Source organism: Schistocerca gregaria, chromosome 3 (genome assembly GCF_023897955.1).
Source record: "Schistocerca gregaria isolate iqSchGreg1 chromosome 3, iqSchGreg1.2, whole genome shotgun sequence".
NCBI lineage: Eukaryota > Metazoa > Arthropoda > Insecta > Orthoptera > Acrididae > Schistocerca > Schistocerca gregaria.
This window is the reverse complement of record NC_064922.1, coordinates 578867065-579443780: the sequence shown is the minus strand read 5'-3', so window position 1 is coordinate 579443780 and position 576716 is coordinate 578867065. Positions and strand designations below refer to the sequence as shown.

The following is a 576716-nucleotide window of genomic DNA, read 5'->3' as shown; positions in this document are numbered from 1 at the left end:
AACAAAGAATTGACAGCTGGAGTTTACAAATCTTTTGCAGGCCTGGAGGAAACTCATTTTTGACATGGTGATCAAGGCACTGGAACATCATTGGTCCAAGTGCATTAATCTACAAGGAGACTACATTGAAAAATAAAAAAAAGTTTCAGTGATGTAAGTACTTTTTCTCTATTCCATTCCAAAAGCTTTTCAAACCACCCTTGTACCAGCTCTGTATGTACAGTTAAAATTACTCTTCTTTTAGAAACATTTGAAATTATGAAATATTCAGCATTAAAATTCCTATTATTAATTGCACAATTTGATGCTAATTATTAAATTTATTTCTTGATTCATTTATAAAATAATAATAGAAATTTGTCAACAAAATCTGTACAAACTCTTTGCAATATTGTTAGTACAACAGAATGTGATGAGACACATTTTTATGTTTGGAAATAACAATGTAATTTATGATAATGACGTGGAAATTACAATGACAATGTGATACAGAAAAATGTGAAAAACAAAAATCAAGATAAAAAACAGGTAATTATCCAGTAGTTATTATGCCAATTGGAACCATGAGAATCAATAATATCAAAAATTTCAGCTTCAAGAATCAACCTCTAGAGGTGAAGAACTGGAGCCAAATACAAGAAAAGAAGATTTATTGTAAATCTTACTCCTCTTGAAACTTATTAAATGAGTTTATTTTGAAGAGTGACAATCAACAAATACTGTGAGGGAGAGGAAATTGCACAATTGGCAGTGGTGGCTGGGGTCATTTGACTGATAATGAACTTTTTCCAGTTGCAGAAGAAGAAGGGACAATGATTTGTGTCATTTGCTGTTTATATCTATAAAGGAATTTCAGAGCATGCTAAGAAAGAAGAGCGAGGACTACTCAAGAAAGTCATATCAACAGTGACGAGGTTATGTTTATTTATCCTGAGTACAGCAATATTGTATCTGAATGGCACATGAGTTGTGAGCAAACCCATGCTTAACTCTGTTTTGAGTACCCCTGGTCATCATGACTCTGTGTGTGTACTCAAGGAGAGCATACAACTTCTGATTGAGGCTTCTTACTATTACTCTTTGCAAATGATTGACCTTATTGACATGATTATGAACTTAATTAATTTTGTTGAGTTGAAACATTTGTTGCTGGTTTGTACCTGATGTTGTTTGGATTCATAGGTCAGTCCCCACATTGTAATCTCAGAACCTAACTTTTTAAAAATTGTTTTGTCCCTTCATGAATCAACACATCCTTAAATACTTTCATTTATGTGGTTGATTGATTTTTTGCTATATTCCTACTCATGTTGTTGTGAGTTTTTTGAGTTGGCTTATGGATCATACACTTAGGCTCTGAGCTTTTCTCTTCTCTTTTGAAGATTTAGAAGGGGTGATTTTATGGGTGTAAACTTGCAATTTGTAATTCTAGTAACGGACCTTGTCTCTATTTATTACTATAATTTAGTCTTGTAATGTCATACTTTTAAGTTTTTATTATTTGTCTTGTGACAGTATGTTCCACAAATCTGAATGCCATTTCCTGATGTATGTATAGATTATGACTTGTAGAGTAGATATTTTTCTTATGTTTCCTGTAATATGTTATGTATCAGATACTTCTATTCATATGTATTCAGTCTTTTGGCATCACTTTGTACACCATTTGACAAACCTTATAGTCTGTCACAAAATATTGTAAACATGTTGTTTCCAAATTTTGTGAGGGGGATATTGTAAAGGGACAACCTCCTCTAACATTACATTTATTTAACGGAAGTTATCGATACCAAAAATACTTTCTACCCTTTAAACAGATCAATATTATCTCAGCTTTTTCCTAAAAGAATTTCATATGATTTTGTACACAATTTAAGACTAAAATGTATTGAAAGAAATTCCTTTACTTTCTTTCTCGTAGTTGATATGTACAGTTAAAATTACTCTGCTTTTAGAAACATTTGAAATAACAAAATATTCAGCACACTTAAAATTCCTATTATTGATTGCAAAATCTGACCCTATTTGTTAAATTTATTTCTGGATTAATTTATAAAATAGTAACAGAAATTAATAGAAAGTCCTTTGTCAACAAAATTTCTGAACTCTTTGGAATATTGTTAGTACTGCAGAATGAAGTAGTAGTGGGAATGCCTCTGATGTGATCCAACATGTTTTTATGTTTGGCAATAACGACATAATTTTTGATAATGAAGTGGAAATTGTAAAGACAGTGTGATATAGAAAAATGTGAAAAAATAAAAATCAAGATTAAAAACAGGCAATTTCTTTCAGGAGTACTTGTTCTGCAAGGTTCGCAGGAGAGCTTCTGTAAAGTTTGGAAAGTAGGACACAAGGTACTGACAGAAGTAAGGCTGTGAGGAGGGGGCATGAGTCATGTTTGAGTAGCTCAGTTGGTAGAACACTTGCCTGCGAAAGGTAAAGGACCCGAGTTCGAGTCTTGGTCCAGCACACAGTTTTAATCTAATGGGAAGTTTCAATTCTTCAGTAGTTATTATGCCAATTGGAACCATGAGAATCAATAATATCAAAAATTTCAGCTTCAAGAATCAACCACTAGACCTGAAGAACAGGAACCAACAACAGGAAAAGAAGATAAGTAAAAAGTTTATTGTAAATATTACTCCTCTCAAAACTTATTAAATGAATGTAGTATGAAATGGGTGACAATCAACAATATATATGAAGGAGGGGGAAGATTTCACTCTGCAGTCCCATTTGATGGAGAAGATGGTGGAAACCTACACTAAAAGGCACACAGCAAAACTAAATAAATAACTTGCTTGTAGTCACAAGCTCATAATACAGTAAACAAACAAATGATGTACTGTCTTAGCACCGCTTCTGGTGTGGAGGCTGGTTCCTTAACCACCTACAATGCTTATGATTGTCCCTAGCTTTTGAGCAGATTGCAAGAGTCCATTTGAAAAGAGCAGACAGGCTCCATTTTGTGTAAGAGCCCAAGAACATTATGTTTACTCAACTGTTATTTATTTATGCACCTACAAAGGATAATTATTTTAACCATAGGCTCTGACAAGCAAGAGCTGTGGGTTGGCCACTATGCATATTCAGTTTATTCATAAGGAGTGGTAGCTATGGAACATGGGGATTAGAGGTGCTGCTTATGACCTAATAAAGTGTTATATGAGCAATAGAGAACAGTTTGTTCTACTTAGAACGGAAAGTGGTGTCTACAAATCAGAGATCACTTGCATAAAATATGGCGTGACCCAGAGCTCACTGTTGGGCCCCCTTCTGTTCTTGATCTATGTCAATGATATTAAATACTGTACTATAAATTCCAAAATTGTTCTGTATGCCGATGACATGTCCATTGTATGTAAAAAGGAATCATGTAATGAACTAGATGCCGAGTATAATAATGTGACAAAAGAAATTTTTCAGTTTTTTAATGAAAGCCACTTAAATATAAGCGCCAGTAAAACATTTTTGATGGAGTTTAACAAAAGTAGTTTGAATAATGAAATTAAATTATACATGGGCAACAAATTGGTAAAGAAAGAGTCTAGTGTAAAATTCCTTGGCGTAACAATCCAAAGCAACTTGAAATGGGACACACATATTGACTCCCTAGCAACTAAGTTGTCAAAAAATATATTTGCAATCAGTACTATTAGCAAGTTTGGTAGAGACACCGTAGTCCTAAAGACTGCATGCCATACTCTTTTCTCCTCTCATTTGAACTACGGTATTGAAATTTGGGGGGCAACAACCAAAGCTAATCTAGATAAGCTACTCAGTCTTCAAAAAAAGGGATGTGAGAATAATCTGTGGAGCAAAATATAGGGAATCTTGTCACAACTTGTTTCCAATAACAGAGGTGTTAACTGTTATAAACACATACACTCTAAAAGCCATATTGCTTGTGAAAAGACTGCACCCAAACACTTATTCAGATTTCCACCAGCACGATACTAGAAATAAAGAAAGCCACAGGACAGCACTTTATGAAAATGGTCCTCAGTACGCAGGTATAAAATTAGCTAACGCACTGCCTAGTGCAGTCATGGCTCTTCCTACAATTAAACTGAAACATCAGCTTAAGAAATTTTTAGTAAAACATCTTTTCTAGGCATTAGAAGAGTACCACACTTATATGAAGAACAACAAATGCTTTATGAAATTATGTGAATGGAAATCAGCAAACATCTTATTGTAATTTTGTTGTAAATTAATGATGTATTCAGAAGAATGTGTCTTGTGTATTGTACAAATTAATTTAACCATTACTGTTTATTTGTACATGTGCAGCGTACCATTTGATGTTGAATAAAGCTATTCTTATTATTATTATTATGAAAAGTCAGTATTTATTCATATGAATAACACACACACTATTCTTATTCACTGAATTATAATTTTTAAGCCCTACACTGAACACAAGAATACATCATACTTTAAATGGTAAATCAAGCTAATCATCAATATGTGATACAGGGGGACCCAGATAATGAAAGAAATATTGCACACTTCATCTGCATGAGTAAGAGAAATATAGGGACCCACAAGTATCAGTTTGGTTAGCAACCTACATGCATGGCCCCACATGACTGAATTCACCAATGAATGTCAGCTAAATTGTGTAAGTTTCATTCACAGAGTAACATTACAGCATTACTGAAACAAAATTTAGAAAAGAGGAGCACAATGGGGCCCCCATCTGAAAGCCACATGACATTAAGAGGTGTGTCAGTTGACAAAGAAACATTGATAGAGACTGAAAAATTACACATGGAAATTGATGGGAATGGTATTAGACTGAGATTTAATCAATTCAAGTTAAGTATAAGTACTGAGGGGACCTATTTAACCCCATTAGCTATATAAAACACTATTTGGCTCCATGTGCAAGTAATTACAAAGAAAAGTTGGCTTAATTATATTCTCAAATAACTGGAAGAGATGGAGAAAAATTATTTAAGGAAGTATGTCAGAGATGAAGCACTATTACAGCCTGTTTGAAATTACATGACATAAGAAATATCCACCTAGCCGCTCTTGGTCAAAACGACAATGAAAATCTACTATTTGAAGAAATTAAAAACTGTAAAATATTGGAAATAATGTAAAGCATTATTTGAACAAGGTGAACAAAGAAATGATTGGATAAACATCAGATACTCTGCGACTAGCCTCAGCATTCTAACACGCCTGGATCCCAATGTACACTCTCAGCCTTACTGGGCTCATCCCCCTCCGGCCAGCACCAAGAACACCGTGCCTATTACTTCTTGTGGTGCTTTTGTCTCCCACATGCATCCTGCCAGAAAAAAGGGTTGCTTGATTTCTGTGACCAGTAATGTCTATGTCTATTCACAGTGCAAAAGATATCAAGTTTGAGTTTTTTGCAAATTGGCAGGATTATGGAAGTTGCTAGCCAACTGCTATAATTACTGTTACAATTAATGGTAAAGATGGAGTGGGATAAATATGCAATCAATCTAGAGGTACCAGCCATTTCTCTCATTATTTCTCATATTTTACTTTTGAAAGCATCAGGAACTTTAATATTTCTTATCTCATGAAAAGAGTCGACCCAATATTCAGCTGATGTGTTTCATCACCCAAAACTCCTTAAAAGAAAATGAGCAGGAGATGCCTTGCTAAGTGTTATGGAAAGGCATTTGTAGTTGTTTTTGTCACCTTGGTTAGACATTGCAATTGGGAAGGAGAAGTGATAGGAAAAGAAATGGTGCACATAAAGTTTATCTAGTAAGAATTTTGTGTCTCACACTTTGGGTTTCACATGCCACATCAACATATCAACATATACACACCCAATCATGTGTGTCTCTGTTGACATAGAATATAGATGAGGGTTTAAAATCACTTAGTCTTGTACAAAAAGGGGTGTATTATTCAGGAACACACATTTTCAATAACTTGCCAGCAGTCATTAAAAGCGTAACAACCAATGAAATTCAGTTTAAGATAAGGCTAAGGAATTATTGATGGCCAACTCCTTCTACTCCATTGATTAATTTCTCAGTAGAACCAACTGACTCTTGTGTGTGTGTGTGTGTGTGTGTGTGTGTGTGTGTATAAGTACGATATAACTTCTGCACGATTTCAGTGCAGTAATGTGTTCATTGTAAATAAATGTGTGTGTGTGTGTGTGTGTGTGTGTGTCTGTGTGTGTGTGTGTGTGTGTGTGTAAGTACAATCTAACTTCTGCACCATTTCAGTGCAGTAATGTGTTCATTGCAAATAAGTATTATAATAGTTGTATTACATGTTTATTACCCTATAAATAAATTAAAAAAAAAAATCTTTTTTTATTTTAAATTCAGTGCATTAGTATTTATAAAATGATTCTTTCATATAGTGTTCATTAAAAAATGATGATCATTCCACTTGGGACATATGAAATGGTACATTAGCTTATTTGTTTGAATTGCAAATATTTATCATGTATTGTTATTTTTCTGACTTGTTCTACATCCTGGAGGACCTCCTCACTACAGATGGACTAGGATGAAAGTAAATCTAATCTAATCTAATTTAATCTGCAAAATAGAGAAGCAACTTCACAACAAAACAAATGCAGCCAAACACATACAGTACACAAAAAAATCATGATCATGATATTAAAAATGGAAAACATACACTAGGACATTCTCATACACTCCATACAAATCCTTCACAATATAAATATTCTAGCAAACCCAACAATGCCTCATAATTGCTAAGTATCTATGGGAATTGATATACATACCAATCTAGTTCTCCCCTCTCTGTCTGCCCATCTCCTCCTACCTCCTCTTTTTCCCATCTCCTCCAATGAATCCTTGACTGGGAATTGAAGTTGCTTAAAATAAATTGGTAAATCAGTTGGGATCTCCTCTCCTGCTGCTGGATCTGTGAGGATACTAGCTTCAATGACAGTATTCTGCATAGTTTTAATCTGCAAATGGATAGGATTACGAACCTGCAGATGGCTCAGATTCTGTAGTAGTATTCTAATCATAAGCCAATAAGCCATAGATACAACTTACTTGTTTTCTGTTAAAACCAACTGCAAGGAAGAAAACAAAACAGCACATTGTTGTGCATACAATTTTTGTTCAAAATTGTATATAAGGATAGAGAATGTGTATGGGAGAAGCGATCATCCAATGATTGTAATGCCCTGATACTGTAATTAAAACTGACTGCAAGAAAAAAATGGAAACCACACATTTTCACAGAACAGCACAGCATTTACTTACTTGCAGCCAGTTTTAACAGAAAATATGTTCATTGTTGTTTAAAAAGATATATGGGCTATATATTTGAATATTTATTAGAGTATCATGTAAAAATTGGTCAAGAACTTTTCAAGATTATTGCTAACAATTTTTCCCCTTTACATAAGAAGGTCTGAAACTGTATTGCTGAGTATGTTGGGCTGAGAAATAATTGTTAAAAAATTCATTATCTTGAGCCTTTATGACTTAATTAACATTGACATAAGCCAATCATGATTTACAAGCACAGATTGAAGTGACCTGCCTGGTGCAATTGTTGTTCTCACAGTGTATATGAAAGCACATTAGAGTGCTCAGTCATTGGCTATTGTTTGAAGCTTACTACTGTCCATGTCCAATTTCTTTTATAACTCTTTAGTTCAATTTTAGAAAACCAAATGAAGAATATGTTTGGTGATGCCATTTCTGGCAGGCCACTTTAATTTGAATGCACAACTACTTGATTCACTAACTTCAGTGCCTATTAAATTGGAAATGGCTCAGCATATTAATGCATCAACATTTTTTCTTATTATTTCTCAGGACGACATATCCTGCAGCACCCTTACAAGCTGTACAGACTGTTTCTAACCACCCTGTATATAGAAATACTCTTACAAGTTGCTGCACTAGTATTAGTCCTAGTTGAAGGAAAGGGAATTTTGTCAAAATTCAATGATGGCACAGTTGGGCAATGAAATCTGCAGCCACTGGCAGAGTGTGGTGACAGTCAACAGCCAGCGGGCCAGGCAAGGTAAACATGGCTGTGACGGCAGTATTGCACACACAATTTGTATTGAGTGGAGCAACAATGAGGCAGAAAACTGCAGCGTTGGTTTAAGTTATTGTGATGTATGAGGCGGGGAACTAGGCGGGGAACTAGGCCAGAGTGAAGGGTGGTGATTTGTAAGTAGCTGACGTGTGGGAATTTAACCCTGTCATAGTTTCTGTCCCTCTCTGACACTACATCAGAAGTAAGGGAAAAACTGATATAAATAGACAGACAATTTTAACTTGACAGAGAGTGCCAGGTCAGTCGAGCGTCGGGGCAGACCTGTGCTGGTCTTTGCTTGTAGGAGACAGTCTGGCAGCATTGTTACAAGTATTATGCATTAACTTGTATCCTCTTTCTATGTACTTGTTTGGGCTATATTCCACCTCTGGAGACACAACAATGGGGGGGGGGGGGGGGGGGGACAACACTGGGGCAGGAGGGAATGGCAGCCTGGAACTTGGAGATCGCATGGTCTACCTGAAAGAGAGCAGTGACAGCAGTCTGCAGCATGTCCAGGAGGGGCTCAGTTCCATTTGAGTCTACAGACCACATTCACTTCCCACCTGGTGTGCTGGGGTCCGCGTGAGGAGTATGCTGCGGGAGGTGCAGCAGCACAGCACCAGAGATGGTTGCAGATGTTGCCATCCAGGAAGCACCACTAGTGGCAAGTTGCGGCACAGCATCCAGGAGGGCTCGAGTTCGAGCCCAGTCCTGTCCTGGGAGCAGAAGCGGCCCAAGGGCCACAGGTGACCAGTATACCCACCTTTGCTCCATGGTTGGACAGAGCAGGCCAAATGGGGCAGAGGGCGGTGAGGACCAGGGACTGTAGCAGTGTCTGGAATCAGAGCCAGCAGCACAGCACAAGTCACAATGCATACCAAGAATCTGCTGAGCTGGCTGGACTCTCAGGACAGTGCATGCACAGCATGCTGACACTACACTTCACCCATCGAGTACTGTAAATTATCTAAATAAATGAATGTTACTGAATACTGCTGTATCACTCTGCACTGCCCCTTGACACTCTTGAACTAGCTCAGCCTCCTGACAAAATACAGCATGGTGGGTCCTGACTTCAGCTCTGCCATCTCGAGTCCTGGGTTCGATGCATTGACCCCACAACGGTGGTGTCAGAAGTCGTGCCGGTTACAACGCTGGTACCGGACTTCCACTCCCACATCTTATGTTGAGCAAGTCGTGTTGAGGTGGGCCTGTGTAGAGGGGTAGTTGAGGTGTTTGGTTGTGTTCGTGATAGGTGGTTGTGCACTTCTTGTTATGTCTTGTTGTTCAGAAGGTGTTCATCCATACCAGTATGAGCACAATGTGGATGGGTGAATGAAGTTTGATTTATTGTTTATGTGTCATTTTTTTGTGTTTTGAAGGGCTATGGATGAATTAGGATAGACTTTTTAAAAGTGTCTTTTGTAAGGCTGGAGGAACATGTAGATTTATCTGGATTCAGGGGAAATTGGGGCATGATAACATAGCACCTAATTGATGTAAAAATTGTAACCTGACAGATCACGGATTGCCATGTACAAAGTAGGTGCCAAAGAGTTGTTTTATTTGTAAGTGATTTGGTAATTTGGTGTGCAATTGTTCAGAATGTAGATGGGTGTTGATTTGCCACAAGAACTAAGTTTAAGGAGCAGTAGAGTGAAATTAATGGTAACAGTGGAGCTATAAGCAAGAATGGTGGAAACACGGTCAGCAGTGGAGGCTGTGGCAATGACTACAGCAGAAGCTGTAGCTGTTCTAATGGAGCAAATTCAGGTATTATCAAAGGCGAGGATAAGCGACAAGGAAAAATATGAGGAATTAGCAGGGAGATTTGAGGCATTGAAAGGAGGGAAGGGACATTGGGTAAAAATAAATTATAGGTCTTGGAGTGTCGTAGACCATTTGACCCGGCAGTCACGGAATTGATGGACCCCTTTTTCGGGTAAAGCAATTGAGGATGTGTCGGTATTCCTTGATGACATTATCACAATGGCTGAGGCCAATGGGTGGTTGGATGTTGTAATGTTGAGAGTGGCAAAGTTATGCTTGATAGGGGATGCCAAGTCGTACATATTGTACCATGGAACGTTGAACAATGTGGGGACATTTTCAGAGCTTGATGCTGGGTTATGCTCGAGGTACCAAAAAGAGAATAGTAACAAGTTTTTTTGTGAAAAATTAAGTGTGTTAATTATGAGGAGAAATGAGACTGTGGAGGTTTTCTCAGACAGGATTCGAAAACTGAACGTACAAACATTTGAAATGTCACAGAATGGGGAGACTAATAGAGTGCTGTTACAAGAGGATGAGAACAAGGAGATAGATGTGTTTTTGTGGGGAGTACTGCCAGAGATGTCACGTTGGGTGAGAGTGGAGAATTCCAATGTTCTTGCGGTGGCTCTAAGGATTGCCACATACTTAAAGGAAGTAAATTATGTGACGAAGAAAAAGGTGGAGCATAAAGTTCTGGCAATGGAAATTATGTGTTTTCGTTGTGGCCAGGAAGGGCATATTAGGAGGCAATATCAGCATCAGATGCAGTGTTACTCATATGGGAAAATGGGTCACTGGGCAGTGAACTGCAGGAGTAAAAATAGGGGGCTATCTCGGCGGCAGCAGCCATTAAACGAGAACGGACTTGCTTCAACCGTCGGAGAGCAGTCCCAGTGAAATTAGGTAATGCTCTTGTAGGTGCCAGACAGAATGCTACTTATTAGTCTTGGTGAACAGAGTGCAACAAACATTTCTGGTTGTCATGGGGGCACACATGCCTGTTATTAGTCTAGACCTGGTTAGCAGAAGAAGACTTGAGCCACCATGTTTTAGGTTACATGGGGTGAGAGATAATAAAGTGGAGTCATTGGGTATGACGATACTTCAATTCGTGATCACAGGAACTAAGTTTAGTGAGCAGGTAGAGGTGTTGCCACGTGTAGGTGCAGGGTATTCGGTGATTCTTGGACTGAATTTCCTTGACAAACATCATGCGGGGATAGATCTTTGACAACAAACAGTGGAAACAGTGGAACTCAGTGGAATAATGTTTTGCATGGTGGAAATGGTTGCAAATGGATGATTGTCGCAAGGTGCACTTAACATGAAGTTGACACCATCTAAACTGCGAACGGATTCATTAAAGGTTGATCAGCAGGATAACATACCGGCAGTTACAGGGAAGGTAGTTAGGATCTCGATAAATACGGACTTACCAAAGGAGATGTTGTACATGGTGGAGCCACTCTCAAGTAATGAGAAGTTGAATAATGTGCCCTGTTTTGTGCAAAGGAGTTAAACTCTTGCAACTTATGTGGAAGGAGATTATAGGGTTCCTGGAAGTATAGATAACTTCAGCATAGCGGATGTTAGCTTGTCGAAAGGGTTGTTATTGGCCACATTGGGGGTTTCTGATGAAGGTGACCTTGATAAGGAGGATTTAGAGGTGAGTCATAATCAAAACGTCGATGCAGCTCAATTAAGGGAAAAATTACAGCATTTCCAGGGAGACAACAGGGCCGTGTTGGAGGAATTGTTATTGACATTTAGCAAATTTATTCAGAACAGACAGTAGATTACTGGCAACACCAATTATGAAGCATCACATACAAATGTAGGATAATACACCAGTGTTTAGGAAACCATATAGGATAGCACATCATATGCAACCGCTACTAGAGGAGTTTATAGAACAACAACTATGGGATGGAATCACAGAGCACAGCAATAGTCCAAATTCAAGCAATGTAGTTCTCATGCCTAAGAAGTTGGTGGATGGTACAAGGAAATATAGGTTTTCTTGTGATTATAAGTTTCTGAATGCAAAAACCATTTTGGACACATATCCAATTCTGAATATCATGGACACATTGGACAATCTGGGACAATGTAAGTATTTTATGATGATGGATTTACAGAGGGGATACTATCAGTTGGAAATAGCACCAGACGATAGGGCAAAGACAGTTGTTACTGTTCCTGTGGCACACTGTCAGTATAAACATATGCTGTTTGGGTTGAAGAATGCGCCGGCAACTTTTCAGTGATTAATAGATGGAATTTTAAGGGGACAGAAACCAAAGTCATCTATGGTTTACCCAGACGACATTATAGTATTTTTGAAGGATATACCAGAACATGTATTGTGTTTAAGACAAGTCTTTAGAAGATTGTGGTTTGCACAGTTAACATTAAGTTTAGAAAAATGTTATTTTGTGCAGACACAGGTCAAATATTTAGGTCATGTAATCAGTGAAGAAGGGGTTCAAACTGATCTTCAGTTAACAGAGGCACTTCAAAATTTTCCAACACCACATACAATGAAACAATTGCAATAGTATATTGGGTTGCGTTCATATTATTGTAAATTTGTAAAAGATTTTGCTAAAATAGCCTAGCTGTTAACAAAGCTTTTGAAGAAAGGGGTTAAATTTCAATGGATGGAGGAATGTCAGGAAGCTTTTGATAAATTAAAAATGAGATTAGTTCCTGGTCTGGTATTGGTGTTTCCGAATTTTGGAGAAGACTTCATCTTATCAAGTGACACTTCAAATGGTGCAGTAGGGTATATTTTAGGACAAATGGTGAATGGACAGGTGCATCCAGTGGTGTATGTTTCTAGACAGTTAAATAAGGCAGAGAAGAATTATTCCACAATGGAAAAGGAGATGCTGGCTATAATGTGGAGTAACATATTTTTGTTGTCACCTTTATGGTAAGAAGTTTAAGGTCGTGATGAATCATGCAGTGTTGAGATGGTTACTGAAACTCAAGGATCCATCTTGTCAGTTAACATGGTGGGCTATAAAATTAAGTGAATTTGGCTTTGAATTAATTCATAAGCCAGGGAAGAAATATGGGAACGAAAATGCATTAAGTCACAAATCAAACACATTATAAGTAATGGGTAAGACTGTCATGGAATGGCAAAGAGCACAAGCAGAGGATGAGGAGTGATAGGGTTTTAAAACTCAACCACATTTCATTGTGGAGGGAAATTTGTTGTGTAGAGTTACTAGGTGTGGACCATGGGTAGTGGAACCAAGTAGTTTGAGAGAGGAAGTCTTACAGCAGGCCCATGATAATGTGCTTTCGGGGCATGGTGGTCATTGAGTAATGGAAAGATGAGTAGCAGAACAATTTTGGTGATGCACTAGAACAAGGGATGTGGAACAATATGTAGCAAATTGTGTGCCATGTGGGGCACGCAAGAATTCCATTGCAACGGTTACCAGAGGCTTAGAAACAATTTGAGTTTATCAGGTTAGATATTTGTGGGCCATTCAACAAAACACCAACAGGGAATCATTACATTTTAACTATAATTGATCACTTCCAGCCATGTTCGCAATACCAGACCAACAGGCAAGTATGGTAGCACAAGCTTTAGTCAATAATTGGTTATTGAAGTTTGGGGTGCCTGATACCATAATTACAGATCAGGGAACGAACTTCATGTCCGAATTAATGTCACAGTTGTGTCATTTATTGAGAATTAAAAAGTTACAGACCAGTCCATTTCATCCGCAGGCAAATGGGAGAACTAAGCGAGTACATAGGACAGTTCTGAAAATGCTAAGTTATTGTGTGAATGGAAACCATGAAAACTGGGACATTTACCTTCCATACATGGTATTGAGTTATAACACTAAAATACATTTGGGTGTCAGAATGTCACCATTCAAGGTGGTCTATGGAAGTAAGATGCCATCACCATTTGACGTTCTATGTCCAAAATCACGAGCTAAAGGGGACGCAGTGACGGAATTTGCATGGACAGTACAGGAAATCTAGAGGTGGGTGCAGAAGGCCAATATGATAGTGTTAGAGAAGCAGGAGGAACCAAATAGGTGGTTGGGACCTTTATCATAGTACTAAGTAGGTCAGTCATGAATCCATATACACCTAAAGAAAAGACGAAAAAATTATTGATGAAGTACCTTAGACCATAACAGGTCGTGGAGATGACTTCACCTGTGAATGTTAAAGTACAGCTGCCAACAAAAACATTCGTTATCCACGTGAATAGAGTAAAGCCTTTTGAAGGAATGATAGACAGATTACCTCAATTACAAGGACGTGACCTGACTGCAGGGGCTAGGCAAAGCAAGAGGAAGAAGGTGGTCTCAGTGGAAGAACAAGAGCAGATGCACTATGTTCCATATGCGTTACAGTCATGGAGGGAGTAAATTATTGTGTGTGTAATATTATATATCATGTTTACATTTTGTGTTTTTGTATCTAGGGATAATTTCTATTTTTTTTTTTTTTTGTGCGTGATTTTTTTTTCTCTGTCTTTTTCTTGCATTTTGGTGGGTCTGATAATAGATGGTTTTTCTTGTTTGTTGTTTTAGTTTTTTGTCATTGTATGGAGGATACTATTTTTTTTTCCTTCAGAGAATTCGGTAGGGGCACAGTGAACTATCAGGAATATTTGAGGATGGCGTACGATGTTGTAGTAACTTGTAGTGGAAAAGGGGTGGTAGAGGCATGTTTCCCTCTTTTTCTTCACAGGTTCAGAACATATGTGGATATGCTGGATGATAGCCATAGGGATGCTGATGTGGCTCACATCAGTGGAGCTGGACATCAGCGGATAATGATCCAGACCTTGCAGTCAGGGTTGCTGTATTCACAGCAGCCAGATACATTAGTAACAAGGCATAAGGGGTTGCTACGAACAACAATAGACACATGGAAGATCAGGAATGAAGTGTGAAAATTACAGGAATCATTCTCAGAATTGTATACCAAGGGGGAAAGGAATCACATATTAAAAGAAGTACAAAGGGAGTTTCAAGAATTACAATTGACTTATAGTAAACTTGGAGAGCAATTGTCTCATTTAGTGGAGAGTGTGCCACAGGTGGTAACTAGGTGCAAGAGGGGATGGATAAATGCAGGGGGAAAAATATAGAAAATGGTGTTCGGTACCATGGATGATGATGATGTCTGAGCATTGAATCAATCAGTAATGCAGGTGGAACAAGCACTCAGTGAGGTTAGAGGAACCATAGAGTGGCATGTGACACCCTGGTGCATTTTCTTGTTCACATTTTTGCCTTGTGGCCCAGAAAAGTTTTACAAGCTGTGTATTTACCATTAATTAACAAATGATGAGAAACCAAAACAACTTTCATTACCTGAAAAAGTAAAACTAACCAGGTTAATGTACTGCTCTATGCTTCTTCATTTCAGATGAAAATGAGGGGTCTGATGAAAGTGACGCAAGCAGTGGGGGGCACAAAGCTTCTAAGAGAGTAAAGCATGTGGGGAGAAAGAAACACAAAGGACTCATTTATGGAAAGAGTAGTATCATCTACAAAATGTAATGAAGGCAAAGAATATGTGGATTGCAAAGGAAAGTTGCACAAAGAAAGAAAGGTAAGAGTGTACAATCACCAGTGCCAATTCAAGTGCAATCAAAACATCAGTCAACAAACAAGACAGTAAGTATTTAATAAATATTGGAGTCTTGGACACTGGAACTTGCAGACCTCTTTCTTATACTCTTCTGTTACTGTCAATGAGCCAAATAGAAGGAAAAGAACTGCTAGAAAAAGAAATTCTATTAGTTGTCAATATTGTCTCCAGGGCAAAAGAGTTTGCAAAGAGTTCTTTTTGAAGACCCTAGATGTGTTTAACAGGAGAGTAACAAACATGGTACAAAAGAAAACCTCTTCAACCACAAATATTTCACCTAAGGACAAGTGAGGCCTGGAAATAATAATGATGAAGCTAAAGTAGGTCTTGTAAAGGAACACATCAAAAGTTTTCTATAGTACAGTAGCCACTATTCACGCCAAAAAGCACATAATAATAAGAAAATGTATCATCTTTATAAGGAGTTTTGTGAAGAAAAGGAAACAGAGCCAGTATGGGAAAGCTTTTACCGCCATGTTTTTAACACATGCTTTAATCTTAGCTTCCATAGGCCATATACAGACACCATGTGCTACGTGTGACAAGCTGTAAAATTCCGTTGATCATGATTGCTTGACAAAAAACATGGTGCTCTTGTTGAAAAGGAAATCCATCTATGGAAAGCAGGAAGTGTTCGGCAACAAGTGGTGGATGCAAAAAATTTAGTTGCTAAACAAGCTCAGCATGTGGCTGTATATTTTGACTTACAGAAAATGCTCCCAACACCAGTTCTGACATATTCACAAGCTTATTACTCTCAACAATTGTGGACTTATTATTTGTGTGTACCTGATTTGGGTACAGGAAAAGTCTTCGTGTTTATGTGGCTTGAGGGTCAAGCTTCACAAGAATGTCAAGAAATAATTCCTTGCCTACTGAAATTTATTAACAGTTTGCCACCAACCATCATGCAACTCACTGCATTTAGTGACAATGCAGGAGGACAAAACAAAAGCCAACACTTATGAAATTTTGGCTCTGTATAGTCAACAACACTCACATTCAGACCATTGTCCATAAGTTCTTTCTGGTCATTCATTTAATGATTGTGATAGAAACTTTGGAATTATTGGATGCAGTAGAAAAATTTCACAAAGGGGTATTTACATTCCTCAAGACTGGATTGATGTAATCACCAAGGCGTCAAGACATTCTGAGATAGTGAAAATGGGTGACAAGGATTTTGTCACACTTGACGTGATTGAAGAATTTTTTTCTAAAATCTGTAAAGGGAATTCAAAAAATGCAGTGGTTGCATTTCAAAAAAGATGAACCATGTACATTGTTTTATAATGTACCATCAATGAAGATTTTGAATTCTACACCCACAATATGAAAGCAAAGAGCATTGGAAGACATGTTCAGTTACTCCGAAGACTAACTCACAGAACAACTCCACCAAAAATTAAGGGAAAAAAGTCCAAAGACTTACTGGACATTCTACCATTTGTGCCTCCTGTGCATCACAGTTTTTACACAGAACTCAGTTCTCCTGTCTATCCACAAGAGGAAAGAAATCAATTAATCCTGCAGAGAGAAACAACAAGAGAAACTAATAAGTGTCAGCCCTTGTCAGCAGCATGTACAGCATACCATCAACAACAGTTGATAACAGAGAGTGATAACTTGGAAGGTGAAAATGACAATATTTATGACAGTGATTCAGATTAAGAATGCGATAATAGAAGAAAATTATTATAGTTGTTTCCATTACTTTCCTTAATTTATTGTTTTTAAATCAAAAGGAAAGTTTAGGCATTTTCAGTTTTTCTATAATTTGCAAAAAAAACTCTTTCTAGATTTTTTAACATTAATTATTACTGTATTTAATGTGCATTATGTATTATGATTCATAATATACTAAATAATTTGAAAATTGTTTTAATATTTCTTTGAGATCATACCTTTCTAACTCTGTTTTGAAAATAAGTCAGTAAGTTATGTGACAATACTGGACTTAAAGAAAGCCTTTGATATAGTGTTCCTTGCGATCCTAATAAGAAAGCTACAGTACTATGGAATTGGGGAGAAGGTCCTCCTCCTACTGCTGATACACTGTACACACAATTAGTGTGTGTGAATAATCAAAAACCAGATCCTTTACCTGTTAAAAAAAAGGAGAGCCACAGGGCTCCATTCTTGGGCCCTCTTTTCTGTTCATTATACACTACGTGATCAAAAGTATCTGGACACCTGGCTGAAAATCACTTACAAGTTTGTGGCGCCCTCCATCAGTAATGCTGGAATTCAATATGGTGTTGGTCCACCCTTAGCCTTGATGACAGCTTCCACTCTCGCAGCCATACTTTCAATCAGGTGCTGGAAGGGTTCATAGGGAATGGCGGCCCATTGTTCATGGAGTGCTGCATTGAGGAGAGGTATCGATGTTGGTTGGTGAGTCCTGGCATGAAGTCAACATTACGAAACATCCCAAAGGTGTCAAGACTCTGTGCAGGCCAGGCCATTACAAGGATGTTATTGTCATGTAACCATTTCACCGCAGGCCGTGCACTATGAACAGGTGCTCGATTGTGTTGAAAGACGCAATTGCCATCCTTGAATTACTCTTCAACAGTGGGAAGCAAGAAGGTGCTTAAAACATCAATGTAATCCTATGATGTGATAGTGCCATGCAAAACAACAAGGGGTGCAAGCCCCCTCCATGAAAACTACCACCCCACCATAACACCACCGCCTCCTAATTTTACTGTTGGCACTACACACACTGGAAGATGACGTTCACACGGCATTCATCATATCCACACACTGCCATTGGATTGCCACATTGTGTACCATGATTCGACACTCCACACAACATTTTTCCACTGTTCAATCGTCCAATGTTTATGCTCCTTACAACAAGCGAGGTGTGATGTGCGCATTACAAGCAGCTGCTCAACCATAAAAAATAACTTTTCTCACCTCCTGCCTAACTGTCATAGTACTTGCCATGGATCCAATGCAGTTCAAAAATTTCTCTCTGATGGTCTGGCTGGATGGCTGCCTATTACACATTACAACCCTCTTCAACCATCAGCAGTCTATGTCATTCAGCAGATGAGGTCAACCTTTATGTTTTTGTGGTGTACTTGTTCCTTCATGTTTCCACTTCACTACCACATCATAAACAGTGGACCTGTGGATGTTTAGGAGTGTGGAAATCTTGTGTACAGATGTATGACACAAGTGACACCCAATCACCTGACCATGTTCAAAGTCCGTGATATCCGCAGAGTGCCCCATTTTGCTCTCTCACAATGTCTAATGACTAATGCAGTCACTGATATGGAGTACCTGGCAGTAGGTGGCAGCACAGTGCACTCAATTAAAAAAACATGTTTTTTTGGGTGTCCAGATACTTTTGATCACGTAGTTTATATATAAATGCCCCACTTTCCACATTGCCCTGTGACACTGTGCTGTATGCAGATGACACCACATTAATAGCTCAGAATACTAACATGGATGAGTTACAGCTGAATGTAGCAATAGCAGTAGATGTTTGTACCTCCCAGTTTAAGGCTAATGCGCTACACATAAATAACAGCAAAACAGAGAACACTGTATTTAATCTGAATGCACACAAGAAGGAAAACAAAATCAGTGAAACTTCTTGGATTCTATATTGATCAAAGTTTAAGCTGAGATACACATGTAGATAAGTTATGCTCCAGACTCTCACTTGTAATTTTTCTGCTGTATAAGTTGAGAGACTGTATAAGTGGAACTTTGCAGCTCTATCATACTTAGCTTTCTTCAATTCCCTTCTGACATATGGTATTTTGCTATGGGGAAACTCACCTGGATCTAAGACTGTTTTTAAATGGCAAAAGAGGCTATCAGATGCATTGCGGGACTCTCACTATGAGAATCATGTTGACACTACTTCAAGGAAATGAATATTATGACAGTACCTAGCTTGTATATTTATAGTTTCCTAGTATATACAAAAGAAAACATGGATAATTTTGACTTTAGGATCTCAGTAGACTATCATAACACTAGACAGAGACATGCAATTGATAAGCCCTATGCCAGACTAGCAAAGTTCCACAATAGCTATAAATATCTTGGTGTCACACATTTAAACAAACTACCCAAAAATGCTCACTCAGTGCCCCTGAATAAAGTCAAAAGTGTAATAACAATGTGGGTGAAAAGCAAAGCCTTCTATACAGTGAAAGAATTTGAAGAATGTGTAATAGATGATTTGGAGTTTTGAGATGAGACTATATTAAATTGTAAATTGTAATATTTTATGAAGCTACCAGTGCGGTAAGTTGATCCACTGTGCCATAAGGCAATACAGAGGTAAAATGATCATTATATAGTACTGTATACACATTAGATATAAGAGACTAACATGATATGCTGATTCATTGTGGCATACTGCACTTAGTTTGCAAAAAGTGTTCAGTTTGTGTTACAATGTACTTTTCTGAAATAGTTACTTATGTAAAATCCTCCCTGCAACGTAATTAGACAAGAATAATTGTAAAATAACTGTAATGCTGTAACTATAAAACATATGATGACACCAATTACATGTAAATATGTTCAAAGGTGAATAAATATTCTATTCTATTCTATACACTTTATCTTTCATATTTATAAGGTAAGTAGAGATACACACATGACATGAAATAAGTTTTGTGATAACATGACTGTACGCTGAAGTGAATGAACACATAGTTGAATATATGAAGAAAGTATCAGCAGCCATCAAGCCACTATACGCTTATCTATGAAGATTTAGTTTTAAGTTAGTATCAGGTTTTTTTTCCAGGGAATGATGCATCAACATGTAATAAAGTGAAGAAAGATACATGCTTGTAGAGTGTTAGGTACCGCATAAACATGAGAAAGGACTGCACCACAAGTATGATTTGTATGAAAGTGATAGTGTGAAAATATGTGAAGAAGAAAACAGTTGCAATACATCACATATCAAGATGCTGAATTATAGTTGAGTACTACCAAATAATCAAGGGGTTGAAACCTAACTACTGTGAGCATCCAATACCTATGAAAGCATCAAATACCTGAATTACTTTGAAATTTTTATGCCCATTTGTTACTTATGTAAACATTGGTTTACGCACATTATACGTAATATATCATATTGATGATACAACTCTGCAGATCTCAGTGTATGAAATGGTTATCCTTTATACAATAAATATTGCAAGTAAATATTGGGCTGCACTTTTAAATACTGAATAAGTATTTGATATGATTGGTACCATCAAATTTGAGTTGTGTTTAGATACAACAAATTATTTTGTTCTTGGGATCACAGTTAAGTCTATTACTGAGATGCAACCGAGCACATGAATGCCTTTTTGTGGAATTTCCACAACTCTGTAGTGTGTAGATCCTTCCTGCAGAGTGCGAGAGATGCAAGGCCATGCATCATGTCTACAGAAATGACTATTGTTTACTTCTTTGATCCTTTTTGAATTGATAAATATGCTCTGAGAAGAAGTCACTGTAAATTAAAATTTAATATATGTCAATTTATGCTATTAATGAAAACAGAATCTATGATTATATGAATGTTATGTGAATCATGGATAACCAAATGAGAGTAAAATGTGTACTCATACAATTGGAGTTGGATAATGTAATGAAAATGAAATCTGACAAAATGTACTAAAATCAAATGACAAGTAATGTCCTGATATACAGAATGGGGAGAGAGTATGTTACAGACTATAATATATATGAGCAGTGATAATGGCATGTCAGCAAATGAATAGGATCAGTATATTTTGTGATTGTATTTGTATTTTATTATGTTATGTGTCCAGAATGTGGAAAGGACACTACAGAAACTTTATGTAATACAACTGCATGAAAGACACTCATAAACAAAATGCAAAAACATATGAAACCTGCCTGCAAAGTGTTAAGTGTACGTGTGTTAAGACAGTATGTGTATGTGCTCCTGGTAAACTAAAAACGGCACTTCTTCATGTAACATGAATTTTCTGTGCTCAACAACATTGTAAAAGCCGCAAGGAATATAACTTCTTGACAGATGTCAGAAGTATGGCTGGTCTCCGCACTGACTAACTGAGAGCGATGAGGTGAAATAAATTCCTTGGGCTGCTGATATGGAAACCAGTTGTCACCGCATTGAAGATTTCACAAAGGATTATGCCGCTGAACATGAACATCACAAATTTGTGCAGTGAAAACCAATGTAAATGCACAACATGGACACTCTGCCCTCATACTGGACATGTGAGTGCAAACTGCGATGATAATGGACATTGGACTGCACATGCATACTTTGCAAGCTATACACTATGCAGATGCTGAGTGACAATAATGGGACTATGCAGCTACAGCATGCACTTTGGTAGGAGAGAAAATTTTCTGTGTGAAACAAAGAAATATGCTCCTCAATTTATTAATTAATGTATTTTCATCCTTTTGTTTCAGAAAGTATGCTGGGATCCATTGTACCAGCATTGTTAAACATGTGTATTTTAACTGTTCATTAAAAGTATTATAAAAAGTTATTAGAAAAGGAAAATATATTCACACAGTTATGAGTTCAATGCCTATCTGTTCATCATTTCACTCACCATCGAGATTGTGAGCGGTTCAGTGCAGAAAAGAATAATTAACGCCATATCTGGAGGAGTGTTCCTGCATCAACATTGTCACACTCAAGACTAAACACAATGGAATTAATGAGAAGGTAATGACTCAGACTTGATAGGCATCTGTTGAACTTCATTTACTTACATTAAAAATATTGTGCTTTGTGCATTGAAGAACTTATAGACAGAATGACAGTTTCAATGACTGTGGTGATTATTTAATACTGCACACTACGTGAAGCAGCAAAATGTAATGCAAATTATATTTATTGAATGTAATGACATTCAAGGTCTGTTAATATTGGTATCAGTTATAGTTCACCCAAGATTGTGCACAGATTCATAAATTACCTTCAAAATTTTCTCCACTATTCTTTCCAATCAATTATTCAAGCAATTATTAATCCATTTCCATTTCTATATACCTATTCAGCATGCAGTAATTATTCCAATTTTATCCTCAAGATTTCTAGGTGAGCGATATGTGGGGAGTTGTAGCACATTCCCAGAGTAACAAATCAAAGCCAGTTCTTAAAATTTTGTTACAGCCTCTCTTGGGATAGTTTATGTCTATCTTCAAGAGTCTTCCAGTTCAGTTCCTTCAGTATCTCTGTGACTCTCCCCATGGATTAAACAAACAGGTGACCATCTGTGCTGCCCTTTTCTGTATAATTCAATATCCCTTGTTAGTCCTGTCTGGTACAATTCCTGTACACTTGAGAAATATTCTAGAAATGGTCACACAAGTGATTTGTTAGCAATCTCCTTCGTAGGCTGATTGCATTTCCCCAATATTCTGCCAATAAACTAAAGTCTACCACCTGCTTTACCCACAACTGAACCTATTCGATCATTCCATTTCTTATCCCTACAAATTGTTACAGCCAGGTATTTGTATGATATAGCCAATTCCAACAGTGTCTCATTGATATTAAAGTCATGGGATATTATGATGTTTTTTTGTTTTGTTTTGTGAAGTGCACAATGTTACATTTTTGAACATTTAAAGCTAACTGCCAATCTTTGCACCACTTTGAAATCTTATCAAGATCTAACTGAATATTTATGCAGCTTCTTTCAGACTGTACTTCATTATAGATAACTGCATCATCTGCAAAAAGCCTCATTTCAATATTAATATTGTCTGCAGTTTCTTTAAAACTCAACGTGAACAGGAAGGGTCCCAACTCATTTCCTCAGGGCACACCAAAAGTTGCTTCTACATCTGACAATGACTCTCCATCCAAGATAGCATGCTGCATCCTTCCTACCAGAAAGACCTCAGTCCAGTCAAAATTTTCACTTGATACCCCATATGATCGTACTTTTGAAAATAAGTGTAGGTGTGGTACTGAGTCAAATACTTTCCAGAAATCAAGAAATACAGCACCCACCTGATTGCCTTGATCTGAAGCTTTCAGCATGCCGCGTGACACAAGTGTGAGTTGGGCTTTGTATGACCTATGTTTCTGAAATCAATGCTGGCTGGCATTGAGGAGGTCATTCTTTCAAGATACCTCATTATGTCTGAGCTCAGTATATGATTGAAGGTTCTACAATGAACTGATGTAAAGGGTACTGGATGGTAAATTTGTGGATCTCTTATACTACTCTCCCTGTAGACAGGTGTGATCTGTGTTTTTTTCCATGAACTGGACACAATTTTTTGTTTGAGAGATCTATGATAGATTATAGTTAGAAGAAGGGCTAACTAAGCTGAAAATTTAGTATAGAATCTGACAGGGATTCCTTTGGGACCTGAAGCTTTGTTCAATTTTAACAATTTCAGCTTTTTCTCAATGCCAGCAACATTAATACATATTTCATTCACCTTTTCAGTGGTACAAGGATTAAACTGTGGCAATTTTCCTGGGTTTTCCTTCATGAAGGAACACTTGAAAATGGAGTTAAGCATTTCAGCCTTTGCTTTGCTACCCTCAATTTCAATTCCTGTCTCATTCACTAGGGACTGGACACTAACTTTGGTGCTACTAACAGCCTTTACATATGACCATAATTTCTTTGGGCTCTGTGAAAGATCACTTGACAATATTTTGCTACAGTATTCACCTTGACAACCAAATGAGTTTCTTTTGGTATCTGTCTATCTACAGCTCCACACTTTGTTTTACACCTGTTATGTAGTAACCTCTGCTACTTTATAAGTTTCTTCACAGTGACACTAAGCCATATAGGTTCCATTCGGGTATGAGCTATACTACTGGGTACACATCTATCATCTTTGCAGATGATGCTTTGGTGCGCAGCCAGCACATCTTGGCACAGTCTTACACCGTCTGGGTTATCTGGATACTTCCCACTGACACCAACCTATCAGAACTCCGGAGATGGGAATTTTCCCTTCAATATATTCTCTCTTCCTGTCACCCACCAGGCCTCAATCTCCTCTAATTTCAAGTTGCCGCTGCTCATACCTCACCTGTCATTCAACAACATCTTTGCCTCTGTACTTCCGCCTCGACTAACATCTCTGCCCAACCTCTTTGCATTTACATATGTCTGCTTATGTCTGTATATGTGCTTATGGATATGTGTGTGTGTGCGAGTGTATACCTATCCTTTTTCCCCCTAAGGTAAGTCTTTCCGCTCCCGAGATTGGAATGACCCCTTACCCTCTCCCTTAAAACCCACATCCTTTCGTCTTTCCCTCTTCTTCCCTCTTTCCTGATGAAGCAACCTTGGGTTGTGAACGCTTGAAATTTGTGTGTGTGATTGTCTGTTTTTTATTGTCTCTATCAACATACCAATGCTTTCTTGTTTTGTAAGTTACAGCATCTTTGTTTTTATATATATATTTGTTTCTTCCATGTAGAGGCTAGTGCCATTTGTCACAAGTTTATGCTTTGACATGTTGATACCTTTATGACTATGTTATGGTTGAAATGTTAATCTGCAATAAATTATGGATTTTGCAACTGACTGCTGCCCTTCTTTAGATTTGAATATTCAGCAATATTGCAGCAGTAACAGCACAGAATCGTGGCAATAGTAACGGTGTCCTTGAGTATCATCTTAATACCGATCTTTGCTTGTGTAGCACATGTCTGTCAGTGGCAGAGGACCATCCACCCACTCAAACTACCAGTCTGTCACACACCAACCCTGTGTGTTGACCTCAAGATCAACAATTGTGATAGTACCAACAACCATGTACCTTGTGATAGAGTGAAAAGGGAAGGGAAGACAGTGTAAGTAGTGTAAATAAGCATGTAAGAGAATATAAATGGAATAGTACTATTTATGTAGTACCAACATATTGTTGGAGTAGGACTAGCAACTCTTAGATTTGATAATTATTCATTTAAATTTCTGCCACAATTGTGTGTATTTATACTGGCGACTAGCTCTGAACAAAATCATTAATTTTCAAACCAGATGAACAGAATATTCCAATGTTAAAAAATATACAATGAAAATAATATTAAAATGATATAAAGTACACAGTTTTTAATAGTACAATTAGTATTTTTTGATTTTAACATACCTGCACTTAAAGTGCTTATCAAAGCAAAATTCCACAGACACATTTGAGTAATGCCCACACAAATCATAATCACAAAATGGATATGGAGTGTTCCTAGTACATGTATGATACATTCCACAAATGAAACTACATTCAATGCATATACTACAAACAGGTATACAAGAAGTCAAAAGGTGTTACTAATTTCCTGTCCTGTATCCATGCACATCATCCGTGATCAGTGGCATGTCACAGCCATGATGTAATGTATTGATATTCACTACCACAAAACAGTTTCTAAGTAAAAGGAACAAACTTTATCCATTCTTACAAATTTCTTTATAATAATTTGTCTTATGACTATTGTGTTGTTATTACAAATTATTATAAAGAAATTTGTAAGAATGGATAAAGTTTGTTCCTTTTACTTAGAATCTGTTTTGTGGTAGTGAATATGAATACATTACATTATGACTGTGACATGCCACTGATCACATGGATACAGGGCAGGAAATTAGTAACACCTCTTGACTTCTTGTAAACCTGTTTGTAGTATATGCAGTGAATGTAGTTTCATTTGTAGAATGTACAGATTAGGAAATGAGACACTTAAAATAGTAAAGGAGTTTTGCTATTTGGGGAGTAAAATAACTGATGATGGTCGAATCAGAGAGGATACAAAATGTAGACTGGCAATGGCAAAGAAAGTGTTTCAAAGAAGAAAAATTTGTTAACATCGAGTATAGATTTAAGTGTCAGTAAGTCATTTCTGAAAGTATTGCTATGGAGTGTAGCCATGTATAGAAATGAAACGTGGACAATAAATAGTTTAGACAAGAAGAGAATAGAAGCTTTCGAAATGTGGTGCTACAGAAGAATGCTGAAGATTAGATGGGTAGATCACATAAATAATGAGGAGGTATTGAATAGAATTGGGGAGAAGAGAGTTTGTGGCACAACTTGACAAGAAGAAGGAGCCAGTTGGTAGGACATGTTCTGAGACATCGAGGGATCACCAATTTAGTATTGGAGGGCAGCGTGGAGGGTAAAAATCATAGAGGGAGACCAAGAGGTGAATACACTAAGCAGATTCAGAAGGATGTAGGCTGCAGTAGGTACTGGGAGATGAAGAAGCTTGCACAGGATAGAGTAGCATGGAGAGCTGCATCAAACCATTCTGAGGACTGAAGACCACAACAACAACAACAATAATAATAATAATAATAATAATAATAATAATAGTAATAATAATAATAATAATAATAATAATACCATGTTGTGAGGGTTAAGGAAATGTAGGGAACAGTACCAAAGTCTTCCCATTTAAAATGATCATATCAGGTGTAGAAAGTTCACTCACTCAATTCAGAGTGAAACTATGGTCCAAGTGGCACCAACAAATCTTCTCAATGGCGTAGAGGCATACAAAACTGCAGAAGAAAGTGTGTAAGTGAAACCACTTGATGAGAAAGTTAGGAAAGCAATCTTATAATGTAAACATTCACTCAGATAGTCATGGTTATGGACTCATGCAAATTCTGCATGATGATCATGGTACTAACTCTTGTAGTTTAGTACAACCTGGAATAATCTGTGTATGAAATCACAGAAAGTGTACAAACTGGAACTACACCAAATGCAAATGAATTTACAGTAATAGTGGGGGGGGGGGGGGGGGGGGTGTCGACAACATCTAAAAGAATAAATTATCTAGTGCTGTCCAAAACGTAAAGGTTTTACTAGAATCTTATAAGAGCAAAATGTTCATCATCATCAGAGTCCTCATAAACATGACCTGATAGATGATTCTTGTGTAAATGTAGAAATTACTAAAGCCAACAAACAGTTTGAGAAGATCCGTAGGATGCATCAAAACACTCAGTTTTTACCTGTCGACTACATGGAGAGAGATAGTTTCACTAGATATTGACTGCACATAAATGGTATGGGCAAGAGACCTCTCAGCTGTAATGTGCTGGAAATGTTGATTACAGCTCACAGAAGTAATAATGTGCCTAAAATAGTAACATTGTCATTAGCATGACAGCGACAAGCGACAACAGTGCAACAACCAGCATGCACAACTACCACCATCAACTGCTACATCAGAGATATCATCAGCATCAACTGTAACAATACCACCATCAGAAACAACAGTAATAATAGAAGAAGCACTGTCATTGCCCCAACAAACATCAGAACTATCACCAGCAGAGGCAGCTGCTATGCCACTGTCACCAGTGATACCAGTACCAGCATACCTAGTATCAGAATCTTTATCATCAGAGCCACAAACAATAATAAATGAAGTAACAACAACTATACAAGGGGTATTTGGAAAGTAAGGTCCAATCAGTCATGAAGTGGAAACCAATGAAAATCCAATGAAGCTTTGCATGGATGTGTTGGGCAGTGTCTAGTATGCCCGTTGATCGCATTGCATTGCTCTTTTCAGTTCTCAGTGCACAGTGAGCAATAAAGATGCCCAGAAAATAGTGTGGCCCACCAAGTATGAGGGCCTGGTGAGAAGTTTTCCCTGAAGCTATGGAGCCCACCTCACATAACTGTCATTCATTTTTTCCTTTGAGACAATTCTCAGCTGCATTCTGCAGGGGCTATGAAGATGGTCCAGCTGACTTTCAACTCTGCTCACATGAACCATTGGCTATGAAGATGACATTTTAGCACAGACAATGAACTATTGGCCAGCATAGAGGATTGGCAGAAAGCACTGGTGGCTGCCTTCTATAATGAGGGTATTGGAAAGTTGGTACAACGTTACGACAAACATGTAAGTCGGATAGGCGGCTATGTAGATAAGTAGCTGGAGTTTGTAGCTAACAGTTGCAGATAAAACATTTTTGATTTTTACAATGATTTCCATTTTGCAACTGATTGGATCTTACTTTCTGAATACCCCTCATAGAAGATGTAACAGCAGCAACAGAAGAAACAACATCAACAATGGATGTAAGAACTGGCATCAACTGTCCCCTGCCATCAAAATCAAAGCAGGCTTCAACTGTAGCTTCACCAGAAATAGCAGAAAAAGAAGAGAGGAGTACTGAGCCACCTTTCTCAAAGCATACACATGACACTGACTTGTCTGTTACTATGTCTCTAAGAAAAATCCACAAGAGTAGAAGAGCTGCTGTACACAGTAACTATTTTTTATGGGATCAGTGCAGCAAGAAACATGGGAAAATTTGAATCAATTTGTAAGTAATGTGTAAGCTAAAAGAGTCTATAATAGGCTACCTGTCAGTAAATCATGTACTAATCCTCATATATTAAGAGCTACTAATATAACCCCCAAACACTGTAATTTAAAATCTGATGTGAATGATAAATTATGTATATTCCACAAAAATACTAATTTGGCAGCCGTAGACATAAACTGGAGCTCTTGGTTCTCAGCATAAATGACAATCGGTTGGTAAACAAACCCTGTTTATTGTGTTTCACAGAGCACTGTGGAAAGACTGCCATACTGTTACCTGCATTGGAGGGTTATGTCTTAGTTGACAACTATTGTACATCAAATAGTGAGAAAGGTGGAGCCACAGCATATGTCAAAACAGGTATAACTAGAAATCACTTGACATAGGTATGTACTGTGAAGATTTTCATTTTGAAGCCTATAGGTCTGAAATTCTTGCTGATAGTCTGTTATAGAGGTGATAATACAAAGGACTGTTGCAGGGAAAATTTGTTGATACAAATGTATTCAAAGGGCAATAAATAGTCATTATACATGACTTTAATGTGAACTTTCTTACAGACAACCTGTGACAATGCAAGCCAGGATAATTTTACTTATGCCATCTGCCTCCTTAAAATTCATTATTTCATTTTTGAATTAATTACCGTTAACATACATGAGTAAAATCTACATTTACATAAAAGAGAAAGGTTGGCCCTCAGTTTTAAAGAATAGAACACTAGATCTAATTTTGTGCTTAGTTTTATGTATGTAATTGACTTTATAATTTATTTTCACTATTACTAGTTAATACTTTTGTTATAGGGTGAAATCAGTAATTGTTTCATAACTTATATTCTGTTGTTTACTTATAAGCAAGTATAAATCTATAATAATATAAACATTTGGAAGATGAAGCACTAGCATTCTTTAAGTATTTATTTGAGTTTATTTGAAATCATGTTAGTAGAGCCAGCCCTTAATTAATTCCAAAGTAATTAACAGTTTTGTCAAAGTTATTGTTTGTATAACTACATATATTAATTTCATGATTTAAACAAATATTTAGGCCGAACCTTTGTAGTAGAAGAAACTGTTAAAAAGAACCAATTTTTTGATATATTCAGTTAATCATATGAGTTAAGTTTTAATTGTGGTTTCTATAAATTTAACTTTGAACAATGTGGAGTTCCAGCATCAATTATTGTGAGGATATATAAGGGCCTGAATTTAGGTCCTAAAACAGTCAGTCCAAGGCTGAGTTTCAGACGAGGAACCTGTGTTTGTTAGAGCAACAACAATGCATCAACTTAACTGTGAAATAAGTGTAACATAAACTGTAAAATAAGTGTAACACAATTAGGCCATGTGTTAAAATAATGACAGTGTCTGTTCCGTATGTACCTGATTATTCCAACAGAAGTGTGAATTATCTTGTTATGTTTTTTACTGCTTATAGATGTTCAATAGCAAACTATTGTAACAGTATGTGGATGTTTGCCTGCAAACTATTAATGAGGCTTATGGAAAGTTAAAACAATAGTGCACTGGCCATGTATAACTGTGTAGTATTGGGGCAGGGGGTTGTGAACCATGAAAGCAAACTAATGTGAAATGCAACTGAGCACCTGTTGGCTACATTATTTAAAGTAATAAGTGTTGTACTTCCCCACCCCATTTCTCAGCCAGTATCACAACACAGTATGTCGACACTGAGGAGAACAAAGAAAGAAATAAAATAAGGCAAACCATCACAAACCCCAGCAGCAGAGAACTGGAACATGTTACAAACTTTTAATTAAATTCCAGTATCTGAATTTCCTACCTGAGTGACAGATACTAGTGTGAGCCTTATTTACAATATCTTTATTGATAAGTTTAGTGGTAATTGTAGTACTGTAAGTCAAATTCACAATGGTCTGACTGCCCACAATGGGTAGTTGCTTACTCTTAGTGACAGTTGCTTAAGCATTGAATCCAAGCCAGTTTTTAGGTCTTTCAGAACAGTCAATGTAGACATATTAGAAAATTTGAATCAGCTCTTGCAGCACGCTGTCTGGAGCCCAGTATATAAAGAATGGAATGTTAACACTAAATTTAAGCTATTTGTTGATGAAGTCATGTCCCTGTTTAAAGCAGTGTTCTTTTTTTAAAAAAAAAGAAAAAAAAGGAACACGTAAAAATTTGTCCCCATGCTTCCAAAATGAAACCCTGGATTACAAAAGGGATAAAAATTTCATGTAAGACAAAAAAGAGTTACATATATCACAAATAAGTTCCAATGAGCCTGAAATAAAAGAACATTATAGATTATATTGTAAAATTCTGAAAAGAATTATTAAGTGCTCCAAACCTTATATATTAAATCTGGAATAGACAACTGAAACAACAAAATAAAAAACCACCTGTAGTGTAATCAAAAGGGGGCTGGGGAAAAGAGATGATAGTATATCCAGCATAGAAATAATTTACTGTGGTAACCTGATTAAAGTAATGGATGCAGTTCCAAATATTCTTAATAAGTACTTTCAAATAGTGTCCAAGAAAACTGGCTACAAGGGCTCAGTCCACAATGGTATGGGTCTTCTGAAAGGTTCTGGCTTTGGTAACATTTCCACTAAGTTACTTAAACATTGTCATAATGACATTTGTGTAATATTTTGTCATCTATTCAATGAATCCATTCACCAAGGTGTTGTTTCAAATGGAATGCCAATGTGAAACTGCTATTCAAGAAAGGGGATAAAACTGATGCTTCAAACTACTGCCTGATTTCCCTTTTAATGTGCTTCTCCAACACTCTTGAGAAGAGAATTGTGGAACACCTGAACATCCAAAAGGCTCTAAACCATGGTCAATTCAGATTCCAAACAGGCCTATCAACCGATGACACTATATTTTCCTTTACCAATATGTTTTAGAAGCTCTGAACAATAGATTGGCTTCAGTTGGTATATTTTGTGAGTTAGTCAAAGCCTTCGACTGTATGAACCTTGAAATTCTCCTTTCAAAATCAATATATTACAGTTTAAATGATACAGTGGGAACGTGACTTGGATTGTAACAGACTGATAGAAAGCATGGGATACTGCTGAATCATGGAGATGGCACATTAGCTTCATCTGATTGGGGAACAGTAAGTACAGGAGTGCTGCAAGGTTATATGCTGCACCATTTGCTCTTTCTTATTTCTATTAATGACCTTCCACTTTGTACAAAATCTACCAGCAAAATTACTCTCTTTGCTGACAAAACATCTCTTTTTAGTTGGAAATCACCTGTCAATGACATTACAATATCTGCCAACTAGGTGTTCCATGATCTCCATCTGCAATGGCCTGACTCTAGATTTAAAAAAAAATGGTAATTCATTTCTATAGCTCTCAGAAACTTCAGGAAGCTGTAAGTCTAAGATGTAATGATTGTGATATACAGTAAATTTATTCTTCAAAATTTTTGGGTCTCTACATCAATGATAATATCAGCCTTCCTATATTCTCGACTTGAGAAAAAGACTTGGTCAATAGTTTATGTTCTGTGTATTGTAGCAGCAGCTGCTAACACTGACACTGTTAAGGCTGTTTATTTTGGCTATTTTCATTCATTGTTCTCTTATGGCATATTTTGAGATAACCAGCCAAAGTCAAATAAAGTGTTTGTCACTCAGAAAAGAGCAATCCAAATTCTAAGAAGAGTTAACATAAATCACCCATGTAGAAATCTCTTTAAAGTACATGAAATATTAGCAATGACTTCACAGCACATCCTATCCCTTATGTGCTTTTTAATTAAGAACCTCCCCATACACGAAATCAATAGAGTCTGTGGCAACGGTATGTCACCTCTGACTGACAATATAAACACTGCTGCCCTTTGCAATAAAGTGAACAGTAATAGCTGTGATGGCTGAATATGTGTCAAACCTCAGAATAGTGTAGACTGTGACATAATTCTGTCCAACAAATAAATTAAGGATTTGTCTGCCACACTCTGTGTACTGTTTATTATGTATGCACTCCTGCTAGTACCACTTTTCTTACAGTGGTGACCCCATCTACCTAGTCTTGTTGTAATTTTGTACAAATCTGCCATGCTGATTGAGTACCCAACAAAGCTGCCATTGTTCACCACATTGTTTCACTGTGGCAGAAACAACACTGTGTGAAGTAATGAGCAATGGTGTCTTGTTTATCCTGCAATTTTTACCTTGTGTGCTTTTAGTTTTTCCTCTGTTTCTGCTCCTGCAACCAACTGTGGACTTCTGTAACTTTCCAGTGACTTTTAGAGTGATATTCTCCAGCCACAATGCTATACTGATACACCTAATGATGCCTTTCCAATGCATTAACAATGGACTCTGTCAAATAATGCTGCTATTATCTCGTCTACCACTTCAATGCAGGGACAATGAATTACTACGGCGAATCCCACCACTTTTTCTGAGTCTAGTGTCGCAACTTCCCCCCCATGAACCATGGACCTTGCCATTGGTGGGAAGGCTTGCGTGCCTCAGCGATACAGATGGCCGTACCAAAGGTGCAACCACAATGGAGGGGTATCTGTTGAGAGGCCAGACAAACATGTGGTTCCAGAGGAGGGGCAGCAGCCTTTTCAGTTGTTGCAGGGGCAACAGTCTGGATGATTGATCTGGCCTTGTAACACTAACCAAAACGGCCTTGCTGAAGGGGGAAAATACAGCCGTAATTTTTCACAAGGGTATGCAGCTTTACTGTATGGTTAAATGGTGATGGCATCCTCTTGGGTAAAATATTCTGGAGGTAAAATAGTCCCCCATTCAGATCTCTGGGCAGGGACTGCTCAAGAGGAAGTTGGTATCAGGAGAAAGAAAACTGGCGTTCTATGGATCGGAGCGTGGGATGTCAGATCCCTTATTGGGCATCTAGGTTAGAAAATTTAAAAAGGAAAATGGATAGGTTAAAGTTAGATATAGTGAGAATTGGTGAAGTTTGGTTGCAGGAGGAACAAGACTTTTGGTCAGGTGACTACAGGGTTATAAATGCAAAATCAAATAGGGGTAATGCAGGAGTAGGTTTAATAATGAATTAAAAATAGGAGTGTGGGTAAGCTACTACAAACAACATGGTGAATGCATTATTGTGGCCAAGATAGACACAAAGCCCACGTCTACCACAGTAGTACAAGTTTAGATGCCAACTAGCTCTGCAGATGATGAAGAAATTGATGAAATTTATTTATTTATTTATTTAACCTGGCAAGATTAGGGCCATTGGGCCCTCTCTTACATCTAACCAGGTATTCTACTTATTTTACAGTCATATGTTTTAGTAGGCATGTTAAACTACATCTAATACAAAAAGTGAGATAAACAATTAGAAAGGTACACCTCGAAAAATACATTATTGAAGAGAAAGAGTTTAGATATGAGTGCTGGCAGCAGGGAGTATGAGGGAGACTCATGATGAAGAGAGGAGAAGAATGGAGAGACATGATGAAACATAATTAAGGAAAATATAAAGGAAAAGAAGACTGCGTAGCTAATAGAGATAGATGAAGAGGAAGGCATCTCAGGAGCAAGATATGAGGCGCTAGCTTTGCTATTTGACAGATGAGAGGATTGGCCTTGCACATTAATTTTGTGGAGAATTTTTGCAGATGATAGTAGGAAATGCTTCAACTTCTTCTTAAAAGCAACAGGAGATTGAATTTTCCTCAAGGTAAGGGGCAGTTTGTTCCAGAGGTTGACAGCGGCAACTGAGAAGGAGTTTGCAAAAGTTTTTGTTTTGTGAGTGGGCACAGTTAGGGTACCAGATAAGAGTGACCTCGTGTTTCGATTATGATGGCATGACAGGTTTTTAATCTCTGAAGCTAGGTACTGGGGTGCTTGCGTGACAAGGAGTCGGTGAAGTAGACATAGAGTGTGGTAGTCACGCAGTTTGTCTGGCCGCAGCCACCCTAGCTCGGAGTATGAAGCACTAACATGATCATATCGGCGAATGTTGCAGGTGTAACGCACACAGGCATTCATGGTTAGCTCTAGCCGTCTTTTGTTTTCACTACTCATGCCTTGTTGAATCACATCACAATAGTGGAGGTTCGGTAGAACAAGTGCTTGCATGAGCTGGCATTTCAAGTCCTGTGGGAATATGTTCTGAAACTTTTTAAGAGCATAGAGACAAGTAGACATCTTTCGGCACACTGCGACTGTATTCTCCACCCGGTTGAGATGCTCGTCCAAAGTTACACCCAAGTTCTTCACTGTTTTCTGATATGGTATTGGAGTACCTTCGAGCAGAATAGGAGGTAGCCGTTCACGGAAATCTGAACTTATTAATTTCTGATGGGCTATTAAGATTACTTGCGTCTTTTTTGCATTTAATTTAAGCCCCAGGTTTTTCGCCCATGCATTATCAGAGCGATTGCAGTGTTTACGTCTTCAGATCTGACGCTTAGGTAGAGCTGGAGGTCATCAGCATAGAAATGATGTTTACAGGAGGACAAAACCGACGGAATATCGTCGACATATAAAGAAAACAAAAGTGGTCCTAAGACTGATCCTTGTGGCACTCCCGAAGAAACATGTTTCCAGGAAGATTTTTCATTTGCGCAGACAACACATTGCTGCTTGTCTTTTAAGTAGCTTTCAAACCATCTCATTGCACTATCAGAGAAATTAAGCTGTTGCACTTTTCCGAGTAATATGTCAAAGTTAACAGTGTCAAAACCTTTGCTGAAGTCCAGTAGCATCAATATTGTTGCCTTTCGATTGTCGATGGCATATTTCAGGTCATCAGTTACTTTAATTAGAGCAGTGTTTGCACTGTGATGTTTACGGAAACCGGATTGAAATTTGTCATATAGACAGAATTCATGCAAGTGTTCAGTGATTTGGTCATGAACAATATATTCAATTGCTTTGGAAACAGCAGGCAGTATGCTAATTGGTCGGTAATCACTAGGCAGTTGCGGGTTTTTGATCTTAGGGATGGGTCAAATTATGCTTCTTTTCCATGCAGTGGGGTATATTCCGTTCACGAGGGAAAAATTAAATATATCAGTTAAGACAGGTACTAAGATATCGGCAACATTCTTAATCATGGTTATACCGATACTGTCATTGCCTATTGCATCAGAAGAGATTCTCATTATTGCTTTTCTTGCCGTATTTGTTGTTACATGTTTTAGATGGAAGGTATCGTTGTTAGTTATCCTGTTTGGGGATTCTTGTGGATGGTAATTATCAGCCGTGCTGGTATTCAGAGGTGCAGAGAAGAATTCATTTAATTCGTTAGCTGACACATGAAAAGTAGTTTCCGATTTTGCCTTTCCGACCCCCAAGCTACGGAGATTCTTCCATAGAGTCGTGGGTGTCAGATCGCTGCATACAAGGGAGCGAGCGTGCCTGATTTTGGCATTGCGAATGCATTGTTTCACTCTGTTCCGTAGCTTTCTATATTCTTCAAAATGCTCGGGTTTCGGATCTGCCTTGAAACGCCTGTGGGCAGCATCCCTATTAGTCATCATTTGACATAATTGAGCTGTCAGCCATGGAGCAGGAGATTTCCTTACACGGACTGTGTGCACAGGTGCATGTTTGTCATAGAGGGCAGTGAGTTTATCACCAAGTTCATTAATTTTGCCGTCGATTGTAGGTTCTCTGATTATTTGATGCCATGAGATTTCTGAGCAATCGGCTGTTAGAGCATCAAGGTCAATACATTTCATGTTCCTACAAGTTATGTAACGAGATTTGATCCTTGGGGGCTGCACAGAGTAGGCCAGGAATATTACATTATGTGCTGAGAGGCCAGGGGCCGATGATTGACCAACATCTCTTACTTTGTCGGTCTGTTTCATTGCGATCACGTCTATAAGAATACGACTGTGCACCGTATGGTGTGTAGGTTGTAATGGAAGAATGTTCATGCTATTGCAACTAAACAACCTTCTTAGGTTTGTTGCGGAGGGAGTGTCTCTTAGCAGGTCTATGTTCAAGTCACCCATTACGATGACATGCTTGTATTGACACTGAAGTGAATGTAATTCCGACTGGAAGGAACTCATTGAGCTTATTTTTGGCGGCTTGTACACAATGCCAGTCAAGAATTTCCAACTTTGTATATTTATTTCAATGAACATGAATTCAGCCTCTTTTTCTTCAGCAGGATTTGACGTACATAAGACTTTTGCTTTGAGATCTGTTCGTATATATGCGCCGACCCCGCCACCTCGCTTTTTTGATCTGTCTGCCCTAAGAAATGTGTACCCTGGGAGATGAATAGATGCTGAGGATATGTGTGGTTTCAACCACGTTTCGGATAAGAGGATTACATGGTAGTTTAGTTGGTTGAAGAGGAGGCTAAGTTCTTCGTAATGCGCAGGTAAAGACTGAATGTTGCAGTGAGCTGCTAAAAGCTCGGACGCATTCCGCTGAGCAGCCTGGAGTAGGGTGGCAGACTGGTTTGTCCCTTTGTTAGGCACTACCTGCCGCGAGGGGCACTGACCGGTGTTTCCGCCAAGTGACATAATACAGGGGTGTCCGAGATTTTGCGCGCCCTGTTTGTGACTCCGCGAGTGCCAAAAGAAAGGCGACTGCAAGAGATTTGCTGAGGTTGCGGGAGCATAGAAAATGGATTAGTGGTATTCGGTGCAGGGAGAATATGACCAAAATGGTCACGGCTGTGTGTCACTGAGTATCCTATGTCGTAAGAGGAGAAATGTAATTAGAGTATTTGAAACAGCTTAGGGTGGAAATAAGGGAAAGGGGAGTGATTTAAGAGGCCGATGCTGCCAGCAGAAAGAAGTAAGCTTAATATTTAATAGATTATCGTAGGAAGCTAGAATTAAATTGAAATTTACTAGAGTGATACTGGTAGTGATTATCGTAGGAAGCTACAATTAGATTTAAATTTGCTAAAGTGATACTGATAGTGATTTTTGTTATGAACAATTTAAACCAAAGAGATGGTTGACTAATGAACTAAAGGAGAGACTAATAATTGCAATAGAACTATTACAGAATGGAAGAGAATAAACTGAGAAAATGAAAAAAGTATTAGCAGTAACTAAAACTAAGCAATGGCTACAGCTAAAGACACAAAAAGATAGTAAAAAGTTAATACAGTTACAAAAACAATTAGTTGAAGGTACAAATAATTAAAAAGTTAATACAATTACAAGACTATATCTGAGTATAGGACTGTTAAAATTTGAAAATGGTGTTAAGTTTGACTTTTGGCTCGAGTAGGTTCACTTAATACTATTTAGTTCTGTCATGTTTGTGACTGTCTTCTTTCCAGCTGCAGTCTTAATGATTACTCTGCCATCCTGAGTCCACACATTCTGAAGACCGAAATGGGATATGGCACTGTTTAAAATCTTTAGCCGCTCGTATGTCAGATCTTCCCTTATTGTAAGCCCTGTCCTTGCTAACTTCTTCTTCTGGGTAAAGATCTCAGCCCTTTTTCGGTACGACACAAATTTAATTATTATTGGACGAGGTTTGGTAGCACCTGGTAGTTTTCATCCCACCCGGTGAAATGTATGGTGAGATAAAAAAAAAAAAAAAAATTCAGGTAGTGAAGGGAGATGAAAATTTAATAGTCATGGGTGACTGGAATTCAAGAGTAGGAAAAGGGAGAGAAGGAAATGTAGTAGGTGAATATGGATTAGGAGTAAAAAATGAAAGAGGAAGCCATATGGTAGAATTTTGCACAGAGCATAACTTAATCATAGCTAACACTTGGTTCAAGAAACATAAAAGAAGTTTGTTTAATTGGAAGAATCCTGGAGATACTAGAAGGTATCATATAGATTATATAATGGTAAGACAGAGATTTAGGAGCCAGGTTTTAATGTGTAAGACATTTCCAGGGGCAGATGTGGACTCTGACCACAATCTATTGGTTATGAACTGTAGATTAAAACTGAAGAAACTGCAAAAAGGTGGGAATTTGAGGAGATGGGACCTGGATGAACTGACTAAACCAGAGGTCATAGAGAGTTTCAGGGAGAGCATAAGGGAACAATTGTCACAAATGGATGAACAAAATATAGTAGAAGAAGAGTGGGTAGCTTTGAGGGATGAAGTAGTGAAGGCAGCAGAGGATCAAGTACGTAAAAGGACGAGGGCTAATAGAAATCCTTGGGTAACAGAAGAAATATTGAATATAATTGATGATAGGAGAAAAATATAAAAATGCATTAAATGAAGCAGGTAAAAAGGAATACAAACGTTTCAAAAATGAGATCGACAGGAAATGCAAAATGGCTAAGCAGGGATGGCTAGAGGACAAATGTAAGGGTGTAGAGGCTTATCTCACTAGGGGTAAGTTAGATACTGCCTACAGGAAAATTAAAGAGAAGTTTGGGGAAACAGAACCACTTGTATGAATATCAAGAGCTCAGATGAAAACCCAGTTCTAAGCAAAGAAGGGAAAGCAGAAAGGTGGAAGGAGTATATAGAGGGCAATGTGCTTGAGGACACTATTATGGAAATGGAAGAGGATGTAGATGAAGATGAAATGAGAGGCACGATTCTGCATGAAGAGTTTGACAGAGCACTGAAAGACATAAGTCAAAACAAGGCCCCAGAAGAAGATAACATTCCATTAGAACTACTGACAGCCTTGGGAGAGCCAGTCATGACAAAACTCTACCATCTGGTGAGCAAGATTTATGAGACAGGTAAAATACCCTCAGACTTCAAGAAGAATATAATAATTCCAATCCCAAAGAAAGCAGATGTTGACAGATGTGAAAATTACTGAACTATCAGTTTAATAAGTCACAGCTGCAAAATATTAACGTGAATTCTATACAGACAAATGGAAAAACTGGTAGAAGCTGACCTCAGGGAAGATCAGTTTGGACTCCGTAGAAATGTTGGAACACATGAGGCAATATTGTGCTTATGACTTATCTTAGAAGAAAGATTAAGGAAAGGCAAACCTACATTTCTAGCATTTGTAGACTTAGAGAAAGCTTTTGACAATGTTAACTGGAATACTGTCTTTCAAATTCTGAAGGTAAAATACAGGGAGCGAAAGGCTATTTACAATTTGTACAGAAACCAGATGGCAGTTATAAGAGTTGAGGGGCATGAAAGGGAAGCAGTGGTTGGGGAGGGTGTGAGACAGGGTTGTAGCCTCTTCCCGATGTTATTCAATCTGTATATTGACCAAGCAGTAACGGAAACAAAAGAAAAATTTGGAGTAGGTATTAAAGTCCATGGAAGAGAAATAAAAACTTTGAGGTTCGCCGATGACATTGTAATTCTGTCAGAGACAGCAAAGGACTTGGAAGAGCAGTTGAACGGAATGGACAGTGTCTTGAAAGGAGGGTATAAGATGAACACCAACAAAATCAAAATGAGGATAATGGAATGTAGTCGAATTAAGTCGAGTGATGCTGAGGGTATTAGATTAGGAAATGAGATACTTAAAGTAGTAAAGGAGTTTTGCTATTTGGGGAGTAAAATAACTGATGATGGTCAAAGAAGGGAGGATATAAAATGTAGACTGGCAATGGAAAGGAAAAAACGTTTCTGAAGAAGAGAAATTTGTTAACATTGAGTATAGATTTAAGTGTGAGGAAGTCATTTCTGAAAGTATTTGTATGGAGTGTAGCCATGTATGGAAGTGAAACGTGGACAATAAATAGTTTGGACAAGAAGAGAATAGAAGCTTTCGAAATGTGGTTCTACAGAAGAATGCTGAAGATTAGATGGGTAGATCACATAACTAATGAGGAAGTATCGAATAGGATTGGGGAGAAGAGGAGTTTGTGGCACAACTTGACAAGAAGAAGGGATCGGTTGGTAGGACATGTTCTGAGGCATCAAAGGATCATCAATTTAGTATTGGAGGGCAGCGTGGAGGGTAAAAATCATAGAGGGAGACCAAGAGGTGAATACACTAAGCAGATTCAGAAGGATGTAGGTTGCAATAGGTACTGGGAGATGAAGAAGCTTGCACAGGATAGAGTAGCATGGAGAGCTGCATCAAACCAGTCTCAGGACTGAAGACCACAACAACAGCACCAACAACAATGTCACAAGTATTTCCTCACCTTTCATTCCACTCAAAAGTGATTTCAGTGCCTTGAACAGTGACATCACCTTCATTCCAGCCACACCTGTCTCATTACGTACCATGTGTAACCTAAAACTGCCACACATTTTGCACACCACACCTCTCAGGTGCAATCTGCATAAAGTGCTAACAGGCTACATAGGCCAGAACTTTCACAGCATTCACCCCTTCAGGTTCCATCTAAGTGTGACATCACATCCATGCCACCTGCACCATGGACTTTTGACCTCTCACACACCACTAAAGGAGACAGGACGCATCTGTTTGATTGGCTGAGCATTGTATATCCTGTGCCTGCTATGTCAGTTTTCAAGCCACACAACATTGTGTTCTCGCAACTGCCTCATCAGTACGATACATCACCCAAGGTCTATGCACTGTATGACATGATATCCATGCAATCCATGTCACGTGTTTCTTTATTGGCACCAGATAGGCCAAAGGTGCAACAACTGCATATTACATGCTCTGTCACATCAGTCAATGCCATGCTCTGGCTGGTCCCGTGTGTACAACCCACAGGCAGTCTTCACACTACCTGACCTCATTTTAAACTGCCTCTGTTCTGTACCACCCTTTAGCAGACTAGTTCGCTCTATGCAAGTGCTTAGTGTCCACTCATGGGATAATCAATGACAATGCAAGATTTGTGTACTTACTCAGCGACCTCAGTGACAATGCAGATGTAATCAGTGACTTCTTCCTGGCAGCATCTACTCACAACAAGTATAAGACGACTAAGGCTCTGTTGCTCCAACGCCTCTCACCCTCCCCAGAATAGAACCTACCTGAAGTTATGCATAAAGAAACCCTCAGGGACAACCTGCTGTCATCACTCTGGTGAAAGCTGTGGACGCAGGTTGATCCTATGCTGGTGCCTGAATGAATGCTCTGGACACCATGACTGTTGAAACTTTCCGCACACAACGAGACTGCAGTGTCATCGCACAAGAATAACCCCACGACGCCGGACTTCATCTGGTGGACTAAATTCACACACCGATCAACAACTACTCCATCAAAAATGCCACTGCCCCACTCAGATACAAGGCAATGGAGCTGCTGCAACATGTCCAAAGTCAGCAACTTCTGGCTGATCCGGCCTGGGACTCTACCCACTGCTACGCCGTGCGACATTCATTGGGCCGATGGACAACAATGGCTGAACGATACAGCGAATACCTTCACCTCCTCAGCCTGCCCCTCCCCCCTTCCCTCAGCAGTGTTCACAGACAGATGTCACTTCAGAGAACTACGCCACTTGCCTGTAGCCCTTTTATTGGCAAATGATAATGTTGGTTGTATAGCGGATTTGGACAGGACAGCAACTGCACAGCACCTTGTGCTGATACAAGAAAGCACAGTGGCCAGCTATAGGTGCACCAGACTGCTCTACAACCACAAGATTCCTTATTCAACTGGACATGCATAATTCTGTCACCTCATGTCGCCCTTCTGATGGGTCACACTTATTTCTTTATGACTGTCTGGTGAAAACCTACTTCCTCATTGACATGGGCGCTGATGTCAGCACCCTCTGCCACCTTGAGTGCTGACTGCTCTCTTGCCATCATTCCTCAAATTATGTGCCATGAACCCATGAACAACACTGTCATTGTGGTCACTGTCATTGCCTCAATCACTTTGGACTTGGGATCGGAGAGTCATATGCACTGGACCCCTCTTGTCGCTGTAACAGTCAAGCTGGTCCCGGGAGCAGATTTTCTGCATCACTATCGTCTGATTCCTGACCTTGCATGCAGTTTGTTATTACACCATGACAGCCAACAGCCAGTCATTGGAGTTATCAGCTAAGTTATCCCCAACCATTCCTGTCCACCTCCGACCTCTTCATCAAATGGAGCTCCCCCTAAAGTGCTCAGCACTCTTCAGCAAACTTTGCTCTTTGATGTCCAACTGTTCTTCGCTAAGCACTGCAAATGACATCATGAGACACAAAAATTGCTGACACTGCAGCATCACTTAATGTTGCCATGCACAATCTTGTTGTCCTACAATGTTTGCTACAGCCATACCACACATCTGCCTCTTCAGAGGACACCAATGTACTTACAGAACATATCTGCAAGGAATCTGAATATGGAAGTGAAGTGCTGTATCCAACTTCAGTGCACAATTCTGACAGTGCACCCACTGCTCTGCCCACTGACCCTGCTCTACCACGGCATGTTTTCAGCCACAAGTGTGCAACCTACTATCAGGCCACATGCAGTTTGTGCTGTTCGTGATGGTACTGTTCACTGTATAAGTACTATACCCAGCCTTCCTGTCCAACATAGATCTTGACGCCTCTCTCCCCAAAAAGTTTGTGCATGAAAGGCCACAGTGGATAAACTAATGGAGGTACGCATTTTCAACCCATCAGCCAGTCCCTGGGCGTTTCCTATAAAGCTCCTTTTAAAGAAAGACAATTTGTGGCGACTGCTTGTGGCTCAATGACCGGACTACACTGAAGAGCCAAAGAAACTGGTACACCTGCCTAATTTCATGTAGGGCCCCCATGAGAATGCAGAAGTGCTGCAACACAACATAATGTCTGAAGTAGTGCTGGAGCGAATTAGCACCATGAATCCTGCAGGGCTGTCCATAAATCTGTGATAGTACAATGGGGAGCAGATCTCTTCTGAACAGCATGTTGAAAGGCATCCCAGATATGCTTAATAATGTTCATATCTGGGGAATGTGGTGGCCAGCGTGTAACAATTCATGTTGAATGTTACTTAACTTAAGTTTCTTCTGCCTGGTTCATTGCTGAAGGAATTCGAAATTTTCATGCTTCACAAAATTTATTAACATTACTTGACATCCAAACGCACACTCTTCATGTAAACAAAACACAGACAGACTTCACTGATCTCTTTGACTTCAAAAAGTTACTTCAAAACAGACTCCTTGCAGCATCGCTGCAGTGCTTTGTATAGAATTTTACCAATTTTGTACAATTGTGATGTTACAATTAAAATTTACAAAATGTAAAGAAACTGATGTTACAGCTGAATAAAGTATAAAATACAATATTCAGTGACAATCTTTTATAGTAATATCTTTAGTTTTCCATAAGAAAATCATTCTGAACTTTAATTACAATAATGTCTCTCATGTTATTTTATTTATGTAATTAGTTACAGTTTGGATTTGGTCACTAGCATGTAATGGTAGTACAGAGCTCATGCTTAATCTGAATAAATTCATAGAATGCACAAATAAGGCCTCAAATTCTGGAAATTGAAAACTGTGAGATGTAAACAATTGGAGAATTAATTAGAAATGTAATCACAAACAATATTAAATACAGAGGAAGACATAAAAATAAATAACAAATGGAAATACATCGCTGGGTAATAACTTTTAAGCTGTTTCTCAAGACAGTAAGGTCTTCTGTTACAGGATTTTTAGGTTACCATTTTTTAAATTAGAACCATTGATTTTTCATGCTAACATCTCTGTGGTCTCCAGTTATTTATTGCTAAATACTTATTACTTCAATTTAGTTACTTAATTTAGTATATGTACATGATTTTATCAACGACGACAATCCACTAGAAATTATGACAACACACGTCCTTCTAGAACATTCCACATGCCTTCGGAATGAATATCAAGTTTTTTATCAAACAGAACAGAATGATATATATAAAGACACACATACCATGCCTTAAGAAGCACTGAATTGTCCGATAACTATCTGGATGCAAATAGAAAATGATGGTATCAGATGTTTCATATATATTTTGGGGAAGGCTGTATCGTTATAAGCAGAAGTGGTTAAACTCAGAAGAGAGTTCCTGGAGCCTCTCTGCAGCAATTCCGGATGTGTGGGGTATCACATTGTCCTGCTGGAATTGCCCAAGTCCGTCGGAATGCTCAATGGATATGAATGGTTCAAAAATGGCTATGTGCACTATGGGACTTAACTGCTGAGGTCATCAGTCCCCTAGAACTTAGAACTACTTAAACCTAACTAACCTAAGGACATCACACACATACATGCCCAAGGCAGGATTCGAACCTGTGACCGTTGCGGTCACACGGTTCCAGACTGTAGCGCTGAGAACCACTCGGCCACACTGGCCGGCGGACATGAATGGATGCAGGTGAACAGACAGGATGCTTACATACGTGTTACCTGTTGTATCTATATATTTCAGGGATCCAATATCACTCCAACTGCACACATCCCACACCATTACAGAGCCTCCATCAGATTGGTCTGTCCCCTGATAACATCCAGGGTCCCTGGATTCATGAGGTTGTCTCCACACCCGTACACATCCATCCATTCGATACAATTTGAAATGAGACTTTTCCAACCAGACAACATGTTTCCGGCCAGCAACAGCCCCATGTCAGTGTTGATGGGCCCAGGTGAGGCATAAAGCTTTGTTTGGTGCAGTCATCATGGATACACGAGTGTGCCTTAAACTCCAAAATCTCATATCGATGATGTTTCATTGAATGGTTCACATGCTGACACTTTTTGATGGCCCAGCATTGAACTCTGCAGCAATCTGTGGAAGGGTTGTGCTTCTGTCATGTTGAAAGACTCTCTTTATTTGTCATTGGTCCCGTTCTTCAGGATATTTCTTTGGCCGCAGTGATGTAAGGGATTTGATGTTTTACTGGATTTCTGATATTCATGGTACACTCATGAAATGGTTGTATGGGAAAATCCTCACTTTATCGCTATTTTGGAGATGCTGTGTCCCATGGCTAATGTGCTGACTATAACACGACATTCAAACTCACTTAAATCTTGATAACCTGCCATTGTAGCAGCAGTAACCGATCTAACAATTGCACCAGACACTTGTTGTCTTATATAGGTGTTGTTGACCGCAGTGTTGTATTCTGTCTGTTTACATATCTCTATATTTGAATATGCATCCATGTATCAGTTTATTTGGCGCTTGCTTCAGTGTATTATAGGTAGTTATACAGTCCCTAACTTACAAGACTTCACCTGAATGTTAGCTGGCACCAAAATATTCAGCCTTATTGGCTCCAAATCGGTGTACCTCCAGATTTCCATGGCAGAAGAGGACACAATGAAGACAGTGATCGCTATGCCTTTTGGACTTTTTGAGTTTTTGTATGTGCCTTAAAAATTGAAAATGCTGTGAAAACGTGGCAAAAATGTTATTGACAAAATATTGTTCAGTCTACCATTTTGTTATGCCTACATAGACGACATCCTTATATTGTCATGGTCAGCGGAAGAGTGTGAGGCTCACTTACAAGTCCTCATAGGAACAGTGCCTGTGGAGTCATCATTAACAAAGACAAATGTCAGTTTTGGCAAGCCTGCATGAGATTCATCAGCCACTAGGTAGACACCTCTTGCATCTGCGCGACATCACAGGAAACCAAATAGTTACAACTATCAAGAATTAATGCAGACTTTTAGGCATCATAAATTTCTACAGGAGCCACATCCTATGCACAGCTAAGACTCTCCTTCCTCAGGCTGAATTCCTGCATGGGATGAATACTGTGGGAAAACACTGCCTCAAATGGAAACATCCTATGCAATCTGCCTTTGATAAAATCAAATTTGTCTGACTGCATGTAACTACAGTGGCTCATCCATCTCCCGATGGCCACCTTGCTATAACAGTAGACGTGAGTGACCTTGCAATCAGTGCCCCAGCATCTGAAGTTTTCTCTCACAAACTTTCAGACATGCAACATAAGTGGTTAACCTTTGACTGTGAGCTACTTGCCATCTACAAGACCATTCACTACTTCGAAAAGAGTTGAGGGCAGACCTCTTACTGTTTATACAGATCACCATCCCTGCCTGCTGCATTACACAATCCATCTGCGGACCCCACCCCAGGCATTTTCGATACCTCACAACATTTTCGAGGACTATTTGTCACGTTGTAACATTACGAGTCAAGATAGCTGTAACAGAACTTGAATAGCATAAAGTTATCGTTATAAAGGCACGCCACATGATTTGTTACGATTTGTTTGGTCATAATAATAGTAACATGCTTTTGAATACAATTAAAATATAATGGCGATACCTATTTAGTGTTATTGGAAATAATATGTAGTAAATTAATGAGTGAGGTAGCCGATCCTATAAGAAGAGGTAAAATTGGGCATATTAAGGTGTTTTGCTTTATATCGACTAAGCTGATGATACAGCGTCTTTTTTTTTGCATTTACTTTTAGGGGGCAGGGGAAGTAAAGAAGTGCTAATTGTGCGTTGTGAAAAATATAGGGGCGAGTTTTAAATAGCTACGGTGTACAATCAGACTAACAAATGGACATTTAGTTACACGAAATTGCGGATAGTGAAGTGTGGTCATTAAATTGAGTACACCTACAGGGCGGTCAATTCTGGGATAAGTCTATTCGCATCTCACGAATGACACGGTATTGAGACCGTTTTTTTTTTTTTAATAATATCATGGAGAGCGGGCTCCAATTTATAAAAAGGAGAAAAGCTGTATTATTATCATTGACTGATGGTGTCAAGCAACCAAAACTGTTCATCAAAGGTTTTCGGTGAATGAGTGGTGAATGTGAAATGAAACTGTTAACGAAGTTATGTTAAATAAAACAGAAGAGACAAGACAGTTTGGTCGTATCTGTTATTATTCCATAAACTGTAACATTTCTTCTCGTTGTACGATGCCTTTATAGACGATCGTTATGACAATTTGTTTTGAAGGGATCTCGTTTCGATTTAAGTTTTGGGGATCTGATCAAAAAGGGACAGTTCGTAGATCCTAACTACTGAAGCTATTCTGGAATCAGGTGCTACCGTGACCGTTGTGTGTTGTCAATGGCTTAAGGACATCATAACAATGACAACACCAATGACGAATGAAGAAACGGTAGCAGTGGTGCCACAATGTGCAGCTCGATCGAGGAGGATTGCTGCATCGAGTCGAACGTCATATGGATTCACGAACACTAGAGTTGGAAAATATTGTAGCTGCCAGTGAGTCTGTCCAATGAAAGAGGTATTCTTCAATAATCACTAAAAGTGAGCGATACTACCAGGTATGATTAAAATAACTGTATAATTATTTTAAAAAAAGGAAGTTGAGACTTGCGATTTTCGTAGATAAATATATATAAATACATAGTGAAAATAAGTGTATGTCTTGGTAGTGAATAACCATGTCAAAATGAACGAAAAGAATACATGATAATGTGCAGTTGAGTAGAGTAATGAGTAGAGAGAGAGAGAGGAAAGTGAAGAGGATGTGGATGATGCATCCCATGAACTCAGTGTGGGACAGGAGACATGTACAGATAATAATACAGTTATTGATTTAGAGCCGTTAGGAGATTCAAATACAATGATAAGTAAGGTAAGCAGCATGGAAGAATATAAAGATATTGAAGTTTCGGAAGTAGATCAGCAAGTTGATACTCAAAATGGAAATATTAATCAAAAAATGTTTGATATGCTGGTATCAATAAATACTCAAATGGGTGTAATGAATGGAAGATTTTGTTCACTAGAAAAAGATAATAAGCAATTAAAAGAGGACAATCAAAAGTTAAATAAAAAAATTGAGGCCAAATTTGTTTCATTAGAAGTTAAAATGGATTCTTTGGAAAGCAAACTGAAATCCTTTGATTATAAACTGGAAAATACTAAGAAAGAATTAAAGGCGGACTGGGAGACTCAATTAAATGCAAAATTTGGAGAGCTAGATGTAGAGTTTTCTAACACCTTAGAAAGACAATATAATAATTTAATGGGAAAACTTCATGATGTAGAAAAGAAATATGAGGTAGTTTTGAAGAGTTATGATGGCCTGTCCAATAGGATGGTTAAGTGTGAAAGCAGCTGTTTCAATGCTAGCGCACAGATAGAAGAGCTTTCGAAACAAATAGTCGAGTTTCAGTCCGATGCTCATAAGGGGATCGACAAGTATTTAGTAGATCAATCTAAAAGATGTGACAAAGATCTATCTGAATGGATAGAAATAAAAGGAAATGAAATTATAGACAAGGTTCAGGCTACTATTGGATCCCAGCCAAATGAAAATATCAATGAGCACCTAAGTAGAAATGATGAATTAATTTCATCTACATCTACATGACTACTCTGCAATTCACATTGAAGTGCTTGGCAGAGGGTTCATCGAACCACTATCATACTATCTCTCTACTATTCCACTCCCGAACAGCGAGCGGGAAAAACGAACACCTAAACCTTTCTGTTCGAGCTCTGATTTCTCTTATTTTATTTTGATGATCATTCCTACCTATGTAGGTTGGGCTCAACAAAATATTTTCGCATTCGGAAGAAAAAGTTGGTGACTGAAATTTCGTAAAAAGGTCTCGCCGCGACGAAAAACGTCTATGATGTAATGACTTCCATCCCAACTCGTGTATCATATCTGCCACACTCTCTCCCCTATAACGCGATAATACAAAACGAGCTGCCCTTTTTTGCACCCTTTTGATGTCCTCCGTCAATCCCACCTGGTAAGGATCCCACACCGCGCAGCAATATTCTAACAGAGGACGAACGAGTGTAGTGTAAGCTGTCTCTTTAGTGGAGTTGTTGCATCTTCTAAGTGTCCTGCCAATGAAACGCAACCTTTGGCTCGCCTTCCCGACAATATTATCTATGTGGTCCTTCCAACTGAAGTTGTTCGTAATTTTAACATCCAGGTACTTAGTTGAATTGTCAGCCTTGAGAATTGTACTATTTATCGAGTAATCGAATTCCAACGGATTTCTTTTGGAACTCATGTGGATCATCTCACACTTTTCGTTATTTAGCGTCAACTGCCACCTGACACACCATACAGCAATCTTTTCTAAATCGCTTTGCAGCTGATACTGGTCTTCGGATGACCTTACTAGACGGTAAATTACAACATCATCTGCGAACAGTCTAAGAGAACTGCTCAGATTGTCACCCAGGTCATTTGTATAGATCAGGAACAGCATAGGTCCCAGGACGCTTCCCTGTGGAACACCTGATATCACTTCAGTTTTACTCGATGATTTGCCGTGTATTACTACGAACTGCGACCTTCCTGACAGGAAATCACGAATCCAGTCGCACAACTGAGACGATACCCCATAGCTCCGCAGCTTGATTAGAAGTCGCTTGTGAGGAACGGTGTCAAAAGCTTTCCGGAAATCTAGAAATACGGAATCAACTTGGGATCCCCTGTCGATAGCGGCCATTACTTCGTGCGAATATAGAGCTAGCTGCGTTGCACAAGAGCGATGTTTTCTGAAGCCATGCTGATTGCGTGTCAATAGATCGTTCCCTTTGAGGTGATTCATAATGTTTGAATACAGTATATGCTCCAAAACCCTACTGCAAACCGACGTCAATGATATAGGTCTGTAGTTAAATGGATTACTCCTACTACCCTTCTTGAACACTGGTGCGACCTGCGCAATTTTCCAATCTGTAGGTACAGATCTATCGGTGAGCGAGCGGTTGTATATGAGTGCTAAGTAGGGAGCTATAGTATCAGCGTAAACTGAAAGGAACCTAATCGGTATACAATCTGGACCTGAAGACTTGCCCGTATCAAGCGATTTGAGTTGCTTCGCAACCCCTAAGGTATCTACTTCTAAGAAACTCATGCTAGCAGATGTTCGTGTTTCAAATTCTGGAATATTCCATTCGTCTTCCCTGGTGAAGGAATTTCGGAAAACTGCGTTCAATAACTCCGCTTTAGCGGCACAGTTGTCGATAACAGTACCATCGGCACTGCGCAGCGAAGGTATTGACTGCGTCTTGCCGCTTGTGTACTTTACATACGACCAGAATTTCTTCGGATTTTCTACCAAATTTCGAGACAATGTTTCGTTGTGGAACCTATTAAAGGCATCTCGCATCGAAGTACGTGCCAAATTTCGCGCGTCTGTAAATTTTAGCCCATCTTCAGGATTTCTCGTTCTTCTGAACTTCGCACGCTTTTTCCGTTGCCTCTGCAACAGCGTTCGGACCTTTTTTGTGTACCACGGGGGATCCGTTCCATCTCTTACCTATTTATGAGGTATGAATATCTCAATTGCTGTTGCTACTATATCTTTGAATTTGAGCCACATCTCGTCTACACTCGCATAGTCAGTTCGGAAGGAATGGAAATTGTCTTTTAGGAAGGCTTCTAGTGACACTTTATCCGCTTTTTTAAATAAAATTATTTTGCGTTTGTTTCTGATGGATTTGGAAGAAATGGTATTGAGCCTAGCTACAATGACCTTGTGATCACTAATCCCTGTATCAATTAAGCTCTTCACTAGCAAAATTCAGAAAATAAAAGACAAAATACTTTATAAGTTACCTAAATGGTAAAAGGAAACCAATCATTATTTGTTGGAGTTAGAATGAAAGTCATCACAAAATTTGTTGACAGAGGATGAACGTTCGGAGAATAGGTCGAAAAACAACCGAACATGTGATAATGCGACGTACAATTGTGGTGAAAATTTGCATTGGGAAGTTGATGATTCAGTTGGTAAAGATGATGATTCTTTTGGTCAGTGAGGATATTTGTCTTCTTTATAAGTAGAGAACAGTATTTTTAAAAGTAGATAATTCCCAACATTCTCCACTGAAAAGAACAACCTGCATCCAAAAATCTTTATCAATAATTTCAAAAGAATATTTCCACGTAGCTGGTCAGAACACAACTGACTTCAATTTATAGTATCCAAAATTACTGGAGAAGCCGCATTATGGGCCACCGAAGTAAGTGAAAGTTGCCATACTTGCACTGAGTTTGAACAACTTTTTTTGGCTAAATACTGGTTGTTGAGTAAACAAGAGAAATTAAGAAAAGAGATTTACCAACCTGAGTATTTTAACAATAAAAGGAGTACTTTAAGGCAATATTTTGAAAAGTATATAAATAAGACACATTATTGGAGTGATCCAATTTCTCACAAGGAAGTGATCAGAATTTTGAAGGGAGGATTGCCCATAAATATACATGAAAAGTTAATAAATGTTCCTGACCACAATGTAGAACAATTCTTGTCGGTGATTGACTCTATAGATATGATTATGGAAGACGCAAGACAAATGAGTAGTAATCAAATGTCGACTCACACTCATAGTAATACGAATAATTATAATAATAATTTAACATATGATAACAACAATACCGAAAACCAGGTCAAACCCGCATCACAGGAGTGTGGACAATCTTCGTCCTATGGTTGCAATAAAAACAATGATTATAATAAATATAGAAGAGATACTTACTGTGCTAGAGGTAAACCAGGATATGGTGATGCGAATGTGCATAGTAGTGATATTAATAAGAGTAACAGGTACCCTAGTGATGAACCCAATTTTATTCGACCTTGGGAAGATAATTCAAAGCACAATGTTCATCGGCAGGATGGAACAAATGCCTCGAGTCCTCATCCTGCACAAGGAGTTATACCAATGGGTGAAGGAGCCTCCAATGTGTGATGGGGTGAGTACCATAATTCGGATCATACTGTACAGATTGTGGAAGTTCATGAACCCCAACTGATGACTCAACGAGGTGGATTAAACTAATACCAGTCACCAAATGCCTTCCTAGGATGACTGGAAAGGAGAAGGAAGGCAGGCATCAATTTGAACTGAGAGTATTAAGGTACAATAATGATCAGGATATAAGGAATGAATTAATTGAAGAAAAATCTGAAGGTTCTAATAAATGTGGACAAATTTTAAAGGGAATAATTCCAAGAAGTACAAATAATGTTGATGTTGAAATATTAATTGATACTGGAGCGACTATTAGCGTCATGACGCTGGACTGTTTAAAACAGATAAGCCGAAGGATAAAAATGCCCACTTTTCCTATCACAGGATGTACCGTGTCTGGCGCGTTCAGCGCAAAAATGCAAAAAGTTGTGAAACAGGTACGCGTCAACATTACAATACAGGGGGCTCAAATAGAAAGTACTTTCCTGGTTGTTTCTAAAATGACAGTACCATGTATCTGGGGTTTGGATTTTTATGTGAGACCAGTGCAATCATTAATTTAGAGAAAGGTGAATGTATATTTAATTTCAATGGCAATGTTTTGACAGCCACCCTGAGAAAGGGCTGAGTAATTCCAAATCAATTGTGTATGAATCTAATGGTAAAATATGTCAGTATTAGTGATGAAAATGTGTATGATATCTGCCTTATTGAATGTTCTGAAGAAATGATGGATAAAATGTCATTGCAGGAAAAGGTGTTAGAATCAGAATATTTATCTGTTATCCAATGGGACGAATTTTACTACTTGTTAGAAGCATATCAGTCGATTTTAGTAAATGTCCGGGTATAATAAAAGACTTTGAATACCATACAAAGACGTATGCACATAAACCCTTTTGTCATACTTCCTATTCTATCCCATGGACAAAGAAAGAAGTAGTCAGAAAAGAAATCAATAAAATGTTAGAATGGGGTATTATTGAGCCCTCAGATTCCGAATATTGTCACCCTCTTGTGGCGGTACTTAAACCCAGTGGTGACATCAGATTGGTGTTGGATACCAGAGAGTTCAATAAGATCATTATACCAGTACAAACGCGACCGGAGAACCTAGAAGAGTTAGCACAAAAGTTTTATGGTGCCCGCTTCTTAACTTCTTTGGATATGTGTAGTTCATATTGGCAAACCAGAATATTGAAAGAATCTCGAAAATATACTGCATTCATTTTTCTGGGCCGAAGCTACCAATTTACCATCATGCCATTTGGGTTGAAAATAAGCGGTGGTGTTTTCATATCGGCATTAGATACCATACTGGGCAGAGACCATTTGAATGAAGTTGCTTTATATGTGGATGATTTGCTAATTGCTTCTGAAACTTGGGAGGAACATTTGGACTTATTAAGAAGAGTTTTTGCGAAATTTCTGGAATACAGAGTTACTGTAAATTTGAGCAAATCCAAGTTTGCTCATAACCAATTGAAATTTCTTGGACATATAATTACTCCTGAAGGGATAAAACCAAATCCTAAAAAGATGGATGCTATTAACAGATGTGCTTATCCAAAGAACAGAACAGAATTAAAGTCATTTATTTGCTTAGTTTCATTTTTTCAATGATTTTTACCCAATCAGTTAGGAAGCCAAGACTGTTTGTTACGGCTGTTAAGAAAAAATGTCATGTGGGAGTGGAAATAAGAATGCACGCAATCTTTTGATAACATCCGCAATGCTTTGACTAATGCTCCACTGTTAAATCATCCGAGACTTGATCAAGATTTTTATATTGCTGCGGATGCTTCTGAATCAGGATTGTGTGCCACTCTTTTCCAGATGGACAATCCAGAACATATCAGTACCATCAAAATAATTGTGTTTGCCAGCAGAACACTCTCTAGCTGTGAACGTGCGTATTGTACTACTGAATTGGAAGTACTGGCTGTGGTCTGGTCCCTTAGAAAGCTTCACTATTTTTTATATGGAAAGAAGATCATTACCAAGAAGGAAGATATGGTGAAGAAGGTCTACAAAAACCTGAAGCATCAAGCACAATTGAGAAAACCCGTTTTGATAAAAATGTGAAGAAAGTAGTCACATATGATGTAGGGGAAGAAATTTTATTAAGAAATCACCCAAAAGCATCAACCAGGAAAAGACTGAATAAGAAATGGCAATATTTATATACAGGTCCATACAAAATAATGAAAATATCTCATGAAGGGAGCTACCTCCTGGCAAATTGTGATACTGATGTAATTAAGGGCTTGTTCCCTCACATAGACCTGAAGAAGTATTATCAATAATGAGCAAAATATAGATTCAAGAAACACTGAATGATACCGAGACTACACTCAGAGTGGACTAAATAAAAGCACCAGTGCATATATAAGTACTTATACTAACTTCAAAGAAAATTAAAGAATGTACCAAAGATTTCCATGAGATACCTTCTTGGTATCAGCAACAATGACGACGCTGAAATACGATTTATCCTCCCACCGAACAGTGAGGATGGATGATTTAAAAGTGGAATTAAGAGGAAAAGAAAAGGACCAAATCCTCTCTGGTTAAACAAGTGGCCTGATAAGGGTTTTGGCCTAGGATGCCAATCATCGAACCCGGCTGTGATTCCTGTCTTGCACAGTCAGTTGAAGAACTGAGGGCTTCATCCAAGAAAAAAAAAGTGGTGTGAATATGAAGTGATTAGAGCAAAGTGTTTCTAAGACAACCTATAAACAAATGTGGAATTTAGTAAAGGGCATTTTGTCTAGGCCTATTAACTCAACTTAAATATTGTAGAATGTTTGTACTGACTTGTTGAGTGGAACTGACAGTGAGTGTATTCCCTGAAACAAATACCCTCTCATGTCACAGTACACCCTCTTCAAGACATCACAGTCTGGGGGTCCGTGTAACATTATAAGTCAAGATAGCTGTAACGGAACTTGAATAGCGTAAAGTTATTGTAAATAACGCATGCCACGGGAGTTGTTACGATTTGCTCGGTCATAATAATAGTAACATGCTTTTGAATACAATTAAAATATAACAGTGATACCTATTTAGTGTTATTGGAAATAATGTGTAGTAAATTAATGAGTAAGGTAGCTGATCCTATAAGAAGAGGTAAAATTGGGCATATTGAGGTGTTTTGCTTTATATCGACTAAGCCGATGATACAGCGTCTTTTTTTTTTGCATTTACTTTTAGGGGGCAGGGGAAGTAAAGAAGTGCTAATTGTGCGTTGTGAAAAATATAGGGGCGAGTTTTAAATAGCTACGGTGTACAATCAGACTAACAAATGGACATTTAGTTACACGAAATTGCAGATAGTGAAGTGTGGTCATTAAATTGAGTACACCTACAGGGCGGTCAATTCTGGGATAAGTCTATTCGCATCTCACAAATGACACGGTATTGAGACCGTTTTTTTTTTAATTATATCATGGAGATCGGGCTCCAATTTATAAAAAGGAGAAAAGCTGTATTATTATCATTGACTGTTGGTGTCAAGCAACGAAAACTGTTCATCAAAGGGTTACGGTGAATGAGTGGTGAATGCGAAATGAAACTGTTAACGAAGTTATGTTAAATAAAACAGAAGAGACAAGACAGTATGGTCATATCTGTTATTATTCCATAAACTGTAACATTTCTTCTCGTTGTATGAAGCCTTTATAGACGATCGTTATGACAATTTGTTCTGAAGGGATCTCGTTTCGATTTAAGTTTTGGGGACCTGGTCAAGAAGGGACAGTTCGTAGATCCTAACTACTGAAGCTATTCTGGAATCAGGTGCTACCATGACTGTTGTGTGTTGTCAATGGCTTAAGGACATCATATCTCATGCTCTAAGATCGACTTCCCCTTGGTATAACGGTGCTTCACGGTAACAACGACAATGCCGACAACGAATGAAGAAACGGTAGAACGTATTGCCTCTTTCTCTGTCCAGCTTGATTACAACTGGATCTCCAAGGCACAAGACTCCTTCGTGATGCTGACATAGGCCTAAAACTTAAGTGACATACCTTCCCTGACTTCATGAAACCAGTTTGGTGTAGTGTGTCCCAAGGTCGGTCTGATCAATCTTCATGAAACCTTTTTGTAGACAAATGTTCGATCTCATCCTCAATCTCATACACGCTGATGTATGGCAGTCTGTATGTTTAGTGACAGAATGTTTTGTGTGGTCCCAGGTGCGGAAAGACTGCCACATGGGCCATAGTGTGCATCCCATGTCAACAGAGCGAAACAGGTTTTCATGTTCAGCCCCCTCTTGGCAAATTCCTGATCCCCAATGGGACGTTGCAACACATGCATATGGACGTAATAGGACCACCTCCAGTCTCTGATGGACAGCTTTAAGTTATATCATTGACTGACAGAGTTATGTGGTGGGTAGTGGCCAGACCTACTGCTGATATATCCATCAAGACTGTTGCCAATGTTTTCATCAACACATGGATTACATGTTTCAGTTGCCCTGTGTCACTCACTACTGACCAGGGCAGACAGTCTGAGACCTCTCTATTCAATGAACTGTGTCATCTTTGAGGCTGCGAAGGTTTCCATATCACAGCATACCATTCACAGTCAAATGGTCTTATCCCACTAACGTGCCAACCTGAATGATACACAGAAGCCCTTCTCTGAGTATTGCTTGGTGTCTTCACTACCCATAAGGAAGAACATGATCCATCTTTAGCAAAGATCCTGTTTGGCAAGACATTATCTTTTTCCACCAGTTTCATCATACATGCAGGCTACATTCCCCACTGATCATGACCTGCCAGATCTTGTCACCTGCATCTGCCACCATATGCAGAACCTGCACAGCCTCGCACCCTCTATATACAGTTAATAGGTTGAAGCCAGCTTGGACCACCGAGTAATGGACTCCACAGTCACCATCTAGCCCCACACCTGACCAACTGTTTTCTACCTCTTTCACACTGCATCTCAAACTCTCCAACTTTCTCTTCAAAGATATATCTGTGATGCTCATAGGTGAAAACCTGGTCATCTTTGCTCAGTACGAAGACAGGACATCTAGGGCCAGCATGATTTTGCACCATTACCACCACTATTGGTGTATACTGGCCAACATGGACATGTGAGTCTGATGTCCTGACTCATGATTGGGGGCTCCCTCATCATAACCATCTCAGTTTACGGTGTGGATGTCCCAGCTACAGCCGACAATAGTACTACACCATTGGATACTCCACCTTCAACATCCTCCACTGAGGCTGCTACCAATGAGAGCACACCAGTACTGGCTACTTCTTGCTATGGCTGCACCCTCCTGCCCGCCTCAGAGACTATGAGATCTCCAGCATCACTATGACCATTGCCTCATCACAGATCAGTGCTGACACCTCACCTCCTCACAATGCTTCCCTTTTGGATTATACACATTGCCTCTGGCACTCCAAGTACCATTTATTACTTATGCACTCCTGCTTGTACCGCATTTCTTACAAGCCCTTCATGACCACGACACAAGGTCAAAACATGACTTCCTTGTTGATGGAAGAAACTGGAGTCTACTTCAATGGAACATACATTATTCAATTATAAAGGTGTATAATGCATTTCCATTGTACTGAAAAATCTTACCAGTTAATGCTACAGTTTAAACATAGATTAAAAGAATATCTTGTGGTAAACCCTTTTTACTTTCTTAATGACTTCTTTAATGTAAACATTTCTGCATTGTAACTTAGGTATGACACATTGTACTTGTAATAGGGATATTTGCTATTACCACTTTGTAATGGAATATGATAACCTATGTTAGCATGGAAATTTTCTCTCAGGCTCACCAGACTACTTACAGCAGGTACTCACACTGAGCAGCTCATTAGCATTGTACACACTTGAGAGTAACATGCTCAAAAGTGGCTCACGAGCTGCACAGTGAAAATATTTGAGTGGTGAGCCTCACCTCAACATTTTGTTCAATCAAATTTGTAACTTGTAATGTGGAATAATTTTAATACATTATTTGATTGTGTTAAAGCCCTGTTCACTGTCGAAAGTGCGTAAGATCGTAATTATTAGGATGTTTTGCTCCTGTACAGCATATTACAATTTGTTTCTATTAACATCTATAGGTAATGTTCTCATGTATAATTATGACTTGTTCCATATCCATGCAATTCTCATGTGTACTGGATCAAAAGGACACAAATGAATAAATAAACAAATAAATAAAATATTAACCCCCAATGTGGGTGCTGTCATCCAAATGTTTTTGCTTATTTTTGTGACTTCACACTGTGCGAACTATTACTGAAATTAAACATATAAATACATCTGTTACATTAATACAGAAGCCTGTCACATGACCTCATGTGATAGCAGAATGCATAGCTAATAATTTTCAAGAACATTTCTTTGGAGAATATCAGTGGTCTTGATAAAATATTTTAAAACTGAATTAAAAACAGTCTTGACTACAATAAAATATTTACTGGAAGTGGTAACTGGTTTCAATCAAAATGTGGTCACCTTCAGACCATATTACATTGTGAAGGCAGGTGGTGGCAGTGAGCAGGACAGGTATCATGGACTCATGACAGACAAATATTGCTATGTATATATGACTCACATCTTCCGAAGACTGAATTTTGGAAACTTTTTTTTTTTTTTTTTTTTTTTTTTGCTGTTGTGTTTACACATTAGGGCCTAAAGCAATTTAGCTCAACTGGTCAGTCATCAGTCATTTTACACAAATGGCTTCTGGAAATCAACTATTCTGGTTTCTGACATAGGCATCACAATGGCTGTTTCTCTTCATTTAAATATTGTAGGCAGACAATTTCATGCTCAGTGCTATATTTATAATTCTCCTTCACTGCACAAAAAGTCACATTGACCACATTGGGTTAAAATATTTAAAAACAATGTGTAACATTATAACCCAAGCACATTTCAAAAGTGCTTGTGTGTTTACATGAGAATCAAAGTCAATTGTGGAAGAGAAAATAGGGCAGCCGCAGCTGGCTTACCTGAAATGATAGTGTGGTATTTATTACATTAACAACCAGAAGCAGTTTTGGGAAATCAATGTATGAAATCCGGTTTTGGGAGCCTACATAAATGTAGCGTATGAACACACAACAGAGCTGTTGCCACTGAGCCTGTGAGGCCCTTTGTGCTCACCAGACTACTTACAGCAGGTACTCACACTGAGCAGCTAATTAGCATTGTACATACTTGAGAGTAACATGCTCACAACTGGCTCATGAGCTGCACAGTGAAAATATTTGAGTGTGAGCCTCACCTGAACATTTTGTGAAACAAATTACTGGTGGGTTCATTGACAAATATAACACTGTGCCCTTTTGTGTACTGTTCTAAAGTCGCAGAGTGTGCAGGGGTGTTACACTGCCTGAAAGTCATTTGCTGGCACTTCTTGAGAGTAACATGTTCACAACTGGCTCATGAGCTGCACAGTGAAAATATTTGAGTGTGAGCCTCACCTCAACATTTTGTGAAACAAATTACTGGTGGGTTCATTGACAAATATAACACTATGCCCTTTTGTGTACTGTTCTAAAGTCGCAGAGTGTGCAGGGGTGTTACACTGCCTGAAAGTCATTTGCTGGCACTTCTTGTTACCTGGAGTTGTCATGTGAATCTTTCACTCAGACATGAGACATCACAAGTGCACTGATGGCGATTGCTGCTTGTATCTGGATGTACCACACTCTGCTCTTGTGCATTGTTGCTCACTTTTGTCACCCAAGTAGGACAACGATTTATTCACCAACACACTTTGCATTGTGTTGTGATATAGCTAGCCACTGCATTTCCTTAACAACGTGGTAGGAACCATGCTTCTTGTGGGCATAACTAATGAGCACTCACCTGTGGGAAGACACAAGAAGGAATTTGCTGGACAAGTGAAACAAAGCTACCTGATGAGTGACTGATGTGGAGTGAGGCCTGTACAGAGCTTCTTCACACAGATGCAGTGCTCTTTCCACAACTATCATACACACTTGCAAATGACTTATGAGCCATGTATCATCTTTATTGTATGCTGGAAGGAAAGTTTACTCATAAGCTACTATAGGCATACTGACTGTTACACTGTCCAGTTACATTAATGTGACCATGTGTAAGAAGCCTGAATAACCACCCTTACAGGGATGTAATGCCTTGCTGATTCCAGGTTTCTCAGCTGAAGATCCATGGGTTGAACAGGCTGATCAAGTTGGTAGCATAGGTTTAAATCCAGGGAGTTTGATGGAAAGGAGAATATGGTAAACTCATCCTGGTGCACTGTGTTTGTGTGATACATTACACGGTCCTGCTGATAGATGCCATCATGCAAAGGAAAAACAAAATGCATGTAGGGTTGGACATGGTCCCCAAGGGTAGAGTCATTGTGTCCTCCAGAATGATAAGATCACCTGAGGAATAGTATGAAAACATTCAGCAGACAATAATGCCCTATACACTGGCCTTGACCATCTGATGATTGTTGGCAGATGTTGCACGTTGCACATGACAACAGCCATCTGTCCCATGGAACACAACACATTATTCATCAGAAAAAGCCACCTGTTGCCACTCAGTGGGTGTGCAACTGCAGTATTGGCATGGAAATTCCAGCTTTTGTTGTTGACAAACAACAGTCGCATGGGTGCTTTAACCATGTGCCTGCTATGGAGGTTCTCTTCGCAGCAATGTTCACCCAGCAATTATTGAGAATGATGGTAGCCCCTTAGTTCACCTTGGTGGTCTGCTGTTTAACAGATGCACATTTATTCACGCATACACAACTATTCAGTCATTTTCATGCTTGTCATCTATAGGCCTCAGCATACCCCAGTTGCCTTGGCACCAGTTCTGGGTAATACCATTTTGCCGTGCATGGTATACTTTAACCCTGGCAGCATATGGAGAGTTTACAAACTTATTCATTTTGGAAGTGCTTTCACACTTGGTCTGAAAGTGAATGGCCATGCTCTTTTGGATGTCAGATAAATTGCTTCTTTTCCACCTTACGACAACTACTGCACTATTTTCCGTCTCCCCCAACATGCTTTACATACCCCCCACTGCTAGTGCTACCACCTGAGTGGTTATTGCACATTGACATCAAACATATGTAGTGGCCACATTAATGGACTGGACCATGTAACAGAGCAGTGTATATCATTGTCAACTATGTCCTCAGTTGTATTATACTTGTTGGGAGACAAAATCATTATTAATGTAAATGAAAAGAAAATCCATTTTGTTGTATTTTTCTATACTTCCACCCTAATTTGAAACCCTCCAGATTTATGTGCTCAATGTGCCTATACAGTGTAGAGAGCATACAAGGTGTCCCTTACAAGTGTTGTAAATAGTCAACTCTATAATGTGAAATTTGGGAGTACACTGATTAACAGAAATCCATATGATGATTGTGCCAGTTCACAGGTATCTGTGTATTGATGTCACAGGTGTCAGTCATTGCCAAGACTCTACATCTACATCTACATCCATACTCTGCAAGCCACCTGACGATGGGTGGCGGAGGGTACTTTGAGTACCTCTATCGGTTCTCCCTTCTATTCCAATCTTGTATTGTTCATGGAAAGAAAGATAGTCCATATGCCTGTGTGTGGGTTCTAACCTCTCTGATTTTATCCTCATGGTCTCTTCACAAGATATACTTAGGAAGGAGCAATATACTGATTGATGCCTTGGTGAAGGTATGTTCTCCAAACTTCAACAAAAGCCCTTACCGAGCTACTAAGTGTCTCTCCTGAAAAGTCTTCCACTGGAGTTTATCTATCATCTCCATAATGCTTTCGCAATTACTAAATGAATCTGTAACAAAACGCGCTGCTCTCCATTGGATCTTCTCTATCTCTTCTATCAAACCTATCTGGTATGGATACCGCACTGCTGAGGAATATTCAAGCAGTGGGTGAACAAGTGTACTGTTACGTACCTCCTTTGTTTTCGGATTGCATTTCCTTAGGATTCTTCCAATTAATCTCTGTCTGGCGTCTGCTTTACTGAAGATCAAGTTTATATGATCATTCCATTTTAAAACACTCCTAATGCCTACTCTCAGATAATTTATGGAATTAACTGCTTCCAGTTGCTGACCTGCTATATTGTAGCTAAATGATAAATGATCTTTCTTTCTATGTATTTGCAGTACATTGCACTTGTCTACATTGAGATTCAGTTGCCATTCCCTGTACCATGCGTCAATTTGTTCCAGATCCTCCTGCATTTCAGTACAATTTTCCATTGTTACAACCTCTCGATATACTACAGTATCATCTGCAAAAAGCCTCAGTGAACTTCTGATGTTATCCACCAGGTCATTTATGTATATTGTGAATAGCAATGGTCCTACGACACTCCCCTGCATCACACCTGAAATCACTCTTACTTCGGAAGACTTCTCTCCATTGAGAATGACAAGACTGAGCTGCTAACATCCATCTAATTTCTCTTTTTCTATCTGTCTATTTAGCTGTATGGTCAATGAGTTGCCCAACTTTGCTGAGGTGTGGGTGAGCCATGCAGCAGGCAGAACAGAAAGCTGCTGTGAGTGGAGTAGAAAGAAAATATAAAAAAACTCGGAAGGCGCTTGATCGTGGGATGGAGACAAACACACTATTTTGGGGGAAGCAAAAGAGAGTAGCAGAGTTGTGTTAAGAGAATGAGCTCATCACTCGGTAACCGATGTGTTGTTGCTACTGATAAACCACAGCATATGCAGGACCTGTCACACTGACTTGTAGGTTCTGGTGAGAATACCTTGCAGCATGGCTATCATGGGAGGAGAATGATTAGGTTCTGTAGATAATTTCTTTTAAACCTGGTTAGGCATCACAACTTGGTATTTCATCTTGTAGTAAAGGGCTCATCCATGACTGACTGGGCTTAGATATTTGCATGCCAAATCATTTTCTGATTTCTGATATGATTGGAGCAATCAATTTGTCTCCAGTGGTGATTATGCATTTGACTGGCAGACTTGTTTAGATTTACCTAGTCCATTCCCTATTGCTGTGGCATACAGATCTAAGACACATCCAAACTGTACTGATATTCATTGCTTGTATTTCCTTTCATTTAACACTTTCTTAATCACATTAATGTATGGCTTCCTTTTATGTGTGGGCTAGCAGAGAGTAAATAAAATTGGGGTTAATCTGGACCAAGATTCTCAGTCTAGTGGATAGATAACCTTCCTCAATTATTTATCTCTTAATAATTTTGTGGGAACCGACACTCCAAACCCAGTTATGAGGGCCTTTATTTTCTCATTATGTGATCCATTGCATTAAAACCTCCATTACATATCTAAGTTTATGGGGAGTGATCTATCTGTCAGTCAGTCTAGCCAGAACAGATTACTAAACTGACTGGAAGGTTCATCAGCTCAAGATGATTTCTTGTAGTGTGTTTCAGTCCATTTTCCAGTAGTTCAAACTACATTGCTGTTCACTTCATGTAGCAACAACACTTGAACCTGGAAACTTACTGACTAACCTAATACGTAAAATGGATGGAATATCAAACAATTGCCACTCTAGCTCTACTGCATGCTTCAAAAGTAGGGACAATGTCCGAAAATATGATCTTAAAAGTTTGTCAAATATTTTCAAATTAAATATTCAATGTACAAACCATTGTCATAAGTAGACAGTTTGTATGTTATGGCAAACAGTTTAATCTGCCAGGGTCTTTCACTTCAGCCCTGCGCCTGGTATAGGGATGTCTGAGTCACAGCTCTCGTACAAGATAAGTAATTTAAGTAGTAATAAACTGTTTTTAACACTTTAAACTAATTTATTAGGTTAATTATAGTGCTCTTCGAGTGGACCATGAAAGGTTTTTGTCTTACTCATGTATTTTCACAGTACTCATGTAAAGTTCATTTTGTTTAAATATCGCAACCAGGCCGAACTTTTGAGCTTTCAGATTAAACTTCATACCGCAATTTTAAGTGCATTTACTGATAGTTTAGTGTGCTAAATACGTTTGCTGCCCCTTTATATCTATAGAGTATCATCATCTCTTAAGTAATTCCCAGCAAAAAACTTCTGTTCCACTATTTACATAGTCGCGAGTAGGCCTAATTTTTCATACACGTATTTTCATTGTTTTCCGGTAACTTAATTGTCTTTCTGTCACTGAAATTGATTTGTACCATGAGTGTAAAGTTCCCGACATGCTGTAGAATCATTAGCTCTGGGGTCTGGTGTGATGGATGTAGTAACTTTTTTCATTGGGGCGATTGTAGTGGCGTGGGAATTGGGAAAATGAGCAAGACTCATCATTGGTTCTGTAGGCTATGCAGTAGAGATAGAAAGATTGTGGAACAGGAGGGGAAAATTGCTGCCCTTCATGCTGAGTTAGATGAGGCTAGGCAAGAACTGGATAGGTTAAAGGGGGAGAAGGATAAACAGGGGTGGGAAGTGGCAACAGGCAAAAGGAACAGGCCAAGAAATTCTTCTGACAGCTTTGTTATTAATGTAAAAAATAGGTTTGACCTGTTGCCTCAGTCAGAAACTGAAGAGCCTCTCACAGAAGTAGATGTAGACAGGGCTCAAGCTTTCAGCAGCAAATTGAAAGGAATGTAGGGAAGTCTGCAAAGAGAAAGAAAGTCTTGTTGCTAGGTAGTTTGCATGCTAGGGGTGTGGGCCAACTTCTGCAGGATGAATTAGGGTCAGAATACCAGGTCCCAAGTTTTTCAAACATAGTGCTGGACTGGGGCAGGTTACAGAGGATTTAGGTTCACTATGTAGAGGCTTTACTAAGGAAGATACTGTGGTTATTGTTGGTGGGCTGGGCAACAGTATTGACAGAGATCCGGGGTACAGCATAGTGTGTGACCTGGCAAAGATTGCATCAACATCGAGCCATACCAGTGTTGGGTTTGTGTCGGTTCTGGAGCACCATGACTGATCTCATTTGAGCTCTTCTGTCAGGAGAGTTAATTTGGAGTTGGAATGACTACTTGGATCTGGTGCAGGGTCACACATTGGCGTTTCCTGTTGATTCACTCTGTAGGTGGGACTATACTAGACATGGCCTACACCTCAACAAGAAAGGGAAGGGTAAACTGGCTCGGCAGTTAGCAGGAAATTTAAAGGGGGGAGGAACTACATCTCATAGTGGAAACTCTTTTTTTAGTGTAAGATCGGTGTCCAGTGGGAAACTCAGCCAGACAAGTACTAAAGATGTTAAAAAAGTTCAAGATACTCACAAAAGTAAAGTGAAAAATAATGTTAGTATATTTCATCAAAATATTGGGGGATTGAAGAAAAAAACTGAAGAGCTTCTGCTTTGTTTAGAATATATAGAAACTGAGAATGTAATAGATGTACTATGCCTGTCTGAGCATCACATTGTCACTAATATGCAAAAGGTTAGCAGCAATGTGTACAAATTAGCTGCACATGTAAGTAGAGATAATACACTCCTGGAAATTGAAATAAGAACACCGTGAATTCATTTTCCCAGGAAGGGGAAACTTTATTGACACATTCCTGGGGTCAGATACATCACATGATCACACTGACAGAACCACAGGCACATAGACACAGGCAACAGAGCATGCACAATGTCGGCACTAGTACAGTGTATATCCACCTTTCGCAGCAATGTAGGCTGCTATTCTCCCATGGAGACATTCGTAGAGATGCTGGATGTAGTCCTGTGGAACGGCTTGCCATGCCATTTCCACCTGGCGCCTCAGTTGGACCAGCGTTCGTGCTGGACGTGCAGACCGCGTGAGTCGACACTTCATCCAGTCCCAAACATGCTCAATGGGGGACAGATCCGGAGATCTTGCTGGCCAGGGTAGTTGACTTACACCTTCTAGAGCACGTTGGGTGGCACGGGATACATGCAGACGTGCATTGTTCTGTTGGAACAGCAAGTTCCCTTGCCAGTCTAGGAATGGTAGAATAATGGGTTCGATGACGGTTTGGATGTACCATGCACTATTCAGTGTCCCCTCGACGATCACCAGAGGTGTACGGCCAGTGTAGGAGATCGCTCCCCACACCATGATGCCGGGTGTTGGCACTGTGTGCCTCGGTCGTATGCAGTCCTGATTGTGGCGCTCACCTGCACGGCGCCAAACACGCATACGACCATCATTGGCACCAAGGCAGAAGCGACCCTCATCGCTGAAGACAACACATCTCCATTCGTCCCTCCATTCACGCCTGTCACGACACCACAGGAGGCGGGCTGCACGATGTTGGGGCGTGAGCGGAAGACGGCCTAATGGTGTGCGGGACCGTAGCCCAGCTTCATGGAGACGGTTGCTTATGGTCCTCGCCGATACCCCAGGAGCAACAGTTACCCTAATTTGCTGGGAAGTGGCGGTACGGTCCCCTACGGCCCTGCGTAGGATCCTACGGTCTTGGCGTGCATCCGTGCTTCGCTGTGGTCCGGTTCCAGGTCGACGGGCACGTGCACCTTCCGCCGACCACTGGCGACAACATCGATGTACTGTGGAGACCTCACACCCCACGTGTTGAGCAATTCGGCGGTACGTCCACCCGGCCTCCCGCATGCCCATTATACGCCCTCGCTCAAAGTCCGTCAACTGCACATACGGTTCATGTCTACGCTGTCGTGGCATGCTACCAGTGTTAAAGACTGCGATGGAGCTGCGTATGCCACGGCAAACTGGCTGACACTGATGGCGGCGGTGAACAAATGGTGCGCAGCTAGCGCCATTCGACGGCCAACACCTGTTCCTGGTGTGTCCGCTGTGCCGTACGTGTGATCATTGCTTGCACAACCCTCTGGCAGTGTCCGGAGCAAGTATGGTGGGTCTGACACACCGGTGTCAATGTGTTCTTTTTTCCATTTCCAGGAGTGTATGATGAGAGGAGGAGTTACCATAAATGTCAAAAGCTTCCACAGTGTAAAAAATTTAGAAACTAAAAAATTTTGTGTAGAGCAACATATGGAAGCATGTGGCACTGAACTTAAACTAAATGATGGCACTTTCGTAATTGTAACAGTGTATAGGTCCCCCTCAGGGAATTTCCAGCTATTTCTAGAAAACTTGTATGCTTTGTTGTGCTATCTGTCAGACAGGGGGAAGCAAATTATCATTTGTGGGGATTTCAATGTTGATTCCCTGAAAGAGTGTAATAGGAAGAATGACCTTGTAGTATTACTCAGTTCTTTCAATTTGAGCTCCGTCATTGATTTTCCTACTCGGATAACAAAGAACAGCAGGACATTGATAGATAACTTTTTTATAGACCAAGGTAAGTTTAAGGACATAAATGCTTATCCTGTTGAGAATGGTCTTTCAGATCATGGTGCACAGCTAGTTACAGTACATGACATAGCTCCACACAATATATCAAATCAGACTTTCAAAGCAGTGCGTTCAATTAACAATATAAATATTGCAAACTTTAGGGAAAGCCTACAGCAGCTAGACTGGGATGAAGTGTATAAGGAACCCAATGCAAACTTGAAATATAACTTATTTCACAATACATTTTTAAGGGTATTTGAAAATGGTTTTCTCAAGAAAATAGTTAAACATAATTCCAATAAAACATATAAAAAACCTTGGCTAACTAAAGGAATAAGAATATCTTGCAACCATAAAAGAGAGCTGTGTCTAACAGCAAGAGGGAGTACTGACCCCGAAATTGTTCAATATTATAAGAACTATTGTGCGGTACTAAGAAAAGTTTTTAAAAAGTCCAGAAGCATGTGTGTCATGTCTGAGGTCAGTAACTCTGATAATAAAATTAAAGCAATTTGGAATATTATTGAAAGGGAAACAGGCCAACCAAGAGCACAGGAAGACTTTAGTGCCATAAAACTGAATGATAAGTGTACTAACAAACAATCAGAAATTGAAAATATTTTCAATAATAATTTTTTAAATGTTGTGGAGAAAATAGGATCTAGATCTTCACTAGAAGAGGCAAGACTACTAATAGAAGAGGCCATACCTGTGCAGTTTGAAACAACTGTAATTCCACCAACCTCTCCCTCTGGAATCAGTAAAATAATAAACTCACTGAAAAGTAAAAGCTCTTATGGAATTGATGGCATTTCCAGCAAGGTACTTAAAGCTTGTTCCCCACAGATAAGTAGGATTCTCAGCCACATATGTAATAGCTCTTTGGAGCAGGGTGTTTTCCCTGATAGACTGAAATATGCCATTGTAAAACCATTGCATAAAAAGGGGAATACGTCGGAGCCTACAGAATATCAAACCATCTGTGCGGCTGGATTGAAGAGTTTTTAGCAAACAGAACACAGCATGTTGTTATCAATGGAGAGACGTCTACAGACGTTAAAGTAACCTCTGGCGTGCCACAGGGGAGTGTTATGGGACCATTGCTTTTCACAATATATATAAATGACCTAGTAGATAGTGTTGGAAGTTCCATGCGGCTTTTCGTGGATGATGCTGTAGTATACAGAGAAGTTGCAGCATTAGAAAATTGTAGCGAAATGCAGGAAGATCTGCAGTGGATAGGCACTTGGTGTAGGGAGTGGCAACTGACCCTTAACATAGGCAAATGTAATGTATTGCGAATACATAGAAAGAAGGATCCTTTATTGTATTATTATATGATAGCGGAGCAAACACTGGTAGCAGTTACTTCTGTAAAATATCTGGGAGTATGTGTGCGGAACAATTTGAAGTGGAATGATCATATAAAATTAATTGTTGCTAAGGTGAGTACCAGGTTGAGATTCATTGGGAGAGTCCTTAGAAAATGTAGTCCATCAACAAAGGAGGTGGCTTACAAAACACTCATTTGACCTATACTTGAGTATTGCTCATCAGTATGGGATCCGTACCAGATCTGGTTGATGGAAGAGATAGAGAAGATCCAAAGAAGAGTGGCATGTTTCGTCACAGGGTTATTTGGTAACCGTGATAGTGTTACGGAGATGTTTAGCAAACTCAAGTGGCAGACTCTGCAAGAGAGGCGCTCTGCATCGCGGTGTAGCTTGCTCGCCAGGTTTTGAGAGGGTGCGTTTCTGCATGAGGTATCGAATATATTGCTTTCCCCTACTTATACCTCCCGAGGAGGTCACGAATGTAAAATTATAGAGATTCGAACACGCACAGAGGCTTTCAGACACTCGTTCTTCCCGCGAACCATACGCGACTGGAACAGAAAAGGGAGGTAATGACAGTGGCATGTAAAGTGCCCTCTGCCACACACCATTGGGTGGCTAGAGGAGTATAAATGTAGATGTCAACAACTACCACCCAATCTCTCTTCTGACAGCCCTATCAAAAATTTTTGAGAAAATAATGTATTCCAGAGTATCCTCCCATATCTGTAAAAATAAAGTACTAACAAAATGTCCGTTTGGTTTTCAGAAAGGTTTTTCAACAGAAAATGCTGTATACACCTTCACTGATCAAATGTTAAATGCTCTGAATAGCTGGACATCACCCATTGGTATTTTTTGTGATCTCACAAAGGCCTTTGATTGTGTAAATCATGGAATTCTTTTAGATAGGCTAAATCATTATGGTTTGAGTGGGGCAGTACACAAATGGTTTAATTCATACTTAACTGGAAGAATGCAGAAAGTTGAAATAAGTGGTTCATGTAATGTTAAAACAACAGCTGATTCCTCAAACTGGGGGGCTATCAAGTACAGGGTCCCACAGGGTTCGGTCTTAGGTCCTTTACTGTTCTTGATATACATTAATGACTTACCATTCCACATTGATGAAGATGCAAAGTTAGTTCTTTTTGCTGATGATACAAGTATAGTAATAACATCCAAAAACCAAGAACTAAGTGATATAATTGTAAATGATGTTTTTCACAAAATGATTAAGTGGTTCTTAGCAAACGGACTCCATTTAAATTTTGATGAAACACAGTATATATAGTTCCATACAGTAAGTGGCACAACTCCGGTAATAAATATAGTCTTTGAACAGAAGTCTGTAGCTAAGGTAGACTTTTCAAATTTTTTTAGGTGTGTCCATTGATGAGAGGTTAAACTGGAAGCAACACATTGATGGTTTGCTGAAATGTCTGAGTTCAGCTACGTATGCTATTAGGGTTATTGCAAATTTTGGTGATAAGAATCTCAGTAAATTAGCTTACTATGCCTACTTTCATTCACTGCTTTCATATGGCATCATATTATGGGGTAATTCATAATTGAGTAGAAAAGTATTCATTGCTCAAAAACGTGTAATCAGAAGAATTGCTGGAGCCCACCCATGGTCATCCTGCAGGCATCAATTTAAGGATCTAAGGATCCTCACAGTAACCTCACAGTATATATATTCACCTATGAAATTTGTTGTTAATAATCCAACCCAGTTCAAAAGTAATAGCAGTGTGCATAGCTATAACACCAGGAGAAAGGATGATCTTCACTATGCAGGGTTAAATCTGACTTTGGCACAGAAAGGGGTAAATTATGCTGCTACAAAAGTCTTTCGTCACCTACCAAACAGCATCAAAAGCCTGACAGATAGCCAACTAACATTTATAAATAAATTAAAAGAATTTCTAGATGACAACTCCTTCTACTCATTGGCTGAATTTTTAGATTAAATTAACAGGGGGGGGGGGGGGGGGGGGGGGGGACATCTTAAACATTAGTGTCATGCAATATTTTGAGTAATGTAATATCTTGTACAAACAATCTTTTATTAACCTGACATGTTCCACATCATTACGAAGTGTCGTATTCATGATCTATGGAACAAGTATTAATCTAATCTAATCTAAAGTGCACACTCTGCTGCAGACGGAAAATTCAATCCCCCACACTATGGCTAGGCCATGTCTCAGCAACATCCTGGACTGCTACTCCACAAGTTACACTGCATAACTTATGTGGAGTTTGGAAGGTAGGAAATGAGCTAATGGCTCAAGTAAAGCTGGGAGGATGGAACATGAGTTGTAGTTGGGTAGGTGAGATGGTAGAGCACTTGCCCATTAAAGGTAAAGGTCATGCATCTGAGTATTGGTAAGGCATATAGTTTTAATATGTCAAGAAGTTTCACAACAACACCTTCTTGCTCAAAACATCCAATAGTATACAAGAATGTAGCTCTCTCCTCAGTGGTGTGCAGTCCCTTATTTGTTCCATGATTTCACACTAGAATTAGACACAATTATGTTTATTACCCCAACCCAGTACTTTGTCCTGATTGACCACTCCTTGCATATGAAACAAAAACTGAAAACTATACCCTTCCTTTGCTCTCCCTCTGCTGTTTCTTTCAGTGTTTGTAGTAGGTGTTTTTCAGTTTCATACTTAGGACGATTATCACAAAGTGTAGCCAAAACACTGATATGCTGCAACTATAGGATTTTGCACTGTGCGAATAACACCACTCTTCAGTGTATTTCCTGTTATAAAGATAAGACCTGTTACTAGTCAACAGTGGGCTACACAGAATCACTGGTCCCAGTTGTCAAAAGTTTTATAGTGGTCACTCTGGCAGGGACATAGAATTTATGTTGACTGAATATGAATGCAGCTGGAGGTTGCAGAATTATGATTCCACATTTGTGGAGGACACACTGAGAGAGGGCCTCAGCTGCCAACAGTTTCATGTCCTCTACATGTCAGAGGTCATAAACTTATTCCAGTGGAAGACCTAAAAATCAAAAAACTTCTGACTCACAGTCCTGATTTAATACTAAATGATCAAACACAGCTCAGTACTTCTCATCTTAATATTCACTTAATCCTCTCTGTTTTTCATCACTTTCCATGCTGTATGTTCCTTTCTGTTTCTTCATTTTTCTGTGTTCATTCATTTTATTGTGGCTGTCTACATACTCCATCATTCTGTTGTTTTATGATATGTACATCTTCCTTATAGTAATAAAGAACAAGTTATCATACCATTGATATACAGGGTATAAATGAAAGTGTCGAGTGGAAGACAATGAAACAAGCAAGTAATCCTAATAAACACAAGTCTGAAAAGCAATGGCTTCCCCCCTTTGATGTATTATGACTGATAAGTGAACACCTCATGATTGAGTCCCTGAGGTTCCAACTTAAGGATAGGTACTTGAGAACAAAAATATTAGAACAAATATTCCACATGGCCACTGTTCATGTGAAGGCAGGCCTTGGCATGTCTCCTCATCAGCACCTGACACTTTGGAAACTTCATACGTGTGTTCCTGATACATTGACAGCTATTGATAATGCAGAGCTGAAATACACAAAAGTTGTTAAAGATCACCATGCAAAAAAATTCAAAAGGTTTCAGTTCAGGGTAGCTGGGAGGCAATGGTATGAGTGCTCGTTGTTGAATATTCTTGCTACATATTCCCACATACCCCATGAAAATGTTCTAGAGCACCATCATGCATGTACCACATATGCATCCTTTCACTATGACATCATCCAAACAGATATTAACAGTGTTGTAACACTGGTATAAGTGCCCTCAAGCAAACATTATGTTGGGGGAACCATTTGTCTCTGAACCTATGTCTGTTACTATTATTTGCTTGTTTCATTGTCCTCTACATGCCCCTTTCATTTGTACCTGTAACAGGCAAACATCCTGTACAATTTGATTAATCCATATACTGTTACAATTGTTTATTCTGTCTTTTATTTTATTTCTGTTCCACCGTCCATATGTAAAAACTCTTCACGCTCTTCTTCAGTATTTTCATGTTGCATTAATTTTATTTTATTGTGATTGTTGACATAATTTAATTTGTTGTATAGAATATGTTTTTGTGTTTCAGCATTAATGGTTTTGGTTTGTTTCCTATATATTTGTTTGCTGTCTGACTTGAAGACTTTTAGTCACAGTACCGCCACACAGTCAAAGATGACATTTAATCTGTGTTTGTACCTCCCTCTTGATGTGCAACATGTTTCTCAAATTGTTAATGAATACTGTGCTGTCTTTGATGATATTAGTCAGTTAAAGTCTGATTATGGCTTCATGAGATGAAAACAGTTTAAGAAATTATATTAACACTGTTGCATATGCACAACATTGTTTTGTCATTTATAATTACAAAGCTGTTCCAGCAAGAAGCAACAAAAGAATCAGTTAATATCCTTAAACTTATGAGAAAGTAAAAATTCTAAGATCTGTTGCACAGTATTGTGATCAAACAGTATTACCTTAGTGTGCTGTTAGTATCTGATATAATTTATTAATGTAACAACAAAGATAATCAATTATTGATAACATAAAACTAGCACTACAACATGTCCTCAGTTCTCACCACCCACCTGCCCTTAATTTATGTTAATTCCTTCTGTCTCAGCATTTATTCCCAGTAACTACTTCTTTCTTCATTCAATTTAGTTTCCTACATCTTTAATTTTCTGATTTGTCTTTTTTTGCCTTCCCCCATCACACTTCCATTACACAAATGCACTTAGCTTTTCACTCTTATTAACTCATGCTCAATGTTTTAGTAGTAATCTCTGTCTTGCATATTACCCTGTCTTCCACCTAAAACTCTCAGTTTTTCAGATTTTGTCTGGTGCAGTTCCCAACAATCAGCCTTTCCTTCTCATCCTTTCTGTTAAGTCTCCCCTGACATGGGGCTCTGGGTGACTTTTGTGAACTGTGCCTCTTTCTCTAAACCTCTCTAGTTCTTTTCCTTTACCCTTCTTCCTTCCCCTTCAACACTTCTGTCAGAAGGAGCCACTGACTCTAAAAGCTTGTAAAAGTTAAATCCTTTCGTGCGTGTGTTCCCCTCCACTGCTTGTTGAATAGATTTATATTATAATTTGTTAATGATTATTTAAAGATGAATATGAGGAGATAGACTTGTAACATGATTGTCATAGTACTGTGATTATACTACTCGTCATATAGTAGAGATACTCAGCCTCAGATATGCACAACAAAAAGAATGTCAGAGACTGAGTTTTCAGCCAACTAGGCCTTCATCAGAAACAGATAACCAGAAACAGATAAAACACACACACACACACACACACAAACACACACACACAAAATGCAAACAGAACTCACACACATGTGACCACACTCTCTGGTTACTGCAATTAAACTCAGAAAGAGTCTGCCTTCAGAAGCCAGAGACTGTTGTCATGTGTGTGTGTGTGTGTGTGTGTGTGTGTGTGTGTGTGTGTGTGTGTGTGTGAGAGAGAGAGAGAGAGAGAGAGAGAGAGAGAGAGAGAGAGAGAGAGAGAGTTGCATTTGCGTAAGTGTGTTTGTGTATTTGTGTATTTCCGAGAAAGGACTAGTGGTTGGAAGCTCACCTTCTGTCAGTTTTTTTTGTGCCTATTTGTGACTGAAGATCTCCACTATATGGTAACGACCCAGCTTTGTATAATATTTAAATTGGGGAGCCATTACACCAGAGAGCTACCAACCTTTTTCTCTTTCATTCCATTCCTGGAACACCTTTTCTATGAGAAAATATGCATAGTAGGCTAACCCACTAGGCAACAATGGTATAGGATTGACAAGAGAGATGTGTCAGTGTAATTTCTGGAAAGCTTTTTTGTTGGAATGAGGTGTACGGCAGACAGACTGAAGTTATGAGAGTAACCAGCTAGCACTGGTAGAGTTAGATCATGTTACGGTGTGCCCTTCAAGATTTTAATGTTCTGTGCTGTTATTGATGCAATGGAGAAAGGTAATAATTAGTCCCTGCAATAGTATATCATGCGAATTGTAGCCATGGAGGCAAGACATCTCCAGGGATATTTATGGAGTTGCAAAAGTTGCAACATCTTATTTTAAGAGTAATTCCAAGAGGTAGACATTATGGTGTGTTTGGTATCTAAACAATATGAGGCTAGAAGATACTGTGGAAACAATTTTGCACCAGATTCCCAGATTCACAACTGCACTGCTTCTGACAAGGCAAGCTATTAAAAATTTATTTTGTAATTGTACATGTAAAGGAGAGGTGCACTTGTGTTACCATAAACCATGCATAGTAGGCTAACCCACTGGACAACAATGGTATAGGATTGACAAGAGAGATGTGTCAGTGTAATTTCTGGAAAGCCTTTTTGTTGGAATGAGGTGTACGGCAGACAGACTGAAGTTATGAGAGTAACCAGCTAGCACTGGTAGAGTTAGATCATGTTACGGTGTGCCCTTCAAGATTTTAATGTTCTGTGCTGTCATTGATGCAATGGAGAAAGGTGATAATTAGTCCCTGCAATAGTATATCATGTAAATTGTAGCCATGGAGACAAGGCATCTCCTGGGATATTTATGGTGTTGCAAAAGTTACATTATGGTGTGTTTAGCATCTAAATAATATGAGGCTTGAAGATACCGTGGAAACAATTTTGCACCAGATTCACAACTGCACTGCTTCTGACAAGGCAAGCTATTAACAATTTATTTCATAATTGTACATGTAAAGGAGAGGGGCACTTGTGTCACCATAAACTGTTGTGATAATGGTTTAGGATTAATACAGTAATAATTAATTCTCTGAATTGTCACCTGCTTATTTCAAGTACATCCTTTTCGCTTTGCTTCAATTCTATATTATTTGTTAAGTGGGAAAGTAATTGCATCTAATGCAACATTTGTATAAGAAAGTAGAGATATAAAACTCTGATGGATCACATTGTCACAGTACTTCCTTAAAGTAATTTGTTTGATATCTAAAGACTGAAATAAATTCAGTCTGATATCAGTGACTAACTTCATTCTTCTTTGCAAAATTTGGTAAAGTGACAAGGAGTATCATGTTAGTTGCATTCTGGTGTTAAATGCAAAAATTACATTTCTAAAAAATAAATTTAATAATTGTTTTAAGTTTAATGAACAGAATTACTTTAAAAATTCATTCCTTTAGGACTGGTGGCGGGTGTTAGTGTAATTATTGATATTCAGAGGGAAAGTTATCATCATGAGTTAGTAGTGGCTCACAGCTCATTGATGAACAGTGACATTGTGCTTTAGTGAGAATTGTTAATTATCAAAATGATAATTAAAGGTAAAAAGTGAAGTGATGTGTATACTTCACTTTCTGATACAATGACCTGTACAGTTTCTGCTAAACACTCTGGCAAAAATACAAAAGCTTAATTAATGTTCGAACAGGTACACACATAGTTAACATTTGTAAGAGAGTTCAGTTCAATTGAAAACAATGCTCAAAGTATAAAATTTATCATTTTTATTAACTAGCAAAATTAAATGCCATGAAAGACATCCAAGGCTGCGGCAAAGTCACACAGTTTAGCAAGTACCATGAACCACTCATAATAAAAGTTGATAAATGTTCATGTCTTTGATCTACAGGTGGCAACTTTGAATAGTTATCAGAACATCCTGGGTGACAGATTGGAACCAAGCCACTGATCCAAATTTTAATAAAAGTCATTGGCAGTGGTGGCCAATGAATTGTGACATAAGAAGTCATCTTGGTTCTGCAAATAGCCTTGACATAGAGAGCCCAGCAATGGGCATGTGTTCAGAGCACTCCTTTGGCTGAGGGGTGGGAAACTGTCCATAAAGGAAGAAGACTCAGCAGTGACAAATGACATGAATATGCAGAAGGCAATGGAAGCTGGCAACGAATCAACCTCCTACAATATTACCCCCCTTTTTTTATATATAGAGATAGCCGATATCATGTATAATCTTAAATCTCACATAGGTTAAAATTATCTCAGCTATTTCATTAAAAGAATTCATATGATTTTGTATGTGATGTATTATATTTCAGCCTAAAATGTATAAAAAGAAATTAATGTGTTACAGTTGATATGTACTAACAGTTAAAATTACTCTTCTTTCAAAAATATTTGAAATTTCAAAATTTCTGGCACAATAAAATTCATATTATTAATTGTACAATCTAATGCTAATTATTAAATATATTTCTGGACTCAGTTATAAAATACTGTTCTATCTAGATGATGATTCCTCTATTGTCAAGAAAATATGTAAACTCTTTTGCTTTGTAAGCTCTTTGGAAATTGTGAGCACTGCACAATGTAAGGAGTGGTGGGCATGCCTCAGATAGAAGTGCACGTATTTTGCTAAACTTTTCATCAACAATGTAATTATTGGTTTCTTGAATGTGAAAATTATGAAGTCGGTGTGATTTAGAAGAATGTGATAAAATAAATAGACGTTTACAGCAACAAGAAATCTTCAACAGTTATTTAGTGCAACAAGAACCCATAATGTTAAATCAAAATTTTCAGCAGCAAGACTTCGAGCCATCAACAACAACAAAGAGATAATCAAGATAAGTAAAAAAGTTATTATTTTGTAATCTTACTCCTCTTTAAGCTCTTAGTGAAGATACTAAGACAGTGAATTTAATAGTGATGTGTGAGATGGTAAGATTACAAGTGGGGACTCAGCCAAAATCTGTTGACCGATAATAAAGTTTTGTCTGTTGCAGAAGAAGAATGGATTTTGGATACGTGTATTTGCAGTTTTTATGTAAATGAAGATCCAGAAGCTCCAATTACTCTATGTAAGAAGACTAGAGAACCACCCAACAAAGTTGTATCAAGAGTTATGACAACTTCATATGTTATCAACAATGATGGACTGTATGAATTGAAAGGGGACTTAACAACTACGACAAAGGACATCAGAAAAGATAAGTACAAACCATTTGTGAAATTAATATTTCTTGATGGTCTTGTGTGATTGCTAGAAAAATGAAAAGACACAAGGGTAGTGGTGATGAATGAAAGCTGTAGGACCCAGACTAGACATGTTTGAACGAAGTGAAAGTGTGGTTGGCAAAGAAACAGTGAAAACTGATATTTTTCAGTTGATTTTAGTAAAGAGGAAATAAAGACAGACAACAATAGTAAATTTAGTGCAGTTAATGATCAGTTAACCAAAAAATTTATGTCACTACAAGGACAATTAAATGAACTGAAAAGTAAAAACAGTTATGGCGGCAGCACCGTCCAACGCACGAAGGGCTGAACTACGGCACTGCCGACACAAGTAGGGGCATCTGTACCGTTACGCAGAATTTCGGCAATGGTGCATCGCACACCGGACTGCACAGGAACAAAGCAGGCGGTCAGTGCGATCTAGTCAACGCGACGCGACACACGTCTGTCAGTTCTTCCGCCGCGGACCATGTGCATTGAGTCAACGTGACTCCGCCATAAATGCGTACGCGCTGTCGAAAACCTAGTCACCGTTAAAGTGTCTTTCACTCCTTCGTGGACGTTACGGCACCTCCGGTCGCGCCAGGAGCAGAACATTCTGTGACACGGCCTTTTCTCTCGCTTGGTCCACGCGGTCGCGCCACGGCTCGTCACTGGAGTGTATATCCTCTGGGATCGGTGATCGAGCCGTGCCACCAGTGCAATGCACCTGTATGGATGGACATTAGCAAAGAATGCTATTTGTCATTTATTGTAATGGTAGGAAAAATAAATGTGTCCTGTCCCGAAACTGCTTTAGTCATTTATTGCCACATAGTCTCTCGCTTGAGCATAGTGCGTGGGCGCGGCGATAAAGCCGGTTCACTGCACGAGTGACTGTAAGCAGAGATACAACACGTTCCCGCTTCACAGTGACAAAATGGACAGGGTACAATATCAAATAGCCCAACTTAGCAATCAGGTTTTGGAGCTAAACATTGGGTTGTCAGATGGATTAAAAAGTATGAATGGAGACTTCAATGTATTAGAAAATAAATTTATTGTTTTGGAAAATGAGTTAATGGCCCAATCGGCACAGCAAGTGAAGAATGTTTATGATGTGAGAGTTGAACAGAAAGCTGTAACAGAAAGAATGGAACAGGACTTAAGAGTTCAGACCAAAAAAAAAAAAAAAAATATGTTAAATGTTCAAAACAGTATGCTAACTAATGTAAATGTTTTAGATAAAAACTCTCAGTATTTCAGGAAAATTTCATTCACAATTATCTGTATTTAAACAATGGTACTGCATGTTTCAACACTACAATCAAAAGTTTTCCTGCAGACAACTTACATCCAGTGGATTTTCTACACCACCGTAGAGATAGTTCTGTGTAAGGTATGAGTGACTACTAAACGATCAAATTTGTTAAAAGATGTCTTGAAGGTGAAGCTCTGTCGTGAGTAAATCTAAGTTTAAGTCATTGAGAGGCATACCAAATTTTCAAAAACAGTTTTAAAATAAATTTTGGTAAGGAAATGAAAAAGGGGGAATTAAAAGTGAATTTCTGAATGGTCCAAGTTATCGGAATAGGGACGGTACACTGAAAGAATTTTGTAAGAATCAACTTAAGAAATTAGCTCACCTTGACAAGCCATTTGATGAAATGACATTAATTAGTGCACTAAAAAGGAGATTACCAGAAACGTTGCAGTGGGGTTTAGTACATGGACCTGATGATTATCTAGAACAATTTTTATGATATGTTGCTTGATAGGGCAGTAGAAAGAAACATATGCCATAATAATTGAAATAATAGAGATCACAATGGTAACAACCACAGAAACAGAGATGGTTGTAACATTAATTAGGGTCTACATGGTAATAGAGACAGAAATTTTGAACCTCAGCAGAACAGGAATAATGGTGATAACCATGTACAATGTAATAGGAGAAACAATCATAGAGGCAACTATTCAGGAAATGGTGGTCCGCCTCAATGAAGGTCCATAGTTTTGGGGCGAGGGGCACAACAAGTACAGGACCCTCGATTTACACGTACATTTTGACAATAATAATAGTATTAATAATGTAGAACATGTTTCTGAAGTTGAACGGAAGGAACATCAGATTTTTCACATCTATTTTGATCAAAAGTTTTGGAATACTATGTTTAATTATAATGATGTATATACTAATCGCAAACCAGAATGTCAGAGTAATGAGAATTTTGATGTAGTGTGGACTAATGATTTCTTCTGTTGGTTGGGAAACATATTATTGATGTATGTGAAACAGGTAATAACTGTATTGGATCTGAATTAGGTGGTATGTTTGCTGTAGATGAGAATGAAAGCTGTGAAATGACTGAGGTTAGTAAGTCTGGGACTGGTAGCTTACTACAAATGTATGGAGATGTATGTGACTTTGATAGTGATGAGTCTTGTGTTGTTAATGATATTATTGATGAAGTAGTTTTGGAAGAATATTATTATGATGATGATGATGATGATGATGATGATGATGATGATGAAGAAGAGTATCAGGTTTTGTGGAATTTAACAATAATGAAGTTTCAGACCTTTTTGTGAATACTGGTAAGGTAAATGATGTATGTGATGATGTAAGTGAGAGTCATGTAATACCAGTCCAGTCAAAGCAGTTTTTCATTAATGTTATGCAGAGTAAAGATCCAAATAGTAAAGGTGAGTTATCTGTAAGCCTAGAGAATAAAGCTGAAAATACTCTGAAATTTAAATGTAACCGTAGGCTTCCGCAGCCGTTGTCAATGTCAATAAAATTCTTCTGGGTTAGAGACCGCATTGTCATTTATAAAATTCCACCCTGAGGAAGGCGTCTTGCAACAGACACCGAAACGTTGGAATTTTATAAATGACAATGCGGTCTCTAACCCAGAAGAATTTTATTGACACTCTGAAATTTGTTTGGGACCAAATTGATGAGAATATAGATAAGTTTGCATTCTGGAATAAGTTGGCTGTGGTTGGTCAAAATCTGTATCCAAATTGGTGGAGTGAAGTGAAAGAAGATCTTTGTAGGAAATTAATTTTGGCAGTGATATACTTTATGTTCCTTCTGTAATAAGTGATGTTAGTTGTGCTATGGAACCCATTCTGTGTGTTCAGTTCTTACCTGACAACTTGTGTAACCAAAGTAATGCTATGATACCAGTAAAGTTGACAAAACCCTCCAAAAACAGTGTAGAAATATCATCTGATGAAACGGAAAGTGATCTCTTATATGAAGTGTCCAATAACAGATATGCTGATTCAGATTTTGGATGTCCTTACTTTAAGATTAAGTGGGAAGGGAACTGTTTGATTGCTACAGGTAGTCTGATTTGTGGTACATCTAAACAATTTAGAGACAAAATACAGTATAGTAAGAATTTTGTGGAAATCTCCATTGTAAGTGTAAAGATAAGAGGAGTTACATGTAAGCAAAGCAAATTGGTAAAATCTCAGGTATATTTAATGTTTATTACAGAAGGCAAGACCTTTCAACATGGATGCTTAGTGATCCCTAATCTGGAAAAAAAATATAATTCTCAATATGGATTGGATTTTGAAAGTTGAGGCTTGTTATAGATGGAATGCTAAAGAATTGCTTATTTTGGAACCTAATGCTAAAATATTGTTTATTTTGGAACCTAAAGGTAATGCTTATGTGAAAACTAATTTCTGTATGTTAAACTGTTGGAGAAGTTGTAACTATTTGCAAAATACTGTGAACCAAGGTGAGTACCAAATGTTTGCTGGTGATATAGATTTTGATTAGACTGGGGATCAGGATTTTGAATATGTAGTGGATTCCAAAGTAAGGGAAGTTACAACTCTTAATGACAAATTAGAAATTTGTTATTGGAGTTTAGAAATGTGTTTAGTAAAAAACAAGGGAGAGTGAAAGACTATCAGTGCATGCTTTACTTTAAAGATCATCAGCCTTTCTTTCTCAAGCCATATAATATACCATTTTCAAAAAGGAAAGATGTAGAGAAAGAAATTCAGAAAATGGGAACATGGGGTATAATAGAGAGAAGTAGGAGTGCTTACAATAACCTTTTAGTTGTGATAAGTAAGAGAAATGGTGGAGTGAGAATCGTTTTGGACTCTAGACATCTTAATAAATTTCTTATCAGAGAGAATGATCATCCTGAGAACATGGACAATCTGTTACACAAATGTGATAATGTAAAATACATGAGTAGTTTGGACTTGACCTATGGATTTCACTGGATCCGACTTTCAACTAATACTAGAAAGTATACAGCATTTTGTATGGAGGTAAGTGTTTTCAGTATTGTGATGGTGCCATTTGGGCTAAATGTATGTGTAGCTGAATTCATAAGAGCTCTGGACTCTCTCTTGGGAAGCAAAGAGAGTTCAAAATTAACTTTGTATGTTCACTACATTTCAGTCACAGAAAAGACTTGAGAACAACATTTGAGTCTGTTAACAGATGTGTTTTCAAAATTAGAGTCATCAGACATGACTTTGAATATAGGTGAGTGTAAGTTTGGTGTTGAAGAAGTTAAATTTTTAGGACCTGTTATCTGACAAAGGACTTGCAGCTGATAAAGAGAAACTTGATGCTATTGCTAATTTTCCTCCACCTTGGATCAAAAAACAACTTAATTCATTTTTTGGATTCACTAGATTTTATAGAACATTTTGTAGCAGCCAGTCTTTGAATGCTCCATGCTTGCATGAACTTTTGTAGAAGAATACCATTTGGGATCAGAATCAGGAGTGTCAGGATGTTTTCAGTGAGATTTAATGACACTTGTGTCAGAGTTAGATATTGTACAAACCACATTTGTCTCTTCCTTTTTGTATTATGACAGACAATGGTGATGTTGGATTGGGTGCTCGTTTATGTTAGGAGGTTGAATTTGTTGGTTTTATTGAACATAGATCTCTTGCATTTGCTAGTAGAGTATTGTAGAAACATGAAATGTCATTCACTGTTACTGAGAAAGAACTTTTTGCTGTACATTGGGCATTCAATAAATTTAAAAATTATTTATTAGCTCACACAGTCATCATCTATACTGATCACAAAGAACTATATTACCTTCAGGTGTGTAAGCTGTACCATAACTGAATTACTCATTGTGCCTTTTTTTTACAGCAGTTTAATTATGAGATTAGATACATTACGTGCACAGACAATGTAGTTGCTGATGCTTTGTCTGGGTTACCTTTAGGGAGTGATTCATCAAACAACTTTGGAGAAGGAGAAAAAGGGTTTATAATTATGTACTTGAAATGTGTAAAAGAGGAAAAAGAGATCGTGAAAATTTGCAAAGACATCCATAGGTATCAAAACCATGACCAGAATTGGAAATTGGTTAAGAGAATGTTGGGTAAGAAAGGAGGAGAAGAGAGTGTAGAATGGTATTATAAGGTACACAAGGGTATTTTATTCAGGGGACATAAGGCTAACTCAGAGGACTAGAAACTATGTTGGCCAGAACAATGTATTGATACTTTAATTACTTATACACATGAGAGTTTTGGTCATTGTAGATCAACCAAACGGGCACAAAGGAAAACATTTTTATAACATAGAGAGGAGAGTCAAGAAGATGACTGCCATCTGTGACAGATGTCAAAGAGTGGAGGTAAGTAACCAAACAAGTATATGACAATTGCAAAACATACTGCCTAATAATAACCTTGATTTCATGTCTGTTGATTTTTATGGATATTTACCTAAGTCTAAGAATGGATTTTGTTATCTTTTTGTGGTGGTTGATATATTTTCAAAGTTCATAAAGTTGTTACCTCTTAAGTAAGCTACCAGAAAGCAAATCATCTCCCAGTTTGAAAACACATATTTTCATTAGGTGGGTATTCCTAAAACAAATTTATCTGAGAGTGGTTCTCAATTTACATCACAAGCTTGGAAAGATTTTGTTGATCACACAAAAATAAGCCACATTCTAACTTCGGTGTACCATCCTTTGAATAAACCTGTAGAAAGATACATAAAAGAGATAGGGTGACTATTTAGAACATATTTTAGTAAGAATCATACCAGTTAGGTTATGTCAGTGATTTTGAGGACATTATGAACTGCTTACAATATTCTTCAACAGGTTTTCCTCCATTTGAAATCATGTTTAATCACAGACCAACTAACTTTATTTCTGAAAATGTTGAGTTTCCACCATGTAAAATTGTGTCTCCACAAGAGAGGGAAGAGTGTGTTAGGGAGATGGTGAAAAAGAGGGGGACAGGAGGAAGCAAAGAATTGATGGTAAAGGTAGATTTTCTAAGTTTGAAGCAGATGTTGTGTTGGTGAAAGCCAAGAGAAATCTAAGGTGTTGACATCCAAGACAGGGAATTTTTTTGATATTTATATTGGACCATTTGAAGTTCTTGAAATCCGCATCCTAGTGCATACAGAGTTGTGTATCCAAAATCTAAGAAGTTGTTTGGGTTATGCAATATCACTGCACTGAAAGCAAACAGACATGTTCCATAAGTATCTAATTTTTGTTTGTCTGCACTTTTTCCATTGCCATGGATATAGTATGTAAGATCATGTAGCTTCTAGAGTTCTATCTTATCCATTGACTGAGACAATATCTATCTGTAGATTCATAAGATTATATAACTGTGTTTTGTCATGAATTTAGTATGAGTGTTGATGTGATTTTTGAAGTTCTGTCTTATCTATTGACTAAGTTATGTTCTGTAATAGATTTATGCTTTAGAATTTAATATGTAGATTCCATGAGACTAAATGAGTAGAGCTTTTAATAGTTTGAGAGGGGACAATATTCATAATTTGTGCTGTAAAGATTAGGAATAGTATCTGAGCAAATCTGTGTGTATCATCTTATTAATTCATTTCTTCTTTACGGCACTTAACTCTGTTTATTAATGTTGCTCATGTAAATACCTTTTAATCTCAACTGACATAAATCCCATATAACTGACTATGCAAAATGAAGACGAAAAGCATAGCTCATAGTATTGAGTGACATATTTAGTACACAAAACAATGTTTTAGATCTTGGTGTGAATGCTAGACAGGAAGTTACCTATCCGTTGGAGCATGTGATGATAACTCTAAGGAGGAAGCTGAAAGATGTGGGTAGATCCACTCCCCACTGCTGTATGGCTGTACCCTGCTGGACCAGTCATCTTGCAAGAGATCATGGGTGCTGGGTAATGTACTTGAGCATCTGTTGAGAGGAATGTGTGTTGTGTCTTGAGATTTGTGAACTGTTAAGCAAGACTGCTAAAGACAGTGTTATTCAGCATAAATGCATGTTTTTTTGTTTTATTGGGGGATCAGCTCTCCAACAATTATGTAACTTTAAAACAGTATATAATGTTTTTTATTAATTGTAAGTAAATCTTCTAGGTCTTTGTGTATGTAGGTTAGTGTGGAAGACATTTACTAGTATGGACAATATAACAAGAAGAATTGTGAACTGTGTTTTAGTCATCTCATATCGTACTTTTGCAATACTTTGGTTTGCATACAGGAGACATGGCAAAAATTTATAATACAGTTACAATGATTTTTACATTAATCAATAACACCACTACAATAAATAATAACACTATAAGAATATTTCTTGGATTATATAAGACATTGTGTCCATCTCAAATTTCCAGCTGGTCCTGCACAAATTCATCCACTGAGTAATAACACTTCAGAGTCAGTACCTCACATAGCTTTCTTTTAAGTGAACCTAAATTCATCTGCATCAACTTGTTTCCTTTTAATTTAATAAATAATTTTCATTCCCCTGTATTGAGGTCCCTGGTCATAGAGTCTGAACTGTTGGTGGGGAGCATAAGATTTTCTTTGTTTCTAGTATCATGTGAGTGGACAAAATGGTTTCCCTCAAATAAATCACGTCTGGTGTACAAAAATATCATGTCTGATGTACAAAAATATAATAATCTCATATATGTATAAGTATGGCAGAGCTATTACTTTACGTTTTCTGAATAATGCTTGACATGGTTCTTCGTTATTTGCAGTGCACATATTTTGAATGATTTTTTCTGTATTTCCATTATCTGCCTTATGTTTGTCGAGTTGCCCCAAAAAGCAATAGCATACCTAATAATGGATCAAATCAGCTTGTATATGCTACTTTTGATATGCCCATATCAGTTGCAGTTGATAATATTTGTACTGCAAATGCAAAGCTGCTCAGTTTGTTTGCGAGGTTTCACTGTGTACCTGCCAGCTCAAATTTTTATCTACATTTAAACCTTTGAATCTGACTGAGTAAACTTCTTCTATATCTTGGTTGTTGTGTACAGTCTTAATCTGATCACATTTTGACTATTTGATTTTGAACTGCAACATGTGAGTCATAGATATGTTTAGATTCAACCTATTTAGCTGAAACCAAGTTTCAAAGATACTGAGGGAACTGATCACAGATTTGGGATTTTTTTCTGGATCCCAATCGTCAACTAATACAGAAGTATCATCTGCAAACAGAACTGATGAGGAGCTGCTATTTAGTGGTAAGTCATTAACATAGAAGAGAAATAGGATTGGGCCTAATATGGAGCCTCGTGGAACACTATGAAATAATTTTTTTTTCCAGTCAGAAAAACAGTATGCGCCATTTTGAAGAGATGCTAACTCTTTGCTTTCTGTTTGATAAGCTTGATTTAAGCCACTGTAGGGCAGTGTTGCTAATGCCATACTTTTCAAGTTTGTAAACAAGCAGTGCACGGTTTATAGAATCAAACGCCTTTGTGAAATTTCAGAAAATACTGCCACCTTATTTTCTTGTCTACTGTTTACTGCATATATGGTGTTTTTCCCCTGCTGAAAACCAAAGTGATAGTTCAGAATACCAGAATATTTTACTATGAAGTTTCACATTTGTGCAACAGAAAGTTTTTCAAATATTTTACATAGGATTGGGAGAATCAAGATAGGATGATAGTTTCCCATGATCTCTCTTGATCCCTTCTTGAACTTTGGTGGGTATTCCATCCAACATGCAAATTTTTTTGTTTCTTAATGTTGGAAAAACATTTTCTACATCCTCCACTGAAACTTTTAAGAATTTTGTAAAGTTTTCAGAGTTTTCAAAGAATTCATTAAAGTACTCTGGTGTTTCAGTGGGACTTACAATAGTATTTCCATCGATGTCAATTTTTTGAAATTTCTTGGTTACAGGCTTTAGGACCTAACTCAGATTTCACTGACCACACAACTTTTGTCTTATTTTTGTGAGTTAATGTTAGCCTGTTATTTTCCTGTTGTTTTTATGCCCTGACAACTCTTTTGAATATGGTTTTATAGATTCTAACATATTTAATGAAATCAATATCTTAATTATATTTTAATTCTCTGTGCAGTCGACTTTTCCTTACACTGGAAATTTTTATGCCCTGCTAAAGCTCTTGCTCATATGGGTCCCCATATGTGAAATGTTCCTACCTGTCTGTGGCAGCTCTATGAACAATATACAATGACCTGAAATACCTAGATCTAGACAAAATTTTACAAATCTTCATATACATAATTAGTTAGAACATTGTCAATAAATGTTGCTGATTGCCCATTATCTCTGATAGATTTAAAGAAATTAAGTTTGAAACCATATTTCTTTACTAAGTCAGTGAATCTTGAGGCATAGCTACTATCACACGTGATATCAATATTGAAATTAGCAGCTGTTGCAATTTTTTCTTTACAAAGATCTTCTAGCATAATCAGAAGCTTAGATAAAAATAGTTCTGTTGTTGACATCCCTGGAATTTTGTATATTGAGATTATTAAGACATTTGATAGTGAGTCCACTATTTCTACGAAACAGCTCTCAAACACACAGTCTTGATTTAAATAATTAAAACTCTTTCTGGTCTCATAATTTATATCATTATGCAGAAGTATACATGAGTCTCCACGTGACTTGATTCTTATGCAAAAGCTACTTGCTAATCTGAAGTTCCCTATTTTGTTTAGAATTTTGTATGCTCAATAAATCAGTGCTAATTTAAACAAACAACTCTAATATGTACACATTGTGACAGAATTATTTCCAATTCATCTATTTTGGAGTTTTTATTGTTTGAAGCATCAGTGTTTAACTCATTTATATTCCAGTGGATAACATATCTACTTTGACAATTTGCTATGGGCTTTAGCATATTTTTTGCCAGATAATGGTTTGGTTTTGTCCTTCTTAATGCTACACAAGTTTTTTCATCCCCATCACTACTTATCAGTTTCCCTTATTTTTATGACCTGGCAAGTATCTATGAACATCTTACTGAATATTTTTGAGCCCAACCTATACAGATGTAGACCATCTTTGGCAAGATAATTGGCATTTATAAATTTATTGGGATCAATGAAAATGATTCATAGTTTATTGCACTGTTCTTTAATATTGTTGTTTATTCTCTGCACATAGCTATCTCCTATACACAGTGCCACTTATTATTATTCTGCAATTCGAATAGAGTCTTCTGGCTGTTCAGATGAGGTTTCTTGTGTTGTTTATAATTTCTTCCTCACTGTTGTTCCGAAGAGAATTTGTTTCCACATGGATAAAAACACCTTTCAAATTTCTGTTAGGGTTATCTGTTGTGTTCTCTCTTGAGTTTAAGACACTGTTAAGGTGTGTATGCAATTGATGTCCCCTGATTCCTGGTATAACATCGATTTCGGAATTTGGAATGACTATGTTTTTCAACAATTAGTCACCTATAACAAAGAATTCACTTTCTGTCTTACTGTAGTGCTTCTTTTTGTCTTTTTTGTATGTTACGCTGGTCCACTTACATTTGTTTGGTTTATGGGAATGGGATCAGTGATCAGGATATGGAAAAATTAATTCCCATATACATTGTACCCCATATATATTTACACTTCACACTGTGTCCGTACAGGAACTAGGCCTAAGCTCAATGAGAAACTCAGACAGGAGAGTACTGCAAATGTTAGAATAAAGAAAGGTTCTCATAAAAGTGTAATTAAAAATAATGTAAGTATATTTCATCAAGATATTGGGAGTTTAAAGAATAAAATAAATGAGCTAATGGGTTGTTTAGAAGATTTAGAAGCTAAGGATGAAATAGATATACTTTGCCTGTCTGAGCATCACATTGTTACTGATATGGATAAGGTAAAAGTAAGTGGATATAAGCTCTCTGCACATGTAATTAGAGAAAATATGGAGAAAGGAGGAGTATCCATACAGCCTACAGAAGTTAGACTGGGATGAGCTGTACTGTGAACCTGATGCCAATTTAAAATATAATTTATTTCATGACACTTTTGTAAATGCATTGGAAATCTGCTTCCCCAAGAAAATAGTTAAATATACTCATAAGAAACCATGTAGCAATTCATGGCTTACTAAGGGTATAAAAATATCTTGTAACCGGAAAAGGGAAATGTATCTGACAGCAAGAAAGAGTAGCGACCCAGAAACTATCAAACATTATAAAAACTACTGTGCTAGATTAAGAAAGGTTATTAAAAAATCTAGAAGTATGTGTATCATGTCTGAAATCAGTAACTCTGATAATAATATTAAAACAATTTGGAATATTATTAAAAGAGAAACAGGTCAACCAAGAACAGAGGAAGACAGTATTACCATCAAATTGAATGAAAACTTTACGAACAAAAAGTCAGAAGATGAAAATATTTTTAATAATCATTTTCTAAATGTTGTGGATATAGTAGGATTCAGGTGTTCATTAGAAGATGCTAGGCTGTTAATGGAAGAGACCATACCTATGCAATTTGATACAATTGAAATCTCACCCACTTCTCCCTCTGAAATTAGGAAAATAATAAACTTGCTTAAAAGCAAAAACTCCCATGGAATTTACTGCATTTCCAGCAAAATACTAAAAGCTTGTTCTCAACAAATAAGTAAGATTCTCAGCCACCTGTGTAATAGTTCTATGGAACAGGACATTTTCCCTGATAGACTGAAATATGCTATTGTTATGCCTTTGTATAAAAAGGGGACAGATCTCATGTCAACAATTACCATCCAATCTCCCTTCTAACAGCTTTATCCAAAATTTTTGATAAAGTAATGCATTCAAGAGTAGCTTCACATATCTGTAAAAATGAAGTACTAATGAAATGTCAGTTTGGTTTCCAGAAAGGTTTTTCAAAAGAAAATGCCATATATACTTTCACCAATCAAATTTTGAATGATCTGAATAACTGAACACCACCCATTGGGATTTTTTGTGATCTCTCAAAGGCTTTTGATTGTGTAAATCATGAAATTCTGCTAGACAAGCTCAAGTATTGTGGCATGAGTGGGACAGTGCACAAATGGTTTAATTCGTACCTTACTGGAAGAGTGCAGAAAGTTGAAATAAGCAATTCTCATAATATGCAAAGATGAGCACATTCCTCAAACTGGAGAACTATCAAGAATGGGGTTCCACAAGGGTCGGTCTTGGGTCCTTTGTTGTTCTTAGTATATATTAATGACTTGCCACTCTATATTCATGAAGAGGCAAAGTTAGTTCTCTTTGCTGATGATTCAAGTATAGTAATCACACCTGAAAAACAAGAATTAACTGATTAAATTGTCAATAATGTCTTTCAGAAAATTACTAAGTGGTTCCTTGTAAATGGAATCTCACTGAATTTTGATAAGACACAGTACATACAGTTCCATACAGTAAATGGTATGACACCGTTAATAAATATAGACATTAGTCATTAGCATATAGCTAAGGTAGAATATTCAAAATTTTGGGTGTGTCCATTGATGAGGTTATATTGGAAGAAACACCTTGATGATCTGCTGAAATGTTTGAGTTCAGCTACTTATGCAATAAGGGTCATTGCAAATTTTGGTGATAAACATCTTAGTAAATTAGCTTACTACGCCTATTTTCACTCTTTGCTTGCATATGGCATCATGTTTTGGGTAATTCATCACTGAGGAAAAAGTATTTATTGCACAAAAGCGTGTAATCAGAATAATAGCTGGAGTCCACCCAAGATTATCCTGCAGACATTTATTTAAGAATCTAGGGATATTCACAGTAGCTTCTCAGTATATATGCTCTCTTATGAAATTTGTTATTAACAACCAAACCCAATTCAAAAGTAATAGCAGTGTGCATAACTACAATACTAGGAGAAAGGATGATCTTCACTATTCAAGATTAAATCTAACTTTGGCACAGAAAGGGATGACTTATGCTACCACTAAAGTCTTTGGTCACTTACCAAATAGTATCAAAAGTCGGACAGATAACCAACAAGTATTTAAGTAGAAATTAATAGAATTTCTAAATGACAACTCCTTCTACTCCATAGAGGAATTTTTAGATAAAAATTAAGAAAAAAAGAAAAACAAACCAAACAAAAAAATTATAAAAAAATCATAAAAAATAAAACAGTTGTTGTATTAACTGAATTATGTTGTTAAATTAACTTAATTATGTCATGTAGTGGAAAATTTGACTTGTTCCACATCATTACGAAGTATCGTATTCAAAACCTGCGCAGGGTGAAACAGAGGGCGAGGTTGTGAAACCAGCAAACAGTGGCAAACAGTTTTCAGCAGGAAAGGCGTGCAGTGAGGTTGATGAGAGCACGTCTTCATTCTCGTTCATGGATGGATCTTCTGCAGAGTCCAACTGTGGCAGTGTGAGACCATCAGGGTTGGTGAAAGCCAGTTTCAGGCGATGCAGAGAAACTGTCTGTGTTCGGTCTTTAATCATAATGTCAAAAGTCATGTCCCCCCACCACAAGACCTTGTAGGGACCAAGATAAGGAGGTTGAAGAGGCTGCCTGACTGCCTCATCACACAACATGACATGCGAGCAGTCGGAGAGTGCAGAGGGAACATGAGCCTCGGGCCGTGAGTGAGTGATGGGTGGGTGCAAACACGTTTGTTGAAAATGCGTGTGCATCCGGCTAATGAAATCTGGCGAGAGGGAAATATCCTCGCTAACCTGGGGAAGTATAAGTTCCTCCAGTAGGACTGGATTCTCACCGAAAACAAATTCGGATATAGTCCCCTGTAGGTCAGGTTTATTGGTTGAGGTTAGACCAAATAGCGCCCATGGGAGAGTTTTCGACCAGAGACAGTCATGGCATCGAAGGGCCGTCTTGAAGGTGTGGTGCCATCTTTCCACCAACTCATTGCTTTTTGGGTGATAGGCGGTAATGTATATATTTTGTAATACCACAGATATTGCAGAGGATGGTGAAAAGGAAGGACTGGAACTGTCGACCCTGATCAGTGGTGATAGTTGTCAGGCACCTGAAATGTGTGATGCACAAGCCAATGAAAACCTTGGCTACCGTCTTGGCAGTAATGCTAGAGAGGGGGACAGCCTCGGCACAGCGAGACAAATAGTCGATTGTTGATAAGATATGCTGCACGGGATTAGCTGAGCGGTCTAAGCAGCTGTAGTCCTGGATTGTGCGGCTGATCCCGGCGGAGGTTCAAGTCCTCCCTCGGGCATGGGTGTGTGTGTTTGTCCTTAGGATAATTTAGGTTAAGTAGCGTGTAAGCTTAGGGACTGATGACCTTAGCAGTTAAGTCCCATAAGATTTCACAGACATTTGAACACAGTTGATAAGATATACCTATGGCCCTCCAGAGGAGGAAGAGGCCCAATCAGATCGATATATATGTGAAGCAATCGTCCTGCAGTAATGTGGAACTTGTCCAGAGGCAGGGAGGTGTGGCGGCTGATCTTGTTGTGCTGGCAAGCGATGTGGCTGCATGCCCAGGTTTGACAGTCCCATTTCATATTCTTCCAAACAAAAAGTTTGGACACGAGACATGTGGTGGTCGAAAACCTGTCGGCACAACCCGGTTTGAAACAAAGGGCATAAGGTGCTGGTCGAAGAATCACGCCACACCTTTTCGTAAATTCCAGGAAATTTAGCCTCTGTGAAAACAAGTGATGTTTGTGGGTGTCGTAGGAGAGCCTGAGAATCTATGTCAGAAGCTTGGAGGGAGGCCAGATTGGAAAGATCAACGATGCGTGAAACAGCACTGATCTGCAAGAAGAAATCTGCAGTGACGTTATCTGCACCCCTGATGTAATGGTCGTCCGTTGCGAGTTGAGCAACCAGGTCAAAGTGACGGTAATGTTGAGGGGGTGGGTCTTCAGGTGGGTTGCAGAACACTTCTGCCAGTGGTTTGTAATTGGTGAGGATGAAAGACGAATGTCCCTCAACATCGAGGCGGAAATGTTTGATTGCCTCGTAAACAGCAAGGAGCTCTCTATCGAATGCAGAATATTTTCTCTGAGCTGTAGATAGTTTGTTGGAAATGAATGAAGGGGGGAAACTGTGTCGCTCTTGCATTGTTGGAGTACTGCTCCCACTGTGATGTTGCTGGCGTCCGTAGTGATGAATAACTTGGCCAAGGGGTTGGGGTGGGCGAGAGTCACAGTGTGAGCTTTAGCTCTTCACAGCCGTGAAGGCCTCTAGCATTACAGCAGTCCAAGAGATAGGTTTGCCTGAACAGTGGGGGCCGAAGGCAGATGGTAACGATAGTATGTGATGGTGCCGAGGAGACGGCATAGCTCTTTGTAAGTAGCCGGGGTCAGCAGAGACGTGATGGCCTGCACACGAGATTTGGGCGGCTGTGTTCTGTCAGCGGAGACAGTGTAACCTAGGAAGGGGACTGACTCCTGGCGCATCTAGAACTTGTCTTTGTTGACCTCAGTACCATTGGAGTTCAAGGTGTGGAGGACCATAGACAGATGATTTTCATGGTCCTCCGCTGAGCTGCTGAAAACGTGAATGTCATCCAGATAAGCAAACGAAAACTTGAACTGTAGCAAGATAGAGTCAATGAAATGTTGCCATGTGTGCCCTGCGTTCTTTAGGCAGAATGGCATGAAGTGGTATTGGAATAAACTGAGCAGCATGATAATGGCCATTTTAGGAATGTCTTCCTGCGCCACAGGAATCTGGTGGTAGGCACATTTACACTCAATAACATTGAAAATCGTGGTGCCCGATAACATATGAGTGAAGTCATTGATGTTTGGCATTGGCTAATTGTCCATGATGGTACAAGCAATTAAGTGTCTGTAAGCCCTGCACATTCAAAAAGATCCATCGTGTTTGAGGACGAGGTGGATTGGTGAAGACCAGTTGCTGTCTGAAGGTTGCAGAACACTTTCCGTGAAAAGTTTATTAATCTGCTGCCGTTCCACGCCCAACTTGATAGGGTTGAGGCGTCGGACCTTATGCCTAATAGGAGGGTCGGCAGTGGTAACTATCTTGTGTGTCGTTCCACCAGTGAAGGAAGAAACTGAGAACTGCACATGAGATTGCTTAACGTCCTGGCGCCGAGTCTTTGGACGAGCAGGGCGTGACAAGGTGTAGCCGTTAGCGTGAGTGGGGAAAGGTAGCATGAAAGGTGCATGTCTCTTACAGGTGCGTGGCGTGCACTTGTGTAGAGGGTGTGTCTGTGCATTCAGTGCCCAGCGAAGGGGAACGGACGGCGGCTGCCCGCTGTTAACCTTGCACTGGACAACCAGAGCGGGCGAGAACAGCACTGGCATCACATGTGGTGCTACAACGGACACTGGGTCATGTGGCCAGTGAGTGAGAGAGGGGAAATGTTTATCAACACGCGCGGCAGCTGTCCGAGAGGTGGGCATGGTCGCAAAGCGCGTGTGACTGTCATTAGCAGCACTGTTTGAAACACACAGCACTGTATGAGGTGAGCACTACCGGGAGGGTAGGGGGGGGGGGGGATGGAACATCACACGCAAGTAAAGTTTGTGGACTAACCTGGTGAGAGTTTGAGCTAGGCTTGGCTGAGCAATCTTGTTTAGGTGGTGGCGTCGTGGACTGCAGTTCCAGAAGCGAGGTACGAGGTGCGACGAGCTTGCTGTAAGTGGATGCGATGCATTGTTGCAGCTTCTCGTTGTCCTGACGGAGATGTGTCATTGAGTCGTATTCTGAGAGTAGGTCAGTAATGCAGGTACAATGTTGCACACGAGGGTGGATCACTTGTGTATGATATCGTATTTTGTGGTGTAAACAGAGCGTTAGACATAGATGTGGGTGCACAGTATGTGAATGTTCCTAGGATGGTGGATCACTGAACCCTGTACAATGTTCGGAGGTAGTTCGTAACGAGACAGAAAATCCATACCAAGGTATGGTTCATCAATGTCGGCAATGTAGAACATCCACGGAAAATTTAGAGAAGGAGATGGGGTCACCACAACCTTTACTGAGTCTGAGGTTGGTAACGTCAACGTGTTGACAGCTTGTAGAGGTGACTTCGTCTGTGAAGAAGTGGATGGAGCCATCAAAGTAGGTATGATCGACATGTCAGCACCAGTGTCGACCAGAAACGCAATGTTAGTCACACAGAGACGACCACTCGGCTGGGTGGATGAGTGAATGGGGTGTAATGTAAGAGGATGCCTCTTAGGTTCCCTGCAGGACTCAGCGTCCCTTAGTTCCTGTGGCCAGCATTTGGGTGTTGGCATGGCAACCTGCACTTCTTGGTGTCATCACCGAACACTCTGCGGTACCAGCAGAAAGCGTGAGCAGGGTGAGGAGGAGGTGGAGACTGCGACAGCAGGGGCATTTTGTCCTTGTTGATTTGTTCCAGTAAATAGACCAGCATGTAAGGTGCATGAGCGATCCTGGAATGCTCGGCAGCAGAGAAAGTGAGTCAGCGCTGCGAGGAGAAGTAGACGAGGTGATGGCGCAGTGAGCCCTGCCTCTGCAAGCCAAACGTTGGTATGTGGGGGCGGCTGTGCTGACAAACAGTGTAGAACAAACCGGCTGATGTTGCCGCAGCAGCGAATACAACTGGTCAGCAGTTCATAGGCGAGAGTCGATGGACTCGTATGAGTGTGGTAACAGATGAGTCTGTAGATCGGTGGGTAGTTTGGCAGACTACATAGCTTATAGTGTGGCGTCAGGCGTGGTATGCTCGTTCATGAGCAATTTTAGGCGGCACCAGAGTTGTGAGGGGGTGTGTTCCCCCAGGTGCTCTCGTAGAGAATCTTCATTATTAACTCTTGTGGCAAGAAGGATAGTCCTTCCATTACAGTCTTCTTTGCAATTTTTGGTGCAGACGGTGGTGAAAGGAGCAGGTCACAAATCAAATCCAAGTGGTCATGGAGTTGTGTGACGATGCAGAGAAATTTTGAGTTGTTGTCAGACACATGATGTAACTCAAACATGCTCGATGAGTGTGAACCACGATGCTGGGTTGTTCTCGTATAAGGGCGTTAACTTCGGCAGGTGGCCAGGAGGGGGTGATGATGGTGGCTTCAGTGTCTCCTGGGGTAGCGGCTGAACTGAGGTTAAGTCAGAGGCTGGCGTGATAGGCCCGGATTGAAACCAGGCGAGCAAATCCATAGTAGCGGTAGCTGTCATAGTTGACTGTCTTGTCACAGAAACACTGCAATGCAGGCACAGATGATACCATGGAAACGGGTAGATGGATGACACATCAGGGGGCCGAGAAACTGGACCATGAGTGACAAGTGCTGGATGGAAATGACCCGCTTCTGGAACAGGGCTAGAGACTGGTGTGGCAGACACAGGCAGTGCTGTGGGAAGGGCAGGCGGTTGAGTGACCGGAAATGGGGACCTGGCAAGTGAGGGGGGTGGGGGTGGGGGGAGGGAGGGGTTGAGAACGCCACCCGTGTGAAAACTGTCTGATGCACAACATGCCTGTTGTGTTGTGGCGGATTACTGAGGCGAGGTAAGAGGTCCATATTACGCGAAACACTGAATTAATTGTGCATGTAAATTAGACACAACTGGAACACCACATGTGCGGAACGGATCCGGCGCGGTTTGTAGTAATGGCGGCGTTACACACAGCCTGACAGTAATTGATGTAGCATGACGGTGGGTGGCTAAACACATGTTTGTTCTTGAAACACTCGATTAGAAGAGACAATTCGAAATATTGTTCAGTTCACATTACACTGTCAGATGGTCATAATCTGGTGATGCAAAGCCTGAGTCCAATATTCACTCTAACAGCGTAGTTGTCGACACTGAAAATTATGAGGTTAGCACACCGCATTGGTTGAGAATGCAAATCACTGTGAGTAAATGATGAATACGCCTTGGCGAAGAAACGACGAAACTCGGTGAGTGGAGTTGTGCTTCCACATCTTCAAACAAGGCATTGTTTGGTGTGGTCATTGTTTAGTGAATATAACCTGTTGCATAAACACCGGTGCAGAAGATGTGAAACACGTCCGAACTTCGTGGTCACCACTATGGGAATGGGATTGGTAATCAGGATAAAGGTATGTAAATGTGTGTAATTCCTATATATGTCATAGCTTGTATATATTTACACTTGACACTGCGCCCGTACAGAATGACGTGAAGAAAGAACTGACTAAAATAAAGTTAAGGTGGAGGCACCTAAAAGTTCACAGATATTAAGTTTCGTGCTTGATACGAACTATCGACGCCACAGGTTCTGTATCTTCAGTTTCTTTTTCTTTCGCAATGGAGGGCTGAACTTTTTCGTGGTTTGCCAGTTGTATCACTCCGCGTATTTGCCAAAGTAGGACCATCTAATACTAGAGATTTAAAAAAAAATTCACAACGTTTTTCACCTTTCACTGCAATATTTTCCTGCTGTAGCAACGTCAGTTCTGCTTTCAGAGCAACTATATCACTTTGAAGAACACGAATAATTTTGTCTTCAGAATTTAGTGCGGATGTCAATCGCTCGTTTTCGTCACTCATACAGTCGAGGCATTTCCATGGAATATCATCTTTTATAAATTTCAGACACACGTTTGCGCACTTCCCTTGTAACCAAAAGCTGCACTTAATGTACCAAATTTCTTTGGCAACATTTTTATACACTTTCTGCATGAAGAACTATTTAATTTCAACTGATTTTAGAGCATCCTATCACCACACAATCCTACTGGCGCCATCTTGCCACACTATACATGTATACGTGTTTGCTTTAATGCTCTAATTTTGCTTCTGAAGCTTCTGAACTGTGTCATTATTCAAAGCTAACTATGACTATGTTTACCTGAATTTATACTGAATATTGCGGTGCTGTATCTAATTGGATCTTGAATTGTGAACAGACTCATGCTTAGCTCTGTTTTGAGTACCCCTGGTCATTGATACTGTGTGTATGTGTGTGAGGCGCGCTTTTGTGTGTGTGTGTGTGTGTGTGTTCAAAGAGAATGTATAAACATTGATTGAAGCTAGATACTTTCCACAGCTGCTCTTTGCATACATGATTGAACTTATTAATATGATTATGAACTTCATTCACTTTGTTGAGTCGAAACTTTTTTTTGCTGATTTGTACCTGGTGTGGTTCGGATTCATGGGTTGGTCCCCACATCATACACTCAGACCCTAGTATTTTTCCATTATTTTGTTCTTTCATGAGTCAACATATCCGTAAATACTATGGTTTATATGGATGATTGATTCCTACTCATTATCAAGTATATTCTTCTGGTCTGTTCCTGTCTTTCTGAGTTTTTTGAGTTGGCTTACTCATCGTACACTTAGGCTCTGAAATTTTTTCTCTTCTCTTTTGAAGATTTTGAGGGTTTGATTGTAGAGATCTTAACTTAAAATTTATAGATTTAGTAATGCACTTTCTAGCTGCAATTATTTCTGTAGTTTAGTGGTGTAATTTGTAGTTTTGACCTTGTATTATTTGTCTTATGACATTATGTTCCACAGATCTGAAAATCTGAACACCATATCCTGGTACAAGTATAGATTATGATTTTTATAGTAGATATTTTTCTTATGTTCTCTATAATATGTTATGTATAAGACACTTCTATACATGTATCTGCTATCCTGAACATCATTTTGTACACTTTTTGGCAAACCTTGTAGTCAGTCACAAAATATTGTTAACAACCTGTCTCCAAGTTTTGTGAGAGGAATATTGTAATGATCATCCTCCTGTAACATTACTTTTTTTTTTATAGAGATAACCGATATGATGTGTAAGCTCGAATATTGTATAGGTTAAAATTATCTCAGCTGTTTTATTAAAAGAGTTCATATGATTTTGTATACATTGTACTATATTTCAGGCTGAAATGCAAAAAAAGAAATTAATGAGTTACAATTGATATGCGCTAACAGATAAAATTACTCTTATTTTAATAACATATCCAATTACGAAATTTCTAGCATATTTAAAATTCATGTTATTAATTTTACAATATAATGCTAATTATTAAATATATTTCTAGACTCAGTTATAAAATACTGTTATATCTTTGTGATGATTCTTCTGTTATCAAGAAAATATGCAAACTCTTTTGCTTTGTAAACTCTTTGGAAACTGTGACTACTGCAGAATGTAAGGAGAGGTGGGCACGCCTCAGATGGAAATACACGTAATTTGTTAAACTTGTCAGAAACAATGTAATTATTGGTTTTCTGAATGTGGAAATTATAAAGTCAGTGTGATTTAGAAGAATGTGATAAAATGGAAAGCTATTTACAGCAACAATAGTTATTTAGTGCAACAAGAACCCATAATGTTAAATCAAAATTTTCAGTAGCAAGAGTGTACCTCTAGACAAGACTTTGCGCCATTGATAAAAACAAAGAGATAATCAAGATAAGTAAAAGATTTATTATTTTGTAATCTTACTCCTCTCAGAGCTTTCAAAAATAGTGAAGATACTAAGACAGTGAGTTTAATAGTGATGTGTGGAAGGCTAAGATTACCAGCCACTGCATTAAAGACACATGAACTGTATCCAAAGGACATGTGGCCTGTTATTGAAAGGGTGTTGTGATGTTCTCTCCATTGGTAAAAGATACTGGCTTCATAATGATCTCACTGTTGGCAAAACCAGATTAGCTCCCCATTCAGATCTCCAGGAGGGGATTGCCAAGTGGGAAGTGATATGAACAAAATTGCAACAACCAACAAAGGGATAACATTTTACAAGTCAGAGCAAGGAATGTAGTAATCTTGAAAGTGGTAGGAAATGTAGAAAATTTTAAAAGGGAAATCATAGGTTCAGTCTAGATACAGTGGGGTACAGTGAAATGAAATGAAGAGAAGGTAAGGATTTCTGGTCAGACAAATGCAGGGTAATATCTACAGTAATAGAAAATGGTATACTGGGAGTATGATTCATTATGAACAGGAAAGCAGGACAGGGAGGGGGCTACTGTGAACAGTTCAGTGATAGGGTTGTTCTCATCAGATTCGCCAACAAATCAACGCCAACAACAGCGGTTCAGTTATACATCCTGACGTCACATTCAGAAGATGCAGGGATAGAGAAAGTGTATAGGGATACTGAAGTATGTAAGGGATACTGAAGTATGTTATCATTTGAAATTGTGGGGGGAAGTGGCAGCTAAACGACTATTCATGTTGGCGGGTAGACTGTATGGGACTGGCGACATACCACGAGGCTTTCGGGACTTATGACCTCGCTTTTTAGCCCCTTAAGCCTCCCTCCACCTTCGCTAAATCAATCAACAACCAGACTGTCGGAAAGGTATCGTCCAGCCAATTCTGAAGATACCGAGTGTAGATACAAGCTGTCCAGAGAAGGACTGACTGCTTTCAGAATTAGGACCGATAGATGAGTGCATAAACAGTACGTCCACTGTGAAAGCGGTAAGAATCTAAAGCAAGTTACACAGAAGTTTCGAAATAGTTCGAGGAGTTGCTGACAGATAGCGCTGTAATTGCAATACTTGACGTATGTAAATAGGGCGCCCGACAACTCTGCCCACACTCTGCAGCATCTTGCTGTAACTGGCACTCATCAGGCTGGTGCTGGAGTACGCGGTCGTGGTGTGTGAAAACGCGGCAGAAAAACACCTGAAAAACTGCAAACAGTGCATAACAAAGCCCTCCTACTGGCGCGGCATGTGCCCCGAGATTTCAGCACGAGGCAGCTACACGACGTCGCAGGACTCCCGGGCTCGCCATGAGATTTTACGGGTCAGTGCGGACCGCTGGTCAGTGGACTGGGCAACCGAGTCAACTGGCGCCCGGCTGCAAGATGCTCGGACCTGCGGCTGCAGTGACACACCCGGCAAAAAGAGAAGTATAAACATATTAGAAGTGACAACCGAGTGGACGAAACCAGTGCAAGAGGTCAACACTTTCAGCATGAATCTCCGAAGCAAGAACCTCCATCAACCTTGCTTGAAAGCACGCGAGTCACATCTGTCTGTCAGAGTGACCAGTTCCTCCGTTGAAACGTGAAAGGAGGTTAGCCTCCCAAAGGAAGAGGTTGAAACCATGTATTCCACTGAACAGCGTTTATTCCTGGTACTGAAAAATCACAGGTTAGAACACAGTCCTACGGCAACGAAGCACAGTTTCCAAACACAATTTAACGTTTCAAAAGGACTCGATTCGAAAACCATTCGCAAGTTCTTCGTCAATTTCCAACGGACAGGCAGCGTGGCTAATGATCTAGCGGGAAATCATGGGCCCAGGTAAACTGCAGCTACTCCTGAAAATCTTGCCATTGTTTCTGGAATTATTCAGCAACATCCTTGGAAATACGCCTGAAAAACTGCATCAGAGACTGATTTGAAACATTCCAGCATGCGGAAAATACTGAGACAGAGCCTATATGTGTTTTCATTCAAAATCAGAAGCTACCAGGCCGTTTCTCTCAAAGAGGCTGTTTGGGATGCGGTACGCAACAGAGGCGTTATTAACCCTTTTTTCGTGCGAGAAACGACCACTAGTTAACGTTGCGTTGCAATTTTGGAACGAATTATGTCATGCAGCTACCGTTGGAAGATCAACCGAGCGCCGACCGGTTCACACAAGATGAGGCAAGACAACATCGCATTGAACCGGTATTACGTTTTCTTGATGAATGCTTCGGGAATAATTGCGTTGGATTATTAGAAATTTACTGGTGCGGGGATGGATTGGCCTCCATATTTGCCCAGTCTGTCTTCTGATGATTACTTTTTGTGGGACACACTGAAAGCCAGTGTCTACCGGAATAATACCATCACGCTAGACGAACTTGAATAGGCGATGTGTGTGGTATCTGAATTCATTTCTGTCGAGACCCTGCAGGATGTGGTTCAAATGGTTCAAATGGCTCTGAGCACTATGAGACTCAACATCTTAGGTCATAAGTCCCCTAGAACTTAGAACTACTTAAACTTAACTAACCTAAGGACATCACACACACCCATGCCCGAGGCAGGATTCGAACCTGCGACCGTAGCAGTCCCGCGGCTCCGGACTGCAGCGCCAGAACCGCACGGCCACCGCGGCCGGCCCTGCAGGATGTGGTGGCAATTCATTTGCACCACCTCCGTACTGAGACTGGTTGACATTTCAAAAAGACTGTGATGTGATTACAAATATTGCTTGTAGAAGACGAATTTAATTGTGCTTGCTGATCTTGTACGACCTACACAGAGAACAGCGCCTCCTCTTGGCATTTTTTAAAACGATTTTTAAACTTCTGCATAAAATTCTTATAGCTTTCACAATAAACATACCTTTACCCGCACTTGTCTGCCGATCTTAGTTTTTGAGTTAATTCTGAAATCACGGGCTCCTTCACTGGATACCCTGTAGGTGCGAAAACTATCACATAGCTGGTGATAAGAATGAAAAAAAAAAAAAACTTCCATTACCCAATTCGTGCTGACCTGCAGCTTGAAGTGGAATGACAGGGAATATAAAGACAATCTATATTTCTGCAAGCATTTCCATTAGGAACAGTTTTCTCGTTTGCACAAATCTGCATACAACTCCCCCATGCTATTAGCAGTGACGATGGAGGGTGTATGGCAGCTGCTGGCAGCTCGCAGGCCTGCGTCCACCCGAAGTGAAGTTGGGTATATTTGTTTGAAATTTTATCCCAGTTAGATAGCGAATTAATCGAAAAATTTGCATGTCAAGTACATTTATACTACCTGGGACAGTATATGATACTGGTAGCCGTAACTATCTCACAAATGGCTTATTTGCGGTTCGATGTGTACTGCAGCTGTTTGGCTTTGCTTCTGTTTTGTATATTTTCACTCTTTTCACATTCCGCTGCTAAATATGATACAGTCCATATACAAATTCTTGATTCGGCGCCTTTGGCATTCCTGCTAACGCCCCATGCGGCCGTTCGTGTCGCTTGGGCATTAAACCGACTCTGTATGAGAAGAACGCAACACAAAAAAATCTCCCATACGCAATTTGCTATTATTCTGCTTTATTTCTCTCTCTCGGTGTGTTAATAAACTGACTTCTGACGCACTGCAATTCTTGTGTTATACATCTAAACGAAACAGCATTACAGTGATTTGGGGTCGTTTCTTAGGAAGAAGGATAAGATCAAGTGTCTGGGGGGGAGATGCCAAATACATTCATTGTCTTGGAGCCAAAATACCTAGAGCTTGCACTGGAATGGCAAAATGGCAAACCTGTGTTACCAATAACCGTGGATGGGCAAATTTAATTTACTCCTAGTATTGCTAACTTCCGAAAAGAGCTCCTTCTACAGCTCACGTATTACACATAATTTCTAGTTGAAGAACTGATTAGTTGTGGGTGAAATGGTAAAGGGTGTTGTGCATACAGTCCAATAGCTGGTCAATAGAAAAGTCATGTAATTCGGCAGAAAAATTATAAAACCTCGTCAACCATCTTTAGACTGCAATCAGAACAAAAGGTCATTTTGCTTCTTACAGCTATGGGAAATTTCATCTATGACATAGAGGTTCCTTATTGAACTGACAATTCATTTATCAATTAGACGAGACAACTGTGGTAAGAGGTGTGCTTCTATGTTGTAGCTGGCTGGTCGGATCAGAATGCAAAAATCTGGATCTATGTCACGAATTTAAGTCCTTCACCAGATAGTATCGCGCTTGATTTGCCATGATTTTATAAAAGATCAGAAGGATCGGATGCTTGTATCAACTATAGTTTGTAATACGATAATCAATGTGCCAAAAATTGCGATCTTATCTGTTATTCGACAATGTTCATTTTAATCGCAGTTAAGAAGTACAGAATTCATGTCTGTTGGACTAACAAATTATACTAAAATTCTATGCTTTTTCAAATTATTTTGCAACGTATTGAAACACTGAAACTTCCTGGCAGATTAAAACTGTGTGCCCGACCGAGACTCGAACTCGGGACCTTTACATTTCGCGGGCAAGTGCTCTACCATCTGAGCTACAGAAGCACGACTCACGCCCCGTCCTCACAGCTGTACTTCTGCCAGTATCTTGTCTCCTACGTTCCAAACTTTACAGAAGCTCTCCTGCGAACCACGCAGAACCAGCACTACTGAAAGAAAGGATGTTGCGGAGACATAGCTTAGCTACAGCATGGGGGATGTTTCCAGAATGAGATTTTCACTCTGCAGCGGAGTGTGCGCTGATATGGAACTTCCTGCCTGCGAAAGGCATAGGTTCCGAGGTCGAGTCTCGGTCGGGCACAAAGTTTTAATCTGCCAAGAAGTTTCATATCAGTTTCATACACACTCCGCTGCATAGTGAAAATCTCATTCTGATATTGAAACATTACTTGTATGTTATAAAGTCATAAAATTTAGTTAATCTAGAAGTTACACATAGTTTTCCGGATGTAACTGATATGTTATATCATGAAACACACAACTATTATTATTTTCTAACAATACAGTTGAATTTTTCGTAAATAATTCAGTATTTTGTAAAAACTAAATGCATACAGTTCTTTACATGTGGCATGTTTCGTACTTTAGTGAACAAGGATTTCAACCCTTGTTCACTAAAGTACAAGCAGCCCTTAGCGGCTCGCCATCTTACTTACAACTATTCATGACGTCGCCTTTCTGGCTTAGATCTTTTTTAGTATGTGACTTGTAAGCACTGCATCTTTTTCCTGTCAGTACAAACTTTAATTTTATTATGTATTATATACCTAATAGGTTTTAGAACAATTAGTCTAATTCCGAAGACGACGCTCATAGCAGCGTCGAAACAGTAATAAAGAACTTATTACTACGGTACAAATCATTACAGTAATGACAATCTGTAAAGGAATACTTAAAACATAATTATTTTACATCATTCACTTAAAATGAATGAAATTTTTTCACATAATATACATGAAGGACAACAAAATACAAAGCAAAATTCAGTAGGCTTTCAAATTGTGGCAGGTCATCCTCTTAATATCCCCATTTGTACCAAGCATATTTCAGTGTACTGGGAAACTTTGGCGGAAAGAACTATTTATACAGTAGTGACTGCAACTTGATTATATTGTTTGACAAATGAAGACTGACATCATGATCATTCATCAGAACTACAATTGAAACACTTCTCACAAAGTTCTTTCAACATCAAAAGCAGTATATGTGCAATGGCTGTGCATTGCCATTGAACATTTTGGGATCGTCAGATGAACAAGTTCGTTGCCCTCAGTAATAACGCTCAAAACGCTTTTTTCATGTTTTTTGATAGTTTTGAAAGAAACTGGTGGAAAGTTTGGACTGATAATTTAATAATATGTTTTTGATGTCCCAAATGTTCTTTCGACAGCACCAGTAATGTTTACCCAGATCCAAAGATATTTGGAAGACTTTTCTTTCCCAGTGCAGGAGAAAAATCGGCCTTATTGTTAGATTCTTGGGGTGGCTAAAACGAAAGAACCATTTTGAGCATTGTAAATGAGGACAAGAACTTGTTAATCACTTGCTCATCTGGTGATACCAAAAGTCTCTATGGGGCAGATATATCCACTGGATGTGTATGACAATCGATGTTGCAAGAACTTTGTGATAAGTTTTTCGTATCTAGCTGTGCTGAATGATTATGATGTCTCCGTTTGAGTAACAATATAATCGTAACTTTTTTGTCCACCAAGCTTTTCTAGTGTACTGAAATAGGTCTGTTTCAGGTCAGGATATTAAGAGTATCATCTGCCACAGTTTGAGAACCTGTTGAGTATTGTTTTATATTGTGTTGTATGTGATGTGTATTACATGAAGAAATTTAGTTCATTTTATACACATGGTGTAAAAAAAGTTATGTTTTAAGCATTTCGTTTCAGATTGTCGTTATGGAAATGGAAGAGCATGTAGATGAAGATGAAATGGGAGATACGATACTGAGTGAAGAGTTTGACAGAGCACTATAAGACCTGAGTCGAAGCAAGGCCCCCGGCGTAGACAACATTCCATTGGAACTACTGACGGCCTTGGGAGAGCCAGTCCTGACAAAACTCTACCATCTGGTGAGGAAGATGTATGAAACAGGCGAAATACCCTCAGACTTCAAGAAGAATGTAATAATTCAAAAAAATGTTTCAAATGGCTCTGAGCACTATGCGACTTAACTTCTGAGGTCGTCAGTCGCCTAGAACTTAGAACTACTTAAATCTAACTAACCTAAGGACACCACACACATCCATGCCCGAGGCAGGATTCGAACCTGCGACCATAGAGGTCGCTCGGTTCCAGACTGTAGCGCCTAGAACCGCACGGCCACTCCGGCCAGCTATAATAATTCCAATCCCAAAGAAAGCAGGTGTCGACAGACTGAAAATTACAGAACAATTAGTTTAATAAGCCACAGCTGCAAAATACAAACACGAATTCTCTACAGACGAATGGAAAAACTAGTAGAAGCCGACCTCGGGGAAGATCAGTTTGGATTCCGTAGAAGTACTGGAACGCGTGAGGCAATACTGACCTTATGACTTATCTTAGAAGAAAGAATAAGGAAAGGCAAACCTACGTTTATAGCATATGTAGACTTAGAGAAAGCTTTTGACAATGTTGACTGGAGTACTCTCTTCCAAATTCTAAAGGTGGCAGGGGTAAAATACAGGGAGCGCTAGGCTATTTACAATTTGTACAGAAACCAGATGGCAGTTATAAGAGTCGAGGGACATGAAAGGGAAGCAGTGGTTGGGAAGGGAGTAAGACAGGGTTGTAGCCTCTCCCCGATGTTATTCAATCTGTATATTGAGCAAGCAGTAAAGGAAACAAAAGAAAAATTCGGAGTAGGTACTAAAATCCATTGAGAAGAAATAAAAACTTTGAGGTTCGCCGATGACATTGTAGTTCTGTCAGAGACAGCAAAGGACTTGGAAGAGCAGTTGAACGGAATGGACAGTGTCTTGAAAGGAGGGTATAAGATGAACATCAACAAAAGCAAAATGAGGATAATGGAATGTAGTCGGATTAAATCGGGTGCTGCTGAGGGAATTAGATTAGGAAATGAGACACTTAAAGTAGTAAAGGAGTTTTGCTATTTGGGGAGCAAAATAACTGATGATGGTCGAAGTAGAGAGGATATAAAATGTAGACTGGCAATGGCAAGGAAAGCGTTTCTGAAGAAGAGAAATTTGTTAACATCGAGTATAGATTTAAGTGTGAGGAAGTCATTTCTGAAAGTACACTCCTGGAAATTGAAATAAGAACACCATGAATTCATTGTCCCAGGAAGGGGAAACTTTATTGACACATTCCTGGGGTCAGATACATCACATGATCACACTGACAGAACCACAGGCACATAGACACAGGCAACAGAGCATGCACAATGTCGGCACTAGTACAGTGTATATCCACCTTTCGCAGCAATGCAGGCTGCTATTCTCCCATGGAGACGATCCTAGAGATGCTGGATGTAGTCCTGTGGAACGGCTTGCCATGCCATTTCCACCTGGCGCCTCAGTTGGACCATCGTTCGTGCTGGACGTGCAGACCGCGTGAGACGACGCTTCATCCAGTCCCAAACATGCTCAATGGGGGACAGATCCGGAGATCTTGCTGGCCAGGGTAGTTGACTTACACCTTCTAGAGCACGTTGGGTGGCACGGGATACATGCGGACGTGCATTGTCCTGTTGGAACAGCAAGTTCCCTTGCCGGTCTAGGAATGGTAGAACGATGGGTTCGATGACGGTTTGGATGTACCGTGCACTAACCAGTGTCCCCTTGACGATCACCAGAGGTGTACGGGCAGTGTAGGAGATCGCTCCCCACACCATGATGCCTGGTGTTGGCCCTGTGTGCCTCGGTCGTATGCAGTCCTGATTGTGGCGCTCACCTGCACGGGGCCAAACACGCATACGACCATCATTGTCACCAAGGCAGAAGCGACTCTCATCGCTGAAGACGACACGTCTCCATTCGTCCCTCCATTCACGCCTGTCGCGACACCACTGGAGGCGGGCTGCACGATGTTGGGACGTGAGCAGAAGACGGCCTAACGGTGTGCGGGACCATAGCCCAGCTTCATGGAGACGGTTGCGAATGGTCCTCGCCGATACCCCAGGAGCAACAGTGTCCCTAATTTGCTGGGAAGTGGCGGTGCGGTCCCCTACGGCATTGCGTAGGATCCTACGGTCTTGGCGTGCATCCGTGCGTCGCTGCGGTCCGGTCCCAGGTCGACGGGCACGTGCACCTTCCGCCGACCACTGGCGACAACATCGATGTTCTGTGGAGACCTCACGCCCCACGTGTTGAGCAATTCGGCGGTACGTCCACCCGGCCTCCCGCATGCCCACTATACGCCCTCGCTCAAAGTCCGTCAACTGCACATACGGTTCACGTCCACGTTGTCGCGGCATGCTACCAGTGTTAAAGACTGCGATGGAGCTCCGTATGCCATGGCAAACTGGCTGACACTGATGGCGGCGGTGCACAAATGCTGCGCAGCTAGCGCCATTCGACGGCCAACACCGCGGTTCCTGGTGAGTCCGCTGTGCCGTGCGTGTGATCATTGCTTGTCCAGCCCTCTCGCAGTGTCCGGAGCAAGTATGGTGGGTCCTACACACCGGTGTCAATGTGTTCTTTTTTCCATTTCCAGGCGTGTATTTGTATGGAGTGTAGACATGTATGGAAGTGAAACATGGACGATAAATAGTTTGAACAAGAAGAGAATAGAAGCTTTCGAAATGTGGTGCTACAGAAGAATGCTGAAGATGAGATGGGTAGATCATATAACTAATAAGGAAGTATTGAATAGAATTGGGGAGACGTTTGTGGCACAACTTGAGAAGAAGAAGGGATTGGTTGGTAGGACATGTTCTGAGGCATCAAGGGATCACCAATTTAGTATTGGAGGGCAGCGTGGAGGGTAAAAATCATAGAGGGAAACCAAGAGATGAATACACTAAGCAGATTCAGAAGGATGTAGGTTGCAGTAGGTACTGGGAGATGAAGAAGCTTGCACAGGATAGAGTAGCATGGAGACCTGCATCAAACCAGTCTCAGGACTGAAGACACAACAACAACTACATAAACCAAAGTAAGTAAAATAAATAATTATAATAATAATAAACGTTTAATTATTTTAGTAGGTGTGTTCAAAATAAACAGCACTCTGTGTACACTTTATTTTCCAAAAATAGTATTTCAAAGTCCAGCTTTATTACACTTGGGTGTGTTTGGTATGAAGCTTCTTTAATACATGCTGTAACAAAAGTTTTTATTTTTCAAGATTAATTAAGGGGTGTGGTATATTTTTCAAAATTTCAAATTATTACAAAAATTGATTATACAGTTTTCAAGAGCTTTAATTGCATTTCAAGTTTCATATGAAACACTGTTTTGTGAAGATATTCCCTTTAAACCTACTGTGCCAAATTACCTCACAGGGTGTGGTGTACCCCTTAAAAGTGAAACTAGGGAGACACAAAAAAGTATGTATTGTATTATTTTGACCCCTCTACATTCCCACCAAGGTTGATCATGAGCGTTTGTTTAATGGCTCAGAATGTTTTCTTTTAAGTCGTAAGAGGTAAGTAGCCCAGAAAATGGAACCCAAGCTAATGAATTTCTAAAATGGCTATATGACATTGAATCAAAAATCAGCCGGACATAGGGCTCCAAGTTCAAAATGGTCTTTGGAGCCTGAACTACATCATGGTAATTCACTAACTGCATGAAGATACATAAAAACTGTATAAAGACCTGATGAGCAGCTAATACAAAGAACAGAGGGGAAACAGCGGAGTATGCAATAACAAAAAAAGGGGGCAATATGTATTAAGTAAAGGGCTCTTTTGTGATTCATTGTTGTGTAGAAGTCAACTGAGGTAGCGGTTTTCAGTATACAAAGCCAGTCGTGATCTGATAGTAAAAAAGTTAAACAGAGCTGAAGTGGCTTCTTAATCCCCAAGGTGACTGATTAGTCACAGCTGTGTTGCCTTGTCTGCAAAGTTGATTCAATAGTTTGATAGACAATACAGTTATGTGTATGAATCTGGTCTCAGACGTTCACCTAAGTTTTTACAGATTTTTGAATGTTTGAAGGGGAAGGTGGACTTATATTTCTCCATTTGCAGTCTTTACAAATCCATAGCAGTAATGACAGACTTTGTTCTGATTATGAGGAGGAAAATGCTTCAGAAATACCTATTACACTAACAGATTATTTTTGATTGTCATCACTTGAAATATGGTTCTGATTCATAGACATGCCTTGTTTTGTGATTACACTGAAGGAACCTTTGTTCTTATACAACCTATAATACTGAATGCATTGACATAAAGTTGCTTTTATTTTCATGAGTTATCGCATTTCTGCAGTGAGATAAATTATTATTTTTTAATAACTGTTGAATAATTCTTCATCACATGTAAGAAAGAAGAAATAATTTATTACAGGTGCTTCTTATCTACAATTTTTCACAGACGAGTTACATCGAAATGTATCTACGTTTTTATGTTTTAGAATGGATTTTTTTTAGTGTAACCTACTGTACAACAGTTTACATCCAAAGTTAAAGCAGACAACCTAGTCATTAAGGTATAGCTACAAAATCGAAATTGAAAGCTGATTCCAGTGCACTGCAGGCATGAAACATAAAATTCGGATGCTGAGAGGAACATCATAAAATTCAAGCAAAAAGTTGACACTTAGCATGGTGGCTGATGAGAGCGATTTTAAATGGGAAATACCTTTACAGTCGCTCCCATCAACTGCTGCGCCAAGTGTCAACTTAGTTAGCGTATAGTAGCACATAGAAGAAATTTAGAAACACTCATTTGTTGTCACTACCACTATGACTAGAGAGTCAAAACACTACATAAACTATAATAGCATACACGTCAAACAATATTATAATACTTGGTACAAAATGTAAGAAGGTGTGAGCTGAGTTGCTAATTTGTGTTATTTCAAAAGTCGCTGACAATTTCTTAAACACATTAAACATGTTATCTATGCTGAATTCAAGGGCCATCCACAGTTTTGTTAAAAAATGGAGCTGAGAAAATATTGTGAAGAAATACATGAAATTAATAGACTTGTAGTTCATTTGCCACACATGAGTATGGACTGACTGACGTCAAGACTCAGGTCTGTAGGTCTATTTACTACAGATTATTTCATTATCATACAAGTTTAGTGACAAAAATATCAGTACTTAACAGACCTAATCACAGGAATGACTTCATAACAGACATGGTCCACTGCAGTTGGAATAATCAGTATAGCAGGCTTCCTTTTGGCGTTAAACAGCTCCAGTCGTTAGAACTTCAGTTGTTCAGCAGAACTGCGCATGCGCAGAGACAAAAGTGGGACTGCCTTCTGATTGTCACGTGTCTTCTCGACGTTCCTCGGTGGGTGTGGCGCGGCCAGCGCCCGGTTCTGCGTCGTCGTGTCCATTTTCATCCGCATCGCCTGTGACGCTCTTCTCCGTAACCTCTGTTACTGCTGCTGCCGAAGTCGACGCTGCTAAGGCCTTCTCGTAACCACGGTTTGGACATACTTCTTTTAGGTACCGGCTGTAACAGAAAATAGCGTCCGCTATTAGGTTTCGAATATCTCTGTAGAGAACCGTAATACTTTAAATGTGTGGAATGTATTTAGTATTATACAGGCAGTAAAAGTTCTTTTCCTTTAGCAGTATCGTGCCTTCATTACAGCGATGAAAGTACGCTAGTTATGATAAACTGGAATGGCGTGACAAGTGAAAAGCATATTTGCAAGAGAATTACAGTTTGCTGATATTTAAATGTTGACAGTTCAGAATCTGACAAGAATAAAATACAGAATAATGAAAAGAAATTTGAGGATCTCTTAGGTGACGGTCATTTTAGCTCTATGAAATGTAAAGGCATAAGAGATGCAAACCTGAGATTTAAGAAAAAGTCAAGACATCTCAATGTTATTTTTCGAGCTACGAAAAGAATCCGAAATGTAAAATTGGGTAAGATCTTCGAAATTCTCAGAAAAATTGGCGTTAAGTTTTAGGGAAAGACATGTAATATATGTTTAATATACAAATTGTACAAGACCACGAAGGAACTAAAAATGGAAGATCAAGAACGAAGTTCTCAGATAAAAAGAGCCTATGAAAGGGATACAGTTTTTCTCCCATACTGTTCAATCTGAACATCGAAGAGGCAATGGGGGAAGTAAAATACAGGCTAAGGAGCGGGATTAAATTCCAGGGGATTAAATTCCAGGGTCAAAGAATATCACTGATAAGATTCACCAATGGTGTTGCTATCTAAAGTGAAAGCAAGGAGGATGTAAGAATCGAATGGATGGTCTACTGAGCACAAAATATGGAATGACGTTCAACTAGGGAAAGAGGAAAGTAAAAAAAGTAGCATAAATGAGAAGACTGGGAAAGTTAAATCAGAAGTAGACGAAGTGAAGAAATCATATCTTGGAAGCAAAATAACCTATAATGGAGCGAAGCAGAGCAGAGAACGCAGAATAGCACAAGCAAAGAGGGGATTCTCAGCCAGAAGGAGTCTTCTAGTATCAAAAATTTGCCTTAATTTGAGGAAGAAATTTCTGAATGTACATTTGGAATATAGCATTACGTGGAAGCGAATCAAGGACTGTGGAAAAACTGGAAAAGAAGAGAACTGATTGAAGCGTTCGAGATGGGGCAATATAGAAGGATGTTGAAAATTAGGTGCATTGTTGAAAAACGAGGAGGTTCTCTGCAAAACTGGGGAGAAGAAATTGCGGAAAATACTGACAAGAAGAAGGGTGAGGATCACAGGATACGTGTTATGATATCAAACTTCGAAGGTACTAGAGAGAGCTAAAGACGATAAAAACTTTGAAGAAGATCCAGAGCAGCATACATTCAACAAATAACTGAGTAAGGTGATAGAACTGCTGATAATCTGTAAGACAAAGACAATTACGAATAACTTACACCGAAATTAACACAGAGAAAATATTATGGGGAATACGAACAAAAGACTTGGTTTTATTGGCATAAGACTTAGAAGGTGCAACAGATCTACTAAGGAGACTGCCTACAGTACGCTTTTCTATCCTCTTATGGAGTATTGCTGTGCGGTAAGGGATATTTGCTGATACGGCTGATGAAGGACATCGAAAAATTTCAAATAACGGCAGTTCATTTTGTACAATCGCGAAAAAGGAGACAGTGTCCAGATACGATACACGAGTTGGGGTAACAGTCGTTGCGGCGAGATTGTTTAAAGGAATTTCAATCACCAACTTTCTCCTCTGAATGCGAAATATTATAATGACTTCCACCCAACTAGGGACAAAGTCTACCGCGGAAATGCAAGCATAGGGTGATGCCTCAAAATGATATCAAAGGCCCATGAAATTGAAGAAACACTAGAAATTATAAAAAGTCTCCTCCTGTAATCATTGAGGAAAGAAGTGCATGGGAAGTAAGCATTATAACCATTCTGGCGTTAATCAATAAAGTAAATGCGAAGATTGGGGAGACTGAACGAGTTTTAGACATACGAAAAGGAAACTCCATACATTGACTTACAATGACAGAAAAAAATCGCAACACCAAGAAAGTATCATGCAACATAAAAGAAAGTAGGTAGACGGGTTTTTACATGTGGAAGATGGCGTCTATGCAAACTGCACCGTAATCGAATGAGTGTGGCCTAGTAACGCCACTGTGAGGACGCAGATAAGGTTTGTTTAAATGCTATCGGTGTTATAAGAATACCTGTATGGCGAAAAAGACGCGACTAACCACAGTAACACAATCAACTATTACAAATCGGTTACTTCAAGGATAGCTCTGAACTAGACAGTCTGTAGCGTTCATTCCCCTGTCTCCAAACCGCCGCCATTTGCGATTTGAGTGGTGTTAAGCGAGAGCTCATTGGGGAAGAGGGGGGGGGGGGGAGAAGGCAGAGTTGAGGTCTGTTGTATTTTCTAATGAAAGCAGGTTCTGTCTCAGTGCCGGTGATGGCCTTGTGTTGGTGTTAGAAGGAGGCCAGTTGAGGGCTTGCAACCAATACGTCTGCATTCTAGACACACCAGATCTACACCTGGAATTACGATTTGGGGTGCGATTTCGTATGACAGCAGGAGCACTCTCGTGGTTATTCCACGCACCCTGACTGCAGATTTGTATGTCAATCTGATGAATCGTCCCGTTGTGGTGCCATTCACGTACAGCACTACAGGGGGTGTTTTCCAACAGGATAACGCTCACCCACATACCGCTGTTGTAACGTAACGTGCTCTACAGAGTGTCGACATGTTGCTTTGGCCTGCTCTCCTTACCAGATCTGTCTCCAATCGAGCACATATGGGAAATCATCGGACTACAACTCCAGTGGCATTCACAAACGCTATTAACCGTCCTTGTATTGACCGACCAACTGCAACAGACATGGAATCTGATCCTGCAAACTGACATCCAGCTCCTGTGCAACACAATACATGCATCTTTGCATGCTTACACCCAACATTCTGGCAGTTTCCCGGGTTATTAATCAGTATTTCACGTTTGCAATGGGTTATCTTGTGCTTACGTTAACCTATGATCTTGCAGTGTTGATCACAGAATACGAAACGTAGGCGTATTCAGCCCTGAGATTTAATTGCTCTACATTAATTACTTTTTGATGCTGCCATTTTTTTCGTCAGTGTACGAGGGTGAGTCAAATGAAAACCTAAAATACTTTTTAAATATTATTTATTGTGCAGAAGTGGTACAAAGCTATATCACTTTTCAACATAATTTCTTCCCGTTCAATGCAAGTCTTCCAGCGCTTACAAAGTGCATAAATTCCTTTAGAAAAAAATTCTTTTGGTAGTCCGCACCACATGGCTTACCTCTTCATCAGAACGAAATTTTTTTCCTCCCATTGCGTCTTTGAGTGGTCCAAACATATGGAAATCACTTGGGGCAATGTCTGGTGAGTATGGTGGATGAGGAAGACACTCAAAATGCAGATCTGTGATTGTTGAAACTGTTGTACGGGCAGTGTGGGGCCTTGCATTGTCATGTTGCCAAAAAGACACGTGCTGACAGCAATCTACGTTGCTTTGATTTTATTCCAGGCCGCAGATGATTTTTTAGGATATCTGTGTGTAATAATGTGTGTGACAGAGGTCCCTCTAGGCATGTAATGCTCCAAAATGACACCTTCCCTGCTGATGGATCTGTTCGGAACTTCTTTGGTTTTGGTCATGAGTAATGGCGCCATTCCTTGCTCTCTCTCTTCGTGTGCGGTGCTGGAAGTGAACCCAGGTTTCGTCCCCAGTAACGATTCTTGCAAAGAAGCCATCAACTTCTCGTTCAAAGCGCCGAAGAAGTTCTTCCCAAGCATCAACACGTCGTTCTCTCATTTCAGGAGTCAGCTGCCGTGGCACCCATCATGCAGACACTTCGTGAAACTGGAGCACATCATGTACAATGTGGTGTGCTGACCCATGACTAATCTGTAAACATGCTACAATGTCATTCAGTGTCACTCGGCGGTTTTCCTTCACTATGGCTGCAGTGTTCTATGGAGTCACAACTCGTTGAGCCTGACCTGGACGAGGAGCATCTTCCACTGAGTCACACCATTTGCCAACTTCCTACTCCATTCGTAGACTTGCTGCTGTGACAAACATGCATCACCGTACTGAACCTTCATTCGTCCTTAAATTTCAATAGGTTTCACACCTTCACTTCGCAAAAACCGAAAACGGAACGCTGTTTTTCCCTGGTGCAAGTAGCGAGTGGGGTGGCCATCTTTATACTGATACTGCGACGGTATGCGCATATCTGCACTGTGCTGCAACCTACAGGCTATTCTGCACGCTGTTTGTAGCACGCTTACCAACTTACAGGATAACGGCGCGAAATTTCGATTTGTTATCATAAATTTAATGTTTTCATTTGACTCACCCTCGTAAATACAGGATGTTAGGAGTATAAGTGCAGATATTTTTACTGGCGACTGAGGACAGTGTACTGAACACCGTTACACCAGTATTTACTTCATTAGCTGTTAGGACTAGTATGTCTTTAGGTTGGTTAGTATCTCCAAGTGCAGATGGCAAGAGCAAGCCATTGATGTTTATTTTCTTGTGGATGAGATACTGAAGTGTGGACACATGGACACAAAACAGTTAGTCTATACTGACACGGTGTAATCTGTTTAGCGGCACAGTTGCGACCTTGAAGAAAACATTAGGTAGTAAATTACACGACGTTTTTTGGGGAAAAGTGTCAGATTCAGAGAGAGAAAAAAACAACTAACACATGAAGTGGGTACATATTAAAGTACCAATGATAACTGTATCTGTACCTATGCTGTTACCATCCTATATACAAGGTGTTCGGAAATTCCTGTTGCAAACTTCTAGGACCTACAGAAAGGAGCGAGTAGATAATATTTTGAATTGGAACCAATGTCTGAAAACGTAATATTTCCCCGCTACAATTATTTGAATGTGGCCAATTTTACAACTGATTAGGCGTGACCCGGTACCTCACTTGTTTTACAGTTTCACCCAGTAATAGCCAAAGAAATTGCTCGTATACTCATTGATGGCTTCATTTCAGTTCCATTGTGCAGCATCTGCTTCGAGCACCACAGTCATGCCTGTAGAAGGTGAAGGTACGCCTTCCCGAAACCATAGTATAACTGTGGCGAAAATGGTATGTGACTGAGTCGGAAGTTATGGAGGGCACTCTTGATAAATGCGACGAGCAACTCTTCCACTACTATGAGCTTCATTATTTAGAACGATAATATCAGTGTGTTCTCAACCATGTTGCTTTAACACTCACAGACATGTGAATGAGACTAGAAGGATAAACGTCAAATGACACCAGCCAATCCTATGTAACCTCCACCAACACGACTACCCTGTTGCACACCTATCTAGCAAACATGTTTTCAAAGGACTGCAGAAGGGAAATGGTGTAATTCCGGATATAATTTCCTATTCAAAATACTATGTACTCTCTTCCCTCTAACGTCCAAGAAGTATTTTACGAGATTTTCCGAACAAAATGTATAAGTTGTGCACAATCTCGAAGTTAATATGCAGAAGCGAGTCGACAAAATACAAAGTCATCGAGGCACAGAAGGCTATTCATCAAAGTTTATGATTGTTAAAATTAGGACAGGTGGAGCGAGATAATTCTCTCTCAGAGATGTTTAGGCCAGTAACAAAGTTTTAAATGAGTCAAACACACAAGTCATGTAGGCAGAAGAGGAGAACAAGAAAAGGAGGAGGAGGAGGAGGAAGAGGAGGAAGGAAAAGAAGAGGGGTATACTATTAGTAGTTTCGCTAACCATCACTTTGCTAGCAAAATAGATACGATGTATGTCATCCCTAGGGATAAACTGTATATGTTAGGAAAGCATCCTATACATTTAATCTGGCATTTAATACACTTTGGAGAGAAGGAGTTTTAGCAAACGCCTGGTTTAATGGAAATACGAACTGTAGCATATATTTCCCATAAGATATACGAGTGTATACTGAAGTATTATGTGTGACTAGTGCACGTAGGCTAAACAACATCCAAGGTGAACAAATAAAAGGCTTGAATGGCAAGAAACATCTGGATATTATTTTTGGACCTGCATTAGAAGCTGTACATGCGGTGGGTAAAAGCACTGACGTTACACATAGGAGAATGAACAATCGACTGATGGAGCACATAGACTACAACGATCCTAACGAAATCTCAGAACATCTATGGCTGTTCACCGCGTTGTCTAGTGCAGGAAATACCGCTCACATAACGAAATCATATAAGTCTTTTCAGGACTTTGAAAAATATGAGTTATGTAATACTTAAAGAGACCGTCATGCAAGAGTTCCATAAACCAGTGGAAAAAAATTCACACAAAGACATGTTATTATACATGGTGGATAACTTATGGCAGGGGATCTCATGGATATGGGGCAATATCACGAGGAAATAAAGGTTTTAACTAGATTTTAATGGTTATACATACATATTCCAAATTCATATGTGCCATACCTGTGAAGGCGATGACTTAAGTTGCAGATGCCTTTGAACAATCGCTGTGGACTGGAATGAATCGCTACCCAGACAACCTTCAAACCAATTATGGGGGCTGATTCTACAACTGGTGTTCCAAGGTAATAATAGATTTGTTCAGAATACACCACTACTCTACACTGTTTCACATGAAGGCGAAAATTGTGGAGTGTCATAGTAAAACAATAAAAAAAACCATATGTGGGTTCAGTTCAATCTTTGAGGAATATATCAATGGATCAAGATTCTCCCACATGTAATTGCACTTTATAACATCTCTTGACATGACACTATAAAAATAAGCTTTATTGATGCCTATGATAATGAGCTTTTAAATACAGTATACAATGGCATTAAGAAGATGGATCCATACAGGCATAAATTTAATGTAGGTGATGCAGTGCGTATTTCAGTATACAAGACAGCATTTGAGAACACTTACCTACAGAGATATTTACAGCATCCAAAGTGCAATGAAGAAATTCAAGAACTTATATGTTACAGTTTGGCGAAGGTGAAGAAGTTTGTGGTGATTTCTAAACCGAGAAATTACAGAGAAGCTATAAAGCCAACGTGTTTTCATAGAGCAAGTCACAAGGCATTGAGGGAGCAAGGCTTTAGTGAAAGGGCTTGGATTTCCGTTAAAGCACAAGAATTAAATGTATGCTAAAGACATCGTGTATAAAAATTGTGCACAAACACTCTAAACATGCAGTATCATAATGCAGATCATAGGATGCATATCATGCATGCTAAAGGTAGTGTACTCCATAGTTCTCCAACTGAAATACACATACCAGGGTATCATTATTGTGGAACTGGTAAAAGTTGCAAAAGCATCTGGCACACGATGGTAAGGGCATTAACCTGCTAGATGAGGTGAGTAAGGAACATGATTTAGAGCACTCCGCAAAAAGAACTTTATCAGAACGTCATGTCACAGGTTGAAGTCAGGCGAAAAAAACCAAGCAATTATTTGGATGAATAGATATAGTGCATATTGCAGCGTTCATACTTGATAAAGCAATGCATGCCAAACGTCAGTTGGGTGCTGGGATAAATTTCAAACAATTATGAAAGCCTCTTGTCATCCTCTACAAGACCAGAAGAAGAACCTTGTAAGATGTTTGTCATAGTTGTCAGTGGCTAAAAGTGTTCTGAAGCAGAAACGAATAAGAAGAACAAGAAGACGGGTTAAAATATCTAGAGTTCTACCAACACCTAAGGCATCAGGTGGAGTTATCCTGTTTTTAATTCCACGCTTTGCTGCGTTATCAGTCATCACTTCTTTGGGCAGAGACGCTGTGGTCATATGGCAGATGATGAAGAATGCATAGAGTACAGAACAACAATTGTAGGAAGCAGAAAGACTTCACAAGCATGCGGGATCTATCACTATTGGGAAAGGACTCCATTTAAAAATATACAGGAAAGGACTTGGACTGCCGATAAGAAAAAAAGAAGAAAGCTGATAGCCATGTCATCTCAGAAACAACTTACAAATACAGATCCGTTTCAATTAGTAAAAAAATTCCGCATCTCAAGATTATGTGGACTGTTTATGAGGAATACATTTCCAAAGACAATGCTGAAATGTAGAGAATGTGGTGTTGGGAACCTAGATGTTACCAGACTAAGTGGTTTGAGTATGTTAAGAAGTACAGGAATAATGTGCACTACTTCGACTCATATGGTGATTTACATCCGCCAGTAGAGTTGTGCCATTACTTTAGCGCATAAAGACAAACTGCATATACATTAGTGTATTCGTTGATATGTGGTTGTGATGCAGACTTTCGCTTTGAAAGAATGATCTGCATCTGAATCTACATGGATACTCAGCAAATCACACTTAAGCGTCTGGAAGAGGGTTCATCGAATCACCTTCGCAATAATTCACTGTTACTCCACGAATAATCCTCTATTATTCCACTTTCGAACAGAGGGTGGAAAAAGCGCTGATTTGCATCGTTCCGTGCGAACTCTGATTTCCGTTGTTTTGTTACGACGATCGTTTCTTCCTGTATAGGTCGGTGTCAACAAAATATTTTCGCATTCGGAGGAGAATGTTAGTGACTGAAATTTCGTGATAAGATGCCTCTGCAACGACAAAAGCCTTTGTTTTAATAATGTACACTCAAATACTGTATCATGTCCATGACAGTCTCTGTCCTGGTTATCGACAATACAAAACGTGCGTTCTTCTTTGGGCTTCCTCGATGTACTCCATTAATCTTATCTGGTAAGGACCACACACCACACAGCAGTACTGCAAGAGAGAATGGACAATTGTAGTATTAGCAGTCTCTCTCAATCTTTGGTTCACCTTCCACACAACATTTCCTATGTATTCTTTCCAATTAAAGTTGTTCGTAATTGTAATTCCTAGGCATTTAGTTGAATTTACGGCCTTCATGTTAAATTGGTTTATAGTGAAACTGTAGTTTACGGGATTAGGGCTCGTGTGGATGATCTCACATTTTCCATTATTAAGGGTCAACTGCAAATTTTAGCATCATACAGATATCTTTTCTAAATCTTCTTGCAATTTGTTTTGATCTTTTGATGGTTTTACTAGACGATAAACGTCAGAATAATCTGCAAACATCCTAAGGTGGCTGCTCAAACTGTCTCCTAAATTGTTTATATAGATGAGGAACAACAGTAGGCCTATAATACTACCTTGGTGAATGCCAGAAATCACTTCTGTTTTACTCGAAACCTTTCCATCAATTACTATGAACTGTCACATCTCTGACGGGAAATCGTGAATCCAGTCGCATTACTGAGACGATATTCCATAAGCACGCAATTTAATTACAAGCTGCTTGTATGTTATGGTGTCAAATGCCTTCTGGAAATCTAGAAATACGGAATCAATTTGAAATCACTATTTCATATGAGTAAACAGCTGCTTGTGTTTCACAACAATGATTTTTTCTAACTCCATGTTGACTGTGTCACATCACACCATTCTCTAATACAATATATGTTTCAAAATACTGCTGCATGTTGACGTTAATGATACAAGTTTTAATTGAGTAGATTACTCCTATTGCCTTTCTTGAATATTGATGTGACCTGTACTACTTTCCAGTCTCTGGGCACAGATCTTTTGTCGAGTGAATGGTTGTATATAATTGTTAAGTATGGAGCTACGGCATCAGCACACTCTGAAAAGAACCTAACTGGTGTATTGCCTGGACTGTAATACTTGCTTTTATTAAGTGATTTAAGTTGCTTCATACTCCGACGATATCTACTTCCAAGTTACTCATGATATTAAATGCGAATTACCTCCCACTAATTGATCTGAGCACCAGGGACTGGAGTATCGCACTGATCAGTCTTGCAACGTATAGCAATATTCGAAAAATTACAGAAACGAAAAATAAATTATATCTAGTAAGTGCTGAAGTTTTGGAAATATACCCTGGCTAATTCGATACTGACGATCAAAATGCGTTTCTAAAACTATTTGTAAAAATTTTTGATTTATGCACAAATGTCAGCACATTTAAAACAGAGATATACAAAAGCAGAGCAGACAATATACTTTACCAAGAACGCTTCAGTAGGGTCACTACATGTTTTCTCAAGGAATAAGGTTTTATAGAAGTAATCCAATACATTTTATGAGTCACAGAACTTGTGGACATATTACCAGTAAGCGTAATGTGAGCCAAGTGTAATACTGCAATGAATTCATGCTTGACTGACCAGCTGTTTTATAGTACTTGCAGGTTCAACCCTATACTAGGCCCAGAATATAAGATCGTTGTCTCCGTAGAACCCCATGTATCTTCCAGTGACTGTCCGGACATTACACTTCGTTGAGATTAATATTCAAGAACAGGAATAAAACTCAGTTGATTTTGTGATGAAGAGATAGACGCCTCAACTTGAAGGAATAGGGGCGTGATGTCTAAGTGTGCATCACACTGTTGTCAGTACATCACTTTACAGCTAAAGCACAGTGAGATAACTCTGGAGCATGGCGGTTAGCGTGTAAGAGCACATGAACACCATAACTTTTGATACCTTGCGGATTTATTGGTTGTTTTCCTTTGAATTCTTTTAAACCTATTGTAGATGCGGCAATCTCAAATACAGGGCACTAAACCTACCACGCTGTAGTACATTGCTCCTCTAGACTCGGTGAAACTTGGCATCAGGGTCGCGAGCACACCTTCCGTAGTCCAAGATTTAAGGAGCTTTTGCACATTCACAACTGGCGTGACGTAATTGCCACAGTGTCCAAATGACTACCAATTTGACAAGTGTACGGTTCACGGTGTGAAAAACTAGCCTTTACAACTCAACTACAAGCTTACGTTAATGCCATCAGATGGTAAGAGTCTGCAGCAGACTTGTACCTGGTTTGCTTGGCACAAATACCGCCAGGCGGCACCTCCCTCAGATATGCCAACTCACTCACTACATAGTAGAACTAGCTTAGCACCCACTGTTTCGGTCGCGTAGTCGTATGGCCTGCAGAGATATTTTTTGTTTTGTTTTTATTTACTCGAATTTTTATGTTGTTCATAAATTGCAACACCTTCAAAGCGTTTCACGCTAATTAAAAGCCATACAAGCAAGGTCTTTTCCGAATGTACTTCTGATCAAAAAGCGATTCTGGTAGCGGAAGTCCAAAGCTTATGTTAATCATGCCTTTCGCGTTCTTGTCGAGTTATTTCAATAGCAACTTTCAGCTCCTAACAAATATTTTTTTGTATCTAACCGAGATGTGAAATACCAATGCTCATAAATTTAGCTTTACATTATTTTAATGTAACGAAATATTTTCCTAAAAATTTTCATTCCCTATTGCAAATTCCTTAAGGGCTGAATTTCCAGAAAGAATGACTCACGTATTTCTTTTAATTTCTAACCAAGGAGTCAAGTACTAGTTCTCATAGATGCAGCCTTAAAAATCCTTTACTAGTTCGTAGTAACAATTTATTTTCAAAGAAATTGTCACCCACTCTTTCACCCCCTTCGTGATTGAATTTCCAAAAATGCTGAAACTCATGTTTTTTATTTCATGACTGAGAAATCAAACACTAGTTTCCATAGGTTTAGCTTCAAAATTCCCTTAATAGGGACGTACTTTCGAAAATCTGTTCACACTCTTAGGAGTGGAATTTCGGACAATCCCTTTCTAAACGATGCCTCACCATAAGTCCCACACCCTCTCCAAACCTCTAGTTTTTATCCTCAATGGTTTGGGCTGGGCTATGATGAGTCAGTGAATCAGTCTGACTTTATTTCACGCCCTTAGTAGTTGAATTGCCAAAAACAGGTACATGTGTATGTTTTATTTCTAACAGAGAAGCATAAAGCACATCATTGTCGGTTGTGAAACTATTCCATTTCTTGAAACTTCCTGGCAGATTAAAACTGTGTGCCCGACCGAGACTCGAACTCGGGACCTTTGCATTTCGAGGGCAACTGCTCTACCATCTGAGCTACCGAAGCACGACTGACGCCCGGTACTCACATCTCTACTTCTGCCAGTATATCGTCTCCTACCTTCCAAACTTTACAGAAGCTCTCCTGCGAACCTTGCAGAACTAGCACTCCTGAAAGAAAGGATATTGCGGAGACAGGGCTTAGCCACAGCCTGGGGGATGTTTCCAGAATGAGATTTTCACCCTGCAGCGGAGTGTGCGCTGATATGAAACTTCCTGGCAGATTAAAACTGTGTGCCCGACCGAGACTTGAACTAGGGGATCTTTGCCTTTCGCGGGCAAGTGCTCTACCAACTGAGCTACCGAAGCACGACTCACGCCCGGTACTAACAGCTTTACTTCTGCCAGTATCTGGTCTCCTACCCTCCAAACATTACAGAAGCTCTCCTGCGAACCTGGCAGAACTAGCACTCCTGAAAGAAAGGATATTGCGGAGACAGCGCTTAGCCACAGCCTGGGGATGTTTCCAGAATGAGATTTTCACCCGGCAGCGGAGTGTGCGCTGATATGAAACTTCCTGGCAGATTAAAACTGTGTGCCCGACCGAACTTGAACTAGGGGACCTTTGCCTTTCGCGGGCAAGTGCTCTACCATCTGAGCTACCGAAGCACGACTCACGCCCGGTACGAACAGCTTTACTTCTGCCAGTATCTCGTCTCCTACCCTCCAAACATTACAGAAGCTCTCCTGCGAACCTGGCAGAACTAGCACTCCTGAAAGAAAGGATATTGCGAAGACAGCGCTTAGCCACAGCCTGGGGGATGTTTCCAGAATGAGATTTTCACTCTGCAGCGGAGTGTGCGCTGATATGAAACTGCAAGATATCAGCGCACACTCCGCTGCAGAATGAAAATCTTACTCTGGTATTGCATTTTTTCATACTTCTGACACCTGTTGATCTAATGGTGGGTCAGGTTTATCTGTACTGTAATCACACATTGTACATATATATGAACATTCACATAAAGCTGTCACCCTGGTTTGTCTGATATTCACTGGGTTTTAGTAGAGAAAATGGGATCCAGCTATTCATTAGAAAATGCATGGCAGTATATCGAAGAGGCAATACATAAGCAATTTTATAGAATTGAAATTCAACCCGCCTCTTTTACTAAAATTAGGAAAATAATAAATTCACTCTAAAGTAAAAGCTCACATGGAGTTGATGGCATTTCTCACAGAGTACTAAAACCTTGTTCCCAACAGTTAAGAAGGATTCTAAGCCACATATGTAGTACCTCACTGAAACAGGGCATTTTTCCCAACTGACTGATATACGCAATTGTTAAACCATTGCATAAAAAGGGAATAGGTCACATGCTAACAGCCACTGCCCAAACTCACTTCTGACAACTTTAGCCAAATTCTTGAAAAAGTAATGTATTCAAGAGTAGCATCACATATTTGTAAAAATGAAGTACTAACAAAATGTCAGTTCGGTTTTCAGAAAGGGGTTTCAACAGAAGATGCATTATATTCTTTCATTAATCAAATATTAAATGCACTGAATAATCGAACATCACCCACTGGGATATTTTGTGATTTCTCAAAGGCTTTTGATTGTGTGAAACACGAAATTCTTTTAGATAAGCTTAAGTTTTGTGGTATGAGTGGGACAGTGCACAGATGGTTTAATTCATATTTAAGCGAAAGGACGCAGAAGGTTGAAATTAACACTTAGTCTGCTAAAAGCATGAGAATTCTCTAACTGGGGAGTTATCAAGAATGATATGTCACAGGGTTCAGTCTTGGGATCCTTATTGTTTTAATATATATTTATGACTTGCCACTGTATATTCACGAAGATGCAAAGCTAGTTCTTTTTGCTGATGAAAGAAGTACAGTAATCACACCCAACAAACAAGAATCAGCTGAGGAAATTGTAAACAACGTCTTTCAGAAAATTATTAAGTGATTCTCTGCAAATGGACTCTCACTAAATATTGAGAAAACAGAGTACATACAACTCTGTACAGTATGTGGGATAACACCATTGATAAATACAGACTATGAACACAAATCTGTTGCTAAGGCAGAATATTCAAAATATCTGGGTGTGTGCACTGATGAGAAATTGAATTTGAAGAAACACATTGATGATCTGCTGAAACTGTTAGGTTCTGCTACTTATGCTATTAGGGTATTTGCAAATTTTGGTGGTGGACATATCAGTAAATTAGCCTGAATTCCTATTTTCAATCACTGATTTCACATGGCATCACATTTTGGGGTAAGTCATCATTAAGAAAAGAAGTTTTCATTGCACAAAAGACTGTAATCAGAATAATACTTGGAGCCCACCCAAAATCGCCTTGCAGACATTTATTTAAGGAACTGGGGATATTCACAGTACCTTCGCAATACATATATACACTTAGGAAATTTGTTATTAATAACCCTTAGCAAAGCAAAAATAATAGCGAAGTGCGTAGCTACAACACTAGAAGGAAGGATGATCCCCAGTATTCTGGGTTAAAGCTGACTTTGCCACACAAAGGGATGAACTATGCTGCACAAAAATCTTTGGTCATATGCCAAACAGCATTAAAAGTCTAACGGATAGCCAAAAAACATTTAAAAACAAATTAAAAGAATCTCTGAATGACAACTCCTTCTACTCAATTGATTAATTTTTAGATATGAAGTACTAAATGTAAAAAAAATATTATTGTTTTATGTAAAGAATACTTATGTTAAAATGACACATTCCACATCATTATGGATGTCGTATTCATACTGTGGGACAAGTATTAATGTATGTATGTCTGTATTCATTTCCACAAACGGCAGTTTGTGTTTGGGATTGATTTTTTACTGTGCAGGAATCGGATTTCCTGTGGAGTGTCAACATGAACTCTGCTTAATCCGTTTTAAGTGCCAACAGGTAAGAAACTTCCTCGCAGATTAATAATGTGTGCCCAACCGAGACTCGAACTCGGGATCTTTGCCTTTCGCGGAGAAGTGCTCTGACATCTGAGCTACCGAAGCACGACTCATGCCCGGTCCTCACAGCTTTACTTCTGCCAGTATCTCGTCTCCTACCTTCCACACTTTACAGAAACATCCCCCATGCTGTGGCTAAGCCATGTCTCCGAAATATCCTTTCTTTCAGGAGTGCTAGTTTTGCAAGGTTCGCAGAAGAGCTTCTGTAAAGTTTGGAAGGTAGGAGACGGATACTGGCAGAAGTAAAGCTGTGACTAGTGGCCTTAGTCGTGCTTCAGTAGCTCAGATGGTAGAGCACTTGCCCGCGAAAGGCAAAGGTCCCGTGTTCGAGTCTCGGTCGGGCACACAGTTTTAATCTGCCAGGAAGTTTCATATCAGCGCACACTCCGCTGTAGAGTGAAAATCTCATTCTGGAAACATCCCCCAGGCTGTGGCTAAGTCATGTATCCGCAATATCCTTTCGTTCAGGAGTGCTAGTTCTGCAAGGTTCGCAGGAGAGCTTCTGTAAAGTTTGGAAGGTAGGAGTCGAGATACTGGCAGAAGTAAAGCTGTGAGTACCGGGCGTGAGTCGTGCTTCGGTAGCTCAGATGGTAGAGCACTTGCCCGCGAAATGCAAAGGTCCCGAGTTCGAGTCTCGGTCGGGCACACAGTTTTAATCTGCCAGGAAGTTTCATATCAGCGCACACTCCGCTGCAGAGTGAAAATCTCATTCTGGAAACATCCCCCAGGCTGTGGCTAAGCCCTGTCTCCGCAATATCCTTTCTTTCAGGAGTGCTAGTTCTGCAAGTTTCGCAGGAGAGCTTCTGTAAAGTTTGGAAGGTAGGTGACGGATACTGGCAGAAGTAAAGCTGTGGGTACCGGGCATGAGTCGTGCTTCGGTAGCTCAGATGGTCAGCCGGCACGGTAGCTCAGCGTGTTCTGTCAGAGGGTTACGCGCCCTGTGTAATAAATAAACTAAGTCAATCGATCAACAACGAATATAAATGGATGTCTTACGACGTCCGCCTCGAGCAGATGCAACGAACACATGCGAACAAAATGAGATTTAAAAAAAAAGAATAAAAAAAAGATGGTACAGCACTTGCCCGCGAAAGGCGAAGGTCCCGAGTTCGAGTCTCAGTCGGGCACACAGTTTTAATCTGCCAGGAAGTTTCGGTAGAGTACTTGCCCGTGAAAGGCAAAGGTCCCGAGTTCGAATCTCGGTCGGGCACACAGTTTTAATCTGCCAGGAAGTTCCATATCAGCGCACACTCAGCAGCAGAGTGAATATATCATTCTGGAAACAATAAAGAAAATTACCAGGAAAAGTTAGCTGCAGAGGAACTAGGGTCTCTCAGGCCAGATCCGTTGTCTTTGAAAGTGACGAAACCAAATAAGCATGACTACAAGCGGACATTTGACAAAGGAGCGTGTAATTAGAGTAAGTTGTTGTATGGGTCGCAAAGTAAGGATGTCTGATTTTCAGTCTGGAAGTTAATCTGTTAACGTGTATTAGGGATCTTGTACATTTGTCCAAAAAAATTAAAAAAGCACAAAAACTTCAACTTGCACAAAAATGCGAAATCGAGAGTAGTGAAAGCGTAAATATTATTTCGTGCGTGACATAAACAGTACTTAATTACGTACACTGCAACAAGATTCCACAAAACCAATTCTTATTTTTTCAGACAAGTTATGAATATTACTATTATTAAGTACTGCTATTTTTTCATTACTGTTATTAATATTACTGATGGCGTGTGAAATTGTATAAATATGCTGATAAGCATAACTGTTATAATGCAGATTCTATAAATTTCACACTTTCATATTTATCTGAACATAAAAAATTGTGAACACCTAGAATGCATACTTACGAGCCACAACTGCACTGGTCGTTTACAAATATCTTAGTACGATAGAAATGAAAGCGTACAATGACATTGTTCGATATAAAAGTCTCAGTTCAATATGAGAAACGAATAATCTTTCAGGAATATATTTCCCATGGCCTTTTGTAATGATGAAATACGAATTTCGAGTCAACACCAGGGTACACTGACAGTTTCAAGCAAATGGCTTCAAATGGCTCTGAGCACTATGGGACTCAATATCTGAGGTCGTCAGTCTCCTAGAACGTAGAACTACACTCCTGGAAATTGAAATAAGAACACCGTGAATTCATTGTCCCAGGAAGGGGAAACTTTATTGACACATTCCTGGGGTCAGATACATCACATGATCACACTGACAGAACCACAGGCACATAGACACAGGCAACAGAGCATGCACAATGTCGGCACTAGTACAGTGTATATCCACCTTTCGCAGCAGTGCAGGCTGCTATTCTCCCATGGAGACGATCGTAGAGATGCTGGATGTAGTCCTGTGGAACGGCTTGCCATGCCATTTCCACCTGGCGCCTCAGTTGGACCAGCGTTCGTGCTGGACGTGCAGACCGCGTGAGACGACGCTTCATCCAGTCCCAAACATGCTCAGTGGGGGACAGATCCGGAGATCTTGCTGGCCAGGGTAGTTGACTTACACCTTCTAGAGAACGTTGGGTGGCACGGGATACATGCGGACGTGCATTGTCCTGTTGGAACAGCAAGTTCCCTTGCCGGTCTAGGAATGCTAGAACGATGGGTTCGATGACGGTTTGGATGTACCGTGCACTATTCAGTGTCCCCTCGACGATCACCAGAGGTGTACGGCCAGTGTAGGAGATCGCTCCCCACACCATGATGCCTGGTGTTGGCCCTGTGTGCCTCGGTCGTATGCAGTCCTGATTGTTGCGCTCACCTGCACGGCGCCAAACACGCATACGACCATCATTGTCACCAAGGCAGAAGCGACTCTCATCGCTGAAGACGACACGTCTCCATTCGTCCCTCCATTCACGCCTGTCGCGACACCACTGGAGGCGGGCTGCACGATGTTGGGACGTGAGCGGAAGACGGCCTAACGGTGTGCGGGACCGTAGATCAGCTTCATGGAGACGGTTGCGAATGGTCCTCGCCGATACCCCAGGAGCAACAGTGTCCCTAATTTGCTGGGAAGTGGCGGTGCGGTCCCCTACGGCACTGCGTAGGATCCTACGGTCTTGGCGTGCATCCGTGCGTCGCTGCGGTCCGGTCCCAGGTCGACGGGCACGTGCACCTTCCGCCGACCACTGGCGACAACATCGATGTTCTGTGGAGACCTCACGCCCCACGTGTTGAGCAATTCGGCGGTACGTCCACCCGGCCTCCCGCATGCCCACTATACGCCCTCGCTCAAAGTCCGTCAGCTGCACATACGGTTCACGTCCACGCTGTCGCGGCATGCTACCAGTGTTAAAGACTGCGATGGAGCTCCGTATGCCACGGCAAACTGGCTGACACTGACGGCGGCGGTGCACAAATGCTGCGCAGCTAGCGCCATTCGACGGCCAACACCGCGGTTCCTGGTGTGTCCGCTGTGCCGTGCGTGTGATCATTGCTTGTACAGCCCTCTCGCAGTGTCCGGAGCAAGTATGGTGGGTCTGACACACCGGTGTCAATGTATTCTTTTTTCCATTTCCAGGAGTGTACTTAAACCTAACTAACCTAAGACATCACACACATCCATGCCCGAGGCAGGATTCGAACCTGTGACCGTAGCTGTCGCGTGGTTCCAGACTGAAGCGCCTAGTACTCCTCGGCCACAACGGTCGGCAGATTCAAGCAACAGTTTCCTTTCTGTGGGACGGCGATGTTTAAAGAAGGATGGAGACCCTGCACAAACTCTGCAACTCACGCGCAAAGCATTCGCATTTCTTTTTTCAAGAAACAAAGTATGAAGTGAATGTCATCGAAATTGACCATATGCACAATTTGGGCGTCATAACAACCCTCAAAACATAAGTTTCCGTTTCTACTTCTGACGTGAATTGTCTGCAGAATGTAGTATGGTTCATGGATGTGTGCCCACCACTTAAGATGCTTATGGGATGTTTTGAAGAAATGTCATGAGTCACTATGCAATCGAAACACTGATTTTTGTGAGATGTGTGACAGGTAATAACTCTTAAGTTCAGGGGGAATTTAACCCTGAAGACAATATAGTACATCTGGAAGATGCAGCATGTTTCAGTACTGGACGAAGGGCGCTTAAGATTCCTGCTGGTACTGAATTTCTTTGCTCTGTGTGAATATCCAGCTCTTCCAACTATCTCATGGCGGTCTACGTCAGTTCAGGCAAAGTTTTTAGGTAGAAGTATTTTGGATCATTATATTGGCACAGTTTGAAGGAAGATTCGATTATATTCGACAAATGTAAACTACCAAATGTTAAGGTGTTTTTAAACAGTGAATTCTACTCATACGGTAGGTTACAGCTGGACTGGAGTAATACACCACATGTGTTTCGCCCTCCTATTTGTGGAACAGACGATGTATCTGCATGCATACTGACCCCACAAAGTTTTAGCGCTTATCGTAGTTACAGACACTTCGAAGCAGAACGTCACAATTAAGGGCTGTCATGTTGATGTTTGTGTAGAATGAGTCATCGTTGGACAGTGGACCTAAAGAAACTGCTGAATCCATTAAATGTGCTAAAAGTTAGAGGACAATATTATGGCTAAAGCGAAATCACCATCCAAAGGACTGGTACTAATCAGGCTTGCCTTTGGGGAGTGTGCTGACGACGTTTCGGAATTTCTATCATATCGATAGTATATTTTGCATCAAAGGCAGTGGCAAGCTGTGTTGGATGAGGAGAATATTCCGATGCACCTCAGTACAAGATCTCAAGTCGTATGGGTGTCTACATATATACTCTAGCTCAAGAAGCTCCGATTTATCCTTGCATGTCACAGTAGGCTTGCATGGCTGTACAGCTGGCTGGCTCATGCTCCACTATGTTTACACCGGCGACCTGGTCCTATAACATAGCTCTGGCCTTTGTGTACTTATGACGGCAGGCGGAGGGCGTACTTTTTATAAGAGGTGTACAGACTTCGAGGTTCTGGAGATGCACTGACCGCTAGTGACTGTGTGGTACAAAGTGCCTCCATTTCGTTATACAGAAAGACATGATTAACTGAAAAACAACAACACTGACTTTATCGCCTTCTTCAGAGCTGAATATGGCTGGTCCATTCGTTAAGGATCACATGCGCAGCGAAGAGTTAAGAAAGGTACTACCTTTTTGCCAAGATGCACAATTGTATAAATACACTCATGTTCAGAGGAAACAGTATACCTTGAACGACTAGAGCTACGACGTTCATATTTGCAGGACATGTACGTTAAAATACTGTGCAGAAATGATTAACATTTGAACTACGTTGGCCCACTGGTTCAAGCTCAACTTCAATAACTGCGTCTCTCGTTGTCGCTGTAAACCGGAGGTAACTGATCAATGTGACTTGAGCAGATGTGTAGGATGCTTCGCAAATGTATGGGCGAACCGTATCATCAAATCAGTGAGTTTGAAAAAGGGCGCATTATTGACATGAGAGAATGTGGTGCATCCATCTGGGAAACTGCTGCTCCTGTGGGTCGAAGTGTTTCGGCAGTGCAACGCGTATGTCCAGAATGGTTCACCCAAAGCCATAGAACACAACAACATGGGTCAGATCACACCACCCAGACCACCCCCTGAGAAGATCGACAACTTATGCAAATGGCATTGGAAGAGAGATCTGCACCCTCCCTGGCTTTAGCTCAGCAGTGAAACAGCGGAACACATCGTACACTATCAGGAGTGACAGTCTGTCGCCGTTTATTACGGCATTGGTTACACGCGCGTTGTCCACTTCTCCGCCAGCTTTTGACGAATGTGCAGAAACATACTAAACGGGAATGGTATAAGGAACGACGTCACTGCGGACAAGGATAGCACCCTATAGTATTTTTGGACTAATCCAGGTTCTGTTTGTTTGAAAATGATGGCCACATTTTTGTTCGCCACAGACTGGGAGAGCGTCATCACAGAGACTGCATTTGCACGATACATACAGCGCCAACTCAAAGAATTATGGTGTGGGGTGCTACTGGGTGTAACCACAAATCACATTTGGTGCATGTGCATGGCACTGTGACGAGTGTGACCTACGTGAATGACATCCTGTGACCCCTTCTTGCACAACACCCTGGACGCCATCTCTCAGCAAGACGGTGCACGACCACAAGTTGCTGCACAAACACTTCCTTCCTTGGTGTCACGGGATGCCAACTTTTTGCTCTGGCCCGCCAGATCAGCAGATTTGTCGCTAGGCAAACATGTGTGGGATGTGGTGAAACGACAGGTGCAGTGTTGTGACCCATTGCCAACCAACACAGATGGACTCTGGAACCAGGTGAATGCAACATGCATGGCTATACCACCTTATACACATTGAAGCCATCATGCATGGAACGAGTTACTAGGACTCATAGCAGACCATCTGCCTAATAGGCAACAGGGCACATGCTGAACTGAGATGACTGAAATGCTAATCATTTCTGCAGAACATGTTACTGTATATTTACTGTGAATATGAACGTCTTATCTCTAGCCTTTCAAGGTGTTCCTTTTCTTTACTGAACATTGTAGAAGTGGGATCCAGACAGCTTAGTCTATGGAGCAACGTCTGTTCCAGCAGAACTTATTTCTGTCTGATACAAAAATATCTTTTAGGATCCTGCTTTGCCTGTATCACTGTGGTTTAGTGGATATCGTCTATCACAATATTTATTAGCTTCAAAGAAGAAACTAGATGGCGTTATGGTTGGCCCGCTACATGGCGCTGCCATAGGTCAAAAGGATAACAACTCCGTTTTTAAAATAGGAACCCCCATTTTTTATTACATATTCGTGTAGTACGTAAAGAAATATGAATGTTTTAGTTGGACCACATTTTTCGCTTTGTGATAGATAGCGCTGTAACAGTCACAAGCATATGGCTCACAATTTTAGACGAACAGTTGGTAACAGATAGTTCCAATGTGATACATGTACCTTTGTGAACTTATCATTTCTGAGAACGCATGCTGTTTCAGCTTGGTTACATTTAAGTACCACATTAAAGCAATAAATGCTCAAAATGATGTCGGTCAACCTCAATACATTTGGCAATACGTGTAACGACATTCCTCTCAACAGCGAGTAGTTCGCCTTCCGTAATGTTCGCACATGCATTGACAATGCGCTGACGCATGTTGTCAGGCGTCGTCGGTGGATCACGATAGCAAATATCCTTCAACTTTCCCCACAGAAAGAAATCCGGGGACGTCAGATCCGGTGAACGTGCGGGCCATGGTACGGTGCCTCGACGACCAATCCACCTGTCATGAAATATGCTATTCAATACCGCTTCAACCGCACGCGAGCTATGTACCGGACATCCATCATGCTGGAAGTACATCACCATTCTGTCGTGCAGTGAAACATCTTGTAATAACATCGGTAGAACATTACGTAGGAAATAAGCATACACTGCACCACTTAGATTGTCATCGATAAAATGTGGGCCAATTATCCTTCCTCCCATAATGCCGCACCATACATTAACCCGCCAAGGGCGCTGATTTTCCAGCTTTCGCAGCCATCCTGGATTTTCCGTTGCCCAATAGTGCATATTATGCCGGTTTACGTTACCACTGTTGGTGAACGACGCTTCGTTGATAAATAGAACGCGTGCAAAAAATCTATCATCGTCTCGTAATTTCTCTTGTGCCCAATGATAGAACTGTACACGACGTTCAAAGTCGTCGCCATGCAATTCCCGATGCACAGAAATATGGTACGGGTGCAATCGATGTTAATGTAGCATTCTCAACACCGGCGTTTTTGAGATTCCTGATTCTCACGCAATTTGTCTGCTAGTGATGTGCGTATTAGCCGCGATAGCAGCTAAAACACATACTTGCGCATCATCATTTGTTCCAGCTCATGGTTGATGTTTCACATCTGTCTAAATACTTCCTGTTTTCCTAAATAACGTAACTATCCGTCGAACGGTCCGGACACTTGGATGATGTCATCCAGGATACCGAGCAGCATACATAGCACACGCCCGTTGGGCATTTTGATCAGAATAACCATACATCAACACGATATCGACCTTTCCCGCAATTGGTAAACGGTCCATTTTAACACGGGTAATGTATCACGAAGCAAATACCGTCCGCGCTCGCGGAATGTTACGTGATACCACGTACTTATACGTTTGTGACTATTACAGCGCCATCTATCACAAAGCGAAAAAAGTGGTCCAACTAAAACTTTCATATTTCTTTAAGTACTATGTGAATATGTAATTAAAATTTGGCGTTCCTATTAAAAAAAGGCACTTGATATCCGTTTGACCTATGGCAGCGCCATCTAGCGGGCCAACCATAGCGCCATCTGGTTTCCGCCTACAAGCTAGACGAGTTTCGTTCTTTGTAGTTTTTTCGTTTGATGCTTATTTCGTGAGATATTTGGCCCAGTCACTATCAATGGACCACCCTTTATACTACCAGAAAGAAATTATAACACACTTTTAGAGCTTTACAATCCACTGAAGATTTATTCTTGCCAACAGTGTTTATGGAGAGCAAGGAAAGATTTCTTTCTCAGATCAATAGCACAAGCGCTTCTGTGATACCAGATATTGATCTATGCTGAAACACCCATATTAGTGGATGGTGAGCCTCCATGGGCAGCAGTACAGGCACTGACTCTGGCATCCAGTCTATCGTAGAGATCTCGAACACTGTCCTGGGATACATTATGCCACACTTGCTCGACCTGTTCACATAGTTCTGCAAGGGTTGTTGGTTGACGAGTAACATGAGTAACTTCTCATCCCATCATGTCCCACATGTGCTCGATTGAAGACAGTTCCGGTCATCGTTCTGGCCAGGGAAGTTACTGCTTAGCATACAGGGCACGTTGAGTTTCACAGGCAGTGTGTGGACAAGTATTATCCTTTTGGAACAACACATCATCTTTCTGTTTAAGAGTGGCAGAAGAAAAGCTGCCCTCCAGAAGCACCAAAGGTTAACGAGAGCTGTAGCCTATTGCACTACAGACTATAAGGCCTGGGTGGGGCCGTTGTGTCTTGGACGAATGCTCTCTATGAGACAGTGTTCACCAGGTGTACGTTGTACACACAAACGACCATAAATTGTGTGCAGGCAGAATCTGCTTTCATTGCTAAAGACCCTAGAACGACATTCCACCTTCCAAGTGATCCTCATATGGCATCAGTCGAGCCGTGCATGTCGATGGTGTAATGTGAGTGGAAGATGGGCTAGAAGTTTGTGTGCCTTTTGTCCCACTGCTAATAACTGGTTTGCAGCAGTTTGTATTGACATGTATAGGCTACCAAGCACACTCATCTGTGCTGTGGTAGCTGTACGAACTGCCGCTACTGTCCTTACTGGTGGGCGCCTGTGCTATGTGGATGTCCAGAACCTTATCTAGAATGTTCACGTGACCACTGACACCAAAATAATTGTACAACTGACATATCATATCCAACGTGTGTGTCAGTTCTCTGAAAGGACCATCCTGCCACTCACAGGGCCACACTTTGACCTCTTCCCAACTTGGTCATTTGCCTGTAGGAAGGAGGAGTGCATGTCCATGGCATGGTTGCCTATTTCCTTCAGGCATCTGCACTGCACTGACCCTTCTGGTTGTGAGCATTCCCAGCTAAAGGGCAGGCACAGATCGCACCCTGGTAGCCATGGCAGTATGCTATCTGTTGGTGGACAACTTTGAAACCATTATCAGTACATCTACTACCCATCAGGTGGCGTATGTCTCATCAGATCCAAATCGGCTTCGTCTTTCCAGATGTACCAATTTTTTCCCGGAAGTGTACACAGCACAGCACTCTGCTATGGTGCAACATCTGCTCTCTTGAATGTTGTGTGGCACGAATATTTATCACATAGTGCACAGTACTGTACAGTGGCAGCTGTGTCTGGTACAGAAGTTTATTACGTAGGACACAGAACTTCACTGTGAAGCAGCGCCTGCTCTTGAAGACGCTGTCTGGTATCAAATTTATTATTTATGAGACACAGAGCTCACTACATCTGCGCCAGACGTATCTGCCATTCCAGATAGTATTTGTCTCAAGAAGGTCCAGGTCGATTAACAGCTTATGTTTGGATCTGATCTATGTTACATCACTATACAGTAACATGTTACTATCTCAGCTGTAGCTGCGTTGACACCTATCTGTCCTGATTTGACAGACGATGTGAACATTCTGTGCTCTCATTGATTGAAAAAATATGACTCAAGGTTGTATTCTCTGCTTGGTTGAATAAATGGTGATTGGGGAGGCTGTATTGGTAAAATACGCTTCTAGCTGTCACCCTCTTTCCCCCCTCCCCTACCAGCGGAATATTAACAGATTCCACAGTGGGACTGACCTGAGTAGTGATCAGCCAGCTACCACGACCACCGAGTGATGAAATGTCAGAAATTTATTTGTTCTTCTTCTAATGGAGAGAGAAGAAAGTGAGCTCTCATTTATGGCGGTATGTATTGTCAACTTGGTGTATGTATGTTCTCATACGTTGCGGTATAGTTGAAATCTAGTTATGATCATTCTGTCGTTGTAACTAGCAGTATGCTGCGTTGTTACCGGGGAGCAGCTGACTGTCTGAGGGTGTAGTGACCTGGTCTGAACTGCTAATGGCAGATTTTTCTGTTTGTGAGTTCTCTCTCTCTCTCTCTCTCTCTCTCTCTCTGTGTGTGTGTGTGTGTGTGTGTGTGTCTGTTTGTGTGTGCGTGTGTCTTGTAAGAGGTCCATGACTAAGGAATTTACTGCGAACAGATGTAACTTCGATGGATTGCTCATGCCCTGCCTGCGATATGTATGCCACAATAGAATCGCAGACCAGAGAGCAGTGTCGGCAGCAGTTATGGTAGTAGCTCACAGTCGGGCGGTTGGGTCAGGTCGCTCTTAGAGAGCAGTTGTTGAGTTGTATAGCTCACAGAGAGCACTTATATCCTATATGGAATTACCAAGGCCGGTCATGGAGTACGATGGCGGTGCCTGAGCGATGTAGTATAAAGTAAAAGCAAACCAAACTTTTTTATTATTTATTGCCATGCACATATTTAATTTGCAACAACTGTTTTTGCACTATTGTTATATCAAATTCCTGTGTAAAAGTTTTCAAAAAAATCTTTGAATAATAATCTTCCTTATAAAGATAGCTTTTGACAGTCATTCATCTGAATTTAAATTTTTTACTAATTTCTCCTATCCATAGTCATGCCAATTATCGTAAGTAAAATCAGTTGTTTTTCATACACAACAAAATCTAGTGGCCAGCACTGCACTGGGCTGTGCCAGAAAAATTTCTTATGGGAGCGGATATATTTGCGCTATCCAGCTACTTCATTAAGGTAAGAATCTTCAGTTTATTCAGAATGACTTTTCAAGGCCATGACACAGCATTGCTGACGTCTAAATTCACCCGTTTAGATTCACAGTCAATTAATTATTGAAAGGTTGTATATGAGTCTCATTTTCATTGGGAGCTTAGTCACATTTTTATTGCTAGGTTACGAAATAATCTGTTGGGAGGGTACAGTCTGTCTGTATGATTATCTAACATATTTATTGTTTGTGCATTTTCTCAGTGCTTTTGCAGGGCTGAATACTGCGCACGTTGAACCAAGCACTCCTAGGGTTGAGCGTATCCACCAAAGAAAAACTTACATCTTCATAGTAGTAGTCAATGCCATGTATCTCTGTGCAGAAGAATTATTGTATATCTAGCGAATAAACCAGAAAAATTATAAATATATAAAACTGTCGCCTGATCCTTTTATTAACAACAATAAAGCCCTAGCACATGTTTTTGGGTAGCTCAATTGCATGTAAAAATTGATCAGTCTGGGTGACTCCATTATCAGGAAGAATAAGCTGCACTATCAAAGAAAGAAAACGTTTCTAAATGACAAAAAAATGATGATAATAATAATAATGCAAGAGATGGAGGAATTAATACTTATATTCAAATGAAACTGTTTTTTTCTCTTATTCCCATTGGAGGCAGTGGATGATCTCAGACACTTCTAGACAGTGGTGCTGCTGCTGCTCGTGCGAGGTACAGACTAAGAATGACACTTTCAGGATGTTGCTAAGGTGTGTGGAGAAGTGGTGGCAGGAGGACCAACAGAGGCACACTGCAACAGTGGGAGAGGAGAGACGCCATTTTATAGTCATAAATTACCATCGTTTTGATGACACCTAGGTAAATGTGAACACAAGCTGTCATCTTGCCTATAAAGTATGGTCATTATCATGACAGTTATGAACCATTAATTTCAACTTCTTGACAGTTATTACCATTAATTGCATCTAAAGTACACAAAACATATGCTAAGGAGACTGGTTTGTTTAGATAAGGATCATTAAATTATATTAGGGCAATTGGCTGGTTTCTTTACACAAAAGAACGGTTTCCATTTGAGGTAGAACTGTCATAGTCTCCCTGCTGCACCTATGTGGAGCACAGTGCTGTTTGGATATAAAATAAGTCTCATGAACACTTAACTTTCAAAACTCTTGCATCATGGTACACACACATACTGAGAAAAGGACACCGTCTTCAGTTCCTGATTGCCATTTTCATATGCCACAACATTTACGTCCTTCTATAACAATGATTGTGAGGAAGTGGTATGTTCGTGACTAGCACTGTCTACGAGTGCTCTACATATGCACTACTCTCTCGACTTTGAAGAGGATGTCTTTCGTTACGCCGAAGAGAACCCAAGAACAAGTACTCGATACACTGTGCAAGTTACAGGCTCCACTAGATCACTTGGGTCAGAGCTCATTGTCACTGGTGCGTGCGAATGGTGAAGTGGGAGATTTGAAAGTGATCTGATCTTCAGACTTACTTTACACTCAAATGATATATTTCTGGACAGAGTTCATTATCTACTAAGTCCTCTATATTACTCTCAGAAACCTGTAACAGGATTTGTGTGAAACACCCTATATGACAGCGTCATCCACGAAGAACTTTATCCAATTTCCGACTACTTCTATAGCATGTACTCTGCAGACACACTGAAGAGCCAAAAAGAAAAACTGATACACCTGCCTAATATCCTGTAGGGCCCTCGGAGCACACAGAAGTGCCGCAGCATGACGTGGTATGGACTCGACTATTGTCTGAAGTAGTGCTGGAGGGAATTGACACCATAACTCTTGCAGGGCTGTACATAAATCCGTAAGAGTACAAGGGGGTCGAGATCTCTTCTGAACAGCACGTTGCAAGACATCCCAGATACGCTAATTATGTTCATGTCTGGGAATCTGGTGGCCAACGGAAGTGTTTAAACTCAGAAAAGTGCTCCTGGAGCCATTCTGCAGCAATTCTGGACGTGTGGGGTGTCGCATTGTCCCGTTAGAATTGACCAAGTCCACCGAAATGCACAATGGATATGAATGGATGCAGGTGATCAGACAGATTTCTCACGAACATGTCACCTGTCAGAGTCGTATCTAGACGTATCAGGGGTCCCATATCACTCCAAGTGCACACACCCCCACCGTTACTGAGCCTTCACCAGCTTCAACCGTCCTCTGCTGACATGCAGGGACCACGGATTCATGAGGTTGTCTCCATACCAGTACCCGTCCATCTGCTCGATAAAATTTGAGACGAGACTCGTCCGACTAGCCAACATGTTTCCAGTCGTCAACAGTTCAATGTCGGTGTTGTTGCGACCAGGCGAGATGTGAAGCTTGGTGTTGTGCAGTTATCAAGGATACACGAGTGGGCCTTCCGTTCCGAAAGCCCATACTGATAATATTTTGTTGAATGGTTCGCACGTTGAGAGTTATTGATGGCCACGGATTGAAATCTGCAGCAATTTGCGGAAGGGTTGCAGTTCTGTCACGCTTAACGGTTCTCTTCCCGTGCTTGCAGGATCTTTTTCCGGCCACAGCGATGTCGAAGACTTGATGTTTTACCGGATTCCTGATATTCACGGTGCACTCGTGAAATGTTCGTAAGGGAAAATCCCCACTTAATCGCTACCTCGGAGATGCTGAGTCGCATCGCTCGTACGCCGACTATAACATCACATTCAAATTCACTTTAACCTTGATAACCTATCACTGTTGCAGCAGTAACCGATCTAACAACTGGGCCAGACACGTTGTCTTGTATAGGCGTAGGCTACCGCAGCGCCATATTCTACGTGTTTACATGTCTCTGTATTTGAATACACGTGCTTATACCAGTTTCTTTGGCACTTTAGTGTATTTCGAAACGGTTATGTGGTATTGCTAATTCATTTATCAATCAGCAACAAACTAATTTGGTGGGGTAGGTTGGGATGTCCAGTGCGATTCGACTGCACATGTGGCCTCACCTCTGCTGGCAGAGCATGCGGAAGCCACAGCCGAGCACCGCGAAGAGCAGCACGAGGCCGGTGAGGGTGACGGCGACGACGAGCGGCTGCGCCACCATGGCGCCGCGGGGGCAGATGAGGGGCGGCGCCTCCACCTGGCCGCCGGCCGCCGCCGCCGCCGCCGCCGCTGCCGCCGCCGCCACCGCCCCCGCGTCGCCCGCCTCCCCCTCTCCTTCCCTCTCATTCTCCCCCTCCTCCTCCAGCCGCTGGCGGCGGATAACCTCTCCATCGGACTCGCGTCGCAGCAGCTGCTGCAGCTGGTGCTTCTTACGCTGTCGCCCGCTGCCGGCCTTGCCGCTGCTGGAGTTGTTCGCGGCTCCTGTGCGATTAAACAGTGCGACACAAACGTGCAAGTCAGAAATTTTCAGAAATTTTTTGTCTATCTATATGTTCTATACTAACAATAAAACTGTAAAATCGTCGTGTCTGTCTATTCGTCTAATCTCCGCTAATCTCCAAAACTATTGGACGAATTTTCATGGGGTTTCAGTGGTCACTTGAGCGCAGCTTGCGTCAGCGTAAGACTTTACTGAATCAAAATCGGAACACGGAGAAGGTAGTTCAAACTTTTATGTAAAATCGTGTCCTCAGCTTAGTAGTTCAGATGTTTACCCACCTTATCAATCTCGCACATCCTCTCACCGTCATCGATCACGTAATAAAGTGAAACACCTGTAGTCGTCCGTGCTATTATATAGCAACCTTTTACGGTGACTCAAAACACCATCTTCAGACCTTAGCTGATGCTGAAGGAGTTAACTCCAGTCGTATACATGACCTCATCAATGGACGACATCTATGAACTGTCTTCTGTATACTACTGCAATAGTCATGCTGTGTCTGCAACCATAAGCAAAACACGGGGCTCGATTTCAGTACCATTGCTTTTCACGCGGCCAGTGCTACGTGCGTGTCTTCCGTGTTAACAAAGTAAATACCACGTCCCCAACCATAAAATGTTGTATACATAGAAGCTTTGTAAGTAAAAAGTTAATTGCACGTGTCCAATGTCTTACAAACATTTATAAGTTTAACATACTTCATCTGTATCTTTAGCCCTTTTTCACCTGCAGTAAACAAGCATTTGTCTGTCTTCACGTGCCTTCCGTATCAGTTATGACAAATGCCTGGAGTCGGAGCTGGGTTTTATAGTAGGCAGCGAAGGGCAGTGGGTATGACAATTTGTTCACAATCAGGGGATTTAACCAATATATTGCTCATGCTAACAGGGATGACGAGGAACCACCTCTCAATCTGTTAAGTTGCCGTTTGTTTCTGGGTTCAATAACCACATAAGCAGAATTCTAAGGAAAATGTTATTCAGACCACTTTCTTCAATCAAAACAAAGTAAAAGAGTTTTTCCGGCGAAAAACGGGTGCTCCTGATTCCCTCCACACTACGGGGGTCAACGAAATGACGTGTGGCTGGGGCAAGGTATATATCGACGAAACGGCAAGAATTGTTAAAGAAAATATGAAGGCGCACGAAAGCCACGCGGCTGGAACAAAGTATGAAATCAGCTGCAGCGCATCACGAGAACTGTGACCTGGACATTGGTTTCAATGACGTGTGTGTGCTGGCTAAAGGAAGCAACATTTATAAATACAATCTGGAGGAGCCATCGAAATTTCTAAGAACGTATTCAACTTCAGTACAGAAGACGGCTTTACTCTTCCGGCATCGTGACTTCCTGCTATCAGGGAACACGCGGGACGGCGTGCGAGGGATACAAATAACGCTCTGGAAGCCAGCTCTGCGGACAGTAACATTTTTGATAAACATTCCCCCTCTCACGCTCTGCCCGTTTTGCTTCTAGCCAGTGGTGTGGCTCACGAACACCAGGAGGAGGGCTTTTAATCAATAACTCTTCGTTAGCGTAAGTGCGGGAAAAATACCTTTGTGATCAGTGACTTTGGCTTACGAATTGTAGCCAGAGCCAATAACCCCATTCTTCGGCGTTAGCGAGGGGAAAATTGTCTTACTGTCCATTTGCTCCAATGACGATGGCCTACCAATGTTAGCTTATTATTTTTACACAATTATCCCACTTCTTCAACATAAGCGCGGGAAAACAAGAGAAGGCAACAGTGGTCTCTGGTAGTACTCTATTTACAGTTCACACTACAAGATGCTGAATATGATATTAACAGAGGGGTCGAAACGTCGATTGTTTGGGAAAATATAACCTGGATTAACAACCCAGAAGATCTGAACTTTAATTAACTTCCGTAAACATATCTCACGGATTAGGCAATAGGCCCATTCCGACTGGCCAACTGCTGCTTCAAGGCAATACTAGGAGCTATCTACTTAGAGGCGTCAAAACTCATGGGACATCGATATGCACATATACAGATGGCGATAGCATCACGCACACGAGGTATAAAAGGGCAGCACATCGGCGGAGCTGTCATTCGTACTCAGCTGACTCATGTGGAAAGCTTTCCGACGTGATTCTGGCCGAACAATGAGAATTAATGTGCAGCAGTAGTTGGAGCTAGACGTGTGGAACATTTCATTTCGGGAATAGTTAGGGAATTCGATATCCTGAGCTGCACAGCATGGAGAATGTGCCGAGGATACTAAGTACCAGGCGTTACATCTCACCACGGACAACCCAGTGGACGGCGGCGTTCGCTTAGCGACTGAGAACAGCGGCATTTGCGTGGAGTTGTCTGTGCTTACACACAAACATTCGTCCTAAATGCCTGGAAGATGACATTACGGAAAAAAATCGTTGAAAAACTTCACGAGAGCATTCTCGCTGTCTGTCAAACGAAACTGCACGAAGTGGCAGACGTCATAGGTGTTTCAAGGGCTATAGCGGCTAGTATTTTACGTGATAACTTGGCGATGAAAAAATTGTCAGCTGGATGGGTGCCATAGCTGTTGATGGTCGACAACAAGTGAGAACTACTTTCAATTTGAAAACTGTATCTAGAGCAATATAAGCGAGATCCGAGACTCTTTTTGCATCGATTTACAACAGTTAAGGAAACCTATGTAAGTAGGCTGTTTAGGTTTTTTTATTGGTAATGCCACGTAGCGCTCTGTATGAAAATCACTGGCTGTGCCGTGTGCTGTCTGTGGGTAGTTTGCATTGTTGTCTGCCATTGTAGTGTTGGGCAGCGGCAGCTGGATGCTAACAGCGCGTAGCGTTGCGCAGTTGGAGGTGAGCCACCAGCGGTGGTGGACGTGGGGAGAGAGATGGCGGAGTTTTGAAATTTGTAAGAATTGGTGTCATGAACTGATATATATATATATATATATTATGACTATAAAGGTAAATACATTGTTTGTTCTCTATTAAAATCTTTCATTTGCTAACTGTGCCTATCAGTAGTTAGTGACTTCCGTAGTTTGAATCTTCTAGTTAGCTGGCAGTAGTGGCGCTCGCTGTATTGCAGTAGTTCGAGTAACGAAGATTTTTGAGAGGTAAGTAATTTGTGAAACATATAGGTTAATGTTAGTCAGGGCCATTCTTTCGTAGGGATTTTTGAAAGTCAGATTGCGTTCCGCTAAAAACTATTGTGTGTCAGTTTAAGCACAGTCGTGTATAATTTTTCTAAGGGGACGTTTCATATGTCGACCCTTAGCCAAGGATACCTCACTGGAATCTTCTGATTTTTTCCTTGTAGTTTGTGTAATTAGTGTAGCTTTTGTTTATTGCTAGCGCGTAATCATAGAGAGAATTTCCTTTGTAGTTGCAGTCTTTCATTGTTGTACAGTAAAATAGTTGTGACATGCATATAGTTTTGCACGAAGTATTTCGCAGCTGCGCTTGCAATTAACTAGATATTATTTTCAGTGCTATGTTAATGTGTTCTCTTATTTTTGTTCTTCAGATTGTGTTTTTCTGTGTTGTCGTGTGAAAAATTGTGACAATAATGGTGTGTGAAAAACGTAACACTAGGCTCCAAAGTAAACTGAGAAATGACAGTGAAGACGAAAGCAGTGTGTTAGCGTCACCATGTAATGAATTCACTAACGTTCAAAGTAGTAATTTGGTAATAGCGCATAGGGAAATGGGGCGGGCTGCAAATAATGGTGTAGGCAGTGAAACAATTAGTGAACAGGGAAGCATTATCGATCGATCGGTCGGCAACAGCTCGCCTCAGGATTCCGAAATGACAGGACACAATCTTGCAAATACTGTAGATTCAGATTTTGCGTCCTCACCGTTTTCTCAAATAAATCAAGACACATTTTCTGATTTTCAAAATGCGAATATTGCCGGTTCAAATGCACTGCCGAAAAGCACTGAGGAACATGTTTCAGACACCAGTGCACTGTTATTACAGTTATGCAACAAATGGGACAAAGGCTACAAAAGTTAGACACAACGCTTGAACAAAATCAGAAACAAATGGGACAAAATCTTCAAAAGTTAGACACAATGGAACAAAATCTTCAAAAGTTAGACACAATGGAACAAAATCTTCGGAAGTTAGACACCACACTTGAACAAACACGTGAAGATTTAACTACTGAGTTACATAACATTGAATCGAAATGTCAAAAAATCTGTAATGACGTAAAAACACAAATTTGTGAGCATTTTCAACCTATTTTTTCGCGGCATGAAAATGCATTACAGAATCATGTAGCAGCCATAAAAGAACTGCAAACTATTGTTCGTGAAAATCACGACACCTTGCAAGCTAAAATGGACTCAGTTGCATCCACCGATTCGGTTACGCAACTTTCAAGAACTCAGGAAAACTTAAAGGTCACAGTAGATTCGATTTCAACACAAATGGACACTCTGAAACTTGGTTCAGAAAAACACACTGAGGAAATGTGTTCACTATCGGAGAAAGTAGCCGAACTTTCAGATCAGTTCACTAACTTATCTACAAAAGTCGATGATGATCTGAATGATACAGAAGAGTGCGAACAAATTAGGAAATTCAAACAAAATCAGAATCAAATTAATACACAACACCAAAGAGAAATCCGGGAAGTGCAAGATCAGCTGACACAGGTAATACAAGAATTACGTATTTCAGAGGACACTCGCGCTCCAACACCGGAAGAGGGACTTAGAAATACGGAAAAGCCACAAAATAATAACACAGGGCATTTCGGAAATTGTGAAAGAAATTGGCAAAGTGCACCGAATTTTGAGATGGAACTGCCGACACGACGTAACAATGAACAATATGCTACCCGCCGACGCGATGATTTTGACTATAAGCTGTTCATTACTACTCGTAAATTCAAAACATTTAAGAATTCTGGCAACGACATTCATCCACAAGCGTGGCTTCATCAATTCTCTCATTGTTTCCCCCCCCCCCCCCCCCCCCCCAACTGGTCATTAGAGCGCAGATTAGTATTTATGTATGGCTACTTAGAGAATGAACCAGCTGTAAGAATGCGATCGGTCATTCACGATTGCCACAGTGAAGGAGAATTTTACCATGCCTTCCTCTCAGCATATTGGTCTCAAGCCACACAAGACCGAGTAAAACATGGCATCATAATGATGAAACATTTCGAACAATCTGAATTTTCCAGTCCTATGAAATATTTTGAAGACATGTTGCATAAGAATCAGTATCTTTCTAACCCATACAGCCCCTCAGAACTCATCCGCATGTGCTTAATCAAATTGCATGAACATTTACGACACATTATTTTGGTAGGACATTGCAAAGACGACACTGAAGCTTTTCAGCGACCCCTACAAGAACTGGAAATTGACACTGACAATCGCGGAACGCAAGAACAGAAGCACAACAATTACAGGTCACATACGTCGCAATTCCGCGATGAAAGAAATAATAGCTGGACACGACAAGGCTATTCTCACAACACAAATCGTGACCAAAACAGACACCACCCGTATGACAACCACTGGCAGAGTAATAGTTACAGAGAAAGACCGCATTTCCATAGTAATGGCTATCACAGAGACAACCATAGAAGCAGACAATATGGTAACCAGAACTATTATTATCAAGGGAGACAGAATAACTTAAGACGCAACGGTCTAGCGCGCAGTTACGATTCAGAGAGAAATTCTCCACCACGTGACCGACAAGAAAGAAACTATGGAAACTACCGACAGGACGACAGACGATATGATCGTAACGACAGACCTGAATTGCAGCAGAACTGGCGGAATTCAAACAGAGCAGGGCCCTCTCGACAAGGTGAATATGTAGAAGCTAGGTCACCTAATCCCAATAACGGCGCGCGCCAACGAAGAGACAGACAATGACCCGCACCGCAGGCAGCCGCGTGCGCCGGCTGGCTCAGAGAAAAATAACATAGGCGCTAACCTTGAGAAAAATTCCAGTATTCTTTACTGACGTATACCGCATGATAATTGCATTCAAGTTCAAACTCTGAGTACTATAAATGGTAAAAGGTTTACACCACATTTCACATGTAAAACCGTTTATTGAAAGATAATCTGCTTTTTAACTTTGTCTTTGCCATAAAACATTTCACTTCACATTTCTAGTATGCTTTGTCACACTGAGAAACTGTTAACATGCAACAATATTTGAAGTTAACTATCCAGTCTAGAACCTAGGGAACATGTTTAAACAGAAATTACGAATGCATTGTTATAGTAAACAGACGACACAGTGTTATTATTTGTACATTCTTGCTTGTTAGTTGCACGATTATGTAACGATTATAAGGCTTACATACTTAGAACATATACTGATAATGAGGTTTTAATGCAACATTTTGGTTTACTTGAAAATAAGTTCTGGATTTAAAGTACTTTCTGTGAGATACCAGATGACTCAATGGTTAGTTTATGTGACAGCTATACGATTTTATCACGACGCTACTAATGAGTGACAATTTACAATGTTGCTTTTGCACTGTATCTGTTTTATATCTGCACAGTTTTTCTGAATTATTCTGGAAAGTAAAACATGTTTTAGTGGTAACTTTTGTGGTATAGCTACAATCACTCACAAGACAGATTATAACACTTCAAAAATCACACATACCAGATGTCACAAAGAAAAACAAACCATCGGAAAGAGTAACATGGGGCATTTCACAGACTTAACAATCCTACATCAAAACATGCAATCAATAAAAAATAAAATACAAGCATTAGAAGTTGAGCTCCAATCTTTGAACTGCACAGTAGTTTGTATTACTGAGCACTGGTGTAGAGACACAGAAATCCAACATGTAGTATTATCATTGTATGAAAGGGCAAACTCTTACTGCAGAACTACTTCAAGGGGTGGAGGATCATGCATTTATATCAGAAAAGGAACACAGTTCAAATCTAGACATGACCTCAGTACAGTAAGTGAAGACAAACACATTGAAATATCAGCTATTGAATTATCAGGGCTCGATATCACCAAGAAATTAATCATTTTGTGTGTGTATAGATCTCCCAGTGGTAGTGTGGACACTTTTTTCAATAAATTAACAGAAGTTCTAGATAAAGTCTCAAGTACAAAGGTCAACATAATTCTGTGTGGGGACATAAACATCAACACTAATATCATAAATGAATCCAGCAGCACCTTCATAAATATCCTTCAAAGTTTTGGCATGCCCCTATTGGTCAATAGTGCAACAAGGGTTACTACAATGACTGCATCAGTAATTGACCATGTGGCCACAAATATAGACAGGGAAAAATGTGATGTAGCTGTAAAAGATCTCGGACTATCAGACCATCTCTGTCAAATAACAACAGTAAAATCAGGCATCGAATCATTCCCTAAACTACAAGCCTATAAACGACATCTATCAGAAATCAAAATAAAAGATTTTTCAAAAGAACTAGAAAAACAAAGCTGGGATGAAGTGTATAAGGAAACCAATGTGAATATGAAATTCTCCAAATTCTCCACATTGTTTAAATTGAACTTTGAAACAGCATTTCCAAAAGTATGCATGACTGTATCAACATCTCACAAAAACAGATGGATAACAGCAGGTATTAAGAAGTCCTCCCAAACACTTAAACACATCAGTTCCATGAAAAAGATTCACAATGATCCAGAATTCTTAAATTTCTATCATAGATACAAAAAGATTTATAGGAAGGTGCTGATTGCTGCAAAAAAGTCATTTAATGACAAAATAATATATAATGCAGAGAATAAAAGCAAAGCAGTCTGGGATGTTATAAAAAAGGAAACGGGGAGAGGCAAACAAACACAGAATAACATACTGCTAAGGGAGGGGGATAAGGTAATAAATGATCCACAACACTTAGCAAACTATGTAAACGAGCATTTTTCAAGTATTGCAGAGAAGTTACAGCAAAAATTCCCCAAAACAAATATAACACCTGCAAAAATTGTTGCACTAGATACAATGATGTTACTTCCAACCACAGAGAATGAAGTCAATAAAACTGTTCAAAAGCTAAAAAATAAAAAGTCAGAAGGCTTAGATGATGTACCAATGTGTGTACTGAAACAATGCATAGGGATTATACAAGGCCCATTAACAAATATAATAAATGAATCCTTCACATCAGGGACATTTCCAGAGCAGCTAAAACAGGCAAGAGTTGTACCTTTGCTTAAGAAAGGTAATGCAGAAGACATAGAAAATTACTGGCCCATTTCCCTGCTGTCAGCATTCTCAAAAATAATAGAAGCAATTATGAAAGACAGATTAATGAATTATCTGAATAAATACAATCTTTTAAGCAAATCACAGTTTGGTTTTCGAAGTGGCAAAAATACGGAGTCAGCCATAGTAGAATTCACAAAAGTTGTACTCAATGCTCTTGATAAAGATGAGTGTGTCACAGGCATATTTTTGGATCTTTCTAAGGCTTTTGATACAGTCGACCACAAGATTCTATTAAATAAATTAGAAGCATTAGGAATAAGAGGGGTAGCTAATGACTGGTTTCGATCATACCTAACAGATAGGGTACAAAGAGTAGAGATAACACATACTTCAAATAGATCTAAACATTTAGTAAAATACTTATCAGAACCAAAACATATTAATATAGGGGTTCCACAAGGTAGCATATTAGGACCAATACTATTCCTGATATACATCAATGACTTTCCCAGTAGTGTTACTCATGGTGAGAAAATTCTCTTCGCTGATGACAGCAATATTATAGTCACTGAGAGAACAAGAGAACTCCTTACCGAGAAAGCAAATGAAACTCTCAAGCAAGTTTACGATTGGTCAATAAGCAACAAATTGACATTAAACATAAAGAAAACTAATGCCATGAACTTCAGTTTGAAGAGGAAAAATGACAATGTTAAATTAAATGTAGATGGCACCTCTATAGACTGTGTAACAAATGCAAAATTTCTAGGAATGAATATTGACTCTCAGCTGAAGTGGTGTGAACACACAAAGGTACTTGCAAACAGAATGTCATCAGCATGTTATGCCCTTAGAATTCTATCATCTGTGTGTAACATGCAGTGTCTTTTAGTTACATATTATTCATATGTACACTCAATTCTTAGCTATGGCATTCTTTTTTGGGGAACAAATCCACAAAATATGAACACAATTTTCAAACTCCAGAAAAGAGCCATAAGAATAATAACCAGAAATAGTAGTCAAGCTCATTGTAAAGATCTGTTCAAAACACTGGGAATTTTAACTGCTCCATGTGAACACATTTACCAGTCAGTTGTACACATCAAAAGTAACATTGGCAATTACTACACAAACAGCTCTGTCCATGACCATGCAACAAGAGATAGACTCAACTTACATTTACCAAGAAAAAATAAACAAAAAACTCAAAACAGCATTTTCTACCAAGGAATAAAACTGTACAATAAATTACCAAAAGAGATTAAAGAAATTTCAAAAATACACTTATTTAAGAAGGCAGCTAAAAAGTACCTGTTATGCAATACATTTTATACATTGAAGGATTACTTAGATAAAGCAGAGTAGGGGTTTGATAAAAAAATGTTATACAAACAAATAATAATAATAATGATGATTATAAAACATCCAATATTCCACATAACACCTTCACTTTATTATTTTTCTTCTTTTTTCCTTTCTAGAGACACTCTCCCCTCAAGCTATGCATAGCACAATACTAACACCTCTTCCTCTTTCTGAGCTCAACATCTCACTCATTATGAAGGGATGCTGACTCAGTTTTTCAGGATAGCAAATGGGAACTTGCAGTACAGAAAATGGCCCAAGGATCACCTGTGTGTGTGTGTGTGTGTGTGTGTGTGTGTGTGTGTGTGTGTGTGTGTGTGTATGTAGTGAGTGAAGTGTTATGAAACAATGTGTGTATAGTGTGTGCAGTGACTGATAGTGAAATATGAGTGAATAGTGTGGCATTACATTATTTAATGAGTTATTTGTAAATAAATTATTGTATACCAGGAGTAAAATCTAATGATTGTCTCTAACTAGAGGTCTGTAAATATATGTGTATACGAATTAGCTTATTGTAAATTGATCTAAGCTTGTAAATACTTTGACATGTCCTATATCCTTGTAAAAAGAGATCTACGGATGAATAAAACTACTACTACTACTACTACTTTTCCATAGCACAGCAATACGTTACAGCACAGTACTTTCTTCATCACGGCAATAAGCGTAATAACTAAGATATTTATACGCAAAGCAATTCACTTCGTTTATTACGAGGTAAGTACATTGACTTCAGCAGAACTTTGCTTACAGAGGACGATAACTACGACACTTCCACATAATTATCTTACAACAAGACGCACAGTTTATCGCTACAGTACACGTATTTGAGTGATTAATTTTGTACTTCAAACATTTATTTTTAAAGATATTTGAAGTTCAATGATACAAAGGTTTTCCGTGATACATTTCATTCCATTTCTGTAACCTGTAACATCTGAGGATACAATTACATTAATCCTCAGGGGGGTACACGCTTACTTTGTGTACCAAGTGTTTGGCAAGCACAAGGAGCCCTAGCTAATGTGGTATTTGCTTATACAACTTTACACATCGGTACCATATTTCTCTAACACAGAATTACACAGCTATCTGATTATTTGACAGAGAAACAAACATCTTTTTACTATGTCAGTGACACATATTTAAGCAATTACGCAGGTGGATAACTTCACACTTATGAAACTCTATTTCGTCTGTACTTTGTGAACTGTTCATATTTTTTCGGAACCATTGTGATACTATGAGAGGTTTAAATTATGTATTTGGTATGGGATCATGATTTTAAAGTACGTTTGAGGTAGATGACACTTTTGACATGAGCAGAGAATTTTTTTTAGGTTTTGAAATTATTGGAGGAAGTTACGACGATTTTGAGATTTGGCTGAGGTTTTATGACGTTATGATGACGATGTGTATTACGCTGTTGCGGTATGTTTATGATCAATAAGCTGATGCTATATGAGTTATTTGATTATGCTACTTATTTATTATGCTGAAATATTGAAGAAGTCTCTACGAATATGTATATGTGTAATAAAGTAAAGAATAATGAGTAGTGGTTAGGGACTCTGGTTTGTGAAAAAGGTTGTTGAAAACCTAGAATCGTACTTTAAGAGTTATGAAATGCTTGTATATGCGTGAATGTATCACTATGCTGGTGAAAATGTTTTGGACACTATTATATTTATAGGATTTTGTTTCTACAGATTTGTAACGCAAATTCTTGACCTGTGAAATATTTTTATATGAGACTGCCACTGTAGCAGAAACTGGTGTCGTAAATATTTCGATAAGACAGTTAAGTGACCACCTGGTCGTACTGCGTCGTGGGCGCCCAGCTGGGAGACAGCCACCAGGAAACAAGCCAAAGCCATTAGTGTGTGCCTTTCAGAGGCACAAGAAAAAAAGAAAGGGAGGGCATTATCCTCGCTATTGACATTCCTTTGTAGATAGCATCGCAAAAACGACACGCTCATTACTTGGAAAAGATACTTATTTACTTCTGCACACCTGATAATGACAAGCGTGTTTCTACGAGAGTTGAGAGAATTTGTACTAACTTATGAAATGTCACATGACTATTGAATGATATTTTCATGCTTTGCCTTTCATAGTTGCTTATTTCATTTGATATCTGGTTTCCAGCTGTGTTGCAGCATTGGTTTTATAAAATAAAATTAAATGCAATTGCTAATGTGAACACTTTCTGTCAACAGATGTATTAAATAATTATTTTATGATCCACATTCTTCGAAAAAGGATTTCTTGAAATGGAAAGAGCAATAAGAAGCGACTAATAACAGTAACTGTATATATAATTTTCTTTTCAAGTACTTGGTAATTTGTTGTAGCATTAGTTTTTGTGGTGCACCACTTAAATTACATAGACTTTAAGATGTGAATAGACATTGTCCTTATCTGCATTGTTGTCTTTAGTGTAACATTTTTTCTGCTTGAGCTTTGTCATGTTTAGGTATAAGTTATAGCATTTGCTGCGGCTGTTTGCCATGCATAGTGCTACTGAATGTCACTTTGTATTACTAGGTTAAGCCAATTTTATTACTGATTTATTTTTCTTGTTTGCTGCGCATTGCCTTATATTAGTTGTAATATTGCTGCCTTTTTTTGCCAATTTCCATTTTTTTATCATTGCTGTTTGTGTTAATTGTTTTGTGCTGCTGCATTGCCTCGTCCCTTAGTTTAGCATCTGAGCTCAGTAGATTTAACTGAGCTTAAGAGGGGGTAGCCTATATAAAAGAATGTGTTGCGATGAATTGGAAGAAATGGACTGAGAGGTTATACGAAAAATGTACAGAAAGTAGGTATAGGTAGGATTCTCTTGGAAATAAATGATGAGGTAAGAAATATGTAAACATATAAATACAGAAAGCATGCTTTGATAGGATTTTTTTGGTGGAAACAAATGTTGAGATATGACGAAAGATTTACAGAATGAAGTTTTGTACCAAATGTTACACTGAAAACAAACCCTGTCCTTTCCTTGTGTTATCCCACTATGTGTTTGTGTATTTATGTTCTACCGGTCTTTATATGTTTATCCGATAAGACTTATGTTGCAGAATTTTTGTAATACTAAGCTACATTAACTATGATGAGGAATACTGTTATCCTCAAATATAATTTGCATTAATAACATGTTATTTACTTTGTAAAGATGTTTACTCATTATTTATTCTGTTTTGTTCTAATGCTCATGTGTGAAGTTGATGTTTCAAAAATTATTCTGATCGTTTATGTATTTACTTATGTCATAATTCCTGTAACACTGATGTATTTGCTATTTCGATTCTTTTGTAAAGCCTGTACTACTACAAATGTTATCTGTATTGTTATGTTCTTTAATGATATATTTTGTATCTTTGTTATTGTATTCTTATGTTATAAAATTGTAATTTACACCAGTTCATCAAATTAAGTAACTTGTAAATTACATTTCACTGCACACGTTTCTGTTGGTCATAGTATTTGGACAATATGTGAGAAGTAGGGACTGTTAGTGTTTGCACGTGTGTTGACAATTCAGTAAGGGACTGGATAACAGCATTGCTGGTTCTAAGGACATTTCAAAAACAATTTTTGTGAGTGCACAAGTGGTGGTTATGGACTTGCTATATTATCCGCAAGACTCTTCAATGGTGATTGTGCGCCTTCACAGTCAAACAGATGGCTGCTGGCTATCTCTACAAGGATTACAGTGGGTCTACACCTTTGATGACCCACCAATACCATTATTTCTACAAGGTCTACAGTGGGTCTGCATCTCTGGTGGCCCACCAATACCGTAATCTCTACGAGGACCACAAGGGGTCTACTCTGTGATGACCTACCTACCAATATCCTTCAAAACTTCGACTGACTCTGCTGTGGGTTTGCTCTGTTGTGGCCGATTACCTGTCTGCATGTCAAGAGTCAGCACTGTCTTTCCGTTGGAAGGACAACACTACTTCTTCAAGACTGCATGGAAATCCACTACTTCCATGTGCATTTTCTTTTACTACTCAGACTTTGAGAAAAACACTGCAATTTTACTTTGCTGAATGATCAGGACTGTCTTTATGGACTGTGAGAAAATTTTAGCTTTTGACCAACATTGTATCGATAAGTATGTGCATTTTATTTCTTTGTTATTGTAATTATGAAAAAAATTTTCAAATCTGTATTGGCCACTGCCCAAAACAATTTGTAAATTTTTTGTGGGGATCATGGGGGCTATGTAAGTAGGCTGTTTAGGTTTTTTATTGGTAATGCCACGTAGCGCTTTGTATGAAAAATCACTGGCTGTGCTGTGTGCAGTCTGTGGGTAGTTTGCATTGTTGTCTGCCATTGTAGTGTTGGGCAGCGGCAGCTGGATGCTAACAGCGCGTAGCGTTGCGCAGTTGGAGGTGAGCCACCAGCGGTGGTGGATGTGGGGAGAGAGATGGCGGAGTTTTGAAATTTGTAAGAATTGGTGTCATGAACTGATATATATATTATGACTATAAAGGTAAATACATTGTTTGTTCTCTATTAAAATCTTTCATTTGCTAACTGTGCCTATCAGTAGTTAGTGACTTCCATAGTTTGAATCTTCTAGTTAGCTGTCAGTAGTGGCGCTCGCTGTGTTGCAGTAGTTCGAGTAACGAAGATTTTTGAGAGGTAAGTAATTTGTGAAACATATAGGTTAATGTTAGTCAGGGCCATTCTTTCGTAGGGATTTTTGAAAGTCAGATTGCGTTGCGCTAAAAACTATTGTGTGTCAGTTTTAGCACAGTCTTGTTATAATTTTTCTAAGGGGCGTTTCACCTAGATTCATCGTGATTACTGGAAACCACCAACAATCATAATAATGGACTGTTTTTGGTGAATCTGATCCCAAAGAGGGGAAGGTTGTCCCATAGGCCAAGACGTTACGACAACGATTTTTATGGATGCAAGGGCATCATACCCGTAGATTTCTTAGGAAAACATAAAATAATCACTGGACAATATTACAGTGAAATAAGGAACCACTTTGAAAAAAAAAATTTAAGGAACCATGAACCCATTTCGCGAAGAAGAATGTTCTGTTTTACCATTCTTCTATAGTTGTCACCACAAAACTGGATGAATTACTTTAGGAATGGCGCCGTGCCCTCCTGCGCTCACCCGACATGTCTCTCTGTGATTTATTCCCGTCTGCAGACCTGAATAAATCGCTTCCAGGCGGAGAAATATTTTAGAGAGTCTGACTATTCCTTTTTTGGAAGGGGTTAAAAAAAAGGCCAGGCCATTGTGGGAAGTATGGCGATTATGTTGGATAAAAAAGTAAAAATGACATCTTAGTTCCTAACAAGTGTCATTATTGTGCGGCCCTCAGATAAGATAGTTCACTGTGATTGCTGTTAACTGCTGGTAAGTATTACCACTCCAAGACTGCCAGGAATTATACAATGACCTCAGCAGAATTTCCACTTGGTGTAATGAATGACAACTCTCTCTAAATGTGAATAAACGTAATAAATACCCTGAAAAATTCTGAGTGAATATGTGGTGTAGAGGTAGAAGATATAATTTCTTGACACGTCATTTTTGACTGTTCTTCGCTTTGATGTTGCAACCACTATGCCACAGATACCATTACCTAACTCGAGAGTTTTCCAGACACCAGTATCCTACACGCTTAGTAGTGTCACTTTTATAATGTAATGCGAAGAGTGCTGCACTAACTGTCAATTCAAAACTTGCTGGAGGGCTATTATACGATATGTCAGTTTTTCCCCTCATTTTTAATCCAGTCGTGATCGACGAGAACGAAATTGGTGTGTGTGAAACCTTATGGGACTTTACTGCTAAGGTCATCAGTCCCTAAGCTTACACACTACTTAACCTAAATCATCCTAAGGACAAACACACATACCCGTGCTCGAGGGAGGACTCGAACCTCCGCCGGGACCAGCCGCACAGTCCATGACTGCAGCGCCCAAGACCGCTCGGCTAATCCCGCACGGCGAGAACGAAATTCATTTACATAATTGTAAACAAATCTCAGTATTCGTACTGTGTTGTTGCACAAACTTATTAGATTCTGACAATCTTCATCTTTCTACCAGACTGAGACGGACTTACTTTATATCTAGTTTATCACTATTAGTGGCCGTCGTTGTTTATCGAGTAAGAGTACTGGACTCCGGCTCTAGAGGTTTCCAGCAGATGCGGGCCTTTTGCTCGTTCCAGCCACAATCTCCCTCCATCCCCACGACGGGCGCCAGTCCTCTCAGCCTGCTATAAAATGGAATATCTGGGATCTTACCAGGGAGTAAAAGGCGACCGAGGCGATGGGCTCGCTGCCCTCTCCCTCTCACTGACACTACGAACTAAAGGCTGCACTCTGTCTGCAGTCAGCCTAGAAGTCTGCCTCGGGAGCCGAAGTCGCTAACACACGCCCCTGTGTCCTACCACACTGTTTTGATGTAAGAAGATTCAAATCCTAGTGAAGGATGAAACTTCCACTGACAAAATTTGGCCAGCAAGAGGAGGAGAGATGGGACATAGAGTCCCTGATCACCAGTATTTGCCCACATGCCCTGGACTAATTTAATCAGTATCTCATGAAGTGAAGGCCTGTGTTACTGTTGATGTTGCAACCTCCCAACAGAATTATCCCGTAACCTCCCAACAATAAAAATATAATTATTTATATCATTCACATTCAGCGTAACACAGTTGAAATACCTCCCAACAGTGAAAAATAATTATATCATTCACTTTTAGTGTAATCTCCCAACAGAAAAATTCCGTAACCTACCAATAATAAAAATGTGACTAATATGTCAATAGAATTGTGGCTCAGTTATAACCTTTCAATAATTGACTGTGAATTTAAACTGGTAAATTTTGGACATCAGCAGTGCTGCGTCATGGCCCTGAAAGATCATACTGAATAAATCGAAACTTCTTACCTCAATAAGGTCGCCGGATAACGCGTATATATCTGCTCCTATCAGAAATTTTTCTGGCACAGCTCAGTTCAATGCTGGCCAATAGATTTGTCATGTATAAAAAGAAACAACTGATTTTTCTTTACAGTAATAGAGATGACCATGGACTGGAGAAATTAGTAAATTCTTTAAACTGAGGAGAATGATTGTCAAAAGTTAATTTTTTATAAGAAACATTATTATTAAGAGATTTTTAAAGCATTTTACATGGGACTTGATATAACAATAGTACATATGCGCGAGGGTTCTTTTACTACATCGCTCAGGCACCGCCATCGCTCCCCACGACCGGTCCAGCCAACCTCATACACACGACTGCTCGCTACTACCACCACTGCTACACAGTTCCTACTGCTGAAAACACTGCTCTCTGGTCTGACATTCTCTTATAGCTTACATATCGCAGGCAGCGTCTGAGCAATCCATCGAAATTAATCTGCTGGAGTGCGCTAGCAACAAATTCCTTACTTATGGACCTCTTACAATGCAAATCCATCTGTCGGATGGAATGTTAATTTCGGCGACCCCGTTGACGCTATTCGAGTGGAGTAGGCTATATGCTGACGCTGGGATTCAGTCTCTCCCTTCTCTTACCACCACCATACAATATAAAACGTAACACTGAACTATACACACTTCCATTACACTCAACGACACCCTAAAATACAGTGTGAAAGATTTGTCTAATGAGAAAGCCACGTACATTGCGTGATACAAGAACATTTTATTAGTAAATTTGACTTATATTACAGAAAAATCTTAGCGAAACACATTATGTGCCACTTATAACACGGAAAAACGGCATGTCAGTTATATTTGTGAAATATCCATTTAGTGTAATGTATCTATTTTCTGAGACATGATTTTCCATAGCATGACTTTTTCAGTCATTTGTGTCACAGGTCTGTTGTAAAAAAAATTAAATTCCATAAATACATTTGTAAGGCTTGGACACATGAAAGGATACATTGGCTTTGAGTATTAAGAAAAGCATTTTTGAGTAAAATAACGTGCGGTAGGTAGGACAGAAGTAGTGGAGGGAGCAAGTGGCAGTCAGGTCTTGGGGGAGATGTGAGAGTGATCGGTTGAGTCAGCTAAGGACCTCTGGGTCGGAACAAGCGGTCCCCCTTTGAAGATGAGCAATTTTGATAAATGGAAAACAGTTGTGAACTGAAAATTATTGGAGAAAAGATTTCTGAAATTTGATTCGGACGCAGAAGCGACTCACCAACCATGAGTAATTTTATTAAGAGGAGTTTAAATGTTAGATTTGGAACTTCGAGAAAATTAAATAAGTTATAATTTCATTTCATTTTTCATTTATAATTGTCATCTGCCGTGTATTAAAATGACATACATTTTAGAATACATTTTGGATGCAATGGGTACTAAGAGCATTTTTATCGAACGAAAAGTACGACGAGCGGATAAGGTGTCTTTCTTGATAAGCGGTAAATTATAACACACAGTGCACCGCTTTTGTCTTTGAGCTTATCATGTCGCAACGAAATTGTCAATGACAGTTTCACTGAAATAGAAGGGAACCGAGCGCCAATTGCAGACAACATTATCATAGCCTAATTACCGAAGTCATTTGGAAGGAGATTTGCTTCTCGCGGTCAGTGAAATAAATTATACGTGAACACATTCTCTGCACGTAATGTATATCCCCTGTCACCAAACATTTCCGCGACAACGTTAGTTTCATTAAATACTGTAAATGTTCAAAGTTCCTATCATCAGATATTTCGAAATTCTATATTTTTCATTTTATTACATACGTTCCGCAATTTTTCACCATTAAATATTTTTCATTAGATGCTTTCAACATACGGCACGCCTCTAACACACCTGTAAGCTAAGGGGTTAGCGTGTGCGGAGGAAGAACACCCTTGCCGCTAGCTCCTAAGCACCCCACGTGGGATGTGTCAGACAACAATGACGTGCGACATTGACGTCTGATATGTACATGATTACTGTTACAAGTCACAACGATCCCATATCAGGTTTATCACACCTGCCGCCAGCAGTAACCATCTTCGACTTATTTCCAAAGCAATCTCGCATTGTACTGAGGGAAATTAACTGTATATCATCGCAAAGAAAGATGTGCTTCATGTAGTATAGTAGAGAACATTATACGTGCACACTCAATCACCGTGCCAGAGCTATCTGTATGTGTGTTATGGCAAAAAGAAAAGAAAGGAAAGAAAAAACTCGACCTGAAACATTCAGCTACAACGACCACAGACTGAAGTTTTGTAGTACTATGCACGTTTACTGTGCAATGCAACAGAATACTCTGTTTGCAGAAAATGATTTGTATCTTCTTGGTACAAGCGTAGAACACCGACGGGGCCACTTTCGCCTGATTTTTTAAGTAATGTTCGCACTGTAAACGGACAAACTCACATGTTGCATCTCATTGGCGTCAGTCCTGTACAATATTTGAAATCTGTCTGATGTTTACGACGGCGAATTATTGTGCTTTGTAAGTATACGCTGTCTAAGTGTTTGTAAATTATCTCATAACGATGATGGCAGCCTTGAGTATCATACTAGCAAAGGCTCATTCTGACGTAATAATAAGATAAGATATTAGCTATGGCGACATAACGTAGGTAAAGTACAAGAGAAAAAAATGGTTCAAATGGCTCTGAGCACTATGGGACTTTACATCTGAGGTCATCAGTCCCCTAGAACTTAGAACTACTTAAAACCTAACTAACCTAAGGACATCACACACATCCATGGTCGAGGCAGGATTCGAACCTGCGACCGTAGCGGTCGCGCGGTTCCAGACTGTAGCGCCTAGACCCGTTCGGCCACTCCGGCCGGCCTACAAGAGAAAACAGCTTCCAGAATAAGATACAAGTGAGACCTTCCAAACAAGGTACTTGATGAATGGCAGTGGCACGAAGACAGTGGAAATACGGGACGCTGAATATATTCGTACTATCTCTTTCCGAAAATCAAAGAAAGACTAAAAATTCTTAAAGATTTAATCTGTAGAAGAATTTTCATTTGACAAGAAAAAAGAAGATTTCAGGTTCACAAGAGGAGTTTAAGCTCTCAGTAAGATTCTTTAAACTTTATGAAGAAGCAATTTATTTAAAAATTTTAAATAAAAAAACATAACACAGTTTATATGAGTCATGGCTCGTACCCCCAGCACTAATATAGAATAATGAGAAAGAGATTGTCAGCGTTGTCTGACTGTGAGGATGTAGAATGTTATGAGCATCTGGTTTCTAAATAACCTCTCAAAGTGGAGGACAGACAGCATGCCCGACCCACTCAGGGCGAACAGCAATTGTCAATTGTAAATACACTGCTGAACGTTGCAACATACAGCATATGAAGGACTGTACTGAACACATTAAGAGATGATACTACAAGTAAAAATGGTGAAACAGGCAATGGTTTGAGTGACAGAGTGAAAGAGGTGAGTGAGAATGACAACGTTAATGAAGGAAAAGCTGTGAATAGACGACAGGTGTTCTGACGGTAAGGGGGTAAGTGTCATTATCTGATATACGATTGGTTTTGTCCACATATAAAAATCTCAGTTTCACTTGGTAAATAACGTCGAAACACTGTCATATCAGGTAAGTCTTGCTTGTGCTGTACTTAACCACCACTTCGATAGCAGTACATGTCATTTTAATTTAGTATAATACAAATATCTTACTAACAAGAAATAATGTAGCATATTTACTTGAAAAAAAAATGGTGATGACTTATGGTTTTTTTGAGATGTTCCAAGGCCCGATAGAATCGCCATCAGATTCTACACAGAATTTGCGTCTGAATTAGACTTCATCTTACGATTTAACACACTCAGAGGACGAAAGTCGTGGAATAACTCCTCCTGTCGTCCCGGACCTCCTTTCCCATGGTGTAGTGCAACAAATGGACGTGGCATAGACTCAACAAATGTTGGAAGTCCCCAGCAGAAATACCGAGTCATGCTGCCCTGTAGCCGTCCATAACTGCGAAAATGTTGGTGGTGCCTGTGCAAGATTTTGTGCACGAACTGAACTCTGGATTATGTTCCATAAATGATCGATGGGGGTGATGTCCAGCGATCTGTGTGGCCAAATCATTCGCCTGAATTGTCCAGAATGTTCTTCAAACTATTCGCGAATAATTGTGGCCCAGTGACAAGGTGCATTGTCATTCATGAAAATTCCATCGTTTTTGGGGAACATGAAGTCCCTGAATGGCTGCAAACGGTATCACTTGGTTCAGTTGGACCAGAGGACTAGAACATTCCATGTGAACACAGACCACAGAATTACGGACCTACGATCAGCTTGCACAGTGCCTTGTTAACAACTTAGGTCTATGGCTTCGTGGGGTCTGTGCCACACTAGAACCCCAGCATCAGTTTTTAGCAACTGAAGTCGGTACTAATCTGACCAATCCCGGTTTTCGAGTCGTCTGTGATCCAATCGATGTAGTTATGAGCCCAGGAGAGGCTCTCTAGGAAACCGCGTGGTGTTAGCGAAGACACTCGCGTCGGTCGTCTGTTGCCATAATCCATCAACGCCGATTTGTCCTAACGGATACGTTCGTCGTACATACCACATTGATTTTTGAGGTTATTTCAAGTAATATTGCTTGTCTGTTAGCACTGACAACTGGTCTCGGTCTCGGTGTCGGTCGTTAAGTGAAGGTCGTCGGCCACTGTGATGTCCGTGGTTAGTGGTAATGCCTGAAATTTGGTGTTCTCGGCACTCTCTTGACACTGTAGACCTCGAAATATTGTATTCTCTAACGATTTCCGAAATAGAATGTCCCTTGCATCCAGCTCCAACTAAGATTCCGCTGTCAAAGTCTGTTAACTCCCGTCGCGCGACCATAATTACGTCGGAAATCTTTCCACACGAATCATATGAGTACAAATGAGAGCTCCGCCATTGCTCTGCCCGTTTACATCTTTCGCATGCGATACTAGCGCCATCAATACATAGCTTTACCATGACTTTCTCAGTATATATCGTGTCTTCCTTGAACAAAGACTGTTAGTTGCAAGAAAGCATAAATCACTGTTGTCTACAAGAAAAGTAACAAAAGTGATCCACAAAATTACCTTTGATATTTTTGACACGCAGCTGTAGTAGAATGGTGCTCATGAGAAACACAAATCGAACTTTTATCATATGACGTTTCGAAAGCCATGGACAAAGGCAATTAGGTGGATTCAAAGTTTTTGTCTTCCTGAAATAATTTTGCTCAGTAATACAACAACGTTTACTATCGAGGTTACAATCTTAAGGAAGGAAGTAGCATGTAAACTTGTATGGAGGGTCATCCACAGATGTACTAGTAACTCAAACGTTGCCCAGGAAAGTATGATGGGAACCTTGTTGCTCATGTTGCTGTTAATTGCATTGCAGGCAATACTAGTAGTTACAGCATACTTTTCGCCTAGGATGCTGTTACGCAAAATAAAGTAGTGTCTGAAAAAAGCTGCACAAGTATTCACCGAGATTGTAATAAGGTACAACAATGTGCTTTAAATGAGAACTGAACGCTTCGCAAAACGAGAAAAAGGTTCTATACCCTACATCTCACACTGTTGATGTAGAAGAACTGGGCTGTTAATTACAATTACAATATTAAATATTACTTAGATAAATAGTATGCGAATGGATTACGTATGAAATCCATAAGGAGTTATGATTGCTCCAGAGTTAGGAGCCTCACACGCGCTACAGGGCCATTAAAAGTGTTGCTATTGGCTGTCCTGCGCAATTATCTTCATCTGTGTGCAACAGCCGCAACGTACAACATTTTGAATCTGCTTACCGTAATCAAACATTGATTTCCTTCTAAAATTTTTACTTTTCAACTTTCAAGCCATTAGAAAATTAAGTATTGTTTGATACTTCAGAATGTATCTTATTACCCGATCCCTCATTTTAGTCAAATCGTGCCACAAATTTTCTTCCTCTACGACTCTATTCGGCGCTTCTCCATCTATTATCCGATGTACGATCTAGCCTTCGACGTTCTTCTATATCTCAAAAGCATCTGCTCTCATTTCGTCCGAAATGTTTATAGCCATATTTCACTTCTGTAAAATGCTTCACTTCAGGGAAGTACTTTCAGAAGAGAGTATCTAATATTTATATACAAATTAGGCGTTAATTTTTAAAAAAACGCTTTCTTTGCTATTCCAAGTCTGCATTTTATGTCCTCTATAATTGTGCCATCTTTAGTTACTTTGTTCTCCGAACAGAAAAAGTCATCTGGTACTTTCAGTGTCTCGTTTCCTCTAAACTTTCAGTACCTGATTTAATACGTCTAAATTCCGTTTCCTATATTTTGCTTTTGTTGTTCAACATATAACCTCTTCCTCAGACACTATTGTCTGCATTCAAATTTAACGACGTGCTTTACTGTCTCTGCCAGAGTTACAATTTTATAGGCAAACCTTACAGTTTTCATCTGTGGGCTCCTGGTGAAACATTGTACACTGCATTAACTAAACGGATCACTTTTTGAGACATTTAAAGTAGTAAAGGAGTTTTGCTATTTTGGGAGCAAAATAACTGTTGATGGTCGAAGTAGAGAGGATATAAAACTTAGACTGGCAATGGCAAGGAAAGCGTTTCTGAAGAAGAGAAATTTGTTAACATCGAGTATAGATTTAAGAGTGAGGAAGTCGTTTCTGAAAGTATTTGTATGGAATGAAACATGAGCGATAAATGGGCGAAAAATAGTTTGTACAAGAAGAGAACAGACGCTTTAGAAATCTGGTGCTACAGAAGAATGCTGAACATTAGATGGGCAGATCACATAACTAATGAGGTACTGAATAGAATTGGGGAGAAGAGGAGTTTGTGGCGCAACTTGACAAGAAGAAGGGACCCGTTGGTAGAACATGTTCTGAGGAGTCAAGGGATCACAAACTGAGCATTGGAGGGCAGTGTGGAGGGCAAAAATCGTAGAGGGAGACCAAGAGATGAATACACTAAGCAGATTCAGAAGGATGTATGTTGCAGTAAGTACTGGGAGATGAAGAAGCTTGCACAGGATAGAGTAGCATGGAGAGCTGCATCAAACCAGTCCCACGACTGAAGACCACAACAACAACAACACCTTCTATGGGTGAATCTTCAAATAGCAAAAGTCGCATTTTAAAAGGAAAAAGGTTCCTGTGCTTTTCTATGTCCCACAACCAGTGGGTAGATGTCTCTTCAGTTTAAAAGAAAAACAAACAGAGATCGTGAAAAGTGGGGTTTATTATCTGCCGAGAGTGTTAGTGTTGTCACGTTTTGACAGACTGGGAGGTCAATCTGCGCTAGATTCAAAGAACACCATAGAAGGTGGGCGTTAAAGAAGCCAGATTCTTCTTTTGCCGAACACTGTTTATACGTGTAGGGAAAGGGCGCAAACGTCATTGAGATAGAAATTTTAGAAATGGGAACAGATGTGTTTATCTTCGCGTTTATTACCGAATGAACAAATTCCGTTCAATATTCGCCCCTTTTGTACAATATTGCAACATATTTATAGAAGAAAAACCGTGGTGCCTTCAATCACATTACAAAATTCCATTCCTGCGCATAGGTGTGCTCCACTGTACGTTTAGTCACAGTTATTGCTGTCCTGATGAATGTTGTAACTCCATATGAAATTTTGTCAGAATTGTCAACAGAGACAATTTATACAATGTAAGACGAGAACTGATATTTTAAACAGTTGACAAGTTTATCTTTGCTTGGTTCTCACCTTCGGGATCAGTTATGTACTAAAAAAGGACTTATAACCCGAAACCTAGGTCGTACAGTAACAGTAAAGTTTGTGAACCAAGGATAAAAAAGTATTTTGTTTAATGTATACTTAAAATTTTAATTTATTTTCCCTGAACATTAATTCCCTCTCCAAATACCTTCTTCTCTTGTTTCGCTGCTTGCTCATTGCAGAAAGGGAATAACATGGGAGGACAGGTTACAATCTTGTCTGACTCTCTTCTCAATTGCGACAACCTTGTGTGTCCTTCGACTGTTATATAGCGCCTACATGTAGTGTGATTAAATGATAATAGCTACAGAAAATGTACACGTGGTAGCAAGTATAGAAAGCTAAACTAGAGACAATCGGAAGGACATCCAAAGAATTCCACATAGTTGAAAAGTTAAAAAAACAAAAGGGAAATAGCTAATAAACAATGAAATAAAAGTAAGATATGTTTTTTGATTCTTTAATTAACTATGCTATTTTTTATATTTTGTTAAGTTATATTGACTAATCTAATTTTTTAATACCGCTTTGTTACAGCCAAAATATAAGTAGAAGTTATCAATATGTTGACTGTATTGTACGACCTTCTTTAGACACAAATCAGAACAAATTCTCTAAAACCCACAAAAAACAGACTTTTTTAGTTGAGTGGTAGAAGACCTAGAGTATAGATGACTCAAACTGGAGTACGAGAGGAATTTCATTTCTGAATGCGAGGTTCTCAGATTATGTATGCGTATCATGATTACAGGTTTCGGCGTCAGCGGGCGACCACGACGTACCGTAGATGTCCCAGTGTCGGACGCTGATTCATTTCCAGCCGCACACATGTACGTAGGAGTATGTGAGTCACGTTACATCTCCCCGGTTCAGTTAACGTGCCGGTACGGGACACGAAATTATCTCATGCATATACAGTGGGAGGCAATGCTGTATTCAACAGAGTGCCAAGGCCAGACAGCTGCAGTGTCGATTACTTCCTGCGAATGCCACGGAAATCGTGTCTGTCGCTAATAGGCTTTTCTGTGGTAAGTCTGAAGGTCGCATTTGGCTCGCGAGAGCGGAATGGTCAAAACCATGAACGAATGCTTGCCTACCCTGAGGGGACTTAACCTCTTAGCTCCGCCGTTCTTTACTTTGAGTTGTGACGCCTACTACATCCATACCTTGTCACATCAATGGAAGATTAGTAATAGACTTCGTTTCTGTGGTCGCGAGCAGCGATTGGCGTTTCCTAGAACAGTCCACTAATTGGACCGGAAGCAGTACCAACACGAAAACTATTTGCTACCTGCTTCTGCTACAAGGCAACATTATCTAATAACAGGACTGTTATTGTAGTTTGCTCTATAACAATAATTATGTATACATATCCTGCAAACTGACTCGTTCCACATAATTTCGATAAAAGAATCGTTCAAATGGTCAGTGGAACATATATCTCACTAACCAACTTATTAGTGAACTATGCAGGTTTATTCATAAATACCTCTGGTGTTTCAGAAGATGACTGAGCGAAAAATACAAGATATACAGAAATTTATTCATTTATTTATTTACAGTATAGTTCTTTGACTCACTAAAAAGTATACGTAGGTTCTTGAGCGTAAAATTTGCAATACAAAATCCTACTAACAAACGTATAAAGCATTTATGTAATCTATCAACTTAGGCGCAGCAGGCAAGAAATCTTCTGATCTGTCATCGAATGATCTTTTGGGGCACTATTCTGTGATGTGTCTGATGATCTGTGGTTCTTCGCAACCACAAAGTAGGGATGGTTGCTTTCCACATCTGTGTAAAAAAATATGCGCATCTGCCATGTAGGGTTCCAGTTCTGCTTCGCATTGTTCATTTTTTGTTGGGAAGTCAGATGAGGGTGGTTCTCGGGTGATAAACAGCATATTATTATTTTGTTGCCCAGTCCATTCTTGTGTACAGGCATTAGTAAGGCGACCTTTGCTCTTATTGTTGGTGGTCGTCTATAGAGGTGTCGGTTACCGCTTGCGTCATCGACGTCTTGATGAACTGATAGATTTGAATTATCCACGGTCTTTTTTTACTCGTTCATGAGAGCATTTATTCGTCGTAGTGGAGGGAGTGGAATATGGCTGAGTACTGACAGCAATTCCGTCGATTTGATAACACCAGCAATCATTCTCATGGCGTTATTCATATGGACGTTGATTTTTTGTGCATACGGGCTGTTAAGCTAATCTGGGGCACAATGTTAAGCAACTGAGAAGACAAGACTCAGAGCAAACAACGTGGGCTATATCACTCAGCTGTGGAATGATATTTATTGTTTACAAGTTTTCGGCTGTGTTTGTTGCATGCTCTCTGTCAAGGTTTACTCCTGAGGTACTGTGATGTTTTACTGTGAGTAAGTGTATTATTTTCAAAGTATGTGTTGAGTTTATTATTTTAGTGAAAGCAGCAAGCCTCCGTTTTGGTAGCATTTGGTTGTCGTCTCCAGTGGCGAATGTACGTTACCACTACGTATAGGTCCTTCTTTAAGATTTCTTATGACTATTCAGTTATGCTAGAACTTGTTGCAAGTGGCCAAACGTCCGTGATACTGTTTTCGGGATGTCTGCAGTGTGCAAGCTAAAGCGAAGTGGAGCAAGGACTGATCTTAGTGGTAGACAGTTTCTTAATTTTCTTAGGAAGCGGATGCTGTATCCCATAATTACTTGGAACACTCGGTCGTTTAGCATGCTGTCGATTAGGCGAGTGACTGATTTACAAAGAAGTATGTGAAGGAACTTGTTTATCATACCTTCCCTCCGCTCTATATAGGGGGCCATTGATAAGTCAATGAATGCAGCTGTGATTTAACGTTTTCTTTAAAACCCTGCCTCGATGTAGGTGGTGAGTGACAGACCCTTATCTGTGCAATTTCGTTTTGGCCAGAAGTCTGCTTTATGAAGCGGGACTGCTTCAAATGCTCTTGTACTGATTCCATCATGAATAAACCACTCTAGTTGCTTGTAGGTCACAGATAACAGGGTTATCCGTCTGTAGCTTTTAGGGCTGTCAGCAGGTTCTAATACAGCGGTTATATTCTTGTGGTATATTGCCTGTTTGCATAATCTCTGTGAAGAAATAAGCTATTCATAGCTCTGCGTATTTGCCACCTTTTGTTAGGGATTCAAGTTGGGTGTATCGTTGACAGAACACCTCACCAAAGTCTCGACTGAGTGAGGTGGCGCACTGGTTGGCACCTGGACTCGCATGTGGGAGGACGACAGTTTAAAACCGAATTCAGCCGTCTAGGTTTCTCGTGATTTCTGTTAATCGCTCCAGGCAAATGCCAGGATTGTTTCTTTGAAAGCACACGCCGATTACATTCCGCATCCTTTAAACAGTGCGAGCTTGTGCGCTGTCCCTGATGACCTCGATATCGACGTGACATTAAACCCCAATCTTCTTCCTCGATCCCTAAACCACTATAGCGTAGCTGCAAAGCACACCACTAGGTAGCAGATGGTCAAAACATGTAGACAAATCAAATACCTTTCAGCCGTCAATTTTCAACCTTATTTTTTTTCGCAAACCAGTATCAGCGTTTTACTGCGCCATCTTCAGCCTCCTGACCGACGTGTAGGAAGAATTTACCTCGGTTGTGTTCAACACAGGGGCCAGCAATACTGGTAGTAGTAGATTCCTCATACACGTCGGTCAGGGGCCTGACGATGGCGTAGTAAAACGCTGATACTGGTTGCGAAATAAAATAAGGTTGAAAAGTGACGGCTGAAAGATATTTAATTTGACATCCTCTATCGAACAGATGAGTAGGGCAACCATTTTTTAAAAGATGTAGAAAAAACAAGGTGTAGAAAAACAATCCGCGCCATACAGTCACGCCGGCCATAGTGGCCGAGCGGTTCTGGCGCTACAGTGTGGAACAGCGCGACCGCTGCGGTCGAATGTTCGAATCCGGCCTCGGGCCTGGATGAGTGAGATGTCCTTAGGTTAGTGAGATTCAAGTAGTTCTAAGTTCTAGGGGACTGATGACCTAAGAAGTTAAGTCCCATAGTGCTCAGAGCCATTTTTTGAACCATACAGTCACATTGTATTAAATCGCTCCTGCGGATAGGCAACACAATGCACAGATTTCCTAAGTGGTCTGCTGACGTGCCCTACCGGGCAGCAAGCAGGAGCGACGTCAGTGAATTGCACACACATATTGACGTACGCCGCGTCGCAATTGGTGCCCATAATGAGTTAGTGTATATGATGTAATAAGTTAGAGGATACTCTGTTCACTGATATAAGTCTATTTTATGTATGTCTCGTAGTTTTCATACAGTTGTCTTCTGAAACCCTAGGGGCATAGACGTTCAAAGTGGAGGAGGATAGAAAGGACACTAGCCACCTCCTGGAATCTGGGTATCGATTTTTTATTTCTTACAATATTCTCGAGGTATGACTAGCAATGATTGTCTGCCTTTCTAGTAAATTTTAGATTTAACAAGTCAGCGTGCGATGGGAAATATTGAGGACTTAGCAATGAATAGGTAACATGGGAGGTTTCAGTTAACATGCTGAAGTGGTGTAGAGTTGAGTGGGTGCAGGGATACACTGTGTAGCGCCAAACAGCCGCAAGTTCCCAAATATCTCTATTACGGCTCTCCACCGTTGTTCAACAGAGAAAGCCGTGGTGTAGCTGAGGCATCCAGCGGCCTCCTGTGTGTTCGGCAGGCGGTATCCAGGCGACTGCCCCACGGCTTCCCAGGGCCGATGCTGGCCTGAAGTGGTGGCAGTTCCAGCTCTCATGGTCTCTGCCCTGTGGCATAGTCGAACTGCAGTTTACGAAAAGCATTCTGGCCGGCGCCTCGAGCATAGCAGCCCCTGATAGTAGAGCTCCAGTACTAACACTGGGTATTTATACCCTCACGAGGTGAGATTGCTTGGGTTTCGCTGTGCCTTGTGGCACGTATACTAAACACTTCCATGGTTGCTGGTGTGTAGCGGTTTTTGCCTTCTTCTGTTTAGGTGCTTCTGTGTCAACCACTTCCCCACCTCCCCAGGCTGGCTCCCTCTGAACATTGCGATGACTGTGTTGAATTTTGTAGGGCACAACACCCACGCTTGCCTGCGGTTGGCGCTGCTGCAATCTACAGCATATAATGTGCTTCTGACGAAACGAGGTGGGTATTCTACAACAAAGTGCACGGAAAATATACAGTATCGTTGACGCGGCGGCCATTTCCGTGCTCTCCTGCAGTTAAGGAAGATGCTCAGAGTTGAAAGAGAGCCTCAAATCTTTTTCCTATAGTTTTCTTGTACTGTTGTCCTGCAGCAGCAGGAAATGACATCTTGAATACCGTATCTGGCCCACTCTGGCGACAATTACCAGCACAAGAATTACGCGTCCAGTTCTCAATGAGGTGACACAAGTCATGGTATACCTTCTAACACCCCGTCTCGCCTCCTTTTGCTCAGTGCACTGCAGCAGCTCGATATGGCACGGACTCAAGAAGTAGTTCGAAGTACCCTGCAGAAATACTGAAACATGCTGCCTCTATAGCCGTCCACAATTGTGAAAGTATTACCGGTGGAGTATTTTGTACACTAACTGACCTCTCGATTATGTTCCACAAATGGATTCAATTAATGGCTGCCAATAGTCTCCAAGTAGCCGAACATAAGCATCTCCAGTCAGTGATCGGTTCATTTGGACCAGAGCACCCAGTCCGTTCCACGTGGACAAAGCACACAGCCATCACCAACTTGACAGTGCCTTGTTGACAACTTGGGTCCAAGGCTTCGTGGAGTCTTCGCCACGTTCGGATCCTACCATCAGCTATTACGAACCGAAATTGGGACATACCTGACCAGGCTATGGCTTTCTATTCGTCTATGGCCCAACCAGAATGGCCAGGAGCCCAGGAGAGGAGCTGCAGGCGATGTATTGCTGTTAGCAAAGGCACTCGCGTCGGTCGTCAGCTGCTACGGTCCTTTAACGCCAAATTTCATCGCAATGTTCAAACGGATACGTTCGTCGCACGCTCCACACTGATCTTTGCGATTATTTCACGCAGCGTTGCTTACCTATCAGCGCAGGCAAACGCAACTGCTCCAGGTTATTAAATGAAATGTTGGCCGCTGCGTCACCCATGGTAAGAGGTAACGCCTGAAATTTGGTTTTCTCGGCACGCTCTTGACACTGTGGATCTCAGAACACCGACTTCCTTAACGATTTCCGAAATGGAGTGTCCCATGCGTCTAGTTCCAACTACCATTCTACGTTCACAATCTTTTAATTCCCGTCGTGCGACCATAATCACGTCGGATGCCTTTTGACAAAAATCACCTGATTACAAATGACAGCTCCGCGAATGCACTGCCATTTTATACCCCGTGTATGCGATATTAGTGCCATGTGTGTAAGTACATATTGCTATCCCGTCACTTACGTCACCTCAGTGCACAAGAGGACTCCTACTGCACAACGGTAATTTATCATTTGTTTGAGGAGAAAGAACACCCATGACGGGTTTCTCAGTCTACATTCACTTTTATACAGCACAGTTATTGTAGAAGACAATGAAGGACACAGTCATGCTATACTGCAGGTCGGTATATCTACACACCTATTGAGCCAACTGTATAATTTGAGAAAACTTGAATGATACCGTGAAATTTCAAGGTCGAGATGATGTCATCACCAGAAAGTAAACTTTCTCTACATGCAGTCTGTGAATGAAGGATATTCTGAAGTCTAATGCCACGCTTACGCAGTAATGTCGACTTGAGGAGAGGAGCACTGCCTTGATTCAATAATAGGCTGTCAACAGTCGAGTCTACCAGGTAGTTTGTGGGTAGTTATGGGGGATTTCCCAGATTCATCTAGTCGAATACTCGACCTGGTTTTCATTTCACGCAAACAACCCAAGAAATGTAGAATAGATTTCAAATAACATCTTGTGCAACTTTATGTCAGTCAACATTACATAATATAAGGCATGAAAGTAATGAAATAAATCGAATTAATTTTCGTATTGAAGTTTCGTTTCATCAGTTTGAGGAGTATGTACATGGCTTTTAGCTGGTTATTGTTGTTGCTAACGAACAGTATATTCCGAATCATGATTGCTTTATTTAAATTTCAGGTTTTTATTTTTCACTTCTAAGGTAATGTTATTGGTATAGGCATTAATAAAAGTATTGGCTTTTCAGATTCACAGAAACGACTCGTGGTTTGAATTCCACGTTAAACTGTACGTCCTAGTGTTCATTTGAGATTGAGATACAAAAACGTTTATGTATATACTGACAAATTTAGTTATTTTGGCACGATACATTCGCCGAAACAGTTAAATCGAAACTGCCGACCGAAATGGCCGTGCGGTTCTAGGCGCTGAAGTCTGGAACCGCGAGACCGCTACGGTCGCAGGTACGAATCCTGCCTCGGGCATGGATGTGTGTGATGTCCTTAGGTTTAACTAGTTCTAAGTTCTAGGGGACTAATGACCTCAGAAGTTGAGTCACATAGTGCTCAGAGCCATTTGAACCAAATCGAAACTGACTCTCTTGGAATCTTGCCCCTCTTGGAGAAATTTCTGCGGAGGCCCATGCCCAGGTTTACTAACGAATAACCTTTTACTTGATGGTCATGCTACTATGTCAAGATAATAAGCACGAGTCACAGCTTCAACCTTCTACTGGTTGCGTATTAATATAAGCCATGAGGTGATTGAGGCAGACTACCACAAGTGTCTCCAGAACGAGCAAATACTGTATGTAGAGCTGCAGTTTCCGCAAAGTTATAGTGGGCAGTGTGGTGAATATTCTGATATACAGGGCATAACGACTACGCGATCAAAAGTATCCGGAAATCCTCAAAAACATACGATTTACATATTAGGTTCATTGTGCTGCCACCTACTGCCAGGTACTCCATATCAGCGACCTTAGTAGTCATCAGACATCGTGAACGAGCAGAATTGGGCGCTCCGCTGAACTCATGGACTTCGAATATTGTCAGGCGATTGGGTGTCACTTGCGTTATACGTCTGTACGCGAGATTTCCACACTCCTAAACACCCCCGGAACACTTCTTCCGACGTGATAGTGAAGTGGAAACGTGGCACGTACAGCACAAAAGCGTACAGACCGACCTCGTCTGTTGACTGACAGAGACCGCCGACAGTTGAAGAGGGTCGTAATGTGTAATGGGCAGACATCTGTCCAGACCATCACACATGAATTCCGGACTGCATCAGGATCCAGTGCAAGTACTATGACAGTTAGTCGGGAGGTGAGAAGACTTGGATTTCATGGTGGAGCGACTGTTCATAAGCCACAAATCACACCGGTAAATGCGAAACGACGCCTCGCTTGGCGTACGGGTCGTAAAAGTTGGACGATTGCACAATGGAAAAACATTGTGTGGAGTGACGAATCACGGTACACAATGTGGCCATTCGACGGCAGGGTGTGGGTATGGGAAATGTCCGGTGAACGTCATCTGCCAGCGTGTGTAGTGCCAACAGTAAAACTGGGAGCTGATGCTGTTATGGTGTCGTCGTGTTTTTCATGCAGGGCGCTTGCATCCCTTGTTGTTTTGGGTGGCGCTGTCATAGCACAGGCCTACATTGATGCTTTAAGCACCTTCTCTGCTCATAATGCACGCCCTGTCGCGGAGTGGTTACATAACAATAACATCCCTGTAATGGACTGGTCTGCAGAGAGTCCTGCCCTGAATCCTTAGAACACCTTTGGGATGTTTTGGAACGCCTCACCGACCGACATCGATACCTCTGCTCAGTGCAGCATTCCGTGAAGAATGGACTGCAATTCCCAAAGAAAACTTCCAGCACCTGATTGAACGTATGTCTGCGAGAGTGGAAGCTGCCATCAAGGCTGTGGGTGGGCCAACACATTCTTGAATTCCAGCATTACCGATGGAGGGCGCCACGAATTTTTGAGTCATTTTCAGCCAGGTATCCGGATACTTTTGATCACATAGTGTATGTGCAGATTATTTTGTGCGTGATGCCTTAATATGTACACACATCAGTCTGCTAGTTGTTTTTCGCTACGCAGAACAGTCTTCCCGCAAACACATAACATAATTTACTACCAGATGTTTTCTGAACGATCGTAACTGCAGCTCTAAGTGGACTACACCTGTCAGTATAGACTAAATATTTTGCGTCTGTGCAACCACGCATCCATACCTGACCTGCTCTCCAGGGGAAAGTAAGTGCTAATAGACTGCCTTTGCCTCATGCACGTGGAGGTACTAAAAAACATAAAATATGCTGTTCCTAATAGCTACAATTGCTAGTCTGCAAATGAAATAATGACTGGTGTGATGTTATTCAGTATACTTTTCTCAGTCACCAATAAAAATAGATGCACTTACGTGCGTTACATCCAGTACAGTTGTATATTCTGGTATATAGTTGCTGAATTACTGCGCCGACATTTTTTGTATTGCAATGGCGTACTTTTTTCTGTGTCACTGGACAGAGCCTTGAAGGATGTTTTCTACACGATAATAGTAAAAAGATAACAGTGCTGCAAATTCACTGTTCCGCCGTTAGTAACAGAGTTCCCTTAAACGTCTGCCCTACTGCATCAAACGTAAGCAAACTCGTAACTCAGTCACGCTTCGTATGTTTGCCTGCATACTTGAAGCCTACCAGTCTGTTCTCTGCTGTTGTAGCTATCTGATAACTTGTTCATGAAACTACTCAGGTTTCCACACTGTATACGACACTGAAAAAAAAAGGGGATAGAGTAATCGTGCGTGTCAAATCTCGGAAAACTGCTAGAGCAGCGCTGATGATATCGGTTTAAGGGTTTCCTCGCTACCTACCTTTGAAAATATTACCTGAAAATTTCCAGGAAGTGGAGTAGTAAAGAACAAAATCCGACAGCGAAAAAGAGCGGAAACTGGTGAGAGAAGTCCAGGTAATATTTTTGCAGTGTTAATGTATAATCCGCTTGCCACTAAGGGCGGTTGTACACAGGATTTTCTGTAGCGCATAAAGCATAGTTTATAAATCATGTGCAAATCAATTTTCGTAATGTGCTCTAGTCGTCGGCTCAAACTGCACGCTGGCAGCGAGAATTGGATAAACAATGAAATTAGTCCGTCAACGTCAACCGTATTGCGGTTACGCATCCACACCTGAGCACCTGACCTACTGATCAGGGAAAAATAAGCGTTAATGTCTTTCCCTTACCACATGTGTCTGGAGAAATGCGGGTTACGTGTGGTGCGAACTTTTCAAGAATAGCAGTATTGGTCCCTGTTTTATCAACGGATCTCTAAACAACAACAAATATTCATATTGGATGACACCCCAGTGGACGTAAGACAGCCTATGTGGCACCAATTTTAGAGATGTCCCCAGGCCACACGGATAATTACAGATCTTTTTGAGAAAGTTTGGAAAAAAGTGACTGACTAATTATTATATTTTATTTGCTTGTGACAATAATCACAAAAGCACATCTGAATGTCATTCTCTGTTTCTAACAGCCGGTGCCCTCATCGGACAGCCTATGGATAAGAGGGAGAGGTGAAGAAGACCGATATTACGAATTTCATTATGTGCCAAGTGTCTATCCGTGTAATGATAAAACTAAAATAAAATTTCGCTTAAATGCACTTTCTGCGAACACTGATGTTGACAACGTAACAGAAACGTTACGTCACCGCTTGCCTCACGTGCTCCAACACGCACTGTCGTTCTGTGACGTACGTGAAACGTGTGCTCTCCAGTCGGCCAGGCCAGTTCGAGCACATTTGCCCACACGAGCGACTTATCATTTGGCGGCCCCTCCCAATCCCTCCTCAAACATTAGTTTTTACTCCTTGGACTCTTGGTGGGATATTAAACATACATTTAAATTCAGTGGTAATATAAACTGGTTTATTTTATTTTAAAATAAGTGCTGCATAGACATTCTCTATAATAGAAAGGAATTTCTGAATCTTATTCCAGTCTAAATATGAAAATAAAGAAGAGTTCTATCGCATTTAAAGGAATTCCTGAAACGTTTAAAAGCATTTACTTAAAGCAGAAATAACTAGACATATTATAATGTTCTAGCTTCAATAAAATTGTGCTGTCGAATAAACCGTGCGGGAAAAAATTAAAATTTCTTTTTCCTTTTCGGTTTAGTAATGGAACTTTTTATTCTGTAACTTACAATCGTTCTTACTATTCACCGGAAAAAATGAGTCGGAAACACAAAACAATCTCATCTAATTTTCTGTTGACATCTTAAGTTTAAGATACTGAATTACGTCAGTTATATATTACAGATGAGGAAAACTCACTAGGCAGCAAACAAAGTTTAGGTAATTTGCCCTGAAAGTAGCTGAAATTGATAAATTTTGTCAAAATTTGTATGTATGCAACTGAAAAGGAAAACACATTTGCTTGTGAATCTATTACTAAAGTTATGTATAATTCCGACATATGTATATTATATCTAATGACAACTTTTTCATTGGGTAAGAACATTATATTGCCATTTAGGTAGCTTTTAACTTAGGAAAATTTTTCAAGATAGAATCAGAATGTGTCGACGTGAAGGTATCATTTTTAATGGATAAAGTTTACAGGCCACACAATCGTTTTAAAAATGTGTTTATTTTTTTATCAACTTATGCTGTGAAGATCTCATTTCATCACTAGCTACAGATATCGTTGATAAAATAAAAATTCCTATGTTTACAAAAGTGTGGAAAAATGTCAATAACATTTATTTTGTAATATAAGGTAATGCCCATTGTGGGGAACGTCCAGGAAGAAGATCAAAAGTTCGTCGTTTACTTCGTTACCATTAGTCTATCTTGATAAACTTGAGCTGTATCGACACTAAGGTACAAAAATATTTACCTTAAAGGAGCATTCTGCTTCACCTTCATCAACAGCTTCATCATTAGTATCATAGGTAAATTACTTCTTCAGTCTCCTGCGACGAATTTTCTTGTCTTTGAAAAGAGAGAGAGAGAGAGAGAGAGAGAGAGAGAGAGAGAGAGAGAGAGAGAGCGAAACCAACACTCTTTCAGCTACCAATCTTTACAGTAACTCTGTAGTGAGGTTTTCCGTCTGGTTAATCTTAATTACATACCCAGGACGAGTTCAAGAACATTTTTACACATAAGTAACTAACCATTTTCGAGTCCCCTCCCTGTTTCCCCTAGTACACTTTCATCTGTGTCAATTTTCGCAACTAATTCTGATACGCACTGTGTACAGATTTCGCACCTGCGCGTCCTAGCGTCCCTCTATGGCTGACGACCTAAGAGAACACTGCTAATTGTGACATATACTGTCTAGAAATCTGAAGTTGTGGAACCTCTGGCGGTCCACTCAGCTTGTGTCCCTTGGGCCTTAACCCGGCCCTGCAGTCAGTGATTTCTATATTCTGAATACTACTATATGAAAACCAGTCGTTGTTTAACGTTGGTGCCCAAAATTGACCGGCTTACTTCGAACTTTTACACCACACTCTAATGAAGATTAGGACGGAGAAACGCTGTAGCCCTATATTTTTAAAATGTATGTGTAATATATATATATATATATATATATATATATATATATATATATATATAAAACGAGGAAATGCTGTACCCATATGCGCTAATATGTAAAGTGGGATCGTCGTTACCAAAAATTTCTGAAACTTTCTTACCGATTTACTTCAAAATTTTTCACGTCAGTCTAATAAATGTCCGGATGGAAATAGGCTATATATTTTTAATGTATATTTTATATATGTTACGTAATATGTAATAAGGAAGCATTGATAGCTATTATCCCGAAAAGTGCTTGACCGATTAACCTCAGATTGTTACACACTACTTCAACGCTTGCATGACGTCTGGGGTCTTTTTAGACCCCGAGGCTCGTTTAACTACAAATAAACAGTTTTAATGGGGGCCTAGACTACTCATCCTCCAGATATGCTATTCAAGGACTTTTTATTATAGCTGCGTAAAATATTTATGATTATATCACAGTCTGTAGTACGAAAATTTGAAATTTTTGCAATGGGGTCAGAAAACACCGCAGGTATACAATATGTGATTTTTATTTTTATGTATCTTTTTTTATGAAAATAAATCTTGGGAACAATGCATCTTATAAACCGACACTCATTTGTACATTGTTGTAAACAATGAATAGAAAATATATTCACGTGCATTGTTAGCACAAATTCACAGTTTGGAATTGAGTTTTGTGGAAGGAAGACACAGTGTTATAGTTTATTCGTCATGGATGGTGCTACACGTTTTGCAAGGGGCTGAAGTTTCGAGCAGGCCATGGCAGATTACGGAAGAGTGATAGTGATAATGAATCATTTTTTCGAAACGAGGATACGGTAACGCTGATGGAGATATGACAGAGGAAGATAAACAGGTCGGAGATGAATTGGGTGTGAGTGGCTGTGAAGAAGATTGTAACGGTGTTCAGGTAGCGAGTGCATCTACTTTTCTACCTATAACATATAACACAGTACCACCTGAAGAGCGGAAGCAGGTTTCAAGGAATGTTATACGTGAAACTGCGCATATTCCATGTCACCATAGATCATAATTATAGACAAAGGCAGAATGTTTCAGACATTTTATCCCCAATCACATGCAGAGTGTAATAGTAGCGCATACCAATAATCATGCAAAAGATAATAAAATTCTGTACCCAACTCTTGAACGCTAGATTGAACTTGATTCTACAGGGCTGCAGGCATTCTTTGGTCGACTAATAATACCTGGCTTACATAAGGCACGTAGGAAGGAGGAGATGGACAAAGAGCGCGATAGGAGGAGATTGACAGAAAAATATGGGTAAAAGTAAATTAGGATGTTAGGATAGATATGCATTTCCCATACATATTTAACAGCTGCGAAGCATTGCGGGGCTCAGGTACAAGGGAAACTGGACATTAGGACAGATGTCGAATTCCCATACGTACTTAATAACTGCGAAGCATTACCGGCTTACTTAGTATTCTATAAGAGCTGAAATTGAATATTGGCCGTTGCAGACTGTTCTCTGTACGACAAAAGACGTTACCTAACAGTTAAAATGTGGTTTTCGCGACTGCTTCCCACACGTACGACGATTAATCACGTAACACGATTTAGTTGATCTTGCTGTGGCAACGCCTCCGTGTTACCTCAATTGTAGATGGCAATGACTTTTCAGTCAGCATCTTTCACATCCCGCGCTTGAAAACCGGCATCAATGCTGCCAGATGCCAGTGCTCTTCTTTCTCCGTACCGAGAGTAGGCCTGATCGTGTACTAACAAATAGTGATTAAAGCATGCATAAATGCGACAAGCTCTGTCCATGTGTTTTCAGCGATAAAGAACACTGCGTTGATGAAAGGTGAAATTACAAACATTTTAGCTGGCGCAGACAACAATAAACCTAATATACTGGTATGCATTGCAATTTGACTACTATGACCGATGTCCGACTGGACACTAACACGCTCAGACGGGCCACATGAAAAGGCCTCAAAGGCAAAATTCAACGAGGTCTTATGTATCCCAAGAGCCAAGTACCATGTTTTTAAAATGGCAAGAACAGCTGTCCTCCTGACTGTCCGTGTGGAATGGCGAGAGCGAGTCTCTTTGTATGTATTGGAACGATGAAGTATTAAACAAATTTCGGAGATTTACTCTTTCCTTTGTGGATTTATGAAATGATCGTCTATGCAGTGGTCAAGCATCGTCTGGGTGGTCCATGCGAGATGCGATTCTCACGATTTCACTAAGCGGCGTAATCGCGCCACTAACGGTAAAGGAAACATCGCCTGGTGGACGCTTAGCAGCTTGCTAGTGACATTTTCTAGATGAGGGTCAAATGTCTCGTTCTAAATAGCCATTTCTGCAACACATATTTTGATCAGGTAGCTTTCCGATTGTATTCAGGGAATCGACCACCTCTGTACCGCATCTCACAGGATACAAAAACCCACTTTCTACCTTCCGCGAGGGTTTACGAGTGACCTTAAAATTGCGAGTTCAGAACAACTCCAGAAATTCTTTAACATTTTGGTATATCAGCCAATCAGAGATGAGATACTATTACAGACTGGCTGACGGTTGTCTCAGTCACTGGTCTTCCCACTGTGTTTGCCCCACTTGAATTCACAGCACTCTCCGCTATGTGCAGTGTTTTCGTCTGACCTTCTGCCATCATAACTTAAGTTCGAGTGCTTAGGAAAGTTCCTACTGAAAATAAGAGGAAATCTACTGACTTACGAGGTAAGCCAGAAAACACGAGAGCATTCTGGGAACGTGAAGTACTTCCTGAAATATGTTCTTATGTATATCACAAAAACTTGTTAAAATAGTTATTGTGCTGCAATAAATTTCGACAATATGGACATGTAGAGTAGACCATTTTAAAATTCTTCGTCTGCTATATGATGACGTACTGACGAAACTGTTGCCTGTGAAGCGAATTATTGGTACTGACAGTTTACGCGGGCAGATGGCAATATTGATGTATGTGCCATATGGCGCACCGTACCCGGTCGCTGCTGCTCACGTACTCAAACATCGCGATAACACGCAGGTCGTATTTATATGCTTAATAAAATTTGAAAATTATGCTTTCTTTTGTGACGCAATTTCGAAGATATGAGCCTTCTTCAAATCTACTCTGACATCTGAGTCTCGCCTTTTCACCAACGAATAATTTCGTCTTTGCTTTTTGCCAAAGTTGGTGTTTTATCATGAACAGCTAAAAGATATTGGACATTTCCCGTAACGATGGCTGAGGGCCATGTGAAATTTGTCGTAAGCAATATTCTAACCACTACTAAAAAAATTAGACTATTCATCTCTTCATAGTAATAGCTTGTCTTTTTCGAACGAAACATTAACAGGCGATTTAGCACAGAGCTATCCAACACACTTGCATGTAAAAGAAAAATTCACCCTTATTTTCAAACAGATATCGCCGTTTTGCCCTCATGGATTCCACCATTGCAATTTTTACTCAGTGAATGACTGACATTAACCCAGGCTTCATTTAGGCACACTAAACTTTCAGATGTTACTCCCGAGATCCTACACAGAAATCTGCCATGGCATGAAACATCTGTCCTTTCTTTTATATTTTACGTCCCTTAATAACTGAAGAGTGAAGGGTACATCTTTAAGCACTTTACGCAATGAAAATTAGCCTCCTGTAAAAAGATCGTCATTCTGAAGCGATATGAGCAGTTTCGATAATGTGGAATGTCCCCTTGTAATAGTAAAACGAATGGCCTCTTTCTGAAAATCGCTCGAAGGTGTCACAAACTTTTCTTCGGCTGCTTATTTCTTGGCGTCTGAGCCTTACTTTCAAAGCTCTTGCAGTCCTCTTTACAAACTGAGAAAAACGAATAAGGACACATCTTTTTCCTTTCTTACTGGAAATAGGGCCTCAGTAAATACACAAATTGGAGGGTTCGGCTGTACAGCATGTTCTTGTTGTCCCATTTCACATCACATGTTGGGTTTGCAACACTCGTCGCAGTGGACACGGTTTGAAATGAAATAGAAGTCAAGAACGATTAAGAGTGGGATTAAAAATCAGGGCGAAAGGATATCAATAGTAAGATTTGCTGATCACATTGCTATCCTCGTGAACGTGAAGACGAATTGCGGGATCTGTTTGATAGAATGACCAGAGTAATGACTACAGAATATGGATTGAGAGCAGACCGGAAAAAGACAAAGGCAGTGAGGTGTCGCAGGAATGAGAATAGCAAGAATCCTAACATCACAATTGGGAATAACGAAGCACACGAAGTAAAGGGATTCTCCAACCCTGAAAGCCACACTGTCCATGACGGACAAAACAAGAACGACAAAAAAGCAGACTACTACAGGCAAAGAGTGCATTCCTGGCTAGAAAACTGCTGGCATTAAACAATGGCTTTAATTTGAGGGAGAAATGTCTGAGAATGTACTTTTGGAGCACAGCATTGCGTGGTAGTGAATCATGGGCAGCGAGAAAACCGGAACAGGAGACAATTAAAGCATTAGGGATGTGGTGCTACAGAAGAACACTGAAAATGATAATGAATGTGGAGGTTCTCCGCAGAATCGGCGAAGGAAGGAACATACGGAAAACTCTAAGAAGAAAAAGAGACAGGATGACAGGACGTGGTACTAGAGGGATCTTCAGAGCGCAATATCTGCAGGGAAAGACTGAGATTTGAATACATCCAACAAGTAATTGAGGATATAGGTTGCAGGTCCTACTCTGAGATGAAGAAGTTAGAGCAGAAATGTAATTCGTGGAGCACCGCAACAGACCTGTTAGAAGACTGACGACTCAAAACAAAAGACTAGAAACACTAAAAATGAAATAGACTGCCCCCTAAACTTACAGTTAAACAAAGCGAAACGACAGCACTAATTACACGTAAGAAACTAATTATTGCGTTTCACACACGTGAACATTAGTTTCGCAGTGCGCCAACTTGGATTGTGCAACCTGCTCGTTGGATGTGTGAAATCATCCTTCTAACAAAAAAGCAGATGGGAAAACAGAAATTTAAAGTTAAGTAGTATGATATGGGAGAGGTTATGTTAGCAAAATTGAGCCTATATGCAAGCCCGCATCTCGAATGCATATCGTAATTTTAAAATGGAAATAGGGGATCATTTGACGTATCAAACAAATGGAGAGTTACACGAGAAAAACAATGGTACCTTCATCTGAGCACAGCTTGATTTGTATCGATTTATGGCTGAAGTTTCTTCTTTACTGGTGACGTGAAAGCTGATGGCATTGAGTCGAACGCATTGGAATCATCCCATTGTCAGGAGAGAGAATCACCCGTGTAGTCGCAGAGGATTTCAACCAACGAGACCCATACAGACTATCCATTATCCACAAAGGTCTCGCGAAATTCGCGAGAAGCCAAAAGTTGGACGATCGATAATGGCTATAGATGACGCAAAATCAATCGCTTTTCCGGCATCGTTTAGTAAGAGTGTAGCCTTACAAAAGGCAAATGTCACAACATCCCACCGAGGACGATCCAGAAAGTCGGATTCATCCTGCAGAATAAGTGACACACAAGCTGGACAACAACTCTTGTTTCCCCTATGACGTACTGTTTAAGGTGTAGGTTGTTTTCTTTGTGAACAGAGAAGTAAATAAACAGAATCACAGGTATGATCAGTTGTCAACCCTCACTGGGTGGATCCATCGAAGGTACTTGGCGCTTAAAAAGTGATTATTCGGTGTGGAATATGGAGTTCTCGTTTTTTTCGGACGCTTCTTCAGTCAAGGTTGTCTGCTGCTTTACCTGTTACTGAGGCAACTGTCAATCGTCTGCAGATATATCTCATCTATGATTGGCTACGGATTCGTAACGGAAGGTAAACCATTAATCCTCGTGGAAGGTAGAAGGCGTACCTTTTTTCATTCTGTGAGATGCAGTATGTGTATGGTCGGATCCAGTGGTCAGATCTGCGGTAATGTATCGAAGACGGCGGCTTCTAACATGGCATTTATATTAGTAACATTGCCTCCCACGTCGCAGTACTTCTCTCTGAATTTATGTTTACCCCCTTGTTTTTGTTTTAGAAGAGTGTTTACACTCCTATGGACCGCCTTATTTTTCATAAAAGCTTCGGAGCACAATCTAAAAGCGATTTTACTTCCTGAAGATCCACTGTATGTGACTTAAGGAAAATCGTTCATTCCGTAAATGATGGTCTATCATTGACACGGTTCAAAACATTAACCTCCGGAAAAATCCAGAGAATGCCTTCGACCAGAAAATTAGTCAAGCTGAGAGCTCCCCCGCAGAAGCTGATGCACGAAACTGACTTATTGAACTAATATTCCAACAGGGTAATACACGCATATTTTCTGAATAGGTAGTCCATAGCTCGTGGTGTAGGTGGTGACTGAGTGGTGAGCATTGCTTCCTCTAGATAGGTCCCGAGTTCGATCAACGGATGGGTCGGAGGTTTTCTCTGCTCGGGGACTTGGTGTTTGCGTTGCCTGATTATTTGATCTCATCATCGACACGGAAGTCGCCGAAGTGGCGTTAGATGGAAAGATTTCTACCAGGTGGCCGAAAACCCCAGACTTTGTCTCCATGCCAGAAATGCCATACTACCACTTCATGTCCTGTAAAGCCGAAAATATGTCACTAATTTCCTGATGAAAACAAGTTTTCTCCTGCGACGATATATCTTAGACATCCTCTGCTGCCATGATAACCATAGCTAAGTATTTAAAAAAAACTGTTCTGGTACTGCCACATTGCCATACTTACCAAATTCTTAACGTCTGTCCTGTTAGTTTGTTACTTGTTCCATAAATATATATTCAGCGTGAGTCGCAAACGAGCAAAAATATTCCGAAGACTTCTTGCTGCTATGCACAACAAGTGACAGACCTTTTTGCTAATCTTGATCTTCTCGAGGATTGAGTACATAAAACAAATGGACAGTTAACCATGTAATGAGAAACCGCCAGACCCCACGATCACGACTTGTTGTTCACTCACAAATGTATCACATGACACACCAATGAGATGATTTGTATCTGGCAGCGTTTGAAAGATACTCAAGAGAACAATTCCTATCGGAGTATATGTGAAATTGTACAGAGTCACAATTACTGGACTATATGAAATAAAATCGTCATAACTTCTCAACGGTTTTGGTTTAGGACGTTCAAACTGCACAGTTGGCCGCGGGGCATGATGGGACTTAGTATGCGCTGCATGGTTTGGTATAGCGACGAAGCCCACTTTCATCTTCATAGGTTCCTCAGTAAGCAAAATTGCCACATTTGAGGGAATGAGAATCTGCAACTCACGATCGAGGAGTCTCTTCGCCCTCAACAGGTGACTGTATGGTGTGCAATGTCCGATCACGGAATAATCAGTGCGGTATTTCCTGATGGCACGTGACTACCGAGGTATTGGAAGATGATTTCAACCCCATTATCCAAAGTGACTCTCATTTCCACAAGATGTGATTCATGCAAGACGGAGCTCCAATCCATCGAAGCAGGAGAGTAATGTCTTGGAGGAGCATTTTGGGGACCCCAAAGGCCACTGGCATGGCCCTCGATTCACCGCCATATTCTCCGGATCTGAATACATACGATTCCTTTTTGTGGGGCTATGTCAAGGACACGTTGTACAGCAGTAACCCCAAAACCATTGCTAAGCTGAAAACAGCCATTCAGCAGGTCATCGGCAACATCGATGTTCCGACATTTCAGCGGGTCATGCAGAATTTCGCTATTCGTCTGCTCCATATCATCGCCAATGATAGTAGGCATATCGAACATGTCATAGCCTAAATACGAATATCTGTAGTGACGTTTACGTGTTGAATAATGTGTGCACGCGATAGGTTGTAAATAATTTACTTGAAAGCAGTGAAAAATTCGACACAGGGGGTCTCAAAGATCAGTCGTTTTTTCCCCTTTATTGTTATTTTTATACCTGCACAATCATGTAGGCTGTCAGCGGCATGCTACGCCGCTCTTCAGCCATAGAGTTGACAATGATATAACACAGAATGGAGATCCAGAATAGACATAGTGACAGGCAAAAAATAGTGGACACAGAACAAAAAAAAAAAAACATGGAGCTGTTCACACTCGACGATAACGACACTGAAATTATGTTGACACGGCGCACATAACACTGATAAATGCGACAACACAAGTGAACGTATGAGCGTGACGGCGGACACTAAAAACAGAAAACGACGGCACACACACGTGAAACTGATGGCGATGATCTCTGGCGTGCGAATGCTCACAGAGCGTGTACAAGTCCGGAGACCTGCCAAGAGGGGAAGAAGGGGGAGTGGGAGGGAGAGGGGTGAGCAAGGATGCCAATGGCAGAGGAGTGGAAGTAGGAGATGGAGGAAGGGCTGGAGGGGAAGCCCGGGGGAGGAGTGGGGAGAGAGGGAGGAGAGAGGGAAGGGGGAGAGAAGGGAGGGAGGGAGGGTGTCCAAGGAACAAACACATAAAGAGGGAGGGAGGATCAAAGTTGGTAGGAGGGGTAGATGGAGGGGAGGAGGGCATCATCAGTGAGAGGGAGCTGGCGGAAGCCACCTTGGGAGAGGGTAAGGAGGTTGGAGAGATGGAGAGCAGGTGGGACATGGGGAATACAAGCGAGGCAGTGGGCGGGGGTGGGAGAGGATGGGGGAGACAAGTGGGTGAGGAGGATCGAGTTTGCAGGTGGTGTAGACGATCCGTATCCTTTCAAGGAAAAGTAGGAGGTGGGGGAATGGAATGAGGTCGTACAGGATCTGCGTGTGGGAGGGGAGACGGATGCGATAGGTGAGGCAGAGAGCATGGTGTTCAAGGATCTGAAGGGATTTATAAAAGGTAGGGGGGGGGGTGAAGAGATCCAGGCCGGATGGGCGTAACAAAGGATAGGGAAGATGAGGGAGTTATAGGTATGGAGGATGGTGGAGGGGTTCAGACCCCATGTACGGCCAGAAAGGAGCATGAGGAGAGGGAGTCGGGAGTGTGCCTTGGCTTGGATTGTCTGGAGATGGGGGTCCAGGAGGGGCGACGGTCGGGGGTGATGCCAACATACTTCAGGGTGGGGGTGAGGGCGATAGGATGGCCATAGACGGTGAGATAGAAATCAAGGAGGCGGAAGGAAGGGGTGGTTTTGCCTACAATGATCGCCTGCGTTTTGGAGGGATTGACCTTGAGCAACCACTGGTTGCACCAAGCTGTGAACCGGTCAAGATGGGATTGGAGAAGGTGTTGGGAGAGCTGCAGGGTGGGGGCAAGGGCAAGGAAGGCGGTGTCATCGGCAAACTGGAGAAGGTGGATGGGGGGTGACGGCGGCGGCATGTCCGCTGTATGCAAAAGGTACAGAAGGGGGGAGAGGACGGAGCCTGGGGGCACAATGGCGGAGGGAAAAAAGGTGTAGGAATCCGTGTTATGGATGGTGACGTAGGAGGGAGGGAAAGGAGCCGATCAGACAGACGTAGTTAATGGGAAGGGCGAAGGTTTGGAGCTTGAAGAGGAGACCGGAATGCCAGACGCGGTCACAAGCACGTTTGAGGTCCAGGGAGAGGAAGATTGCGGAGCGAATTAAGCTGTTCAGAAAGGAGATGAGTGAGGTGAAGGAGAAGGTCGTCGGAAGAGAAGGATGGCCGAAAGCCACACTGGGGAACGGGAAGGAGGCGGTGCTGGCGGAGATGCTGGTGGATGCGGCGGGTGAGGATAGATTCCAGGACCTTGCTGAAGACCGAGGTAAGGCTGATGGGACGGCAGGAGGAGGCGGCGGACGGCGGTTTGCCATGTTTAAGGAACATCAGGATACGGGAGGTTTTCCACAGGTCGGGGTAGTAACCGGTGGACAGGACTACATTGTAGAGCCTGGCCAGGGTGGAGAGGAAAGAGACCGGAGCTTTACTAAGGTGACTGTAGGTGACACGATCGTGAACAGGAGCGGTGTTGCGCTTTGTGCGGACTGTAGCAATGAGATCCTCTGTTGTGATAGGGGCATTGAGTTCTGCGTGTGCAATGTTGTCCAAGTACTGGAAACCAGGTGCGAGGGGTGGGACAGAGGTGTCAGTTCGATCGCGGACTTCCGGGAAGTGGGAGTAATCGAACTGGGGATCATCGGGGATGGAAAACACATCGGAGAGGTAGGATGCAAAGTGATTGGCCTTACTAAGGGTGTCAGGGAAGGGGTGATCATCATGGAGAATAGTAGGTGGAGGGTTTAGTTCCGGTAAGGCGACGGAAGGCTGACCAGAACTTGGACGAGTTGATAGGTAGGGTAGCAGTTAAACGGGTGCATGTCTGTCGCCAGTCCCGGCGTTTCTTGGCCGCGAGAAAATTACGAATGTGTCTCTGGAGTTGCCCGTGGCGTCGGAGTGTGTCCGGGTCTCGTGTGTGGAGGAAGGCACGGTAGAGACGACGGGATTAACGGAGGAGGAGGACGGCCTGTGGGGGTAGGGTAGGACGGTGGGGGTGGATGGCGACAGTATGGACGTGGGCCTCCACGGCCTCAGACAAGGTCTGCTGGAGAAAGGAGGCGGCATGGGTTACATCGTCAGGGTGGCAGTAGGTGAAGGGGTGGCTATCGACCTGGGTGGAGAGGGTATGCCGGTAGGCATTCCAATTGGCACGGGAATAATCATGGACATACTTTGAGGGAGGATCATTACGAGGGTCAGGGCGGGGGCGACGACCGTCTGAAACGGTGAGGAGGACAGGGAGATGGTCGCTACCAATAGGTTCCAGGACATCCATCGTTATGCGGCCAAGGACGTTAGGGAAGGAAAGGATAACATCGGGAGTGGAATTGGATTCAGGACGAGTGGGCTGCAGGATGGGGATGAGGTGTCCTTGAAGGGAGGAGAGGAACCGATGCCACCGCCGTAACTGGGCAGCGGAACGACTATGGATGTTGAGGTCGGCGTCGATCACGTAGGAGGAGAAGGTACGGCCAATGTGGGAGAGAAAAATCAGTCGCAACGTCACGCCATTATGAAGCAGCCACTTGCATATGAACCAAACGAGTACCACTTTCATAACACCATATTTACATAACTTATTGCATTACAATAACACACAAACTCATGGGGGTAACTATTAGCAACAATTAATACGTAAAACTGTCATTTTTCAAAATAAGTGTTCAAAAGATCGCGCTTTATCATATTGTTCTTATTTCTCGGTCACTAAATCCGACTTATTGAAATGATGCTTACAAGCGCCAACAAAGTGCATTTTGTAAATAAAGTTCAATAATTAATTTAAGACAGGTCCCAACACAACAAAATATGCAATACTTCCTATAACGTACTTTACGTAGCCATATCAGTTTCATAATTAATTTTAGCCCATGAGGCGTAAACTGTCACTGTTACATGCTATAGTAATTTTAAACATGTAGCACATTACAGGCATGAGAAAAAGTAAGAATTGTAATTTCACATAGTTTTACTCATAATAATTGCATGTTACTACTTAGTTACTATACAAAATAAACATTACAAAAATGTCGTCAAAAGTGTAAATTTGAGGTGCAACTCATAGAGGGCGCCCTACGCAAAACCGACGTCTACTGTGAAACCAGCATATAATTTTACGACAGTAATGGTTGAACTGCGTAAGCATTCACTTGAACAAGAACAAATGCTACAATTCCGCACTGGTATGTAACGTTAACCTGACACAGGTCGAAATCTGATCTGCGTTGTGTCTACAAATGTCATGTTAAAGCAACTTAATTCTACGACTGATTGCTGCTCTATCTAACCCAATTTACGTTGTTTTCATATAGTTCAATAATTGTGAGCCTGTAGCAGAACTTATGAACTACACGTTGGCGGCGGTGACAGAGCGAGCAGTCTCATTTCAGGTAACGGCTGTGCTATTAACGGTGAGGTCGGTCATTGCCGGAAGGAAAACCGCGGCGTGCGTGATGTGTGTACAACAGTATTGCGCTGTTCCCTATGGCCGACACTCACCGCGCCGATAACTGCAAATGGACGCGTCGCAGTGTTCTAACTACGGCAAAGTTTCACGAACGAGGAATATGCCGACGTCTACCTCAGCTATGGGCTTGACGATGGAAGAATTGACGTTGCAAGAGAGTTTTGCTAACGTGCGCCTTCCACGAGAAAACATTTTACTCGGTGGATAGGCGCTCGAGGGAGTATGGCGCATGTGTAGCACCTCCAGGATTTACTGCCGGGGCCGGCCGTCGACGTACAGTGCGGCCGACGAAGAGAATTTGCGGAGGGTCGAAGACTAAGCGGCCGGCCTCTCGCCACTGCGATCGGAATGTCACACTCTGCTGCTACGCGGCTACTGCATAGAAACCATTATCACCCCTTTCGCATGTACAAGGTACAGTCCCGTTAAACTACCAGCAGAGGACGGACCTCCGCAAACCCAAAGGCACGACAAGCATTTCTCAGGAACAATACTGTTCACCGACGATACTTATTTCACGAAGAGGGTATAATGTATTCGCATAACTGGCTGGAGCGGGCAGAAGAAAACCCCCAGAGCACAATGGAACGAGGCCACTAGCGACGATCTCATAAGGCCACACTTGCTACCACCAAGGCTAAAAGGAGAGCCACATCTGTGCTTTCTGGATACTGAATTAGCGGCATTATTGGAAGACGTTAGGCCTCTCGTATGAACCTGTGCTACATGCGTAATGGAGCCCCCGCACACTTCAGCGGCACAGTGTGACGCCACCTGGACAATCTTTTACTTTCTAAATGGATTGGTCGTGGAGGTCTTTAGGATGACCAGCTAGATCGCCAGACCTTAATCCACTGGATTTATGTTTGTGAAACGTATGATTTATGAAGGAGGGATTGTTGATGTCAACAACCTTCGACGCAGAATAAAAAGTGCGATATGGATCGCTTTCAGCAATCCTAGAGTCGAACTTTGCCGCACAGATCATGGCAGTCATTTCGAAAAGCACTTACGATACGCCACTGCAGCTTCTGGTCATGTCTTCTATGTTAGTTTAAATTTATACAGCTGTACTGTATTCCTTTGGATTAACTCAGGCATAACTGAGTAGTCGTATTTCGTGTTCTGAGTCCTTGTATTCATCCCTTAAGAAAATCTCAGGACACAGAAACCAAATAATGAAACGAGCATTCGCAGTAACACAGTTCCTCCTCCCTCTCCTTTCCCTATGCCAACTACCCACGATACATGGTACCGCCTGGACGCTCTCATTGCTCGCGCTGCCAAGCAGACCGTCGTTAGACGCCGCATGCTGCGCCTTCTAGTCGCCGACGTCGACTACCTACAACACTCGCATGTTGTGCGGTGATGCTGACCCTTCGTTTTGGCCTATGTCGGCACACAGAAATACTCAAAAGCTCGTTACACATTTCTCGATGTTATAACATTCAACTGAATTGCCATTTAATGACATATAAACATGGGTAAAACGATTTGATGTTTGTACCCAAATGTGTGACACTCTTTATGAACATTTTTCCCAATTTACGACTCAGTCTGTATATCTACACGTGTTTCATAATTCCTATTGGCCGGCCGGTGTGGCCGAGATGTTCTAGACGCTTCAGTCTGGAACCGCGTGACCGCTACGGTCGCAGGTTCGAATCCAGCCTCTAGCATGGATGTGTGTTATGTCCTTAGGTTAGTTAGGTTTAAGTAGTTCTAAGATCTAGGACACTGATGACCTTAGATGTTAAGTCCCATAGTGCTCAGAGACATTTTTTGAATTCCTATTGCAGCCCCCTATGGTTTTACAAGAGGACTTAGTAGATAAAATTTTGTAAAGGAACCCATGTCCGTAAATATGCCATGTGGATGCAAAATAAGTTTGAACATCGGATCACTTTCAAATCTTGCGCTTCACAGCTCGCACAAAATTGGAGACAACGAGCTCTGACCTGCATGCTGTAGGAGGACATGGCATGGAAAGTGTTTTGAGTACTTGTAGTAGAGTTCTCATCTACGTAACGAAGGGGGTTCTCTTCAAAGTAGAGAGCGTAGAGCGTCCGTCGAGCACCAGAGTCAACCATTCTTGTTGTGAACGCACCATTTTCTCGCAGTCGTTTCTGTGACATCATATCAACAAAACAAACTGACGGCGGGAATTAGATGTGAACAAATTATCTATCATACTTTAATATGACACGGTCTTCTCATGAGAACCCTATTTATTCTCTCTATAACTTCTATGAGCATCTAACAGGAATTGTGAAACGTCCTGTATATACAGCGCGGCCAAAAAAAGTCTGAAAAGCTTGTAAGGGTATTTTAGGACAGGTTTTACCGAGAAATAATTATGAAAAAAATTTGGTACCTTGCACCGTTTCCGAAATAATTGGCATTGAAGTTAGCCTCTCAGACCGTTGCGCGCACTATTTCAAGCTGCCCGCCAGAGATTGAGCAAGAGGGAAATAAAAAATTGGACATGGGACGATAGGAAGGATCGAAGCCGAACCAAAAGCTGAGCAGTCTCTTGTGCTATCATCTATGCTACAAGAACAACATGGGTGGCTGAATTTGCGCGCGCAACAACCTGATCGGCTACTTCAATGCTAATTAACTTGGAAACGTCGCAATCATTAATTTTTTTTCTTAAAATTATTTCTCAGCCCAATCTATCCTGCAACAGCCTTACCAGCTCTCAAACTATATATACACGCATTAAAAAAAGTTTTGCATCATCTCGGTTCCGATAGTTACGGAAGCTGTACAGAAAATCGGAATAGAGATTAACATAAACATCATTTCCGCCCTTTTTTTATTATTCATGAAAACCACAGAGTGCATGTTGTACCACCATACAGCGAGACCTTCAGAGGTGGTGGTCCACATTGCTGTACAGACCGGTAACTCTAATACCCAGTAGCACGTCCTCTTGCATGGATGCATGCCTATATACGTCGTGGCATACTATCCACAAGTTCATCAAGGCACTGTTCGAACAGATTGTCCAACTCCTCAACGGCGGTTCGGCGTAGATCCCTCAGAGTGGTTGGTGGATCACGTCGTCCACAAACAGCCCTTTTCAATCTATCCCAGGAAATGTCGATAGGGTTCATGTCTGGAGAACATGCTGGCCACTCTAGTCGAGCGGTGTCGTTATCCTGAAGGCAGTCATTTACAAGATGTTCACGATGGGGTGCGAATTGTCGCCCATGAAGACGAATGCCTCGCCAATATGCTGGCGATATGGTTGCACTATCGGTCGGAGATGGCATTCACGTATCGTACAGCCGTTACGGCCCATTCCATGACTACCAGCGGCGTACGTCAGCCCCACATAAGTCCAACCCAAAACAGCAGGAAACCTCCACCTTGCTGCACTGGGTGGACAGTCTGTCTAAGGCTTTCATCCTGACCGGGTTACCTTCAAACAGGTCTCCGACGATTGTCTGGTTGAAGGCACATGCGACACTCATCGGTGAAGAGAACTTGATGCCAATCCTGACCGATCAGTTCGGTATGTTGTTGGGCCGATCTGTACCGCACTGCATGGCGTCGTGGTTGCAAAGATGGATCTCGCCATGGACGTCGGGAGTGAAGTTGCGCGTCATGCAGCCTATTGAGCACAGCTTGAGACGTAACACGACGTCCTGTGGCTGCACGAAAAGCATTATTCAACTTGGTGGCGATGCTGTCACGGTTCCTCCGAGCCATAATCCGTAGGTAGCGGTCATCCACTGCAGTAGTAGCCCTTGGGCGGCCTGAACGAGGCATGTCATCGACAGTCCCTGTTTCTCTGTATCTCCTCCATGTCAGCACAACATCGCTTTGGTTCACTGGACACATCCCTTGTTGAGAGCCAATCCTGGCACAACGTAGCAATGCGGTCGAGATCGAACCGCGGTATTGACCATCTAGGTATGGTTGAACTACAGACAACACGAGCCGTGTGCCCCCTTCCTGGTGGAATGTCTGGAAATAATCGGCTGTCGCACCCTCTCCGTCTAATACACGCTGCTCATGCATGGTTTTTTACATATTTGGGCGGGTTTAGTGATATCTCTGACAGTCAAAGGGACTATGTCTGTGATACAGTACCCACAGTCAACGTCTATCTTCAGGAGTTTTGGGAACTGGGGTGGTGCAAAACTTTTGAAGTGTGTACAAACTGAACCCAGGACCCACCGACATAATTTCAATGGTTGTTGTGTGTATTTTGGTATAACCTATCCACGGCCTCCGGCGTTTCGTTATGAAGTTACTGCTTTTAGTTAGGTTTCTCGCCCTAATTTGCTTTGAATCCGCATTTCAATAAAAATAATGCACAACTGAGCACATGTCGACGGTATGCACTGTGTATTTTGTTTCCATTCGCTCACGATGCTTGCTATTGACAACAGCAACGCCCTCCTTACCTCGTTGGCCTCAAGTTAGTATTGAGTCCTGCTCGGTTCTGTGTTTTGTTTTCGAGTAGTGTTAGTTGTGCGTGAACAGGGACACGCAGCAGTAGTTTGGATACGTTCACCGATGAAGTGCTGGCCGATATGCAGCTCGTGTATGGGTTCAGTGACTGCAACAGCAGAGTGATCCAAGGACGTTGTGCTGAGCTGTCCGCCCACATCACTGGACTTTTGCATCTGTACATGGGTGCCTGCGAGAAACTGGACCCTTCAGTGTTAGAATGGAAGATAGTGGCTGCTTAAGGTATGAAAGAACACCCGATGTGGAAGAGAATGTGCTACACTTGATTGGCGACAATCTTGCGTCATGGTGTCGCCACGTTGCTCGAGCTCTGAACACAAGCTAACCAACGGTTTTGAGAGCCTTACATGAATAACAGTTGCACTCTTATCATGCACAGAGGTGCAATCGCTGCAGGCAAAGGACTTCCTACGTCGAGTGGCATTTGCGAATTGGTTTTTGTAGCAATGTACAGCACACCCGAATTTTCCTGCTTTCGTGTTGTTTGCAAACGACGTGATGCTCGTAAGAGAGCCCATGTTGAACACTAAGAATAGCCATGCATGGGATGACGAAAATCCATTTGCAGTGGTGTGTCGATCCTATCAGCAGAAGTTTGACGTGAATGCACGAGCTAGTACTGTCAACGATTTTGTGATTACCTACTTCCTGATAAATTGAAGAGTTGTCTACAAAACCTTCCTCCAACACGTTCATCGACAGTTTTTAGAAGATCAGTTGCTGGGAATTTGTCAACTTCTGTGGGTTCAGCATGAAAGCCTACCAGAACATTTCGCACTTCATGTTTGGAACGAAATTGAAATACAGTTTGAACGACTATGGATTGGTCACGATCGTCCTGTTCCATGGCCAGCTTCGTCAGCAGAGATGACATCAATGGTCTTCTTCTTCTTTAGCTTCTGGGAGCATGCGATGAGCCTAGTTTACAAGACTCCTTTCGACACTCGCAAAGACCCTGTTGCTAAGATTACCACAGTCAAGGAAAAAGTAAGCCAGACTCTTGGAATTCTTGTTCGTGTGTGCGTCGCTCTACAGTCTTTCGTCATCATGGTGGTCGACGTTTTGATCAACACCTGTAAGGAAACGGTTCTATTTTTTTTACATGCTGTACTTTACGCTCACAGAGCACGTTGAACATACTGTGACAAAAGTGTACATATTTCGTCTGAAGGTTGTTGAGTTTGTGTTGTGCGTTATAGGTTTTGGGTATCGCAAGTTGCAACCTTCTTTACTGTTGTGAAGGTACTTCTATAGAAACAGAGGTGATTGCTGTAAAAAAAATAAAAAATCATAATTACGTTATTAGTCTGTGACGAGTAGCCGGAGACTGTGGGTCTCTTTTACCAAAATACTCAGAAAGTATCCCTGAACAACGTCTCAAAATTTTTCACGCATTATATACAGTCATGGAAAAAATATTCATACGCCACCGGTCGTGTAGAATAACTCCATTTATTAGAACTTAAGATCCCAACCAGATATGTTATTTGGTGAAATAACAATATGGACTTCCTTTCCTAATCTGTACTTTTAAACGGATCAACTAAATTAGTCTTCTGCAAAAAAATTATTCATACGTACCAAGAAAAGTACAACGTACGTAAATGTAATGACAATGTTAATACTTTGCAGGCATTCCTCTCCTGCGAATCACTTCTGTTAACCTCTTTGGCATGAAGTGAACCAGTTTTTTGGTAGTCTTTGACATAATATTTTGCCACTCTTCTTACAGACATAGTTTCGTAACCGTCTCACTTCATATTTCATGTTTTCTGACCATTCTTTCGAGCGTACACCAAAGATGTTCAGTTGGAAGAAGGTCTGTGATCCGTGCTGGAAACTTGAGAAAATAGAGAGTATGGTACAAAGACCACAGGTGACCAATTTCGGCCGTATGCTTAGGGTCACGGTCTTGCTGAAAGTAGTAATCTGTGCCCAAACTCAAGCTGTCAACACTTTTTGGCTGATTTTCCTTTAGGATATTTAAATTCTGAAATCTATCCACGTTACCTTCAACAAAAAGTAAGTTGCGCATCACCAGACGTAGCGATACATCCCCATAGAATAGCTACTCCACCACTGTGCTTTACTGCGGGTTGAATGTGTTTGGGATCCAGCTCAGTATTTGGTCGCCTCGACACCAATATCCTGCCACCATTTACAAATATATTAAATTTTCTTCCATATGTGTACAATATCTTGCCCCAGAAACATGTGTTCTTGCTTATATTCATTTGAGAAAATTCAAGTCGCAATTTCTTGCTCGTCTTGCTGATGTATGGTTTTCTTCTTGATTCTCTACCTCCACACCCTTTACTACTTAAAACACAGCAAACAGCGCTTGCTGTGATTGTCTTCCGAAATGATAATTAACATACGCAGATAATGCAGAAGCTGTCAGTTTAGGATATTTTTTGACCATCCCTGTAAACACATTTCGTTCTTTTTGCGTTAGATTCTGTGGTCGACTTGTTCTTTCTCTATTAATGAGGGTATTTGTTTCTCTAAATCGCGATGTTATGTACTGCACGGTTGCCCGGATTCTTCCAGTATCAACTATTTCTGAAAATGGTTTTCCCCTTTTCATTTTAGGAGATAACTATTTAACTTTCCTCTGCAGTTCTTTCCTCCCATTTGCGGAACATTTTACTGTTATCTGGCATCTTGGTCGTATCGGAATCAAAATGCACGAGGTGCAGCTTGCCACTAAAGACGTTCCTTGCTGCACGCAGTTCATTAGTCGTTTCTTTGTTTACAGTTCTGGTAGGGTATGAATAATTTTTTCCCCACTGTGTGAAACCAGCTGGTACATAGCTGTTAATTACTTTTTGCAGAAAGCAAATTTACTTAATCCTTTTATACACTATGTGATCAAAAGTATCCGGACACCTATCTGAAAATGACTTACCACTCCATCGGTATAGCTGGAATTCAGTATGGTGTTGGCTCACCCTCAGCCTTAATGACAGCTTCCACTCTCGCAGGCATACGTTCAGTCAGGTGCTGAAAGGTTTTTTGGGGAATGGCAGCCCATTCTTCACGGAGTGCTGCACTGAGGAGAGGTATTGATGTCAGTGGGACGGAGTTCCAAAATATCCCAAAGGTGTTCTATACGATTCAGGTCAGGATTCTGTGCAGTCCAGTCCATTACAGGGATGTTATTGTCGTCTAACCACTCCGCCACAGGCCGTGCATTGCGAATAGGTGCTCGATCGTGTTGAAAGATGCAATCGCCATCCTCGAATTGCTCTTCGACAGTGGGAAGCAAGAAGGTACTTAAAACATCAATGTAGGTCTGTACTGTGATAGTGCCACATAAAACAACAAGGGGTGCAAGCCCCCTCCTTGAAAAACACGACCACACCATAACACCACCGCCTCTGAATTTTACTGTTGGCACTACAGACGCTGGCAGATGACGTTCACCGGGCATTCTCCATACCCACACCCTGCCATCGGATGGGCACCATGTGTACCGTGATTCGTCACTCCACACAATGTTTTTCCATTCTTCAATCGTCCAACGTTTACGCTCCTTACACCAAGCAAGGCGTCGTTTCGTATTTACCGGCGTGATGTGTGGCTTATGACCAGTCGCTCCACCATGAAATCCAAGTCTTCTCACTTCCCGCCTAACTGTCATAGGACTTGCAGCGGATACTGATGCAGTTTGGAATTCTTGTGTGATGTCTGGATGGATGACTGCCTATTACACATTACGACGCTCTTCAACTGTCGGCGATCTCTGTCAGTCAACAGACGAGGTCGGTCTGTACGTTTTTTTGCTGTACGAGTCCCATCACGTTCCGCTTCACTGTCACATCGGAAACAGTGGACCTACGGATGTTTAGGGGTGTGGAAATCTCGCTTACCGACGTATGACAAGTGACACCCAGTCACCTGACCACGTTCGAAGTCCATGAGTTCCGCGGAGCGCCCCATTCTTCTCTCTCACGACGTCTAATGACTGCTGGGGTGGCTTATATGGAGTATCTGGCAGTAGGTGGGAACACAATGCACTTAATATGAAAAACGTATGTTTTTGGGAGTGTCAGGATTTTTTGATCATTACAGATTAGGAAGAAAACCTGATACTGTTTGTTTACTCAATAACATACCTAGGTGTGATCTTCAGTTCTAATAAATAAAGCTATTCTACTGCAACACTAGTGTATGAATACTTTTTCCGTGGGTGTATTTCCAGCTGACAAACCTGCCATTGTCAGTGTCTTCAATCTGCTAAATTCTATTAGAAAAGGAGGCAAAAAAGTGAACTGTGTCTGTAGTGTAATATAGAAAAAATTTCGTTTGCATGTATTCGTGAAAACACCTTTAAATTATGAAATAGTCTCGCAGAGAAAAATGCGCAATGTAGACATGTATAAGTACAGCTGTAATAGGTATTGTAAACGTCTCTATGGCAACGCTTCCTCATAGGTCAGTTGACAGTTGTTTTCGCCTACAACAGTTTGCGCGTCGCAGTTTAATGCTGTCAAAGCGCTGTCGAATTTCAGGAATTTCCTTGAGTTGACTCGACTGTAGGAGTGTCTTAGTAATGAAGAATAAGCGTATTAAAACTTCATGCGCGATACGACATTTTTTCACGCATTTCAGTGTTTGTGACGTGATAGCTATATAGCTATTTAACTATGTATCGTACTGTGATATATATGTGTAGTTACATTCAACGGCATACGTGGATACTCTCTGCAAAATATGTTACGAATAGAGTTAGTAGCAAAGAAGTAATAAATTTAAACGTCATGCACGAAGAGGCAATTTTTTTCGCATCTAATTTTTTATGACATCACATCTCCTCAACTGTGAGAGGTAGGCGGTTCTTACCCCGCCAGAGATCATTGCCTGACAGTGAGGGATATGTGTAACAAGCTTGGTTGAAATTGGCTAGGTGGTTTAGGACATACAAAATGGTTCAAATGGTTCTAAGCACTATACTTAACGTCTGAGGTCATCAGTCCCCTAGACTTAGAACTACTTAAACCTAATTAACCTAAGGACATCACACACATCCATGCCCGAGGCAGGATTCGAACCTATGACCGTAGCAGCAACGCGGTTCCGTACAGAAGCGCCTAGAACCGCTCGGCCACAGCGGACGGCTTAGGACATACATAAACGCACACATATACATACATCAGTTTTTATAATGTGTATGGATACGGGTATTCTGATCATTTACAGATATTTTTTCTGTAAAAATGACTAATTATTTTTGTTCAATAATTCTTCTGTGGCACAGAGGGGGCTGGTTATGTGAAACGTCTTTATTTTTTAAACCACTTTAGACTCTACAGGTTGTCAAAGTGTTTTATAGTTGCACATCTAACCCCTTTCGGTGCCAACGCTAAATTCATGAAAAGATAACACAGATCACTTTTTCTTCCAGTGGTTTGTTTGTGAATGTGTCTGTTACTCTCAAGCTAAGAAAGATTTTGACAACAAATTCCATAAGTGAATAAATGCACTGCAAGACTGAGGTTAATATTTTCAGCTGCTTAAAGAGATGCCTGCAAGAAGTACGTTTTGCCAATCCGATTCACACAACTATAATTACTTTCTTTTGTGCAATTACTACTTACTGTTGAAGTCAGGATTTACTCAGGATATTATCTCATAGGACATCAGTGAGTGTAAGTATACAAAATATGTTAGCTTCCTGATTTGTACAACCCAAAAGATGGCAAATATACTCATAGCGAACATAGGCGCACTTAAACGTGCTAGCAGATCTAGTTTAAGTTTTCAGGCACATCTAAAAACTTAGGAGTTTCTGCTGTGTTTACTGTGTCCCTGTGTAACCGCTGTAGGGCCGTGCCACACTGGACTCGCAGCTGCTGGAGCGCTGGGCAGGCCGCCACTTACCGGCTCGTACCTCGGCGAGCCAGGCGGTTGGCGGCCGCATGAGCGGGGCGCGGTTGCAGAGGTGCTCCTCGTCACAGCACTCCAGGTAGGGCCAGCGGTCTCTCGGCACTTTGGCCGGCCTCCGGTTCTCGCACAGCAGCGGCGTGCTGCTTCTGAAACACACACACGCATCGCGGCTACGGTCCTCTGCAGAGTGGAGTGCGAGCACCAGGAACTGGTCAGCGTATCTGTCACACTACGACAGAACAGTATGTACTGCTGTAAACAACATTTTGTTATGAGTCTTCAGCATCTCCTGGCGTAATTCATGACGAAACAAATCTACATCTACATCCATATCTCGCAAGCCACCTGACGGTGTATGGAGGAGGGTACCTTGAGTACCTCTATCGGTTCTCTCTTCTATTCCAGTCTTGTATTGTTCGTGGAAAGAAGGATTGTCGATATGATTCTGTGTGGGCTCTAATCTCTCTGATTTTATCCTCGTGGTCTCTTCGCGAGATATACATAGGAGAGAGCAATATACTGCTTAACTCCTCAGTGAAGGTATGTTCTCGAAACTCCAGCAAAAGCCCGTTCCGAGCTACTGAGCATCTCTCCTGCAGAGTCTTCCACTGGAGTTTATCTATCATCTCTTTAACGCTTTCGCGATTACTAAATGATCCTGTAACGAAGCGCGCTGCTCTCCGTTGGATCTTCTCTATCTCTTCTATCAACACTATCTGGTACTAAATGCTACACTGCTGAGCAGTATTCAAGCAGTGGGCGAACAAGCGTTCTGTAACCTACTTCCTTTGTTTTCAGATTGCATTTCCTTAGGATTCTTCCGATGAATCTCAGTCTGGCATCTGCTTTACCGACGATCAACTTTATATGATCATTCCATTTTAAATCACTCCCAATGCCTACTCCCAGATAATTTATGGAACTAACTGCTTCCAGTTGCTGACCTGCTATATTGTAGCTAAATGGTAAGGGATCTTTCTTTCTGTGTATTCGCAGCACATTACACTTGTCTACATTGAGATTCAACTGCCATTCCTTGCACCATGCGTCAATTCGCTGCAGATCCTCCTGCATTTCAGTACAATTTTCCATTGTTACAACCTCTCGATATACCAGAGCATCATCCGCAAAAAGCCTCAGTGAACTTCCGATGTCATCCACAAGGTCATTTATGTATATTTTGAATAGCAACGGTCCTACGACACTCCCCTGCGGCACACCTGGAATCACTCTTGCTTCGGATGACTTCTCTCCATTGAGAATGACATGCTGCGTGCTGTGAACGACTGGGCGTCAGTATCCAACGACAAGTGAACTGTCCATCAGCTCACCTGATGGCGGCAATCTGTTCAGCTGCCGAAATATTGTGCCCGTTGGTCACTGACGACTAGCCATTCTTCTGTGAACTATTTCAGCATTTTTAGAAATGTAATTACTTCAGCGCTGTAACTGTGACTGACTTGTTTTTGTTTGAGTGACATAAATACAGCTTGTGCGAAGTAAAAATGGTCGAAAAATGCTTACAGTAGGACCGATACGCGATGAACATCGGAGAAGATGCTGGAAATGGCCACTATTGATGTCAATGTAGAGCTGTGCTCGATTCATTCAAACGCGAGACGTCTGTAACGGCTTTGCCTGAGTAATAGCAGGAATAGCTGTTTTAACGTCATACTGTAGCTCTTACGGTGTTAATATATATGCCCATTCAATTTCCCAAACAGATAAAAATCACAGGGACAGAGAGATGAGGTGATTGTGGTAGCTAAAATATTGCACTGGCTCTGCTGATTGTTGTCTCCTTTCTGAACAACCCACACACTCAAATCAAAGTTCTCAAGGCAGTGCATACTATTGCTACATATTGCTGAAAAAATCTACACCGTCTTTCATCTTCTGTGAATCTATCTACATATGGATTAAACGGTTTCTGGAAATACCGGTAAGCAAGGGAGAACCGATAGAGGCTCTCAGGGTACCCTCCGCCACACACCGTCAGGTGGCTTGCGGAGTATGGATGTAGATGTAGATGTAGAAGCATAAACAGTCTGGTGAAAAAAACGTATTATGATGAGGACACCAGACATTGCACATAAAAAACGAACCTTTAGAGTATGTAACGGCTCTTCAAAATACCGCTGAGGATTTTCTGATGCATAATGATGGATCTTCTGTGGTAATGTGCCTTCACAGTCTGAATCATGCCTCACCCCTAGAAATAAAAAACTAAGGCTCCAGAAATGCTGAGTCCACTTCACTCAGAAATCGAATGGTTCATAGAGTTAGTGGTTCCCAGCAGTTTCCATTGTGGATAATTCTCTCATTAACAAGGGTCAAATCCAAGCTACTCTTACAGCAACTTTGTAGGCCAGTTTTATTGCGTCTACCCTATACGTTATAGAACTAAGAAAGTTTGGACCCAGGCTGCACTGTTGCTAGATTGCCCCACTCCCAACTCACCCACTACCTCTGGCTCAAGCCAATTGCCTTACGTATAAAATGGTGGGAAATACAAAATTATCCATTTGGTCGATGTATAAAATGGCGGAGTACTCAAAAGTTGCTGGGGAATTCAAAATAGTCCAATTACACTAAGTGTAAAATGGAAAATAAAAAATCCAAGATGGTGGAACTATATCATTTGCGATAAGCATAGAATCCAAGGCGCCAAACCCTTGGATGTTGGCTCAGCCTGCCTGGTTGTCAGATTTACTCAGTTTTATGACGTCAGAACCTAAGGTGCTGGACCTCAAGATATGAGCCCAGGCTGCATGCTGGCCACATTTCCCCAGCTCTTTGATGTCAGAATACATGATGACAGATCTGGGGTATGAACCCAGCTTGCTTGTTGTCAGATTTCCCGTGTGTTCTAAGTTTAGAATCACATACTGTGGGAAAGTTCACAGTTCTCAGATTTTCCACACTCCTATGATATTACAGTTTGAACTCACTTTTTCTAGTGCTAAGCTTAACCAACTGCCACTTCTGCTAGGACAGAGTAGGAACAATTTTGCCATTATTTAAACAAAGACGGCACCGTGGAGTGTGTCCACTAGTTCCAGAAGGAGTCTACATCGCCACTATCAGTCAGAGATGGCAGCTGCCACTGTGGGGGTCACTGCTGGTGGGTCATGGTCACTGTGCAGCCCCACCCCTTTCGCAGTGCACTGCTTCCACTGCCACGGCCACAGCCTGTGGCGTGTTGTGCTGTCCACCACAGTGGACAGGCCAGTCATCTAACCGCCACAAGGCACTTGCTGTTACACCACTACTACAAGTAGACTACTTTTGCCTACGTGCTGGAGCTCGCAAATTGATTGCGTCGCAACGCCACGTCACCATTTAGGAATGAGAACAGTTATCCGTCTTCTATTGTTCGCTAAAGCCGTGCACCGCCATCTCAGGCTGCATGATTTTACACTTAAAGATGTCTATTTTTTGATCGGTATGGGTTCTGGCCTCTTAACTATGTGGAATGCATCGCTTTCAGATGAGTATCTAACCAGGCCCCAATTTTGGCACCCTATTGCACTGTGTGAACTTAAATCAGCCTTACAGGTAGTCTTAGATGCATCTGTAAGGAGGATGATTGAAGTTCAGCATATTGTCTACAGTGATATCATTGGAATAAAACAGTAGCCCCCACTGAAAATAGCGCAAATCTGCCGTGACCGTGTTAAAGGCGCCACTTGGACATAGCTGTCAAATTCGTCTGATATGAACACATCTGGGACACTATTGGACGTCAGTAATTTCGAGTATTCGTCAGAATGATTTAAAAATCTTATGGAAACGTTCAAGCTCGCTAAAAACACACCCTGTTTGCAGCACGGTTCTAGAGGGTTGTTTGGAGTGCTTATGAGTTAAGAATCACAAAAGATATTGAACGAAAAGAGAGATGCCTGCTAGGATCGTAGCCGGTATGCATAACATAGACAAAAGTGTATTAAAATATTTATTGACTTCAGCGCAAAATTGACCAATTTCGACATAAATTCAATGATGTATGGATGCACTATATTGTGTGTGTCCCAATTTATAGCAAGTACGAGTAGAAATACTCCTCCATACCAGAAGCGTACGATCATGATAACCTCTTGCAAATCGGTGATACTTGACTCTCGTCACTAAAAATATGTAAATGTCATGTGACTAGAGCCTCCCGTCGGGTAGACCGTTCAACGGGTGCAAGTCGACGGGGATGGAATGATGATTAGGATAACTTAACACCTAGTCCCTGAGCGGTGAAAATCTCCGACCCAGCCAGGAATGGAACCTGGGCCCCTAGGACTGACATTCTGTCGCACTGAGCATTCAGCTACCGGGGGTGGACACTATGGTCGCTATGTCATGCACAACTGTCAGTCTTCTATAGTCTAGCCGGCACCATGTGATCCAGAGGCTTGTCCAGCTGCAGCTACACAGTGGCCAGTCTCGGTGTGTGTCCTGTAATGGTAAGGTTAGTTCACACTGCAGAATACAATGCTGCTCAGTTCTAATACTGAGGCATGGTTAAGGCCATAGAAATGCACTTGAAAGTAATGAATTCCACTTGGCTAAGAGGCCAGAAATGTCGAGATTGTTTTAAATCAAGTAGGCCGAGGTGGGGGTGCATACGAGTTGGGAAAGCAATGACTGGGTTCTAAGTTTAGAACACACATAAAATCTGGCAACCAAGCTTACTGGGTCAATATCTCCAAATCTACCATATTGGATTCTGGCATCATAGAGCTGGAGGAAATTCCAGTGGCCATATTCCATCGCCAGATAGGATTTAGACATCATAGTGGAGTGAAAATGTGGCACCCATGCAGCCTGGGCTCATAGCCCTCTGTCCACCATATAGGATTCGGTACTCAGCTCCTACTTCCACCACCATGACAATGCCACATCTTGGTTTTATCGAATTTCATACAGCTATGCACATAACACAATTGGATTAATATGAATTACCAGCTCCTACTGCCACCACCACGACAATGCCGCATCTTGGTTTTATCGAATTTGACACAGCTTTGCACATAACAGAATTGTATTAATCTGAATTACCTGCCTTTTTATATGTAGGGCAGTATTAGAATATTTTAAAATTCCCATCATTTTACGCATAAGGGAGCTGGCCTACGTCATAAGGACGGGATAATGGGGAGGGGGAATCAGGTAAAAGTGCATGTCATAGGGGGTGGAGGGGGACAGGGAGAATCTGACAAAAATGCTGCCTTTACCTGAACCCTCTCACCCCTCCTACTCCTGTATAATAGATCGTTTCACGTCTTCATAACACCGATACTTCGGGAGTAAAATAGATCAAATTGACCATTTGTGTACTCATGTTAAATATTGGTCACTTTGATACAACTACTGAAATGCGTTTCTTAATTATAGTACACGTTTTGCTTTATTGAGTTAAAACCAGCGGTAACATATTGTTGTCCATTTTTTGCTTGCAGCGGCAATGTGCAGTCTCAGCCTGCGTTTCGCTAGAAATTTCGTCTTTGATACAGGTCCTGTGAACACAAAAATTAAAAATATGGGAGATCATAAATGGCGAGCAATGAAAGACGACAAGACTGACAGTGAAGGCTAGTGGTAAGACTATTTTTCAGGGTAGTCGTAGACAGGTACAAAGCAGAAGGGAATAAGCATTCTTTTGAGTTGCCTACCGAACAAGGGTAAACCACAAAGATTTCATTATCACCTAAAAAAAAAGGATCACAGACCACAGCAGCCTGATACAGCTGCAACACTTCTGTTGACAAGAACTAATTAATGAACGATACTCCTCTGTATCAGCGGGTTTCGACACTGTAGACCGATGTGCATACCATGACTGCAGGTAAGTATCTAAAAACAAATAAAAAATAATTACATAGTAAAAATTTTTTGAGGTGGTAATTCACTTTACGACTGTACTATCGTGGTATCACGAAATGTCTTCTGTCAGAGGGACAAGAGGCACTATCCTATGAACAAGCGGAACATGAGAAGAGAAATACTGCAGTAAAGTCAGCAAAAGAAGATCCTTGGTAGTTGCAGTGGGCTTGGCGTTGCTGTTTTACTTGCGTGTCTCCTGATCCAATCACGTACATTTTTATGGCAACTCTGTAGTGTTCTCACAGCACTGTAGAAGACTATTGTTTCGCCTGCCGATGTTTCCATTCTGTTGTTGAAAGCTGGCAACAGAATTTGCCAGCTGTCAAGGATCTTCTTTCGTTGACTCTATTATAGCGACAAACATCAGTCGTCTCATTGTTAGATTGCAGTCTGTAGCATTATCACGACGTGAAGATTGCATTGCGATTCCAGAAAGAATCTAACTCTGCAGCAGGGAGTGTCCTGATTTAAAACTTTTTGGGAGATTAAAACTATGTGCCGAAAGGTACAAGGGAGAAATTCTGTGAAGTTTGGAAAGAAGGAGAAGAGTTATTGGTACAAGGAAAGCTATGAGGGGGGGGGGGGGGGAGGGGGGCGCCTTCGTGAGAGGAGCTTCTTGGAGAGTTCAGTTGTTGGGAGCCACTTTCCCACAAAAGGTCTAGGTTCTATATTCGATTCATGGTCTGGCACAAAGTTTTAATCTGACAGGAAATTTCAAGGTTATTGTTGTACTTTTTAGGGGAGAATCACCCTTTGTTGAAACTTGTCGGTTAATTTACAGAGCGGGAACAGTTACTTGCCATTATTATGGATAGAATAAGTCTGGTAAATATGAGAAGTAGGTGCAGGAAAAATTACAGTTTAACCGTTCGCTTGACGAAAGATCCGTACCCAAAGACTGGAAAGTTGCACGGGTCACACCGATATTCAAGAAAGGTGGGAGGAGCAATCCGCTAAATTACAAGCCCATATCATTACCGTCGATATGCAGCAGGATTGTGGAATATATATTGTATTCGAACATTATGCATTACCTCGAAGAGAACGGTCTACCGACACACAGTCAAGACGGATTTAGAAAACATCGTTATTGTGAAACACAACTAGCTCTTTACTCACACTTGATTCCATATTTCTAGATTTACAAAAGGCTTTTGACACAGTGCCACCCAAGCGGCTTGTACTGAAATTGCAGGCTTATGGAATATCGTGTCAGTTATGTGACTGTATTCATGATTTCCTGTCAGAGAGAACACAGTCCGTAGTAATTGACGGGAAGTCATCGACTAAAACAAGCGATTTCTGGCGTTCCTCAAGATAGTGTTTTAGGTCCTATCTACATAAACGATGTAGGAGACAATCTGAGCAGCCGACTTAGATTGTCTCCAGATGATGGTGTCGTTTATCGACTAGTTAAGTCATCAGAAGATCAAAACAAATGGCAAAACGATTTAGAAAAGATATATGTATGTTGCAAAGATTGGCAGTTGACCCCCAATAACGAAAAGTGTGAGTTTATCCACATGAGTTCTAAAAGTAATTCGTTAAAATTCGATTATACGATAAATTAGTCAAATCTAAAGGTAGTCAATTCAATTAAGTACCTAGGCATTACAATTATGAACAACTTAAATTGGAAGGAACACACAAAACATGTAGCGAGGAAGGCTAATCAGAGACTGAAATTTATTGGCAGGACACTTAGAAAATGTGACAGATCTACTAAAGAGACTGCCTATACTATGCTTGTCCGTCCTCATTTAGAATACTGCTGCGTAGTGTGGGATCGTTACCAGATAGTACTGACGGAGTACATCGAGAAAGTTCAAAGAAGGGCAGCAGGTTTTTTACTATCGCCAAATAGGAGGGAGAGAGTAACTGAAATGACAATGGATTTGGGGTGGACAGTATTAAAACAAAGGCGTTTTTCGTTGCGGCGGAATATTGTCACGCAATTTCGATCACCAACTTTCTCCTCTGGATGAGAAAGATCATCATAATAAAATGAGGGAAATCAGAGCTCGCACGGGGAGATATAGGTGTTCGGTTCTTCCGCGTGCTGTACTAGACCGGAATAATAGAGATTTATTAGGAAGGTGGTTCGATGGACCCTCTGCCAGGCAGTTAAAGATGATTTGCAGATTATCTATGTAACCACGCGGGGTAGCCGCCCGGTCTAAGGCGTCTAGTCACGGTTCGCAGCGCTCCCTCCGTCGGAGGTTCAAGTCCTCCCTCGGGCATGGGTGTGTGTGGTATCCTTAGCGTAAGTGTTATATTTAGATCAAGTAGTGTGTAGGCTGAGGGACCGATGACCTCAGCAGTTTGGCCCCATAAGGTCTTACCACAAATTTCCTATTATCCATGTAGATATAGATGCAGAACCAAACTCCAAAAATAATGTGTTTTAGTTATGCACTGTGTTGCATGGCATTGTACACAGTCCGACAAGGCGCAGTTAATGATATGAAACAGCACTTGCGCTTGGTATCAGTAACTGTGACGAGGTATTTTGTACCATTTACAGTTTTGTTCTTGGAAGACGCATAAGGAGAAGTGATTCAATGAAAACATTTGTGTCATGACAGGGCAGTTGTGTTATATGAGAAAATAGTGCAATTTGAATGAACAACAGCGAAACGATGAACAGTTGAGTATTATTCCTGATCAGGGGTGAATCATGGCTTCCATAGGAAGGCTGCAACATTTACTGGTCGCACCTATGGTGCCAGGGCTCTCTAAACCGTTTACAGGCCGTACTCCTTTCCTTTTCATAATCATCTACTAAATAACACCAAAAGATATCTCAAAGATAAGATATATAGGTAGCATATTTCGCCGCCGACATCACGTTTCCCGAAACTTTATCACAACAAACAGTACTAGAAATGACGCGTTATGGAGAGATCTTTAATGTTGTCTATGTTAGCTTCGTTAGATACTTCATGTTTGTTAGTTTCAGTTCTACACTTGAGACGTTTATAGTGTTTCATGTGTTTTCAACATGCGGCGTTTATGAATTCAAGTGACGAATCAGTGATGGACTGTGGCGTCACAGGTCCTATGCTGTGATTGGCTGCAAAAACAAACAGAGCAGTTCCATGTTGATTAAAGTATTTGGGAAGTTAACATGTCGTATTTGCTGCTTTTCTTACTTACAATTCCGTATTACACCACTAGAAACTGTAAATAATACACCGCATAGAATATCCCTCCACAACCCACCATTTTTAGTATGGTTTGTTATGCTGAAATGTCGAGAAATATAACATTCATGATAAACATGCTACCATTAATTGCACCGTTGACATTATATAAATACGAGGGCAGTTCCGAAAGTAAGTTTCGTTCTGATTATTCTCTACCACACTGCTGAAATCTACACAGTTCCGCTCGTGAGCAGTATTATCTCTGGTTGAAGCAGAACGAAATGACGCCATTTCGACATCGCTGTGTGTTGTGTCTCGCTCGTAGTGATTGTTTATAATGGAATCGTTGATAGAAAATCCGACCGTGTGTGAAATGAGATCTGTGGTTCGTTTCCTGAATGCTAGGAACGTTAAACTGACATTCATCGACATATCTCTGAGGTTTAATGAGGTTCAATGAGTTCTTCAGTGGTGAGAAGTGTCCGAAAGTTTAAGAAAGGGCCTGATTAAATGTGACGAAGAACGAAGCGAACGTACATCTGTTGTTTCCGATGAACTGGTTAGTGCAGTCGAACAAATGGTTAAGAAAAACCGTAGGTTTAGTATTAATGCTATTGCTCGTCAACTTCCGCAAGTTACATGAACAGTAATTTACGAGATTGATACTGAAAAACTGGGCTTTCATAAACTTTGCACACATTACATGCCTAAATTTCTTAGTGAACAATACAAACAATAGCGGATGGATATCGCTCTTGATTTTTTGACACGTTACAATGACGATGGTGAGAAATTTTTATCCCAGATAGTCAGGGGGGATGGAGCACGGGTTGCTTATGACACCCTTGAGACGTAACGGAATCGATTGACTGGAGGCACACTTCGTCCCCAGGAAAAGTTAAGCCCAAGCAACTCTTGACACCGCAGAAAGTCACGTGCACAGTGTTTTTTGACAGACAAGGCATTTTACTGACTTACTTTTTACCACGAGATGAACAATCAATGGGGATGTTTATTGCGAGACGCTTAAAAAAATGCGCCGCGTAATACAGAACTAGCGCAGAGGAATACTCTCGAACGGTGTAGTTTTCATTCATGTCAACGCCAGACTACACACTACGGATGTGACAAGACAACTCCTTCAGAGCTTTGGCTGGGACGTTTTTAGGAGTCCTCCGTTCAGTCCCGACGTCGCTCCTACCGATTTTCATTTCTTTCGGCATCTGAAGTCGTTCCTCGGTGGTAAGCACTTTCAGGTCGATGGAGAGGTAAAAGAGTATGTTATAGCAGTGAGACGAATTCGTAGAGCTAGCAAAGCCCGTTTACGAGAAAGTGTGCACTATTGGGCGTATAGCAGGCCGGTGGTAGTTCCGCAGTCTGTGGGGGTTGGCAATAATTTACAGTTGTCGTTGTCCTGGTGGTCGTTCCGTGTTTTGGTTTCATGTTGGCTGACCGACACAACTGATTTTGGGCACCTTCTGTTTGTCCATTAAAGCCACATTTTAGGAGAATGAAGCCGATCCTCTGGAAGCGAAGTATTGCCCACGTGAATTGCTAAGTTTTAACTTTCGCTACGTTACTCGACGGTTGTTCCGCTGGGTGTATATGATATGTTATTTACTCGGGGGTTCACTGTTGCAACTGTAGTAAACTGTAAGCTATTGAATCTTAATTTGCTTTGTTTGAAGTTCCGGAATTTTACGTGTAGCATGCTGCACAGCGTTGCAGGTCTTGCTGATGAAAATCTGTGACCAAGCTAATAAATCATTGCAAATTGTATATTTAAGATTTCTGTAAATTTTTTGCGCTATCTAGTCAGCTCATAAATAGCATTTTATCGTGTTTATAAGCATGTTCATGTTTTGAGGATTAAAGGTAGTACTGCCCAGGTGTTTCGGGCGACTGCTTAAGTTTGTGTCAGTCCAAGCCTTGTGGCTTGGTGCAAGGTTTTGCTAAAGAAAATTTAATATTCATATTGTAGTTCAATATTTGTCCCACTCCTTTGTGCAGTGAGAGCGAATTTTTCCTCTTGTTCTTCCACTAATAAGTTTTTGTACCCTTGGTCTGCTTCCCATCCTAGTTGTTAACGTGTTTGCTTGCGTGGGGTATCTTTGCTTGCGTTAATTATCCACGCTTGGGTCGCTGAGAGCGTCGCGCAGGATAGTCCGTATGTCTGGGGTCCGGTAGGGACACGTAGATATCGGGCGACCCACCTTGTTGTATGTAATTATTCCAGAGGGACTCTGTCTGCATATTGCAACAAGTCAATGCAACCAATTGCCAAACTTAAAATGTTATTCATTGCATTTGGAAACTGGCCTTGGGCCTTTAATATTTCGTGTAATAACCGAAACTTATTTGTTGTCATGTTCCAAGAAGTTGCTTATCGTACTGTTTGATGTTCTTGCATCTGGCCTGTAACTGTGTAGGTTATTAGTTTTACGGGTCTAGTCTTCTCTTAATCATAGATCGTTCTGACTCTTATTTCTCTAAGGCAATGTTATTGATAAAATGTTGATTATTCTAGTGAGTTTGGATCCAGTTTATTTTTTTAAAGAGTGTAATTTTGTATTCAGACAGTCGTGTTTAAGGGGCTGGTTCCCGATGGTAAATGAATTTGATTTGTTTTTTTTGTAAAAGTAAAAAATGTAATTACAGTTTTATTCTGGGGATTAGCCAACCTGTAAATCTTGATTTTGCTGTTATTAATTAGAGTACCATTACATAGTCTTGACACTCACAAAGCCAATTCTTGAGTAATTGATGGTTTCAGGTAACCTTCTTTTAATTGATTAATCGTTTAATTAAATTATTGTTTTCTGAATGGTTATGATAAAAATATACATGTGTTTGAAATTAAACACTGAATACTGTTGAACAGCTTGGGCCAAGTCCTTCCATGTGAGTGTTTTCCGAGAAATTCCGTGGTGCGTAGTTTGCCCATTTCATCTGCTCTGCCTGGCGTAAATTTCTTTATGTTAGCATATTCGGCAAATTATATACTGTGATTCAGGGCATAGAGCTGAATGTTTTGGGAAATGGCACAGTGTTTATATTACAGGTGTTAACTTTCAGCCCTCAGGTTTTAACTAAATACTACATCTGAGTCTGATCCCGACATAGGGAAATACAGAGTGACGAGAATTCAATGATACGAAGATATAAAGGTACGAGGATCCCACAAGTGATAATCCAAAATCTGCGTTGCTACCTGCTTATGTTGCTGCTGTCCGAGTTGAGTCACCAATGCAGTCTCCAACTGCTTCTGTCACCAGAATGTTGTGGCGAGAAGCGTTATGAACCATCTCCAGCTGTATAATGGAATGACTACATTGAAACTTGGTTCCAGACCGGGACTCGAACCGGATTTCCCGCTTTACGCGAGCGGTCGCTTTAACCGCTTTATCTATACAAACATGACCAGCGAGCAGACCCAAACTTCCATATGTCGTCTTCCATGTGTCACACCTGTACTCCTACAACCCATTAATGTTATTCTCGCATCATACTTGTTCACAACACAGGCACCGCAATTTCGTAGAATGAAGTTGATGCTCTTCTTCTTTGTTGATCAGTCAGTTTCATGCTATTCGACTTCTGAAACCAATACGCAGTGGGCGAATTGTGCAACGACCGCTACTGGGTGGTGAGAATTGTCTTGAGTTTGTCAGGAGATGCTCGACACCTACCAGTGCGTCCTGCGTTAGGCTCATGGCGAGGGAGTCTGTAGGATGTTGTGGGTAGCTGCAGTAAAACCACCAGAAAACGTAACAATTTCTTATTACGTCGGACTTCAACAGTTATTGCGTGTGTCCTCAGCCAGGCCAGGGCGTGGCGTTTCGCCGTGTTGCTCCTACATCAGAGCAGTAGGCATAGTAACGTGCCTGCAGTGCACACAGCTGCTTACTCGGTGAACGCCGACTTGCCAGGTGCTGAGATGTCTCTGGTGGCTGGGGCACTTCAGAAGCGCCTGTAGCGAGCTGGCGGCAACCAGCGACCTCTTGTAGTGATGCAGCAGACGATGGCATCGGCCAGCGACAAACTGTGGACCGTTGGCTAACATACGGAGTTGGGTCTGGCAGACCCCAGTGCTACGGGCCTGGTTGGTTGTCTGTTCTTGCCTCGGACAGTGAGGCGGCGGTAGGTTGTTCAGTGCTTCACGGCCTGTCGGTGTCAGAAATGGCCGCTTCATAGGCATGGCAGCGTCTGGTACAGCAATGCCGAGCTGTATCGATTATGTCTATCACTAGAGCATTGTCGATCTTGCAGTGGCGACTGGCACACGTTGTATGACATAGCATTGCCCTGCCAAGCCAATAATCAGGTCACTGGCCTGGGTGTTTAAGTACAAATATCTGCGGAAGAGGTACCAGTGTCACGTTTGTAGGTCACCTGGAATTTTCCCGGAAGGGGGCCACTTTTCCAGGCCCTGCTGTTGTGCAAACAGAGGTCCACATCTATAAGATTACTTTGCAGTTTACAGTTAAATGCCTGGCATAGGGTTCATCGTACTACCTTCAAGCTATTTCTCTTCCGTTTCACTCTCAAACAGTTCACGGGAAAAACGAACAATTAAATCTTTTCATACGAGCCTGATTTATTTTATTATGATGATCATGCCTCCCTATGTATGTGAGCGCCAACAGAATACTTTCGCGCCCTGAGGAGAAAGTTGGTGATTGAAATTTCAGGAGAAGATCCTGCCGCTAATAAAGACATCTTTGCTTTAATGGTTGTCACTCCTGTCTGATGCGGATCCCACCCAGCGTAGAAATACTCCAGAAGAGGGCGGACAAGCGTAGTGTAAGCCGTCTGTTTAGTAGACCTGCTGCATTTCCTAAATGTTTCTCCAGCGTCGAAGCAGGCACACGGCGTAGGATTGCTATGTCAACAGGTCGCTGACTGTGGCTGCCAGCACTCTCAATATTGTCTGTGTCGTTACAATATTATTAGTGCGAAGACAGCTGTCGGAGTTCCATTCCCTACAGATAATGTTTCCTTATTTCATTACACTCAGAGTTTCGCACCTGATGACGAATGGTATCCTCTATGAATTCCTTTTTCAGTGCCACAATGAAGGTGATATGAATTACTAATACGATCATACATTTATTTGCACATGAGTAGCGTAAACTCTAAGAAACAGTCATCTCCAGATCTATAGAGCGAAAATTGAAAATGCACACTATACTTTTATGTATGACTTGTGGGACATATTTTGTATTATAAAATAAATACATTCTTTTATACACGTATTTCACAGTCAGGTCGTACACATGGTGTCATTACCGATTTCAACTTATTACCAGGTCATCCTCAAATGATTTGTTAATAGACATCTTAAGTACACCATTAGCTGGATGTAAAAATATTTAATAGCAAATGATTAATCTAACATGTATTTAGTAAATACTTAACAAGGTACGGAGCGCCAGGAATACAAGATTTTCTCATCATTAGAAAATCTGTTTAAAAAGAGAAAGGGAGGCAAGTAAAATATTAGGAAACTAGGTTACGAATCAAGGTAACGACTGTACACAACTATAGCTGCTTGAATATGTTACATAGTAAATCTTTATCGAAACAGTCCGGAAGAAGAACATACAATGTGGACATATCGTGCGATGTGACTGTTGGAACTCAAGGCTACACTCTACTGCGTAATACTGTTTAACTGGTAGCTCTTAAAACGCAAAAGTAATATTAAATTATTCATAAAAGCTGACTGTGAGTAAAACTACAGGTTTAGACAAGATACACATCTTGTTGAAACAGGATAGATGTTAGCCTGCAGATTTGACCCGCGTGTAACAAACGGTTAGCTTGTTGTCGTGTACACTAGTGTGAATGAAACAACTGTTTAATCCAACTCCTATTAGAGAAGTAGAGCCGGCAGAAAAAGATTCCCCAAGGGAAAAAAAACGAGAAACAAACAATATGCTGAAATTACGAAAAAACTTTCTCATGCCAATATACAGTATTAAGTTCTTCGTCTCTTTAAGAATCATGCATAGTCACTAATATAAGATAGTGTTCTACTACAGCTAATGTAGCAAGACAGAGAATAAACGTATTCATTTATGGTGCAGAATTCCGGCACAGCAAACAGGAGAACTGGCAGTATCATCTGCTGCAGGAAAACAAATTAATTTGAACTTAATATGGCCATGGATTTATTTCCAGCCTCAAGCTAGATTATTCATAATATCCTCACAATGTAAATTTGTTGTTCAGATGGTTCAAATGGCTCTGAGCACTATGGGACTTAACATCTGTTGTCATCAGTCCCCTAGAACTTAGAACTACTTAAACCTAAGTAACCTAGGGACATCAAACACATCCATGCACGAGGCAGGATTCGAACCTGCAACCGTAGTGGTCGCGCGGTTCCAGAATGAAGGGCCTAGAACCACTCGGCCACTACGGCCGGCAAATTTGTTGTACGTGACTTTTTCTCAAAGAGTGTGGTGGTGACAATACGACAGAATAACTTTGATGATGAGATTAACAACTGCGAAAACCATACGTTGTGACGTCTTTCTTATGGTTCTACGAAAAATACAGAGTTACGCTTGGCTTCTTTAAAGGTGGTCGTTGTTTACTTTAGTACAGAGGAAGCCTGTGACATGGCAATCACTCTTCCAATGAGCAATAAGATTTCGACATTCTCAAAGCTCATTAAAAGAGAGCGTTGAAATAAAAATTTATTTACCTGATATTCTTTCGAGTGGCTAACTAAATATAGTTTAAAGAATATTTACATTTGTGTATGCTTTGGTGGTTTTCTCTGTCCCCCGATAAAAAAATTACTGCTTAATCTTCCGATGCATAATACAATGAAATGAATTGGTCCACGGTTAAAAATCGCATTAAATCTTTTTTGAACGTTTTTGAGCGGTAAATCCCCAAGTAAGCGCATTATTGAAAAATTCACTTTGTTGAAACCGCCTCGAGAATGAGGAAATTATTCGAAATCTGCTAAAACAACGCAGGAAATTTTAAAGCTGTAGTAAATGGGGCGCAATATTATTTGTAAATTCGCCTATGAAAGTAAACGCAACCCAAGGAGAAATAAGACGTAACGATGTAACGAACTGAGACACACAATAATAATAGTAATAGTTAAGGTTCAGTGGCCTGGAGCAAGTCTTTCTAGTGGACGCCACTTCCGCGACTTGCTCGTCCCTAACTAACTACAGTTACGCAACCGTGGAAAGGGGACCTATAGTTTAAGGGGAATATCAGGTCGACAAGTTTCAAAAAATAGATTTTTTATTGGGTAATACTATAGCTTTTATTATGGAGAACATTTGGGCGAAACCATTTCGCCAGCAAACTACTGCATATAGTCGAAATACACGATAATCGAACCGACAGTCCCGCGTCATCGAGCGCCTACGGACGGCGCTCAGGGATAATCAGACCTGTGTACAAAGAGCTGTCGAATGACAGGTTACTCAAAACTCTAACGAGTCGATAAATTCGCTGATTTGGACGCTTTCCCCAAAACACATATATTCCGGTAAAGAAGTTGACGAAATTGCAAACAATTTTGCTGCAGTTATCTTCAACGACAGCTTCATTAGACTCGCACGCACTATGAATGTCACGGGCATTCAACTTGACAACACGGCGTTTGAATTTTGCATAAAGCGCAACGCGGACCGCCTTGTACGCTCAGAGCACGGAGCACCTACGGCCAGTGAAGAAGCCAGATCTGCGGCCCGGAAGGAAGCGGTGCACACGAACGACATTTACAAGATCGAAGAAGGCGTACTTTATGCTACAGACATCGCCAGACTGATGGTAAGTCCCAAAATGCGACGAAAACTCTTTCCAAAATTTTAAACGCGGCTTCCCAAAAGTCACATTTTTTTGCTAGGTGTTTGGATTGCCAAAAAAACTACTTGGTCGACTTTGATGACGCTTAGCTGTTTTTGTAGAGAACTGAATTGCCTATGGTCTGAACCTCCAAAAGTTAAACAATTTTTTTAAATATCTATCTTTTCATTTACGTTTTAATGCCCAAACACAGTCGATTTTTCTTACTATTTTAAATAGCCGCCATTTTGTGAAAATATGATTTTTTCAACTTTTCAGAGGTTCTGACCGTACCTACACTCGTATTTTAGCAATTTTTTGAACTGGTCTGTTTCAGACCACCCGTCTACCGGTGCACGGCGTGCGCTACGACCTTCGGCGCTATTTTGTTTAATAACTCCTTAATACTTTTGAACAATTTTTAATGCAGGTAAAAGGTAGATGAATGAAAGGATATAAGTATTGTCTGACAACACTTTTCACTTCATCTAAAAAAAAAATGTAAAAGCTGGACCCCTAGACCGGGAAAACCCCTTAAATGGAATGCGAACCATGTGCCGTTTCTGGTGGCAGCTCACTAGAGATCAGAAACGGAGTGAGTACGAATCTAATGTCCGGGTTGCATGCGCTTCACAAATCAGGGTGCGCCTGTTATGTCAGTCCTAACAGGGTTCCTTCCTTCCTGCTGAAGTGCCCCGAGTACGGCGGGTCCGAGAACTGCGGCGCTGCAAGCGCTTCAAACTCGTCGACTCGTTGTCTCTTGCTGAAGCGTGTGGGAATGTAAGGTTGGCCGTGACTTTTTGTTAGTACGGAAGAGGAATACACGATCTTGATGCCGCAAAGTAGCACTGAAAAGATGAAATGACCAATTTTCGGGATAAGACGCTCTTCAACTATTTTGTAACACTGTAGAGGGTGTAAGACGAAAATAAATTGATGCAAAGTACAGAATTGCAAATGTTTTCCATGAGAGAGGGAGCAATATCTGGAATAACTTTCATTCTATAGTCCATGCTTCATACAGAAAACGAACAAATTTCATCCAATGTTAACAAAATGGTTGTATTCTTGTTTATTCCACCTCCATCATGAGTTAATATATGCGCTGCGTGGGCCAGCGGTAGTGGCCGAGCGGTTCTAGGCGCTACAATCTGAAACCGCGTGACCGCTACAGTCGCAGGTTCGAATCCTGCCTCCGGCATGGATGTGTGTGATGTCCTTAGGTTAGTTAGGTTTAAGTAGTTGTAAGTTCTAGGGGACTGATGACCTCAGATGTTAAGTCCCATAGTGCTCAGGGCCATTTGAACCATATTTTTATGTACTGACTGAAACGAAGTTTGGACACAGAGCAACGTCAGTGTCATATCCATGAGGCTAAAGGAGAACTGCTTCTGTTCTCATATGGCCATGGAAACTTGCGATAATGAGCTAACAGCCATTTGTTTAGCTTATTATTCATTTTCGTAATTCGCTTTAATAATTAACCACCATTTAGAGATTCCACTTCATACTCATGACACATTTTCTGATACTGTCGCTGCAGACCCAGTACGGTCTCGAACATTCTTAGACAAAAAGTGGCTCTGCGCACTATGGGACTCAACTTCTGAGGTCATTAGTCCCCTATAACTTAGAACTATTGAAACCTAACTAAGGACATCACACACATCCATGCCCGAGGCAGGAAGCGAACCTGAGACCGTAGCGGTCTCGCGGTTCCAGACCGCAGCGCCTAGAACCGCACGGCCACTTCGGCCGGTATTCTTAGACATTCTCTGAACAGATATTTAGTATGAAAATAAATTTGCAGCAGTTTCCGAAAAAGTTTTATCTGTATAGACTTATGTATGAACAGAACAACATTCACTGCTAGCCGATCAGTCGGTTATACTGGTGTATAACTTGCTTCTGACATTTAGGCAATGCGGACATTTTATGACATTTCAACTTGCACTTCAGAATGGCTATAAAACCGAAGTCACGATCATGTGAAATAAGCAAAACAAGCTGCGTCAAACAAGCATTGAAGGCCCAACAGTATCGACCGGCCGCCGTGTCATCCCCCGCTGTTAGGCGTCAACGGATGCGGATACGCAGCGCACGCGGCCAGCACACCGCTCTCCCGGCCGTTGTGTTTCGCTATTTCCCAGTCAAGTAGCTCCTCAGTTGGTCTCACAATGCCTGAGTGCGCCCCACTTGCCAACAGCACTCGGCAGACCTGGACGGTGACCCATCCAAGTGATAGCCAAGCCTGACAGCGTTTAACTTCGGTCATCTGACGGGATACGGTGTCACCACTGCGGCAAGGCCGTTGCTCGTGTGAGATAAATGAATAACAATTTCCACTTTAAAGGCCGAATTGTTTTCAAAATGGTTGTGTATGTAGCGGGAATGCATCGAGTCCACGGTATCACTTGCTCCGTTCTGAGCGAGTCGAGTCCTCTCGTACCCGACAACAGACTCAGGTGGGCTGCGGCGGAAACGCACCATTCGAGTCGACATGCTCAGCGAGACGGCGGGTTCAGAGATGATGTCACGTGACTCCCTGGCGAGCCTACACGACTGTACTGAACTCATTTCTGGCCTATACCACCCACATCGTTGAGAGGTGAAGACACAGTATGGTTATTAAGAAATAATGTGTTGGAGACAGTTCGGCTATTAAGAAAATGTGTTTTGAATAGGTCTTGAAACTGCCCCTTTACAAAACGAGTTTTTAATATGCATAACAGAAGAGGACAAAGGACGTAGAATAGTATCACAGACGTACTGGAAAGCACTATGCTGCTGCAAAATAGTGATTACAATTAAATAGGACATAACGGAAGAAGATACTGTCTTGAATGTAATTATTTAGAGGTGGTATGTGTTTTAGTGACTGGAGTAGAATACAAAGTAGTAAAGACAAATTCCTTGGGTTCTGTGGGTTGTATGCGGAGCGTAAGGTAAATATCGCATTGTGTTTAGAAAAGAAATCTGATTTAATACGGTTTTAGTTTGATTCTTCTACTTTATCTTTCCTTGCATTAGTCACGTGATTGTACGGAGTCCACTTTATATCCTGAATTTAAAATTTATTTTCGTGAGCACACGAAATTTCTGTCACTTACTGATTTCTGCCTTTTTTAGGGCGAATCATATAATGTGTGGCTTAGGGCTATTATATTTTGACAGGGATTTAGGGAAATTTGGAGTAAAAGCAAACTTAAGATGGTAATATTATTTACTGTAGATACCACTTAGCGTTTTACTTTATGACTCCATCAACTGATTAAAGGGGATTACCTCAAACTTATCGAATATAATCCATCTAATTGTAGCTTACTATGTTAATTGTTCGATTACCATTGTTAAGGATGACATCGTAATTTAGTCATGTTATACCAATAGTAACAACATAAAAAGATGACAGATTACATCGACTGTGAAATCTAGAGAAACACTCTGTGCAACATGTGTTAAGCCATGTAAATCTTTGAGTGACAACAAGCAGCATGCAAAAATCAGACAATGAATAGACACATCAAACTCTCGTCGAAGCGAAGAATTTTGAGGTTGAAGGTAAGGAAAATTGTCAGTTTAAATTTATTGTAATAAGGTACTACGCTTGAAAAATCATGGTAATTTTATTTACTGAAACCTCCAAACTGGTGTTTTTTTACTAGCAGTTCAGAATTCAAATACTGAAGCAGGAAGAATATTCTGTGTTCTCAAAAGGTAAAAACAGATAACAGGATAGACTTAACAATGAAACTCTTAACGGTCACCTTCAAACAAAACCGGGAATGCCTGAAAACAAATGGCCAATTTTAGAACGTAATAGTGCCATTCTAAATGTAACGACACAGTGGAAAAGTAATACTTCAGCTTCTGATCCTGTAAATCTATGAACCTTCTGTTGATATTTTCTGTTATTAAATACCAGAAATAATTTATTGTTCTTCGTTATAATTATACTCCCTAAATCTAGAGATTTTTTATGATTATTAAGGTATTTTAGGGATAATTCCGAAGGAAACTAGAATAAAACGAAAATTGTAAGTGGAAACACTGACTTCAGTTGCCACATTTTGATACTAATATTTGTGAAGTCGTTGATTATTAGTAAAACACGTACGCACAGCTATCGTCCTGTCTTTGTATCTTGCCCAGATGTAATAGTACTGTAGTAAGATCTAAGACCACAATATTCGACAACATATTCTCTCCAAGACCGATGTTACACTTAGTAACGTAGTAGCTTAAATATTATCAAACTATTTATTACAATTTATCTATTAAACAGTGAATATCAATATCGATACATAAACGTATCGACGTTTTCGATTTTTAAATGTATCTATGTTCTCTAACAAAGTTGACTGTCTTTGACAATCTTTTAAAAGTAAAATATGGAGTAACAGATATTGTTTAAAGACAGCAAATGCATAATGATGGATGTTTGCTGTACTTATAACGACTGTAATATTCGTAGGTTATTTAAAAATATGTATTACTTTTGGTAAAGCAAATCAGAAAGTTGGCAATCCACTTTGGGTTTTCAACCCGCGTTTTGTGTGGCTGAGCTAAGTTGCGCTAAGTGGCGCTAAGTGGCGCAGGAAGCCCAGAACGTTAGTCGTAGGTGAGGTAGCCTGGTGGATATACGTACACTAAGTGATCAAAAAGATCCGGACAATACTGGAACTCAACATGGAGTTGGTCCACCCTTACCCTTGATGACAGCTTCCACTCTCGCAGGCATACGTTTCTTGGGGAATTGCAGTCCATTCCTCAAGAAGCGTTGCGGTGAGAAGAGGTAACGATGTCAGTCGGTGAGACCTGGCACGAAGTCGGCGTTCCAAAATATCCCAAATATGTTCTATAGGATACAGTCCAATCCATTGCAGGGATGTTATTGTCGTCTAACCATTCCGCCACAGGCCGTGCACTGTGAACATGTGCTCGATCGTGTTGAAAGATGCAATCACCATCTCCGAATTGCTCTTCAGCAATGGGAAGGTGCTTAAAATATCAATGTAGGTCTGTGCTGTGATAGTGACACGCAAAACAAGGGGTGCAAACCCCCTCAATGAAGAACACGACAACACCGTAACACCATCATCTCCGAAATTTACTGTTGGCCCTACAGACACTGGCGATGACGTTCACCGGGCATTCTCCAACCCATACCCTGCCATGGGATCGCCATATTGTGTACCGTGATTCGTCACTCCACACAACGTTTTTCCACTATTCAGTGCCATTTTTTGGCATTTACCGGCGTGACGTGTGGCTTACAAGCAGCCGCTGAACCATGAGATCCAAATTTTCCTCTCTTCCGCCTAACTATCATAGTACTTGCAGTGATTTCTGATGCAGTTTGGAATTCCTGTGTGATGGTCTGGATAGATGTCTGACTATTACACATTACGACCGTCTTCAACTGCTTCCCGTCTCTATCAGTCAACAGACGAGGTCAACCTGTACGTTTTTGTGCTGTACGTGTCCCTTCACTTTTCGACTTCACTATGACATCGGAAACAGTGGGCCTTGGGATGTGGAAATCTCGCGTACAGACGTATCACTACCGTGATACCCAGTCAGCTGACCACGTACAAAGTCCGTGAGTTCCGCGGGCCGCCATATTACGCTCTCTTACGATGTGTAATTACTACCACGTCGCTGGCAGTAGGTGGCAGCACAATGCACCTAATATGAAAAACGTACCTTTTGGGGGGTGTCCGGATACTTTTGATCACACGGTGTAGCTGTGCCACATCTGGCGTTGTCAAAATTTTGTGGGTGATAAAACTGTCCTTATTCGAGTGACAGTTGGGGTGGAAGCGGCGTTTTTATCATAAAGCTGTTTCCAGAATTGTGAATCCAGAATATCTAACATTAATTTAAAAAGACATTTCGAGCCAGCGCAGGCTTAACGATAATAGCTACTGCTACGTGGTCCTACATGAAGAGCCTAGCCAGTTATCGTCCTGCAATCTTCAACTAAAACACCACAACAGCTGTCCTAAACAAGGCAAGGCTTTGTATCAAATCTAAGTAACCAGACGTGTTACGAATATTACAGTCACAAACGTGATATCTAATTGCTGAATAGATTCAGTTATCTAAAAGTATCTGTTAAAGCCATCATCATAAGATCACGAAGTGAATAGTGAATCCTCATTGCTTGTCTCTGTGTTGAAATAAGTTTGAGTAAAGATAAACGGTCAAGAGATCGTATAAAATAATTTCAGAATACGACGATGGTAGATAGCCACAAGTGTATTTAGCTAAAAAATACAGCTCTGAATTTATTTGTGTGGATATAAAATTATCTGGCCACATTGCTAATTTACTAAGTGCTTCAGATTTTGCGATTACTTTCACTTACTATTCAGTTATTCAATTTTCTTTAATACCTAACTGCAAAATTTAGAGATAGTAGCCATCGAGTTGCGTCAGAATCTCACAGCTTGCAGCCATCTTGATTCCAAGCAGAAAATTCACAACTAATTGTAATAACAAATGTTTATTTCAGTAACAGTTAAATACATTCTGAAATAATACAGTTAAATTGCACCTTCAGAGCTAGTGATCACAAATCTTCGTTGAATTAGTATCTTTTTCAGAGGGACTGTCGTATGGTAAGATTAATCAGTCCAGAATAATTTCGCTAGTGCGATGAGGATGAAACTACAAGGTAAACATAGAAGTATTTTGTCAGTGTAATTTCCTTATTGTGTGCATAAATTATTGCGAATCGAGCCCCGTTATCCTCATCACGCTTTGGAGAGACGTCCGAGAGAAAATTAGATGCGAAAAATACCGATATTCTGTTGGTTTACACATTTTCAAGTCAATAATTAAATATTATTAGAGCCAGAAAAATAGTAACAGTTACATGGTGCAGAATAAATGTCAATACTCAGATGAGCGAAGATAAGGCTTTCGTTTTCTGGGAAGACAGAAAGAGATTGGCGAGTAAGACTTGTTTTGATGGTATGGCTGGGTCGAGCGCTGAGCGGCCGTAAAAACAGTGCAATAAAGCAGCTTGTTTTTTCGTAGCTCCGTAGGGTCAGCATTTTCTCTCCAATAACTTAAAATATTTTTCTGTAGCATATTAAACACCAAAGAAAGGAATCACAGCGGTTACAACAGGTAAAAATTTCTAGTTTCGTAAAAAGAAATACTTTCCCTGTTCCGAAAACATTAAAAAAATCGATTACACACGATTCTTATACTTTAAAAATAAAAGACGATTCGTTCACACGTAGAATCGGCGGATTCGTGTACACGTGGCGACCGTGACGGTAAAAACGGACTTAGGTCTTGTTAGTGAAGAGTGGAAATATCAGAATTTGGCAAACTGATAATCGTGGAACAAAAGCAGTTCAGCACCTTTCGACAGATTGTATTAGTGTACAAGCGAGACAAAAAAAAAAAAATAATAATAATAAAAATAAAAATAAAAAAAAATAAAAAAAAGAATTAAATAGTTTGGATGAGCCGTGGCGACAGATCCTTATCGATTCTTCACTGCTTTACGTAGTTGTATGTGTCTATGGTGCCACATTTCCCTGCATGTATCGATTACCCTTGTGAAGCAACATCTCTGGCGGTGCGTCGTGGAGGCGGCAGAATGCGGAGAGAGCCAGGACGGCGAACGTAGGAGTAACAGCTGGCTATGGCGGAGCGGGGCCGGCTACCAGGCGCAGCTATATTACTCTGGTGCACGTTTTGTTCACGGCCTTAGCGTTTCTCACCCGCTGCCATTTTTGGGGAGACTGCGTCCCATTGTATGAATTCCTTTCGTCCTGACGTGCGACTGGACATTTAATGCTGCCCTGACAGTATTCAACCTGCCTTCGCATTTTGCACCTTCCATGCACAGTGGTCGTACTATGAGAGCATCTCGCTTTCCCTGGTCTTGGTGGCTTCCTGAAGGGCTAAATTTAATGTGATTAGTGATTGAGCCCGCATTTTGATTTATTGGTATTTTTTATTATTTGTCTATTTGTGCCTCTCTAAGGGTTGTTTTCTGCGTTATTTATTACGTGTGTGATTTGATCGCTTAATTCCAGTTACAGTGGACGAGAAGTTATTTAACTAATGTTGCTTACCTTAAATTGTATTGATGATTACTTTGAGGGTTACCCTGATTTATTTAAATGTTTGTGGCCACTCTTTTTTTATAATCGTGTTGTTAATGGAAGCTTAGTCCTTCTGTATCCTTTAAACAATTTTGTGGTTGCGAGGGGTCCACTTGCAGCCCGTTTTTGTAATATATTTCATGAAAAATGGTATGAAATGGCTATCACATGTAGAAGAAATTGTGTGTTTGACACCACTGAACCAAAGATGTTGTCTGAGTGGCAAAATTGATTGTAAGTAGGGGTGCACAGAGCGCTGTAGTAGTTGCCGTTGCACTCTGTTAAAGGTGGGATGTAAGACTTTAAGCTAGTGGCCAGCTGTGAGGATTTAGCTGATGGCCTATGGACGCAACATAATGCAGTTTTGTAAGGTAATAAATTTTCTATATTTAGTTTTAAGTATGCAGCAACGCAATGTGGCTTTTGCTAATTTTGCAGTACTGACCCTTGAATGTAGGAATCAGGTATTTGCCCTCAGATTTACTATATAGATTGATCTGGTATGCCCGAATTGTAATATTTTGTGTGTTTTGTAATCCTGATACAAGGAAGTTAAATTTTGGAATCTGTTTTGTCAACCGATGTCAGACCTTTTGTCATGTAACAGACCAGTTCTTGTTAATTATGTCAGTAAGTGAGAATTGTAGAACAGTTGAGAAATTCACTGATTTTGAAGATAATTTAAAATTATATTTTGTGGAGGAGAAGCCTTATTTTGAATGCAATTTTCGAACTGAAGAATTCGGTCTTAGCATATCCTGTTATCAGTACCTCATCGTTTATCATGTCGTGTCTACGGTGTCGTGTGACATTCTATGTACGAAACTGTTTTACGGCCGGCATTGCACTTCGCTGAGCCGGGATTGAATTGTTTGTGTACCTACTGTGGGGAGAACAGAATACCAACATTACTTTACATCCGTTGCAAGTGAAGCGCTAAGGAAAATCTATTTCATTGTTTATTTGCATAGGAAATTTTATCAGTTTATTTCTCAGGGCCATAGAACCCGGTGCTCACGAGACTGTGTAAATTTCAGAGGGATTGATTTCATTACAGGCATTACATACTGGTTTTCCATGTTAAGTTGTTTAATTTTTCTTTGGATTACAGTAAAACTATTAAGCACCCCATTTGCTCAACAACACATCACACAATAAATCTGAATAACACAAAGTTATTTTTAAAGAACGTTACACTTAGTATTTTTAAAGAATGTTACATGGTGTAACTGAGTCAGAGTTTTCTTACGGATGGCTTTGTGAAATTCTGATTGAACTGAAATGTTTGATTAGCCATATAAATATCTGAGCCTGAAGTCAATTAAATTAACTAGTTGTATTTTCTGCTGGTTAGCAGTTGCCTTTTTATTTGGGTGAGGGGGTGGGTGTCAAGTATGTATGCAAATTGTGTTATAGATTTCCTTGCTTAAAGTGTTGCGTAGGCAGCTAATGGGCACGAGAATCTGTTTAGTTCCAGTTCTGTAGAGCACTAACTTTCCTCAGATTACGGCCAGCTTCTCTGCGCCTCAAGGGCTCCGGGGCTTGTTGACATCAAGCGCTACCTTCTTGTTTGTTAACTTGTGTCCTGGCAGAGCGGATTTACCTAAGCAAAGTAATTCAGAAAGTCTGTTGGAACAAACAACTTCTCTTGGGTATTTTATGCCCTGTATTGTTATTAAAAATTGTACCCTTTCCCAGACAACATTTCGCTTTTAGACTTAAGTAACTGTACTGTACTAGCTTTCTCTCAACAATTAGGGATTCATAGTGTATTTGAAGGTGTTTTTTTAACTGCTAATGTACTGCTTTCACCTTGTATCCTCTAGGGGCAATTTAGTATTATTTATTTAAATGTATTTCTTATAAAAACGGGCCCGGGGGGGGGGGGATATTCTGCTTTAACAGTACATTTGGTTCCTTCCTTGGTATAAGGAATTGTTAATGCTACTATGAAATAACTTGTTGCCTTTGGTGAAATTACTGATTGTGCTGTAAATTGTAGCCGTTTCTGTTATTAGCAACACAGCTTGGTCGAGTGCAGACTTAAAGTGGGAATATGCCCTTTCTAGGATGACACGGCGGCCTGTAGAACCCGTTGGGCCTTCAAGGCCTGTTTGGACAGAATGTAGTTAGTTTAGAATACATCTGTTATAATTTTTTGACATATTTGCCATTTGGTTGTTGTCTGGTAAAAGGGAGCTTGACCATTACTGTGTTTAATAGTATTTGTTGTTATATGAATAAATGTAATCAAACGACAAATGCCATTACTACTCTGTGATGCCCTCTCACGCTTCCTTATCTTTCCATTCTGTGTAAAGGGGGCGTCAATGGCAGTCCTAAAAATAATCAGAGACTGGCAAAAATCAAGATGGAGTCGGGCAGTGTTAGGAATGACGAAGTACTTGCAGATGAAGAGTGCGCGAGAGGAGAGACTGAAAACAGTAGTCAACAAATGGCACCACAATTAACCGGTGACAGCGTGTTTCAGATTATGCGCCCATTATACGATTCCATACCGCTAGAGATCAAAATAGAGCATGAGACTACATTTTTCTATCAGCAAAACGCTGAACAGAATCGAATCATAGCAATAGAACAGCAACCTTTTAACTCTGAAATAATGGAAATGTTGTAAAACAAGACTATGAACATGACCATAGTGAATCGTAATATGGAGGTTCTACTAGGTAATATTAAAATTCAAAGTAAGACTCAGATTCTAAATTATATCCAGACTGGGAACCAGAAAATGGAGCCCCAAAAGTTAAAATATCAAAAGCAAAAACTGGAGACTGATATCTCTGGTTTCGATGGAATAAGAAACAAGCGAATTTGGCAATGCTGAATTTACAGTCCCAAATGATTACTGAACTCTGTACATCCATTTCTTCAGCAAAAGTTGTCTTAACGAAAGTCTAGAACCAAGTAACAGCTAACAAAGAAAGACTATGAAAGGGCATTGTTCTATTTTCCACGTCGATTTCCAAGACGTTTTGACGATAATTGTGAATGAAGTTTTGAATTTGATAAATGTACTCAACCTCCGTAGTATAGATGTAACCATGTTCTTCATTAAGTCTGTTCCTGAGGCCACAGATATTGTTCAGAGAGGTTACATCTTTTGAAGAGAGTAGCGGGCAGCATGTGTAATACTGTCTGGCAATGTATTTGATTTGGAAAGGATAGAAGCTTGCCTGCCGGGTAGCGAAGGCAGCGTTATTTAAAAAGAATTTTTTGTAATAGTATTATTCGAAGAAAATTTTGAGTGCTTCAGATGATATGAATACGAGAATGACAAAGCCAGTTTTAAGGTAAAGCAGTCTTTTTATATTTGTAACTATGTAGTTTCTTATTGTTAGAACACTGTGTGTGGTTAAAGTGTACTGTAGAAATTTTATAGTGAAGCATATGGCCTTGTCTGATGGTCGAATGAAGTATCAAGGAAAGTAATTGTACACAGGAAAATTGTTCAGAAACCTTTTGCTAACTTGTCTAGTTGTGAGAACTTTATGAAAGGGTGTATTGTTCTTATGGTTTGATGAAGCATAGTTTCATTTGGAGTCTTGGTCTCATTTATCAGTTGTTAAGTTTAGCTCCTTATTTTTCAGCCTTTACCTTTATGAATATATTTTGTATATTCGCATTGCACATCGCGAGGTGTATGCTGTAGAAGCATTTTTTCTGAAAATTGGTGAGACACCGCCTTGCGTTGCGCATCGCAAGTGCGATAAATGAAATTTGGTTTTGGACAGTCAGATCAGATGGTAACAGGTTGCAGAACGAACGAGACTTCTGTGCGCACATTTAGGCCAACAAATTTAATCATCATCAAAATTCATGTCCGCTGTAAGGTACAGTGGTTGTCGTAATGTATTATGAAAATATCATATCATTTCAGAGGTTTCATATCAGTGAAAGATTTCAGAAAGGCACTATCTTGTATGTTTTCAAGCAGTTTATGAGAAATTCAGATGCGTTAAATTTTCTCTTCATTTACTGTGTAATTAGGATAACAGTTCTGGTACAGTGATTGCTTGCTAGGCAAAATACAAATATCAATAATATTCAGGATCAATATTTTAATTTGTATCATTTCATTTTGCGCTCATATAGCATACGTTATTTTCTTTGAAAACGGATTGCTTTCTCACAGGTGAAATGTTCGATTTACTGGCTAGTCTGGATTCTGCAACGTGCAACGCGAGCTTCATATACTTCCGGAAAGTATTAAATTTTAACGGCGTTCTGTTGCACTGCACTGAGGTTTTCGTATTTCAGTACAAAAATAACCAACCAACCAGATACTTGCAAACAGAAGTTTAGAAGTTTTAAAAGTAGCGTTTCAATTAATACTAAATTTTACAAATAAAAAAAGAAAGTGTAGAACCGATCGTAGGGAATAAATTGCAATAGCACGTTTAGGTAATAAAGTTCGAAATAACAGACGAAACACAAGCTGGTTTCGTGGCACTCAGTTTCACAAAAGGTGAAAAAGCAGTGTAGGTGATGTAATAACGCAAATTCGTGATGTAGTACGGTCATTACGCATAGAATTGTAAAACAAAGCGGGGGTAGTACTCCTTTGGCTATGCGGAAATCAGAATTACTGAGCAAAGAGGAGAAACACAATCCTCAAACCAAGCAAGGGGACTGACATCCGGCGGATTCCATAAAGAATTGAGAATGAGCTGACAGATCTGGAAAAAGATTAATTTAGTAATTGGTGATATGACTGGTAGGGCAGAGACATGGGATTTGAACAGAGACACGTCAAATATGACGTTCTACGAGTTCAAAGAGAAGTTTTGTAGAGGAGATTTGGTCTTTGCAAAAACAGGGCCAGTTGTTCTCGTCGCGAAAATGACACAGAATCAAGGACCTGGTACCATGAAGGAATACTGTGAGTCCCGGTTTAAAAAGGTTAGAATATTTGGAATACAGGCTTCCCGAATCAGAGATAGCGTAGGAGTTATGAAAGAAACAACTCCATGATTCGAAACGTGACATCGATGGCAATCACAAAACGGTCGACAATTTCCTAGAAAAAGTCGAAGATGAAGATGATTGTGTGAAGCAGACGACAGAAGAATTTTCAGGAATCAAAACGTACTTGAAAGAGGAGGCCTCAGCGGGAAACCAAGAGATGTGATGAGAGAAAGTGGTAGAGAGAGTTTGGCTGTCGTGGGACAGGTAAATAGAGGTAAATTCAACAATTGCAGGAGGCACGGAGATGAGGAAAAGTAAATCCGGGCAGATTTCGGGTACGTCGAGCACGGAAAAGAGAAATTGCTTGAAGAAAGGACAACATCAAATGTACTATGATAGGATCAGAAAGGTAGAGCACGGTCTTGTTGGAAGCAAATTTCTCAACTGAGACAATAAAGGCGCAAACGTCGGAGTTAGAGGGAAAAAAAACCGTTATGGAGGTAGATGAAATTGGAAAATATATGGGACAGGGTACAGGGAGAAGAAGAGAAGTTGATATTATGGATGGGGAAAGAGATGGTTCCTAAGTATCAAAGGAGGGGCATACTGTCGAGGAAGGTAACAATAACTGCAATTTAGAAGACAGGTCGAATGACGTTGCGTGGTTAGGGGAACTTTGTAAAATATGTGACGGCTGGAGCGATGAGAAAGTCGAGCAAGATACGAGAGGTATCGATGGCAATCACAAAACGTCGCTTCGGGGTTTTTTAAACGTTAATAAGAGTCTCCCTGTATAGCACAGCAAAGATTACTTTCAGGGCGCTTTAAAGTCCTTGCATCAGACGTCTGGAGGGGATAGAGAGAGAACAACTTTTTCTAGAGACTACGATGGTAGGTGTCTTTTTTATTGAATTCATAGTCCCTAGGACAACGAGTTTTCATCGAAGTAGCAGGATCTACTAACAAGGTGTGCTGGATCTGCATACTACATACGACAGTTAATTGAGAAAGCGATTTTCAACAAGAAAACCTTACGAATAAGTGTATCTAAGCAGAGAAAGATATTTTAGAAGCGAATAATTGGCTCGGCCTGCTCCGTTTCATGCGTAGCCCATCACTAGATTATAGGCAAAATACATGGCATACACACAGTGTGTAAGCCCTGCCGCCTCTCAGGGGCATAACTAATACAAAAGAGCGCCTGGCGTCGCTGGGAAGAGTCAGCGAACGGGATTTTGTCTCTAACGACAGCTACAGAGCTTGATGTGACGTGTCACCACCAGACGCCTGTGGAAAGACTTTCAAACGCCATACATAAAGTTCAAACCAACATATGAGTAATTATAAAGCACTGCTTTGTAAAAAGAAACGTTTCAATCAATGGCGGAAAGGTGATGTCCTTCGCAGAAAATTCTTTTAGTCGGTTAGATAATGATAAGAACAACAGCTGCGTGGAGATTGGCTGGTTTTGGAGGGGGGGACCAAACAGCGAAGTCATCGGTCCCATCGGATTAGGGAAGGGTGGTGAAGGATGTCAGCCGTGCCCTTTCAGAGGAACGATTCCGGCATTTCCCTGAAGCGATTTAGGGAAATCACGGAAAACCTAAATGAGGATGGCCCGAAGCGGGTTTGAACCGCCGTTCTCCTTAATGCGAGTCCACTGTGCTAACCACTGCGCCACATTGCTCGGTAGGCGTAGAGACGCTTGTCATCAAGGTGTTCCCGTGTGTCCTGCTCTCTTGAAAGGAGAGAGAGCTTTTGGCATTACCTATGGTGATCCAACGTCGAATTAGGCCCGGCAGCCACTTTGGTGGTATACGAGAGAAGTATACTGCGTACCACCCCCTCCCTTTTGCACAGTCACACCTAATAAAACAGGCAATACACTCAAAGCCATACTGCGCTGATTGAATGAGGAGCACAATAGAATTTTGTTTGATCCACTATAACACCTTTGAAAACGGGTCACAGCCTTCGGATTTGGAAAAAAAATGTCTGAGCAAGAATTATGTCTCCAAATTCAACAGTGTGTCTCCAAATTCAACAGTCCCATACACTGCCTGACACCAGTATTATCTTCGAGATCGCTACATTTTTCGCCGTCATGTCGAAAAATTGAGAACAAAAGGGATTGGAAGGCTGCTAAACCCGATACAGAATCGGAATTCTTCTACTTAAAGATGTAGCTGAATCCTGTTTTCAGGTATGCGGTGAGAAGATACAAATATGGTGTCAAATCGAGCTCAGACTAACACTGATCCAAATTCAGGAACGCATCAGATAACTGTGACACAGAATCTCCGTAAGAAATACGTACGAGCGACCGGTGAGTTGTAACCGACTCATCCACAACCTGGACACCTAGGTGCAAAGCCCTAGTGTCACTAATCGGCCATAATTCTGGCAAACTAAGCTCGTATATTTACAACGGTAGTATCAGATTGTTATTTGTTACATATTGACACCAGAGGCGACTATCAAGAGAAAAGGCCTAGTATTCACCATCAAGTTCGTCTAAAGGAACAGCACACAGAAGAACGGGAGGACAGCTTCCCCGTGAAGATAATCTTTCGCACGCGTTTTGGCGGCACCGGACACTGAATGATGTCAGATTGTACGAAGATTAGTCACCACTTACAAGGAAAGTATTTGGACTTTAAATAAACACTTGCGCCAGAATTTTGCGAGGAGTCATTTAGAGGCCTCTTATTTCACAGGTGTTATTCGTTTGCCTGCAAACTCCAGCAGTCGTCCATTAGACGCTCGAGTGTGCCACGACGAATTCAACCTTTGCCTGTTGCTATGCCAGTCAAGAGCAGTAGAGACTGTGCAGTGTGTACAGGTTGTTGCTTTTCTGACTTTATTTATGCAGAGAAGGGTCAGATAGGTTAGCGTTTGGTAATCCACCCTTAGAATATAGTGGAACTGACTGAGATGAACTCTTCTACATCTACATCTATATCCATACTCCGCAAGGCACCTGACGGTGTGTGGCGGAGTGTAAGTTGGGTACGTCTATCGGTTATCCCTTCTATTCCAGTCTCGTATTGTTCGGGGAAAGGATGATTGTCGGTATGCCTCTGTGTGGGCAATAATCTCTCTGATTTTATCCTCATGGTCTCTTCGCGAGATATACGTAGGAGGGAGCAATATACTGCTTGACCCCTCCGTGAAGGTATGTTCTCGAAACTTCAACAAAAGCCCGTACCGAGCTACTGAGCGTCTCTCCTGCAGAGTCTTCCACTGGAGTTTATCTATCATCTCTTTAACGCTTTCGCGATTTCTAAATGATCGTGTAACGAAGCGCGCTGCTCTCCGTTGGATCTTCTCTATCTCTTCTATCAACACTATCTGGTACTAAATGCTACACTGCTGAGCAGTATTCAAGCAGTGGGCGAACAAGCGTTCTGTAACCTACTTCCTTTGTTTTCAGATTGCATTTCCTTAGGATTCTTCCGATGAATCTCAGTCTGGCATCTGCTTTACCGACGATCAACTTTATATGATCATTCCATTTTAAATCACTCCCAATGCCTACTCCCAGATAATTTATGGAACTAACTGCTTCCAGTTGCTGACCTGCTATATTGTAGCTAAATGATAAGGGATCTTTCTTTCTGTGTATTCGCAGCACATTACACTTGTCTACATTGAGATTCAACTGCCATTCCTTGCACCATGCGTCAATTCGCTGCAGATCCTCCTGCATTTCAGTACAATTTTCCATTGTTACAACCTCTCGATATACCAGAGCATCATCCGCAAAAAGCCTCAGTGAACTTCCGATGTCATCCACAAGGTCATTTATGTATATTTTGAATAGCAACGGTCCTACGACACTCCCCTGCGGCACACCTGGAATCACTCTTGCTTCGGATGACTTCTCTCCATTGAGAATGACATGCTGCGTGCTGTGAACGACTGGGCGTCAGTATCCAACGACAAGTGAACTGTCCATCAGCTCACCTGACGGCGGCAATCTGTTCAGCTGCCGAAATATTGTGCCCGTTGGTCACTGACGACTAGCCATTCTTCTGTGAACTATTTCAGCATTTTTAGAAATGTAATTACTTCAGCGCTGTAACTGTGACTGACTTGTTTTTGTTTGAGTGACATAAATACAGCTTGTGCGAAGTAAAAATGGTCGAAAAATGCTTACAGTAGGACCGATACGCGATGAACATCGGAGAAGATGCTGGAAATGGCCACTATTGATGTCAATGTAGAGCTGTGCTCGATTCATTCAAACGCGAGACGTCTGTAACGGCTTTGCCTGAGTAATAGCAGGAATAGCTGTTTTAACGTTTTGCTGTAGCTCTTACGGTGTTAATATATATGCCCATTCAATTTCCCAAACAGATAAAAATCACAGGGACAGAGAGATGAGGTGATTGTGGTAGCTAAAATATTGCACTGGCTCTGCTGATTGTTGTCTCCTTTCTGAACACCCCACACACTCAAATCAAAGTTCTCAAGGCAGTGCATGCTATTGCTACATATTGCACACCTGAAATCACTCTTACTTCGAAAGACTTCTCTCCATTGAGAATGACATGCTGCGTTCTGTTATCTAGGAACTCTTCAATCCAATCACACAATTGGTCTGATAATCTGTATGCTCTTACTTTGCTCATTAAACGACTGTGGGGAACTGTATCGAACGCCTTGTGGAAGTCAAGAAACACGGCATCTACCTGAGAACCCGTGTCATGGCCCTCTGAGTCTCGTGGATGAATAGCGCGAGGTGGGTTTCACACGATCGTCTTTTTCGAAACCCATGCTGATTCCTACAGAGTAGATTTCTAGTTTCCAGAAAAGTCATTATACTCGAACATAATACGTGTTCCAAAATTCTACAACTGATCGATGTTAGAGATACAGGTCTATAGTTCTGCATATCTGTTCGACGTCCCTTCTTGAAAACGGGGATGACCTATGCCCTTTTCCAATTCTTTGGAACGCTACGCTCTTCTAAAGACCTACGGTACACCGCTGCAAGAAGGGGGCAAGTTCCTTCTTCGTGAAGATGGTTGGTTGGTTGATTTTGGGGGTGGGGGTGGGGGTGGGGGTGGGGGTGGGGTTGAGGGACCGAACTGCGAGGTCATCGGTCCCCTCAGATTAGGGAAGGAAGTCGGCTGTTTCCCTTCAAGGAGCCTTTCCGGCATTTCCCTGAAGCCATTTAGGGAAATCACGGAAAACCTAAATCAATATGGCCGGACGCAAGTTTGAACCGTCGTCCTCCCAAATGAGAGATCAGTGTGCTAACCACTTCACCATGTCGCTTGGTGTGAAGGTGGTAGTGGTGTAGAATATGAATCATTCGTATGTGTTCTGGTGTCTGTTATAATGCGAAAATATTATCACTGGTTAGAGACGGACACTATTGTAATATTACCACATAATTATCATTATAGTGATGATAATGACGAACACCTCACTGAAAGCTGTGGTGACAAAGCAAGTCTGATATGAGGCGGTGGAAGCGCAGAAAGTGAATTCCAACCTTCTCATGATAAGAAGTTTGGACTCGAATGTGTCATTATGGCGTTGATGACAATACAGTATACGACATATACGACGATTATGTCATAGGTTTTAATACATGTGACAAGCCGGTGAAAAGTTGCCATAAATGAATGTTTAGATTTATTAAAAGCTTACAGGAATGTGTGACAAAGAAAAGAAAAGGGAATGTAGTTCTTAAAGGGATAGTATGCTGCAATTCAATCTCGTCAAGCACCGTGTAAAGGCGAAGTTTGATGAAGCGGGAAATTGCTGTTCTTCCTTCCATTACTGGTATTTGCAGCATTGGGCTTTGGAAGTAGCCTCAGTGTCGAGTATAAAAACTGTACAGCGTTCCTGGGATTTATTACTGATTTGAAAAAGGAGTTTAGGGTAACATTGCGCCGTATAACTTTGCCCCAAACACGAAAAGATAAAGACGACGAAGAAGAGATGATCCAAAGAACTCAAACATTTCATGCTGAAGTCAATGCGCATATCACTATACAGAACATCCAAATATATCCTGCATGAAACTGTGACGAGAGCAGCCTTCTTCTGAAAGAATGCTATCCATGAAAGGGGGACACGGCCTCCACGTTGCCATTAGTTAACAGTGCAACACACAGCTACAGTACCGATGTTCCTGTATCAGTGGACGGACGTTAGACACACAAACTCTATAAATGCTTTCAAGAACCTAATGGAAAATTTGGACCCCGTGTCTCAAAAGAACTAGAAAAAACGGAGTCCCCCAAATGTCTTCGTAGATGCGAATGTGAGCAGGAAGACGACGAAACAACTTCTGAAGACTTTTTCTGTCAGTTTTTAGTCCACATTTGCCGATAAAGTGTCTAGTACTTTGTGAACTCTAGTACTTTGTGACGCATGGTCTGGTCACGAGAATAAGCCAGTACTACCCGAAGCCTCTGGAGGAAAAGATGAAGTTTTAGAAATCATCCCACATAAAACTACAAAAGATGCCCAAGCACTGGACATGTTCTTCTTCAGACGGTATAAAATACATGCCTAGTGAATAATAGACTATCCTGAACTACGTTGCACGAATATGCAGCCAAGAATACGTGACAGATTATTTATGATGAAAATAAGTTCTGTCATTTACAACCTATTATCTGCGGAAGTATATACGGCAGCGCTTCGCTACGTGTGGCAGAACACTGGCGCTGGCTACGATATCGTTGATACTGTGGCCAACTTCAAAAGTGTCAGTGACGTGGCGTTCAGCACTGATATTACAGAATGTGCAGTTATGACTTGTGATCAACTTGCTTTTCTTCACTGGGCGTTTTGTAGCTATTCACGCTACTTTGAGCATTTTAGTGGAAGTCCTCACCTGCATTTGCAGTCAAGACATCTGCATTGCGTTTCTCCTCTACAGTGACATCTGCAGTCTAAAGCACGTTAGAAGAATCTTGCAGAAAAACGAGACTCACCAGTAAATTGAGAGGTACGCAATGGTACTGTAACTAAAATTCCATACATGTATGTTCGTTCAAACGCAAAGTACTGTGCTTGTTATAAATATTTGGATGACGTTACAGTATACCACTTATAGCAATTCTTTTGTGCGACTCGGAGAGTATTCGATTTGTTGCGATACTTAGATTTTCGTGCATGGATCAGTTGTGGGACTTGGAGTTCACTCCCTGTGATGTTATGTAGGGACTTAAAGTACACTACTGGCCATTAAAATTGCTACACCAAGAGGAAATGCAGATGATAAACGGGTATTCATTGGACAAATATATTATACTATAACTGACATGTGATTACATTGTCACGCAATCTGAGTGCACAGATTCTGAGAAATCAGTACCCAAAACAATCACCTCTGGCCGTAATAACGGCCTTGATACGCCTGGCATTGAGTCAAACAGAGCTTGGATGGGGTGTACAGGTACAGCTGCCAATGCAGCTTCAACACGATACCACAGTTCATCAAGAGTAGTGACTGGCGCATTGTGACGAGCCAGTTGCTCGGCCACCATTGACCAGACGTTTTCAATTGATGAGAGATCTGGAGAATGTGTTGGCCAGGGCAGCAGTCGAACATTTTCTGTATCCAGAAAGGCCCGTACAGGACCTGCAACATGCTGTAGTGCATTATCCTGCTGAAACGTAGGGTTTTGCAGGGATCGAATGAAGGGTAGAGCCACGGGTCGTAACACATGTGGAGTGTAACGTCCACTGTTCAAAGTGCCGTCAATGTGAACAAGAGGTGATCGAGACCTGTAACCAATGGCACCCCATACCATCACGCCGGGTGATACGCCAGTATGGCGATGACGAATACACGCGTGCAATGTGCGTTCACCGCGATGTCGCCAAACACGGATGCGACCATCATGATTCTGTAAACAGAACCTGGATTTATCCAAAAAAATGACGTTTTGCCATTCGTGCACCCAGGTTCGTCGTTGAGTACACCATCGCAGGCGCTCCTGTCTGTGATGCAGCGTCAAGTGTAACCGCAGCTATGGTCTCCGAACCGCAAATGTCGTCGAACTGTTCGTGCAGATGGTTGTTGTCTTGCAAACGTCCCTATCTGTTGACTCAGGGTCGAGACGTGGCTGCGCGATCCGTTAGAGCCATTCTGATAAGATGCCTGTCATCTCGACTGCTAGTGATACGTGGCCGTTGGGATGCAGTACGGCTTTCCGTGTTACCCTCCAGAACCTACAGATTCCATATTGTGTTAACAGTCATTGGATCTCGACGAACTTACTCATGTGTCTTTTTGACGCGAATACGCCATTAAGACCAGTACCAGGTATGGGGCACCATTCAATGGTACTGAAATGAAACAGTGACCGCGTGGTTAGAGGCGCCATGTCACGAATCGCGCGGGCCCTCCCTCCGGAAGTTCGAGTCCACCTTGGGGCATGGGTGTGTGTGTTATCCTTAAGGTAAGAACGTAAGTTAGTTTAAGTAGTGTGTAAGTCCAGGAACCGATGTCCTCAGCAGTTTGGTCCCTGAGTTATAGCCCTAAAACCAGTTACATCAAGCAGAATTCAGTAACACCACTCGCAGAACATATAAGAAATGTGTTTACTTTTTTCCTCGTTCTCTCAACAGAGCGGAGCGTGCAGTCTGGAGCTCCATGACCGCCTAGGGAAACAAGACGGGAGGGGGGGGGGTGAGGGGGACGGAAGGTGATTAGAATTCACACTGTATTTCCAAAATGAAGTGCAGGAGAGACTCGTTTCGTGAAAGCGTTTATCTTCACATACGATATGTATTTGTAGCACACCACAAAGGCAAACAAAGACACACCTCTTCAACACAGAATCGAACTATGGTAGATCGCGTATGTTGGCAGCAGTTGCAGAAGTCACAAAACGTTCCGTTGTGTTAACGAGTTTCGAGCAGAGCTGTGGCTTCTGGGGACACGAAAACGTAAACAGGCAGTAATATGTTAAATAACAAAAAAATGGTTCAAATGGCTCTGAGCACTATGGGACTTAACATCGATGGTCATCAGTCCCCTAGAACTTAGAACTACTTCAACATAACTAACCTAAGGACATCACACAACACCCAGCCATCACGAAGCAGAGAAAATCCCTGACCCCACTGGGAATCGAACCCGGGAACCCGGGCGTGGGAAGCGAGAACGCTACCGCACGATCACGAGATGCGGGCGCTCAAATAACACCTCAAACAATGAGCTTGCACAGGTGGATGACTTTTTTTTAAACTTATTCTGGCTTTGGAAAAAAAAATGCAGACTTTTTTGTGATACATTAGTCTTCTGACTGGTTTGAGGTGGCCCCCACGAATTCCTCTCCTGTGTCAACATTTTCATCTCAGAATAGCAATTGCAACCTACTGTAGAAGGTCGAATGGTTAGTTCGATTTAGTCAGTTAAAAGTAGGTGTTTTGCAGTAATGAATTTAGTTAAAGTGTAAAAGAATATTCGGAGCCAGATGTCATATGTGTGTTACATTCTGCTGCGCAGCTCAGTGGTATGATACTGTGACACAAGTGGGTCGGCAGAGCGCCGAGTTAAGCAACTCGAAGGAGAACACGGTGCCACCGGCCAGCGGAGGACGTGAAAAGAAGCAGCTCGTCCCAAGTCAGCGTTTCACATCGAGGGTAATAACTGGGTCAATTACGCCAGCCGAGCAACACCAGAATATTCCTCCGACCTACTGGGGAGGAAGAACCGCAAACCTCGGCGGCAGAAAGCCGTGTTTAACGACCGACAATGAGCTCGTCATCACCGACCGTGGTGAGGCGTTGGAGTGAGGCAGAGTCTGTGTCACTCAGCGCCACCAACAGGTCGGTGACGTCACTGTCATCACAGTCATCATAACAGTCACTGTCGTAATTGAGGTCGTCTCCTGGGACGCTACCGCCACAAAACACTGTGACCGGGGCTGGATCCGGGGATGGTCGCTGAGAGAGGGCACTCACCTGTCCCACTACCGCTGCCGCCACGCCCCCCAGCCGAGAACACGACAGAGTCCCGCGGCGCGCGGTTCCAGCCGCCTTGGTACAACCCTGGAAGGCTTTAGCGCTGGACGCTGAGGCAGAGCGGTTCTAGGCGCTTCAGTCCGGTACCGCGTTGCTGCTACGGTCGCAGGTTCGAATCCTGCCTCGGACATGGATGTGTGTGATGTTTTTAGTTAGGTTTAAGTAGTTCTAAATCTAGGGGACTGATGACCTCGGATGTTAAGTCCCTTAGTGCTTAGAGCCAAGGCTCTAGCGCCGCTGTCGAGGTAATGGATTCCAGTTACACCAGCGCAACTACAGTCGCAGCAGCGGGCGTACGTGTGAGCATCTTCAGTTTTTGCCCTCTACAGCTCCCTCCCAATTGATTAATGCTCGTCAGTGTTTTCCATATGGTCCTTTCCTCGCCAATTCTGCGGAGAACCTTATCAGTCCACCTAATTTTCAACATTTTCTGTAACACCACATCACAAAGGATTCGATTCCCACAGTCTGTGTTCTGCTACAATACAAAGCTGTTCTCCAAATATAAATTCTCAGAAATTTTTCCCCATGTTAAGACCTATATTTGATATTAGTAGATTTCTCTTGGCAACGAATGCCCCTTTTGCCAGTGCTAGTTTGCTTTTCGCGCCGTCCTTGCTCCATCCGTCATGGATTACTTTGCTTCCTAGCTAGCAGATTTGCTTACCTTCATTTACTTCGTGATCCTCAATTCTGATATTAAGTTTCTCGATTCTCTCATTTCTGCTGTTTCTCATTATTTTCGTCTTTCCTCGATTTACCCTCAATCCATATTATGTGCCTACTCGGACTATTCATGCCATCCAACATGTCCTGTAATTCTTCTTCACTTTCACTGAGGATCTCAATCTCATCAGCGAATCCTATAATTGATATCCTCTCACCCTGAATTTTAATTCCCCTCTTGAACCTCTCTTTTATTTCCCTCTTTGCTTCTTGGACGTATAGTGTGAACAGTAGAGGCCTAAGACTGCAGCGCTATCTTACACTGTTTTCAATCCGAGCATCTTGTTTGTTCTCGTTCTTGATCTCCCAATCTTATTATTTCCACTCGGTTTATTGTATATATATAATATATTACCCGTATTTCTCTATATCTCACTTGTATTTTCCTCAGAATTTCGAACCCTTTACCCAGGCCGGCAAAACCAATGAACATGTTTCAATTTTTCTTGATTTTTCTGCAGTATTTCTTCCATTATTAACCACAACGCCAGAATTGCCTCTCTGGTGCCTTTACCTTACCTAAAGCCAAACTGACCACCTTGTAACAGATCTTCAACTGCTTTTTCATATTTATGTGTATTGTTCGAGTCAGCGACTTGGATGCATGAACTGTTAAGCTAAATGTCGGGTCGTCTATCTTCTGAATTGCGTGGATGATGTTTCACCGAAAGTCTAATGGTATTTCGCCAGTATCGTACAATCTACACATCAACGTTAACAGTCGTTCTGTTGCCACTTTCCCCAATTATTTTAGAAATTCTGATGGAGTGTTATCTATCCCTTCTGCCTTATTTGTCTTCCAAAGCTCTTAAATTCTGTTTTCTTCTAACTCGTCACCAGACAAATCAAGAGGCCTCCAATGTACTCTTTCCACCTATCCATTCTCTCCTATGCGTTAAACAGTGAAATTCCCACTGCACTCTTAATGTTACCGCCCTTGCTTGTATTTCCCCCATAGGTTGTTATGACTTTTCAATATGCTGAGTCAGTCCTTCCGACAATCATTTCTTTTCCGATTTCTTGACATTTCTCGTGCAATTTTGCAGCAGTTTCTCCGCCCTTCCTATTTATTTCATTACTAGGTGACTCGTATTCCTGTAGTCCTGAAGTTTCCTGAAGATATTCGTATTTCCGTCTATCGTTGAACAACTCAAGTATTTTTTCTTTTAGCCATGGTTTCTTCGCAGTTACCTTCCTTATACCTACGCTTTTCTTTCCGGCTTCTGTGACTGTCCTTTTTAGAGACGTTCACTCCTCCTCAGCTACCTACTGAACTATTCATTATCTCAGTATCTATAGCCTCAGAGAACTTCAAGCGCATCTCTTCATTCCTTATTGCTTCCGTATCCACCTTCTTTGCGCATTAATTCTTCCTGACTAGTCTCTTATACGTCAACCTATTCTTCATCATTACGAAATTGTGATCTGGGTCTATAGTTGCTTCTGGGTACGCCTTAAAAACAATATCTGATTTCGGAATCTCTGCCTGACCATGCTGTAATCTAACTGGAATCTTCTCGTATCTATTCCAAGTATGCCTCCTCCTCTAAATTTCTTGAACAGATTATTCGTTATTACAAACTGTAATATATTGTACAACTCAATTAGTCTTTCTCCTCTCTCATTCCTACTACCAATCTGATACCCGCCCGTAACCATTTCTTCTACCCCTTCCCCTAAAACCGCATTCCAATCTCCCATGATTATAAAATTTTCATCACCCATTAAGTTCTGAATTTCCCGTTCAGTATCCTAATATATTTTCTCTATCTCTTCATCCTCGGCTTGCGATGTCGGCATGCGAACTTGAACTACTGTTGTCGGCGTTGGTTTACTGTCGATTCTGATTGAAACAACCTTATCAGTAAAATGTTCACAGCACGTCGCTTTCTACCCTACCTTCCTATTCATAACGAACCCTACCAATTTCTGCTGCTGTTGGTATTAACCTATACTCATCTGACCAGAAATCATTGCCTGCTTCCCATTTCAGTTCACTTGCCCCCACTGCATCTAGACTGAGCCTTAGCATTTCCCATTTCAGATTTTCTAGCTTCCCTAGCATGTTTAAAATTCTGATGATCCACACCCCGACTCATTGAACGTCTTCCTTTCGTTGGATATTCAGTCTTTTTCTCATGGGCGCTTCCTCCTTGGCAGTCCCCTCCCGGAGATCCGAATGGGGGATTAGTCCGTACCCTTTTGCGAATGGCCAGGTCATCGTGACATTTTTTCTGTTACAAGCCACGTGTCCTGTCTATAAACATTACTTGTCTTTAATGCAGTTGTTTCCATTATCTTCTGCATCCTCATGCCGTTTATCACTGCTGATTCTTCCGGATTTTAGGGGCAGTTTCCCAACCCAAGGGCAAAAGAGTCCCTCTGTCCTCTTCTCCGTCCTCTTGGGCAGAACAAGAGTGACTTCTTATGCCGGAAGTCATTGGACGCCACTGCTGGTGATTTTGATTTAAAATTTAAGCAGTGGCGAGATTCTAACCTACTACCGAGAACGTTTTGATTACTAGTTAAAGACGCTATTCCTAGACGACCAAACAAGAAAACTTTACGAAGTAAATGAATTAAAAGAACACGAAATACGTAAACAAATCGTCATCGTCCATAATACATAAAGGAAAAACGGCTACAATCGGATACCGAGAAAGGTTGCTTTCCGACAAGCCACGACCACGATTTACAGCTCAAAACAAGAAATTTTGAAAGCACTTTCATTAACTGTAGCAAAAAGTGACTGGAACGAGAACAGTGTGAAATACCATTTAACTGGATAAAGAATTCGTGCAGCGCTGTTTAGTTGCTTCAGCTCCAGAATGTGGTTTGACAATTTTTTCCGTGTGACTTAACATCTGCAAGTTAAAAGAAATCACAGACAAATCAATAAAAATTAATTTGCAGGAGGTTGGAAAGAAGAGGAGCAATGTAAATGGTGTTAATGGTTGGTACAAAGGAGATGGAGTGGTCGGCAAATGATGCCATGCACCTTTCCACGTGTAAACGCCGCTTAATTACAATGGTTAGATTCAACAGATTATGGCATGTGACGGGCAATTCGTATTTTACTTATTCTTTTTTTATTTACTACATGGCGTTTTTCTCGGTGCTGCTGCTATAGTTGTTTAAGACTGCTGTATCGGAACTGTTAGGCCAGCCTGTTCCGACATTTCTTTATTTAATTATTATAAAATTATTGGTTTCTTTGGAGGCTTTCAAGCTGACGTAGATACGCTTAAATTGTTGAATAGGGCCATGGTAGAAATTTAGTTGACAACACTGCCACTAGCAAGTTGTGCTGTTTAAAAGACGCACCGAATTTGATCAATTCCAGCGCTCATTTGTCGTCTGTTTCACAACTCCGTAAATAATGTCCATCAAGACACTAGATATTATGAATGATTTGTATTGTCAACCCTTTATCACGCTTGTTCATATATGCACAAGTTTCACTTTCTTCTTTTATTCATCCGTTTTGAACCACATTAAAATTTAAGATTTTGCCGCCCCGGAAAACCAGTCGCCTTGGACGGTGGCACGGTTTTCCCCCCGTCCCAACCTCCCACCGCGCCCCTAGATAGGGCCCTGGTGGGAGATCATCTTTATTGACGTAAATGATGCGAACGCTAGGTTTCACGACAACTGTCATCTGCTCACAAAGACACGAGAGGATTTCCTTGAGCTTTTTTCTGTGTCAATCATTTGGCGAGTCACATCATTACGGGTCACGAAACATGAGTTCACCATATCACACGTACGACGAAGAGAGCGTCTTCTCGCCTCCTCGGAAGAAATTTAAAGTTGTGGCTGCAGCAGGGAAGGTCATTGCCACCGTTTTTTTCGACTCTGAAGCAGTTGTACGCCGATTCTTACTGTGCAGTACTGACATTGCTGCACAACGCCATATAGAACAAGAAGCATGGAAAGATAAACAAATGCGTTATTCTCCCGCACGACAATGCAACACTCCACTCGGCGCGCACAAAACGTGCTTTGCTTCAACGTTTTCGATGGGAAGTATAGAAGCATCTGCTGTGCAGCTCGCCGACCGTAGTAGCCGAGCGGTTCTAGGCGCTTCAGTCCGGAACTACTACGGTCGCAGGTTCGAATCGGGCATGGATGTGTGTGATGTCTTTAGGTTAGTTAGGTTTAAGTAGTTCTAAGTCTAGGGGACTGATGACCTCAGATGTTAAGTCCCATAGTGCTCAGAGTCATTTGAAACGTGCAGTTCAGATCTCGCATCACGAGATTCCCACAGTGCGGATCTTGCACCACGAGATTCCCATCTTCTCAACAAGGTGGAAGAACATCTGGTGGGAAAGAGGAAGAAGCTCACACATAGATAATCAGACGGCTCCGCAACCAAGGTGCGGATTTCTATTGTCGAGGAATTGAACTGTTAGTAAAACGTTCCGACTTTTGTTTACCATAGACTTGGTGACTATGTTGAATGACAGTGTCGTCTCAATAAAATTCTTCTGCGCTGTTTACTGCATCAACAGTGCAGAAGAATTTTACTGACAGTCACAAAGGCCACAGAAGGTTACTCTTACAATGTCATGCATCTGTGTCAGTCTGAAGTGCAGCGCAGCAGTCAGTAAAAGTTACTTGGCCTACAGTATTAATACGTAACTTACTTTCCAAAGTCCACTCATATATAGGGATTTCGGCTGCTATTTTCTGAGGATACTTTCTACACATCTCTCGTGCGGAGAACAGTTACGAACTTTTCATAGTCTGCGAGATTTGTGGAAGATTTTGATTCTCTTTTGGCGATGTAGTGTGTTGTCTGCCCCCGTTGAACTTTCTTGTGATCAGACTGCTAAACTGTACGTAGTATTCGATCTTGTAAAACATATACGCAATTTTAAGCATCCCTGGAGTGAGCGTTCGTGCACCTTTAGGCATTAAACATCTTGCTCAAGTTATCTGTATTTAATCAGACAACTGGGCCACTGTGCTAATAAATAAATGTTACATTCATTATCTTCATGTTACTGAATATTATTCGTCGTTAGAGAGCTTAGTACCACGATCTTGCTAACTGCTCAACGCCACCGCTGCAGCGCGATAGGTAGCCACTCGATGAGCGCGAGTGCTTTCCCACTTTGAGCAGCCAAGAAATCACAAAACGGCCACACATCATCTCAATCGCCGCTTAGTTAGTGAGCAGCGGCCTGTGAACAAAGGAAGTGTCGTGAAGAAACGGTGGCTTGCTTCATAAAAACTTGAGAACTTGTAACACCAGTATCGATAGGAAGTACGCTATACTACGCAACTATGTGTTTATGTAACTATGAAGTAGTTGTTCTTTACTAATGAAAGTCATTGAATTGTCAGAGAGAAAGTTGAAGTTCGTAATATATGTATTATGGAACTAAAGTAATTTTGAAAATTATGAATCTTTATAAAATATGTATATTCAGAAAGAGAAATTGTACTTTGAATGCTGATTCATGCTTAGGGATCTTGTGTAGTATAAAAGGTGTAGGGAACCCCCTCCGCTACGGAAGTGGCTTGGAGCGCCTTAAAAGATGGATTTGGCGGTCGATTTGGGCGGCTACTGGGAGAGCACGCTACGCAGTCAGTGGCTAGCCGTTGTACGGTTAACATCGAGGGTGCTGAGTGAGGCATTTGAAAGCCAATTTATATTGAAATTGCCTCGGATGTGGTTTCGGCTGTCGTATGGTGCTTTTGTTATTATGGAATGGCTCTGAAACGAGGATAATACGTCGCCAAGCAGAATTTATAAAGATTATTCAACAGCAAGAGTGTGAGACCAGATAGCCGCCACGTGCTTGCCACCGCTACTGCGCCACTGCCCCCCTGCTTCAGGAACTCAGATATGTATCGTAGTATGGACCAGTACGTTTGTGTAAAAGGTTTGCAGTGATATAAACATGTGTGTGAACCTTAAAATCGTCCTGATCATGAAACCAATGTAGAGTCCCATTCTAAACGTGCAGAAGTCCGAGTATCCTGCTTCTGAATAACTATTGATTTGTGTTTGCATTACATGTGCCATAGTTCAGTACCAAAGTGTATAAATGTTGCTAGTTAAATTACCTGCTTCACAGGTAGTGAGAAAGTGAGAAAGGTACACAATTTCAACTTACAGGAATCTAATTTTGCTTGGATTATTACTATGAACTATTTTGTGAAGTTAATTGAACTTAGTATTTGAATTGCTTGCTTTAAATTTTGTATATATATATATATATATATGTTTCAATTGGGGTTAGAAATCAATTTTGGCAAGTTGCAATTTGTTTCTGAAATAGTCACAGAATTTGTCTGTAGAGAAAGATTCAGTTTATGGGTCCCCACTATATTCTTTTCTATTATAAGCAAGGTAAACGGAAAATTGCACTTACTAAAGAAATATGACACATTTCCATAATATTGAGTGTATAAAAAGTGTTTATATAGTGTTATTTAACTTTATTGTGTATCCACAGGACATGTGGCCTGTAGTTGAAGAAGTGTCATGATGATCTCTCCACTGGCAAAAGATTCCGGAATAGTCCCCCATTCGGATCTCCGGGAGGGGACTGCCAAGGGGGAGGTTACCATGAAAAAAAGATTGAATAATCAACGAAAGGATAATGTTCTACGAGTCGGGGCGTGGAATGTCAGAAGCTTGAACGTGGTAGGGAAACTAGAAAATCTGAAAAGGGAAATGCAAAAGCTCAATATGGATATAGTAGGGGTCAGTAAAGTGAAGTGGAAGGAAGACAAGGATTTCTGGTCAGATGAGTATCGGGTAATATCAACAGCAGCAGAAAATGGTATAACAGGTGTAGGATTCGTTATGAATAGGAAGGTAGGGCAGAGGGTCTGTCACTGTGAACAGTTCAGTGACCGGGCTGTTCTAATCAGAATCGACAGCAGACAAACACCGACAACGATAGTTCAGGTATTCATGCCGACGTCGCAAGCTGAAGATGAACAGATAGAGAAAGTGTATGAGGATATTGAAAGGGTAATGCAGTATGTAAAGGGGGACGAAAATCTAATAGTCATGGGCGACTGGAATGCAGTTGTAGGGGAAGGAGTAGAAGAAAAGGTTACAGGAGAATATGGGCTTGGGACAAGGAATGGAGAAAGACTAATTGAGTTCTGTAACAAGTTTCAGCTAGTAATAGCGAATACCCTGTTCAAGAATCACAAGAGGAGGAGGTATACTTGGAAAGGCCAGGAGCTACGGGAAGATTTCAATTAGATTACATCATGGTCAGACAGAGAGTCCGAAATCAGATACTGGATTATAAGGCGTACCCAGGAGCAGATATAGACTCAGATCACAATATAGTAGTGATGAAGAGTAGGCTGAAGTTCAAGACATTAGTCAGGAAGAATCAATACGCTAAGAAGTGGGATACGGAAGTTCTAAGGAATGACGAGATACGTTTGTAGTTCTCTAACGCTATAGATACAGCAATAAGGAATAGTGCAGTAGGCAACACAGTTGAAGAGGAATGGACATCTCCAAAAACGGCAATCACAGAACTTGGGAAGGAAAACATAGGTAGAAAGAAGGTAGCTGCGAAGAAACCATGGGTAACAGAGGAAATACTTCAGTTGATTGATGAAAGGAAAAAGTACAAACATGTTCCGGGAAAGTCAGGAATACAGAAATACAAGTCGCTGAGGAATGAAATAAATAGGAAGTGCAGGGAAGCTAAGACGAAATGGCTGCAGCAAAAATGTGAAGACAGCGAAAAAGATATGATTGTCGCAAGGACAGACTCAGCATATAGGAAAGTCAAAACAACCTTTGGCGACATTAAAAGCAACGGTGGTAACATTAAGAGTGCAACGGGAATTCCACTGTTAAATGCAGAGGAGAGAGCAGATAGGTGGAAAGAATACATTGAAAGCCTCTATGAGGGTGAATATTTGTCTGATGTGATAGAAGAAGAAACAAGAGTCGATTTAGAAGAGATAGGGGATCCAGTGTTAGAATCGGAATTTAAAAGAGCTTTGGAGGACTTACGGTCAAATAAGTCAGAAGGGATAGATAACATTCTATCAGAATTTCTAAAATCATTAGGGGAAGTGGCAACGAAACGACTGTTCACGTTGGTGTGTAGAATATATGAGTCTGGCGACATACCATCTGACTTTCGGAAAAGCATCATCCACACAATTCCGAAGACGGCAAGAGCTGACAAGTGCGAGAATTATCGCACAATTAGCTTAACAGTTCATGCATCGAAGCTGCTTACAAGAATGATATACAGAAGAATGGAAAAGAAAATTGAGAATGCGCTAGGTGACGATCAGTTTGGCTTTAGGAAAAGTAAAAGCACGAGAGAGGCAATTCTGACGTTACGGCTAATAATGGAAGCAAGGCTAAAGAAAAATCAAGACACGTTCATAGGATTTGTCGACCTGGAAAAAGCGTTCGACAATATAAAATGGTGCAAGCTGTTCGAGATTCTGAAAAAAAGTAGGGGTAAGCTATAGGGAGAGATGGGTCATATACAATATGTGCAACAACCAAGAGGGAATAATAAGAGTGGTCGATCAAGAACGAAGTGCTCGTATTAAGAAGGGAGTAAGACAAGGCTGTAACCTTTCGCCCCTACTCTTCAATCTGTACATCGTGTAAGCAATGATGGAAATAAAAGAAACGTTCAGGAGTGGAATTAAAATACAAGGTGAAAGGATGTCAATGATACGGTTCGCTGATGACATTGCTATCCTGAGTGAAAGTGAAGAAAAATTAAATGATCTGCTGTACGGAATGAACAGTCTAATGAGTACACAGTATGGTTTGAGAGTAAATCGGAGAAAGACGAAGGTAATGAGAAGTAGTAGAAATGAGAACAGCGAGAAACTTAACATCAGGATTGATGGTAACGAAGTCAATGAAGTTAAGGAATTTTGCTACCTAGGCAGTAAAATAACCAATGACGGACGGAGCAAGGAGGACATCAAAAGCAGACTCGCTATGGCAAAAAGGCATTTTTGGCCAAGAGAAGTCTACTAATATCAAATACCGGCCTTAATTTGAGGAAGAAATTTCTGAGGATGTACGTCTGGAGTACAGCATTGTATGGTAGTGAAACATGGACTGTGGGAAAACCGGAACAGAAGAGAATCTAAGCATTTGAGATGTGGTGCTATAGACGAATGTTGAAAATTAGTTGGACTGATAAGGTAAGGAATGAGGAGTTTCTACGTAGAATCGGAGAGGAAAGGAATATGTGGAAAAGACTGATAAGGAGAAGGGACAGGATGATAGGACATCTGCTAAGACATGAGGGAATGACTTCCATGGTACTAGAGGGAGATGTAGAAGGCAAAAACTGTAGAGGAAGACAGAGATTGGAATACGTCAAGCAAATAATTGAGGACGTAGGTTGCAAGTGCTACTCTGAGATGAAGAGGTTAGCACAGGAAAGTAATTCGTGGCGGGCCGCATCAAACCAGTCAGTAGACTGATGACAAAAAAAAACTTCATTTTTGGCGATTGTATGTTAGGTAACCAGGGCTCTTGTCCCGCCCAATTTTAGTCTCGTCCTGTCTTGAGTAACAGCCGGCCGCTGTGGCTGAGCGGTTCTATTCGCTTCAGTCTGAAACCGCGTGAACGCTACGGTAGCAGGTTCGAATCCTGCCTCGGGCGTGGATTAGGTTAGTTAGGTTTAAGTAGTTCTAAGTTCCAGGGGACTGATGACCTCAGATGTTAAGTCCCATAGTGCTCAGAGCCATTTGAACCCTTTTTCTCGAGTAACATCTCAGTGCTGAATTGTTAATGATTGAGATAGTAACTATTATTGCTATAAGGGAAATATCATTTAACTTCCCATGATTGCTGATTTGAAGAAATAGTAAATACTGCTACGCACTACTCAGTTCATCCGGTAGTCGTGTGTATGCACTGCACGATTTAATAGGAGTATTAAAGAAAGTCACCTAAGCAACTCAGTTTCATTTTTCTTTAAACTTAATGTTTCAAATTACTGTGCCTAATTAGGCTGGCGACCGTTTGCTGTTTCATTCAAGTGAACTTCACTACTTTAACTTTTGGCGTGCACTTGCAGCTCGAGTGTTATAAACTTATTCAGTAGGACTGGCATCTGTTTCCTGCTTCTAAAACTAAGGTCATGTGATTCACTGGTAATTTAATGCACTGCACCCTCTACAAGAATTTGCAATGTTTGTAGGAAGTTAGAACCACAACACTGGAAGAGTATCTATGGTACACATGAGCATCGTATCAAAATATCTGGCCTTGCCGTAATTCTGTTGGAAGAGTGAAGCTTCTCTGGTTTCCAATGGTATATTTTTGTACAAAAGTTGTTAATTTGCATCTATGTAAGTAACACCCCTTATAAGATGAAAATGTATTCCAGTTGCTAAACATAGGGGTCTGTTGTATTGTTTTTTCATTACATTTTTGGGTGGGGAATGAAGCTGAATTTAGTTTGGATGTTTCATTGTTGTATAAAAATAAATAAAATAAGAACGTAACGAAGACACGCTTGGCGGGCAATGGTAATCATCGACAAAGTTTTACTGGCGAAGCTGGCCAACTACACTTCATGCCTTACTTTATTTTACCAATGTAGGCCCTCCTAAAACATATAAATAACATTAGCAGTATTCTAAAGGTGGCTTTGCGAGCATAATAGATACATAGCACGTATCACAATGTGTCAATAGGTCGCACAGGGTCTATTCACACATTGTGATGCGTGCTGTGTATCTATTATGCTCGGAAAGCCACCTTTAGAACTACTTTTATATTTTACAGATATATTCGTGTATGAAGCTAGAACGCTTGTGGTTTTGGTATTATGGTAATGCATTTTATCATTATGCCCCATTCGGTAAGGCCCATGGGCGAAACGAGTGCCATGCCGATGGGAGCGCACTTGGAGTCACAGTGCATCTTGGTCTGCATGTCACTTCCCTCCTGTTCTTGTGCCATTAGGTTTTCTTCTCATTGGCATTCCTTAATTGCATGTGCCTATGCAAGTTTTCGTAGTTGATTCGTACCTTGCTCATAACGAAAGTATAGATGGTGAGAGACTTTATAGCAAGTGAATATGTTCTTTTTTAGCGCTTACAATGCCTAAGACCATAGTGCCTAGACAGGTAAAGCCCAGCATACAGGTTTTTCTCGCTCGTCACATTGTACCTAAGTCCTGTTATGAACAGCTTTCTGTGTGCATATTCCTGACGTCCTTATATGAATGAAGGTAAATTATAATATGTATTTTTGTAAGGCGCTAATGGCTAATGTCTATGCCCCAGATGCTTTTACTTTGTAATTGACGTACTTTATAGTGATTGTAGTATGTACAGGAATTGTATACGCAAATGTGGGCTTTTCATGGGTATGTGACAAGCAGTTATAGTAAAGTTGTGTTTTAGTAGTAATGAGTGGTTATACCGTGGGACTGTGTATGCGCTGCTTGGAGAGCGCTATCTGATGGCTGGTTGTGAACCGCTAGAATCACAGCAGGTACGCCTGCGTGGAATAGGGCAGTGATGATGTCGACCTGTGTTAGGCGAGCAGTGGTAGTATATTCAATGTAGTATATTATATGGTTTTATAAATGTTAATCCACGTTTCAGGTATGTGGTTCTGTAATAATTGTAATGTATATACACTCCTGGAAATTGAAATAAGAACACCGTGAATTCATTGTCCCAGGAAGGGGAAACTTTATTTACACATTCCTGGGGTCAGATACATCACATGATCACACTGACAGAACCACAGGCACATAGACACAGGCAACAGAGCATGCACAATGTCGGCACTAGTACAGTGTATATCCACATTTCGCAGCAATGCAGGCTGCTATTCTCACATGGAGACGATCGTAGAGATGCTGGATGTAGTCCTGTGGAACGGCTTGCCATGCCATTTCCACCTGGCGCCTCAGTTGGAACAGCGTTCGTGCTGGACGTACAGACCGCGTGAGACGACGCTTCATCCAGTCCCAAACATGCTCAATGGGAGACAGATCCGGAGATCTTGCTGGCCAGGGTAGTTGACTTACACCTTCTAGAGCACGTTGGGTGGCACGGGATACATTCGGACGTGCATTGTCCTGTTGGAACAGCAAGTTCCCTCTCCGGTCTAGGAATGGTAGAACGATGGGTTCGATGACGGTTTGGATGTACCGTGCACTATTCAGTGTCCCCTCGACGATCACCAGAGGTATACGGCCAGTGTAGGAGATCGCTCCCCACACCATGATTCCTGGTGTTGGCCCTGTGTGCCTCGGTCGTATGCAGTCCTGATTGTGACGCTCACCTGCACGGCGCCAAACACGCATACGACCATCATTGGCATCAAGGCAGAAGCGACTCTCATCGCTGAAGACGACACGTCTCCATTCGTCCCTCCATTCACGCCTATCGCGACACCACTGGAGGCGGGCTGTACGATGTTGGGGCGTGAGCGGAAGACGGCCTAACGGTGTGCGGGACCGTAGCCCAGCTTCATGGAGACGGTTGCGAATGGTCCTCGCCGATACCCCAGGAGCAACAGTGTCCCTAATTTGCTGGGAAGTGGCGGTGCGGTCCCCTACGGCACTGCGTAGGATCCTACGGTCTTGGCGTGCATCCGTGCGTCGCTGCGGTCCGGTCCCAGGTCGACGGGCACGTGCACCTTTCGCCGACCACTGGCGACAAAATCGATGTACTGTGGAGACCTCACGCCCCACGTGTTGAGCAATTCGGCAGTACGTCCACCCGGCGTCCCGCATGCCCACTATACACCCTCGCTCAAAGTCCGTCAACTGCACATACGGTTCACGTCCACGCTGTTGCGGCTTGCTACCAGTGTTAAAGACTGCGATGGAGCTCCGTATGCCACGGCAAACTGGCTGACACTGACGGCGGCGGTGCACAAATGCTGCGCAGCTAGCGCCATTCGACGGCCAACAGCGCGGTTCCTGGTGTGCCCGCTGTGCCGTGCGTGTGATCATTGCTTGTACAGCCCTCTCGCAGTGTCCGGAGCAAGTATGGTGGGTCTGACACACCGGTGTCAATGTGTTCTTTTTTCCATTTCCAGGAGTGTAGTTAACTCATGTAAGCCCTCCCTCAAATATGTTATGTTATACCTTCACAGATCTGATGATGGCATCTCCAGAGTGCTGAAACCGGTCATCTAATAAACGATTGAAGCGATCGTTGCTTTTCAATTGTTTTAAAAACAGAGTGATTGTCCCGCGACACACCATGTGTTCACTGCAATTTTAACGAAATGGACATTGAAGTGTTGTGGTTTCAGCAGAAAGGTGCAACCTGCCATACTTCTCGCGAAACAATTCAGTTGTTCCATGGGCAATTCCCGGATCGCCTCATTTTGCGCAATGCTGATCGTCAATGGCCACGAAGGTATGTGAATTACCGCCTTGTGACTGTTTTCTTGGTTGTCATCTTAAGTCAATGGTGTATGTCATTAAACTCGGAAACATCTTTGGCATAAATGAGGAAATTCGACGAGTTGTCAGCGAAATGGATGCGGAAACTCGTGGTGTAATCATAGTGAATTTCATGGACAGCATTCTTGCATGCCAGTGCAGGAGAGGAGGATATATACCTCCCATTTTCCAATCGTGAAATGGGAGGGTTAGATGAACATGTTGATGTATTTTATCTGTTCTGTCATAACATTTAATGTAACGTGATACATTCAACCAGAGAGCCAGCTCTGTGTGCCGTAAGAAACACACACATCCACACATCACACACGCATACACACACCAAACACCATGGCAGACACTTTATATCCATATTCAAAAATTACAGTGGTTCACTGGTCTACTTGCATCTGTCATCTGTTGTCATCAACATGATCTGCAGCGACCGCCAGAGGCAAGGTACTCACGTGATGCATCCCCAGCTGACGGGGTCTGAACCATCGCCCTTGTAGAGAAACTGCGTGTAGCACTTGTTGCTCGTCAGGCAGAAGTTGCGCCCATTCTGCCGGCAGTGAGGAGTCGTGCAGAGGCACCTTAACTGGTCCGAGCCTGCAAGCACACAGTACACGCCAAATACACTCTCGAGTACTATTTTACTGTTTTATATATTACACCAACTTTACATGGCGCATACATATCGGAGTTCCTGCACTTCCTGTAAACGTGACATCGACAGCCACCCAGTCATTTCATCCATACTTACTACCCTAGTACTCTTCTGTGTTTACATGTCGCCCCCACACTCTCCCTTCAACCCGACCTCGCGACAGCAACCCTATAGCTGGAAGTGCCGGCCGTTACAACACTCAACCACATTTCAGAAGTTCATTCGAGGAACCATTCAACTTTTTCCGATATCAGCATCCACTACCGAGATGCAGAGATTCGAAGTAGCCATACTTACTCAAGTAAAAGATGAACTAAATATTCAGTCTGAGGCCTAAACGTAGTTTTAACTGATGTAGTGAACATATGGCAATGATTCTGGGGTCATAACAAGTGTTCTGAGCTCACCAGACTGTATTTGTAGTCGCCATTTTTTCACAAGTAACTCTTTATGACACACTGTCTCTGTACGATGGGCACTTCACGCCTACACAGGCTGTAACGAGCCGGAAATTATTCGATGGTACCATCTGGTAGTGTAAATGTCTCACAAAAAATAATTTTGTCGTACAAAATTATTTGTATCTGGAAATCGAATCGGAATTTGTTGGCATGCTCTAGGTGTATCCTAAAACTTTTATGCATATGTATGTAAAATAGTTTACTGTACCGACCACATGGGGTGTAACGGCTATAAGTGCAGATGTTTTTCTATGTGGTATCTTAGTATGTACAAACAGCAGTGCGCTGGCTGTTTCTTCTCTACGTTGAAAAGTCTTCCCATACACACGTCACATCATTTACTACCTCATGTTTTCTGCATGGTCGCAACTCCACGAATAAGTGTACTACGCCTGTATTTCAGTATAGACTAACCGCGTCCATGTATCCACACTTCAGCACATGGTTTTCTGCTCAAGGAAAATAAGCATTAATATCTTGCTCTTGGCTTAGAGGAACTAACTAACCTAAACGCATACTACTTCTAATCTCTATGATTATTAGTATGCAGATGAAGTAAATACTGATGTAATGTTCAGCACATCACCCTCAGTCACCAGTAGAAACATCTGCACTTTACCCATTGCACCCTATACAGGGGCACAATAACACGACGCCGGCCACGGTGGTCTCGCGGTTCTAGGCGCGCAGTCTGGAACCGTGCGACTGCTACGGTCGCAGGTTCGAATCCTGCATCGGGCATGGATGTGTGTGATGTCCTTAGGTTAGTTAGGTTTAAATAGTTCTAAGTTCTAGGGACTAATGACCACAGCAGTTGAGTCCCATAGTGCTCTGAGCCACGCGACATTGAAAAGTATGTTGCAGCAGCGCTGCGAGTGGGCGAGTGCAAGATATCGCCGCTGCAAATCAACAAGTCTGTTGCAATGTTGCGAGGCAGTGAACTCAGTGGTACTGCACAACTTGTGCAGCGAGGGAAAAGGCGCATTCTCACAGTAGCAGTGGTAGTGGTGTTTTGGGATATGTGATGGCAGTGACTTACGGACAGCAAGCACAGTGGTGTACACTATAAGTACTGGACATTTTGTAACGCAATTAGTATCAGTCTTGCAGCTCTGACAGGATGACACAGCAGTGCCAGATGAGGTAGCCACGTGGAGCTGCCGATAACAGTCAGTGGTTCGAGGCCACGGCAGGGCGATAGCTCTCCCAGACTCGGTGCACGTCCCACGTCTGCTCCAGCAGCTTGGCTGACTCCTGCCCAGGGGCAACAGGTCGCTCACAGCGCACATCCGATGTCTGCCGCCGCTGCAGGACGGGCGCATCATTGCGGAGCATCCCCTGCCGTGACGCAGCCGAGGCGCCTCCCGGGGCCGTAGCAGATGCGGCATCGCTGAGTACGCACCGCTGGCGCGCAAATGGCGCTGCCGGCTATGTAACGTGGCCGCTGGCGCACTGCATTGCGGGGCTCGCAAGCAGTCAGTCTAGCAGAATTCAGCAGGAAGCAGCCCACTGATGGCACTGACCCGACGTACCATTACGCAGCGCACATGCTTCAATAAAGAACTTGTTACCTTCGCTGCTGCCTTTCTCTGTAACTTCGTACGCTCCCTCATCGCCTCCACCATTAGCTCGCACCATACTGATTCATAACCGCCCCTCTTTACATGGGGGGGGGGGGGGGTCGTAGTAGTGTAAAGTGAATTTGAATTGGGTGGAAGACTATTTTGTGTTTATCTTACATTGTGCGGACTTATTTCTTGTTTGTATACACTGAGCTGACGAAAGTCATGGGGTACCTCCTAATATCGTGTGGGACTTCCTTTTGTCCGGCGCAATGCAGCGACTCGACATGGCATGGATTCAACAAGTCGTCGGAAGTTCCCTGCAGTCGTGCTGCATCTATAGCTGTCCGTAATTGCGAATGTACTGCCAGTGCAGGATTTTGTGTACGGACCGACCACTCGATTATGCGTCATAAATGTTCGATGGGATTCATGTCGGCGATGTGGGTGGCTAAATCATTCGCTCGAACTGTCCAGAACGTTCATCAGAACAATTTCGAACGACTATGGTTCGGTGAAATAGCGCATTGTCACCCATAAAAATTCCATTGTTGCTTGGGAACATGAAGTCCACGAATGGCTGTAAATGGTCTCCATGTAAATACAGGCCATGCCATTACGAAGCCACCACCAACTTGCGCAGTGCCTTGTTGACAACCTGGTCCGTGGTTTCGTTGGGTCTGCTGCTGTGTCTAACCCCACCATCAGCTCTTACCAAATGAAATCGGGACTCATCTGACCAGGCCACGGGTTTCCAGTCTTGTAGGATCCAGCTGATACGGTCACGAGGCCTGGAGAAGCGCTGCGGTTGATGTAGCGTTGTTAGCAAAGGCACTCGCGTCGGACGTCTGCTGCCATAGCCTATTAAGGGCAAATTTCGCCTCACTTTCCTAACGGATATATTCCTCGTTGGTCCCGCATTGATTTCTGCAGTTATTTCACGCAGTGTTGATTGTCTGTTAACACTGACAGATCTATGCAAACGCTGCCATTCTCGGTCGTTAGGTGAAGTCCGTCGGTCGCTGCGATGCCCGTGGTGAAAGGGAATGCCTGAAATTTTTTATTCACGCCACACTCTTGACACTGTGGATCTCGGAATACTGAATTCACTAACGGTTTCCAAAATGGCCTGTCCCATGCCTCTAGCTCCAACTCCAGTCCCGCATTCAAAGTTGTTAATCTTCGTTGTGTGGCCATAATCACGTCGGAAATATTTTCACTTGAATCACCTGAGTACAAATGACAGTTCTTCCAATGCACTGCCTTTCCATACCTTGTGTAGGCGATACTACTGTCATCTGTGTGTGTGCATACAGCTATCCCATGACTTTTGTCACCTCAGAGTATGTGAAAGGACGTGAATGTTCCCAGTATACAAATAGAATTCGTTGTATATAAGCAGCACACGATGTTGTACACAGTGATAAAAGGAGACCACCTGAGAAATACTCCTGTTGGAGCTGAAACACGGCGAACGTGCTCCTGTTTAAAAAACTGACAGGAAAGTGGCGAATAACCTGCCTCAACCCTCATTTAGTCTCCCTCACCAAAAGCTTTAGCGTGTGAAAATATTCACGCTTTATTGTGCCGAAAGTGAGTAGCACAGAGACAGTGACGATGGAAGAAAGAGAGAGGAGTTCGCAATCGTCAGAGAGAGATATTGGTAGTAAACGAGAAAGAGATATGGATGGAAATGTTTCAATGAGTTTGTACCCATCACCTTCGCCAGAAACGTTGCGACAAGACGACGCCACCACTCGGCTGACAACCCGAGAAGAATTCATCAGTGGAATATGCCGAGAAAGACTGCAAACGAAAAATATTATCTTTTATCTCGATCCCCCCACACCTACTTGTTGAAATTTTCTAGTCTCGCGGTCAAAACCCTGAACAAAACATCCCCAAGGACATGTGTGGGAGGAGACAATGATGGCTGAAGGAAAAGACAGCAGTCTGAAAGTGAGATAGAAAGAGACAGTAGCAATATTCCAGTTGCCAATGGTTCGCAGGAGGAACGACGATTTTATATTCGTGATATTTTCCTGAGATAGACGCAGGAGGAAGCAGTATATTCGTTGACTCTTTCCAGCAACGTATGCTCTCTGAACATTTAGTAGTAAACCATTCTGTGATGCAGAACATCTGTGTTGGAGACTCTGCAACCAGAGGTATCTTAGGGTCGCTGTGACGGTTTCACGCTTGCTAAATCAGCCTGTAACGATACGTTCTACTCTTATTTACATATTATCTACTTACTTTACGAATCCTATTTGATACAGATTCCAGACAGACGAGCGGTTGGAAGTACTGGTCAAACGAGTGATCTGTAAACTACCGCCTTTGTTAACTGAGTACGTTTCCTGAGGGTTCTTACAATGAGTCCGCCTGCATCTACATTACCCACGATTAGTTATATGTGGTCGTTCCACTTCAGATTGTCCCTCATGCATTGTCCTATATTCTTTATGGAAGTTACTAGCTCCTGTGGTTGTTTTGCAATTGTGTAATCGTGTAATGATACAGTAACAGGTCTTTCTGTCTGTAAGTACGCAGGGGTCTGCAATCGTGTAATCATACAATAACGGGTCTTTCTGTTTGTACGCACGCCGTATATTACATTTATTTATGATAGAGGTCAACTGACGCTCCCTGCACCAGGCGTCAATCCTCTGCAGATTTTTCTGCATTTCTCTACTATCCTCCAACGTGGCGAATTCTCTGTTTACAACAGCGTCACCCGAAAGAGCCTTAAGGGGACTCTGACGTTATCCGCTTGGTCATTTCCATGTACGATGAAAAGTAATGGTCGAATAATATATTGCGTTGGTGTACCCCTGAACTTACTTTTACATCTCCGTTGGGAATGACATGCTGTATTCTGTTTGCTAGAAATTCTTCAGTCCAGTCACACAGTTGGTATGATATTCTGTGGTCTCGTATTTTGTTTATTATTCCGAAACTGCACCGAACGCCTTCCATAAGTTAAAGAACACGGCATCTGCCTGTGCACCTACTGCTTTCTGGGCTTGTGGCTGAACAGACCGAGCTAGGTTTCACACGATCGCCGTTTTTGAAACCCATCTTGATTCCTACGGAAGAGATTTTCGGTCTACCAGCAAAAAACATGTTCCAAAATTCTACAACATACAGACGCCAAAGGCAGAGGCCTATAGTTCTGCGCTTTTGTTCAAAGACCCTTCCTGAAAATAGGAATGACTGGCGCTTTTTTAGAATCATTAAGAACGCTTAGCTCCTCCAGAGACCTATTGTGTATTATTGCTAGAAGAGGCACAACGTATTTCGCGAACTGGTAGTCCACAAGTTTCAGAGGCCTTTCCTCTGTTGAGAGATTTCAGTTATTTTTCTATCCCTAGGTCACCTATTTCGATATCTGTTATTTGGTCGTTAGTGCGACGATTTAAAGGAGGAACTACAGCTCGATTTTGCTCTGTGACACTCATTTGAGGATTTTTGTTTGCCATAGTCATCAGCCATTTAAGGCCGACAAGACGCCAGGGAAATAAATGCCCTTGAAGATAAAGCCCACAGGACTGGGTGAGTTTTATACAACGGAGTGAAGCAGGTGCTGAAGAAGTTCGATGCTAACGACTTCCGCCTCACTAGCCATCAACCCCAGTGGCGTGTAGTAAACACTGAGAGCGGCTTCCGTAGAGGTTTGTGCCGTTCTCTCAATACAACTGGTTAAGCCAAAATTCCCGTTCCCTGTGACACACAACGTTCCAACGGCGAGCCGGTTGTCGTCGAAGCATGCACAGAGTGTAGGGTTATGGAGGCGTGACAGCACTCACGTTGTTGAATCGACGTAAGTTGGTCCCTGACAGTTGCAGCGGCCTTGGCGTAGCAGCTTCACGGATGTACATCACGCAATAACGTAATGAGATTTTGTAAACCTCCCTATGGCAACAGCTTCATTTTGTCAGAGCTCTGAAGAAGGCTACTGTTGCCTGCAGCCATTATCGCTACGCAGTTAAAAGCTGGCAACAGCTCTGCGAAGGACCTTCTTATGCCGCCTCTCTTGAGTTCGCAGCTCTGAAAACCAGAGTTTTTCAAACCCAAACTCGGACAGCACAGCTGAGCTCTCTGTGGTGACTTGCATTAGGTACGACCCAGGAGGTATGTGTGGCTTATCGAATTCTACGGACTCAGCAAGCATTAACCCTCTGCCCGCAAGTCAGACTGGAAGGGCATTAACAAGGTCGGGTGGAATACCACCCAGGTAGTACGTACCACGGAGCAGCCGACCCCTCCAGTGCTGCAAGCGTGATAAGCTAGAATAACTGGGGATAAAACCTGAGCTACATCACGTATGTGAAATAAGGCAAGTGCGACAGGTGAGTGGTTCTACACCCCACCTAGTGGGCAGATGGGTAACCTTTTCTCTGGTTGAGGAGCTGATATAAATTTTACCTCTGACAACCCAATTATTGTCTGTGTGCCCGCATCTCGTGGTCGTGCGGTAGCGTTCTCGCTTCCCACGCCCGGGTTCCCGGGTTCGATCCCGGCGGGGTCACGGATTTTCTCTGCCTCGTGATGGCTGGGTGTTGTGTGATGTCCTTAGGTTAGTTAGGTTTAAGTAGTTCTACGTTCTAGGGGACTGATGACCATAGATGTTAAGTCCCATAGTGCTCAGAGCCATTCGAACCACATTGTCTGTGTGAGATGTGTGGCAAGAAGCTTGAATTTTCCCTCATTTAAACCTAGTGGGAGAACAATAGTGACTTTGGTTTTATAATATCGCTACCAACGACAAAATATGCATAAATTTACGCTGTGTGCGTTATTTTTATTACACTGTATAATTCATTACTGTATGTTTCGAGAATGTGATAAGGGTAACTAAACTACATGATCATATTTATAATCTATACTTGAAGGCTTAAGTAACAAATGACGGGGATTCATATAGTTCGTTATCTTTCACTTCATCACAATAAATGAAGGACGACAAAATGTTGCACTTTATTGCTGATTGACACTGCGAGTATAATATTACAGAACTAGATAGATTTTTTCTTTTTCCTATATTTTCTTATACATTTTACCTGCTTTTGTTTTCGTGATACACTGAAAACATTATTGCGAAATAGGTTTTGTAAATTTAATTCTCCGTCCAATTATGTTTCTGGTTACGTAATGTAGTTGCTATGAATGTGACTGCCATTTGCATTTATTCGGATGTAGTATGCCTTATTATATGTTAACGCGTTATGTGAGTTCATTTTTTAAAGGACAGAGTGAGATGAAATACGAGGTCTGTCAAAAAAATATCCGACCCTCGATTTTCCCGCTAAGGAAGAGACCTTTATGCGCATGCGTGAATTTTGTATCTGCCTTCCAGCGCGGCAAGCGCTGCCTGTCGGTCACTGAGTGAGGTTCTACACAACGTGTTCGTCGGATTACCGATTCTCGCAGGATGACTGGACGTATTGAACAATGATACTGGATCAGATTTTGTCAAATGCTTGATGATTTTCAAAGCGAAACAATTCGTAGGATTTAGCAGGTGTCTGAAGAAGATGCGATGGGTGTAATACAAATTAAGGAGTGGTTCAACCGATTCAAAAACAGCCGCACATCAGCGGCCAGTGACCAGCCACTGGCATGCCCCAAACTAGTCGGATAGCACCTGTTGCTGAGAGGCTGCAAAGTTTGGTGATGGCAGATCGTCGTTTGACCGTGTGGGAGATTGGATAAAAATTCTGCATATGCAATTTTGCGTGATAATTTGAACATGCACCGAGTGTTTGCGAAATTCGTGCCCAAGTTGTTGTCGCCGGAACAAAAAGACATCCATTTTTAAGTTGCACAGGACGTTCTGGACACCACCAACACTGATCCTGGGTTTCTGAACACCGTGATAACTGGAGATGAGTCGTGAGTGTACGGGTACGATCCAGAAACAAAAACACAGTAGTCGCAATGGAAGCATCCCGAGTCTCCAAGGCCGAAGAAAGTATGGCAGGTGCGAAGCAAAATCAAGGTGAAGCTTGTCTTCTTTGATGTCCGTGAAATTGTGCATCACGTATACGCCCTGGAAGGACAAACAGTGACAAAGGAGTACTATCAAGACATTGTCTAGCGAGTCCGTGACGCAGTTCGGCGCAAAAGACCAGACATATGGACGGCGAAAAACTGGCAACTGCATCACGACAACGCCCCCGCACATTCATCCCTCTTGTTCCAAAATTTCTAAGCCAAACATGGAATTACAGCTGTTCGCCAGCCTCCCTACTCTCCAGAAATGGTTCCTTGCGACTTCTGGTTGTTTACAAAATTGAAGACGCCAATGAAAGGACCCCGTTTTGAACGTAGAGAAGAGGTAATGCGGAACACGACGATGAAGCTGAACGCTATTCCAAAAGAAGACTTCCAGAGGAGTTTCCAGCAGTGGAAGGATCGGTGGGCTAAGTGTGTGCAACCACAAGGGGCATTCTTTGAAGATGATTGGGGTCCCAATCCCGTCAGGCACTCGAAATATTCTTTCTGGCCTCTAATAATTTTGTATAAAACTATAAATCGATGTAATTAGAATCTTTGGAAGTGTTATCTGAAGCGAGATGTAAGAGTCATGCGGAACTTACGTCAGTAGGTCGACAGAGGAAGGCAACAACAAAGAGTCTGGAACGAAGAGAACAGAGAGAGTGGAGCTGATTGTCGTGCTGCGCGTTTGCATTGTTTTTGTCGACAGTGAAAAATATTTGTTTGAACGACACAACGTTTATGATTTCGACATTTACCGTGGTTAAAGAATAGTAATGGCACGTGCCGCATTGCTCATTAGCAAGAACAGCATTTTCTCTCATTAAGCTTAAAACTATGACGAGCACGACATAAATGTACCGTTTTCGATTGTAGACAGCACAGATTGTTTAGTCCATACCACGGACTGTGAAATCCAAGAGTTAACATGGTAATACATTTTCTTGTTGTATACAGAAACAAAGAACTTTGAGAAGGCATAGAAGATATTCACCCAGAAATTGGAGGAGGGCAGTAGAGGAAATAAGAAACTGTTATATAGGGTTATCAGAGGTAACAGGAAACCAATGAATACCATAAAAGAAATTTTATGGAATTAACAGTGTATGACCTGAAGCGATTAGCATTCCACTTGGCAGAGCACAACAAAATACCGCAAAATACCACATCGTCTCAACAAAGATTCTGGAGTGACAGGCAAAGACTGGGTGGATAAGATGTCAGAGCTGTAAACGCTGGGCTCATGAACTGTCCGCTAGATGTGATGACGACGATGACAACTTCATGAGCGAATTTTGTACATGACTTAATGATGTTTCTGAGTGGATAAATTGTGAATGAATTAGATTGAAATAGTAACCCATGATTAATCGTTATTTCTCTGTTTATATCATTAATTATTGTTGACCTTTATGTGCCAACAATGTATTGCGACACATTTCTTTTTCATATGTATTATTGTTCTAATAATAACCAATGGTGAAATAAAAACTATAAGCCTATCCATTCTTATAAAACTAAACAAACTATTTGTGAATGTTGGCAAAGGTCTGTCCACTATACCTCATTAGGTAGGAAAAAGTGGCCACTATGTAAGCATTGAGACAAAAGTTTATGTATCCTATAAATATTTGGAGTGATACCTTACAGTATGTAGAGTAGAGATGAATATGCCACAAGCTTCAGTTAATAGCCATGGTTTCATGAAAATTCAACTTCACTTAGAGTGACCACTTTACCCCACCGTCCCCTATGAGTAATTATAGACGCAGAGAGGGATAATTATAAGACTTGCTACGTATGAGATGTAGTAAACAAGTCGCAAGAGACTGATGTTTTTATGCCTTCACAAGCCTGACATCACGCCACATTACATTACATAATTCTGATCGTGCTGGTGATGTGATTACCTGATGTCAACAGCCGGCCAAGGTGGCCGAGCGGTTCTAGGCGCTACAGTCTGGAACCCCGCGACCGCTGCGGTCGCTAAGTTCTAGGGGACTGATGACCTCAGAAGTCCCATAGTGCTCAGAGCCAATTGAACCATTTTGAACCGGATGTCAACATTTTTAATTTTGTGTTAGATGGGCCGTAAGCTCCAGAATTCCGCTGTCTTGGCGGCGACCTTATCAGCTTCTGCATATAGATCTTCTGTGGTGCAAGTATCAGTCCGATTTCTGCAGGCTAGGAGCTGTTGTGAATGTTGCAGGTCACCACACTCGCAGGACTCATCTTCAGTCACGAAACCTCACTTTATGAGGTTGGCTTTGCATTGTGACATAATTATCGTCACTCGGTTGAGTGTCTTTTATGTCACATGCGGAAGTTGAAAGCACACGGCAGATTACTCTGTGATATTCTCCCCATCCTTTTGGTTAATGAATTGCGGCATAGCTTTTTGGTGGAGTTCCAGGTGCTGATGGAATTGCTAATGCTGGTCCACGAAGCCCCTTTTTGACTTGGTCTTAGATTTTCGTTGTTCTTATCCAAACAGGAGGTGTCTGGGGTCGATTTCCCGCTCCTTTTGTATTACCTAAGTCCTGGACACATAAAATAAATAAATACAATCTGTAGTTAATCGTTATCATGTGTTCCGAAACGAGTAAATTACGATTGACTATGCTGGGCCAGTTAGCGTACGCCAACATATACAGTATATACGGTGTGTTTCCCCACTCTGTAGCCAGTTCAAACTCAAATACAGCAAACAAAGTAATTTGATGCCTGAGATTAGACACTGTAACGATAATGAATTGAATTCGAAGTCACAAAAATTTAATTTTAAACAATAATATTGTTCACAGTCAAGTTATCGAAAGTACGATAGGGGAAAGTGATAATACAGCCCACATATCTCCAGAGCCCCCAGTAACAGTGTCGGTGTACAAATACAGTAGAAGGAAAAGTCAGCTATGAAATCGAATCAGTTGAATCGTAGATTCGACAAAATGTGCGGAACTTGAGTGTAACACAGATGTGACAGTTGACAGAATTGTGTTGTACATGGATTTCTAAATTGACTTAAAAAAAGCCAAAACATTAGAAAAGTCTTGGATCTACGAACATTTGCTTCGATGAATAAGGAACACCGTGAAACTTTCAACAAATTACATCATCCGGTTCTGATCACTTCATGGATCACGCTTCGTTGTTCAGAATTGTGGATTTAGACAGCTACGGTGCGGTAACTAATGTGTTCGAGGGCCTTAGGTTAATTACTTTACAGGCTCTTCCATGCATGAAGTAATTTTCTGGCACGTCACTACTAAATTGTTGTCTAACAGTATCGACAAGCTATTTACTTAATAGCTTACACCGTATCTAGGCGAGAAAACGAAGGGTCATTAAACAGTCAACAGTGACGTCGAGAATCTTTAATTACTCATATGCAGGGTAGTTATAATTAAACTTTCGCTACTTCAGAGAGCTCCCATGAAAAACAACTGTCATAGGACAAAGAAACTTGAAACATTTTTAAGGATTTGAGGAAGAGAAATAAAGGGAATAACCAGTAAACCATTGAAAGAAACACATTTTGATTTCCACATGAAAGGGTAAAAGTTGTTAATACAATGTTTACGCTCCAGGCTACAAACGTTACTCAACGTGACGACCCTCTGCATCCACGACAGCCTGCAACCGCCCTGGAGATACCGTTTGACGGTTGTTCGCAGCACTTCTCCAATGGTGGACCGGCTGTCATGACACACGCACCTCGTGCATTGCTTGAAGTTCGCACATTCCGTTCAGGATTCTCAGCCGTCGCAACAGTAAATTCTTTAAAAAAACTGTGGTGTAATTGGCCGTCGGACTCTCCCAGGAGCAATTAAGTTAATGCCAAATTCCGGTGTGGAAAGAGAACTTCTCCGTACTTCTTTCGTGCGCCGATGCTGGCGAAGAGCAGAACCACTATTGCTGTTTCTTCATAAAACAGTTTTGCCCACCTTGTCCAGGCCAATGTAGACTGCCTGCAACTGTGATTGACACTGATGCTTGTGTTTCAAACCTATATCACCGTATCAGTAGCAGCGTCTAAAGGCAAGTCATGACAATAATACTACTAACAACGCAAATCCTGCAGTGCACAGTCTGAAATTTGCTCTTATTTAAATGGATACCCATACGGTAAATGGTTATTCGTACACACCGGCTCAGTCAGTGAAAGTTTAATTATAGCCACATTGTATTTACTCATTCGGGGCTACGAAGGTTTACGCGTATCTCTCAAATTTATTACAACACATATAAATGGAAATTTGTGATGTTAATTTTTAGTACGCTGAGCACAAAACTGAACTATATATATAGTGCCGTTACTACGGTATCAAAATCTTATGGCCTAGAAATTTTGTGTATTTGCTTCTTCCTTCGTAGCTCATATTTTTCAGTAAATATGCTTTCGGACTTGTAATGGTAGTTCTCCGAAGACAAACTCCTAGCCTGAATGTTTGGTAGGTGGTAATTTTATTCCAAAAGTGCTTTGATTACAGTGAATTACACATTATAAATTGCTTTGGTAATTTATTTAAATTCGTTAAACACTGTAACATGTTAGTTCCACTCCGTTTTAATCAATTCCTCAGCGTATCAAATCTGCCCTGAATTAAAATTTTATGTTCCGTGCTTTGGTGCTAACTGGTCTAAGTGTAAAATTATGCAAGTCCAAAGACGTGATACTGCACATTAGTTCAAATTTAACTCAGCATTAAAAGGGGCACGCTGTTTTCTGATTGTCAATAGCAAATAATTGCCATTATGCCTGTTAAGATTTACCTTTTCCAAATTCAGACGTAATTATGCATTAAATTATGTCCACATACGTGTAAACGCATACTCAGAAAGTCTGAGATTAGCACATATGTACCTATTCTTCACCATGGGAAGGAGGCAAGTTTAAATAAAGCCAAACAGAGGCTAATAGTTTATCAAACGTTCCACGATAGTTAATTAAACAGAACTTGTCTTTTACTTCCCTGTTCTAGCTGTTCACATATTCTTTAATATTTTGTTGCCTGCTTTAGTACATATTGCTGACGCAAAATGATTACATGTTGATTAGACCGCTAAGAAAGTGCTGGAGCTAACCAGTGACATGCTGCATTTACACAAACCAACTGCTCTTGCTGACTTATTAGTCTCTTAAGTAGTGATGATGTCAATTTCGAAGCTAGTGTGCCGTTTAATGAATTCAACAACAATACTCAAAAGGCAGGAAGTAGAATGCTGTCGTGACCCAAGAGTACTCAGTGGTGTCGCGCAAGTCCCCAATGAAAATAATCCACTCGACTCCATGTCCAGTTCACGATAGATCGCTATGCATTCGTAGGTCGTTATCGTACATAGGTGCCCTAAGAAAAGGAGAGAGCAGCGGTTTGCCAGGAGTCACAATGGACCTCAGACTTTTTTTTTCCCTGTGAAGGCTATGGTGGTTATCTGTAGACAGGAAGCTTCACTGGGCTTTACGGCTGCCCGACTTCTGACAGTGCTGCAGATGAGTCGGAAATGCGTGTTGTTGGTCAGTACATAGTGTTTCTGTTTGTGACGTCTATAAATGTGTCAGCTCCTAAAGTGTCGTCTGAGGGTCATCTTAGATTTTTGTGGAGAGAATTTGGGTTTTTTTGGCATAATTAATTTGTGATCTTAGGGAGAGAAGATTTTGTTTCGCATAAAATTTCATGAACTTTGGCTGAATTACTTGGTGTTCCATAGTGGATATAGTGGGGAGCATGGCTGTAACTGGAAGTAATTTGTTTTTTAGAGTTTGCAGACGTTTAGTGTTACTGTCGGCGGCCGCTGACGTCACTTCCGAACAGCGCAAGATGGCGAGTAGTATGATGGCAGGCCAGGCAGTTAGCTTTGTGTCGTCTGATATTCTGTCACTCTTGAAGAGCGAGAAGAACTGATGAAGCAGAGCGCAAATCTTGGGTGGAAAACTGCGAAAAATCTTGTTGACTCAACTGTTTATGGGCGATAATCAAGTCAATTTTATGTCTATAGCAATTTCAAAATCATTGGACTGAGTCTCCGTGCCACCAGTTGTATTAGTAATTTGGTCGTGTGAACTTGATAGCGTACTAAAGTACATGATTTTTTTATGGTTTATTTCCATTTTCCAGACAGGGCATCACTGGGCGATTTTCTCTAGAGGTCTCAGGACGTGCCTAACAGTACACATTGAGGTGACAAAAATCATATGATACTTCATAATACAATGCTGAACCTGCATTTGCCCGGCGTAGCGCAGCAAGTGTCGTGACATAGGTTCAACAAGTCGATAGAAGTCCGCTGCAGAAATGCTGGGACCGCTGCCTCTGTAGCCGCCCATAATTGTGACTGTGCGACTGGTGCAATATTTTGTGCACGAACTGACCTCTCGAATATGTTCCACAAATGTTCGATGGGATTCATGTCTGCCGATCTGCTTGGCCAAATCATTCACTCAGTTTTCCAGAATGTTCTTCAAACCAATTGCGAACAACTATGGCTCGATGTCACCTGTAAAAATCCCATCGTTGTTTGGGAACAGGAAGTCCATGAACGGCTGCAAATGGTGTCTAAGTAGGAGAAAACTACAGTTAAACACTGCCCACACAATTATGGAGTCTCCACCATCTTGCACAGTGCCTTGTTGACATCTTGCTTCCGTGGCTTAATGGGGCCAGCGCGGCAGTCGAGTCCTACCATCAGCTCTTACTAGCTGAAGTTGGAACTCATCTGACCAGGCCAAGGTTTTGAAGGCGTCTATCGCCCAACCGATTGCCGGCACGGTAGCCAGCGTGTTCGGTCAGAGGGTTAGCTGCCCTCTGTAATAAAAAAAACTGAGTTAATGGATCAACAACTAACTGAAACGGGTGTCTTGCGACGTCCGCCCCAAGCAGATGCAAAGATCAGAAACGAACAAAATGAGATTAAAAAAAAAAAACAATTTGGTCACAGACCGAGGAAAGACGCTGCAGTTGATGTCGTGCTGTTAGCAAAGGCAGTCGCGTATGTCGCCAGCTGCAGTAGCCCATTAACGTCAACTTTCTCTGCTCTGTCCTTACCGATATGTTCTTCGCAAGTACCAATTTGATGGATTTCACGCAGTGTTGCTTGCCTGTCAGCACAGACAGCTCAGCGCGAAAGCAGCTGCTCTCAGTCGGTAAGTGAAGGCCGTCGGCCACTTGTCCCTGGTGAGTGGTAATGTCTGAAATTTGGTATCTTTGACACTGTGCGTCTCGGAATACTGAATTCACTGACGATATGCGATATTCAAAGTCCTATGCGTCTGCCTCCAACTACCATTCCGTGTAAAAAGTCTGTGGCCATAATCACGTAGGAAACCTTTTCATGCGAGTCACCTGAATGCAAATGACAGCTCTATCTATTCAATGTCCTTTCATACCTTGTGTACGCGATACTACCTCGGTCTGTATACGTGCATATCGCTATCCCAGACTTTTGTCACCTCAGTGTGCAGTAATTCAGGTTGCGGTAGAGGCTGAGTTGTGCAGTATGACCCGGGTACTGGGTGATTCCACATGCCCCTTTCCTCTCCTCCTGCTTCGACATGGTAATGTAAATGTAATACAGCACAGGTTCCAGAACCGAACCCTGCGGCCCCGAGCTATAAACGGTTTTATGCCGTTGCTATGTTTTTAGAAACTAAACACTGATTTTTGGACCGGCCGCTGTGGCCGAGCGGTTCTAGGCGCTTCAGTCTGGAACCCCGTGGCTGCTACGGTCGCAGGTTCGAATCCTGGCTCGGGCAAGGATGTGTGTTATGTCCTTAGGTTAGTTAGGTTTAAGTAGTTCTATGTTCTAGGGCACTAATGACCTCAGATGTTAAGTCCCATAGTGCTTAGAGCCATTTGAACAATTTGAATGATTTTGGGCACATGTTTTGAACATTCCACGGCACTTAATTGAAGTAACATGTCACCATGCGAAATACGGTCAAAAGTTTTCAGACAGTCGAAACAAATGCAACGGTTCGTGGCGGAACACTCGGTCCCTTTGCTAGCGTCTGGCAGAGAAGGCGCCAAAACGAGTTTTGGATGCCGCCTCTGTGGCGAGTGACGCAAGAGGTTATGGAAATGGCGGTCGGGATCGCCAACCTCTGGGTCAGCGGTGCCCGTTAGCGGAGCACACCTAAACGGCATTATGTGTGTGTGTGTGTGTGTGTGTGTGTGTCCGCGCGCGCTGCTCTTGTTCACGCCTAGTGGACGGACTGTCTCGGATGAGACAAGCCACGAGCCCCAATAAACGCAATAAGATAAAAACAAGCAAGTCAGCGGGTTACTTCTTCCCAACATGCACGGTGCCCGAAGGTGCGAACTTTTTACAACAGACAAACTTTTCAGAAGAGGAAATATAAATCACAAACATGCTGTATATTACCAAACTGAGTGTAAAACCAGTTACATAAATATGCAGATAAACCGCCACAGGTCGCTTAGTATCTGATCTGTTACTCATTTCGCTCTAAGACGTGAGCATTTTGAGATTTTCATTGCCCCATTGGCTACACGTTAATGGTTTAAAGAACCTTTTCGCAAGAAAGTCAACACAAAACGAAGCTTTATATATTTGACATATTGCCATGGATAAGTTATATAAAGGTGTTCTCGCCTGTTGAGTGGACTCTCAATAAATCACATAATAAGTGATCTTTGGTGACTGATCTGTAGATTAGTTCCAGATGGTCTCTGTGACCCAGGCATTGCTAAGTTACACAATTAATTAAAATTGTAGCTTCAGTCTAGTATTTAATGTTTGTAGTGATATTTGTTGATTACCATGCGGATGTAAAAAATGAAATGGAATAATCCTCGCCGGCTGTTGTGGCCGAGCGGTTCTAGGCGCTTCAGTCTGGAACCGCGAGACCGCTACGGTCGCAGGTTCGTATCCTGCCTCGGGCATGGATGTGTCTCATGTTCTTAGGTTAGTTAGGTTTAAGTAGTTCTAAGTTATAGGGGACTGATGACCTCAGATGTTAAGTCCCATAGTGCTCAGAGCCATTTGAACGATTTTGTTTTTTGGAAAAATCCTCGCTATCTCTTGTTTGTAGAATGCACTATTATGATAATCCTTCGGTTTTACCGACGACGTACTTGACTAAGCTTTACAAACAGCGATACGAGTATTAAATTCCAGATAGAGCACACAATTAAACGTAATCAACATTAGTGTCACAGACTCCGTTTTTTCTCATTTTTTGATTATACTCTCACTTCAGTTGCAGTGAATGTAAATTAATTTCACTTTAGCTGCTCTTAACGGCCGTAATTTACAGAACATAAGAACGCGAATTAAACCGAACTTCTAGGGATGCCTCAGCCCCCCCCCCCCCCCCATTCGGAGAGGGAAGATTATATTAGACTTGAGTTGCGCTCTAGAAAAAACTAAGGTTCAGTAATTTTTTTACAGTACATAAACAACGTAGTAAATGGCAAGATTAACTGTAGTATTGGTATGGAAAGAAAAGTAAATAAATGTGTAGAAGAGAAACTGGGAAACGATGACTTATCTTTTTTTTTTGTTTGTTTAGTGGTTTGTTTTGCATGCCATTAGAACCATACATCATTCAGTGCCAGTTCGTTGTTTACTTTATAACCTTTCAGAATATAAAGTCCATTTTATAAGTAAGTCTGAACTTTTCGACAAGTAAAGAAGTTTATTTTGATGCAAAGACTATTTACATGCACGAACATGGCAAAATCTATACATATTAGTCCTTAAATTTGTACTCTCGATGAATGCGAAATTGTTTATCAATGACAAATATGTTTTATATCAGATGGAGACGTAATGAAGCTATGTTTGATATAATTTTGTTTTCGGGTTTTTATTTAATTTTTTGAAGAAATTGCGTTTCCAGCACTAAATGATAAATCTGTACTTCGTTTTTAATTTTTACTACAACATCCGTTTGTTTCACTCTACAAACCAGCGATTTTCGAATAAAACTTGAATTAAACATTGGCCATTTCAATTCTGCTATAAATACTGTTTATTTTTAAGTAATAGCCAGGAGGATAACTATGTAGAACACAAATGTTTCGTAGGTTATGCAGCTCTTTATATATCATCTACATCTACATCTACGTGGGTACTCTGCAAATCACATTTATGTGCCTGGCAGAGGGTTCATCGAACCACCTTCGTAATTCTCTATTATTCCAATCTCTTATAGCGTACGGAAAGAATGAACACCTATATCTTTCCGTATGAGCTCTGATTTTCCTTATTTTATCGTGGCGACCGTTCCGCCCTATGTAGGTCGGTGTCAACAAAACATTTTCGCATTCGGAGGAGAAAGTTGGTGATTGGAGTTTCGTGAGAAGATCCCGTCGCAAAGAAAGACATATTCCTTTTAATGATTTCCAGTCCAAATTCTGTATCATTTCTGCGACACTCTCTCCCATATTTCCTGATAATACAAAACGTGCTGCCTTTCTTTGAACTTTTTCGATTTACTCCATCAGTCCTATCTGGTAAGGATCCCACATCGCGCAGCAGTATTCTAAAAGAGGACGGACAAGCTTAGTCTAGGCAGTGTCCTTAGTAGATCTGTAACATTTTCTAAGTGTCCTGCCAATAAAACGCAGCCTTTGGTTAGCCTTCCCCACAACATTTTCTATGTGTTCTTTCCGATTTAAGTTGTTCGTAATTATAATACCTAGGTATTTAGTTGAATTTACGGCTTTTAGATTTGACTGATTTATCGTGTAACCGAAGTTTAACGAGTTCCTTTTAGCACTCATGTGGATGACCTCACACTTTTCGTTACTGAGGGTCAACTGCCACTTCTCGCACCATTCAGATATTTTTTCTAAATCGTTTTGCAGTTTGTTTTGATTTGATCTTCTGATGACTTTATTAGTCTATAAACGATAGCGTCGTCTGCAAACAACCGAAGACGGCTGCTCAGATTGTCTCCCAAATCGTTTATATAGATGCGGAATAGCAAAGGGCCTATAACACTACCTTGGGTAACGCCTGAAATCACTTCTACTTTACTCGATGACTTTCCTTTAATTACTCACTCAGTTTCTAAACACTTCACCGCTTCCTGTTTCTAGGGGACTCTAGTAAGACACTTAACGCGCATGTTAATAAAGCGGCCGATAGGAGGTAAACCCTGGTATGTATGCAAGACACCTAACGTACAGATAACACAGGTGCGATCTTAATTGACGAGACCTACTAGGAAAACTATTGAAGTCTACTGCATTTTTGCATTAGGCTAATTACAGTACACGGAGAGGTATTCACGCAGTGATTTTTCCGGCGCTCCGCATATAATGCGGACGTGAAGACATCCTATTACGTGTTTTTATGCTTGTTACCCTCTACCATGCACTTCACTAAATACGTTTTCGTACTTTAAATGCTACGTTAGTTTTAAAGCAAGATATAATTTTATTACCGTAACATGGGATTACTTTGTGACAGATTTTAAGGCTTGTAACTCTGAATCCTAAATACAGTTCGATACCTTTCTCTCCAAAATATATATTTGTGCAAACTGTTATCTGCAACAACAAAATTCTTACAAGTTGTTACAGTCTTGCTTTTGTGAGTAAGGCAACTTCGTGATCTCTGGGTTGCTACCATACATGCAAGAAGAAAATTTATGACGACAAAGTGAACAGAGGCCTTTTCTCATTCATGGATATCAACTTTCGCATATGTCGTATTAAATGTAACTCTTTTGTTTTTGGCAACTGTAACAGTGAAAATTATGGAAGCCTTGCTGTAACTATTTGACCTTGCACAAACCTTGTCTTTTAACTGCCACGTTGCTGTGTTTATTTTACTAATGCAATTTCGGCGTTTGTGACCCTTTAAAGCATTAGATTTTTGACATGCAAGTTGACATGGGGTACTTACTTTGTGTGCCCACGACCTAAGAAATTTCATCCTTCACGAAATAAGTTCATCCGGATCATTAATAATAAATTATGGTCGCCCTATAACGCTTCTAGTGTAACCGACTCGACGTAGATACGTCACTTCCCAGGGAAAGCTGGACTTCAAGGGTGATTACCACGAAGTCTTTTGTTTTAAAAGTATTCAGTCCCATAATGTCAGTAGTTACTAGTTTTGGGCATCAATCGCAGAGCGCCCTCTGCTTCTGCCGCGGACAAATCCTCTACAGACCATTCCATGTTATCTTCGGATAACTAACCGGACGCGTCTGTATTGACTGTCTCTTCTTGTGTTATTTTTTGTCTTCGATGCTCTATTGGACCGCTGCGTCTTATTTTATCTTTATCGATTGCGGTTCCCTAGCTCATCTTGGTACACGGATGAGTGCAGTGTCAGCTGTTCATAAAATAAGGAGGACATCTCTCTATATTTTCGTTATCTACTGAAACATAAATGTTATCAAAGACTCAAAGAGTAATTTACATTTATCATTACGATGAGTGACCGAATACGACTATCGCTTTCCCCCTTCCTTGCCAAGGAAGAACGTCTGTCGATAAACAACCGTATGAGCTCTGTTTCCCCATATTTCTCATCGCGGTCATTACATTGGAGGTATGTGGGAGGAAGTACACTTTCAGACTTCCGGCTGTGAATCTCTTCGAGATACACATCGTTTTTCTTCTAACTGCTGCCGCTGGACTTTTGTGAACATTTTCGTTCATTACTCCACATTAAGGCCATCTTTATCACAAAATAGGGGGGGCACAATACTACAATAACGTAACGAGTGACATAAAATATCTGACAGACAGCAAAGTAAAATTCGAAAAGAAACTGAAGAAGTTTTTCCTTGACAACTCCTTCTACTTCGTAGAAAAATTTCTATTATTAAAGGGCGTAAAAGGTGGTGGGTAGGGTTTACTAACTCCCATCAATATATTTTTAAAAAATCTTTTAAGTGTTCAGCGTGTAGCCTTATTTACAACCTAACTTGCTATGTCAATGTAAAAGGTCTCATTCCACATAATTAAGATTTATCGTGCATAATGGTCCATGGAACAAGGAACTAACTAACTAACTCCCGCACTTATCAAAATTCCGAGAGGATGCGTGTTGTTCATCGTTGTATCTTGTCTATTTCTTCTGTCACTCCAGTCTGGTAACGGTCTCCGACCGACGAGCACTCCTCAAAAATCAGTCATACAGGTGTTTTGTAAGCCAGGAATAATATTTTCTTAAGATTTTTTACGAATACCGACCTGACTTCTGCATTTCGTAGAGTTAGTTTTTTATTTATTTACTTCTTTATTTTTGCTAACTAGCTTACAAACCCAGCAATGCCTGAGTATTCATTTTGCCAATTTTCTATTAGAAACGAAAACCAAAAATGAACTTTGTTTCTGGTGAAGTAAATGTATCGAAAAAAATTTATTTTCACGTATTCGTATTCGTGAAAACACCTCTGAAATTATGAAACAGTCATACAAAGAAATATACATAACGTATAAATGATAAGGGAGCATCCAAATAAAGAAACATGATGCAGTTTCTGTACGCTGGGCATAGCTGCTTCGAGCGTCTGTCTACAACGCTATTTTTCGAACTACTATATGGCAACGCCTCTTCATAGCTCTACAGACGGCATATGTTTCCGCCAACAGCTTTTTGCGCTTCGCAGTTGAAAGTTGTAAAAGATCTGTCAGATGTCAGGTATTTCCTTAAGTTGACTTGACTGTAGGAGTGTCTTAGTAGTAAGGAATATACGTACTAAAACTTCATGTTGGATGCGGCTGTTTGCTTCACGTATCTCTGTGCTCCTATCTCTTGAACTACGTACCACACACTGTTATATTTGTGTAGGTACATTCAGAGGCATAAGTGAATTCTGTCGCGAAATATGTTGCCAATAGATTTAGTAGCAAAGAATAATAAATTTAAATGCCATGCATGATGCGACAGTTTTTCATCGACGTCAGTGTTTATGACGTCATATCTCCTAATCTACAATGATGAAATTTTGTAGGTACATTGAGCGACATATGTGGATACTGCCTGCAAAATGTGTTGCGACTAGAATTAGTAGAAAAGGACAAAGAAAAATAAACGCCATGCACCATGTGACAGTTTTCAGGCATCTCAGAGTTAATGCTGTCGTATCTCCTGAACTATGTGTGATACCATGATATAATTTTGTATGTGCATTTAGAGGCATATGTGGATATTGCATGATAAATGTATTGGTAATACAAATAGTAGCAAAGAAGTGATAGACCTAAACGTCATGCCAGATGCGGCAGTTTTTCATGCATCTCATTCTTTGTGAAGTCTTGTCTCGTAACTCTGATAGGTAGCCAGTTCTTACTCATACAGCGATTGTTGCCCGACAGTAAGAGATGTGTGCACCAAGTCTGGATTAAATTGGTCAAGTGGTTTAGCAGGAGATATGGAATACACACACACACACACACACACACACACACACACACACACATTATTATAATAGATATGGATTCCACTTTAGGTCACTCCCGACATTTAGTCCTAGGCATTTTACGCCTATTCCTGTTTCCAGTGGTTCGTTGCCAACAGCGTAGTCGATCTCTTTGCCTCTTTATACTTCATGGATTATATTTATTTATCTTAACTCTTTGTGCCCACACTATCAAAAACACATAATTTTTGAAGTTTTTCGTGGAACACAGCACCAAATAGTATCAAAATAACAGTGACAATTTTTCCGATGTTTCATTTTGTTGTTTTTACTGATTTACGAAGTTAGCACTTTGGAGCACCGTCTGGCCCTATGGCGGCTTGCTGAGCTACAGTTCTCAGTATGGCAGACATTGAAACTAACAAAACAATATGCGTTGGAATGCACAAAGGATGCAAATTAGTGAATATTCGGAAGATAACAACACAGTTGCTGATTGGAATTCAGTAAAATAATTTTTCTATTCAGAGCAGCAGAGAAGTTCTTGACTGTCGTCTAGGTTGAACCTTTCTTTTACTACATACCCACTGTCTTCCCTGTTTGCTGAAAAAGTGACAAAGTGTACACCATTATTTCATAATCTTACATCCTTTGTTGTTAAGTTGTTATAATTTTTCCTTTTGTTGTTTGTTTTACTTTCTGTGAAAACTTGCGTTACAGCTCTTTGACTCATGCGCTTTACATTTGTCTGCTCTGTCAGGCGCTGAGCAACATTTCTCCAGAAGTCCAACAGTGGAATTATTGTATGCAGTTCACAGTTCAGCACATTATATTTTACAAATTCTACTTGTATCATGCCCCAGAACAGCCAGTTACACCGGTTTATGGATTTCCTTCTCACACCATACGCACAATCAGGCCTGTCCACATGGTCCACAGTTCCCACATTACTAAAGATGGCTACTGAATATTTATTTTGGTGCAATCCGTCTGTATTCTAGAAACAAAATTTAGTTTTATTACGTGGAAACTTAAGCCAGACGCAACGATTCTTTGTCTTTCCACAAACATAGCCCAGTTCTGTAAGATGACATCATATAGAGAAAGTCACCTCCTTATTTACTATGAAAGTGAAAGGCCTCATGGAAAATCTTGATGTTACTCCTCATTATTCCACAAGCCATATTTTTCTATACTTTTAGTCTTTCCAGCAAGGCTGTGGGAGTAAAAAGGTATCGAAGTACCATCTATTGTTTCCGCCTCAAATCATCTATAATTAACCTAAAGCTACGTCTCTCCTAAGGCATTATTTTCAAAGTCTCTTTCCAGAACTTCATTTCTCCCTTTATGAATATCAAAGGCACAGTTTGACCATGAAAATTAATGGTTATCTTTTATCTGTCAAAAAATTAAAAAAAATAATTGTAGTGATATCACTGTGAGGTAATTTCCAAGAATGATTGCGTATCGAAGTCGCGGGGTCCAAACAATACATATCGAACACGTGATCTAAATCGATCATGCGACTCCGGTGGTGGGTGTTGTGATAAATTATTTGTGATCGTCATTTTTATCTGTTTTCTGTCGTTCCCTTGGTTGCTCTAACTTACATACCTCTGCGAATTGGTTGTGAGTTGCTGGGGAAACCCCAGACGATTTGTGCCATTCGTGAGTGGGATGTCTGGTGTTCTTGACGTTTCTTCTCTCACACAGAAAATCTAATTCCACGTTTATCCAGCATAGAAACTTGTTCGAATTTTTGTCGCAGATACGGAGTACTACCAGACGAGGAAAGAAGGGACTGTGCAGACTGTGGTGATGCAAAGTGTGTAAGACTTCGTAAGAACAGTTTCTATGCTCAAATACCGTTACAATTTCATTGCGGACAGTGCGGAAAACGAACGAGTATTAGGAAGAATGTATGGTTCAACTCTTCCAAATTATCCATCCAGACCACCGTAATGGACTTTCACATGGCAACACCGACGACGAGTAAGGTAAGTCGTCTCCTTTACAATTACAAGTATTTTTCTAACGCTCTTCTTTTGTCGTTGCTGCAGTGACCACAATAAACATACAAACCCGCCACTGGTGTAGCATAATTGATTTACGATCGCGCGTTAGATATGTATCGTTTTGACCACGCGACTTCGATAGGCAATCATTCTTGGAAATTACCCTAAAAGGAGTGTGGCGTTTGTGCATATAGATCAACAACGAAACTACAAAGAAAATCACCAAAGAAAGCAACAAACCAAGCCTGTGCACCAGCATACGAAATACGTAAACATGGCGAAACGATACTTTAAAGTAACACACAGTTTCCTGTTTATTTCACAATAAAAAACTACCGATCTAACTAACGAGGTGCACGGGAAGAAAATAGTAATTAACCCACATCATGTCAACGGCGGTAAACTCGAAAATTTCAAACAACTGAACGACGATATACATGACAACTGCGCTCGCTCCAAAGCCGCTCTTCAGCTGCAGGTAAAGTTTATACAGACAGTTTATTCGAACAGAAAACTAGACCTAGAAGATGTTGAAGTATTGCCAACTCAAGAAAAACGTGCATTTAAATGTTCAGTCAGCCGTGGATATGGGCTATATATATTTAATTGGAATAAACAAGGATTGAAAGATGTGGTAGTTGTAAGTACCAACAGGCAACAAAGGCTTAAGTGTCAGCTACCAGCCCCTGCACCAATCTTCGGTCCCCGCAAATATTTCAGTGTTTTGCCACATCCCCCTGTCGTTACAGTTTTCCTATCAACAACGGCACCGTCTGCTACCAGCCTCATGGACCCTCCGCGTCATCCACTAGGTCACTGATGTATGCTGTAAACAGTAATGATTGTTTTATACTTCCATGCAGTACTCCCTAAGTGACGGTTACATCAGTTTATGTGCTAAATTCTGAAACAGGTCACGGATTTAGTGTCTACTGCTCGCTAAAGGCTTATTTCGTTCTCTAAACGAAAGTGTGAAAATGCAAAACATAATTTATCAATGAGAATTACGTATATTCGTTGGAAGTATTAGAAGAAAGAACTCAGCACATATAGTGTCCGAAATGCGAAACAACATCGTAAGAACATGTTCAAGTAATACGATGGTCAAAGATAATAAATGGACCATGACAGCTTCGAGAAGCCCACGCTGGATGATGCAATGCGTCTGGGAAGCTTTGGGATTTTTGTCAACATGGCGTCCTGTATTCGGACGAAGTCTGAAAATACTAAAATTTGACCAAATGTCAAACTTCTGTTGGTACAATGTAACCCCATTTCACGATAAGTCAGGTTAAATAATAATCAGGTAATCAGATCCGCTGAAAATACGTTTGTTATTAATATAATCTGCTCTGGATTATACAGATTTCCGTTTCTTTATCCAATTGTAAAATTAGGTTTTACTAGTTCCATAATATACTTAGTTGCGAAGTTGAACATTTCTTTGAAAATTATTTGATTGTTTATATACTTAATTCAACTTATATACTTAATTCAAATTTGAAAGGTTATGTTAACTAGAGTGGAATCCAAATTTAGTGTTTATAAATTTGAGATGTTTACCGTGTACAAGATTTCAGAGAAAATTCTGTTGTACGTGCAGACTAAAATTTTTCTTTGCTAGGTGGCTGTTGGGAGTTGCAGTATGCAAAGAAATAGGTTACGTTTACCAGTATTAACTGTTTTATGCTTCGTTGTCAACTACAGCTGGCAGACAGCACTTCATTAGTAGCTCTACATACAAGAAAACTAAGACAGATATTATGTATCACTGAAATGTCATCTGTAAATGAGATTAAATCATATTAATTACTAACGCGCTAGTCTCATAAACTACAATGTCTTGGGCTTGATAAAAAATGTTATTTGGTTTCTATCGACTCAGTTGTTCTCATTACGAATATATCAAGAGTTTTCTTAGGATTTATTTTGTCTGAATCAGTATGTTGAGTAAAAGTAAGTGTGGTTGTCTGTAAGTGCCATCGAGACTTCGCGAGGGAATTGCGCACCCCCATGGGGGTTAAATAGCATAGTAACCTCTTTCCCTCATCGATGAAGAAAATTTGGTTTGCAACTGCAGGATCTATCTATGAGAATATAGGTGTATAAAGAGGCCATTTATTCGCGAGAATGTAATCGTGGTATGTCAGTACGTGGCGCTGCAACTACGTCTCACTGCTGTTGCAGCCTCACAAGGGTTACATGTTACGGTAAGTCTTCGTCGTCCACCGATGGAGAAGGTGTTGTCTGGACTTGCAGAGGCTGTGTTCGAAGATGTGGGTGTCAAAACAGGGCATCGCACCAATGACATCTTATGGGAAGATGGCGAAGCAATTAGGAGTCGAGTTACCAAGTGGGCGAGACTGGCTAGAATGTTCTTTCTACACTCCTGGAAATGGAAAAAAGAACGCATTGACACCGGTGTGTCAGACCCACCATACTTGCTCCGGACACTGCGAGAGGGCTGTACAAGCAATGATCACACGCACGGCACAGCGGACACACCAGGAACCGCGGTGTTGGCCGTCGAATGGCGCTAGCTGCGCAGCATTTGTGCACCGCCGCCGTCAGTGTCAGCCAGTTTACAGTGGCATACGGAGCTCCATCGCAGTCTTTAACACTGGTAGCATGCCGCGACAGCGTGGACGTGAACCGTATGTGCAGTTGACGGACTTTGAGCGAGGGCGTATAGTGGGCATGCGGGAGGCCGGGTGGACGTACCGCCGAATTGCTCAACACGTGGGGCGTGAGGTCTCCACAGTACATCGATGTTGTCGCCAGTGGTCGGCGGAAGGTGCACGTGCCCGTCGACCTGGGACCGGACCGCAGCGACGCACGGATGCACGCCAAAACCGTAGAATCCTACGCAGTACCGTAGGGGACCGCACCGCCACTTCCCAGCAAATTAGGGACACTGTTGCTCCTGGGGTATCGGCGAGGACCATTCGCAACCGTCTCCACGAAGCTGGGCTACGGTTCCGCACACCGTTAGGCCGTCTTCCGCTCACGCCCCAACATCGTACAGCCCGCCTCCAGTGGTGTCGCTACAGGCGTGTATGGAGGGACGAATGGAGACGTGTCGTCTTCAGCGATGAGAGTCGCTTCTGCCTTGGTGCCAATGATGGTCGTATGCGTGTTTGGCGCCGTGCAGGGGAGCGCCACAATCAGGACTGCATACGACCGAGGCACACAGGGCCAACACCCGGCATCATGGTGTGGGGAGCGATCTCCTACACTGGCCGTACACCTCTGGTGATCGTCGAGGGGACACTGAATAGTGCACGGTACATCCAAACCGTCATCGAACCCATCGTTCTACCATTCCTAGATCGGCAAGGGAACTTGCTGTTCCAACAGGACAATGCACGTCCGCATGTATCCCGTGCCACCCAACGTGCTCTAGAAGGTGTAAGTCAACTACCTGGCCAGAAAGATCTCCGGATCTGTCCCCCATTGAGCATGTTTGGGACTGGATGAAGCGTCGTCTCACGCGGTCTGCACGTCCAGCTCGAACGCTGGTCCAACTGAGGCGCCAGGTGGAAATGGCATGGCAAGCCGTTCCACAGGACTACATCCAGCATCTCTAGGATCGTCTCCATGGGAGAATAGTAGCCTGCATTGCTGCGAAAGGTGGATATACACTGTACTAGTGCCGACATTGTGCATGCTCTGTTGCCTGTGTCTATGTGCCTGTGGTTCTGTCAGTGTGATCATGTGATGTATCTGACCCCAGGAATGTGTCAATAAAGTTTCCCCTTCCTGGGATAATGAATTCACGGTGTTCTTATTTCAATTTCCAGGAGTGTATAATGTTCAAGAATGTTGGAGAAAGTTTTTGAATGTTCCAAAACGATACACAATCATCTAGACTCTAGAGGGTTCGAGAATGTTGTAGATCTCCGAGGTAATCCGGTATTAATGGGAGGCGTATTATTTACACATTCTGCAAATTTTAAGCAGGTACTTCGAGTTATTCCAAAATGTACTCCAGGAAATTAAATCACTTCCTTGATCTCGAGTGAGGAATGCATGGTTAACGACAAATATGAGAGTTCATTTTTCGTAATGAAGCGTAACTTGTCAAGAGGCTCTCACAAATTAGTGTAGGCACTCACCCAGTCGATTATGTAACTACATGAATTGAACTTATAAACGATTTATGTATCACCGTCAACAGCCCAAATAAACTAATAGAAAATAATTTCCGAACACATTTGAATTTACTTATATTTGCTGGTGTGAACGAGTCATTTTAGCAGTAAGAAATGAAGTAATTGATTACGTTAATTCAAAAATTCAAAGCAACAAATGGTCGGGATCCGTTACCAAGCAATATAACTGAAGCAAAGATAATCTCAAGAAAAGATAAAGGAAAAACAACATTTATGGAGGACCCTAATCATGTCTAAAGCGTAACTTGTCAAGAGGCTCTCACAAATTAGTGGAGGCACTCACCCAGTCGATTATGTAACTACATAAATTGAACTTATAAACGATTTATGTAACACCGTCAACAGCCCAAATAAACTAATAGAAAATAATTTCCGAACACATTTGAATTTACTTATATTTGCTGGTGTGAACGAGTCATTTTAGCAGTAAGAAATGAAGTAATTGATTACGTTAATTCAAAAATTCAAAGCAACAAATGGTCGGGAACAGTTACCAAGCAATATAACTGAAGCAAAGATAATCTCAAGAAAAGATAAAGGAAAAACAACATTTATGGAGGACCCTAGTCATGTCTATCGAATTGCGGTTTCAATTCAAAAGCATGCAATTTCCAATAAAACTAACGTTTAGTGTCACTGTAAATAAGACACAAAGACAAACATTAAGGTGTCATAGTATTAATTTGACCCTATCACATATTTATAGCAGTCATTTACGTGTATCTTGCTCAATGGATGGGTAACCCAAAGAATTTATGTCTCTACCCACCAAATAACAAGTTCTTAACCAAGTAACGTTATAGAATAAGTTTATTAAGTATGAAATGTAATTAAAATAAATCAATGTTTTCTTTCACTAAATTAAATACAGCTACATCGAGAATATGATGTTTTAGTACAGCTACATAGTTTCCGCATTTAGAGGTTTATTCCTGTAGGATTTCTGCAGGGCAGTGAAAAACAGTCACAAAAGGCTTTTAGCGGTGTTATAGAGTAAGTTTTGCTAAGAAACAGCTGTTAAGAAAAAATCGGCAGTTTATACTACTTCCAAGTTAATTAGCATTGAAGGCTGTTGCACATGCAATTTCAAACGGCCCGCCCGTCTCTTGTTCTCATAAGTGGATGATAGTGCACAATACTGCTCGGCCTTTGGCTCGGGTTCATTCATTGGTACATCTCACTACTGTCCAATTTTTGTATCCCTCTCTTGTTTAGTTTTAGGAAACCAAACGAAGAACCCGTTTGACGACGCCATCTATGGTGGGTTGCTTGACTTTGCTTGTGCAATGGCCTGATTGGCTAAATTGAATTAACTCAGAAATGGCGCAGTGTATAGAAGTTTTTATTCACTATTATTTCCACCACCCTTTTCAGACTGTTTCTGACTGTACAAACGATAGGAATTGATCGATGAGAGGTTACGAAACAAAAAAAATGTCCATTGATCTTACGTCCGGAAGTGCATGGTTTCCTCGCTAGAGCCCATTTATTCAATCATATATTGTTACTAGCGGGCCCGGCAGACGTTGTCCTGCATGATATTTCAAGCGATTAGGATATTAAACAAAGTATGAAATGAAAGACAAATAATATAATAATTTCATTATTGTTTATTTTGAAATAACATCAATTTTTCTAAAACCAATTCGTTATAATTAATAATGTTTGTTTAATTTTATCTTAATGCTAGTGGATGAACAATATTTTTAGTCAATTCCTGAGGAGTATAAATAAATAAACTTAATGGTTTCTCAACGCGAGAACACGCCACATACAATTGGCCATGTGAAAAGACCGGATTTTCTAGATCCAACCCACAAATCGCCATTGTTTGACCTTGTGACTTATTAATAGTCATGGCAATAGCCAAATGAATTGGAAATTGCAGACGTCTGTATCGAATGGGTGAGTCTGAAGGGATCATTGGGCTTCGTGAATGAGCAAGGAGAACAACTTCACCGTGAAATTTGCCGTTCAAAATTGTAGCTTCAAGAACATTGCCCATAATTTTTTTATGACTAATCTTGTACCGTCGCATAGCTTAGGTACATTTAAATACCGAAGGAAAATGATAGGTGAGCCAATTTTTAATCGCAAGCTATGTGGTGGCATTCCTGGCAAATCCAGCGAATTCAAAAATTGAACAGGATAGTTGACTGCTTCGTCAGGATCGGTAACAGTGTCTATCGATTTGAACACTATCTCATTGCCGGACAATGACTGTTGTAGTTTGAAGTTAATATCGTCAACATCGATATTTTTTGCGGCTAAAATAGCTCGTTCAGGAAGTAACGCATGATTAATATAATTAACTTGTAAATATGGAAATATGTTGTCAATCAAAGCGTCTTTCGTATTTACCATGTTGCAGAAATCGTCTGGCAATTTGATGCATTGTGTATCTCCATGCAATGCTATTGTTCCATTTCCAATGTTGAGCAATTGCTCGGGGAATGATAGTGCCAATGGATCGTTTTGCAGTTGAACACGTATATTTGTGTTAAGACGTAATGCACTGACATTTCGCCATAGACAAGATTGTTTTATACATGCGTTAATTTCATTCGCGTATGTAGCGCGTGGAATGACCGACAATGTCTGTCTAAAATCACCGGACAGCAGCAGTAAGGCACCACCGAAAAGTCTGGTTTTATTGTTTAGATCTTTCATCATTCTATCGAGAGCTTCAAGCGAATGCTTGTGGGCCATAGTGCATTCATCCCAGATAATAATTTTGCATTTTTGCAAAACTTTAGCCATACCGGAATGCTTTTTTATGTTGCACACTGCATCTGGATTTGTGCGAATGTTCAACGGAAATTGAGTGCTGAATGTGCAGTCCGTCCGCCATCAAGCAAAGTGGATGCAATAGCTGATGAAGCAATTGCTAGCGCAATTTGATTTTGTGATGCGTGCACGTATTAGTGAGATGAGAACGTTTTTCCAGTCCACTTGGTACATTGCTAATTATTTTCAACGAAAGTATTTAAAGAGTCGCGCTGAACCTCGCTGTTAATGATGTCTGTTGATGGACGATTAGGTGAGGGCAAACCAAAATGAATGAGTGGCATATTCGAAATCAAAATGCAAGTATCTTCAATCTTTATTAGGGCCTCGTTATATATTTCCGGTGAAAAATCAGTATTGTGATCTTGATCAGCGATCCGAATGCGATGAAGAATGTCGTCGCTCATGGAATCTTTATATTTGTCCCAGAGGACAGATACTTGAGATGGAAAATATGTCATCAATAATATGGCGAATAATTGGCGAATTTGATGAGGAGAGGAACTCAATGCGGCATCTGAAAGTGTAATATCCCAATCGATGTCATCTTCCAGCAAATGTAATTCGCGACACGTATCATGATATGTGACGTACAAAATGCCATTGATTGTTCACATCTATTGGAAGGTGGTCGGTCCAAGAACATTAACCAACAATAAACGCAAGAAGAAACATTCGCGTTGCTTTGGATGGACTGTGTATAATCGGCATAATGTATTTACCACAGATATGCCGTTGTATCCTTCAACCGGAACGGAAAACCCAAAAAACGCCAAACTGCTTCATTGCTGCTGATGTATCGGCCCATTTGATACCGTGTTATTTAATTGTTTTCGTTAACATTGTGAGCAGTAAATACGGCTGGATTATTGCCCTTCTGGATATATTTGCATCTATACTTTATGGACTTCACCGAACTGCAGAGCTCAATGTTTGTGTGTGCTTTGTAGATTTTACACAGCAATGGTGAATACGGAAGCACCCAGTGATTGTCAGTGTCAACTGTTGTACCGTTTGACATGCGTAATTGATGTGATTGACCACCATGGTCAGTGTCTCTACGACGATACAATGGATAACCAACGATATTATCGATTGTATCATTTATACAATCTTTTGGAAAACGTTTCGTACATTTTCCATTGTCCATGCACGGCGCCGTCATGTTTATAGCACCGCATTGACCATGGATCATGTTAGCGGTAACAATCTCATACAATTCTTGATCGATATTCCGATCGAGTATTTCTGCTGAGATAATTTTATCAATTTTTTCAGGCTGTATTTTGTCGACCAGCCAAATCAAGATATGCGCGTGTGGCAAACCTCGTTTTTGCCATTCAACAGAATACAGATGTCGTTTTGCAGTCTGCTTGAAACGGTATTGAACAAGTGGACCAATTGGTTGTGATTCTGTAAAAACGGTTCTAAAATACCCACAATTTCTCGCTCCTCCATCTGTTCGATATGGTTGTACTGGCAGCGTGAGTTTATCATCCATGAAGTAAATCTGCAGAAATTTTGAATCTGTATCAGGCATCGGCATTAAAGAACCATTTTGATGATACACTTGGCCCTGAATCTTAAGCGTTGATTGAAAATTGGACCATCCTCATTCTGAACGATTTTTGTTGCTCCAAATGATGTCATTTGAAAGCACGGATTGAATTTGCAAATTTTACGCAAAACAATTTAGATTGAGATGTAGCTCCAGTCAATATTGTTTTCAATGGTTCTGACGACGAATTTAATGGTGGCAATACAGCTTTTCCCGACGCGCAGCAGAAACCGGCCGATTCAGCTTCGTATTTGAGTGCATGACAATGTTGGTATTGTTAGTTCACAGCACCGATTACAATTTGTGAATGTGACGAATAGTGGATGTCCGACTCATATTCAAACGCAAGGCGAAGAAGTGATGCACGTGTCAACGCGCGATACACTTGCAAACGCTGTTGTTCACGTGTTCTGAAAGTGTCGGTGACTCGTCGACGGGCCAGGCTTTGTCTCAATGCATTAGCTCGAATGCGTTTGTTGCGTAGCTCTTGACTTTCATTAGCACGTCTGATTGCAGCCTGGTTTCTTAAATTTTCATTGTCCGTCAATTGATCTTCTGCCGATCTGTTTAACCGACGGTTCTGAACTAATTGTGAATTCCGAGTCCGTCGACCAATATTTCCTCCTCATCCACCAGGACGTGGCATTGTGTTATGTACGTAACTTACATGTGAATATAATACACTTAAAATTCACTGAAATGCGACACCTGAAATATCAAAAGCGACCGTACAAAAAAATTAAAACTGTCAAAATAACGAAACACACTTAATAAAATACACTCAAATTAAAATGTTCAAAATAAACGAAATCTTATGCACGTATCTTATATCCGCTACCTCGTAAGTTTCGTGGAACTATCCTGAATCGATAACTTGCCTTATTATCTCTGCCACTTCTAAGGAACGTACCCTACCTTCTTGAACGTATCCAAAACCTCTCGATAACCCAAGCGATACTGGTTAGTCATTCTAGGCTCATTCCCCGGATTAACGGGAATCCCTACTATCTATAAATGGGAAAAAGAGTCTAGGAGTAACAATAGGCGAAAATCTAAATTGGACTGAGCACGTAGCTACAATATGCAAGAAGGGACAATAATCTCTTTATATTTTACAAAAATACAAAATGCTCTTCCCTCTGGACCTGAAAACAAACTTGTACAAACGCTTGCACTTTTAATTATTGTTTACAACTATGTTATCCTGCAAGGCCTTTCTCACGTAAGCTCAAGGCGCCTGGGACTGGTTATGAATGACTGTGTTCGTTATATCCTAAATGTTCGCCTCTTTCATCATAACTCATCATACACTGACGAACGGAAACATTATGACCACCTACTTACCTGCTTAATACCTTGTTTGGCCATCTTTGGAACGAAATACATCACTGATTATGAGTATCAGGGATCCGACAGTTTGTTGGTAGGTTTGTGTAGGTATGTGGCGTTAGATGTATATGTACATGTGATGTAATTCGCGTAAGTAACTGGTCTCTGACTTGTATGCTCAGTGATGGCGCCCGATATCGACCCACATGGATAACATAGGGTTTACATCAATCGCATTTGGTCGCCGGGACATCAACGTCAAACCACTGTAGCACGATCCTGGCTCCGAGACACGGACAATTGTAAGGCTGAAAGATGGCAGCACCGACGGGGAAGACATCAAGCATGAAGGGATACAGATTAGTCACTGCTGCCAGCGTGTCTTACATTACTACCACAGGTCCGAGGCAAGCACAGTTGACTGTCTCTCACAGAGCAATAATGCTCCCACCAGCCAGCTACCGTGGCGCGCTGCACGTTTCTAGCTGTCGTTCACTTCCATGACGGCGTTTCTTCAGACGACCGTCGACCTACTGTAGGAAAAATATGATTCACCTGAAGAGCCGACATGTTTCCATTGATCGACGGTCGAATTCCAATGGTCCTGTGTCCACTGCAATCGTAACTGACGATGTCGTTGCATCAACATTTGATCACGTAGTGATGGTCCGCTGCGAAGGTGCATGTTCAATAATTTGCGATGACGGTGTGCTCCTAAACATTTTGGTGTGCACCAGCGTTATGCTCTATGGGCGGAAATACCACATATCACCATCTATCCTGCTTTATCGAGCAGACCAGTCTCCGAACCCCACGTTCTGTGAAGAGTCGTGGACGTCCAACCATTTAGCGCCTACTGGTAGTTTCACTGTCCTATCTCTTTCCGTAGATGCTCACGGCAGTGTCATGTGAACATTCGACCAGATTCGCCGTTTTCGAGATACTCGTTCACAGTCTGTGCGTAATAATAATCTACCCTTTTTCATAGCCACTTGTGTAAATGGATATCCCCATTTGCAGCCCACATCTTCGCTAGGGTTATCCCTCGTCCGTTTCTGCTCCGCTTACATACAGAGCTATTCAAAACGAAGCAACACATTTCACATATTTATTGCTTCCAAACTACGAAAAATAGAAACCCAGTTCCAACGTTCATGGACAGAGAGAAGTACAAATTTTTATGTGTTCAGTGTGAGCACCATGAGTCACACGACATATATCAAAACGATGACTCATTTTCTGCCATAAAATAAGCAGCTGATATCTCGTTATCGAATTCACATCTTCAACAAGAGTCAGACGTAGGGGGAATGAAAACACAATCTTTTACGTAACCATACAAATAAAAGTCACAAGGTGTGAGGGCTGCAGACTTCGATGATGAAGTTAATATTCTCCTCCTTCTCTTCCAATAAATTGTCTAAGCACGTCAGACGTTATGTTAATGAAACCATTACAGGATGTTGTACGCGATACAAGAAGAAACAGGAGTCGATAGGAACGAGATAGGGGATCCAATATTAAAATCAGAATTCAGAAGACCTTTGGAGGATTAAAGCTAGAATAGGCAGAAGCCATAGATAACATTTCATCAGAATTTCTAAAATCACTGGGAGATGTAGCATCAAAACAATTATTTACGTTGGTGTGCAGGGTCTCTGTGACTGGCGATATACCGTCAGACTTCCGTAAACACATCGTCCACAGAATTTACAATTGCAGGAACCAACAGGTGCGAGAATTATCGCACAATGAGATTAGCAACACATGCATGCAAATTGCTGACAACATTAGTATGCAGATGAATAGAAAAGAAAATTGAAGATCTGGTATATGATGATCAGTTTGGCTTTAGGAAAGGTAAAGCCACCAGAGTGGAAGTTCTGAAGTTGCGGTTGGTAATGGAAGCAAGACTGAAGGTCTTGTCGATGTGAAATATGCAAGATGGTACAAATTGTTCGAAATCCTTTAAAAAATAGGGGTATGCTAGAGGGCCAGACGGGGGATATACTATGAGTATAAGAACCAAGATAGTGGAAGACCAACAAAAAATTCTGAATTGAAAAGGGTGTACATCTACATCTACATCTACGTGATTACTCTGCTATTCACAACAAACTGCCCGGCAGAGTGTTCAATGAACCACCTACAGGCTGTCTCTCTACCGTTCCACCCTCGAACGGCACGCGGGAATAATGAGCACTTAAATTTTTCTGTCCGAGCCCTGATTTATCTTATCGTGATGATCATGTCTCCCTATGTGGCTGGGTGCCATCAGAATGTTTTCGCAATCGGAGGAGAAACTGGTAATTGAAATTTCATGAGAAGATCTCATCGCAACGAAAAACGCCTTTGTTTTAATGATTGCCCCTCCAATTCACGTATCTCCCATATTTCGCGATAATACAAAACGATCTGTCCTTCTTTGCACTTTTTTGATGTCATCCGTCAGTTCCACCTGATGCGGATCCGAACACCGCACATCAATACTCCAGAACAGGGCGGACAAGCGTGGTGTAAGCGGTCTCTTTAGTAGACCTGTTGCATCTTCTAAGTGTTCTGCCAGTGAATCGCATCTTTGGTTTACTCTACCAACAATATTATCTATGTGATCGTTCCAGTTTAGGTTATTTGTAATTGTAATCCCTAAGTATTTGGCTGTACAGCCTTCAGATTTGTGTGACTTATCACGTAATCGAAATTTAGCAGATTTCTTTTAGTACGCATGTGAAAAACTTGACACTTTTCTTAATTCAGGGTCAATTGCCACTTTTCGCACCATACAGATCTCTTATCTAAATCATTTTGCAAGTCGTTTTGATCATCTGATCACTTTACAAGAAGGTAAATCATCTGCAAACAATCTAAGACGGCTACTCAGATTGTCTCCTATGTCATTTAAATAGATCAGGAACAAGAGAGGGTCTATAACACTTGCTTGGCGAACGCCGGATATTACTTCTGTTTTACTCGATGACTTTCCGTCTATTACTACGAACTTTGAGGTTCGCCGATGACATTGTAATTCTGTCAGAGACAGCAAAGGACTTGGAACAGCAGTTGAACGGAATGGGCAGTGTCTTGAAAGGAGGGTATAACATAAACATCAACAAAAGCAAAACGAGGATAATGAAATGCAGTCGAATTAAGTCGGGTGATACTGAGGGAAGTAGATTAGGAAATTAGACACTTAAAGTAGTAAAGGAGTTTTGCTATTTGGGGAGAAAAATAACTGAAGATGGTCGAAGCAGAGAGGATATAAAATGTAGACTGGCAATGGCAAGGAAAGTGTTTCTGAAGAAGAAAAATTTGTTAACATCGAGTATAGTCAGTTTCTGAAAGTATTTGTATGGAGTGTAGCGATGTATGGAAGTGAAACATGGACGATAAATAGTTTGGACAAGAAGACAATAGAAGCTTTCGAAATATGGTACTACAGAAGAATGCTGAAGATTAGATGGGTAGATCACATGATTAATGAGGAGGTATTGAATAGAATTGGGGAGAAGAGGAGCTTGTGGCACAACTTGACTAGAAAAAGGGATCGGTTGGTAGGACATGTTCTGAAACATCACCAGTTTAGTATTGGAGGGCAGCGTGGAGGGTAAAAATCGTAGAGGGAAACCAAGAGATGAATACACTAAGCAGATTCAGAAGGATGTAGGCTGCAGTAGGTACTGGGAGATGAAGAAGCTTGCACAGGATAGAATATCACGGAGAGCTGCATCAAACCAGTCTCAGGATTGAAGACCACAACAACAACAACTACGAACTGTTGACCTTTCTGACAGGAAATCACGTATCCAGTTGCACAACTGAGGCGATACTCCGTAGGCACGCAGTTTGGTTAGAAAACGCTTGTGAGGAACGGTGTCAAAATCCTTCTAGAAAACTAAAAATATGGAATCAATTTGACATCCCCTGTCGATAGCACTTATTACTTCATGAGTATAAAGAGTTAGTTGTGTTTCATAAGAACGAGATTTTCTGAATCCGTGCTTGCTATGTGCCAATAAAATAGTTTTCTTCTAGGTACTTCATAATGTTCGAATACAGTATCTGTTCCAAAACCCTACTGCAAATCGATGTTGATTGGAATTCAGAATTATTTACTTCGTCTTCTCTAGTGAAGGAGTTACGGAAAACAGTGGTAATAACTCTGCTTAAGTGGCTCTGTCATCAGTGACTTCACCGTTGTTATTGCGCAGTGATGGTATTGATTGCGTCTTGTCACTGGTGTGCTTCGTGTATGACCAGAATCTCTTTGGGTTTTCTTCCAGATTTCGAGACAGAATTTCGTCGTGGAAATTATTAAAAGCATCTCGCATTGGAGTACGCGCTGTATTTCTAACTTCTGTCTAACATTGCCAATCCTGGGGATTTTGCGTTCCTTTAAATTTGGTATGCTTTATTCGTTGCTTCTGCTACAAAGATCTGACCCGTTTTGTGGACCATCAGTACCATAACTTATTAATGTATGGAGTGTATATCTCTCAATTGTTGTCGATACTATTTCTTTGAAAACATTCCACAACTTTTCTACACTTACATGATCACATCAGAAGGAGTGAAGACTGTCTCTTAAAAAGGCGTTAAGAGCATTTTCATTAGTTTTTTTAAAAATAGATATACTTTGCTTTCCTTTTTGATGGTCGTAGGTGCTATGGTGTTAAGTGAAAGACAAGGATGTAGTCTTTCTCCCCTACTGTTCAATCGATACGTCGAAGAAGCAATGATGGAAATAAAACAAAGGTTCAAGACTTGGATTAAAATTCAAGGTGGAAGGTTAAGATTCGCTGAAGACAATGTTATCCTCAGGGAAAGTGAAGAAGAATTACAGGATGTTTTGAATGGAATAAACAGTCTAATAAGTGTAGAATATCGATTCATTGTAACGAGCTGCTTGGTCACTGATGGCATCTGTTCTTTCGGACATGTCCGAAAGAATAGATACCATCTAAGTATATATATATAGTTAAGGCTCACCGGCCCCTTGACCATCTTCTTCTTCTGTGCGGATGCACAACAAGTGCCCGAACTCTTACGGGAATCGGCAACGTGCCGCAAGTAATGAGTATAATGGGCGGGGCACTACGAATGTAGTGCGGGACAATACGTTGAGAATGTGGGTGTTGCGGGAGACGTGCCAGAGATAAGTCCGTGCAGTCGCCCTATCCTCTTTGTCCTCGGTGGCTTAGATGGATAGAGCGTCTGCCATGTAAGCGGGAGATCGCAGGTTCGAGGCCCGGTTGGGGCACACATTTTCATCTATACCAGTTGACGTATGTTAACGCCTGTAAGCAGCTAAGGGTTATCATTTCATTGTAACGAGCTGCTTGGACACTGATGGTATCTGTTCTTTCGGTCATGTCCGAGAAAACAGATATCAGCTTAGTATTTATAATCTTATCATAATTGGTGATAAGAATGTAGATGAAGTCAAAGATGATATTTTATTTTGGGGTGCTCAACTGCACGGTCATCAGCGCCCGTACGAAGTCTCAATTTTTCACTCTCCAGTTTTTTACGCAGTCCAATCTAGCCACTATCATGAATGATGATGGTGATGAAAAGATAAGGACAACACAAACGCCCAATCCCCAGGCAGAAAAATCCCCAACGCGGACGGGAATCGAACCCGGGACGCCATGATCAGGGACAGCAACGCTAGCCACTAGAGAGTTAAGGAGTTCTGTTACCTAGGTAACAAAATAACATATGAATGAGGGCGCAAGCAGAACATAAAAAGCAGAGTAGTACTGGCATTAGGGCATTACTGGCTAAGAGAAATCTACTGATATCAAACATAGGTCTTAATTTGAGAAAGAAATTTTTGAGAATGTACGTTTGGAGCATATCATTGTATGGCAGTGGGACATGTCCTGTAGGAAAAGCAAAACAGAAGAAAATAAAATCATTTGAGATGTGGCGCTACAGAAGAATGTTGATTATTAGATGGACTGATAAGGTAAGCAGTGCGGAAGCTCTCCGTAGAATCGGCGAGGAAAGAAGTATATGGAAAAGAAGAAGAAGGTACAGGATGATAAGACATCTCCTAAGACATCAGGAAATAACTTACAAGCCGCTAGAGGGAGCTGTAGAGGATAGGTACTGTAGAGGAAGACAGAGGTTGGGATACATCCAGTAAATTACCAAGGACGTAGGTTTCAAAGACTATTCTGGGATGAAAAGGTTGGCACGCGAGACGAATTCATGACGGGCCGCATCAAACCAGTCAGAAGAATAATAGCAACTTTCTCTCTTGTTCTTTGCCCTCAACAACGAATATCTCTTTTGCAGTATGTTGAATCACATACAAGTTTATAAACTCCTTAAAAGTCTTCATTTCGTAAGGGACAGTAATATTTAAGAACATTGCTTGTAACGCAATTCAAATTTCCTTCATGTAAAAGCAACTGTTAATAAACTGAATAGATTGAATTCAGTCTTTCACTGCAAGCCGCCGAGGTGTTTTTCAGATGCATCAGGCAACGGATTAAGAAATTTGTGAAATACGGCTAAACACTGCGCTTGTCTCCTTAAGTCCAAACTGTGCTGATGGTTTCTGATGCATAAAATTAAAAAAAAAAAATGTTTTACTTGTTTTCAGGGCAGAAGTTCTTCCTACTTAAATTAACCATTGCACTCACGGAGTACGCCATCATCAGTAGATGTGTTAAATGGCCAGAAGGGCAGTGTCACGTTGCTGTCTATTTGCAGCCACAAATACAGATTAAGATCACTAGCATCAGACGACTCAATACTACCAAAGCTAACAGTACAGCCGTCACTTTATAACTTACATACATAGAGTAGGGCTGGGGTTTAGAGGGACTCTTCTCCTGACAGCGTGAGAGTGGTTTTCGGCTTTGTTACCCACTATTCGATTCGGTTCCACACGTATTACACAACACGTCCCACAGGAAAGGTGACATGACTTTTTATTGAAAACCGGCTCCTTGTGAATCAATACACAATTAGAAGCTTTGAAAAATTTAATTGTGAGGGCTTCCGCTACCAGAGTCAGTCGACATAAAAGTTTATCGGTATGGTACCTGTTTACGAAATGCCGGACGTCGGCCGCGCGCCGGTAGCGTTGGCGCCTCCTGTTGACAGTGCCGTCCGTTGGGCTCCATTTCCTTGCAGTGATGCTCAAAACATCACACCTGAGCTTAAAAGGCTACGCACAACGTTTCTAGCCAATGGCTACAGCCATAAGTCGATCCGCACAGCCTTGTCGACGAACAAGAGTAAGCAAGATAAGCAAAAAGCAGGAAAACTGCAGCCAGCATTGCGCTTACGTTATGTGAAAAATGTCACTGACCGAATAGACAAACACCTTCGCCGCGTTGGGGTGCAGCCTGTCTTCTACAGTGCTCACAGGATCCAAGACCTGCTAGGCTCCACTATGGACAAGGTGGATTCATTACACACTGCATACGTGTACAAGGTGGAATGCGAATGTGGAGAGGTATACTCGTATACCGGCGAGACTGGAAGGCCAATAGCAACGCGCATTCGAGAACACGAGCGCTATATTCGACTAGCGCAACACAACAAATCTGCAGTCGCAGAACATCATCAAGACTGTGGAAAAGAAAAAAAAAATCAGCGAAGCCTGTGTGTTGGCCAAGCAGCCGGTTATTATGAAGCGCAAAATTAGAAAGGCCATCGAACAACAAACAGCCCATGAACATGAATAGAGGGGATGGACTCACGCTTGCCCCACCTTGGCTGCGAGCAATCAGAGCCCAACAGACTGCACTGTCAACACGAGGCACGAGCACTACCGGCGAGTAGCTGCCGCCGCGCGGCCGACGTCCAGCATTGGGTAAACAGGAGCCAACTTCCGATTCGTCGGTGACCACCAATAATGGCACATAATACAAGAGCCAATAGACAACAGATGTTACGCTCTCCCTCCACCGCAGCAACCTATTAAAATAAAGTTCTCTCTCTTCTTCCTTAAGTGACCAATGGAATGAACTGTCTTTTTAAAATTATGACGTAATGGCATGCACAATGAACAGTAATAGCAAAATATAAGGGACACTTCATAGCTATAATGCACCAGTAGACCCAGAAGAAGGCCTCTCCAACCGTGGCCTTAACGCTTGTTTTCACCAGCAGTACTTTTATGCAGTGTGACGAGGTACTATACCCAGAAAACTTTTATGTCATTTTAAAAATTGTTCTAAGCCAGATACTCACCCTCTGAAAATACGTGAAGTACCATGGCTTCTGGATATCTGAAACCATGTCGAAACGCTACCCTATCACTGCCATTTTTAGTTAGCCAGAAGTCGCATGGAGATAAATCAGGTGAGTAAGGAGGCTGTCCAAGTACTAAGATACATGTTCGAGTCAAGAAATTGCGTACGATCTTGCTTTTGTGCGCCAGTGTATTGTTGTGCAAGAAACACCACCTTCCTTGATTCCTGCATTCAGGTGGAATCCGAATAATCGTCACCCATAAGTGATTTAAAACTTCCGAGTCGTAATGTGCAGTCGACACCCGACCTTCTTGGGTGAATTCCTTACGAATTATTTATTTTGAATCAAAGAAAACAGTGAGCAGCGTACTGACACGTATTTTCTGCAGGCGCACTTTTTTCGGTCTCGGAGATTCTAGACCTTCCCTTCCGAGCTTTGGCTTTTTGTAAATGGCTCTTACAGAAAACACTATGTTTTTATCACCTGTCATGATGTAACACCTGATGTTTGGATTCCTAGCGACCTATTTGATCTTCAGTCAGTGATTGGGGAACAATGCGACAACACATATTTCTTTTGCCCGAATTTTAAATCAGAATGTGATGCACAGTATTGTTTTAGGAATTGCAGTGTACTACTCCTCATTTATTTTGACAGATGCACAACGATCATTTCGAAGAACTTCAGGTACTTACTAATCGTTTTCTTCGACTCCTCTGTCCACGATGCTGTCTCTACCATCTGAAACCTTTCACACCACTTACAAACGTTTTTAAGACTTATTGATTCACTGCCATAAATAGGCTGTATCATTTCGAAAGTGTCTGTAGCACTCCTACCCAATTAAGAAAAATGTTCGCTCGTTGCTCCATCTCTCCTTCCACGACTGATGTTCAAAATATGCTATTAAAAGTTTCTATTATTACGAACAGTCCGTTCGACCAACGTTGTAAAATTAAAACGGCAGGTAGTCAAAATAACACGCATCCGTTCACAGACGGCATTAGTAGTTACGCGAATACAGAATCCGTGACTTTTCCTGTGGGACGGACCGTATATGTCGCTTCATTCTGCTACGAAAGCCCTTTCCAATGCCACAGAACAAATATCCATAGTTACATTGAAAAAACAAAGTCGGTTTCATAGTTCGACAGCTATACACGTAAAATATTACTCTGCGTATGTCCTAATATTCACTGTATTGTTGTCTACAACTTAGTGAACATCCTTCCTCCCTCATATGTTCACTCATTTTAGATGTGTATAAGGTGGTCTGAGGCAGTTGCCTCACCCTACATAGACGCCCAGGGCTGATCGATAAGGGCAAATGTATCTGCAAGTAGACGTAACAAACATCAAAATGCCACGATCGGTTTAGTAGAATGTTCATACAGATTACCCGTTTCGGAAGTTGTATTGCCGTCTTTGGATCTTGTGCATTGCACTATCTTCGAAGATGGCAACATTGTTTGCCGAAAGCGTTAATGTGAATAAATGCCCTACTAAAGCGACGGTGGCATTACGAAGTTCCTTACTTCTATTTTTACATCAATGTAGATCGGCACCAGAATGGACTAACGTCAAGCATATACCATGCGCATCATTCTGAGACGGACAACCCTGGTTCCTAAACGATTCTTTCAAAAACTACAAGCGATAATGAAAAAATTTCACTTTAAAAGCGGCCTGCCCACACTGATAAAATTCGCTTCTCTGTACGTCTTTTGTAAGATGCTACATTCAAAAAATTTGTTCTATGCAGCCAAGACATCGCCGCATAAAACAAAATCGCACCCATCCCAGTCTCGTTCCAAGAAGTCCAGAAAGAAATGGGTGGATCCTCTGCTTGGTAGGAGGTGTGCACGACGGTTCCTTGTACTCGGAAAAGGCCATGGGCCATCATTTCCCAAATATTGCCCAGTCGTTTCTGTTTCTCCTCTGATGACTCCTACGTTGAAGGTACATTTCTCCTGTAAGACTGTTTTACGCAGGGTGTTTCAGCACATCGGTTACAAACTAGAGTATACCTAGACGATGTATAGCCGAAAACGCTCACCTGGGTGTGCATTTGGCACACGGGGTTGCAGGCTGCAGTTGGCGAGGCGCACAGCGGGTCTAAGCCCAACTTTACCCGAAGAGGCAAACTCCCGGCCACAGCTTTGCACTCTTGCACTGGAGGCGATTCCTTAGCGAGGAGACATACGAACGGGAGCGAACAGTAGCTAAAATAACCAACGCGGAGACTGCGCTGGGACTGGTACGGAACAGTTTCGGTACCAGCACGAGGGCCGTCGCCAGTCATGTCGGGATTTCCCACAGCAGCGGTTGGCAGCTCCTGCATGACAACTCCACGCACGCGTATCAAGACCAGCAGGTGCAGCTACTGGACGAAGACGATTTTGCTCCACGGGTGGCCTTCGCACGGTGGTTTTTGCAGATGTGCATAACAGATCATCATTTCCTAGCCACAGTCACGGTGAACTATGAGGCGACTTTCAGCCCCATAACACCCATGTGTGGTCGGAGGAAAGCACACCTGCAACAAGAACTCGTTCACCTCAGAGACGGTTTCTAGTTAATGCCGGTATCGTCGGTGACCAGAAATACTCTGTCTCTTGTGATGGTTTGTAACGACTGTGCTGAAACGCCCTGTATAATGGCGTTGCTTATAGCTATTGTTCGTTGTTTCGTAATCGCGTTACTGAATACTGCGTAGGTTTACTGGAACATATGGCAACAGTGTCGCTGTATGTCGTTGTTTGGTCGCAGTCCTATTTGAAGGCCAGCTTGCGAAACCCACGAATATGAGCACCATAATGTTGCTTGCTGTAGTCACATGGCTCTCAAGAAACATTCATGTCGCGTTCGTACTGCTTCAGCAGAAAAAAGAATTACCTGCACTTTATATCACCAGCATCACAGCCGGCCGCGGTGGTCTCGCGGTTCTAGGCGCGCAGTCCGGGACCGTGCGACTGCTACGCTCGCAGGTTCGAATCCTGCCTCGGGCATGGATGTGTGTGATGTCCCTAGGTTAGTTAGGTTTAAGTAGTTCTAAGTTCTAGGGGACTAATGACCACAGCAGTTGAGTCCCATAGTGCTCAGAGCCATTTGAACCATTTTTGAAATAGCATCACATCTCGCTTTCTGCAGGTACAATAAAAACTTTTGCTCTTGCGGTCTTCAGTTCAAAGACTGGTTTGATGCAGTTCTTCAAGCTACTCTATCTTGCTCAAGCCTCCTCATCTCCGAATATCTACAGCAGCCACGATCCATTTAAACCTGCCTAGTTTACTCGTCCCTGATTGTCCACTTACCCCCTTCCCTTCAATACAATACTGACTATCTCTTGATGTAACAGCATGTGACCTGTCCTCTGAACCCTTCTTTTAGTCAAGTTGTGTCACAAATTTAATTTCTCCCCTATTCAGTATGTCCTAGTTAGTTAAGCGAATTACCCATCCAATCTGCAGCATCCTTCTGTAGCATCGCACTGCAAAAGCGTGTATTCTCTTCTTGTGTGAACTACTTATCGTCCGCGTTTTACTTCGGTACAAATCTACATTGCAGAAGAAATCCCTTTAGAAAACATTTCCTAACACTTAAATTTATATTCGATGTTCACACATTTCTCTTCTTCAGAAACGCTGTGCTTGCCACACATTTAAAACTAACCAGCGTAAATACAACATATCGTTATACACTAGTATCAGGATAAAGCTGATTACAAAAGGAAAAACAGAGGAGAAATAAGGGTAGAGAAAAATAAAAATATTATTGAACTGTGCAGTAAGTTATCCTGAAAGGCGAGTGTTCGTCGGAGAAGGGTGTTGTTAGGAGTGCCCCAGGGAAGTATGATAGGACCGCTATTTTTTTTCTAAATTAAAGGGATAACTTTTTCGAAACCAAGTAATTATCTCACACTGGGGGTTTTAAACTTCGTGCAAAGGTACCTACACCCTTCGTCAGTGGTGCCCAGCGACGTCAACCTCGGGTTCAGCGACGCTTCAAACAGAAAAAACGTCGATACATGCGAGGAAAAGGCCACAGATCATGTGAACTGTAGCCAGGGTTAGTGATGCCACATTGGCACCAAATTTCTCCACAATTTGGCCCAATGACACCGTGGAAGTGTCACACGATGAGAAAGTCATCACACCCCCTCTTACCAACATTTCAGCCATTCTTTTGACGTTTCTGCGATGTAGGCCGCAACCACGACAACCAGCGTTGAAATCACGCCATTTTCCTATGGGTAGCCAATGAAAACATTTCAGACACACTGCCTCTCAGAATTAACACGAAAAGGCTTAGGGGGGTCGCGTGTAGGTGGTCAATGAAACTATCCTTTTCCCTCGGACGTTGATTCCCTCACATTTCGCGGGTGAAAGCGACACTTCGCAACTCGACGAGCAACGGAAAGATGTTCTTGACAACCCTTGACACTGTTGACACTCTCGGACGTTTCAACCCTTCTCTAATGACATTGTCGGACTGCATCCATATTGAGCTTGATCCCACCCGATTGAAGTGAAACGCGAACTCAGTTTTTGCTCTCGTGTGCAGATTGGACCACGAGGGATCGTTCAAAGCCATTCATCGAAATCTGAACGTGACCCGAAGCAACAAAGTGTACCTATACATTTTCAAGCATCCTGTTATCCTCCCTCCTGTGGCATTGTCACAGAGGATGACGATGGTTTGTGCACCGCTCGACTGCGCGGTCAGCAGCGCCCGTGCACAGGCCCATCTAGCCACTTTCACGCATAATGATGAAATGATGAGGACAACGCAGACACCCAGTCCCTGGACAGAGAAAATCCCCAACCCGGCCGGGAAACGAACCCGGGACCCCGTCATCCATAGGCAGTAACGCTAGCCACTAGACCACGAGCTGCGGACTAACACACAGGAGTGAAACATTAACACGTACTTGAATAAAATGGTAAAGGGTACCTCTAAGACCACCCCTAATTCTGCAACACCCTTGGTGTCACTCACGCACCTTTGCTGAACACGTTAGGAATGTACCTTCAGAAATTTCGACACTAAATGTCTGACGACTGCTTTAACACCTGAGGATTAGGCAACCCCTTAGACACCCCTTTGATGTAGTTTGACTACCTGCAGGCGCGAGAGCAGCTGTCATGTGTAGATGTTGATTTCCGGTCCAGATTCAAGACTATCAGTGCACACTGTTGATGTCTAATATTTACAACACGCTAAACGTCTATCAGGGAAAATGATAACTAGTTCCCAAGTTTAAATAGTAGTGTTGGTTCATGTAATAGGTAAAAAATGCATTAATTGTTTTGTCCATGAAAATGATAAGTAGTTCCCAAGTTTAAATAGTAGTGTTGGTTCATGTAATAGGTAAAAAATGCATTAATTGTTTTGTCCATATTTCTTATGTCACTATCACGAGCTTCAAATTGCTTAAATCTGTAACAGTGAAGAAATAGCTTGTTTCACTTGAATGTAAAGATCGATAATGATAAATAAAGCAAACTGAGCAACTGGAACTCCGTCACTAAACAAGAAAACGACATTAAAAAGATGCACATAAAGATACAAAAGATACGTGTAACATTTGCATTTTAACATATAGCTCAAGCACAGTCAACGCGCGTAGTAAAATAACTCGTTACGATGAGACTTTGTTATGATCTTTGCTGTTAGTGCACATATTAACCATTTGTGTCGTGTTTCAAATGCTTGCCATTCTATGCTTCGTCTTTCTTCCGTTTTGCAGATAACTACCTCTCACCAGACAATGAACATTGGCTGTACTATAAAAAAAGCAAAATTATTTCCAAATAAATAGCGTATTTGAGTAAGAGAAACAGTATTCCACACGTTGGGTATTTGTTTCAACACTTTACACTAAGCTAATTTGACTTGACTTTTTTTGTATTACATGCAGAACGATACCGAAAATACATTACGTAACTATTACAGATATTAGAAAAAGTATTTTATTTATAACAAGACATTCAGAGCAAATATCAATTTACTTTGAGCGCTTGACGATTATAACACTAGAATAATTTCAACTATTGCCCTTTATTTTATTGAAAGAACACTGAAGAAAATACAGAGAAGGAGAAAAATAAATGCATATCACTGTAATTCCATTGCAGGACGAGGCGGTATTCAATTAAATGGCGAGCTTCGCTACTTTTCAAACTTTACCCAGGAACAAGTACCATAGCGGAACATATTATTCCTTCTATATACTTTAAGGAAAGAAAATTTAATGATTGCTTTAGAAAGAAGTAGGCAATATAAAATCCATAATGAGACTGTGTGAGTTAATTTAAGAAGTCTGATGGAGCAAACTATCAGACCAAAGATAAAGAGAAATTTAGAGATTCTTTAACATTGAGAAAAGCAAACAATTCTCGCCTTTGTTCGTCAACTTTCTCGAAACACGATAAAAGATTGGAGATAGAAAGGAGAAGAAAACTGAATTAATCGGAATCTCAGGTTAAGTTGTAAAAACATGAATTGCTAATGGCCTTAACGGCCTCGCAAACCATTTCTGATTGACGAAGCTGTATGTCAAACAGCGGAAAATAGTCATATACATGTAAAAAGAATTCTGCAAAAAGTTGTTGCGGAACTGTTCTATTCAGCGTAATTATTAAGGTAGTTCCTAAGAAAATGAGAGCTAAATTCTTAAACTAAGATGATAATCCTGTATAGTACTATCAAAGTTGTGTACAACAAGGAAATTAACTTTTCTTGTGAGCTAATTATGAGATATCGGATGTGATACATTCTTAAATCAAATACGCATGTATATAACAAAATGAAATTCGTATATGTTAAACTTATGCACTAATAAACAGCGTTAAAAAGCTCTTTATGCATGGGAATGTCTTATACTGAAAAAGAGAACGACTACTGAGAGAGAGAGAGAGAGAGAGAGAGAGAGAGAGAGAGAGAGAGAGAGAGAGAGAGAGAGACGGAAGTTACACGGAAACCGGCATAGGTTTTCAGTCGTCTATTGTTTCGGACACTGTACAGTCGATGTAACATTTCTGATATATATTTTCATTTCTTCGATGCTTGGCTTACACCTAAGAGCCAGAGTCCTATTTTTAACAAAGACGGCTTCAGTTCCTCAAAAACCATAAGTAACGGTAGAAATGATTGCAAGGCCTACTGTTGTACGTCGTGTGACCAGTACAATGTATGGTCTCACATGCTGTACTAGAAACGTCTACAGTATCATTAATTTTATTCCATGATCAAGAAGAGACTGGTCTACAAATTTTTCGTCCAAGTCTGTTGTTTTTCGATTGCACAGCTACATAGAAAGAGTTCTTTCCGTTAACTATTCTTGAAAGGGTTGCTGAGCGCCGACTGAATAGAATGGAAGCTGTAGTATAAAAACTAAAAGAACACGACAAAAAAAGTTTTGGATCAACGTGGTTCCGAGAGTTCCGGAACGTGTATAGAAAATTGGCATACAAATCAACATAAACATCATTTCCGCTCATGAAAACCACATATTGTATGTAGTACCACCATACAGTGATACCTTCAGAGGTGGTGGTCCAAATTACTGTACACACTGGTACCTCTAATACCCAGTAACACGTCCTCTTGCATTTATGCTTGCCTTTATTAGTCGTGGCATACTATCCACAAATTCATCAACGTGCTGTTGGTCCAGATTGATTCACTCCTCAACGACGATTTGGCGTAGATCCCTCAGAGTGGTTGTTGGGCCACGTCGTCCATTAACAGCACTTTTCAGTCTCTCCCAGGTATGTTCGATAGGGTTCATGCGTGGAGAACATGTTGGCCTCTATAGTCGAGCGATGTCGCTATTCTGAAGATGTGCACGATGGGGTCGCTAATTGCCGTCCATGAAAACGAATGCCTAGCCAATACGCTGCCCAATGGTTGCACTGTCGGTCGGAGGATAGGATTCACGGATCGTAAAGCCGTTACGGCGCCTTCCATGACCACCAGCGGCGTACGTCGGCCCCACATAATGCCACTCCAAAACAGCAGTCACTGACCCCCTTCGTCTAATAGGCGCTGCTCATGCACGGTTGTTTACCTCTTTGGGTGGGTTTAGTGACATATCTTAACAGTCAGAGGGACTGTGTCTGTGATACAATATCCACACTCAACGTTTGTCTTCAGGAGTTCTGGGATCCATGGTGATGCACCTTGCTGCAGTCGCTGGACAGTGTGTCCAAGGCGTTCAGCCTGACCAGGATGTCTCCAAACACGTCTCCGACGATAGTCTGGTTGAAGGAATATGAGACACTCATCGGTGAAGAGAACATGATGCCAATCCTGAGTGGTCCATTTGACATGTTGTCGGGTCCTTCTGTACCGCACTGCATGGTGTCTTGGTTGAAAGATGGACCTCGCCATGGACATCGCGTGTGAAGCTGCGCATCATGCTGCTTATTGCACACAGTTTGAGTCATAACACGACGTCCTGTGGCTGCACGAAAAACATTATTCGACATGGAGGTGTTGCTGTCAGGCTTCCTCCGAGCCATAACCCGTAGGTAGCGGTCATCCACTGCAGTAGTAGCCACTGGGCGGCCTGATCAAGGCATGTCATCGACAGTTCCTGTCTCTCTGTATCTCCTCCGTCTCAGAACAACATCGCTTTGGTTCACTCCGAGACGCCTGGACACTTTCCTTGTTGAGAGCCCTTCCTGGCACAAAGTAACAATGCGGACGTGATCGAACCGTGGTATAGACCGTCTAACCATGGTTGAATTACAGACAAGACGAGCCGTGTACCTCCTTCCTGGTGGAATGACTGGAACTGATCGGCTGTCGGACCCCTCCGTCTAATAGGCGCTGCTCATGTATGGTTGTTTACATCTTTGGGTGGGTTTAGTGACATATCTTAACATCCAGACGGACTGTGTCTGTGATACAATATCCACAGTCAACGTTTGTCTTCAGGAGTTTTGGGATCCATGGTGTTGCAAAACTTTTTTTGATGTGTGTAGATAGTTTTAAATCTAGGGTGTCTCAAACCTTTTGGGGGAAATTGAAACAGATGATAGCGTGTTCACAACCGATTATATTGAGACAGGGAACCTATGGTCGGGAGTGTAGATTTGTTGTGTTGTGGAAGTAACATAGCGTAAACCGGATAACAACAACGTTGTTCACAGTAGCTGTTTAAAGCGACGACTGCCGGTCTCTATACATTATACTGTAATGGTGCTTGTAGTTCTGCCGCAGTCCCAGGTGATAAACAGCTTACACCTCAGACCACCAACACAAATACTCTACACAAATTAGTTCGTAGCACGTGCGTCATGTGACGACCGCATGCATCACACCAGCGCATTAACCCTTGCTCACGCACACTAATATTCATGGAGTCAGCTGTCCATTGCATCAGACAGGTTGTCACGATAGTTGGCAGCCGTGCATTTAATGTACAGTGAGGCAGGATGTAGTATCCATAAAGCAGCCTGAATGTACAGCGAATGCTTTACCAACAGGCGCCATCCTAATCGGAAGAAGTTTATCTCCAAGGATACCTTCTTACGAGAGACGGGGTCGTTCACGCCATAGAGAGCCGGCGAAGGTTCCAGCCAAAGACTTGTCCGAATACCAGACTTGACGAGATGGCGTTGGATCTTGTAGCCGACCACCCAGCAACAAGCACCTGTCAACCTCGCCATGATCACGCTACTCGGAGGATACAGTGTGCAGAGTACTGGTGGAATGGGTGTTAAACACTTGTCAAAAAGAACGTGTGCAAGCATTGGGACCAACGCATTTTGAGCCCTGCGTTCACTTCAGTCAGTGGATTATCCACCGCAGTGCTGCTGTACTGAATTACGTACAGTTTTTATTGTTCATGGATCAGACGTCATTCACTCATGATAGTATTTTCAAGAGTCGTAACAGTAATGTCTGGGGTTAGGACAATCCCCATACCACCCACATCGGTTGCCACCAGCAGCTATCCTCTCAACGTATGGGCGGACATAGTCGAAGATCATCTAATAGGACCTTATTTGTTGCATTACCGCTTGACTGGTGTTCCTGCGAGATGTGCTGCGACAGTTTTGGAAATTGTACACCTTGTTCTCCACGAAAGTGTGTGGTTTCGACATGACGGAGCACCAGCCCACTTCGAAGTTAATGTCTGCCAACACCTGAACAACACGTACCCTCATCGTGCGATTGGAAGGGTAGGTCCTGTTCCATGACCAATGCGATTTAGGGATCACACCTATGGACTTTTTCCTCTGGGGTTATGTCAAGATGTTGGTGTATGAAATCCTCCTGGAGTCCTAGCTGCCTGTCTTCTGCTAAATAGAAACCAGAGATCTTTGAGAGCTTGAGGCAGAACTTCACGCACCGTTTTCAACATGCATTGACACTGGCGGTCGTCCATTTGAACAATTAGAATGAACTACGTTGTTTTATGCTGTGTACACTGTGTATATCCATAACACAATAAATATGAATTTTTTATCGTTGGTTCTCTAACTCAATACAATCAGTTGTTGATCCACTATCATCTGTTTGAATCTGACCCAGAAGGCTTGTGATATCCTGTAATTTAGGTTTTTGTTGAAATGTTTTATATGATTTTCGTTGAAATGGTTTATATGAATATTTACGTATACTAAAGTGTAAACAGCTTTCGTAAAAATGATGTTATGAGTTAACCTACGGACAGAAAATATGAGGATTTAAATGGCTGAATAAACCATTTACCGAGCGAAGTAGCGCAGTTGTTAGCACACTGGATTGGCATTCGGAACGACGACACTTCAAATCTGGGTACGACCACCCTGATTTCGGTTTTTTGTGATTTCCCCAACTCTTTCCAGGAAAATGCCAAGATGATTCCTTCCAAAGGGCACGGCCGAATTCCTTCCCCATACTTCAAATAATTCGAGCTTCTGCTCTGTCTCTATTGACCTCAACGTCGACAGGACATACAAAACCCTAATCTTCCTTTCTTTGTGAATAAGCCATTCGGGAAACATCACAAAACAGAAACTGGAAACGAAAGAAGCGAAGGTATGTTACAATGATTGATTTGAGCCAGTAATTGCAGCCAGAGATCGACTGTATGAAATGATATCTGGAGAAAAAAAATGATTCGGTACCATAACTTCTCTGTTACGCCTCTGGAATGAGCTGCCCTTGCATTGTAAGCACCATCAAATGCCCTGTTGCTTCTTCTTAGTAGCTGAAGAACTTCCTTCTGTCAGTCTCAGATGGTAGCATTAGCAGTGGAGAGTATATAAAGCGTCTCGGGAGGAAGTGTGAAAGAGCGAAGCCGTTGTAGTGCGAAAACAGAGCGGTTTACCTGACGTCCAAAAGAGCATGATCATTGGGTTTTGGACGAAGGGTGGAAGCATATCCGAAGTGGCTGAGTACGTAAAGTATTCGCATGCCTCCGTGGTTAAAGGATACCGTGCATGGAAAAATGGCGCTATACAAAACCGGCGCCGAGGCAGATGTGGTGCACCACAGGCCATAGATGACGAGAGTGAACGGCGGTTGCGGAGACGTGTGCGGGCGAGTGCACGCGCATCTGTGGAGCAACTGACTGCCGAGATGAACCAAGGGCCTAGCAGTCGTGTACCCTCAACGTCCGTTCAGCATGGGCCTCCGCTGAAGGCGCCTGCTTCACGCAGCTATGCTGACTACTGTTCACGGCGGCAAAGGCTGGAATTGGGACACCAGTACCGCAACTGCACGTTCATTCTCTGTCTACAGGAGATCTTTTTAGATCAGACACTTTTTATGCTCCATCGGACAGATGGCCGTTGGCGTGTACGCCGCGAAAACTCTGAAAGCAAGCACTCAGCAACCAAGAGTGAGTATTATGGTCTAAGGAATGTTTTCGTGGCATTCCTTGGGTGATCCCATCACTCTGCAAGGCACAATGGATCAACATAAGTATGCATTTATCATTGCGGGACCATGTTCACAGTTTATTTTTTCTCGGTTGGGTGCATCTACCAGCAGGACAATGCAACTCATCACACAGCTCGAAATGTACGTGCGTGGTTCGAACAGCACCACGATGAGTTTACCGCACTCTCCTGGCCACCATACTCCCTGCATTTAAACTCAATAGAGACTCTATGGGACCACCTCGATTCGGCTGTTCGCGCTATGTGTCCTCAACAGAGAAATCTAGCACAGCTGGCCACGGTGCGGGAGTGGGAATGGCTCCACATCCCCTACAGGACCTCACTGACTCCTCCTGCACGTCTCACAGCAGTTGGCGCTGCAAAACGTTTCCAGGCTTTTAACAGGTGATCATATTAATGTGACTGGACAGTGTATACAGGGCGATTTTTTCCACCGTGTACAAACTCAAGGGGTTTGATCGATGAGAGGATACAGAACAAAAAAGGTCTTATGAAGTTATGGCCCGAAATGCATGGTTTCCAAGCTAGAGACCATTTATTCAGTCTACTTTGTTAGAGAGACTGCGGTTCAATACGCACTGTACTATGCAGTCACAGTTAAAGTATGCATGGTTTCCTCCTAGGGGTGGTACTGTTCCTCAAACGTCATGCTCTTGCGCCCACTCCTCCATAGTAATTCGTAATGTTTTGTCCGAATACACTTTTATTGTTGACTCACCTTGTAGTGGATGTGATGCAACGTTGTACACAATGGTTCCGGACTCGAATCGAGAGCTTGCCGACAGGTAAAGGGGAGCGGGCGATGGACAGCATGGCTGTATCAGGAGACCCATCCCTGCCGACAGCAACCACAGCATTCAGTGTTTGCGATAGTGTTTCAAAGTTTTTTGAGACAGTTTTGTCACTGGTTTCTTCACCAGGCAACCATGATTCCGAGATTTGCGTCATCCACACTATTCACAGAGAAGGCCACGTTTACGCAGAACGCCCATGGTATGGTGACAGCGCATCATCAGCATCGGTGCAGCTATATGGCCAGTTCTTTCACCGGATATAAAGAAGACCGATTTCTGGTTATGGGCCATCTCAGAAGTATCGTGCATGCAGAGCCCATTCCAGATGTGGAGACACTGGAGCAGCATATTCATGCTGTCTTTGACACTGTTCGGATGCAACCTGACCTTATGTGCACGTGAGAGAGAGGACATGCCGCGTACACGCGTGCATTGAGTCATATAAAACACTGCAACAATGAACTGATTTTTCATAACTGGGATTCAGTCATGTAAAATTTTTTGAAATACATTATGTTTACGCCAGTGACTTTTAAACTTTTTGTTTCCACTACTGCATTTTCGGCCTTAGGCCGTTATCAAGTGCTGATGTTTTGGCTTTAAACCATGTCAACTTTATATAGGCTGACACACTTATACGTCGTTGTCATTTTCTGTTACATACATTCGTAACGATATATGGACATGCGTTCTTGCACTACTTAGCAGCGTTACGAATGTATATAACAGCAAATGACAACGACATATAAATGTGTCAGCGTGTATAAAGTGGACATGGCTTAAAGCCAAAACATCTGCACTTGATGATTGCCTAAGGCCGAAATTGCAGTAGTGGAAATAAAAAGTGTTACAGTCACAGGCGTAAACATGATGCCTTTCAAAAAAACTGTAACAATGGCTGCATTGTACAGCGAGTATTAGGCCTCAATATCTGTAACAAGGTATGATGGAACAAACGGTCTCTAGCATGGAAATCATGGATTTCCGCACAAAAATTAATGATGTCTTTTTTGTTCCGTATCCTCTCATGGATCAATCACTAGAGTTTGTACACGGTGGAAAAAATCATCCTATATAGAATACCTAGTTCCAGAGGCTTACGGTACTAGTGATGCAAGGTTAAATAAAGGGATTCAATAAATAATGGAATGTGTTTCGATAAAAAAAAGGTATCTACAACAACAATGTATAGATGGAACTACAAATCTGAAACACTATTCGTTACATCTACATGACTACTCTGCAATTCACATTTAAGTGCTTGGCAGAGGGTTCATCGAACCACAATCATACTATCTCTCTACTATTCCACTCCCGAACAGTGAGCGGGAAAAACGAACACCTAAACCTTTCTGTTCGAGCTCTGATTTCTCTTATTTTATTTTGATGATCATTCCTACCTATGTAGGTTGGGCTCAACAAAATATTTTCGCATTCGGAAGAGAAAGTTGGTGACTGAAATTTCGTAAAAAGGTCTCACCGCGACGAAAAACGTCTATGCTTTAATGACTTCCATCCCAACTCGTGTATCATATCTGCCACACTCTCTCCCCTATAACGTGATAATACAAAACGAGCTGCCCTTTTTTGCACCCTTTCGATGTCCTCCGTCAATCCCACCTGGTAAGGATCCCATACTGCGCAGCAATATTCTAACAGAGGACGAATGAGTGTAGTGTAAGCTGTCTCTTTAGTGGACTTGTTGCATCTTCTAAGTGTCCTGCCAATGAAACGCAACCTTTGGCTCGCCTTCCGGACAATATTATCTATGTGGTCCTTCCAACTGAAGTTGTTCGTAATTTTAACACCCAGGTACTTAGTTGAATTGACAGCCTTGAGAATTGTACTATTTATCGAGTAATCGAATTCCAACGGATTTCTTTTGGAACTCATGTGGATTATCTCACACTTTTCGTTATTTAGCGTCAACTGCCACCTGACACACCATACAGCAATCTTTTCTAAATCGCTTTGCAACTGATACTGGTCTTCGGATGACCTTACTAGACGGTAAATTACAGCATCATCTGCGAACAGTCTAAGAGAACTGCTCAGATTGTCACCCAGGTCATTTATATAGATCAGGAACAGTAGAGGTCCCAGGACGCTTCCCTGGGGAACACCTGATATCGCTTCAGTTTTACTCGATGATTTGCCGTCTATTACTACGAATTGCGACCTTCCTGACAGGAAATCACGAATGGTAAGCATGCGAATGCTTAATGAGATACCTTAAATACGGACTGTCAGAAAAATAATTGGCACAATACAAACTGGAGTCGTTTGGAAAACGAGAAGTAAAGAGGTGATTTACCAAAATATAGAGGAAGTATCAGACGAAATGGCAAAGCGATGATTAGTCCAATCTGGACACCACGACCAAACGAATGAGAACAGGCTAACGAAACATATATTCCTGTATTTACGTAAAAAGTAATCGAAAGTAGCATGGATTACAGAAATAACGGAGGAACTAGACAGAAGCAACATTAGATAATCGGAAATAACTGAAAGATCTCCATTTTCTTGTACCTTTGTCCCGCATCGGCACAGGGGTGACATTTATTATTGAGGGATTTGTCATAGTCGCCACCCCCCCCCCCTCTCCCCTCCCCACCACTCTTGACAGCATCGTCAGCATACAACCTAAGAAGGACGTTCAGATTGTATCCTGAATCATTTATACAGACTAGAAACAGCGGAGGGCCCACAACATTTCCTTGAGGAACGACAGATATCAATTATTTTCTACTCGAAACGTTGATTACAACTTTGATCTTTCTGACGGAAAATAGCGAATCAAGTCACACAGCTGAGTCGATAGTTAATTGGAACACGATCTGATTAGAAATCGCTTGTGAGGAACGGTATCAAAAGCTTTTTGGAAACATAGAAAAGTTTAATCTGTTTGAGATCCCCTGCCGATAGCACTCATTTGTTAGTGAGAATAAAGAGCTAGTTGTGTTTGTGACTCTGTGCTCACTGTGTGTCAACAGATCATTTCCTTTGAGGTAATTCACAATGTTCGAACACAGTATACGTTCCAGAATCCTGCTGCAAATCGTCATCTGTGATATAGGCCTGTAATTCCGCGGATTACTCGTGCTTTCTTTCTCGAGTACTGGTGTGACCTGTGCAACTTTCCAGTCTTTAGGTACGGGTATTTCGTCGAGCGAGCAGATTGTATATCATTAATAATTCTGGAGAAATTATGTCAACATATTCTGCAAGGCACCTAGCTGGTGTGAAATGCGGTCATAGGGGCAAGCCACAAGGATCAGCACAGAAGGATGTGGAGTGGGAGGGTTAGCCCAACAGCAGCAACATCATTCTCATTTTGCATGATAATTTATTTTTACAAGTTAAACCACGGAGTGTATGGACACAATCAAGCAAATTTCCTCCTGTATGAAATACTCCAATGAAATGCTAAAAAAAATGGTTCATATGGCTCTGAGCACTATGGGACTTAACTGCTGATGTCATCAGTCCCCTAGAACTTAGAACTACTTAAACCTAACTAACCTAAGGACATCACACACATCCATGCCCGAGGCAGGATTCGAACCTGCGACCGTAGCAGTCACGCGGTTCCGGACTGAGCGCCTTAACCGCGAGACCACCGCGGCTGGCTGAAATGATCATTACACAGCAAACAATTTGTAAGTAAGTAAAATGCATCACAACACTCAGTAAAGCAAACTTTAGATTTAAGAAAATCTGCGTCTAGGGCCTGCTAAACTATCTAACAGTACACAATTTATCTTTTCAAAGCAATGTAAACGAAATTTACGGTTTTAGAAAAACGTGCACCTGGAGCTTACTAAACTGTATGTCAACAACAGTTCATGTTTTCAAAACAATTTAAATAATATTTACAATTTTAGAAAAATGCAAGTCTTGCTCTTATCAAACTCTGTTAATAACCTTCCAATTAATGACTGTAATTAAGAAACATGCACTACCGCGCTCGCTAAGTCTTTAACTGATAACAATTCAGGCTACAAGATATTTACGACTAACGGGCGCCCCGGCGCTCAACACATGATTAATGAAATATCAACAGGCCAGTGAGAAGTAAACTCCGAACTTAAATTGGCTGGTTGGTTTGGAGATTAAAGGAACTAAACTGCAAGAGTATCAGACCCATTTTCATTAGTCACTGAGTCCCGGATTAAAACCTTACGCCAAAACATTCCTATCGCCAGAAATCCGGGGAAGGAACAAAATGCGTGAAAATATGTATTAATCATACTGAAATAAAAATCGAAAGTAACAAGCCAAAATTGAAGACATTAACTAAAAGAAAAAAAGCGGTGAAAGGTGTTAAAACAATATAGCGGACGACCTGGTTTGGCTAATTCCAAGCTTAATAAAGGATGAGCCAGCCTCTCTGCAACACACTAAAATCTCGAGCCTAAACACACAAGGCAAGAGAAACGCAGGTGCTGAAAAGACGAACACCAAGTCGAACAGACAGCACGGAGAAAACATGGCTCAGTCTTTTATAACACCACGTCGGTCGGTCTGTCGGTCGGTCGTTAAGAGAACGGCGCCAGGCCCGTGGCGACCAGAGCAGCCGAAATTTGCCCTAAGCTTTCGCCCGTTAGCTGGGGGGAGGGATAAAACAGGCACACGGATGGACTAAACTAGAACAGATTAAAATTCTAAATCAACAAATTGTTAAGCAGAAGAATGAAAAATTACAAATGAGAAACAAACCAATTTCACTTAAGGGCGGTAGGAGCGACGTTCCTACATTGGTCCGTACAAAATGTATCTACACACATTAGCAATGGCTTTGAATCTAAGCTACAAAAAGCGGAAACTCATCCACAAGCGAGGCAGTCAATATTGTTCTCGGAACGTCAATAACGGCCATCAGACTCAAGGTAGTATATTAGGCTGATGAGGGCACAGCGATCTGTCTAACGGTCACGACTATATATCATTTTTACTACCACTTATTATACTGCTTCGGAACATTACCTGTCTTAAGTGGTAGCTTATTAGAGCTCAACAAATGGTAGAATTCTTGTCCATAAATTCAACTAATAATTTAAAACAGCATAGGCCGTTGTCCTTTACTTGTAAACATACACTGATCAGACGAAATGTCTCACCAGATTAAGAACCTGGAATTGGCCATTTGGGCTGCCGAGAAGGCCTGGATGGAAATGAGCGTCTAAAGGTTGACGATCCTCCCTGCGGTGATATCGGCGTCCGAACACCACACACGTCAACATGAAGAAGGACACGTTCCATGTTGTACAATCTGGACTGAAGACTTCGTGAGAGGTTACCAAGGCTTAGATACAGTGAGCAGTTTCAAGTGGATGTAGGTTGCAATAATTAAGCAGAAGTGAAAAAATTTGCATGGGGTAGACTGGCTTGGAGAGCTACATCAACCAGTCTGCGGTCTGAACAAAAATACAACAACAAAAACTACTGCCGCTACGGCTACGGTATTATTTGTTCTTGTGGTCTTCAGTCTGAAGACAGTTCTGATGCAGCTCTCAATACTACCTTATCTTGTGCGAGGCTCTTCGTCTCCAAGTAACTACTGCAACCTACAACTTTCTGAATCTGCTTACTGCATTCGTTTTTTCATCTCCATCTACGTTTTTTACCTTCCTCACTTCGATTCAGTACTAAACTGGTGATACCATGATGTCACCTATCAATCGATCCCTTCTTTTCGTCACGTTGTGCCACAGATTTTTTGTCTCCCCAGTTCTATTCAGTACTTCCTCATTAGTTGTAATCGACCTATCTAATATTCCGCGTATAGCACAACATTTCTAAAGTTTCTATTACCTTTTTATCTAAACTGTTTATCGTTCATGTTTCAATTCCATACATGGCTAAACTTCAAATAAATAGTTTCAGGAAAGACTTCCTGACGCTTAACTCTGTATTCGATGTTAACAAATCTCTCTTCTTGAGAAATGCTTTTCTTGCCATTGACAATCTACGTTTTATATTCTATCTACTTTGGCCATCATCAGTTATTTTGCTACTCAAACAGCGAAACTCATTTCCTACTTTCAGCTTCTCGTTCCATAGTCTGATTCATTTATCCTCACCTGATTTACTTCGGCTACATTCCATTATCCCTGTTTTGCTTTTGATAATATTCGTCTTATCCTTTCAACACATTGTCCAGTGCGTTCAACTGTTCTTCCAAGTTCTTTGCTGTCTCTGACAGAATTACAATCTAATCGGCAAACCTCAAAGTTTTTATTTCCGCTCCCAAACTTTAATTTCTTTTTCAATTTTTTTGCTTCCTTTACAGCTTGTTCAATGTACATACTGAACAACATTGGGGTTAGCCTACAACCGAGTCTCACTCCTTTTCAACAACTGCCTCCCCTCCATGCCCATCGACTCTTATAACTGCCGTCTGGTTTCTGCACAAGTTGTAAATAGAGTTGTAAGCAGTCTTTCGCTCTCTGTATTTTTACTCAGCTACCATCTGAATTTCAAAGATAGTATTCCAAGAAACATTGTTAAAAGATTTCTCTTAATCTACAAATGCTACAAATGTAGACCTGTCATTCCTTACCTATGTCCTAAAACGAGCGGTAGAGTCAGTATTGCCTCTCGTGTTGCTAAATTTCTACGGAATCCAATATGATCTTCCCCCAGTTTTTCGATTCCTCTGCAAAGAATTCGTGTCAGTATTTTGCAACAATGACTTATTAGACTGATACTTAGGTAATTTTCATACCTGTATGCCACCGCTTTCCTTCGAATTGGAATTACTACATTGTTCTTGAAGCTCGAGGGTATTTCGCCTGTATCAAACATCTTGCACACCACACGGAAAAGTTTTGTCATGACTGGCTCTCTCAAGGCTATTAGGAGTTCTGACAGAATATCGTCTGCTGTCGTGGCCTTATTTCGACTTATATCTTCAGAGTTTTGTCAGATTCTTCTGGCAGTATCATATCTCCCGTCTCATCTTTATACGAAGAGCCCAGGGAAGAGAGGATGAGGGTCCACTTTTAATGATAAATGAATGATAAATGAGTTTGCAGTGAATTTAGTGTTAAAACAACAGGTTTACCACCATTGGGTATGCGAGAAAACACAGAACTAGACCTAACAAGCTTCCTGGTGATGTTGTAAATTCTGTCATTGAACACATTCAGTCCAGAAATCAGAAAGTCTCGCTATGGTTTAGCTAATTCTCAAAAATGCTACTTATCACAGGAACTTAACGTGAGTAAAGTGTTTTGTCTCTACAAAAAGGCTCTCCCACACAATAAAATATTTCTGGAAAAGTACAGAGAAATATTAAACACCAAATTTAATTTGATCTCTGGCTATCCAAGGTGTGACACCTATGGCACCTGTGACGAATTAACTGTGAAAATAGAATCTTTTCATTCGAAACCAAGCCTGCCTACTACTACTCAGAATGAATCTTTGAAACTTAACTTTGAACTAAATAACATACTAAAAAATGAATTAAACTTAAAACGAGCTCAATCTTTTTAAAAACTAAAGAAAAATGCTAGGCTTGCAGCACGAAAAGACAAGACCAAAGAAGGAATCGCCATGGACGTTCAGAAAAACCTGCCTCTTCCAAATATCAGCACAAACGATGTTTACTATCGTTGCTGTCATTATACTTGTTTAACATGGGCCAATTATCAGATTCTGATCCTGTTTTCTACACGTATCCTCAAACATCTGGAAAAAATGGAGGAGATGAGGTTTGTTCCAAGCTGTGGGATTTCATTTATCATCATCTTGACCCTGAAATAAAGGAATTTTGATTTTTTTTAGTGTTCATAACAAGAACTACTGTGTTTAGAATGCTACACGATATTGTACATAACACCAAACGATTAGATACAGTACTGTTTTTAGTTTAGCGTTTAGTTATTTAGTTTTAAAACTGAAACCGCTGTTTTCTCAAAACATTTTTTACTAGACCCTCATCCTGTTTTTTCGTGGACTCTTCATATGCGTCCATTCCCCTTGCTATAAAGTTGCTATCATCTTCCTTGCATAGACCCTGTGTATCCTCCTTCCATCTTTCAGCTTTCCCTTCGTTGCTTAGGGCTGGTTTACTAACTGAGCTCTTCACATTCATACATCTACTTTTCTTTCCTCCAAGGTCCTCTATACTTTTCCTGTAGATTTTTTAAACGTCTGTGTTCACTTTCGTTTGCTTAATTTTCTCCGTTTTTGAACTTTCTGCTTTCGTCAGTTAAATTCAGTATCTCTTGCGTTATCCAAGGACTTTTTCTAGGCCTTGTCTTTTTATCTATTTGGTCCTCTGGTGCCTTCACTATTTCATCTCTTAAAGTCACCCATTCGTCTTCTACTGTATTTCTTTCCCCTGTTTTGTTATCAACAGTTGCTTAATTCTCCTTCTGAAACTCTCAACAAGTTCTGGTTCAACATATCAAGGTTCTATCTCTTTAATTTCCTACCCTTTTCCAGTTTCTTCAGTTTTAATCAACAGTTCATAATCAATACATTATGGTCAGAGTCCATATCCGCCCCTGGAAATGTGTTACAATTAAAAATCTTCAGGGATCTACAGGTGACTACGACGTATAGAACTTTCTTTCGTGATTCTTAAACCAAGTGTTATGGTCTGTGCAAAATTCTACCCAGTGGCTTCCTCTTTCATTCCTTTGCCTGAGTCCACCTACTATTTTTAGTTATATTCCATTCTCTACTATGGAATTCCAGTCCCCCATCCCAATAAATTTTCGTCTGAATTATTTCCTCAATCTCTTTTTCGTCTGTTGGCATGTAAACTTGTACTACTGTGGGTTGAGTGGTCTTCGTGTCTATTTTGGCTACGACAATGGGTTCATTATGCTGTTCATAGTAGCTTGCCCCCATTCCTATTATCATATTCATTATTAAAAACCACTCCTCCGTTACCCTTCTTTGTATTTATAATTCACCACTCACCTGATCGGAGACCCTGTTCCTCCTGCCTCCGACCTTCACTAACTCTCATTGTATCTAACTTCAACCTATTCACATCATTTTTCAATTTTCTATCCTATCTGACAAATTAAGGGATCTAACATTGCACGCTGCGATCCGTAGACTGGCAGTTTTATTTCCCCTGATGACGATATTCTCCTGAGTAGTCCCTGACCGAAGTTCCGAATGGGGATATGTTTTATCTCCGGAATATGTTACCTAAGAGGACGCCATCATCGTTTAAACATACAACAAAGCTGCATGTCCTCAGGAAATATTACGGTTGAAATGTCCCCTTGTTTTCAGCCATTCGCAGGATCAAGAAAGCACGGTCATTTTGATTGATGTCGCAAGGCCAGATCAATCATCCAGACTGTTGCCCTGCAACTACTGAAAAGACTGCTGCCCACCTTTATGAACCACACGTTTGTCTGGCCGCTCAACAGGTAACCCTCTGATGTTGTTACTCCTTAGGTACGGCTATCTGTATCGCTGAGGCTCGCAAGCCTCCTCACCTAGGGCCAAGTCCATGGCTCATGGGGAAGTGGGGGGAGGGGAGCAAAGGTATTACTTGACCACACTGTCGCTGTATCTGGGAATGAGGACGCTTCGGTTGGCTTACTTCGAGTCAGCGCGTCATCAGGTTTGATACTATATGCACAATGACCTGAAAACATTGACATTGAAATGAGTTTTCCTTAGCCGGCCGGAGTGGCCGAGACGTTCTAGGCTCTACAGTCTGGAACCGGGCGATCGCTAAGGTCGCATGTTAGAATCCTGCCTCGGGCATGGATGTGTGTGGTGTCCTTAGGTTAGTTAGGTTTAAGTGGTTCTAAGTTCTAGGGGACTGATGACCTCAGAAGTACCATAGTGCTCAGAGCTATTTGAACCAGTTTTTTTAGTTTTCCTTAATCACAACCGTACTTATTTACTAGTACATCAATACGTATTTGCCATAACGGCCAAGGACAATAATATCGTGGTTGAGTAATAACATTTCCTCAATGTTTGCACTTCTGTACGTGTTGAAAATATCGTCATATACTTTTTCCTGATTTTTAGATGGAGGTCGCGCAACTATATGATATCTACGTGTCAGCTTTCTGCACAGTGTAGTTTCTTTTTGCTTAAAGCCCGTCGCTTTTCCTTTGCTTCTGTATATATTGGAATAAACACCGCTGCTAAGTGATATTGTTGAACACAAAGCGAGGACCACCTCTGCTCGGTATTTGCGTACGGGAACAGCAGAGGCCAAGAATAATGAAAGCGGCAGAGACCGAGGTAAATAGGCCACCTTTGAAATGCAAATATCACGTGAAAACAACGCAGCTCGTAGCGTGAAGATGTCAGGCGGTCCTGAGAGATGTGTGTCACATACGCTGCACTTGACTTCTGTTTTCGTGTCATCACCGTTACTGAAAATTTGAGTAAGCCTAGATCTGTTCGCAATACACATGTCGAAGGTTTCCTGATGCTGGGACTCCTAGCTACGAATTGAGTCGGTAATATTTTGTACCGGAACTCTATCAACGTTACAGATTTAACAGCAACAGTACTGTGTGTAACGCTGCGGTAGATTATAGTAGCTAGTGAATATCGTGTCGGTCAGTTGTCCTTGTATGTTTGAAAACGTGTGAAGAAGCAATTCTAGAGCCCTCGTGGAAATTAACTCCGGCTCCTCTAAGAAAGTACGTTAGAGTACAGAATGACGTAAAGGAAGGAACCAGATTGCTGATTGATGATTTCGAGAAATATTACAGAGACACCAGCGAATAGTTACGCGTGACTGTAAAAGTATTTAGGTAAATCATAGCTATAAAAAGAGGGTAAAAGCCGGATGTATAGATTTCGATGTCACTACGGTCCATCTGTTACAGGATTCTGGAACATAGATTGGTGTTCAAAAATTAAGGACGAAAGTAATTTTCGCCTTATTTGTCATAGCAAGTAACACAACTCGGTGGGGCGAATAGAAATGACATTTCTAGTCTTTTATTCAGACACATTAATTACACTGAATTCATTACCATTTATGATGGCCCCCTGGGCATTACAAAAGGCGGGACGTGGTCCTTAATAGGCTGTGTGGTCACTACTGGTAGGGAAGCATGCTCTGCAACGTGCTTTCCTGCCACCCACAAGGTTGGTAAGCAGTTCTTGTGCACCACTGTTCCATTCCTTCACCAACGCGACTGAGAACTGCTGGACGGTCGTTGGTGCACGTGGACATGGTGCAGCAAGTATCCCCAATGCGTCCCACACTCAATCGTTGGGAACGGACAGGTCAGTCCATCCACCGAATATCATCATATTCGAAGAGCTCCACCTCCTTTATCGTCGTTCGAGGCAGTCGCGCATTGTCATCCATAGAAATGAAGTCAGAGCCAAATGTTTCCGTGAAACCAGGCGCATGGGGAAGGAGTATGGTGTCACAGTTACACAGATCGGTGAGTATACCGCGTTCAAAGATCTGGAGGACAGTACGGCCTTGAAACATTATGCCTCCCCACATCATAACACCTGGGACACCAAAGCAATCACGTGCAACAAAGTTGGGAGTGCCGTCATATACCGGAAGGTGGGAACACGTAATGCTCCAGGAACACTGTCGAACATCTAGCGGAATTTGCTTTCGTCCTTAATTTTGCACAGCAGACAATTTTAAGATGGAACGCCATAACATTCCTGGAGGAATACGAGGTTCTCTCTAGGCTGAAAATCGCTAAATTGCTTCTAGTGTTGTATAGGCAGAACGGCGGAGTTTTTTTTTACTTTGCTACGGGAGGAGATCGAATGGATACTATAATACGTAAAAAATTTCGCTTTATTACAACACAGATATCAAGACATACTTAACTTTGTATAATCAATTTTCACAGGAATGTCCTGAGTACTTACGTATTACTTGATGCAGACAAAACATAAGTTTTTCATGCAGTGTGAATTGAACAATGAATTTAACATAATGTTCTGCCTAATACATTGATCACACAGCTGGCCTATTAGAACACGTTTTTTTGTCGTCTTAATCGATGATCGCGGACTGTGCTCGGCCGAAAGTAGTGATCCGTTACGGCAACTGTAGCGCTCATTTGTCGATGCGGCTTGCAGCGACTATCGTCAATTGTGGTTGCGTTGGGAGGTACCAACCTCACTTTGGCACCTCGCTCTTCGGACAACACCACTACTAGTGCATCCAAGAGAACAGATAGATTCAGTCTTCCAAGTTTTCCGAAAGGCGTTCGATACTTGTACCGTATTGTTTACTATAAAGAAGATATGATGAGACGTAGTCTCTTCACACGCATTTAATTAATTTGAAGAATTTTAAACTAATTAGTCCCAACACATTACATAGGAGGGCGATCGGTCAACAGAGACGATATCCGCAAAGGAAACATAATAGAATCCGTAATGTTCTCAATGTACATCAATGTTGATAAAGTTGTATCTGTAAAGAAACCCACGTACGAGACAATTATACGACTTATTCTACTGAATTGCTCCAGGGTTTGGTATGCAGGAAGGCAAGCTAGTAGACGTCGAACAAATTCACAAATGTACTGGGATATCTATGAAACTTAAAAGAGCATATCGCAGCAAGGTAACGTTGGTCTTAAAAACCCTCTTGGACAGATTTTCTGAACCGGGATTCGAGGAAGACGGCGCGACAATCCTGCTGCCGCCGTCGTAAACTTAGTGAGATAGCTATGAGAGATCTCCATCATTTTTCCTCGTTAAATGCGCGATGGACTATTGCAATAGCAAAGAAAATCTCTAATACTGGTACGAATTACTCTCCGTCATGGCATATGCGATGGCACCCGTAGCACGTGGGTTATTCGATAATTAAAGTCCGACCAGTCGCGAAATGGAAGCCAGGCTGAAAATCCGATGGAGCACTGCACAGATTTCTTGAGCAGCGTCCGTAGTATGCCCCTCGATTGCGTCACATCGTTCTTTCCATTTCTAAGCTCACAGTGAGCACGTAAAAATCCCTAGAAAATAGTGCCTCTTACCAAGTGTACGAGGAAGTTCCTGCTGAGTGATTTCGCCTGGTTCCATGTCGCTCATGTAATGTATCTGTCATGCATTTCTTTCATCATGCCGGCCGGCATGGACGAGCGGTTTTAGGCGCTGCAGTCTGGAACTTCGCGACCGCTATGGTCGCAGTTTCGAATCCTGCCTCGGGCTTGGATGTGTGTGGTGTCCTTAGGTTAGTTAGGTTTAAGTAGTTCTAAGGGACTGATGACCTCAGAATTTAAGTCCCATAGTGCTCAGAGCCATTCGAACCACTTTTTTTCTTTCATCATGAAAATACTTTTCCGCACACTGCAGTCGCAACGAAGACGCTCCTGCAGCGTTTTCGATCGGAAGTGTTGATAGCTCACCATACATCCCGGATTTGGCCCCCCTCACTTTCATCTCTACTCATATGAAACGCTGGCTACGAAGACTTTTTGGCACGGAGAATGAACTGCAGACCCGCGCAGAGAATTGGCGGGAGGACGGGTGGTTGCCTTCTGCGACGAATTGTTGGAAGTTGGTATAATGCCTCGACAAATCTCTGAGTCGGGGCGGTGACTATGCAGAGGAATAGGTAGAACGTGTAGCTAATTGTAGCAAATAAAACGGTTTTGCTTTTCACTGTGGTTTACAATTCGGACATTACTTTCCAAATAGCTCTCGTATATATAAGGTGTTTAGAAACAGTGTCACCTATTCTTACCATTATTGATCAAAACTGGAAGAAAAGTTCCTATAATGTTATCTCCGGAAACCAGTAACTGTTGACGTAGGGGCCGCAGAAATATGCGTTTTATTTACAGAGGAGGTAGGATTCACAAGAGATTGCATGGTAAATTACCACAACACGCTCGTGTGGGCAGATGCAAATTATCGAATAATCCCGGAAGTGAGACTGTTCAATTTTGTGTGAAATCTTATGGGACCTAACTGCTAAGGTCATCAGTGCCTAAGCTTACACACAACTTAACCTAAATTACCCTAAGGACAAACACACACACCCATGCCCGAGGAAGGACTCGAACCTCCACCGGGACCAGCCGCACAGTCCATGACTGCAGCGCCTGAGACCGCGCGGCTAGTCCCGCGCCGAAGTGAGACCTCAGGAGCGCTTCGTTATCAATGTATGGACAGCAATTGAGGTAACTGAATAAATTTTTTTTATTTCGTTTGATCAGTTGTACTGACATAAAATTTTTGCTACAGTGGTTACCGGTACTGGCTGACACAACCATTCTAAAACCATACATCTTGTTATTAAGCGTAAGTAGTCATAGAATATGGTGCCGAAAGACATGAGTCGCTTCAGAAAGTTACACTGTGGGCATCGCTACCCTCACTCATACTAACCTATGCATCTACTGTCGCACTTGACTGACACGATCAGTTATCACTGAGAAACTCGTAGGGCCATACACATCACCAAAGAGATTAACAGGTGCTGTGTATTACCCATTTCTACTCGATGATTTACCAGCACTATTGGAGAACTGTACTCTTGCAAAGACGCAGCGACTGTAGTTTATGCACGACGGGGCATCAACCTATTTTATATGGCTCTAATTAACAATGTGTACAAGAAACTAACTTGACCAAAATCGCGCCTCGATGTGCTTAATCTTTCTGGATGCACACGTATTTGGTGTGACTTGTTTTAGCTGCTTCCCGTATCATTCTCACGAAGGAGCTCTAGCTTAGATTGGGGAAGGAAATCGAATGTGCCCTTTCAAAGGAACTAGCGCATCATCCACCGACAAGTGATTTGTGGAAATCACCGAATACCTAAGTGCAGGATCTTTTAGCAGTAAGTACCACAGATGAAAACGAGCATGTAAAAGATACACTATTACGAAACATATAAGGTTTCGTGACATTGTGTGCGGCAATTACTTTCACACGAATACTCATCACACAACTCGTACCGTTCAAATGGTTCAAATGGCTCTGAGCACTATGGGACTTAACATCTGTGGTCATCAGTCCCCTAGAACTTAGAACTACTTAAACCTAACTAACCTAAGGACATCACACACATCCATGCCCGAGGCAGGATTCGAACCTGCGACCGTAGCAGTCACGCAGCTCCGGACTGAGTGCCTAGAACCGCGAGACCACCGCGGCCGGCAACTCGTACCGTGCGCATAATGCCAGAACTGCGAGTGACAGTCAAGAAACCCCGCACTATTCCTCTGAAAGCGCTACCGTCAGCTCCCCCGCACGGTATTCTACATGCTGTAAGGAAAAGTTCGACAAACAGTGCAGTGCATGATGGAAGCTTTTCCAATTTTACCCATTCTTGACATCTGTCTTTCATCTTTTCACACGAATATCAAGTGCAGTGGTTCCCAGTCCTGCTGGGACCTTTACCCCTGAGTGCAAACACACATTACCTAGTACCTCCTCCCTCCTCAATTTCGACATTACCACCAACATTAGCGCGTACCTAAACTTAAGAAAGGAAAAGAATTTGCTTCGAACACTTATTTTCAAAAATGATGAAACACAAATGACATTTAGTTTTTGTAGCGATTTTATGAAGCCACAAACTATTAAGACAATGAGACAAGTGCTACTGCTTATTCTTAACAACTTTTTTATTATTTTATTTTTGAACAATAATGAAGACATTCTCAGCGTATCGCAAGTGCTACTCACTACTTCTTCTCAGAGATGAAAGCTCACTGTCCATAGTCAGGGTAGATACTTGTTACAAAGCATTCCTCTTCTGCGCCCCCTTTTAAAATGAACCAAGTTAAAAAACGCAGACATCACTTACCATGCGTAAATCGTTTAACTGATGGACTCCTTACTTCTGACCTAGCAGAAATTGTAAGACTTGAGGCTGCCAACGCATTGTGTCTAACCACTGCTGCTAATTCTAATAATGATAATACTGCGTAGGCCCTACAGAAGTGTACACTGCGGTGACAAAAATCATGGCATAGCGATATGGACATATACAGGTGGCTGTAGTATCACTTACACAAAGTAGCAAAGGGCAGTGCATTGGCGGAGCCGTCATTTGCACTCAGGAGATTCATGTGAAAAGGTTTCGGACGTGATTGTGGCAGGACGACGGGAATTAATAGACTTTGAACGCGGGATGTTAGTTGGAGCTAGGCGCAAGGGACATTTCTTTTCGGAAATAGTTAGCAAATTCAGGATTCCTAGATCCTCAATGTCAAGAGTGTGCCGAGAATACCAAATTTCGGGCATTACCTCTCACTACGGACAACACCGTGGCTGACGGTCTACTCTTAACGACCGAGAGCAGCTGTGTTTGCGTAGAGTTGTGAGTACTGACAGACAAGAAAAACTGTCTGAAATAGCCCCAGAAATCAATGTGCGACCTACGACGAACATATCCGTTAGGACAGTACGGAGAAACCTGGCGTTAATGGGCAATAGCAGCAGACGAGCTACGCGAGTGCCTTTGCTAACAGCACTCTTCTTCCGGGCTCGTAACCATATCGGTTGTACCCTAGAAAACACTGGCCTGGTTAAATGAGTCCCTACTGCGGTAAGAGCTGATGTTAGGTTCGAGTTTGGCACTGACCCACGAAGCCATGGACACAAGCTGTTGACAATGCACTTTGCAAGCTCATAGTGCTCTTAGTGTGTCTAAGTGGGACGGACTCGCTCTGCTGATCTATATAAACCGGTAATTGATTGGAAATGATGTACTTGGAGACCATTTGCAGCCAACCATGGACTTCATGTTCCAAACAATGATAAAATTTTTATGGACGATACGGCGCGACCCACAGTTGTTCGCAACTGCTTTGAAGAGGGAATGATTTGGCCATCCAGATCGCCCGACATACATTCCATCGAACAAGTGGTCAATTCGTGCACAAAATCCTGCACCGGCAACACTTTCGCAATTATGGACGGCTATAGAGGCACAGGAGTGGCCGAGCGGTTCTAGGCACTACATCCGGAACCGCGCGACCGCTACGGTCGCAGGTTCGAATCCTGCCTCGGGCATGGATGTGTGTGATGTCCTTAGGTTAGTTAGGTTTAAGTAGTTCTAAGTTCTAGGTGACTGGTGACATCAGCAGTTAAGTCCCATAGTGCTCAGAGCCATTTGAACCATTTTATAGAGGCACATGCCTCAGTATTTCTGCAGGGGACTTCCAGCGGCTTTTGAAGTCGCGCTAGTGCACTACGCTGGGCAATGAGAGGTCCGCTAAGATATACATGGTATCCCATGACTATTGTCATCTCAGTTCAGTAGACACTGCATTGTTGCTATCGTGCTGTGCTGTCAGTCAGTTCGATTATTTGTTGCGAAGTGAATGCTGAAGAAATTTCATGTTCCTTGCAGAACTACCAACCACTTGGAGAAGCCATTTTCATGAGATAATTTAAGAATATGTGACGTATATCTGTCAATTTTATCGTTATAGATATATGATACGAAGTACAAAGTATTTATGCAGCGAATGGACTATGTGAGAAAGATATTGCTCACACATTCATTTCAAAATTCTCTAACATCCATCACAATGTGATATGTATTAATTGAAGTGTTTGAAAAAAGTGTAATCACTGGTGCGTAATCACTATTACGAAATTGTGGTAATAGTACGGATCTTTTAAAAGTAATTTAGTTTCGACCCATTTGTTTCTAATCCCCGAAAAATTTTACTTTGTCTCCTCAGTGAGTGACTATCCACGTTTCTGCATCTACTGGTCTTATTGTGCTCTAATGCCTACTGAGATTGCTTCTCTGAAATTCCTCTTACTGTTTCTGTTGCTTATGGAGAGTAGTAATACGTTTTACTTCTGTTTCTTTTTGTCAGACTGGAATCCCACCATGTTTTCTATCCTGTGACAAAATTTTCATCTCGAAGTACTCCACTGCTTACAGCCAACATTTTCCCCCTCAATTTTTGCTCTGTACAGTTCCTTATAATACTACAGAAGTTACTTCCTGAGTTCTTAACAAGTGTTTCATCGTCTTATTTCGTAAGCACTGGACTCGTATTTGGGAGGATGACGGTTCAAATCCCCGTTCAGCCATACAGGTTTAGGTCTTCCGAGATTTTTCTACATCCATCAAGGCAAATGGTGGGATGTTTACTTTGAACAGAGCACGGCCACTTTCCTTCCCGATCCTTTCGTAATCCGAGCTTCTACTCCGTCTCAAATGAACTCGCTCTCGACGGGACGTTAAACTCGAATCTCTCCCTCGTCTTGTAAATTGACATACACGTTCACATTAGGGGTATGAGTGGGCCCAAGCTATTGTACGAGAAACGTCCTCAAAACATCACAACACCATTTCTGGCCTGAAATACAACTTTCACCTACTGAGTGTTAAAGCCTCATTGGACTGTCGGTGCAATCGACGTCTTGCAACAGAAGCAGTCAGGATTTATCGTACCACGCTGCCCGCCTCCACTCACCCACTTTATAATTAATAGGTTTCTGGACCAACTGAAAGGGGTAGCTTTGTGTGCTAACCTGAGCAATGGTCATCTGCGAGGCACACGGCTCCCAGTGTCCAGTGAGTGCAGCCCCTTCGCAATGTTCGCCCAGAAACTGGATGTGCAGATGCGTACCAAGCTCGAACTCTTACGCAAATCGGTGATATGCTGCGAGTAATGAGGTCAATGAGCACAGTACTGATGCAGTGCGTAGTATAAACTGAGAATTTTTGCCTAACGGGAGGCGTTCAAAAATGGCTCTGAGCACCATGGGACTCAACTGCTGTGGTCATTAGTCCCCTGAACTTAGAACTACTTAAACCTAACTAACCTAAGGACATCACACACATCCATGCCCGAGGCAGGATTCGAACCTGCGACCGTAGCAGTCGCAAGGTTCCGGACTGCGCGCCTAGAACCGCGAGACCACCGCGGCCGGCACGGGAAGCGTGCTGCGGTAGTCTGTGTGATTGAGATGACCACTGTGTCCACATGGCATAGTGGTCAGCGTATTGCGTAGTAAGCAGGAGACCCGGGTTCAAATCCCAGTCTGCCACAAATGTTTATCTTGCCCCCCTTGATATAAATCAGTGCCTACCGGCAGCTAATTTCGTTAATTCCTTTGTGCCTTTCGACCTGCATTCACAGACAGCAGTAATTAGTGGCTACGTAAGGTAAGACCAATGACCAGATGTTAGGAGAGGGGCACCATCCAGTACAAAAGAATGCGGTGAGTGTTGTCATTAGGGAAACAGAAACAGCAGAACGGGTCGGTCACGAACGTGTTCAACTCATTGGATGTCATTTGAGTAACAAATTCATCTGTGGCGTTTACCATGTATTGGCGAACAGGGCCGTCAAGCACTGCCTCTGGTGGTTGTAAAAAATCACATGAAATTAGCGGAAGGAATCACTAGCGAGTTACAAAGTGCTGCCATCAGTCCAGCTAGCACAATGACTGTGCAGGAATTTAAAAAGAACGGGAAGTAGTGGTCTAGCAGTTGCTCATAAGCCAAACATTTCCGAAGTCAATGCTAAGCGACGCTTGAGGTGACGTAAAGAGCAGCTCTAGTGGACAGTGGACGATTGAGTGATTTCGAGTGACGAATCACGCTATATTTTGTGGCGATCCGGTGAAATCATTTGGGTTTGGCGAATGCCTGGAGACCATTAACTGTCATCACGTGTAATACCAACAGTGAAGTGCGGAATAGTTATGGTATGGGGTTTTTTCGTAGGTGGAGTGTGTTCCTATTATTGCAGATCTTCTGACAGAAGATCACATTAAGGAAACATGCACAACTGAAATTCGAAACAGATTTGCTGCCCTGGAACAAGAGGGATATAATGCAGACGAATTTTGGTCCAAGCTTAAGACGAAGTCAAACACGTCGCAGATAAACTTCTGGAACCATGGAAGAGAAGAAGAAGAAAGAGCAGAGCATGGTTTCACGGCATGTGTAGAGATAGAGCCAGCAACAGAAAACTGCTAAAATCTTATGTCCGACAAACGAACAGTGACGGATATGTGGAATCAGCTAGAGAAGCGAGAAAAGTCCTCTGAACAGAAAAGCAAATGTATACACTGATCAGCCTGGACATTATGATCACCTTCCGAATAGCCGTTATATTCACCTTTGACACATATAACAGCGTCATCGCGTCGTCGCATGGAAGCACTGAGGCCTTGGTAGGCCGCTGGATGGAGTTGGCACCACGTCTGCACACACAGGTCGCCTAATTTCCGTATATTCTGGGGAGGGGCATGGCGCATTATCTTCTTGACAAATCTCAAATCGTTCAAATGGCTCTGAGCACTATAGGACTCAAAATCTGAGGTCATCAGTCCCCTATAACTTAGAACTACTTAAACCTAACTAACCTAAGGACATCACACACATCCATGCCCGAGGTAGGATTCGATCCTGCGACCGTAGCAGTCACGCGGTTCCGGACTGAAGTGCCTAGAACCGCACGGCCACCGCGGCCGGTTCCGACATCTGTACTGAAGGGTGGCCGCCCAACCCTATGACTTCTGAACGTGGTTTCACCTTGGTTTCGCTACGTGTTGGTGGTACTCACGACAGCATTCATCGAGAACCAGACAAGTCGTGCAGTTTCTAAATGCTCGTACCGAGCCTCGGGCCACCACAATCTGCCCTCTGCCAGACTCAGATAGATTGAGCACCTTCTCCATTCTTCACTGATACCACATGCACCATGATTGTTTCTAACTGTCAATAGTTCCTCACCAGGTGACGCTGCTATCGCCTGGATAGGTTTATATCTATAGCAAATGAGTGGTCATGATGTTCTGGATGATCAGCGTGCAAACAAGATAACACTGGCAGAGAACGATCGAACAGTAGACAATACAAGATACTTTTACAGGACAGACAGCTTCTTCTAGAAAGTACATACATCAAGGATTGATGCGATCAAATGTCAAGCAAAACAGGATATGTGGTAACAGATGAAACTACAGCTATGGAGAAATGGAAAGATTGTTTAGAAAATCGTAATCAGTGTTGCGACAGCAGCATCAGAAGAAGAAGATGATGATGATGATGAATTGTACAGACACGATATAGTGACATTACCAACAGCGGGGAGTGACTTCCAAAAATGGAAGAGGTAGGAGAAGTCATAAAAATGATGAAGAGAGGAAAGGAACCAGAACAGGACGGCATACCTGCAGAGATCCTGAGAGAGGGAAGAAATATTCTACAGGACAAGTGTACCACCTAATCTGTTAATTTGGACGAGAGAAAGAATCCTGGCAGAATGGAAGTAGTCTGTCCACTGTCCACTTTTTAAGAAAGGCGCAGGTTCTCAGAAAACTAATTAAACTAACAGGAGCGCGTATGCAAGAGACAACGTGCACGCTGAAAGTGAATGTGAAGATGTTAGAGAAGCTCAATGTGAGACTTCAAGTGCGATAGGATGACTGCCTGTCAATCCTTCTGTTTGCTCTGGATCTGGCAAGAGCACTGATAAACGTAACGAACCTGGAGACATGAATACAGCTGGAAAGAAGGATCAACAGCCTGGCCTACACGTATGACATAGTTTCAATAGCTCAGAATGAGTAAGATTGGTTCGGATGGCAAGAGCGTTAAATAAGAGGCAATGAGAGCAGGATGGGAGATGGATACCGGTAAGACTAAATACCTCGTAGTGAAAACAGAGGACGATGACAGATCTTTAGATGTTGACGAAAAAATCTTTGAAGGGTAAAAGATTTCAGATGTCCTAGCCGTAGTACTCAGTGAAAGGAATGAGACAGACCAGAACAAAAATAGCAAGAAATGAACTAGGAGTGTAGGTCGAGGTTTGCGCTCAGAAAACAGAAAGCTGATGAAGTCCCTCTTTCTGTCGAGGTCCACGAGGTATCAACCGGTCGCCCTGTATGTAGCGGACACCTGGACTAGGACAAAAAGGATAGGAAGAAAACTCCTGACATTTGAGAATGCTGTTCTGAGACTGGCTTTTGGACCAGTGACTGGTGGAAACGAGTGGAGGAAAGGAAAACCCCATGAGATACAGGACCCGCATAAATCGCTGGACACTGTGTTTGTGAATAGAGAGAGGCCACTCAAGTGCTATACGCGCGTAATGCGTCGAGAAGACAAGCCCACGACTTAGGTGATGGAACGAGACATCAGAGGTAACACTGAGGGGAAGACTTCAGCTGAGATGGATGGATGGATGGTTGATGGGACTAGCTGGAGAAGAAAACATGTATCGAAGAGGTGCCCAAAGACCGACTGCGGTTTGTGTGGCCGTTAGAGTAAGTAATAAACTAGTTCATTGAGCTCTTTGTGTAATTTCGAATCAGATGCATTCCTTTATCATCGTTTTGATGGATGGTGATTTAGTTATGTCTGTTCTTTCGCCAGTGTAATTTCCTGAAGTTTTAGTTCTTGTGTGCATTTTTATCTGTTGAGAACGTGAAGAAATTCATCACAGACATCGACAGAAATTGGATAACTAATGGTTCTGATTACTACGGGACTTAACTTCTGAGGTCATCAGTCCCCTAGAACTTAGAACTTCTTAAACCCAACTAACCTAAGGACATCACACACATCCATGCCCGAGGCAGCATTCGAACCTGCGACCGTAGCAGTCACGCGGTTCCGGAATGAAGCGTCTAGAACCGCTCCGCCTCCGTGGCCGGCAATTGGATAACCTTTCCGCACGGAATGCCTTCTCTAGTACGGGAAGTGCCTACCAAATAAGTAAACACAAATTTATGGAAAAAGTGATCAATCTAACCAGTGTTAAATTTTCAGTTAACGAGCTGTATGTTCTATATTAATGTATGGGCTTAATTTACAATCATGTCTCACAGTAGAGTGGTTTAAAGGGCGACTGTGGAAGCGAAAAGTAACCCTGGAGAGACAAATGTTCCTGAATTTTCGCAGGCCGACATTGCTTTCAAAACACGTAGCCTTTCACAGCATGATGAACGCAAAAGGCATTACCCAAGTCCTATTCTTGCCTCTGTTAAAAAGTTGAATATTACGGTATACTAAAACAGTATTTTAGTGACTAAGGGTTAGAGGATTAATTCTAATGACGGTGGCTATATTTCTAAAATTCTGCAATTCTTCAATCAATGATAATGATACAGTTGAGGTTAAAAACAGCCTCTGTTACCATTCTGTCCTGCTCGACTCGGACTTTTTTAAAAAAAGTATCTTACACTAATGTCTGCACAAATCATTAAGCTGCGCTTTCAAGTAAAGCTTCACAAGGTGAGCCTTCCTTATCGTCCGATTGTTAGCGCGTACGTGAGTACCAAATATAATGTTAATAGCTTTTGAAATTCTAAAGGGATGGCAGTCACCACATTCTCTCAGTCTCAGTCAGTCAAAACAGCTTTGAAACGGCTAAGCTCTTAAAAGAGAGCGAGGGCCCAGAAGGAGTGGTACTCGCCACAGATCTATAGGGGAGAGCCGGGGAATTGGCTACTGGCGTCCCCAGAGCTACGAGGGACCGACGTCACGCAGGAAATGTCGCAAATTGTTCTGCCTGTGACGCCCAATCACTCCGTGACGTCTAACTTGTCTGCTGTGCCGCTTCTCGGAATTGTAATTTTTGTGGATTTCATTTATCCTGATGTAAGAGACTGTGTGTATTTATTCTTAAAAGGGAAATTTAGCTTTTCTAATAAAATTACCCTGAAAGTACCCTGCTTTACTCCATAAACCTAATTTAATTATTGAAAGTTTGGTCATTCTGTTAGAGGATGTAGGGCTTATGTGTATGTGTAAAGGCCGTCTGGTGGAGGAGGAAACGCAGAGGCAGCGGCCGAAAGAAGAGCTCCGCTGCGACACTTAAAGCAAGTCCTTATTACAGTGACCTAGAAGTGGCAAATAAAGAAAGAGAAGAAAATGAAAATGAAAAGAAGGAAAAACGAAAAACAACCAAAGAGTAGAAAGGCAGTAAAACGAAAGTACGAAGAGGAGGAAACAGAACTCTAGAAGAAATTTTGATGACAACGATGAAGGAACAGGGTGTATTACTGCGAAGAAAAATTTTCAAATTAAAGGCCAGAAGAGCAATGGTTTCAGAATCAGTTGTGCTCCATCTGGACTGACGAACTCTGTACAGGAGTTGAGGAACACAGTTTGATCTTTAGTTGCGGAATGTAATTCAAATCGTGTTTCACAATAAAATGTATGTAGGTTTTTTTTAAAAAAAACAGAGCCTTTATCCAGTATTTTTGAATTTGAAGCTAAATGGCCATTTTGACTGTTCATGTCGGGGAAAGTGGTCGATTTGCGACTTTATGAAAATCAACTTGTTTAAAGTACTTAATTTGATCCTAAGGTGATTAAAGTATTCTATCAAAATGTGGTGCTACCGAAGAATGTTGAAGATTAGATGGGTAGATCACATAACTAATGAGGAGGTATTGAATAGAATTGGGGAGAATAGGAGTTTGTGGCACAACTTGAATAGAAGTAGGTTCGGTTGGTAGGACATGTTCTGAGGCATCAAGGGATCACAAATTTGGAACTGGAGTGCAGCGAGGAGGGTAAAAATCGTAGAGGGAGACCAAGAGATGAATACACTAAGCAGATTCAGAAGGATGTAGGCTGCAGTAGGTACTGGGAGATGAAGAAGCTTGCACAGGATAGAGTAGCATGGAGAGCTGCATCAAACCAGTCTCAGGACTGAAGACAGCAACAACAACATCAACAACAACAACATACTACACTGGAGTAGCTTTATATTGTAAGCACTGATTTCTATGCGGATCCTTCTATTGCTACTCAGCTTAGAAAATAGGAACGTCTTAGCTTGGCCACTTTGCCCAACTCTCCCCTGCTAACATCACCACTGACGAGACTGGAGAGATCATAATGAGGAATCTTTTGAGATCTGGTAAAACAGATTTAAGTGAGGCAATTGAGTTGCTGACTTCACACAGCTTTTTTTATCTTTTAACTACTTCATGTTAATAGCAAGACGTACTATACAGAAGCTGGTCTCGCCATGGAATCTAGTATTTCAGGTACTCTCTCTGACATTTTTATAAATGTTTTTGAAACTTGTTTCTTTAAGTCTCTTGAGGAATTAAGTAGCGTAATTATCGATTAAGCACAGAAATGTCGACGAATCTTTATCCGTTTTCATGGCAATAGAGATGGCGTCGAGGAACTTGCACAGGTTTTTAACTTAGTGCATGAAAGATACAGGTGACTGTGGAACTTGACGCTAATGGTTCTCTAAATTATCTTGATTTAACGATGTCTACAGTACTTACTTTGCGTAAGCCGACTGCTGTTGATATAATTATTACTGCCAACTCTTGTCGCCTTTCAGTGCACAACAGTGTATATTTTTCATCGATTTTTCATAGGTTAGCGAAATTATGTTTGGATTAAGGTACTGTTGAGAAGGAAATAAACATTATTGGCTATTCGGAAAACGTCATGCAAGAAATGATTAGGAAAATTCTTAGTAAAGTACAACGTCAGCCATCATCTTCAGAGTGTAAAATTACACGTATCTCTATGTCTTACTTCCATCCTTTTTGCAAGAGGATTGCGCACTCCTTTAGGAAAGCTAAAATTCCGCGGCATAGTTTCGATGATAATACTGATGTTTAAGAACTAAGGTATTTACAGGCTCAAGTGCGATTTTTGCTATGAAATCTATGTGGGTCAGTGGGGAGAGATTTTACAACAAGATTTTGAAAGCACACTTATAAAAATAACATTGTATCTCATTAGAACAGTCACACTGTATGTTGTCCCCTCCCTCATTAATGATGCTTTAGATGCCTTGAATTTTCAGCCTAAGGGTGGGGACCTCGATATTACTGAAGCGTAGGAAATCTCGTAGCGCCGCCGGCATGAAGCAGAGGTTGTCATCAACGGGCAAGTGGCAAGTAGATTGCATTGCTTTTTTAAAATTTTTGACGGTTTTGTGATTCGTTACTCTGTCTGCCTATGTTCGTTTATATGTTAGGCAATTCATGTTGTTTTCTCCACTTTATTTCTCTGTATTGCTTTTTACACTGAGGTGACAAAAGCCCGGCGTAGTGCAGCAACTAGACGTGGCATGGACTCAACAAGCAGTTGCAAGTCCCCTGCAGAAATAACGAGCCCTGATGCCTCTATAGACGTCCATAACGGCGAAAGAGCTGCCGGTGTACGAACTGACTTCTTGATTATATCCAATAGGTGATCGCTGGGATTCATGTCGAATGACCCGGGTGACCAAATGATTTAAAAGAATTGTTCAGAATGTTCTTCAAGCCAAATGCGAACAGCTGAGGCCCGGAGCACTGTCATTCATAAAAATTCCATCGTTGTTTGAGAACATGAAGTCTATGAACGGCTGGAAATGGTCACCAAGTAGCCGAACATAGCCGTTTCCAGCCAGTGATCGGCCCTCTGGACCAGAGGACCTCATTCCACGTAAACACAGCCCACACCATTACGGAGCCACCTCCAGCTTGCACAGTGCCGCTGCCTCTGCCAGCTCTTACCAACTGAAACACGTCTGATCAGGCCACGGTTTTTCAGCTTTCAATGGTCCAACTAACACGATCACGAGCTCAGGAGAGGCGCTGCAGGTGATGTCGTACTGTTAGCAAAGGCACTCGCGCCGGTCGTCTGCTGCCATAGCCCACTGACGCCGAATTCCGCCGCTCTGTCCTCAGATATGTTCGTTGTATGTGCCACATTGATTTCTGCAGTTATTTCACACATTGTTTCTTGTCCGTTAGCACTGACAGTTCTACTCAAACGCCATTGCTCTCTGTCTTTAAGCGAAGGCCGCGGGCCACTGAGTTCTCCGTGGCGAGTGGTAATGCCTGCAATTTGGTATTCTCGGCACACCCTTGACACTGTGGATCCCAGAATACTGAATTCCCTAACGATTTCCGAAATGTAATTTCCGATGCATCTGGCTCCAACTATTATTTTACATTCAAAGTCTGTTAATTCTCGTCGTGCGGCCATAACCATGTTGGAAACCTTTACATGTGAATCACCTGACAGCTCCGACAACGCACTGCCCTTTTATACATTGTGTATACTATACTACCACCGTCTGAATATGTGCTTATGACTAGCACATGTCCGACCCCGGTAGCTGAGTGGTCAAGGCTCACATGCCAGAAAGAAATACTGGATGAAGTCCACAGTTACTATGACAACTTATACGCCCCTACCACAGTGGACGATGCAGCTCTCGAGGACTTTCTCACTATTTTAGGTCCACAATTGTGTGGAATTTTAAGCCCGCCACTGGTCTATAATTGGGGACAAGATCACTTCCATGGTGAATGAGATCCTGAAGGGAAAAGCGGTCCCTGCAGAGTTTAAGGAAAGTAAAATAGTACTGATTCCTAAGAGTTAAGGCAAAACCAACTTAAACAATTTTCGGCGTCTTTCGCTACTAAATTATGATTACAAAATAATTTCGCATATTAGCAACAAAATACTCTCTGCCTTTTCCAACAAAATGTTGAGTCATCATCAATCTTGTTCTCCAACCAGAACGATATTCGAATGTCTATCTGCATACAGAGACGTCATTGCAGTTACCTCAGTGACAAGTATAAAATGTGCTTCAATCTTTATAGATTTCAACAAGGCTTTTGACCACGTTAGTCATAGATACCTCTTTGCGCCTCTGTCAAGAATGGCTTTCCATCCTCAGATTGTCAACATGCTAAGAAATATTGTACCAAGTATAAATGCGAAAATAGCAATCAATGGCCAAACATCTAAACCCATACAGATAAGGCGAGGGGTTCCACAGGGCAGTCCCTTATCTATGTTTTTATTTTCCATATCTTTAGAGCCCTTTCTCCGCACTGTCCACGCAAGCTTAACAGGCATAACATTGAGTGGTGAGAAAACTGTCACACGAGCTTATGCTGATGACGTGAGTGTTGTAATAAGGAATAAGGAGACAGCTACACTGGAAAGAGAAATCCCAAAGTTTTGTCTAGCGTCGGGGGCGACAACAAATGAAAACAAAAGCAAAATATTGAATCTGCGGGGCCTAGATCACCTCCGACTGGCATGGGCAAAACAAGACAACAGACATAAAACTTTGGGAATAACCTTAATGGCATGTCCGATGAGGATGACTGCTTTTAACTGGACGGAAAGTAGGAGGAAAACTCATGGTGCTGTAATGGAGAACATCCATCGAAATATGGACCAGATGCAAAAAGTCAGATTCATCAACTCCTGCATTTTGGTTAATGCGTATTTCACTGCGCAGGTATTTCCAGTCCCCAAAATAGTAGCGAAAGGGATCATGTCCACTGTTACCATTTATTTATGGCGAGGACACATATTCAGGGTTGGATCGACTACCGTTATCCTGGATGTCAGAAACGGGGGCCTCGGTTTGGTGGGTATTCGAAATAAAGCATCTGCTCTGTTCCTCAAACGGACTTTCCATATACTCGGAGAACTTCCACAATGTATAGCCGTAAAGCTCTTTGAGGCTGACACTGCAAGCACCGATTGATGTGCGAAGGATGAATGCCCTTCTGCAGTATGTGAGGAACTTTTTCCTCGAAGCAAGTTATCTTAGTGATGAAATCAGAAGCAACACATGTATCACAGCGCGCGACATCATACTTGAAAGGAAGTTAAAAGAGGGCAGAAACTAAATTGAAAAGAAATTCCCTAATTGTGACTGGGAAGCTGTATGGTGGAACATCAACTATGCCGGGCTATCTACAGACGCTATTTCCGCATGGTACAAAACAGTTAACAATGTCATCAGCACCAACGAGAAACTATATGGGATCGGTTTAAACCAGACACACCTTTGTGGAAAATGCAATCTGGTGGATACACTCATCCACAGATTCACCTGTGGCGCCAATGTGAATAACTGGAATTGGATCAGGCAACAAATCGCCTTTCTCACCAGATCCTCAACGGAATATATAACGCCATCGCTCCTCCTGAGACCAGACATGACGTACTTTCCGAAATTAAATACCAACGCCATTAGCTGGTTACTGGGAAAATATTTTAGTTATGTCATCAAAAACTCGGGTCGGCGAACGAGATAGAATTCCGCGTTTACATGAAGTGTGAGTATGCAAAAATCAGCACGTATCGCAACCACAAGAAGCACTACGGCAACATGCTGAAGATCATTTTTGAAAGAATGGGTGTCGGTTAAATAAGTGGAAAACACCTTGAACGAGAACGAACAGAAGAAAATTAAAAGTCACTTGTGTTCTTATTATTATTTACTATTACCTTGCTTCCGAAACTTCTATGTTACACGAAGAATTTTTTCAAAACATTTTGTTCAGAATTAGTTATGTTCAACTTCCAAAGTATTTGTGTGATTCAAGAAGAATTGTTAAGTTTTATCAGTGTTCGGTTTCTAGTCAGAGAAGAAGTTTCTTTGTCTTTCTTACATCGGAGAATGGGAGTTTTGTGTTAAGATTTCTGCACACTTAGTGCTATGAACCATCAGAGGACATGAAAAAAGGGGTGGGAGGGGTTTGGGCCTCGACGCACTGGCAGTGCCGTGAACAGACCCCACTGCTAGTAAGGCGTGTACCACGCCCTAACCTTCCTAAAAAAAAGTATATGATTAATGCGTTGTGTGATAGTGTTCAATTTCATGAATTAAAAAAAAGTTTGTAGAGTGCTTGCCCACGAGAGGCATAGGTCCCGAGTTCGAGTCTCGGTACGGAACACAGTAAAAAAAAAAAAAAAGTGGTCAGCAAGACATAATGCCAATCCCAAGTGCTTGGGTTCGCTTCTCGGCTGGGTCGGAGATTTTTCTCCGCTCAGCGACCCCTGTTGTGTTGTCCTAATCATCCCCATCGCCGAGGTGGCGTCAAATCGAAAGCCTTGAACCCGGACAACGGTCTACCCGACGGGAGGCCCTAGTCACACGATATTTATATTTTTTACACTAGTCCATTACTTAGTCACAGGGCTTTAACCGATTTTCAGCTACTCTTCGTATTTATTTGTTGTATACCACTGACCCCTTGTATGTATGTTTCATTGGTCTCTCTTTTGGTAACTACTATGGTGTATTTGTAACGATAAAATGTAGAAGAATTTTTCCCGGGCATAGTGCAGCACCACTTGTTTGCACGTCACCTGATGTGTGTAACATTAATCTTAATTTTGGAGGCAACACTTCCTTCACCCATGTATTGACATTGTATTGTTCACTTGGCATTACTATCTTATCAATGTGGATTTTCACCTGTAACATCGTTTGAGCCTACAAACATTTTCGTTTGTGTCGTTTGTGCATTCTATACAGCGGGAATCGCCTAAGACATGCAACGCAAATATTACGGAAGTGCTAAGTACTATTGATATGCGGTTTTCACATAATGAATTGGTAGTCAGGGGCCCGTTTTCCGTAGATGGAGCACTGAACGCGCACTAGTATCGCAGCCTCCTAACAGACCGTCTTCTATGAATGCTAGAAGACGTTCCTCTGCAGCCTAGGAGGAACCTGTGGTACCAACAAGATGGCTATCCAGCCCATAGTGCACAAAGTACTACAGCAAATGGTTGGATTTTTTCTTTTTTGTTGAACTCATTTTGTTCGTCATTGTTCGTTCCATTTGATCGAGGCGGACGTCTCGTGACACGCGTTCAAGTTCAACGTTGATCTATTCACTCATTTTTGTTGTTACAGAGGACAACTGTCCCTCTTCCCGGACACACAGAGCCACCGTGCGGCTTGGACTGGACGCAAAGGACCGTCACTTTGGCCGACCCATTCCTCGGATCTGACGCCTGTGTCTTCTGTGGGGAAAACTGGAAGACGTTGCCTACGTGGACATACCAACTACACCCTACGATATGCGACAACGTATTACTGCAGACTTCGTTGAAATGCTAGCACATGTGCAGCAGTCGTTCCGTACCCGACTGGAAGCGTTTATTGCCACTGACAGTGTTCTTTTTGAACACAGCTTGTGATTGTCAATCGTCTCTTCACTGGTCAGAATCTATACACCTAGTGTATGCACTTTTGTTGTTCTTAGTGTGTGATACCATAGGTACTGTGCAAGCGTCGGTGTGGGAACTTCTCAAAATACGATATATCGTAAACGACTCGCACTAGAATCCTATGACAAACACAGCTGAGATTCTAATTTACCCTACTTTTAGTCTGTTAATGTCACTAAGCAATGTTCCATATAAAAAGCGTATGTATGCACAAACAATAAACTTTCTAAGCGTTATTAGAATCTGTCATTTCGTCACCATTGACAGGCAAGTCGCCGAAGTGGCGCAAACTAAAAAAAGACTTGCAATGCGGCGGCCGAACCCCGAGGGGGATATTCCGGCCAATAAATGCCATACGATCATTTCATTTCACGAGCTCCTGACTACCAATCCATTCTGTGGAAGCCGCACATCAATATCACTTTCCATTTCCGCAATATTTTCGGTGCACGTTTTACGCGATTCACCCTATATTGTCATTCATCATGTATTTTTCTACTACGACTTGGTGTGGATTTCCTTTGAGCTCACGATTGTATAATAATTTTTGGATAGATTATCTGATGATACAATAAATAAGTTCTCGGCGACCTATCAGCATTGTTCATTATCGTTATAGATATACAGGTCCAAATTAGGACATCCAATTAAATATTCTAATTAAAGTTCTCCCCCATACGAGAGGCAAACGGAACCTTGCAACATACTCGAGGTGCGTTACGCCCAGGGCGCGTTTGTAAGGTTACTCTGTTATTGTTGTTCTTCGAAGACCACATTATTACGTACGCTGTCAGCTGCATTTTCCTATTGTACTCTGGGGAGGCTGATTGATTCACCGCTGAAGCAAGACACGGTACTCGGCTGTCGTCATGAGCAGGGACACTCCCCACCTCTTCAAACTGTATGTATAAAAAGAAATTTGCATACAAAAAAGCAGAAGCGGAAGAAAACAGAAGAGGAACAACAATATATTGCCCAGACGGGCAATAAATACAGGAATTCCGATTCCACCTGTGGAATCTACACGGTTTAGTGTGTACGGCCAACCGTGATTCATTAATTACGAGCACATGCTACAGTTGGAAACTGCAAGAGTGCGGATGCCGCATTCCAGCCTGTGAGAAGGTCTCTCACGTGTGTGCCTTTGAGGCTGTGAAGTGTTTAATATCGCGCCAGCCGCGAGCGTACAGCAGTACACAGACGTAAGTGCTTGCTGCAAATACTGCGAAACCGACGTACCACGTGTTTATAGCTGGATGACTGCGTGGCATGCTCAACGCCTTTGAGGTACCACCTCCATCGCAGTGCCAGAATGTTTGCCTTCCTTGCATGTCTAAAGCTTGCACTACCGAGATGCTGAAAATGGGTATTTATTTAAGTAATTACGTCACTGACTTTTCCTGAAAAATATAGCTGCTTTATAGAGTGCAGGAAGAAGTGCTGACCACGATGAATACTCAGTATTTTTGCTTCATCTTCTAATGTGAAGTAAAAGTAAATACTACTATAGTTTCTCTTCTATTCCAGCAGCTCTGCCATACTGACAAAACACTGCTGAGACTGCTTTATGGTGTACTGGAAATTACAAAGAGACTGATTCCGGTTTTATCTGTGAATTGAGAGTTTTCTTTTTTTGGCAAATTTTAATCAAGGTTTAGTGCTATTGATTCCGTAGTAATGATATAGCGTACAGGAATTGGAAGTTAACATGAGCAGCTGTGGAGTCTTTCCGACATTATCTGCATTAGGTGTGAAGATTGGTGACATGTGAAAATTAGTGTCTGACCTGGACGCGGACCCTGATTTCCCGCTTGTCACCTTAACGACTTCGTATATCCAAGTACGCTTCCAGCACCAACCCAAACTTTCAGATGTCATAGTGTCTACGACCTGATGTCAGAAATATTCAGCAATTGTGAAAAAAATTCTTAAATCAGTACACCTGCAAGATCGTCACCAGCGTCTGTTTCTTGTGTTTAAAAAAATGAGAGCTGGTTAAAAAAAATTGTACTGGAAATTTTACGGTATTCCGCATCACGTGCCCTAGTAAAGGCACCAAGGAAGAGAAGATAAGCGGGAGATGGTGGATCAACCAGGCTATTCACTTAAGTAATCAAAGTTGGCCAAAATGGCTTTATGCCTTAAATTAGCAGCCTGGTTCATCCTCCGTTTCCCCCTTACCTTCTCATCCTTGGTGCCTTTAAATATGCTATTCGCTCTTTTAAATGTTTTTAAAAATTTTCTGAAATTTTTTGAAAGAATTTATAGAAATTATAACTAGTTCCAAGATTTTACAATTCTAAATGCTGTGTCTACAAATGGACCGCAACAGGTTCTAGGTTTTTATCCTTATTTCTGTTAATTATACACTTGACATTTGCAGCTTTTATTGGTACGTTTATTTTGTACACCAGCGCCCAACCATTTCCTTGAAGTCTATGGAACGCTACCCGTGCTTCCGCGATTACGCCGCTCCCCTTCCGCTTTTGACATTCAGCCATGTTAATATCCAGGCGGTCCATGTATGGCAGTCGCAGGGTTCAGGCCCGACGTCGTTCCGAGGTACTGTTTACTTTTTTTTCCCCTCTTTCTTCTCCTCCCTCCTCCCCCTCCCCCTCTTCCCCGTGCGTTTTATAATCTATTCTCTCTTCCCATTTATTCGTATGTTCCAGTTTCATGTCATGTTTTTCTTTTCTGCGAAATTTCCCAAGTTTAAAGAAAGCGTTAGGAACGGAAACTAAAAGTAGCCTGCCTACTTAATCTAAGTATTCGGTCTTGTGGACGCTTTTTGTCAGTGTCATATCGTCTCTGAGTAAAACTGTTGGCGGTATCCTTCTTTTTATTATTATTCGCACCTGATGCTGGAAATTAAAATCGCGAAACCGCTCGTGCCCCTAATAAAGGATTTACGAGCGTGTAAAGTTTGGCTGCCGATACTCATCCAGCAATCTTTCGATTCTACACTCCTGGAAATTGAAATAAGAACACCGTGAATTCATTGTCCCAGGAAGGGGAAACTTTATTGACACATTCCTGAGGTCACATACATCACATGATCACACTGACACAACCACAGGCACATAGACACAGGCAACAGAGCATGCACAATGTAGGCACTAGTACAGTGTATATCCACCTTTCGCAGCAATGCAGGCTGCTATTCTCCCATGGAGACGATCGTAGAGATGCTGGATGTAGTCCTGTGGAACGGCTTGCCATGCCATTTCCACCTGGCGCCTCAGTTGGACCAGCGTTCGAGCTGGACGTGCAGACCACGTGAGACGACGCTTCATCCAGTGCCAAACATGCTCAATGGGGGACAGATCCGGAGATCTTGCTGGCCAGGGTAGTTGACTTACACCTTCTAGAGCACGTTGGGTGGCACGGGATACATGCGGATGTGCATTGTCCTGTTGGAACAGCAAGTTCCCTTGCCGGTCTAGGAATGGTAGAACGATGGGTTCGATGACGGTTTGGATGTACCGTGCACTATTCAGTGTCCCCTCGACGATCACCAGAGGTGTACGACCAGTGTAGGAGATCGCTCCCCACACCATGATGCCGGGTGTTGGCCCTGTGTGCCTCGGTCGTATGCAGTCCTGATTGTGGCGCTCACCTGCACGGCGCCAAACACGCATACGACCATCATTGGCACCAAGGCAGAAGCGACTCTCATCGCTGAAGACCACACGTCTCCATTCGTCCCTCCATTCACGCCTGTCGCGACACCACTGGAGGCGGGCCGCACGATGTTGGGGCGTGAGCGGAAGACGGCCTAACGGTGTGCGGGACCGTAGCCCAGCTTCATGGAGACGGTTGCGAATGGTCCTCGCCGATACCCCAGGAGCAACAGTGTCCCTAATTTGCTGGGAAGTGGCGGTGCGGTCCCCTACGGCACTGCGTAGGATCCTACGGTCTTGGCGTGCATCCGTGCGTCGCTGCGGTCCGGTCCCAGGTCGACGGGCACGTGCACCTTCCGCCGACCACTGGCGACAACATCGATGTACTGTGGAGACCTCACGCCCCACGTGTTGAGCAATTCGGCGGTACGTCCACCCGGCCTCCCGCATGCCCACTATACGCCCTCGCTCAAAGTCCGTCAACTGCACATACGGTTCACGTCCACGCTGTCGCGGCATGCTACCAGTGTTAAAGACTGCGATGGAGCTCCGTACGCCACGGCAAACTGGCTGACACTGACGGCGGCGGTGCACAAATGCTGCGCAGCTAGCGCCATTCGACGGCCAAGACCGCGGTTCCTGGTGTGTCCGCTGTGCCGTGCGTGTGATCATTGCTTGTACAGCCCTCTCGCAGTGTCCGGGGCAAGTATGGTGGGTCTGACACACCGGTGTCAATGTGTTCTTTTTTCCATTTCCAGGAGTGTATAAACTTTCTGAGGAGTGTTCGCGGTAAGAACGTCATCTTCTTTCCACATATTGCCATTTGTATTCACTGGTCATTTCCGTAATACTCGTTAATTGAACCTGGTGGCGATAAATGTGACAGCCTCTGAATTCCTTCTATGTCCTTTAATTCGACCTATTGGAGATCCCAAACACCCTAGCAATACTCAAGTGTGGCTCGCTAAAATATTCTATGTACGATCTCCTTTATACAGAGTGGACATTAATGAAGCCGATAATTTGCAAGGACGGACCCCTGACTGAAAATGGAAGAAAAAAGTCCCACAAACATGTACCCATAAATATATGGGATGTGTACAATGACAAGAAGTCGTCACGGAACACGGTTCAGGGCCGTATCGCATCCACGTCACAGCAGATGCTGAAAGCGGCGTCCATGGGATGCACGGTGGTCTAGCGGTCTAGGCGCGCAGTCCGGAACCGTGCGACTGCTACGGTCGCAGGTTCGAATCCTGCCTCGGGCATGGATGTGTGTGATGTCCTTAGGTTAGTTAGGTTTAAGTAGTTCTAAGATCTAGGGGACTAATGACCACAGCAGTTGAGTCCCATAGTGCTCAGAGCCATTTGAACCATTTGAACCATGGGATGCAACACTCTCGTGGAAACAACGCATCACGAATTTCCGCACTCTTTCGCACGTTACGACCTGTCTCCGAATAGCGTCACTGGCGTCGTGAACACACTGATGAAGGGCCCGCACATCAGGAATTGGTGCAGCATACACATTGCTTTTCTGAAGCCCCCAGAAGAAAATATTTTTGGGGTTTAAGTCCGGTGATCTAGCAGTCCATGCTACAGAGCCTCCGCGTCTTGGCCAGCGTCCAGAAAAGATATTGTTTAGGTGTCGACGATATGTAAAACAGGAGGGGTGGTGGTGCTCCGTAATGCAGAAATACATAATCTCATGCAACCCAGAGTATTACGCAGGAAGTCCACGTACGTTTCTCCGTCGAGGCGTTGTGGAATAATAACCGGTGCAAGCGTTATCAACGCAACAAATGTTCAGGAGAGTTAGTTCTTTCCCTCTTTACATTGTTTTCATGTTACATGACGAGTGATAGTTTTCACGCTATTACTAATTTCATTAGTTGACGTAGGTGATTATTCATGTTGCTCACCTGCACATACGTTGACTTGATAATACCATACACAGTGTTCCTGTATATTACTTGATATCCACGTTCTCAATTAACCATCTAATCATAAAGGTTCTAACTGACATTTTACATATTGGGTCGTATACCCCGACACATGTGCACTGGTGGTTTTTCTGTCGTATGACATACTATCTTTCTCTTCCCTTGTTTAAGGCCTACATGACATGTAGATGCAAACGCCCTTGGTTTTTCTGAGTGTAATTAGTGTCTTTCTGAAATACTGCGAATAAATCGAGGTACTTTTCTTTTATGCTTATTCCATAACTTATTATTTAGTATATCACCTAGCCTTACGCCTGTTAATGGCAGCTTTATCGCTTTCGTGATAATATGGTTTTATCTTTTCCACATTTAATACTTACCGCTTAGAGGGAATTCGTTGCGGTAGATTACATTAGAAATGTTTTATTAAATTGGTTGCATCTTATGAGTTGTGATCGATAAATTGCACTGATGTAGTTATCATCCTTTTATTAGATATTAGTAATAAATTATGATACAGCTAGTTATGGGGTTGACCTCCTGTACGTGGTGTAAGTCTTACTAGTATATGACAGTATGTAATCAAACGTTTTATGTTCAGTCTGAATTCGTCAGTATACGACTACATTATTTTACTCCAGTTGTTTTACGGGCATTGCATTAGCGTTACAACGTGATTCTCTGTTAATGACATGAAAAACTGACTTGCGATTAGCAGATTTCTTTTTTTTGTTTATGTGACATATACTTCGCTCAATAGTTTAAGTTAATATGGTCTGCACTGTTCTCTTATTTTATTCCTTAATTTGTCTGTAACTGTATGTAACTTTCCTTACTGGTTGATATTGCTCTTTTCATGTTATTACATATTGTCATGTAGAAGAAGCTGTAAATAGATGAATGACGAACGCTAGCTTCACTTTAACGAAGGTTTATTCTGCACTTGCACATACAAGAGCGCGGAGCAAACTCGCTCCGGCCAGAACACATACAGTATATATACAGCTACAGAACATTCCAGTACGATGATGCTAGACATTTGTGGATACTTCTATAATGTACTCGAACGGAATACACAAATTAAAACTGTACAGTGCAGGTGAGTTCTGAACTCACGACCCTCATGCAATAGTTTAGTATCATAACCACTAATAACCACTACACCACGGGACTACTCAGCATCTTATGCGACAATATTACCACTGTATATAAGACTTGCACCACGCTCCCCCCCTTTTTTTTGTTATCCATCTGATATTGGTACCATTGTTGTCTGTCCACAGGGCCTGGAGACGGCGTAGTAAAACGCTGAAACTCGTTGCCCAATAAAATAAGGTTGAAAACTGACGGCTGAAAGGTGTTTAATTTGACACTCCTACTTCTGGTGGCACCTAAATTGTCTGTGTCGGCCACTACCGGTACTGACTTCATCTGTAAGGCTGAGCTACTTCCTCAGTGGAGTCAGAAAAAGCTTTATTTTGAGTTTGCACGCCAGAAAGTCTTTACGTTTTAAGATCGTGCAGTGAATGGTAGGCCAGGGCATCGAAATCATGTTACCATTTCGTTTTGTACCAATGTCCAGACTTACGATTTTGAATGTTTACCAGGTGAACAGAGGTAACACATTGTGGATGTATGTGAAGAATTTTGGGATGTGGTCACTGACGTATTAGGCGAAATTAAAGGAGTAGATTGTAAAACCGAATTAACAGATAATATTCCCGTAAGTCATCCCGCTTACAGCTTTGTCCCATCTAGGTTGAGATGGTTAAAGGCACTACAAGCCAAGTGTTACGTGAAGCTGCTATTAGACCATGGAAATCCCTGTACTCCTGTGACTTATTGGTAGTGCCTAGGCGGCAGGGCTGGGGGACACAAGTTGTTGACTATTGGATTCTAGCTCTTCTGCCTATGCACTTTTCTGATTTGCCTTCGTGCTTCTCATGATTCCAAGGGACAAAGTCGTTACTACTTTGACCGAAATTCTGCTAGCTGAGACGTGGAATGCAGCCACGGCGTCTGCAACGGATTGGTCACTCTGTGAATATACACTACTGGCCATTAAAATTGCTACACCAAGAAGAAATGCAGATGATAAACGGGTACTCATTGGACAAATATGTATATGATACTAGAACTGAGATGTGATTACATTTTCACGCAATTTGACTGCACAGATCCTGAGAAATCGGTAGCCAGATCAACCACCTCTGGCCGTAATAACGGCCTTGATAAGCCTGGGCATTGAGTCAAACAGAGCTTGGATGGCGTGTACAGGTACAGCTGCCCATGCAGCTTCAACACGATATCACAGTTCATTAAGAGTAGTGACTGGCGTACTGTGACGAAATAGTTGCCTGGCCACGACTGACCAGACGTTTTCTGTTCGTGACAGGTCTTGAGAACGTGCTGGCCTGGGCAGCAGTCGAACATTTTCTGTATCCAGAAAGGCCCGTACAGGACCTGCAACATGCGGCCCGTATTATCCTGCTGAAATATAGGGTTTCGCACGGATCGAGTGAAGGGTAGAGGCACGGGTCGTAACACATCTGAAATGTAACGTCCACTGTTCAAAGTACCGTCAAGGCGAACAAGAGGTGACCGAGACGTGTAACCTATGGCACACCACACCATAACGCCGGGTGATACGCCAGTATGGCAATGACGAACACACGCTTCCAATGTGCGTTCACCGCGATGTCGCCAAACACGGATGCGACCATCATGATGCTGTAAACAGAACGTGGATTCATCCGAAAAAATGTCGTTTTGGCATTCGTACACCCAGGTTCGTCGTTGAGTACACCATCGCAGGCGCTCCTGTTTGTGATGCAACGTCAAGAGTAACCGCAGCCATGGTCTCCGAGATGATAGTCCATGCTGCTGCAAACGTCGTCGAACTATTCGTGCATATGGTTGTTGTCTTACAAACGTCCCCATCTGTTGACTCAGGGATCGAGACGTGACTGCATGATCCGTTATATCCATGCGGATAAGATGCCTGTCATCTCGACTGCTAGTTATACGAGGCCGCGGGGATCCAGCATGGCGTTCCGTATTACCCTCCTGAACCCACCGATTCCATATTCTGATAACAGTCACTTTATCTCGACCAACGCGAGCAGCAATGTCGCGATACGATAAACCGCAATCGCGATAGGCTACAATCCGACCTTTATCAAAGTCGGAAACGTGATGGTACGCATTTCTCCTCCTTACACGAGGCATCACAACAACGTTTCACCAGGCAACACCGGTCAACTGCTGTTTGTGTATGAGAATTCGGTTGGAAACTTTCCTCATGTCTGCACTTTGTAGGTGTCTCCACCGGCGCCAACTTTGTGTGAATGCTGTGAAAAGCTAATCATTTGCATATCACAGCATCTTCTTCCTGTCGGTTAAATTTCGCGTATGTTGCACGTCATCTTCCTGGTGTAGTAATTTTAATGGCCAGTAGTGAAATACAGCGCCATTTGGGTTGTCTACACGGGCAGGCGTGCTGTTTGTTCTATTGGAAAGAGTGTTTTCTGACCAAACTTTGAGTGTTTATATAATTCCCAGACTCTGCTCTGCAGAATCGATGGATAAGTTTTGTCACTGATATACGAGATAATCGATAGTGCAGTTTTATCTCTGATAAAGATTGTCTCTGCTGATGACGAATAAATTCTACGCCGCCCACTTTACATAGTATTTATGTCGCTCTCCGAGGTCCGAATCGTCAGTCGCCAGGAGCACCTCCGAAGATGTCCAGTGCAACTCCGGATGAAACGCCAGGAATCAAAAGGTTTCTTCGACCACAACCACAACCACAACCATACATCCCTCATCAGCAACTCTGACATCCGGTTGTGTACGTTCTGACCACTGTATTGTGTAACTGAAATAGCTCTTTTTTTTTCAAATAAGACTCAAAGATGACTCCTTATTAGCATCTATTTCCAACTTTGATAAATTATCTCAGAAAATGAAAATATATATCTGATCAGAGACATTCAAAGTTCCGAGGCTAGAGAGTAACCTAGGCGAGCCTTTCGTAGCTACCTCTCCTGAGCAGTTTGCATGGTTTCCACAGTCGTGTCCTTTCATTGGAGACGGTTGATTACTTTCCCCATTCTTGTTCAGTCCGATCTCGTTCTCCACGTCGGCGTTGACGGGAAGTAAATCCCTATGGTTCGTTGCTTGCTCACTACTTTACACGTCACTACACCACTCTCCAGAGACACCTGCCCTGGCGTGGGCGACACTCCAGCCTGCGGAAGCCGCAGCCCGCGCCGTCTGCTCTCGGTCCGCCAGATTTATGCAGATCGTGGGCGAGTCCAGCGGGCTCATAAACATGCAGATGTGCCGTTATTAAGTCTGCGAGCAACGACCTCGCGATAGGTGGGGGAAGGGGGGGGGGGAGGAGGGAGGAAATTTTCGCGGAGGATATTTTCGGCACGAAAAAAAAGTTAAACGACGTTAAATGTGTGTAAAGAATAAGCAAGAAAAGTGGTCGTCATTAAAGGGGGCCAGATGTGAGAACAGTCGACCGCATAAGAAGGACGACTTACAAGTCCTGACTAAATCATTGGCATTCCAGAAAGCTTCGCCATTAAAGGCGGGTACAGAAAGCGCTGTTGTTTTGATTTCGGCATGTTTTCAGAATGAATGTCAGTTCTCAACGAACTAACGAACTGCCAGCAATTATATATAAAGCGGACTTAATTTTATTACTTTGAGGGTTGCTGAACCAGAACAAAAGGTGTGATACTACCACAAGTCGTCTTCTTATTGATTACATTCATATAGGCTCGAAAGTTTAATGTTTCGAAGAGCACTGATTGCATCTGAGAACCAAATCCCAACACATTGTTATTACGCAGATATTAATTTGATGGAAAATTTTGCTTGTCTCCCAGTTGCTATAAGTATTTATATTTGGGATGCCCTACACTCATAAATTACTAGTTTATACTTTCATTCGACCGAAATTGATTGAATAATTATTCGCGAAATATTCATCAGTTTAATATTCTTTCTATCACTTACTCCCTGCAAACACTGTCCATACTTACTCCGAAGCCGGCCGGTGTGGCCGAGCGGTTCTAGGTGCTTCAGTCTGGAACCGCGCGACCGCTCCAGTCGCAGGTTCGAATCCTGCCTCGGGCATGGATGTGTGTGCTGTCCCTTGGTTAGTTAGGTTTAAGTAGTTCTAAGTTCTAGGAGACTGATGATCTCAGATGTTAAGTCCCATAGTGCTCAGAACCATTTGAACCATTTGAAACTTACTCCAAAACACAGGATAACAGAGAGGAGATCGAAATACTAAATTCTATCTTCATTTTGAGTTGTCGCACTAACACCAAAACGACAGATATCGAGATCGTGCCGTAGAAAATCAATTAAAAATCGCTCAAAGGAGAGAAAACAAATTTACCTGAGTGGATACCCATAGCATTCTACAGAGAGTATGCAAAAGCAATTGCTGTTCTTCTAGCAGCAGTGTACTGCATGAAGCTGGACGATAGAAGATTCTGTGTGATTGGAATAATGCACAGGTCATTCTCATTTTCAAGACTGGTCGTCAAACAGTTGCAACCAACTGCTAGCCTATATCACTTATCTCAGTATCGCGTGGAATTTCGGAATTAGAAGAACAAGAAATTCTGACATCCAGATCTTTCACTTCGTCTATGAGACGCAGAAGGCACTAGCCACAAGCGCCCTGTTGGGTGACGGATTCCTTGACTTCCGGAGTCCGGCACAGTACCGCATTGTCACATAATGAGCAAAACACGAGCGTATTGTGCATTAGACTATGTTTGTGATCGGAATGGAAGTGTACCTAGCAATACGAACACAGCCTGTAGTTCTTACTGGTGAGAAATATTTTTAAAAAAAGGTTCAAATGGTTCTAAGCACTATGGGACTTAACATCTGAGGTCATCAGTCCCCTAGAACTTAGAACTACTTGAACCTAACTAACTTAAGGACATCACACACATCCATGCCTAAGATAGGATTCGAACCTGCGACCGTATCAGTCGCACGGTTCCGGACTGAAGGGCCTAGAACCGCTCGGCCACCGCTGCCGGCTGGGAAATATTCTGACGGGAAAGTACCTTTGCGCGTGCCCTAAAGGAGGGGACTGGCAGCTGACCTTAAACATAAACAAATGAAACGAACTGCCCATAGTAGGAAAGTCCCGTGACTGTCTACTACACAACTGACGAACAGTCACTGGAAATTATGTACGACTAAATGAAATGCATTCGCAACAGGAAACGTGAACAAACATCAACTGAATAATGGAATGACGAATGAAAATGTGTGGTGTCGCCTTACCATTAAGCCATCCGAGCACGTGTTACGGCCAGACCCAAATTTGTAAAAATAGTTAATTTCTATGGGGCCACACTGCTGAGGTCATCGGCCCTAGGCTTACACACTACTCAATTTAACTTAAAGTAACTTACGCTAAGGACAGCACATCCACTCGTGCCCGAGGGAAGAGTCGAACCTCCGACGGGGGAAGCCGCACGAACCGTGGCAAGGCGCCTTAGAGCGCACAGACCAAAATTTCAGCAAGTATTCAACCATTATGACGTAGTCGCCGCAGTACCTGCATCGTATTTGTGAATACCACAGGAACTGTGGTATCGTGTACGTATTTTAGGGGTATGTCGACGGGGCGATCATATGCACGACGTCTCCAAGAAGCTGGTGGTAGGAAATGCAGACGTCACACTGAGATTCTGTGGAGGAACCCTCAAGAAGTCCAACCATGAAGGAGCTGTCGCACAAACCTCTCATTAGGCAGTTAATGGAGTATTCTTCCTCAGCGCGGGATTATTACCAGCTACGACTGATGAAGGGAACAGCGAAGATCCAATTAAGAGCAACTCATTTCCTCGCGGGTATGCTTAGGAAGTACGCCTTACACAGATGTTCATCCAAATCCAGTGGTGGGCAGGGGAGAGGGGGGGGGGGGGGGGGGGGAGCGTGTCGGGGGCACTACAAGAGAGGTGTTGAGCATGACAGTATGGTTTACTGTTAGCATTTCGAGAGCGTACTTCCGTTGAAAAATTAATCAATATCTGTATCTCGCAAGATTCGTAAAGTTAAAATTAGAGATTCAATCTCACACTTGTTCTTACCAACTATATTTGTCCTCTCGCACCTTTTGGCTCCGGAACAAGAAATGGGGAAGTGACAATGGTATGTGTGTACTGAAGCAGGGACCTAAAAACGACGGAGAGGCTTCGTCCCCGCCGTAGCTCTCAGTGGTTCACAACCCCACAACGGGCTACAGCAGTCCACTCACCCCACCGCCGCCCCACACCGAACCCAGGGTTATTGTGCGGTTCGACCCTACTGCAACCCCGTGGAACTTCTCATACCAGACGAGTGTAACCCCAAATGTTTGCTTGGTTGCTTGGTAATTATGGTTTACGTGTATGTGGAGACAGTAAGTGACAATGGTACATGAAGTACTCTCTGCCACATAACGTAATGTGGTTTGCCGAGTGCAGATCCAGATGAAGATGTGGACAGTTTCTCGAGTTCACGGCTATAAAATTCTGTTCACAATATCGTTTGAACATGTCCTGAAACCATCTGTATTACCAATACAATCACTTAAATAAGAGAGAAAAGTGAATTTCTGAGCCACAAGAACTTTAGAGCACGAAGAATGTGGAATCTTCTATCGATGAATTACGCCAACAGCTATTTTCGCTATCCGGGTGTGAACGTGGGGTACAGTGATCTACGACTGGTATCTTCAGTAGTGTCTGAGTTGCTGGCGATACGTAGCTGCAGCCATGTACTGTTCCTGAGAGGCAGCGCGTCCTTTATCATACCAAACACGGAACATTTTTTAAGATGGAGAGTATTGTTTGCTACTGTTCTTGTATTTCTTACCTTTTTTATATTGTCATGAAGGGCACCACATTTCGTCACAGCTTTGGAAGAGGTTAGGGTATCGCTGACAAAGTAATTGACAACGAGCGAGTGAAGATACTGAAATGGCTATTCGAGGCAAAGCAAAAGGGGGCAGAGACTGAGAATCGAATCTGGATACTAGGTTAACGTGCCCAGGGCTATATCATTTGGTCTACTTGGACCACGCCTAAGACGCTGACTCAGAACTTTAACTCGTCACGCTCTTCCTTCCTTTCAGTTTACTTGATATACTTAAAAGGTGATCTACACTGTCCAGTCACAGTAACGTGACCATCTGTCAAAAGCCTAAATTATCACCTATTGCAGCACGGGGATGTGAAGCCATGCCGGATCCAATGCCATGGACAGCTGCGTTAGATTTCTCGGTAGAGGATCCAACGCGCGGACATCCGGCTAGAGGTTGTCCCACAGATTCTCGATTGGGTTTACGGCCAGGGAGTTTAGTGGCCAGCGGACTACGTTAAACTGATCCTGGTGCTCTTCGATCCACGCACGTACACTGCGAGGTGTGTCTCGTCGCATTGTCCTGGTAGTAGATGCCATCGTGCGGAGTAAAAATAAAGGATGTGGACTCCGTCCATATGCATCTATGAATACTTATGTTGATCCACTGTGCTTCCAGAATGGCGAGATCACACAGGGAGTAAATAGCTGGTATGATGCTAGGGACGTTGGACAGTGACAGAGGGCAGATATCTGCTTTTCTGAGCTACCTATCCCCCCTCCAAGCTTGGTGTAATGCGCCGCCTTCCATCAAGCGGGCGCTATTATAGTGTTAGGGACAAAGTATTCGGGCAGAGTAGTTTGAATTCAGTTTGCAATCAATTATCTTAATTTCTTTGGAGGTTTTATGAACCATGTACTTCCTAAATTTTTCATGGGGAAATTCATGTGTTAAATGTAATTTATGAGTATTGCTTTGTGTAGTTAGAATAAGCAAAAAAAACTTGCTATCTTGTGGTTATAATATGAGGCACGACTCTGTTTGCAATTTATTTCCATGTGTTTGCTATTCGCGCGCTGCACTCTAGCAGCGGTATTTTCCTAGTTCTTGGTGCGAGCTTCTTTATGATAGATAGCTTTAATTCTGGCTATCAGTCGACCACGTGCCCCTCACTTTAATCTTATTGATCCGTGTCTATGCGTGAATGTTGGATCTCTAACCATTAAGTGCAACGAAAACTCACATGCATGTACAATTTCTATTAGTTTCGCGGATTCTGAATTTCTAAAAGGTAGTCTCAATTCTGACCATCAGCCGACCTCACGTCGTGAACTCAGCCACTACCAATGCGTGATACGGACAAGAGTGCAAGCGTCGTCAGGCACATTTCCTCTGGTATATCGGCAGATGTTTGCAATTTCGTTTTTGTGATGTGTAACTGGAATCAGCCTAGACAAAGTCCATCACATCTCTAATACGACGCCCAGTGTCCACGGATGGCGTTGGTTTCTTTCCTGCTACAAACAAATAGTCCTATGTTGACCTGAAGATGTGGCTTTTAGTGCCATGAAACCGGTAGTGATCAAGTAATGAAGAACTAAATATAGCTGAAGCGCTTATTAATACTCAATATGATTCCTCATAGCTGTGGTTGCCCCACCTACAAGGTCGTCTAGAATTAAATAGATTTTAAAAACTGGGCCGGCCGTAGTGGACAAGCGGTTCTAGGCGCTTCAGTCCGGAGCCGCGCGACTGCTACGGTGGCAGGTTCGAATCCTGCACCGGGCATGTATGTGTGGGATGTCCTTAGGTTAGTTGCGTTTAAGTAGTTGTAAGTTCTAGGGGACTGATGACCTCAGATGTTAAGTCCCATAGCGCTCAGAGCCATTTGAACCAATTTTTAAAGCTGAACTTTAGGTGCCCCCTCGGTACAGAGGGCCAAAATTAGTCTAGTGCGACATTCATTTTATCGGTATGTATTAACACGCACAGTAAAACAGGAAGGATAGCCAGTCCTCCAGCACCGACTGAGCAGCACTGCTGCCTGCAGGAAGCTGTCAGTATGGGCCAGGGCATTGCTGCCGCTGCTGATGTGCTCATTATTCTTCGTACTTCTATGTCTCTGTTTAACACGTATAGGCTAGACTAATTTGGACCGTTGTATAGAATGGGAATCTAAAATTCGGCTTTAAAAATAGTTTTGTTTGTATTAGGTTGCCTTCTGGAGAGAATTATAAGCAGGCACGATAGTTCCTGCATGTCCTCTGGAGTTGTTGGAATATCGCGACAGACAACGTCTTTAATGCCTCACGTTGTGTGGAAGACGTGATAAGCAGTGTTTGATTGATTAGTTTCGGTATATACAGTGTGTACCAGAAATGCTGGGACATACTTCGAGGAGCTAGGGAGGATGTCATCAGAATCAACTCTAGGATGTCCGGAAACGTCATCCAACGACGCTACAGACCGTCAAAGTTATGGGCGCCGGCGCCGCCTCTTGCGTCTAGGTCACACTTTCAGCAGGAAATGTAACTTTGTACGCTGATGGACCATAGGAGGGACGCCTCAAATTGTTAAATTGTTGTTTATTATTCAGTGATCGCGACTGATTGCTAGTGCAGAAGATGGAGCTAGCAGCTGCATGAAAAGGCCTTGTTTCCTATGAATGCAATACTCTGCTGCCTCAGTGGATGATGGTTTCGGATGTAGATTTTCATCTGAAATTTGTTTTTCTCCTGGACCCCTGTAAATTAGCTAATGTTTTCAGTACACTACTCGAAGTTTGTCGACACATTTCAGGGAATATATATATATATGTATATATATATATGGGTGACCCATTTATCTTGACCACCCTAAATAACTGTTTGTCCAGATGTAAATTACAAAATGTATCAAGAAAATGTTCTATAGCCGTCTGGGGGACATCAATCAGCATGATTGCCTTCGTTGTAGCTTTGTTTTTTACAAAGATATGAACAGCCGTCTGACTTTTTTAAATGGCACACTATATTTTTAATTCGGTAATTCATTTCCTCCCCTAAACACCTGTTGAAATAAGTATCACAGTGTAACATTCACTGAAACACAACGTTATTAATTACATAACAAAACACTGACTTTAAGCCGTGGACCACAAACTCGTCCGCTTGCTCGAGTTGTCAGAAAAGAAATGAAAAGCAAGTAAGAAAATAACACAAAATTGACTTTGACTCTCCTGTAACAATTCCCAGGAGTAGAACATTCAAAGGTGCTCACAGTGGTGCACTCGTATGAAAGAATTATTTACTGGTTCCAGAGTTGCCTTCTGGAGAGAATTATAAGCAAGCACGATAGGTTCCAGCATGTCCTCTGGAGTTGTTGGAATATCGCGACAGACTTTAATGCACCGCCTAAGACAAAAGTCCAGAGGACCTAAATCTGGAGAGCTAGCAGGCTAGGTAACTGTTCCTCCTCGATCATTCCACCTGGCAGGATACCTTCGGTTCAGAACACAACGTGCAGGCAAGGCATTATGTGTTAGACATCCATCGTGTTGATACTACATAAGCATTCTTGTTCTTAGCGGCACTTCAGCAAGAAGAGGAGGAAGAATTCGTCTGAGGAAGTTGGCATAGCTGTGCCGTTTACACTACCATTGAAGAAATAAGGGCCAATAATTGTACCGAGCATCCCACACCAGACGTTAACTCTCCATTGACGCTGATGGTCCACCTGCCTAAGGCATCGTGGGTTGTCGCTGGACCCTCCGCCACACACTGTCAGGTGGCTTGCGGAGTATGGATGTAGATGTAGATGTAGACCAATAATGCATGTTCCTTGTATTTACGTGTCCTTTGTTTGAGAAGGAACATTCATCGGTAAATGGAAAATTAGAGAAGAAGTTCTGGTTGGCAAGGATTTGCTGCGGTGCCGACTGACAGAAGTGTACACGATTCTGGAAATCATTCCCATGCAATTCTTGATGTTGGTGTACATGGTAGGGATGGAACCGGTGACGTGTAAGAATATGATATACACTGGTTTCTGTTCCGGCCGCAGGTTCGAATCCTGCCGCGGGCATCGGTGTGTGTGCTGTCCTTAGGTTAGTTAGGTTTAAGTAGTTCTATGTTCTAGGGAACTGATGACCACAGCAGTTGAGTCCCATAGTGCTCAGAGCCATTTGAACCATTTTTTGAACACTGGTTTCAGGATTTCCAGTCTCGTGTTCAAGCTGTCGTGTGCTCATATGTGGATTCAGAGCAACGGAAGATAGAACAGTAACTTCGGTAGCTTCGTCTGTGGGAGTGCTACGACGACTGCGTTGCCGTGGGTTGAAACTGTCCGTTTCCTGAAGAGTCGCAACAAGATGAGAAAACATCCGTCGGGAAGGTGGTTTCTTGTTAGGATATCGCTCTCTGTATAGTTACGCTACCTGTGTAGCATTTCGCCTACCTTCAACAACAACAACAATAAAAGAATTGTTATGTGGATGCAGTTTGTAGGAAGGACAGCCTTTATTATTGGCCTACTATACGCAATGGTATTTAAAATGCATAACTACTGTACTAAATGTACCCGTACATGAGAAAACAGTACTGTAGTTACTGCTCTGCTAACTTCCACTTGCCATAGATGGCTCAAATGGCTCTGACAACTTAACATCTCTGGGATTTAACATCTGAGGTCATCAGTCCCCTAGAACTTAGAACTGTTAAAACCTAAACCTAAGGACATCACACACATCCATGCCCGAGGCAGGATTCGAACCTGCAACCGTAGCGGTCGCGCGTTTCCAGAATGAAGTGCCTAGAACCGCTCGCCCCCCCCTCCCATCCCCAATAGATGAGTAGCATTTCTAACTTCTCTTCGTTGGTGTACATCAACTGACGACGGTTGACGGAATACGGGTGTGCATTCTACTTATGTTTACATTTGTCCGCTCAACGTCAGCACATGGATGTGTTCCATTATCCCGAGCACCTGCACTAAGCGTTGGGAGCGTCAACGTCAATGTTGTGTTATGTAATTAATAACATTGTGTTTCAGTGAATGGTACACTGTGATACATTAGTGAATAGGTCTTTAGGAGAGGAAATGAATTACCGAATAAATAATACAGGGTGTCATTTAAATAACTCATACCGCTGTTCATATCTTTGTAAAAAACAAAGCTACAACAATGGCAGTCATGCTGATTGATGTCCCCCTGACGGCTAAAGAACATGTGCTTGAAACATTTTGTAATTTGCATCTGGACAAACAGTTATTTAGGTTGGTCAAGATAAATGGGACGTGTGTGTGTGCGTGTGTTTGTGCGTGTGTGTGTGTGTGTGTGTGTGTGTGTGTGTGTGTGTGTGTGTGTGTGTGTGTGTAATATTTCTTTTACTTACTGATTTTAAATTTCCGTCCCACCTTATAAGATGGTCGTGGGCACCGCACACACGCTTAGGCGCACCCACCGCCCTCCCCCGCACTCTCATTCTACCCGGTAATATTGAATTGCTTGGGACGCTGTATGTGTCAGTGAAGGAATGATTCAAACGTACACCCCCTCTGTCACCTAATTTGGTTTCCACATCCTTGTACATCAGTCTGTGTTTGATTCTTTTGGTGAAGGGCTTACAGGGCAGAAAATATGGCACATATGAGTGAAATATGAATAATTTCACGTTACTCTGAATTGCAAAATAAAAGAAGTAAGAAGCTGAGTGGAAGTCATAAAAACGCGATAGTCATCTGTCAAGCTGATAGGATGTGAACCACAAACGGCGCCATTCACAGAGGAACAGCGTGATACTGACCTTCAGCGACAAAATTTCGGAGATTTTTCAGATGTATTTCCTGAGTATTTTGGTACAAGGGACTCGTGGTCTCTGCTGGCACGTGAAATAGTATACGTTTAGCTGCGATTTATTCGCTTTGTACCCGAAGTACCTTTATTTCTGTGAAAATGCACTGAAGAGCCAAAGAAACTGGCACACATGCTTAATACCGTGTACGGCCTCCACGATCATGCAGGAATGATTCAACACGATCTGATAAGGGATTCGACTAATGTCGAAAGTAGTATGGACGGAACTGAAACCATGAATCCTACAGGGCTGTTCATAAATCCGTAAGAGTACGAGAGGGTGGAGACCTCTCCTGAATGGCACGTTGCAAGGCATCCCTGATATGTTCAGTAATGTTCACGTGTGGAAGGTCTGCTGACCAGCGGAAGTTTTTAATCTCAGAAGAGTCTTCCTGGATCCAGTCTGTAATAACTCTGGACGTGTGGGGTGTCGCATGGTCATGTTCGAATTACTAAAATCCGTCGGAATGCACAATGGACATGAATGGATGCAGGCGATCAGACAGGATGCTTATGTACGTGTCACCAGTCAGAGTCGTATCTAGACGTATCAGGGATCCCAAATCACTCCAACTGCACACGTCCCACACCAATAAGGGCCTCTACCAGCTTGAACAGTCCTCTGCTGACATACAGAGTTCATGGATTCATGAGGTTGTCTTCATACCCGTAAACGTCCGCTCGATACAGTTTGAAACGAGACTCGTCCGACCAGGCAACATGTTTCCAGCCATCAACAGTCCAGTGTCGGTGTTGATGGGCCCAGGTGAGGAGTGAAGCTTGATGTCGTGCAGTATGAAGGGTATACGAGTGGGTCTTCGGCACTGAAAGCCCTATATCTATGATGTTTGACTGAATGGTTCACAGGCTGGAACTTGTTGATGGCTCATCACTGAAATCTGTAGAAATTTGCGTAAGGATTGAACTTCTTTGACGTTGAACGATTCTCTTCAGTCGTCAGTGGTCTCGTTCTTGCAAGAGCTTTTCCCGGGCGCAGAGATGTCGGAGATTTGATGTTTTACCGGTTTCCTGCTATTCACGGTGCACTCGTGAAATGGTCGTTCAAGAAAATCCCCACTTCATCGCTACCTCGGAGATGCTGTGTCCCATCGTTCGTGCGCCGACTGTAACACAACGACCAAACTCACATAAATCTTGATAAACTGAAATTGTAGCAGTAGAAACCGATCTAACAACTGCGCCAGACACTTGTTGTCTTATATAAGCATTGCCGACCGTAGCAACGAATTCTGCCTGTTTACGTATCCCTGTATTTGAATACACATGTCTGCACCAGTTTTTTTGACGCTTCAGTGTAGTTTCACAACAGTGAAGATGCCTGTATGACGCAATCACAAAAACGGACCAGAAAAATCAGAAGATAATGCAAAAACGTGATGATTGCCGTTGTTTCGGCAACAGCTTAGTATGTAGCGTCGCATTGCCCTTCAGTTGCATTCAGCGAACCAATACACGAGGTGCATATCGGCCAAGTCTTGAGCAGTAGAGCTATCCATGCTGCTTTGTACCGCTGCCAACGCGAAGCTAACACTTCTGGAAAAACAAATCCGATACACAATTTAGCAATACAAATTGCTCTGAGCACTATGGGACTTAATATCTGTGGTCATCAGTCCCCTAGAACTTAGAACGACTTAAACCTAACTAACCTAAGGACATCACACACATCCATGCCCGAGGCAGGATTCGAACCTGCGACGGTAGCGGTCACGCAGTTCCAGACTGAAGCGCCTAGAACCGCTCGGCCACACCGGCCGGCTTTAGCAGTACAGAGTTAAGGCTTGAGGGCGAAGTGTAAAGTGGGAATTACTGTTGTCAACAAAAAGTATCGTGAGTAAATGGAACAAGTTAATATCCAAAGAAGACGTACTGCACCTACCACCAACATTTGCACTGTTGTGCAGATACTTTAAGTCACTACAGATGAAGAGATAGAGGGAGGGGCGGGCGTAAAAATAAAAATGAAATGAAATTCAATTTGTAACGAATCATCGGAGACTCGGGTCCCTCTGTAACAAAATATCACAGAACAACCTCCGAAATTTTGTCTGCGTTATTCGCGTTCGCTCTACCTGATAGAAAAAAGTGCTTTACACTGAGACAAGTGACGCAAGTAGAGTGCAGTGAAGAGCGAAGCTGCACCCATTATGCGACACCGGGGCAGACACGGACACTGCGCAGCTGGGTGCGGCGGCGGTGGTTCGCAGACCTGCTCCGCTCCTCGCGGGTCGCTGTACAGGCGGCTGCAGGGAGCTGTGACTGGTCCGGGGCACTGTCTCCGCGCCTGCCGTGACTGGAGAGCTCTCGGCCTGCATCCCGAGCACCTCTTTAACCCGCTCCTCCAAATTACACTCGCGTGGCTCCGCAGATTCGTCAGGACCTGCTCGAGGTTGACGTCCTCGGTTGCCCTCATATCTGCGTCAATCGCCTTCCACTTACTGTTCGCTTCGTATCCATATTATATTACGTTTCCGAATTTGTCGCAGACAAAAACTCACCACGAAGATTCACCATCTTTCCCGCTTCTTCACAACTAAAACAGCACAGTCCTACTATATGCTATTCTCTGCCTCATTCATTAAGCACAGTGAATTTTAAAATTGAAATAAATCGTTGTAGCTCCTCCATAAGTTGCTTTGAGAAGTATCTTGTCTTATTTTTTTATGGTGACTGGTTTCGGATACCTGTCTCTGTTTTCAAACCATTAGTATATTAGTATCGCAAGTGTGACAATAAAATCGATGGCCTTTGTACAAAAAGTGCTTGTGCAGTGGTGATCAATGGCCGACTCAACAACATTAAATACACCACATAGAACGGTCGTTACAGAACGACATTAATTCTCTACTGTACGTCCTATGTGGTCTATGTTATGTTCTACCCGTAAAACAAGCTACTGATCTATTTTTCTTCTGCAGCATTCTGGCAGTTGGTAAAGTTGAGAAATGTCAGTCTTCTGAATTGTTTGATGCGGCTCGCCACGAATTCCTCTCTTGTGGCAAACTTTTCATCTCTGAGTAGCACTTGCAATCTACGTCCTTAATTGTTGCACGTTTCCCAATCTTTGTCTTCCTCTACAGTTCCTACCCTCTACAGCTCTCTCTTGTTCCATGGAGGTTATTCCCTGTTGTCTTAACAGAAGTCCTACCACCTTGTCCCTTCTTTTCATCAGTGTTTTTCATATATTCCTTTAATCGCCAATGATTCTGCGGAGAAACTCTTCATTACTTACCTTACCAGTCCACCTTGTTTTCAACATTGTTCTGCAGCACCAATTCTCATGTGTTTCTGTTCTTTTCTGTTCCAATTTTCTCACAATCCATGTCTAGCTACCATACAACGCAATGGTAGAAACGTACGTTATCAGTAATTTCTTCCACGGTTAAGGCTTACGTATGATACTAGCAGACTTCTCTTGGCCAGGAATGCCCTATATTTCAGTGCTAGTCTGCTTTTATTGCCCTCCTTGCTCTGTCCGTCGTGGGTTATTTAGGTGTCTAGGTAGCAGAATTCAATAACTTCGTCTACTTCGCGATCCCCAGCCCCGATGTTTCTCGCTGTTCTCATTCCCGATACTTCTCATTATTTTCATATTTCTTCGATTTACTCTCAATCCATATTCCGTACTCGTTATCTGTTCATTCCATTCAGCAGATCCTGTAATTCTTCTTCATTTTCACTAAAAGTACAGTACATGATCAAAAGTATCCGGATACCTGGCTGAAAATGACTTACAAGTTCGTGCCGCCCTCCATCGGTAATGCTGGAATTCAATACGGTGTTGGCCGACCCTTACCTTAGCCTTGATGACTGCTTCCACTCTCTCACGCATACGTTCAATCAAGTGCTGGAAGGTTTCTTGGGGAATGGCAGCCCATTCTTCACGGACTGCTGCACTGAGGAGAGATTATCGGTGGGGCCTGTCACGAAGTCGGCGTTTCAAAACATCCCATAGGTGTTCTATCGGATTCATGTCAGGACTCTGTGCAGGCCAGTCCATTACAGGGATGTTATTGTAGTGTAACCACTTCGCCACAGGCCGCGCATTATGAACAGGTGCTCGATCGTGTTGAAAGATTCAGTCGCCATTTCCGAATTGTTCTTCAACAGTGAGAGGCACGAAGGTGCTTAAAACTTTAATGTAGGCCTGCGCTGTAATAGTGCCACACAAAACAACAAGGGATGCATGTCTCCTCTATGAAAACACGGCCACAATATAACACCACAGCCTCAGAATTTTACTGTTGACACTGCACACGCTGGTAGATGACGTTCACCGGCCATTCGCTATACCTCTGCCATCGAATAGCCACATTGTATACCGTAATCCGCCATTCCACACAACGTTTTTCCACTGTTCAATCGTCCAACGTTTACGCTCCTTACACCAAGCCAGGCGTAGTTTAGTATTTACCGGCGTGATGTGTGGCTTATTAGCAGCCGCTCGATCATGAAATCCAAGTTTTCGTACCTCCGGTCTAACGGTAATAGTACTTTCAGTGGATCCTAATGCAGTTTCGAATTCCTGTGTGATGGTCTGGATAGATGTCTGCCTATTACACAATACGACCCTCTTCAACTGTCGGCGGTCTCTGTCAATCAACAGACGAGGTCGGCCTGTACGCTTATGTGTTGTAGGTGTCCCTTCACGTTTCCACTTCATTATCACATCGGAGAAAGTGCACCTATGGATGTTTAGGAGTGTGGAAATCTCACGTACGGATGCAGGACACAAGTGAAACCAGTCACCTGACCACATTCGTAGGTCCGTGAGATCCGCTGAGCGCCCTATTCTGCTCTCTCACCATGTCTAGTGACTACTGAGGTCGCTGATGTGGAGTACCTGGCAGTAGGTGGCAGCACAATGCACCTAATATGAAAAACGTATGTTTCTTGGGATGTCCGGATACTTTTGATCACATAATGTAGAAATGGTTCAAATGGCTCTAATCACTGTGGGACTTAATATCTGAGGTCATCAGTCCCCTAGACTTAGAATTACTTAAACCTAACTAACCTAAGGACATCACAAACATCCATGCCCGAGACAGAATTCGAACCTGCGACCGTAACAGTCGCGCGGTTCCGGACTAAAGAGCCTAGAACCGCTCGACCACAGCGGCCGGAAGTGTAGCAATGTCGTCAGCGGATCTCATAAATGATAACCTTTCACCCTGAATTTTAATCCACTTCCTGAACATCTACATCTACATGACTACTCTGCAATTCACATTTAAGTGCTTGGCAGAGGTTTCTTTCATTTCCGTAATTGCTTCTTCTATGCATAGATTGGACAGTAGGGATGAAAGACTACATCCCTGTACTACACCCTTTTTAAACCGACCACTTCGTTCTTGATCTTCTAATCTTATTGTTCTCCCTTAGTTTTTACACATATTGTGTTTCCGTATACCTTATCACTATTTTATTCAGAATTTTGAGTATCTTGTGGCATTTTACATTGTCAAATCTTTTTCCACGTCGACGAATTCTGTGAACATATCTTTATCTCTATTTAGTGTTGCTTCCATTATCAACGCAACGTTGGAACAGCATCTCTGGTTCCTTTACCTTTCCTAAAACCACACTGAGGGTCGTCTAAGACGTTTTCGACTTTTTCCATTCTTTCGTACATTAATCTTGTCAGCACCTTGGTTGCATGAGCTGTTAAGCTGAGAAGTGATAATAATCGACTTGGCGGTTCTTGCTATGTACGGACTCGTGTGAATGATGATTTCCGAATGTCTGATGTTATATCGGCGGTCTCATATATTCTACTCACAAAAGTGAATATTCGTTTTGTTTCCGCTTCCCGCAATGATTTTAGAACTTCCGGTGGAATATTGTCTATGTCTTCTGCGTTATTTGATCTTAAGTCGTCCAAAGTTCTTTTGAACTCTGGTTGTAATTCTGGCTCCCCCATCTCTTCCCTGTCGACTTCTGTTCCTTCATCTACCAGGACATCATCAGACAAGTCCATCCCCTCATGGAGGCCTTCAGTGTTCTATCTCCCTCTGTCCGCTCTCTTCTGTGTATTTGGCAGTGGAATTCTCATTATATTCTTAATGATATCTCCCTTGCTCTTAATTTCACCGAAAGTGATTTTGACTTTTCCATATGCTGACTCGGTCCTTCTGACGATCATTTCTTTTTTGATTTCTTTATATTTTTCATAGAGCCATTTCGACTTTAGCTTCCCTCCACTTTCTATTTATTTCATCACAAAGTGACTTCCATTTCCGCACTCGTGATTTTTCTTCAACGTAATTTTACTTCCTTCTTTCGCCGATCAACTGAAGTATTTCTTCTGTTATCCATGGTTCCTTCCTTCCTTCCAAGCTTCTATGTTTTTTATGTAGGCGAGTTTGGCGGCTAATAAATCTTAAGTTTGTGGATTTTACTGTAACAGGGGAAAGCATCTTGAAGCTGCACTCGCCGGTCGCGGTGGCCGTGCGGTTCTGGCGGTGCAGTCCGGAATCGCGGGGCTGCTACGGTCGCAGGTTCGAATCCTGCCTTGGGCATGGGTGTATGTGATGTCCTTAGGTTAGTTATGTTTAAGTAGTTCTAAGTTCTAGGGGACTTATGGCCTAAGATGTTGAGTTCCATAGTGCTCAGAGCCATTTGAACCATTTTTGAAGCTGCACTCCTTTCATTCTGTTAATGGTTCAACATATCGTAACGAGGGTTTCTGCAAATCACAATAGGCAGAGAATTAAATAAGTTTCTGTTTCACTTATCCTCATTTCTTTCCTTCCCTGCAGTATTCTTCTCTCTACCGTTTCATTCTGCGACTATTTAACTATTCTCCCGCGTCGTAATAGATGCCTATGAATCTGTTCGTTCTTCTGGCAAATGGTCCTCCTGCGACAGCTTTCCTTAATATTTCCTTATTTCGTGTAACCGTGCGCTTAATTTTCAACATTTTCCTGTACAAAACGTTCCAAACAACTCCGTCTTCTTGATACTGGGGTTTTCTAATTTTTCAGTTCAATGCATGTCCCTAATCCAGACGCAGATCTCAATATATTAATTTCTAAACCAAAACACGATCTCAGTAAACCACAGAAGTTAAAAAATGTTTCTTGGACGGTCATCTGTAAATTACTGCCGAGGAAATAATCTGAGTAATGGAATTCTTGTTAGGAATTTCCAAACATTCCGAAACACATCAGCAATCATTCCTTGCAGTGAGACTATGGAGAAACCGATACTTTAAACAAAGCCTGTAGAATGATAAAACACAAGTAAAGTACACAGTACTTTTGCATACCAAAACGTACGTATTGGGATGAGTGTTTGTATGGAAGCTCACCTGTGTTTCTACGATGTATAGTATGGAGGCCCCATAATTTTTTACGTCAATTTTTTTACTGCATGTCCATTTTACCTATTATACGTTCATGTTTGGTATATTAGCGTACGGTATATTAATAGATAGATTCTGAAAAAATCTATTTCAAAGGAAAGTTGAGTTGACAACAATTAATAGTGCAGTCATAAAAAATAGCACGTACGTTACATCAGAGCTCGCTTAAAACTAATTTCTAAATACAAATGCCAAGGTAAGTCCCTTTCCTGAATATGTAAAACCGGTGAACAGGGCTCAGTCCGATGGTTTAAACATTGAGTTACTTAAAGTGCGTGTTCGGCGAGGGCTGGATGAGATTAATTAAGGACAGAAACTTTGTTCACAGTGACGTCAGATAGTAACACAAATAGCGAGTTACCTAGTTGGGAATGCAGACCGTAAGACAGATCGGACACTCACTGTCGTGTTACCAACATATAATATACGAGTGTTGTAAAGTAACAACAGCATAAACGTTCAAAATAATTACTGTTCGATTGGTTGACGTGGATGAGAAAGACTAATTACTTTAACTACGTGAACGATATCCTGGGCACACATAGAAAGCATGGCCATTGTCTACTCGAATAACACAGTATATATAATATCTAATTACCGAAAAATATAATACTTAGGAAGACAAGCCAACATATTACGTGGTGTTAATTCCCTACTTGAGCCAGTGGACACGAAAAAGTATTTACCTAATGGGTAGTCAACTTTATAGCAATGATGTTCAGGCTGTGCGCTGCAAAATTTGCGTTGTTAGTAGTGTCAGTGCCTTGACTTGCCGTTTGGCTCCGGTACTGGTATGGCGACGTAGGGACAGAAACAGAAGCATCAGTGTGCTATACAGTTGCAGGCACTCAACATGAGCCTGGGCGACGTGAGCAGACTTTTACTCGTAAAGCCGTTTTATCAAAACAACAGCAACAGTACTGCTGCTCTTGGCATTAAAGAAATACGGAGTGGTTCTGCTTCCGCACCGGGGTTGAAGAACACAATTCGGAAATTGGAATTAACTGGCCATTTGGGAATTGCTCCTGGGAGAGACCGACGACCAACTGGGGCACGGATTGCTCTAGAAGTTACTCTTTGCCATGACTGAGAATGCTGGACGCTATGTGCGACCTTCAAGCAGTGCACGAGCTGCGTCACGACAGCTGAATAATCTGCGGCCCACCATTCGAAAAGCGGTGCGAATGATTGTGAAATATTATGTCTAGTGCGGTTCCAGGCTGTCGTGGATGCAGACTGCCAGCCGGCCGTCGTGGCCGAGCGGTTCTGGGCGCTACAGTCTTGAACCGCGTGACCGCTACGGTCGCAGGTTCGAATCCTGCCTCGGGCATCGATGTGTGTGATGTCCTTATGTTAGTTAGGTTTAAGTAGTTCTAAGTTCTAGGGGACCGATGACCTCAGAAGTTAAGTCCCATAGTGCTCAGAGCCATTTTTTTTTTTGCAGATTGTCATCACAATGAACATTGTTTGTAGCCTGAAACGTAAATAGGTACGCTGTTAACAAGTGTTACCTTCAAATGTGAAAAAAATGTCTTTCAACGTGTTATTCATCAGTCTCTCGTCCATCTTCTTAAACATCTTCCATGTTTAACACAGACTTAGGTTTTGTACATACGTTGCTGGACATTTGGAAGCATGCAGACCAGTGGTTCAAAAAGGTTCAAATGGTTGTGAGCACTATGGGACTCAACTGCTGTGGACATTAGTCTCCTAGAACTTAGAACTACTTAAATCTAACTAACCTAAGGACATCACACACATCCATGCCCGAGGCAGGATTCGAACTTGCGACCGTAGCAGTCGCACGGTTCCAGACTGCGCGCCTAGAAGCAGACAAGTGGGCTAGGGTGCCGCAGCTCATGGATATGGAACCGTTACCACCAAACAGATTGCTTGTAGCACCTGTTGTAACACTCCAGCCGTCCACATCCAGCGCTCTGCCAACTCCATCGCTTACGCACTATCACACTGGGCCATCAGGGTTGGCCATTCCAGAAAAGGTCAGCCTACTCAGTCCCTCATCTACACTTCCCATCTCCCACACCAGCGCCAGAATTATTCCGTTCATTATCGGCGCCGACTGGAAGGGGGGAGGGGGCTTTAGTATTCTCCGCCTACAGCAGCGGCGGCGCCGCTAATGCAATATAAGCAGACGGCATCGGCACTTGTTCCGCACTATATGATAAGTTTTGCCTACCATCATATCGCTATGCCAGAACGACCCTGTTTTGTTTTTGGACTGTCTGGATTTCGCTGTTAGTTAACGTGGTGTCTTGCTCTGGTTACAGTTCAAGCTTTCGTATCTGCAGTGGACAGAAAACGTCTCCTCTTTATTTCGTTCATTAGCACACTGCCCAAGGTCGCAGTGAGACAACAGTTTTGAATCAGATTCTTTCCGTACCATCACTAAAAATGCCTGTGACCACAAAGCAAGGGCTGTTGTATCAAGATTTGAAGGAAGTCGGGTACATTACTATGCAATTCCAACAACTTTGGGATGAAATTGGGAGTCATTTCACATTTCACCTTGACATCTCTTCACAGTACTCAGCAACAAGTAAAAGAAATTCCGCCTTCAGTTCATCAGAATATCTATTCATGTGCCCTTAGGTACCCATGTTAATTATGTGGCTGCCGCGAAAAGCTGTTCTGCTCTTCTCTTGTGCTCTGCAAGTTGGAGAAACCGCTAAGCAAAGATTAAGTAAGTAAGAGCAGTTTCATGAAAATTCGTGAAGCACAGCTAGTGTAAATGTACGTAAGGATTCACTTGTCTGGGGTTAAACCCTAACACTCTATCATCTCTGAAAATTTGTATCATTTCGAAACTATTGGTCTTGGTTGACACGGGAAATGCATTAATTAAATACTAAGTTAGTACAGTATAACGGGAACTGATTTATTGCAGACTCACCAACCATTTTCGGAAGTATGTTGATATCAACTTTCTTGTTCCTTTTCCAGTTAGGAATTACCCGAAGTTTGTCTCATGTTATATTCACCTTGAATACGGCCATATGCATAGCGCGATATCACACAGAGTGCTTTCAGCGTGGTGTCCAGAGACATTGCTAAACGCAGACTATATCCTTTCGCGAGGACAAGTGCGTCAATTTAAACTCCTATCCGTAAGCATCTGGCTCAAATGTTACAAAGCCAAATATGTTGTGGATTACCTCTCCAAGTGGAAGGCAGGAATCTGCTAACAGTTGTTTGTATGATGTAGTAAATTGATTCCTCAAGCACGAAGTTGTTGACATTTTAGAGAAATATCAGGGCGCAAATAATGATGGGACCTGTTTCACGACCAGCTCATTCATCTACAGCTGCATTACGTACATACTCTGCATACCACTTCGGAGTGCATGGCGGAGGGTACTCAGCAGGATTTTCCCGTTCCAATCGCACATGTAAGAATAAACGCTTAAATGCTTCTGTGCTTGCTGTAATTAGCGTAATTTTTTCTTCACTGTCCCTATCGGAATGATACAAGACGGCGCAAGAAAATCTTTGTAGTCTTCACTTTATTATATGTATCAAGGGTCTGCTAGTTCAGTCCCCCCCCCCCCCCCCCCCCTTGAGTGAGACAAATCAGTGATCATAATTGCCGCCATTCTTTGTATTCACTGAATGGCTGAGTAATATGTTACGACTGGACACTAAAGTGACGTGTAAGCAGTCTCCTTTGTAGCCTGCCCATGAATGGAAGTTTTAGCTGCAACAGAAGTCTGAATATCCCATTTCATGCATAAAAGTTCTCGGTTTACTTGCCGCGTCAAATTTAGATAAAATCCCGAGCTTTCGATGACTTCCTCCGTCATATTCGTCAGGGGTAAAGCTGACAGTAGTGGACCGGTGAGACTTCCGCTCTTATAAGTAGTGGACGGCTTCTTATAAAGCTCGCATCAAAATCTGTGGACATAGAGGCCTCCACTTCCGTACGTTCCTTTTTCACCGTGAAGTCATCTAGCCAATGAGAAACTATCCACTGCTTATAAAAGCAGAAGCCTGACCGGTCCACGATTGTCAGTTTTACCCCTGACGAAGATGACGGAGGTAGTCATAGAAGCCGGCCGCAGTGGTCTAGCGGTTCTAGGCGCTCAGTCCGGGACCGCGCGACTGCTACGGTCGCAGGTTCGAATTCTGCCTCGGGCATGGATGTGTGTGGTGTCCTTAAGGTTAGTTAGGTTTAAGTAGTTCTAAGTTCTAGGGGACTAATGACCACAGATGTTAAGTCCCATAGTGCTCAGAGCCATTTGAACCATTTTGGTAGTCATCGAAAGCTTGGGATTTTATCCAAATTTGACGCGGCAAGTAAACGGAGAACTTTTTATGCAACGACTCCGTCGCGAAAGACTTCGTAGTCATCCCATTTCATATCCCTATAAACTGTTACACCAGGTGTTGTATGAGGGGACTGATTCCAATTGTGATTCACTGATGTTGTACTCGGGAGACACTACTTTCTTGCATTTTGTGTAGTGCACAGTTCTAGATTTTTGTTGAGTTTTTACTGTTCCCGTCTGCAGAGAGTACTGAGAGTGAGTCAGAGATGCTGCATCTTGCTACTACGATGGCCGCCGCCGACCGCAAGAGGCAGAACTGGCGTGAGAAGTGAATTGTGCCACTCACACTGGCACAAGTCGACCAGTAATAACTTGTTCCGTTTTGTATGAAGCGCTCAGCGTCTTATCATATTGCTACACATACAACGACCATGTTTTTGTACGGACTGTCTAAATTTTCGTTCTTGGGATACATTTAGTGTGCTGATTAGGAAAATTTTTGTTCTGTTTACGATTTATACTTTCGTACCCGAAGTAGACATGAAAAATGTGAAGCAAGTTGCTAATCTTTATATCACTTTGAATTATCATCTAGATCTGACTGAATCTCAATGACTAGAGTAGTCCGGCATCGAACTGAGCTCGATGACCAGCGGAGCCGTGTCTGGAGAGACCCGAGGCAACGGTGAGATCCCAAGCTGACTGTCGTCCGCCATACGGCTCCCCAGCCTAGAGTGATGGTCTGGGACGGCACTTCTTTTTACAGCAAGATGCCTTGACAGCACTACGGTATGCTGACAATACTCTGCGCCCCCCCCCCCCCCCCCCCTTTATTGTCCTTCTTGGAAAGCCATCCTGGACTTCGGCACGGCCACCCGCAAGCGGAGAGAGTTTCTACTGCTTGCATTCGCGTTTGCCGAGCCCTAAGTTGGCCAGTTACGTCGCCGGATCTTTCCCCAGTTGAGAACGTTTGGAGCATTGTGGGCAGCATCATATCCCTCAGAAGGACATTCGACATCTGTTGCAGTCAACGCCAACAAGAATAGCTACTTCTATAAGTGCCAGAGAGGAACCAACGCGTTACTGACTTGCTCAGTTTGTGAAATTCTTTCTCTTGAATAAATCATGCAGTTGTTCCAATGCCTCGTTTTTTGCCTTAGAGTGAACCACAGATTTTTGAAAGAGTTCTATTGATAACTGAAGCTCCTGCGGAAAATTGATATGATCCAGTTTGATTTTTCCTTGCGGGGATGTGGCGAAAGTCTTGTGACACCTATTGAGACGAGGCTCCTGGCATGAACTCTCATTGCCTGTGACGTTGTATGAAAACCACAAGGGTTTTCAGATAAGGTTATGAAACGTCCCCTTAGAAAAATTATACACGACTGTGCTTAAACTGACACACAATAATTTTAGCGCAACGCAATCTGACTTTCAAAAATCCCTACAAAAGAATGGCCCTGACTAACAATAACCTATACCTTTCACAAATCACTTACCTCACAAATATCTTCGTTACTCGAATTACTGCAATACAGCGAGCGCCACTACTGCCAGCTAACTAAAAGATTCAAACTACGGAAGTCACTAACTACTGAGGCACAGTTAGCAAATGAAAGATTTTAATAGAGGACAAACAGTGTATTTACCTTAATAGTCAAAATATATATGGTAGTTCATGACATCCAGTCTTACAAATAACAAAACTCTGCCATTTCTCTCCTCACATCCACCACTGCTGCCGGCTCGCCTCCAACTGCGCAACGCTACGCGCTGTTAGCATCCAGCTGCCTCTGCTCAACACTACAATGGCAGACAACAATGCAAACTAAACACACACTGCGCACAGCACAGCCAGTGATTTTTCATACCGAGCGCTTAGCGGCGTTACCAATAAGAAAACCTAAACAGCCTACTTACAAGGTAAAACTAAATAGGTGTGACAATGTCAAAACTGCATCAATGCTGTGGCATCACTTACAACAGTGGCTTATATGATAGCTTTGGCAAGCTATGCAGATAAATAAAAATATTTTAAAAATTGCCTTCTGATTTTATCACATATATAAAAAAATTTCTCTCTTTGCGTTTAAAGCATTCGATTCAGTTGTTATCGGACTAGCGACCGCCATCTCATATTGATACATTTGTCGCTATCCATCATCCCTGGTGCTTGTATCGCCATGACGGAAACACCCTCCATAATAACTCCTCGTTTTATTTCAGATTTGGTATTTACTTGTAGATTTTCAGAGTGTAAGTTTGTAAGAATGTCGACAGTGAAGTTCCTCAGTCTTAGCGATTTCTGAGCCGCAAGTCTGCAGCAAACACGTTCTGACCCAGTTTATCTGTTGCTTAATGTATTACACTATTGCTTAATGTATTACAGTCTCTGACTAGTCGAGTGAAGGCGGCGTGCACTGCGGAATCAGAGGCCTGCGACTATCATGTCGGATTTTAGTGACGAAGCGTTCTGTTTCTATTTCTGGGGCTGTTCTTGCCTGTTGGCTAGATTCACGGCTTCTTCGTTTTGGTATGTACGACTGGTGTAGCTGATTCCTTGTGGGTGTTGTATATTTGCATTAAGGTTACTTTCTGATGCCCATTGTCAAGGAACGAGCTACGAGAACTACGGTGAGGCGGTAGTTCCTACTTGTAGCTGAGCCTGATATACGGTCCAGTCTCATTAATGTGACCAACGCCGATGTTCGACGTCAACGTGTACTAAGGAAGTAACATTGGGTCATTAGAGACAGAGGACAAGCTCGCACTATGTCAAGGATGGGGAAGGAAATCGGACGTTTTTTTTTTTTTTGGGTCATCAGTCTATTCCTGTGCTAACCTCTTCATCTCAGAGTAGCACCTGCAACCTACGTCCTCAATTATTTGCTTGACATATTCCAATCTCTGTCTTCCTCTACAGTTTTTGCCCTCTACAGCTCCCTCTAGTAACATGGAAGTCATTCCCTCATGTCTCAGCAGATCTCCTATCATCCTGTCCCTTCTCCTTATCAGTGTTTTCCCCATATTCCTTTCCGATTCTGCGTAGAACCTCCTCATTCCTTACCTTATCAGTCCACCCAATTTTCAACATTTGTCTATAGCACCACATCTCAAATGCTTCGATTCTCTTCTGTTCCGGTTTTCCCACAGCCCATGTTTCACTACCATACAATGCTGTACTCCAGACGTACACTCTCAGAAATTTCTTCCTCAAATTAAGGCCAGTATTGGATATTAGTAGACTTCTCTTGGCCAGAAATGCCTTTCTTGCCATAGCGAGTCTGCTTTTGATGTCCTCCTTGCCCCGTCCGTCATTGGTTATTTTACTGCCTAGGTAGCAGAATTCCTTAACTTCATTGACTTCGTGACCATCAATCCTGATGTTAAGTTTCTCGCTGTTCTCATTTCTACTACTTCTCATTACCTTCGTCTTTCTCCGATTTACTCTCAAACCATACTGTGTACTCATTAGACTGTTCATTCCGTTCAGCAGATGATTTAATTCTTCTTCACTTTCACTCAGGATAGCAATGTCATCAGCGAATCGTATCACTGATATCCTTTCACCTTGTATTTTAATTCCACTCCTGAACCTTTCTTTTATTTCTATCATTGCTTCCTCGATGTACAGATTGAAGAGTAGGGGCGAAAGGCTACAGCCTTGTCTTACACCCTTCTTAATACGAGCACTTCGTTCTTGATCGTCCACTCTTATTATTCCCTCTTGGTTGTTGTACATATTGTATATGACCCGTCTCACCCTATAGCTTACCCCTACTTTTGTTAGAATCTTGAACAGCTTGCACCATTTTATATTGTCGAACGCTTTTTCCAGGTCGACAAATCCTATGAACGTGTCTTTATTTTTCTTTAGCCTTGCTTCCATTATTAGCCGAAACGTCAGAATTGCCTCTCTCGTGCCTTTACTTTTCCTAAAGCCAAACTGATTGTCACCTAGTGCATTATAAATTTTCTTTTCCATTCTTCTGTATATTATTCTTGTAAGCAGCTTCGATGCATGAGCTGTTAAGGTGATTGTGGGATAATTCTCGCACTTGTTAGCTTTTGCCGTCTTCAGAATTGTGTGGATGATGCTTTTCCGAAAGTCAGATGGTATGTCGTCAGTCTCATATATTCTACACACCAACGTGAACAGTCGTTTCGTTGCCACTTCCCCTAATATTTTAGAAATTCTGATTGAATGTTATATATCCCTTCTGCCTTATTTGACCGTAAGTCCTCCAAAGCTCTTTTAAATTCCGATTCTAACACTGGATCCCCTATCTCTTCTAAATCGACTCCTGTTTCTTCTTCTATCACATCAGACAAATCTTCACGCTCATAGAGGCTTTCAATGTATTCTTTCCACCTATCTGCTCTCTCCTCTGAATTTAACAGTGGAATTCCCGTTGCACTCTTAATGTTACCACCGTTGCTTTTAATGTCACCAAAGGTTGTTTTGACTTTCCTGTATGCTGTGAATCCTTCCGACAATCATATCTTTTTCGATGTCTTCACATTTTTCCTGCAGCCATTTGGTCTTAGCTTCCCTGCACTTCCTACTTATTTCATTCCTCAGCGCGTGTTTGAATTGTCGTCCTCCCGAATGAAAGTGCGATAACCACTCACAGAAGACTTGTGGCATCACTAGCTGTGGATGGTATACAAAGTTAGTCGGGGATAGGGGAACGCTGAAGACAATGCGCCTCGTTGTCATAATGCGGCAAAGGAGTGATTTGTATGACGTACAAAAGTGCATCATTACTGACTTCGGACCAAGGGTTGAAGCACCCCCCCCCCCCAAAAAAAAGTATGAAATGGCTCTGAGCACTATGGGACTTAACATCTGAGGTTATCAATCCCCTAGAACTTAGAACTATTTAAAGCTAACCTAAGGACATCACACACATCCGTGCCCGAGGCAGGATTCGAACCTGCGACCCTAGCGGTAGCGCGGTTCCAGACTGAAGCGCCTAGAACCACTCGGCCACGCCGGCCGGCCATTCCCGAAACAACTAAGTTTGTAAAGCGTTCGCGTGCCGCAATGGTTAAGATATACACCACGCGCTGTCGCCGAGGGAATTGCGGTGCACTACGGTCCACAGATGACAGGGCTGAACGACGGCTGCGGAGACGTGTACTGGCGAACAGGCGTGCAACTGCTGCGCAACTCACCATCCAGATGAACCAAGGGACTACCAGTAGTGCCTTGTCAGCGACCTACCAGTGAACGATACTGCGCATGGGCTTCCGCAGCAGCTGCCCCGTTCATGCAGACTTCTGACTGCTGTTCGGCGACGAAGGTTGCAACTTGCACGCCAGTACCGCAGCTGCACGTCTGCTGAGTCGCGGCAGGTGACCTTTCCAAATTAATCACATTTTGTGCTGCATCGGACATATGGCCATTGACGTGTAAGACACGAAACGTCTGAAAACAAACATCGTGCGACAATCGGGGGAGCGTTATGGTCTGGGAAATGCTTCAGTGTCTTTTTCTGGGTGATGTCGTCCGGGAAGGCGCAATGGATCAGCAGAAGCCTGCCTCTATCCTTGGAACACATGTCCACCCACACATGCAGTTTGTTTTTCCTCGGCACGATAGCGTCTTCCAACAGGACGGTGCAACTTGTCACACAACTCGCAGTATCTGTGAGCGGTCCTAAGAGCATCGGGACGAGTTTATTGTACTCCCTGGTCACTAAACTCGACGGATTTAAGCCCAATCCAGAATCTGATCAGGCTGTTCGCCTCATGGGTCCTGAACCGAGAAACCTAGTACACCTGGACACAACACTGGAGTATGCATTGCTCTACATCCCTATCGGTACCTTGCAGCACCATACTGGATCTCTTCCTGCACTTTCGCAAGGTCCGCGCTGCAAAAGATGGTTATTGTGACTGGACAGTGTGTTTCCCTTCAAAGTCACTTAACTAAAACTTCCATTGCGCACGTACTTTTCCGTTGACACTCGAACATGTACTTAATTTGAGTAAGACCTTTATTGCGAACGCTGCTTTCAGCAGAATGTTAATAAATGCAAAGTCAAACGGAAATCGACAGAAGCCTTTTTCAACTCTTTGCATGTCTTTACGTCTCAGACGTTAAATAGCGATGCTGAGACTTCAAGACTACTTGCTTCTTACCGGATTATGTTCGATGTGATTATTATATTTAATTTTCTTGCGTAGTCAGGTGTTAGGCTATCACAATAAGGCTCACGCAAAACGCTTTTTCTCCCCTACGAGGAAGATCAATTATACCTCCATCAAATTTGGCTGAAGTAACTGTGATCTCAAATTCAATCGGATATTCATTCAGGCCCCCGCTTCTCCCCGCTGCGCAATGTAAGCAACCCCTAATTCTAACTGTTTATGAAACCATGATGGGACGGTGTTATAGATTATTTCTTGAATCAAAATGTGATATAAAAGGGACACATAGTCGGGACATTTTACTGAAGCTGCAAACTATCATGTACTCACCTCTGTTACAAAAATAAGAAGTTAGTAAACTTACAAGGGGACGTTACGTGTGTGGCTGTTTCGTCTGGAGCGAACTAGACCTAAAGAACAAAACTTACAGTTGAATCGAAGGAGAGGATGGGTGGTGGGTGTGGTGGTGGTGGTGGTGGTGGTGGGGCTGGTGGTGGTGGTGGTGGAGGGGGGGTGGGGGGGTGGAGGATGCTCGTTTTCTCTAGTTTTCCTTTCGTGAAATTTCGTGAAATAGTTCTTACTCGCTTAATTTTAGCCCGGCGGAGTCTCCAATATGCAGAGCGCAAAAGAAAAGCAGAACAACTCTTCGCGGCGGCCATGCAAATTAACAGTGGCTGTAATTACTGCAACTGACACAGACTGCTAAGCTGGTTCTGTAAGTTCTTAACTGCTCGCGCTGGAGTAACAATTACTGTCCAACTTTTTCGGGGCCATTATATTACATAGTTGTGTGTAATTCAAGGTAAAAAGTGATTCTGATATGCAAAACACTGCAAGTGAAATTTCTTATAATTAAGCTAACCACTACCTTGAAACTTTAGCGTCATTTAATGGTAAATCTTTCTCGTTGTTAAGTAATTTCATTATGGTAAATTAATTACTGTCAAACTGTACTTTCCTAGTTGACAATTTTACGTAACGAGTTTTCACATCTTCTTTCTGTCTAACGTCCCCTTCTGTACAGATTACTGTGATTTGGAGAGGGTGTACGTGTTCGGTCGCTGACTAATATATCTGGCTTATTAGTGGAACTACCCTCTTTTATTTACATGATTTATGTTCCCGTTGCCGAATTCTTGTCTATGGACTCTAACGCAAGAAAGAAAAAGAAAAATAAAGATGATGGATTATTTCATGCAAGATGGAACTTGTCTTGGTTGTTTTGATTAAAGCCGATTGCACACACGAAATTTATGTGATGCCACAGTTTGCAGCTTTCTGTAGTGGCACCGCGAGCTTTCGTTCATACAGGACGAAACAAATTATCTCCTGCATATTTCCTGCTTGGTCTCACAAATCACATTTGCACTTACTCAAAGATAACTGCGACTGAATGCTCGTGTTTCGAAATATTGCCACCAGGAAGCGGCGGACGAAGGAATGTGGCGCAACGAACTAAAATCGTGTTTAAATTTTTGTGGTACGACAGAGGTTGCGTCTCTGAGGCTGGGCCACTGAAAACTGAGAGTTCGCACATGCAAATGGTTTACAAGTGCAGTGTAACTGCAGTATGTCATAATCTGTGGCGACACTTTTGTTGCGTGAGAGACTCAGACTATAGTGTTACCATATACGTAAGTATTGTTTTATACTGTCAAATTCACCCCCCCCCCCCCCTGAACCAGGGACCTTGCCGATGGTGACGAGGCTTGCGTGCCTCAGCGATACAGATAGCCACAACGGAGGGGTATCTGTTGAGAGGCCAGACAAACGTGTGGTTCCTGAAGAGGGGTAGCAGCCTTTTCAGTAGTTGCAGGGGCAACAGTCTGGATGATTGACTGATTTGGCCTAGTAACACTAACCAAGGCGGTCTTGCTGTGCTGGTACTGCGAACGGCTGAAAGCAAGGGGAAACTACAGCTGTAATTTTTCCCGAGGGCATGCAGCTTTACTGTATGGTTAAATGATGATGGCGTCCACTTGCGTATAATATTCCGGAGGTAAAATAGTCCCCCATTCGGATCTCTGGGCGGGGACTACTCAAGAGGATGTCGTTATCAGGAGAAAGAAAAATGGCGTTCTACGGATCGGAGCGTGGAATGTCAGATCCCTTAATCGGGCAGGTAGGTTAGAAAATTTAAAAAGGGAAATGGATAGGTTAAAGTTAGATATAGTGGGAATTAGTGAAGTTCGGTGGCAGAAGGAACAAGACTTCTGGTCAGGTGACTACAGGGTTATAAACACAAAATCAAATAGGGGTAATGCAGGAGTAGGTTTAATAATGAATAGGAAAATAGGAATGCGGGTAAGCTACTACAAACAGCATAGCGAGCACATTATTGTGGCCAAGACAGATACGAAGCCAACACCTACTACAGTAGTACAAGTTTATATGCGAACTAGCTCTCCAGATGACGAAGAAATTGAAGAAATGTATGATGAAATAAAAGAAATTATGCAGATAGTGAAGGGAGACGAAAATTTAATAGTCATGGGTGACCGGAATTCGAGTGTAGGAAAAGGGAGAGAAGGAAACGTAGTAGGGGAATATGGATTGGGGCTAAGAAATGAAAGAGGAAGCCGCCTGGTAGAATTTTGCACAGAGCACAACTTAATCACAGCTAACACTTGGTTTAAGAAACATGAAAGAAGGTTGTATACATGGAAGAATCCTGGAAGATATCAGATAGATAATGGTAAGACAGAGATTTAGGAACCAGGTTTTAAATTGTAAGACATTTGCAGGGGCAGATGTGGACTCTGACTACAATCTATTGATTATGACCTGTAGATTAAAACTGAAGAAACTGCGAAAAGTTGGGAATTTAAGGAGATGGGACCTAGATAAACTGAAAGTACCAGAGGTTGTACAGAGCTTCAGGGAGAGAATAAGGGAACAATTGACAGAAATGGGGGAAAGAAATACAGTGGAAGAAGAATGGGTGGCTTTGATGCATGAAATAGTGAAGGCAGCAGAGGATCAAGTAGGTAAAAAGACGAGGGCTAGTAGAAATCCTTGGCTAACAGAAGAAATATTGAATTTAATTGATGAAAGGAGAAAATATAAAAACGCAGTAAATGAAGCAGGCAAAAAGGAATACAAACGTCTCATAAATGAGATCGACAGGAAGTGCAAAATGGCTAAGCAATCATGGCTAGAGGACAATTGTAAGGATGTAGAGGCTTATCTCACTAGGGGTAAGATAAATACTGCCTACAGGAAAATTAAAGAGATCTTTTGGAGATAAGAGTACCACTTGTATGAACATCAAGAGCTCAGATGGAAACCCAGTTCTAAGCAAAGAAGGGAAAGCAGAAAGGTGCAAGGAGTATATAGCGGGCCTATAAAAGGGCGATGTACTTGAGGACAATATTATGGAAATGGAAGAGGATGTAGATGAAGATGAAGTGGGAGATACAATACTGCGTGAAGAGTTTGACAGAGCACTGAAAGACCTGAGTCGAAACAAGGCCCCTGGAGTAGACAACATTCCATTGGAACTACTGACGTCCTTCGGAGAGCCAGTGCTGACAAAACTGGTGAGCACGATGTATGAGACAGGCGAAATACCCACAGACTTCAAGAAGAATATAATAATTCCAATCCCAAAGAAAGCAGGTGTTGACAGATGTGAAAATTACCGAACAATCTGTAAAATAAGCCACAGCTGCAAAATACTAACACAAATTCTTTACAGACTAATGGAAAAACTAGTAGAAACCGACCTCGGGGAAGATCAATTTGGATTCCGTAGAAATACTGGAACACGTGAGGCAATACTGACCTTACAACTTATCTTAGAAGAAAGATTAAGGGAAGGCAAACCTACATATCTAGCATTTGTAGACTTAGAGAAAGCTTTTGACAATGTTGACTGAATATGCTCTTTCAAATTCTAAAGGTGGCAGGCGTAAAATACAGGGAGCGAAAGGATATTTACAATTTGTACAGAAACCAGATGGCAGTCATAAGAGTCAAGGGACATGAAAGGGAAGCAGTTGTTGGGAAGGGAGTAAAACAGGGTTGTAGCCTCTCCCCGTTGTTATTCAATCTGTATATAGAGCAAGCTGTAAAGGAAACAAAAGAAAAATTCGGAGTAGGTATTAAAATCCATGGAGAAGAAATAAAAACTTTGAGGTTCGACGATGACATTGTAATTCAGCCAGAGACAGCAAAGGACTTGGAAGAGCAGTTGAATGGAATGGACAGTGTCTTGAAAGGAGGATATAAGATGAACATCAACAAAAGCAAAACGAGGATAATGGAATGTAGTCGAATTAAGTCGGGTGATGCTGAGGGAATTAGATTAGGAAATGAGTCACTTCCAGTAGTAAAGGAGGTTTGCTATTTGGGGAGCAAAATAACTGATGATGGTCGAAGTAGAGAGGATATACAATGTAGACTGGCAATGGCAAGGAAAGTGTTTCTGAAAAAGAGAAATTTGCTAACATCGAGTATAGATTTAAGTGTCAGGAAGTCATTTCTGAAAGTATTTGTATGGAGTGTAGCCACGTATGGAAGTGAAACATGGACGATAAATAGTTTGGACAAGAAGAGAATAGAAGCTTTCGAAATGTGGTGCTACAGAAGAATGCTGAAGATTAGATGGGTAGATCACATAACTATTGAGGAAGTATTGAATAGGATTGGGGAGAAGAGAACTTTGTGGCACATATTGACTAGAAGAAGGGATTGGTTGGTAGGACATGTTCTGAAACATCGAGAGATCACCAATTTAGAATTGGAGAGCAGCGTGGAGGGTAAAAATCGTAGAGGGAGATCAAAAGATAAATACACAAAGCAGATTCAGATGGATGTAGGTTGCAGTAGGTACTGGAAGATGAAGAAACTTGCACAGGATAGAGTAGTAATGGAGAGCTACATCAAACCAGTCTCAGGACCGAAGACCACAACAACAACAACAACAACAACAACTGTAAAATTATTATTCTTTCAAGAGATTTGTCTCTGATAATACCTTTCTGTTTGTTGTCTTTGAAGCACATCTTTTTCATGAGGTAAATGGCTGCAAGATTGATTTTATGCTATGCTTGTAAAACACAGTGCACGCACATGTGAATATAAGCTTTCTCTGCATATACTTCCGACGAAATTGGCCGGGCGTCGCATGTGTGTCAAAATTACCAGAGCGGCTGAGGTCTCACCCCGCCCCTTCCCCCCGATGTTGGTGTAGGCGACCGCTGTTCCAATTTTTGGTGCATTCCCGAAGCGTGAAATTTTCGGCGTTGTCTCGGCGCATAGCTGCTAGTGCAGGGCTCCGTGCCGCGCATATCTGGAAGTCCTCGTCCCTGTTCACGGGTGAGTCATGGAGCGTTACCTCGGCCGATCCATCCTAAAAGACATCAGCTTGACACAACATTTGTGTTTTCTCAAATCGAACGTACGTCCCTCGTTGCGACTGTGTTAAGCCACTGCTGGCTTATCTCTATGCCCCAGACGTGCGTATGTAATCAACACAGTCCTACCACTCCGTCACGACTACTATCATCTGGTGTAAAACTGTCGGTTTTACATCGTCTGCCACCATTCTTAATAGCTATGAAGACATGTAATTCTCCGTCGTTTTGGAGGAAAACCTTGGTCACTATAAACCAAATTTACACGAAAACAATTATTCCGATTATTTTCTGAGTGTCAGTGCCAAACAAGAGGTGCCGTAGTACAGAACCTTCAGCGAATTTTGAGCCGTTATTTTAGCCGAGACTTCAAAGGACAATAGCGCCCGTACGAAGGAGGAAGAACAGGGTTTGACGTTGCGTCACCACTGAGGTCATAAGAGACGATGAGCAAGCTCCTAGTTAATAAGAGTGGAGAACGAAATTGGCTACGTCCTTTCCAAATAAACTATCCTGATGTTAATGAAATAATCTTATTTTGTTGAGCACCACGGCTGACGCTATTCTTCTATATCAAACCACCTCAGTTGTATTATTACACACTTATTGAGTTACTACCGGTTTCGTTCTTTGAACATCTTCAGGTTGCCTGAAGTTAAGCAGTATAGGAAACTAGGCTAAGCCTACAGCATAAAATAGACAACCCACACTGACAACAGCCTTGCACTAAATCCTCACAGAGTTTTGTTAAAATCATTACATAAATGGTCTGGTTGCCGTGTGTAATGTTCTAGATGAAGCCCAAGAACAGTGATAGTAAAAATTCTGCCAACCGCTTGGCGGAAGTATAGTGAACCGATACTGTGTGCTGCGTACAGCAGATTTCCCAGACATTGCCACTCCACTTCAGAGTTATCATGTAAATATATCATTTTATCTCTGTCCAGCGCGATAATCGATTGTACGATCACAATCGTTACAAGCAAGTACAGAACTGATGTTAAAGTGCACAGTTAATCCAAACAACTGAAAAGTAAAACCGAACAAAAATTAACAACACAATTATGCAAATTGCAACCAAAGAGGTGACAGTGCTTGCACCAAACTACATCGTCACGTAACAGCTAGGACAGTAAGTGAATACTTATGAAGCACATTTGCAAAATAGCTATGTAAAATGTGTCACGAACGGTAATTGTGATCTCACAGAACGATCATAAGTTATTAATGACGTAGTTACAAAAGACGCATTGTCTATGAAAATGTAAAAGAGCTAAACCAACTAAACTATTAATAAAATTAAAAGCGAGATGTGCTAACTACAGTTATTTGCAAAGGAAGAGAACATACACCAGTAGTTACAAGAAGCTGTATCATCAGTGGGTTGATAACGCCATTCCATTCCCTATACAACCGTTTGAGTAATAACATCATGAAATACAATGGAACCCGTAATTGTGACTATCAAAGTGGTCATGACTACAGAATAAAAACAGTTACAACAAACAACGTCTTGTCATTGACAGTATAAAAGAAGTAAAAATAACTGAAATGCGTACTTCTTGTGCATTGGTAACAAAATAAAAGCGAATATTACTGAATTTAATACACGTTTATGCAATAAAGAAACATATACCAAAGCTTACGCAACGCAGATGGATAAAACAGTGAGTAACTAGGTACATAAATGAGGAAGGAACTGCACACATCATAGTAAAAAACAATAAATGTATAGACACAAAGTGACCGTAAGTAATAAATAAAAGTGAATTTGAGAAAACTTGTTGACAATTAAAATCTAGCTGTACAAGTGTACGAAACAGATAAAGAATGAAAACCACCACACAATTAATCCAAGCAATTTGAAATCAAATACGAACAAAGGTTTATAATGCCACTCCGCACAATAACAAGAGAACAGGTGACAGTACTTACACCAAACTGCATCGTCATTTGACACATACAACAGTAGGTAAATAACTGGAAAATACAGTTACAAAGTAATTATGTAAAACAATCAGGAACGGCAATTACGAACTCACAGAACGATCATTAAAAATATAATAGAGCTAAATCAACCAACATTGTCGTTATCTTGTATCATTAATGAAATTACAAGTGAGCTTTGTTTAACTACCAACAATTATTTACAATGCAAGTGAACAAATGCCAGTGGTTACACAGACCTGTATTGACACTAGGCTGACAGAGTCATTAGACTTATACGGTCGACTGTGGAATAATTACGTACAATATAACAGAAGCAGTAATTGAGATATACAAAATGATCATGGCTACATAATAAAAGCCGTTACTACAAATAACGTATTTCCATTGAGCATATAAAAGAGTTCAAAATAACAACTTGGTAGTTCCTGTGCGTTACTAAAAAACTAAAAGCGAGTTGTTCTGAGTTTTCTACGTATCTGTGCAGTAAAACAACAAATGCCAAAGTTTACACAAAGACGCATCAACGTTACACGGATGAAAGAGCAAGTAATTACACAAATAAGTACGAAGTAAATATTTACTGCATAGCAAAGACAGTAAATGCCCTCGCATAAAGTAATAGTGAGCAAATAATAAACGAGATTTAAAAAAATCTTGTTGTCACTGAAAATGTGGAAAGTTAAAGTAACTGTACATGGACAGGTGGCCGTTCCGTCATCAGTGTCCGAGTAGGCACACATAGACAGGAGTTTACTGATTATCGGTAGCTCCAACTTTTGGAAAATTAGGAGACCCCTTAGGAAGATAGCGTTCAGGGCTGGAAAGAAAGCCAATGCGCACTCGGTATGTCCGCCCGGCAGGGAGGCTGGGTGGGGAGGGGGTAATGGGTGAGGGTCCCATCCGAGATGTGGAGGCGGCCTTACCTGCGCTTATCGAGCGTGCAGGTGCATTCAAGCAGTGGTTCACGTTGTCACCAGCGACGACCTTCACGTTGTTTCTGACGCCGTCCTCAGTTCACACAGGGGGATGGCGGAGGTGGTGAAAACTGCTGTCCTCGCGCGCGGGTTGCAAGTATGGCTCGCAATTGCAGCATTGTTCCCAGATTTCATCAGAGGTGTGTAAAAGTAGACTGCCTCCAAGTGGTACACCTCGGGCAATGCCGAAAGGTAGCTAAAAGTCTACTACTATCGTGGCGCTGCACTATGAGAGTGAACTCATCTCGCGGCTTAAAAGTGCAAATGGAAGCAAACAATAAAATGAATGGGTCTCCTCAAAACCCAATGACAAGAGACCTCGGCTCATCAGTCCGAGTACTGCATATTAACATAGAAGGTATAAGTAAGACTAAATGTGATATCCTCTCAAGACAAGCACGGGATAATAATATACATGTTATACTGATCCAAGAAACACATGTAAACCACCAGGCAGATCTCATGAAAAGAGGTCTCATAAGTGGATACACCGTTGCCGGAGCTGTTCACCATAAAAACTATGGATCTTCTACATACGTGCGTAGTGACATTGATAACTGGGCTCCAATAAAAATAAGTTCTTCGGATAACATATTTTCAATAGAAACACTAGTAAGTAACCTCACAATAGTCAATGTATATAAGCCTCCTAACATCCAATTGCCAAAAGAAGCACTCCCTGAAACAAAATACCCTACCCTCTTAATGGGCGATTTCAATAGCCACCACAGTTTATGGGGCTATAGTGAAAACGATGATAATGGTCAAGCCCTACTTGAGTGGGCAGATATTGAAGACCTGCAACTATTATATGTTGCTAAAGAGAGACACACCTTCTGGTCAGCTAGATGGCAACGCGGTTTCAACCCAGATCTGCGCTTTGTTAGTAGAGACCACAAGGGTAAAGATTACCCAGCAACCAGGAAAGTATTAACTAATTTCCCACACAGCCAGCATAGACCTGTTACTGTCCACAGTGGAATACAAGTCCCTCTTATAAAATCAGCTCCAAAACCAAGATGGAATTTTGAAAAGGCTGATCGGGAGTCATACGCAAAACGTGCCGATGCCACTGTACGGTGGATAAAGCCAATCATTTAGTAAAGCTCTTATTGCATCAGCTAAGAAAACTATACCACGTGGTTACAGGAAAGAATATACACCTGCATGTAATGAAACAACTAAACGCCTCTCTAACGAGTTCAAAGAATCAGGAGACAGGGAAGTGGGAGAGGAACTTATCGAGTCACTTGCAGCGCCCGAAGAGAAAAGTGAAAAAAAAAACCGTGGAAGGTATAGACTTTAGAAAGTCCAGTCAAAAAGCGTGGGCCCTACTCAAGAAAATGGTTCTGGTGCATACAATCCCTGTGAAAGAACAAAAACCACTCACAATGCAATTGCAGGCCGTATATCCAATATGTCCAAGGCACCTCTTGACAAAGAAACCGCCAGAAACATTAAGAAACTAATTAAAACACGGTGGAGACAAGCTACTGAAAGATCACATTCTGCAGCACCTTTTACAGTGGAAGAACTGAAAACGGCTATCTCGAACATCAAAACTAGGAAGGCAGCTGGGCCAGATGAGTTATACCCAGAATTTATTACGTATAGTAGGAAAAATGGTATCAACTGGCTCGTGAACTTCTATAATAACATCCTTGAAGAAGGCCAAGTGCCTAAGATATTCAAAAGATCTAAAGTATTGCCAATATTAAAACCTGGGAAAGCACTAGACAAGCCTGAACATTTTAGATCAATCTCTCTCCTGAGCACCTGCTTCAAACTCTTGGAGAGACTCTTGTATAATCGTATTGGGACGACTTTGAATGAAAGAATCCCCATCGAGCAGGCTGGTTTTCGACCACAACGTAACTGTTGCGACCAAGTACTGGCTTTAACAACACATATCGAGAACGGTTATGAACGGAAACATAAAACAGCTGTTGCATTTGTAGATTTAACCGCTGCATACGATACTGTGTGGAGTCATGGTTTTCTTAGCAAGATACACTCCTGGAAATTGAAATAAGAACACCGTGAATTCATTGTCCCAGGAAGGGGAAACTTTATTGACACATTCCTGGGGTCAGATACATCACATGATCACACTGACAGAACCACAGGCACATAGACACAGGCAACAGAGCATGCACAATGTCGGCACTAGTACAGTGTATATCCACCTTTCGCAGCAATGCAGGCTGCTATTCTCCCATGGAGACAATCGTAGAGATGCTGGATGTAGTCCTGTGGAACGGCTTGCCATGCCATTTCCACCTGGCGCTTCAGTTGGACCAGCATTCGTGCTGGACGTGCAGACCGCGTGAAGACGACGCTTCATCCAGTCTCAGACATGCTCAATGGGGGACAGATCCGGAGATCTTGCTGGCCAGGGTAGTTGACTTACACCTTCTAGAGCACGTTTGGTGGCACGGGATACATGCGGACGTGCATTGTCCTGTTGGAACAGCAAGTTCCATTGCCGGTCTAGTAATGGTAGAACGATGGGTTCGATGACGGTTTGGATGTACCGTGCACTATTCAGTGTCCCCTCGACGATCACCAGAGGTGTACGGCCAGTGTAGGAGATCGCTCCCCACACCATGATGCCGGGTGTTGACCCTGTGTGCCTCGGTCGTATGCAGTCCTGATTGTGGCGCTCACCTGCACGGCGCCAAACACGCATACGACCATCATTGGCACCAAGGCAGAAGCGACTCTCATCGCTGAAGACGACACGTCTCCATTCGTCCCTCCATTCACGCCTGTCGCGACACCACTGGAGGCGGGCTGCACGATGTTGGGGCGTGAGCGGAAGACGGCCTAACGGTGTGCGGGACCGTAGCCCAGCTTCATGGAGACGGTTGCGAATGGTCCTCGCCGATACCCCTGGAGCAACAGTGTCCCTAATTTTCTGGGAAGTGGCTGTGCGGTCCCCTACGGCACTGCGTAGGATCCTACGGTCTTGGCGTGCATCCGTGCGTCGCTGCGGTCCGGTCCCAGGTCGACGGGCACGTGCACCTTCCACCGACCACTGGCGACAACATCGATGTACTGTGGAGACCTCACGCCCCACGTGTTGAGCAATTCGGCGGTACGTCCACCCGGCCTCCCGCATGCCCACTATACGCCCTCGCTCAAAGTCCGTCAACTGCACATACGGTTCACGTCCACGCTGTCGCGGCATGCTACCAGTGTTAAAGACTGCGATGGAGCTCCGTATGCCACGGCAAACTGGCTGACACTGACGGCGGCGGTGCACAAATGCTGCGCAGCTAGCGCCATTCGACGTCCAACACCGCGGTTCCTGGTGTGTCCGCTGTGCCGTGCGTGTGATCATTGCTTGTACAGCCCTCTCGCAGTGTCCGGAGCAAGTATGGTGGGTCTGACACACCGGTGTCAATGTGTTCTTTTTTCCATTTCCAGGAGTGTAATTTCATTTCAGTATGGAGGACATAAAGGAATTATGGGAAAAGCTGGAACAGATTGTAAATTGTACTCTGGACAAGTATGTGTCTAGTAAGTGGATTAAGGACGGGAAAGACCCATCATGGCATAATAACCAAGTTCGATAAGTGATGAAGAAACAAATGCTCTAGCACTCTCGTTTCAAGAGAGAACGCGCAAAGGGTGACAGGCAAAGTTTGGCAGAGATCAGTGCATCTGTGAAAAGATCTGTGCACGAAGAACCAAGAGAATTCTGATCCTATGTGAAATCGCCAACCGGGTAAGCCTTCCATCCCGTCACTCGTTGTCCAGTCTGGTGTGGCAGTAGAAGACAGCAAAACGAAAGCCGAAGTTATAAATTTCACGTTTAAGAAATCGTTCACGGAGGAGAATCGTACAAATATACCGTCGTTTGGCCATCGCACGTAGTCCCGTTATGGAGGACACAGTGATAAGCTCTCGCGGCATAGAGAAACAACTGAAAGATTTCAAAGCAAATAAATCACCAAATCCGGGTGGAATCCCAATTCGATCTTATAGAGTACTCTGTGGCATGGGCCCCTTACTTAGCTTCCATTTACAGCGAACCTCTCCCAATGCACAAAGACCCAAGCGACTGGAAAAAACCACACTTGACTCCTGTATATAAAAAGGGTGAAAGAACGGAGACGAAAAGTTACAGACCAATATCCTTAACATCGGTTTGCTGCATAATTCTTAAACCTGTTTTGCGTGTGAATATAATAAATTTCATAGAGACTGAAAATTTTTTGTTCACCAATCAGCATGGTTTTAGAAAGCATCTCTAGTGCGAAAATCTGTTTGCCCTTTCCTCACATGCTATACCGAGTACTGTGGATGGAGAGCAACAAGCAGATTCTACATTTCTAGATTTCCGGAAAGCGTTTGATACGGTGCTACATTCCAGCCTGTTAAAGAAGGTACGAGCATATGGAATAGGTTCACGGTTGTGAGGTTTCTTGACTTATAGAATCCAGTATGTTGTCCTCGACGACGAGTGTTCATCAGAGGCAAGCGTATCGTCAGGAGTGCCCAGAGAATTGCGATAGGACCGTTGTTGTTCTTTACATACATATATGAATTGGCGGACAAGGTGGGCAGCAGTCACGGTTATTTGATTCAAGTGGCTCTAAGCACTATGGGACTTAAAATCTTAGGTCATCAGTCCCCTAGACTTAGAACGTCTTAAACCTAGCTAACCCAAGGACATCACACACATCCAAGCCCGAGGCAGGATTCGAAGTTGCGACCGTAGCAGCCGTGTGGTTCCGGATTGAAACGCCTCGAACCGCTCGGCCACCGCGACCGGCAACGGTTGTTTGCTGATGATGCTGTGGTGTACGGTAAGGTGTCGAAGTTGAGTAAATGTAGAAGGATACGAGATGACTAAGACAAAATTTCTAGTTGGTGGGATGAATGCCAACTAGTTCTAAATGTAGAAGAATGTAAGTTAGTGCGGATGAGTAGGGAAAAAAACCGCAATGTTACAGCATTATTAGTGTCCTACTTGATACAGTCACGTCATTGAAATATCTGGGCGCAGCGTTGCAAAGTAATGCGAAATGGAGCGAGCGTGTGGGGATTGTGGAAAGGAAGGCAAACGGCTGACTTCGGTCTTTTAGGAGAGTTTAAAGAATGTGTGGTATATCTGTAAACGAGGCCGCATGTGGGACACTAGTGCTACCTATTCCTGAGTACTGGTCGAGTGCTTGGAACTCACACCAGGCCTGATTAAGAGAAGACATCGAACAGCTCTCAGGCGGCCTCATAGGTAGATTCGAACAAGACACTAGTATTACGGAGGCACTTCGGGGGCTTGACTGGGAATCCCTGGAGGGAAGGCGAAGTTGTTGTTGAGGAACACTGCTGAGAAAATTTAGAGAACCGGCATTTCAAGCTGACTGCAGAGCGATTCTACTGCGGCCAAAATACGTCTAACGTAAAAGCCACGAAGATAAGACACGAGAGTCCGCAGCTCGTCGTCGTGCGGTAGCGTTCTAGCTTCCCATGCCCGGGTTCCCAGGTTCGATTCCCGGCGGGGTCAGGGATTTTCTCTGCCTCGTGATGACTAGGTGTTGTGTGATGTCCTTAGTTTACTTAGGTTTAAGTAGTTCTAAGTTCTAGGGGACCGATGACCATAGATGTGAAGTCGCATAGTGCTCAGAGACATTTTTTGATAAGACACGAGAAATTAGGGCTCATTCGGAAGCAGACAGACTGACGTTTTCCTCTCGCTCTATTTGCGAGAACAACAGGAAAGGAAATGACAGGGTACCGTCCGACACGCACCGTACGGTGTCTTGCGGTCTATACAGTAAATGTAGAAGCACTTTTTTTTTTGTCATCAGTCTAGTGACTGGTTTGATGTGGCCCGCCACGAATTCCTCCCCTGTGCTAACCTCTTCATCTCAGAGTAGCACTTGCAACCAACGTCCTCAATTATTTGCTTGACGTATTCCAATCTCTGTCTTCCTCTACAGCTTTTGCCCTCTACAGCTCCCTCTAGTAACATGGAAGTCATTCCCTCATGTCTCAGCAGATCTCCTATTATCCTGTCCCTTCTCCTTGTCAGTGTTTTCCACATATTCCTTTCCGATACTGCGTAGAACCTCCTCATTCCTTACCTTATCAGTCCACCCAATTTTTAACATTTGTCTATAGCACCACAACTCAAATGCTTCGATTCTCTTCTGTTCCGGTTTTCCCACAGTTCACGTTTCACTACCATATAATGCTGTACTCCAGACGTACATCCTCAGAAATTTCTTCCTCAAATTAAGGCCAGTATTGGATATTAGTAGACTTCTCTTGGCCAGAGATGCCTTTTTTGCCATAGCGAGTCTGCTTTTGATGTCCTCCTTGCTCCGTCCGTTATTGGTTATTTTACTGCCTAGGTAGCACAATTCCTTAACTTCATTGACTTCGTGACCATCAATCCTAATGTTAAGTTTCTCGCTGTTCTCATTTCTACTACTTCTCATTACCTTCGCCTTTCTCCGATTTACTCTCAAACCATACTGTGTACTCATTAGATTGTTCATTCCGTTCAGCAGATAATTTAATTCTTCTTCACTTTCACTCAGGATAGCAATGTCATCAGCGAATCGTATCATTGATATCCTTTCACCTTGTATTTTAATTCCACTCCTGAACCTTTCTTTTATTTCCATCATTGCTTCCTCGATGTACAGATTGAAGAGTAGGGGCGAAAGGCTACAGCCTTGTCTTACACCCTTCTTAATACGAGCACTTCGTTCTTGATCGTCCACTCTTATTATTCCCTCTTATTATTCCCTCACATCAGACAAATATTCACCCTCATAGAGGCTTTCAATGTATTCTTTCCACCTAGCTGTTCTCTCCTCTGAATTTAACAGTGGAATTCCCGTTGCACTCTTAATGTTACCACCGTTGCTTTTAATGTCACCAAAGGTTGTTTTGAATTGCTCAACACGTGGGGCGTGAGGTCTCCACAGTACATCGATGTTGTCGCCAGTGGTCGGCGGAAGGTGCACGTTCCCGTCGACCTGGGACCGGACCGCAGCGACGCACGGATGCACGCCGTAGGATCCTACGCAGTGCCGTAGGGGACCGCACAGCCACTTCCCAGCAAATTAGGGACACTGTTGCTCCAGGAGTATCGTCGAGGACCATTCGCAACAGTCTCCATGAAGCTGGGCTACGGTCCCGCACACCGTTAGGCCGTCTTCCGCTCACGCCCCAACATCGTGCAGCCCGCCTCCAGTGGTGTCGCGACAGGCGTGAATGGAGGGACGAATGGAGACGTGTCGTCTTCAACGATGAGAGTCGCTTCTGCCTTGGTGCCAATGATGGTCGTATGTGTGTTTGGCGCCGTGCAGGTGAGCGCCACAATCAGGACTGCATACGACCGAGGCACACAGGGCCAACACCCGGCATCATGGTGTGGGGAGCGATCTCCTACACTGGCCGTACACCTCTGGTGATCGTCGAGGGGACACTGAATAGTGCACGGTACATCCAAACCGTCATCGAACCCATCGTTCTACCATTCCTAGACCGGCAAGGGAACTTGCTGTTCCAACAGGACAATGCACGTCCGCATGTATCCCGTGCCACCCAACGTGCTCTAGTAGGTGTTAGTCAACTACCCTGGCCAGCAAGATCTCCGGATCTGTCCCCCATTGAGCATGTATGGGACTGGATGAAGCGTCGTCTCACGCGGTCTGCTCGTCCAGCACGAACGCTGGTCCAACTGAGGCGCCAGGTGGAAATGGCATGGCAAGCCGTTCCACAGGACTACATCCAGCATCTCTACGATCGTCTCCATGGGAGAATAGCAGACTGCATTGCTGCGAAAGGTGGATATACACTGTACTAGTGCCGACATTGTGCATGCTCTGTTGCCTGTGTCTATGTGCCTGTGGTTCTGACAGTGTGATCATGTGATGTATCTGACCCCAGGAATGTGTCAATAAAGTTTCCCCTTCCTGGGGCAATGAATTCACGGTGTTCTTATTTCAATTTCCAGGAGTATATATATATATATATATATATATATATATATATATATTTCGCAACAATCTTTTGTATATATTAGCAGCGTCTTCTGGTGGGGAATGACTGCCAGTCAGTGACACGCAAGATGCATCTATTAGCAGTGAGCGTGCTGTCCGTGTGTAGAATGGGGAGGGCGCGCGTTCTATCTGAGTTTGAGCGAGGGCAGATTATGATGGCCCGAAGGCCTGACGCGAGCATTTTGGAAACTGCTCGACTTTACGCATTCTGGAGGAGTACTGTGGTGAGTGTCTTCAACAGGTGGCGAAACCAAGGTGAAACACAGATGTCGTGGGACTGGGTGGCCACCAATCGTTACAGATGTCTGGCATCGGAGGCTGGTCAGGCTGGTAAAAGAGGATAGGCTGCGAACTGTGGCGGAACTAGCGTGAGACGGTAATGCTGGGCTATGTGGCGAGATCCAGTTGATGTGCTGGCCCCCCAACTCGCCAGATCTGAACCCGATCGAACACATCTGGGATGTGGTTGAATGTGGCGTCAGAGCTCATCGCCCCCTTTCCCGGAATTTACAGCAATTAGGTGACTTGTGTGTGCAGATGTGGTGCCATCTCCCTCCAGCGACCTACCAAGACCTCATTGCTTCTCTGTCACTGCGCCTCACTACCATTATCCGTGGCGAAGGTGGACGCACGGGCTATTAGGTGGGTGGTCGTCATATTCTGGCTACATATATATAATGGGTTTTGCCAGATATCCAAAATGTACATCTCAAAGAGCGTTGCGCCAATAATGTTATGCGAGTAAAAGCACAAATGAAAAAAAAAAAAACGTAAAACCTCATTACAAACAGTGCAACTAAACTATCTACTAAAAACCACCTGAACATCAGCTGCAGCGTTTCTGGACGTTAATATGCAGTTCAGAGTGCAGTGGCCTACATGAAAATGGAGATAGATAAGATAACTTCAATCGAAATGACTTAAGTTACTCGTGTTCAGAAAACTACTGCTCTTCAAGGTCTCAGAAAATCTTAAGTAAAGAAACATACAACTACTCCACTAGCTGCATCGTTACACACGTAGGAAAAGTAATGTAGTCACAAGATACAATCATTACTGCCATAAGTGGGAATAAAAAAGTAACTGAGATATAAAATTGACACTATCCTGACAGTCACCTTAAGCGATTTATGGAAATAACGGGAAACATTGTACTAAAACTGGGCAATTTCTCAAGCTTATTTGATAGTTAAGACGATGTACTACTTTAGTAAATAATACGACATATAATCATTACACAGGTGGATGATTGTGTCAGTCTTTCATTCCTTACAATTTGCAAATAAACAGATGAATCGGTAAGAAAAGCTTTTGTGAAATGTCCAAAATAATGTCCAGTCGACAATATTTCCTGCAGATGAAAATTTCTTTACATCTGTCGTTGTTTTAGAAAATTTCTTTATTGTAATTAGTATTATTAATGACTGAGATGTCAGAAAAAGATATTACAAAATATGTAACGTAAGTGAAGTTTTATACTGTAAAAATATTGTTATTGAGACAAATGGAGAAACTTTAATGTAAGCCTTTATGGCGGAATGGATCGCTGGATTTTGTTTTGTTTAGACGTGTTAATGAAGTGCTGTGATAATGTGAAAAGAATTAATCAAATTTTGTAGATTCAAACTAATGAGTGTCTTTTCATTTAATAATTTGTATGAAATTAATTAGAGCCCTGATATCTTTTTCGGAAGCATGAATCATCAAATAGAATATTGTGAAACAAGTAACATAACTGCAGAGGGACAATAAACACGAGATTAGTGGAAAAAAGTTTATTTACTATAACGTCGATTTCGTTTGTAGATGACCTACCTTCCCTCCCCTTCCCTCTTTTTTTGAGTCATCAGTCTTCTGAATGGTTTCAAGCGGACAGCCAAGGATTACTTTCCTATGCCAACTTTTTTTATCTCAGTGTAACAGTTTCAACTTAAGTCCTCAATTATTTGCTGGATGTGTTCCAGCCTCTGACGTCCTCTGCAGCGTTTACTGTCTATAGCTCCCTCTAGGACCATGGAAGTAAGTCCTTGATGTCTTAACATCCTGTCATCGTATCCCTTCTTCTTGCAAATATTTTCTGTATACTACTTTTCTCACCGATTCTGCGGAGAATCTCCTCATTCTTTATCTTATCAGTCCATCTAATTTTCACCATTCTTCTGCATCTCAAATGCTTCGATTCTTTGGTGTTCCCCACTTGCGTTTGTTTCATCTCAAAGTGGTACAAAATGTACTGTATACGAAGTCACAGCAGGTATCTGTGAGCTTCTCGAAGTAAATTTTTAAATCGCCTTTAAAGTGATAACGTAACAGGAAGATTAGAATCTAAATCTGGAAGGACGAAATTTGATCCGCTCCTGGATGATGCGTGACCAGTGTCCTAACAGTTCGCCATCTCTTTCCTTCTCTAGCTCGAACAGTTCACGATGTCGGTAAGCTCGTGTTACGAAAATTTATGGCACATTTTCTGCTGCTGAGGCTCCGACCACTGTCCGACCTAAGTCGTCGTACCACTGTGATTTAAACTTCAACAAGAGGCTACACTTTTCTCGTAACGTAAGAGCGAAAACGAGAGAGGTATCAGTTCATTGCTTTTAGTTATTTTGACCAAGGGTGGTAGCGCACTGATTAGTACACTGGACTCGCATTCGAGAGGGCAATGGTTCAATTCCGGTGTCCGAACATCCCGAATTAGGTTTCCCGCTATTTCCCTAAATTGTTCAGGGCAAATGCCGTGACGGTTCCTTTGAAAGGGCACAGCCGATTTTCTACCCCATCCTTGAATTATTTCGAGTTCATTCTCCGTCTCTAATGACCTCGACGTCGACGGGGCTTTAAACCCCAGTCTTCCTTCCTTCTGTTTTTAGTTACTTTGAATATAGTACCATCGGTGACTTTGACGACCATTTTAAATGACTACATTTTGCCTTTCTGGAAGTATTTTGCCCTTTCCCACAATATGCCTAACTTTTGGACACTAGCGTAGGAGTAATACAAGTCACTCAAAGTTGTGTCAGTGGTGTTTGTTCACCCATTTTTCTGCGGACTGACAGTACGGTAATAAAACGGTATGGCAGGAAAACAAATACTTAAGAGAACTGACTACACAGTACATCCTTACTCATCCTTTGGTAGACACATTTTATCTGTCTTAGATAATAAAGGAGCGAGTCAAGACTTCGTGTAGTAGTCTCTGTAGGTACTGCGATAAGATAGATATAACTGAACGAATTTTGAGGAACAGAAATATCAGTAAAAGGAGACTGTAGAGGAAAGCAAAACTGTGGATTTTCAACACTATTCATTTACTTAGGTAATCAGTTTTCGGCCTACAAGACGATCATTGGACATGATTGCTTATCGCTATCAAAAAGAATACAGTACTGGTGAACTACACTGAAAAAAATATTACATCTGGAGAATGAGAACCATACACAGAGTATATGAAGAGCCTTATGAGATAGATAAGTATGATGTCTCTGGTCGAGCAGTTTATTGCCTATAATGCTAAGAAAACTACAAAGCTAAGAAAACTATTGTATAAAGCTAAGAAAAAAATAAAGCTACGAAAACTATAAAGCCAAGAAAACTGCAAAGCTAAAAAAACTGTCGAATCTACAGAAAATTAAAATTCATTAATTTCCTCATAGGAGGGTTCTTATCTGCAATGTGCGAGATGTTTTCGAAATTCCTCGTTTGTTAACAGAGTATGAAGGTTCAAAAATGGGTATGGTTGTTGGTGGAGGGGGTTGGGCGATTTCTCCTGCGGTGCAGCAGTGCAATCGTCGGACGGCATAAGTTAAATACGTTGTCGTGTAATTACTGCGTTGCATAAATAAATGAGATCCCTACTACCTTTTATGGAAGTATATTCGTGGGAACATGTTACCAATATTCAGTCATTTACGCTGCCGGTGGAATGGTCCGCTGGGTAACGCGTTAGATTAGTAATAAATAGGAACAGCGTTCAAATCCAGACACCGAGTCTCAGTTTGTATTAGCAGTTGTTTCCATCAATAAATCCAGACGGATATCGGAATAGCTTTTTCCGGCGTTCATTGAACGAAATATGTCAACCAGACTTCAAACGAAAAGCATCCATCACTTGTCGCTCTCTGTTGGCGCTACTCCCTGTTCTTCTACTGATTGCCTTAATCTTCTCGTTGCTTGCCAATGGTTATCAGGAAGTTGAGATCCTTCTATTCGCCCTTGAGATTCTGAGGGCAGAAAGGGAACAAAGGTTTATGCTATGTTCCTTGATTTGCGGAAGGCATTCAGTATAGTTTCGCATCAGCACCTACGAACAAAATAGGAGTGAACAGAATGTGGCACTAGCTTCGTCACTGGATTGAGTCCTCCTGTGGTTGAGATAGCTTGTCATTCTTAAAGGTGTGAAATAGCCAGACCATAAATTAGCTTTGGGAGTACCGCAATGGAGTGCTACAGGATGTTGCTGTGCACAATGTATACAAATGAGCTGTTCTGCTGTATTGCGTAGGAAGTTGCAATGCCAGAAAACTGTAGCTAAGGAGCTGCAGCAAACGCCTTTTCTTACAGGGACTGGCTGTTGGCTCTCAAGCATAAAAAAGTAACACACAGGGTAATTGAGCTGCCACTATCACTGGGTTTTATGAAACCAAAAAGCCTTAAGACATCATGCACAAGATTTTCATTTTCTCTCGCTCGTTATGCGCAGACTACAGAAGAAAATGAACAGGATCTTTTTATAGAAAATTTAATGTAGTTAAATTTCCTTCTGGGACGCGTTTTCACGAAAGGCCTTAGTTTTGGAATTATTCAAGAAAAATGCACATACGTCCCTTTCAAATACGCTTTTCTTTAATAACTCGAAAACCGTGGCCTCTGCCGAAAATGTATTCCAGTACAAAATTTAACTCTACATTAAATTTCCCACGAAAGGGTACTGTTCATTTTTCTGTAGGACTAATAGTTTATGTGTAGAGAGTGGGAATGACCATGTGCAAAATGTGCTTTCTAACTGCAAATGTTTAATTTCTGACAAACCTTTGCATGAAGTGCTCTATTTTATCCACCATAATGAAAACATGGGCTGAGGCTGTAACACTCAGTTACAAAAGTTTTTAAAGACCAGCATATGACAGTCGAAGCCAGTTATCAAAAATAAATACGAATTTATGCGATGTTGGCTATTGAATTTTTTTCCAAGTTAAACAGACCGCTCCTTCGAATTTATTTACATGAAACAATTTGAAGGAAATGAAAATATATCAGATGGTATTTGAAGGCATTGCGGGTTGCATAAAATCCAGTGGTCGGGTCAGCTGAATGACCCTGTACCGAGCATAAATAGATGGAAACCCGCTTTATCATTCGATTACATGATTGCCAAACAGTCAGTAATAAAGTACGTAGAAGTATGCGTCCAGAGTGACTTAACCTGGAAGGACCACATAGAACTAGATGTAGGAAGCGCATATGCAAGAATGATATTCACTGGAAGAATCCAGAGGAATGTCATTCCACTAAGGAAAAGGCAGCTACTAAAACCATCGTTCTCGTGGTACGTAAGTGCTGCTCGCCAGTCTGGAACCCTTACCAAGCAATTTCTGCATATCCATCCTTGCTGAATAGGAAGTGAGGACCACAGTCGATAGGAATATTACAGTTTTCAACACCATTCGAGTATATGTCTGCACGAGTGTGTTGATTCCACCATATGGCCGTTGAGCATGGTTAATGTTTTAACTACTTAACATGTCAAACAATTATTGACATGCCCTTATTTCTTGACACATTCTGATGGGCCTTACGATGTTTGTGCCTTGTTAACGCTTTATGTTTCACGTAACTACATTTATGTTTTTATTTTTTATTGTTTACCTGATGTAGTCCCACCCCATTTCACGATTTGTGTATTTCGTATTCTCATAGGTGTTTTCGTTAATGCATATTAAAGTGGATTTTCGCATTGTAGAAGCCATACGTTACTGCGTTTCAATAGCGGTGACGTTTTAGTAATATGGTCACGCATATGTAATCCCCTTATATTTCCTGACAATAGTTTTGAGGAATGGTTCTTTTTACATTAGTTGGTTCTCTTCTTCCCATTCTGTCTTCTTACGAGCTTTTGTAGGCTTACGACTGGATTTGAGGCTGTTTATGTACACGCATTCGCATTTTTACTGGCTGTTAGGACTGAGACCAGTTGCACAGGTGTATGCACCTCATACTACTAGATTGTGTTCGTAATTCTGCACGATCATGACCAAGATTAGTGGGTACTTATTTTCGTGGTGCCATTAACTATGTATTTTTAATTATGTCGTTTATTGTGGTATATATTGATTTCCATAGTTTTAGCTTTCCAAGTACATACATGATTGGTTCTGTAATGGGTCTTAATTGTGTATAAACACTAATTCTGTTTCAACGTTACATTGCTTGTACGGTGATTGAGTTTTGCTGTAGGTAACCCCGTTCACAGCACTGCTGGCAGAGTGCAACATGAAACCCCGCCCAAGTCTCCCCACTTCGTTCTTCCAGCAGGTCGCCTGGTACCGGCTGAAAAGTTTTCAGATCTAGCGAGAGAACGATAGTTGATAGAAACGCTATACATCGGATAACACACAAAAACACACGCTCATAAAATTTACTTTTAGTTTTAGGTATCAATTAAAACAGTATCAATGACTTAGTGCCAATCATTTATTTCTGACCAAGGCTTTTAGGGATTTCCGTTGGTTATCAGGCGAATGCAGGAAGTAGAAAATCGCTCCTTAACATTCTTCATTGGGATTCTCTCTGTTCCATTGAAAGCCAACTGGGACGATTGATTGAAAAGGACCGTGCTTCTCAAACAACCCGCTCTATGTCTTAGAGCATAAAAAAATTTTTCTCTCGTTATAAAAGAGAGTATAAACTTCAGCCCTAATCCGACTCAATGCTAGCAAGAAAGAGTCTGATTCACCATGGCGCCTGCTATATTCGGTTCATTGGTTCATTTTCTTCTGTACCTATGAATTTAATTTTTATTATCGTTCCGGGGCAATATATCTCAAAGTTCACGTTATATGTGTTGAGTACTATCAACATCCCCCTGTCTACTTTGTCTGTGGTACGCTGCTGATGTGTAGTTGTAGATACATCTCGCTGAATTGTAGACAAGTATTTAACACAAATGACATCACTATATTTGTTACTGTGCCCGCCGCACGTTCCCTTTCTCACCTGTTTTCTGTAATCTTACTGTCAACATAGCAAAATTCCTTCACGTACCCTATTATTGTCACTGCTTTTTGGTGTTTCTCATTGTCATTTGCTTCTTTATTACTACCGTCGTTTATTCATTATCCTGACACTATGGTCGTAGATTGTCAGTTTCGTTCACGCATTTCACCATGTGTTCATTAAATCACTTTCTTATAAATGTTATGAACTGGTCAACGTCAACCAGTAGCTACTTCACGTTTCCTCATATATTTTACTACCTTAGTAGCTGTTGCTTGCCCGTTGATTAACGACCCTAGTATTGACGAGGTAAGGTCTTCACGTCAGATCCTCCTTAACTAATGGCGAAACTGCTGCCGCCCCCGGATTTAAGGAGCTAGGATCGAAATTTTTCTCGTAGCCCACTGATCATTACTACGATTCGTTCGGAGTACTTACAAAACAGCCTCTCTAAAATCTCATGAAATGTCGTTTTTATTATTGTTTAAGCAGCTGAAACAAAATGGTTTTATGGTGATATATCTAAGAAGTCATCATGTTTCCTGGCTTTACAAAGCGTAGTCAAACAATTTAAGTTACCACCACGAAATAAATGAACTTCAGTAATTATTTTTGTTTTTGTTTTTGTTTTTCTGCATTGATCGTACACACAGTAAACGCTGTACCTCACTACCGAAACACACTGCTAGAGGAATCTAAACAAAATGGAAAATGGCCCGGTCCATGTTGGGGTGATAGACGTGAATGGGCCCAGAAGAAGGACTCTTTGTAGGCAAAGAGTGAAATGCTGGTACATTAATAACCGGTGTAACGCCCGAATGTTGAATGCAAGCATATAAACGTGCTTGCACTGTGCTGTATTGGTACCGACTGTCAGTTTGTGGGATGGGGTTTCAGGCCTGTTGTACTTGGTCTGTCAATACAGGAAAGGTTAATGATTTTTGTGGATTATGCTGCCGTTTCGTCCAACTATGACCCATATATGCTCCACAGGAGACAGATCTGGTAACATGTTGACACTCTGTAGAGATTGTTTAGTGGCGAAGGTTTTTTTTTTTTTTCGTGGGTAACAATTGCAACCTACGTCCTCAATTGTTTGCTGGATATAGTCCAATCTCTCTCTTCCTCTACAGTTTTTGGCCTCCACAGCTCCCTCTACGATCACGGAGGTCATTCCCTGATGTCTCAACAGCTGTACTATTTCTTGTCCCTTCTCCTTGTCAATGTTTGCACATACTCCTTTCCTTTCCGAACCCGTTCATTCCTTACCTTATCAGTCCACCTAATTTTCAACATTTGTCTGTAGCACCACATCTCAAATGCTTAGTTTATCTTCTGTTTCGATTTTTCCACAGTCCGTGTTTCACTACCATACAATGCTCTGCTCCAAACGTACATTCTCAGAAATTTCTTCTCAGATTAAGGCCTATGTTTGATACTAGTAGAATTCTTTTGGCTAGGAACGTCCTTTTTGCCACAGCTAGCCTGCTTTTGATGTCCTCCTTGCTCTGACCGTCATTAGTCAAAACCAATGCTGTAGCTTACAATTAAGGTAGTTATTTAGTTTCATGTTCTATGGATAATTTGTACGATAAATGATAACGATGTGGAATAAGTCACTTTACAATCACTTTGGAAATTAAATTGTAAATATGACCACATGCTGAACATTTTTAGTGGCTTTTTAATAGACAGATGTGAGTTAGCAATTCCTACCCACTCTCTTTTACACATTGTACACATTACACTAACAGATATTCTTCCGCGAAGTAGGAGGAGTGCTCAAGGAGAAACTTCTTGAATTTGTTTTCAAAATATACTTTGCTTTTTCTCAGATATTTTTATCACTGGATAATCATCATCATTATTTAAGACTGATTATGCCTTTCAGCGTTCAGTCTGGAGCATAGCCCCCTTATAAAATTCCTCCATGATCCCCTATTCAGTGATAACATTGGTGCCTCTTCTGATGTTAAACCTATTACTTCAAAATCATTCTTAACCGAATCTAGGTACCTTCTCCTTGGTCTGCCCCGACTCCTCCTACCCTCTACTGCTGAATCCATGAGTCTCTTTGGTAACCTTGCTTCTCCCATGCGTGTAACATGACCCCACCATCTAAGCCTGTTCATCCTGACTGCTACATCTATAGATTTCATTCCCAGTTTTTCTTTGATTTCCTCACTGTGGACACCCTCCTGCCATTGTTCCCATCTACTAGTACCTGCAATCATCCTAGCTACTTTCATATCCGTAACCTCAACCTTGTTGATAAGGTAACCTAAATCCACCCAGCTTTCGCTCCTATACAACAAAGTTGGTCTAAAGATTGAACGGTGCACAGATAACTTAGACTTGGTACTGACTTCCTTCTTGCACAAGAGAGTAGATCGTAGCTGAGCGCTCACTGCATTAGCTTTGCTACACCTCACTCCCAGTTCTTTCACTATGTTGCCATCCTGTGAGAATATCCATCCTAAGTACTTGAAACCGTCCACCTGTTCTAACTTTGTTCCTCCTATTTGGCACTCAATCCGTTTATATTTCTTTCCCACTGACATTACTTTCGTTTTGGAGATGCTAATCTTCATACCATAGTCCTTACATTTCTGATCTAGCACTGAAATATTACTTTGCAAACCTTCAATCGAATCTGCCATCACAACTAAGTCGTCCGCATATGCAAGAGTGCTTATTTTGTGTTCACATATCTTGATCTCACCCAGCCAGTCTATTGTTTTCAACATATGATCCATAAATAATATGAACAACAGTGGAGACAGGTTGCAGCCTTGTCTTACGCCTGAAACTACTCTGAACCATGAACTCAATTTACCGTCAACTCTAACTGCTGCCTGACTATCCATGTAAAGACCTTTAATTGCTTGCAAAAGTTTACCTCCTATTCCATAAGCTCTTAGAACAGACAATAACTTCCTCCTGGAACCCGGTCATATGCCTTTTCTAGATCTATAAAGCATAGATACAATTCCCTGTTCCACTCATAACACTTCTCCATTATTTGCCGTAAGCTAAAGATCTGGTCCTGACAACCTCTAAGAGGCCTAAACCCACACAGATTTTCATCCAATTGGTCCTCAACTAATACTCGCACTTTCCTTTCAACAATACCCGAGAAGATTTTACCCACAACGCTGATTAAAGAGATACCTCTGTAGTTATTACAATCTTTCCTGTTTCCATGTTTAAAGATTGGTGTGATTACTGCTTTTGTCCAGCCTGATGGAACCTGTCCCGACTCCCAGGCCATTTCAATTATCCTGTGTAGCCATTTAAGACCTGACGTTCCACTGTATTTGATGAGTTCAGACTTAATTTCATTCACCCCAGCTGCTTTATTGCACTGCAATCTATTGACCATTTTCTCCACTTCCTCAAATGTGATCCTATTTCCATCATCCTTCCTATCCCATTCTACCTCGAAATCTGAAACATTGCTGATCGTATTTTCACCTACATTGAGCAACTATTCAAAATATTCCCTCCATCTGCCCAAGGCATCCACAGGATTCACCAGCAGTTTTCCTGACCTGTCCAAAATACTTGTCATTTCCTTCTTACCTCCCTTTCGAAGACTGCTAATTACACTCCAGGATGGTTTTCCAGCAGCTTGACCCATAGTCTCCAACCTGTTTCCAAAGTCTTCCCAAGATTTCTTCTTGGATGCTGCAATTATCTGTTTGGCTTTGTTTCTTTCTTCAACATAACTTTCTCTATGTACCTGAGTTCTAGTATGCAGCCATTTTTGATACGCCTTCTTTTTCCTTTTACAGGCTGCCTTGACTGTGTCATTCCACCAAGCTGTTTGCTTCATCCTATTTTTACACACTACTGTTCCAAGACATTCTTTAGCCACTTCTAGTACTGTGTCCCTCTACCTTGTCCATTCCTTTTCCAATGACTGTAATTGACTACATTCAACTAACTGGTACCTTTCTGAAATCGCTGTCATGTACTTGAGCCTGATTTCCTTATCCTGAAGTTTCTCCACTCTTATCCTCCTACATATGGACCTGACCTCCTGCACTTTCGTCCTCACATTCCCAATTTCACTGCAGATTAAATAATGATCAGTGTCACAAAGAATCCCCTGAATACACATGTGTCCCTCACAGCCTTCCTGAATTCCTGATCTGTTATTATATAGTCAATGACAGATCTGGTTCCCCTGCCTTCCCAAGTATACCGGTGAATGTTCTTATGTTTAAAAAAGGAATCTGTGATTACTAAGCCCATACTGGCACAGAAATCCAAGAGTTGTTTCCCGTTCCTGTTGGCCTCCATATCCTCTCCAAATTTACCCATAACCTTTTCACACCCTTCTTTTCGATTTCCAATCCTGGCATTAAAATCACCCATGAGCAGAACACTGTCCTTGTCCTTTACTCTAAAAACTACATCACTGAGTGCCTGATAAAAACTATCCATCTTATCTTGATCTGTCCCTTCACAATGCAAATATACTGACACAATCCTAATTTTCTTGCTAGACACTGTCAAATCTATCCACATCAGTCGTTCGTTGACATACCTTACTGCAAGTACGCTGGGTTCCATTTCTTTCCTGATGTAAAGCCCTACACCCCATTGTGCTATTCCTGCTTTGACTCCTGACAGGTAGACCTCGTATTCTCCCACTTCCTCTTCTTTTTCACCCCTTACCCGAATGTCACTAACAGCTAAAACGTCCAGCCCCATCTTACTTGCAGCCTCTGCCAGCTCTACCTTCTTCCCAGAGTAGCCCCCATTTATATTAATAGCTCCCCATCACATTACCATTTGTTTGCCAAGTCGTATCTTAGGAGTCCCTGGTTTGTCAGTTAGAGGTGGGACTCCGTCACCTCCAAAGGTCCGAGCCATTTTGCTCTGATTGTTGCCAGCATCATATTTAATGTATCGGGGAAGCAGGTTGCTAGCCTTACTTGCCCCGGGTCCCATTGGGTTTTACCCCTAACGGTTGAGGGAGTAACCGGTGTATTTGGTAGTCTTTGCCGTATGAGCACAAAGGTGATCACGACTCAGAATATGACCGAGATGCCCAGCCTTATTCCAAAGCAACTGGTATCCCGACTGTCGGGACCACTTACTTGGCCACTCATACGTTGCCCGTGGTTCATGAACTAGGACATGACTACAGGAACCCACACCATGAACCACATCACTGGATAAGTTATCAAAAATTTTGTTCAGCATTGGGTACTCCTCTTTGTGCTAAATTAGAAGTCATTTTTCCATTAGAACTGCAATGGACTACTTACTACAAACTTCCAGGGGAAAAAATATTGTGAATCAGTAGTTAAAATGCTTAAATCCTTGAACTGAGGTCTACAAGATGATCGTGGGTGTGCACCGCATATTATCCTTACTGTAAGTTTTCGATCAATGACGATTGTTTTTCTTGAAGATGAGTTACCCCAGAACGTTATTCCATATGATATTATTGAATGAAAGCATGCTAAATATATCCACGTACTGATTTGTCTCTCGCCAAGATATACAATGATTATAAGTGCAAGTGTGGCTGGACTATGTTGCTTCAGGAGTTCCAAAATGCGCTTTTTCCAGTTTATGTTCTCATCAACATGGACACACTAGAATTTTCAGGTCCCACCCTATTTACTATTTATTCGCCATATTTTACACTTTTCATTGGTGTAGAACATCTAGATGTGCAGAACTGAATGTTTTATGTATTTTTAAAACTGAGGGTGAGGCCTTTTACGGAAAACTGTCAATGACACTGTTACGAACATTGCTTTCCATTTATTCTGTTTCTGTATGTAGCTTGGGTTGATTACAACACTAGAAGAACTAATGCAAAAATAGAAACTTACATGAAATCATTGTTCACACAAACGCGTATTTATTCATAAGTAAAGTAGAGGCATTATTAGTTTTTTAAACAGACGAGTGCGTAGGACGCAATCGAAAGCAAGAGTGGACTGGATCTTGGTGTTAAGCTCCTCGTGACAATGAGATAGTTCAGATGGTTCAAATGGCTCTGAGCTCTATGGAACTTAACATCTGACGTCATCAGCCCCTAGAACTATTTAAACCTAACTAACCTAAGGGCATCACCCACATCCATGCCCAAAGCAGGATTCGAAGCTGCGACCGTAGAGGTCGCGCGGTTCCAGACTGAAGCGAAGCGCCTAGTACCGCTCGGTCACCGCGGCCGGTTGAGATCGTCAGAGACAGAACATCAACTCGGTTGAGAGGAAGGAGAAACAAATCGGCAGTGCTCTTGCCGTAGGAAACATTGCTGCATTTATCACATGTTTTGTGGATATCACAAGAAACCTACATTACGATAGCCGAAGCGCAGATACGAGTACACATGGATGGGTGAAAGCAATTCGAGATGCAGAATGCACTGGAAGGCAGTCGTAGATATGACGCAGGACCATAAAAACAGAGTATTAGGATCCTTGCTTCGACGCATTCCTCCTTTCGAGAGGCACTGAAGTATTCCGAGAATATTGCGAGAGTTGCGTGTACCGTACGTAGGGGCACATATGAGAAATATGAAGGAACTCATGGCACTGCGACTGTACTTGGCCAATACCGCACCGAAATTATCACGAAAGTCTACATACACATATCATTATGGTCTTCAGTCTGTTTGGAGCAGCTCTCTACGGTACTACATCCTTTGCTAAAATTCTGTAATGAACATCAACTTGAACCTGCTTATTTTAGTCTATAGTCAAGCCTTGGTCTCGCTGTACAGTGTTTATCCCCCGCTTCTCTCTATTATCATATTGATGGTTTCATTAATGCCTCAGAATGTGTCATATCAGCTGATCCCTTTCTTTAGTCAAGTTGTAACATAAATATCATTTCTCCTTCATTAAACTCAGTACCCCATTAGGTCCATGAAAGGCTTTATTAGGGAGGACAAAAGTAGAAATCAAGTTACAGACGAAGAATTACGGAGTAACCAGTAACCCAAAAAGCAATCTCATACACAAAAAAAAGTAGTAGAGAACGTGTACTTCGTATGCCACCATGAAGACATCCTGAACTGGCAATGGATTATAAACCATGGGGTAAGAGAAGTGTGGGAAGATCGATGGAGAGATAATGATATCGAAATCCAGGATTTTCAGAAGCAGAAGAAGAAGAAAAAGAAGGCTTCATTAGCTGTCCGATCTATGATTGTTATCATCGGTATTCTTCTGTAGCACGACATTTAAAAATTTTCTATACTCTTCTTGTCCGAACAGTTATTGTACACGGCTCACTTCCGTAAACAGACAAACGCCTACTCAACAGACTGGCTAATATTTAAATTTATATTTGATGTTAACAAATTTATTTTCACTTCTTCCTGTTAGCGGACTGTATTTTAATTCCTCTCTCCATCGGCTTTCAACAGTTACTTTGATACCAAAATAACACAACTGTTCTACTAATTTTAGTGTCTAATTTCCAAATTTAACTCCCTGAGTATCTGCTGATTTAATTCGAATATATTGAAACACGTCTTGCTGTAGCCAGTCTGTTGTTTAATTTCGTTTATTACTACTGTTCATTCCTGAATCATGCTACAGTTAGATTATTTTTTTCTTTTCTTTTGCCCTGTTTGAATTACGCAACGTTTTATATTCCAATGGACACTGATGATTGTAGAGCTCAGAAATTCTCTCTAATAACCTACATCCAGTTAATTGGGGATTTGGTTTGCACGTTGTATGAGGCGGTGAAGTTAGCAAATTCGCTACGGGCCATCTCCGCAACGGGCCACCTTCATTACGGAAAGTTCGGCCTTGGCGTTCGATTCTTCAAGCGGTGGGTGCAGTTTGCCTTCTCGTGACGAAGAATTATGGGAAGTTCACGTTGCCGAGGTGAATGTGAAATGAGGGTGACGAGACTGTGGTAACCGAGGGAACATCGTCAGGATTTAAGCTAGTGTTCGATGGCTCACTCATGATTCACGCTCTTCCCTACCATACTCGGGGCGAGGTTTCATTCGATACAGATGGGAGACGCTGTCTACAAGTAGCGTTGGACGAGTGGTGTCGTACATTGAATTGCGCGACACGGTTGGAATCTTGCAACATTCCTTTACTCTTGTCTATATTAACTGTTCAACTGATTTTCAAGACACCGTCCTTTCCCGTCAGCTGCTCCACATCCTTGCTGTCACCGACGAATTGCAATGTCGTCGGTAAACCACAATGTTTTTGTTTTTGCCTCTTTATTTTTATCTTTCTGAACTTCTCCTTTGTTTCCTTTGCAGCTTGCTCAATGTACAGACTGAGTAACATCAGGGGTAGGCTAAGCTATTCCCAGAATAAGACAGATCGTTGACAAATAAATTAAAAATGGAAAGATATCAATATAGTACATCAGCTAAGTAGTTTGTATCACTGCTGTTAGAAATGGATCTGCTCTCGTTTCAATGAGCATCTGCCTTACTTTAAGAAAAGACGCATTTAGCTACAGGTTGCGAATAGAAACTGTCCACATTTCCGGGGTTTTAGTGATATCAGCTGTTTGTTTAACATAGCTGGCACGGACATTTATGTGGATAAATGATATTGGGGGTGGACCAACTTCAATAGGAAGAGGGAGGATGGGAGTAGTACGTACTTCCGTAAGACTTAAGAACGCCATACGCAGAAATAGCAGAGAAACAGATAATTTTTATAATTTTGTTCTTGTGGGGGTTCACAGCCTCAGTATGTTTTAAGAAAGACAAAAATGGTACAAATAGCCTATAGTATATTTGTTGTCCATACTAATAGATAATTTCGACTGCCAGTTATTTTCAAGCAGCTCTTTCAAGCTTCAAGCTTCACGTCACGTTTGACTAAACAGCCAGTACATTTGTAAAGGCACACATCGCTTTTATGCTTGTGTAGCACAAATACAATCCAAAGTAAATAGATGTAATCTAGTGGCTTATTGGACTGTATTTGTGCCACATACAGACATGAAAGCGATGTGTGACTTTGCATATGTGCTGGCTACTGAGTCAATTCTGATGGGAAGCTTGAGACTTATGATAATTGCTTGAAAATGACTAACATTAACAATTAGCTAATAGCTAGGACACTGAATATATTGCAGTTAGTTTGGACCATGTTTTCTTTCATGAAACATAATTATTTCTCGGGCACAAGTGTGTCAACCGTATCACGACGCTAGTGATGCTCATTCTGACCAACAACAATTGCTAATGATCTGGAAGAAAATAGTTATTCACTTTCTTGTTATAGGATTGGGGATAAAAAGTATGTAAACTGATAAGGGAGGAACTCATCATTAACACACGAAACTCCACTCACCAACAAAAGAGATGCCCAACGCACAGGAAAAATAGAACCAATAACAGATACTACACATAGGCCTCAACAGAACGTAAATGCACCCCTAGATGAAAGTTGCATTTACAGGTATAATAGAGCCAATAATATCTTTTCGCCAAACGGAGATCGCTTGTTATTTTGCTGAAAACTACGTCACTCTTCAATGTGTAATAAAAGAAGCAATATACGATCTAAACAGCGAGTTTCGTTAGCGCGCAGTAAACATGACACACGTACTGACAAATTTATCAAATCAGGCATTTATAAGAGGCAGTCATAATACTTTAATGTTAACCTTAAAGAAATGTAGTTAATATTTTGTTCATTTGCAGGAGTGCAGCGCCCGTTTGTGGTCCTGGTACACGTTGGAACCAGTGCACCACAGTTCAGTAGGACGACAGTAGAAGGCCGGAAGAAAATGGCACAGCCCATTGGCAATCTGGAGTATATTGCACTAACTCGTCTTCCTCATTTTAAGGGAGCAATACTGCGATAATCCGTGCTGAGATGGTGGAAGTGGCGCCGGCCGCTGTGGCCGAGTGGTTCTAGGCGCTTCAGTCCGGAACCGCGCTGCTGCTGCGGTCACAGGTTCGAATCCTGCCTCGGGCATGGATGTGTGTGATGTCCTTAGGTTTAAGTAGTTCTAAGTCTAAGGGACTGATGACCTCAGATGTTAAGTGCCATAGTGCTTAGAGCCATTTGAACCATTTTTGGTGGAAATGTACATCAATAATGCACGATTACATGACACAGTGGTCAGGTGACACAGACGCTTCCAGTGAAGTCCTACAAGGCAACTTGGCGAAGTACAAAGTCGTAGACCTTTCTGAAGTGGGATGTAGAGACGTGGAAGCCCCTGTGCGCAGTGAAAATCAGTCATCGACCAGTTTTTGATATCTTTCACGAAATTTGAATAACGGAAAGGTCCCCACACGCTACAACACCGCCACGGCTCATTCTCCACAAGGTACGGAACATCTGATTTATTCGTCCTTTAGCAGATCAAATTTTGCTGAACCTGTCTCCTCCCCCCCCCCCCCTCTTCCCACCAAGGCCCCCACACACATACCAGTATTCTCCTGACACGGCATCCTGTGGCCTCTTATAATTTCCTCGTTTCAAGAGGCCATTGCGTTGCACGCATTTTTGGAATGATAACGACGTAATTTGCGAAGTCGAACGTTTCTTAAACTGTCAGAATGCACAACGGTCTCCGTGAAGTGATTCATCGTTGGGAAATGTTAGCTGATAAGAGGGCTAGTTTAGCGCCTCGAAATAATAAAGCTGCGACCTTGATACTTGCTGATGGTTTTAGTCCATCACTACAACTTCCTTTAAAACTGTGGGACAAGGTGGAAGTTTAAACGGAGGTATTCAGTACACTTCAGGTCACTAAAAAGCAATAGTGCGAATTAGACATTTCCTGACTACTTAATTGCTCTTCTAGTCAAGTTGTATCACAGATTCCACTTCTCCCCAATTTTATTCAATACCTCCTCTTTAGTTATGTGATCTAACCATCTAATCTTCAGCATTCTTCTGTAGTACCACATTTCGAAAGTTTCTATTCTCTTCTTATCTAAACTATTTATCGTCAACGTTTCACTTCCATACATGGCTACACTCCATACAAATACTTTCAGAAAAGACTTCCTGACACTTAAATCTATACTCGATGTTAACAAATTTTTCTTCTGCACAAACGCTTGGCTTGCCATTGCCGTTCTACGTTTTATATCCTCTCTATTTCGACCATCATCAGTTACTTTGCTCCCCAAATAGCAAAACTCTTGTACTACTTTAGCAAAACTCTTCATCTCAGAGTAGTACTTGCAACCTATGTCCTCAAATATTTGCGGGATTCATTCTAATCTCTGTCTTCCTCTATAGTTTTTGGCCTCTACAGCTCCCTGTAGTGCTATGGAAGTTATTCCCTAATGTCTTAACAGACGTCCTAGCATACTGTCCCTTCACCTTGTCGGTGTTCTGTACATATTTGTTACCTCTCCTGCGCAGAAACTCCTGCGCAGAAACTCATCATTCCTCATCAGCCGACCTAATTTTCAACATTCGTCTGTAGCACCACAACTCCAGTGCTTCCATCGTCTCGTGTTCTGGTTTTCCCACAGTCCATGTTTCACTAGCACACAATGCCGTGTTCCAGATGTACATTCTCAGAAATTTTTTCTTCAAATTAAGGTCTATATTTGATGCTAGTAGACTTCTTTTTGGATAGGAATGTCCTTTTTCTCAGTGAAAGCCTGCTCTTGATGTCCTTGCTCCGTCCATCGTTGGTTATTTTGCTTCATTTTACTCTCAGTCCATATTCTGTACTCATCAGAATGTTCATTCCATTCAGCAGAGCATGTAATTCTTCTTCATTTTCACTCAGGATAGCAATGTCGTCACCGAATCGTGTCACTGATATCCTTTCACCTGGAATTTTAATTCCACTATTGAACCTTTCTTTTATTTCCATCATTGCTTCTTCGATATACAGATTGGACAGTAGGGGAGAAAAGACTTTTTAATCCGAGCACCTCGTTCTTAGTCGCGCACTCTTATTACTCTTTCTTGGTTTTTGTGCATACTGTATGTGACTCGTCTCTCCCTATAGCTTACCCCTATTTTTCTCAAAATTTCGAATATGTTGCACCATTTTACATTGTCGAGCGCTTTTTCCAGGTCGACAAATCCTATGAACGTGTCTCGATATTTATTTAGTCTTAATTCCATTATCAACTGCAACGTCAGAATTGCATCCTTGTGCCTTTACCTTTCTAAAAGCCAAAGTGATCGGCATCCAACAAATAAAAAAAAAAAGTAAAAAGATCGAGTGGCTATGAGCACTATGGGACTTAACTTTTGAGGTTATCAGTCTCCTAGAACTTAGAACTACTTAAACCTAAGTAACCTAAGGATATCACACACATTCATGCCCGAGCCAGGGTTCGAAACTGCGACCGTAGGGCTCGCGCTGTTCCAGACTGTAGCGCCTTGAACAGCTCGGCCACCCCGGCGGGCTCTAAAACATTCTCAGTTTTTTTTCTATTCTTCTGTATGTTATTGTTGTCAGAAACTTGAAGGCATGAGCTGTTAAGCTTATTGTGCGGTCTTGGCGTCTTCGGAATTGTGTGGATGATATTTTTTCCGAAAGTTAGATGGTATGTCGCCAGACTCATACTTTCCACACACCAACGTGAATAGTCGATTTGTTGGTACTTCTCCCACTTAGAAATTCTGATGTCTTACAATTTGAAAACTGCTTTCGAAAACACTGTTGCACATAGGCATCCTTTTTTCATGATTCTTGAACAAAGTGTTGGTAATGATGAAATTATAGTCTGTGCAAAGTGATACCAGGCTGCATCCCGTTTCACTCCTTCACCCGAGTCCACATTCTCCTACTATTTTCTTTTCCTCTCTCTGCTACGAATTCCAGGGTCTCTTCAAATTTTGAATCTTTTTGTCCCTTAACTATGTGAATAATTTCTTTTATCATATCGCAGATTCTTTCAATCTATTCATCATCTGTGGTGTTGGCAGGTTTGTAAACTTGTACCACTGCGGTAGGTGGGTGTCGGCTTTGTATCTTAGTCATGATAACGGCAGTTTAGAGATGGAGTTGAGTAGTTTGGGAATTTATGGGACCAAACTGCTGAGGTCACAGGTCCCTAAGCCTAAACACTAATTAATCTAAACTAACTTACGCTATGGGCAACACACACAGTCATGCTTGACGGAGGACTCGAACTTCCGACGGGATGGGGTGGGGGGGGGGGGGGGAGCCGCACGGACCGCGATAAGCAGCCGCAGGAGTCGAGTACTGCGCTAATACTTCGCTGACTGTTTCAATAACTCACACTTGTAGAGTCGTCAAAGTACGTGATCTTCATGTAGGAAATACTCAGGATTAACTGGCAGACATTATCAATTACAAATAAATGCCTACTGTATAAAAGGTATTGTACTGTCATGTAGTAAACAGCTTTTAGGCACCGCAAATTGCAATACTAAAAGCTGTTATGAGGTCGCAGCAAGATTTTTTTCTCTGGGCGATCACGTTTCTAAATGTTGTCGAATACATAATGAAATAGAGAACAATCATGAACTGTAATTCACTAAATATGTTTACGGTGAAATATGAAGACTGGAATAATGAAACATTTAGAAGAATATGTTGTAAAGAAACAGAAGAAATCGTATGTCTTCACCTAAAATCGTGTTCCTTTACTGAACGACGTGGCTCAATGGTTAGCATATTGGACTCGGGAGGACGACAGTTAAAACCCGCGTCCGGTCATCGAGATTTAGGTTTTCCTTGATTTCTGTAAATCATTCGTTTGAAAAGGGCACGGCCGATTTCCTTGCCCGACCTTTTCACAATCCGACCTTGTGCTATCTAATGACGACGATGTCGATGGGATGTTAAACCCGAACTTCCTTCTCTCCCATCCATTTCTTTTGTGAACAGTAGATTCGTGGTACAGCTAATGAAATGCACTGCGTCCCCATCCGTGCCGCATTAGCAGTCAGTCTTCATGTACGGCTAGCGTCCGGCACTTCCAGGTGGGACGGCCAGTTTCGCGAGCCGCCGCGTCACCACGGAAATCGCTTGCCTCCCGCCGATGCATGCCTTGCCGCACTCGTGTGAGCCGCAGCCGGCCCGCCAGGCATCGCCGCGCTGCTCCGCTGGGCGCACTGCCAGCCGCCAGATGCACGGCCTCGATAACCCACCCAACGGCCCCCCAAACGGGATGGCCCGCTCGCCGCTAAGCCGCGAAAACAGCTTGCCGTCCGCCACACTGACCCACGTGCCTCGCCGCCTGGTCCGCTTTCGTATCAGCGTATCCAGACCTGTGACTCTGAGGCCACGGATGAAACACTGTCAATTTGTTGTCATCAATATCTACATCCATACTCCGCAGTTGATCTTAAGGTCTGGGGCGGAGGGTACTTCGTGTGACATTTGTAAACTTGAATAAGTTCTTCACGGAGCTTTTCGACAACCGCCTCAATAGTCATCACTATGAGATACCTGCACACCCCGTGGTATTTTATTTAACTAAACGAATTACGTTATTCAGACGTCACGAACTGACAGAACGCCGATGTACTAGTGACATTTTCTGTCACGTATCGCTCTGAGATTATTCTCATTTTCAGACACTATATCGTTGTTATTACACATTGAAGAACCCAAGAAACTGGTACACCTACCTGATATCGTGTAGGGCCGCGGCTAGCACGCAGAAGTGCCGCAGCACGATGTGGCATGGAGTCGACTAATGTCTGAAGTAGAGCTGGACGGAATTGACACCACGAATCCTGCAAGACTGTCCATAAATCTGTGAGTGTACGAGGTGGTGGAGATCTCTCAACAGCACGTTGCAAGAAATCACAGAAAGGCTTAATAATGACCATGTCCGGGGAGACTGGTGGCCAGGGGATGTGTTTAAACTCAGAAGAGTGTTCCAGGAGTCACCCCACAGCAATTCTGGACTTCTGGGGTGTCGCATTGTCCTCTGAAATTGCCCAAGTCCGTCGGAATTCACAGTGGACACGAATTAATGCAGGTGATCAGGCAGGATACTTACGTACGTGTCACCTGCCTGAGTCGTACCTAGATGTGTCAGCGGTCCCATATCATACCAACTGCACACGCCTCACACCATTACAGAGCATTCACCAGCTTGAACAGTTCCCTATTGATACGCAGGGTCCATGGATTCAAAAGGTTGTCTCCATACGAACATTATGGTTCGAAAAGCGGCAATTGGCACTAAAAAAAGAAAAGTACGAGGTGATTCACATGGGTACTAAAAGAAACCCGATAAATTTTGGGTATACGATAAATCGCACAAATCTAAGGGCTGCCAATTCGACTAATTACCTAGGAATTACAATTACGAGCAACTGAAAATGGAAAGACAAGATAGATCATATTGTGGGGAAGGCGAAACAAAGACTCCACTTTGTTGGCAGAACATTTAGAAGATGCGACAAACCCACTAAAGAGACAGCCTACATTACACTTGTCCGTCCTCTGCTGGAACATTGCTGAACGGTGTGGGATCCTTGCCAGGTAGGATTGACGGAGGACATCGAAAAAGTGCAAAGAAGGGCAGCTCGTTTCGTGTTATCGCGCGATAGGGGCGAGAATGTCGCCCTATGATACGCTAGTTGGGGTATCAGTCACCGAAACGAAAGCAGTTTTCTTTGCCACGAGATCTATTTACAAAATTTCAGTCACTAACTTCCCAACGAGAAAATATATTGTTGATATCCACCTACGTAGGGAGAAATAACCATAATAATAAAATAAGAGAAATCAGAGCTCGAATGGAAAGATTTAGGTGTTCCTTTTACCCAGGCGCCATTCGAGAGTGGAATGGTAGAGAAGTAGTATGAAAATGGTTCGATGAACCCTCTGCTAGGCACTTGTGAATTGTAGAGTAGCCATGTACATGTAGATGTTGACACCCGTTCACGTCCATCCGCTCGATATAAATTGAAACAAGATTCGTCCGACCAGGCAACATGTTTCCAGTCATCAACAGTCCAATGTCAGTGTTGACTGGCCCAAGCGAGGCCTAAGGCTTTATTTCGTCCCGTCATCAAGGGTATACGTGTGGACCTTCCGCTCCGAAAGCCCATATCGATTATGTTTCGTTGAATGGTTCGCGCGCTGACACTTGTTGATGGCCCAGCACTGAAATCTGCAGGAATTTCCGGGAGGGCTGCACTTCTGTCACGTTGAACAATTCTCTTCAGTCATCGTTAGTCCCGTTCTTGCAGGATCTTTTTCCGGCCGCAGGATATGGGAGATTTGATGTTTTACCGGATTTCTGATTTTCGCGGTACACACTTGAAATGCTCGTACGGGAAAGTCCCCACTTCATCGCTACCTCGGAGATACTGTGTCTCATCGCTAGGTCGCCGACTATAACACCAAGTTCAGACTTACTTAAATCTTGATAACCTGCCATTGTAGGAACAGTAATCGATTTAACAAATGCTCCAGAGACTTGTCTTATAAACGCGTTGCCGACAGGAGCACCGTATTCTGTTTACATGTCTCTATATTTAAACTACTATTTTTTTTGTTTTTTTGTTTTTGTTTTCGGACATCAGTCTTCTGACTGGTTTGGTGCGGCCCGCCACGAATTCCTCTCCTGTGCTAACCTCTTCATCTCAGAGTAGCACTTGCTACATACGTCCTCAAATATTTGCTGGATGTATTCCAACCTCTGCCTTCCTCTACAGTTTTTGCCCTCTACACCTCCCTCTAGTAGCATGCATGTCATTCCCTCACGTCTTAACAGATGTCTTATCATCCTGTCCCTTCTCCTAATTGGTGTTTCCCACATAGTGTATTCCTTTTCTCTCCGATTCTGCGCAGAACCTTCTCGTTCGTTATCTTATCAATCCCCCTAATTTTCAGCATTCGTCTGTAGCACCACATCTCAAATGCTTCCATTCTCTTCTTTTCGGCTATTCCGACAGTCCATGTTTCACTACCATGCAATGCTGTACTCCAGATGTACATTCTTAGACATTTCTTCCTCAAATTAACGCCGATATTTGATATTAGAAGATTTCTCTTTGCCAATAATGCCCTTTGTGACATTGCTAGTCTGCTATTAATGGCCCCCTTTCTCCGTCCATCATTAGTTACTTTACTACCTAAGTAGGAGAATTCCTTAACTCCATCTAATTCGTGAACATCAATCCTGACGTTTAGTTTCTCGCTGTTCTCATTTCTACTATTTCTCATTAACTTCGTCTTTCTTCGATTCACTCTCAATCCATTCTCTATACTCATTACACTGTTCATTCCCTTCAACAGACCATGTAATTCTTCTCCACTTTCACTCGGGATAGCAATGTCATCAGCGAATCGTATCATTGATATCCTTTCACCTTGAATTTTAATTCCACTCCTGAATCTTTCTTTTATTTCCATCACTGGTTCTTCGATGTACAGATTGAACAGTAGGGGCGAAAGGCTACATCCTTGTCTTAAGCCCTTTTTAATAAGAGCACTTCGTTGTTGGTCGCCCACTCTTATTATTCCCTCTTCGCCGTGGTACATATTGTATATGACCTGTCTCTCTCTATAGCTTACCCCTACTTTTTTAGAATTTCGAACATCTTGCACCATTTTACATTGTCGAACGTTTTTTCCAAGTCGACATATCCTATGAATGTGTCTTGATTTTTCTTTAGTCTTGTTTCCATTATCAAATGCAACGTCAGATTTGCCTCTCTCGTGCCCTTACTTTTCCTAAAGCCAAACTGATCGTCACATAGCGCATTCTCAATTTTCTTTTCCATTCTTCTGTATATTATTCTTGTAAGCAGCTTCGATGCATGAGCTGTTAAGCTGATTGTGCGATAATTCTCGCACTTGTCAGCTCTTGCCGTCTTCGGAATTGTGTGGATGATGCTTCTCCGAAAGTCCCATGGTATGTCAGCAGACTTATACATTCTACACACCAACGTGAATACTCGTTTTGTTGCCACTTTCCGTAATGATTTTAGGAATTCTGATGGTCTGTTATCTTCAGCCTTCTTTGATCTTAAGTCCTCCAAAACTCTTTTAAATTCTGATTCTAATACTGAATCCCCTATCTCTTCTAAATCGACTCCTGTTTCTTCTTCTATCACATCAGCCATACCTTCCTTATCATAGAGGCTTTCAATGTATTCTTTCCGCCTCCGCTCTCCTCTGCATTTAACAGTAGAATTCCCGTTGCACTCTTAATGTTATCACCCTTGCTTTTAATGTCACCGAAGACTGTTTTGACTTTCCTGTATGCTGAGTCTGTCCTTCCGACAATCATTTCTTTTTCGATGTCTTCACATTTTTCCTGCAGCCATTTTGTCTTAGATTCCCTGCACTTCCTATTTATTTCATTCCTCAGTGACTTGTATTTCTGTATTCCTGAATTTCACGGAACACTTTTTTACTTCCTCCTCTCATCGATCAGTTGAAGTATTTCTTCTGTTACCCATGGTTTCTTCGCAGTCACCTTCGTTGTACCAATATTTTCCTTCCCATCTTCTATGATGGTCCTTTTTAGAGATGTCCATTCCTCTTCAACTGTACGGGCTACTGAGCTATTCCTCATTGCTGTACCTATAGCCTTAGAAAACTTCAACTGTATCTCGTCATTCCCTAGTACATCCGTATCCCACTTCTTCACATATTGATTCTTCCTGACTAATATCTTAAACTTCAGCCTATTCTTCATCAGTACTATGTTGTGAACTGAGTCTATATCTGCTCGTGAGTACGCCTTACCATCTAGTATCTGATTTCGGAATCTCTGTCTGACCATGATGTAATCTAACTGAAATGTTCCCATATTACCCCATCTTTTCCAAGCATACCTCCTCCTCTTGTGATTCCTAAACATATTATTCCCTATTATTAGCTGAACCTTATTACAGAACTCAATTAGTCTTTCTCCTCTCTCATTCCTTGTCCCAAGCCTATATTCTCCTGTAGCCTTTTCTTCTACTCCTTCCTCTACTACTACATTCCAAAAAATGGTTCAAATGGCTCTGAGCACTATGGACTTAACATCTATTGTCATCAGTCCCTTAGAACTTAGAACCACTTAAACCTAACTTAACCTAAGGACAACACACAACACCCAGCCATCACGAGGCAGAGAAAATACCTGACCCCGCGGGGAATCGAACCCAGGAACCCGGGCGCGGGAAGCGAGAACGCTACCGCACGACCACGATACTGCTTTCCAGTCTCCCATGACTATTATATTTCTATAACCCTTTAAATACTGTAGTACCCTTTCAATATCCTCATGCACTTTCTCTATGTCTTCAACTTCAGCTTGCGAAGTCGGCATGTATACCTGAACTATCGTTGTCGGTGTTGATTTGCTGACGGTTCTGAAAAGAGCAACCCTATCACTGAACTGGTCACAGTAAAACACTCTGTGCCCTACCTTCCCATTCAAAACGAATCCTACTTCCGTTATACCATTATCTGATGCTGCTGATATTATCCTATAATCATCTGACCAGAAATCCTTGTCTTCTTTCCACTTCACTTCACTGACCCCTACGATATCTAGATTAAGCCTTTGCATTTGCCTTTTCAGATTTTCTGGTTTTCCCACCACATTCAAGCTTCTGACTTTCCACGCCCCGACTCGTAGAACGTTATCCTTTCGTTGATTATTCAAGTTTTTTTTCTCATGGTAATCTCCCCCTTGGCAGTCCCCTCCAAATGGGCGACTATTCCGGAATCTTTTGCCAATGGAGAGATCATCATGACACTTCTTCAAAGACAGGCCACATGTCCTGGGGATACACGTTACTTGTTTTTAATGCAGTGTTTTCCATTGCCTTCTGCATCCTCATGCTGTTGATCATTGCTCATTCTTCCGCCTTTAGGGCAGTCTCCCACCCCTAGGACAAGACAGAGCCCTGAACGTCTGTCCGCTCCTCCGCCCCCTTTGACAAGGCCGCTGGCAGAATAAGCGGTGACTTCTTATGCCGGAAGTCTTCCACATCCAATGCAGATTATTAATCAAAATTTAAGCAGCAGTGGGATTCGAAACCGGGACCGAATATGTTTTTCTTTATTATTCAAAGACGCTACTCCCACCTTTTTTATCTCATTTTTTCTATATTGTTCGTTGATTTTGTTCAGGGCGGACGTCGGATGACACCCATTTAGGTTCGCCGTTGATATGTTCACTCAGTTTTTTGTTACATAAGGCAGCTAACCCTCTGACCGAACACTCAGAGCTGCTGTGCCGGCACCCCTAGACCATTCTGTTGAATACGATCCGAATACCAGTTTCTTTGGCAGTTCAGTGTGTTTTGTTTACTGGACATGTGAATGAGGGAGGTGGATTGCATGTGTTTTGTCTGGGTCATATAGACAGTAGAAGGCAGTCAGTGAATTTGATTAGGAGGCGGCACGCCACAGTGTGAAGTGCAGCTTTTTGCAGATTCGCGGCAATTGGCTGCTTTGTGCTATTGTGATCTGCAGCAGCTGAATGCCTAGCTGTGAGCAGAGATCGTCACCCTGCCACTACCATCCCTAAAGAATAACTAAGTCTGGCGTTTTTCCCTATTTCTGCCCGTACAACAAAAACTAAGTGTTTTGTACGTAGTTCCGCGTAGTCAACGAGTACACAACGTTCCCACTAGAACGCGCCCTGCTAAGCACAACAGCGCAGGTGCACCGCTCGTCCGTGTCCGCACTACGAGATGGCGCTGCCTTAGAGACTGACCAAATTCTGCTTCCGCCGATCCACGTATTAATATGTAACGCAGCCAAAAAGATTGCTTTTAACGTAGAACCTTTACTCCTCGCGGATTACACTCGCGCAGTGACACCTGCACGCACAAGGTATTATATCGAGTGTACAGACTTCCGATTAGTCAGTCTGGTTTTGTCTGCATTAGTCTGTACCAGTCTGCATTTGTCTGTACCTGTCTATAGTCAAGTTTCAGTCTGCGCCTAATAAGATTATCATATTCCTGTACATAGCCATGAAGATAAATGTATAGACACGTTGTCAAGTATCAGAGATATGTGAGAATAAGATTAACATAACAAGACCAAAGGAACTTCAGATTGTCAATTGTAAATAGCATCCAGAATCAAGTTAAGTAATTTTATGCTTTTTATTATTTTAATAAATGTGTGTGAAAATTAATCAAGTTCTGTTTAATGTTGGTCACCGTCAATCTGCTACTCTAAGAGTGCAAGTGGCATTTCTATCGTCTGACCTAACGGCAGAAGATAAACGCCACGATAAGATCACGAGACATATTGCTGACACTCGCCTATTTCGTTAGAGCGACAAGTCAAATAATCTGATGGCGTGTGTACCGAAGGCCTTACAGTACACACACCACACTAAGACACCGCATTGTCACGTGGCCAGTGTGGAAACGGCGGTTGGCTTTCGCTCCAAAAAGTTTGGTTACCCCTTATTTCGCCCTATCTGCGCCGGAGGTGACATCCCGGCCAATCAAAGGGAACTGCTCGAGACCCAGTATCAATTTTTGTTTATTAAGGGTCTTTTTTTGCCAAGAACGGGAAGTTTCGGCTGACTTATCTAGTTTTTCCAAGAAAGAAGCGATATTATCATCCGTCACTTCGGCAATAGCACTGAGCCCATGTCGTGTTTTTGGAAATTATAGAACTGACGGCTGTGAATATTAATTCTCGGTCGTCTCTGGGCCTTCGTAGAGGGATCATTTCTGGTTGCCGTCATATACTGAATTGTGCACAGGTAGGTGATTTGGAAAAATGTAAGTGACACTATTTGTGATATTGTGATTGGTATTCAGAGCAAATCATTGCTTCATTACTTTGCCACACACTTGCGTTGCTTAATTCATACAATTTGTCACTTACGATTTCTTTAATCTTGCTTTCTTGAGATAAGATCTTATTGAACTCTCTCCATACTTTATGGTACCTCCCAACAGCGTAAGCGTCAATTTATACACTACTGGCCATTAAAATTGCTACACCACGAAGATGACGTGCTACAGACGCGAAACTCCACCGACAGCAAGAAGATGCTGTGATATGCAAATGATTAGCTTTTCTAAGCATTCACAGAAGGTTGGCGCCGGTGCCGACACCTACAACGTGCTGACATGAGGAAAGTTTCTAACCGATTTCTCATACACAAACAGCAGTTGACCTGCGTTGCCTGGTGAAACGTTGGCGTGATGCCTCGTGTAAGGAGGAGAAATGCGTAGCATCACGTTTCCGACTTCGATAAAGGTCGGATAGTAGCCTATGGCGATTGCGGTTTATCGTATCGCGGCACTGCTGCTCGTGTTGGTCTAGATCCAATGACTGTTAGCAGAATATGGAATCGGTGGGTTCAGGAGGATAATACAGAACACCGTGCTGGATCTGAACGGTCGTATCACTAGAAGTTGAGATGACAGGTATCTCATCCCCATGGCTGTAACGGATCGTGCAGCCAAGTCTCGATCCCTGAGTCAACAGATGGGGACATTTGCAAGACAACAACCATCTGCACGAACAGTTCTACGACATTTACAGCAGCATGGACTATCAGATCGGAGACCATGGCTGCGGTTACCCTTGACGCGGCGTCACAGACAGGAGAGCCTGCGATGGTGTACTCAACGACGAACCTGGATGCACGAATGGCAAAACGTCATTTTTTCGGATGAATGCAGGTTCTGTTTACAGCATCATGATGGTCGCATCCGTGTTTGGCGACATCGCAGTGATCGGACATTGGAAGCGTGTGTTCGTCATCGCCATACTGGCGTATCACTCGGCGTGGTGGTGTGGGGTCCCATTGGTTACATGTCTCGGTCACCTCTTGTTCGCATTGACGGTAATTTGCACAGTAGACATTACATTTTAGATGTGTTACGACCTATGGTTCTACCCTTCATTTGATCCCTGCGAAACCCTACATTTCAGCAGGATAATGCACGGCCGCATGTTGAAGGTGCTGTACGGGCCTTTCTGGATACAGAGAATATTCGACTGCTGCCCTTGGGAGGACATTCTCCAGATCTCTCACCAATTGAAAACGTCTGGTAAATGGTAGCCGAGCAACTGGCTCGTCACAATACGCCAGTCACTACTCTTGATGAACTGTGGTATCGTGTTGAAGCTGCATGGGTAGCTGTACCTGTACACGCAGTCCAAGCTCTGTTTGACTCAATGCCCAGGCGTGTCAAGGCCGTTATTATGGCCAGAGGTGGTTGTTCTGGGTACTGATTTCTTGGGATCTATGCACCCAAATCGCCTGAAAATGTGATTACATGTCAGTTCTAGTATAATATATTTGTCCAATGAATACTCGTTGATCATCTGTATTTCTTCTTGGTGTAGCAATTTTAAAGGTCAGTAGTGTAATTGATTGGAGATTTGGACAACTTGTCTCTCTATTAATTCTACTGTGCTTTGTTCCAGTTATTAGTGTGAGCAAATATTTGTTAAATTAGCTCTTGATATAAATTACAACATCTTTTAAATTTTCCTAAAATTTCTCCATGGTTAGGTGACCCTACAAAAATATGTAATCTGTCTGACGGCGCTTTCGTTGCGGACAGTGGCCATACCCAGCGATCAGTCACATTCAAAATTCAGAGGAGGGAACGAGCACTGCACTCGCCCTTGATTTATACGATTAGAAACTTGTTTCGTAACAAGTATTACAAGCAGTTATTTGGTGACAGGCTTTGCAACTGCTTGTCTTGCACAGATACTGACTGGTAATTTGTCTAGCATTGCACTTGACTTTGTCTACATATACATCTACATTTATACTCCGCAAGCCACCCAACAGTGTGTGGCGGAGGACACTTTACGTGCCACTGTCATTACCTCCTTTTCCTGTTCCACTCGTGTATGGTCCGCGGGAAGAATAAAACCTCCCCCTACAAAAATTTATGAATGATTGTGCTGATAAACCCCTTACGTTATTTGACTTTCAAACAGCTGAGCAAAACTGAACTTGGACAGACATTTCTCTCTTTACTTATTCAGATCATCAATAAACTGACACACAATATTTTTAGCACTACGCAATCTGACTTTCAATAATCCCTACAAAAGAATGGCCCTGACTAACAATAACCTACACCTTTCATAATCACTTACCTCACAAAAATCATCGTTATTCGAACTACTGCAATACAGCGAGCGCCAATACTGCCAGCTACATAAAAGATTCTAACAACTGAAGTCACTACCTACTGATAGGCATAGTTAGCAAATGAAAGATTTAAATAGAGAACAAACAATGTATTTACCTTAATAGTGTTCAAAAGTCATTATATATATATATATATATATATATATATATATATATATATATATATATATCAGTTCATGACCTCCAGTCTTACAAATTTACTGTCTCCTTTACTGTCTCTGATGGACACACGTCCAGATCATCCGATCTCAGAACTCCGCCATCTCTCTCCCCAAATCCACCACTGCTGGCGGCTCACCTCTAACTGTTCACATCCAACTGCCTAACTCTACAATAGCGAATATTACAACAATGCCAACCAGCCACAGACTGCACACAGCACAGTCAGTGATTTTCATACAGAGTGCTACGTGGCGTTACCAACATAAAAACCTAAACAGTCTACTTACAAGAACGACTGCCGGAAAGCCTCCGTGCGCGCTCGGATCTCTCTAATTTTATATTCGTGATCTCCTCGGGAGGTATAAGTAGGGGGAAGCAATGTATTCGATACCTCATCCAGAAACGCACCCTGTCGAAACCTGGACAGCAAGCTACACCGCGATGCAGAGCGCCTCTCTGGCAGCGTCTGCCACTTGAGTTTGCTAAACATCTCCGTAACGCTATCACGCTTACCAAATACCTCTGTGACGAAATGCGCCGCTCTTATTTGGATCTTCTCTATCTTCTCTGTCAACCCGACCTGGTATGGATCCCACACTGATGAGCAATACTCAAGTATAGGCTGAACGAGTGTTCTGCAAGCCACATCCTTTGTTGATGGACTACATTTTCTAAGGATTCTCCTAATGAATCTCAACCTGGCACCCGCCTTACCAACAATTAATTTTATATGATCATTCCACTTCATATCGTTCCGTACGCATACTCCCAGATATTTTACAGAAGTAACTGCTACCAATGTTTGTTCCGCTATCATATAATCATACAATAAAGGATCCTTCTTTCTATGTATGTGATCAGAGATTTGTTTCATAACGAGCATTGTGCGCAAGGTTCTCCGTGAGTCACATAGGCGATTTTCATGCTACCGGAGATTGTGTCGATGTCTTTGATGGAAGAAGCAGTATTCAGTCCATTTGCTGACCATCCAAGAAGATTAATTAGATGCCACTCCCACTAAATCAAAGCCTTTGTCCCAGCGTTCTTGGAATTCATAAAATTTCTTGTGAATGTCGAAGCAGATTATATAGAACAGGCAAATACAAGCAATTTCAGAACGCTGCACAGAGCGCAGACTTCGCGTCAAATATAACGATTTTGACAAATTTACTGATGCCGAACACAGCCTCATAACAAACACCCGAATTTGTTTAATGAAACAGAAATCTTATTTGATGCATCTAACTACTGGGTTCTGACATTAACGAAACCGTTGAGAACAGAATGTGAAATAACTTCAGCTACCACCACGACTACGTTCTTAGTAGTGGTGCATGGATACGGGCTTTCGAAGATAAAGGAAAAAAGAAAAATATGGTGAGTCATTCACTTCTACTGAAGTAAACATCGCTATCAATGTTCCTCTATTATGCATGTCCACATCATCGCTAGTAGCATATGGGTTATAGTACGAGTCGTATTTTGATAAGTTCCCGCAGCGACACTTCTTCAGTACCTCTGGTAGCAAACAGTAAAGAACAGCACAAGTGCATACACTAGTTATGTGGATTCTGATTAGAAACGAGACAATTTACTATCACGATTGTGTTCAAAACGACAACCGGCAGCGTCGATACGCTCTTCCATTCTAGTACGGGTCGACTGCTGCACACGTGCTGGCATTTCAGCGGAGCTGTCAGAGCAGGCTGCAATAATAACTCGTTGCGAGTCTTCGAGTATAGTTGTTATGTTATTGTAGACAGTGTCTTTCAGGTTTCACCATAGAAAACGTCTTTACGCGTCAAATTTGATGAACGGGCCGGCCAAGATACAGGTCTTCTGCATTCAAACCGACGATTTGGAAACAACTCGTAAAGACGTGCTGTGGTATTTCGTGCACTGCACGCTGGACAGCCACAATGTTGGTACCACAGGTTCTCCTAGTCCGCAGAGGAAAGTCTTCTAGTATTCGTGAAAGATGGTCTGTTAGGAGGCTGCGATACTTCTTCGCATTCAGTGTTCCGACTATGAAAAACGGGCCATTGAGCTGATAGTGCACTATTTCACACCATACTTTTACACTCTGTGAACGCAGACGTCTCACCTAACGAAGCCAACGGGGTTGTCAACAGACCAATAGTGCAAGTTTCGTCGGTTAACCTGGCCCTGATTGGTGAATGCGGCTTCATCACAGAGTACGCGAAGGAACTTGCCCCCCTTCTTGCAGAGGTGTACCGTACGTCTCTAGAAGAGCGTAGCGTTCCAAAGGATTGTAAAAGGGCACAGGTCATCCCCGTTTTCAAGAAGAGACGTCGAACAGATGTACAGAACAATAGACCTATATCTCTAACGTCGATCAGTTGTAGAATTTTGGAACACGTATTATGTTCGAGTATAATGACTTTTCTGGAGACTAGAAATCTACTCTGTAGGAATCAGCATGGGTTTCGAAAAAGACGGTCATGTGAAACCCAGCTCGCGCTATTCGTCCACGAGACTCAGAGGGCCATAGACACGGGTTCACAGTTAGATGCCGTGTTTCTTGACTTCCGCAAGGCGTTCGATAGAGTTCCCCACAGTCGTTTAATGAACAAAGTAAGAGCATATGGACTATCACACAAATTGTGTGATTGGATTGAGGAGTTCCTAGATAACAGAACGCAGCATGTTATTCTCAATGGAGAGAAGTCTTCCGAAGTAAGAGTGATTGCAGGTGTGCAGCAGGGGAGCGTCATAGGACCGTTGCTATTCAGAATATACATAAATGACCTGGTGGATGACATGGGAAGTTCACTGAGGCTTTTTGCAGATGATGCTGTGGTGTATCGAGAGGTTGTAACAATGGAAAATTGTACTGAAATGCAGGAGGATCTGCAGCGAATTGACGCATGGTGCTGGGAATGGCATCTGAATCTCAATGTAGACAAGTGTAATGTGCTGCGAATACATAGAAAGATAGATCCCTTATCATTTAGCTACAAAATAGCAGGTCAGAAACTGGAAGCAGTTAACTCCATAAATTATCTGGGAGTACGCATTAGAAGTGATTTAAAATGGAATGATCATATAAAGTTGATCGTCGGTAATGCAGATGCCAGACTGAGATTCATTGGAAGAATCCTAAGGAAATGCGATCCGAAAACAAAGGAAGTAGGTTACAGTACGCTTGTTCGCCCACTGCTTGAATACTGCTCAGCAGCGTCGGATCCGTACCAGATAGGGTTGATAGAAGAGATAGAGAAGATCCAACGGAGAGCAGCGCGCTTCGTTACAGGATCATGTAGTAATCGCGAAAGTGTCACAGAGATGATAGATAAACTCCAGTGGAAGACTCTGCAGGAGAGACGCTCAGTAGCTCGGTATGGGCTTTTGTTAAAGTTTCGAGAACATACCTTCACCGAAGAGTCAAGCAGTATATTGCTCCCTCCTACGTATATCTCGCGAAGAGACCATGAGGATAAAATCAGAGAGATTAGAGCCCACACAGAGACATACCGACAATTCTTCTTTCCACGAACAATACGAGACTGGAATAGAAGGGAGAACCGATAGAGGTACTCAGGGTACCCTCCGCCACACACCGTCAGGTGGCTCGTGGAGTATGGATGTAGATGTAGATGTAGATCACTAAACCAGATACATGGTAGATTTGGAGTATCCTGTCGTAATGCCTATGTACAGAAGTTAACACTATTCCCATAATCGTTTTCATACAGCTCGTGAGGGAGACAGATGTGGGAGGAATGAGACCTATTTCGATGGAGAATGCGTAGGACACATGCCTGAGTCATGCCACTTTCTCGTGCGATTGCACGAAAGCTAACATGCCGATAATTGCAGTAGTAGTAAGAACATTAATTTACCCGTTTCATATCTCACTTGTTTCCTTCTGCTACGTTATCTAGGTGTTACATTACCACTTTCACATAACTGGTTGAAGAGGTTAATAAATAGTTGCTGAGATGGTTGACGTCAATTGGGACATCTTGCCACATATATTGTACAAGAAAGACCTGAATTCTTCCTACACTCTCCATATACCATGAGTATGTCGGCTTTTTCTGCTTTGGTAAATCCCATCGTCCACTCACGACCAACTGCTCGGACTGCCACACACTAGCTGACTAGCACGTTGCAATGCTTTCAAGGAATATACAAGCACACGGTAAGCAAACATATCAATGTCGTACCTAGCACGTACACAGTTTGAATGGAACAGATAGGTGTCGGTGTGGAAATTTTGTAAAATACGATATTTCCTAAACGACTCGCAGTAGACTTATGCCATAAACACCACTGACATTCTATTTTACCCTACTTTAGTTTTTTAATGTCATAACATGTTGTTTCATTTAAAAAGCGTGTGTTTGCACAAGAACACACTTTCTAAGAATTATTACAGTCTGTTTATTGGCTAACAATAGAGCCTCTGACTACCAGTCCATTCGGTGAAAACCGCACATCAAGTACAATTTCCATCCCGCAATATTTACGGTCCACGTCTTAGATGATTCACCCTGCATAAATGCATCGTCTGCCAACTGCTTCACGCAACTTCCGACGCTATTCACGAGGTCATTTCTACACATGTTGTGAACAGTAATTGTCCTTTAACATTCCCTTGTGGCATGCCCTAACTTTCACGTAAGATTTCCTTCCGGTAACAATGACATGTTGTCTGTGCGCGTAAGACACTATCTTACATGTCCCAAAATGCCGCGCATAAAAACGTGATTTTTCTGGGATCCATGTCTCGTGTTCTGTTGGTGATAGAAAGGTAGGTTCAAGTGGTTTTTTTATATCCCTTGGGCTGAGGTCCATTTGTATATCCAGCGGAACGATTGTCGTACTGTAACTGTTCAACAATACTGGGCCAAGCTTAGGCAAACGGAGCAAATCCATTGGTATTTGTTTTATTAGGTGTGGTCTATGTGCTTCTTAAGAGGGGTATTGAGTCATCATCTCGTTCATGGTCGGTTCCTGTGAAAACCTGGAAAATGCATTTTTCACCATTTTTTACCGTCAACAAAGGATTTCTAAATAACTAATAGCAGTAAATTATTCAGAGATTAACTATATATTCTCTTTCCATTTATCTAGAAGTGTCATCTCCCGTTTTCAAAAATCTTTATCCGTTATCCAGAAACAAAACATGGTCTTTGGGTTCCAAAACTGATCCGAGGATACCAAGGCGGCTACGCACAGAACATTCCTGTAAATTTTACGATATGTTACTAAGATCTCGATCTCAAACAACCGAGAAAATTTGGTTGATGTCTTTATCCTTTTCCAGTTTATAGGGATTCAAACTTACCCTACTTGTACACGCAAAATATGCAAATGAAATCCTGTCTCAGGGTGAATTTCAGAGGGAATGTGCTTTATAAAGTGACTTACCACGGACAAATACGCTGTAAAGTGTCTCTATTTACATAAGAAGAATTTTGGAAAGACCATATTATAGTACTGAAGCACAAGCAAAAGTTTTGTGCACGTAAAATCCAGTCTGAGGTGTAAAATTAGTTTCGAGTTTTTTTCGATTTCATGTAAGGAAACTGTCAAAATTTTAGTGTCCCATAAAGTTCTTTTCATATGAGTGAAAGAAGGCAACCATCGCAAAAATACTCTGATGGAACACAAATAAGTCAAATATGCTCATGTTTATTAAGTGACTGACTGAAAAATGGGGTACTAGCTGCCTCGTTCTATGTTTCTCAGCACGTTTTAAAATTTTCTCATAAATTAGCACTTTTTTGTGCTGGGAGAGGAGACGGTGGAAGTAGGAAACAGCCTTCAAAGTAATAAATACTGGAAAGCAGTAGAAAGTTGCTTATTCGAGGCATGCTGCCACAGGATGGTGGGTCCGTAACTGTTCAGTACTGAGGAGATTAGATGATTTTTTATTTAGTCGGTGTTATTTGCAGTGACAAAGAATTTTTGCTGCAGTTTTTGATGACGCACCCACACTCAAATCACACACCTTGGTATTAACTGTAACTAATCATGCAGTACGGTACCAAAAAGCATTAATAGCTTCTCTACAGAGGTATACTTTGGGCAACAAGTGCCTTCATTGATATTAGCCTATATGTCTATTGTACCTGACGCAACAAATAGAGAAGTTATTAGTGCCTTTTTGCACCATATTGTATGATTAGTTAGGTTAATAACAAGTTGTTTGGTTTGAGAATGGGAGTGTCAGTCCAAAACCAGTAAGCACTGCAGCAAGTATTTCATATCAATGCAACTGAGACTGACGAAATAAAAAAATTATCCACACTCCTCAGTATAAAGCTGTTGTGATGTAGAAAGAACGAAGGAGGCAACAGCAGTGCGAGGGAAAGAGAGGGGTACAGTGGCAGTGTAACATAGTTGACGGTAACAGAGCAGAGAGAGATAGGAAAGGAGTGAAGGAGACAGTGTACGTGGGAGACGAATAAAGAGAAGGAGAAAGTGGAAGTGAGTGAAAGCCAGTTATAACGAGAGATAGTGTGTGAAAACGACAACGAGGAAGAGTGAGATAGTGACAGTGAGAAGTGACAGGAGTAGTGGGAATGAAAGAATTAGTAGCAGTAAGAGAAAGGAAGTGCGAGGCAGTGGCAGTGGGAGGAGACAGCAGCAGCGGGGCAGAACAAAGGAGACTGTGGCTGTTAGACATGAGGCAGTGGCAGAGACACACTAGCAGATAATGGCAATGAGTTGGGATGAATGAGTGAGTGAGAACAGGCAAGTGAGAGTGGGGAGGGGGGGGGGGGGGGGGTACGAGTGACTTACAGCGATGGACTAGTGGTTGTGAGCGTTATCCTTGGGGGAGCTTGTTGGAGCGACAGGTGAGTTGCATATTAAAAGGAGCGGGAATGTATTTGCAAACCAAAATTTTTGAAAACATTTTAGAGGTGTTGAGGAAGGTAGAATGAGGCAGCCGATACCCCACTTTCCACTTAGAATCTATTAAACAGGAGCAGATACGCCTTTTTTGTGCTTCGATAGCAGCACTTTCCGCTGGTTCCCTTCTTTTCTCTGCTACAGCAGCTGGGTTTTACACGATCGCTGTTTTGGAAACGTATGTCGATTTCTGTGGAGGAAAGAAAATGGGTCAAATGGCTCTGAGCACTATGGGACTTAACATCTGAGGTCATCAGTCCTGTAGAACTTAGGACTACTTAAACCTAACTAACGTAAGGACATCACACACATCCATTCCCGAGGCAGGGTTCGAATCTGCGGCCATAGCGATCGCGCGGTTCCAGACTGAAGCGCTGGAACCGCTCGGCCACTCTGTCCGCCCCCCGTATGAGGTATAAATTTTGGGTATTTCACATCTTGAAACACTAATCAGTTCGGCTACCTTGTTTGTGGATGCACCCACCACAGGACCACCAACAGGTTGCCGACTTCGAATTCATTTATCTCCGACAAACGCAATATCAACTACACAGAACTCGTTTCTGATCACGACATCAACATACTGCGGACATTGGGCACATGTATCGGTCGTGGTCAAACGCAACAAAGCAACCTGCAGGCTTGTCTCGCATCTGCATCATGTTCAAGCATGCATTTGTCGCGGTGTTTCCACAGTTTTGTTCAATCCCTGTATCTCCAACCACCTCACCTATGTTACCACTATTCTTATTGTCACAAGTAGACACTGTCCCCTAGCAAATTAATTATTCATATGGAAAGTGAATTCTAGCTGCTGAAACGATAAACTTTTCAATAAGAAGACGATTCAAAATAAACGTTATTAAACTGCTAGAAAAACTTTTCTACGAGGGAGCAGGGAGTGGAAGTACACTGAGTTGAAAGCAGTCATGGAATAGTGATATCCACTTATATAGATGACGGTTTTACCGTTCACACAAGGCATAAAATGGGAGTGCACTGGTGGAGTTGTCATTTGTTCTCATGAGGTGCAGGTGAAAAGTTTTCCGACAACAGACTTTGAACGCGGAATGGTAGTTTGAGCTAGAGGTTTAGGACATTCCACTTCGAAAATCGTCAGGGAATTTGATATCCCGAGAGGCACAGTGTCATGCGCGGGCCGAGAATGCCACGCTTCAGACGTTACCTCTCTCCACGAACAACGCAGTGGCCAGAGGACTTCACTTATCCACCGAGAGCAGCGGCGCTTGTGTAGACTTGACAGCGCCAAGAGACAAGCAACAGTGCATGAAATAACAGCATAAATCGATGCGGGACGTACGACGAACGTATCCGTTAGAACAGGGTGGCGAAATCTGGTGTTAATGGGCTATGACAGCAGGCCACCGACACGAGTGCATTTGCTAACAGGACGACATCGCTTGCAGCGCCTCTCCTGCGCTCGTCACTATATATACCCTCCTGGAAATTGAAATAAGAACACCGTGAATTCATTATCCCAGGAAGGGGAAACTTTATTGACACATTCCTGGGGTCAGATACATCACATGATCACACTGACAGAACCACAGGCACATAGACACAGGCAACAGAGCATGCACAATGTCGGCACTAGTACAGTGTATATCCACCTTTCGCAGCAATGCAGGCTGCTATTCTCCCATGGAGACGATCGTAGAGATGCTGGATGTAGTCCTGTGGAACGGCTTGCCATGCCATATCCACCTGGCGCCTCAGTTGGACCAGCGTTCGTGCTGGACGTGCAGACCGCGTGAGACGACGCTTCATCCAGTCCCAAACATGCTCAATGGGGGACAGATCCGGAGATCTTGCTGGCCAGGGTAGTTGACTTACACCTTCTAGAGCACGTTGGGTGGCACGGGATACATGCGGACGTGCATTGTCCTGTTGGAACAGCAAGTTCCCTTGCCGGTATACGAATGGTAGAACGATGGGTTCGATGACGGTTTGGATGTACCGTGCACTATTCAGTGTCCCCTCGACGATCACCGGAGGTGTACGGCCAGTGTAGGAGATCGCTCCCCACACCATGATGCCGGGTGTTGGCCCTGTGTGCCTCGGTCGTATGCAGTCCTGACTGTGGCGCTCACCTGCACGGCGCCAAACACGCATACGACCATCATTGGCACCAAGGCAGAAGCGACTCTCATCGCTGAAGACGACACGTCTCCATTCGTCCCTCCATTCACGCCTGTCGCGACACCACTGGAGGCGGGCTGCACGATGTTGGGGCGTGAGCGGAAGACGGCCCAACGGTGTGCAGGACCGTAGCCCAGCTTCATGGAGACGGTTGCGAATGGTCCTCGCCGATACCCCAGGAGCGACAGTGTCCCTAATTTGCTGGGAAGTGGCGGTGCGGTCCCCTACGGCACTGCGTAGGATCCTACGGTCTTGGCGTGCATCCGTGCGTCGCTGCGGTCCGGTCCCAGGTCGACGGGCACGTGCACCTTGCGCCGACCACTGGCGACAACATCGATGTACTGTGGAGACCTCACGCCCCACGAGTTGAGCAATTTGGCGGTACGTCTACCCGGCCTCCCGCATGACCACTATACGCCCTCGCTCAAAGTCCGTCAACTGCACATACGGTTCACGTCCACGCTGTCGCGGCATGCTACCAGTGTTAAAGACTATGATGGAGCTCCGTATGCCACGGCAAACTGTCTGACACTGACGGCGGCGGTGCACAAATGCTGCGCAGCTAGCGCCATTCGACGGCCAAGACCGCGGTTCCTGGTGTGTCCGCTGTGCCGTGCGTGTGATCATTGCTTGTACAGCCCTCTCGCAGTGTCCGGAGCAAGTATGGTGGGTCTGACACACCGGTGTCAATGTGTTCTTTTTTCCATTTCCAGGAGTGTATATTGGATGCGAGACGACTAACCCTGGATTGATCAGATGAGTCCCGATTTCAGGTGGTAAGATCTGATGGCTGGGTTGGAGTGTGGCGCAAACCCAACGAAGCCACGGACCCAAGGTTGTCAACAAGGCACTGTGCAAGCTGGTGGTGGTTCCATAATGATGTGGGCTGTGTTTTCGAATGGACTGGGTCCTCTGGTCCAACTTCTCCAAGTACCTCCGCACGACCATTTCCAGTCAATGAACTGGATACGGTTATGTTGAGCTACTTGGAGACCATTTTCAGCCTTTCATGGTTTTCATGTTCCGAAAGAATGATGGCATTTTTATGGAAGGCAATGCCCATATCACCGGCTCACAATTGTTCGCGTTTCGTTTGTGGAACATTCTGGACAATTCGAGCGAATCATTGGATTACTTAAATAGCCCGACATGAATCCAGTCGCGCATTTATGGCACGTAATCGAGAGGTCAGTTCGAACACTGGGAACACTTTCGCAAATATCGACAGAACGACTCAATATTTCTGCAGGGGAATTGCAGCGCATTGTTAAATCCATGTCAAGTCGAGCTGCTGCACTACGCCGTGCAAAAGGAGGTCCGTTACGATATCAGAAGGTATCCCATGAATTTTGTCACCTCATTGTAGACTGTAGAACGATTCCCTACGTTGTCGTATACAACGCAGGTCGGAACGTACAAAAATACTGGCGTGGAATAAACGCGACAAACATATCCAAGGAGTACGTTGAAATGGTATGCTCAGTGAAAGCCAATGAAACAGCCATGTATTATTCCGTGAGATATCCTAATTGAAGATCTCCATCAGCAATTACGTTCTTACGAGTTGACTTCGAGAAACAAGTGGTTTGATAAGGCAGGAGTAATAGATGAAGAAGAAGTGAGGATACGGACGTCTTTGCTTTAGCTACACTACACCACGCTCCTCGTCTTAGCCAAAGAGAATTTAATGTAGTTGCTGAAATTTCAACATTAATTCCGGAGAGGACGAGCAACTTGGATACTAAATTATTTATTGTTATTGCATCCAGTGGCATTTTATTATGCTGGCGAGTATTTTCGAATTACCAAGTTCATTTTCGAGTCAGGCGTATTAAAGGTGCATTAATAGTGCTTGTTTAGGCGACAGACAGTTCGCAGATAGGTAATATACATATAATACACAGTGGCATGGAATTTCAGACCAATTTCATATTGTAGGTTAGTGGAGCTTTAGTAGGTTTGCCTTGAAACTGAACTTGGTAGTTCGAAAATAGTCACCAGCGTAATAAAACGCAACTGTTACGGAATTACAATGAAGAACATATGATAGTAATTCCATTTAAACTGATCTTTACACAGCTGGTTTAAAATACATCAGCAGACTGATAGAAAAAATGTTGTTCTGTTTAAAAACAGATAGCTCTTTGCTGTAACTCTTTGGAAAATAAGTAAATAAACTATTTTCATAAGTCCATAGTTATGTAAATACATATTACTTTCGCTTCTTATTTTGTAAGTTACAGAGAAAAACATTTTATCTGAAATTCATTGTATCCTGAAATATTGTATTTTACTCAAACAACGTGTTTACGCACTTGGATGTATCCACGACAAAGATTCTCATGATTTATCGATGAAGTTGTAGGGATGATGAATTAAAACATCTTCTCTCGGATGAAACAAATTACCTATATCGGTCTTGTACAGCGGCTGTGATACTTCACCTACTTCAGAATGCTTCTCAAAGGAAGTGTCGAAAAGTAGGTTGAGAATTGCTCTCATATCAGGTTTTGCGGGATTAGTTCGTGGAAGGCATCCCACACAAAACTTATTATTTCACCGCAAATAAGGAGCGTTTCCGCCTTCCAATAGAGGTTAATAGTGCATAGGATAGTTTTCAAAGGGAAACCGAATACGAAAACTACAACCACACGACGAAAGCTGATGAAGTAAATAAAGAAAGGGCTCATAATTTCCTCGTATCACATACACTATTACTTGCTAATTCTGCAACACACAGAAGTAATGGTATGAATCACTCAGAGATCGGAGGATGCATAGGGCACTGGAAACATAATAAGAGAGTAAGACTGCAAGGACGTGGTGTGCACGTAGGCCCAGCAGCTCCTGTTGTTCAAATGGCTCTGAGCACTATGGGACTCAACTGCTGTGGTCATTAGTCCCCTAGAACTTAGAACTACTTAAACCTAACTAACCTAAGGACAGCAGACACACCCATGCCCGAGGCAGGATTAGAACCTGCGACAGTAGCAGCAGCGCGGCTCCGGACTGGAGCGCCTAGAACCGCACGGCCACCACGGCCGGCAGGTCCTGTTGTGTGTGGCCGGATAGGTCACTGTTACTCCACGCTAAGTCGTAGCAGAGTTGTCAAACGAAGTGCACAAGTGCAAGTAAGTCATCGTCAAGGAGCGCATTACCAGCATCTGAGTTCCAACGAGGCAGAATGCTTATGTCTCCGGGAAACGGGTTTATTGTACAGCGACAGTACGGCTCGGTCAGGGCACGCTGTCACGACAATGGTGCGAATGGACGGAAGAGGGTCGTACTCAGCGTCGAGCGAGTACTGGTCCGTGTAATGTGGTCTCAGTATGTGATGGTTCAGGGCGTCAAGTACTGAGGACACCCTGAAGAGCACCCCTACATCACGGACATCTTAGAACACCAAGCAATGCAACTCCTGCAGGCAACTCCACGTGCCATATCTCAGCACGACAATTCCCGGCTGCACGTGACGGGGGATGTGCAAGCCTCCTCTGGCCTGGACGTTGGTCTGACACGTCACCCAAGGGATATGGCCGGCGTATGAATACGGTATTGATGGGCATGTGTTGTATAAGAACGATGAAATGTTCCTTGAGAAGAACATACATGGCCGAAGGAACATGCACTGCGGTGAAACAGCCGTTGTGAAATGTGAGAACTGTATGCGTAGTTGCGAATAAAAATAACTGTCAGCGGTATAACGGAACGACGACAGTGCCGGACCGGATTTCGAACCCAGATTTCCCACTTTATACGAGCGGTCGCCTTAACTGCTTTGGCTATCCGTGCGCGTCTCACCGCCAGCCACAAACTTCCGTATGTTATCGTTTCTGCATCACAACCTGCACTCGTACGCACATTATGTAATTGTGGGCGTCCCCTTATACGAATATATTCCATGTACGTTTGGGGTATGGTTGGTCCGCAACTCAATCGTTCTGGTTCGCTTTCACCTGCAAGCACTGTCGATGCTTTGTGGACGCATCTACAAATAGCGTGGCAGAGCGTTCCCCAACAGCATACAAGGCCTTCAAGATTCAAGGGAAATCGACCGGTCGCCGTGCCATCCTCTGGCATTCGGCGTCATGTGAATGCTGTATGGAGGAGCACGTAGTCAGCATATAGCTCTGAAGATTTTCCGAACCTTGGAGATGCTACTTCTGATTCAAGTAGCTCCTCAATTGGCATCAGGAGGTTGAGTGCACCATGTACCAGTCCTTATATCAAGTAAAAATCCTTCACAGTACCGGGAATCGAACCCGGATCGTCCAGCCATTTATGCTGATCACTCACCTACGGAGGCCCAGCAGCATATACAACTCATCTTCCGTGCCATCACATCTAGAGGCTCTGAGTGCTGCACATGGTAGCTTCACACTGTATTGAATTCTTATGGTCGAAGTGCATAAACAGTTATGTAATTCTAATCATTTGTGCATTGTAATGTCCGTAATCTGTGGAATAAATTTCATTATCCGCAATCTGTAGAATAAATTTCGTTGTAATTACTTGACTCCTTCTTTGTGTTGCAGTTTTTACGAACAGACATGTAGTAGTTGGAAGTGCCTGTTATACTACATTAGATCCAACTTGTATTTTTCCTCTGTTTATTACAATGCGTGTGTTTTTATCAAAAACTTTTTACTATCTCTGCTAGGTGATAAGGATATTCACAGTCAGATATAATCTTTTACACGATGTTACCGCCCAGCCTTCTCAAGATCGATTAAACGCCATTATGGTGTTTCTAGATTAAGTTCTCTGTAATGACAAACACGCTGTACGTGCATGAACGAACTGACGTGAATCGAATTTCTCCCTCGAGAATAGCATCTTCTGTGATATTCTTTATGCAGTCTGTGGGTATAGTTTGTAGCCAATGTTTAGAAGACTGATGCCACTATAATTGCTTTAGCCACTGTATTGGACTTTCTTGAAAGAAATTACTTCTGCTTTATACAAAGAGTCTAGGGTCTTACAGGGCCATCTTCAGACATCTTCAGACATTTTTCATAATGTAGTTTTACCAAGAGCCGGCCGCGGTGGTCTAGCGGTTCTAGGCGCTCAGTCCGGAACCGTGAGACCACTACGGTCGCAGGTTCGAATGCTGCCTCGGGCATGGATGTGTGTGATGTCCTTAGGTTAGTTAGGTTCAAGTAGTTCTAAGTTCTAGGGGACTGATGAACACAGATGTTAAGTCCCATAGTGCTCAGAGCCATTTGAACAATTTTTTTCTACCAAGAACCGACGGAAGATTCTATTAACATAATCCGGTAGCTTTACTTTTCCTCATACCTTTCATAGCCTCTTGTAACTCCTCCATACTAATCGGATATGCTGTGTTGATGCACAAATTCTCTCAAATGTAATCTTCGTATAGTGATTCATCCATAGTCCATTACAAAAGATGTTCAGTGAGGCAGTGGTTTTCTTTCTTGTTCACAGATTTTATGACTTTGTATGCCCGTTGCTGTCTGTTGTGTATGTCTTCACACCAATGAAGTTTTCCATGACTATTGATGTGCCTTGCACACTATTTATTTCTCATTGTTCTCTTTTATTTTGTATTTTCCCAGCTATCTGTTGTTTTTATTTGTAGAAACATTGAATAAGCTACCTGTTTTTCTTCAATTGTCTCTTTAAGTTCTGTGTTCCAAATTCCATGTTGTCTTTTCCCATCTGTTTTCCGCCCTTTGTCAACTGTTTCTGAGATTGCTTCTATTATGCATGTCTTAATATTATTCCATTCTATATCGGTAACTTTATACAATCAAAAGAAATTAAAAGAAATAATTATTGACCACGCAGTAAGACAAGGGTGTTTGCTATTGCTTGCTATTTTTAATATTTTTAATGACTTCATTTTTCGTAAATGGAAGTGTAAAGTGAGCAAAGGAATTAAGATAGCGAATGATGATTACCTGAATGTGCTTCGGTTTGCAAATGTCATTATTATTATTCAAAAGAATGAAAACAACGCCTGAAGATCGGTATACCAGGCGAACGAAATAGACATGAAATAAAGTCTAAAAGTTTCTTGCAATAAAACGAAAATTATGGCCTTCTGAGGAAACTATCCAATCAGAACGAAAACTGTGTCACAAAATTCCGTTTCACACCAAATCATTCGACTATCTTACAGTACTTAGGCTGTGACATAAATTTTGATTTTGACCCCGATAATGAAAATAACTCAAATTCCCAGCTGTCTGTTTGGGCCACGAAGTACAAAATGAGATCACCGTAAAATTCTATACAGTGATGCGTTTCCTTACTAGAACTATGGAAGTGAAAACTGGGTTACCGTCGCGCTCTGAGGGTCCCGTACGAACTTAATTAAGTACGTAGATGATGTGACTTTTCATGCTTTCCCGACGGATCTGCTGCAAATACTATTCTCGGGTTTGCCGCCGGATTGTATTGTGTAACTCGCACAATATAAGCTACAAGCGTCGGATATTTTAGTTAGTTTTGACGTTATATCTTTGTTTACAAAAGTACCTCTGCAGGATTCGTTAGAGCTTATCAGCAACCTGTTTGAGAGAGACATGGTGGCATTATTTAAATATGTGCTTACCTCAACTTATTTCTTATTCAATGACCAGTACTTTGAACATGGGAAGTCCTCTGTCTCCCATGGTGGCCAACTATTTTATGGAAGACTTTGAGGAAAAAGCACTGCAGTCGGCAAGTCTCAAACCTTCTTGTTTCTGGCAGTATGTAGACGATACCTTTGTGGTGTGGCCCCACGGAATGGAGACAATACCTGTGTTTCGCGTATTGCCTGCTCCCGGCATGATAAATTCCGTCGCCGCCGTGCGATTATCGTCAGTAGCACCTTGCAGCAGTGATAACAGCAGCTACCACCACCTGATGATGTCGAGCAGTTGCATCGACGAAATATTGTGCGAGTTACACAATACAATCCGGCGGCAAACCCGAGAAGAGTATACGTAGATGATAATAATAACAATTTCGTGTGGCCTAATGACTTGTTGCATGTCTTTCTATTGGACACCACTTCTGCGACTCGCCTGTGCCTAGCCTAATTCGTTATTCAACCAGAAAAAGAGGACCTGCAGTCTAAAGTAGTATCCGAACCAGATGTTGTTTCTGACGACTGCCGAGATCAGTGAGAGATTAAAACGAATAATGAAAAATCTGTCACTCGAAAGAAATTCAATCCCATGACCTCTCGGTTTCAGGCACCCGTTTTACCACTACACCACCTGTCCCAACCGTTATATACACCGAAGTACCAAAGAAACTGGTATAGGCATGTGTATTCAAATACAGAGGTATGTAAGGAGGCAGAATAGGGCGCGGCCGGCAATGCCTACATAAGGTGACAAGTGACTGGCGCCGTTGTTAGATCAGTTACTGCTGCTACAATGGCAGATTATCAAGACTTAAGCGAGTTTGAACGTGGTGTTACAGTCGGCGCACGAGCTACGGGACACAGCATCTTAGAGATAGAGATGAAGTAGGGATTTTCGCGTACGACAATTTCGCGAGTGTAACTTGAATATCATGAATCTTGTAAAACATGAAATCTCCGAAATCGCTGTGGTCGGAAAGAGATCCTGCAGGAATGGGACCAATGACGACTTTGGAGAATCGTTCAGCATGATATAAATGCAATTCTTCCGCAAACTGGTGCAGATTTCAATGCGGGACCATCAGCATGTGTCAGCTTGCAAACCATTCAACGAAACATAATCGATAAGGGCTTTCGGAGCCGAATGCTCTCTCGTGTACCCCCGATGACTGCACGACACAAAGCCTTAAGCCTCGCCAGGGCCCGTAAACACTGACATTGGACTGTTAATATTTGGTAACATGATGCCCAGTCGGACGAGTTTCATTTCGAATTGTATCGAACGAATGGACGTGTACGGGTATGGAGACAACCACATGAATCCATGGACCCTGCATTTCAGCATGGGACTGTTGAAGCTGGTGGAGGTTCTGTAATGTTATGGGTCGTGTACAGTTGGAGTGATATGAGACCCCTGATACGTCTAGATACGACTCTGACAGATGACACGTGCGGAGGCGTCCTGTCTAACCACCTGCATCCAATGTGCATTCCGATGGTCTTGGGCAATTCTAGCAGGACAACGAGACACCCCACATGTCCAGAACTGCTACAGAGTGGCACCAGGAACACTCTTCTGAGTCTAAAAACTTCCGCTTGCCACCAATCTCTCCAGACATGAACATTATTGAGCGTTTCTGGGATGCCTTGCAACGTACTGTTCAGAAGAGATCTCCATCTCCTCGAACTCTTACGGATTTACGGACAGCATTGCAGAATTTATGGTGTTTGTTCCCTCCAGCACTACTTCAGACATTAGTGGAGTCCATGCCACGTCGTGTTGCGGAACTTCTGCGTGCTCGCGGGGACCCTACATGATAGTAGTCAGGTGTACAAGTTTCTTTGGGTCTTCAGTGTATTTTACACCGGCAAGGGTAATTGTAATAGTAGTTGTCATACTAAAATTGTTATTTTCTTAGGTATCTATGATGCAATATATACTGTATGTATGACACCCTAGTCCGATGTAAGAGAAGACCTGTTCCTCCTAATCAGATCAGATAAATAAATAAATAAAAAATAAATGATTTAGGTGTCGGAAACTGCAAGAAGACCACGAACGAGAGAGATAGGGAGAGAGACACAGAGGGGGGGAGGGAGAGAGGGAGGAAAGGGGCAGGAGGGAGAACAGAGTTTTTAAAACGAGAATGTCAGCTGGCATCGATCTATGGCGTAGTGGGACGTCAGCACTTGACAGACAGGTCCCGTGGCACCCAGGTGTGGGCGCGAATGGGCCAGAGCGGCAGCGCGAGGGGGGGGGGGGGGACGGAAGGGAAAGGGGGGACGGTGTGGCTGGCCTCGCCAGGCGCGGCGTTCTGGTCGTAAAGCGGGCACGAACCCCGGACCCTGGCAGCCTGCGGCCAGATAACGCGCGGTGCTACCCGGCGGGGCCGCTGCCTTAAACTGTTCTTCCGAGGTAACTAACCTCGCGAGCGGGCAAATTGTTCCGCCTCGCCAGCCGTCCCTGCGTTCACCTCTTTCCGTGTCGCTGTACTCCCTATTGTTGCCGAACGACGAGTGCCGATGATATCGAACATTATGCACTATGGTATCAAGTACAATGTGCAATAATACCAATCAGTACTAATAAAAATAGTCGTTAATTATGTTGCAAACATTTTAAATCACACCTTTTTGGCAGCCAAGAGATGATAGCAATATGTCACTGAAATAGAATAACTCTCGAATATAGAAGAACGTTAGTTAAGTAATACCTCGAGGGTGTGTTAGATCCCCTGTCATTCATGATACTTCTAAATCATATACACTCCCCAAAAAAACGAGAACATGAGTTTTTGTGACTGGGTACATTAGAAATTATAACTTTATAACATTATCTGATTTGTCCGTTGGTGCTTGGCAGAACATGACTACAATATTAAAAATTATGTTTTTTTGGTGACGAAGCGGCTTTATTATTTGTAGAGAAGGTACAAAAATAATGACAAAGTGTTTACATACGAAAATTACACTTACTTAAAAAGGGGAATAAACAAAGTAGTTACGCGGATATACACATAAAAATAATAAGAATTGAAGTGAATTTATAGTTTTAATCTAGCATTTGCAACTAAAATTTTAACTTAATAAGGGGCAAAGTGGAAATTAAGTCTGATCATATAATATTAGGCTGTTATTCTGAGTCATTTCCATTATTTCCAGTAGAACCAACTTTCCTTTTTCTTTGACAGAATGTAAAAATTCACATTCTGTATCATATGGATGTTACGTTCAGCCTTCGTTGCAAATACACTCCTGGAAATTGAAATAAGAACACCGTGAATTCATTGTCCCAGGAAGGGGGAACTTTATTGACACATTCCTGGGGTCAGATACATCACATGATCACACTGACAGAACCACAGGCACATAGACACAGGCAACAGAGCATGCACAATGTCGGCACTAGTACAGTGTATATCCACCTTTCGCAGCAATGCAGGCTGCTATTCTCCCATGGAGACGATCGTAGAGATGCTGGATGTAGTCCTGTGGAACGGCTTGCCATGCCATTTCCACCTGGCGCCTCAGTTGGACCAGCGTTCGTGCTGGACGTGCAGACCGCGTGAGACGACGCTTCATACAGTCCCAAACATGCTAAATGGGGGACAGATCCGGAGATCTTGCTGGCCAGGGTAGTTGACTTACACCTTCTAGAGCACGTTGGGTGGCACGGGATACATGCGGACGTGCATTGTCCTGTTGGAACAGCAAGTTCCCTTGCCGGTCTAGGAATGGTAGAACGATGGGTTCGATGACGGTTTGGATGTACCGTGCACTATTCAGTGTCCCCTCGACGATCACCAGAGGTGTACGGCCAGTGTAGGAGATCGCTCCCCACATCATGATGCCGGGTGTTGGCCCTGTGTGCCTCGGTCGTATGAAGTCCTGATTGTGGCGCTCACCTGCACGGCGCCAAACACGCATACGACCATCATTGGCACCAATACAGAAGCGACTCTCATCGCTGAAGACGACACGTCTCCATTCGTCCCTCCATTCACGCCTGTCGCGACACCACTGGAGGCGGGCTGCACGATGTTGGGGCGTGAGCGGAAGACGGCCTAACGGTGTGTGGGACCGTAGCCCAGCTTCATGGAGACGGTTGCGAATGGTCCTCGCCGATACCCCAGGAGCAACAGTGTCCCTAATTTGCTGGGAAGTGGCGGTGCGGTCCCCTACGGCACTGCGTTGGATCCTACGGTCTTGGCGTGCATCCGTGCGTCGCTGCGGTCCGGTCCCAGCTCGACGGGCACGTGCACCTTCCGCCGACCACTGGCGACAACATCAATGTACTGTGGAGACTTCACGCCCCACGTGTTGAGCAATTCGGCTCCCTCATGCCCACTATACGCCCTCGCTCAAAGTCCGTCAACTGCACATACGGTTCACGTCCACGCTGTTGCGGCTTGCTACCAGTGTTAAAGACTGCGATGGAGCTCCGTATGCCACGGCAAACTGGCTGACACTGACGGCGGCGGTGCACAAATGCTGCGCAGCTAGCGCCATTCGACGGCCAACACGGCGGTTCCTGGTGTGTCCGCTGTGCCGTGCGTGTGATCATTGCTTGTACAGCCCTCTCGCAGTGTCCGGAGCAAGTATGGTGGGTCTGACACACCGGTGTCAATGTGTTCTTTTTTCCATTTCCAGGAGTGTAGTAGATTCAAACTATAAATTCATTTTATTTTTCGACGTTTGTAATATGTGTCTTCACATTAAACTTCGTTTACCCCCTTTTTTAATGTAATTATTGTAATAGTTGCCCATGTGAACCCTTTGTCATTTTTTGTACCTTCAGTAGAAATGCGTAACACAGCCAGTAGATGGCGAATGATTTTAAATGTTGCCTACATTGAAAGCTGGGACCTCAAGCCATGCAAGGAGACCACAGCTACCCTGTATCAAAATAGTTTTAACATACCAGACGCTGATACAGGTGTTCACTAAATCCTTTGAACTCTGTTCGTTAGCATCCACAACTGAGTCGGTGGGTGATCTACGTCTACGTATGTAGTTCGCAAGGCACCATGGCCGAGGCTACCCTGTGACGCTACGAGCCACTATTCCCTTTCCTGTTCTTCTCGCAAGTGGAGTGAGGATACAACGACTTTCTATATGTACCCGCACGAGTCGCAATTTCTCTTATCTTGTGTTCGCTGGCGAGACTAGAATAGGTCTGTAGTCGGCCGCAAATGCTAGTTTTCTAAATTTTCTCAATTACTGTTTCGGGTAAACTACGTCGTCTCCCCCCCCCCCTCCCCTCCGCTTCCCCCCGCTCTGGATCTGCCAGTTGAGTTCACGGAACATTTCCGTAATACTCGCGTTCTGACCGAACCTGCCGGTAACCAATCTAATACCGGGTCTATGAATTGCTTCGATGACTTTCTTTAATCCGACCTGTTCGAGATTACAAATAGTCGAGCGGTACTCACGAATCAGCCTTCTTTATAGTCGAGCTACATTTTCCTAGAATTCTCTCTATAAACTGAAGTCGTCCATTCGTCTTCCCTGCTACAGCCCTTAGCCGCTCGTTCCATCTGATATTGCTTTGCGACGTTACGCCTGTATATTTAAACGATGTAACTCTTTAAAGCAGAGTACCCTAACATAGGGTTATTTCTTGTCCTCATTTGCATTAACTTACATTTTTATATCTTTAGATCGAGGTACGATGCGTCACACCAAATAGAAATGGTCCACCAAGTCTGTCTCCTCCTACAATCACTCAGTACACTGCAGCACCATGAGGAAAGAGTCGCATATCGTTGCTCACTCTGTCTACCAGGTGTATAGCAAACAGGAGTGGTCCTGTCACGCTTCTGTGCGGCATACTGGCCTCTTTATGAACGGACGCAGCGAAACTGCTTTACAGCAAAACACGTGCATGGCTGAGTTACAGACAATTTTATGATGAACAGTGAAAAAACAACTAAGTGGTTGAGTTTGAGAAACGAAAGAATGAAAGCCAGATAAAGTGCGGTACTATTATTAGAATATGCAGCATTGTATAAACACTTTACATAAAATTTCTAGGGCTATGACAACATGATCGTTAAAAAAATCGAGCTACTGAACAAAAGATTTTGAGTGCTGCTTTAAAACTGAACCAGTACCATGCTCTTCCAGACAAATACGCATAACGAGATACGGAGTGGTGTATGCTGTTCTGGGCATCTTATATTTTATAAAACAATAATTTAAACTTGAAACACGAACAATAAGGCTAATGGAACGTTTTCTGAACAAAAACCATGAGAAAACCTTAGTTCCGGCTTGTACAAAATTATTAAATGACTGAAGCGATTTCATAAATTTACTGTAGCTACATTAATTGAAACACTGTGACAAAACTGAGCACTCATATTGAAGAACTCCAGAGGGTTTGTGTTGCTGCTTGCGGCCGTTGTGTTTCTTGACCGGCGCCGCTACTCTGTCAGGTAGCTCGTCAATTGGCCTCACAAATGTTGGGCGCGCCCCACTTGCCAACAGAGCTCAGCAGACCCGAATGGTCACCCACCCAAGTGACACACAAGCCTGACAGCGCTTAACGTCAGTGATCTGACTGTGTTAGCACTGCGGCAAGGTCGTTGACCCGTGTATACGGGGCAGTCAAATGAAACCGAGAGAGATGGAAAAAAGTATGTAAACAGTTTACTATTTTAAAAGTTATCACCGTAATAACCTCCGTAATTGTTAATACTGTGAGACAAGACGGTCAATATATTGCTTACTTAACCATGATACTATCTAGGCGGCACCTCTTCGTCCGACGGAAATCGACGGCCACGAATTTATTCTTCAACACCGAAAACACAGAAATCGCTTCTACAAAGCCAACTTCATAACAACGAAATCAGAAGTTGGCATGATTTTCATAGAGATCGTCCACAGCAAGCCCTTCACTGGAAAAGTATGACGTATTAACGTAATATAAAATTCAGTGCACTACTTCCAGGAATACAAAATATAAAGGCATTGGTTTAAGGTCAAGAAAGAATTTATAAGGGTAATTACACCTAGGACCTTCTACAGCTTTGAGGAGACATAAATAATTTACATCGATGCAGAGAATATGCGACGCGTTTACTGCGCCTTACAAAGAATATTTCTGATGATGCGTCTCCGTTTCAACTGTTTTAGTGTAGTTGGGCACCCAGCAAGCTGCTGTAGACAGTCTGGCAAAATACGGTAATGGCTGTATGACTGAAAGTGAGGAAGATGGATGATACAAGTGGAGTGGTGACAGCGTATTGTATAATAGACGAAGCACACATAACATTACTGGAAGGATTAAAACAAGATCTTAATTGATTTTGTACATATTTACAACGAAAACATTTACTTGTACTTGACATTACCTCCATTCTGAGGACCAGACGGGAGCCTATTTAGAAGCTGAATTGCTCATATGGTTGCACGAAATGATCAAAAGAGGAATAAACAGTACAATTATATTTATTATTATTGGCTTTGACACAACAAGGCGTTCTTCAAGAGCGTAGTTAGATAGGACATTTTTTCATACACTGTGAATGTTTTCAGCGTAACTGGCTACATTTTAAATTCCCTTCCACGAATATATTAGCACTTGTACATGATGTTGCCGGCCGATGTGCCCGAGCGGTTCTAGGCGCTGCAGTCCGGAACCGAACGACCGCTACGGTCGCAGGTTCGAATCCTGCCTCTGGCATGGACGTGAGTGATGTCCTTAGGTTAGTTAGGTTTAAGTAGTTCTAAGTTCTATGGGACTGATGACCTCAGATCTTAAGTCTCATAGTGCTCAGAGCCATTTGAACCATTTGTACATGATGCTCAGAATGTGACTTGCTGTAATCGACACTTCGCAGACTTATTATTCATGAACCATTCGTTCATCTGTTTCACCAGAGGGAAAGTGAAACACAAAAAAAATACGACTATAACGTAGGATAGAATGAAGTGCCTGGCACAGGAAGCGGAGGCCTCACAGGGGTGCGTTACTGAGTGATGACACAGATCTGCCTCATCGTATTAACCTTACCTGCCATTACGTATTATACAGTCGTTCATACGGTGCACTCCCGTTTGTGTGACCTGACTAAGCTTTGCAGCAAGACTACTCCGTCAGAAGTTGGAATATCGTCGAATAAATAACAAGCTAATCTGGTAAAATCATAACACCATGTGGTTATAATTAAAGCGCAGCTATTCACAGAGGTCCATGTGACATGTAATTATCATACGGCAGCGAAACTTGTAGGTCTTCTAATGCGTTAATGAGGAACCGATTTACGCTGGAAGAAATAGTTGGCCATCAGGTGCAAATCTGGCGCTGTGAATGCAAGAAACGTATAGAAATGTTTCTATATGTAATGGATTAGGAACGGGACGCGAGCAGGAAAGATAAAAAGATGAGAAAGACACAATGTTGATTTTATTATTAACTGCCGCTTACACAACTTGTTCAACATTAGCACCGGAGACGTCGACGAAATGCTGTACAGCGCCAGACATGCACCCGGTGGCCAAAACTGCAACCAATTCTGTTCCAGGGTAAATAGGTTCTCCATTAACGCATGAGCATATCTAGCAAGCGTCGCTGTAGCACGATATTTACAGCCCCTACTGAACCTTCTTGAGTAGCTGCACTTCAATTATAGCCATTCAGTATACTGTTGAGGCTCTATGTGCTCCAGTGTACATCAGTCACCCACAAATACGTAAAGCTGCAAGTGACGCCATTACCAACACCTCACTGAGTTTCAATGAGATCGTGAGATGCGGCTACGAGAAGCCGTACACTCCTTCTGAGATGGTGCAGAAAGACGTGGCAGGAATGCAACAACTGTATCTGGTTGCTGGCAGCGATGGTCACGGGAAGGTGTGGTGGCAATAAGTCCGGGCTCCGGACGGCCACATGGCACTAACAAGTGGGAAGACGGTCGTGTTCAGCGTATTTCTCTGGTGCACCGTATTCCATCTGAGCAGCAGTTGGTACCGTAGTGACACCACGCCAATTAGTGTGCATTCCATTGGCTGCAAACCACCGGCATTTGTGATTTCAGTGATGTCAAGTGAGAGCTCGTTGGAGGGCAGGGTAGAGGTCTGTTATGTTTTCTGATGACAGCTGGTTCTGCCTCGGTAGCATTGATGGCCGTATGGTGGTTAGGAGGAGGCCAGTTGGAGGCCTGCAACCAGCCTGTCTTCATGCTGGGCGCGCTGGACTTGCACCTTGAGTTGTGGACTGAGGTACGATTTCGTATGACAGAAGGAGAACTCTCTTGGATATTTCAAGCATCCCGACTGTGATGTTGTAAGTCAATCTAGTGTTCCGACCTGTCGTGCTGCCAGCTATGAAAAGCGTTCCGGGGGATAGAGCTCGCCCACATACCGCTATTGGAAACCAACATGCTCTGCAGAGTGCCGACATGTTGCCTTGACCTGCTCCATCACCTGATCTGTCTCCAATCGAGCACTTATGGAGCATCATCGGACGACAACTCCAGCGTCATCCACAAGCAGCATAAACGTCCCTATACTGACAGACCAAGAGCAATCCGGCATCTGTAGAACACAATGCATACATGTTTTTATACTTGCATTAAATACTCTGGCGGTTACACAGGTTATTAAAGTACCAGCATTTCACATTTGCCATGACTTATCCCGCGCTTACACTGCAATGTTGCTATGTTCATCACTTGAATACGTTATCTAGACAAATGTATTCGCGAAATTTAATTATTCTACATTAATTATTTTCTGATGTGATTTTTTTCCTGGCATGATATTATTTCTCAAGCCAACATCCCCTCAACGCATACGAATCGTACAGATATTGTTAGAAAGGTTTTTCAAGCGGATTCTGACATGGCATATCGATTTTCCACTAAAACTTACTGATCTGGAAAATGATAACACAAAAGAAATTTTTACAATCATAGGCTAAAGGGCATCATGGTTGCCAAACTTTGTACCTATATTTTACGAAGGTTATTAATCATGACTAAAAAACTTCATATTATCTTATTACAAATACCATTCCATTTGTATTAAACTACTTATTGACTGGATACTTTGTATATAACATTGTCATAGATAATTACTGTGATCACTGCGCTAGTGCATTATTTCTTCCCCTATTCCTTAAAGAAAATGAAAAACAAAAAAGTCACGAAGACAATCTTACGTCAGATTTCGTTTCCGCCGAGGTTTTGTAATGCTCTGTGAAGAATTTTGTTCAAAATTAGGTACAGGGAAATGTATATACAAGGATGTATCGTAAATTCATTATTTTTATTTCAACACGTTCTCTTCATTGCCAGAACTACCCTCATCGCAGAGAGTTCACTCACTCCATATACTCTCATTGTTTATAACTAGGGGAGGGAGTATCGCTGAAACGATACAGGATTTGGGGTGGACTTGATTAAAACAAATGCGTTTTTCTTTGCGGCGAAATCTTCTCATGAAATTTAATTCGCCAGCTTTCTCCTCCGAATGTGAAAATATTTTGCTGTCGCCGACCTACTCAGAGGTTAACGATCACCTTAATTAACCAGAGAAATCAGAGCTCGCACTGAAAGATATAGGTGTTCGCTTTTTCCCCGCGCTGTACGAGATTGGAATAATAGAGAATTATTGTGAAGGTGGTTCGATTAACCCTCTGCCAGGCATTTAAATGTGATTTGTAGAGTATCCATGCAGATGTAGAAAAGTGTAAAAGTTTCTGACGGGTCCCCTGGTTAACAATTGTTCTTCCTTTTACTGTATCATAGGACTCAACAAAAATTACAGTATGACTTCCCAACAAATTAAATCTTCCTTAAGTTTCACACTTAGAAGAAGATGCGCAAGCAATGTTGAGTAAGTGGATCGAAAAACATGTTTTCACTGTACTTCCATGCAAACCATATCACGATTCTAATTCAACAGTTGAAGAGAATAATTCGGGCTAACATTATTAATAATGTAAGTCATATTAAAATACAAGAGATTAAAATTGGTGCATTTCGGAATTACAAGCTAGCTAATCGTCTGCAGATGTGGGTGCAAAGCTTATCACACTTTGCGATCACAATGGAGATACTGACCAACCAAAAAGACTGTAGAATTAAGTACACGAAGACAAATTACACGAGGACCCAACCTACTCGTCACTACCGATTTCGTTCAATTTTTAGCCGTATATCTGTACCTGACCAGAAATGAAAGTGACACGAGTGGAAGCTCAAGAAGGCTAAGCGTTTAGAAATAAACAGCATTTTTGGTGTGGGTTGGGCGAGCACTCAGCCATTTATGTCAGCTTAGTTTCCAAAGAAGTAGATGGCACAGCGTAAAGTGTACAGAACGGTAATATGAGGGTACTGGGGTTGAGTCCCTATGTGGAATCTAATTTTATTCCTTTTAATTTTAATTTTTATGATACTTACAAATCCAAATAAACCAAAATAATACCCAGTATTTACTAATATTTTCAAAAAAAGCATGAAAAGGGAAGGCAAAGAAAAATTTGCGATTGTAAATAAAGTTTCAATACAGTATTTCCATCAAATGAAGACTGGTAGTGCAATCCTACGACGTCTCCTTTTATCTTCAGGTTAAGAATTTGCTGCAAAAGCTGCAAAACTGCTCTTTTGTTGTGAAACAGAAAAAATAATCGCATCACGAGAATAGTGCCTCAAAATACGTTCCGTTGTACCTCACCATCTATATTCGCCAACACTCGTATTTGACGAATGATGTGTCATGCGTAATTTTCTTCTAAACTGTAGTGAAAGAGAACGTACCACGAATGGAAACCATTTTGTTTCTCTATAGAGATTGAAACAGCCATGTACACTCCAATGAAAAAGAAAAGAACCGACGCACCACAGATGTGAGGTACATATTCAGACAAACACATTATTACAACTTCCGAAAAAATTGGATGATTTATTCAAGAGAATGAACTTCACAAATAGAGAAGTCCCCATAGATGTCTTTGCTGGTCATTTAGGCTCAGTTCAAAGCTGAATTAATCACTAAAGGGAATTATATTCCAGTCAGTGAGATTCCAGGCCGAAGACGTGTCAACGACCCGGACGGCGATGGAACACCAACCTGAACGTCGCCCGCCATATTGCCCGGCAGCCAGGAGTGATGGTCTCCGCTGCCGTTGCTTTCCATACTAGTGCCATCCTCGGCACCCTTTATTTCACAGCGCTACATCGATAATATTCTACGCCCCGTTTTGTTGTCCTTCATGGCAAACTATCCTGGGCTTACATTTCAGCAGGATAATGCCTGCCCGCACGCGGCGAGAGTTTCTACTGTTTGTCTTCGTGCTTGCCAAACCCTACCCTACCCGGCAGAATCGCTGGATTTCTCGCCAGCAGAGAACGTTTGGAGCATTATGGGCAGGGTCCTACAACCAGCTCTACATTTTCACGGTCTAACGCGCCAGTTGGACAGAATTTGTCACGAAGTCCCTGAGGTCACTCAATGCCGAACCGAATAACTGCATGCATAAGGGCCAGAGGTGGACCAACGCGTTATTGAAGCAATTTCCCTTGAAAAAAGTATCTCGTTTTTTGGAAATCATAATCATTTGTTGTCTGTACATGTACATCACATTTGCCGATTTATGTCCCATTCGGATAATTTCTTTGTGGTGCGTTTTTTTTCTTTTTTTCCTTATTCCTTTTGTAGAAATCATTAATAAATACAATATATTGGCCATTATTTCGGTTTATTTGTAGTGTACATAAAGTAAAAGTTGAAAATAAGATTACACGTTCTGCGTAGCATCTGGATCCCGTGACTTTCTGGTTACCGTCCTGTACACATTTCGCTGCGTCAGCGGTTGCCAGCAAAGTAGGCGACTATAAATGGCTTATAACTCGCCCGACTCGTGCCAGAAATACTATTTTCTCTAAACGCTTGGCAATCTGGAGTTCCCACTTCCGTCACTATCAAAAAAATGGTTCAAATGGCTCTGAGCACTATGGGACTTAACATTTGAGGTCGTAAGCCCCTAGAGCTTAGAACTACTTAAACCAACTAACATAAGGACATCACACACATCCATGCCCGAGGCAGGATTCGAACCTGCGACCGTAGAGGTCTCGCGGTTCCAGACTAAAACAGCTAGAACCGCTCGGCCACTCCGGCCGGCCCGTCACTATATTTCTGGCATATACAAAAAAGCTGGAGGAAGTCGATGTTGACGAACAGCAGTGGTCCCCTTGTTAGTCAGAAATTTTTTTATCATTTTGTACGACTTATTTATAAAAAATCATAGTGGAGATACATGCAATCCAGTATTTGAATCAGAATTTAAAAGACCTTTGGAGGACTTGAGAGCAAATACGGCAGAAGGGATAGATAACATTCCATCCGATTTTCTAAAACCATTGGGGGAAGTGGCAACAAAATGACTATTCGAATTGGTGTGTAGACTTTATGAGACTGGCAGTAGATCATCAGGCTTTCGGAAAACAAAATCCACACAATTCCGAAGACTGTAAGAGCCGACAAACGAGAGAATTACCGCACAGTCACTTTAACAACTCATGAATACAAGGTGCTGATAAGTGTAGTATACAGAGAATGGAAAAGTAAACTGATGATCTGTTAGATGACGATCAGTTTGATTTTAGGAAAAGTAACGGGGCCCCCAGAGAGGTAGTTCTAGCGTTTTGTTTGATAACGGAAGCAAGACTGAAGAAAAATCAAGGCACGTTCGTAGGATTTGTCGACCTGGGAAAAGCGTTCGACACTGTAAAATGATACAAGATGTCCGAAATCCTGAGAAAGAGAAGGGTAAGCTATAGTGATAGCCGGGTAATTTATAATCTGTCCAAGAACCAAGAAGGAAAAATAAGACTAGAAGACCAAGAAGGAAGTTCCAGGAAAAAATGGTAAGAAAGGAATTGTGGTCTTTCGGCCCTACTGTTCAATCAATACGTGGTAGAATGATTGACAGAAATAAAAGTTCAAGAGTGGGATTAAAATTCAAGGTGAAATTTTATCAAAGATTCCCTGATGACATAGCTACTCTCAGTGAAACTGAAGAAGAATTACAGGATCTGCCGAAAGAAATTGAGCCGTGCTCACTCCCACCTATGCAGTTTCGTGAACTTCGCTGTCTATCTGTGTTCGGTTTCCCGCCCTTGTCGTTGTTACGTCGTGGTTCTTCCTCCTCCAACGTGTGGCAGCAGTGATGTGTATCGATATTTGCGTCCTGTACCATCTTTGGTTTGGTGCATATAGTTTCCGGCTATTGGGTCTGAAGGCGGTCGGTCGGTTGTTGCGGACGAGGGAAGTTATCTCCGCGAGGTGGAGTCGGCTGGGGCCATTGGCAGGAACTGCGCAGTGTCGGAGAGTGTGTAGAGCTGTCCGATCGCTAAGAGCTTCGTGGTTCACCGACCCAGGGCGTCAAAGTTCGGTAGTGGTTTCAATTACCCAAGCCACGTCCATTCATGTCGTGGTGCTTCGTTTCGGTGGTTTGCTGTTGGGGAGGTTTTCCTGTGAGCAACACCGCGTTTTTCTACTGCTGAAATTTAGCCGCCATGCGGTGCAATTAACTATTTTGGCCGACTACGAGTGCACCAGCGGAATTTTCTGTCTTGTGGCCGTTAGTGTTCTGGTTACCTACCATGGGCACTGACGTAAATTCAGGCAGCGTTCTTTTGAGTGAAGTTAACTATATTACCGCGTTTCAAATTCAAGTGTACCAGCGGAATTTTCTGCCTAGTGGCCGTTAGCGTTCCGGTTACCTGCCCTGGCCACTAACGTAATTTCAGTCAGCGTCCTTTCCTCACCTGTTGTCGCTGTCCAACATGGTGTGCAATTTTGAAAGGTAATACATACTCCGTTGTGGATTATCACGTTTGCAACCTTTCCGGTTTGAGTTCTCATGTACCGATTGACGGGAAGCAAGTCGTTGTGTTGGTCGGTCCGTGGCTGTCCCCTGGTTGGGTTCAGAAGGATCAAGTGTAGTTGGGCTCACCACCTGTCTCGCCTAAGTGAAAGAAGGCAGACCGACCTCCCTGGGGGCTTCTGAGTGCCACCGGTGTTTAATTATCTGTTATCGGCTACTTGCCTTTAAAAGATTATGGTAACATATTTTAAAATTTAAAACTTAATTGTGTCCTTCAGCCATTGTTATTGCACCTTGCATATGTGTGTTCTATCTGCTTAGCCTTAAGGCTTTCCACGTAGCCGTGATAGGTTTTTTTTTTATTTTATTTGCCTCTTTAATTGCATTTTAATCTTGTTGATTTTTAAGATTTCTTGTTGTTAAACATTCTGGCCTTCCGCCTTAAAAGTCTATGGTAATATACTCTGAAATTCTGAAATTTAATTGTGGCCCTCAGCAATTTGTATTGTACTTTGCGTATGTTTGCTGCTTTTTTTAAATTATTTTATTGCTATCTTGATTGAATTTTTATCGTGTTGACTTGTTAAGATTTCTTGTTTGGAGGCCATCAGCCGTGAAAGAGTTGCATTCGGTAAAGGTGCCGTTTTGGTTGTAAAGGTTATTAAATTACAGTAAATGACCATTAGAAGGAGAAACTGACCTCAACCTTTGGCCCTTTTCACAATCCTATTACCTGTTCTGCCCAGCGGGTTGAACACTCTAGTGAGTACCGAATACAGACTGGGAGTAAACCTAAGAAAGACGAAAGAAATGTGAACTAACAGAAATTAGAACAGCGGTAAACTTAACACCAGAAGTGCGGATCACGAAGTAGAGGAAATTAAGGAATCCTACTAGCAAGGCTGCATAATAATCCATGACGGGGGAGCAAGGAGGGCATAAAAAGCAGACTAGCACTGGCACAAACACCATTCCTGGCCAAGGAAAGTCTGCTAGCATCAAACATACGTATTTGAGGAAGAAACGTTTGAGAATGTACTTTTGGAGCACACCATGCTATGGTAGTGAGACATGGACTATGGGAAAACCGGAACTGAAGAGAATCGAAGCATTTGAGATGTATTGCTACAGACGAATGTTGAACTGATAAGGAAAGAAATGAGGTTCTCCGTAGAATCGGTGAGGAGAGGAATATATGGTACTAAAGAGAACTGTATTGAGTAAAAACTGTAGAGAAACACAGAGACTGGAACACACCCGGCAAAAAATTGACGATGTAGTTAGTAATTGCTACACTGAGATGAAAAGGTAGGAATTCGTTAAGGGCTGCATCATACTAAGCAGAAGACTGAAATAAAATCTGATTTTTTATTTTTTATTTTCTGTAGTGATTCGCCTAGTGATGGAAAGCTGTGTCTTTGAGACGCGTCGGTTTAATGTAATCAGATTTTAATGAACTTAACTTTATAAAAGAAGTGCACCAGAAATATTAGTTTAACGCATTTTCATTACTCTGAAGTCCGGGTTATGGGCTTTTTGCAACAAGGAAGACAGCTCATTGTGTAATGGGTGTGAGAATAGTGGCTACCGCTGTTACAAACGTTTGTATTGCGCTGTCCCCGTAGCACTGTTTGCAGCTACACTGAATTCCACAGGAGTTTATTGAACTTGGTATTCGATCATGTACAGAGGTATATTAAAGGTAATAATATAACGTCCTCCTTGATCGGTGTTTACTTTGCCTGCAGCTGACGCGTTCACACGACCAATCTTTCGACGAATAGTCTATGCTGAACCTTAGATACAGCGTAATAGTGCAAGTAGAATCACGACTGTTGTTCGATTACGCAGACTTCGTGGGCGACAAGTTAGTTATGGAAGGAACTTGCGAGGTATTACACTACGGTAGACCAGTGCAACAACACAAAGATCACTCTATTACTTGCAACACAGAAAACAAAGCTCCAGTAGAACGAGAAAGGAAGAGGGCTCCGTTGAGTTACAGGTAAGTCAATTAGAACAGTCCAGAAATACAGTGTTTGCTACAAACATTTTGTATCCATTTTCCTAGCATCTGCGACAGTGGTATGCAGCAACCACTATAGGAAGATTCCACGTGGAACTAGTACACCACCGCTAGATGAGTCGTATATCCAGAGAGTGGACATTAACACTTTTTGAATGCTTAGTTAATTATTCTGAGAAAACTGTTTTTTCAGACCATCGGTAAGTTTCTCGAATACACAACGGTTCGCTAGGTGTATGACTTCATAGAAATGTTGGTTAAATGTAGCTCTTAATAGAAGCATAAAGAAACCTATAACAAAAAATTAATATTCCGTTGAAGATACTCTTGACAGTGTGAGAAAATAATTCCATAACTGAGGTGGGTAGCTCGAGATACTAAAATTTCACTCGTGATGACTGCTATGAGCTGTCTGGATGTAGTATATACCTCTAAAGAACATGCTGTACACTCAGAGTAGAGGAAGTTCAACCCAGTTATCAGAATACATTACGTTTTTGTCCTTTCTAATGTAACTAAACGTTGTGCATCCTGTGATGCGCTAAGTTTTACGCAAAAGAGAGTCGTAGCTGGGGTCACCAGCTTTCCTGTCTTTCCTGGGATAATCGATACTTTTGTCGCTATAGTCTTTTTCCCATTCTTGTTCCTATGGAAAGAAGACGGTTTGGCTGAAGGCAATGTGGAGAGCGGAGAAAGAACGACACAGCCTACGCGTCTAGACGGACTGTCAGAAGGGGGGATGTTTACCTGTTATCCGGTCAGTTCTGCAATCCACCGATGCGCTCGCCTCGCAAAAAACAGCAGCTATGGATAAGCAACACAAGGAACTAACAAGAACTCGCGATACCGGATTATAGAGAGTTTGGTGACTGAACACACTCTTTATTTTACTTATTTCACCGTTGGCACACACAACACAACAACATTTCTGTACGTTTAGAAAGTACTGACATATGGCTTAAGTTGGCAGGAACCGGCAACGGGGGACGCTCAACACGAAACGTTCTAGTTTGTGCAGTATTCTTTGCGTAATCATACGTACTATGCCGTCATCGACATGTGACTAATGCTGGTGGACTACATCATCAATTACCATACCTAATTTTTGTCACTGCCAAGATAATTTCAGTCTGAGTCAAAATTACATATATGATAATCAGTAGGCCTAACACTTAAGAACTCAGGCGACTTGATACAACAAATTAAACATATTGAACATCGAAAACAATGTAAAATTTATTTTCTTAGATGTAACCAATCTATACACTAACGTACTACTTATTTAAACTATTGAAATTTACATATACACAGTAATACGCGTGCAAGCGAAATAGAAGAATTTATTACTTTACTAAAACTGACACATTCCTTTGACTATTATAATTTCAACAGCCAACTATATATACAAGAAAAAAGTTTACCTATTCGAAATTGCCTTGCTAACATTTTTCTTCACCACACCGAGAGTTATTAAAAAAAAAACATCCAAAATGGACTAACAAAATTCAGTACCATCGCAGATATTTAGTTGGTACATTGATTTTATTTGAAGGAACAGAAAGTGAAATAGATATCTTCTACTCATAATGGAACAGACATCATATAAATATCATGTTTACAGTCGAAAATGAACAAAGTAATAAAATAATTTTCTAGATCTAAAAATTACAAGAAATTTATCAATGCCCAAATTGAACTTCTACCGAAAACAGACAACCACAGAATGTGTTATATTTAATAGCTCTTCTAATCCAAAAGCACATTTTCGAACATACATAGAGAACTAATAAAGTATCCATCGGCTAAAGAAAACGTAACGTCTGAGTTAAAGATAGTAAGAAGATTAGCAAAAAATAACGGTTGCAGCTCTCCACAGCTGATTAAATTCATACCAGAGAACTACACCCAATGAAAGGAAAATAAAATCGACATTACCTTAACAAGGACAGATTACAGCAAAAACTATGTAGTTCCTTGTCATACCACATTTAAGATAAAATCAGACTTGCACTTTAGAAAACCAACCTAAAAGTGGGCATAAGAACACACAACATACTATATTCACAGATTTGTCGTAACATACAATAGTCCTGTTATTTCGCGTGTTTAGGTGTTATATAAATTGAAATGTGATAACTGTGAGGAAAACTCAGGAAAAACTGGGAGACATTTCAAAATAAGATCTAAAGAACATCTGAATCTGACTGGCACAATCTATCTTCGTTTAGTACACACTTAAAAGAACAAAACCACGCAGCCAGTGACATGACACAATGCCTGTCAGTCCTACATATTGACGTAAAAGGCAACATACTAAAACGATCTAAAAGAAAGACAAATACAAATAACTCATATACACTATGATATGTAAGGAACAGGTAATCATTGCACGTACAGCAACATGGAGGCGTAATCATAACTGCATAGATATAATAAGGGGAGATGGCGCTACCGACTATAACGCTGTAAGTTGCTTTTGAGCCGCCACCCCCATGTTAGATACCACAAAATATTAGCAGACTGCTGTTTATGATTGCTTCGTGTTTTTAATTTCTGCCATGCACGCGGAAGTGTCGTTTTAGATAGAACACGTTACTTACTGTGCTTTCGTGAATAACTCAGAGTTCTGATTTTCCAGATGTTCTTCTGGTCTTAAAAGCGTATTTGATCCAGTAAAACGACGCATTTTGCTTCGTTAATGTAACTTTCGTTTTCTTATACGTTTAGAGTAACCGAGAAGGTGACGAAAACGTTAACAATGTATTTAGATATCTTTGGTCGGTTTCCAGTCTTATCTCACAGCCTTCATCCAGAGAGCTGTTCGGGTTGGATTAAGTGAAATGGTAGAAATATAACTACTGCGGTAAAAGTAAACGTGGCAACTGAAATTCATGTATATAATAGAAAATATTGATTTAAATGATACCTTTAGACTATAATCAGAATGATTTGTAAATCCCGTAAATGACGCAAGCTGACTTTTTGATCAAAAAAATTGCCCCAGAAACTAATGTTTTGGGCAAATGACATGGAGGACGTCGGCTTTAAGATTGTGACGTCATGACCATAGCCCTTATCATACCTCCATGTACAGCAATTACCAATGACAATTGAGTATATTTTCATAAAAAATACCATATGCTGATAACATTTATATACGTCTATAAATCATATAATCTTATTCTTACATGTCTGTTACGAAATACCAACACTGGTACACCTTAGAAAGAATCACATATATTGTGTAAGTCACATTACAGCGATACGAAAAATTCCATGGTATGCATAAAACACTACTCTACAAACTGTAAGTAGCGTGTTATGAGAAAAAGTGTCTTTTGTAATGACGCACGAAACTAGTTCGGTAAAATAAAGTACTTCCATGAAACAGCTTCTGTCAAACATATGAGGATTTTACAGTTTCTACAACCTGCAGAGCACCGCACGCAGAAGACATTTTTATCCAGCAGTAGCTCCACAACTGAGTGGTAAGCTTCTCAGAAAGCCACAAGCTGGTAGTTGATTTCGAACCCCAGTACTGTAAAGAAAAGTCTGGAACGGATTCTGTTCATCCTCCAGAGAATAACTGAGGAGAAACTTAAAGGAAAAGGAGCGGCGTTATTTTGAAAGTCAGTCGTTAGTTTTCATGCACAGGAATTACCTACGTGTGGCTATTTGATTGTAAGTAATGTATTTAACTATTTCATTTTTCTGATCTCACATTTTGCTCCTGCTATTGGAGAAAAGAAGGAATAGCTTTATTTGTTTGGCAACGTCGTAAGCCAGATAAGTTATCTGTCATTGGATTTTTGCTGTCTAGTGAACACATCCACAAACGCAACGTCCACATACAAGCGTCTGATTTCCCCAGAGTCGGCGCTCGGAGGATTTTTCATTGTTTTATACTATCCCTTCGTGGCTTGTCGGTTACGGAACGTTTGGAAACACTCGCAGCGTGTGAGTGCCTGCTGCCAGATAAACACGCAAGTAACGGTCTCGGGCTGGATTAACGCCCAGAAGATTTTTCGCTCCAAGCTCAATTAAGTAAATTTGATTTATGGCAGTACAAACTGACTAAAAACTGCCCTCTGTCAGCTTATGTTCTTGTTTCATGTGGCGTCGCATAACCGGCTTTGCACCTGCCTGGCTAACCTTCATATGGGAATGCTGTCGCAGCGGACTACACACGACCTGTTAGAAAGCACAAAGTATTTTGACGTCAATATCAAGTGCGTTCGGTTGTTGCCAAAGAGCAGTAGTAAAAGCAACTGCACGTATCTCAAGTGTTAAAGTTATTTAAATTCGCTGTAAAAGTATCGTGCCAGTTAATTAAGTCTATGATCATCTAGCTGGAATCTAGGATACAGTATAAATTTATCACATGGTTTGCTTGGAAGAACATGATAATAGATCTCCGATGTTACACACCGCATGGATGTAAGGAACTAAGTTACAGTGACAACCGAAGGCTGTACTGGAAAGTTTTTACATAGTGTGACTCAAAAGAATGGGAAATCCTGGAACGTGTTGTGAAACGTTGCGAAGTAGGCGACACCGAATGACGTACAGAGAGCTACTCTAACTGTCCTGTCATTTAACAAACAGTGAACATGGAGCAAAGAAATGGTGTGCAGCGCGCCTTTGCAGTAAAAAGAATGGAAGCGTGGAGGCCGCGCGTCGAGAATTCAAAATTATTTCAACATGGGATGGCACTGTCGTGTTCCCTCAGCGCATGCAATCCACACCTGGGTCCGGAGTTTTGACGCTACGAGTTCTGGATTGAAGAAACAATCTACAGGTAGATCCCGAACCTCTCGTATTGCAGACAATTTTGAGGCTGTGCGAACTGCTTTCGTAAGAAGCCCATAGCTCCCGGTCGGACGTCACGCAGTCTCTCCACAGTTGCATCGTTCAGGAGTTCAATGAGTGATGAAAAAGGATTTAAAGTACGCCTGTACTGTTCGTAAATAATAATGGGTGCACAACCATTGTAACGTCTGTTTGGTATGTTGCCATTATGAGACTTTCATTGCGCATGAACTGTCCCATTTTGCCGGCCGCGGTGGTCTCGCGGTTCTAGGCGCGCAGTCCGGAACCGTGCGACTGCTACGGTCGCAGGTTCGAATCCTGCCTCGGGCATGGATGTGTGTGATGTCCTTAGGTTAGTTAGGTTTAAGTAGTTCTAAGTTCTAGGGGACTGATGACCACAGCAGTTCAGTCCCATAGTGCTCAGAGCCATTTGAACTGTCCCATTTTTCTGCAAACACCTGGTTTCAACATGACGGAGGAACGGCACATGCGACACGGATATCGACGGGAGCTGTGCGACAATTGTTTGGCAACAGTGTGATTTCAAGGCCCACAAGATCACCTGATTTGTCACCGTGTGACTTTTCTTTCTTGTGGGGCCACCTTAAGAGCGCGGTTTACCGTGTTCTGCGTGCTACGCCCGAAGAACTTAAAGCAAGAGTACGAGAGGAAACCTACAGGACTCCTACTGAAATGTTAGTTCGAGCCATGCATAACGTTCCTATCAGACTGCAGGAATGTGTGCGCCGAGATATGTTTAAAGTAATTTTGCTCATACATTAATATCCGTTCCAAAATTTCCCGTTATTTTGAGTCACCCTGTTTCAAGTGAAAAGCTTTCCTTCTGAACAAGGTATTGGTGGGCTTATCACCGATTGCTACAATTTATCTTCATGATGTATTTGTTTAGATTGTTTGCAACAGTGTTCTTCTTATCGCAATTACTACCATTGGATAGTCAAGAAGTAATAACCTGGGAGCTGTCGCGAAAATTAATATCCTATTCGGAACCGCTCTTGTCTAATAATTGTTCCCTGATTTTACATATCGTCCTGTTTGTTCCTGTATTTTCTGATATACCAGGTGTAGAAGTATGAAACGGGAACATCCCTATAGGATATGCCTTCAGTATAGGGCCCGTGGGACCGCGTCTGGAGCGCCACCTGCTTCCTGAAACGGATGACAACGAATGTCAACACACAGTAATCCAAGTTCCATACACTGACACCTGTTTCAAACCCGTAAATATGTCGAGTTTTGTGCCTGCGAACTACTATTTACGGACAGCATTGGTTTCCTTTTGTCATTTGAAGAAAACTGCTGCAGAATGGCATCTTCAGAAAACACAATGTTTCGAGTGTTCAAAAATTCAAAAGTGATTTTGACGTGAGAAACGACGAGCACGGGAAACCACTGAAAAAGTTCGAAGACACAAACTGCAGGCCTTATTGGATGAAGGTGATACTCAAACCCAACAGGAACTCGCGTAACAATTGATGTGACACAGAAAGCTGTTTCTCTTCGGTTGAAGGCTATGGAAAAGGTGCAAAAAGTGGGAAAATGGGTTCCGCATGAACTGAATGAAAGACTGCAAGCAATTCGAAAGGCCACTTGTGAAAATCTGCCTGTCAGATACAAAAGAAAGTCGTTTCTCCATCGAGTAGTGACAGTTGATGGAAAATGGATATATTCTGAGAATCCTAAAAGTCGTAAGTCATGGGTGAATCCAGGAAAACCATCGACATCCACTGCAAGATCAAATCGCTTTTGAAAGAAACCTGCTCTGTATTTGGTGGGATCAGAAGGGTCTCATCAATTACAGCTTTTTTTTTGGGTCATCAGTCTACTGACTGGTTTGATGCGGCCCGCCACGAATTCGTCCCCTGTGGTAACCTCTTCATCTCAGAGTAGCACTTGCAACCTACATCCTCAATTATTTGCTTGACGTATTCCAATCTCTGTCTTCCTCTACAGATTTTGCCCTCTACAGCTCCTTCTAGTTCCATGGAAGTCATTCCCTCATATCTTTGCAGATGTCCTATCATCCTGTCCCTTCTCCATATCAGTGTTTTCCACATATTCCTTTCCTCTCCGATTCTGCGTAGAACCTCCTCATTCCTTACCTTATCAGTCCACCTAATTTTCAACATTCGTCTATAGCACCACATCTCAAATGCTTCGATTCTCTTCTGTTCCGGTTTTCCCACAGTTCACGTTTCACTACCATACAATGCTGTACTCCAGACGTACATCCTCAGAAATTTCTTCCTCAAATTAAGGCCAGTATTTGATATTAGTAGACTTCTCTTGGCCATAGAGAGTGTGCTTTTGATGTCCTCCTTGCTCCGTCCGTCATTGGTTATTTTACTGCCTAGGTAGCAGAATTCCTTAACTTCATTGACTTCGTGACCATCAATTCTGATGTTAAGTTTCTCGCAGTTCTCATTTCTACTACTTCTCATTACCTTCATCTTTCTCCGATTAACTCTCAAACCATACTGTGTACTCATTAGACTGTTCATTCCATTCAGCAGATCATTTAATTCTTCTTCACTTTCACTCAGGATAGCAATGTCATCAGCGAATTGTATCATTGATATCCTTTCACCTAGTATTTTAATTCCACTCCTGAACCTTTCATTTCAATCATTGCTTCCTCGATGTACAGATTGAAGAGTAGGGGCGAAAGGCTACAGCCTTGTCTTACACCATTCTTAATACGAGCACTTCGTTCTTGGTCGTCCACTCTTATTATTCCCTCTTGGTTTTTGTACATATTGTATATGACCCGTCTCTCCCTATAGCTTACCCCTGTTTTTTTTCAGAATCTCGAACAGTTTGCACCATTTTATATTGTCGAACGCTTTTTCCAGGTCGACAAATCCAATGAACGTGTTTTGATTTTTCTTCAGCCTTGCTTCCATTATTAGCCGTAACGTCAGAATTGCCTCTCTCATGCCTTTACTTTTCCTAAAGCCAAACTGATCGTCACCTAGCGCATTATAAATTTTCTTTTCCATTCTTCTGTATATTATTCTTATAAGCAGCTTCGATGCATGAGCTGTTAAGCTGATTGTGCGATAATTCTCGCACTTGTTAGCTCTTGCCGTCTTCGAAATTGTGTGAATGATGCTTTTCCGAAAGTCAGATGGTATGTCGCCAGACTCATATATTCTACACACCAACGTGAATAGTCGTTTTGTTGCCACTTCCCCTAATGATTTTAGAAATTCTGATGGAATGTTATCTATCCCTTCTGCCTTATTTGACCGTAAGTCCTCCAAAGCTCTTTTAAATTCTGCTTCTAGTACTGGATCCCCTATCTCTTCTAAATCGCCCCCTGTTTCTTCTTCTATCACATCAGCAAATCTTCACCCTCATAGAGGCTTTCAATGTATTCTTTCCACCTATCTGCTCTCTCCTCAGAATTTAACAGTGGAATTCCCGTTGCACTTTTAATGTCACCAAAGGTTGTTTTGACTTCCCTGTATGCTGAGTCTGTCCTTCCGACAATCATATCTTTTTCGATGTCTTCACATTTTTGCTGCAGCCATTTCGTCTTAGCTTTCCTGCCGTTGGCAGAATGATGCTGACTTCTTATGCCGGAAGTCTTCGGCCGCCAATGCTGATTATTTATCAAAATTTAAGTAGTGGCAGGGATCGAACTCGGGACCGAAGACGTTTTGATAATGAATCAATGACGCTACCCCTAGACAACGGGTACCTGTCCGATTATGGTATGAGCTGCTAAAACCTGGTGAGACAGTGAGCACTGATCGCTACCAACAGCAAATGATCGATTTAAATTTAGAACTACGTGAAAAACTATCGGAATATGGAAAACGACAGCTCAAAGCCATATTGCTCTATTATAGCGCCCCATTACACACAGCAAAACGGGTCAGGGAAACGATCGAGACGTTCAGGTGGGAAATACTAGGGCATGGGGCTTATTCTCCAGACTTGGCTCCTTCTGATTATCATCTATTTGCATCACTGGAACACGGTCTCGCTGAACAACGCTTCAGTTCGTATAAAAATGTACGAAAATGGCTCGGTGATTGGACCACTTCAAAAGAAGAACTGTTGATTTGGCGTGGCGTTCATAGCCTGCCGGAGAAGTGGGAGAACTGTATAAACAGCAATAGAGATTATTTTGAAAAATATATTATTTATCAGTTTCAAACAACAGACATGTAATTATTGCAACAAAATTCTGGTTTCGTACTTCTAGATAAAGACTTGATATTTCTCGCTACAGCGTTCCACATTCGGTTTTTCTGAGACTAAAAGTTTCTCTTCAGTCATAGATATTCAGGACGATTAATTTCTATATTCATAGCATGTTGTGTGACAATTCCTTCAGCAGAATTTCGACCCGCATCTAAACTTCATTGATGAATGACAATGTGAACGGTAACTAACCTGACGGCTCCTGTACGTCTTACGTCTTTTCTTCTGTTGTCGACTCTAAAGCAACAGAATCAGCATCAGTTCACTGCAAATCGTGAAGTACATTGCATACTTTTCACTTTACGACGCAGACTTCAAACGTAATTTCAAGAATCCCACTATCAGTGGTTAGTGTCACATTCAGTGATCGCTTGTCTTTCACGTAAGAAACTCCTCTCTTGGATTATTTAAGGAGCCACGGATAATATTTTACACATCTTGTGGAGATTACTACTAGTTTCCATTGAGTTAAAATGAAATTCAGCAACAATCAAGAATTACATCGGGTTGGAGAACAAATGAAATAACTGAAATTTCAACTAGGGCATCAAACGAGAATTCTGTTTATCGTGTGGTAACATGTCTGCCTCTGTCTCTCTCTCTCTCTCTCTCTCTCTCTCTCTCTCTCTCTCTCTGCCTCCCTCTCCCTCCATACTTCGTACACGGGCCGTTCTCGCTAATCAGTGATATGCAGTGCAGAGTTTCTCAACCACTTCATTAAATACCCCTTATTGCTAGTTTCATAGAACAGAAGCAAATTAATGGCCCTGTAGAAATTAGAACACGCTACGTGAACATTTCCCTTTTACATTGTGCAATACGACATTACTGTTGAAACTCGCGGAAGTAATTCGGGAAAACTGCTCCCAGCCAATTTTGTTATTGGCCAATAAAGGTGACAGCGTTAGATATGGCAGCTGACATGTGGATCATTCATAGTACTATGTTAAATAATTGGTCTGAAATTACGTATGATAACCCGAATTGATTGGAAAAAGAACAACAAAATGGTTGAACTGAAACATGTATTTCTCCAATATTACAGTTCATTCCGATCTCTGCATTTGTTCCATTTGTTGGAATGGATGAAGAAAAAGGAGTTTTCTGGCAAGTGTTTCTTCCTGTCGCTATTATTAATTTTGTAAATAAAGTAAAGTGTTGAAACACCACATGTAGATGCACTGCGCATGTCGGGCAAGCCATCGATTCTACTCTGTAGTCTCATAAAGAAATAGACTTACATATATAACTGGTTTTGTCTGCTCTCAGAGTTAAAAATTCATCCCATCCCCGAATTATGCCCGAGGACTTCTGGGAGGTTTGCCTTGACCATAAGGGAAACGTCGGAAGTAGAAAGCCCCGCTGAAGTATTCCCACTTGGAACTCCCTTTACTCCTCTACTACGTCGCCTGTTACCCGGCTGAAAAGGTTGTAACTCTCCCTAGAGTATGGACATTATTAGAAAAGCTGTACACAGGATAACAAGTAAAAATCACAAAACTTCCTTTTTGTTTCAGAAATCAGTCAAAATAGTGCCAATGACCCATTCTGACCAAGGTTTTTTGGGATGTCCCTTGGTTATTAGGCGAATGCAACGGAAGTGAAAATTTGCTCCTTAATATTCCCTGCCGGGATTCTCTCTGTTCCGCCGAAAGCCAATTGGGATAGTTGACTGAAACGGTCCTTTCTACTTCTCAGAGCAGAGAGAGAGAAAAAATCTCCCATTATAAAAGACACAATAAACTTCGGCCCTACTCACACACGATGCTATCATAAAAGAGTCAGATTCCCCGTGGCGCCTACCATATTCGGTTCATTACTTCATTTCCTATCTGCACCTGTGAATTTAATTTTCGATAACGTTCTGTAACAATATATTTCAAAGTTCACGTTATATGTGTTGTTTCAACACCCCCTTGTCTACTGCGTCAGTGGTATGCTTCAGATGTGTAGTTGTAGATTCAGCTTGCTGAATTGCAGATAAATATTTGTAACAAATTGAATTACTACATTTCTTACTTGCCAGCCACACTTTTCCTCTCTCACTTGTTTTGTGTAGTCTTACTGTCAACATAACAAAATTCCTGCACATACTATTGTCGTCAACTTTTTGTGTTTGTCGTTGCCATTTGCTTCTTTATTAATGTCGTCGTTTATCCATGATCCTAACACTATAATGGCATACTGATAATTTCGTTTACACGTCTCACTGTGTGTTCATCATAAATGTTATGAGCTGGACACTGGCAGCTAATCACAATTTCCCGTTTCCTGACGCATTTTACTACCTCTGCGGCTGTTTCTTGCTAGTTGATTAACGACCCTATGCCTACGAGGCTACTTTGTTCTCAGCCTCTATACTACGTGCGAGTACGTGCAGGTTCGGGTCTTCACGCCAGATCCTCCATAACTAATGGAGGAACTCCTGCCATCCTGGGATTTAAGGACTTAGGATCGAAATGTTTCACGCAGCCCAATGATTAATGCGACTTCGTTCGGCGTACTTACGAAGCAGTCTGTGGGAATATTTCATGAATTATTGTTTTTAGCATTGTTAAACAGCCGGAACAAAATGATTTGATGGTGATAAGTCATAATGTATCCTTACTTTATAAAGGGTAGTCATAAAACAAAAAGTTATGTAAAAATTTTTTTGTTTTTCTGCAGGGACATCTTTGCAGTGATAGTAAACACTGGAATCCCTGCGCCTAAATACCGTAGCACGCCGGTAGAGGAGTCTAAACAAAATGCCAAAATGGCGTAGCCCATTGATAGAGAGAAGTGAATGGCTCGCGCGGGAAGAACGAGTGTTGGAAGGCTTCCGTTTGGCCATCGAACCTTTCCAGTTTTATTTTTGTGGTCTTTTCACGTGTTACACCTAAGAGGGAGCAATACAACTCACGATAAAAATCATAACACCAAAAAATAATTAATGTAAAGTAATGAAATTTCAGGAGTACTTTTACCTAGGTAATATATTTAAATGATTAACATTGCAAGACCACGGTGCGTGATATGCCATTGTAAAAGTGAAATGTTGGTGCATTAATAACCGGTGTAAGCACCTGAAAGCTGAATGCAAGCATGTAAACGTGCATGCAGTGTGCCGTGCAGGTGCCGGATGACAGTTTGTGGGATGGAGTTTCATGCCCATTGCATTTGGTCGGTCAGTACAGGGATGGTAAATGCTGTTTGTGGATTATGCTGGAATGTCGTCCGACGATATCCCATATGCTCTCCATTGGAACCAGATCTCGTGATCGAGCAGTCCAAGATAACATGTTGACATTCCGTAGTGCTTGTTCGGTCACAACAGCGGTATGTGGGCAAGCGTTATTACGTTGGAAAACACGCCGTGGAATGCTCTACATGAATGGCAGCACAACATGTCGAATGATTGACGTACAAATTTACAGTCCGGTTGCGTGGAATAACCACGAGAGTTCTCCTGCTGTCTTACGAAATCGTACCCCAGGCCATAATTCCTGGGGTAGGCCCAGTGTGTCTAGCATGCAGACATGTTGGTTGGCCCTCAGCTGGTCCCTTCCTGAACGACTTGCGACCATTACCGGCACCGAGGCAGAAACAACTCTCATCAGAGAACACAACGGTCCTCCACTCTGACCTCTAATGAGCTCTCGCTTATCTCCACTGAAGTCGCAAACGGCGGTGGTTTGGGGTAATTGGAAAGCACGCTTTAGGGCGCCTGGATCGGAGCTGCCCTTGAAGTAACCATTTCGTAACAGTTCGTTGCGTCACTGTGGTGACAACTGCCGCTGATGTTGCTTCTGCAGATGCTGTACGATGCGCCAGAGCCGCAGGCTGAATACGATGGTCTCGGAAATACCACGCCACGCTGTTTATGTTGCCGGAGCCCTATCTTCTTGCGACCGTACATTCCCTTGATCACCGCTGCCAGCAAGCAGATACAGTTGCTACATTCCTGCCAACTCTTTTCTCCAGCATCGCAGAAGGAATGTACGGCTTCTCGTAGCCCCATCGCACGACCTCGTTCCAACTCAGTGAGATGCTGATAATGATTTCTTTGTCGCCTTAAAGGCATTCTTGACTAACATCAACTAACCACGTCCTACCACAGAGGTAACTATCTCTCACGACCGTTACAGCGTGTATTTAAAGCAAACCTGATTTGCATCTTTAAAAGCGCCACTCTTATGCCACTGGCACAGACATCGTCTTCAGATGTACAAACACGCCTACCAACTTTCCTTTCTGTCGCTCAACTCCTTCTTGGTGCTGAGATTGTTTTCCAACAATGTATTTATTAATGCTTTTAGGAACGTACAGTCGGAACTGTCATAGTAAACCACACGGTGATGCAGAACGCCTCTCTTGCAGCGTCTGCCACCGGAGTTCGTTGATCAGCTCCGTGCTGCTTTTGTGGCTAGGAAATGAACCTGATTTCTTTGGAATTGGAATTATTATATTCTTTTTGAAGTTTGAGGGTATTTCGTCTAAGGTCTCAGACACCAGATGGAATAGTTTTGCCGTGGTTGGCTCTACCATGGCTTTCAGTAGTACTGACGGAATGTCATCTATTCCTGGGGCCTTGTTTACTTAGGTCTTTCAGTGCTCTGTCAAATACTTCTCGCTGTGTCATATCTCCCTACTTAGCTCCCTCCCCCCCTCCAGCCCCCCATATTCATAAAACTATTTCCCTTTCTCCCAAGGCCTGCTTGATTCCCTTATGAAATATGTTTGTCCTGCTTAGTCATTTTTCACTTCTTGTTAGTCTTATTTTGTAAACATTTGTATTTCCTTTCGCTGGCTTCATTCGCTGCTCCTTTATATTTCCCAGTTTCATCAATTAATACATTATTTCTTGTGAATCCAAGGATTTCTGCAACGTTTTTTTTTTTTATCTATTTGATCCTTTGCTGCCTTCTGTATTTCGCCACTCATAGCTATCCATTCATCTTCTGTATTTATTTCCCCAGTTCTAGTGACTGTCAACAGCCTCTGGTTCTTTCGACTTATCCAGGCCTTATCTCATTAATTTCCATCCTGATTGCTATCTATTCAGTTTTAATCTACAGTTCACAACCAATAAACTGTGGCCAGAGTCCACATCTGCCCCTGGAAATATCATACAGCTAGACTCAATACCGTTTCTTCCAAATCCACCAGAAACAAACGCAAAATAATTTTATTTAAAAAAGCGGATAAAGTGTCACTAGAAGCCTTCCTAAGAGACAATCTCCATTCCTTCCGAACTGACTATGCAAATGTAGACGAGATGTGGCTCAAATTCAAAGATATAGTAGCAATAGCAATTGAGAGATTCATACCTCATAAATTGGTAAGAGATGGAACGGATCCCCCGTGGTACACAAAACAGATCCGAATGCTGTTGCAGAGGCAACGGAAAAAGCATGCGAAGTTCAGAAGAACGCGAAATCCCGAAGATTGGCTAAAATTTACAGACGCTCGAAATTTGGCACGGAATTCAATGCGAGATGCCTTTAATAGGTTCCACAACTAAACATTGTCTCGAAATTTGGTAGAAAACCCGAAGAAACTCTGGTCGTATGTAAAGTACACAAGCGGCAAGACGCAGCCAATACCTTCGCTGCGCAGTGCCGATCGTACTGTTATCGACGACTGTGCCGCTAAAGCGGAGTTATTGAACGCAGTTTTCCGAAATTCCTTCAAAAGGGAAGACGAATGGAATATTCCAGAATTTGAAACACGAACAGCTGCTAGCATGAGTTTCTTACAAGTAGATACCTTAGGGGTTGCGAAGCAACTCAAATCCCTTGATATGGGCAAGTCTTCAGGTCCAGATTGTATACCAATTAGGTTCCTTTCAGATTACACTGATACAATAGCTCTCTACTTAGCACTCATATACAACCGCTCGCTCACCGATAGATCTATACCTACAGATTGGAAAATTGCGCAGGTCGCACCAGTGTTTAAGAAGGGTAGTAGGAGTAATCCATCTAACTACAGACCTATATCATTGACGTCGGTTTGCAGTAGGGTTTTGGAGCATATACTGTATTCAAACATTATGAATCACCTCGAAGGAAACGATCTATTTATACGTAATCAACATGGTTTCAGAAAACATCGCTTTGTCCAACGCAGCTAGCTCTTTATTCGCATGAAGTAATGACCACTATCGACAGGGGATTCCGTATTTCTAGATTTCCGGAAAGCTTTTGACACCGTTCCTCACAAGCGACTTCTAATCAAGCTGCGGGCCTATGGGGTATCGTCTCAGTTGTGCGACTGAATTCGTGATTTCCTGTCGGGAAGGTCGTAGTTCGTTGTAACAGACGGCAAATCATCGAGTAAAACTGAAGAGATATCAGGTGTTCCCCAGGGAAGCGTCCTGGGACCTCTGCTGTTCCTGATCTATATAAATGACCTGGGTGACAATCTGAGCAGTTCTCTTAGGTTGTTCGCAGATGATGCTGTAATTTACCGTCTAGTAAGGTCATCCGGAGACCAGTATCAGTTGCAAAGCGATTTAGAAAAGATTGCTGTATGGTGTGGCAGGTGGCAGTTGACGCTAAATAACGAAAAGTGTGAGTTGATCCACATGAGTTCCAAAAGAAATCCATTGGAATTCGATTACTCGATAAATAGTACAATTCTCAAGGCTGTCAATTGAACTAAGTACCTGGGTGTTAAAATTACGAACAACTTCAGTTGGAAAGACCACATAGATAATATTGTAGGGAAGGCGAGCCAAAGGTTGCGTTTCATTGGCAGGACACCTGCAGAAAGATTTATCTCCACAGATACTCAACCACCCACACAATGGGTACAAAAAAGCACTGAATGTATATACCATCTGATGATGAGTTGCTAGGCAGCTCGAAACCGGTCATGGTTAAATAAAATACATCTACATAAAAGGTGACTGGTTGCAGCAATTTCTGAAAACCTTTTCACACCACAGTCGCAGTGTTCCACATCCACAATGGATAAAAGACTTAGAAGATGCAACAAGTCCACTAAAGAGACAGCTTACACTACACTCGTTCGTCCTCTGTTAGAATATTGTTGCGCGGTGTAGGATCCTTTCCAGGTGGGATTGACGGAGGACATCGAAAGGGTGCAAAAATGGCAGCTCGTTTTGTATTATCACGTAATAGGGGAGAGAGTGTGGCAGATATGATACGCGAATTGGGATGGAAGTCATTAAAGCAAAGACGTTTTTCGTCACTGCGAGATCTTTTTACGAAATTTCAGTCACCAACTTTCTCTTCCGAATGCGAAAATATTTTGTTGAGCCCACCCTACATAGGTAGGAATGATCATCAAAATAAAATACGAGAAATCAGAGCTCGAACAGAAAGGTTTAGGTGTTCGTTTCTCCCGCGCGCTGTTAGGGAGTGGAATGGTAGAGAGAATATGATTGTGGTTCGATGAACCCTCTGCCAAGCACTTAAATGTGATTTGCAGAGTAGTCATGTAGATGTGGATGTAGATGTAGATGTAAAACATGTTCTAAAATTGTACAACAGACCGATACCAAACAAAGTTTTGTGCATCGGTTCAATAAAACTTCGTGAAGACAGCAATGTCCAGTGCTGTTTTTCCAGTCATCTGGCAAGCAAAACTATATGATCCCTGAGACCTGTGCAAATATTAAGCATCAATGGCATATACGTACCGACTAAAGCCCCGAATGAAAATTTGTACCAAGGATAGGGTTCGAACCCGGGTCTGCTGCTCCCAAAGCAGACAAGCGTAACCACTACATCACCCTGGCAGAGCGGCTTTGCATAATTGTGCAGGCTACCCTGGTATGCCTCCCTTTTCAACCCAAATTCCCATTCATGCCTCAGCCCACTTGGTATTCCCCCTAAACTCGAAAAGCATTGCAGAGGCTGTTCAACAGTATTCGAATTAGACTTCAGCATCGAACGAAACGGGGATCCTGCCTGAAACCCAGGCATGGGTGCTTTAATGAAGTGAAACTAAAGCGACGGAAAAAAGTTCGCAATACCGTGAAGGAGTTAGGCGGAGTAAAAGAAAGTTGGTAGGCTCGTTTCCACATCTGAAAGATGACATCTATTCAGATGTCGCGCCGGTCACATAAGAGTGACGCTAGTAGCACCACTATGACAATGCAAATCAGATATTCTGTAAATACATGCTGTAACAGTCGTGGCGGGTTGATGCTAGTGAAGAGTGCCTTTAAGGCGACAATGAAGTCAGTGGCAATACCTCGCCGAGTATGAACAAGTCATGCAATAGGGCTACGTAAGGTTAGATGTTCCTTCTGGGATACTGCGGAAAGACTTCGCAGGAATGTAGGCAATGTCCATCACTGCTGGAAGTGGTGGTCACGGGAATGTACGGCCCCATGGAAACCTGGTTGCAGACAGCCACGTGGTAGTACCAAGAGGGACTACCATCGTGTTCGGCGTATCGCTCTGGCGCATCATACTACATCTGCAGCAGCAATATGAGCAGCAGTTGGCACCGCAGTAACAAAACGAAACGTTACAAATTGGTTACTTCAAGGACAGCTCCGAGCCTGACGCCCTGCAGCGTGCATTCCACTGACCCCGGACCACCGTCATTTGCGACTTCAGTGGAGTCAAGCGAGAGCCCACTGGAGGGCAGAGTGGAGGTCTGCTGTGTTTTCTGATAAAAGCTGGTTCTGCCTTCGTGCCAGTGATAGCAGTGTGTTGGTTATCATGAGGCCAGATGAGGCCTGCCAATGTTCCAATGTGTGTGAAATCTTATGGGACTCAACTGCTAAGGTCATAAGTCCCTATGCTTACACACTACTTAACCTAAATTATCCTAAAGACAAACACACACACCCATGCCAGAGGGAGGACTCGAACCTCCGCCGGGACCAGACGCACAGTCCATGACTGCAGCGCCTAAGACATGAGGCCTGCAACCTACAACCAACCTGTCTGTGTACTGTACACACTGAACCGACACTTGGAATTATGATCTTTGGTGCTTTCCCGTATGACAGCAGGAGCGCTCTCGTGTTTATTCCACGCACACTGACTGCAAATTTGTATTCAATATGGTGATTCGACCTGTTGTGCTGCCATTCGTGAAGAGCATTGCAGGGGGTGTTTTCCAGCACGATAACGCTCATCCACATGCAGCTGTTGTAAACCAACATGCTCCACAGAGTGTCGATCTGATGCCTTGGCTTCCTCTATCAGCAGATCTGTCTCCAGTCGAGAACACGTGGAACGTCATCGGATGACAACTCCAGCATCATCCTTTAGCAGAATTAACCTCCTTCTATTGACCGACCAAGAGCAACATGCATGGAACGCCATCCCAAAAACTGATATCCGGCACCTGTGTAACACAATTCACGGATGTTTGTATGAGTGCACTCAACATTCGGCGGTTACACCGGTTATCAATGTACAAGCGTTTCACACTTGTAATGGCTTATATTGCGCTTACATTAACCTGTGATCTTGCAATGTTGGTTGCTTGAATATGTTACGCAGACTGATGTATTCCCGAAGTTTCATTTCTCTACATTATGTATATTCTGGTGGTGCGATTTTTTTCCATCAGTATATATGGTTCTAGAGACATTTTCATGTCGCAAACAACTATGATGTATATATGCTGACTGACGCGACGAATGAGACAGCAGGAGACCAGGATACGAGTCCCGACATTGGTGTAAATTTTCATTCTCGATTCAGTCTGCATATATAGACCAAGAATACTTCCCTCCTCAAGAGCCCCATGGTACACTGTTGCTTTAAGAGGGGAAAGTCTTTAACATACGCTATGAAGAAATGTTATATTATCCCACCAGGTCCAGTGGCTTTCCGTCTGTTAAACAGTTTGTTTTTAGGACTACAATAGTGAGGTGTTTCCTGAGTATGCTCATAAGCGTAAAAGCACAGTACCGAAATTTCCTGAAGAGGGTGTCGTGGGCTGTCAATACGAAACTCTTCTGGAAGCTGTCGAAGGTAGTGATGTGCAAAATGACCGTCCAGCACCACAAAATCTTGAACGATGAATTAGCAGTTAGGCAATATGCTACTGTTTGTACGACAAATATAAATATTCCGGAATTGGGACTGAGGTGATTGATGAGGCTGCTAAAGTGAACTGGTTGAGAAAGGCAAAGTCCTGCTAAAATGGCCAGAATAAGAAGATAAACCATTTTATTCTTGTGAGGGTTTGACAATAATTATCAGTCCAACACGACTAACAAAACATAGCTATTATCAAATACTGGGGCTTCAGTAGTTTGTGCAATAAGGCTCATATCCACACTGTACAGGATTCTTATCATATTATGTATTCTGTTTGCATTTAGTTACGATAGTGTGACATTAACTTCAAATTAAAATAGTCAGTTGAAACATATAGTATGTTTACTATGTCACTTTCTGAATAAAGTTAAGTATGACCTGTCCTTGTACATCAAGTATTTTATTTGCTCCTCATGCTCCTAAATGACTATGCTAGAGATAGTCATTGAATTTACTTTCTCACAAGATTATGTTACCGCATTTTCATGAAGAAATAAATGAGTGGGTCAAAGTACAGTAGCTTCGAGTGCTGGTAACAATGCCCTACTTTTTATGGTACCACAGCAACAGATTTGATCTTTTATGTTTTAAATCTTTTTTAATAGATGATGCAAGTTACTGACAGTACTAGAGAAGTATATTCCAAATTTTCTCCCTGCCACTATTCTTTATTTCCTTGTCACATTTAAAAAGACAGGCAAGAATTGGGTCAAAATAACCCAGATTTACCGTGCGTTAATGTGTGTCCAACCTCCGTCATTATGACGGTATGAACTCTGCAGTGGACACTTTCAGTGAATTTTCTGAATGTCTGAGGAGGAATGGTAACCCATTTTTCCTCAACAGCCGAAACCAGGAAACTTTATCCGTTTATCCCACGATGTAAGTAATTTCCGCCGCACTCAAAGCTTACTTGTTTTTATATCGTGCCAGACGACACCCACAACATTCCAAAAATTCGTTAATGTGTACCATCTGATAATGAATCGCTAGGTAAATAAAAACTGAAGAATTTCAAAAGACGACTGCTTCTGTAAACCTTGAAGATAGTGATGTTAGATGCTGGGATCTGGAGCGAAGTCGACGTCCGAACTCATCCCAAAAGTACTCCACTGGGGTTCAGTTCAGGTCAGGACTCTGAATAGGCCAGTCCATTTCAGGAATGTTATTGCCCACAGACCAGTGCATCACAGATGCTGCTAAGGGACAGGGAGCAGTGTCATGCAGAAAGAAATAGTGACAGTCTGCCAACTAGTCCTTTACTGGACGCAGTACGCAATAGTGTAAAGTGTGTCAGTTTCCTTACGCATTTATCGTTTTGTTATGTACAAAAATTGGGCCACATCACAAACTCGAAAAAAAAACTCCGATGTCATAACACTGCCACCTGCGTGCTTTACTGATGGCACTACACGTGATGGCAGGTTTCGTTCTCGACGCATTCACCCAACCCAAAATCTCCTACAGGCTGACTCCTCCTAGTCTCTCGCTTCCAGTCATCCGCTGTCCAATGCCGCCGCTCCTGTGATGGCCTGCTCGACCACTACTGTCCCATTCTTTTTAACTCCATTGTTCTGGCGCGACTGCTGGTAGCACTTAGTAGCTCACGTGTAAAGCTTTGCCCTGTTTTTAAGCGACTTTCCACAACCACCTTCTGACAGTATATGAGGTCTACTTGGTTTTGGCCGACCGCGGTGGTCTCGCGGTTCTAGGCGCGCAGTCCGGAACCGTGCGACTGCTACGGTCGTAGGTTCGAATCCTGCCTCGGGCATGGATGTGTGTGATGTCCTTAGGTTAGTTAGGTTTAAGTAGTTCTAAGTTCTAGGGGACTAATGACCACAGCAGTTGAGTCCCATAGTGCTCAAAGCCATTTGAACCATCTACTTGGTTTTGGTGTAGCTGTGGTTGTCCCTAAGTTTCCACTTTAAAGTCACATCATCAGCTTAAGAAAGACGTTTCACTCAGGTGACATCCAGTTACCAGCCCACTTTCCAAGTCACTGACTGACCATTCTGCAGTTACTTCTTCTTTACTGACTACACAGTTTCCCCCACGTCCTTTCGTACGGGCAGATCTGCCTCTGCTGACATCTAAGGGTCAGTTCCGCATTACAGATGGGTGTTCGGATACTTTTGATCAGATAGAGTACCTGATTTCGGCTTTCCGGGATCTGCATCCTGTTTCACCACACATTAAATACATCTTTGCACGTCCTGTAACTGTTAATGCTTCATCTTTGTTAACCAGAAAAGAATTGCAAACACTAGTAAACTCCACCGTGGAGATATCACGAAGTGTTTCAATGTAGCGTAGCCAATGCTGACGTGGAAGGCAGTTGTTCGTTTTGAAACATAAAAAATTTACAAACAGGTGCCTCCCACACTTTGCTTATTCTAGACATATTCATTTCCGACTATTAGTTCCTTATCTCTAAGGAATTAGTATAATTTTGACTGTAAAGATATGGATATCCTATTTATATATTTATGCCAACATGCACCACTTACCATCTGACTGTATCTCGTACACAGATGCCATGTATTAGCAGAGATCATCAGCGAGCACTTTAAATTATATATCTTTTTTGAGAGAAATCCGTATGTAAAATTTTTAAGGGCTATACCACTTTAGACTGATAAGTCTCTAAGTCACTGTCAGTAGGCCATAAACGCCTCTTGCCCGCTGGTTACGTCAAAATATGGCTCAATATTTTCTTGAGGTTAACAGGAGAGGAAATGTTCATTTCTGACATATTCTCAAGCACCCATCGTCCAAGAAGTATTTATGGGCTGCATGTTGCACGGTTTAAGATTTACGTGTGGGCCTACACAGCTGTGATAACTGCGCCCAGGAGCAGTACGGATGTGCTGAAATCTTATTAGGGACGCGCTATGCTGTCGTTTCCTCATTTCTATAGTCGTTCCGCATTATTTTTGTGTGATGTCACTTGATAAGGTCTAAGAATTTTAAGGCGAGATTTAAGAATCGCTAATGGAACGAAGTGAAGTACTGTGGGAGTCAATCCCTCTCTAATGACTGTTTCAACTCAGCCCATGCGGGTTTCTCTTTAAGTATCTTCAGTGGTCAATTTTTGGCCTCTTATGTTATTTCTATGCGTTCTTCTACACATACGCGTTCGAGTTTTAGCACACTGCATTGATCTGACAAACAATATTTCCTCATTTGCAGGTTTTTAAACAGCCACCGACCTCTTATACTTCGCGTAAGTTATAGAGTCGTAAAAGACGGAATAACTCTCATATTACTTGTGAAACAATGACTGCCTAAGGCCTGAAAAACAAAACTGCAATACGAAACAGAGTGTTTATTTCGAATAAAAGTCTCACGATGGGTAATGACCTATTTCACGTAATATATTTTAAATGGTCGGCTATGCTTTGAAATAGAATTATTACCTGCGGCATTTACGCTTATTATCTGTGCAAATAGCAGAAAATTTGTGAATAATGTATGTAACTGTCTTAACACATCTGCATTACAATGAACGCATTTTTCGTCGCGTCTGAATTATGCCATAATTGAACAATGGTGAGGACCGAATACCGAATTACGCCGACAATTAATTTTGTCTGTATTACGCTGATTGCAAAAACGTAACTGAAAGCATATTTGTGGGTTGTGTACAGAGTGTTAAACAGCGGAAAACGAATTGTAGTGATGGGAACTTGTGGCTGTGTATATATCTGTCATGGTAAAGTAGATCAGTTCAAATGGCTCTAAGCACTATGGGACTTAACTTCTGAGGTCATCAGTCCCCTAGAACTTAGAACTACTTAAACCTAACTAGCCTAAGGACATCACACACATCGATGCCCGAGGCAGGATTCGAACCTGCGACCGTAGCGGTCGCGCGGTTCCGGACTAGCGCCTAGAACAGCTCGGCCACTCTAGCCGGCAGTAGATCAGTCTGGAAACCTCCGGCGCAATCGCAAAATCTATAAGTGCTAATGAGATCTTAGACTACCGAAGTTTCTTCACGATTACTTCAGAAAATAAACTGGTTAGATGACAATCGGTGCAAGTATTCGTACACATTTCGCTTCATTGTCTCACGTGTGTTCTTTCTCCTCCGGTGAATATTTTGCTATTGTCCTTCATAGCCCGTGTTTCTCAGCCACAGTTACTAACTTATTTTAACGATTTTTTATTTAAGGAATAAAACCTTGGTTTCTGCGAGAAATAGGTAACCTGGATAGGAAGAAACGGAAAGAGTGTTTTGGTTTCACGTTCTGTCGTCATCGTCTGTAACCTATTAATCAACTTTCCCATTGTTCTAAACGAAATGTTGAATATCTGGCAAGTAAAATCGCGGTTTTTGATGCACACATCGAGCATGTAATCGGCTCACTGTTTAATTCACAACGGATATTCATTCACTAGACCTTCATAACGTACCAAACTGTGAACTCGACGGAGGATTTAGCTGTACGGCAAATAGCAACTGGATATTCCCTACCAACAATTCCCAGTTGAACCCCTCTATCCTCCAACACCTAAAGTTCAGTACCGTTGCCACTAAGCTGCTATGTAGCTTTACACGTTGTCGCAGATACCGGAATGAATTATCGACTGTTTGTTCAGTGATACCGCCCAGTTCAGTTTGCGCCTCATACTCGTCACAGGTGAACAACATGAGCTTCGCTTTAGATGATGGGCTCCCAGATTCGAGTTCTGATCCGTCACGTAGCTTTTATCCGCCAGGACGTTTCAAAACGTGGCACACCCCCATGCGGATTGAAAATTACTGTCGCCTCGGTCTTTCAAAGTTCTGATTCAAGTCATGAACCCAGAGCGTCACACAGTCACCACAGTGAACCACTTCCCGGTCTAGACACAGCTAATGAATGTCTTCTGAGTGAAGTGGACTCGTATGCGACAGGGCACGAACTCCAGTCACCCTACGACCACCGACATGTAGGTTTTCCGCTATTTAGTGGTTAAGGCGATACTGGGATTATTCCTTTCATAGTGTTTATTCTGTTTCCTTCCCTGATCCGAGTTTGAGCTCCTCTTAGAGAATATGTATTAGCACTAACTTTTTTCTTCTTTCTCAGCCTCAATAACACTACAATCACAACACTAATTTTTTTTTGTTAATGAAACAACGACAAGATCATTCAACAACGTAACCAGTTAATATCACACAGTGGTCATCGTCATAGTAAACACACAGGCCGCATACAGCTCACTAGGTACACGTAGCGCTTTGTTGTACTGTGTGGCAGGTGGATACAATGTGAAACGGATCTTACGTGTGCATTTAGGGTCAGATATAATGTTATATACCATCAATTTTGCGTCAATGACAAAATACAACAATATAACGACCCACTGATAATTATTCCAAAGCAAAGCAAAATTTTCCATCACCATTTGCTTACGACTGATCAGTAATAGTTTAACTCCTTTGTTGGAGTAGCCATACTGCCCCTTAGCCTCAGAACGAATATGGTTTTTATGCAGTCAACTGCCATTTTGCGTGCTGCGTTAGAGAAAGACTTATTAAGCCAGACGCGTTTATTTTTTCTGTGAAAATACATTTCGGTGGACGTTAGTTAATTTCCGGTTCGATCTCCTGTCACCTTCCGTTGCTTCTTCTCGACGCGGTCACAGACAGAAAGTCCCACTCTCACCGAACTTCATTTTACGCACAATAACGCTGTTCTGTCGAATATCAGTGTCGCCCTCAAGATGTCAAAAGATCGCCGGCGAATGTTATTCTAGCTCATGTTTGGTTTCATATGAAAGTTCATCTTTTTTACTATAATTTTCATTTTTATGGAAATTATTTTTTTTAAGTCGTCGTTCCTCTGTTTATGTGGCACAGTTACACACTTTTATGAATTAACATTCAGGTTATATATCAAGAAACAAAACTGTATTTTGATAGTTATGAGGCTAATTGTACACCATCGCAGTTTAGCTTCATATACACTCCTGGAAATGGAAAAAAGAACACATTGACACCGGTGTGTCAGACCCACCAAACTTGTTCCGGACACTGCGAGAGGGCTGTACAAGCAATGATCACACGCACGGCACAGCGGACACACCAGGAACCGCGGTGTTGGCCGTCGAATGGCGCTAGCTGCGCAGCATTTGTGCACCGCCGCCGTCAGTGTCAGCCAGTTTGCCGTGGCATACGGAGCTCCATCGCAGTCTTCAACACTGGTAGCATGCCGCGACAGCGTGGACGTGAACCGTATGTGCAGTTGACGGACTTTGAGCGAGGGCGTATAGTGGGCATGCGGGAGGCCGGGTGGACGTACCGCCGAATTGCTCAACACGTGGGGCGTGAGGTCTCCACAGTACATCGATGTTGTCGCCAGTGGTCGGCGGAAGGTGCACTTGCCCGTCGACCTGGGACCGGACCGCAGCGACGCACGGTTGCACGCCAAGACCGTAGGATCCTACGCAGTGCCGTAGGGGACCGCACCGCCACTTCCCAGCAAATTAGGGACACTGTTGCTCCTGGGGTATCGGCGAGGACCATTCGCAACCGTCTCCATGAAGCTGGGCTACGGTCCCGCACACCGTTAGGCCGTCTTCCGCTCACGCCCCAACATCGTGCAGCCCGCCTCCAGTGGTGTCGCGACAGGCGTGAATGGAGGGACGAATGGAGACGTGTCGTCTTCAGCGATGAGAGTTGCTTCTGCCTTGGTGCCAATGATGGTCGTATGCGTGTTTGGCGCCGTGCAGGTGAGCGCCACAATCAGGACTGCATACGACCGAGGCTCACAGGGCCAACACCCGGCATCATGGTGTGGGGAGCGATCTCCTACACTGGCCGTACACCTCTGGTGATCATCGAGGGGACACCGAATAGTGCACGGTACATCCAAACCGTCATCGAACCCATCGTTCTACCATTCCTAGACCGGCAAGGGAACTTGCTGTTCCAACAGGACAATGCACGTCCGCATGTATCCCGTGCCACCCAACGTGCTCTAGAAGGTGTAAGTCAACTACCCTGGCCAGCAAGATCTTCGGATCTGTCCCCCATTGAGCATGTTTGGGACTGGATGAAGCGTCGTCTCACGCGGTCTGCACGTCCAGCACGACCGCTGGTCCAGCTGAGGCGCCAGGTGGAAATGGCATGGCAAGCCGTTCCACAGGATTACATCCAGCATCTCTACGATCGTCTCCATGGGAGAGTAGCAGCCTGCATTGCTGCGAAAGGTGGATATACACTGTACTAGTGCCGACATTGTGCATGCTCTGTTGCCTGTGTCTATGTGCCTGTGGTTCTGTCAGTGTGATCATGTGATGTATCTGACCCCAGGAATGTGTAAATAAAGTTTCCCCTTCCTGGGACAATGAATTCACGGTGTTCTTATTTCAATTTCCAGGAGTGTAACTTGATATAAGGCAGTGTAACGACGGCTTTAAATAATTGGTCGTATTGGCGTCAACTTGATTACACATCTACTTCCCGCACAGAGTTGACAGTGGACTGTCACTTGAAAACAGTGTTCGGTAAGTTTGCACTCAAATGCCGCAAGGTAGGCATTCCGAAGATGTATCTTCATTATTATTATTATTATTATTCTTGATTGTTATAATTATGTTTTTATTGTTATAATTATCATTGTACTACTTTTATAATCTCTATTTTTTTCTTTAACATCAATACTGCATAATACGTTATGTGTCCTTAATTTTATGTAGAAACTGTAACTCGTTCAATCTGAGTATGCCTGGTTAGGTGTAAGAGAGGGCCTGAAGGCCCTAATCTTGCCAGGTAAAATAAATGCATAAATAAATAAATAAATATGTTCTTTATCTGGCAGAGGTCAGCTATAAATTAAGCCGTAAAAAATGTACATACGGCACTTAAGTTGAATAATATGATTAAATTTTTCTAAAATAACAAACACGGGAGGCAAAGTACGTCTAAAACATTAAAAAACTGAGTTATACACTGAGATCAATACTAATAATTGAAAAAAAATACAGATTTTAACCACACAGAAACAGCGTGATGTTCGCATCCGAAATACACGTCAAAAGAGCACCGCCTACACAGGATTTTTTTTTCTTTTTCTTTTTGTAGCGGATGGTAGGAATGTTTCTGTCGCTCTACTGTACTTCGTGCCATCGATAATAAAGTGAGTAATATCTGCCAGAGATCTGCCGTTGTAGCCGTAAAAGGAAAGAGCCTCTAAAATTAATTATAACCAAGTGGAATACGTTTGTACCTTAAGCAACATTCATCAGGAAACATAAAATAATTATAGCTGGTTATATGGCAGCACATTGTAGGTGTCATTAATAATATAGGTATCAATAATAAATATAAAACTATAACTAGACAACCTGCGTCATCGTCGTCAAGGGTAAAATGCGTTGATACAAATGAGTGAACTTAGTACACGGTCCATCGCTACGTTTCCTGTTGCTATGTGGACCGTACCCCACATACTGCCATTATGGCCACTTTTGAGTCAGTTAATTTAGGGGTTCATTTAAAATAAGTGGTTCAAATGACTCTAAACACTATGGGATTTAACATCTGAGGTCATCAGTCCCCTAGACGTAGAACTACTTAAACCTAAGGACATCACACACACCAATGTCCGAGGCAGGATTCGAACCTGCGACCGTAGCAGCCGCGTGGTTCCAGACTGAAGCGCCTAGAACAGCTCGGCTACCACGGTGGGCGGTTCATTTTCCTTAATGCCCAATAACTGCTTCATAATAACGAATACCATGTTGTCATTCAATGTAACACAGCTAGATGGAAGGTGTTCAAAGGTGTACAGATTTCTACGTATACATCTTACATCTGGTATACTCTGTACAAACAACATAAAATATTTTGCGGATACTGTTGCCTCTCCACCATAAATTTACGAGTACTCAGAACTCTTCCAGACTTGCTAGAGGTTGTGCCTCTCCAAATAAAACATAATGTGAATTTTATGGATTATGCGAATACAGGATTTTTCGTAACTTTTGCGACGCACTGGTAATATAAACTACGATAGGGTGGACGATCTCTTCTATGGTCTTCATGTTCCCCTGAATATAATTCCTTAGATTTTTATATGTGGATCTACTTAAAACATCTGCCTCATGCACCAGTCATAACCAGTGAAAAGGCACTTCATCAACGAAGCATGCGAAACCAATATACAGCATTATGGCTGTTTGAAATAATGTAACAAGCTAGCGTCAGACAAGTACGAGTAAAAGCAGGCGGAGAACGTCTAGAATATTTATTCTGGTTACGGCATTCGACGCCCAACATATTATCTACCATGTAACTACAATAGTGGCTGTTAACAGCAACAGGGGGTGGGAGTGGAGGTATCCAATGATGAACACAGGGGCTACGGAGCGTAGCTGAGGTGCTTAGTCGACGAGTAACACAACGACAGTGCTTGTGGAGTTGATAAAAAGCACAGCAATGACGACGATAAACAAATCAAACATTGCACTATATCTTAAACAACAGCTGTCGAAGTTGAACATTAGTCATAAAGGAAGCCAAGAAATTTAGTGAGTGAGAAAGAAGTGGCAAAAGAAATATTAGGGTTCTCTACGATGAGCCCGTGAAATTAGTTGTCTTATACACTCAAACGTACATGAGGAATACAGTGATTACGATACGTGCTTAAAAAGTGAAATTAGAACTGAAACAGTCGTCGAACCATGTAGTTCATCACCACCGTCGGACAGTGTGCCACAAATCCTGTCTCCGATGAAACGCAGTAACGGACAATAGTTGTCAAAGGAGTGGGTACTAATCACAACTGCGTACATGGAAGATGATCTGCAGCATAATAAAAAACCAATTATGAACAGATTTTGAATAAGTTCGCAGCCGTATGAGCGTGTAGTGAATAAGAAAAACCATGGCAGTTGAAGGCAGGACAAGGCGCACTTGTTACAAAAACTGGTGTTTGCGCATTTCAAGGATGCTCGATATAATTTACAGTATGTGGTTGTCAGTGGCCTGCTATTTTATACACATCAAACTGCGCACCACATAGATTACAGTGATTTGAAGGGAAACAGTGGATGGTTGCATAGCTTCAACAGTGCTACAAAACCTTAAGACGAAAGATAACGAAATTTCAAACAAAGTGTCAACCTGACGACGCACAACAAACTGCGGAACCTGTAAGCACAACAAACTGCGGAACCTGTAACACCATAGCTCTAATGCTGTATGGATTTATTTTGCCTTTTGCTTTGGTTTAATGTTATAACACTGAGCATCCGTAAATGTGTTTGAATCGATAACGCAAAATTGTATACGCCTTTCTTTGTTAAAACTTTGATGTCATGATTTGATTCTATGCAATGTAATATATCTGTCATTTAAATTCTTTGTCCCATTTGAAGGGAACAAAACTTACAATATATAATTGTGATTTCTGTGTGAATAATTTTTTGTAGAAATGTCTGTATGTGCAATTGTTCTGTTTCATTTAAAATGTTTGTTTGCTGTTATGTAAACTGCTGATCCTCACTTAGGGTTCTTAGTTATTCTGTATGTAAAAGTTGTTGTGGCCTATAAAGTTTTGCTTAGAAAATGAATACATTGCTGCCTGTAGTAAATTTTAAAAAGGTGAGTCAGTTTCTTGCAAATTTGTCAGCATTGTGTCTCACTGTAGTAAAAGTCGTGAATTGCATTTATGGAAAGTTATATACTCGTATGGTAAGTGTTTGTCTCTCTTGTGTATTGAAAGTGCGTATTAATAGTATAACAGGATCCACAGTTTGTCTATTGTGTTAATGCTAGGTAACAAGTAACGGGAAGACCACTATCTATGAAAACACTAATTTCTTTGTACAAAAGACAGTGAGAAGTAACCTGTTAAAGAATTCCATTTAACCTTCATTCTTAATAGAAAAGTATTTAGTTGAGAGAGACTTACCCTGCGATCAGTTCATAATTTTGCAGTGAACTACATTTATAATTTTATGTCAGCTAGAAAAATGTTTGAACAATAATACTGAACCTGTCAAGGGTCAGCCTAGTGTTAATTGCGGAGTGTGCAGGTGCACCATCATGCTGATACCACATACGTCGACTCGTTTCCAGTGGGACATTCCGCAATTAACACTAAGCTGACCCTTGACAGGATGTTCGACGGGCGTTTCATAGGACGTGGAGGACGCATAAATTGGCCAGCCCGTTCTCCTGATCTTACACCTCTGGACTTCTTCCTGTGGGGTACGTTAAAGGAGAATGTGTACCGTGATGTGCCTACAACTCCAGAGGATATGAAACAATGTTTTGTGGCAGCCTGCGGCGACATTACACCAGATGTACTGCGGCGTGTACGACATTCATTACGCCAGAGATTGCAGTTGTGTGCAGCAAATGATGGCCACCACATTGAACAACTATTGGCCTGACATGTCGGGACACACTCTATTCCACTGCGTAATTGAAAACGGAAACCACGTGTGTACGTGTACCTCACCTCTCATGGTAATGTACATGTGCGTCAGTGAAAAAGACCAATAAAAAGGTTTTAGCATATGGACGTAATGTGCTGTTCCAGTCTCTTCTGTGGCTAAGGTCCATCACCGTTCCCTTCGGATCCCTACGTAATTCGGTGCTCTCCGATACACACGATCGAACAGCGGAGGAGTGGTACTCAAGCGTCAACTTTAGGTTGGAATATCTCCGGATGTAATTAACATTTTACAATGCAACAAACGGCACTGATTACGTATTTGTTTATATGTTCAGACGTGCTAACAAAACTAACGGGGTTACATTTATAAAAAAACGTAGGTTTGTGTTAAAAAACATACTTTCGTGCATTTTTGTATGGTTTGTATTAACCAATTACACTAGCCCCTCTCCTCACGTTCGGTCTGTGGAATCGGTTCGTCAGTATTTGGTGTGGTTTACGAAATGCATCCAGCGGTAACGTTAGGTGACTAACCCTGTATATGTATTTCATACGCCAAGTTGTATGCTCATTTCACGCATGTGATCTGCTGCTGTAAGTAAACATCATCCCTCTCTTTCACCCACTAACTCACCCACCCAACCAACCAACCAAACACACACACACAAATACAGCTCTGTATTTCAACTCTCAAATACTATGCTCTATAATCACACATGTAATCTCTTCCATTTCTTGTCTCTCGCTCCAAATACTTTACTGCCTCCTCATATAACTTTGATATTTTCTGTCACTCTCTTTCCTCGTATACCTCACGATTAAATTTTATGGCACGTATATGTGTGCACTAACAGATAACGTGGGCATCGCTTCTTTGCGCCGCAGCTTTACGTTTAAAAAAATTCAGTAAATATCACTCTTTTAACGCACGCGATAAGTTTACATAGCACTCCCTGTGACCTCGACGTTATCTCAAAAACTCACTTTGGCTCACCCTTGCTTTCCTCGGTGCACATTCTAGACGTAAAACTGGATCTATATTTCGGCTTAAGTTCCCAATACTACTGCAGCAGCGAATACGATTCCTCACCTCACCAATAATCTGACGTGCAGCCGTCTCCTCTGCTTCTAGAGCAAATCTCAACTTGGTTCTCTGTGTGTGTTGTTGGAACAAGTCTCAGCTTGCTTCCTGTCAGAAGATACAACTGGTGTTTGAAGGAATGTACTTGTACAAGCCGTAATGCGGCACATAAGATAAGAAACCTCTGCAGACTCGAGGAGGAAGGCGAGGGTGTAAAAGCACAGAGCTTTCAACTTGCAGAAGGCAGTAAATGTTGGATCTCAGCAGCATTAAACATCTTTTCCGCACCTGAGCTGGAGTGAAAGCAGAATTGGAAATTCAGCAAGAAACGTTACTGCTGAAGCAGACTATCATTTATTACGTTACATTTGATTTCTCATTCAGTGTTAAAGGTCTGCTTCAGCAAAAAATTTCCGGGATAGCCCCTCCGTCACAATTCTGCAGGGGGACGAAGGGCATGAAAAGGACAGCTTCAACTCGTGGGGAGATATTTCTGTTGCACCCGCAAGAGCTGTAAACATCTTTTTAGCTCTAGAGCGAGAGCAGATTCGTTTCATGGACATTGGAACAAAAAGTTGCAGTGTTTCCTTTTACAGATTTAATATAATTTATATCTTTTGAAGATATTAGTGTGAATGTGAACTGGATGAACATGAAACACAATTTAATATAAAGCTTCGCTGGGGGCTCTACTTCTGCAAATTAAAACATAAAACAGATACATTTTTGTAATTTCTTTACTCCATTATATAATTGTGATAATTTTTGCACTCCAGCTGTATCGCTGCATCTGACCAACGAGACTGTTGCATGACAACATCGTTAAGAGTTAATGACAGATATGAAGCAGTATGCCTCTCTTGTGTAAACACAGCTCCGACACACTATCAGTGTTCTTTCGTGTCCACCCAACAATGTTCCCGCAACTTCTCTCCCATGAGGCCAGAAACATTACTTTAAAAAAAAAAACACATAATAAGAGTCCGTTATGACATGGATGGGCTAGGAAGTGGCGTGGAAATGATGACACGGATACTTAACATAAACCCACCGTAATTATTCAATTAAAAAAGAATAACAGGAGCGAACCTTCCGCAAAACAGGTGCTACGACAGCTAAGAAGAGAGAGAAAGTGAGTAACATTCACTTTTGACTCAAGACAAGAGAAGGAAGCTCTTTTGTTCCGTAGAGACCAAAAATTATTTACATATCATTTCCTTTCGAAGATGAATCGTTAACATGTAATTAAATCTTTCGCTTACATATAGGTTCATATCGTGTTACACATTTATTCACACAGAGAAGGAAAAAAGTTATTTACTGTGCTCAAAGATGTCCACTAAGTATGAGGCTGTTTTCGTTTCTTGTCGTTACATGAGTAATACTTCAAAATGTAAGTCGCCTTTCTCTTCCTGAAACATTCTTGCTTATGCAAACTGTCGTTTGTTGTACAAGTATTATATCTAAGTATGCAACTCAGACATGCTTTTTCTTATTTAATGTTACAGGAGCTAATCAAGCAGCTGGAAAAATGTGCTAGAAGTGAAGAATTTATGTGCAGTTGGGAGTGAGAAAGCAGAGTCGGAGAAATGTGAGTATTCTTGTTCTTATGCAGCCTACCATTCTTATACATGGTTCGTATCTATAAATACAACCCAGACATATGTTAATCTGCAGTCTGCTCAAGGAGCTGTAAAAATCTGCAAGAAAAAGAAGAAAAAGAAGCAATGGAGAATCTGCAGAGGAAAAAGTCCACCCCAGTAGGCTAAATTTCGTCGACTAACTCAATAGTAATAGTATTACAATAGGTGAACCGATAGAAAAATTCATTAAATTATAATAAACGATTCTGATTAGTCTACACGTATAAGACAAATCTTGTGTTCACATAAAAGGCTTGTATTTATTTACGATCCTGGGTGGGCACTGAAGGAAATAATTCAACTGTGGGTTAATGTTAACGAATATAAGGGGTTTTATAGAGGAGTAAGCATAAAGTTGACGAAAGTCATAGCAACTAAACATGCGGTAATAACGTCCAGTCTTTGACATTCACGTTTCAAGGAGTCAGTTCAAGCACCATTGTGTCCTGTAAATAAGGATGCTAATGATGCACTGTGTGTATCTAAATATTTCCTGTAAGCAAACAAATTAAACTTTGACAACATAACGTTGCATGCAGAGCTCAGATACTTTCATGTTTTCGAAAAACAAAATGAGGACGTCTCTGTAAATGTCTATGGCATTCAGTATTCAAATTGTTAATAGATGACTGTGGAAGATAAGAGAGAAGGTAAAGAATTCGGAGTACTGCATATAACAGAACACCGCAAACAGAAACATATAAATTTGTAGATGTAAGCTGATAATAAAAGTTATTTCGATTACATAAAAAGCTTGTCGATGTTAGTACGGAGTAGTATGACTGCTCACCGTGATTCCATTTTCGTATGTGAACGCTGCGTGTATTATTTTCATTCCCAGGAAAAAGTCGAAGCACATCTACTTGACTGTGAACAGTTTAAACTAGTCACCTGTAATCTACCTACTGGCAAAACAAATTTGTAAAATTCACACAGTTTAGTAACAAACTGAAGCTGTCTTTTGTGCTTTATGCTGATACGGAATGCATATTGAAACCAGACACTGGATGCAATTGTAGTAGTGATTCTGGTGCTAATTCCACTGAGATACATTTTCGTGAACTATTAACTAAGTCGCACTACATGCACTGTAGCTATAGCGAGGAACATTGCAAATTTAAATTGTACAGAAGCAGTGATTGCATCGAATGGTTCACTTATGACATTATAATACAGATGCGCTATCTAAACTATTGCCAATGTTTTTATTGTAAATATAATACTTGTTTCATTTTGTAAATCTTTAAATAGCATGTGTTAATAAGAAATATGATATTGCTCTAACCCGCATAAATTATTTTGTATTATTATGTATTTATTCTAGGTTAATTCCGTTATAAAATGTTAGGAGAAGCAATATTATTGGTAGAGATCAAAGATTCGTGTAGGAGAGCTGCATCTGGACGCGAGTGTGACGTCAGAGCAGAGAGCACAGTAGACGGACTTGGTTGTGAGACGTAAGAGTAAACATGCTCAAGTGGCCTGTATTGACGGGCCTATTTACAAAACATACACAGACCTTAAGGGTAAGTATAACGAAGTTTGTCACAACGCCATACAAAGGGCTATTTTAGTTAAGACTGAGTATGGGTTTCACAAATTAAGTATAAAATTCGACTTCAGAACTACTAACTCACTAACAGGAAATTTAGGCCAGAATATAGGCGAAAACAGAAAAGATAATTTCACTGGTTCCAGCGTATATAAATAAAAGTGCGATAATTGTGAGAGTTTACATCCGACGGAGCAGGGTTCCTTTTTCGACATGATATCGCGAACAAAGAAGTACCCAAAATAGAACTGCGTTTGGGTTACACATAAAGTCACGAATGTCCAACATAATATGAAGGTTCTCCATAACGCCTTGAAAGGGAGAAAATAGAGTTATTAGAAGAGATACAGATTTACAGCAGTGATAAAAGGTTGCCTGATTTGATATTAAATGACCAAACAGAATTCAGTTAAAGTAACTGTTACAGAATTACTGATGAAGTGGTACAGCGTCAGTGTCACCTATCTCTAACGAAATTACTAACATTCTCTTAATACACTCTAAGTATAGCGTAGACGCCGAGCTAACTATCATAGTTTTCATGCTGTTTTACAACAGTGCTTCGAACTATGTACTGAAGTGTTATTTGAAATACTGCTCAAAAGTTTTATACTTATTTCAAGGCGTATATATAAATATATTTCAAAATTTTATTCTCTGTATTACCGTTACAAAGAAGGAAGCGGTCCCATGTGAACCTAAAATGACATTCGTTTCATCGATATGACAGTAAAAGACGAAGAATAACCAGTATTCCGTCAACGGCCGAGCAGCGCTTCTGCATGGCGGCGGCAGTCGGCAACGGACCAGGGCGGTGCCATGGCTGCTGGAGTGCTGGTTATTCTTCTTGTTGTGCTATGTCTGTTAAGGCATATCGATAAGACGAACAACTCACAAGACTAATATGGGACTGCTCTGTCGAACTGGCACGTAAAATTTCATTTCAAAAAAATTGTGTAGTTTCTAACGGGAAACAAACCTGTGCTTTCCTTTGACGCTGGGCGTCGCATGAAAGACGTGATGTGCATTTATTTATTTATTTATTTATTTATTTTTGCTGATCCTAACTGGTTACAGAAACGAAGTTTAAGATATATTCCTAAACACTAGCGAAAATGCGTCCGACGACTCTTAAGAGGGACAAGCTGTGTACTGCAATTATAACTTAGACTGCGTCGTGTCTCATTTTCATCCAGCCGATTTAAGATATAAACATTGTATGCACACGTGGCTTTCGTTATGGGTCATAACATGCTGAATTTTAAAAAATTAAGACCAGGTATTGGCTATTGTCAAAAATTAATAATGATGACTTTAGGTTTTGCTATTGCGCTATCTATGCTCAGAACTTATGAAAATACAATGCATGTATTAATTCTCATGAATATAGGAACATATTCCTACGATTGGTTGTAGTAGTATAAGAACCAACAGAAATTATGAACAATCCTAACCAAAACTTCAACATTTTATATAAAGCATCACTTAGTACAATGTTATGAAAGTAATTTTTAATCCCTTTCGTTATGAAAACAATTTTTGATGTTCATAGGCTTTCATCATACATTTTATTGTAAACTAGACGACATGAACACTATTATCACACATGTCTGACATTATGTCAAATTTAGCACATGCTTTTCGATGTGTAATCCCTATGATCTACCAAACTGTACAATGAAGTCTAAATACTCCTTACGAATAACACTGTAATCTCATGTTATTATTTTACAATGTTTTTGGTTTGGCAAAATATGATCTACCAAAAATTATAATGACGTTCTCTAGTGCTCTGAAGATGCAGTTCTGTGACATAATGACTTTACATTTTATAATTTCCTGTATAAAAACGTTTACCATTTTTAATTTTGTCAAACATTGGTTGCTGTTATAAAGCAGATATTGGTGGTGTATGTGTGCTCGTATGTGTTTTGATTTATATAAGAGAAATATTAATGTAAATTACACTGCCAACTGGTGACATAGTCAAGCACCTCAAATATGTTTATAACCTGTACGTCAGTCTCTCTCCAGCTGTTAACATGGACGTGTTATCTAACATGGTACTTGCTAAATATGCTTGCTATCAACGAGTAGTAACACGTGATGTAGACTTTATCTCTCTAATTGCCATGAAACGTTATAAAGTATTATCTGTTCTGTGAGTTATGTCAGTTATGAACACTCTGTTTAATACATTTTCATGACAGTGGATATTTTTCTACTTATTCACCTACATATTATCTTATACTAACAGTATTACCGATTACGACCAAGTGTCCACAATGTAACGGTCGTTGTAGACGCTACTACGAGTTCTAATGTTGCATGGGATTCTGTTACTTTTTTCTTTGTTAACTTTTATAACATATTAAAGTCCAATGTTCCATGTAACTTACATGTTATGCATTTTCAGATTTTTAAACTGAAATTCAAATTTGCCAAAACTAGTCATCACTGTACAAACAATGATAACCTTCGTATAAGAAGACTTCAAGATTTAAAAGTACATTCGCCATAGTGACCAGCTACTTTCTTCGGTACATAATAAAACTCCGCTACTCTGAATATCTCAATCGACCTTTCGGTACGTTGTTTGGCAATAGGCCGGCCAAAAGTAGTGAGTGTTGGTAATGAGGGGAAAAGAGAGACGATCTTACTGGTGTATTCAGAGCAAACGAGAAAAATAATTGTGCGATTACTTTCAATAGCCAGTATTGTTCTCCCCTCTCAGAAAAGGAATCCGGAACAATAAGGAACCAACAATCTCGGTGAACCTTGACTTTCGAAAAGTTGTAGAATGTACTGTTGTCCTTACCGGTGCGTAAGTCATTTGGGGGACCTTTATTAATATCATCTGTTATTGGAACTCTATAAAGAAAAAGACTAAGCGACCAACTCATTTTAGATCGTCTGTAGGATCACTTAACATCCTGAGACGTCTCATTTAATTGTGAAAAATCTTTTAATGACTAACATTTGAGTTTAAAAGCACGTTGATATAATTTATGGTCAAAACATTCACTAAGTATAATTTACACGTAATAATAGTAATTCATTATTTTTAATCAGTTTCAGGCAAATGTGATGACCTGTACCGTTTACTATCTCCTGTCTTCGTTTCACAAAAATCTGCTGTATATTGCAGATACTGTTTTAATAACTTCCACTGCTTACGAATGAAAGCGTCTGACAATCGGCTCACTGTCCAAAACAGGAAACACTGAAGTTCAGTATAAGTTCAAGAAGAGATTCAGCTGTACCCAAGATACCGAAGATCAGTCTTTTAGGTCATTTACCTTGGGGGAACACGTGAAAGAAGTACGACAGTTTTGTTTTTGTTACAATATTCTGACAGCTAATGATCATTAGCATGGTGAAAGTTTAGTACGTCTTGTCCACTCATGTGTGAGTTTATTTGCTCTCGAGACTTTGGAATATCGGCAGTTTGATTTTTTAAAAGTTCAATTAATCGCTCTGTCGTGAAATTAAATCTTGAACTGCGTAAAACTTTTTCCTTCTACATCACAAATAACTAGGAAGATGGAAACGAAGAGGAGCGCCTGCCTTTTTAATTTCAGTTTGTAGAAGTTCATCATTTACTTGCTCCTGTGACATTGAAGTGCTGGCGTATCCATTTATGCTGCAGAAATACGGTAGATGCAGTGGTGCCCGTACAGTTGCACAACGTAAGATACTTTTCGGGGAACAGCAAATTGTACTCGATACATTTGTATCGCTCTGTCTGCTAGCTTTCCCTTTGAACCCAGTGTATGACAAATCTGTCTTATTTAAAAAAAACGTATTTGATTTTGTATGACCTATTCGGCAAGACCTCTTCGGTGTCCAATTATTTATACTAATAATGTATGGCTGAAATATTCCATTCAGATTTCTTTCTTTACAATACTCATATCTCCATTACGTTAAAGCCCACAGTTATATGACTTCATCCTCCGACGTGTTTATGGTTTTACAAATCAATGGAACATGCAGTACTAATATGAGATCAACTGTGCAAACTCAAGAAGATTCGTTGAGACAGCTATCTAGTTAAAAAAAGAGAGAGACAGAGAGAGACAGAGAGAGACAGAGAAAGAGAGAGAGAGAGACAGAGACAGAGAGAGAGAGAGAGAGAGAGAGAGAGAGAGAGAGAGAGAGAGAGAGAGAGAGAGAGAGAGAGATAACTACAGTGTTACCAGATTTTGTGTCAGATAACAGATGTACTATAAAAGTTCTAGAAGAGCATGAATATCACAAGACCGCAAAACACACCGGTTACCAAATCTGAGATGCATCAGATCGTTAATAAGTTATCTGACTCTTTTAATCTGAAGAGAATAGTAATACACAGAGCAACAGAGAAAATGCAAAGTTGCCGCCTGCACGCTTTCAAAGAATAATTTCATTCCACTTCGGAAACATCCCTCATTTTTGTCCTTGAAGACGCTCACAGTAGTTACTAATTACATTTATTCGCGATTTGTTATGTATTCTCCGTCCCCTTCCATATCACCCAGTTTGAGAATTGTCTGACAACAGCTAAGTAACCGCTCTTCAGACTGATTTTAAAAATATTTCGAAGACATGTAAGTATATTAAATAATATAACCCTGATTTAATCGTTGACAAGGTGCTAATGATATGTGTAGTGTGTCTATTCGAAATGATGGTGGAGTGGGCTCCTGCTAAACACGTTACTGTGAGATTGGGAAGGTACTGAGTGACGTGATGTAGGTGTCAGAAGGTGGTTATAATTGCAGCTAGGTGATATCAGAACGGTATGCAAAATGTAGAGTGTGCCACAGTTTGTGGGGTATCCATTTCAAGAATGACTACGTAGTCTGGGAGTAGATCCAGTTAAAATTGCTCTGGAAAGAGTATGAATTGTTTGGTGGTAGGAGGAGGTGAGTGTTGATGTGGAAGCTATCGACAGACAGGGTTTTCAGGGGCAGAGAGATGATGAGATGGTGGGATTCACGTTGACAGGAGGAGAGGTGAAGATGTTCTAGATGTTTCAGGAACAATGAAAACTCTGTAACACAGGGTAGGCACGGAAACTATAACTGCGTACAAAAATTAAAAGGAAAGAATATCATCAAGTATTTGGAAGGAGGAACAGAGGTCAAAGCAGCATTTTCATAAGTGTTGTAGTAAACTGACGAACGGAAATGCAAATGGCTCCACACCATGAGCCGAAATGTTACTACGCTGCTTGAGAGTTACTAAGGAACAGAGACATCGTCGGATAGGAATAATCACTGGCAATGATGGACGACATGAAACAAAGTACGTACATAACAGAGGGGAGTGGTATACTTATAACGAAAAATGGTGGAGAATTCACCACATGAATAACGTTCATGTTTGACACAGATCAGACTCCCAAAATAAAGATCGACATCGGACTCATTACGGGTATGCCATCCTCGGGCGTTAATTCACATGTTGCACCTGTTATTCATGCTGGCTACCAAATTGTTGAGTTCTTGGGAGATATTGTCCCACGTCTCTCTCAAGGCGATTTTCAGTTCTTGAACGGTTTGGAAAGGAGGCGTTTATTGAGAAACACGTTTGCCAAGAGCATCCCAGGAATGCAGTAAAGGATTTAGATGCGAGAAATACGCAGGCCGTTCCACACACTCAGAATCTTCACTTTGCACTGTGTGCAACACCACAGCTTCCATGTGTGGCCTGGAAATATCGTCCATAAAGAGAAAGTACGAACCTACCCCATCCCTAACAGACGGAAAGGATCCAGAATAATCTCCCTGCGCTACCACTGTCCTGTGACGTCTACGTCTACGTGATTAATCTGCTTTTCACAATAAAGTGCCTGGTAGCAATTCACGTATCATGTCTCTGGCACTATCTCCCCTATTTCGCGATAATACGAAACTAGCTGCCCTTCTTCGAACTTTTTCGATGTCATCCGTCAGTCCCACCTGATACGGAGTGACCTCGCGCAAAGATATGCAGCTGTGTTCGGCCACTGTGCATAGTGCTTGCCCACATTTTAACGCTTAGAGCATACCGATGACGTTCATGGATAGTCTGTGGTGTGTAACGTGCTCCCATCTCTCTCTCCACTAATTGGTGGTGAGAATCATTTGCCACGGTGAAGCGGGATTCGTCGAAGAACATCACTCTGGACCGCTGTTGCTGACCGCAAACAACGTGCTCCCTACACCCACTAATTCTTTATCGACGATAGCGTGTTTGAAGTGGTGTGCAATTAACAGGATTCCGAGCATACAAACCAGCCTTATTTAATCGCCATGAAATGGTTCTGGCGGAGAGCGTGTACTAGTAACGGTTGGAAGGCCTGCAGCGATCTGCTTAGGAGTCAGATGTATGCAAACTGCCTATTGGCTTCTGTCTCGGGTTCTTCGGCCGACGTTCATCTAATGATTTTTCTGACGTTTCGCCAGCACGAGTGGCTGGCATTGTCAAAGCTTCATCCTCCATTGCCGGTGGTGAACTGGAGGGTGAAGCTTTGGCAATGCCAGCCAGTCGTGCTGGCGAAACGTCAGAAAAATCATTATATGAACGTTGGCTGAAGAACCCGAGACAGAAGCCAATAGGCAGTTTATCAACAAGTAGCCACGAAAGCCTTAGTAGTCAGATGTATGTTCGTTTTCGCCACTATATATGAGTACCGATCGCCTTGTTGTGTGGTGGTCCACCTGCGACCTCTGGCATGCTTTTGCATAGTTTTTTCGCCTCCAGCGGCGTTTTTTATCGCGAGATGACGCTTTTGGACACGCCCGGACACACCCATTACTGTGACTACAGTATTAATGCTTTGACCCTTTCAGAGTCGCGCAGCTGCTCGTCCACGATCGTAAGCACTCAAGAGATATCTTGGAGACATGTTGCTGTACCACACGTGATGTCGCAGTTCACCAAACTGTATCAAACACTGCACTGCATTAACTGCCGAATGCGTACAGAGCGTTCGTGCACAGGCTTTGCTGCAGTTGAAAAGTCCGGCTCTCTACACTCCATTTTACTAAGACTGATCGGGTGGCCTGTAGCAATTGTTGGTTGCTCCTTAGGTAATGGCAGCTGTTTCTTAGCAAGTGTCAGTTGTTCCTTTGCAACTGTCAAGCAGTGTATTGCAATGTTTCACAAGTCACTAGTAAAAGAATAGAATAAGGACGTATTTGACTGGGTTGGACATAACTCAGTAATTGGGAATATAGGGGGCAATTTAACACTGTGTTACATGTATGCGTGGGCAGCTAATGTTAGCTGTTGGCAGGATGAATCGACCTCAAAGAAAATGGTTCAAATGGCTCTGAGCACTATGGGACTTAACATCTGTGGTCGTCAGTCCCCTAGAACTTAGAACTACTTAAACCTAACTAACCTAAGGACATCACACACATCCATGCCCGAGGCAGGAATCGAATCTGCGACCGTAGCAGTCGCGCGGCTCCGGACTGAGCACCTAGAACCGCGAGACCACCGCGGCCGGCGAATCGACCTCCTGTTGGCTCTCTCGTGTTGTCCAATGAATGTTGGCTGACTGCCGGCACTTCTCATCATAACGTGCCCTGGCATTTAATGCAGCTCTCCGAGTAGCTTAACTTGTTTGTTATCTCAAGCTCCCTGCCTAATTCTTCTCCAGAGGCGTGTGGTGGTTTTGTCGGTAGGCAGGGCATATATATTGTGTACTGATTAGCTTGCAGAGTTGGTGTCAATGATGCATTTGGAAGCTGAGATCAGAAGCAGGAAAAGTAATCGGATTGTTAATAATTCACGCATCAGAGAATAAAGAAGATCGTCCGGCGTGGAGTGGAAAACGAGAATGCCACAAAGTGACAGCGGACATCAAAATGGGTTAAGGGATACACAATGTCTGAACCCCCAGTTAACAATATACTGACATCCCTCCAGAAAGCAAAATTAGAAAGGTTTATGCAAAATAGCGTGCAAATGACCTAGCATGATGCATGCAAATCTCCTGAAAGGACCGTCTGCATCTGTAGTGACCTAGAAGTTTACTTCTAATCATCTCTTAATCAGAGTGCCACGGTGTGAACTCCAAATGATCTCCGAAAGATTTCTTAAATCTCCGACTGGTTTATTCATCTAGCTGTCCGCAGCTCGTGGTCGTGCGGTAGCGTTCTCGCTCCCCACGCCCGGGTTCCCGGGTTCGGTTCCCGGCGGGGTTAGGGATTTTCTCTGCCTCGTGATGACTGGGTGTTGTATGATGTCCTTAGGTTGGTTATGTTTAAGTAGTTCTAAGTTCTAGGGACTGATGACCATAGATGTTAAGTCTCATAGTGCTCCGAGCCATTTGAACCATTTGAACCATTCTTCTAGCTCTTCTCACTCACTCACTGATCCATCTGACGAAAACGATGCAACTCAGTCCTGAAGACTGCCCCTGCTGGAGAGTTTTATTCATTATCTTCAATGCTGGGGAACTGATGCTCCTAGTCTTTGGACAGAGTGCCAAAGTCTCTGATGTTTCAAGTCACGAAGTGCCTGATCGCGGCTGGCGTATAACACGGGAACTCCGTCCTCAAGCTGGACTCTGTTGTGGTGCTTCCCAACATTAGTTGCTGGTTGCCTGGTTCCTCACTTACTTGATGTTCTTGTGAAGAGAGCTGAGAATTATTTTAAGTGCCTCTTTGTTTTCCATCTTCTTTTGTAATGGGAAAGCCTTTAAGCCTTCGCTCAAATGCCTCAGGCACTCGGAGCACCGTGGTATCCGTCTGTTGCCGGATACTGATTTCAGAGTGAAGCAGACACTTCAGTTAGACCGTATTTACATGTATTGTTTCTTTCAGGAAGTATCAATTTGTCCAGGTGTGGCCTAAGTCTATCTCTTTTGTCTTGAACGTTGGGTTGCGAAGTACTACAGTGTGGGTGGGTCCCCTAAATGCCTTTTATTTTGGAAGATGGTCATAAGGTTTAGTCCCCATGGTTGGTCAGTAAGCCTATTGTACAGTCCCTTTGGGATGTTTGGTAAACGGAGATTGAAAGTTAGGTTTTCATTGCGTGTTACTTCTAATTATATTATTTTCACACAGTGGGACAGCACCTACATGTCATCACCAATTTCACACAAATTTATGATACATCCAAGGCTTGACTAGAAATTAAAATGGCAAGACTGGCAGTTACAGATGGCCAAGCGTTTAGAAGAAATAGCATTTTTGGCATGAAGCGGCTGATTCATGTGCCATTTATTTTAGTGTAGATTCCACATAGCGTTTGACGCAGCGGAAAGAGTCCAGAACAGTAATCTGAGGATTCTGGGAGGGGGATCCCTATGTGATTTTTTTTCTATTTTTACGTTACTTACAATGCAAATAAATCTAAATAATGCTCTTCGACATGTAGGAGGACTGTCAACACGCAGAGTTAATGCACTCCGCTAGTGGCACACTAAAAGGTCTACTTTTATCGTCAATAAATAATTAGAACAAAAAACAACAAAAATACTTTTATCTCATCGAGAGAGCAAAAAACATCACGAGAAGACAGCATAAAAATGCATTCCATTCTACGTCACCACCTACCCTCACGAATATTTGGCGAAATGATGTGTTACGCTTAGTTTGCTGCGATGAGAGATAACCTTTTATTTGTTTTTCTATAGAAACTTTAAGCAGCTGTAAATCCCTTTCTGAAATTTATTTACGATCTCAAATTTTTCTTTGGCTACGTAAAAACTTAAAATAACTCCTACAGAAACTCGATCCTCAAACCTCTGATTTCCGTGACCCACTATTACCGCTGCTCCAACGGCTGCCTGAACTCAACCCTAACTGAAATGGCTTGTGCCTCACCTAATCGGCACGGAAAATGGTTTTCTACTAAACGCTTGGCCATCTGGAGCTCTCATTTCTGTCACTTTCAGTTCTGGCCAGCCCTACATACACTATAAATCTGGACGAAGTCGGTGATGACGTGTAGAGGCTGCTCGCTTGCCAATTAGGTTGATTAGATGGTTCTCATCTGTTACGTATAGGTCAGTTAGTGAGGTTCATGGAGACGTACAGAACTAAATTAGCAGGTGAAGTTTTTTGGAGTAGTTGAAGATATTGTTTGGGCGAGTGGTAGCTAGAGAGTGGTCTGAACGACAAGATGGATAATACAATCGGCATATTGACTTACGGACGTGGAACGGACTGGATCTAGGACGTTATCTATGCCCCAGAGATTAAAAAAAGCGATGATAAGATGGATCTCTATAGTCAGATGTAAAGTGCTGGAGTGAGTGTTGCTAATTACGTGCGATGGGCTCTGTGAGAGTGAACGCGCGTTAGTGGTATTTTAGCTGGAGGATGGAAAGACGTACGAGTATATGGTATTAGGCTCTTCGGGTGTCTAGGTATTGGAACGAGGGGCTCGGCTGTTGATATAACAGACGGATTTGATGTGGAATGTTGCAGATCTAACTAAAGTTGATTTTATTACATTTCAGAGCCCAACCATGTTACGCTGAAAGTCCCACGTACAGCGAAGCTGGAAAAGATGGACAGATCTACAGAGAGAGACAGGCGAAACCACACTATCCCTCAAAATCAATGTCGGCAATGAGAAACTATTAGGATCTCATCTACGCTCGAGACGGGCGAAACCACTCTGTCTCTGAAAATCATTCTCGGAAATGACAAACCATTAGAATTTTGTCTAGTCTCAGAGACCCATAGAAAATGAATGTTTGTCACAGCTGTTAGTCCTAGCGCCGGCCGGGGTGGCCGAGCGATTCTAGGCGCTACAGTCTGGAACCGCGAGACCGCTACGGTCGCAGGTTCGAATCCTGCCTCGGGCATGGATGTGTGTGATGTCCTTAGTTAGGTTTAAGTAGTTCTAAGGTCTAGGGACTGATGACCTCAGAAGTTAAGTCCCATAGTGCTCAGAGCCATTTGAACCATTTTGAACAGGAGATCTCTCTGAATACGGGGATGACAAAATTTCATCTCTTTCGAGTTTACTTCGTATATCCTTAGCGTGTCCAATTCCAGGATGTCGATCTCCCTCTGAAGACGTTCAAGTTTATGTGCAACACCGTGAGACGACGTTTGAGCACACTGTCTCGCTGATATATGTCGCGACTTCAGCGTAATACTTTACCTTGCCTCTTACACTTTTTGTATAAATGATGGGAGACTTTTGCAACTTTATGAACAGTTTCTTACCTCAAAGACAGTGAGTCCCATGAACCTCTTTTCACTCCTCCGACATCTTTCCAAAAGGCCATTACCCGAACAGGCTATTACGACTGCTGCCGACAGTATTTCGACATGAAAGATTTGTTGGGCTCTAACTCGAGTTCCCTAAATTAATAGCCCGTAATGGTTACCGTGCATTGAAAGTCTAGGCAATGAGCATTGAGCATTATCAATCGTGACACAAGGCGCAGTGTCATACTTTGCCTCTTTAGGAACCATTGAAGTGGCAGTCATACTGGAACAGTTACAGTACGCGATGTACACTTTGGAAGGCTTATTACATTACCTGACTTCAGTTCCAAATCATAGATGGGACGTAATATGTTATGAGTGTTCTTATCCGGCCGGGGTGGCCGAGCGGTTCTAGGCGCTTCAGTCTGGAACCGCGCGACAGCTACGGTCGCAGTTTCGAATCCTGCCTCGGGCATGGATGTGTGTGATGTCCTTAGGTTAGTTAGGTTTAAGTAGTTCTAAGTTCTAGGGGACTGATGACCTCCGATGTTAAGTCCCATAGTGCTCAGAGCCATTTTTGAGTGTTCTTTGTTGCTGTGAACGTACAAAATCCAACAGACGTTCAGGCAATATTTTGCCAAACGTTCAAAAGTGAGGTTGCACCAATCTATTGCTGACAATTTCCTTTGTATCAAAATTCTCCTGATAAACTTCTCCGACGGGCTTTCAGTGGCCCTTGGAAGACTTGGTACCTTTAACATGGATTATCTACATCGGAAAATCGAGAAAGAGAAAGCATATATTCGCTTTAGATTCAGGTTGTCTCATCAACTGATAAAGTAACCAGTGTTCAAAATTCAGTGCGGCGTCGCTCGAATGTCATGTGGAGCTCGTGTGCGGATTATATGACTACCATCTCGAGAAATTATACATCAAACACTGGCGACAGCGTGCTTGTATTTAAATCCATTTAGTACCTGTCAGCCCACATGGTTTCGTCCCACTCCGTTAGCAATTAATATCGATATTATATTGATTTTCTGGAAAGCGTGTGTCTAAGCACTATTCCATGAAGAAGTGACTAGATTCAGTTTGCACGTTCTCAAGGTTCGTTTGAAAAAAATATCGATTTTAGCAAGTTCCGTGCATGTCACCATCCACCATGAAGTACCTACAACTGTTGGGAATAAACTGGAGCACAAAGTTAGAAAAAAAATAACGACACAGAGATTACAATACTCTTATTCGAACAAGAAATCCAAGCTGAAAAGTACGCAGTGTGGTCTGTAATATCCCAAAGCTTGATAAACTCTATTTTAATTATTCGATAGCAGTGACAAAGAAACAATTTAGTTGTTAATGAAGTCAGTAGCTAGTCTTGTTACGCGCCATTCTGGTAGACCTGACTAGACGCAACAAGGAATTTTCCAAACTGAAGACTGGAGTTTCGTTTTCGATTCATAATTCTTAAGTTTGCTACGTGTGAAGAAAATTTACTTGTTTAAGAAAAATGGTTCAAATGGCTCTGAGCACTATGGGACTTAACATGTGAGGTCATCAGTCCCCTAGAACTTAGAACTACGTAAACCTAACTAACCTAAGGACATCACACACACCCATGCCCGAGGCAGGATTCGTGCCTGCGACCGTAGCGGCCACGCGGTTGCAGACTGAAGCGCCTATAGCCGCACGGCCACACCGGCAGGCTTGTTTAAGAGAAAATGTTCTTAATAAATGAAAGGAAACTGCACATTGTTACGAAAGTGGTGCCACGATTAAGTCTCGTAAGGCAATATTGTCAGAATATCTTCTCCCACGCTATTAAGACTAAAGATTAAATTGTGTGTCACTCAGAAGTTACAATATATTTGCAAATTCAAACCAATAATAACGTCTTCTTCCAAATTATTGAAACTAAAGTTCAAATTGTGTAACACTCAAAAGTTACAGCATTAGCAATACCCAAACCAATAACACTTTCTATGTATTTCTTATCCTCACACTGGTTGAATATTTCTCCACAAAGAGCTTATACTTTTACGAGACATCAGAGAAACTGAAAATGAGCTTACATGTCTGCTTGAGGCCTGGACGAGCGGATATGTGTGTCAAGGCCAAATGCTAACTGGGTGGCATACGATCTTGGTAATATTACACCCTGGTGTTTAATGGCTCGCACAATGAGAAAACAAGCTGCGGACAAGTTGTTGCTACTGCTAGCTGCTACTGCAATGTAGAAGTTACCAGTACCATTCCAGCGAGGAATAAAGACGAAGCGATCCCATTTGACACGCCAAACAAGTTTTAATTGACCCTGGATCATCTCTCTGTCTTCTCTTCCACTCTAATGATGATAGTAAATATGTAACGAAACTCAAGATTTAATAAAGTGAGTGAATAAGGATGAAAATCATTCTCGTTACAATACCTTAAAACTTTAGAAGAGATGAGAAAGGGAAGCTATGTTATGGGAGAAAATAGTATAAATAGCGCTTTCAAAATCAAGCTTCCAGTGAGTCCGAAACGGACAGTTTACGGTAAATGTGTAACACCTACAGTGTGTCTTGGACTTCAAAGGCGAAAAACTTTCAAATCGAGTAATGGAGTAATGGAGAGATAGGAGTATTTATGAGATTTATTAGAAGAGGCAAGAAAAAAAAATACGAGTACATAGTTCAGGAATCATACTACAGTGGAATACACACGTTTGTGTAATAAAGAGGACATGAATCTGAGAGGAAGATATAGCTAGATGAAAGGACGGCAAACGAAGGAAGTTCTTTGCTAGATACCAAGAAATAAGAAACGACAAAGACTGCAACCTAAAGGACGAGCATATTGGTAAGTCCGTAATGCGTGGAGATATTTGGAAACGGGCTCCAGTCAGTTAAATTTAAACTGCAAGGAATCATTCATACAGGAGAATTGTACAAAATACCGTCATTTGACCATCGGACGGACTCCTGTATGGTCGGCAGGTACTAAGCATCCCTGACGTACAGAGACAATTGAAAGATTTGAAAGGAAGTGATTCACCAAGTCCGGATGGAATCCCAATTTAGTTTTACAAAGAGTACACTACAACATTGGCTCCTTACCTAGCCTGCATTTAACGTGAATTTCTCGCCCACGACAGAGTCCTAAGAGACTGGAAACAAGTGCAGGTGACTCCAGTGTACAAGAAAAATAAAAGAACGGACCCGTAAAATTACAGATCATTACCCCTAACTTCGGTTTGTTGCAGAATTCTTGAATTTATTTACAGTTCGAACATAATAAACTTTCTTGAGGCTGGGAAGCGTATGTCTACGAATCATCGCTTGTGGGAAACTCAGCTTGCCCTTTTCTCACATGATATATTGCGAAATATGGATGAAGGGCGATAGACAGATTTCTAGATTTTCGGAAAGTATTTGACACGGTGCCCCATTGCAGGCTGTTAACAAAGGTACGAGCATATGGAATAATTTGAGATATGTGAGTGGCTAGAAGACTTCTTAAGTAATACAACCCAGTATGTTGTCCTCGACGGCGAATGTTCGTCTGAGACAACGGTATGTTCAGGAGTGTTCCATGGAAATGTGCAGGATCGCTGTTGTTCTCTATATACATAAATGATTTGGCGGACAGGATGGGCAGCAATTTGCGGTTGTTTGCTGATGATGCTGTGGTGTACGGTAAGGTTTAGAAGTTGAGTGACTGTAAGAAGATACAAGACAACTCAGACAAAATTTCTAGTGAGTGTTATGAAAGGCAGCTGGCTCTAAATTTGTAAAAATGTAAGATCATGCGGATTACTAAGAAGTTCGGTTATAGTATTACTAGCGAACTGCTTGACACAGTCACGTCGTTTAAATATCTGCAAAGCGATATGAAATTGAGCAAGCATGTCAGAACTGTGGCAGTGAATTCGAATGGTCCACTTCGGTTTATTGCGAGAATTTTACGGAAGAGTTGTTCACCTATAAAGGAGATCGCATACAGGACGCTGGTATAACCTATCCCTGAGTACAGCTCTTTTCGAGAAACGCTGTTGAGAAAATTTGAAGCTGACTGCCGGACGATTATAAGCTGCCAACATACATTGCGGGAAAGTACCAGAGGATAATATAGAAATTAGGGCTCATACGGTGGCATATAGGCAGTCGTTTTTCCCTCGCTCTATTTGCGTGTGGAACAGGAAATAGAGTAACTAGTAGTGGTACAGGGAAACGTCCCCACGCAACACACGGTGGCTTATAGAGTATCTGTGTACGTGTAGTTGTAGGATGACGACGACGAGAGACTGGAGGTCTTCAGACAAAGAAGCATGGTTTCTAAATTCCCATTACATACCGTGAAAACTTTTTTTGTGGAAGCAGTAGATGTCATTGCAAACAGGTACTTACTCATGTTCACAAACGTGTCTTTTCCACTGTGACTCTCGTAAATACTATGTTTGTGACCTAATTAATGTACAATGAGTAGACTTTGACGTCCTATGGCAATTTGGAGAGCCATCATATGATGTACATTTTTTATTAAATTGTCGTGGTCGCAAAGATTTTGAACAGAATTAGCGGTTTAGGTATACGATCGCCAATCTCAGAATCTGTCATTCTGATTCACTGCAACAAGCAGTTTCTGTATAGCAGATGAGAGATTTTGTAGAAGGCTATTGTCTACCGAAACCAGTAACTCCGCTCGTAAACTTTGCGATTAAGACAACCACATAATATATTATGTTACTGATCCACACAGATATGTTACATGCTTATGTCTCTTCTGGCACATTCCACCTGTACTACAGGCGTTGGTGTTGGCCACTGTTACCGCAGTAGTTAAATAGTTAGAAATTAGGTTATTACAGTGTCACAGTAAATTTAACTCTGGAGATTGAAGAGCTAGGAGTACATTATTTCACAGTAAATTTCCGAGGTCTTATGCAGACGGATATTTCCATGGTTTCCACTCCAAGCTCTCATTGTCTGTTACAGGTACTTCGCAAGACTGTAAACGACCTATCTAGAAGTCTGCGTTTATGAATTTCACACATAACTCTAATGCGTAAGGAACAGGTTGAACAGAGCCGTAAAAACTTGTTAATCAACAATGTTGGGCCATGGATTAACTGTGGAACAGCCAAGTTCGTCTTCGATGTCATTGTCGCAAGCTTGTATCATGATTTGATCTTTTTTTTCTTTTTTTGGTTCAAATAGTTCAAATGGCTCTGAGCGATATGGGACTTAACTTCTGAGGTCATCGGTCGCCTAGAACATAGAACTACTTAAACGTAACTAACCTAAGAGCATCACACACTTCCATGCCCGAGGCAGGATTCGAACCTGCGACCGCAGCGGTCGCGCGGTTCCAGACTGCAGCGCCTAGAACCGCCCGGCCACTCTGGCCAGCTCTTTTTTTGGGTTGTGGGGAAACAAGAGCTGTATCTTTAGAGAGTTACAGAGGCGAGCCAGTGTGCCAAGAATTACCCCAATTTACCGATAATAGCGCCAAGTCACCACAAAGCTTTGATACCATGTGCTTTAATATATTAATTTGTAAACTTTCAAATCTCAGAATGATCACATCAATATTTTTCCTTAAATACACCGTTTTATGAAAAAATAAGTGGCGTTAAAAACTGGTCATAACGAGCAGATGTATGTCAGTATTAACTGGCACAAGTCTCAGCGTGATTAAAGAAATATTTTGGTCAGAATCCGCGTTTTTAAGAAAAATCGAAGGCGCTAAATATTAGACTTAGAAATTTGAAAATTTGTATGAAGCTTCCGTTCAACATAAAAACATTAATTATGTTACCCCATTGAGCTACCTCTACTGGTTTTCGAGTAATTTGCAGAAAACTAAATTTGGAAGTAAAGTGTCCTTATTTATAGCTGTTATGTTAATGCTAGAAAGTTTTGGTTACAGGACGTGATGAATTCTATTAAATAATAGAGCTATAACAAGTTTCAAACCCTGAATGTAAATAATAACAAATACAAGATCTCTTAAAGTTGTAGTAGTAAATAATAACAAATACAAGATCTCTTAAAGTTGTAGTTCGTATTCTACAGTCAGCTCCGTTCTGAAAATTCTAGAAGGCAAAATTTAAATGCAGCCGAGCTAAACCTTTTTCTTTGATTTTAACCAACTTAACTACATGCATACAAAAATTACGAAGATTCTAAATTAATACACAACAGTGTTATAAAATATTGTGTTTCCGAGAAAGCGGCCGTTTGGAGGCTGCTACCGTGGGCGTAGGACAGATGACAGCAGGTGTTCCCTTGGCCGTCCGCTACGCCACATATGTAAATACAGTTCGAGAGGCGCAAATGACACCTGGTGAATATCAGAAAAATCCAACGGCAACTCAGCACAGTGAAAAGTGGTGCCGCCACAACAAGCTATCACTCAACGCAGAAATTTCACTAGAAAAAGACCTGCACACCTAGAACGGCTACACCTGAATGCACAAGAATTGCCCTGGAGGAATGAAGTCAAGAATCTAGGTGTCGCAGTAGACAGGTAAGTGAATTACCACCAGCACCTCAATGAAAAGAGTCTAAAGCGCTCAACGTTGCTAAAGCCATATTTTCAATCTTTAAAAGCAAAAATATGAGACAGGAAACCGAAAGGACCCTCAACAAAACAACTGTCCTCCCAACCATGACCTACAGTTGCACATCATGGGGAACAGCGAGCAGAACCAAAAGGTATGAACTGCTGACAATATAGAACAAACTCCTTCGATGGATCCTAGACGCTTCCCTGTGGACCAAAACCCTCCATGAAGCCCTGGAGATGACACTGGAGAAACAACAATAAAAAAGTTAGCCACAACGGTCTGTGAAAAGCTGGATATATACAGAGACAACAGCAGACACCTGCAAAACATCGGAACAATCCAACCAAGAACATGGCACAAACAGAGAGTTCCACGAAGCGTCGTAGAGCCAGCAATGTAGATTCGTGCCCATCAACAGCAAAAGATACCTCGCTCCCTTAGAAAATCACCACCTACGATAGGCTAAGACTCATGGTGATAAGCCAATTAGAACAGGCTTACTAAAAACCATATTAGATCAGTAAGATGTAGGATACATTCATGGCATGGTAAAAACTATTAGAATAGGCTAACCAAAAACCTATTAGATCAGTAAGATATAGGATAAATTCATGATGTACAATCAAGTAAAATAGGCTATCCACAAACACAACCTAGAAGTCTAGGCCATCTAAGTAAGTAATCTTAGATATAAGTTAAACCAAGACAACATTGGAATATTGACCTAGTGACAACAACGCTAGAAAACGAATGAATGAAAAGAAAACAAAGCCTCAACCCAATGAGGCACAGAATCCCACTTATGGCGGCGGATTGGCAAACTTTTAAGTTCGATGATTCACGATTCTGTCCCCAAAAGATTAAATAAACGGTGCCACTACCACCACAGCAAAAAACGCCGGAGTTAACGCTGCCTCGGATGACCTCGGAGACAGGCTGTTACTAAATGCATATTTTCAGTAATGGAAAGTGAACTTGTGAAGACTGTACACCGTCCTGGATCGCTTTGATTTTGCAAAAGTAACTGTTAGTGTGCCGCCCGTAATGTTAACAAAATCCACGTGGTAATTGGTGACAATTATTTTCCACTTTTGTGGCTCCATTATTTTGTTTATGAGAAGTCAGGGCGAAAGACAGGAACTTACCGTAGAGGTCGCCTCTAAATTGCTTATAGTGCTGTTTAGGTGAGAGACATTTATTGTCAGTATTAACGCAATGAACATTGCAATGTTGAGCGTGTGAAACTTTACCTATTAAATCTATCAGTTAGAACTCAAAATCTTCATTTGTGATCATAGCCCTGATCCTACGGAGCGAACAGAGAACAGAAACACTTCTTTCAGTGGGCTGGACGACAATGTGGACTTGCTGACTGGGAGCTATGGTCAGTATGTTCTCTATCACTTTTTGGCTGACCATAGAAATCGTTTACAGGCTCTCGTAAAAGACGGCGAACAATATTCTAATATTTACAGCAATTCAACAATATTCTAAGATTTCAAATATTTTCTCCTGTAACTTACGACTGATTATATATATTAATGTAATTATTATTAGTAACCCGCCGCCCCACAGCGTCTTCAGTGTTTTGTGTGATTTTATGAGGTCCACCAGGGCTTCCTCCAATGTGGATTCATGCTAAAAGAATAAATAAACTCCCTAACAGTGTCTGCGTACAAGTAATACATTTTAATGTATTACGAGGTTTGGATACTGTTGTCATCAAATCAAAATACAGAATTCAAAAAAAAGTTCCGTGTTAGCAGCAATAAAACTTTTGCCTGATTGTTAACTTGCTGTCGATAATACTATCATTGAATTATTGGCATTAACACACTATTTGCCCTACATCCGTATTCGTAACAAATTCTATATATGGTCATTAAAGTTTTGCCTGATTGTTAACTTGCTGTCGATAATACTATCATTGAATTATTGGCATTAACACACTATTTGCCCTACATCCGTATTCGTAACAAATTCTATATATGGTCATTAAACATTTTATGTTTTCGATTATATTATGCTATATTCGTTTGACCAGAAATCCTTACGTTGTTTCCTTTTCACTTTTCTGATTTCTACTATATAGTGTGGCTTTTCATTTCCATTTCCAGATTTTACAGATTCTCTATCGCATTCATAACTCGATGTTTCAAATGTCAAACTTTTGTTGTCTTTATAGCATTTTTATCACGCTCAGCTTCCCTTGGCAACTCTCAGCTCAAATATATGAATGGGGGCCGAATGTTTTCCCGATGGACGATTACTTATGACGCTTTTTCAAATATGTCTATAGTGCAAAGGTTTGGCTTCTACATCGTCATACCATTGATCATTGCCGATTCGTTCACCTTTGGAGGTAGTTGCTCATCCCACGGACACGACGCTGCCCTGAATCTCTGTCTGCCCCTCCGCCCTATTTGATAACGCTGTTCATGGAATGACAGTGACTTCTTTTACCAGAACTCATCGGACTCCATTGGTGATAATTGGTGACTGGTATCGAACATGGGCCCCAGAGCCTTAAGATTGGATGTCGAAGATGCTACTCATAGATCACTTTAATTTTTTTCCCATGTTTCTTTATTGTACTTATGGTCTCCATTATGAATATCGGCCAGGGAGTCGTAGTGTTCAAAGGTCTTTGGTGCTCGAGGTAAAACTTGACTACATTTGAGAACGTCAACCGGTATTCAAGAGCCAAAGAATCCATTCTCGTGTCTATTAAACAGTCAAGCGAGTGGGTCTCCAAAGCCGATGCATTGCCTATGTGCACAAGCCGACGACGTTTGTAACGGTTCTTCTTCATTCTGAGACAATTTTTTTTTCGGAAGTTACTAAATAGTGTGTAATACTACTGAAGGGTCCAAAAACAGGTTTCTCTAAATATTTCAAGCAGCACGCAGGGAAATAGTAGTATGGGTGTCACTAAGATCAGAGATAACCTATGTCGTTGGTAGAGAACTCAGGGAGGCAAATTCAAACAGTACTCTTTGTTTTTCTAGTGAGCTCTCGTACTACTTTATCACAAACCGAGGTTGTAATGGTTTGTTTTACACTATCCTGAACCGTGCAAAGATTTAGAATATTCATGTAGCGAAACAGGGTCAAGGACGACCAGTTGCAACATCTCTAGGTGGGGGCAGCAGTGCGCGAAAGCGACACGAGAGTTGATCCTTATGGCAGAAGCAGGTAGATAGTTGCCACATATGGAAGATCACCACCGTTTGAGGACAAGGCTTGGCACGGCTGTATCAACCAGATAACTGAGGCCATCAGTGAAAGGAGGGGCGAGACGCCACCGCAAACAATGTATCGAGCGGCTGTCGTGGAGACTCCACCCAGAATTAAGGGCTAATTCAGCTCGCAGGACTTATGCTGTAAGGATTACATTGACAGTGCAGCGAGCTACCGTTTGCTGTACCACTTAGACGAAGGGAGATCTTGTAAAACTCTTGAAATATGAAAGCCCTGTTGGAAGAACGTTTTTACCAATTGATCCTAAAACTGTATCGATGCGTTAGAATTTCATTTACTCAAGATACCATGTTTGCTAAGAAAACATCATTCGTAAAAGACACTTGGACCTATGAGTTATTACACTACTGGTCATTAAAATTGCTACACCCAGAAGAAATGCAGATGATAAACGGGTATTCATTGGACAAATATACTAGAACTGACATGTGATTACATTTTCACGCAATTTGGGTGCATAGATCCTGAGAAATCAGTACACAGAACAACCAGCTCTGGCCGTAATAACGGCCTTGATACGCCTCGGCATTGAGTCAAACAGAGCTTGGATGGCTTGTACAGGTACAGCTGCCCATGCAGCTTCAACACGACACCACAGTTGATCAAGAGTAGTGACTGACGTATTGTGACGAGTCACTTGCTCGGCCACCATTGACCAGACGTTTTCAATTGGTGAGAGATCTGGAGAATATGCTGGTCAGGGGAACAGTCGAACATTTACTGTATCCAGAAAGGCCCGTACAGGACCTGCAACATGCGGTCGTGCATTATCCTGCTGAAATGTAGGGTATCGCAGGGATCAAGTGAGGGGTAGAGCCACGGGTCGTAACACATCTGAAATGTAACGTCCACTGTTCAAAGTGCCGTCAATGCGAACAAGAGGTGACCGAAACGTGTAACCAATGGCACCCCATACCATCATGCCGGGTGATACGCCAGTATGGCGATGACGAATACACGCTTGCAATGTGCGTTCGCCGCGATGTCGCCAAACACGGGTGGGACCATCATGATGCTGAAACAGGACCTCGATTCATCCGTTGTTGAGTACACCATCGCAGGCGCTCCTGTCTGTGATGCAGCGTCAAGGGTAACCGCAGCCGTGGTCTCCGAGCTGATAGTCCATGCTGCTGCAAACGTCGTCCAACTGTTCGTGCAGACGGTTGTTGTCTTGCAAACGTCCCCATCTGTTGACTCAGGGATCGAGACTTGCCTGCACGATCCGTTACAGCCATGCGGATAAGATGCCTGTCATCTCGACTGCTAGTGATACGAGGCCATTGGAATCCAGCACGGCGTTCCGTGTTACCCTCCTGAACCCACCGATTCCATATTGTGCTAACAGTCACTGGATCTCGACCAACGGGAGCAGCAATGGTGCGATACGATAAACCGCAATCGCGATAGGCTACAATCCGACCTTCATCAAAGTCGGAAACGTGATAGTACGCATTTCTGCTGCTTACACGAGGCATCACAACAACGTTTCACCAGGCAACGGCGGTCAACTGCTGTTTGTGTATGAGAAATCGGTAGGAAACTTTCCTCATGTCAGCACGTTGTAGGTGTCGCCACTGGCGCCAACCTTCTGTGAATGCTCTGAAAAGCTAATCATTTGCATATCACAGCATCTTCTTCCTGTCGGCTAAATTTCGTCTATGTAGCACGTCATCTTCGTAGTGTAGCAGTTTTAATGGCCAGTAGTGTACTTCCCTAAGTCACTTTCTGCTGGAGAATCTAAGTGGGGTGGGGGGATACGATATCAGAGCAGGCAGGGAGCTGCATTGCATCATCTCGCTGAACTTAGCATTATGCGGACACGTCAGTCGACTTTCCAACTGCAGAAAAATGTGAAAAGCGTTATTTGAAACAACAGACTTAACTTCCTCAATTACTTTTTGTTTAATTAACTCTGTCACTGTTGTAACGCTTTGTCGAAACATCCTTAATAATAATTTTTTCGTCACTAACATTTCAGTAAAAAGTAGTAAGATATTTTTATCTTTTAACTTGTTAATGATTCTGTTGGGCTCGACTTTTTCCATGAAATTGAGAATAGACTTTCAGCGCTGTTGGGCAAAGTATTTTACTCGTGCTTTGCAACGTGTCAGTGTTGCGCATCATTACTCCAAGTGCGTACGCTCCATCTACATGGATACTCTGCAAATCACATTTAAGTGTCTGGCAGAGGGTTTATCGAACCACCTTCATAATTCTCTCTTTTTCCAATGTCGTACAGCGCGCGTAAAGAACGAACATCTATATTTTTCCGTAGGCGCTCTGATTTCCCTTATTTATCTTGGTGATCGTTTCCCCCTATGTAGGTTGGTATCAAAAACGTATTTTCCCATTTTGAGGAGAAAGTTGGTGATTGGAACTTCGTGAGAAGATTCCGCCGCAGCGAAAAACGTCTTTGTTTTAATGATGTACACCCCAAACCCTGTATCATTTCAGTGTCGCTCCCTCCCCTGTTTCGCGATAATTCAGAACGTGCTGTCTTTCTTTCAACTTTTCCGATGTACTCCGTCAATCCTATCTGGTAAGGATTCCACAGCGCGCAGCAAAATTGTGAAAGAGGACGGTCAAGCGTAGTGTAGGCAATCTCCTTAGTAGATCTGTTTCATTTTCTAAGTGTCCTGCCAATAAAACGTAGTCTTTTGTTAGCCTTCCCCACAACATTTTCTGTGTGTTCCTTCCAATTTAAGTTGTTCTTAATCGTAATTCCTAGGTATTTAGTTGAATTTATGACCTTTAGAAACTGAAAGTGATAGAGGAGCGACGGTTGCCAGACTACAGCCGACAGTGGGAGTCCGTTGCAGCAGTGATGTTTACGACCTATAAAGAAGACAGCTTTTCGGTGAGGAATGACTAACGGACGAAAAATCGGATGACCATATTCCTCGTGCTAATATCTTCGCTTTGCGGACGGGGAATCATAATATTACTGAAGTTAACACGAAAGCGATGTGTGATAGCCGAAAACTTGTTGCGATCTGTGTAAAAAGACAAGGAGAGAAGGACTCGACTTTGTTCGCCGTTGTCGACAATGGACTGTCGCTGATGCTCGCGACAGTTTTCCTTTGGGGTCACGGTTTCTTTGAAATAGGGTAGATGAACGTCGGAATGTCTAGCGATAGAAATGTAAGAACTAACGCAACGGGAGAAGCACGAACACAAGACGGTAGGAGCAGAATTATGGAAATTTCCCGAAATGTACTCAGTGCAATTCTGAGAACAATACATTAATGCCTAGACATCAAGCAGCATTTGGATTATATTTCTACATGATTTCACATGTAGCCATGTTCAGTGCCTCATGAGACTTTGCGCTTAGACTTAAGGATACTTACAATTTATTTTGTGAACATGGATATGGTGAAACCATTTGATATTCATGTTAGCCCTGTTTTTATGGTTCATTACCTTATTAAGTTTCCAAGCAAATATTGTAATTTATCTTTAATCTTAAAAACCGCCTCTTCAACATGAAGCACGTGACCGTGAGCCGTATTACCCACTGCGTCATAGCGTATCTAGCACGTAGACCTTGAGTTACATTTGGATTGCATCTTTTCTCTGCATCTCAATCAATTTGTGTCTTTACACTTACGATCAGTTGATGCCGTATTCTATATCATACATTAGGATAAGAATACTTACAACTGTAATTAATATCTAATGGATCCACTCTGCTACTTCTGTGTTTATTCAATTACCTGTTGTATTTCAGTAATAGCGATCACATACACTGACGAAAAAAAATCGGGACATCAAAAAAGTAATTAATGTAGAGTAATGAGATTTTGGGAATAAATTTGTCTAGCTAACATATATAAGTGATTAACATTGCAAGATCAGAGGTTAATGTAAACTCGAGGTAGTCCATTGGAAGTGTGAAATTCTTGTACTATAATAACCGGTGCAACCACCAGAATGTTGAATACAAGCATGCAAACGCGCCTGCATTGTGTTGTACAGGTGTCGGATGTCAGTTTGTGCGACGGATTTCCATACCTGTTGCAATTGATCTGTCAATACAGGGGCGGTTATTGCTGGTTGTGGGTGACCCTGGAGTTGCCGTCCGAGGATGTCCCATATGTGCTGCATTGGAAACAGATCTAGTGACGCAGCAGACAAAGGCAACATCTAGACACTTTCTAGAGCTTGTCTGGTTACAACAGCTGTATGTGGATAAGCGTTATTCCGTTCGTTTTTTCCTGAGTCACTTGTCTTCTGACTCCACGAAATCCTCTCCTCTGCCAACCTCTTCATCTCATTCATAATAGTACTTGCTACCTACGTCCTCAGTTATATGCTGGATACGTACTAATCTCTGTCTTCCTCTACAGTTTTTACCTTCTGCAGCTCCATCTAGTACTATGTAAGATATTCTCCGATGCCTTACAGATGTCCTGACATCCTGCCCCTTCTTCTTGTCCATCATTTCCATATATTCTTTCCCTCCCCCGATTCTGTGCAGAACCGCCTCATTCCTTACCTCATCAGGCCACCTAATTTTCAACATTCGTCTGTAGCACCACATCTCAAATGCTTCCATTCTCTTCTGGTCCAATTTTCCCACTGTCCATGTTTCACCACCATACAATGCTGTACTCCAGACGTACATTCTCAGAAATTTCTTCCTCAAACTAAGGCCGATATTTGATATTAGTAGACTTCTCTTGACCAGGAATTCCCTCCCCCCAGTGCTAGTCTGCTTTTTATGTCCACCTTGCTCCGTCCGTCAGAGGTTATTTTCCTGCCTAGGTAGCTGATTTCCTTACTTCATCTACTTCGTGATCACCAGTCCTGACATTAATTTTTTCGTTGTTCTCATTTCTGCTAGTTCTCGTTACTTTCGTCTTTCTTTGATTTACTCCCAGCCCTTATTCTGTACTCATTACAATGTTAATTGCATTCCTCAGATCCTGTAATTCTTCTTCACTGTCACTGAGGATAGAAATGTCATCAGCGAACATTATCACTGATATCCTTTCACCATAGGTTTTAATTCCACTCTTGATACTTTCTCTTGTTTCAGTCATCGCTTCTTCGATGTATAAATTGTACAGAAGCGGCTAAAGACTACATTCTTGTCTTACACTCTTTTAACATGCAGACTACGAGCCGGCCTTTCCGACCGAGCGGTTCTAGGCGCTTCAGTCCGGAACCGCGCTGCTGCTACAGCAGCAGGTTCGAATCCTGCCTCGAGCATGGATGTGTGTGATGTCCTTAGGTTAGTTAGGTTTAAGTAGCTCTAAGTCTAGGGGACTGATGACCTCAGATGTTAAGTGCTCAGAACCAATTGAACCAGACTCCGATCATGGTTTTCCAATCTTATTATCCTCTGTTGGTTCTTGTACATATTGTATGTTACACATCTTTGCCTGTAGATCTATTTTTCACAGATTTTCGTTTATATTGCACCATTTGGCATTGTGGGACGTTTTTTCCAGGTCGACAAATCCTATGAACCTGTCATGATTTTTCTTAGGCTTGCTTCCATTACCAACAGTAGCATTAGAAGTGCCTTTCTGGTGCCTTTACCTTTCCTAAAGCCAGACTGATCGTCATTTAATCGATCATAAGATTTTCTTTTCCATTCTTCGGTTCATTATTCTTCTTAGCGCCTTAGGTGTATGAGCTGTTGAACTGACTGTGCGAGAATTCTCGCACTCGTCTACTCTTGCAATCTTCCGAATTGTGTGGACGTTATTTTTCCTTAAGTCAGATGGTATAGCTCTAGAGTCATATATTCCACGCACCAGAGTAAATAGTCGTTAAGCTCCCATTTTTCCCAATGATTTTAGCAATTCTGATGGAAAGTTAACTATCCCTTCTACCTCATTTGATGTTAAATCTTCCAAAGGTCTCTTCTATATTGACTCGTGTTTCTTCTTCTATGGCATCATCAGAAAAGTCTTATCCCTCGTAGAGTCCTTCTGTGTACTCTTTCCAGCTATCCTCTGTCTCCTCTGTATTTAACATTGGAATTCATATCGCACTGTTGATGTTACCATTCTTGCTTTCAATTGTACTATAGGTTATTTGATTTTTCTATATGATGAGTCAGTGTTTCCCATAATCATTTCTTTCTAGATTTATTCACACTTCTGATGCACGCATTTCACCTAAACTTCCCAGCACTTCCTATTCATTTCATTCTAAGTGCCTTTTATTTCTGTATTCCCGAATTTCCCTGAACATTATTGTACCTCCTTATTTCATCGATCAACTCAATAATTTTTTCTGTTACCCATGGCTCACCGCAGTTATTTCACTTGTACTGTGTTTTTCTTTGCAGCATCTACGATTTCACTTTTTAGAGATATCGATTCCTCTCCAGCTGGTGAGCTATTCCTTATCCCAATATCTGTAGAATTGTTTAACTTTAACAGCATGTCTTAATTCTCACCTACTTCTGTATCCCACTTTTTTGCATATTGATTCTTCCTGAGTAGTTTCTTAAACTCTTCATCGCTAATGAAGTGTGCTCTTGGTGCGCCTTAAAATCCAGTACCTGATTTCTGAATCACTGCCTGACCATGATATAATGTAACTGGGAGTTTCCCGTATCTCCTGGCCTTTTCCAAGTATACCTCCTCTTCTTGTGATTCTTGAACAGAGTATCTACTACTAGCTGAAAGTTATTACAGAACACAATTAGCCTTTCTGCTCTCTTAATCCTAGACCAAGGCCGTAATATCCAGTAACCCTTCCTTTTACTCCTTCCCTTACCAGTGAATTCCAATCCCCGACGTCTATTAGATCTTCATGTCCCTTTGGTTACTGAATTACCCACTCAGTATCCTCTTATACTTTCTCTACCTCTGCTTGCGACGTCGTCACGCATACCTAAGATTTCGTCGCTCGTTAGCTGTCGATTAGGGTGAGAATGAGTCCAATATTCAACTGTTCACAATAACTGAGATTCTGTCCTGTCTTCCTGTTATACTATTGTTCTTGGTATTACCCTACACTCATCTGACCAAAAATCCGTCTCTTTCTTTCATTTCACCCACTGACGTCTACTATATCTCGATCTTGCCTTAGAATTTTCCTTTTCAGATTTTGTAGCTTCCTCACTACCTTCAGTCTTCCGACATTCCACGCCCCATTATGCTTTCGTTGGTAATCAATTTTTTTTTTCTCGTGGTCACCTCTTGCTTTGCAACCTCCTCCCAGAGGTCTGAATGAGGTGATATTTCAGAATCGTTTTTCCATTACAGGCCACATATTCTGTGGATACTACACTCCTGGAAATTGAAATAAGAACACCGTGAATTCATTGTCCCAGGAAGGGGAAACTTTATTGACACATTCCTGGGGTCAGATACATCACATGATCACACTGACAGAACCACAGGCACATAGACACAGGCAACAGAGCATGCACAATGTCGGCACTAGTACAGTGTATATCCACCTTTCGCAGCAATGCAGGCTGCTATTCTCCCATGGAGACGATCGTAGAGATGCTGGATGTAGTCCTGTGGAACGGCTTGCCATGCCATTTCCACCTGGCGCCTCAGTTGGACCAGCGTTCGTGCTGGACGTGCAGACCGCGTGAGACGACGCTTCATCCAGTCCCAAACATGCTCAATGGGGGACAGATCCGGAGATCTTGCTGGCCAGGGTAGTTGACTTACACCTTCTAGAGCACGTTGGGTGGCACGGGATACATGCGGACGTGCATTGTCCTGTCGGAACAGCAAGTTCCCTTGCCGGTCTAGGAATGGTAGAACGATGGGTTCGATGACGGTTTGGATGTACCGTGCACTATTCAGTGTCCCCTCGACGATCACCAGAGGTGTACGGCCAGTGTAGGAGATAGCTCCCCACACCATGATGCCGGGTGCTGGCCCTGTGTGCCTCGGTCGTATGCAGTCCTGATTGTGGCGCTCACCTGCACGGCGCCAAACACGCATACGACCATCATTGGCACCAATGCAAAACCGACTCTCATCGCTGAAGACGACACGTCTCCATTCGTCCCTCCATTCACGCCTGTCGCGACACCAATGGAGGCGGCTGCACGATGTTGGGGCGTGAGCGGTAGACGGCCTAACGGTGTGCGGGACCGTAGCCCAGCTTCATGGAGACGGTTGAGAATGGTCCTCGCCGATACCCCAGGAGCAACAGTGTCCTTAATTTGCTTCGGAAGAGGCGGAACGGCCCCCTACGGCACTGTGTAGGATCCTACGGTCTTGGCGTGCATCCGTGCGTCGCTGCTGTCCGGTCCCAGGTCGACGGGCACGTGCACCTTCCGCCGACCACTGGCGACAACATCGATGTACTGTGGAGACCTCACACCCCACGTGTTGAGCAATTCGGCGGTACGTCCACCCGGCCTCCCGCATGCCCACACTACGCCCTCGCTCAAAGTCCGTCAACTGCACATACGGTTCACGTCCACGCTGTCGCGGCATGCTACCAGTGTTAAAGACTGCGATGGAGCTCCGTATGCCACGGCAAACTGGCTGACACTGACGGCGGCGGTGCACAAATGCTGCGCAGCTATCGCCATTCGACGGCCAACACCGCGGTTCCTGGTGTGTCCGCTGTGCCGTGCGTGTGATCATTGCTTGTACAGCCCTCTCGCAGTGTCCGGAGCAAGTATGGTTGGTCTGACACACCGGTGTCAATGTGTTCTTTTTTCCGTTTCCAGGATTGTATTATGTGTCTTTAGTGGAATGGTTTCGATTGCCTTCTACATCGAAATGCTGATTCTTCCACCTTTAGGGGCTATTTGGAGATTGGTGGTAAGCTTCTATGGGACCGAACTGCTGAGGTCGTCGGTCTAGACTTACACGTTACTTAATTTAACTTAAAATAACTTACGCTTAGTTTACACACACACCCATGCCCAAGGGAGGACTCGAACCGCTGCTAGGGGGAGGCACGTGAACCGTGACGAGGCGACTCAAGAGCCTCGCGGTTATTCTGTGCGGCAGAGCGCTGTTCCCACCACATGAGCAGGAGAGTACCATGAACGTCTGTCCGCTCCTCCGCCCTCTTTGCAAAGGCCGTTGACTGAGTGAATGTGACTTCTTAGGCCAGAAGTCTTCGGACCCAGGACAGAAACCTTTTGATTACTAATTAAAGATGCTACCCCTACACTAGAAGTGCGTTATCTGGTGGAAAACACCCCATGCAATGATGTTCGACGAATGGGAGCAGCATGGGTCCAACACCAGACTGATGTACAAATTTGCATTCAGGGTGAGTGGGATATCCTTGGCATTGCACCCCAGATCATAACTCGAGGCGTAGGTCCAGTGTGTCTACAAAGGCAACGGGTTCGTTGCAGGACCTCAACTGGCCTTCTTATAACCAACACGCGGCCATCGCTGCCACCGAGGTAGAATCGGCTTTCATCAGAAAACACAACAGACCTCCACCCTGCCCTCTGATGAGCTCTCGCTTGACGCTACCGAAGTCGCAAGTGACGGTGGTTTGGGGTCAGTGGAATCCACGCTGCAGCGTGTCTGGCTCCGAGCTGTCTTTGAAGTAACAAACTTGTAACAGTGCGTGATGCCGACTACAGATCTGTTTGCTGCTGCAGTTGTTGTACGATGCGCCAGAGCCATACGCCGAACACGATGATCTTCCCTCTCGGTAATGCTACGAGGCTGTCCGGGGCTCGGTCATCTTGCTATTGCACATGTTCACGACCCTAGCCGCCAGTAGCCATGTACAGTGACTACATTCCTGCCTGCTCATTCTGCAGTACTGCAGAAGGAGCAATCAGTCTCTTGTAGCCCTGTTACCGACCTCGTTCAGACTCAGTGAGGTATTAATGGCATATTAGCCGCCTTAAAGACATTCCTGACCAACATCAACTCACCACCTCCAATCTCAGATTAACTAAGGCACACGATCATTATAGCGTGTTTTTAAAGCAAACGTGATTTGCTTCCTCATAGTGGTCCAAAATCTGAACAGACATCCTATTATAGTGTAAAAAAGAGGCCTATCAACTTTCGTTTATGTCGCACAACTCCTTCTTGGTGCTGCGATTTTTTTCCCATCAGCGTATGATGCCGATTATATTTGGCACCTAGATCTCAGGTTACATCATGTTACTTCAACTGTTCGCTTCTCTTATAGAAGCACTAAAATTATGTCACTTTATTTGATGCGTCATTGTGTATGTAAAACTTCGATTTTAAGCTTCATTTGGGTTATATAGATGTCTACGTCTTCTGCATGTTCATTTCCGAATATGCCGGAATTCACGAACATGTATTACAAAGTAAACAAGAATATGCTTATCGTTCATCAGTTAACTTGTACACTCCTGGAAATGGAAAAAAGAAAACATTGACACCGGTGTGTCAGACCCACCATACTTGCTCCGGACACTGCGAGAGGTCTGTACAAGCAATGATCACACGCACGGCACTGCGGACACACCAGGAACCGCGGTGTTGGCCGTCGAATGGCGCTAGCTGCGCAGCAGTGTCAGCCAGTTTGCCGTGGCATACGGAGCTCCATCGCAGTCTTTAACACTGGTAGCATGCCGCGACAGCGTGGACGTGAACCGTATGTGCAGTTGACGGACTTTGAGCGAGGGCGTAGAGTGGGCATGCGGGAGGCCGGTTGGACGTACCACCGAATTGCTCAACAAGTGGTGCGTGAGGTCTCCACAGTACATCGATGTTGTCTCCAGTGGTCGGCGGAAGGTGCACGTGCCCGTCGACCTGGGACCGGACAGCAGCGACGCACGAATGCACGCCAAGACCGTAGGATCCTACGCACTGCCGTAGGGGACCGCACCGCCACTTCCCAGCAAATTAGGGACACTGTTGCTCCTGGGGTATCGGCGAGGACCGTTCGCAACAGTCTCCATGAAGCTGGGCTACGGTCCCGCACACCGTTAGGCCGTCTTCCGCTCACGCCCCAACATCGTGCAGCCCGCCTCCAGTGGTGTCGCGACAGGCGTGTATGGAGGGTGAATGGAGACGTGTCGTCTTCAGCCATGAGAGTCGCTTCTGTATTGGTGCCAATGATGGTCGTATGCGTGTTTGGCGCCGTGCAGGTGAGCGCCACAATCAGGACTACATACGACCGAGGCACACAGGGCCAACACCCGGCATCATGGTGTGGGGAGCGATCTCCTACACTGGCCGTACACCTCTGGTGATCGTCGAGGGGACACTGAATAGTGCACGGTACATCCAAACCGTCATCGAACCCATCGTTCTACCATTCCCAGACCGGCAAGGGAACTTGCTGTTCCAACAGGACAATGCACGTCCAACTGTATCCCGTGCCACCCAACGTGCTCTAGAAGGTGTAAGTCAACTACCCTGGCCAGCAAGATCTCCGGATCTGTCCCCCATTGAGCATGTTTGGGACTGGATGAAGCGCCGTCTCACGCGGTCTGCACGTCCAGCACGAACGCTGGTCCAACTGAGGCGCCAGGTGGAAATGGCATGGCAAGCCGTTCCACAGGACTACATCCAGCATCTCTACGATCGTCTCCATGGGAGAATAGCAGCCTGCATTGCTGCGAAAGATGTATATACACTGTACTAGTGCCGACATTGTGCATGCTCTGTTGCCTGTGTCTATGTGCCCGTGGTTCTGTCAGTGTGATCATGTGATGTATCTGACCCCAGGAATGTGTCAATAAAGTTTCCCCTTCCTGGGGCAATGAATTCACGGTGTTCTTATTTCAATTTCCAGGAGTGTATTTTGACGTGTACTGTACAGGTTATTGTTTGACGACATATTCTAAAGCAAATACGCAGGCCTATGTTATTATGATTAACTTGTATTTTGACATGTATTATAAAGGTTATTGTTTGACGATTTATTCTAAAGCAAATACGTAGGCCTATGTTACTATGATTATAATCTTTAAGTTCTCTCTTTGTAACTATCCTTAACGTATAACATCCGATAGCTCAATTGTACCACGTCGGAGTTACTCATCTGTTTACTGGTTTGTGATTAAAGCCGTCCATCTACCTTGTTGTAGATGGGATATACAGGGTGTTACAAAAAGGGACGGCCAAACTTTCAGGAAACATTCCCCACACACAAATAAAGAAAAGATGTTATGTGGTCGTGTGTCCGGAAACGCTTAATTTCCATGTTAGAGCTCATTTTAGTTTCGTCATTATGTACTGTACTTCCTCGATTCACCGCCAGTTGGCCCAATTGAAGGAAGGTAATGTTGACTTCGGTGCTTGTGTTGACATGCGACTCATTGCTCTACAGTACTAGCATCAAGCATATCAGTACGTAGCGTCAACAGGTTAGTGTTCATCACGAACGTGGTTTTGCAGTCAGTGCAATGTTTACAAATGCGGAGTTGGCAGATGCCCATTTGATGTATGGGTTAGCACGGGGCAATAGCCGTGGCGCGGTACATTTGTATTTAGACAGATTTCCAGAACGAAGGTGTTCCGACAGGAAGACGTTCGAAGCAATTGATCAGCGTCTCAGGGAGCACGGAACATTCCATCCTATGACTCGCGACTGGGGAAGACATAGAACGACGAGGCAATGGACGAGGCAATTCTTCGTACAGTTGACGATAACCCGGTCAGCGTCAGAGTAGTTGCTGCTGTACAAGGTGAGGTTGACCACGTCACTGTATGGAGAGTGCTACGGGAGAACCAGTTGTTTCCGTACCATGTACAGCGTGTGCAGGCACTATCAGCAGCTGATTGGCCTCCACGGGTACACTTCCGCGAATGGTTCATCCAACAATGTATCAATCCTCATTTCAGTGCAAATCTTCTCTTTACGGATGAGGCTTCATTCCAAACTGATGAAATTGTAAATTTTCACAATCAACGTGTGTGGGCTGACGAGAAACCGCCCGCAATTGTGCATTCACGTCATCAACACAGATTTTCTGTGAACATTTGGGCAGGCATTGTTGGTGATGTCTTGATTGGGCCCCATGTTCTTTCACCTACGCTCAATGGAGCACGTTATCATGATTTAATGGGATACTCTACCTTTGCTGCTAGAACATGTGCCTTTACAAGTACGAGACAACATGTGGTTCATGCACGATGGAGCTTCTGCACATTTCAGTCGAAGTGTTCGTACGCTTCTCAACAACAGATTCGGCGACCGATGGATTGGTAGAGGCGGACCGTTTCCATGGACCCCACGCTCTCCTGACCTCAACCCTCTTGACTTTCATTTATGGGGGCATTTGAAAGCTCTTATCTACGCAACCCCGGTACCAAATGTAGAGACTCCTCGTGCTCGTATTGTGGACGGCTGTGATACAATACGCCATACTCCAGGGCTGCATCAGCGCATCAGGGATTCCATGCGACGGAGGATGGATGCATGTGTCCTCGCTAACGGAGGACATTTTGAACATTTCCTGTAACAAAGTGTTTGAAGCTACGCTGGTACGTTCTGTTGCTGTTCTTTTCCATTCCATGATTAATGTGATTTGAAGAGAAGTAATAAAATGAGCTCTAACATGGAAAGTAAGCGTTTCCGGACAAATGTCCACATAACATATTTTCTTTCTTTGTGTGTGAGGAACGTTTCCTGAAAGTTTGGCCGTACGTTTTTGTAACACCCTGTAGACCTCGGGTTACAGTGTTGCTTCGTTTTGTTTTTCCATATAATGGATTTATAATTTTTGAGCATTGGCTCTGTATATCCTTTTTTGTTCTTAAAATATTGTACTGCTTTCAATTGTGAGCCTATATTCACTTCCTTGTCTTTTAGTATGCACTGGTTTTGTAATGTTTAACGAACAGGTTATGTTTAATATACGGTTACTACAGATTTGTAGAAGTTGCACGTTGTTCCTTGATCGTATAACGCTAAATGTAAATTTACTAGAAAGTTGGTTACGCTACAATCCTTTATTTTACTATAGCACTACGTCTTTATAAAAAAAAAAAAAAAAAAACCGTTGGATAGTAGCGCCATCTGGCAGTTAATGTTTCCGTGTAGCAACGAGGCGACGTAAGTGGTTCGTTCTCTGACAGCCGTAATACAGCTACTTCCATGTTTCTGTAACAAGCATTGTGAGACATGTGCGTTAGTTTCATCCTTCTACGTTAGGTGTGATCATAGCCTTATACCACTTACCAGATATAGTTTAGTGCGTCTTTGTGTCACGATCTGCTATATTTTCCGGTATGTACATGACAACAGGAACGATTCATCTCAACAGATCATGATGATGTGTAGTGCCTGATGGCTGACACGCACTGAGTTGAGTAGTAATTTATATTGGTATGTATCATGTAATGATTATTTAAATATAAATGTATTTTGCTACTATTCACCTCGTACATGCAATTTTCTGTATATTAAATCTGAAAATGGCTCGTTACTGAGCTGAAACTAGTACTCAATAAAAGATTTTTTTTACTGTTGACTTAGGATTTTTATAAAAACAACGGAAAGCCTGTCCCCCTATTTGACCATGTCAATTAGCAGAATTTACTAGGTACCTTAATTCGCTCAGGTTAAAGCGATTTCTGCGACTGGTCTCGTTGCTCGTTCGATAAGGTTGGACAAAGGTGATTGGGTAATCGATAGATTGATTGTTCATGTCTCGCTATATTACACTCCTGGAAATGGAAAAAAAACACATTGACACCGGTGTATCAGACTCACCATACTTGCTCCGGACACTGCGAGAGGGCTGTACAAGCAATGATCACACGCACGGCACAGCGGACACACCAGGAACCGCGGTGTTGGCCGTCGAATGGCGCTAGCTGTGCAGCATTTGTGCACCGCCGCCGTCAGTGTCAGCCAGTTTGCCGTGGCATACGGAGCTCCTTCGCAGTCTTTAGCACTGGTAGCATGCCGCGACAGCGTGGACGTGAACCGTATGTGCAGTTGACGGACTTTGAGTGAGGGTGTATAGTGGGCATGCGGGAGGCCGGTTGGACGTACCGCCGAATTGCTCAACACGTGGGGCGTGAGGTCTCCACAGTACATCGATGTTGTCGCCAGTGGTCGGCGGAAGGTGCACGTGCCCGTCGACCTGGGACCGGACCGCAGCGACGCACGGATGCACGCCAAGACCGTAGGATCCTACGCACTGCCGTAGGGGACCGCACCGCCACTTCCCAGCAAATTAGGGACACTGTTGCTCCTGGGGTATCGGCGAGGACCATTCGCAACCGTCTCCATGAAGCTGGGCTACGGTCCCGCACACCGTTAGGCCGTCTTCCGCTCACGCCCCAACATCGTGCAGCCCGCCTCCAGTGGTGTCGCGACAGGCGTGGAGGAGGGACGAATGGAGACGTGTCGTCTTCAGCCATGAGAGTCGCTTCTGTATTGGTGCCAATGATGGTCGTATGCGTGTTTGGCGCCGTGCAGGTGAGCGCCACAATCAGGACTACATACGACCGAGGCACACAGGGCCAACACCCGGCATCATGGTGTGGGGAGCGATCTCCTACACTGGCCGTACACCTCTGGTGATCGTCGAGGGGACACTGAATAGTGCACGGTACATCCAAACCGTCATCGAACCCATCGTTCTACCATTCCCAGACCGGCAAGGGAACTTGCTGTTCCAACAGGACAATGCACGTCCGAATGTATCCCGTGCCACCCAACGTGCTCTAGAAGGTGTAAGTCAACTACCCTGGCCAGCAAAATCTCCGGATCTGTCCCCCATTGAGCATGTTTGGGACTGGATGAAGCGTCGTCTCACGCGGTCTGCACGTCCAGCACGAACGCTGGTCCAACTGAGGCGCCAGGTGGAAATGGCATGGCAAGCCGTTCCACAGGACTACATCCAGCATCTCTACGATCGTCTCCATGGGAGAATAGCAGCCTGCATTGCTGCGAAAGGTGTATATACACTGTACTAGTGCCGACATTGTGCATGCTCTGTTGCCTGTATCTATGTGCCTGTGGTTCTGTCAGTGTGATCATGTGATGTATCTGACCCCAGGAATGTGTCAATAAAGTTTCCCCTTCCTGGGGCAATGAATTCACGGTGTTCTTATTACAATTTCCAGGTTTGTATTTTGATGTGTACTGTACAGGTTATTGTTTGACGACATATTCTAAAGCAAATACGCAGGCCTATGTTATTATGATTAACTTGTATTTTGACATGTATTATAAAGGTTATTGTTTGACGATTTATTCTAAAGCAAATACGTAGGCCTATGTTACTATGATTATTATCTTTAAGTTCTCTGTTTGTAACTATCCTTAACGTATAACATCCGATAGCTCAATTGTACCACGTCGGAGTTACTCATCTGTTTACTGGTTTGTGATTAAAGCCGTCCATCTACCTTGTTGTAGATGGGATATACAGGGTGTTACAAAAAGGGACGGCCAAACTTTCAGGAAACATTCCCCACACACAAATAAAGAAAAGATGTTATGTGGTCGTGTGTCCGGAAACGCTTAATTTCCATGTTAGAGCTCATTTTAGTTTCGTCATTATGTACTGTACTTCCTCGATTCACCGCCAGTTGGCCCAATTGAAGGAAGGTAATGTTGACTTCGGTGCTTGTGTTGACATGCGACTCATTGCTCTACAGTACTAGCATCAAGCATATCAGTACGTAGCGTCAACAGGTTAGTGTTCATCACGAACGTGGTTTTGCAGTCAGTGCAATGTTTACAAATGCGGAGTTGGCAGATGCCCATTTGATGTATGGGTTAGCACGGGGCAATAGCCGTGGCGCGGTACATTTGTATTTAGACAGATTTCCAGAACGAAGGTGTTCCGACAGGAAGACGTTCGAAGCAATTGATCAGCGTCCCAGGGAGCACGGAACATTCCATCCTATGGCTCGCGACTGGGGAAAACTAGAACGACGAGGCAATGGACGAGGCAATTCTTCGTACAGTTGACGATAACCCGGTCAGCGTCAGAGTAGTTGCTGCTGTACAAGGTGAGGTTGACCACGTCACTGTATGGAGAGCGCTACGGGAGAACCAGTTGTTTCCGTACCATGTACAGCGTGTGCAGGCACTATCAGCAGCTGATTGGCCTCCACGGGTACACTTCTGCGAATGGTTCATCCAACAATGTGTCAATCCTCATTTCAGTGCAAATCTTCTCTTTACGGATGAGGTTTCATTCCAAAGTGATCAAATTGTAAATTTTCACAATCAACGTGTGTGGGCTGACGAGAATCCGCACGCAATTGTGCAATCACGTCATCAACACAGATTTTCTGTGAACATTTGGGCAGACATTGTTGGTGATGTCTTGATTGGGCCCCATGTTCTTTCACCTACGCTCAATGGAGCACGTTATCATGATTTAATGGGATACTCTACCTTTGCTGCTAGAACATGTGCCTTTACAAGTACGAGACAACATGTGGTTCATGCACGATGGAGCTCCTGCACATTTCAGTCGAAGTGTTCGTACGCTTCTCAACAACAGATTCGGCGACCGATGGATTGGTAGAGGCGGACCGTTTCCATGGACCCCACGCTCTCCTGACCTCAACCCTCTTGACTTTCATTTATGGGGGCATTTGAAAGCTCTTATCTACGCAACCCCGGTACCAAATGTAGAGACTCCTCGTGCTCGTATTGTGGACGGCTGTGATACAATACGCCATACTCCAGGGCTGCATCAGCGCATCAGGGATTCCATGCGACGGAGGATGGATGCATGTGTCCTCGCTAACGGAGGACATTTTGAACATTTCCTGTAACAAAGTGTTTGAAGCTACGCTGGTACGTTCTGTTGCTGTTCTTTTCCATTCCATGATTAATGTGATTTGAAGAGAAGTAATAAAATGAGCTCTAACATGGAAAGTAAGCGTTTCCGGACAAATGTCCACATAACATATTTTCTTTCTTTGTGTGTGAGGAACGTTTCCTGAAAGTTTGGCCGTACGTTTTTGTAACACCCTGTAGACCTCGGGTTACAGTGTTGCTTCGTTTTGTTTTTCCATATAATGGATTTATAATTTTTGAGCATTGGCTCTGTATATCCTTTTTTGTTCTTAAAATATTGTACTGCTTTCAATTGTGAGCCTATATTCACTTCCTTGTCTTTTAGTATGCACTGGTTTTGTAATGTTTAACGAACAGGTTATGTTTAATATACGGTTACTACAGATTTGTAGAAGTTGCACGTTGTTCCTTGATCGTATAACGCTAAATGTAAATTTACTAGAAAGTTGGTTACGCTACAATCCTTTATTTTACTATAGCACTACGTCTTTATAAAATAAAAAAAAACCGTTGGATAGTAGCGCCATCTGGCAGTTAATGTTTCCGTGTAGCAACGAGGCGACGTAAGTGGTTCGTTCTCTGACAGCCGTAATACAGCTACTTCCATGTTTCTGTAACAAGCATTGTGAGACATGTGCGTTAGTTTCATCCTTCTACGTTAGGTGTGATCATAGCCTTATACCACTTACCAGATATAGTTTAGTGCGTCTTTGTGTCACGATCTGCTATATTTTCCGGTATGTACATGACAACAGGAGCGATTCATCTCAACAGATCATGTTGATGTGTAGTGCCTGATGGCTGACACGCACTGAATTGAGTAGTAATTTATATTGGTATGTATCATGTAATGATTATTTAAATATAAATGTATTTTGCTACTATTCACCTCGTACATGCAATTTTCTGTATATTAAATCTGAAAATGGCTCGTTACTGAGCTGAAACTAGTACTCAATAAAAGATTTTTTTTACTGTTGACTTAGGATTTTTATAAAAATAACGGAAAGGCTGTCCCCCTATTTGACCATGTCAATTAGCAGAATTTACTAGGTACCTTAATTCGCTCAGGTTAAAGCGATTTCTGCGACTGGTCTCGCTGCTCGTTCGATAGCGTTGGACAAAGGTGATTGGGTAATCGATAGATTGATTGTTCATGTCTCGCTATATTACACTCCTGGAAATGGAAAAAAGAAACACATTGACACCGGTGTGTCAGACTCACCAAACCGTCATCGAACCCATCGTTCTACCATTCCTAGACCGGCAAGGGAACTTGCTGTTCCAACAGTACAATGCACGTCCGAATGTATCCCGTGCCACCCAACGTGCTCTAGAAGGTGTAAGTCAACTACCCTGGCCAGCAAGATCTCCGGATCTGTCCCCCATTGAGCATGTTTGGGACTGGATGAAGCGTCGTCTCACGCGGTCTGCACGTCCAGCACGAACGCTGGTCCAACTGAGGCGCCAGGTGGAAATGGCATGGCAAGCCGTTCCACAGGACTAAATCCAGTTTCCCCTTCCTGGGACAATGAATTCACGGTGTTCTTATTTCAATTTCCAGGAGTGTATTTTTTTCAGTTTTATGTTTTTCGTTCATTTCGAATCATTTAAACATAAAATCTGCCAAACATATTCTAATTACATGTATATAATGATAATTACTTTTTTAAAATGCAGATTATCTGGTTTCTAATCACATATTGCACACAGATCAAATAAAAATTGCTAACTGTCGATATTTTATAAAAGATTGGTAGTAAAGGTGGTTTAAATTAAAACCGTTATAAATTTATTAACACTTTTATAAAATATCTAAAATTATGAATATTTATGAGTAACGAAAAGCGTATTTTTGCATGAAACATGTAACTAGAAACAAGAGGACTTCCTTTTTACCTAAAGAATATTGATTATACATGTGTTACTTTGCATTTGTGTGATGAATTTTACGTTTAAAATAACTGAAAGGAAAAAGAAAACAAAAGTAAAGCCATAGCCAGATCCGAACCGCTATCCGTTACTGTATTACCATTCTTAATGTTACGGAGTGGGCCAAGAGGTCTATCGTAAAACCCACTCTATTTTTGTTGAATTCAAGATCCTCGAAAATCTAACTGCTTTGAGTGAATAACATCTGAATTCTGAACATCACGTACCGTAAATATAAACAAAAAATTACAAAAATTACTATTGGCAGGTTATTCTCCTTATGAGACACTTTAAGCTTCCAAGCACAAGAGACGTTCCGCTTACAAAGTGAATCCTCCAGCCAGGGGCTCAATAGATAGAAGACGCGTCGAAGACAGCCGATTACGCAATGTCCGTTGCAGGGGTCCTGGCGGGTCTTCTGTTGCACTGGCGTCTTTCCGGCGTCGGCGTTTTGCCGCTGCCGCGCACGCCACCCAGACCAGACCTCCAGTTCTCGCACGATCCAGATGTGCAGACGAGGGAAGGCGTACGTGGTGGTTATCTCTCACCAAACACGATCTTGCTGAGTCCGCTCAGTACTGGTGGATCAGTTTTTAACCATCAGAATTTAATTCAAGGGGAAGTTGTGGAAGAAAACAACAACGTTTAGTTAAGGGAGTGGAAGGCATAAAATTACTTAACACAAAACAGATGTGAGAACTAAGTGTTTCGCATTGGTGTATAAAACATTCAGGGTAAAACCTCGATCTTCCGACTATTACCTCCATCGTCTTCGTCAGGAGCAACTGACTGCCAAAACGGCTACTGTGGTGGGCTTATGTTACCCAAATAAGGCATCTATCTGATTGGTCGGTATTTGCGCCATGCTGTCGCAGATGATGGGAACGTCTGCGCTGGTAGCGCCACAGTTCCTGCCGTAACGTAAACATTGCGACGAATATCTCTGGCACTTGGGTCTGCATCGAGAGCTAAGATTATATCTGCTGTCACGGTTGAAGATTTTCTCACTATTCTTACTTCTACAGCCTCTTTGATTACAGAATCCCAGTATGTAGGAGACTGCGACAAAACTATCGTTTCGCCAAACAATATTTTACCTTTGTCTGTGGGCTTGTGTTCAGCAACTGCATATTTCTCTAGTTCATGATTTTTAATATGTCGATGTTCCGCACAGCGGGTGGAAACCGTGTGGATGGACTGACCGAGGCAACTGCTGCCGTACTCACAAGGAATACTGTAAATCCCAAGGATCCTGAGGCTGAGACTGTCCTTAACAGGACGTAGCATACCTTTTATTTTGATCTGTTCCACGAACATATGAGCAGTATGCATCCAGACATCCATTTCACCGCCGATACCGATAAAGAAGGACCACTGCCATTTTTATATGTTTTGGTGCAATGAAAGTCAGATGGACGTCTCGGACACTCAGTGTACCGCAAGCTGACACACATTGATTTATATCTTAACACCCGGAGTTATAACCATCCAGTCCAGATCAATGCAGATTTAAATACACTGGCATACGGAGCAGAAACTGTTTCTGCTCAGAACTATTTGGATTCCGAAATTAACGATCTGAAGTACGTGTTATTAAAGAGAGACTGTGGGTCACATGATAAGTCAGCGTTCCGCAACAAAAGGAAACGTGAAAATGTTAAATGCTCACATGATGAGCCTTCGATTGCATTCCTTCCCTTGTGCGGCGCTACATCCAGCAAAATAAGCAGAGTCTTGGGAAGACGAGGTATCAGATCTGTTTTCCGACCTCCTAAGAAGATAGAGGAGACGCTGCGTCCTGTTAAGGGGAGTCTCGCCCCCAGGACCCCTGTTTTACAACAGCGCTTGTGAGTGCTGAAGCAGTTACATCGCCAGTCCATATGCACCGTTTCCGAACGCTGTGCAGAACATCAACGACATATTAATGATGGATAACTGGAGAACTCTGCAGCTGCTGAGCACAGCCTCACAAACAAACATAAAATACTGTTTGATAAAATAACAGTTTTTACCCAGGCTCTTATATACTGGGATTTTGCGAGTAAAGAGGCTGTAGAAAAAAGAAGATGAGAGACAATCTTCAAGCGTGACAGCGGATGGATATAATCTTAGCGGTGCAGTGAAGCGAGCTCTCGATGCCGAAAGAATCAGAGATATTAGTCGCAATGTTTACGCTACAGCGGGAACGGTGGCACCACCAGCGCAGACGTTGCCACTATCTGCGACACCATGACAAAATTACTGACCAATCAGAAGCCGTCTTTGGGCTATACAACGACACCACAGCAGCAGTTTTGGCTGCAAATTGGTCGCGACGAAGACGATGGAAGTAATCGTCGAAAGGTAGAGGTTCTTTTCCCGTAACTGACGGGGCAAAAAGTTAGAGAATGTTTTATACAACATAACGGATGTATTCCTTTCTATTTCCTGATGACCATACTTCTTGTTGACCCAGAAAAGGACAAGAATTACGTGTCTCAGACTTTGATAGATGCCCTAGTCAAGCTTAAGCTAAAGACAAATACAAATGAAACGAAGCCTATGTTGTACAGAATATTTATAACTTACAGCAGCAAGCAGCTACATGTTGGCTATTGGATTCCGTCCCGGAATCTTCAAATGACGTTTTTTCAGCGATTTTTTTTTTAATTATCGTACGTGCAGTGGATGGCATTTGTCAAAGGTTCATCCTCCTTAGCTGGTGGCGTACTGGAGCCCATAGTCGCATATTTCACAGGATGGGTCAGAAGAAAGGTACATACCTTAAGGTATGATAATATTAGTGATTCTGAACAAAAAAAGTCACATGGCTTCTTCTTAACAATTTCCGAGGAAACTGATTTAACAGTGGGGAAAAGGACAAATGCAGATGATAGTAAATGAAACATTGTGACTTAACGCTTTGGTTAACTGTGTACATTTCCTCACCAAAGATGTTCAAAAAGTCCACCGCCAACTGTAATGTACTTTGCAGCTCTTGTAGACAGCTGCTGTGTTGCTGATCTGATCTCATCTCATTTGTATGCCGCTTACTTGAACACAAGCGTGTAAAATACTAGTGAGCAGTTCCTCCTTTGTGCCCACCCTGCGCATGTAGACTTCGTTCATGAGCCAGATCCATAAAGAGTAACGGCGACCGGCCCAACATCTAGCAGACGTTTGGCTGAGCTACTGTGTCACTCGCCGTACGGAATGTGCGAGAGCTCCGTCGTGCCGGTATTACATACGGCGTTTTGTTGCCGAAGGATTATCCTACAAGTACATGGTGTTTCAACATGAATATGGGTTCTAAGGCTTTGTAGCATTTATTACATTCAACTTACAGTTTTACATAATACGCCAAATGAAATACCAGTTCAAATAGTTTTTCTTGAAGTGTTGATTGCGAGCACATTCGTCGCATATCGAGCTGATAGGCTAGTCATTTCCAAACCTTGGTCGGTGTGTCTGGAGTAATTGTTGCAACAGTGCTGTGCCTATAAAGTTGTGTAGATTAGCAGGTAGCGGAGACACACGCACACGATCTTTTATGGACCCCCGAAAGTAAAACTTGCACGGCGTCGGACCGTCTGTGGAGGGTCGCTCCAGTCGCGTACTGGGTTACGCTGGTCAGGTGGCGCACCACCTTGCTGCCATACCAAACAAAGTTCTGTTGTTCAGCTTCTTTCAGTTCACCAGTTACACTCGCTTCACCGAAAAGGAAAGGCCCATAAACTTTTCACCGGGATATGGCACACAAAACATTCAATTCACATTGTTTGTGTATACATTTCAACTTTGGTGAAATGTCGATTCATCACTGAAGACGACGATCCAGAAAAGCTTTATCGTCTTGCAGCAACACTTCGTTTGCAAAGCAGGCCCGTAATCCGTAGTCTGCAGGCTTTAGAGCTTGTAACAGCTGCAAACGATAAGGACATAGTCGTAAGCGTCTCCTTGAAAGTCTCCACACAGATGTAATTGGAACTGCTAACTCACGACTAGCCTTCCGAACTGATTTCATGGCACTACGCGTGAGAGATTCTCACTCTTTCAACACGTTCTTCAGTCACTCTTGGTCGTTCCATAGTGTTGCCTTTGCGCACAGCTGTAAAAAAGGAACTGTTTGAGTTGCTCTTTCATTTGATGTGGTATGTATAATTGTAAGTTGAATGTAATAAATGCTACGAAACCTTAAAACCCCTATATTCATTTTGAACACCCCGTACTATAACAATACATTTTGAAGGAAATCAAGATTCTGTACTCCATCAAGAACCACTGTAATTCTGAGACGTGAGTTAAACAACATGTACACTTGCAGGAGTCGTCGCCCCACCGTGCGCAAGTGAAGTGTGCACTGAAATGATCAGTAAAGACAATGCTCTGTCTGCATTTGCACGTGAGTGTAGATGAAAAACGACACGCGACAGTAATTCTCAAACTGCTATATGTCGCATACGGTTACGGAAAGGGGAATGTTCCTTATAAGGTTTTTTTGGCTCACAATCACCAGTACTATCACCCCTCAAAGCATGTATCTTTCCTCCTGACTCACCACGTATGTATTTGTCGCACCAACGGCTGAGGGCCTTTCCCTGCCATTACAGCTTTTTTTTCTCCCCGTGCTACTTGCTGAAGCACGAGAATCTTGAATCCGTTTACCCTGGCGCTTCCTTCTTTCTTGTTAAAACAATTATGATGTGTATGAATTACGACCAATTCCCTGAACTAGCGCGGGTGGTATCTCTTTTACACAGTGAGACTCTACATGTCAGCGAATTTGTGTGTGTGCTTTAGATTATAGGGTCTTCGGAAAATAAAAAAAGGGCTTTAGTCTCAAAGTGTGCAGGACCAACACAAGAAGAGGGTAGACATAGCAACAATCAGTATTTTACTTTTAAACTGTCGTAGCTGTGTTGAAAAGGAACCAGACATCCAATAAAGGACTGAGGTCGAAATCGTTATGGGGCTGAAAGCTGGCTAAAGGTAGCGGCAAGTTCAGCCGAAATTTTTACAATGGTCCTAGGCGTGTTCTGGAGGGATATATTAAATACGATCGGTGGTAAAGTGTTTATTGCTTTCAGAAGTAGTTTACCCTGTAGTGAAATTGAAGTAGATACTTTCTGTGCGCTAGATTGGCTAGAAGTTACTCTTAACAAACGGAATAAATCGGAATAAATAAATCTAATAAAAATACATAAATCTACTTTCCTTTTACCGACCATATCCCCTTCTCCCTCCCGACTCAGTTGATATAACTGCTGAACAATTCAAAGTAACCTGGAGTGTCATTTCAAAGAGGCACTACACTCATACAATTATTGCTGGCTGTGACTTCAAACTACCCTCGATATGTTGACGAAAACACACGTGTAAAGTCGGTGGCTGGGCATAAAACATCGTCCGAAATCGCACTGAATGCCTACTCCGAAAATTATTTTTAACAATTAATTGAGGAAGCCATTCGAAGAGTAAATGGTCGCGAAAGTATAGTAGACCTCTTACCAAAAAATTTTCCTGAGCAGATACGGAGCATCATGACGCATACAGGGTTTAGTGAGCACAAGGTCATTGTAGCACGACTGAATATCGTAACATCCAGAACCAAACGTAAACGTGAAATACATATATTTAAAAAGTAGACGAAAGTTCGCTTGGTGCCTCCCTAGGCGGTAGTCTGCACTACTTTCAATCTTACCATGTAAACTTAGACCAGATGTGGTTTGAATTCCAAGAAGGAATATCTACGACAATTGGGAGACGCTCAAAACTTAGCTCGGACTTAAATGTGAAAATTAATATTTTTAACAGCTTCCTCTGTCTCGAACTCTGGAAGAAAATCCAAAGAAATTCTGGTCGTATGTAAATGACACCAGCTGTAAGGCATAATCAGTAACTTCACTGAGCGATGTTATTAATGGCAGTGCCACTAAAGCAGAGTTACGAAACACGGTTTTCCGAAATTCCTTCACCAAAGAAACAAAGTAAATATTCCAGAATTCGAATCAAGAGTAACTGCCAACGTAACTTAGAAATACATATCCACGGTTTAGCGAAACAGCTTGAATCACTTAATAAAGTCAAGGCTTCCGTCCAGATTCTACACTAGTTAGGTTTCTTTCGGAGTAAGCGGGTGCAACAGTTTCATACTTATCAAACATACATAATCGCTCGCTCGACGAATGGTCAGTACCTAAAGACTGGAATGTTGTACAGGTCACACCAGTTCTCTAGAAAGGGAGGAGGAGTAATCCGCTGAATTGCACACCCATATAACTAAAATCGATTTGCAGTAGTATTGTGGAACATATAATGCGTTGGAGAATTAACGGTTACCGCGGAGGAAACGATTTATTGACAAGTAGCCACCACGGATTCAGAAAATATCGTTCTTGTGAAACACAACTAGCTCTTTATTCTCACCAAGTAATGAGTGCTATCGACAGGTGATATCCAAGTGATTCTATATTTTCAGATTTCCAGAAGGCTTTTGACACCGTTTCTGACAAGCGCATTACGGAGTGTTGTCTCAGTTGTGTGACTGTATTCGTGTTTTTCTTTCAGAAAAGTTAGAGTTCGTAGTAACTGACGGGAAATCATAGAGTAAATCAGAAGTGATATCTGGCGTTCCTTGGGGAACGCAGTATTATAGGCCGTCTGATGTTTAGTATCTACCACATAAAACAAAACAAGAACAAAAAGTTTTGCATCACCCCGGTTCCCAGAACTCGGGAAGATAGACGTTGACTGTGGGTATTGTATCACAAACAGGTCCCTTTGAGTGTTCAGAGACGTCACTAAACCCGCCCAAAGATGTAAACAACCATGCATGAGCAGCGCCTATTAGACGGAGGGAGTCGGACAGCCGACCAGTTCCAGTCATTCCACCAGGAAGGAGGCACACGGCTCGTCTTGTCTGTAGTTCAACCATGCCTAGACGGTCAATACCGCAGTTAGATCGCGTCCGCATTGTTACTTTGTGCCAGGATTGGCTCTCAACAAGGGAAGTGTCCAGGCTTCTCGGAGTGAACCAAAGCGATGTTGTTCCGACATGGAGGAGATACAGAGAAACAGGAACTGCCGATGACATGCCTCGCTCAGGCCGCCCAAGGGCTACTACTGCAGTGGATGACCGCTACCTACGGATTATGGCTCGGAGGGACCCTGACAGCAACGACACCTTGTTGAATAATGCTTTTCCTGCAGCCACAGGACGTCGTGTTACGACTCGAACTGTGCCAAATAGTCTGCATGATGCGCAGCTTCACTCCCGACGCCCATGGCGAGGTCCATCTTTCAACGACGACACCAAGCAGCACGGTACAGATAGGCCCAACAACATGCCTAATGGGCCGCTCAGGACTGTCATCACGTTCTCTTCACCGATGAGTGTCGCATATCCCTTCAACCAGCCTTAGACGCACTGTCCTGCGAGTGCAGAAAGGTGGAGGTTCCGTGATGTTTAAGGGTGGCGTTACGTGATGCCGACGTACTCCGCTGGTGGTCATGGGAGGCGCCATAACGGCTCTACGATACGTGAATGCCATCCTCCGACTGATAGTGCAACCATATCGGCAGCATATTGACGAGGCATTGGTCTTCATGGACGACAATTCGCGCCCCCATCGTGCACATCTTGTGAATGACTTCCTTCAGGACAACGACATCTCTCGACTAGATTGGACAGCATGTTCTCCAGACATGAACCCTATCGAACTTGCATAGGATATATTAAAAATGTTTATGGACGACGTTACCCACCAACCACCGTGAGGGATCTACGCCGAATCGCCGTTGAGCAGTGGTACCAGCTGGACCAACAGTTCCTTGATGAACTTGTGGATAGCCCATGCCACGACGAATACATTCATGCATCAATGCAAGAGGACGTGCTACTGAATATTAAAGATACCCGTTTGTATACCAGTCTGGACCAGCACCCCTGAAAGTCTCGTTGTATGGTGGTACAACATGCAATGCGCGGTTTTCATGAGCAATAAAATGTTGTTTATGTAGATCTCCATTCCAATTTTCTGTACAGGTTCCGGAACTCTCGGAACCGAGGTGATGCAAAACGTTTTTTGATATGTGTATATTAACGATTTATGAAACAATCTGAGCATTACTTTCAGACTATTTTCTGATGATGCTGTCATTTATGTCTTGTGAAATCATCACATTATCAAAACCAATTGCAAAATTATTTACCCAATATATCAGTATGCTGCGAAAAGTGACAATTGACAGTAAATAATGAGAAGTGTGGAGTCATTCACTTGAATACTAAAAGGAATCAGCTAAATTTCGGTTAAACGATAAATCATACCAACATAAAGGCTGCGAATTAAACTCAATACTTATGGATAGCAATTACGTATAACTTAAGTTGGAATAATCACGTAGATAATGTTGTGGGGAAATCGAACCAAAGCCTACGATTTATTGGCACAAAAGTTAGGAACTGCAACGGAGGCGCTAAAGAGAATGTATAGACAACGATTTTCCGCTCCTCTTCTGGAGTATTGCTGTACAGTGTGGGATTCGTATTAGACAGAACTGGCGGATGACATCGAAAAATTTCACCGAACTAATTGGCGCAGGGGTTAGCACCGGACTCGCATTCGGTAGGACGATAGTTTAAACCCGCGTCCGGCATCCAGAGTTAGGTTTCCCGTGATTTATCTAAATCCCTCCAGGCAAATGCCGGGGTGGTTCCTCCGAAAGGGCACGGCCGAATTCTTCCCCATGCTCGACACAGTCCGGGCTTGTGCTCCGTCTCTAATGACCTCGATGTCGACGGGCAAACCCAATCTTCCTTCTTTCCTTCGAATAAGTTCAAAGACAGTTAGTTTTGTATTATCGCGAAACAGGGGAGAGAATATCCCAGGTATAACACGCAAATTGGTGTGACAATCATTAAAACAAAGGCGTGTTTTGCTGCGTAAGGTTCTCCTCCAGGTGCGATAATATGTTGCAGACGCCCATCTGCATAGGGAGAAACGATCATATCAACAAAATAAGAGAAATCACAGGTCGCACGGAACAACGTAAGTGTTCGATGGAAGGTGGTTCTATGAACGCTTTGCAAGATACTTATTTGGGGATTAAGTGTGAATCCATGTGTGTGTGTGTGTGTGTGTGTGTGTGTGTGGACGGCAACCGCTACGTACCATTCCCTCTCTATCCCGCCATCCTCTAAATGAATCTGAAATTCTTTTCATACTCTCTGAATGACTAAAACGTTCGGAACAGCCACGTTGAAGCTCTGAACTTCTGTAATATCCAGCCCGAATCTTTGAACCTCGACATACGTTTGTCGTCGTTGGATCTGGTGTCATACATTCAAAGCGATATGGATTTGATCAACTACCGGTGATGACATCTGTACAAATTAACTCCACTCAGCTCATCATTACTATCAATATCGCAATTACATTATTCGCCATTACTGACATGAGCATAGCTACGGTAGAAGACCGTAGTCACACAAAAATCACAGATAGTTGAGTATATAATTTTTTTTCTAGGCGTCTAATTGTTTGTCAAATATGCGAATTACACAAAAGGACTGAACAGCTAGAGAAAGGCAGACTACATGCTATCAGCTGTAAAAGGAAGATAGGGAAAAACTATCAATGGATTACAAGGTTTTTCTGAGTTAACAACGTATGTTTGATTTTAAAGCGAGACGGACATATCCAACGATTTCTGACTGAGTCTAGCTCTCTCAAATTATTTTTTCTGTTACATGGAAACGAAACACTGTTTCAACTACCGCGTCGGAAAACTGGGTCGCTGCATTCTATGCTACGATGCTCTCTGCAATAAACGTCCGGTAATGAAACCAAGCACGTTTACTTTGTTTCGCAGAAATCAATATCTGTACGGTTTATTCTCTCTAGGAATCTGTTCTCCTTCATTGTTTCTATTTTTAATTTCCATCGCCCTCGTTCTTTTTCAGATGCGAATGACACAGACGCTTACAAGAACATTTAGGACACTGACTACATATTGTCCGCTCTCGTATAGAAGCACTGCACCAGACAATCTGGTTTCCCCGGGCACATCACTGTACTGCGTTCAACAGACAACACATGCGTAACGAATGGTGTGAAGGTACGTCTTGTCACTGTGTAGAAATCAATGATTTCTATTTCTACTTTACCGATATGAACACGAAAGTGATATCTAAAGAGACTTAATCCCCGATTCTTGTTCATCGTTACATACGTTTCAAGACCTTTTTTCTTTTGTATCTTACAGTAGTCATCAGTTTTCCTTGCAGACAAAGGAGCTTATAGGACAGAGATCTGTATTCATTTGTCCAGTGTTCCTATCTTCGTAACTACCAGTCAATCATCAATATACTGTTACTCTTCTCCGAACACTTACAAACAGAAATTAAATAGCATAAGGCTGAGAAAAAACGCTGTTCAGTAGGGGCGCGATTGATTGACGAAAATACTGATAGTAGAAGTAAGAATCTACACGATATAAATGGAAGATAATCAGAATTTGATAAGGCAATACTAACTCACCTTATCGTTCGAAGACGTGTCTCTTGGTGAATACGGAAACTGAAGAGTTCCTCTCCAAAAAATGTTTGCTAAACATAAGGGCACAATATGTGTCTTTCGGTGAAATTTTTCAGTTTTGGCCGCACACTGAGATACTGGAAGTCCAAGAATAAATGTCAATAACGACCTTCAAAGTTAAAGATTGACGAAAATAAAAATAAATTCGAGCTGGAAGTTTGAAAAATCTGTTCTACGGACTGTGCCATCCTCCAGCTATGACGCACGTTTCTGCCAATAGTGTTGGGATTGATGGTAAGAGAAATAGACGCGTGAAAAAGACAGACACAGAGGTGCAGAGCTTCGATTCTTTTTTGCGTCGGAATTCCTAAGGTAGAAGGTGTAGATCGAGAAAATCATGAAACAGCAAATAACTGTCCGTGTATAACGTACACAGTATATGCTTTCGTCAATCAAAATTCGGCACTGAAAATATTGTAAAACCCATTTTTCAAAGCAATAAATCATTTCGTCTTATTTAGAGAGATGTTCGATTGGTCTCAACATTTCTGAAGTATAGTTACGTAGAAACAAACCACTTACTGTCATAAAACTGTTCGTATTAATTCTGCTAAAACTGAGATGAATCTTCATCTTAGAAACGTACTGCTTCTAGCGAGAAAAAATTAGGGTTCTGAGGGATTGATTCGGTGAAATCCATACACAGTAACAAGGATAACTATGAAATTCCCCTAATCGATTTGATTCATAGTGGTAGGGTGTATAGGGCACTACGAAGACTTCAGCATATGTAAACAGGAAGACGAAACTCTCCATCGTTTACCAGGAAAGCGAATTTGTAATTTTCATGCCAGCTTGTCTAAATTGTAGGGTAGTTAGTATTCAGGGAGTCCACAGCCGAGAGAGTAAGCCGTTAGTCTCACAACCGCGAGACTGCTGAATCGCCTCCCGCTGGGGGTAGCGATTTTTTGTGAGGTATCTGCACCAATATTTAGCGATATGCTTCAGTATGCGTGGTCCGCCACGAAACTGCGTCACAACGGAGAACCTTTACGAATGTAAACCAAGTTCGTTTTGAAATTGTCAGACTGAGACAATCATGCACGTGAAATAATTCATCGTCAATTACATGTGCTGTTTATCGCAACAATTATTGTTTTCCAGGTTTCTAAGATTTATATCATTTTGAATCATGCAATGCTTCATAGGTCATATATATTGTGTTTGTCATCAATGAAGATAAAGTAATATAGATTAAATGGCTATACTTATTTGAAGATCCTCGTGTACTCTTTTATTTATTTTCAGTCTCCTTACGGAAAAAAATCTCCTTTTTTCAAGATGAAGATCAGGAGAGTCGTTAAATACTGATAATTTGTACAGTCATAATAAATCTATTGTTAGAATTACGTCGTAATAAAAAGAAAAGGAACCGATGGTGAGTTACGATCCAAAGATCTTGAACTTCTGAAACTAAGCTCTTACTCGCTCGTTGCGGACTCCTTGAAAATCAGTCATGCCAAAACGTATGTAAGTAAGTCTGAAATTTTCGAACTCGAGTCGCATGTTGAAGTCCAGGTCGTGCCGTACACACCCTGTCAGTATGAATCATATCGGTGAAAGGAAGTGCGGTATATCCCGTCGTAAGTAGTGGCTGGTAATACAGTACATAATATTTAATATTGCATAGAGAAGTTAAAAGGCATAACATTACCCTACACTTCGTTAAACAGAGATGAGTTTCATACGAAGGCATTACGCGCATGAGAATATTTATAGTGTTCATCAATCGTTGATGACACTGTTACACTATTGGCCATTAAAACTGCGACACCAATGAGATGTCACGCAACAAACGTTAAATTAAGTATGGAAATGATTAGTTTTTCGGTGCAACTGCTAAAATTAGCTAGGTGTAATATAGTCTACATAAATAAAGATTAAGCAACTGATCTCTCATTCCGAAATAAAATTTGAATATAGTTTAAAACTTTTTCCGATTCATGGCGTCGATGATACAGAAACCAGTAATGTGCGACGAAGAAACAAGTACTGTTGCTTTCAGGATTGTAATTATTATTTATTTACCAATACACGTTTCCCCTTATTCAGGAATCTTGAGATTGGCTGATATTAGGTGGTGTTAGACACATGGAATAGTGAGCACGCAAAACATCCCAGGAAATAACTGTCCTCGCCAAATAATCGTAAACATTGCCCGATGTTCTTGTTGAGGCATGCAATGTAGCCTTATAACAACAAAATGGGATCGGGTGTACATAGACCTGTCACTACGTAAACACACAGGAAGTGGAGTTGCCCATATTTGGCATACGCTTGGAGTGTTTGTTTCCTAAATGAATGCTCTTTGTTAGTGAGAAGATCGTGCTGTCCTTTGTGCAAAAAGAAAAGAAAGTCAAATGGCTCGTTTGGGAATACGACAGGATCGTGGCCATCGACACTACGCGCACAAGCCCGCGTTAATTCTGGACGCATTGGTCGGTAACCCACGACGGTCGGGCCACACACACTGCCACGTAGGATCTCAACTAGCGCCTCAGAGGGCGGGCGTACGTTGTTCGCACCACCACGCAGAATCCCTACTAGCACATCAGTGTCAGGAAATGGGCTTGTTGGCAGCAACAGAAGTATCCACGCGGACAGTGCGGCTTACCTTGAAGAGGCGACATGTTCCCAACGACAGAACTGGGCAGAGTGGAAACACATCATATTTTCAAACGAGTACTGGTGTAGCGCACAAATCGCTAGGCAAGCATCCATGTGTGGAAGCTACATGGAGAGCAAATGTTGTCATATTAGATTGTTTATCGTTACAAGCGTGAAGTTACACCGTCCCGTCGAATACATAGTACGATAACCTCTTGTTCGCAAAGCTGGTAATTTTGACTGCAGCCGTCGTGTGTCTGACGTGCTACAACTAGGTGCCGAAACCCATCTTCGAAATCTCTGTGACGTTACCTTTCAACAAGAAAGGCAAGACCGGATGTGGCCCTTCCTGTCGTGACCCACCTCCCGATACACACGGTGCTCGAGTGCTGCCATGGCCAGCAAGTTCTGCAGATACTTCGCCTACTGAAAACATCTGGTCATCGTTTGCCGAGAAAATAGCACGTCACCAACCGTTACACACTACGACTAATGAACTATTTCGTAGGATTGAAGCACCATGGAAATGACCTACTTACATCTGTCATCCAAGGTCACTGCTACTCGATGTTATGTTAGAGCCATTGTCGTGCCAGAGGAGGCAGTTCTGGGTACTAAATACTGCACCCTACGCACTCTCAAATCACCGACGCGTTTAACGATAAACTGAGGTGACAAAATTCATGGGATACCTCTCAATATCATTTTTACCAGCGTAGTGCAGCAACTCGACGTGGCATGGACTCAACAAGTTGTTGGAAGCCCCCTGAAGAAATATTGAGCCATACTGCCTCTATAATCACCCGTAATCGCGAAAGTGTTGCCGGTGCATGATTTTGCGCACGAAATCGCCTCTCGATTATGTCCCACAAACATTCTATGGGATTTATGGCGGGAGATCTGGCTGGCAGCCTAATTCTAACGAATTTCGCACGATGTTCTTCAAACAGGTGATGTATCGCTTTGTAGTTCATGTCATGGTAACATCAAGTCCATGAATGGCTGCAAATAGTCTCCAAACAGCCGAACATAACCATTCCCAGTCAAAGACCGCTTTAGTTGGACCAGAGGATCTAGTCCATTCCATTGAAACACAGCAGAAACCATTATGGAGCCACCACCAACTTGTACAGTGCCTTCTTGACAACATGGGTCCATGACCTCGTGGGGTCTGCGCGATACCCGAACCTTACCACCAGCTCTTACCAGATGAAATCGGGACTTATCTGACCAGGTCACGATGTTCCAGTCGTCTAGGGTCCGACCGATATGATGTCGATCCCAGTAGAGTCGCTGTAGGCACACGCTTCATTAAAGCCAAATTTCGCCGCACTGCACCCGGATATGTTCGTCTTACTTCCAACATTCATTTCTGCGGTTATTTCACGTGTTTTTGCTTGCCTGTTAGCACTGACCACCCTATGCAAACGCCGCTGCGCTCGGTCGGTACATGAAGGCAGTCGACGCTGCATTGTCCGTGTTGTTCGTGGGGTAATGCCTGAAATGTGGTATTGTCAGCACACACTTGCCATTGTGGATCTAGGAATACTGAATTTCCTAACGATTTCGGGAATTAAATGCCCCATTCATCTAGCTGCAACTACTGTTCCGCGTTAAAAGTCAACAGACTTCCCGTAGGGCGGCAATAATCACGTGAGAAACCTTTTCACAAGAAACATCTGAGTACAAATGACAGCTCCGCCAATGCACTACCCTTTCGTACATTGTGTAGGCAACACTAACGCCATCTGCGTACGTAAATATTGCTATCCCATGACTTTTGTCACCTCAATGTGTGTCTCTCTACTGTGTTTGTATACGCCCAATAAGTAACATTTCTTTATATTAAAAACAACCGTATGCTGCACTGTGTTCTTTATTAACTTAAGAACGACACGTTTCGTCCGGGTAGGCTATCAACGCTCGGATGGCTTGGTTATAGTTCATTGTCTTCATGGCTTTTTGCTGACATATTTGTGAAGTACTTAGAACGCAATTATTTTTCCCGGGTCTCCGCTATCTCAGATAAACTTCATTAGTGAAGAGAAACTTCTTTGCCAAGATCGCGAATAACAACCTTTATTCTCGTTAGCGGTATCGTTAATCAAAGTTAATCTTGAAATTTTTGCACACAGGTTATTGCATATGTTGTAAGTAGCAGTAAAAGTACTGTTTCTCATAAATTGGCAGGTACGTAACAGACTAGAAAACAGATGCATCAGCATGTCAAAATTAAAACAACTATGTACGTAGATCTCTTATGTCGCTTACAACCTAGTACTCTTTGATAACTGTGCATATAGTTGTTTTAATTTTGACACGCCACTGTAGCACTCTTGTAGTCTATAGCGCACCTGCTAAGGTACTTCTACTGCTATTTTAAGGACTTACGCAGTAACCTCTCGGTCGAGATATGAATATGGTAACTTTGATTACCGAAACCGGGTATCGAGAATAAACGTTATTATTAGAATTCTTAGCAAAGAAGATTTTCTTCACTAACGTATTATTACAGATAGCCCATTACTTCTGAAAATGAATAACTAAAAAATAAAATTCACATTTATGAGCGATGTGTGGGGTGATATAATCATTGTTTTTGAAGGTGAAGAATCTGACATCACTCTTTTGCTAGAAGAGTTTACGATCTTCACACATGAAGTTGGTAAGAAGAAAAGTATTCTCAAATTCCCCGTTGTGCAACTCTGCCCCGCTAGTAATGACATGAAATTTGACTTTAAGTAAGCCTTCTACAAGCGACTCAGCTACACATGCCACGTCATGTCACCCGCATAAGAATGAGTTCCTTTAGATCTATGATACAGTGTATTACTGAAATTCCTCTTAGTGCAGAATCCTTTGCAAAGGAACTGGAAAACCTTAAATATATCGCTGTTAATAATGGGTACAGCCCCTCCCACTCCATCTTTGACTGACGAACAGCTCCTAGGTCTGCATCTCAGAATCGAAAATTTGCCAAGCTTCCATGTATAGGTAATGTTTCTTACAGCCTAACTAAAATGTAAGAATAGTGTGAACAAGGCTCTGAGCACTATGGGACTCAACTGCTGTGGTCATTAGTCCCCTAGAACTTAGAACAACTTAAACCTAACTAACGTAAGGATATCACACAGATCCATGCCCGAGGCAGGATTCGAACCTGCGGCCGTAGCAGTCGCACGGTTCCAGACTGTGCGCCTAGAACCGCGAGACCACCGCGGCCGGCAGTGTTAACAAGCTCTAAGAAAATTTAATGTCAGTATTTTCATAATGAGCGTCCCCGGAAAGATGAGTTCTGCCTTCGCAGGACATGTGAGACCCACTCTCGGAAATCTAGTTGTTTTACTCCACGCTCTCAAAGGGAAGAGACTCAACCTCCTCGAACAGACTGAAATTATTAAAAATTCGTACAATAAGAAGGACATGTTGTTTAATGATTAGTTGACCAGTGAAAATTAAGTTGTCCATGATTCAATTTTTACCATTTGTAAGGAATTTGGTTCTTGTTTTTTATGACGAAGGTCACTATTATTTGTCATATATATTTTATTGTACTTTATTTGTGTTTTCATTGTTCCACTGTATTTCTATATTTATTGTCGATTTTTTCATTTACTTTTATGAATTTCGCTGTTGTTGTATTGCGCTTGCGCCAATGAACTTTTCTGTTTATGTAGTATTCGATGTTATACGTCCTGAGGTATGCATTTTTATTCTAATACGGTTTCCATTTGCATGTTATTCTGTTCGTTGTTATCTTAAGATTTTTTGCTGTTACTACACTGTAGCCCCCTCTCCCCTCCCCCCGGCTTATAGCACCGCGTAGCACCCCTTAGCACTACTAATCATTCATATGTTTAAATGTTTACTCTGCGTGTATGCGGACGGGTTTTCGGCGTCGTTTTGGTGTGGGGCCATGTTCACAGCTTGTGCGCTTCGTCTCGTTCTGAGTGTTGTTACCGATGCTCATGAAGTACTTCGGCTCTTTCGTTTTCTTCTTCTGTTGTCGACGGCTCCCTGTTCCAGTTGTTTTTCTCCGATCTGTCTTTATAGTCTGCTTTTTAGTTTATTCTATTTGGTATCTACCTATCTCTTGGCAGGAACTTCCTCCTTTTATATTCCTAGATAACCTGATGATGACCTACCAGGGGAAAAAGCGTCGTTCTTGAGTTAATTAAGTCGCGCTGAGGCTGACATCAATATTCCCATTCGCTTCCGTTCCCTCCCCCTTCCACATTCAATTTACATGAGTCAATAACATTGTGCAGCCTAGAGCAGTTTTTAATATTAAATTATATGATAAGGTTACTGTATCAGCACGGCACGGTGGACTGGAATAATGAAACTTTCTTATTTGTCACACTTCGTAGTGTTAAAGTTTTGATGGGCAACAGTGTATCTGTCTTCCTCCAAATGATAGAAATCATCAGATATGTAGCTGACTAGTTGGCACAGTGATCAACAAGCGGAGGACATGTTCGAGGGAGAAATTCGAAATGTGTATAGAGATATTCCAGCTTCTCCCCGTATGATGGCTGTCACTGTTCGGTAGATTTAATTCGGGCTCCTTTCTCGCAATCAGACCTGACTGTCATTCATAGTGCGTTTTTGACGGCAGTGCTGTTGTAACATGTCCAGTGTGACAACTGATGCGATCGAGCCCTTTGCACGGCTGACAGCCAGGGAAACGTGGAGCTTACCTTGCAGCCATGCAGGCGCGGAGCGGGCGGCGGGTGTCAGCAGAAGCGCCGCGGCGGCTGTCAGCGGTAGCAGCGGCGTCAGCATGGCGCTGCTGGCTGTTTGCTGCTTGTTGCCGGCAGTCGGTGTCGGCGGCGAGACGGCCGCACACTGGACTGCCAGCCGGGCCGCGCTGTGCTTCCTGCAGCCGCGGCGAGCGGCCGCCCTCGTGAGGGGAGGGGGACCCGGCCCGCCACATCGCTCAGCCGGCACTGCCGCCACTGGGGCAGGTCGGGAGCGGACGCGCGACTCCTCGCACACCAGGTGCTGACCCTGTCAGCCGAGACCAAAAGGAAAGTCGCCATTTAGTCGCATACTTTCAGAAGTTACTTTGTTTAGACAACTAGCTTCGGCAGCTCATCAATGCCGTCTTCAGGCCCCTATGCATTCCACATGTAGACAATCAGGTTGTAGGATACACGAATAACTGAAGCCAACAAAACCTGGATTCCGTGAACTTTCTGTGTAACTTGGCAACAACTGACCAACTGTCAAGTTCCACAAAACAATTCGAGGAATCCAGGTATTGACGGCTCCACTTATGTATGTTTCGATTTACATGATTCTGTATAGATGGAGTGCATAGCGGCCTGACGATAGCATTAACGAGATGCCTAAACTACACTGAAGCGCGAAAGAAACTGGTACAGGCAAGCGTATTCGAATACAGAGATATGAAATCAGGCAGTACGTGGCACTGCTGTCGGCAACGCCGCTAAAAGACAACAAGTGTCTAGCGCAGTTGTCAGATCGGTTACTGTTGCTACAAACGCAGGTTGTCAAAATTTAAATGAATTTTAACGTACTGTTATAGTTGGCGCACGAGCGATGGGAGACATCTCCGAGGTAGCGATTTTTCCATACGACCAGTCCATAGGTGTACCGTGAATATCAAGGATCCTGCAAGAACAGGATCAACGATAACTAAAGAGAATCGTCCAGCCTGACATAAGCGCAACTCATCTGCAAATTGCAGCAAATTTCAATGCTGGGCTATGGTTCAAATGGTTCAAATGGCTCTGAGCACTATGGGACTTAACATCTCAGGTCACCAGTCCCCTAGAACTTAGAACTACTTAAACCCAAATAACCTAAGGGCATCACACACATCCATGCCCGAGGCAGGATTCGAACCTGCGATCGTAGCAGTCACGCTGTTCCGGACTGCAGCGCCTAGAACCGCACGGCCACCACGGCCGGCAATGCTGGGCTATCAGTAAGTGTCAGTGTGCCAATCATTCAAAGAAACATCATCAATATGGGCTTTCAGAGCTGAAGGCCCACTCACATACCCTTGATGATTGCGCTACACGAAGCTTTACACCTTGCCTGCGCCCGTCAACACCGACATTGAACTGTCGATGACTGGAAACATGTTGCGTAGTCGTCTCGTTTCAAACTGCATCGAGCGGACGGAGATGTACAGGTATGGAACGACATCATGAATCCTTGCCCCCTGCACGTCAGCAGGGGCTGTTCAAGCCGGTGGAGGCTTTGTAATGTTACGGGGAGTGTGCAGTTGGGGTAATATGGAACCCCTGATACTTCTACATACGGCTCTGACAGGTGACACTCAAGTAAATATGTTGTCTAATCACCTGCATCCCTTCATGTCCATTGTGCATTCCGACTGACTTAAGCAATTCCAGCAGGACAATGCGACACCTCACACGTCCAGAATTGCTACAGAGTGGTTCCAGGAACACTCTTCTGGGTTAAAATACTTCAAACTCGCTAGATATGAACATTAGTGCGCATACCTGGGATGCCTTGTAACATGCTGTTCTCCACCCCCTTGTACCTTAGCCGTGCATGGCTCGTGTTCCCGCCATCATGTACTTTACACCTTGATTTTAACGCACTTCCACCTCACTACGTTAATTTTAATTACTGCTGTCACTGTGTTGCTAATTTGCCTGATCGTGACTGGCCCTAGCACCACGTATCGATATATCCCCTCCCATAGTATCTTTGCTCGGCTGCTATTACTTCCCAGTCGTGGCCTGTCATAAGCCAGTTCAGGTTGCGAGTTCGGGCTGCCAGTCAGTTGGAACGTGTCTGGACCGCAGTCTGGACCTTCCAGTTGGGGAGTTGCAATGCGGCAGTACTGCAGTCAGGTTGGAGCTGTGAGGTCTGCGTCAACATGACTCGCCCGACCATTGCCGCCACGCATCACTTGAGGCGGGCCACGGTCTTAGTGGTCCGTCGGCCGGCCGTCCTACAGGATGACGCGTTTTGGCTCGCTGATCGTTCATGAGTCGCCTGTGTGTGTGTGCATCAACTCCTGATTTGTCTTCGTGCGTGCTTAGTCACTGTTGGGTGTCGTTCAGGTCTTCGTGCAAGTATTTGTCAGGTTGTGTGTAGTTGCAATTATTTCCACTGACGACTATTTTAGATGTGGTCGGCAGGTTGCAGGTGGTCGGTCGGTTGCTGTGGACCAGGGAAGATATCTCCGAGCGGTGCACTCGGCTGGGTCCGCTGGCGGTCCCTGTGCGGTGTCGGAGCATGTGTGCGGTTCTCCGATCGCTACAAGCTTCGTGGCTCACCCACCGACCCAGGACGTCAAAGTTGAGTGGTGTTTTAAGTACCCAAGCCACGAACATTTATGTTGTGTGGTTCGTTTGGATGGTTCGCTGTTGGGGAGGTTATCCTATGAGCAACACCGAGTGTTTGTATTGCTGAAATTTAGCCGCCATGCGGTGGAATTAACTATATTGGCTGACTACAATTCAAGTGCAACAGCGGAATTTTCTGCCTTGTGGCTGTTAGTGTTCCGGTTACCTGCCCTGGCCACTAACCTAACTTCAGGTAGTGTCCTTTCCTCACCTGTTGTCGCTGTCCAACACGGTGTGTAGTTTTGACAGCTTAATACATATACATGTTTGATTGTGGATAATCACGCCCGTAACATTTTGTGTTTGAATGCTCTTGTTCCGATTGGTGGCAAGCAAGTCGTTTGTCGGTCGGTCCGTGGCTGTCTCTTGGTTGGGTTCCGACGAATCAAGTGTAGTTGGGCTCACCAACTGTGTCACCTAAGAAAACGAGGGCAGACCGACCCCCTGGAGGCTTCTGAGTGCGGTTGTCTTCACTGTGTTTCTCACCGGTATTTAATTATCTGTTAATAATCTATTATAGCCAATTATAAAAAAAATTCTTGGTTTTACTCTGTTTTATGTAAGTAAGTTTCATTCTGGCAAGTGGATATTTTCTGAAAGGTTATTGCCGTTGTCTTTTCTTTTAGTGCGTTTCAGTCACCTAAAACTTAAGACTTGTGGTTATAGCGTTTTAAGTTTCGAAAAATTAACTGTGGGCCTTCAGCCGGCTGGAACCTTTTTCTTAAAATTACCTTTCATGCTTATCCGTTGCGACCCTCGGCCCTTAAAGGTTAATGGTATTTCTGAATTTTGGAAAATCAATTGTGGGCCTTCAGCCACTTAAAACCTTATTTTTAAAGTTACCCTCTAAGCAAAAACATTGCGGCCTCCTGTCTTGGAAAGTTTATGGTAATTTATTTTAAAATCTTGAAAATTTTATTGTGGGCCTTAAGCCGTTTGTATTGCACCTTGCATATGTTTGTTCTATCTACTTTTGCGTTGAGGCTTTCCACCTAGCTGTGATCTATATATTTTTTTATTGTTTTATTTGCTATTTTAACTGCACTTTCATCTTGTTGATTTTTAAGATTTCTCGATTTCTTGTTTGGAGGCCTTCAGCCGTGAAAGATTTGAATTTGAATCTCGCAGTTGTAAAGGCTCGACTATGTGCCGCTTGGGTTGTAAATGTGTTATTAAATTACAATCAATTACAGTTTTAAGGTGGAACCGACCACAACCTTCTTTGGCCTTTTCCACAATCCTAATCACCTGTACTGCCCAGCGGGTTTAGCGGGCGTTTCCGTACCCTCACGGATTTATGGACAACGCAGCAGCATTCACGGTGTCAGTTGCCCCAGCACTACTTCAGGCATTAGACGCACCCTGCTTCGTCGTGTTGCGGCACTTCTGCGTGCTCGCATGGGCCCTACACGATATTAGGCAGCTGTACCAGTTTCTTTGGCTCCACAGTGAAGTTGTCTAAATAAAATAACTCACGAAAATATACCGTTGTTGCGCCTCATTTCTTTGATAAATATATGACCAGCCGCAGTCCCGTGTCCACTATGGACAACAGAGATGACCAAAAAAAGATGGACTGCGGTAAAAAATCGTGTAGTTGCATTTTCTTGTACAGTGTAGTAAGCACTGCCGTGAGCAACACACTAACAATCCCGACGGTTGGAGTGTGAGGGTTGTTATTTGGGGAGGGGGTTTGAAGATCAACTTTTTATGTTTTGCTTGAATAGCTCGATAGCCGCGTTTTCCAGAGAAAATGTTTCCCTCTACAAAAGTAAAAAGTATTACATTTCCTACAAAAAAAGGTCCTATTCATTTTTTTCAAGGACTGATACGCAGTCCAGTCACATTAATGTGGCCACCACCTGTGTTAGACGTTAACTTGCAATGGCCATTCGCAGACGGCAAGTGGCAGCATGAGCAGTCGGGAGTACACAAAGCGTGTCGGGCTGGCGCGAAGCCTGTTCAGTCATTGTCGTAATGCCGAAACAGAGCAATTTATCTGACATCCAAGAGCGCATACTCATTGGCTCCCGAGCTATAGGTGGAGGCATTTCTGAAACGCCTAAGCTTGTGAAATGTTCGCGTATACGTTACATGGCAATATGGCGCTGTCGGAAACCTGCGCCGAGCCAACTGTCGTGCACTACGGGCCGTAGACGACATGGGTGGACGAGGACTGTGGAGATGTGTATCGGTGAATAGACGTGCGACTGTTGAGCGACTGGCCACCCAGCGAACCAAGCAGCTACCAACAATTTCTCCTCAACAATCGCTCAGCGTACGTTGCTACGTATGCGCCTCCACAGCAGGCGCCTGGTTCGTGCACCAATGCGGACTGCTGTTCATCAGCGACGAAGGTTGCAATTTGCATCGCAACTGGACATTCACTGAGTGACGACAGGTGAGCTTTTCAGATGAATCACGCATTGTGCTCCATCAGCCAGATGGCCGTTGGTATGCCGGAAAGTAAACGCCCTGCTACAATCGTCGGAAAAGGTCCATGTTGGAGAAGGACTGGTGCGCGGCATGATGGAATCTACCAGCAGCACATTCCAACTTATCACATAGCTATCAATGTAAGTGACTGGCTGGAAGAGCAACAGGATGACTTTACCATACTCCGCTGATGACCAAACCCTGGAGGAGAATATGCGGTATCGCCTCAATCTGGTTGTGCGCACCATGGATCTCCAGCCGAGAAACCGAGTGCAGCTGGCCACGACACTGGTATCGGCAGCGGTCCAGACCCCTGTCGTACCTTCCAGAACATCAGAGACCTGCACGTATCGCAATGGCTCGCGCTGCAAAAAGTGATTAATCATCTTTTTGATAGGTGGTTACTTTAATGTGACTTGATAGTGTCGTTTCCGATATGCAGAGAATATGATAATCGTAATTAACTGGTGTTTTAATGATACAAAATTAATGTTTACTCCAGAATAAAATTTTCTCTCTGCAGCAGAGTGTGCCCTACACAAAACTTTCTGGCTGGTTAAAACTGCGTAGCAGACCGAGAATCGAACACAGGACTTTGCATTTCATGGGCAAGTGCTCTACGAGAGGTGACTGTTTCTTTTTCTTTTTTTTCTGCTTCATCTACTCCATACATGTCTTTCATGGTTTAGAATTTTTTTGTTATATAGTATGAAAATTACTGTTTTACGTTGTTACATGCATATTTCTTGAATTTTCAATGTACAATCTGGTAAGCAAGATCGTGGTCGGACTGTGGTTTCGCGATTGACAAGTCAAAGTGGATTTTATGCTATTTTGAAACTGTTTACGGGTCGATGATCACACAGTGAAGCGCCAAAGAAACGAGTATAAATTTGTTTATTCAAATACAGAGATATGTAAACAGGCACAATACGGCGCTGCTGTTGGCAACGCCTTTGTAAGACAACAGATGTCTGAGGCAGTTGTTAGATCGGTTACCGATGCTACAATGGGAGGTTTTCAAGATTTAAGTGATTTTGACCATGGTGTTATAGTCGGCGCTCGAGCGATGGACACAGTACCTCCGAGATAGCGATGAAGTGCGGATTTCATAGCACGATCACTTCACGAGCGTTCCGAGAATATCAGGAACCGGGTAAAACATCAAATCTCTGACATCGCTGCGGGCGGAAAAAGATCCGGCAAATACGGGACCAACGACGACTAAAGAGAATCGTTCAACGTGACAGAAGTGCAAACCCTCCGCAAATTGATGCAGATTTCAGTGCTGGGCCATGAACAAGTGTCAGCGTGCGAACCTTTCAATGAAACATCCTCGATATGGGCTTTCGGAGCCGAAGACCATCTGTTGTACTCTTCATGACTGTTTGACACAAAGCTTTACGCCTCGCCTGGGCCCGTCAATACCGAAATTGGACTGTTGGTGACTGGAAAGATGTTGCTTGGTCAGACAAGTCTCATTTCAAATTGTATCGAGCGGGTGGACGTGAACGGGTATGGAGACAACCACATAAATCTGTAGACCCTGCATTTCGGCAGGGGATTGTTCAAGCTGGAGGAGGCCCTGTAATGGAGTGGTGCGTGTGCAACTGGAGTGATATGGAACTCTGATACTTCTATATACGAGTCTGGCGGGTGACACGTGAGTAATCATCCTGTCTGATCATCCGACGAACATCGGCAATTTCAGAAGGACAGTGCGACACCTGATCCGTCCAGAATTGCTACAGAGTGGCTCCAGGAACACTCTCCTGAGTTTAAACACTTCCGCTGGCCACCATACGAACATTATTGAGTGTATCCGGGATACCTTGAAACGTGTTGTTGAGAAAAGATCTCCACCCATTCGCACTATTACGGATTTATGGACAGCCCTGCAAGATTTATGGTGTTACTTTCGTCCAGCACTACTTCAGACATTAGTCGAGTCGATGCCACATCTCGTTGCGGCACTCCTGCATGCTCGCGGTGGCCCTACACGATATTAGGTATGGGTACCAGTTCCTTTGGCTCTGTAGAGGCCTTTGTCTAAGACGTTCTTGTTGTGCACATACGAGTACATTACGTCCTACCGTACTGTGATCAAAGGAACGCCAAGGAAGTTAAAAATCAGCGCCTTGAGAAACCTGTACTAAGCAAGAGGACGCACCCATGGCAGTTTTATGACTGATGGAAATATACTAACTACGCTGCCAGCATAATCAAGCTGCCGCTAATGTCACAAGGTATCGTGTGCAAAAAATTAAGCTGTAATGTCAAGCGCTCTCCCTCTGTGAAGACTGAAAGCATATCGTATAGTTTCAATAGTTATTTCTTTCTCTTTGGTGACAAACGTTTCCTAATGACTGCTTTCCTTTTAGTGAATATGCAGTTTGTGTTGACGCTGTCGATTCCATCACTAACAGTACTTATTACCATTTGCTAACGCCATCATTCTGGCTTGGTTTATAGTAGGTGTTACTGCATATGTTTTAGGTATTATTTTAGAGGGGTGGGTTTGCATCGTTTTTATCAAAATTCACAGTCCAAATTAAACGAAGTTGATCACTGACAACCGTTTCCTTCACGTGATACCATATTGCATTGTCTCTGTCGTTAAAAAGAATGAGCACTTCCGGACATACATTTATACCCGCAGGAAAATGGCATAATTAGTCTTAAGAACACCGGAACTGCAATATCGTATTTATCCGCCATTACCAGGCAGTGACTTAGAGTGTCCTCACCTGTGCTTAAGTATTGTGCTTACGAATACAGGCTGTGGCACAGAAACGACGGCACACGGAAGTTCGGGTCTGGCCGTGGGTCGCGCACGGATAGCCAAAGACGTTAAGGCGGACTAGCGTAAAGCGGGAAATCCACTTTTAAGTCCCTACCGGCACAAATTTTCACAAATTATACAGCTGATGAGCGAATACATTTCTTCGTAGTGCATATAAGGAAAGTAATGTGAATGGAGCGTGCGCTGTTTTGAAATTTCGTGGCAAAGTGAAACCGAGTACCAACCTGGCACTCCAACTTCAACCCTCACCTTTCGCGTGCAGTAGTCTTACCGAATGAACTGTCCAGGCACGACCCACGACCCGCCCTCACAGCTTTAATATCGGAAGAAAAGCTGTGAGGTCAGGTCGTGCGTTACTGCAGGGTAACTTAGAAGTTAAGACAACTGCCCACAACAGGAAGGGTTGAAGTTAGAGTGCCAGGCAGGTTCTCAGTTTCAATCTGCGAGTAAGTTGCAATACAGCCCTCGCACCACTAAACAGTGTTCATTATGGATATATTTCTTGTTCGGACCAAGTGGTGTGGCACATTTAGCACACTGGTCTCACATTCGGAAGGACTATGGTTCAAATCTGCGTCGTGCCATCCAAATTGAAGTTTTTGTATTTTTGCTAAATCGCTCCAGAAAAATGCTGGGATGGTTTCTTTAAAAGTGAAAGGCCTATTTCCTTTTCTTTTCTTGAAACATTACTTGTGGTCTATCTTTAACGATATTGATGTCAACGGGACGCTAACCCTCATCTTGGTTTCTTCATTTTCTTATTTGGCTGTTTGCGCTCCAGATCTCTTCAGTCCCGAAATCATGCACTATATCTTCTTCCATTTGACAGATTACATTCTCTTTCGACAACTCCATCGACCTCTAAAAGGTCGTGATTGTTGGCTTTCGCACCAAGGGGCCGCCCGGATTGCCCGAGCGGTTCTAGGCTCTTGAGTCAGGAACCGCTAGACCGCTACGGTCACAGGTTCGAATCCTGCCTCGGGCTTTAAGTAGTTCTTAGTTCTAGGGGACTGATGTCCTCAGATGTTAAGTCCTATAGTGCTCAGAGCCATTTGGCACCAAGGGTGAAAGCTTCTTAGAAACGGCCATGTTTGTGAACTCTTCTCGTGTGTCGTGATTAAAGTGAAAAAATGGCACTATCCAAAACTGACGGCGAGGCATGTGTGGTGCACCACGGTCCATAGATGACATGGGCGAACGAGAGCTGCGGAGATGTGTTCCTCTAAATAGACGTGCAACTGTTGAGCAACTGGCCGCCCAGGTGAACCAAGGGTCTATCAACAGTGTCTCCTCGGCGACTATTCAGTGAACGTTGACTCGTATGAGTCTTCTCAGCAGATGCTCGGTTTATACACCCACGCTGACTATTGTTTATCGCCGAAGAAGGGTGGAATTTGCACGTTAATACCGCATTTGAGAGGTATACTTTGGTCTAGGTGCAGTTCGGTTCGTGCAGCAGTGAGGTGCAGACATCCACTGGGACCCGCTTGTTGTGGAGCTCCAGCGCGCTTTGCTTACTTCTCACCGCGATTTCGTGTATGGAGTCCCTCTTACGAGCGAGCCATGGCTCACTGTTACCACCGACCAACGATCAAGATCGCATTCCACGCACGACATACGCCACCGAGACCTTACGAAACTGAGAAGGAAGTATGTCATTGGCGTTCACTTTTCCATTACTGGGAATGTTGTATATTCCAAGATGCGCACCGAAGAACTGCGTACCGAAATTTCGAGCTGCCACGCGTGAAACCTCAAGTTTGACCACCCCGACGGCCTCATAGGTGATGTGACTGACTACGCGAGTTTCGGCCTGAGTAGGATCAGGGGTTTCGAATTCCCGTTCGAGGTCTCGCCGGACGTCGTCATGTCGGCTTTTAAGCCCTATGGCAAAGTACTCAGTCACCTGGTCGAAAATTGGAAAACCTTTGAGACCTGCCGTGTACTTAACGGCGTCCTAGAAGTGAAAATTGATTCTGTGAACCATGTGCCGTCTTACTTGGTTACAGGAAGATGTAGGGCCTCTATGTATGACGAACAGCCCCGTACCTGCGCTGCCTTCGGCCAGGAAAGGCATGTCCGTCAAAACTGTCTCCAGCGGTCACCGCACCAACTGCCGATCTTCACTATCATCTTGGAGAATAATCGGACACTTTTCACGCCATTGCAACCAGAGGTTCTGTCGGTAGGAGACACGCCTGCTTAGTGCCGCTGATCGCGACAAGGGCATGGATCTCACGCCTGGCTTTGTGCCGACCTCTGCCTCCTTCCATCTGGCAAGGATGAACAACCGCTCTCACTCCGACACCGAACAACGTGTACGTAAACAAAAGGAAGCACCGGAAGTGGACCGTGGGCCCTCCCGCTGCCACAACACCTGCGTGCACAGCGGACGACCCGTCGAGGGGACACCACGTCTGTACTGAAGAACTACTGGACTGATGATGTCTAGGATGACGCGCTGCTATGCCTAGTGCTGCGGAAGGGCGTGTCTCCATGGAGGTGACGAGACTGCTACGACGCAGTGACTGGAAACGCGATGGATGCTGACGGCCCCCGCTGGAACGGACGCCACTTTCCCGGCGGATGTGGGATCCCAACAATAACGACTGGCGACTCTCAACATCAGTGCTATCCGTGCGCGCCAGAAACTGTCTTTCTCCAGGAGGTCTGCATCGAGGATTTGGTAGGCCCTTTCGCCTACACTACTCATGTCACACACGCGTCTGCCACTGGCAGTGGCGTGGTATTCCTTATCCGTGGTGGTCCAATTGTAGAAGACGTCGCTTTCCTCCCTGATGCGAGAGGCTCTCCATGACATCAGAATAGTTACTGTCGATGCGCCCTTCCGATCGTGAAGGGTCCGCTTTCTTCGCAGATTCGGTTGCGCCCGTCTTTACAGGACCATGTGATACCCAAATCTTCGGTGGGAATTTTAACTCAACCCAGGTACCGAAAGACAATCTGCCACATAACGTTCTACGACCGGCGCTCTCCAGCATCATAACCAACTTTCGACTCGTGAATACGTGGGAGTATGTACATGGCGATAGGGCGGGTTCCATGCAGTATACGAGCCGCTTCTCCAGCTCTATAGAGTCTATCTCTCGCGCCCTATTGTTCGGAGCACACGGGCCTCTGAAATATGGCCAACAGCTCGTGGAGGCCACTTGGACGTCAAACTCCCGTCGGCGAAACGCTTACCCAACATGAATGTCTTGGTGATTACTGTGCGCCAAGCCGATTCTCAGGAAGGCATTGATTGGTCACGGCGGGGAGATCGCCTCCTGGAGGCGGCATTTACTAGATTTTTACTACCGCATTCTGCGTGATTCTTCCTCCAAGCCGCACTCACCTGCACTCAGCAAGCAATGAACAGAGCAAAAGCTGACTATAGTCAACTGTTCACGGACCAACATCATCCCCCCAGACGCGATTTAGGAAATCTCTCGCCTTACGTATGGCACGCTACAGCGGGGCGCGCAGATGACATTAACAGAGGAGGAGGGCACTACCAGTATACTGGCCGGCGCGCCTCCCTATTCGCCAGGACCGACAGCCGCCCGTTAGAGTTTTACAGGACCTGGCGAGAGTTACTGATGCCTGCCTGGACGGATATATGCCGCGACTTGATGTACCCTGAATTACAGCTTCCTGGAATCTTCCTGGAAGGATTGCTCGTACCTGTCCACAAACCAAACGGTGGAACTTCTGTCAGCCACTATAGCCCACTGTCGCTTCTGAACTGTACCCGGCTTTTGACAGCACGTCTCAGAAGGGTCGCCAGATACGTGGTCTCGACAGCCCGGCCTCTTTAGGAGGCGATCACATCCGGACTGCAGTATTTCGATATAACGACAAATGAGTGTGCTTGCGCGGACGCGGTGCATCACATAGTTCCTGACCTCCGTTCGTTTCAGACAGGCTTTCGACAGGGTTGATCACTCCTGGCAGCAGTGATGCGGGATTTGGGATTCCCACACAGCTTCGAGGCGGTCATAATGCGTCTAATCCGGGGCGCGACATCTAGGATCCTGTTCAGTGGTCGTCTTACAACGATCGGTGCGGCAAGGATGCCCTCTTTCCGCGATTCTGTACGTTCTCGCCACGGAACCGTTACTTTGCGGCCTCCTCCAGCGACTCACAGGGACGATTCTTGTCGGACATACTTCTTGTTGCACGGCCTATGCGGACGACCAGATCCTCCTCCTGCGCAAAGGCAACGACGTTAAGGCAGCGCCCGGATGGGTTGAGTCCTACGGCGTTGCTTCGGGCAGTGTCCTGAGGAACTGCGACGAGGTGTGAAGTATGGATATTCATTTTACAACTGACTTCCAGCGATCGGTGGCCCTTAACAGTAGGTTCTATCACGCCGTATCTTAGCAGGGCTCCGTGACCATCGACTCTGAAGGCTGGACAAGCTGCAGTGAACCCGTTTTGCTAATCTTTGTGTCGTGTCGCGAATCCTGCACATGGCCCAGACCTTCTCCATCCCGACGTCAATGGCGGCTGCATTGGTTTCCTATGTGAGTCATGGCGTATTATTTAACGTGAGCTATGAATTCCTCATCCTCCCGAAGGACAAAGGAGGCATTAATCTCTGTCACGTCCGCGATCGAGCATGTCTAGATATGGCGACGCACCACAACATGCCTCACCAGTCTGCTGATGAGGCAACTGATTGCTTCAGTGACGCTGACAGACGTCCCAGCATCTTTTCTCTACTTACTATTTTGTTGAATATAGCTACATCTGGATCGTGCTTATCCCTCCACGTCTATCAACGGCCAAGACAGTGTATGCCTTGCTGCAGTCGAGGCTTCTGCCGAATGTGATTGAAGGAAAACATCCCCCCATCTGATGGAAAGCCGTGTGGAGGGCAGAGCATCCCCTACCCTTTTTTGTGAGTCTCAGTCTTCTGGCTGGTTTGGTGCTGCCCGCCACGAATTCCCCTCCTGTGCCAGCCTCTTCATCTCAGAGTAACACTTGCAACATTTGTCGAAAGAGAAATGATTGTCGGAAGCACTGACTCAGTGTATAGGCAAGTCAAAACAACCTGGAATTAAGAGCAAGCGTGGTACCATTACGAATGCAGCAGAAATTACGCTGTTAAATGTAGACGAGGGAGCGGCTACTTGGAAAGAGTACATTAAAGTCCTCTATGAGGGGGAAGATTTATCCTAGGTGATAGAAGAAGAAACAGGATTCGATTTAAGGGAAATAGGGGATCTATTATTAGAATCAGAATTTAAAAGAGCTTTCTAAGACTTATGATCAAATAAGGCGGAAGCGATAGATAACATTCCGTAACATTCTATCACAATATCTAAAATCATTGGGGTAAGTGACAACAAAACGACTAGTCACGTTGTTGTATAAAATGTACGAGTCGCGCGACACACCAGCTGACTTTCGAAAAAATATCATCCACACAATTCCGACACACTGCAAGAGCTCATAAGTTGAGGATATGTTAGATGACGATTCGTTTCACTTTACGAAAGGTAAAGGCACCAGAGACGTAAAACTAAAGAAAAATCAAGACATATTAATAGGATTTGTCAACCTGGAAAAAGCGTTCGACAATGTAAAATGATGCAAAATGTTTGTACTTCTAAGACAAGTAACATAAGCTGCGTTGAGAGCGGGTAATATACAATATGTACAAGAACCAACAGGGAATAATAAGAGTAGACTACCAAGAACGAAGTGCTCGGATTAAAAAGGGTCCAAGACAGGGATGTAACCTTTCGCCCCTACTGTTCAGTCCGTACATCGAAAAAGCAATGATGGAAATAAAAGAAAGGTTCAGCAGCGGGATGAAAATTCAAGGTGAAAGAATATGAATGATATGATTCGTTGATGACATTGCTATACCGGAGAAAGTGAAGAACTATAGGATTTACGGAATGGAATGAACAACCTAATGAGTTCAGAATATGAACTGAGAGTAAATCGAAGAAAAACGAAAGTAATGAGAAGTAGCAGAAACGAGAACAGCAAGAAACTTAGCATCAGGATTGATGGTGACAAAGTAGATGAAGTTAAGGAATTCCACTACCTAGGCAGCAAGATAACTAATGTTGGACGTAGCAAGGAGACATCAAAAGTATACTAGCGCTGGCAGAAAGGGCACTCCTGGCCAAGAGAAGTCTACTAGGATCAAACATGGGCCTTAATTTGAGGAAGAAATGTTTGAGAACGTACTATCATGCGCAAAAGTATCCGAACGAACTGAATTGTGATCCGCTTGATTTGCATGCAACCAACATAACGTATCTGTCTAGTGGGTCCTCTAATCGCTTTGCGGTACAGTCGTTCGGCTACACAAAATGGATACCCCGAGAGACCACTAGACAACACTGTTCTTTAAGGCACTGAGTGCGATGTAACATCACACCATGATACTGCAAAAACTAGGAAAACAAGTAATTAGAGATGAATTAGTCCTTAACGCTTGTACAGGTTACAATGATTTTCAAAAGCGTTACGATCTCATCACAGCCTGAAGCAACTAACTATGGCACGTAAACTATATAGCGAACAAGATATTCTGAGACAATGTCTGGTTTAATAAAGGTCTATGACAGTTCGAAGTATTTTTCCTCTTCATAAGGTTTTCCAGCACCTGATAAATGTCCCAGTGACGATTGGTTTTTGCATAAACTTGTCGTTAAAGGAACTAGTTAAAGAAAACGCGATAAACGGCGGTAAGCGCTCTATAGAAACCGCAGTATTGATGGAGTATAATCAGTAACGTCACTGTAATTACTCATGAAGAATTATTTGCCCACATGTTTGAACTATAAATGACGTGACGAAATTTTTTGTTCTGTATCTGGACAGAAATCCAGTAGACGTAGCCACTACTGACTAAACTACACTTTCGCATCTGCCCGGGTCTTGATCAAGGCAACGATCATCAGTGCTGTTTAGCCGTAAAGAGACGTGAAATATAAAGGTTTTCACCAGTATTAGTTAACACATCTGAACTTGAAACGAAATGACGAAATTACTTCTACTACATCAAAACCATTATCACCATGTTAACTGCCGGCCGGGGTGGCCGAGCGGTTCCAGGCGCTACAGTCTGAAATCGCGCTACCGCTTCAGTCGCAGGTTGGAATTCTGCCACGGGCATGGGTATGTGTGACGTCCCTAGGTTAGTTAGGTTTCAGTAGTTCCAAGTTCTAGGGGACTGATGACCTCAGAAGTTAAGTCCCATAGTGCTCAGAGCCTTTTGAACCATCTGAACCATGTTAACTAACCACTAAAGACGTTTAATATACTCTCCTTCACAAGTGACAAAGTATGGAAGTGCTGAAAATTGGAATGCTGTGATTGAAAACGTCGTGACGGAATTTCTCTACCTAGCACGTTATCGGACTGTTAACTAAATAAAATCAGATGTTAGAAATCGAATTTATTTACCAGCAGCGAGCTGTATCAATGTGAGACGAGGGTAAAATTTGTTTTGCTTGTTCGTGAACCAAACCCGGCGCGTACTGTCGCTGTTTCCCAGTAGTGAGATGCTCCCAGGTTTCACTAGAAATAACGGCACCTATCGTTATTGTTGACTATTCATGAACAGACATTAAATATGCAAATTATTTTTCTGTGGTAGGTCAGTGTCTACATGCTAGGGCGTGAAATAAAATTATGAATATGTTTCTGCTGGACCAGGTTTTGCAACCCACATACGTTCCATTCCTAGAGATCCGAATTCAAATTCCAGTCAAGGACCAAGTATTGCAACGTCTCAAGTTCAAATTAAATACGAACACTGTGAACGTAATTAGGTTGGCATCCCTCCCCCGTCTGGGGTGTCTCGAGACACGCCTTCATTGGTGATCGGGGCTCGATTTGAAGTGGGGGAATTAACTCCAGTTAATGAAATTCCAGACCGTCCCCGCCACACCATGTCTCTGTGAATTCCTCCATTGGTCAACGGGGAGGTGGCACCACAACCCTGGCCAGATGTCCGTGCCACGCCATTTCAGTGTGAACTGTTCCCTACAACGCCGCGTGCATTCAAATGGTTCAAATGGCCCTAAGCACTACGGGACTTAACATCTGAGGTCATCACTCCCCTACTTAAACTTAACTAAGGACGTCACACACATCCATGCCCGAGCCAGGTTTCGAACCTGCGATGGTAGCAGGAGCGCGGTTCCGGACTGAAGTGCCTAGAACCGCTCGGCCACATCCGCCGGCGCCTCGTGCGTCGTATTTCCCTGTTTCGCCTTGGTCGAATTATTGCTCCTTATAGCTTGCGTCATAACTACATGTCCCACGTCGCCCTAATGTTACCTCGGTGGAAATGCGCCTATAGATAGCTGTCGTTCCGTCTTGCTGGCTGCCTTCATACCGACACCTGTCAGTGGAGTTCCCACGTATCTCTAGCGTTGTGGCCCTCAATATCTGACGCTGTGCTGCGCGGCCAGCTGACAAATCATGCAGTATACTCCCCATCAGTTGACGGGAAAACAAATATGTCGTAATTCACGGCAGACTGTTACTGGAGGGCAAAAATTACAAGGAATTACAGGACAAATAAGAATAACAATGTGCATAGATTCTGCTCTGATGTTGATTGGTACAGGATAAGAAACTGTGGCGAGCCGTACTAAATCAGAGTACTGACAGTAAAAAAAACTCTACAGCTCCACTTTTTTTTAATTGTGTGAAAACGAGAACTGAGAAAACTTTGTAAGTGATTTTAGTATCCATCAGCGCCATAGATACAGGTGGCAGAGACTGCTTTACAGTTGAGTGTGATCTCTCGCCAGTCGGCACTACAATGCCTTTCAAGATGGTGGCGACACCATCACACGCCACGCTCTATGACATCAGTGTGGGCAGTCGCCTTGCACATAGGATAAATGGAGGTGGGGGAAAACATGGCAACATCATGAATGTGTGTGTCATGATGACTTAATATGTAAATCACACCCCATAAATTATCCAGGAATATGCTGAAGATATTTGATGTAGAGGAAGTTGTGTGTCAAGAACGCAGCATCATAAAACCGATGTTGCCTGGGGTGTCCCATGATTCGGTTCTGCAATCCATCCCGTATTCTGTCTACACCACGATATACCCAAGCTGGTGGGGGGAAAATGCTATAACAAAGCGTTATTCCTTCACTGCCACAATATAAAATTTATTTAAATGAAACTACTTGGTTCCACAGACCTTTTTCAATCTCAAGCATCTGCGATTTATATATGCAGACTGAAGGGAAGAATGGAAATTTGTACCAAGGCCAGGGTTCTAACCCAGTTTTCCTGCTCACTATTCAGATGCTTCCATCCTCATTCAAAATTCCCATTCACGATTGAGGAGGGAGGCATGTTAGGGTAGTCTCTTCAGTTGTGCAAAGCTACTGTGCCAGGATGCCATAGTGGCTTGTGCATCTGTCCAGTGAGCAGGAAATCTGGGTCTCAATTCTAGCATTGGTACAAATTTTCATTCCTCGCTTCAGTCTGCAATATACATTATAGGTGTTTGAAACTTAAAAAGGTTTCTGGATCCAAGCAATTTCATTTCATTATAGCACCTGTGGTTGGGTTTCAGGCAGCATCCTGCTTTTCATTAGATGTTGTGGTGCAATTCCAATACAGTTTGAGACCCTCTGAAACGCTTTTCGAGTTTTGGGGGAATACCAAGTGGGCTGAGGGGTGAATAAAATTTGCATTGAGGGGGGAGTCGTGCTACGGTATTCCGAGCAGAGGTGCAAAGTCAGTGTGGCGTAGTGGTTAGCGCATCTGCCTAGTGAGCAGGAAACCCAGTTTCGAATCTCGACCTAGGTGCAAGTTTCATTCGTCGCATCAGTGTGCATACATACATTTATATATGTGAATATATACACAATATAAAATTTAATTTTATACATCTCCAGAGATATTTGAACAAATTCATCAATGCATCGGTTGTTCAAAAATTTCCTATACCTCCTTCACCGTCTTAAACTCCACAAGTAGGGCCTAAGCGAATTTGGAATGTGTATCTACAACCATTAGAATGTACTTGATACCGTTATTCGATCGTGAGTAGTTTCACATATCAGTGTGTTCAACCTTCCATAACTCATCTAATCTTTGTATTATCACATGTCTGCACAGAAATTTTCTGCATGTAGGTTTGTGCCGCTCCATAATTACTCGATGATGCGTCTTTCTCGAAGCTCAGATATGACTGACAATATTTCGTTCCTGTGACCTGTATTCCCTACGGCAGCTGAGGCGGTAAGTTTCATTCGCGTCATCATAATAAATATTCTCTGGAGGTACACTGTTCCGTCTTTAATGCTGAACTTCCATCCAGTTACCCGCGCTATACACAGCTGTTACAGCTTGTTTAATTATATTCTTGTACCTATCACTCTTTGAGACTTACTGTCTGTATGCGTTGGTCATGCGTAATACTTGGCCATACGCTTTTCTGTCTTTTGAGGTATAATTCTTGACGCTCGATGTTTTTAAGAATATCAGCACTAATAAACTGGACGTTCTTTCAAATTCCTTATCAACAACCAACTCTTATTGCATTGTCGGCTAAACGTGTTGGGTGCGTTCTTAACGTATATGTTTTCTTCCTGCTGACCCCGTATGTTTTATCTGTCTCAGCATTCCTCTAAGGAATGCTGAAGTCAGTTATAGCATTTATTCCCTCATCTTCCGCTTGTTCTACTTCTTCTTCTTGTTTGTCTCCACTCATAGTACGTGACCACCCTTTCAGCATCTCGGTTACTTGCTTAGACATACTGAAAGAAGCTGATTCCGTTGCAACTGGACTAACTTTAACAATCGTAACTTCTGCCGAACAGCCTTTCGCGGCTCAGTAAGTTTACGCTTTGTCGACGCTGCTGTATACTAAGCTGTTTTTGAGATAGTTTACAACTCATATGTACAATGACAATATTGATGATGACGGGAGTCAAATGTCTTGGCTATCGCCTTGATATATCCATAAAAATCTGTTAGTTTTTCGTTGACTTCTTCAATTTTCTCTTTGATGTATACTTCATGTTGTTGTAGCATTCGATACCTCGACATTTATAGCCCGCACCTTGACAGGAATTTCCAGTTCCGTTATTTAAGCAATGATTGCCTCTATTTTCCTGTCAAACTGTCATATGTGCTTTGCTTCATTTGACCGAATGTGCAAAACAAATGCAAATCTATATTGCACTGATACAAATCCGCATGCAGTTCCTACGTGTGCTTGTTGGTAAATACTCTTGAAGCTCAGATTGTTCTGTTTGAAGGCAATAATAAGGTTGCCATTATCCCGAAACAACTGCTTCGGGGTTCTTGAGCATGTCTGGCTCAAATACACTGAAGAGCCAAATAAACTAGTACACCTGCCTAATATTGTGTAGGGCCCCCGCGAGAACGCAGAAGTACCGCAACACGACCTGGCATGGACTAATGCCTGAAGTAGTGCTGGAGGGGACTGACGCCATTAATCCTGCAACGCTGTCCATAAACCCGTAAGAGTACGAGGGGGTGGAGATCTCTTCTCAACAGTACGTTACAAGGCATCCCAGATATGCCCAATAATGTTCATGTCTGGGAAGTTTGACAGCCAGCGGAGGTGTTTAAACTCAGAAGAAGCCCCTATGTAGCAATTCTGAACTTGTGGGATGTCAAATTGTCCTGCTGGTATTGTCCAAATCCGTCGGAACGCACAATGCATATAAATGGGTGCTGGTGATCAAACAGAATTCTTACGTACGTGTCACCTGTCAGAGTCGTACCTAGACGTATCGGGGGTTGTATGTCACTCAAACTGCACACGCCCCACACCATTGCAGAGCCCCCCAGCTTGAACAATGCTGTCATGCAGGTTTCATGAGCTAGCCTCCATACCCGTACACGTCCATCCGCTCAATACAATTTGAAACAAGACCCGTCGACCGGGCAATATCTTTCCAGTCATCAACAGTCCAATGTCGCTGTTGACAGGCCTAGGGGAGGCATAAATCTTTGTGTCATGCAGTCATCAAGGGTACACGACTCCGAAAGCCCATACCGATAATGTTTCGTTGAATGGTTCGCACCCTGGTGTTTGCTGATGGCATAACATTGAAATCTGCAGCAATTTGCGGAAGGGTTCCACTTCTGCCACGTTGAACGATTCTCTTCAATCGTCGTTCTTGCAGGATGTCGGAGATTTCATACTTTACTGTATTTCCGATATTCACGTCACACTCGTCAAATGGTCGTACGGGAAAATCCCCACTTCATCGCTGCCTCTAAGATATTGTGTCCCATCGCGCGTGTGCCGGCTGACACACCGTGCTCAAACTCACTTAAATCTTGTTAACCTGTCATTGTAGCAGCAGCAAACCTATCGGACAACTGCACCAAACACTTGTTGTCTTGCATAGGCTTTTCCGATCGCAGCGCCGTATTATGCCTGTTTCATACCTTTGTATTCATGCCTATACCAGTTTCTTTGTCTGATTCAGTGTATATTGACTTGCGTGCGGCGACCAATGCACAAATATTCGCGGATCTCATGTGATTTTCCACAGCGACGTCGTCAAATATGGATATGCTGTTTGGCTTTACTTTTACAGGCGGTGAAATACCACTGCTTTCACTGAACGTCTGGTATGTTACTCCCACAGTGCTTCGCAAAATCTCCTGCAATGGCTGATAGTTTGTCTGAAATTGAGTTTCTGGTAAAATACGTACATGTCCGAAGGGAACTGTCTCACGATGCGTTAAAACCTCGGAGGTTCAAATTGTTCAAAAGGCTCTGAGCATTATGGGACTTAACATCTGAGGTCATAAGTCCCCTAGACTTAGAACTACTTAAACCTAATTAACCCAAGGACATCACACACATCGATGCCCGAGGCAGGATTCGAATCTGGGACCGTAGCATTCGCGCCGTTCCGAACTGAAGCGCGTAGAACCGCTCGGCCACAACGGCCGGCAAAACGCCGAAGGTCCAGTAACGAATGCAAGTGTGATACCTTGTTCTTCTAGTTTATAACTTCATCACTGCCGGACGAGACTTGGTACTTGACCCTTGTGGTGAGGTTGTTTCGTCCATTCTGTAATTGTAAAACCTTTTCGTTTACATCGGACAAATATGGGTTTTATAAACTCTTACGTATATCTGGGTATATAAACAAACAAACGAACCTAATTAAGATAGTAGTTCACTGCCCATACCTGGTAATGTTGAATCGTACGCTACCACCTCCATCGCTACACAACATACATGGTAGAGTTGAGATATCGAGTCTTTCGGTGGGCGGCGAGTTTTGCGAGTTAACTCCAGTAGATAACTCCATAATCTGTAGTAGAATCGGTAGCAGTAGAACAAGGCCGAAATCTACATTGACACATCGCACTATAGATGCCATTCACCCATGGGTCATATTACCTGCGTCACTAAATCTAAGGTTTTCAAATACTACCACCAGGTAGATCTCCCATTTCGGCATCTTACTGACACTGACACTCTTACACCCACTGTTGTTCAAACACTAGGTTCTGCTGAACAGCACTATGTCAATGTCTGGTGCCAGCTGCTACAACGACTTCACCTCGCCTACAGGGGAAAACGCACATTATTAGTCAAGCTTTTTTCCCCTATTCATCACCATCGGCGTTATTACTTACACTGCTTAGCTGCAGGGTGTGTTGATGTACGTCTTGACATCCTTACTCTTTGGCATTTCTCTCACAAGTGGCTCAATTATTCATAGATCGCTGTAACTGTATTTTAGTGACGTCTACTACGATTGTTATTATCTTACGTATGTCTATGCTCATATGGTTAGGACATTTAGGTGGCGTGGGAGGTAAGCATCTCAGAGCAAGAGGTGGAGTGCCTATTGCTGTTTCAATAATTGCCGACAATATTCTGATTACAGTTTGTAGTATATCACAGCAATTACAGCACGTTGCTTCAATATCTTCATCAACGCTCCCATGTCGTCATGGTATGAACGAAAAACAAATTAATTTAATACAGAAAACGGAGTACTTAGCTACGTAATGTAAGAACGGCAGAATTTTTTTTTAAGATAGTGCTTAGAGTCGACGTCTACATCAGTCGTTGTCATGGTCAAGATGCAAATGCAGAGAGAGAGAGAATGCTGTAATAAAACAAAACATAGAGCAATAGGTAGCTCAAACTACACGTTTGGACAGGGCTTCCAAGCAATTCCAACACGTGCAGCACTAGATACGTGTCAGAGTATCGTGACGTCACGGGCGTGGAAGCGAGAGGCGTGTGGGAGCAGGAGCGCACGTGCAGAAGTGCTGGGACCTTCCCTCCCCTCCTTGACCTTGGAATGTGGCAGGATGTCATAATTCCTGGAATGACACTGGAGATAAGAAAGTGCTGATGCTGTCGTGAGCGAAATATAACACGTAAATTGTATCACATGTAGGCCTAGTACAACACCACAGATAAAAAAGTGCTGACAGATAATGAGTTAGCGTTTATGACTTATGCTGACAGTGCCCTACTGTTTCTTATACAGGGTGATTACGTGATGATGTTACAAACTTCCAGGAATGATGGATAAGGGTAAATATAGCAATTTGAGGTAAGGGATCCTCCTCTGGAAAAGACCGAGTCGATAGTTAAAAACGAAAATCGTTTTGATACCTCTAACAATGGCTATTCTACAGCAAGATTTTCGCTTTTCATGTTCTGAGAGGACGTAGTCTGAACTAAAACAAGAGGAAATTACGCATCGAGGTGGCGCAGTGGTTAGGCACTGGACGACGGTTCAATCCCGCGTCCGGCCACCTTGATTTAGGTTTTCCGTGATTTCCCTAAATCGCTCCAGGCAAATACCGGGATGGTTTGCTTGAAAGGACACGGCCGACTTCCTTCCTCGTCCTTCCCTAATCCGATGAGACCAATGACCTCGCTGTTTGGTCTCTTCCTCCAAACAACACCCCCTCCCCAAGAGGAAATTACCGGTAAACTTTGGCTCTAAAATCCATAACTTAAGAGCTATGAGCACTTATTCGTCCTTGTTCCTATGAAATTCATCTCTGATACTGTACAAGTGCTGAGATCGCTTAAGGTGTGAATTTTAGAGGCCATGTTTACCAGACAATTTCTTTCTCCTTTTGGTCCATACTACCTTCTCCCGAAATATCGAAAGCAAAAATTTTACAGCAGGGGTAAGGTCTCGTTTCATATCAACTCACTGTATTGCCTTTAAATACTCATATGCTGTGACATGCTAAAGATGTTCACCACGAATATTGTGGGCTGGAGACTATGTAGAGGAAGTGAGTCATTTTATTCTCTACATTTCCTTTATGAATAAAAAATGATGTTGGATCGCACTCCTCTCCTCTTTCCCAAACCAGCTATTATGAGTTTTCAGTCGGACAACAGATAACAAAAAGAAAAATTAATAAGCTGAACTTAAGCTTCTATCCAGTGATCGAAGGTGGTCGCCACTTTCTGGCTGACTCGTTTCATGGAAATTAATCTCTGCCTCCGTTGAAGATTAATTTCCGCCAGTCATTTCAATGTAAGAACAAGCGGGTATCAGTCAGAGCAGAAGTAACAGTTCACCAATGAGTAGCTAAAACTTTGTTACAACCGTTTGCGTTTAATTTGAAGCTACTCTTAACATGGCAAGGAATGAGAAATTCAGATTTTATTAAAGTAATAATATTTCCTTCACTTGTGAATTTCGCTGGGCGGGGTCTTACTGGAGATGTCCTGGATCGAGTGCTTTCTGGGCGGCCACCCTGTTTATTCTTCACGCACACTGGGAGACGCCTTCCACCTGATAAATGCGGGCTGCACTACGGCACCCTATTCCGTCGTGTCGTTTCACACTATACGAAGTGGCGGGGGCGGGAGGGTCCAGCACGGTAATTTGCGTTATAATATACTGATCAGGGCGGTTTTCTGACCGACGAATGACGCCCACGCACGTGCGCTCCGACTCCTTGGCGGCAGACTCGGCTGTTGCATCTTCACAGCATTAAAGTGCGCTCATTTTGGTGGTCGCTTAGCATGGATAGATATTTCAAAATTTTCAGAAACAAAGGCGAAGGGTGAAATCGTTTCATATTTATTCTCATAGGCCGACAACGGGCCAAGGGCATTGATTGGACCCTGATACTTTTAGGTGTGATCATAAAAGAAGAGATATTCGACATGACAGTTCTAATTCTAGTCTGATAGGCCAACAAACAGCCCCAAGCATTAATTCAAAAATGGCTCTGAGCGCTATGGGACTCAACTGCTGTGGTCATTAGTCCCCTAGTACTTAGAACTACTTAAACCTAACTAACCTAAGGACATCACACACAACCATGCCCGAGGCAGGATTCGAACCTGCGACCTTAGCAGTCGCACGGTTCCGGACTGCGCGCCTAGAACCGCGAGACCACCGCGGCCGGCCAAGCATTAATTGACTGACAGTAGTGTTTGGCACACCTTTTCACATAATGGGCCATTAGTCTTCGCTTAACGCCGTATTCGTGGTTTCACCTTTGGCATTTCGTTCCTTTTGCGATTCCCGAGTGGATTATCATTACAATGAATCTTGCTCTCCCACATTTTGCTCATTACCGTGCCAAGTGCATGTAATAGTTCCCTTGTATGTGTAGCAGCCCTCCTTTATATAATGGCTAAAGAAATTTTGAGGGCATGCTGAAAATTAATGCCTCCAAATTGTTTATGTGAAAATTTTTGAATCTTTTCAAATAAAACAAACGTTATTAACATTCTATGTCCTTATTCTTCGTGTCTACAAATTTTTAACCTTCTACCGCTAGAGGGCACCGAATTGTATCGTGTGACATGGCGGGAGGCGTACCTGTTTCCGTGCGTGAGAAGCAGCCTGCTGAAATCGAGCTTCGGATTCGAAGAATTCGTCTACACATGGAGCATCCTGTCATTCTGCATGACGATGTCGGATCACACACGAGCTCTACGGAATCTGCAATAAACCGACGCCATGAGTTCGCTATCATCGATCATGCTTCGTACACTCCCAACTTGGCCGTATTCGATTCTCATCTGTTTCCAAAACTCTGAGAACACCATCGGTATCAACAAATTGATCTCTCGTTTGGAGAAATATGTTCGTCGCGAGGGTGTCTGAGAAATAGATATGTAGGAATGAGGAATAAAGATGTAGAATGTTAATAACGTTTGTTTTATTTAAAAATGTTTAAGAATTTACACATGAAACATTCGAAAG

The 576716-nt window shown here is 42.1% G+C and overlaps 1 protein-coding gene across 1 annotated transcript; it reads right to left on the bottom strand.

Moving 5' to 3' along the window:
* Nucleotides 1–110454: 110454 nt before the first annotated feature.
* Nucleotides 110455–560240, bottom strand: LOC126355470 (uncharacterized). Its single transcript, XM_050005788.1, has 6 exons — nt 560235–560240; nt 551610–551919; nt 254823–254964; nt 200323–200474; nt 140837–141194; nt 110455–111603 (listed from the first exon to the last, which is right to left on the bottom strand). The coding sequence occupies exons 1-6, from the start codon at nt 560238–560240 to the stop codon at nt 111414–111416; spliced, it is 1158 nt and encodes a 385-aa protein (XP_049861745.1). The 3' UTR covers nt 110455–111413.
* Nucleotides 560241–576716: the final 16476 nt, after the last annotated feature.

Bases quoted from the DNA above. Each gene is read 5' to 3' on its own strand.
- LOC126355470 (XM_050005788.1), bottom strand. The intron at 200,475-254,822 runs GTGAGTACCTTG...TGTGTGTTTCAG, and splicing joins GTCAGCTGGGGATGCATCAC to AAGCAGCACGCCGCTGCTGT. The intron at 141,195-200,322 runs GTAAGTGGCGGC...TTAATCGCACAG, and splicing joins GCTCGCCGAGGTACGAGCCG to GAGCCGCGAACAACTCCAGC.